The 576716-nt window shown below is 32.9% G+C and overlaps 2 protein-coding genes and 1 non-coding gene across 3 annotated transcripts; 2 read left to right on the top strand and 1 right to left on the bottom strand.

Annotated features, from left to right (window-relative positions):
* Positions 1 to 31910: 31910 nt before the first annotated feature.
* On the bottom strand, positions 31911 to 31984 carry TRNAS-GCU (transfer RNA serine (anticodon GCU)). The gene has a single exon. It is a non-coding gene; the product is annotated as a tRNA-Ser (tRNA).
* A 22444-nt stretch (positions 31985 to 54428) lies between these two features.
* Positions 54429 to 348006, top strand: LOC118181101 (uncharacterized). The gene is made up of 3 exons (XM_035350180.2): positions 54429 to 55986; positions 276589 to 276977; positions 346356 to 348006. Exons 1-3 carry the CDS (start codon positions 55260 to 55262, stop codon positions 346950 to 346952), a joined length of 1713 nt encoding a protein of 570 aa, XP_035206071.2. The 5' UTR covers positions 54429 to 55259; the 3' UTR covers positions 346953 to 348006.
* Positions 348007 to 530095: 182089 nt separating this feature from the next.
* Positions 530096 to 533739, top strand: MFS16 (major facilitator superfamily transporter 16). Its single transcript, XM_085809037.1, has one exon. The coding sequence runs from the start codon at positions 530190 to 530192 to the stop codon at positions 531801 to 531803; it is 1614 nt and encodes a 537-aa protein (XP_085665163.1). The 5' UTR covers positions 530096 to 530189; the 3' UTR covers positions 531804 to 533739.
* Positions 533740 to 576716: the final 42977 nt, after the last annotated feature.

Here is a 576716-nt window from a genome sequence, read left to right on the forward strand (position 1 = left end):
ATTTATTAGCTGATGCCCTTTAAATCTTACTTTGTCATATGACATTATAATTTTATTGCATGTTTAATTCTTTGAAAGTAGTTTCAATTGCTGAAATGATGACGGAATTAGGCACAATTTGTATTATCAACTGAGTATTGGAAATTTGAATTTCTTACAAACAGTGCATTTTAATGCATGTTTTATTAGCTCTATAGGATAAATATGAATTCTAGTTTTCGCTGCTTATAAATGAAATCTGAAAGATTTATTCGGAAGCATATTCAAACCATGCTGCTGAAGATTTTGTAAATAAGTTCATAAGCAAGAACCATATCAACAAAGCGTATTAATTATTTTCCTGAATTTTACAATTTACAGATTTAATTTTACATTCCTTTTATTAATTGATAAGATTTATCATAATTAAATATAATTTTTAATTTGTAAATTATTGAATGGAAAAATTCTGATTTAGAAATTTTCTTGTGCATTTTTTTATTTAATAAGTGATTAACAGAAAATTTAAAACAGTGGTCTACTCTGAGGATTGTAATAACCTTTAATGTCGCATAACAGCGGCATTAAAGGTTATTATTCCTTCATACTAAAATTCAATAGAGGTTATACAGTTCAATTAAAAGTTATGCCTTCACGTTAAAATTTGATAGAAAGAAATTTATCGTAATATTTTTGTTAAAGAAATTTAGAAACATACTGCAAAGGGGAAGTACAGAATTGGAAAATCCTATTCTCTTGTTAGTTAACACTATTTATATAGTGTGATATGTCAACTTAAGTTACAGAAATTAATAACAAAAATTGCGGGGAATTGGATTATTTTTGGTTATCAAAGAAATATTTTTATGAGCTATTAATTAATGAAACTCTGGTACATCTTGAAAAGTACAAAAATTGACAAATTGTATAAAGTAATTTAAGATAATTAAAATAATGAATGCTGCAGGCAATTCATATTATGATATTGTTTATTGCCATGCCTCGAGTTCTTTACCTATCACAAACACAAACATACAGAATCCTTTAATTCAAAGACGTTAGTCTATCACTCTGGCAGATCTATGCACGGTTAGGCGGAAAGTTATTGTATAGTCCAGAGTTTCTTAAGCTGTGGGTCGCGACCCCCCATGGCGGTCGTGGGATCTGCGGCAGGAAGTCGCCAAAAAGTTTAGAAATTTTGATATTTCTTTAAGTTATTATAATAATTTTACAATTATCAAATATTTTTACACAATATATCTGAAAATAGATAAATATAAGACAATACTGACAAAGAAAAAAACGAAAAAGTTTCGACGCATCCTTTTTATAATATAAACGTTCATTTCACTTGCTTTGCAAGTGACGCTGTCATTTCGTCTGTTAATTATTTAAAATTTTCACATTGTCCTATGTCTTAAAATTAGAAATTAATGACCTAACACTGCAATAGTAGATAACAGTACAAGTGAAAAAATTGACAGTTTCACTCATGCGTGTGTCGCATTTGCGCAATGCTTATGGGATCCTACAAAATTTTCGTAAATATTATGGGGTCTTGGGGTCGCGAAAAAATATCAGTGATAAAAAGGGATCGCGACTGAAAAAAATTCAAGAAGCCCTGGTATATTCCAAAGGTACTGGAATACACTGGTGTGCAAAAATTAAGGACGAAGTCGAAAAATTAGCATATCAGCTGAACGAAGAGGCAGAGCGGACAGAAAGCCCAATCAGGAGATCAAGTAAGGTGATGTACGGTAGCACATGCGCAGATATGCAGGTAGACGTAATGGGGGAGTGTCTGAGTAGTATAAAGCATGTTGTCGGTGTAAGATCAGTATTTCTGACAAAGAGATTGCACGCCGTATAGCAGTTAAAATCCCACCGAGTTGCTGCCTCAGCAAGAAATGGCGAATAATCAATCTATTAGACGACATCTGGATGCTTTTACCCGAGGTCGAATCATTGGGAAGTTGGAGGAAGGCCGCAGTGTGACAAGTGTGGCTGCAGAGTTCGGAATTGCTCACAGCATCGTTTCACGACTTTGGGGACAATTTCAAACTACAGGAGCAGCTATCCGGGGGTTTAGTAGTGGTCGTCTACGAGGAACCACACCCGCAGATGACCTATATATTGCCTTACAGGCCAGAAGAAACAGGCGGCAGACAGCGGGAGAAATCGCTAGACACACGACACAGGCGACTGGACGACCGATATCGCGTTTTACCGTGGCCAGAAGACTGCACGGTGGGGGTCTGTTTGCACGACGCCCTGTACGGGGTGTACCTCTAACGCCTGCCCATCGGAGAAGGCGTTCTCTGTGGTGCCGGGAACATCGGAATTGGAGAGACAATGAATGGGGACGAGTACTCTTTACAGATGAGAGCAGATTCAGTCTGAGTAGCGATTCTCATCGCATACTCATCTGGAGAGAGCGGGGAAGCCGCAATCATCCCTCGAACATCTTTGAAAGGGACAGGTATGGAGGTGGCGGTGTTCTCGTTTGGGGAGGCATCATGCTTGGTAGTCGTACAGACCTTCACATCTTCGACGCAGGTTCAGTCAACGGGACCCGTTATTGTAACGAGATTCTTCTTCCATATGTGCGTCTTTTTAGAGGCGCTATGGGTCCGCAGTTCCTTTTCATGGACGACAATGCACCATGTCATCGCACAGTAGCTGCCGAACAGCTCTTAGAGAGTGAGGATATTGAACGTATGGATTGGCCGGCAGGATCTCCGGATCTCAATCCCATCGAGCATGTATGGGATTTTCTAGGCAGACGGTTGGCAGCTTGTACCTTACCACCAGTAACGATTCCGGAGCTTCGATTGGCGCTGCAAGACGAATGGGCAGCAATGCCTCAACAACTCATTGACACCCTCATTCTCAGCATGTGCAGACGCTGTGAAACCTGCCTAGTAGTCAGGGGAGATCATATTCCCTATTAAAGACCGGATATTTCTTGCTGGGCACCCATCACAGGGATGTTTCGGCCTTCAGTCGCATCGCGCTCCATGCTACGTTTTCAATAAAGCTTATTTTTATCCCTCTGATTTTCTCTTTTAGTAAGTGTTGCTTACATTACTCATGTCCTTACGTATTGGGGATCTTACGGTATTAAATGTGTTGATTTGGAAAGCTTTTGTACAAAGTTATATTGAAAAAAACCGTCTCGTCCTTAATTTTTGCACACCAGTGTATGTCTAACTATTAGAGACTGGTACAGAGTTTTAGTAACAACATAAAACTTTCATCATCAAAAATATAAATTTGCATTCGATTTGATAAAGCATCTTCGAAAAATAAAATATCGAAATTCCAGATTTCGGTATTTCGGTACTAAATATTATTAGTATATTAAAGAAATCAACCTTGATTCTTTTCCATACCTTCTGGTACGCATTTTCATGGAATTAAATAAATAAAAGATGTAACAACAAAATCTTAACATTATTAAGACGATTTACCATACATCATAAAGGAAGTTTCTCATAAAAGCAACATTTCGTGATATCGGTGACTTGTAATTTTAAGCTTGGAATGACTAAAGCATTAACATTGACTTGAATCTAAATAGAACTCCTCTAATACAATTAAGCATTAATATCAATACAGACCACATAAACACTGATCTTATTTATTGGCGTAATTGTGTTCAGATAATTGGCAGGGGGATAACCAACTTGCTTTGTCGTAAAAGCGGAACTGCAAGTGATTTACGGGTAGCTGAAATTTGTTTGAAAAATTTTTTGGCCGCAGTATACGGTACATAAATCTCCAGGAATCGTTTTCTCAATTTCTAACTGACGAAGGGATTGATTTCCGTTAAAATATCGCCAACAGCATACACTGTCATCTATAACTTATAAAGCTATCTTTAATGAATTATGGAGTGCTTTCCCTGGTACGGACAGCATCTAACACAATAAAATATGATGTTTTAAAATCATTAGTTTTGTGCTGCTTGCCTCGCGGACTTTGATAAATGTTTCCTAGCGCTATAATTAGTTAAAAGTTGAAACCGCACACTTCATGATATCGATATCATTATCGATAAAGATATTTTTTCTCTTCCCCTTTCCCTTCAAGAAAACGCCCGATTCGATTCGATAATTAGACGCATATTGAGCGTCTTCTCCGCCACTTAACAATATCGTCAATCTACTTAATGTTTCAACAAATGGATGAATGAGCATAAAAAGAATCACTACCGATGAATTCGCTGTTTTTGCTTTTCTCAGGAAAACAATCGACATTTATTCTAATTTGTTGTTTCACTTGAACTAAAGGAAGACTTCTAATGTTAAAAATGTTTTTATGGCATGCATATTATACATTTTCGTTTAATTGTTATAAGTTGTAACGCATAGTAACGTTGAAAGCAAAAGCAAAATGTTGGGCTGTTGTTCTTCAACTATTGCAAATTCTCCGAGGAATGTAATAAATATGTTTATTTTGTATATTACGAACTCAAGTTATATGAAAGTAATAAATAACGAATATCCAAATAGAAATTAACAGTTACCTTTTATGCTATGAGATGACTCGAGCAGAAAATGAAATAAAAAAATGCAATTTAAGAGAAAACTTCCTGAAGTAAATAAGCTAAATGCAGTGCCAAGGTTTAAAAAAAAAAAAAAAAAAAAAAAAAAACCACTAGAATAATTTGCAAGTATTCTCTAACACTATTACTGAAGCATTCATGCTTTATTTTCTTTTGAAAAAAATATTTTAAAAATTTGATTTTCTGTATATTTTATTTCCGTGCATGTAAGTATATATGTTAAATATACAGATGCATTATTTATTCCTCTGTATGCTTACTTTTTTAAAAAAATTTTAGTGTATCAGTTTTCTATGCAGTTAACAAACTTGGATTTTGCTCCTAAGAGCTATATTTTGAGGTAATAATTTATTTTCAGTATGTTATTTGCCTTTTTTATCTCTTTTCTTTCAGGTAGTACTAAACCTCTTTAGTTTTTCTGAAACAGCGCATTTGATTTTGCTTTTTATATTTAGTATAGTTTGATACCTAATGTAAGTTTCTTAAACGTTTTTTAAATTTATATATTAAGTTCCAAATTGTTTAACTAGACTGTTTTGTCTGAAATGATAACAGAATGGTTGAAAGATTTTAAATATTATTTCATATGTACTTCACAGTATTCATATGTACTTCACACTTGTATGTACTTCACAGCTGCGATGCTTTGTCTAACATTTTGTAACGTTATCGATATTGGAGTTTTACTATATAGGGTTTTCCTTATTTTGCACAACAAATTTATTTTAAGTTTGATTACCTGTTCTAATCCCCTCACATTCTCTCGGCAGGATGTAAATTTAAAGTTAAGCGAAGTGCTATTTAAACGTGTGAATATCTAAGTTTACGCCGCCCAGTCGGTATAGTGGTCAGGGAAGCTGACTGCGATGCCGAAGGGCCTGGGTTCGAATCCCGGAGAAGGCATGGTTGTAATAGGAAAGTAGGAAAGGCGATCATAGGAAAGCCTTCATAGGAAAGCCTTCATAGGAAAGGCGATGGTGGCCCACCTATTGGGTGCCACCGTAATAAAGACACCATCACATCTAGCCTTGTATAGATTAATGGCCTGGGTTACATTTGTAATTGTTCACAATCTGCCATTGGAAAAAAAATACCTCAGTTTATTCAGAGCGTGTTTCGCTAGCCAAGCACACGTTTCGTTGTTATTTCACGGTCACACTAGTAAGCCTCTTGCCCTTATCAGATTAGTATCACGCCGGTTAGATTCCTGTGAGTCCACCCCCTTAGGCATAAACTTAAGTGCGCTCTTGCACTATTTATTTCAGGTTTGACTTGTATTATATTCTACGTTTTAGTTTCCACCGCAAGTGGACGGTGTTTTTGTAACGCACAAAGCCCATGCCATTCTGTTAAATTAGTTTGAATTAACAAAGGGTTTTTTTTGCACCATTCTTCTGTGCTGGTATTTAATTCACGCCTGTGCGAGAATTCGCCAGGTTCATTGTAGGATCTAATTTAGTTTATGTTGAATAACAGAAACAGATTTTACAGCTACTTCCGCTGTTTCGAGCCCTTCTAAGCGTATTACAAAATATTAGTTACATATTTTATATTTCTGTTTCAAAAGTACGTTGGCTTAATAATGTAAACCACAGAAAACATGCACTACTTTCGCTGGGATCCGTTGACATTTGTAATGATGATTCGTTGCATGTGACTCCAACTAAACGGCTCTCTGATAAGCGAATAATTTCATTTTCCTTCAGGATGAATAGCTTTGTCCTTATACAGTAATCTCATCCACTTGGTGATGGAAATAAAGATAATAGATAATAGTCAGGTTATAAACTCTTCAAGTACTTAGTAGCTAGCCATCACCTTCAGTAACTTCATCACCAGACAGCAACTACAAGAACATTAAGTATTTTCCCAGTCTGTAAGGTGCGCAAAGCGCATGCTGTCGCTGTGCCAAGTTGGCAATGTTATTTACATAAATATTCCGTTACACCCCTGTTTTTCATCTAGCCTATATAACGAATTTCATCTCGATATACGTTGCCTCAAATTACCAAGCAGCCAGAAATTAGATGGCTTCCTGGTCCTGTTCAATGTGTGCTCTGGACATTGACAGGGGAACGAAATACTATTTATTAGCTTATCCTAAGCAAATTGCTGTCAAAGTAACTATCGCACGGCACGTGCGATATATGGTGGTAATTGCGTCCTGATAGAAAAGGGATGTGTCAAGGCGCTAAGCTTTCTAATAGGTTACTCTAAATCGCAGCGTTCCTATGTATATTTTACTGGTCCATTTCAGCCGTATAGTGAATAAAAAAAATTCACCGAAATAAGTACAACTTAAATTTCCCAATATAGTAATTATTCTCGATGACTACATGGGATGTTCCTGGATGGTATGAAAATTTTTGGTAGCCTAAACATGGCAGGTCTTTGTTTCAACCGCGATGCGGACACTGGAATGCACCTCAAAAATATTCCACAGAAAGTTTCCCGCTGGTTCCTTTTATTTCATCGTCATTCGAGCCAGTAATGTCGGCGTGACATTTTTATGGATAGGGCGGTTTTCAATTTTCGACTCTTGATAACAACCAAATTTGAAAATGTAGCTGAACAGTGTTTCGGGCAACATTATCCAAATGATTGCGAATGAAAACTAAAACTTTAAAACTAAAACGCAGGTTCTCATTCAATTAAAATACTTGATCTTGCTGGACAGTAGCTATATCAATTTTTTTTCGCAACTTCCAGTTTTTCAAACAGTTGTTTACGCCGTCTTTCTGACTATATTCTTAAGATATTCTTTTTCCAAAAATATTATGAGTTATGTATCACATTTCTTTTGATGATTTAAAGACCAATTTGCAAAATTTCATGCATGATGGCTGAGAATCATATCAGTTAAATTCATAGTTATTTAGATAGTAATTCTTCGCAAGTAAAATAAGCTCAACTCAAAATAGTTCTTCCTGCATTAGGGAGTTGCATCGAAGATTCTTTTTATGCAATATTAGTTGTCATATAATATTTTCACTATGGCAATTAGTCTTATTTCAGATAGTTCTATTTAGCAGCAAATCATGAGATCCTCTGTTTTATTTTCTAATGATGTTTTATCTACTCATATTTCTACAGAAGGCGCTAAATAAGGTAATTTTATTTTGAATCATTATGTACAGTGAGATATTAATGACCGTATAATTTAGAATAATAATTGGTTGAAATCCTATGACAATCATTTCCCCATCTTGCTCCCGAACTGCAGAACCAGACACGTTGGCTATCCCGGACGCGGTAACTTGATCTAGATCCATAAAATTACCTGTCATGGAAAAATGCTTGCCATTGCCTCAAGAGGTTTAACTTCTGCCTGTTAGTCCGCGAAAGGTATTTCATCTCCCTTCAACCACCCGAAGAAGGCATTCTCCTATCCGCCACCTTGGGGACGCGCCTTCTAGGGGTTGCAGGTTTCCCCAAGTGATGGCAATCATTTCAAACATTTTTAATGAAATGTGAAGTACTTTTTAACTTCAAAGAATGTAAGGAGAACATAGTAAATGATAATTATTTGTTGAAATAATAAATGATGTTTTGCGTAATTGTGGTAGTATATTCATGTATCATAAGGTTTTATGAATGATTAATGGTAAAATATCAACTTTAATACTGGCAGCATATCTCGAAGATACATCTAGAAAAAAATATTATTCTAAGTATTCTTTCATTAAATAATTATTTGATATTTTCTTACAAAATTTCGTAACAATATATTTTTAATAGAATCTTTCCTTGAAGTAATATATTTATCAAATGTTGATTCGAGTTTGAACGCACTGAAATTTACGCTTTCAGTTCTGGTTTTGTAATGCTGCTATAGCTCGTTTTAACTAAGGAAACATGATACCAAAACATATTTAAATATTATCTTTGCGCATTAACCGAGTTTACTTAATAATTTAAATATATACACTGGCTTGAGATCAAAATTAGACTTCATGACTAAAATTCGTGATGAAGAATTCATAAATAAGACTAAAATTCATGATGATAAATCTTCATTTTTAATGTAATGAATTAAAATAGAGTTTAATTAAATGAACATAAGGAAAATCAGTAGTTCTGTGAAATATCTTGCTTACTATTAAAGACAGTTTGAATATTTTAATAATATAACAAAAATGTGAAGCCTTTGACTTCAGGTACAGATATTTTTAACGTAAAAAGGTTAGTTAAATGTCTGTATCCATCGTTTTATACAAAATGAATGTTTTTACTTAGTCGACATTATGGCAATTCTTTTGTGACAAGCTAATCTTTCTTTTTCTATCATAAACAGAAATTAGCACAAGTAAAACGTAATTATAATTTACATTAACAATTTAACAATATTCAAGATAATACGGATAAAATGTTTATATTGAGCAGCATACTATGGGAAACACGACATTTGGATCATTATGGGACAATGGCCATGGACACATTATGTCATGTGTCCATGGCCTAGCAGAATATGTATGGGACATATGCTGCTAGGGTAACAATGTAATAACATCCAAGACAAGGGATTTTCAGTTATGAGACCTATTATAATCGACATCATTAGAAAATAATAACATAATAATATCCATACACTGAAATGTTTTAGAGGATATAATATAAAATAGTGATAAAAAATTCACTAGACACTTAAAACAGTTTAATTTATTGGTTATGCAAATAGCTCAGGAAGCAATCAGCCAGAAGTGCATGAGATATTTCTTTAAAAAACTTCATTTTGCATTTTTATAACAATAGACAGCGCTTGATCCAGAAAAGAGCACAAAATACGCCATAATAAATAGTGAGTATAGCAATTATTATTAATGAGCACTGCTTGAATACAAGCTAAGACAATGGAAAGTATAAGCAGCATTTTTTACACGTATTTCGTACTATGCGTCTCCGAATAGTGTCTTTTAAAACTGCCAGCAATGTTGCGTGATCTTTGTATATCCACGACAGGTAACTCAACTTCCAAAAATGAAAGGTTTTTTTCAAATCTAAAAATCTGGGTGATTATTCACGCTAAAAATGGCGGTGTTATTTTGCAGCATTTACAGTTCTGTTGAAATACATATAATGTAACCTCATAAATAACACATGCAAAACGAGGAATGTAGCCCAATAAAATCTATCGGGGTTTTAAGAGATTTCACAATTTCTCGGCAACTATAGCGATATTTCTGAAAGTTCTGAGGAGCGATTTTTATGAGTCTGGAGGTTCGTGGACGAAATTTTCACAATATTCTAGTAATTCCTTTCCATTTCAGTTCTTCTATGGCAAAAGTATGAATAGAGCAGCGGAGGAAATCAGTTTTCGGTTTGAAAGATCTGATGATTTTAAGCATTCGCTAATTTCAGCTTTTGTTCAGTGAGTTTGTTTGCAGGGCTGTTGGATCTTTTAAACTTCGCAGTTACAAATTTTCAATCTTCAGAAATCTTGTACTTTTGCGAGGATAGAATCTAAAATACCCGTTTCAATGTTAAGGAGGATTAATGGTACCTTTCTGTTCTGCTGCAGCTATTTTCACCTGCCTTATTTCTTTGTAATAATGGTAACTACTTGGAGCTTGTAATAAGTATTCAAGTTTTCTTCTTCATGCAACTGACGTTTTCATACCTACGCGAATAATTAACATACAACTTTGTATCTGTTTAATAAGTAAGCTAAAATCCTGTTGTTTGTGCATTTACTCATTGATAAAATGAAGAAACTGCCAAAAGTAATAAGCAATAGTTTTAAAATGTAATTTTTAAATCATTGAGATACAAAACACAAAATACGTTAAGCTTTAATCCAACGAAATACATGTCAGACCTAACAGAATAAAAATAAAAATCTAAATTTCAACAAAATCTCATGCAATCAGATAAACATTCCAAGGCATCGAATATTTTAAGCCGTAATATTAGACATCGAAATTAAACGAGGAAGTGTAGGTCACATTTAAAATGTTGACTTTCGCCATTAAACGCTAATTATTGGACAAACAATTCGCACTTTTTCTTCACCCGCTATCGAGTACTGCAAGAAGAATTACAAAGCACAAACAATGCCGAAATAAAAGCCCAGGATATTCATTGTAACAGTAAAAAACACATTAATTTAAATTCACTTTGAACTGATTTAAGTACTTTGTAAAAAAAGATTCGCGCTCTACCAAAAGAAAGCGAAGGAAAAAGTTTGTGCATAAATAAATACTTTTCCAAAGACATGTCAAAAAATTTCAGACATTGTTTGCGATCCAACAATCATTCGGATCTTTTGAAAGAGAGTGAAAAAGGACGGAGGAAAAAAAGGGAGACGAATCAAAAGATTTGGAATCGATAACATTTACAGAGCTTTTCCACTGAATATAAGTAGCACTTCTTTCTAAGCTAAAACATCCGCTAAAGCAAAACGTTCTAGTCTTAATTAGAAGGCTAGTGAGAGCCATACAAAAACGGTTCGAAAACAAGACCGTCAAAGTGTTGTGAAATGTAAGCAGGACCAAAACATCACTGGAGCTGTTTCTAACAAAGACCTCCAGCCTTCAAGTGCTGATTTAATTACCAGAACTCCGTTTGGCCCTCCCTTTCCTTTTGTTCTTATTCTTTAAAGATCCGATGGCAGATTGGGCTCACTGTTTACATCGAAGAGAAAATCTTTTTTCCCTTTGCGGAGATGCGCGAATAATATTTTTTTATTCTTTTGGCTCTTCGCGTTCCTTTTAATTCTAGGTTCAATTACTAATTGGGAATTTCGCGGAAAAGTAGTCATTGAAGAGAGCTGATACGAGTCGCTTTGGGGCACGAGCGACTCGTTGTAAAAAACCCCACGAAAGATGTTCAATTTATCTCTCGCAGTTCGCTTTTATCTAGATCTTAGTTTGATGAAGTATTCGAGAAAAAGAGGACACGATAAAACTGACTTAAATGAAGAAAAACCTTCGCTAATTTCATCCCAGAGTTACAACGGTTAAGTATGCTTAAGTTTTCGGAGCGGACCGCAACAAAAGATAAGAATTGGTGCTGCACGGGGGCAATTAATGGTTCATGTTAATGTTTATTTAACGCGATCCCCTCGATGAGGATTTTGATCACAGGAGGATGGGGATAGGGGACACTTGGAAGGATTTTAAATTGGGCACCTTAATGAACATTTTTTTACCAACCCTCAGTGGCTCTTTATAATTAAAGAATGAAAGCGACAAGATCAGAGAGTGATGGTTTGGGCACCAGAAGCAAAGTGTGATGAGTTTATAATTAATGAATCAAAACAGAATAGAAGAGTAAAGTTTTTGAGCAACAGAAATACAGTGCGATTTGGAAGAATTTCTTTGCTGTTTGAAGGAGGGCTGAAGAGCACTAGATTTTAGCTGGACACTGTAATCATATTAAGACATTTACAAGTAAAAACGAATATTTACGCTTAAAACCGAGATTTTGAAAGACCCTAAATGCATAATGCCGTGATGTACTCATAATAAATAATTCCCTTAGTTAAGGACTAATTTGTAGACAGTAATAATAAAACTAATTAACAATTATAAAACATAAACATTTATCTAGAGATGCCAGCGGTTCCTTCATTTTCACATTAATCATTGTACCTCTTATCTTGAACTCAATGATCTGTTGCTGCAACTTCGAAGTTGTTATATGCTTCGAAGAAAGCGATTACACTCTTTGCAAAACAGAAAGTTTAGAATTTTCAAATATCCCCATAAATATTCCCCTTGCCTCATATTAATGTAAATTAGCTGAATATATCATTATTATTATTATTAATCCTGATGGATATTTCAATTGAAACACTGCTATTTCAATTCATGGAATCCAGCATTAATTTTAAGAAAAATCTTGTCTACGGGAATAATGTAAACAATTTTAGAATGCAATTATAAGGCAGCAAGACATTACCGATTTCTCGAAGAATTAAATTAAAATATAACAAATTTTTTACACTTATAAATGCAAATTACTATTAGAAAAGGACTATTGGGATCCATTTACATACCAGATTACATCTTTTTAATTTATATTAAAAAGGAATGCACAACTCATTTTTGGAAAAGAAAAAAGTAGAAAATTAAGTTAAGAGGGAAATAGAAGTTAATGATTAACATTTCAAAAAGTAATTTAAATTATTTAATATATTAGTAAACATCTATATTTAGGTACTTTTTATACTTCACGTAAACAGTTAACGAAATAATTAGAGGGCCCTAATTTTAAAAAATGATATTTATGAAGTTTTCCTTTCATTCATTAAACTGTCGCGACATTCTTTAGTAATATATGTTTAATGTATCTCCAAGATTTTCATTCAAGAGTAACTAACATACTAACTAATTTAAATATCAAACATATCAGCTTCCCTGACAAAGTTAAAGGGGGTTAATAACGCAATTACTACCATCTAGTTAGTTAAACCATATTTATAAATAAAAAAATTGATGTGTATACCACATGACTTCCTTGTACGGCCTATTAAATTACACACTTTTTGTTGCATTTCATTTAAACTTATTTCCTCGAATTAGTCTAACTTAAATTGCCGATGTCTCAAGGCAAGTTGAAATTGACATCAAAATTTGGAAATTTTGAAATTAAATATCTAACAAGAACTAAATACACAAGCCAGAAACACGCTTTGTCTTAAAATCCAAAGACTTCAGTTTACATACTATCGAACTTATTTATATTCTGGGGGGGGGGTAAATGGTAAGGAGAAGTTATAGTTAAGGTTGAAATTATAAATAACTGGTTTATTTAAATGATAACCTTATAAGTTTACCCATCAGAATTTAAGTAATCGCAACGAAGGTCTTTAACGACTTTGCTAACGTTTTCAATTCTAAACCTACAACATGAACCGATTTTTACCCAAACGTGCATTTAAAAGTCTAAAACTAAATTTAATATTTTTCAGAAGTTTCAAATTTCTTAGACATAACTTTATTTTAGTCTTTAGACATAGCTTTTATACAAGCACATCTATAATATTAATACATTTAAACTAGCCCTTTCTAAAAAATCTTTTTAATACTTTGTACAATCTCTATAATCAATTCTCATCCCCCGCTCTCCAGCATCACATGCAAGTGCAAGGGAAAATGTACAAAGTTTTCTACAGTCTTTTAGAAATCTTGCATGTTTATAACTTAAATACACTAGATTTCAAAGGATACCTTATTTCACGACTGTGACTAATGTTCTAAACTTAAATTTTATGAAACTTTAGTGCTCGCTGGAGAGCTTAAATTTAACCACTTACATTCACTATACTAGCTTTTATTTTAATTTAGCTTATTATCACTTGCTAGCTTGCACTTCACACTTATCATTCACAACATCATAAAGCTTAACATTTACAGTACCCTTACATTACAGTTACATTACAGTTAACAGTACAAGTAACATTTCAGTTAACAGTACTCTTTACTTTTGCAACACAGTTAACAAACATACTTCACGAAACATTTAAAATTCATTTCCATTAAAAAGATTATTCAGTTTGCACTTTATTAGGTTATTCAAATGAGTAATTGGATAATCAAAAGATTACTCAGTTTGCACCTGAAAATCTTTCAGAAAAATGCATAACTTAAATAAAATGCTTCTACGTAAAACCAAGCAAGTTTCTCTATTGACATATTCGTGCTCTCATAAGCACTTCATTTGGTCTACATTTACTTTTGTACTTCCAATATTTTGTCGTTTTAAATATGCTACTGCTGTACTACAGTTTTCCTTATTCCTTCAATCAAAAATGGGCGTCCGAACTTATTACAAAACTTCCCCATTTTTCCTTCTGGTGCACATGAAAGAAAATGTTTAATTTTCAAGAGTTTATCTCTTTTTCTTGTCGTAATAAAACTTTTGCTTCGCCTTGATCATATCCGAACTTTTAATTGCCTCGTTCACTAATGTTTGGATGTCTGCCATCTTAAATTCTTTAGACTTCTTTTGAATAAAAGAAAATTATCTAGTGGCGTAATTAGCACTCTGCCAACAAATAATTCAGCTGGAATCTTCTCGGTAGTATCACGTTAGCCGCTCGCAAGGTAAATGCTAGTTCACTGAAGCATTCATCTCAGTGTTACAGTGCTGATGGTAATCTTTTACATAGCTTCGGATAATTTTAGCCATGTTTCTGTTCACCCGCTTTGCAATATTAGACTGTGGTCGATAGTACCGCTTCTAATTTCGCTCTGTCTTTCACTGCTGCGGAATGCTTTAACAAGGGCGGTTTTAAACACTTTAGCCTTATAACTCTCACTGCGTGGTTCTCCCAATAAAAATTTACCGAGGCCTTTGTACCAGCTCAGTGCCTGCCCTCGAAGCGCGGCGGTTACTATGGTGACCTTCTGTATCTCTGCAACCGACAGAAAGTGGGAATCTAACTGTTCGAAAGTCCCTTTTGAACTTCTGCCATCAAAAATACCTGAGTATTTCATTGACGCTTGTATCTTTTCTATGATGAATCCGAATCCTTGGGGTTGGGTGGAGCAAACTAAATGTTACTTTGTCTTCCAACATGATCCTCAATTTGTTCGGGTGCCACTTATGAAGTTTCACTTAACCAGAAACTGTTAACCCTATCAGAAGTGAAGCGAATTATCGCTATGTCCAAAGTAAGTGCAAGCCACAAAAAGGTTTAAATAAACCTTTTTTTATTTTAACAGAATTTAGAACATAAATTCCTGTTCTTATGCTAACAAAATTAACCACAGCTCGTGGGGATATAACTAAACAGAATATTGAGTTAAAACGTAGAAAAGTAGCCAAAGAATGCACAGTTTAAATAGATTCTAAGACGGCTCAGTAACCCTGCCAACGTATCAAATTCAAGTGTCGCCAACGAAAACGCAAAGCCGAATATTTACAACTTATCAGAGCTGGCAGGAATTAAAAGCAGGTTGTCCGTGCAGGCCAGAAATACGCTCTGAGTTAAAATCCGAATAGTTCAGATTAAATAGTGCTCAGTTCGAACCATTAGAAATAAAATCGAGAAACGCAGTGACTAATTGCATGAAACGGTGCAAAATCGGTGCATACCAAAAATGAAAACGGTAAGAGAAAACAGGCTATTTGCATCTTTCGCCGCATTGTCGTCAGAATGTTGGTGCAATTAAAGAAGTAAATGAATCAGCCTGTTTCTGAATTGATAATGACACAAATTATGAATTAGAATTTAATACTTCGACCATAGAAAATTGGTCATAGAAATTTGTATCTTTGCCAGTCCAACCTCTACAGGCTGGAATGGGGAAAGTGAAAATGCAGAAAGAACTAAAATTGTAAGGAAAGAGCATGTCATAAATTTGTTTAAGAATTAACTAAAAACTGAAAATTTTTGTCGAGCAGACTGAGTCTAAACAACAAATTCATCTATACAGAAGTAAAAAAACAAATGAAACAACACAATAAACATAACATACAGTTTCGAGAGTTAACTCTTCTCTTTTGTTGTTAATTGTATCTTATGTTTACAGTTTTAAGAGCTAACAGTTGGTCGCGCAGACGGTATAGTGGTTAGGGGAGCCTACTACGGTACCGAGTAAGACGTGGATGTTTGTAAATGTATAGTGTCGGTGCGGCATGGCGGCACTCTAAATATGCAGCGAGCCAAAAGTCCTCTCGTGTGGGTTGGTAGGAGACCTCCGGATCACTCCTCTCAAAATTGGGGGTGGAAAATAGAAGTCAATTCTCTTCGGAGTAAGCTCTGACAGCCATTGCTCCATGCAATATGGACAAGACAACAACAAGATCTAACACTTTCCTTTTCTTTGGTTTATTGTATCATATATTTATTGTGCCACATATATCATGTGTTGTTTTACTTTTGTGTAGATAGATTGATTTGTTGCTTAGATTCAGTCTGCTCGACAAAAAATTTTAAACAAATTTATGGTTTTCTTGATTTTTGGTGCTGTTTCTTGATTATTTCAGTTCTTTTTGCATTTTCACTCTATTCACTCCTCCTGTAAGGGTTGGGATGATAAAGAGACAAATTTCTATGACTAATTTTCGATGGTTTATTGAAGTGCTAAATTCTAATTCATAATTTGTGTCATTATCAGTTAAGAAACAGGCTGATTCATTTACTTCTTTCGTTTCACTAACCCCTTGACAACAATGCGGCGAAAGATGCAAATAACCTATTTTCTTTTATTGTTTTCATTTTTCGCATATTCTGTTATTGCACCTTTTCATGCGATTAGCAACTTTCCTTTTTGATTTTATTTCTGATCGTTTGTGCTGAGTTGAATATGGTATGGATTTACACTATGTCCATAAATTAAGGATAATTCGGAGTCACGCGGAAATCGAACTCTAAAATAAATATATCACCTGTAAAATCCCTACACACATCTTCAAGAATCATATGCAAATTTCAGGAAGTAACCAGATGACACCGATGGTACGTCACAATGACGAGAGTGTAAGAGAGTGATATATAAGGAATACAGGCAAAGAAGTAAAATTGTTCGCAGGCGCTTTATAAGCATTTCAGTGCAATAACCGAATAGTTATGACACAAAGGACGCATTTGGATGATTTTTTACGTGGTAGAATTATCGGCCGTCTGGAATGTGGGCGTATCCAACTGGAAGTATCAGACGAACTTGAAATTGCCCAGAGTGTCATCTCCAGGCTTTGGGAACGATTCCAAGATGATGGTAATGTGAGTAGACGTTACAGCACAGGTCGCCCCAGAGTTACAACGCCGAACGAGGACCGGTATTTGGCAATTACTGCCAAAAGAAACAGGCGGAGCACAGCCTCAGACGTATCTCGTCAGCTCTCTTCAGCCACTGGTACGACAATTTCAAGGCAGACCGTGTGCAGACGCTTAGGGTAGATTGGTCTATATACTCGTAGACCTGTCAGATGCGTTCCACTTACTGCAACTCACTGTCGACTGCGGTTAGCCTGGAGTAGAGAGAATGCATTGTTGACACCGCAACAGTGGGCTTGTGTGTTGTTTTCCGACGAGTCCAGGTTTAGCTTGCAGTCTGATTCTCGCCGGACTTTCATATAGCGAGCTCCAGGTACCCGTTACCACCAAGAAAACATCATTAAACGACACCGTTACGGTGGTGCAGGAGTGCTCGTTTGGGGTGGAATTATTCTGGGTTCCAGAACTAACCTGCATGTTCAAATTGGAACCATGACAAGCTAAATCTATTGGGACGTCATACTGGAACAACATGTACGTTTGTTTCGGGGCGCCATGGGCGCACAATTTGTGTTTATGGATGACAACGCCCGTCCTCACTGTGCAAAACATCGTAAGCGAATGCCTTCAATCGGAGGATATCACCCGTATGGACTGGCCAGCATTCTCACCGGACTTGAATCCAGTACAGCAAGTGTGGGACATGCTTGACCGACGAGTTGCAGCCCGTCAACCTCCTCCTACATGTCTACCGGAACTTCGGAGAGCATTGCTTTTTGAGTGGTGTAATATCCCCCAAGATCAGATCGATAATTTGATACTCAGCATGCCTAGGGGTTGTACGGACTGTATTGTATCGTCTGGGAGACATACAATGTATTAAGAATTATACCAACCATGTAATATTGTTTTTTTGTAAATAGGTTTTTTTTTTTTTTGTAATTTGCTCCAGGAAGAAAAAATCGCTAATTTTTTTAATAATATCAAACATATAGTATCTTTTTTTGCTCTTTACCTTTTGTTTAATAAATAAGCTTTACAAATAAGTCAAATTTGTTTTGCTTCTAACTCTTCATTTGCCTGATTTTGCATCATCCTTAATTTATGGACATGAGTGTATTTTAATATTTATTTTACAATAGTACCACCAATTGTTGCAAATATCAGCATAACTGGATTGGTTTTTCAACTGCTTTTTACTTTTTATCTATTCATTATATATATATATATATATATATATACATAAAGAAACATACAAAGAGGCTAAAAATTAAAAACAAAATTTTTATACCCGTACTGCGCTATAGCTGTAGGATTGAAGTTGTTGAGGGATTGCCTTGCTTTGGCTCCAGTTTAAGTCAAAGCAAGGCAATTCCTCACGGGGAATTTGAGATCAAAAATCGAAAAAAGAAACAAATTTACATAGCATAAAAACTCGTATAAAACCGAAAAAAAGTGAATCTCAAATGTACCAGGATTTTCCCTACACGCCTTCGAAACTCTTGGAAAAAAGAATAAAACATAACACTGTTTCAAACTGACTACCAAAAAAAAAAAAAAAAAATCTTTACATATTGTAAAATGACCTTTCAAAATAAACCAAATTGGTCTAAAAACATTATATGCAAATCCAAAATTCAAAATCAAATATAAAGATAGATCCCAATACAAATATACTGTAAACCAAATAGTCATTTAAACAACACTCTAAAAATGGGCGGTTCCCGATCATGCTTAACTAAATTTTTAACTCCAAGAAAATGAATAACTTTTCAGAGAGATTGCATTAAATAGTAAAAAGTAATGAACAATATTACAGATCACTACAGAAGGCTTCATACATCGAGAACCATTATTAAAAATTATGACGATAAATGTTACAGAAATTTTAAGAAATAAATTTTCAGGTCTGTCATTTTGCATATATGAATTGAACACATTTACATACATGAGAGATTAGAAATAATGTTTGCTTTTAGGGAATGACTGACAAATATTTTGATTGATCTTTATATACCTAAGTAAATATAAAGTATTTTCACCACTGTGCTCCTATTGACAGTCTTATTGCATTAACCACGGATTAGTACTTAAAAAAATGGCTATGTAGTGTATGAATGATTCAGGTTTGAGAGAAGCCGTATTAGACAGAAAGGCAGAATCAGTTCTAGTACTGAGAACAAATTAAATGGGCATTAAACCTACAAGAAACCATCTGTAAAATTCCGCCTTTAGTTTTAATTTCAAAGGAAGAACTCAGTATAAATATTTTTAAAAAAATGTAGAACGGGTTTTCAAAATTCACTGTATAGCGAAATACAGGGTGTCCATAATCCATAATTAAACTTGAAATTTGCGAGCAGTCTGTATCAAAAACTAAGCAACAGAATTGCATGAAAATTGGGTAATGGGAGGATGAAATGATGGGAATTTTATCGAGGGGGAATAAACAATGAATGTCAAAAACCACTAGATGGCGTTGTGCAATGGAAATTATTAGCATATGATAATATTGTAACCATAGTAATTCTATGCGCGCACAGCAACCCTATAAAGATGCGAAAGTCGAATCACAGTCATACTCGTTTTTAAGTCAAGGAAGATGACGCTGACTTTCCAGGAACGTGCTTTACTGGTGAAAGTGTTTTACCGAAACGGAGACTCTGCTACCAAAGCTTTGCGTCTATGAAGCGGTTACGAAAACGTCTACTCACTAGTCAAGGACTAACAAACATGATTAGGAAATTTGAAGCAACGGGAACATTGGGGATTTAGCCAAGAAGGGGCGAAAGTGTGTTGTAGCACAGGTAGTGGATGATGTAGCGACGCAAGTGGAAGAAGACAGATCGCAAACCATCAGCAGCCACTAATGTTGGTTGTAGCATCTGTTGACCAACCTCGTTCCACGATTGATAAGATTCTTCAAAAGGTCTCAGGCTACTATCCCTATAAACTGTCGCTAGTATACCAGCTCTTACCAGCTGATCTGGATAGTCGACAAACTTTTGCGTTGCGGTTTCTTGCGCGAGTTGAGCTCCAGGATGAAACACACAACAATTCCGTTATTCCAGCTCTTCAGGCAAGGCGATATGGTGCTCTTTCCACACATAGCCCGTTGTGTGAAACAAGTGCTTCGCCGCCATTTCGGTGATGACAGAATCATCATCCGACAATTTCCTACAGCTTGGCCTCCTAGACCCCCCCGACTTGTATCGCGACTTCTGGCAGTGAAGATACTTTCCAGCTTTGGTCTACCGTGATCCTATCACATCTCCGTCCGACCTTAAAGAAAGCATAGAACGCCACGTGCGTAACTTTCCCCAGTTTCTGCTGTTTTTAACAGTCGAACATGCGATTTTACACTTCCAGATGGTAGCAGGCAGTGGTGGACATCATATCAAGCATGTTTTGTAAACTTTTGTAGATTATTTACATGGTCTCAATAAGGCCACCTAGGGGTGGTTTTCGAAGCTCATTGTTTCCCCCCCTCGATACAATCCCCATCATTTCATTCTGCCATCACCCAATTTTCATACAATTCCGCTGTATAGTTTTTGCTAGACTGCTCGCAAATTTCAATTATGGACACCCTGTATATTTAATAATTTCCTTCTGAGAAAGATCAATTATACTTTCGTCAGGAGTAAACTATTTTATATTAGTAATTAAATTTGTAGTTAGAGCGAGCCTGATAATTCTTTTTTAAGAAGATTAGATTCACGGAAATATGCAGTTTATGCTGCAGCTGTTTTGTTTTCATTGGTAATCAATGAAATGACTCTTTTGAAGCATTATCTAAGATTATATAAAATTACAGAAAAATTTCACTGTAGGTACAAAGTATAATTCCTCAATCAATACCCATTAACTACAGAAATTTAGAGCGTTGAATCTTGTGTAATAACTAATAAAACTAAAAATATTGAAACGAATATAATAAATATCAGAAAACAGCATATTATTATAGTTAAGAAATTATTCCTGTGAACATCCCACTGAACACAAATTAGTTTACATGCAAAAATTCATGAGGTTATGTGAGATTTATAACTTCTGATTACACTTCGCAGTTCTGGAAACATCACTAAACAAGAATTTGAAATTCTTGTCACGAGAATGACAAAGAAAATGACAATTTGAAGATAATTTGAGAAAGAAGGCAAAGAAAATAACAAAATAATTTAAATTTGATTCTTTTTAACGCAAGATACAAGTGATGATAATATTCTTTAACGTATGATATTGCAGTGTTACGTAGAAATATCAGATAATTTTATAAATGCGCTTTTTAATGAGGGAATCATTTAAGAGCAATAAAGTTTAGCATGCTATAAAACGATATTTTCGAAACGTAATTTCCGAAACATTGTGTGATAAGTGTTTTAAAACACACATGCTTATTCACACGTAGCTCACTCAGACCGCAATCATTATAAAATAGTTAACATTGTTACTCAGCTACGAGTAAACTGGATAATAGTTTCCATGGTCTCAAACAAACTAATAACTCAAGCTACAAAAAGAACATTGATAGCGAACTGCAAAGGACGTGAAAAGGATAAATTATATTTCTTATTTCAGAGACGAAAGACTCTCCTCGCTTTTAGCTAATTCAAATGGCCGTTAGTCGACAGCCTGAAATGTGACATTGCCTAATTATCTCGTCATCATCGTCGACGACGAGGAAGACTCCTCTCGCCCTCTTAACTAGGTTGTTCACCTAATAGCTGTGCTGACAGAGAAGATATTGAATGGACGGATACGAAGCTGAATCAGTTCAACAGTTGTCTACCGATATTGCTGACTTAATTGGCAATGAGTGACAACAATTTGAAAAGACTACACTGAAAAAAGACTGGAAGCATAGACTTTCGCAAAACTTAGAGCTGATAATAACAGAAGAGTTATAATAAAAGCACATCAAACAGGGCTTTTACCTTTCTTTAGCTGCTCATACTAATGCATTGTTAAATGTCATTGCATTCTGTTTAAACACATGAAAGTATTTTACTCTTAATCGCCTACGGCTGGCAAAAAGAAGTGGTAATTAATGCGTCTAAAGGAGCATTTTTTTCACAAGTTAAAGAAAATACTGTCTATTGTAATTTGCTCCAAAATTTAAAATATAAAAAATAAAAATATTTTATTTTCTTAAATTTAATTTTTAAAACCATCTGAATCATCACTTTTAACATATATATATTTAATTTGCATAGTATTTTTTAATTAATTATTATATTTTAATGTAATAGGATGATAACATACGCACCAGAAAACAAATAATATTCTAAACGTGAATTTCTTCATTTCTGCAAAAATAATTACCATTAAGAAAAAATAGTTGTACTTTATTTCAAATTAACTCCATATAGACTATTTCAGCATTAAAAAATAGAAAATATGCTAAAGATCTATATATGTAATGAAAGCACAATTTTGGAAGCACTGATGTAAGAACACTGAGATGTAAAAGCCTAGCAATGTTGTTTAACGTAGATACTTGATCCATATTAAAGAGGAAGAAGTCGAGCTGGTTTAATTTGCTGTTGTTTTTAAATTTGTCGTAGAAATTGTTTTCCGAACATAGTTATGAAATGGCATTACATTTAGTATTTACTTATTCATAATAAAACTGGCCCTGACAACGTAGCTAATTCGGAATTTGAACTCAAAATTTTGAGAACTGACACCTTTCTAACCTTAACCCAAACCTTCTTTTGGTGAGATTCCATATTAGATAACTATGCACTTTCGCTCCAGTTCTCTCGCAATGAAGACGCTATTTCGTCCCCTTTGCTTTGTCGTGCTGCTAACTACGCCGTTATCTAAAATGTGATACTCTGTATAAAATTGGGGAGTGTGTATTGCGTCCATAATCTGATGTGACGAAAAATATGTTTTCGATAATTAGTTCGTCTCCAGCAATAAAAATTGTATGCAATTCGGCCACGCCTGCCTACAAGTCTCTCCTTCGAGCGGCATCGCTTTAACTACACATTAAAGTCTTTTCAAGTCATAACGCAGAGAACCATCGTCACTCCTTTGCAGCTTACTTTAAGTCATCGTATTACATATATAAATATATCATCATTAAACTTGTAAGGTTTATTTTAATTTAACTACTTATTTTATGTCGGCAATCTGTAATATCATTTCTTCTTTCCTGTTTTCCGGCCAGAATGCAAACATGTTTTTTATTTAAGTGAGAGGAATTTAAGTTATTATCGTGTTAAGTTATCGCGTATTTAAGTTTGAAATTGCTTAGGCATAGCGTGGGCTGTCTGCTGAACGCCACGTAACTAGTTTGCTATCACACGTCGGTTTGTTTCGAAAGAACAACTGTTTGGAACAATTTTTCTGCTTTGTCACAACAGCCAATCACCACAGCTCGCTTTGGGGTTAACACAGGGGAAACTGGTTGTCCATTACAAACAAGCTAACAGCATTCAGCGCTGATAGCTGATTGGTTGAAAACGAACAACCTGCAACTTTTTTCGAAAGGAAGGAAAAAGTCGCACGTCTTTCTTTCAATAGTAAACCAGGTAGAAAAATTGTCCGAAACAGTTGTTCGTATGAAACAAACGCCGTGTGATATGGGCCTTAAGTCAGAGATCCTGTCTTCGGCTTTGAGGTTATTCTTGCCGACAGTGCTCTCCCGCTGGTGTAAGCTTTAAGAGCCAACTTTTGTAGTTAATTTACTCTGTATAGATTTGGGTATTTGATATTGAGATTTAGTTTTAAACTTAAAATTCTATTTTGGTTCTCGCCATAATACTGGCGGATTTTTAAGCCCCAGATGAGCCTTCTGTTTAACTTATTTAACTTTAAACAACAGGGTCTTTTACACTCTTCACCTGCACTACTTCTCAAGTCATGTACAGTCTTATTAAGGATTAGCCACAAGTTACTTCTAGTAAAAGGCAAGTAACTTATGAACTATTAAAAAGCTCCTTTAGCAGGAATTTAAAAAATATTGATAAATCGAAAAGGATTTCAAGAAAGATAATGGAACATATAAATTCTAATAGATTCCCATTGGGTGTACCGTTTAGTGCGTGCGAGGAATTTATGCCTTTTTCAATGTATTTTTTAATGTCCTCGTACACCTTTTTCATCTTTTGGGATTTTTGAACAGGGATTTTTGAATCGATGTGTCTTCTCAGACCTTCAAATGAGACCCGTTTTCCACACTGCGCAAATTTCCCCTGATTAACCTCAAAATGAGTTAAAATGTGTTCAGTTACTAATGTTTAGTTACAAGCACGGCTTAAATCCTGCTAAAGCTCACTGAATCCCGGTTCCGGCATTTCTAGTCTTTGAGAAAAATAGGAATTCTAGCCGGGGCCCTAAAGAAGATAAGCTCTAGTACTTTCATTTATTACTTAACGATTTGTTCTTAGTTGATATATATATATATATATATATATATATTATAAAGATATAGTAATTAAATAATTAAAACAAAATTTTTGGTGGTTAACAGTCTAAGAAGAAACACATGCATCAAAATAGCGTATATCTAAACAAAAACAAAACAGTTCAAGAAAATAATGTAATAAAAAATAATATAGTAAAACAAAGTTCCAAATCAAAAGCAAATGAAGCTAATTAAAACAAAGTTTTAATATACATATAAAATGTGCAATAAAATAACGCATAATTTGTTTAAAAATATTTTAGTCAAATAAATAAATTATTAAAATACAATTTGCCCCGACGTGATCCAAAACAAAAAATATTACATAAAATTTAAACAGTGTAAAATAAGAATTTTCTTGCGTGTGTGATTATGGCAAAGCCACGAGGGCTATCTGCCTAAGGGGAGGGATGCCTTCGTGGAGGACTTTCTGTGGAAAACTGGCTCGTATACACGTTACACATGAGGAAAACCACGAAAATGCCCATGCAGCCAGCCCGTTCGCGGGATTCGAATCTCGGACTAAACTACCAGTGTTCAGCGACTTTACCGCTCGGCCGCTGGTGAGCTAAAAATTTTCGAAATTAGAAACTAAATAAACAATTGTCAAATTTAAAAAAATAAGATAAATTATTATTTTCCAAAATTGCTAAAAATACTGTTACAAATTAAAAGTAAATAAAATTATAAGATTTAAGGAAATTCAATATACTTTTTAGGGAATATTAGCCTAAATTGTGAACTACTTTTTTAGCAGTTTGGAAAAATATTAATTTAGTTTATTGCTTCTAATTTGACCAATTATTTATCTGGCTTCTAATTTTGAAAATTCTTATTTGATACCGTTTAAATTTTATATAGCACTTTTTGTTTTGTCGGCAAAGATTCATGATTTATTAAAAAGTCAAAGAAAACGTTTTTTGATATTTTACTTTATTGCATTCTTTATTTGTATTATAAAATATTTTTCGCGACCTTATATTATTTTAATTAATGTAATTTGTTTTTATTCGGCGCTTATTTTTGATTTATAACATCCAGACATTATTCAGAAACGTAGCTCTGTTAAAAGTTTTTCGGATGCTCCTTAAAAAAGACCGAAGAATTTTCAACTATTTTTTTATTATGTACTTTATTGAACGAGGAACGTATTCGAAGTATTCCACGAGGGTCAGAGATGTAAGTAAATAACTCATAATACAAGGAGACACAATTCAACAATAAAAACATAATATCTAGGTTTGGAAAAAGCAAAGAAAAATATGAAATATAAATACTATGATAATAAAAATACCAAAATATACCATGAATAATTAAACTATGTTAATACTCCTATAAAAGAAAACAAGCCAACTTAATAATAATAAAACAATAATAGACATGAAATAATGCTTAAAAATAATACTGATACAAAGGAAAATTGATACACCAACAATACAAAGAGAGCTGCTCTAAACACACTTTAAAGGCACTTCTGGCATTTGCATGCAATCTACAATGTAATAAGATACATTCCAAGTCTTCCACAGCATCACTACAAGCACAGAGTCCACTAGTAACAATATTGAAACGAAGTAAACCAATTCCAAAATTCCCATGACCGGTCAAAATCTTAGTAAGTTTATAATCTGGCTGAAAATGCCTACACTTAAGTCGTCGAAAAAGAGTTGGGAAAAATCTCTTTGTCCACTGGGCTTTCAAAGAAGCAAGATATTTTTGGGATCATAAATTGGATATTTATATTTAAGGCAAAGCAGTTGAAGTTTACTTGTTTAACTCCATTACAGTTGTAGAGACATTAGGTATTTTTTGGAAGCAGGAAAGATGAAAAATATGCAACGTGTCCGCCGGGAATCGAACCGTGGACCTCTGAAACCCGCGCCCAGCGTACAGACCACTACACCACGAAAGCATGCCAAGAAGGCGGGAGAAATACCTTATATACTCCCGCTTTTAAAGGGCGACTGGGGTTTTTAAGGGACCCAATCGCCAAATTCTGGGTGAGGAGAATCATCATCCACCACCCTTTTAGTTCGGGGGCCACTGTAGAGACATTAGGATTTTTTTAAAACAGGAGAGATGAAAAATATGCAACGCCTTCGCAGGGAATCGAACCGCGAACCTCTGGAATACGCGCCCAGCGGGCTGGCCATTCACCACGAAGGTATGCCAAAAAGGCGAGAGAAATACCTTATACAGTTTAATCGGGATCATGTAAGTGACTGGAGAAAATAAGGGTCTCGAGCTCTCTTTGGTAATCTTTCCAAAGAAGCTTTGAATTAATGCATTTTAATTCATTCATTGAAGTCACTACCGTCATCATTGTTCATGCCTTACTCTTCTAATGTATGAATCCAAACCTATCTGTATGGCATCCGGTTCCGCTAATCAAAATACAGATTTCGGTGGAATGAAAAATTATGAATACTCCAGCCTGGAATGTGAAGTAATATTATAAATCTCAGTAAAAACAGCTTTTATGTGAAAATTTCCTTCTTTTAGAAATTTTGTAATAATTTAGAGCAATTATAATTTCTAAATAAATACATTCTTGAATTCCTTACTTGAATATTGGACCCCGCTTTCTCAGGAAACGACCGCAATGAATAGCTGATGTTATTTAAAAAGACCTTGCCGGTGGACACCTAATTTGTTTCACTGAGAAAGAAAATTATCCACTCGAAAAGATTAAAATAAAGACGCGAATTGCAGAAACAAAAGACTTTAATTTAAAGCCCAAGATGTTTAGCTACTTTTCTTAAAATACTCATTAGACGAAAGCTGCTCTTCATCATAAGTTAACTCTCAGACATTAAAATGCATTTGTAAAGTAACTGATGAAAGTTATTATTAAACAAGCTGACTTAGATTTATCTACTCCCGAAATCCCCCCTTTTTTTCGCCTTTACATTTTTAAGCTTATTAGTACGTGTGCCATTTTTTGCTTTCTGCTTTGCTTCATTGTCCTTGCTTAGTAATTAAGTTATGCTTCCTATTTTTAAGTATGCTTTTGTGACATTATTTTAGGCGAGAAACATTTTGAAAATTGCTTTTGAGGTTTTTGGAGAATCCAAAGGCAAACTGCCATTCACTGAAAAGATAGCCCGCCCAGCATCTTTATTCAGGTTCTTTCTTTTCTACATGACCTGTAATCGCCAGGTAGCAATTTATGTGAATTATCCCTTTTTGTAGTACGTACATAAATAAAAATCTAATCATATTCTTTGCTAACAAAATAATTAGACAGAAAAATAAAGAGAATACTATGAAAAGCTGGTTCTCCTAATTTTTATCTTTAATCGCTCATAATAGCCTCCTTTTTGAGAAATGTAATATTAAGAAATGTGTTTTTGTAATGGGATAATTTAATTGTAATGCTGCAATTCCTGTCACGTGAATTTAGAAAAAGAGAAAAGTAAACTTTCCATTTTAAGAGCTCTCTTTTCCTAACTCTATCATCAGTCCAGCCTCCCTTGCATGTTTATGAGCTTCGGCACGATAAATACCCTCCGACGTATATCATTAGGGTATATTTTGTAGTTTTATGTTTATGTATTTGTAAGTAACATTCAATTCGCTAATGAGTGATAGAACATATTTAAAAACAAACTTTCCGCTCCTCAATTTTTTAAGTTAAAAAATGGATTGAATTCTGATAAAACTGGATACTGCATTTTGAATATTTGCAATACGTTTTAAATTTCAGTGTTCTGTCTGAGAAACACTTCAGAATATGAACATATTTTGTGGAATCAGATAGCACTGTTGCGTTTAATAAGGGAGAAAATGTTGATCAGTTCAAGATTATCCATTAACTTATGTAACGAACTTACCGAGTGAATAAAATTGCTGAGCACTGGTATTTCGACCAAGGTTTGTATCTTGGTGAATGGGATCGGTAAAAATATTTTTCATGTGTGTCCTCGTGTAAATACAAGCCAGCTTCCCTTACGAGCCAGCCCCCTTCTTTACGAAGACATTTCTTTTCTTAAACTGATAACCCGTGTATTCTTTGTCATATTCAATTAAACAAATAAAGAAACAAAATTAAGCCTAAGGATAGTTCTTGGTGACTTCGTTTTCTGGGGACAAGGTGCCCACCAGCGGCCGAGCGGTAAAGTCGCTGAACACTGGTACTTCGGTCCGAGGTTCGAATCCCGCAAACGGTCCTCCACGAAAACACTCTTTATCCAAGGAAGGGAGATTTTGATAGGGCTGACATGATAAAACAGCCTAGCCTAACGAATTTAAACCATTTATTCAATCATTAGTGCCACATCACGACTATTCTTTCTAAAAGGCATATACCTGGATGTGAATTGGAGTTTATTGATTATTAAAATTATTTGTTTTAATAATTTATTGTCAGACGATAAAACATGATATAGCTATTTGAGTTACAGTAGCACTCCGAATAACGAAACGCCTAAACACAGGCTTCTCTTTCATCATTTGCACTTGCAGCTGAAGAAGGAGGTTCTATATTTAAACCTTCGAAATTAGCCTTACAAAATTATTAATATACGTTGGTTCTCTTTGATCATCTCCCCCAATAATGATATAACCAGTTTAAAAATTTAATGTTACCCTGCTTGATCGTATTTTTCGCGCTTTATTCGAGAATCCACAAGTCTAATGGGTTAAATAGAATGAAAACCTTCTTTGACTGCCTTTTTAATTTTACACATTTTTGGTTATGGAAGAAATGGTATATCTAGGAAAGCCAAAGCTGAATCATGTGTATTTGTAACATCCATTTCTTTGTACTTTATGAATTTTTATAATTTATTTTAATTTTAAAATGATTTCTTCTTTGTGAAGTTCACTTTCCCAATGTTCTGATTGTATTTTATCATGCATCATTTTATGTAATCTTTTAAAATACAAAGTTCAATTTCAACAAAATAGTAGACATAAGTATTCTGCAAGCTATATTTCTGATTAAACAGGCTTTTTAATTAGTATTAGATATTTTAGTTTGGTTCATTTTCCATCATTGACTTGTAATTTCATCAAAAGAAATTTAAAATTGTACAGGTAATTTCTAGAAATTATTTAGTAAATCTAAATCGTTGCTCTAAATTTATTCTCTAAATTTTGCAGCATATTTGTTTTATATTCCGGGACTTTTATTATCGTAAACATTTGTCATGCGTTACAAAACGCTGTAGAAGCAGAGATTCTACAATTTTAAATGCATAACTTGTTAATTAGATTCAACATAAAATTTAACTTTAAATATGCTGGTAAATTTTCTGAAAACCTACGTTTCCATTGTAAAAGGACATAGTTCGATTATATGATTTTAAGGATGCTAAAAAATATGCTCGAATATTTAATGATATAATTTTTAGATAGCCCTTCTCTTCTTTTAGATAACTCTTCTCGTCTTTTAGATAGCCCTTCTTATCTTTAGATAGTCCTTCTCTTCGTTTTCATTCCATTTATACAAATAACGTGAAAATGTCTCAAATGATTCAGCTAGAAATGTCTGAGTTAATTTAAACCCTTCGCTTATCATGCGCTTTAACACTATTAGATAAGTTCGTATTTTTTAGTTATTTAAAAGTAATTCTTCTGTGCCTAAATTACTTTTTATAACCATAATAAAAGACACTGTATGCCAGTTAAATGTATTATCAACAAATAAATTTAGATTATTGAAAGCTCATAATACTTATAATTTCTCTTTACAAAATGAAGACTATTTTGCCTTAACTTTAACAGCAGCTCAAAAAATGTTTCTAAAATGAAAATAATTAGATTTAAGCATATGAAGGCAAAGTAAAAATAGCATCAATGAAAGGTCCCATAATATCTACAATGCAAGTCAGTATCTTGCTTGCTTAATTTTTAATGAGACTGTTTAGCGATTGATCCGCTAGATAATTACACATTTCAAAAAGATATTTACAAAGATCTATATCTAAATATTTACATCTGCTGTCGAAAGGTCAAAACATATTTGGTAAATCTGAGCTACATAATCTTCCCCATCCTCCAGTTTCTGAAATTCTAAATATAATTTATGCTGATTATTAGTTTTTTTAAGCGCGTGAAGCATGAACGCAACAAAACATGTTTATTCGATGGTTATTGAAGCGGAAACGATCATTCTTTATCGATTGTTAAATCGTGTGACTGATTATGCACAAAAACATAAGTGCGTTTAATTTGACGACTTTATTGCTAGAAAAATCAGTGATGGGTGAAAGGTTTCTAAGTACAAATCACAAGTGTGTCAGTTAAATGAGGTTTTTGCTTGAGCAATGGCAAATCTTCAATTAGAATTAAATTTAGTTAAAATACTTAAGGCTAACATCTACAATCTACATATTTCTCAAATTTCTGCTTTCTCAGTTGGCTAACATCTACAATCTACATATTTCTCAAATTTCTGCTTTCTCAGTTTTCCTTACCGTTAACCATATATTTACTAAATGTCATTGTTAAAGAAATTTTTCTAAAACGAAAGAATAATTATTATTTTGAGATATTAAAATATATAGTATTATGAGATAATAGAGTAATTATTAAGTGTACTCGCATACTTATTATCTGAAAGGTTTTTTACTCATAGCAAATTGTACTTGAATCCATATTTATTAAAAAGATGCGTCACAAATGTAATTCCGATACCTTATTACGAATTTTTGAATCATTATTGAAAAAACAAAATATCAAAAGGAAATATAAGTTTTATGACCAGAATACACTATTTAAATTTGAATGTCTGTAAATTTGTCGTTAAAGAAGAATTAAACTGAATGTATAAGATGAAGAAAAGCTAAACGACTACTAAAAATTTCAAGGGAATTTTATCGTCAGTTTTCTTTTCTTCAATTTCTTTCTTTTCAGTTATTTAGAATTCAGCTTTTTTAAACCATCGATATTAGGTAAAAAAAAAAAAAAAAAAAAAAAAAAAAAAAAAAAAACAGGGAAATTTCCTGAATTTCCTATAAGCCCGTCCGTGTCAGGTTGTAGAGACATTAGGTATTTTTGGAAGCAGGTAAGATGAAAATTTAGCAACGCCTTCCCCGGGAATCGAACCGCGGACCTCTGATACCGGCCCAGTGTGCTGACCACTACACCACGAAGGCACGCTAGGAAAGCGGGAGAAATACTTTATGTACTCCCCCCTTTTAAAGGGCGACTGGAGATTTTAGGGGAACCAGTCGCCAAATCCTGGGTGGGGAGAAATCTTCATCCACAACCCTTTTAGTTCGGGCGCCACTGTAGAGACATTAGGTACATTTGGAGCAGGTAAGATGAAAAATTAGCAACGCCTTCGCCGGGAATCGAACCGCGGACCTCTGGGATAGCAGCCCAGCGTGCAGAACCACTACACCACGAAGGTACGCTAGGAAGGCGGCAGAAATACCTTATAAGGTTTTCAAGCCAAGTGTTTTATTTAAGATTTTATAATAACTTCCGATATTAATATGCCTGTAAATGGGCATGTCGCCTGATTTTTACGAATTGTTGATAAGTAATCGACAATTTCGTTTGTAATTCTCTCCTGAAGGGTTTCAAGTCATAAAGTTTTCAGTTTTGATAGAATTTTTAAAACTACCTTCTTGTATAGTTCCTTTGTTTAATGAATACGGGAAAGGACACGACAGCTAAATATCTTCGTGGAGAAATTTCAAAGGGAAAATGGCTCGTATTTACGTTGCACATGAGGGAAGCATCCGCCGAGCTAGACCGTCCCACCGGGATTCGATTCTGGATCAAACTATAAGCGTTTAATGATCTTATCAAGCTTTCCAATGAGAAAAATATGGAGTAACTTTGTTTTTCCTTTGCTGTAATGTTTTGGGTAGCTACATTTACATATATCAGCAAATAAACTATAATTTTATTAATCTACCTTAAAATCCAGATTATTCTGTAGAAATTAATGATAAAAATCTGTAAATACGGATATATTTTCAATCATTATAACTAATGAATACATACACGATTTAATAAAAGCTCACATTTAGTTGAAATATCGCACAGTCAAATTTTTAGATTGGTTTTATTAATGGATGGTGGTTTAAAATAGATTTTATTAACAAAATCTCAGATTATTTCACTTATTCGTACTTAACGATGCTAATTCAAGCACTGAAGATGAGTAATATTGCAAAATTTAATGATACAAAGAAATTTTAAATAAATATTTTTCCTTTTGTAAAAATGAGGAAGTGGAAATTTTGCGAGCGTTTAAATATCAGCTGAGAGGAATTCTTAGGAATGGTTCTGTTCAAAGCGTGGCTATGAACAGTAGAAATGAAAAAGAGCTTTTGTTTTCAATAATTCGTATAAGTTATACGACCTTGAGAAAAATACGTGTATAACGAACGCTTACTTATTAACTCGGTAATGAATGCTCGTAATTCGGGTTAAGTTTTCAAGTGATGTGAATTTGTTGGGCACGCAAGATCAATTTGGATTCCGATCAGAAAGTAGATAGTCCGTTATATTACCATAAATTTAACACTATTACATAATATCATCAAAATATTACATTTTAGTAACTTCGTTAAAGTTAAAAATGCAAACAAAGTTGAATTTTTAAATCCGTTAATACAAGTATTTTTGCTCTGTCAGACTCCTAAAATGAATTTTTTTTCTCTAGAAAACAGTCTCCTCTAAAACTTCGAGTGTACACTCTTCTCTCTCTCTCTCTCTCTCACACACACATACATACAAAAATAAAGAAGAAAACAAAAAGAAAGTGATAGTTCTAATATCTACTGTTCTACTGGGCCGATTGCCGGAAATTAATTTGCATTTTTCATGTCCCTAAAGCGTGACTTAGGATACATATTAGATTTATACGTATATACGTATAAATCTAATATATATCCTAACATCCTATCCTATAATCTAATATATATCCTAATGACAATGCTATATAGCATTCGTCCAACATAGATATTTTAACACAAAAACGGACTTTTTCTAGAATGACATGCCGATCTTTTTCCATATCGGTTGTGCTACTAAAACTATGCCCAAATATTAAATTTTATAAAATCTGTTGAGAAACTTACAGAGAAATTAAAAAATTTATCTTTCCGCACTTTTTTCACTTTGCGCCAATAATTATTCATTTCGTGGAATTCTTAATTGACAGTAACTTATTTTCCTTCTCCTGTTTTCACTGTACACGAGCGGGAAAAAAGGTACAATCTGCACACGCACACACACACATACACAAAAACAAAACAAAACAAAACGAAAAAAGACAGTGCTATATCATTCCGATCTACTGAATCGATTGAAGAAATTTAGTTTCCGTTTTTTATGTCTGAAACGCGTAACTTAGGATATGTTTTAGATTAATACATAGCATTGTTCTAACATAGGATTTCTAAGGTTTGCTTTATTTGAATAATCAAAGCACTCGAGGGCTAACTACCTAAGAGGAGGGATTTACCTTTTCGTGGAGGACTTTCTAAGGGAAACTGGCTCATATACACATCACGCATAGGGAAAATCTCGAAAACGCTAATGCAGTCAGCCCGTTCGTCGGCATTCAAACTCCAGACCAAGCTACCAGTGTTCAGCGACTTACAGCTCATTCGCTGATGAGGTGTTCTAGCATAGGTATTTTGACCCAAAATCGGACTTTTTTCTAGAATGAAATACCGATTTTTTTTCTATATTTCGATTCTGCGACTCATTGTGGCCAAATATTAAATTTTATAAAATTTGGTGGGAAACTTACTGAGAAATTTAAAAATTGATCTTGGCGCACTTTTTCCACTTCGCGCCAAGAATAATTCACTGTCGGAATTCCTAATTTATAGTAACCTATTTTCGTTTCCTTTTTTTTCACTGTGCACAAATGAGTAAAAAAAGGCGCATCGTTCATTCTTTAAAATATTTTTTTTTATTTAATTTCATTTGGCGTTATCATCGCTTATAACAACTATGTCAAATTTCAAAAAGTGCCAGTATATAAATTAACGCATATCTAGAATAAAAACAAAATTTAGAATAAAAAACGTAATGTTTTGCAAGTATGCCTCGAAATACATCTGCTTTATGATGATGGTAAAAATTGTATAGGTTATAATTCAAGAATATTTTCAAAAAATTTGTAGAAAAATGCTAAAAAAATTTTTTTGTAAACAAATCAGAAAATAGCTGCGAATTATTGAGATTGAACATAAATTTCGAATTGTGAAAAAAGGAATCAAGTAAGTTTAATAAAAAAGTTATTAGTAAATATGTATCAAATTCAATTAACACTGAGGAGATAAAATTTTGAGAGCTAATTTTTTAAAAATTTACTCTTGCGATTTTTACAAAACTTGGCACTTTGGCATAATTTCAGTCGTAGAATCGAAATATGGAAAAAATAGGTATGTCATTTCAGAAAAAATCCGATTTTGTGTCAGATTACGTATGATAGTACAATACTATATACGTATAAAATCTAATATGCATCATAAGTTGCGCTTTCAAGTCATGAAAAACGTGTATGTGTGTATGAAATGTGTATTATATGTATTAGTCTTACTTAAACATGTTATAGTACCAGTAAAATTTCTTATTTATCATTATAGGTAGTTTCACGCCTTTAAAAAAAAAAGGATTTTACAAACTTAATGACCAGGCAGAATGGCAACATAGCAGTTTTAGGATGATGGAATAACAAACTAAGAAAGTGTTGTGACTGACTTGCTAATCGGGACATAGACAGCTGAAATCGATTTCTCTGTTCTCTTGCGTGCCTTACAAACATTACATCGCCCGACAACTTACTAAGCGAAATATTCCTTATTTGCGTAAGTAAATAAGTGCTCTGTATACAAATTTTCTTTCAAGATTTTATATAATATAACATATACAAAGTATTACTTAAAAACGTAAAATTTCACCAGATTTTCCTTCTGTGAAAGTAATATTAGGATGCTACAGAATCAAATCATGTAGCAATTTTTGCCTCGTGAAGACTCATTATTCCAAAAAAATTAACGGTGAATTGAAAAGAAAATCTAATTTCAATTATTTTTTTGACTTGAAACTACAGATGCATTAAGCCAGCGGTCTCAAACTGGCTGCATGCGTGCCGTATGCGGCCCCCGAAGCTTTTTTATGTGGCTCGCGAATACATGACGATTATTTATTTGTTGCAAATGCGGTTTTAAGATTTTAGCTGTTTGAAATCCGAATTTACGTTTCTTTCATTACCATTAGAAACAAACATGAATAATGCATCAGCAAATCTATAAATGGAGATTATTAATTGACAGTATAATTATATATCTTATTAAAAGATTTGAAGATGCAGATTTTACTAAAATTTTTGCCTACTTGCTGTTAATAGCTTAAGTGCTAAACATTTCTATGCATATTATCATGAAAAATATTGACCAATTATTTTCAAAAAGTGGTCTTATTCACATAATCTCAAAGAACTCGCGTTCTAGAAATGCTGGCGGGCTTCAATATTGGCACGTAACCAACTCCTAACATTATCTGTGTAAATTAAAAATGAAAAGTATTTCTAGTGTAATGAATTTTGAGGGTTTATTAGATTATGATTCTAAAATAATAAAATTTTATGAGAATATTAATAATATATTTTAACGTTTGATGGCGTTTTAAAAAAACCCGTTCAATTTTTGTCATACTGGAATCAAACTTTTTGTTTTTTATTTTTTATGACGAATATAAAATTTCCCTAAATATACGAGTATAAGGATTATCCTAAGAATCGAAGGAACGTATAAAACTTTAGATTTGTTATTTTGATTAATTTTTTTAAATTTAAAAATGCCAAAACATGAATCTTTGCTTCATTTAAAGCATTTCTGCAATTGGAAGTGTATGTCTACGACCAACGTTGCGAAAAAAGACCGGACAAGTACTTTTGTGGACATGGTGTACAATTCTGAATACAGAAATATATATCGGTCAAATTAAAGGAGCGTTCAAGTTTCGCATCAAGGAATACGGATCGGATGATCGAAAATGAGAAATAAACAATATTCCATTGCTAATTGCGGTTAGACATTTAATTTAGAGAAAATTTCCTGCCGAAATTTAAATCCATTAAGATTATTAAATCAGTGAATTGGATTTGAAGACTTTCGCATTCATAAAAGTTTATCTTCTATAGTTAATAACATTAATTGCAATCCATTTCATCCCAAAATCTTCAAGATTTTTTTTCCGTTTAATTTCCTCGACAGATGGAATTACACTTGTTGTCGCTTTGCTTCGAACATTGATTTCTGTCTAAAACGATAGCCGCTTCTGCAAAGCACTTTTTGTTTTTCAATAAAAAAGACTCTGTGTATAATCGTCCCCGAAATCGATATTCTAAGCTAATGTAACCCCCCTCCCTAACTAAAAATTTTATGCTAGTTTATTTCACTTCCAATGAGAATAATTCCTATTGACTGAACGGATTGGTTTGTAGAGGGTTTCTTCCTGATGTGCGATATGAATGTGCCAGTTTCTCTTTCAAATGTCTTACACAGTTTAGATATTTAGCATATATGATCCTGTAAAATATTTTGACTCTTATGAAATGGGTAGATACTTATTTATTATTCATATAATAACATGGCTTCTACGGATGATGGAAAAGACAAAATTTTCCTCTCTTATTACACACACAATCTCCACTTCTTTCACAACTGAGAATATGTCAAAATATGATGCCTAAGCTGCAGCGTTTTAAATCTTGATTTACTTTTATTCTTTGGGAACGTAACTATAAATTTATCTTTCTGTTCATGTAGATAAGTGATTCTATGAGGTCAGGAATGTCAAAATAAAGCTTGATAGAACAGAAAATATTTTTTTTAAAAAAAGGGGTATCCTGGATACAAGCACAGAGGGAGGAAGGTTTTGGCAGACTTTCAGAAATCGAAAAGGCTCAAATATGTATGTATATATATGTGTGTGTGTAACCAGATTTGCAATGAATTTTTCTTAGCCTTCTCTCTTTGCACACAATTAAAATTGGGAATTATGATCAGTTAAATGTGCATTTCTTCTGTATCTCTAAGCAATGACCTGATGAAAATACTTTAATATTTGAATTCTTCTCATAGGAAATATGCATAATAAATTATGCAAATATAAAACTATATTAAGCAATTACTGAGGTAAATGATTTTTAATCTAATGCGTTTGAGTTACATATCGACTTAAAATTCTGCATCAGTATATAGAAGAAGAAAATTTCAGAAATTTTCCATTTGATGTCTGTGTAAGGCTTGATTTGTTTATGAACACCTTCCATGGTATTCCAACTATTTCCATCAAGAAACTATAAAATTCTGCTGCCACCTATTTACAGTTACTTCATTACCAAGGTACTTACTATCTTACGTTAATGGTGACAAAGGATCCGAAGGTAGGATTGCATTATGGCAGAACACTCGACGGCTATCTGTTTATGAGAGAAATGTCTTCATGGAAGACTTTTGTAAGGAAAATTTTGTAAGGAATCGTATTCACGATACACACTGAAGAAACTGCGAAATGCAATCAGCCTGTTTACTGAGGAGTTGAACCGGGATCAAACTATCAGTGATCAGTGGTCTTACTGTTCAGCAACTAAGTGTACTAGAGGTTACGTTGGCAAGAGTTAATCATTTAAAACATACAACAAATTTATTTAAAACCTAGTAAATTCAGTTCATGATGTTCCTGGTTATACACCCGATTATGATTTAACTTTTGTTCGCCCGGTTATGCCTCCGATTATGATTATATTTTTGTTGCGTTTATTTCAGAAAGGTAGTCTTCGTGAACAAGAATTTTTGCATATATTTCTTTACTATACTGTTTTATTACAGATTTTTTTTATCAGATTTTATTTCCTAATCGGTAAGATTCTGCGGGACATGACGTGAAAATTCTTTCATATGCCAACTTTAATGGCGTCTTGTTCTAGAGAACTATTTTCTCTTATGATCTAATAAAAGATATTTCGTTCCTTTTGGAGAAAACCTTATAAATTCTTCGTGTTACAGTAAATACTTTCTTTACAGTTCTGTATTAATCTAATAAAGAAGCATGTTTTATCGAGTAAAAGTTCATTTTTATGTATATTTTCTTCTACTTTAAAGCTTAAACTATTTGTAATAATTAATCATTTTTCGATGTTTTGCAGCATAAGCTTTAGCCTATGTCTATCATTTTTTCCCGTTTCTCCAGAATCAGTAGGAGAAAGGTTATTGTTCGAGGGAAATACATTTAGCTCGTTTTTCAGTACAGCTGAACTAGCTAGTTTAATGATGATCCGCAAAAAGCTTTCGAAAAGTAATGAATCAATCAGCGCTTGATGGATAATACAGATGCCTTGTTAAACAAGCATAGAGCAGCTCATTAAGCTGTTGGTTGTATAAATGTTTCTTTCTGCAGTGTCACATGAGGAAGATCTAAAGGTACTTAGAAGTCAGAGACGTCAAACGTATATCAAATTGGCAAACCTCAGGGTCGTAAAACAGCAGTAGGTTTGACTGGAAGGTGTAACAGCCATTAGTGCTAGTTTCACTGGTTTCCAGAACAATGAACTCTGGTAATATTTTGAAGCATCGCTTAAAAGAATGGAACTGGCAGCTAAAAGCAAAAAATAGTATATTTAAAGTCTGATTTTTCTCTAAAGCTGTTGCCTTCTATTAAGTCAACAGTAAAAACATTATTCCTCGTTTCTGATCGTATCTGTTTTCGGCAAGTAACCTGGTAAATTTGAATTTTTGAAACAGATAGTCCAAAATTTTTCACAAATTTATGCTAAAGAACTTTTGGTGATGAACAGTAAAAATGTGATCCTGCCATAAATTGCATTTTGTTGTGATGGTAGTTTTTAAGTAGCAACGACTATTTTTGTAATGGTGAATCATTAAATCTTGTACTTAATTTGCATTTTTATCCTTCTTGGGTGTACTTTTTTCGAGTGCCCACACCCTCTAATGGGCAAAGATTTCTACTTGTATTTTGTTTCTTTCATAATTTATTTTTCCAGATTTATTCATTCATGTTATGCGTACGATGATCAGTGACTTGGTTTAGTTTTAAAAATCTGTTTCTGGTGTTGGTACTTTTAAAATTCTGGTCTGCTATATTGCAGAGCTGTACTGTAACATCCATACATACTAGTATTTGATCCTCTTTTGTTTATTACAGAATAGCTGATTTGAAAAAGAGAATTACTTTATTTCTATGAGCAGTGTTGCAATCTACCTCTACGCGAAGAAAATGTAAAATAGCAATGTAATAATGCTATAGATTGATAGTTCACAACAGGCTGAAAAGCATGCGGTGATCAGCCCTAACTGATTATGACTATCTATGGTTTGGAATAGTTTAAAATACGGCATCATCATTTGAGACGCTTAAAAAGCGGTTTGTTTTAATTCTTTTTCCCGAATTTGTTTTAAAAAAACATGTTGCTGTCTCTTGAATTAGGATTGACATTTATTCAGTTTAACGTTGTTCGTTGTAAAACTTATACTAAAATGATAAAACATCAGTCTGATGAAGAAGGATATGCAAATATAAGATGCCTCTTCTATAAAATGCTTAAATGCACCTGTGTAAAGTTAGGAGAAAATTCGGGCACACCAGTGGCCAAGCGGTAAAATCGTTGAAAGTTATAGTCTGTTACTTTAGAATAGCCACTTCAAGGTTATTTTCTCTCCTAGAAACCATGGCTCATCACCATACCAACGACTGCTGGGGAAAAAAGTTTAATTCCTCGAATTGGTTCAATTCCCTGATTCCTTTCATACAATGATGACGACACATGCTGTGATTATAAACCAGGCGAAGGTCGCTATTATTCGGAACTGCCTTCTGGAGTTCAGATCTCGATAAAAGGTCTGGCTTGAATGGGCGTTTATTGATTACATAGATCTCAAATAATAACTATCATAAGAGTGTCGATTTTTAGCATTTCAGTTCCGAATCATTTGAAAATCTATAAATAAATATCTTCGTTAAAATATTTTACTAGTATAAATAACAAAGTCCTACTTAGAAAATGAGTTACGCTATCCAAAAGAGTAGCATAAAATATTATCCTAAGAAGCGGAAAATTTCTAACAGTAGCAAAAGCAGAGACATTTGCAAATTATTTTCTATTGTACTAGACAAAATTATTATGGTCAAGAAAAGTTTTTTTGGAAAAAAGAAATTGTCCAAAGATTTAGACGAGGTGTTTTTAATTGACGACTTTGTTAAATAGATCATTAGAAAAATTTAATTATTGAGAATGACAAACTAAAATCTCTTTTCTATTTCCCCTGTATTTATATATTCAAGTCTACGCAACTCATACACTTAATCTGATATTATGAAAAACAAACTAAAATTTAAAATGTCATAAACTTGCCCTTCTCCCTCCCCCCAAACAACTCTTTCTTCCACCCTACTACAGATCTGACAGTTTTGCTATATAGAAAATGTTTAACAATTTTAATCCCAATTGAAATTTGTAAAATCTGAGCAAACTCCAATTGTGGTGCTACTAGAGGGAGACGTTACTATTTGTATTTACGTTATTATTTGTATTTCCAGTTTCCTTTTTTGAATTTTCTTGTAAAAATACGTATATTCGTTCAGCATATTGAACATAAAACACAGAAATAGCTTTGAATTTGGGACAAATTTTAGACTAACTTAATTCTAGAAATGCATCTGTTTTGACAATCACATACCTTATCTTGGGCAGCAATCTACAAAAATGCAAAAGCAAACAAAAACTGCATCTGTAAAGAGTTTTGGATCTTTACCGTGAAAGTAATTTCTTTTCCGTTTTATCGATCTGATTTAAGAAGTTAATAGATATGTATGTATTACATGAATTTTTTCCCCTTTTCTGAAATGAGTTAGTTATTGAGCATGCGTTAGACGCATGAAACATTGCAAAAGTGATGAAATCGGATTTTTAAAACACATATATCCAGAGAAAATTTAAATGCAAAAAGTTTACGTAGCCCTTAATCTTCTGTCAATTTTGCAGTGAAGATAATAAATAAATGCAACATCACGAATCATGGCTTATTGCGTATTTCCTAAGTAATCACAGCATTTAGGCCATTTAGTGCTAAATCGAGAGCACTTAATCTGCGAAAGACCACATGTTTTCAAACCAGTTTCTCTCTCGTGAATAGCCTCTACCCGATAATTAGAGATAACTACGCTTTGAAGCGAAAACTGTAATAGCAGAAAGCACCGCAGGGACAGCGCACTTATGTTAAGCATCTCGTCCCAGGCCTTGACCAATGACCATATGGCGGAAGTGTAAATGCTTTCTGTAATGCGGATATAATTACGTAGCTTATCGTTTACTTAAAAGACGAGGAATGAAGCACATGTTTTCAGTTTGGAACCGTAGATGAAGCCATGATAACCACGATACAAAGCCCAACTGCAGTTTGTACCTAATTACTTTATTCAGTCTCCTATTTAAAAGTGTGCAATAAAAATTGCCTAAACACGAAATTACAAGCAGCAAAACGTATCATGATATTGCTAACTTTTATTAAGTTACTTTACCTTGCAAAAGTAACAAAAATGGACAACAGAATGTGAAAATGTAACTTTATATACAAATACAATATCATTTCTTTCTGGACTTATTAATTAATTAAGATAATAGCCAAAATATAAAGTTGTTTAACGAATACTAACATAGAAGTTTGATTACATTATAGGTCCTTATAAAAGAAGCACACATTCTGTTCGGAATTATTTTAAGTATTTTACACTAACCTTTAAAATTAAAAGCAGCCTGACTATAAGTTCATTAGCTTTATAAAAACATTTATCTAGATGTTATATAGTTCATTTCAATTAAAGCAATCAAATTTGCTCTCTGATACAGAAAATATATATGTTTAAGTTCCTATATAAATTTTAAAAAAATCTGATGTGTACACCACATGACTTCCTTGTACGGCATATTAAATTATACGCATTTTTGCTGCTTTTCTTACTCTTATTATACGCTTTTTTTATTTAAATTTATTTCCTCGAATTTCATTAGAAATATATTTCTCATTCAGTTATATCCTCAAAAGAAACAATAGTGTTTAAAAAATAGTTCGTAAAAAAATTTTATAATTCTCATCACCAGAATTATTTTTTGGATTATTTAGAATAACTGCGCGAGGTTATCTGCCCAAGGGGAGAGATGCCTTTCTGAAGGGTTTTCTAAGAGAAATGGCTGGTATTCGTCTTAAACCAGGAGGCAAAAAGGGGAAAACTCTCAAGCAGTCGAGATTTTAAGCCCTTGGGTGGTTTACCCCATGTGTAACATGGGTACGGACCAGTTTAATTTAGAAAGTCCTCACCGAAGGCATCCCACCCCTTAAGCACATAGCCCCAACGTGCTTTGACATACTCAAATAAACCAAACAAAACCTGTTGGTCGAACTATCGTCTGTTCAGCGATTTTACCGCTCGGCCGTCGATGGGTACAGTTGTCATCTTAGCGGCCAAATTAGCTTCCTTTAAAAAGGAAGCCTATTTAAATACTAAGATAACAGAATACTCACCTATTAAAAGTTGCTAAAGGAATAATTACTTTCCTCTCTCTGTGTCTCATTTTTAAAATACCTACCTTCACTCATAAGTTAAAAACTATAGTATAGTAATGACTTTCATCTCTCAGGCAAAGCAGTAAATATTCAGTTCTTTTTGTGGATTTACTCGAAAATGGTAAAATCGACTTAGGAATTACGGTTGGTAAAAATACATTATAAATATAATGTAAATAAAAAGGTTCATACATATTTATCTAAATCTCCTGTTGAATCAAACTTGTTAGGAATCATCAGCTGCATTATTTCCCTGACAAAATAATACTCTCATTTTCTTTACGTATTTTTTAATTCCGAAATTTTATGTATATGTATTTTCAATGCAGATTTCTTTTCATATAACGAATTTAACATTCAGAACATCAGCACAGAGGAAATGTGCTTCTGATATTAACTGAAAAATGACCAAGGGCAATTATTTAGGTTCTTACTGGTTGCGCATATGTACTTTTTACTATTATTTCAGCTAAAGTACTAACGTATCTATTAACTGGATCGTTAATGCATTCATTCTTTGCTTACTCGTAAGATGTGATAGTGTTAGTAAAGGATATAAAAAGCCAGAACCAAAGTGATGAAACCAAAAACGTATGCTGCTCGTATTGTTTAAAACAATACTTTTATTTTAGAATTATCAGTTTAACTTATGCGAAAAAAAAACAGAAAAACATGACATAATCTTGGGGGAGGGGATACTTATGTATTATTCCATCGACTGTGAAAAGTGCTGCCAACGGATTGATTGTACCTGCGCATTTTTCAAGGATCCGACGCCTTTCTAGTTAATAAACTGTAAGGTTTATCCTAAGTTTCTAACAGTTAATTTTTAGTCAAAGCCACTTATTGTCGCTTCTGATTTCAGCTTACAAATTTCCTGCTAGAATGTGTTTTCAGAATCGCGGTTAAATACAAATGAAGGAAGAGCAAGTAAAAGTTCTACTGACTTCGCTAGAGAGTCAGAGATTCTGACCAGCGCGCGTTCGCCGTTTAACTACAGTCTCTCTATGCTATTTCTACAGTCGGCCGTATTTCAGGCCCTTGATAGCTTCGCAGTTTAGTTAGTGTTAAGGGGCTAACTCCTGTAGAATTTTGATAGCTTCAGCTATATCTTTTTAGCTAAGTTTAGTTAGGTTTCATTTTTAGTATTCTTGAGTTCAAGCCCAAGTAGAGGCTTTTCTGTACGTCCTGAGAGAGGACCGACTGTGAACTTTATTTTGAGCATTAAAGGGTAATAACTCTTCGTGAGTTTACGGTTTTATCTTTCTGAACTAAGCGATTATTCGCTTACCAGTGTTACAATATCGTGTTCCTTAATACATACCTGTTTTGATGGCACGGCCTTATTAACTTTGAAAGGAATCAACACATTGCTGTTCTGTAAAAAGCAGGTCCCAAATTTTAATTATTTTACTTTTAAATGCAAGACAAAAAAAAAAACTTAGCAATAACAGTTAATTTATACGCTCGGTTCAAAAAAGCGAAAGGTTATTTATCGAGAATCAATCAGAGTTACATCAAACGAAACGCATATGTTATGAATGTGTTGTTACGTCACGCTTGTCCTTAAATGATGCTAAATCCTGCTGTTTGGCGACAGTTTTATTGTCAACGGAATAATACGTATGTACCATTTTTAGTTCCTTGTACGAAGTAAAAAGGAAGTATTGTAATCGCGAAAAGTTTCAGGCAGCATATTTCAACGAAAATATCCATTTTGACCGCTATCGAATGCAATTTAACGATGTTTTTGCGTGATATCTGTACGTAAGAACAGAATAAAAGACTCGTTTCCTCCAAAAAAATTATAAAACTGCTTTAAAATTAATTCTGAAGAGAATTTTTCGCGGCGTCTGTACGAACGTACCTACGTACGTACCGTATCTCGCATAACTAAAAAACGAGAAGCCTCAGAACGTTGAAATTTTGTATATAAGACTGCTATAACATGTAGATGTGCACCTCGTATTTTGGTTGCAATCGGCAGCACCAAACGTATATAAATATATATATATATATATATATATATATATATATATCCACTCTGTTACCCGGCTCAGTGATCTCAGTTTCTTTACTCTTATATGTTTGTAAATTGTACATTTTTTGCTTTAAAAAAGATTGAATTATGTTGTTTTTATCTTCCGGTTAAGGTTTTTATGCCTTTAGTAAATCTGTGTGCAATATTTTTAGAATTATCATCAATTTTAAAGTTGTTTAAGTGCCGCTAAGCCTTTTTTTTTTTTTTTTTTTTTTTTTTGTGGCGGCCATTGATTGTTTACATTTGAAACAGCAGACTAGTGGATTTGTTGCCAATTTAGAGAAACTTAGCTTTGCAGCAACAAAGATAACGCCTTCATTTATTATTGCCAATTAAATCATGCTTAATCCTTTCTGGAATTTCTTCGAGGAAATAAGTGTTTAAGATTTACTTCGTAATTTTTAATATAGATATTTTGAGTTTTTATGTATTTTTGCCTTCTCACGAAGTGAGAACTGAATTAATTGAATGAGAAATACTCAATCGTCTGTGGAAAACTGTTTCTTTTTTGTTTTGTTTACTTAATTTCTTTTATACATCATTCTAGCTTTATTATAGAATTTGAATAGAACATGTGTCAACGATTAGATAATTCTATTCTTTAAATGATATAAATTTTGTGCATTATGAGTTAAAATATGAAGGAAATATAATACTGTTAAGTGAATCTAGCGCCAGAGTGTCGCTATGATAAATAAATACTAGAGTGAATTTTAAAGACTGCATTTATTCTATTGTGGTTTATGCGGTGTCGGCGAAGTAGATTTAATTCAATCTAATAAGTTTAAACGAAATGCAAGAAAAAATGCGTATAATTTAATATTCCGTACAAGGAAGTCATGTGGTGTACACATGAGATTTTTTTAAATACGTTAAATGCATAGAAGTTTTGAGTAATTTCAAACACTGCGTCATTTCGACGACTTAGTGAAAAAAAATACTTCAGCAAAACTCTTCCATTGTCCTCAAGTTTTGCAGTACGGCATTACAGATATGTTTACTCGAAACTGCATTTAATAAATTAATTTGATGATTTGCTTGTTGTTCCTCACATTAACGTTATAGAACACTGAAATATTATATTTTTATGGGGGAAAAAAGGTCTTGCTAACTTGAGAACTATTTTAATTAGTTTTCTTGTATCGTTTTGCAGTTCCTCCACAAAGCGTTCTTTGCTACATTGTCACTGGAATGAAAAGTTTTTGACGTTATTGTAAAGTTTTCTATTTCTTCTTTCTTTTCCGTTTTTCCGCTGTTAAAATCGATCGATTATAAAAAATAAGAGGAAATGGAAACTAGAAGAAATTGCTTGATATTTTATCTGAAAGAAAGGAACATTCACGTTTCGGCATGCAAAAACTTAAAATGTACATGCCAAAGGAATATACTTTTCTAAATCTAGCACAAAATTGCTTATTTGTATTTATACTAAATAATCACATTGTATGTACAGTGCAGTATCATTGCTAAATTACTTGAAACATTTCTTTCTATCGGAAACTATTTTGCTACTTTTAAAATGATACAAATTATGTAGTTGTGGCTCTTGATAAATCTACTCACGCTTTTTAGTATTTCTGAATTCTAATAGGCAGCCCATATTATCGTAAAGTTAGGCCACTTTTAAGAATAACAAATATTATTGTCTCTGTTTATGACCGTTCTGATTGGTGCATTGGTTATTGACGTTAGCTGCTGCAGTGCCATTAGGCCCGTTCTCTAACTCCGAAGAACGCTTGGATGTTTGTAAGCGTCTTTGCGACATGGGGTATTTAAAGTAGTGGGGAGCCGAAACTTCTGTAAAGAGGTTAGGTGGTAGATGAATAAAAAAGAAACTTCGGATCGTTTCCTGGGATGTTCTTCATCAAAATTATGTCGGAGCTGTACTTTTAGTGCACCTGTAAGCCACTAGCACAGTTCTGGTGTCACTCCCACTTCTTTCTTACAACGAAATGTTATTTACAGATCGATTATGCTGCTACTTACCATTAAGTAAAGTTTCTCAATGCTCCAATGGCTCCGAATGGGAGCACAGTTTTTTAGTTTTGACTCATTCCTTGAATATTTGTTTAAAGGGACTTGAAATGCAGCCTAAAATTAAATAAAGAAAATTAATAAAGAAATTAAATAAAGAAAGCAGGTACCGCAAAACGTCAAAATAATCATTTCGTAGAATAATTTTGTATCTTACACAAAGCGCATCGAGCACTTTATTTATGATTTTCTGCGTCTTCTTACAGAATAATGAATTATAGGTGGGCATTTACTGCTGAATAACGCCCTGAAAATTCGTTTATAATAAAACACAAGTTTGCAAGTAAAATTAAAATGCAAAGACATGATGAAGAATGATGATAAAATACTCAAATGTAGTTTCTAAAGGTTTTCGATTATGGCCTCTTAGCAACAATAGGTGCATGACATGCGGAAAAAATCACATTCGATTGAAGAATCTGTGATTTGTTAAAACCGGGATTGTTTACAAAATGTTACATTCTGGGGATGAATAGCTTATTAGTAGAGAAATATTTTTGTTAATTATTTGAAATTTGCATTTAATCTTTGTACGCTTATACGTAGTCTATCTTTCATGTACGCAGTTTACCTCTTCTGGAAATTAAGTTAACACCGATGTGATATAAAATTTAAACAATACCATAAATCTGTTTAAACACGCCAAAAGGCACATCACTGCGGCAAGCCAGACTGAAATTCTTTTCTTTTTTCTTTTCCTTTTCTTTTCAAAGTTTCTCTCTATCTTGACAGTTTTTCCTGTCGTTAAATGAAAGGGCGTGGAATGCAAGAGGTCATAACTAGGATCATAAATGAGAAAGAAGCAAGGAAGTGTTTCGTTAAGTGTATGAAAACCTGCTCATGTATGTGAAGTAGGAGTGGGGTGTTCCTCAAAACTCTTAAACTTTCCGTACAATAAATATTCGAAAAGACACTGACAAGCATAAACAAATTCAAGCATTTTAATCTTTAAATATTTCGATTTCAAGTTGCATCTATTTACACGTGAAATTTTTAAACCATATAATAATTGTAAAATATCATTTGCGAAATAGGACTTGTTTATAGAATTAAAAGAATAACAAATAACGATTAATGTTTAAACCGAGACCTATCTTATTCCTAATTCATTTTGTGTAGGACCCCGTTCGAATACATGATGGATATAGACATCCAGTTGATAGAGATTGCGCAACAACAGCCCAAAAAAAATCCTACAGTGTTAATTCATTTATACACTTTCTCTATTAAGACTAAATAGGAAGATGCTAATTTGTTTAATAAGGCTAGGCTAAATGTGTTATTAGAAGTAGGGCTCGGCTGTTATTAAACATACATGATGGAATTACCTCAAAAGAAGAGCAATTTTTTTACTTCCTCTCAGTAAGATTTGAAGATTAGTGCTGTAGTTACCATCTCTGATTTTTTCTCATGTTCTTTCGTTGTAATTTATTTGTTCAAAGTTTGGACCTTTTTCCTCTAATTAAACTGTTCAAAACTACTTCGTCAAAATACACAAAATACCAATCTATCGCTTACAGATTTCAGTTAAGCTTCATTTTTTTATCTCAAATTCTTCATTTCCTTCTTCCGCATTTATCATCCTAATTACAGCCTCTTTTATTCTGCAGCTTTTCGACCAAAGTCAGGATCTTTGCACCTCTAACCAAAAGTTAAAAAGTTGGTTCTTAAAAATACACAAAAAGGTCATTCTGTCGATTTCAGTTACTTTTGTTCTTGAAGGAAAATATAATTAAAAATAACAAGAAGCTGATTAGTTTATAAGGTATTTCTCCCGCCTTCTTAGCGAGCCTTCATGGTGTAGTAGTCTGCACGTTCAGCGCGTAATTGAGAGGTCTGCGTTTCGATTCCCGGCGAAGGCGTTGTATATTTTTCATCTTGCCTGCTTCCAAAAAAAAATACCTAATGTCTCTACAAGTTTATTAGTTTAATAAAGCAAAGCACAGAAGAATAATCAAATAACATTGAAAAATAGTAATAAAGAGCACAGAAATTAAAGAATCAAATTTCCACAATTTTTTATGGTGGTTTATTTTGGTTCAATTAAAATATAAATTTATCATGCCCGGTATATTTCTTTAAACAAGAACACCCGTAATGCGGTTAAACAAGAACACCAGTATTGCGGCATTAACCATGAGGTTACCTTTAATGATAGTATGTATAAAATCAAAATGTCAATTAGAATTCGATTAACAAGAAATACACAAAGGATTATTTTGATACGTAATTTAAGAAAGCCAATTCTATTATTATTACTGCTATAGCAGAGAGTAAATAAAAAACTTTTGAAGGGGCAACTGCAGGAAAAAAAAAAAAAAACAAGAATGTGTCACTGGTTGCCCCAGTGAGAGTGAAATGAATATATTATTCACTCCGAGAAACCTATTGACATATCAGAGACTCTGAGATCTTGTTTCAGTTGAGTACTTTCCCAATAGATAAAGCTAAAGAATGGTTACATATATTAAACATTCCTATGAAAATATATTTCATGCCAATGATTTTTGTCTAAAGTTTAATTCGTAAGGAATATATGTAACATTTCTCATTAACGTTTGTGTGAAAACATGTCTCTTAGAAATCGGATAAAATTTTTAAATGTTTGTAAGAATAGTCAGGCATATTTTAAACACATCTCTGAAGTATTTAATATACTACTGAATTTGCGGGTTATTGAGAAAATCCATGAGCCCATTTTTAGAACGAGAAATTCAATGCATTGTCATCATTTTATGCGAAAAAATCATACCAACTTATATGAAAGTAATTATTCAATTCTTAAAGATGATTTAACAGTTTAATTAACTTTCCCATCAGATAGCATTAAACATTCATTAGAAATAAATATTTTCTTTTCGGTAATTTTTTTTCCGCTGTAAGCGAAACTGAAATAAAAGGAATAATATACTTGAACACATATTTACATGGTAGTACCTATCTCGCATATTATTTCCAGGTTTCTTTTATAAAGATAAATTTGCTATTTGCATCTAAATTTTTAAATATTATTTAATTTTCCACTTTTTAGGAGATTTTCCAGCATAATTTGGTGAAAGCGTATCGTGTTAAGAAATTTCAGCAAAGACTTTAGTTTAACCACGTTTCGAACTTTAAAAATTTTTTTTCGAATTACTGATAGAATAATGCTCTGTCGAGTGAACTGGCAACTTTTTTTCTTCTTCTTCTTCTTCTTTTTTTTTTTTTTTTAATTTTAAGTTTTTAATCTATGGATCTTTTCAAAAATATTTATTTTTTCGTAACTTTAGAAAAAAGATAAATTTTTCAAATCGCAGTGATTAAACAGGTGTGATTTGAAATGAGAACAACAATATGTTATTTTTTTGGGGTATTTTTTCGTGATTAGCTTCTCTAGCTGAAAAAACAAAGTCCCAGTAAAGTCGGCTGGGAAATTTATTAAATACTACATAAGAAATCCAACGCATTCGTGTTTAAAATTCGTAATACTGCTTGCTTTATGAAATATGCAACAGCTCCTTCTTTCACGTATAAGCCGCATCCTTAATTTTTATGTTTAATTTAAGGAGTAAATAAATAAGTAAATTCTCAAGGATAAGCCGTGGATAGCCTGTGTAACAATCTACTATAATATTCCCCCGTTTTGGAGGTGTGAATGCAGCTAAATTTATTAATTTATTTAATAGCTAAATTTATTTAAATATTTAACACACGCTGAAACAAGTTTATTATCCACAAAAAGCAACATGTTTTCTGTGTTTAGCACCACTGTCAGAACGATCACAGCAGTTGCCTGCACTACCAGTATCACTATCTCTGGCACCGGTATCACAGCATGTCACCAAGACGTGCAAACACAATACACTTTTACAGTTCTATATAACGTTCAGCCAGTAATAATGGGTTTGTATGTACGCATGTATGCTACATGTTTGCATATATTTATTTCTAATCATTCGCGTACAAGCTGCATCCCTGATTTTCATTAGCTTTTCGCGAAAACAAATTGGCTTATACACGAAAGAATATGATATATCAGTTAACAAAAACATGATATTGATAGTAAAACAAGTAGAAATTTCAACAGCAAATGCACTACTATTTTCTTTTCTTTTTTTTTTTTTTTTTTTTAAAAGAGGGAAAAAAAGAAAAAAATGAAAGGAAACATGAACGGATACGCGCTCACAAATTAGAAATTTACGCAAGGAAAGAGTAAAAAAAATATTCGCATATTTACGAATTCTGAAATTAGTAAATTACTACAGGACCTAATCAAATACATTGTGAATATGTCCTCTTGTTTTTTTTTAGCGGAACAATAATGCAGAATTTTTTATAAAACATATTACTCACAGTTTAATACTTAAGCTCCATGGCAAATTATTCTAGCTTTCTTTATCCAAGTTTTTAAACTCTTGGTAAAATATGAGTGTTGTAAAATATCTATGTAAACATCTATGAAGTTGTATGTTTCAAAAATTAAGCCCTAGGGGGCGAAGAGTTAAAGATGAATTTAATGTTATACGTTAGTATAATATATTCTTTTTTCTTTTTATTTGACAATTTCTTCAAAATACATTATCAGCATTTTTGAATTATCAAGCCAACTTCTCTACCACTTTTAAAGCAAGGCATAAAGCAAAGAGGTAGGAGGGCTAATAGTATTTCGTTAAATTATTTTACAACTGAAAGAGCAAACTTCCTACTATGCAAAATAACTATTTAAATATACACTAGAACGAAATCATATTTAGAATCATAAATTAATGATTATCTGTGCTAGAAAGCAAAGTAAAATTAGGTATTTGGGTGTTCGGTGCATGCAGTTTATATATATATACATAATTAAAATTAAAAAGTAATTCTTCAAGCTATAGCCTACGAGTTAAAGTGATACTTCGTTCCTTTGCAAAAACGTATAAAGACAAAGTAAAGATCCAACTGTAATACAAAAGCAATTACCAATTTAGCAGAGTTCGAATATCACTATGCATTTCCCTTGAAAAGTCATGATGATGTTCGAATTAGGCTAATTATTCCATTTACCGCTGCTTGTAGTTCTTATTGTTTTTTTTAAATATGATGTTTTTGTTACATTTTTTCTAATATGTTTTGAGATTGCTTACACTTTATTCTACATATATAATATATATGTATATAAGACACAATAATATAAATATATATCTTCATTTTAACTAATTTTTTCCATACTTTTATTATCTTGTTTCTCACTCCTAGAAAGAAACCTTGATTTGTTTTCGTAGTTTTGTTGGTGTATGTATTTTATTATGGCAAAGCACACTAGGGCTATCTGCCTAAGGGGAGGGATGCCTTCGTGGAGGACTTTCTAAGGGAAACTGGCTCGTATACACGTTACACATGGGGAAAACCACGAAAACACCCATGCAGCCAGCCCGTTCGCGGGATTCAAACCTCGGACCGAACTACCAGTGTTCAGCGACTTTACCGCTCGGACGCTGGTGGGCCTCGTAGTTTTGTTGAAGAATAAAACAAAGTGAATTAACTAAATGAGCCAAGGCTGTGATTAATTATTTTTTTCAGTGGGGGGGGGGAACTAAGCAATAAAATAATTCTAATTGCTGTCCATTCAAGTAAGAAGAAGAACTTTGCAAAACAATTTGCTTTGTTTTTGACATTGAAATAAAATAATGAATGTAAAAAAGTGCATGCATTTTTACACCTGTGCTTTGGATTACTTACCTAAATATTCGAAAACTCCGCATAACTCTTTCTGTATGTATCGCATTACTGTAAGCCTCACAGTGGCAGAACAGCTGAAGATTATCAAGTACAGATAGTTCATCCAGGGCTCGAACCCAGGCGAACGGGCTAGTCGTATGATTGGATTTTGTGATACTTACCATGTGCGAAAAGAATTCGTTTCCCTTCGAAAATCCTTTATTAAATCGGCCCTTAAGTAGACAGTAGTCATGAGCTTTACCATATACAAATGGCCCACCACTTGACAAGCGGCAAAGTCGTTGAATGCTGGTAGTTCGATCTGCGATAGATTCCATGTGAACGAGCTGGCTGTATGGACATTTCTGTCGTTTTCCTCGTGTGTAACGAGAATACTTATCAGTTTCCTTTAGAAAGTGTTCCGTTAAGGCATCCTAGCATCAGGCAGATAGCCCTTGGTTGCTTTGAAGTAGTCAAATAAACCAAACCATGTACAAGTAACCTATTGTTTTTACTGTAATCTAAGTAAGAAATTTATTTTCTCGTTTACAGTATTTTTAGCAAAGTTTTTACAGTTAGAGAAAAAAAAAAAAAAAAACGGAAGTTAAGGAAAGAAAAATATTTCCCTAAAGCAAAATATAAAAATACTTTTTCCAAAAAAATTAAAAATGAAGTTATTTTTTATTTGATAAACTTACAGTAAATTTGTATTTCAATTAAGAGAAGGAATTTTTAATTCCTATTTACGCATGCCCTAAGCAGTTAACCTTTTTTACCGTTAGTGATTTATATATTTAGTATTATGTAAATCAACGAAAATTTTAAGAATCCATAAGAATTAATACGAAGCATATTTTACTTGTTCTAAGCAATAACAAGTGTCTGGATAACTAGAGTCCTGAATGTCTGAAGACCAGAAGACTAGCGCTTTATTGTACTTTTTTTTTTATCAATTGTTCGGTCTCCGATTAGAGCATGATAATGAAAAAAAAATAATTATCGGCAAGCCGATAATTAAGGAATAATCTAATTATTGCAGCAATCAAAGCTATATATTGAATTTATTAACTGAGCGGTGAAGTGTTTACAGCGGAAACTGAATATCGCTCGACCATAATTTGCGCGCGCGTCCGCGTATAGAAATGATCGAGCCGAAATTGACGCGGGAATTTCTACCTTTACGTAAAGGCAGTCAGCTATTATAGAATGACCGGAAACTTCACCTGCGAGGCTTCAGTCGAAGTTAAAGTGTCGTAGATAATGCATGAGACATTCGTCAACTGTTCCCCTTCCATGTGCTTAATGTAAAAGTTGAGCTTTCTGTCTCGAAACTCAATTCAATTTGTCGGGCGAAAAATCGATGCGCAGCAACCCCAGAGGAGTAGCTGAAGTTGGCGTGGTTTCCAAGTAATCGTTGGCGATTAGAGCTGTGATTCGTCGGCTGGCAACCCTGATCCAGCGCGCTCAAGTCGTTTAGATGATCTTGTGGCGAGTGGTTCAGATTGCAACCGGTGTGATAAGACGTGAAATGCTTTGGATGCAACGGTGTCTGACGGCTCACTTATCGTTTCAATCATGTTTCGGCGCTCAGCAAATATTCATTTTTGAAATGTCCATTGTTTATATGAGTTGTTTTAAACTTCTCTTCGGACAACTTTATATTGACCAGAGTTTTTAAAATTGAGTCATAAATTAATATAAATTAGTTTTATCAAGAATAATTACTGTTTAGTTTTCAATTAAAATTTTTTAGAAATTTGGAGAAACTGTTGAGATTTTGAAAGTGAAATAGAATTATTCTGTATGATTTTCAAAGTCCCATACTAATTCAAATTCCTCAGGAAAAAGAAAAACAATGAATAGTTTCAAGTAATTTTAAAAGTTTGGAAATTTGCTTAACCCATCTTGTTAAAGTGGTATAATTAAGTACGTCCTCAACGAAGAACATTATTCTACATCACGTTTTACAAAAATATGTTTATGAAATTATGCACCTGAAAATAATGTGACCACTTGTTTCAGTGAACTTCATGAAGTTAACTCAGTTTTTTTTTGTTTTTGTTTTGTTTTTTTTCTTTTGGCTGCAGAATGCAGCATTGTTTCCATTCTACTTACGCTAATAGAAGAGCTTTGTATCTTCTGATGTTAACTGAATTTAAAATCTAATACTTAGTATGTTTTGAATTTTCCTATGAAGAAGTTAAACTTTGAATCTCAATTCAAATTTGCATAAATTCGCGTACGTTTTAAAGCACCTTTTCTACTAAAGAAGATGGTGGAGTCTTTGTAACTCTGTCACGAGTGTCATCCAAATCATGCATCACGAAACAGGACATGTGCAAAATTCGTCTCATTATTCAGTTCCAAAAGTTACTGCACTGAGGACGTGGCACCCTCACGTTTATGCTAATCCACCCAAACAACCAACTCCTCATTTCATTATAGACATTCTGGGAATTCGAGAAACTAACTCACCTCTTCCACCAACCCAGGTGAGCGGTCCAGTCATCCTGCAATCTTCTACGCCTCCCTTACCGATAACTTCGGCACAAGGAACAATTAATGGTGTTCACCACTACCAGCACCATGCCCATTACCAGCACTTCCACAACAGCAGCAGTAATAGCAGCAGTTGTAGTAGTTACAGTCCTTCGATGGTATCCACGAGTGAGGACGTCTCCGAGACCAATAAGACGGTAATTGAACAACCTCTGAACTTGTCATGTCCAGAAAAAGTAAGGGATGATACTCCATCACCTGGTAAGCTGACCCCTTTTAGGGTCGTCCCGCGGCTCGATAAACAAAATCATGGTCCCATCCCTCACAGAGTTTCACCTAAGAACCTGCCGCCGGCGATCCACGTTGCCTTCTCGCCGCCGGGACCGGCCAGGCCTCCCGGCATGGGCCTGATTCCTTCTGCCCCGAATACTGACGGTTCCATAGTGCCGATAAACGCCGTTGTTACCGGCGATATTGGCAAAAAGACGAATATGCCTCTAGTAGGGACTAAATTGCTAAACACCGGATCTACTGTGTCTAAAGGTAAGTCTTTTATTCATACATTTTACCCAATGTTTCCCAGTGTTGCTCACAATCAGAGATGTCAAGGTTAGAAATATTTTCTAATTAATATCTCTAGTAATACGTAAAATTTAACAGGACTTATTTGAGAATATTTTAATACAAATAATGTAAAATATTGAAATTGTCATTCATGTGTAGACCATAAAAGAACCTCACAGGCTTCCGTTTCTTAGCATTGAAAAAAGACTTCTTATGGTTCCTTGAACATAAGCTTCGTAGTTTTGTGTATTCTTCTTATATTTTATAAACCTGAAATGAATCGTTTAATACATTAAGCGATTAAAATGGATTTGACTATAAAAGTTTCAAATCATAAATTCTCGTATGATCGGTATAATAGCAAGAAGTGATATCTTATAGCTTAATTAGATACTGACAAATTAATAACATTTCTTAATGGAATTTGTATACTTACAAAATTTATTTACCAGTTTTTACATGTACATGAAAACTAAACGATTTAAAGCTCTTCTATGGTTTCAATGCGTATAAGTAAGATACGTTTTTAGATGTCCAACCCCCTTGAGGCTCTGGGTACCATCCTTTCATGAAATATATTGAAAAGACAAAAACAAGATACGTTTTGTAATTTTACTTAGTTCATTAATTAAAGTTATGTAATTTTGCTTAGTGATGAATTAAAAATTTTCAGTTATCTGATATTAATCACTAGCTATTTTTCTTTATAATTTACTTTTTCCTTGTTATATTCTCGCACATCCTTCATAGAATATTGTTCAAAATCCTCAAATTTACATATACTTGCAAAGGAATTTAAAAGAAGGATCGCGGATTTCTTATCTGTTTATCACGTGTTCATCGTTGTGAAACAGAAATACATTTTGTGTCAGTTACGCACCGTTAGCGCCGTAGCAGATGTGCAGATAATACGGGCTGACCATGAGTTTCATAACAGGATTGCAAAATTTGTCGTTTCAAACGCTAAAAATTTATTACCATATAAATTTATTTTACTTTTTTTTTTTTTTTTTTTTGTCAACTTTCAAAACAACCGTTTTTTGGATAAAATTTCTTTTCAACTTTTGGATACTTTTTTTTTTTTCAACTTACGACTTTTGGTTCATCTTTTAAATAAAATTTAATTGCAGAATAAATTATTCCCATAAACTACATATATAAGCATTTCTAATGAGTATTTTCTTCGTAGTGAATGTTCACTTCTAAGTGCGATTTAATTGATATTGGTCTGCTAATTCTTTTTCCATAAGATTTGGAATGGAAACCTGTCATTAAGAAGCTGTTTCTTCAACAATCGAAGCTCATTTACTTTTAAAACGGCGATTGCGCAGATAACAGCAATTTCTATTGAAAGCCTGTGGTTTCCAAAATACTAGTTTAAAAGCTCTGGAGGGGGTTTCGAGGAAGCGATAAGATCGGCGGAGCCTAATTATATGGCTCTCTGGATGCGCATCACAATAGCGGAAGTCCACGCTAAAGCTACACGTTACAGTCACATAGCAACGCTCTCCACACATATAAAGCACGCGAACTCGTACTTTGATTTTGTAACCTGCTTTTACTGAGAAACTTTGACTTGAATTGAAAGAATAACGTGCAATACAGCCCTCTGGAAAAAGCCGTTTTGTGACGGCCGCTTAATTGACATGCTGGTCAGCTGGGAGTAGACCTTTATTACTCTCATTGCATGGCGGCAAATAGGACAAGCTTGACTACCGTGTTACATTTCTTTCTATGCGTGCATTTATTTTTGGTTCTTGTGAGAATATTTACACATTGTTTCAATTATCAACTTCTGCTTAATGAATTTCTCACTCAGAGGCATTAATGCTTTATAATATTCTTTTTCTATGCCGAGACAAACTCTGCTGTTTAATTCTTATCTGTTCTTTTTATGAAGGTTTATTTACACACAGCCAACGAAATGACTGTTAGCAGAATTTGATAGAAAGTGTTTGTCGTTAATATCGTCTCTGGTCATTATAAACGCATTATTTCCGTATAAAATGCATTTGAATTGCACGATTAATTTCATTGATTTTTTCATTGATTGATTTGAATTGCACGGTTAATTTCATTGATTTTTTCATTATTGATTTGAATTGCACGGATAATTTCATATGTTTTTGAACTTTAATGGACGATGCATAATTTTTTGACATTTTTATATCACGAGAGTGTCAAATTCATAAAAAACATTAATAATACATCTGATACTAATAAATTAGAACATTTTAAAATTTCTTTTAACCCCTATCCGTTGCTAAACGCATTACATATTTATAAAATGACAATTATTGCTTATCTGCAATACAGTATGGACATAAATTTCGCAACGGACAATTACTCTGAAAATATAAAAAATTCAGCATTGAAAAGCTAGTATGAAATAATGATTAAGTATTTTAACCTTCGCATTCTTTTGTAATAAAACAGTTTGAATGAGAGAATCGTATTTTAAACATTTTAATCACACGTAGGCAAATCTTTTCAAACAGGCAATTTTTTTCAAAAAGAGGCAAATCTTTTCAAAAATAAATAAGACACAATCAACTGAACACAGTACTGATATTTTTGACATTTACTAAAATAAAATGATAAAGACATTTACTAAAATTAAATTGTAAATTTCAGGCTGTGCATTGATGCCTTTTTCATTTTATCGATTCGTAAATCGGAAACTTTTCTTTGTATTTATGCTATTGCTTGGAAAGAAACCTCCGGAGAAAAAAAAAAAAAAAAAAAAACTGATATGAAATGTTCCTCATGCGTAATTCGCTGTATATAAAAGCTTTATATCGAAATTTGATTTATATTGTATTCATATATAAAATTTCTTTACCTAAAAATTACGTTTTTATGCAGCATTGCGAGATCAAATTTGTTCAGAAAACTTGGAAAAAGAAATGATCAGTTTTAAACTTGCTTCTTTAGATCATGCTTATATTAATTTAATTTTATGAGGTTATCTTAGTACACTGACTTGAATTCTAGTTCTGTCCTATATCTTCTACTCTAAAGCTTTATTCTCAATGGATGTCTCCTATAAAAAGTTTATTATGGATTTTAAAATTGACCGTACGAGAATTACTAATTTCATGCCCTTGATTTATAATTTATTACAGTTACATTAATTTTGCTGTATATGAGATCTCCTTATTTATATTCTTTGGTCCTTTCCTGAATTTCAATTCTTAATTAATATTTTATTCAGAGCATTTATTCACAACACTTATCCTCTATAAAGGCTTTCAGATGGGTTTAACAAACTGGTGTGTAAAAACTGATCATCTGGATATGCAAATACTAAGAGTTTTTACCTAGTGGCTTTTAGAAAAGCAGAAGACTCAGTTTTCTATTACGTTATCTTAAAATGAAAAACACTTTTTATGTGTATGACTCGTGCAGATAATTTTGAAAATTTCTCAAATTAACACAATTTTATTTGCTCAAGCTGAACTTTGGTTGATGCATATTTCATAGTATTTTTATGAACTTTTTGGAAAACTACATGTTTATGATTTAAACATATCTTTTACATAAGAAACGAATAATGTATCATCTAAAATTTTGGCAATAGATTGAAATTTATCCTAATTTATTCTTCAAAGCACTCCCTTGCAACAGGAATTCAAGTGCACCTACTTAAATGACGGAATTGTCACTTCTGAAGCATGCTGGTTTAACTTTTGACAGCACTTTAACGCTTCATAACGGTTTTTAGAAGTTTCCCGACTATGGAATTATTAAACAGTGAATAAATTATAAATTGCGGAATTATGTAATTTTATGTGATTTATTCCGATTTATTAAAAATATCGCTTTTTAAAAATTTGTAATTTCTTTTTAAATTTGCTGCATTTGTATCGAATTCTAGTGCTTTGGTTTTGAAGATTAGGTACTATTCTAAATTGGATTTCATATTACAGCCGAAATTCTTGTTGCAATTAACTTGAAAAAGTCGAAATTTTGTTAGATGATTGTATGAATTTGATTATCATTTATGTAGATTAAAGTAGTAATACTATTTAAGTAGCTGTCCCTCTCTGAGAAGATACGCATTCTGGTCGGATTCCTCGTGACTGATCGGAGCTAGATGGGTATTCTCGAGAACTTTCTCCTATATGTAAAATAAATCTGAGTCAGTTACCATTACAGAGTCTTCTTCCATAATCAGCCAGCTCTTTCTTTAGATCTAATCTGAGCCAGTGCAATAAATATTTAATTTCTTTTGTTAAGATTATGGATTCTAACGTTTAGTTTCCCACAGTGGCATAGCTAGAGTAGGACAAGTGGGGTACCTGTCTCCCGACGCAGCATCCAGGGGGCGCCAAATTGACGTTACGAAGTTTTAGAATGAATTTTTTTTCATTCTTGGCACACAGAAAGGGCCGCAAAATCGTCAATTATCCCCGGGCGCTGAAAACCTCTAGCTATAGCTCGGGTTAACTTATGCAGATTAATCAAAGGTTAACCATTATCTCTCTCTCTCTATATATATATATACATACATATATACAGAAAGATTTGTTTTAATTTTTATGAATACTTTTAATTTAGATAGTAACTGCATGCACAATTGAGTTTATTAACTTTAGGTAATGGAGGAAAATTCTTGGTTGTTTTCCCTCGTACTTTAACACAAAATCGGAAACTTTTCATTGTTTCGATTATTCAGTTCAATAATCAAGAAGATACCGTAGTCGAAATATTTTTAAAAAGTCCGATATTTTATGCGAATCCGTGAAAGAGATGGAATAATATTATTATTCACTGTATCGCATGCTAATCGCATTCTCTTTCAAGAGATTCTACGGATTATGCTCTCCATAAAAGCACTGCATGAACGCTGAAACATTGATTCGAAACGCACACACGTATTTATGCTGATTTGAGAGATTATCATGATAAGACAGTTCAGGACTCTTTTAGGCTGCTTCATTGTAACACATTACAGCCGTTCTTGCTTTCGGCGGGTTTTTATTGCTTATGAAACTTTTGTCTTATTAATTTTTGAAAATTATTTTCGGCAGGGATAAATCGCAGCTGTGTCATCAGATGAGGGAGCCAATTGTATACTATCGACATTCATTTCTAAAATATGGTTCTTACTCATCTAAGCTGAAATATTTTACAAATGCTATAGGAAATTTAAGAACTTTAAACTTGTGAAGTAATGTCGAATTCTATTATTTCTTTTTTAAAATTTCTTAAAAATGTTAAAAGTAGGATCTAACCACGTACTCCTGCCTGTGACATTTAAAGGAAAATTTTTCTGAATCCGATACATCAAATCAAAGAGCACGGCTGCTTGCTAGCTTCGATCCGGGCGGATTTGAAGTATTAGATTCAAATCCTATTCAGAGTATCGGTTTCTACAATTCTCTGCTAGTAAATTTTCAGGTGCAACTGAAATTACAAACTTTAATTAAAGGATAAGAAGATAGGTTTCATTCTTATGTAATCATTCAAGATATACAGCCCTAAACTAACTACAATTAAAAATATTATTTGATCAGTGTTATAAGTAAATGAAAATGTCTTCAAAGCATTTCGCTGTTCAGTGTGGTGTGTAGAGACATTAGGTATTTTTTGGAAGCAGACAAGATGAAAAATGAGCAACCGCCTTCCCCGGGAATCGAATCACGGACCTCTGGAATACCGGCTCAGCGTGCAGAATCACTACACCACGAAGGCACCCAAGAAGGTGGGAGAAATACCTTATATACTCCCCCTTTTAAAGAGCGACTGGGGTTTTAAGGGGATCCAATCGTGAAATCCTGGGTGAGGAGAATCATCATCCAACATCCTTTTAGTTCGGGCGCCACTGTAGTGACATTACGTATTTTTTGGAAGCAGACAAGATGAAAAATGAGCAACCGCTTTCGCCGGGAAACGAACCAAGGACCTCTGAAATACCGGCCGAGCGTGCAGAACCACTACACCACGAAGGCACGCCAAGAAGATGGAAGAAATATCTTATAGATGTATCTTGCAAAATTTTTTTTAACTGGAATCACATAGTTCTTCAAAATGATACAAGCCAAATTCACTTAGTCTCTCAACTTTTAAATAATTTTGAGAAATTCAAATTATTTATTGAGTTTCCTCGTAAAAGTTGCAGGAAAGCTTTTATTATTATTTTTTTTAAGTTTGGAAGCTTCCTCTTTTTTAATTAATTTTTTAATACAATATCATCGTTAGGTTTTTCACTCAGAAATTACAAATAAGTTCTTTGAATTTCCCAATTTATTTTTCTTTGCATTTCTTTACTGCTTCATTATATCGTAGAAGTTCTACAGATTTTATACTGTATGGAAATGATATAATTTTACCCCGAAAAGATCAAGGATTAAATAAAAAAAAGAAAAGGGTAATTAATATTGTCCTTATGATACACAAACTACAACCATTAAAATTCAAATATCATGTCATAAGTACTGCTATGATAGGGAAAGAAGTCAATTATTATTGAACAAGTCTGTATTGGATTACTGAAAGTAATGCCAAATAACTATGCAGTAAAAATGCGAAAGAAAAGGATTTCCGTCCTTGAACAGGAATTTAAAACTATTAAGGTGAAAGATAAATTACCTTCTTTGTTCTGTTGTTCTTCTTTGTGTTTAGATAAAAACGCCTTAAATGTTTTAAAGATGCTTCTAGTCCTTTTTATCCAAACATTTAACCTACGACATTTTTTAAAAACTTTCATATGCGTGATATCATGAACTACATGTTATCCCATTAGGCTAGAAATAACTGTATCTCCGTCCTACTAATAGAAGATGCTTACGAAGTTTTCTTTTGGCAGCTCTTAACGTTCTGACAAATTTAAATTCCTGAGAACTTACTCTAAGGCCTTCCTTTTAATTGCTGATAACGATCATAATTGTAATTGTTGATATGGATCAGAACTTACTTTTTTTCTTATCTAAAATGTGCTGAAAAATCTTTTGAATTAAAATGCTACGAAGGACTTCTGATTTACACCCGCGTATATGAAATTCGCGCTGATTTAAAATAATGGGAAATAACCCTTTTACGGTATTGTCCTGAAGTTATATTTTTAAGTTTTACGAAAATTGTAAGGAAAAGTTTTTGCAGATATTTGCAGGTTTTATGTTCTAACTAGCCTCGATTCCTTTCGTTGGTTCTTAAAAGTCTGCTGCCACTTGGAAAGAATTCGCAATTAATTTAAACATTTGGCAAAAGCTCGTATGCAAAACTGTACTCTTGAAACGCTAGATAAGATCATGAGATAGAGCGATTAGCTAACTTCACTTTTCTTGGCGAGCGCTGTCTGCGAATGTTAGTAGATGAATACCACTCTCAATTAACCTGACGCAGCAAATTTGTTGAGTATTGATTTCAGTCTTGCTTTTGATCTTACATTTAGAACGTAGTAATTTGCTTCCTCTTTATTTTGTTTCTAAGTCATCTTAAAAGCCTTGTAAATAATACCCGAGATTTAATTAAAATCGTTGTTATTTCATTTTTGTTTTGTTTAATTTCACGTTGAAGAAATAACAATTTTGTTATTTTTTTGCAAAGTGAGGATTCCATTTTAATGAGATCTAACTTCAAAACATCAGTTTAACTAACCTCCTCTAAAATTCCTTTTGCATCAGTCTTAAAATTATTGAAATTTTACATGGGTTTTATTAAGCACGATAAAATGTTTTGCTTCCAAATATCTTTCTGAGTAATGGTTGTAAGCATATGTGCAAAAAATGAAGAATTAGTTATAGGCTGATTTTGAATATTTGTTTAAAAATAATTAGGATTTACATTAGAAGTGTTCTTGCTTTTAAATTTGCTTCTTGCGATGGATACCACTATCGTACCGTTGCATCAGTTTTATTAAGGCAACATAAGTATTATGGGTTATTAAAGTGACATTTGTAATAATTTGAGTTATTGTAAATACAAGCCACCTGTGTAATCTTTATTATTGTACACATTAATGTAGTACTTCTGTAGGAAATTCTTGCATTTCGGTGACATAAATATAATTCAGGAAGGAATAAATTAATATTTAAATTTACAATTGTACTGAAACTGCAGAACTTTTAATAACTTTTCGTATCTCTGATTGTGAGTAATTCATTGGGAAGCATTTTAATTAACGTTTATAAATAACGAAATGTATCAAACTACGTGATGTGAATTGTTTGAAGCAGATTTTTCCCTTTCTAAGATTTTAAAGAGTATAAAGGTTAGGTTTTTGACATCAGTAATCGATGCCATTGACACTTGCGAAGTATATGACCTATTTCCCGTATCCAATTTCTATTACAGTGCTCTGTAATAATGTAACAGTTTATAAGAAATTTATTTTTATGTTGCAAATGAAATAGCACTCCCACCAGTGATATCTGATTCCAAATGAAAACTGTTATTTATTTACTTTTGAACCAGTATAAAACTGACAGCGTAAATATCTTGTAACTTTTACTTTTGATAATAAATTTGTAAATGTTAATTAAATGTCAAGTACTTAAAGTATTAAGCTATACTGTCGAGAAGTACATAAATACATAACGCAGAATATGGAAAGAAAACCTGTTCGTAAAATAGAAAATTTTCTTACACGAGTCATGTTTTATTGTAATTATCGTATTACAGTTTGAATATTAAATGTAATGAAATTGTTCCATATATATATATTTAAAATTTTGTTGGTACTTTCTTGTACCCGTAAAAATAAAATAAGGGACATATTTGCAGCTTGAACCGTTTAAAAGCCAACAACGTTTACTTGCTTGCTTCTTAATTTACAATATACACGGTAAACTCAAAATTAGTAAACTTTAAAAAGAATTGCATTCCAGTCAGTTTTTAATATTTAGTATAACAATTGTCCCAGAAATGCATAAATCACGCTTCCCCTTCCCCGAGGATTTTTTAACCACTCACTTTTTTTAATTACAACTATACTCGCAGGATGGCGCTTAATACAAAAAAAAACACAGAAGACTTCATAACCATGAGCTGAATCGCACCGTCGTTTTCAGCACTGCTGAACACACGAGCATATTCTTAGCAGGAAGGACACTTTAATAGGAATAACTGGTGTAAACGTAACAGAGCATCTTATCACAATGCCAGTACGATATCCGTATGTCCGTGTCTTCAGAGAGCTGTATTAATAATGAAGTCACATGATTTAAGCTTTGAAGTCACACTTGATTTCAGCTTTGAAGTCACATGATTTAAGCTTTGAAGTCACATGATTTAAGCTTTGAAGTCACATGATTTAAGCTTTGAAGTCACATGATTAAGCTTTGTATCCGATCTCCAAATACTGAAAGTGACAATTTGCTAATCCCACTTTCGCAAAAGTCTGAAACTAAGAGAAACACAAATAGAATAATACCTCATCCCAGTTATAAAATCCAATGGCTGTCTCTCTTATACAGGTTAGGAAAAGGTTACCTTACGTATTATCTCTCTTCGACCGTAAAACTTGCCTGCCATCGTTACTATGAAGGCTGGCGGAGATATAGCAAGGTTGCGCCAGACCTTCATGCCAAATTCTGTGCCGCGTTTCTGTCTACAGCTCTTACAATAAAATATAGTCAGTATCTCTACACAATTCATCAAAAAGTATCAGGAAACGTGCTATTTCATAACAGTTTAGTACAATGCTCATTTTCGGGTGACAGATCAAAGGCAGAGCCGTGTGTTCAGAACTCCATAGTACAGCGCTGTTTGTTGGACATAAATGCAATTAAAAATATATACGCAATGCAATTTCTTTCACAAACTCTAATAATTTGGTGCATTTTTGTACTGATTTCATAACTGCTCTTCCATACGTTATAAATTTACTGAAGTAGAAGCACAGAGTTTAGTTAGTGTACTGAGTTTTAGTCCTTCCTCCCTTATTTTGAATAAAATCAGATACAAATCCACACATTTGCCATAAAATCACAAGCGTAAATTACCTAAATTTTGGTTTATTCAGAAGCAATATTTATTGCAGAAGTTTTCTTATGTAAACAATTACTCAGGAGGTTTAGAAATGTCTGTCCTCGCAGGTGCATGTCATGTTCAGATTATTGATGTTAATGTGTTAAAAGTTGCAAGTATATTTGTTATTCGACGAAATGAATGTTAAAAGAGATAAATTAAACAGGGCATGCGGGCATCATTTCCTGTTAGAAGAGCAATAACTAATAAAAACGAGTAAAAGATCATTAAGTTCTTGCTTGTATATATTTAGATACAACTATTACTAAACGTTTAGTAAAAAGTAAAATAGGATTAGTTCTTAATAATGTCAACGGTTTCATTACCGATTTCTTCATATATCCGCTTTTATTTATATGGATTTACAAAAGAAAGATTGTATTGCCTATGAAAATAAACTTAACCTAACTTTGAATTATTTTATCTCCATAAGTTAGTACAATTATTTTAAATACGCGTTCATTTATGTGGTTCTAAGAGAGTATTAATAGCAGATATATTTATTACGATCAGTTTCTCCTTTAAAATATTAATTTGTTCATTTAAGAGCCATTTGAGCTGTTCTCACTTGGGAAGTTTTCATGCTGTTAACGAAGATTTTGGAGCTCATTTTAGTTGATTTTGTCTTGTACGAATCTGTATTTGTAAGCCTTTTTTTTTTTTTCTTTTGACAAAATCACATTTTCATCGTTGATTACCGAAACTGTATTTTTTCCCTTGGAACAATGTCTTTGCTCCTCAGTCTTCTTAATTACGAGATCTAATTATAATTTCTCCCATTTTAATTGACTGAAACTTAAAAGTAAAGGCTGTTATTTCAACTTTGCAACGCAACAGAGTGATGTTCCTTACATTTTAAAACTGTTCGCTTAAAATTGTATTTACGTTTTTTCCAACACAACTTCGTATATACATTGTATATATATATATATATATAAGAACTTGGCTAGACAGAATAGCATTTTTCTTCTTGTTTCGTTATTGTTCTTTTTACAGTTTTTCAACTTACACCTCTTAACTAAGTTCTTTGTTTGTCAAATGGTTTTTAAACGACATGCCTGGTCTTAGGTTAAGTAATTGTCAAGATGAATTACTGTCCGCATAACAGCGAAGAATACACCCAACTAAAATTTAGCTGAATTACAGCTCTTGATCAGCTTAAAATAATATGTTACTCAAAACTGGAAGCTGTCCACAGATGTTAACAATTAATAGCTACTAATTTGTTAATGTTTTACTAGTTTGACATTCAGAAGTTATCCATCTCTTAAACTTCCACTTACTTTTAAAAGCAGGCTTTCATAGTTATAGCCAACTACGGTCTGTTACTTTGGAACAGGCATTTCAAAGTCAGTTTTCGCATCTGGTTTGCCTCGTAACGCTGGCAACGACTGCTGCGGAATATGGTCGAGTCCTCTAATTTGCTAAGATCGCCTTTGTGTGGTGATGATGACGCATGTTTTATTGTGAATAAGGAGAGTGTCGTGGCAACCTTAAAGTGCCTATTTTAAAATAACGGCTGTATAAGAGCAGGAACAACCTCCCAGAGGCGACCAGCACTTTCTTTAACCATTATTAAGTCTCATTAGGATTTAACTTAAGTTGCAATTAATGAAGCGCAATATTTACTCTTGTGTAACCGAAATTTTCAAAATCATCTGAAATGTATGCGAATTATTGGGACGGAAGTCAAAGCAAAATAAGGCAGTGTAAAAATTGAAAATTTAATTGTTAAGAAATTAATATATTTAATAATACCGAAAGTTTTCCTCGTATTTTGCTAAATAATATTTATATATATTTAATTGTAAATGTGTTTCATTTTCTCATCGCAAAAATACCATTTTGAAGCGAAAACAAATCTATTATTTCTTTTAATGAATGTATTTGCTTGTGAGCATAGTATCCATATAATCTTAAAATAATTTATTGACATATTAATACGATCAAGAAAAAGGCATTTTTAGTAATTCTTCCACTGAATCTCAAAGGAGAGAACGTGCAGAATTTCTCATCAATAAATTTAGAGCTCTCTTCCTCTAGTTTCCAAATTGTCTAGGGAGAAATAAAGTTCGCTTCCACATTTAATTACTTTACTTCATTCGTGTTTGATGAACGTTTCAATACTGTTAAACAGTGTTCTAAAAAATTACTACGCATTATTATTTGTTGAAAGTTTACTTTATTAGCAAGTCATATAAAGCTACATTTTAAGCAGTTAATGTGTTGAATAGTGAAATAAGTGTCATCTAAAAACAGAAATACATTATTTTCAGATTAATAACTCTGCAATACATAACATGAAATAATACTCGTAAAACATGCTTATTATTCAGTTTAACTGTCTTGGACGGTACATCGGTTAACGGAGGGTGATCAGTTGACACGCTGCGGGGTTCATACTGGACGCTGAGGTTTTGATGATTATGACTGTGGCATCGGGCACTTAAAAATCTATGCAGCATATAGTTTCATGGATAGGTTGGTGTTAAAGAAGAAAGGATGAAAGACCCTCAGATTCCATTCCACAGTTCGCTCTTGTTTGCACTAAAGTGAAATTTAGTCATAGTTCATGTGGGTTTTGCATTACAATATCTATTGTATATTGTCCAGACTATTTATTATGCAAATGATTCATCTAAATTTATTAATCTTGAATTGAAGTATTCTAGATCTGTTTCCGTGCGGTTGTATTTAAAATTTTTAAGTTGTCGGATAATTTCCACCATAGATAGTGCCATGGCTTATACTGATTGCATTTCTTGCTGACACTTGAGTAATAATTACAAAACCAAATCTAAGAAACCCATACTGAACAAATAAAGCACATAATTTGTTATGGCTGTTATGGCTTACTTTCTTCTGAGAATAATAGATCACAATATCCAAAGTATACAATTAAGAAAAATGCGGAGGATGCTCATTATTTAACGCTGGAGCCTGCTTTCGTTCTCAGTTTTTGATATTGTTATGAATGTATGAGTAAATATGGTAACAGGTTTGGGAATAGCAATGCAGGTTGGACAAATATTATGTTGTTAATAAAGTTTTCAAAATAACTTAAACTTCCTTTTCATTTAGAGTAGACTGGAGGTTTGGAAATATATTGTTAATCCCAAAACCAGAAGGTGCAGCAATATGAGTGTTAGGCCGTTTTTAGAAGAATCTTCATGGCATCTAATTGTTCATGAAAATTTCAGTGTCTCTTTTAAGTTTTGAGGGAATGCATTTTGTTTAGGTGCTAAATACCATTTATTTCCCTTACTGAGTCATTTTAAAAAGAGACAAGAATCCATGTTCCTGAGTTTAACTACCTGAGAGCCTGTTGATATGTTATTATAAAGACCCACATAGGAAACAGAATTTGGTTGACTGCTAGATTCTATATTTTTCTTGGTGGAAGGTAATGGATTTGCAGTTAACCTGAGAGCCTGTTGATCTGTTATTATAAAGACCACGGAGGAAATAGAATTTGGTTGACTGTTAGATTCCGTATTTCTTGGTGGAAGGTAATGGATTTAATGTAAGCTGTGAATCAATGACCCTGGAGAATAAAATGGCGAACCATGTCTTTAATTTCCCAGAAAGCTGGGAAATTTAAGGCTTTCAGAGGAATTATAATTGTTGTTGTTGTGGCTTATTTCACTTTTCTGACCTATCAGAACAATCGACGAATTTTATCATGGTAAGGAGGACGAGATGTCGTCTATCGTTGGCATGGGCCTTAATAGCACATTATAGGTTCAACATTTGACAATAATTAAAGCCTTCGTTGCTAATGCACCTATTTCGTAATTTTCTTCCCCAAATGTTTGAACACTTACTTCTCTTGCATTCCTTGGGAACGGCTAAACTACGAAATCCATCAGTCACTTAGCAAACTCATCAATGAAGGTGTTGATCAGGGTGTACCACACAGGTAAAATGCTATTACATACGCTAGAAGAAGGTAAAAGGTACACATATATAATCAAGCTTTACGCGGGAATCAAACCTCTACCTTTGTTTTAGGAGTAAATACCGACATCTTTAGACACAGTAGTCAAATGTTGAAAAGTATCATATAGGACAGCCGCATCGAAACAAAAATTTTCTGCTGTCTAGGATAGCATTAAATAACAATATTCTGTTAAGTATTTAACAATCCAGAATTGTTTGCCAGGCAATGTAATATAAATTTATGACTTCAGCTGTGGAGTCAGTACTATATATATATATATATATAAACAGAAAGCTGGGAAATTTAAGGCTTTCAGAGGAATTATAATTGTTGTTGTGGCTTATTTCACTTTTCTGACCTATCAGAACAATCCACAAATTTTATCATGGTAAAAAGGACGAGATGGCGTCTATCGTTGGCATGGGCCTTAATAGCACCGTATAGGTGCCATTACGATTTTCCCTAGTTCTGACCTATGGAGAGGAGGAGGATCCATGGAAGGAGAGAAGAGAATAAGGAGAATCCCACGGTCTCTCACTTCTTTTTCCCTATCACCAAACCACTCGAGATGTCTTTTGGCTCGCTGTGTATTTTGAGTGCCTCGATACCGCACAGATACTATACATTTATATACATCCATGGCTCTGGGATACGAACCCTAGCCCAACGAACGATGCAGAAGCCAGGAGCTTTAACGATTATACCGATAAGAAGGATGGTAATTATAATTTAATCTAAGCAATAAATTCTTTATAGTTATTTGAATAATAAAATGTTTTTCTCCACTAAGAAACTAAGACCTCGTGTTTTAAACTAAGAAGTAATGTTTAAAACTCAAATAAAAAATTTAACGGAAACTCATTTATTATACAAAAAAAGGTTTGAAACTAATCAGGAATGTATAAATATTTTATTGGTAAAACAAAAAATTACAAAACTAGCAGTTTTTCATTTGTCAATTTTATTTTGGAGGTAGAGAATATTTTTATTGTGCCGTAGATGTTAAATGAAACTTGTCAACATACCTATCGTTACGTGTTTCATATTTTTTAAGTCACTTTAAACTAACCAGCTTTCAATTGTTTTAAGTTTCTGCAATGAGAAATATTCATAGCATGTAAATTGCTTTGTTATTTAATTTTCGCTGTAGCTGCTACTCCTCATGATGAAAAAGCTGCATATCTTAATATTTTCTTGCATTAATGGTGAATGTCAATGATTTATAATTTTGGATCTTAAATGCAATAAACTATTACACGCGTCATGCTTTGCAAGGTACTTTTAATTTTTATAGAGCTAAACTAACAGTATTTGGTGAAATTATCTTTTCAGAATTAATAAGTTTGCTACGGCAAATTGAACGAAGTGTACTAACTGATTAAATTATTCGTTTTTATTCTTGTATTACTGTAGCAGTTTCACGTGAACGTTTCATGCCATTTTTGTTCGTTCATTGTTGAATAGTTTTCACATGAATTGTGACAGAATTAAGATTTCAAATAAAACTAATTATTTTTGTCATTTTACAAAAAGTATGAACAAATTTATGATTACTTGAAGGACTGCTTCGCTATATTACGATTACCAAATTCTTATCTTAGAATTCATAGTTTACGCTGCCGAGCGGTAAAGTCGTTGAACTCTGGTAGTTCGGTCCGAGGTTCGAATCCCGCGAACGGGCTGGCTGCATTGGCTTTTTCGTGGATTTTCTCATGCATAACGTGTATACGAGCCAGTTTCTCTTAGAAAGTCCTCCACGAAGGCATCCCTTCCCTTAGGCAGATAGCCCTAGTGTGTTTTGCCATAATTAAATAAATCAAACCAAACCAAACCATAGTTTACGCTGAATTCGTCACATTTTAAAAATAATAGATTGTATCAACTGCGCACGATCTTAAAAATGATATTTCACAATCCATTACACATATAGGATATGAATCAGTTAATTGCATTCATTATGTAAATCTGAAATAATATCTTCTATTAGGCGAATTTCTAAATTTTCTCAGTATATATATCGGAAGATGTTTCAAAAAGAAGTAAAAATATTTCAAAAGTAACTTGCGAATACATATTTTTGGATAGAACGTAAAATTTTGGAAAACTCACACTCTTCTTTCATGAAAGAAACCGATCGAAATTCTTGAAAGAACGCATCAGTTGGATTCCGAATTACCAGCAATAAAACTAACTGCGTCTATATTTTGTTTCTGAGTTGAGAAACCTTTTACCTATCGGATAGACCTTATCGGATAGCTATTACGTCACGTGAAAAAAATATCTGAAGTAGCGCCATTATACAAATTGCATCCAATGTTTTAACTGCAAATTTTTCTTTGGTGTCGTTAAGAAAACATTTCATCCAGGTGCCGAAAAGCAAATTCATTTGCTTTCTCAACATGTCCATTTCATTTCCAAGTTAACATTGATATAGAAAATCTGATATGTTCTATGCTGATTTGGAACTGTTGTATACGTTACTTAATATACTACGTTATGTAGTACATTGTTATGCAAAGAGTTTCATAGTTTTGTGCGGAACGTTTGTTAATGAAAATCCCTACCATATTGGATTGTTCTTATGTAAACTCGAATGTTTTCTAAACCCAAAGGAATACGCGGATTATGAGAAATATGAGAATAATGTTTAAAAGCTTTAATTTGCGTTTTCAGTTACAATCCTTCATTCATTCATCAATTTAAAATCGAAACAACTTAGAAAACTTAAGAAATTGTTTTCATTTATCAAGTAATATATTTAATAAAATATTTCTTTTAACACATGCTGGAGGAGAAGTCTGTTGTAATAACATAATACGTAACTTTACTATGAAGCGTGCTTTAAATTATCTAGTTATTGGGTATGTTTTATATATCTGGCAGTGTTACGATCTCTGCATTATTACTTCCTTAATGAGTGTATTTTTTTTCAGACTTGGATGCAAATTCCATAAAATTTCATTTTCACAACTGAATCATTATTATTATAATATTTTAATACTTGACAGCTTTTTCACTGCGTGTTATAATAATATTTCCTTTTTAACACATTCATATCACTTACTTAAGACTAATAAGAATTGTTGGTTTTGAATATATTGTATTTTTCTTATACCGCTATGTTATATAGGAATATACTTCACTGTGAAGCCAAGTTTTCTGAATTCTTATTATATCAAAAGCTGATGACAAAATTCTAACTTGGTGAAAACTGTCAACTTAAGTTTATAACTATATCTCAATGTAGATAGGAAGGAATTAAGCATAAGCATTATTTTTAATAGTTATATTAGACCCGCTTCTATCCAAATGGGAAATAAGTATCATCCTTTAGCTCTCAGTTCGTTCGTGGTCGCTTCCCGGTGGACAAAAGAGGTAGCAATCTCCATGGTTATCCGTATGCCTAATGCTGTCTCGAACTATTATTAAATAAGCTAATAGTTTTTTGAACTATTCCCCGAATAAATTGCTATTCCCTAATATGCAGCGAAAATATTAAATATTAAAGTATGAAATAAAGATGTTATGCATGCATGCAGATGCCTATATTTATCAAAGTAATAAATATACTTTTAGGTCCACCAGCGGCTGAGTAGTAAAGTCGCTGAATATTGGCAATTCAGTTCGGGATTCGAATCCCGCGAGCGGGCTGGCTGAATGGGCGTTTTCGTGATTTTCCCCATCGGTAACGTGTATACGAACCAGTTACCCTTAGAAAATCCTCTACGAAGGCATCCCTTCCCTTAGGCAGATAACCCTCGAGGCTTTGCCGTAATCACATAAACCAAACCAAACTAAACTTTACAGTGCAAACAACTATTGGAGTAAATTCAGTGACATCATCCGTAGCGTAACTTAAGCAAAAAAAAAAAAAAAAAAAAAAAGGGAAAATATTCGCGAAAAATTCTAAGAAGATTTCACTCGTTATTACTATCCAACATGAAAGACGCCTATTTATTTTTAATGTGTAAATGTGCTAATAAGTTGAAATGTAAATTTAATAGAAAAATGTTCCAGCTTTATTTTCAAAGCAAGCATTAAAACTCCTCAGCGTAAGATCTTTCGCAACTTTCTTCTTCCTAGTCTCTGAATAAGAAGTATGAGATAGAAGCAGCTTCCGAAGTAATTTTACTCAGTTGACTTGAATTAAAGATATGAGTTATCGAGCTAAAAGTCTAAGCCCTAAACAGCACCAGTATCCTTATGAAATGGCACGTGTAAGCTTTAGAGTATAATTTAATGATGTTTCGTAAAAGGCACCGAATAAATAAAAATGATAAAAGCTTTTTGTAATCGCCCCTTAAGTAGCATCAGTAGTCATTATCCAAAGAAAGATCTTCTCTTCCAAAATTCTCGATACGCGGTGTGCTTGGTAATCATTACCGCGGGGCTGGAAATCTTAATTCTTTAGCGGATTCATTGAAATTTATATTCCAATTACAATTTCTTTCCGCTTACAACACTGCGCGCGATTCATCAAACATCGTGCGGGCCATTTCTTCGGAAATTGTTTCTGATTGCAAATTAGTTCCATCGTGGGGTTTTAAAAGCATCGTTTTGCAACTGCAATCAGGCTGGCTCGATTTAATCCTCCTGCCCTAGAGGAAAGGAATAATCCACGACATAATTCCCTGGAATCTGTTATCAGTAATGAGAAAGAGATACTAGGGCCGGAAAAATGAGTTAATTTATTAGCAAGGCGACGATGTTTGCCTTATTAGTCAGTGCTATGCTTTTTCTCTTTATTACAATATAAGATTTCAGTGACAGATTAAAAAAGAAAAAAAGCTGTGGTATCTTTTGAATTCCAGCTACTATCTTACTCTCATTTCCCAGCAGTTTTTTTTTTCCCAAAATGTCTCAGATTTTGAAGGAACACTACAAGAAGTAATTGGTAAACTTTCTTTTAGTATTTTTCCTATAATAAGAAATTTACTATAACTGAAAACTGAATGGTAGCTTTATGCCCATTATTCAACTTTCTGCACTGATATTTTAATCTTGTCGTAATAATATACGGTAATTTTCATGGAGACGTATAATTAAAAATTATTAAGCTTCTTACTGATGTGACGTTTTGAATTTCATCATAAACTGAAGTATATGCGGCAGATTCTATAGAGATATGCAGATAACTGTAATTGTGAGGAACAGCTTCGTAAATATGGGACTTTCAATTCGTGGCATGCTTCTAAATTGTGCTGTAAATTTCACGAAGGACAAAGGGAATTTGAAAGTTCTCAGAATCCTGAATTTTTTAGAGTGAAGTAGTTATTTGCTTCTGCCATTATATAGAACAAGTCTATAATTTTGTGGTCCAGCCTGTGCCAGGTGGTATTCTACTATGGGCTTCATATCATTTGTATAATAAAAGTTTATTTTCGTAAAGCGGTTGCAGGTACGTTTAGCAAAATGTTTCACCAAACTGAAATGATTCAGAGCAAAGAACTGGAAATGCATGTAAAATTTTGTTTGTGGGGGGGGGGGGAATTTCAGCTGTGACTATTCCACAGGACTCAGTAGAACTAAAAGCCACCTTAAGAATTCAAGTTTGGGAGCGTTTTTCCTGGGTAGAGTCATTAGTTTATTTTAAAGCAGGATGACGTAAAAGATGAGGAATGCCCTAGTCGGGACTCGAACTTGGAGCTCTCGAATACGCGCCGAGTGTGCTACCGTTACACCACGAAGGCATGCAAAAAGGAGGGAGAAAGTACTTTATAAACCGTTGACAAAAATTAAATTTTACCGAACGCAACCCATTTTCGGGCGATTTTTTAAGAGCAGAACTGGTATCTCGAAGATTATTTTGAAACATTTATTTTGTTGATTTATTTGAGGTTTAGTTGTCGCATCATAATAATGTCAACAGACAAGCAGTTTTGAAAATCCAGTCGTTCTTGAGATTAAAAATGCAATGATTGTTATTTACCTTCCCTAATTCGCCTGATATCGTTCAGACTGCCTTTCAGTTCTCCATGAGATGAAAACCTTCAGTCATCCACTCATAGATGATCAGTTTCAACAAGCAATTATTCCGGATGAATTTAAGTTTGTGCATTTAAATAAAGTAGTTACTGGCTTTATAGATGTTAAATTTTTATAAAATAAAGATTCATTTGGAATTTGAAAAATTCGTTAAGAGATGCAACAATTCTTAACAGACAACCAAAACAGTTAATGTATTCTTAACACATGTTCATTAACTGTTTTGGTTATCAACTTCTTTAGCTATTAAGAATCATTTGCCAGGTGATATGAAACCACCATACATTACAAAGGAATAAAATGCATTTACGAAATGGTTGGCGTATTTTAGCAGAACTTTCTGCTTCCGTCATCCGCTATTTACCTGTGAACAAACTCCTTTCTGAATGTTTAATAAGAGCAAACTCTAACATGAGTGTCTAATGTTAGGATCGTCTAACACTAAAGAAGAACGTTTTTATAGTTTTGATACAATATTATTTTTGCTGCACTCTCTTTTTCTAGTTCATGTGAAAATTGTGAAACGTGTTTGCGTGTTGAATGGATGTTTCCCCTAAACTCTCTTCATGATTACTTTTACGAAGATTTTAAAATTTTCTTGTTATTAATGTTTGATTTAGATGTGCCATAGGTAACTGATAAACGTAACCAATATCATCGTCTCGTCGGACTGCCTCTAGAGCATTCATTAGGAAAGTAATCCTCAAATAGATTAGTCGTATTTATCCGCCTTCAAGAATTACAGCTCCAATCGTTTTTACTTCAATGTTGCGAGCTGCAAAAATTTCTCAGTATAAATCATCTCTGAAGATTCGACGATAAACAATTTAAACGGATGTCTTGCGCTTGGTGGAAGTGAATACACTTTTATTGTGTAAAAGAAATTCGAACTATCGCTAAAAGAGCCATTCCATTGAAAATTGCCTTTCGAAAGATTATTTCTTTGCGCCTTTTCTTTAAATGGATTATTTTTTATTGGGAAATGTCGTGCATCACGGCAGTTGCCGTGTTTTTTCCGGAGTATGTTTTTTGTATCTTTAAATGCGCTACTTACACTTTTTTTTTTTTCACTGCATAGGTAACAGCACGCATGTTAGGAACATTTGGATTGGTTTATGAAGTTTACCTTAGTACTGCAGTAAATGACCTTAAGCATTGGGAGAATAAATGCTAAGTGTCGATCGGGAAAATATTGTTTTGGTGTTGAAGTTGTTGGTTGCGTTATGTTTCTGTTCTGATAGTGGTCTGAAGATGCTGCTCATTCTTAAAGTGCCTTATGAGTTATTTGCATGGGTTTTAAAATATTTTTGTTAAAAAAAGACGGAGTAAAACAAAAGTTATTTGCATGGGTTTTAAAATATTTTTGTTAAAAAAAGACGGAGTAAAACAAAATTTATTTGCATGGGTTTTAAAATATTTTTGTTAAAAAAAGACGGAGTAAAACAAAATTTATTTGCATGGGTTTTAAAATATTTTTGTTAAAAAAAGACGGAGTAAAACAAAATTAAAAAAAAGTACTTCAGAAAAAATTAGCGATGAAATTTTAATGATTATGTGAGATGAGATTTAACAACAAAACCAAATATTAAAAACGTGCAAAACTGAGCAAAAAAATCACCTTGTGGTTCTATAATTTTAGGCGATTTAGGCGATAATTGTTTTATTTCTCGAAGAGGTGGTAATTAATTAATTAAATTATTATTTTATTAATTAAATTAATTATTTAATTATTATTAATTAAATTATTTATTAATTAAATTATTATTTAATTATTATTTATTTATATGTATCAGGCAAGTAGTATGTAAGTCATTTCCAGCTTCTGAATCTCATAAATACATCATATTTTGACACGTTCTACGATATAAATGTATGAATGTGCTTACGGCTTATTTATATGTGACGTGAATAAATTAAACTCCTATAGGAAGAGATTCCTGCTTTCGAAAAAGAGACGTCTTTCACCCGCGAGCAATAACTAGAATCTATAGTTTCAGTAAGTAGGACAAAAATAATTTAATGGGAGACATAATATGCATTATAATGGATGTCGAAATGAATTGTAATGAATATTGTAATTTATTGTTGCGTGATGAATTTGATATAAAGCTAAATTGCATAAACTAATTTGCTTAATTTTATTTAAAATTAGCTATTATTATTACACAAATTTCTAGAAATTTCTGTGAGATTTGTATGGATAATATGAGAGCTGCATGCAGTTCGTTTCTTTATTATTTATTGTTTCATTAGATTAAAGTATATTGCATCTTTCCTGTTTTATATCAATTTATATAAACCAAAGATGTAAGTTCATGTTGTATGAAGTAAAAAAAAAAGAGAATAGTATTTTAAACTCAAAAACAAATTCGAGAGGAACAGAATCCCAACGCGTATTTTTTATTCGCTCAAAGCGTATTATTTATTTATCGTAATGTAGAAACAGTAACTGAAGCGTAGAAATGAGTATAAAAATTTCACAGCAATTTGTGCCTAAATACCTTATGATACGAGCTAACAACAGAGATCATAATGATTTACAAATAGCTTGTATTTAAAAATGATACAGGTAATGTTATAAGGTAGTTTCTCCCTCCTTTCTGCATGCGTTCATGGTATAACGGTAGCACTCTCGGCGCGTATTCGAGAGGTTCAGGTTTGAGTCCCGGCGAAGGCATTGCTCCTTTTTTTATGTCTCTTGCTTAAAAAATCCTAATGACACTACAGTGGCGCCCTAAAAGGTGGTTGGATGATGATTCTTCACCACCAGGATACGGTGATTGGGTCCTCTATTTTCTCCCTCCTTTTTGCGTGCTTTCGTGGTGTAACAGTAGCACACTCGGCGCGTATTCGAGAGGTCCAGGTTCGAATCCCGTAGAGGGCATTCCTTATTTTCCACGTTTCCAGCATCAAAAGAACCTAATGACTCTAAAATGTAACCTACAAATGTCTTGTAATGCAGTTTAATAAGGGTTATGGAATTTCCGCTGTTTAATAGGGTTTTATGCTGAATCCGATTTCGTTGCATCATTTAACTGTGGCTTGTCAATAGCTAAAGGATTTATACGTTTATTTGTTATTCCGTTTATTACGTTATTACGTTTAAATTTGAAGTTCAGATTTTGAGCGTGAAGGGGCATTTACCCCTCGCTCCCTATTTTAACTTCGCTAATTTTTCTTGTCCTTTATGCTTGATCAGATAGCCTGAGTCAGTAAAAGTAGGCGGCCAGTGCAACTCTGATTAAAAATCCAGTTATAACCACGTGCAGTGCTGATAAGGACCACGTATTTCTGAAACTCCTTCTCCTTTATTTTCTTCTTTCTAGGTATTTCTTTCTTCTGATGAGGAGGGACCTTTAGCTGCCCTCGAAATCGATTGAGTGTTTCATTATACCTACGCTAAATACAAGGTTGTTTGTACGATTTTCATTGTATCTTGTTTCGCAATTTTACCCATGTGTTAATGTGAGTATCAGCTAAATTCTTTAGAAAGTTGTTCACGAAAGCATCCTCCCATGGCACATAACCTTCGTATATTTTGCCTTAACTGAAGCTTGAAACTCTTAGATAACTTTTAACGAAGCAAATAAATACAAAAATTACTAATGTAATGTAATTCATTCATCCTTTTCGCGTATTTTATATGTAAAACTAAACTTAAGAGTTTGGAATTTTGTAAAGAAGAATGAAAAATTATAATGATATCAATAAAAGTTTTTATAATTCCTGGAAGTTGGTGATTAATATAATATAAAAAAATAGTATGAAATCAGTTTCCTAAATGAAACAGTGTGAATGGGTATAATTCGTGAAAAAAGCTGCGAAACAAGTTTATCCGACGAAACAAATTGGTAGCCTAAAGGACATGCAAAGAGTGTTTAAGAAATCTTGATATTTATTTGAAACGAATATCACAGTATGCAATTTGTATCTAATTTTTAAGTAATTTTAATAGTAGTAGTTTGTATCTGCAGCAAAAGTTTGTAACATTCCCTCATATACAGCGCAGAATTTTATTCGAAATATTTCTATTGCATGGGTTTTAAAATATTTTTGTTAAAAAAAGACTGAGTAAAACAAAATTTTAAAAAAAATAGAATCTGTAAACTTCAGAAAAAATTAGCGATGAAATTTTAATAATTATGTGAGATGAGATTTAACAACAATAACAAATATTAAAAACGTGCAAAACTGTGCAAAAAAATCACCTTGTGGTTCTATAATTTTAGGCGATTTAGGCGATAATTGTTTTATTTCTCGAAGAGGTGGTAAATAATTAATTAAATTATTATGGTAAGAGGTAGTAAAATAAATAAATTAATGCATAACACTGCATTAATTTACTTAAAAATAGCAAGGAAATATTTTTTTGGGCAGCGGTAACACTTTTGAAGGAAAGAATACCACTAAATTTTTCGTATTGACGTCTTGCGTGTTATCTCGATTATTTAAAAACTTGCAGCTTTATTTTTGACCTTTAAAAGCAAGCATGGATGAACGAGGTCATTGTGTAAAAAACATTGCCGTTTAAGCGTGTACACTACATTTTTATTCATTTGAACTTTAATTAACTCTTCTTTCTCAAAATTCTTTCAATTATTTACACAAAGCAGCTTTAGATTATAATCAACCAATTTGCTTAAATTACTTTTCCGCTAAAGAAAATATCTCATAACTTTATGCCTTGTTAAGTCCTGAATGCGTTACTAACTTGAACAAAGGCATCAGCTGACAAAGAAAAAAAGGATGCAAAAAAAGATTATGTTGACACAATCAAGAGAGACTTTTTATATATAAAAAAATCTGGCCCTCTTAAGTGATCTTAAACCTTTTCCTTATCATTTATCTTTTTATTAGTATCGGTTAAAAATACTGCCCTTTTTATGCCGCTGCACTTTCACTGAAGTTTTGACGTTAAGGACTTGTTTCTTTGAATACATTACTGTCAGTTTCCCATCTTTTTACCAGTACTAATTGCTCTTCGGTCGGTTACCCTTTAGAGAGCGAGGGCACTATATAAAGCTGAAAACGGGGTGGTGAATATTCTTATGCAAGCATGGGGGGAATACAGAATGAGATATCGTTTACTAGGGGTGGTATGAGAAGTACAATTGCGAAGAAATGAGTCCTGGAAGGTGGTTAAACCTTTTTCGTCTCTTCTACCATTATAAATCCCTACTTTCCGTTAAATACAATAAAACAATATTTAATAAAAAGTGGAAGTCTTCTTAATAGTTATAAATGTCTTTTATTTTCAATGGATTCTAGTAAATTACAGTGCTTTTAAGTAACGTGCATGAATTTGTCAAGCACTCAATTTATGTATTAATGCATGTATGTTATATATAAGTGTATATATATTCTTTATTAAATAGATCAGTAGAATTACAGCAAATGCAGGAAACTAGACCACATATGTATTAGGCAAGTAGTATGTAAGTCATTTCCAGCTTCTGAATCTCATAAATACATCATATTTTGACACGTTCTACGATATAAATGTATGCATGTGCTTACGGCTTATTTATATGTGACGTGAATAAATTTAACTCCTATAGGAAGAGATTCCTGCTTTCGAAAAAGAGACGTCGTTCACCCGCGAGCAATAACTAGAATATATAGGTTCAGTAAGTAGGACAGAAATAATTTAATGGGACACATAATATGCATCATAAGACATGTCAAAATTAATTGTAATGAATATTGTAATTTATTGTTGCGTAATGAATTTGATATAAAGCTAAATTGCATAAACTGATTTGATTAATTTTATTTAAAATTAGCTATTATTATTACACAAATTTCTAGAAAGTTCTGGGAGATTTGTATGGATAATATGCAAATAAATTAATTTATGAAAATGCCAAGTAAGTTTGTATAAATAATCTTTACTTTTACTTGGTTAGTTTTAAAATATATATGCCATGATCATTTTTTGTCAAAGTACATTTTTTTTAGTTTACAATAATGAGTTAAAACATCAGAATACGCCTTATTCATAACAAGTAAATTTACGGATCAAAAAAGTACTTGAAACATTTCTATGAAGAGAATGAATAATTTTCATCAGTGGATATACACAATTAATTTATAACTACTTTGGTCTTTAAACGACAATAAAGAAACAGAGATGGGTTCAGTAGATTTTCTTAAGTTGTACAGTGGTCAGTCTGACTAAGAAGCAGTTCGTTATGTGAAACAAAAGTCTGTTGATTAACTAATAACGATAAACTTCACTTAATATCACTGGGTATTAATCTGCCCACATTTGTGATCTGAGAAGGTAAAAGTTTTGTTCTAAAAGAAGATTCTGAATTTCCATAATATTGGATATTATAATGCCTTCATTTCTAAAACATTCTGTTATTCGCGCTCTGCATCAGATATATAAAAACCTATCAGACATCACATCGGTGCGGTCGAAGGATGAGCTGCGTTATAACTTTAATGAACTGTTAATTTATTAGATATTTAGCGATGGTTGAACCTTAAGAAGGTGTAGTGAATAAGACTCTTGAATACTGACGATTTTGGTAGTAAGTTTTTAAGCAGTTCTTCCATATACCTTACAGACACAAATTAATTAAGCTTCCTCAAGAATATCTAATGAAGATACTACTTTCAAGGAAGCATTCGTCTGCTTTTCCATATTAAATTACCTGACGGTAAATTAAAGACTTTAACGAGTTGAACCAACCAAAGCCGGTTTAAACTGTAAAAGGAGTTGAAGCAACCAAAGCCGTACTAAAAGAGGCATTAACTGGAGGGGCATTGATTTCTGTCCCTCTCATTCAATTGATTAATTACTAAAATTCCAATTCTGTAAGTCCGCGTAGCCAAACAGTTTCATTGCCTTTTTCCTGTTAGCGCAATTTCAGTCATGACACACGTCTTAAATCTAAAATTCAATTGTTATATTTCTTGCAGAAAATCGCTAAAATCTTAATTCTTGTGTAACACCAGCGATTTCCAAACTTTTTCCTTGCGTCCAGGTTTTTTAAAAGTAGGTTTTTCTTTATCTTTCCCCTTACATTTTCCTCTATAAAGTACAGTTATACATCATAAACATAAAGCAAATATTTGCTGATAAATAACTTAAATATATCAATTAGATTTCAAAAATAAAGTTTTGCAAAAAAAAAAAAAAAAATGGTTTAGTAGATTAATGTTTAATTATTTCTATATAATTATTATTTTTAATTTTGCAAAAGTAAACTAGTTTTGAGAAACAAAGCTACGGAATCTTATTGTACACAAGTTCGATTTTAATTAATGGGATGGCTGCCCTTGATACACTAGTGCAATTTTTTTTCAAAGTTTGGCGTAAAATTGCAATAATTAATAAATAACCTCGTTCTGAAATATTCAGCGTGTTTCTCCTCCCCCATTCTAGTTTTGCTTTCTTCGTTCTTTTTTTTTTTTTTTTTTTTTTTTATTGTGTTTCCTTGTGTTCTTGGGTTTCACTTTTTATAGAGCACTTACTGCATAAAAATGAGTATATTAAAAAAAGTTATTGATTTTTAAAATATATTAAACAATTTTAACGCTTTTTTCTCCTTTATTTATTTCCTACTAAAGGACAAAGCTTTATATCAGTTAACGATTATCAGTCTTCTTAATACATTTTTTTCATTATCAATGGGATCTTGATTATGCTGATTAATTGCGGATGCATGTTCGGTTATCGACCCCAGTCGACTCCTTGATCACAACAGACCGCCTCTGAAATTTGATTGACCCCCATGGGAGCATTACCGACCCCCTGGGGAACTCCTGATGTGTACTTATTTTTTCACACAATATTTACTTTGTATTATATAAGCAAGTAAACACGTGTATGAGCTATTTATTTTTTCACACAAGATTTACTTCGTATTATATAAGCAAGTAAGCACGTATATAAGCAATACTATAACAGAAAAGATCGCAAAGGCTAATGACTAAAAGTGTCAAGTTTTTTACATTTTTCATGGATCAAAATCGGAAGAAACCAAGAATGCTAAAAATTCAAAAAAACTTTTCAATAATTTTGAAAAGTATTCTTAAAGAATTATGCTTATTTTATTGAAAAGTTGTACTGAATAAGAATGGATAAGTTCAAACTTGGCGTTTACATTTATGTAATCATGAATTTATAATGAATCAGCATATGAGAAAGCCATCTGGTTTATTTTTGTCAAACAGATTTGAAGCCTCTAATTTTAATGACGTAAGGCACTCTACCTCTGTAATGCTAAAAGAGAATCTTCGAATAGAAAAAGGTTAGAGTTTTAAGAGTTAAAATTATGAATTATATTACTATATTTTCATGTATATGGTAATGTAACTCTTTAATTTTTGAACCTATGTAACCTTTACATTTTAGGAGATAATCCCTTTTACGTTCAAAGCAGGGAATTTATCGTCTGGAATCCTGCCGTCAACACCTTTAATTAGTGGAGCCAATTTCTGTCTATGAAAAGCCGCTGATAATAACTAGATTGTTGCTTGGAAATGGTCATTGAAAGTTCCAGATGTTTTGGCTATTTTTTTATTCAAAAGCATTTAGCGGCTTTTCCTTATCAAACAATAATACCAATGCGATATTAAACCATCTGTGGGAGAAGATCTTAGAAAGTGAATGAAAGTAACTCGAAGCTTTTCTTTCTTTAAATACTGAGCTATTACATAACACAACTTTCTCGGTTTTTCATCATATCTCCCGGTTCTTTGCCCACCAGCGACTTAGCAGTAAAGGCGATGACCACTGATAGTTCGACCCGGATTCGAATCTCGCTAACGGGCCGACTGCATGGGCGTTTTCGTAGTTTCCTCATGTATAATGTGCTATTAATCAATTTCCCTTAGAAAGTTCTCCATCCCTGCTCTTAAACAAATGGCCAATGAGTGCTTTGCGATCACTAAATAAATCAAACCAAATTCCCGGTCTTCCGGTAAATCACCAAATCTTTTTTTAAAATTTTTAGCTTTGACTAAGGAGAATGTTTCCGTGGAATAAAAGGAATTTATTGTATTGCTAAAACTTAAACTGACAAAATTGCTTAACCCCACCCTTTCTCCCGAGCATAATTTTTCTTGTTAAACTGTATTTGATCTAAATTATCTTAATCTGCTGAGACAATCTGCAGAGATTTTTATAAAGATTCTACCGATGTTAATGAGTTCATATTTGTATTTAATTTTTGTTTTATGAAAAATGGTATATTACTGATGTTATCCAAGCAATAGTATGGACGTTAACTTTTATTTTTATCCTTTAGAAGTGCTTTAATAAATAAAAACTGTTCTTCTCTACTGGGGATTTTCTCAATGTAAAAGTGTAAGAAACGTAAAGAATAAAATTAGCCAAAGGACATAAAATTTAGAATATTAGAATTTAGATAAATTTAGAAAATCTTATATTTAATTTAGAATTGAAATTTAGAATGTTTAGAATATCTCATTAAATTTTAATGTATTTTACATCCGACTCATATAATACATAGTTCAATATAAGTAATCATACCTTATAAAGTGATACTAGAGTTCTTTTAAAATGGCGTCGCCAGGAAATACGAAATCCTGTCCGAAACTCTTTTTCTTTTTTTTTCCTGGATATCTCCCGATTTTCCATATTTTAAGGTTGACAGTTATGCAGTACACTTTCATTACAAGATTCTTAGGATGATGCCCGGTTACTGATGATACTTACGTTTCATTTCAATCGCCTTTTAAAATGCTTCGTTTTCATTAGATTTTATTTGCCTAAACTTGAAATCGCTATTTGTCATGTAATACTCGTACATAGGTACAGGTTGGTTATAAAAAAACTCCCGCGATATTTGAATCTCCAGAGGCCTATTTGCTTAACCAATCGAAATGAGTGTGTGTGTATGTGTGTATTTAATTAAGGCAAAGCACACTAGGGCTATCTGCCTAAGGGGAGGGATGCCTTCGTGGAGGACTTTCTAAGGGAAACTGGCTCGTATACACGCTACACGTGGGTAAAAACCACGCAAACACCCATGCAGCCAGCCCGTTCGCGGGATTCGAACCTCGGACCGAACTACAGTGTTCAGCGACTTTACCGCTCGGCCGCTGGTGGGCCTCCAATCGAAATGAAATTTCAGATATTGTTATTTGAATGTATGCGCTCGAGATTGTGATGATTTAAAATTATAAAGGGTACTTACGAATAAAATGAAAAAAAAATCATTCCTTAAGATTTTAAGAGATGCTTAGGTTATATTTGAATAAACCGTAAAAAACAATTAAGAATAATTTGATAAAGCACTTCCTTAGACGAGCTAAATGTTGACCTTTTTTAAGGATTTGGAATACAAAAGTCAGAGAGAAGAGATACGATAATGCTATACTTATCAAGGGACCCCAGAGACTTAAAATAGTAGCATAATTAAATAACATAGGAAAATATAGCTCAGAAACACGTCAGCAAAGCACAATTATGGCGAACAGATCTGTAAAGTGCAGTTCTCAATATCAGAACCAGGTGAGAATTTTCGCAGAGATACGAAAACTTTTGAGGGCTGTTTTTATATGTGTGATTACATTGATTTGTTAACTAAATTATGATCATTGATTATGTGTATATTCCTTCATTGTTTTATATTTTTTCTCAAGACTAATCCTATCATCCCCCCTTTTTTTAAGAGCCTGCTCTAGATTACCAAAATAATAATAATAATAATAATAATAATAATAATAATAAATAAAATTAAAAATAAATAAATTTTAATAAAGAACTGAATTTGCAATAATACGACTTTCCAAGAAAATTACAATGAAATGAATGATGGATGAAAACGAAATCGTTTTGCTCCTTTCATCAATATTTTGATGACAAACCAGAAGTTATGGCAAACCAGATTTAGACCAGTAAGAAGCCCGAGTTTATATCTTCTAAACATATTTTGGCAGCTTTGAGCTTAGGAACGCTTTTTTTTGGGGGGGGAACTGTTATTCTTGAGATAATTGTTGTAGGTAAGGGCCTTAGAATACTAAAAAGAATCCATGGTTTTGTCCACGGCCTTGGATCAACTTCAGTCCAATGTAACGCATACATATCCATAACACGTATTATTTGTTGTTATGGTATTATAGTTTTGTTGCTGATCCGATATCCAAACTATTAACAACCTTATGAGTAATCATAAGTGGGCCAAAAATGCTCTACTTCTTGTCCACGATTTAAACATCGGTGATTAAAAAATTGCCTTTTGCAGTTTTATTCCATTTCTGATGCGCGTATGGATGGATAGCTGACCCATACATTAATTTCCAGCTTGTGTTATAGGAAACACTTCGAAACAGCAAACCCGAGGCTTGTAGCATTCTTACCTTCTTCCCCCATTCCAAACATGTCGAGGGTTTCGACAAGTATCTATATCCAATTACAAGTATCTATACCCAATATATGCACTTAAGTCCATTAGATCTAAACCATCCTTCGTTCAGCTAGCGTATTTTATATATATGTATGTCTGAACTGCTTCATACATTGCCGGTAATAAATATGTATTACCGGCAATGTATAGAATATCTAGGTTTTTTATAGAATGCCAAAAACTGGCCGGCAATGTATAGAACGATTCATATCTCAAATATTTCCTAAACATTCTATAAATGACAAACCACCTAAGTTTGAAATACATCTCTGATTCGTTCGAATATCTATCCATTTAAGACGTTTATACATAATCCATCTATTTAACACATTCATTCCATAATTACGTATATTTTCATGCATTGTTTTCTTTAATAAGAAAGGTACAAGTTTTGCTTTGTATAACTTTCATTTTTCTGTACGAATTTTGAATAAAAGGTTTTAATGGCCTTTCTTCATATTTTTTCAAAATAGCATTTGTATTTTTGATGAATGCAGTTCTTTTAAATAATAGCCTTATCATGACATTTTTTTTCATAATTTACCTCAACAGTATTTGTCATTTTATAGAATGCCTAGGTATTATATACAATGACTAAATAAATTATATAATAATTCTCCTATTTCATACTTTGCCTAAAAATGCCAGGCATTCTATAAAATGCCTAGCTAGTCTATAGAATGCCGACGTTTCATACATTCATAATTTGAAACATGCATAATTTGAAAATGCATAATTTGTAACATGCATAATTTGAAATCATGCTTTAAACTTATCTTAACTTTTCATAAACATGTGAAAACGAATAAACAATGGTAAGTGATAATAGAATATACAGCTGTATCCATATCTATCTATCTATTTAGATCATCAGTGGATTTCAAATTGTTTTGCTCTATTCATTCCTTTCAGATGTGTAACGTGTATACGAGCCAGTTTCCCTTAGAAAGTCCTCCATGAAAGACATCCCTCCCTTTAGGCAGATAGCCCTCGTGTGCTTTGCCATAACTGAATATTCCATTCCTTTCAGCATTGCTAGAAGGCCATACCCCCTCCTTTCTAGAACTCGAAAACTACTTACATTAATTTATTTTAGATTATTTTAACGTGTTTCATAAATTAAACAAAAAAGTATAAAAAGTGTTAATACCAAAACTTGAACTAAAGTATCCTTTTTATATTCATAAATTAAATATTTAACAGCTGAATAAAATTCTGACACCGCATTCCCCCCTGAAATGCCCTTCCAGGGGAAATTTCCCCCTGGTTGAAAGCCGCTGATCTAAAAAAGTAGATAGATAGGTATACGCACGTAATTAAGAATCTGTAAAAATTTTCAGTTTTTTTTTTTTACAATATAAATCTATAATGAAATTATTATCGTATTTCTATAACTCTACCTTATGTTCTAAGTTTCATTACGCATTAAATTTAGTTTTCATTTCATCATGGCTACTTGTATTAAACATTCGTATGCAGTTTTTATCGAGTTTCCTGAGCGCGGGAAAGAGTGGGCGAACAATATGTTCGTGAGGCGGTCGCGGAGAAAAAGGATTACCGAAAGAAGAAAGAAGACGGAATGAAATCTTCCGATTTGTGGCTGCCACTTCTCGGAAGCCGTAGCCTCTGACTCCATTAGCTGTCTCTCCCAATGCCATCAGTTTTTGTCCTTTTCTGTTTTGTGCGCAATGTCCACCAGAATGGATGGGGATCATTTAAACGTATCTGTTACTTGTACTCAGAAAAGGCAGAAATGGTCTTGCTTTATCATTACCGACTTCTGCTGTAAGGTATAATAGAGATTACGGCTATAATAAATTGATTGTACAGTTATATAGCTTTACGCATTATTATTTGTATGCTTTCATTAATTGTTACTTTTGCAGTCAATTAAAGTAGATAATGGAGAAAAACTATAAAGTTATTAAGAAAGTTAACTAGCAATTAGAGATGAGATTAAGTTATACATGTATTATTTAAAAGCATTCCAGCAAACTTTAAAAATGCAAAATATTTTATTTTTTGCGATGGGTATGTGAGACTGTATAATATGTTGTAAACAGGAATGTGGTTCCAATATCGTAATCGTTATTTCAAAGGGTGCATTTTAGTGCTATCAGACATAAATTTTATTTTCAACGAAAGCATGCTTTTCAAAGCCAAATTGCTCAACAGCGGACGAGTAAATAAATCAGCTGAACACACTAGTGCTTCGCGGCAGCTCAAATCCCGGCTAAATGGTCTGTGCTGCTCTGGCTTTTTTCCAATGGGTAGTGTGAATAATAGCTCGTTTCTTTAAAAAGTCCTCCACTAAGGCATTCCTATCGTAAGCCGATATCTCTCACATGCTTTGCCATACTCGACTAAACGAGAAAACAAACATCAGAACCAAGCTACCAAATGCCTGATTTAAAAAAAAAAAAAAAAAAAAAAAAAAAAAAAAAAAAAATATTCTTTTGAGGCAGCTGAAAATCTGTTTTTCTAGTTTATCTCCATTTTCGAACTTTAAAAAAGGGACATTCTGTGAAATTACGTAGCAACATCAAATCATGTTGTCAGGGTCGAGTCATATGGATTTCATCTATAAGCAGAAATAATCCGAAACGAGCAGCTGGTTTGAGTATGTCAGTTTGAACAAGTCGAAGGCATAGAGATGTTCTTCGGATTATTTCTGCTCAAATCCCAACTAAAAGCAAGGCATCCTGACTTCAAATACAAGTTTTTTATACAGCGTTTTTTTCTGTAAGTTTGGAAAATTTCTCAGTATTAATTGATTTTTTAGATTCAGTATTCAGAATTTAACAAGCTGCAACACAATTTAACTGCTAGACCTGAGACTGGTAGCAGAATTTATGTTTCCGAGGAAAGAGAAGAAAAATAATTGTATTTAGTAACTCGTATAAAACTTAATATTCATTGCACCAGCAATTCTCCGTTTTTAAGACATATGAAGTTTTTAGTCTCGCACAGAATTTAGTCTGTTTAAGGAAGAAGGAAATTGGCATTAATTTAAATTTTTCTTTTCTCTTAGTTTCATTAAAATTTTTAGCTTTCAAACTTCTTTAACATTTGTCTCTATTTTATAATCAAATTATCATACATTAATATATATTATCATATCGTATATATCAATCAAATTATCCTCTTTTCGGAGTAGGCTCTGGCAACCGTTGTTCCAAGTAATATGGACAAGACAACAACAATAACAATAAAATTATCATATCATATATTTATTATATATCAAAAAAGAAAAGTTTTAAAATTAAAATATATTTAATATGTGATTCGTACAATGGTTTTAAATGTTCGTAAAACAAGCAGCTCTTAAGGTGAGCAGATCTTTCTGTTTGGTTCTTGTATAGAGTGTTATGAGAGAAAATCGTATCAGCTTTCTTGCATTTAGTTTAGAAGCTGATATAAGAAAAAGGACATTTTCTGAAAATTATATTTAACTAATATACTTGGAACCATACTTGTAAAAAATCAAAGCAAAGGGCAAAACTAACCTTCTAATTCTTACATCTTCTGCTTATAAGATTTAAAATTGTTAGCTATTCATATGTGACATTTCTTTAACATTCCTATGAGAAATACACTTCCTTAATTTGCCAAAAGCTTTTTCTTTCCTTCATGACTCATTAACGTAATGTTCCGCTTCCAGAAATGTCTATGTAAAGTAACATTTACTTGCTTGCATTCTGTTGTTTTTTGACCGACATTTTTCCGTGTTAAAACGAAACTTGAATTATAAAAGAAATAATTTAACCCTTTGACTACGAATTAAAAAACATTACCTCGTTTTCTAGTCAAGTGAACAAAATATGTCATAAATAAGGTAAATTTAACATTTGAGATTTTTTTGAAAAACTGTTTTCAAGCCAAAGGTTTGGACACATATGTCCCAGCCGTAATTAAAGGTGGGATACATATGCCCCACACGTAACGATCGACTTACTATAAGCACACCTATTATTCGGGAAAACGTTTTTATATGAAATAGATTTTTCATCGTATGGCACAGGGTAAAGCATTCTTTGCATAAGCTAACATTACACATTGGGAAGCTCATATTTGTTCTTTACTCTGTGTTCATTTGTTCTTTACTCTGTGTTCATTTGTTCTTTACTCTGTGTTCATTTGTTCTTTACTCTGTGTTCATTTGTTCTTTACTCTGTGTTCATTTGTTCTTTACTCTGTGTTCATTTGTTCTTTACTCTGCGTCTTGATTTTCCAGCTATTGAAAGATGATCCCCAACACTGAAGAGGTTCTAAGTTCTTTCTAACCCAGCAGAAATTTTGTAATATTTGGTGAGGTATATAAAAAATATGAAATTAATCCCAAAATTCTTTTTATATCAGTTTCTGCAAAATTATCATTTATTTCCTTATAATTGATATTTTCTAGGCCTCGTTTTCATGCTATCGAAAAATTAAAGAAGTTAATTATTTTCTCATAACATTTACAAACCATTTTTGTTTTCCGAGGTACAGAAAAGTTAAAGAAGTCAAGTTTGACTAGCTCAGTGAGCTTCGTTCTTAAATAACTTTTTACGCATTTTAATGAAAATGAAAACGGTATTCCCAGTGCCACCTGCCACTCTGCGGTTAGTCAGCGTACATTGCTTACCATTTATAACTGTACCATTATAACCATTTATAACTGTACCATTATAACCATTTATAACTGTATATGTTAAAAAGGGCCCACTAGTGGGCGAGTAATAAAGTCGCTGAGCATTCGTAATTGGATCCTGGATTCGAATTCTGACGAACGGGCTGGCTGCATGAGCGGTTTCGTGGCTTTCTTCCCTTGGGAAAATGGCCATTAAGTGCTCTGTCATAATCAAGTAAAGCAATCTGAACCATGTAAATAAGAAAAGAAACCTATATATTTTAATAAAAGGACCTGGCTGCCAAACTTATATAATGGCTAGCGTCTCTGACTGCCATGCCGAAGGGTCCGGGTTCGAATCCTGGAGAAGGCATGGACGTTTGTAAATGTATAGTGTCCGTGCTGCATGGAGGCACTCTAAATATGCGGCGAGCTGAATGTCCTCTCGAGAGGTTGATGGTAGGGGAAGAGGAGTGGGAGACTCTCGGACCCATCCCTCTCTGGGTGCTGTTCATCAAAGTTGGTTGCGGAACTGAGCTAAATCGCACTGTTGCCTGTAAAGTGCTGTAGGCTGTTGTCAACAACAGGCGTAAAGTTGCGCTCCTTGCCACAAGGATTTTCGTTGGCTTGGGAGACAAGTGAGCATTAGCAACAACAACAAAAATTAAGGGACCTTTTATTAAAATTTTTTTTCAAAATCGTTGCTTTAATGGGGCCCTCAAAAAAATGGGCCGTAGACATTTGCCTTTTTGTCTTGCCTTGTGTGTCCGTCCCTGAAACAGAACAATAAAATTCTTTTCGGACAAATCCATAAACCAAGAGATTAGACTTTTTTTAAAGAATGTAGGAGATCACAGGCTCTAACTGACTGGTGTTTCAAAATCACGTGAATGTAGTTTTCTTGAGTTCCTTCTTTTACGGTGTTTGACAAAAACCTGTGAAACATACATTTATCTGACAGCTTTGAATGGATACTTATGTGGGTCTAATCAGTAAAGCAAGTACAAATCCATTTGTACTTGCTTTACTGATTTAGAAATTCCCTCAGTTGCGAACATTGTGTCCTTTTGCATTTGCAAATCTCTGTAGATTAACGGCTATTCGATATCTAGTGAAAGAAAACATTTTGCTGTTTGTCCGTCATTTAAAGGTTCGGATATATATATCCAACTATAGATTTCCCATAATAAATCAGGAGAATAAAGAGAGAAGTAAATTACATATAGGAAAAGGATTCCGAGAGAGCAAGTGACAACAAAATTATCAAGGTTTTACGAAGCGAACAAGTTACACTAACGCTCTAAGCATGTCTACCCAGTTGTCGCCTTTTTATCATTTACGGTTAAACGCTTCTCTGTTGAAACACGGCAAACAAGCTACATTAGACAAAGTAATAAGTAATTTCGATATCCACTTAGCACCTGGGTTGAAACAGGATAGTCATTCGCATGGTTGAGCCAAGGAAGCATAAAGTCTGTAGTAATAGCGTGTGAGCAAACTTTTCACCGCCTTTATTTGCTTATTAAAATTTCCTATCTCAGGTTAATTAAGCTCTGTTTCCCCCCTTCACCTTCACTTCATTTCCTACCCCTTCCTTCTTTCGTTTAGACGGGATTTTTTTTTTTTCTCTCAAACCTCTTTTTTTCCCTTCCCCCTCCCTGTGCAGGGTTTTACGATTACGACGTGTTTTATCCTCGTTATTAAAGATTCAACGACCTTATTCTTCAGCCTTTTTAAGTGAATGATTTAGCGATAATGAGCCTTAATAAGACCATCCTCCCTCGTTTGAGCTGCGGGGCTGAAAGAGCGATTAAGGCGCCAAAGTGCGCTTCCGTCATTGCTATTGAAGAAGATTGGCTCTTAATAGCAGAGAATATTCAAAAAATAAAGAAAGAAAACGAGAAGGAGGGGGGGGGGAAGAGCTTCGTTGATATATTCCATGTATTAAAAACACAAAGCTGGTCAATTAAAATGTGACATTAATAAACATACCTCGTACAAAGTAAGTAACAGGAATATTGCATTAAACATTTTACTACTAATACATATCTATTCAAATAGCTAATGCAGCCGTGTGTAGACTTGAAACTAGAAATCTCTAAAAGGGAAGAGTATTAAAGCTGTATTTGTGCATCTTAATCATGTTGTCATGTAAAAGACTATATGTCTAGACCATACATGTGATTTTCGTTTAGCTCTGGGCAATTTACTTCTAATCCTTTTTCCCTGAAATGCCTCATCTTCTCTTATCTCATATTCTAATCACGTGAATATACGTTAGAACAAATTTGTGAATCATTGTTCCTGACTTTCTGCATAAGTACACCATGTAAGAGAAAGTTTTAGGGCATATAAGATCTTTTACTAGTCTGAATATTATTTTAGTATTTTTAACAAATTTTAAATTCTATCATTTCTATATACACGATTTAATTATGTATAATAAATTGTGTTTTTGATTTATCAAATTGAGTTCAAAGTATAAAAAAATAATACCAAGAGCACATGTTGTAGATAAAAATGATTGCTAGAATGCAATCGTTAGACTATGTTTTAAAGAGATATTCACTTATAACTACACTTTTCAAACGAAAGCATATAATCTTGTGCATTTTACTGTTCATTTTTCTTCAGATTTTTCTGTGTTCTCTATATGCAGTGACATAAGCTTATCTTCAATTTATTATCTTTAATTATTAGTCCAAAGGGGCTTTGTCCCTGAAGGACTATTGTTTTCGTTTTACGATTTTGCGTTGAATCACTATAAATGTCCGTTTCACTTTTTAATCTGTTGCCACCAAATGTTAGAGTCCTGCGTTATATTTGAAGAAATTAAATAATGAAAAATCTGCATAAATGTATGTATATTTCTCGCATTGTAATAAAACAACGGTCCTCCACGAAAGCATCCCTTCCCTTAGGCAGATAGCCCTCGAGGCTTTGCCGTAATTAAAGAACCTAACCTAATCTTCTTCGCAGTCGTAAACTGTAATTAAAATTTAGATACACAGGCAGCGAATTTTAGAAGGCTGTAGAAGACCCTTTATTTGAAAGTCAATAAGAACAGAAGACACACCTGATGCTTATAACTCAGCCAAACACTTGCGACAAGGTAACTTAAAGTGCAGTTGTAGAATCATTAGGTTCTTTTGAAGCAGGATACATAAAAAAATATGCAATGCCCTCACCGGGACTCGGACCCTGAACCTTTCGAATACGCATCGAGTATGCTTATAATTAGATCACAAAGACATGCGGAAAAGAGGGAGAATATAGCTTATATACTCCCCCTTTTAAAGGGCGACTGGGTATTAGGGGACCCAATTGCCAAATCCTGGTGGTGACGAATGGTGGTCCACCACCTTTTAGTTCGGGTGCCACTTGTTGAGCCATTAGGTTATTTTGAAGCAGAAGTCGTGAAAAATATGCCTTGCCCCTTGCCGTGGCTCGAACCCTAGGCCTTTCGAAAACACGTCTCGAGTATGCTTCCAATTACCGCAGGAAGGTATGCGGAAAGAAGGGAGAAAATACCTTATACAGTAAGTTCAAATGGAAACTTCAAATAAGCCAATCGCCGAAGGCTATACAAATTCTTTAACGCGAAGTCGGCTCGAAATTTAATTGGTGTGGGTATTCAACAATCGATAGTTATATTGCACTGCCGAAGATTACAGATTTTATCTGCTCTAGCAACCTAGTAACGTGGCCTCGAGAGGAACAACACGCTCTGCCTTACAGTCTAAAAACCTCACCTTAAGTACACGCGAACTAATTTGCATTCTGAGGAGAAAACGGAAGGGAGAAGTGACAATACAGACCCAAAACTTAACTGGTTAATTAACATTAAGGAGTAGAAATTTCTTAGCTAACTAACTGTTTCGTACCCAGCATTAATTTTCAAGCCCTTTCTGCTGCTTTTTAACGAATCAAAGTTTATTTGATTCACGTTCTATAGAGATTCTATGATTCACGTTCTATCACGTTTAAAATGTTTTTCTTAGCTACTTTGTAGGGACGTTGGGTATTTTTTTGAAGCAGGCGAGATGAAAAATGAGCAACCGCCTTCGCCGGGAATCGAACCACGGACCGGCCCAGCGTGCAGAACCACTACACCACGAAGGCACGCTAGGAAGGCGGGAGAAATACCTTATATATTATTTTAATTTATTTAAATCCAAAGACTAATTTTTCACAAGCTAGAAACTGAAATTCAGAAAATATCTCGTTTATTTTTGTTTTATTTAAGATATCAAAACATCTATCACTTCTTTAATTTCCACTCTGTTGGGAAAATGCATATTTTTCTGAAAAATTAGTTCTTTTATTGACGATCTTATTTATTAACTTTTCTTTTTAATTTTTCTTCAAATTTTATTAATTTATTCATCTTCAAAGTTAAATTTTCCCATTTGATGAGAATGTTTTCCCAAAATATTTTCTCTCTTCTACGAAGAAAGAGATGATTTCTGTCTTATACACTGTCAGACAGAGAAAAATGCATCACCATAAAAACGTGAGTAGAATGCGGTGAAAATTCACAGAGAAATACAGAATGCAGATATGAATAATTGGTTTTAATGTCATAAAGCAATAAAGCGATCGAATGATCAATATAACGTAGGATCACCTCTTACGGCGATACAAGAAGCAACCCTTCGAGGTACAAATGAAATCAGTGTACTGATATTGTCCTAATTTAGAAATGACCGTGCTCTCAGCCATCCTTCAGAGTTCATTCTCCGATTAAGGCAGGGTCAGATCAAGCAAAGACGGCCAATCATGTATCATATATTCTGCATCGGTGTGAGGTAGCCAAAAAAGCGTTTGGGTACTTTGCAGGGCTTCTGCTGAAATGACTGCAGGCGTTACCTTTTGTAGAAAAGTAGCATTCTGTAGATATAAGGTATATCTCCCGCCTTCCTAGCATGTCTTCGTGGTGTAATGGTTCTACAAGCTGGGCTGATATTCCAGAGGTCCGTGGTTCGATTCCTGGCGAAGGCAGTTGCTCATTTTTCATCTCTCCGGCTTTTTCAATTAATCCTAATGTTTCTACACAGATAGAGGTAGAAACTAGACGAGCACTGCATATAGTATCACAGGGAATTAAGGTATTGCTGACCTTGCTAACGGTTAAGCTTCCGCCCCAATTTTGAGGGAGAACATCTCGAGAGGCGGTACGAGGGTCTCCCATTTCTCTCTACCAGCATCCTCTCGAGAGGAGTCGGTTCGCTTGTATTTTGAAAGCTCCCTTACTGCGCAGATACTTTACTCTCACAAACATCCCTGCCTTCTCCGGGATTCAAACCCGGGCTTATCGTTACGGCAGTTAGCGTTACTAACCACCATGCCGGCTCGATGGTCATTTTGTGTAGTAAGAAAGCAACAGCTACAGAATTTCTTCGATTTAATAGTCTCGCCGTCATTGTGCCTCTGATACAAATCGACTGACTGTCCATGACGATGGCGCCCCAAACATGATACCAGTTTGTCAAGCAAACTGCAAAATGACTGGATATGTCTCCACGTCACATCCAGACTCTTAACGGAACAGAAGCCGGACTCGTTGTTGTGTCATTAAATCGTCTAAGTAGATTTATCTTGGCGCCATGGCAGTTTTTGGTATTGGTGGCCTTATTTCACTGGAAAGCTTCATAAATGGTTATATAAGTGAGGCACTTGTCTCAGGTGAACTCTGTCAAGTTTAAAACAAAACTTTATTTACACGATAATATAGAAATTAAAAGTGTTTCATTCTCTTTGCTGTATAGCAACGATCAAATTTCAATTAATCATCTCTTCGTAGCCATCTTCTTAATAAGAATGGCTCTTCTCACTGTTCGTTTCAACACAACGTAGTATTAGTATGAGAAACTGTAAATTTATTTAATTGTGGATTAACTGATTTACTTTCGTTTCTTTCTGAAATGGAATTTGATATGTCTTCATTCGGCCACCTTCATGATTACGAATGTATTTGAGATAACTTTCCATTCCAGGTTTCAGCTTATTAACTTGAGTCCTATTGTAGTTATTACAACTACATTTGGATTTCCTTTTTAACCATGAAACATTTTTTGTATTATTTTTCTCTGTGTTTAATTTCAGTTGTTGTTTACGATTATTGTATGTAATTTTGGCTAATAGAAAGTATAAAAAGTTTAAAGTATTCTTATATAAATTGCTACCTTTTTAATGAATGCTACAATTGCACTTGATTATATTTATTTTATTGTAAATTACTGAATGGTCTCCATTAAATTCCCAGGAAGGGGGAAAGAATTTTGTATTGTAAACAATCCCGTTGAATTAAACGGGGAATTAGAGATATTAAATTGTTCGCAAAAGTACTGTGGCTCATGGAAATGCGCTCATTAGTTTCCGACATTAAAATTTATTGTTGAAACTAATGTACTGAAGTCGATTTGCAGTAGTGAGGTGCACACGTTAAACTTGCCTACAAAATGCCTTACTGGCATTGGTAATTGCCTAGTGTCTCCTTTTAATCTGAGTCGTTGCTTTTAACGGTCTTACTTGCCAAAACAAACGTTTCAGAATTCACTAATTGATTGCGGAAGATATGGCGCCAAATTATTTAAAAATTATTTAAGCAGGTCTAATGCATGAAAATGCATTAGCCTAAAGCATTAGGAAATTAATCAAGGATTCCTAGAAATCAAATATACAGTATTATCAGTTTGTTTTCATATTGAGTAAAGTTTGGCTTGCTCCGCTTTTCATTATAAAATGCACTGTTGTAGGAAAGCAAGCCGATTTGACTACTATCGTATTTGCACTTAAATGGATTGATAGAAACCTAACTGTAAAAATACATATTAATATATACATACAGAATCCCATTCTGGTTTGGAAGCACTAGCTGCTACCTTTCTGTTTTGGAAGCTGATGATACTAATATTCTGGCCTCATATAAAAAAGATCTCCTTGGAAAATTTGAAAAAATACATGAAGTTTAAGATATTAAAAATTATTTAAGATTTTTATTTTTTTGGAGAGTAACTTTCAAATGTTGTGTTCTGTCTTCAAAACACGAATTAAATAATCTAGTAAGTTGTGAAAAATATTTCTGATGATTTTATTTGAGTGAAAGATAAGAAAAATGAAATTACAATGAGTGCTTCAAAATTAATGCTGTATATTTTTAATTCATTTCATTACAATTTGTACTGTATCAGAGGATTTGCTATTTATCAACTATATAATTTTTCTAAATGTAGAAAGCTATGATTAAAATATTAAAAGAGTTAGGATATTATGATTTAAAATAACTACCTTTGATGAATATAGAGATTTACAAGTGTAGTTAATTTTACTGTATGCATAGAAGCATGCATTTACCTTTGCCTCGAGTGAAAAAAATATCTAGACAGCTTTGGCATGACTACACTCCGCTTTCAACCGAACAAAAACAAATTCTTCTTGCCGATATTCGAAACTCCCTGCATATTCTGCAGTGTCGACGATCGTAAGCTGTCGGGCCGCCACTATAAGGGTTTGTTTTAATTCTTCCACAACAAAATGCAGAATTTTAAACCTTTTTTTATTTTTTTATATTTGGTAATTAATTTTATTACTGCTTATTTGCGAATTTGCGGCAGTTTAACGGGAATTTCTTATAGCGGAAACTACATTAAAAGCTGCAATGCAGTTGCGCTGATATAGAGGCTTAGCGTTTCTTAGTCAACTTGAGCTTGTGAAGCTCATCAAACTTAAATCAATGTCAATAAGTTAGTTACGGTAAAAAAATTTCAATATTAGGGTATATACTTCTATAAAACCACAACACGTTTGAGAATAAATTAAAAGTCATTAATTAATCTCTAAAACTCCAACTGAATTATTTGTTATACAAATTTTTCTTGATCTCTTATCCTGAATGAATGCAACAGAAGCATGTATCACAGAAAACAGTCTGCAGAAAGGTAAGTAATTCACTTATAAAGATTTGTATTGCTTATTACGTTTACATTATGTCATATCAAAGCAACTAAGAGGCGTTATCTTGACTAAGAAGATGACTACGAAAATTGAGTACAAGCTACAAATCACTAGTTAGAAGATATAAGGTAAGATTTTATATTATTTCAAGTTGTTCATTCCATCGCCTGAGGTAAAGTTTTAACTATTCCATTAGCTGATATTTTAGCATGTATTTTATTCTCATTTTTTACGTCAACATGCGAAACAGAATTTTATTGTATACGTGTATGGTTTTGAAGTTCTGAAAAATGTTGCTTTTCCTACAAGCCACGTGTTAGTCTATAAAATTTGTTCCATAAAAATTCGTTCCATGAAGGAGTAACCATTTCATAAGAAATTAATAAATTCAAAATAAAACTAATAGACGAAACAATAATTAGATGGAAATATCCGTTGTGATATTTTAATTTCAGCTAACGTTATATACGTCATTATTTTAATTTATTTATTTGTCCTGATACGGTATGGAACTCAAGTATTGAGAACAATATCAATTTGAATACCGGTGTTATATAAAATGTCTATGTAATATATTTCCCATTTCGTTGATAAAATTATAATTTTTTATGTGTTCAATTTTGAACATTTAGTATTTTTTTCTTATTTTTAATGTACCATTAACACTAACTCAAGAGTTTAAAATGCAAATAGAAAAAAAAAATAAATAAAACTCATGTAAACAATTTCTAATATCGTACGTTTTTCTTTACATTTGTAAGGTTCTAGTTGTTATAGCGATTTAAATCAGTGTCCTTCAAATCGTACTAGACTGACAAGTGAGTTATCTCTCCAGTCTGAATTAAGATGACAAAGTCCCGAGAAGGTTAAAATAACCTTATTATTAAATCTTTAAATTAAATAGAAGGCACCACATATGCTTACGAATAACCACCTCCACTTGTGAGTATTTAAAATAACTCCGGAGAAGGTTAAAATAACCTTATTATGAAATCTTTAAATTAAAAAGAAGGCACCACATGTGCTTGCAAGTAACCACCTCCACTTGTGAGTATTTAAAATAACACGAGCTGAAATTTAGATCCAAGTAAAGTGGTTGGAGACTACACAAAATGATCTATTTAAACTCAAAGATGAAAACTGAACCATTAACTCTACTGTGCATTAATGGTTTTTCCAAATAATAGTAGTTTTTTTTTATTTTAATTGCTTACACACTTTTTCTCATATTTTAATTATCAATGAAACCTTTTTATTCTTATTTGTCAATATACATCTTCAATGCAATGCGCTCTTTGCCTTTCTTCATATAAACATTTTAATCTCGCTTTAATCCCCCCCCCACACACACTCCAGCAGAGATTTGCTAATAATTACCTCTGTCACTGATATTTACAGCAGCGATTTAGTAATAATTCCTTTCGCTGCTTGTAAACGATCACATACCAACTGTATCTTCGCTATCAAAATTTGCGAGGTTGAATTTTTCGTACGAGATGCGTTCCAGACAGTTTCATATTTGATATTTTGTTTCTAAAATGAGCTAATCGGCTCGAAATTCAAAGCAGCCATCATCACCAGCTGATGAAAAAGGTCGTTTTTCGGTCCTCCGTGGATTCCTTGGTGTAAATAAATTTACTATTCGTGCTGATTAAAATGCGGTGAAAGATATATGAATAGTGTATCCGCTGGCTTGGCATTATCAATAGCAGCTTTGTCTTGCTGAGCCAGCGGCGTGTGCAGTAATAATAAACATTGGAACTCGGATGAGACGCACCACTTGTGATATCGCTTAGAAACGATCGGAACCATCGATTTTCCATGCACTGTCATCGACGATTATCTCTATGAAGAATCTTCATTGACAGCCTTCGGCCTATCCATTACATGCATGCTTTGAATTTGTAGCCGCTACTAAGTAATTGCAAGTTCGTTTTTATGAGGAGGAAGAAAAATAAAGGAGGAAATACTATTTTATTTTATGCTGATAGAAGAACCGGTTTTGTGTTATGTTTCTCTTATTTCATAATTGTTTGGACTTGCTTAGATGCATAACGTAAAAACTTTAAAAAAAAAACTTTTCTGCTGAAAGAAATAATCCACTACTCAGATGTTTAGGATCACAAATGAATAAAAGATATGAATCAGTATACAGGGTAACTTCACAATTGAAACAAGTCAAAAAAGCAAACCTTTGGCCACATAGCACAGTATAAATAAAACTGATAATGAGATAAGTCATGATGTGAGAGTTTAGTTCCTACAATAAAATAATTAGTAGTAAAGTCACCAGTATGTAAAACGTTTATTTGGAAAAGGGGTTTTTAGTGTTGAATTTATATTTTTACAATTAAAAGAGACTGGCCCTTTTCTGAAATATGTTGAAAATGGAGTTTTGCATTTCCGATAGTTGATTAGAAGCCTCACTATGTTCACTTCGAAGGATTAACTCTCCATGTTTTTAGAAATGCTTTTATATTGGTAACACATTGTAGTTTTTATATTGGTAATAATAAAGTGGTTATTTACAACTTGTTATACTGAAGTTATCAAAAAAAAAAAAAAAAAAGAAATGAATTATGAATTCATACTGCTTTCGCAACTACAGTAGTACTTCACTAGACCTGCCTTCTGTTTTTTGACTACAAACGCATAGTTTATCACTGCACCGCGTCAAAATAATAGAACAGAAAGGCGCTAGACATAGTAATAATAGTTGAAAGTAGAATAATCGCTTCCCTGTTTGCTCCTCTACACTGTAGCTGAACTACGCTCCTGTCATTTATTTATTCTTCCTTTAAAAACTTCAGTGTTGTGTTATGAGAAATACTACCGATGAGCCGTAGCATATTTCTTCAGATTAGGGTGTTTAAGGAGATATATTCTTTTACAGAAATGATAAATATGCAAATACTACATAACACTGAGACAGTACTGCAATTACTGTGCTGTTATTCAAGAAATGGACTGCAATTATTTGATACTGTACTAGCTTGCATTTGATTTCTTAAAACCAAGGTTAAACCTCGACCCTGAAGGTGCCACGGTGAGTGCCACGGTGCCACGGTTTTCTGTGCCACGGTGAGTAATCTTATTAATGAATCAAACTAAAAACACTAAGAAATGGGACACCAAACGCTTATTAAGGCATTTTCCTCAGATGCAACTTTACAGTTTGCTGTTAGCAGACTTTTCTTTACTCTGTGATATATTCCTGAAAGTAATCATAAATAAAATTTTCTTTTTCTCTTTAAATGAAATAGAACTTGAGAAACTTGAGACGATATTTTCACAAACTCATTTCCTACAGCACGAAACACCTAAATTCCATATTGCTTTGTAAGTACATTCAGCTGAAAATGCTGAATATGCCGCACTTGAAACATGGCTCATCTTCCTACTTCCTGCATACAAATGTTGTCCCTGAACTAAGGGAGGGAAGAGAGAATCGAGCAAAATTTTGGAGGACACATCTGATAAAAGCAGTGGAAAATAATATGCACTTTACATATTGGAGATATATGGACCTTCACAAATGATGGTACATCTTATGACATTTTCAGACTGATAGCTCAAAAGCTCTGTGTAATGTAAACTCAAAGAAAAAAAAGTTTATTTAATTATTTAAGTGTCAATCCCTTACAACTCGAATTAAAAATAATTTCCAATCATGTGTTTTGCAGCTATTTATTTACATTTTGTACTTTACAATGTAAATTAAATGACAATTGTCAATTCATGACAGTTGTCGAAAATAGAGTTTTTAATTGCTCCATTTAAGTTGCTTTTAGTTAAATGAGATATCTATGTTATGATTGAAATTCAGTTAAATTCATATTCATTATGAGAAATATTCTGTGATTAATAACTAAATGCTATTTCTATTTTTAACATTTAATTATACTGAAATTGTATTGTCGTTTACGGTGAATGCAAGTCAGGCATCCAAACGTATTCTGCATAATTTCTGTGAAAAAAAAGATATATATATATATATATATATATATATATATATATATATATATATATATATATATATATATATATAAACAAAAGTTTCAAAATTTCAAATTAAGATTATAAATTATATATTTATGCATTTGAGACTATGTTTGATATTCATTTCCAATATCTTCCGTGTTAGTACTTTTAGTAGCTAGTGAATATTACAAAAGCTTTCAGATTTAAATACTTGTTTTATCAAACTTTTATTTTTGAGTAAGCTAGGTTATCCAAAAGTAACTTAAATAACAATACACAGCAACGCTAAAGATTTCTGCCAGTTTGCTTTGATTAGTATGAGAGTCTAATAAGAGTGTATGGTTAATAGGTTTTGCACGTTTTTCTTACATTTAGGTTTATATCATACGCTGATTGCAGTTGCTTTCTTATGAAAATAATTATACCTTCTCTCTGATATGCTAAATTGCTCATTTTAAGAATAACTTACGTAAAGCGTGTGCAGCGGTATTATTTCATAATAGACGCCAATATCTCTTAACCGGATAGCACTGTGTCACACTATTTTTTATCTTTGATTTGGTTATAACTTCCAAATTTCTTGGACAGGAATTCTCGAGCGCGAATTAAGAGTATAAATCGGTTGTGCATTGTGCGTGCGTTCAAAAGCGCGAGACAAACCACTCAAGTACAAATTGCGCCATAAATAATAGGGATGCATTGCGTGAAAAAAATTTATAAAAACCGAAAATGAAATACAAGGAGGGAATCATCCCTTTTGCACGAAGTGATTTCAGGAACGCTTGACCGCCGAATTATACCTGCAAAGCAATTTTTCTTTCCTCTTCAGTAAAGGTATCGACCGACAAGTCTTGAAAAAGGACATGGTTGACAGATAGACAGTATCCACAGATCTTCCTATCTTCTTGCTGAATTTTCTCTGTGTGTGTTTCCGGTTATGTACAAAAAGGTTCACTGGTTTTATTTGCATACAGGCTGTGATGACCAGCGCAAGAATCTTTTTTTTTACATTGATAGCCGCACTTTGACTGATTATCCACTCAGACATGGAACTGATTGACTTATAAATAGTGCATGATTAAAACCAATGTTTGTCGGGTCAACGTTTGAAGATAGAAGACATTTCTTTCTGAAATGAAAGCTGAATAGGATTTAATTGCTCCCAAATTCTGATTGACAGCATTAGTCCTAGAATTATGCATCTAGTTTTCTCATTTTGAAAGGATTTCTTTAGTTTTTAGAAATAATAATAATAGTAAAAAAGGCACATTTAAATGACAAAAGTAAAAATAAGTTCTTAAGGATTAATAAAATGCACAAATAAGATTAACTCGAAGAAAGGAACGCAGGAATTAACTTCCAAATCGTAAGAATATTTTTTGCAACAGTTCGAGAAAATATGCAGGTAGTAATTTAGTAACATTTTGTCATTTAGATCACAATAAGAACAAAGGTATAATTTTATAGTAATAATATTATTCTTATGGTATACTAATGTTTTCATAATGATAACACTGTTTAGCTATAATAATAATTATGATAGTAATAATATTGTTATGTTTTATAGAAGTAACAGTAATGTATATAATTATTAATTACAAGCATTTTTGTTTTTCAATTTCTGCGTTTATTCGCAGGAGAAATGCATTTCATGCATATATCTTTGTGTGTGCTTTTGTAACGATGCAAACAGTAAAATATGTTTTGTGTAAGTCATTTAAAAATAATTGTTAAAATACTGCTGCTGAATGTTAAATGTGCTGTGCATCCTGCCTATTTTGAGCCCACCAAGAGGCCGAGCGGCAAAGTCGCTGAACACTGGTGGTTCTGACCTGGGTTCGATTCCATGGCTGGTGGTTTTCGTGGTTTTCCCCACGTGAATGTCTCTTAGAAATTCCTCCACGAAGGCATCCCTTCCGTTAAGTAGACAGCCCCAGCGAGCTGTGCCATAGTTAAATAAACCAGATCCTATCTGTTTTGAACTAAAGAACTCAAAGTTTCCCAGGCATTTACGTAGGTATTTTGAATTTGCCCTGTAAAACATTTAGCTGACAGTGTGTCATCTGCCTCCGTCCCCCCCTCGTATGTCTGCAACATATAATATAGAAAGAATTTTTATCAAAATATACACTCATTTTTTACATTTTTATAGAGATCGTAGAAAAGTAGAGTAGTATTGCCAGCTCGCACATGCTGAGTACAAAAAGATATTTTTGCATGACATCGCAAAAAGTTTCGTTTTCTGCATACTTTGAAAACGATTCTTTTGATTTAAACGGAAATGGAATCTTACTTCCTTTATCATTTCTTATTCCATATTAATCGGAGACTTATTTTGAAAAACCTATTCGATAAATTATTAGTCTTATTGTTTAAAGTAGCTTTCAAACATTTTTCAAGAATTTAGGCGAACTATTGTAAAGAAAAGCGAAAGTTCAACTAGTAACTTGGAAAAACAGCGAATTACCGAATTAACTGAATTTTGTGAAGAGATAAAAAAAAGAACGTTGTTGTAACTGTTCTTTTTAATAAGAAAATTACTTTTTCTGTAAAATATAAATGGACAAGTGTATGAATATGTATTTGGCTTTAAACATTTCAATTTTTTAATAACCTGCTCTCTACTGCTTTTGTCTTTTCGATAAATGTGGTAACCCTAGTAATAACATCGTTAAATAATAAATGAAACGGGTGAACTGCTAAATTGGCAATCAGTAATGCCTCCCAGTATACCCTGCGGAATTTGGAGGAAGCCCCCTTTGCGGCGTTCAGGAATTAACGATTTGTGGAAAGAAACGTCAGCGATCGTAAATGATGACTACTTGATATGCAAAACGAGTTGCACTCAAAATACGGAAAATAAACCTCGTTATCGCAAGCCGTAATATAGCCATTTAGTTCCGGTGTCGATGGCAACGGTCCTCCACAATCATCTTTTGAAAATGAAGCACTTAACTTCAAATAACGTTTCATTACGCTTTCATGACTCCATTCGAAATGCTTATGGCCTCTTGCAAACAATGAATCTCGGAAAGCAAGATGGGAAATTGTTAAAAAAAAATTTCACACATCATGGAGCGCGTTATCAACAAATTCACCGGAAATATCGGGCCTACTTAAAAACGATGACTCTTTCTATGTGTATATATGCATGTAAAAGCGTTTATCTAGGGTTTTTTATGGCGTATTTTTTTTCACCTTTTCTACGTTTAGGCAACAGAGACGGAATGCTTAAGCGATTGTGACTGTCATTCAGTTTTAATTATCATTTATGCAAGATTTTATTTAAAATTCGTAATAAATATAGCGGATGCTGTAACAAACTTCGGACATTTTCTGGTCAAAAGTACTTTCAACCCCCTAAGCACTTTAAAAAAAATCCTGAAGTAATTTTGGTTTCCTACTTCTTTATGAATTTGAGCAGAGTGCACATTAATGATTTAGCTTTAAAATAATGCGTGGTATTTTAAATAATAATCTCATTAAACGTATCATAACATGATGTGGTTTAACTTGAAACCCTTTTATTTTAAAACATTACTAATCATAAAATGTGATATTTTTGTCTGATTTCATCGTATATTTGCACACTTTGTATCATAAAAAATAAGGTACTGTATCTTTGAGAGCATAACAGAACACAGAAAGAAACAGCATTGGATTTCTCATTGTCAAAGTGGGAATAATTCAAAATACAATACACACTTCCAATTTTTTTTTTTAGGATAACTGTCATTAAGACCTAGAGGAGAGGAAATGAGAATTTAGTTCCGGTTCAGAAGTTTTAAATGAAATGGAAATCAGTTTAAATTTACAAACACATTTGGACAATTCTCGCGTTTATTTATGTTCGCTATTGATTATGCTTTAAATATCACTTTTATTGTGCAACAAATGGACATTTTTATCAGGCTACTGACATTTTCATTGCGTTAAAAAGGTGTCTAGTTTAAAAAGGAATTATGTTGCAAAATATTAGAAAACTACTGAAAAATGGTAAAGTAAGCAAAGCCAAAAGACGTTTTCAAAACATGCAAGAAACATGATAGTTTTCTTATTATTAGCAACTTTTCTTTTCAAAGTATTTCACATCAATTATAAAAAAACTGTGGGCTAATTCTCTGTAATTAATGCGGAACTCTTAAGTTCGAGCTTTAGGTAACAATTCATATTACGAAGTCTTAATTTTCTGTTCACTACTTCACAAAGAAAATGAAGCAGTTTAAAAAGAGTTGTACCGGAAGAGGAGGGTTAACATTTTGTACCAAAATGGTCTTTCCAAAGTGTCAATTTTCAACTGTTGACTCATTGACTGTCTTAACTAAAACTTCTGGATTTCGTGTGGATTCACAAGGGCTTTTTAAACAATTTCGTACAACATAGTGTCCCATCACTGGATGGAAAAAACCGCACATGAAGTTCTAAATTTTCTGTTCCGTGCTGTATGCAAAATTATAATCTCTTTCCTAGCAAATTATAAATAAATTGTTTCGAAATGAGAATTAGGACAGCATCTTGAGAGAGTGAATTACATCCGCTAGAAGCTGGATGCAATTTTCCTCCAGCTTTTAGCAACTAAAATTGATTTACAGGTGAAAATTTGTCTGCTATTTCAGAAAAATAGCACGACCAATTGACTTTCTCGATGTACTTATTGCGTCATAAAGAATTAATTAAAAACATAAATTTGTCATTCTATGATTAAGAAGTAGTTAGAACTCAGAAGAGTAAGTTAGGGCACTTTCATTACTTTGTATTACTGATCCCGTAAACAGTGGTGGCGAACCTATGGCACGCGTGCCACAGTCGGCACGCAGAGCCTCATCAGCCGGCACGCGACTAAAATATTACTTCCTTAATTAATAATCACAATAAAATAATACTATGTAATTTAAATATTTAAATAAGTGTTTTATTCTGTTCTTGAACGTTTTACTTACTTACTTATCGCATAATGTCACTGGCATAGATATAAGATTTCCACATATCGCCATAGAAATTATATACATATTTATTGACCCAATTTAAGACGTTTCAATTGTTTGGGCCAATCATATTACATGTTATATGGCAAAGAATACGCCAGAGTTGAAGCAGCTAATGTTTGCTAAACGAATTCAGATTTATTGCAGACTGCGAGTTTTAATACTTTCATTGTTAAATAGATTCCAGTTTTCAGATCTAAGCATTTTGAGGTAAATTATGAATAGTTCTAATTTAATATCTTAAACGGAATGGTACGCGGCCCCAAAAATGTTCGCCACCACTGCCCTAAAATTTTCAGCATAAGCGTATCGTCTTGACATATGAATGTATATAGTGTAACTAAAGAATTAATCAATTAGTGGTCTGACTGATGTAGAAACCAGGAAGTAATAAATATTATTTGAGACTATAATAAGTGTTTTTGCTGAATTTAAAAAAAAATTAGGAAGTTAGAAATATTATTTAAGACTATAATAACTGTTTCTGCTGAATTTTAAAAACTTAGGAATTAGAAATATTATTTAAGAACATAATGGTTGATTAATTTCATAAGATATTACTTTTGTAGTCTCACTTTGTGATATTTTGTTAATTTTGTTCCTCTGTACGAGCGCAGAGAGAAGAGAAATCGGTAAATGAAATTTGTTACGGCTCAGATTTTCAATAATAAAATGAAAAATGGAAATTAAAGCTATATTGGATTTAGCACGCTAGCGACTTAATAAATAGGCCCCTGAACTCTTATTTTGGCCCCTGTATTGCTATTTAGTGGCGAAGCAGACTTGATGACCGAGTAATTTCGAGGCTTTTATCGCATAAATTATCTGTTTGCCTACCTATACTTCGTTGCCGCCCAGACGGTATATTGTCCGTCCTTTCAAAGGAGGTAACGGTGGCCCACCTGTTAGGTGCTTCCACAATAACGCGGCCTTAGTAGTGGTCAAGCCTATATCGGCATATAGCGGACTTAGGCTTGGGGAAGAAATAAAACCCTACAGTTCATTTGATTTATTCCGTTATTTTTTGATTAGATCGTGAGAGAACTTTCTTGTTTATTGATTTACAATAATTTACCTATTTCGTTTGTTTATTTAATTAAAATTTTTAATTTATATTAATTCATTAGATGATTTTTCTAAATTTTTACTGGGAGTAGGTGAAACGGAAAGATCAAACGACTGATGTGCATTTTTACTTTTCTAATTTCGTAAGCAGATAAACATGAGTAATGTGTGTATGTACAATATAAAACGTAAATGATTTTAATTATATTAAAAATCTTTTGTAGGGAATAATACTTTAAAATTCCTTAATATATTTTAAATTTCTTTATGACGTCAATTAATTTACTGCTAGATAATAACATTTCTCAAACACTTCTCTTTTCAAAATACTACTACGTAACAGAATTATATTTCACGAGAACAACAGTGTATTATGGCAACTTTTCGACATTATAATACCTGGCATAACCTTTACTACACAATATATTTTATTTTTTTTCATATGTATGAATAATAATGAAAAATGTATTAATATATTTTCAATTATAAAATACTTGCATTATGATATTATTAATTTAATTATTAATGAAATTCACAACGATATATTTCATTGCTTATTAGGATATTATATTAAGCTTAATTAGAATCAATTCAGATAAAAGTTGCAGTACATTCGTAGTTATTAATTCCTTTCGTATAGACCTAAGTATTTATTATAAACAAAACAAAACAAAAACACGTTGTAGATATTATTAAGAAAATATAAATTCGTTACTGATAAATTTGAAATGGTTAATTAAAATGTATTTCTTACTTATTAATTTATTGCAACACTACCTTTTGTAAACACTTGTATCAAAACAGGTAATAAGAACTAATTTGTTAAAAAAGCGTTTAAGTTATTATTATGCCTATTAGCGACCGAGCGGTAAAGTCACTGAACACTATTAGTTCACTCCGCGGTTCAAATCCCAGCTAATGGGCGAGCTGCGTGGGCGTGTTCGTGGTTTTTCCCATTTGTAACGTGGATGCCTGCCAGTTTTATTTAAATATCTTTCTCGGGTCATCCCTTCTCTTGGCAACATTGTGTGCACCGCCGTAATTTAAAAAAAAAAAAAAAAAAAAATCTTCATGTAAGCTGGGGCAAAATTTAAGAATTCAAGAGTTTCCTTCACTATAAAGAGAATTCTGTTATCTTTTTCCAGTGAAATCACTGAATAAAGACAAAGGACAGTGAAATTGACACAAATGGTTTTAACAATCTAAATTTTTGTATTAACTATATTTATCATAAAAATATTCAATTCTGTCAATAAGAAATTTTATGATTTAAATTACAACGGTAGGTGTTTTGGTAAAGAAATTTGATTATTTTCAAGTACAATGGGTATTAAATGGAGTTCAGGTTTGTAACGAATTTTATTGTCTACCAGCGGCTGAGCTGTACAGTCGCTGAATACTGGTAGTTCGGTTCGGGGCTAGAATCTCGGCGAACAGACTGGCTGCATGGGGGGTTTCGTAGTTTTCCCCGTGTGCAACGTGTGTACGAGCCAGTTTCCCTTAGAAAGTCCTCCACGAAAGCATCTCTCCTCTTATGCAGAAGCTCTCGTACGCTTCGTTGTTATTGTTGTTGTTGGCGTCTTGTCCATGAATTTCGTGGAAGAATGGTTGCCAGAGCCTCAAGGAGGTTGGACTTCTAATTCCACCCTAATTTTGAGGGCTAGCACGCCGAAGGTGGTGGTCCTAGGGTCTCTCACCCTTCTCCCCTACCTCCAGTCCAGTCGAGAGACTTTTAGCTCGCTATATATTTGGAGTGCCCCCACGCCGCATAGACAGTATACATTTACAAAAATTCATGCCCTCTCCGGGATTCGAACCCAGGCCCTTTGATACCGCAGTAGGCTTCCCTAATCCCTATAGCGTCTGGGCGGCCCTCGTATGCTTTGGCATAATTAAATAAACTAAACCAAACTATAAATTTTATTGTGGCTACCTTTTCGTTTTTCAGTAGTTTATTATGGAATGTGAGTTTTAAATTGTTTTTGAAAAATCACACCATATTAATCATAGGCTTACAAGTTTTAAGTTTCTTTATGGCTCTTCATCGATTTCTTACAATTAAAGGCATTACAAAGTGCAAAGTAAACGCTTATAGATAGACGTCCGCTTTTTTTTTTCTACCATTCCAAACGGTTTCACCAACCTTTGTCGCTAAAAGTTCTGGAATGAACTTAAGTGCCTTCCACTCGATAATTTCGGAAAAGTGTTACTGATAACGGACTCTCTTTTTTTGTAGTGATAAAAAGTATGTGCGTGTGGATATCCTCGTGTATCTGTATAGTCAAGCATTCCTTGGCTACTCAATATTGCTAGCTTCCTCTCAGATTCTGTTGAAGACAGTCGGGGAAATTATTTTGTAATTTTCTCCATTTGTAATGTAGATATTAACTCTTTAGAATTTTTTCACGAAGACATTTCTTATAATGCAAATGCCTTTCATGTGGCTAACTGCAGAAAATTATCTTATCGTGCAGACGGTAGTTACGAATTGTCAACTTTTATTTAAAGCCAGACCGGAATTAATAAATGCGTGTTTATTTGATGTAAAAGGGCACCTTTTGGATGTTGTTCCTTTTTTCCTATTAGATTATGAAAAAGAAAAATGAACAGTTTTCTAGAAATTTATCGCATAATGCTTTACACGTGATTTACTTCTTTTTATTTAATTTTCGTCTGTACGAAACAAAACATAAAACGTGAAACTCCTCTATGTAGTAATATTAAAAACAATATCTTCTAACAATGAAGTAAACTCTCCTAGACGGGGGAAAAAAAGGAAATGCTCAAAGGTTAAATAGCAAGCTAGGACTCCTGTTACTTTGTTCCTAGGAATTTTACTCCTCTTAACTTTGTTCATAAGAAATCAACATGTAGTCTTTCATGATTTTGATTTTTAGCTTATGCGCATGTCACTTGCTCCTAGGTGCAGAATTATTAACTCGCATTTCATTGTTATTTAAAGTGGTGTTTAAATTATTTGAAAAAAAAATACTGTTATTACATGCATAAAAGTAATACTTCATAAAGTAGCCAATTAATTTAATTTAATTTTTAATGGAATGAGCAAATAGTGAACCTGATTATTCCTGTCTAGTCTGTTTTTGAAATACAAATAACTGCTTAAAAATATCTAAAGGAGCATAGCACAAAGTTCGTTTCCTGGCGAACTTTTGCATTTCAGGCTTTGATTTCAGTGCCAGTCGCGACAAAACAGTTTTTAAAAGCACCGAAGTACTATTTGAAAGAGTCTTTGAGAGTGAAGTCATCTGTAGGCGGTATAGAAATAAAGCTGACATTTACAAAAATAGCAGAACTGCTTACTATAATGACGTGTCTGGTCAACTAATGGCTAAGTAATTAAAGATTCACAGCATGTGTATTTTTCCTCGAACTTTAATTCCGGCACTGGTGGAATCTAAATAGTTTTCTTTATGTGTAATCTAATTTCAAGCAGATTTATCTTGAAACTGCCTTCAAGAAGGCACACGTTCTAAAGTTTTATAGTCCTTTTGCGCTTTTGCATAAATACTTATAGTGATTTTTCAATACATTAACGCTATTTAACTCTTACTAATATTCTTCATCATTGGAATAAAAAAAACTATTGATTTTCTAAAAAAAAGATTTAATCTAATATTATTGTTCTTATATGTTTAATCAAAAGTAAAAGAAATTCTCTTCATAGACTTTTAGCTCATAACGTATAAAAAAAGTTACTCGTTAAAATTTTTGAAAAGGAAAACATTTTGATGCCTTCAATCCTCTAAAAAGAAAGTCAATTATTTCAGGAGTTTAAGAACAAACTGGCTTCTTTTAAATGCCGTGTAACATAGCGGTGATGATTAATGCAATTCTAATTTTTCCACCTTTTAGAGTAAAAATTACCTACTTTCTTCAAAGCCGTCTTTGGCTTCAGCAGTGGGACGCTTGATTAATGAATATCAAATTAATCTTCTATTCCGGAGATTATTTCCTGGGGACAGCGAACAAAGGCGGTCGTAAATGAGTGTTTTAATAAATAGACGGTGTGGCTAAGAAATTTTCTGTAAGAATTTTCCTCGAGTTTTTTTTCTTTGTTTAATTTTATTTCTGTGGCTATGTCATGGGTAAGGCGTGACATAGAACATTTCCACAGTCTACTGAGCTTAGCCAGTAGAAATTTCAAAGAAAAAGATGATAAAACTTAAGGATCTAGTGATCTAAGGTCAGCGACATAGTATTTATAGCCGTAAATATTTTTGACATAGTCCATTAACGCCATCCCATCTTTCCTAGTGGAAGATCACTGTCCTTTCCTAAACGTTATGATGACCACGAATGTTATACTTGGGCAACAATCACGCATTAAAATGTTTCGTCGCTAGCGAAGCATGAAAGATGTTTACTACCTATTATAAGGGCAGCTTATTTCATTATTTTTAATTGTTATAAACTTTATTCTAGTTTTTATTAACATAATCTGTTGAACTCTTAGAAGTTGTAAAATGTTTTAAGATTTTAACGCCAATGAACTTCATTAATCACAATCTGGAGAGCATTCATTTAGTCAATACCAGTTTTAACTCAACATGATCTATATTCAACGCATCCACTGGGGCATAGTAATGCAAATATGGCTTACAAGTCTCTTTTTCTGCTCATTTAGATGCAATGAAGTTTCTTATTTTAATCACGTACAGTAAAACTTCAGATATTCGGATTAATTCGGCCCATACAGATACTCAAAAAATCTGAATAATTGGATTGCTCCCCACCTTTTTCCTGAAAGCCAAATACATATTCCCTGAAAGGCAAGTAAGAGGATTTGATTTTTTTATTTGATCACACAATTAAAAAAGAGTAAAACATTTTTATTCCCTTAAATCATAGCTCTAAACGCTAGAATTTAGACATAATTAAAAATTAAGTCATATTTTTTTTAATTCTTCTAAATTTAAAACCCGTTTCTATTTCAGTTAAAATAAAGCAATGGAACTGAATGAAGGACTATAGACCTATATAGCACTTATTTGCTTTAAATTTATTGTACCAAATATTTATTGAATATTGCAATCCAAACTTTACACCGTACGTATACATCCAAATTAATATGATAATTTCTTTAACACATACATTATCTATATTGTTTTTTACGTTATTTAAATAATGAAAAATTAAAAAAAAGCATACTGAAATTAAAAGCAAGCTTTATTTCATTTGATTAAAAAAATCAACAGTATATAGTTCAAGATAACTGGGATTCTACTATATTTGTTATTTTTAACATGTTGCAAAGTTTATCAGAGCTGCTTATCGAATTTTACACATATTGTTTTAAAATACATTCTAATATCACGAAGAAGATTTACTACGAATGCCAATTTTTTTCAAAATTTAAATTCATGAAACTTCTTCTCAAAAGATGAGGATCACTATTAAACTACGCTAATTTTAGTCTTCCTCAGTATCACAGAATATTACTTACTGATTATTATAAAATTATATATATATATGAACTTTTGTGCGCATATTCACTCTCATTTTGTACAATCTTTCGTCATGCTGTCGTTTTAGCATCATGCTGTTTGATAAATATTGGCTGTCTTTCTGCTTCCACATCTTGACACATTCTTTCTGTTCCAAAGAACTCCTAGAATTTCGTTCTTTTTCAAGAATATATGACAATTATTCCTGCTACAGACTGTAAAACTGGAATTATTTATATGGTGCACTTGGTTATATATTATATTTCTTATTATAGTTTTAGAGATTTTACGAAAATTATAGTTTTACGGGTTCCACGGAAATTATAGTTGTAGAAGTTTCATAAAAATTATAGTATTGCGTGTTTCACAAACATTTTAGTTCTAGAGGTTTTACAAAGGAAAATTATAATTTTAAAGGTTCCGATAGTCGTCAAAGTTTGAATATCACAGACCTAACCTAACCGGAATTATGCTGCAACGACATTCTTGCTGACACGCTGACTTAGTGTTGCATTCACACCAGAGATTATAAGGCAAGATTAGCTTAGCCTTAGAATTCACATCCGAAGCTTTTATCTTAATCAGATGTGAGGCCCACCAGCGGCCCAGCGGTAAAATCTCTAAACAGTGGTAGTTCCGACGTGGGTTTGAATCCAGGCGAATGGGCTGGCTGCATGGACATTTTCTTGGTTTTCCCCATGTGTAAGATTTTTACAAGCCAGTTTCCCTTAGAAAGTCGTCCACGAACCTAGCGTGCTTTTTCATAATAAACTAAACCAAACTAATCAGATGTGAGACAGTTCTATTCAAATATTACATATATATAATATTTATGCATTCATTCTTTCAACTTTTCAACTTCGAATCCTGAAAATTAATAATCAACTGTATTTAGTTGTTTTACTCCCTTGGAGGAGTTGGGATTTTATGAAAACTCATTAAGTTTATATTTTAATGTTAGAAATACCTTAGACTTTTCATTTTACCCCTTGCGTTATGTTACATTACGCAACTGTGACAAAAGTGTAAACATTACGCCATCAGGGCATTTATCATCAATCAGGCTAGAGAAGTTATGTCATCTCCAGAAACTTCAAAATTTTTTACTTATCATCCACCGCAGCCTATAATGCGTTATGTTACATTACGCAACTGTGACAAAAGTGTAAACATTACGCTATCAGAGCATTTATCATCTATCGGACTAGAGAAGTTGTGTCATCTCCCAAGACTTAAACACCCACCGCAGCCTATAAAAATATTTTATTAGCTCTTTGATTTATCTCTCAAACTAGGAGAGCACCTTGTTTTGACTAATTGACCTGTATAAAAGCGATATATGTACTTTTTAAAAATTCACATATTTAGCTTAATTTGTAAAAGTATCTGTAATTGATGTAATTTATAATACATCTAATTCATGGAATTTTTAATATACCTGATTAATACTTTTTATAAATATTAACTTATGAAACTAATATAACTTCTAACGTGATACATTACCTATTCTAACGTGATATATTACGTGCCTTGTTATAGAATAAAAGTTTGCGTGTCGCCTAACAATGAAGCTTTTTCTTCCTGCTTCTCCCCTAACAGCATAAACCTTTTTTTTTTTTTTTCCTTTTTAAGAGTCTAATGAAACTCTATGGTACTGCAATCTATTAAGAGTGATTTAAAACATTTTATGACGTACATACGCGGGAACGTTGTTAAGTTATTTAAAAGTTATTTCTCAAATATATACCAAACCGATTATATCCGGAGAATATAAATTTATAAAAATTAATCGAAAGTCTTCAGTCACAAGGAAGTCATTATTTCTTTTTAATACGTAGCAATTTATTTTGAATTAGAGACAAGCAACTATGCTTAGAACATAAGGTAAGCTAATTATTGCATAACTGATAAATCTATGTTTATTCAGATGCACTCGATAAAATAATTAAAAATAGGGCATTAGGCAGCAAAGAACGCACGAGATTAAAAATAAATTTTGTCAATTAAGCTTTCAGCCATTTTAAGGTAAAGTAGTACATGGTTGGTTTCAGTTGTAAAAAAATTTGTTTTTAATCCAAAATGGAATACCTTGAAAGGCTAATTAAGTAACAAAATGAGGATTTGAACTTTGATTTTAATCCACTTCCTGGAATTTTTTTCACTTTTGCTTTTCGATTGTTCAATCGAAAAATTTTCTTAATAAAGCTATTCTTTTTAATGAGTTTGTAACTTCACTTGTTTTATTTTCGTATGTTTTTTAGCAGATGAAAACTTTAAATATTAGTAGCGTATTAACGAAGAGTTTGACAGTTTGAATGTCTTAAATAATGAAATGTATTTCTTTTCGTATGTTTTTTAGCAGATGAAAACTTTAAATAGTATTAGTAGCGTATTAACGAAGAGTTTGACAGTTTGAATGTATTAAGTAATGAAACTATTATTCAATTTTCTGTTTTATAGTTTATTTTAAATCGATTTTAATTGCTTAGTTATTAAATAGTATAGTATTTTATTAACTAATAATATAACTCTTGAATAGTTTTTTAATAATAATTAATATTCAATAAAGTAAATGTAAATTTCATTTTTGATGAAAATAATGCATTGAGCTGAAAGGAAAGATGGGATAAATTCAAGTGAAACTGGTTTAACTATTATTTAGTTATGTGAAGCATAAGTTAAACAGTTTTTCTTCAGAGAGAATCACTTTTTACGGTTTTTACGTTATAGATTCATCATAACTTTCCGGTACATCTGTCACCTGAAAAAAATATTTTTAAAATTTGAGGACAATAAAAATATTTCATTTAGTGAGTGGGAGTTAAATTAAAAAAGTAAACACTTTTTCTCTGACATCTAAATGTAGTTTCTTTGAGGAAACTAAGAATAATTACATATAAATTAAAAGTATCTTTTAAATGGGTGCACTTTAAAATATTTACTGTGACTCACGTTTGTTTTCGGACACTTGTGTTTTTCAATTTTATTTGCAAATATTAGTTACTAAATATTAGCAAACTGTATTTTTCTTTCGCATATACTATTTATTATCTAATTTACAACCGGCTCGTTTTGAAAGACATTTTTCAAAACGGTTTTGGTAAAAAAAAATAATTTATTCAAAACGTTTTGAAAATTAACTGGCATAAGTATTCAACCATTTTAAACAAACAAACAGTTTATATTTACTAAAAACTTGAAAATAACGAGTCATTCAATATTTCTTTGAATATCCTTTAGCTAAAATTACACTTTTCATGTTCTTTGACATGGACTCAACTAATATGTTGGTGTAAGAATGCTCCATTTTGTTCCATTCCTCCATACGAATTGCTTTTAGTAAAGCTTTCGAAGAATTATCGTGTTTTCGAATTCTTTTCTCGAGTTCACTCAATACATGCTCAATAGGATTAAGTCCGATGAATATGGGTGGGGTTGCAGTAATTGCAGGACATTTGTGTAATAACTATAAGTAAAGACTTAAGGCTGTACGTTTAGGATCGTTATCTTGATAGAACTTAAATGCGTTTTGCCTTCCAAATCCCCCCAGATGCTTTTAGGGTTTTCATTAAGATTATTTATATATTTATATATTTATATTAACCCATATTAATTTCGATAAACACTAAGTTTCTTATTCTTGAGGCAGTGAAACAGACCCAAACCAATTTGCCTCTATCCCCATGCCTAGGCAATAGTTTTCTCGAATTTAATTCTTAATTCAGCTTTTGCCATATATTAATTCGTATATCTGAAATAAATGTATTAAATTTGGCTTTTCGGCAAATATAACGCTGTTCTAGTAAGGTAAAACTTTGCTTACTATATATTTTGAGAAGGCCAGGAATATTTTCCTTATTTTCTTATTCAGAAAGGATTTTCTTGCTGATCCCTCCACTGTATCTGTATGCCCTAAACGACTGTTTGTTTGGTTTAAATGATTATTGCAAAGCAATCGAGGGCTATCTGCCTAAGGGGAGGGATGCCTTCCTGGAGGACTTTCTAAGGAAAACTCGCTCGTATGCACGTTAGACATAGGGGAAAACACGAAAACGCTCCTGCAGCCAGCCCCGGTTCGAACTACCATTATTCAGCGACTTCACCGCTCGGCCGCTGGTGGAGCTTTTAAATGACTCTTCTAAAAGCTTCAGAGTTAACTTTTATTTCAAACCATTCTTCTAAACCTGCTGAACATTTTACAGTACTAATTTTTGGCTTTTGTTTGATTTTTGTTAGAATAAATCTGCGTTTCCTTAACGTTAGTTTGGAATGTGGTCCAGACTACACTGCATTCTCAACGCAATTTCCATCGTTTTATAATGTCAAAGATAGTTAAATGCTTTACATGAAGGATGTTTTAGATATTTCGAATGCGTTTACCGTCTTTAAAAGAATGAATTATTAAATTAACAGAATTCGTCATTTATTTTTAGAGTTTTGCAGTGTTCAATGCAGATATGGAAATATTAATGCATTTTACTAAACAAGTAATAATTTCCAAATGAGGATGATAATTCTTCTGACGTACATTTAAAAAAAATAAGAAATGGTCTATCAAAGCATCTCAACAAAAATTTGGAGTGGCAGAATTATTAGGCAAACTGAAGTTATTATTAATTATGTAAACTACTGATTAACACTACTAAAATTGTGTAAACTACTAGTTAACACTTTTTAAACAAATTATTTTATTGCAGGAAATAATTTGATGATAATTATTTTACATCAAGCCAGGATTAAAATAGAGAAAAAAGCAATACAGTAGGAAAAAGTTTAAGTATTTTTTTTTCGATATTTAATACAAAATCTATGTAAAGAAACTTTAAAAATACAAATATCTGAAAATAAATGTAAGGCACTGTAAACGAACAGTTTATTGTGTTAATAGGCATCGTTATTATTTTAATTGCATTTAGACGGCTTGTATTAATGGTAAATTATATGTATAAATTAATCATGTTTCAATAGGTACATTTTGTTCAAATTGTAGCTTTCACAGTAGCATTCAAAAACGGGCAAATTCTAAAAAAAGGAAAATAAATTATTGCATTCATTTAAGGCAAATTAAATTTCCAGTATTGCAGACATTTTGAAAGTTAAATTCTTTGCTTATAAATTATATATAAATTATTATAAAAGAAATCTGCCGTGAGACATAGTAATATTATGTTTGATGCAAAGTATGCAGGTAAAAAAATGAATTCATTTTATTAACATCACGTATTATTTAATGCCAGATTTATTTTACAAGTGAACAAAACCGTCTAAAATAAATTTCTATTTTAAGAAATTCAATGAGTATAGAGAATTTTAATATTACGGAAGCTAATAAATGCTTCATTCGCCCCTTTTTCTGAATGAGAAGTATTTTGGTGATAATTATACGATTGTTTATAGCGAAGTAGTCGTTAACAATGCATTTTTTGTGTGTATGCTGGAACAGATAAAAAAAGCAGATATTTAATATATACTCGACAGCAATATTTATTGAATTTCTGTTTGTGATTTTGAATTCCATTAGTAATAAATCTGAACTTAATTGAGTTCTATGAAACCTAGGCAGATAATAAAGGAAAGGAATTTCACTGAAATGCAGAATGAAACGCATGCCGAGTTTTTTTACATAGCAATTTAAGCATTTTAATAATAATTTCTTTTTGAGTAGAAATTTTTATCAAAGACGTATTTGCATAAAATTATTTACACATAAAACTAAAATTACTAATAACTTTCTCAATAACGCACATAAAAGAGATTCATTCGTACTGTTTAAATATTAGAAAAGAAATTTTGGAAATAAAATTTGTAACTGGTTAGAAGTCTGATTACCGAAAGGAAATTTATGTAATTATGTTTCCGTTCATAAAAGATATTGAATAGATTATTATTAGCATTACTGATTTTTATGAAGTAGGAAATTTCTGTTTTATAAAGTAGTACTTATGTAGGAAAAATGGTTATCTACATGGATAATAGAAAATGCTTCATGCATTTAAACTCCGCTTAGAAAACTTGAGTGACGACTATGTTGGCTGTATTTTCCGAATGGCGGAGAGAAATAAACTAGGAGTTTTTTCCAAATGGGCTGATAGCAAATTCTGTATTTACGAAAAAAAGTAATAAGGTGAATTAAAAAAAAAAAAAAAAAAAAAAAAGAAAGAAAGAAAAAAAGAAAGAAAGAAAATTCATTGCATTAGGTCTGAAAAGGTTCGATCATGTAATTGGTTTCTCTTGCCCGGTAATTCTTCTTCTCGCAAAGCAACCATGAACAAGCAGTTGTAAAATAAAAAAGTAACTGTTTTTAGTCATGTGTGTTATTCTCCAGTTTGGTACCTGCGGAGATTTAGTGCTTTTACGTAGGATTTCAGAAGGTTTTTGAGTGTGCTAAAAAGAGGTGCAGTGCTAGAAGAAATGAGTGTAGAATGCTGAACAGTAATAAAGTTGTTTACTTCAAATCCAGTTTTTTTAATACAGAATTAGGCTTAAAATGTTGTGCTTTTCTTTATTAATTTTTATCTTGATTTTGATTTTTATTTGCTCTCATAATTTTGCTTTGTTTTATTGCATACCATGTTTGTTATAATTTTACTTTTATGTTTTGCGTTATTTGGATTATTTTATTTATTTACTTATTTTTTGCAATTTTGTTTCTTGTTTAATGTTTTTGAACGTAAAAGCTATGCTATAACTTAACGGACAAGGCCTAAATTTTAACAAGGCCCATAGTATCCCCATGATAGTTTTGCTGATGTTGCCAGACATTTTAAGAAACTAACGAAGACGTTTGGGGGCCTGAAGGGCGAATTGTATTGTTAATCTATGTATAGATTAACAACAGAGTTAATTACAGAAGATACACCACAAATATTACAAAAGATACTATATATATATATATATATATATATATACATAAACTTAATAAGAGGCAAATATATATGTACATATACAGATTCCAATTTACTAATTTATTTAGACTTCTGAAGATAGATTATTAGATATATTAAACTTCTGAAGTAAAAAAAAAAAAAAAAAAAATTCCGTGATTCTTGCACCGGAATGAATGAAAAAGAATACATCATTTTGATAATTACGTGCTATCAATTAAGATTCATTCATTCCCGTAAAAAGAACCTTGTGGACTTTTCTTTGATATACTTCTGGAGGTTTTCATCGGTGCCCTCTTTTCTTCCAAAATATTTTCTTCAATTTTTTGTATTTTTCAAACTCTAGAAGATCAAACGTGGAGGTAAATTTTACGAATTTGGGGGCCCTTTATGATGAGCATTGTAAAAATACCTCCAGCCTTCCTTTCTGATGAGTTCGTGAATACTAAATTAATAGCACTGTGGCTGAAATAGCACTGTGGCTGAAAATTATGCAGTCTCATTTATAAATCTTTTATAAACCGCTTCAGAAGTGACAGTCATCAGTGAAATATCTCTGTTGGAGAACCCAGCATCTCCTTTCAACTCTCTTTACCTGACCTGTAGTTAAGTCTGACGCATCTCTTACTCAGATCTTGATAATTGTATTTAGATGAGCTACAATTTGCAGCCCATAATAGGGGAACGCTACCTTTGAAACAGAGGTTAAGAGCCGTAAAGGTGAGAGCTTTGTTTCACGCGAATGCGTACCGACATAACAGCGAAGTCTTAAGATACCTTCGGAAAATCCGGTTTTCTTTATGTTTTGCTTAACAGCAAGTAGTTTGTCAGTGAATGTCTTTTGACGTTATCTGTCCTCATCAAGAGCGGTATACGTCGTTGATGTTCACAAACTACTTGATTGTTTAACTTGACAGTTGATAACATTTGAACCGTGCTAAAGGTATACTTTACGATATTTTTGCTGGGGATACTAAATAAGCTTACAAGTCGTGCCCTTTGTTAAGTCTTTCTGACTTTTAACTTAAACAGCAGTAATACTTTTGAAGTAAGTTGACGTAGAGATCTTTCTGCCAAATTCAGTTTTATTGCTGAAGGGAAAAGAGCAAATTTCTATGAATGTCTTAACGTAATAATAAGGAAAAAATATATAAATTAACAATGACTATAATGATGAATATAATTAATACCGGATTTAATGAACTAATTCTTAATTAGTAATTGTATTCTCTTTATATTTATGTGAATCAATGAAGATTCATAAAATTGATTGTAAATTAATGCCGCATCTGAGTAGATATTTAAGTTACTTTGGTTTATTTTAAATATATGTACCGCTGAGGTGTGTGTGTGTAATACATATTTGTAACTATAAGATAACCTAATTACAAATACTGCATTTTAAATAAATCCACATGTTTGAGAAATATCTAAATGAAAGTAACGCATATTTTTTCATTTTTAGGTTAGTTTATTACTTAATAATAAGCTTTAACAATATTAAACAACAAAATAACATTTTAAGTAGTAATATAGGGTATTACTATTTAAATAGCAATGAATTCGTGGAATTCTTTCTAAGGCGAACTGACTTATGTTAAACATGGGATAACCTCAAACTATGAAAATGACCGTTAAACTGTCAAACCGGTAGCTAAAGAACTAACCAAACCAAAAGATGACTGGTAAACTAAGCTTAAAATAGACAAATTGTCCCTCAGCTCGTCCTTCGAGGACATAGGGTAAAGCACGATAACGCCCACGCAGAGAAGGATGACTTTTTGGAGAATTTTATTAGCTAAAGGGAAACGACAAAACACCGATGCGGTGAACCTTTTCGCTGGATTTTGAAGACGGGTTGATCCACTAGTGTTCAGCAAGCAGTCTTATTCATTCCGCCACTGGTGAACCTAAGTATATGTTACGGTGAAACACCGAAATCTGGAGAATGTCGACTTTCACCGGTGAATGTTAACATTCACATAGTCTCTTGGTGTATGTCCGAAATATTTTCCAAATACTCTTATTTCTGACTTACACCGGTCAGTGTCGACATTCACCATGTACTAATGGTGAATGTTGAACATATAACAATATTATATTTTCTTCTCCGTAATTCAGTCGCGAATAAACGCACTTGAGACTCGAAATAAAAACTTAAGAACATGAGAACCTAAAACACACAATACATTCAAAATGAGAAAGGAAAATAATAGAAGTTAAAAACTTACTTAATTATACAGTACATTCTAAATGAGAAAATAAAATAACAGTAATAAAAAACTTACTAAATTATGTGATTCAAATCTCATTTATTGCAACAACTTAAACTATTATGGCACTTTTTTACCTCTCTTTTCGACTTTCACCAGAGCGTATCTGTGATTGTCGACATACACCGGTGAGGGTCCAATTATACAAGAATGTAGTGAAATATTCGGTCTTTCACCGACGTATTTGGTGAATGATGATATTCTCCGGTGAAAGCCGACATTCTCCAATTTCGGTCTTTCACGGTAACATATACACATATGAAAATGGAAATGTGTTAATAGTTACAAATTTCAGTACATGTTTCTCCTTCAAAAGTCATCGTAGGGGGAAACATTCGTATGAATAATCAAAATGGATTAAAGTGTGATCATTACATAACCTTTTCAAAAATTTTACATAATTTTGGTTTTAAGAAAATAAGTACCTCCTTACGCTTTATGCATTGTTATAAATACCAATTATAAAAATTTCTGTTTTATGAAATAGAAATAATCTGACGCTGAACACCCCTTGTAATAATGCCAAGTTACTGGAAGCGTCTACTAGTAGTGATATTTTTGTAACTGTATTTATCCTAATCTTTTATGTTCGGATAATAATTGCTACTACACTTTTTTTTCTTGCATTACTTTTCAAGAACAATCAAACTAAAAATAGTAGAGGAGAAAAATATTCCTTAGCAGTCCATTGATCCCCCAATTAAGCTTGCAAAATCGTGTTTATTTTCAGTGTGACTAAAAAATAATTATAATCTTGTGCTATTGCTATCCTCATTTTTGTATAAACTGGTAATTTCTTTAAGGATAAATTCATGTCAGATGTTAATTAATCAATTTCTTATTGTAACTGATAATTTAACTGAAAGTAAAATTGATATATTCACTGACTGAAATTACCCTAATGCTTAGTCTATAATATTAGTCCATTGTTATTTGCATATAGCAGTTGCAGAAGTCGAGGAATAGATTCCACGAATTTTCCAACGTCTTCCTCCGATCCCAAATCCGCCCCATTTGCTGGGAAACAGTTGTGACAGAGGAAAAGAATATAAATGGATCTCTATCAGGTTTACTGTCTGTTTGACTACCGTTTATGTGAAGATGGGGGGAGGAAATGAGATTTCATAATGTAATAAGCTTAGTTGCAGAATCGGCAAATCAAGCTGTATTTGGAGACTACTAGTGTTGAAACTGCGGTTTTAGTAGTTTGAAGATAAAAGGACTGGAGTGGCCGAGTTAGAAATCATACTTGTTTCAGTGATTCGTAGATGAAAATTTTACTTTTTAGAAAAAGCCTATAAAATGCGAAGTTAATGAAACCCAAAATTCCAAACCAAAACACAAGTATCTTACTTTATAACACGGATTTCGCTGAGCAATAAGAAAATTGCGGAAACCTTCGTATTGCGCGGCGATATCCTTTCATTCCAGCACGTTAATAAATATGCGTAAACGCTCTTAAAGCGCTTTATGTAAACACATACTTCGTTAACAGGATTTTTATTCTAAATATTTACAAAAATATGTTACGTACTATGCCATTGTCTGTACTACACGTAATAATCTATTTATTCATACACACAAAAATAAAATTAATTCCGCGAATACTCACATTCTCTTGCATCGAATCTCGCTCATCATTTACACAGTATGTCGCTTATGCTGCAAGTGTTCAATTGGTAGACTGCATAAATTACATAACTAGGATTTTGGAAGAAATATTTTTAAAAAACCTTTTGGACATGTGTTACTAATTAATTATATCGTATTTAGGAGTAATTATTGCGAAATTATATTTCCGTCCTAAACTATGTGTGAAAGAAAATATATTCGTTTGGAGATGAAAATACGAATTCTGAATTTGTTAAAAAGCGAACACACTTTGCAAAAAAATTAAATTTTAATGAGGCTACAATGATACACATTAAAAAATATTTTGTTTTTAAAAGCTTTCGGAAGCATCCCTCTGATTTGTATTGATTGTTAGTCTCGTATGACACTGTTTTAAAATACACGGTATTTTCTAGGAACCTATCTCCCGTGTTATAGGAGGGACATGTGTACCTTAATTATGAACCATTTCTTTTTCATTCATTGCTAAATTTCTCTTCTCTTAAAAGGCAGTTTTGCAGCATTGTGGTTTGTGTCACTCAAATAACCATGTTTACATTTTTATAAACACACTTTTCACTTAGTATGCTTTCTTTCACTTACATTTAAGTTTCATGTAAGTAACAATTTATTTTGGCATTTGGCGTACAGGCACACAGGTATTTTGCATGAAAATTAAAGACAATTTTATTTCTTTACTTATTTAATTTCTTGATTATAAGATGTATATTTTTGGAAACGTTGCTGTATCTGGTGAATTAAATACATTCTTAAAAATTTAGTACAACTACAGAAATTTCTTTTCTTTTAAAAAGATTTGATGAAGACTAATGTTATGGAAAATTCCATCAGTTTATTTCGTACATGAAGCATCGATCTAAATGTTACAATCTGCCATAGTCAGTCTTTTTCATCCGAAAGTTATTTGAAGGTATCGAAAAGAGTTTAAGTCGTTCAAGAACAATAAACGACTTTCTGCCTTTTTCTGTCTCAAATAAAATACATTGGATATGAGCCGAGAAAAATGATCCAAATAATTTTCCAACCTATTCCATAACTGACAGACATCATCAGAAGTTGACAACACCTACACATTTCTATCGATTTCAAATCTTTGCCCTTCTTGAGGCTTTGTACCAGGATGTTTTAAAACCATCATCGATCACAAATTCTCTACTATTGTCTCCACATACTAAAATTGCTGCTTATCCCCATCAAAATTTTGAGTTCAGATCTGCGCGTGAAGGAATGTCAATAATTCCTTTGAAGGGGTGAACTGCTGTACCGATTTTAGGATGGAGCTTTTCGATATGAATGACGTTTAAGAATTCTGCTTTTTCCGGTTTATATCCTTCAGTTAAAATTAATTAAGTTTGATAAGTATTTGAAAATAAAATTTTAACCGAGTTGTGTTAAATTTTTTACCCGATATTCTAACAGATTTTCTTCAAAATTAAGCTAGAAATAGTAAATGTTCATTTTTCTTTTTTTTTCTCCAGTGAAGAAATAGTCAAGCATTATGTCGATGCTTCTTCACCAAAATAAGCAATTGTTACCACTAGTTTGAATGGAATTGGAATTTTATATTAGTTTTACGCTTTATTCGCGATATATTTAATTTATTATTTACACTTTAACTTCTTCGCTACATGCTTTACAGATCTTTCCTATGATCATTCACTTTAGTGATTTAACTAGCACCTTTCCAGCCATACGAAATCGTTAATGAATGATACACAATCGTGGACTACATGCAGCCAATTTTAATTATTAGGATTTTAACAAAACATTTTAGGGTCCTGTTCCGCCTCTGAATTTCGTCCTCAGGTTTTAAGAATATAGAAAGGCGAATTAAGAACACAACTATGATGTCCCTACTTTCAGTCACCAATAATTCAACAAAATACGCTTCATTAATTTTCTGGTGCATCTAAAAATGACTCTAAAGTCACTTTCGGTGCGTTTCTATAATAACAACAACCTGAAAAATTTTTGTATGTTGCGACTTTGTGAAGATTCGTTTAATAAAAACGTGTGAAACATTTTGCTGCCAAAACAATGCACCAAAATTTGAAGCCTGAAATATTAATCGTATTTGGCAATATAAAAATCAAATTTCTAATGTTATTCTAAATCACACAGACATGAAAAATGACTGAAATCTCTAGTTATTATTATTATTTTTTTTTTACTTTTCTCTTGGAGTCGGTGAAAAAACAAGTATAATGCCTAACGCTCAAGCAGCCAGATTCATTCATAGTGTTAAATCACATGCTGAAATTCAAGTGTAACTCTTAGAATAGTGCCTAATGCCATGACAAACAAAAGGCTCATATTTATTACCCGGCTTAAGGGGTATCAGAAACCCCTATACCGACAATGTTAAATTGGCCATTTTCGATGTACCTTTTCTCAAAATCTGCTGTAGATACAAACTTGAAATTTTTTCTGTAATTAAAGTATACCTATTTGATTACACTGAAATGAGCTTTTGAAACATTTTGAATTTTAGGGTAAATTACAGGATATTTTGTTAGGCATAGTAAAATTTAGCACTTTTCTCACACAAAAAAATTTTTAAATTTTTTTTCCTAAGTTTATTACAAAAAGCTCATTTCAGTAAATATTAGGGAACCTAATAAATAAGCCATAAAAAGTTTAGATACCTGTGAGCAGTAGTTCCTTAGAAAAGGTACATCGAGTATAAAAAAATCACATTTGGAGAAAAACGCGTTTTTATGTAAAAATCCTCATTGATCAAAGTAGTAGATGACAAATTAAAACTAGATTTTTTTACAGTTCTAATTTTCACAGAGATTAAAGAATGGTATTTTTAGAAAGATAAAAGTGTAGAGAATTTGAAAATGCAAAAATCCGAAATCACAATTTTTTGAAGATTTTGGGGTTTCAACTCCCCTTAACAGTTTGAATTTACATAAATTAGAACTCACATAATTTATGGGTATAGTAGTGTTCATTGGTACACTTACCATAATTGCTGTAGAAAATAAACAGGCATCTCATGTTACCGAACGCATGGCAAAAACTAAAAGTTCAAACTAAAGCAAAAAAATATCATTGCGTTAAATATAAACAGAATACACAGAATGAGATTTGATGGCATTATGAAAAGGGTAGCAACATAAGTGAATTTTTTATGCTTAATATGGGTACCACCAATTCAAACTTTTCTTAGAGACTCGTGCAGACTACATTGAAGTTAAGAGTGATACTTTTTGGAAGGTCGTTGTTAAGACTAAGAAAAGATGTTGCAACAATTTTAGTCTCATGTGAAAAAAAAAATTAAGTCTTTTTTTTTTTAAAAAAAAGTTGGGGGGGGGAACAGGCTTTACGCAATTTGTAGATTTGAAGCGATTATGTGATTTGGCTTTTCGTGTGAAAACATCTAATCTCAAACCTGAGGGAACATATCTACTACAGTATATATTAGCACTCAAAAGGAAAATAATTACATTCTAGTCTTAGCTACAATCTAATAATTCATATCCCTTTCTAAACTGCCAGGCAATCTGTGAAAAACATAAACTACTGACGCAAGCAATGCAAACAGTTTCTGATGCCAGTTGCATTGAGAAAACTACAATCGTTATTGAAAGTTTACGTATTTTAAAGTTAATAAAATGGTTTTTAAGACATTTGTTAACTTTTTGATATTTTTATGAAGAAATTTAATGCGCATTACAGTCGAAGAAATTTAATGCGCATTACAGTCAAAGAAATCGCATCTATTTTTATTTAGAAGTATTTACATCTGTGATTTTTTTTGGGGGGGGGGTCTTTTATGACTTTTTGGGGGGATCACTTATGAATGTATATATATGTGTGTGAAAAAAGATAATTCTGACATAGTTTTACAACTGAATACGACGAATAAAAAAATCAGATTCAAGTAGTGTGGTATTAAATATTCAATCTAAGCTTTCTTATTTGTGTATTCTTGTAATCGTAACCGTGTCTTTTTTTATCACGCATGTTTATTTACCAGATAAGACAGGTAAGCCATTCTTTCGCTGCATTATCCTGTTTGTCAAAACTCAGTGTCTTATATTCTCTAGAACCTAATTTTTAAAATAGTAGGTTCGAATGCCCATAATGAAAGGCAATCAGAAACATTGATTAAACTATCTGTTTGCCAGAGCTCAATGTCGGATATGTCATTATTGTCGGGTTTGTCAATGTCAGATCTTAATTTCTAAAACAGAAAGGAATAAATCCTTATGATGTATAAGAACCATGAATTTTGATTAAACCATTAATAAGTGAAATAGTAATAATGAAATTAAATGTACGAAATGATTATTCAGTTAAAGTACATAAATTTTAATACTAAAATGTGTAGGAGGAAAAAAAAAGAAAATAAAATTAATAACAAAACAAAATTTTAATACTAAAATGTGTAGGAGGAAAAAAAAAGAAAATAAAGTTAATAACAAAACATAGTATCGAGAACAAAAAGAATGCAGTTATTTTTTAATACAATTACATCTCTTTTAATGTAACCTCTGGTTTGGGATTTTGTGAAAAAAGTTTTTAAAAATGTTTTGTTTTCCTTTGTTAAATATTGAATTTATCTTTAATTTGCACAAAACATAGAATGAGGAATAAACCTTCTGAATGTAGCAAAAATGTTTCAGAATTCCTTCATAGACTAAATATTTTATTTAACTTGGCACAGTGTTAAGTTTGGTTACCTCGGATATCTTTGGTTACTTAAAAATAAATTTAAAAAAACTTGGAGGCATATTAAAAAACATCATCAAAGCATCTTCCATACTTCGTGATCAGCAGTTCTTAGAGCTATATATCATATGTAGTTTCATTTGACATTAAGTTATTCAAAAATGAAAGAAAAAGGTAATGGGGCTCATCTGAGTAAAGTCTCTAGTGCTTTCCGGAAGAAATTACGATTTATCTCTCTGAATCTTCCACAACCGGGCTTTTGTGCACACTGGCTAAAATTAAGCCCTATAATATTCAGTATGTATATATACATATATATCATTATATGTATAATTTAAGAAAGGAGAACAAAACTAAATAAAATGAACTTTGTGGTCAAGAATTTTGGTCAAGAATTAAGATACAAAGGTATGAACAAAAATTATTAATAAATTACTAACTTAATTCCCAATAATTCAATTTAAGTACAACTTTCGTTCTTTAACCTGCAGTATTCAGCATTGCGAAAGCTCTTGTCCAATCTCTGTGCGAGATTTAAACAAAGGAGTCGAGCTTATTTATAGGCCCTGCTGCTTAATACTCATCATTTTCTCGCCTGCTCTCGCTTAACTAGCATTCTGTTCGCCTTTCTGTAGTTTTCATACATTTTTCTAAAAGGAAATTGAGTTTTGTATAAAATTGTGGGGTGTAAATTACCCCCCCCCCATTGTGCTAAATGATTTCAACAGAACGTGCACCTACATAATTGTTTATATTCAGAAACAAAATGTATTCAAGCATCAAGCTAGCTGTGATTTTCCAGACTTCCAGCCATCTAATACGCAACAGATTCAAGCTGTCTGCTATCACCGTCCTCACCACGACTGCGACGTAATTGGTTCTTTCATCTTACCATTACTAAAAATATTACATCTATATATAGAAGCACGTTTCAATCACAAAGCGTGGACAACGCTCGTCAGAGGTTATCGTACAATAATGTGTGCATATGTTTTCCGGACGACTGTGAGCGAGAAAGTTTAAGTTAGACGAAAGTTGACATTTAGTAGAAACATATGTGCAAACTGGTAAATTTCGCTGCTGTTGTTAATGCAAATATATCTTCCAATTTTATTCACAGACCATAATTATCAATCATACGTTTTTTCTTTGTAGTTCTTTAATGATGGTTGTGTATATTAGCACTTTTGATGTTTAATCACTCGCAAGTTTTCCTTTTTCCGTTTGATAGCAGTACCAAGTAGCTAGAAATAGCCTGAAAAGCAATGTGCAAGCGAAACGTCTTTCGTTACGAGCTTGAAGATAATTTTCATGCTTAATGTAAAAGTTTTTATTATTGTTTAGATTAGACCTAAAAGTCTTCATTACACATATAAAACATTAAAACAGTTTCTCTTGAGACTTTCTTCACGAAAGCATCCCTACTCTTAGGCAGATTGCCCCTGAACGTTTTGTACGTAATCTAAATAATTTAATAATCCTTAAGAATTAAGAGCAAGGAAATTTCACAAGTTATTTAACAAAACATTTTACAAATTTGTGAATTCAAATGCTTTCATTAGGAACAGAATAGCTTATAATTGGATTATACTTACGTAGTGGTAGATAAGCCGTACTTAATTATAAATATGCATAAAATAAGCTATGTATAAGCTATGCTTAAAATTAACTGAACTTTTATGAGGGACCAGTAAGGATCAAACTGCGCGTTAAAAATATGTGCAGCTTCATCTCTCACATTTGTTTTTAGTGGAAAAATGCATGTTCAAACAAATTTCCTTTTTTTCCCTGAATTTTTAGAACTTACTCGAATTGCTTACTAAAATATGAAAATCTAAGCTATTGATTTCCAATTTAGGATGCATTTTTAATTTCCGCTAATCAAATACGTTCAAAATATTGTATTTATCAAGCAAAAAGATTTTTTTTCTTTTTTCTATAAGCGTTCTATTCTTATTTTAGGTTGTTAAATAGATGCGTTTTCTGTTAATATACAAATAAAGTAAGTTTGCATTATTGAAAAGAGAATGCATTATTTAAAGTGAATTTCATTCCTATTGTTCCTATTTGTATTCTTTTAAAAGAGTCTTTAAAATTATTATACATTTCATCATGTCTATCTTTAATTTTACATTACTCTAATTTACCGTTTTCTGTACAAATAAATTAGCATGAAAGAATAATAATATTCAATAATTTAATTTTTTTATAATGTATGTTAATTTTTGCAAAAAAATTAATTTAATAGATTCTTGGAAAAAATTTATTCATACGTAAATCGTTGTGAAAAGTTCAGTTCCCGTTATGATCCAAATACTTATGTCTATAAAGTTAATATTGAGTCATTAATAGATTTACTAAATTCCTCCTAATAAATTTCCTTTCTTTGTAACAGAAAAATCTATTTTTTACGCTTTGGGGTTAAAATATTTTTTTCCATCCTTAAACATGCACCCGATTTTAATATCTTTTTGAAGCTGTGTAATGGCTGACAATGTAAAAGCTTCCTTAAACAAGGATTTCATTTGTTATTTAAAGTACAACCCCTTATCCACCATCGTAACATTTCATCATTTTGTACATAACGTCGAAATTAATTTTTCTATCGCAATCCATTTTTCTCAGCTATCAGCCAAGCTCACGAAGACCAAATAGACGAATCAAATTTCGGAAAATCTCTCTTTTTGAAGCTCGTGTTGGATCATTCATCAATCCCATTGCAACCATTCACGCGACAAAGCACTTAAAAGGGCAGCTGGGGCTATCGTCATATTAAAACTGTATTTCAAAGAAACAGAAAATTAGTTGCAAAGAAGTCGGACTATTTTGCAATGAAGAAAAAGTAAATGAAAGTATATTTTTGAATCAATTTCTTTCTTTTTTTTCCTTTGGCTTGAGACTAATTTAGGGATTTGTTTTATTGTAGAAATTATCAAATATAATCAGTTAGAGATCAAAATTTTCTTTTCTTTTAATGCTGTTTATAAATACTGAAAATAATTCGCTATTCAGCTTGCCAATGTATTATAATGAATGGACATCTACTGCAAACTTTGCAACATGCTAATGACAGAATTACCTTTTATTTATCTTTTTACAATTTATCTGCATTTTACGTTAAGCTATAGATCGTAGACTAAGCTTTTTAAAAGTTATAAGAGCCTGAATTATATACTCCTTGATGTTTAGTGATTGTAGATCAGTTTGATGAAGGCATTTTTAAATGCAAAGGAAATCAATTTGGTCGCATTTTTAGGCAATGAAAAGTTTAGATAAAAATTCTATTAAAAGGAAGTTTTACTCTCGATACAGATAAACAGAGAAATTTTTAATCAAAGAAACATTAATATTTACTGTTTCTTTGGACGCTACCGAAGCCGATTTAATTTTTCTTGCAATGTTATATCGGCCGCGGAAACTCAAAAAAGGTATTTAATTATATTGCAATTCGCGACTTAATTATTTTGCGCATACAATATCTGTTACGATAGATCAGAAACAGTGTAAGTGTATTATTTTTAAAGGTAAAAATTCAGATTTTCCTTGGGAAATTTCTATTTCTATTTAAGGCTTCAGTTCTTTCATCCAATTTTTTATACTTAACTAAATTATTGCATTGTTCTTTTATCTTTCAACGAAAACTATGATGCTAAAAGAAGAAGCAGTGTCATTCTGAAAGTTTTATCGTTTTGGTCAAATTTCTCAAATTTTAAGCACTTTTGTCATGAGTAAAATTAACTAATTCATTTTATTCAGGTAAAAATATTTTTTTAAAATTTGAATAAATTCAATTCAAAAGTCAATTTCAGTGCAAGACGAACTTTTACAAAACTTTTCGCTAAAAATAAGCAATATATAACTGAGCAATCATTTTCGGAAGCAATCAGGTACTTTTGTATAAAAACTAACATATGGCATTAGCTATTAATTGCTGAAGAACAACCAAAACTTTTAGTGGAATACTGGTGCATTTAAAAATGTGTTGATGATTACAGTGTTCGTAGTGTTGCAGTGTGTTGATGATTACAGATACTCGTTTCATTGCAATTATATATCTTTCCAACTAAAAAAATTCAATTTCATTAAGAAAATTAACGCTGTTATTGTCTGAAACTGAAAGAGGAGCATCACATTTGAAAAACAAGTATACTTTTTTTCCTACTGATGAATATCAGTCACTTGAAAGTTAATCTGTTGCATGAATGCAAAACTGATGTTGATCACTTGAACTTAAAAGCGCGTTGAAAAATTGCAAATCCAGGAGCAAATTAAATATCCATACAAAAGAACTGAATTGGATTGTATTACTCGCATTTAATTACGATAGCATACGAGGGCTATCTGTTTGTGGGAAGAAAACCTCAATTGAAGACTTTCAAAGAGAAACAATTCCATATTTACATAACACATGAAAAACTTATGTAGCTGGTCCATTCAAAGGGGCGCAACACCTGGATTGAATTAACAATGTTTCATGGATTTAACTATTCGACAACTGACCGAGCTAAACAGAACTAGAAAAACCTTAGAAATTTAATGGTTCAATTCTGAATAATTTTATTCTTATTGTTAGTTATAAATTATCATTTATATACCGTTTTTCTTTATTTATATTCCCAGTTTGTTTCTCTTCTACTATTAAGGCTATTCTAACAATCGTGACGGAAACCATTTCTTGACTTTTTACAGAAGCATTCATTCAGCCATATTTTAGAACGCTTATTTAGACGTCTATGAGTGTGTATTCGAAATTCACAAAGCGTTGTGGATTATATATACTAAGAATATTTTACATGTAAACTACGAAATTTCCAGTTAAGTACATTTCTTTTAATTCAACGTAAATACAATATTTTTCTGGTTTAAAAGTTAATTTAACTATAGTTTTCAATGCAAAACTTAAAAAGTTAATTTAACTATAATTTTCAGTGCGAAACTTACAATTCTCAGGTTATTGAAAAAGCTACCCGATTGTTCCGAATGTCAGTGCAAATGAAATTGCATAGTATATGTAAGTAATGATAATGAATGTAATAATACATAAAACGTATATAAATTTTTGCACTTTCAGTTGTAATAATTTCGGGAAATAGCCGATATCCTGTGCTACCTATGTAAATAGCAAGGAAACAAAATCAATATTTGTGAAGAAATAAACAATTTATGAACACGGGTATTTATATATTTGTAGTACTTTCGATGAGGTGATTACCATTACAGATGCTAGCAATGACACACAAGAGAGACGGCACACGAGAAGGCATTTCAGAGACTCTCAGTGGGATTAAGGTCAGGGGAATACGGCGCCACTCCATACGAGAAATGTCTTAATTCTCCAGGTGCTCGTTTACAATGTTGGCTCGATAGGAACGGTCATTATCATTCATAAGGTAGAAATTAAGACCAACTGCTGAAGCATAAAGTCTCACGATCGGGTGTAGGACTTTATCCCAGGAGCCCGCAGCCGTCTTTGAAGTCTTTAAAGATGTATCAAAATACCGTTTTTAAGGATGCTCAGCTGAATGCGACATCCCATTGAAATTCCAACCAATACCATAATGCTGCCATCTCTGAATGTGTCAAGTTCGATTATGTTCTGGGTTTGATTCGGTATGCTTCATTTTCTGCAGACTCTTATATTCTTATCTTCTGATACCAGGGCGAATTTAGATACGCCCGTGAACAGGGCGTTGCGCCACTCTGAAACAATCCATTTCAAACCACTGACAAGACCTTTTTATTTTTGCCCCTCTGGTTTGAGCAGTCACAAACATTTAGTATTCTAGCGTATAGTCCTTTCGCGTGAAGCCTTCGGAGCACATTAACCCTTTGAGTACTGAATTATTTGAAGATTCTTATGCCCATGGGACGGATTTAATTTGTCGCTATATGGATTAATATGTAAAAGTAATAAATTTTGTTTGGAATATACTTATGCTGGTGACATAATAAATCACCGCAAACATCAACGCCTGCTTCTTAAATTCAGATGACGAGTCAGACTCGTCCACCGTAACTTCGCCCAAGTAAAGAGATTACGAGTCTCACTCGTCAAATGTACCCAAAGCGTTAATAGCAGATATTGTGTTAGCAAGTGACGCTGCAATGATGGATGTAATAGATGTGGGTGTTACTCGTCGATTCCGCTTGGCTACTGTAGCAATATACCGATCTTCAGAAAGGGTGGTAACCTTTGGTAGACCGGGCACACAAGTCTCTGAACAACAGTTTGAAGTAATATTTGGAATTGTTTCCACATTCGAGAAGTGCATCGAATGATCAGCGCCAAAGAAAAAAGCCATATCTTTGATTGGCTGTCTTGCTTCAATATGTCCGATAGCACGCCAGCTCTAACTATCTGCAGTTCGTCTTCTCTCAGCCATACACACATATATCAAAAAGATATATTAAAAATGCTATAAAACTTTGTATTAGCATAATGATCTTCTTCAAAACCTTCAAAATGCTGGCGTCTTCAAATACTGACTAATTAGCATATGTTTGGACAGTCAGCTTGATTGACTGTAATGCACGATATATGCGTACTGCCATTTGTATACGTAGCGATTTTTTAAGCACTGAAATTGGTCTGCGCTTTTGAAATTGTTGATTTTCATTGCGTCCTACTAAACTATTGGTAACCAGCGTGTAGGTATTGGTAGCCAGCATGGCATGTATGGCTAACTATTAGTAGCCAGCGCATATATATGTAAGAAAAGTATAGAAGATTAAATTAACAACGTAAATTTCCCTTCTCTATTCTAAAAATAGTAACTCCTCTCTGCATTGCGTCATTTCGAGAAAAATCTATGTCATATGACTCTTACGTAATTATGATGATGTAAACGGAACTAAAACTCTTAACAGCCAATAATAATTTTTCAGCAATATTAACCATCCAATCAGAATACTTTGAGAACCAAAACTAACTCAGTCTGACTTAAGATTTCATCTTGAACATTACGCACTTGCTTTCCACGCTTTCCACGCTTTAGCTACACTGCTGTCTGTCTGCAGCTGCTTTCTTGCTACAAAGTTATAAAAAATGTAAGCCTTTTGGAACAGGCACATTTAATGTGCCGACTTGTGTGTAACCCCAACATGTTGCTAAAAATAAAACTGAAGATTTAATCTGCCTTCGCCTGCTCCTGAATTTATTACATATTATATATATATGCGCGTGTGTGCATAAGCAGACTTGGATGTAATGTTGGAAAAATATTGCCTTTTGTAGGTGTTGATTCATAATGGGTAGCAAATTTGGCAGCTGAGGCAGATTGAATATTCATTTTTATTTAAAACTAACATTTGTGGTCACAATTCATTTGGAACTTTAATTATGCCTATTCCAGAACAGTTAAATTTTTCATATTGTTTTGCGGAAGAAGTGAAAGCAGCAAGCAGCAGTCATCTGGGCAGAGGTGCAGGTAGCAGATGCCTTGTGGTAAGGATAAAATCTTAATTCAGAATGAATTAGCTCCGGTTTCAGTTACATTTGATTGGGTAATTAATAATACTGTAAAGTTATTATTGACTGTTTGAGTTTTAGTTCCATTTACGTCACCAGCGTTATGTAAAAGTCATACGATATGATTAATCTCGAATTGATGCAGTTCAGGAGCAGTTACTACTATTTTGCTAAACAGATTCCTTGATATTCGACACATGATTTTTAACCGGAGAGAAAACATCACTTAACGGTCATTTGATCAGTAATGATAGTATTTTGCTACGCGCTTGAATCTGGTAATTGTGTGGTTAGTGCTATGGTCCTTAATTCAACAGCTGCTAAGTCCGCTTTAAGGCGTTTTTCAGAAGTCGTTTAGAAAACACTTTAAGCAGCAATTTCAAATTAAATAGACCTTGCGCTAAGAAAAAATAGATACTTCTGAAACACATAAAGAGAAAGAAATATAAGTATACTCATGCATACTGTAGGCTATTTTATTTAAAGGCCCCAATACTGCCAGTAATTACCTTTTTGTTAAGTCTTTTATGTGAACTAAATATAGGAAATTTATTTTTGTTTTCCCTCTTTCTTGGGCAAAGCCAGTTTTAGGCATTTTTCATTTAGTTCTCGGCAATTTTTAACATCACACTTCCAATGCTTAATTTCAGTGGAAGTACCCAAAAGCTCATTTCAGATGAGCTATGTGTCCTTTTTATTTCATATTTGAATTATTTGTTATAAAAAACATAGTTAATTTGGCAAGTATTCCTCACGAAAAATTGTAAATTTTTTTATGAAGAATTAAGGCATTTTTTCTGCAAACTCTTGTGGTCCAGTGCTTAACATAGCGGAAGGCCTCGTAAAACTTCGGGTAAGAACACAGTGCATTTTCAAATATATTAAGCTCTTGGCCGTTATATCTCAGAAAGTAAACTGCAGCCTTACCCAGAATCAATAGGGGATGTTGCAGCTATGAACAGCACCTAAAAACAGTTAATAGTTACAGCAAAAACATAAACAGTGTAGAGACATTAGGATTTTTTCTAAGCAGGCAAAATGAAAAATTAGCAAACTCCTTTGCCGGGAGTCGAACTTCGGACCTCTGGGTACCGGCCCAACGTGCAGAACCAGTACACCACGAAGGCACGCTAGGAAAGCGAGAGAAATACCTTATAACAATAGCCAAAAATCTTAAAAAGTCAATAAAATATTGTTAATAAATAAAATAAGTAAAAAAAATTACTGTCGCACCAAATATAGAAAGGTTATTAAATACACTGTACAAGGTGTAAGTGAAGAAAGTCAAATAATGCCAAGTCAACATTCAGATTATCAGATTCAGGAATTTGTTTTACCTTAATTCCTTCTTTTCAGAAATAATGATCAATGTAATCTTTTACAAACGCTGAAAGAAGTTTTACCCTATAAAAAGTGTATGCACTTATATATTGTTGATATAGTAAAAGAACACTATTTAAAGTTAGAAAATGCCATTTAAAATTAAGAGTTCAGTATTTGCGATTTAATGATTGTTTTCTTTGGTCTGGCCGAAATGCATAAAACCTGTATTAAACCTGTATTAAAGTAATCCTGTATTAAAGATTCATAAAAGTAGTGTTTTTGTTACATGCGAGCTGAACACATAAAAGACCTGGGTTACTGTTACTTATAAATAAAATTTTAACGTTTTATAAGATGTATCATGCTTAAAATTGAATTAAGACAATTCTTCGCTTTACCGATAATTTCCAACGTCTCTTCGCAATCACCAAATCGGAGTTGACGGCATTTGCAATTGTTCTATCTTCTGTATAATGCTTTATTTATTTATTTTTCTTCTCCTTTCATTCACTTTAATCTGAAACCTTTTATATTTGCGTTAATGTATTTCCTTATTTTTAATCAAAACTCTCAGTTCCCATTACCGTATTATGACTTCTGTGTATTTTATTTTAGAAACTGCCCGTACTACAGTATAAGCATAGCGTAAAGATAGAGAGATTCAAATTAGTGTTAAAAAGTCAACATCAGTTCCCTTAACTCAGTTCAGGACTACGTTTCATTAATTTTACAAGATGAACGATTTTAACTTCAAATCAACAAGATCACGTTTATGATTTCCGGAATGCAAGGTAATTAGTTCTTGGCCCCTTTCGAATGCACGGATCTATCAGACGGAGTTTGGGTTTTAGTTCTTGATTAAGGTGAAGATTTGGAGGAATCGAGATGCGTCAATTAAGAGGCTAGCAATCCATCATGGCAGTTAAGCACCTATTTCGAAGGTCTGCATGGAAGACAATCTGCGGAGCTGAGTAATGTGATAGTTGTGGCCAATCCACCTAATTAGTCGATGATGGAAACACTTGCTAACTCTTATTCCAGCTTTCTTTCCATCAGCTCTTAATAGGTTTTATCTCGCAACGTTTAAAGGTGGCGCCGCTTTTATTATCGTTTATTGATCAGCCGTACGGAAGCCGCTTTATCGCCCAAACATACCTTCAATTTGCGCTCTTTTAATATTCCCTTGCGATTCCAGCGGCCTTTTATGAATATGATGACATTAAGATTGATGACCCCGCTCTGCTTGAACGCGAAAAAATGCACCACAGATCGATGTTGGAGCGCGAGAACGAAACTGATTACTTTTTGGTACCGTCAACTGATTCCCGCCAACAGTATTCGGTAAGAACTCCTAAATGACGTATGGAAGCTGGATGCTTGCCATCGTCACGTCACAGGGGAACCTCCGATTGCGCTTCGTACTTTATTATTTGCTGGTTGGTAACTACGATCCGATAAGTCGAGAAATATCTGTCACTTATTCTTTGGAGGGAAACTATAAAACTTTGCTAAAGCAGTACGTATGCATTGTTGGAAGTTCCAGGTAATTTATTTGACGGCGTTTTATTCATCCTATAAAATTTGTTCCCCACTGTTAGATGAATAAAATTTGTTCAAGCGAATATTTATTCGAGAATTTTTCATGTCTTCAAGTAACTCCCATGTAACTTTATTGGACAGGAGAAAATTCGCATTGATATATTTTAGATAAACACACGTGTATTTAATTAACAAATGAAAACGTCGTGCTTAACTCGATGTTGAATGATTAGCAGAACCTAGGCATTATCTGTATTCGGAAGAGAGCTACTCGAGAAAAGCTTTCTTAAAAGGTTTCGTATTTACGTTAGTTCATTAGCAAAGCCACAAAAGTTCCCCATAAAACCTATACTAGTTTCGTTTGGTGTGATGAAACTATGTCGAAATTGACATCCTTTAACGTTTTAATCCGCTTGGCTAACTAGTGGTTTTATAGCTGAGCAGGAATTGATTGTGGAAGAAATGAACATACATAATAAAAATTTTTAAAATACTGATGTAATTTTATGTTTTAGATTTAACGAGAATCCGCTGCGGGTTATAATTGTTTTATGTTTAGTAAGATACACCTGTGACGAGCAAAGCATAAGCAGTGATGAGGAGCTACATCAGCTCCTGACGCATATGTATTTTTAATCAGATGTCTGAATATATTCCCGCATATGTATGAAGTTTGCAAACAGTATAGATACATTAATGCCTTAGTGAACAGTGTGCTTAATGAAAATAAAATGATGTTAAAACTTCTTAGAAGAAAAATATTTTATAAATGTATTTAATTCAGAAATATTTCTTTTTGATTCAAAAATATTATAAAAATTTTCAGGTATCTTTTTCTTGTCACAACAGCTGATAAATTTTGATTCTAAATAAGAGCACTTTTTATATACTTATTAAACTGTAACTTGTTGCAAGTCTTGTGGAAATCAGGCGAAATTTAAATTCTGTGTGTTGGTACTATTTCAGCTATTATTATTCTTATGTCGGCAAAAACTGAAGAAAAAGAAACTAGAAAATTACTAATCATTACCGAGGTAAATGATACCAATTAAAGACGTTATCAAGGCAACTCTAAGAAGGGCAGCAATTTTCAAAATTTTGCTATAAGAAATTTAATCCATCCTCTTCTACATAAATATTTACAGTTTAAGAGACTAAGGATTGAATTCTTTTTTAGAAATAAATCAAGTTACTATGCAAATTTCCTCAGTGTTTATCATAAGCCAACTTAACTTATTCTCGGAATCAATCAGGCTGCCTAGCGATCGAACGGTAAAACTATTGAACAGTGGTAGTTCGACATGTGTTCGGATCTTGACAAGAGGGCCAGCTGCATGGGAGGTTTCGTGGTTTTCCCCTGTGTGTCACGTATTTAAGCTGCACGTTGCATATTCCTTATATTCGTAAGTATTCGTTATATATTATACGTACACATATTTCCCTTAAAACGTCTTCCACGAAGGCATCAGTCCCGTCGGGTAGATAGTTCTCGGGTGCCTTGTTGTAACAAAAATAATGCAAATCTTTCAACCAGTATCTCATATTAAACGGATCATCTTATGATTTTCTGAAGTTAGTTGTGCAGTTAGATTTTATTATGTTCTTAATATGTATTAAAAGTCTTAAAATTGTTAGCAGCACTTACTAAGGTAAAAATATTTATTATTACCATAATTTAAATTGTAAAATGACTGCGATTTCAAGGCGGAGCTTTACCTGAATATCGTAGATGAAAAATGTCATGAAGAATTCGAAAAAATTACTCTGATGATAAAATTCAATTTAAAATTTTCATTCAGAATAATATTTAAAAAAAAAAAAAATACAAAAGTCCTCGTGTTCTACGAAGTAAATAACTGACAGTACAAGGAACTCAACAATAACAATATAAAATCTAGGTCTGGAAGAGAGAGAGAGCAAAGGAAAAAAAATAAAAATAAAAATAAAAATACTGAAATGTACCACGAATAATTAAACTAAACTTGTGTTAATACTCCTATAAAAAGACAAAAAATAAATAAATAAATAAATAAAAATAATACTATAATAAGAAAAATGAAATAATACTTAAAAATCATACTGATACTATTTTAAAGATTATGCAATAATATTTCCGAATTTACATTCGGATGATTCCTTTCGATGATGGAAATCCATCGAAATTATTATTTTCTTATTAATTTTTTTTAATTCAGTTTTCGTAAAATGAGCAGTTTATTTTTTAATTGACATAACAGAAAATTTAAAGAATTTGTTTCCTTCCCATGATAAATGCAAAACTATACTTGCCTTTGCCACTGTATCAGTTAGATAAACAATTCTTGATTGTAATCCAATAATTTCCAAGCGATTTGTCAATTTAATAAATTTGTACCTGAAAATGAATAGAAGAAGCCTTCTTGCAATTCAGTAAACTTGCAATGAATATTTTTTATTTCTGAATTTCAATTTGAATTTACGTATTTGTTTGTTGATTGACGACATATTCGCATAGCTTGCTGGATAAGCTTCAGGGTTATTTTTGAGATTAGCATTATTTCATATAATGCTGAACAATCGAAACATTTTCTTAACTTCCAACACATATCCACAGACAGAAAAATATTCGTACGATAAAATAAAACCCTTTTAAATAACTTGACTAATTATGGACGGTGTCTACCAGCTGTCAGACCGTAAAATCGCTGAAGACTAGTTGTTCGACTTAAGTGCAAATCCTGACGAACGAGTGGGCTGCATTGGGAATTTTTGCGAGTCTTCCCTGCATGTAATACGTATAACGAATACAAACCAATTTATCTTAGAAGTTTTTCTAAGAAGGCTTTCCACCTCTTAATGGATAGCTCTCGAGTGCTTTGCGATAATCTAAATAAGCCTAATCCATTTTGGTCAAGATTCATTAAAAATAAATGTTCTTGCTAGTTTTAGATTTTAGATCGTGGTTCAAAGGATGTCATTTACGGAACTAGCTATTACAATTTTATCATTTGCGGTGGTTTCATTAGTGGCTATGTGGAGATCCTTATTTGGTTGCTTCTAACTTAGCGAAAAAACTGGTATAATTAATTGAAATCACTGTTACTCAAGTTAATGATCTGGAAGCTGCATAACAGTGGCTTTGCTATAAACTAGTGCTTGCATGCCTGTCCATTTTACGATCGACAAGATTACCTGCAAGAAGAAACAACAATTCGCAGTAATTCCCTGGTCTAAACAGATAAGAAGCGTTTCAAGGTAAGCGGTGATGCTAAAATGGATTTGGGAGTTAAACTGTGTGCGTGTCTCCTACTGCGTAATGATTGCGTATGCATTTCGGATTAAATTACTTGTTTGACCTCTAGGTGATTTGCTTCAGTAAGTAAAATACAAATGTGAAGTTCTCGGTTGAATGTAGGTGATAAAACAAATCAAAGATCGCTATGCATGCTTGCCCATATGCTCAGTATGTTTGAAACTTTATTGACCGAGAGGATGGTCATTCTTTCATTAGTTGGAATGCAATAGTAGGTGAACGAACATTGATAAATTTAAAGCAACGTAAATGTGGCTAAAACTTCCAAATGTGCTATCAAAATGGTAATGATTGAAACCACAAATTAATTCCTTTCCATAAAATAAAAGTTTTGTTGGTGCTGCTTTTCATAACCTATGTTTATTCAGGTTAGCATTTTCTGATGTATGCAAATATTCAAGTAATCCTGTTTAATTAAGTAATAATAATAATAAATTGTTTATTATTATTATTATTATCGCACTTGATACATTTTCCCCTCATTTAAGTTTATTTACGCGAAAATGTAAAGATTTCAATATGAGTGACAATATCGATAACACTTTGCTCATAATAGGCTGTTGGAGATCGACAAAGGGTAAGATTTTTATGAAAAGTGCAATTTATTTATGAATTTTAGGCTCTTCAATCGATGCTATCAACTTCATTCAAAGCTCTACGGGCTTCATGGGTACTTTCACCATTTCCCCCATCTATAGCATGAATACTAGCCGATTTCCCTTTGAAAGGCTTCCAGAAAGGCATCTTTTCTCGTAGAACAGATAATAGCGGGCTTTGTGTATTGGCTAAGCAAATAAGCGGGAAATCATTCCAAACTTTGTCCATTAAATGCTGTCGGAAATTTATATTTTCTCAGAAGCTTATCCACTGTAACAAAGAAGTACACGAATGCTAAAATGCAATTTTAGTTCCATAAACAAATTCATGAATATTTCATTCCAGCTACAACTTATCATCCTCTACCTAAATGCGTGCTAAATGGATGGTATAATATTTTGACTTTTCTAGCAGAGAGTTCATTAAGCTTATTTTTTATCATAATCAGTTATTTAAGACTTTGCTAGTGAAAGATTACCCGCTTTTCCCTAGTCTTCTTTTACAATTTTTTATAGTGTCGCTCTTAGCTTGAATCCTAAAGCTCTTAACGTTAAGCCGGTAGGCAACAAATCTTAAAAACCGGCCACTCATTTAAAAAATGGGTAACTGATATCTCTGTATTATGTGCAGTAGCCGATCTGAAATCCCTTTTTATGACCTTGTCATGTCAGGAAAGTTTTCAGCTATGCCTTCACCTGACTAGTTCCTATCGGCTGTTTGAAATGCATTCGTTATTTCATCTCCCCTTTTCACACTTTTCTCAGCACTGTTTAATAATGTTTTAAATGATTCTCCATACGTTAGTTTTTCAATAATAGCTGCAGTTACTTATTTTTCAGGTGGTTATTACCAATGTAACATCTTTATGTGGTGTTTAAAAGCACACGACTATAGATACTGTGGAAAGGCATAAAAATACATAAATGTACGCCATTAATGCGTTCCAGATCCTTGGACTGTACTAAGCAAACCAAGCGAACTGTTCTTATAAGAAATAAAGAGAAAATAATTAACATATTCCAATAAAAAATCCTATTTAGTATTAAACAGTGTATATAACTTATTATAACACTGTTTAATACTAAAATACAAATGCAGTGGGTGAAATATATACTGCGCATAAATGAAACATTCCGCATGATACTATACAATGTTTGTTTCCTATCTCGACCAAAATCAATATTTCAACATGCACTAAAGTCTCCGATCTTTGGTAATCGATTTCATCCCATTCAAAATGTTAGCCTATTTAATAGCGTTATTGATTTTCACAGTCGTAGACATTACCATACTCTGCATACAGAATGCAACAGCCAAGACATAAATACGCTTGCCATGTAGATGCTTTTCAACAATCTGTTTTTCTCTTTCATGGTGATCCTAACAATTTTCTTCGTTTCTTGACTCTTTTCATTAACTTTCTTGAAGCACATTGTTAATGAATTTACAAAACGTTTGCGCTAATAAACACAAAATCATTTGACAATTCAGAGTTATACCACGGATTGTTTATTGAATAGTAGCAAAAGGCATACTGACGCTCATAGGCAGTCGTGGCATTGTCTCAAAAAAAGGTAAACAGGTGTCGGAATGCGTCGAATTGACTCATTGAATTTAAGTCCTATACCAAACAAAACTTCTCGCGCTCAAACAGGACGAATACCAAAATTGGACGTATTTCAGAGCTGTCGTATACCGTGATACCACTGTATATATTACTTTTAATTTGATTACATTCCCTTTCAGTTCTAAAAGTGGAAATTGTTTCAAATTTTGTTTTATATAAGTTATATAAAAGTTGTTATAAGAACTTTCTGGACTGCGTCAATTATATGTGTTATATTACGATGTATTGCAATTTAGTTTTTTGTAAATGCAATCTGCAGACGATAGGAAATATGATCACAAACGGAATTAACTGAAAAAGAAGATCAATAAAATTGTAAGATCCGTCCTTACTGCGTTTCTTCATGTCTTACTTGGAAGCACGTCCGGCTGGCAATCGTGAGGTCAGGAAATCGAATCCTGGTGCATATTTTTCCTGTTTCCTGCTTTGACAAATCTAATGACTCTAAAGCGTATACTTTCGTTTTGGGCCCAACAGCGGCCAATTAGTAAAGTTACTGGACATTGGCAGTTTGACTTGGATTCAATTCCAGGCAAACGGGTGGTTACATGGGCGATTTCGTGGTTTTCCCATGTGTAACATGGACAGGAGTTAGTTTCCGGTAGCGAAGGCATCTTTTCTCTTCGCGTGCTTTGCCATAACTAGCCAAACGAATGGCTTTATTTATTAGTTGCATGTAAATAAGAAATTCAAGCATAAAATTAGTACTTATAGATATATCGATTTTAAATGTAGCGGAATATTAATTTGCTTATTATACAACTATTTTTGATTTTGTAAAAACGAAATTGAGAATTGAGGCTTATATTCTGTCTTATACAAAGAAAAGAAATTAAAAAAAAATCCCGACTTTGTTTAAACAAATGAAACACAAATGCTGATTTAATATTATAATACAAAAAACATGGCTCACATTGTATGCCATTTTGAAAGTAAGCCAGTCTCAACTTTACATAGCAATTTGTATTGAATGATTGTGCAACATAAAAGCTTCATAAATTGACTGGAAATTATACTTTCACAATTATAGGCTTATTATTGATAAACTCTCAGGAGTTCAGTACTTGACATGTCAAACGATTGAATTATATCCACTGATACCTGGTTCTCGCAGCATCATTTGCTAGTGATTACTAATGTTGACATAGACAGATGAGCCGATAGAGAAGCAGAAGGAAACCCAGATAAGGCCTCAACTACCACAGTCATTACTTACGGGTAAGCCCAGAGTGGTATCCAGCTGACAAGGCAAGCGACAGGGGACAGCTATTTGTCATCCTTTTGGCCGCAGCTCCTGCTGCGCCTTCCACTTTTGGGCTTCTCTCAAATGACTACCATGTTATGGAGAGAAAGATGAAAGCTGCGGGTGGTTTCTAACTCATGCACATGCTGGATCACTTCCTCAACAACCGATTCCTTCCTATTTGGAAGACTGCTTTTGTCTGAATTCGGCACCCCCATTCGTATTAACGAAGATTCAAAAAGCTCTTTGCAGAACGATGCAAAATGAAGTGTTATTAATTTTTTAGAAATTTTTAAAACCGGTTCGAAAGTAATTTAAATCGCTTTCCAATTATCTCCTCGCGGGTTTATTAAATAATGGCTTTCATAATTAGTAAGTGGATGAATATCAGATAAAATTTTCTGCCGGAAATACAATTAATATTTAAAGAAATAGTTAACCTCGGATTTATTATGAAATATTATTTCCATTAAATGAAAAGATAGTGTTTTGAACGATGCAGTGTATTTCCGATTACTTGAATGTAAACTTATTCTTAGAGCTCTGTTAAATTTTAATTACTTTCTGTTGTACTCAAATTTATGAAGAATGTAGGGTTAAAACAAATGTTGCTAAATAGAAATAAGAAGGCTACCTCCCGAATAGCTTATGCTTGGTAACGTATTGAAGAGTATGAATAGAAAAGGTGCTGTTACTTATTCACTTTGAATTTCTGTATACTACTAATATTTGGTGTTAAAGAGGAAGGTCTTATGTTCGATTCCCAGCTGGGTGCCTATAATAACATAATTTAAACGTTAATTTAGTTAGTTAATAAGATGACAAATTTATTTTTTTCAATGTGATGGTGTTAGAATAAGAAATTAGTTACTTGAACATTACATTTTTGATAAATGAAGTACGTTTTGATTCCTGTCTTAATTTAAAAAGATTTCTTTTACATTGTTGTTTTATAACAACTTTTGTTGCATACTCACTATTTATCAAAATGCTATTTTGGGCGACAAAAAGTTTAAGAGGAAAAAAGTATGTAGTATGTTTATAGAGCATTATAAAGCAGAGTATATAAAAGCCTTAAAAATAATTTAGTATGAGTAAAGTTTCAAGAATTAGTATGCTTTCTGCACTCAGGAAGAACCCACGCTGCGTATTATTGAGAGTTAGCGGTGCATTGCTGAAATGAAAAATATGAAAACCAAATTTTCTCTGCATGGGTGAGAATAAAACATCACTGCTCCGTCAGTGAAACAATTTAAATACAACACAAGTCTTGTTGCACAAGAGCCCACCAACGACCGAGCGGTAAAATCGTTGAACACTCGTAGTTCGGACTTGGCTTCGATTCGATGTGAATGGGCTGGTAGCATGAGCGTTTACGTGATTTTCCCCATATGTAACGTATATGCGAGCCAAATGTCTTAGAAAGTCCTCCACGAAAGCATCCCTCTCCTGAGGCAGATAGCCCTAGTGTGTTTTGCCATAATCAACTGAACCAAATTAAACCAACTTACTGCACAAATGTGAAGATAGTAACTTACCGTTGGTACGTTCTTTGATTTTAAGTAGCGGCAAGTAATGCAAGGGATATTCCGTCATAAAATCTTGAAAATTTTATTGCCCACGTCAGCATTATTGCAGGATTAAATATACTGTTTCTTTACCTTTTATGTTAAAATAATTTTTTATTTCGTTGTAAGCTTAACGCAGATATAGTTCTTGTAGTGAAAAATACGTAATCAGTCTACTAATAGAGTTCATTTAAATATCTGTAAAACGCTGAAGCTTTTAAACCAAAATCATTGAGAAATTTTATGCGTTCAGATAGCATAAAATGTATCACACATTCTTGAACCTTAAATCGAACATTCGTAGTGTCGACACGTGTATCCATACGCCTCCATCATCAATTAATGCCAACGGCTCTTCGGAATCTAAGGCAATTAGACATGACATTAGAAAGCGTATAGATAGAGTATATAGAAAGATGAGGCATCGCTCGATCATCTGTAACTATGAAGACAGCAAAGATATTTAGAGAGATATCCAGAAAATACGAGAGACTACCTGAATGCGAAATTGAGAAAAGGAAAGGAAATTAGAACTCGACATTGTTCAGAAAGTAGAGCAAACAGGATGAAAGAAGTATCTCTGATTGTCTTACATTCCCCAGATGTTCCTATACCCGAATATGCGGTCGAATAATTTTGCTTTATTATTAACAGCTGCTGCGTGAAATTCCTTGCCACACCTAATGTATAATAATCCTGTTAAAGCTGCACTTTCTGACATATTAATATAAACAGCAACGCCGTTCTTCGAAAAATTTTATTTTGCAATGTTTGGTTTCGCTTATTTAACTATAGCAGAGCACTTGAGGACTATCTGCGTAAGGAAAGAGATGCCTTCGTGGATGATTTTTTGAGGTTAACTGGCTCGTATACGCGTTACACAACAGGAAAACCACGAAAAACACCATGCAGCTAGCCTGTTCGTTGGGATTCGAACCCTGGCTTGAACTGCCCGTGTTTAGCGACTTTACCGCTCCACCGCTGTTCGGCTTGCAATCGCTGGTCAGCTTTGAATCTTCTTAACAGTAGCGGCAGCTCTTGCAACCATTAGCTCAATCGAAAATAATACTAATGATAGAGGGGCATATTTTTGTCTTTGCGTTAAGACCAAGCTTAACTTTTTAACGATAAGAGCCTGAAGTGCTTGATTACATTGTGAATTTTATCAATGATTTCCTTAAAGTGATCAATTCAAGTAAATCGGTGGTTGAGAATAACATGGAGATAGTTTTAAGAACCCATGATATTCTTTTGTTGAAGAAATAAGCTTAGTTTGTCACCTTAAGTTTGTGTGGTGCCTTTTGATAACAAGTACTTTAGATTTGCTTGAATTAGTACTGACATTCCATTTTCTATAACACTGCTTTGTGGCTTTTAATTTGCCTTCCAGTCCTGTAATTTTATAGTGTAAGATTAAGTACTTTTTTTTATTGCACCATCATTAACTCATTATCTTACTGCAGTACAAGATGAGATTAAACTAAATCTAATGCTAACTCAGAACCGTTGCTTCTATTTTCATGCTTTTCCGCGTGAAGACCTTGCGTGTGGTTATGTTATTTGAATACGGCAAATCACACGAGGGTTATCTGCCTAAAGAAAAAATGCCTTTATGAAGAACTTCTTAACGAAAACTGGCTCGTATTCACATTTGACACGGGGGGAAAACACTGAAAACCAAATATGCAACTAGTCCGTTCTTCTGGGGTCTAAATCAGGTTAAAATCCCTGTATTCAGCGGTCTTTTAAAAACTCGACTATTGGTGGAGCCTATAAAAACTATAGTTTTAATGAGCATTAAGTCTTCTGTAACGTAGAAAGGAATACTGCATTTAATCAAAAAATAAGAGTCCCTCAAGTATAAGATACTTCGTACATTTTAGGATAAATTGTAGGAAATAAAAATGTAGGTAATTATTTATTTTGCCTTTCAGTAATTCAGAGAAAAATAATCTTACGGTAAATATCGATGGGACTTATTTAAGATCTAAACAGTATAATTATTCTGTATATAGCACGATAATTAAACTACTTCTCAATCTGGAAATTTTTTATCAAAACGCATTTTTATGAAATTCTGCCAAATTTTAGGACGAAAATATAATATAAAAAGGGGATCTTATTTTCGAGTAAATATGGTAATTCACAAAATGAGTTTCCATTCGATGTTACGTTTAATTCGTTAGGTTTGTAAAGATATCCAAATGAATTTCTGTGATTTGTCTTTTTACTGCCCTTGCTCCCAAATATAACAGCTTGCGGTATCATTCTATGTTTCTCTCCTCCATGGTATTGCCGAATTAAAATATTGAGAGAAATTATGAAATGAATAGTTCAAATCTCAACTTTTTTATCATAGCTCTTAAAAGTACCCGATGGTTTGAATATTATTAGAAAAACTGCATAGCAGCACAAGCTTGTGTGTGATTTTTAATTACTTTTTTTCATTTAGAAATTTAATTACCGTTCAATTCCTTCCATAAAATTATTGGCATTTTTGCTACGATTCTCGTGGAAATTAAGCTGTTCATAAGAGGCAAAGCCAAACTGATAGTAAACAAATTATCTCCCTAAATTTAACTTAATATTTTGAAATAATCTGTACCAAAGATAGATTGATTTTTTTTTCCATTTTATGTATTTCATCTTTTAGTAATAATTTGGAGCATATTTTTTGGCATTATTTCTCGGGAACTGAAAATGTTCTACATCACCTGACTAAATAATATCATTAGCATTAAAAGTGCTGTGACAAAGGAATTATGAGTTTGCAAGGTTGGGTAACCATATGTTCATTATTATTTTGTTCAAGCTCGGGATATTTGTCTAAGTGTCTGACCTAAGCTGAACAAGGCCCATGAATTTTGTCGATTCAAGGAGTGCAAGATTGCGTCTGTCGTTGACATAAGCTTTAAACACCACAAAGGTGGCAGTAAGACTTTACCCATTTCCGCTCCAATTTTGAAGGAAAGCGCCCTGGAAGACTGGTCCACCTCTTCGCCTGCCACCAAACAACTAGAGACGACTTTCGGCTAGCCGTGTATTTTGAGGACCCCCACGCCGCACAGACACTGTAAATTTACAAACATCCTTGCCTCTCATAAATTCGAACCTAGGCCCTTCTGCACGCAATCAGCGTCACAAACCACTATACCATCTAGGCGGCATACTTGTTTTTGTGCCGTTAAGCCTGCATAAGGAAGACTGCAAGGCCTTTTCTCAGCTACTGAAAGCTCGGCATTATTATTAACCTGAGCATTATTCGCACTCTGATCAATATTTATATTGTGAGCGTTAAGTTTAAGCAGTGTCCAATAATTATCAGGCAGTCCTTTCCTTGATAAATTTTTGAGTGCATCTCACGTTTCTTTTTCCCTATGATGATTGTCACGAATCTAGTTTTCGTTCCTTTGTTTCATTAAAAGCTCACTGCTTCTTCAAAAATATTTTATTTCCTTTCACATTTTTACCTGCACATCACAACATGCATTATCTCAACCGTAGTGATATATAACTATGCTAAGTCTTGGATACTAACTGTAAAAAAAACTCTAGTAAAAGCCCGGGTTAATATCAAGAAGTGTCCTTTCTTTGAAAGCCTGCAGGAGAACTAGTACCAGTCTACCGGCCTGAAGACCATACAAGGCATAGTAGACACCGACGTAGTAGCGATCAAAGCAAATTATATGGACGGTAAAACTTGTAACAATAATAGTACTAGAACGCGTAAGGCGAAATTTTCAAGGAAATTCTTTCTTTTTTGTCTATCGATAAATTCAGATACCGATAGTTTTACTAAAAGAAGAAAAAGCTGTTGTATCGCTTTGCAGTAATCCTCTCAAACTACGTTCTTATTTACTATTAGAGGAAAAAAGTAACCTTAGTTTGGCATAGATTTTGATTAAAACTCTATCGATTTCGACGGCGATCAGACCCGGGACCCTCTTCTTCAGGAATAAAAGCAATTTTGCAAAATCGAGAAGTGATTTTACACCGAAAACAATGGGTGACGCTATAAGAGCACGAACGTAAGCGCAGTCTAATCGAGGAATATTGCTCCGCCCATTGTAATTCGGTACAAAAGCGATTGTTGCTTTCCCCATTGTTGCTAGTTCACTATGATTTCAGCTACTTGCAAACAAATTCTTGTAAGCTCAAATGACACGCTTTGAATCTGAGCTGTGGAAAGCATTACTTAAAAGAAATAGCGTGGGCATGGCAGTTAAAATTCCAGTATTTGAGTATCCATTCAGCAAAATATTTTTTGCGTTTGAAGAAGAGAGACCTGTGTCTGATAACGCTCGAAATGGATTGTTTTAATTAAAATCTTTTCCAAACTAAGCTTGCCTTTTTTTGCCAAATTTTACCTTGGGGCATTCCTTTTCCATCTGACTGAAATTGTTATACTTTTCAAGTATATAACGTAGTCCAGGGTGATTTAAAAGCAAATTCATTTGCCTTATTACGCATACTTTTACTAGAAATGTAACTAAATTACCCGTTCAGATTGTCTCATTTATTATTTAGGTTTCAGCGCCCTTGGACATTTCGTTCCTGAGATTTAAATCCGAACTTAAGCCTTTCTGTAAATATTTCCTAGATTACTCCCGTTTTAATGGATTTATAAAGTTATTCATTTTAATAATTAATTCAGACACATAACTAGCAAATATTTACATTGCTAAAATAAGCATAAAGCATAAACAGATTTCTCTTAAAATAATCTCTTCAGAGCTGAGGGAAAGGACTTAATATTTCAAAACTGTGATGAACATTGTAATCTGTGGGATTTCAAAGAAGTTAGAGTTTTTTCTCGACTTATAAGAAAGGCTCCTTTTTAAAAAATAACATGTTATTTGATTTTAAAGCTTACGTTGTAAGAATTCAAGCTTAGATAAATCTACTTAATTACTTCTCTGGCTTTGGTAATTAATTTTTATAGATAATAATAATAAGGTTTCAGAAGCTATGCAAAGTCAAGAAGATTCTATCTTAAACTTAAGCGACATCGTGTGATAGATTTCAATAATATCTCAGAAAACATTTAATATGCACGAGGATGAAAAGGTCTATTAGTATTATTTCCTACCGATTTCATTAGCGGTCGTTTGTAAGTCTGTTTTTAATAATTACCACCGATTTAATAAAAATCTTTAAAGTAATTTTGAAATAAATAATTAAATCAATTTCTTTATCGGTAAATTTGTCTCTTTCATCCCGGAAATAAAAGCGAACATTTCATCGGTTATTGTTTGTCCAAATGATTTGTAATTCAGAACAACAGGTAAATAAGAAGAGGTAAACATATTAACTTCCCATGTGAATGTGATTTATAATCTTAGTGGTACTTCCAAGAATTATATGGAGTATAATAAATTATGAGTATTATGTACAAAATTTAGCATTATTTTGTTGTGGTTATCTCCAATTACATTTGTAAATTGATTTAAGAATGAAATGCAGCACTTCCTATGCATTTAGTTATAGCATTTAGCATAGTTTCAAGAAAGATATAATTAAGAATAAGTTATATAGCCCAAGAATATGGTAAACACTTACGAAGCACATTGTTTTCTCTTTAAAACTCTGACTGGCAAAAGCAGACTCTCGTTCTGCAAAAGCAGCTCATTGGCGTTAGGATCCGACTTAAGAGGCAAATCGTTATATTTGAATACTCGGATTATTTAAAAGTAAAATTCTTTATTATTGTTATAAAGGAAAATGTAAGGAATCTTAGTTTATTTCTCCAATTCATGAATTAAATATGTGTTTTGGCAATACATCTATTCCATTCCAAAATCTTTCTCACTTCTATTTCATTTTTCTTTAGGTATTGGGAAGTGAAATCCTTAAGAATATTTCGAATTCCGAGTTTTGATTATTCTAGAATTTTGTACCAAAAACTGCATTAGGTGTTTTTTTAAAATCATTTCTTGAATATGTTCTTCGTTTTAGCAATTATCTCAGAGTTTCTTTCTTACGCGGTAAAGAATACATTAACGGAGAACCGTTCTATAAAAAGTATTTTAAAATATATTTCAAAAATTCAAAAATTAGATAAAAATATTTTTAAAAGTACAATTTTTTGATGCTACACTAATAGGCAAATGCCTGAATTGTACAATTATGTTTATCAAGCTCCTCTGCATTAAATCTAAACTATACTATAGTTACAATAAATAGACTTCTCTTATTTTGTTACAAGTAAAACTTTGATGTAATAATATTCTTAAAAATTGTTTCATTTTATTAGTATTCCAGTGGCAAAATAATATGATCATTAATTACGTTCAGAAAGCATGGCTAGTGGCTTTATCCTGTGTATTGGGAATTCATCTTCTGTTCATTACTGTTGCTTAGAATTTCAAGTTTATTACAGCATCGTCAGAACATTGAGTTTTCTTGGTCACTGGGGGTTTTCACGATCGGCAATGCGCTTTAAAGTGCCTTACAGTAAGCCTGTTTTACACTGTTTCGTAATAAAAATTACTTAAAGGACTTAACATGGACATTAAAAATCAAAAACTGTATAGCTTATTTTCTGATTTAACAGGTTTGAATATGTGGCTATCAAATAGTAGGTAGAAATATGACTAGAAAGTAAATAAGAACCTGCTGAAGAATAACAAAAATAATTCGGTGGCAGATAATAATTTGTTTTCTTGACAAGATTCTTTCTTGGCCACGAACTCTTGGTGCTTCAGTATGACATGAACATCCAAGTAGTTTCCAGCCTCAAAGTGACACGTGTAGATCTGTTATCTAGGCAGAAAAAAGAGGCCATGGAGACACGATTGTAAAAGACCCTTCTCGGAAAGTCAAAAGAAAACAAGTCTTTAATAATTTTCTTTTTTTTTTTTCGGGGTTGCTATGTGACATCCTCTCTTTTGTTATAATCATGTTTCATAAAGAGTTTTTTCTCGGAACATCACACCGCATGACAACTGATCCTTTAGATACATCAGCTTTGTCTCAGTAAACTTTTCAGTCTTAATATATAGCTTCATATGCATATCAAAAGAAATTTTATTTATGATGTCTTAAGATATAGGATTATAAATGTATGATTATAGGATTATAAATGTATGAATTAATTGCGTTCAACGTTTCTAAACCAACTGTAACTTCCACTGACACTTAGACGCTATATAAAAATCTGCCTAAGCCGATTTCTCGGTTAAATACTTAATACGTAGGAAGCCTGCTGTGATTTTGTTCTCTTTCAGATTTAACACAGATGTTGCGAAACCTTTTTTTTTTAAAGGAGACACATTACTCACATTTCATTTACTATCCAATTTTCCAGGCGGCTTCTAGTGGACTCGTATGCTCCTGGATATTGGTAATTCGACCTCAAATCGTATCCTGATGAACAGGCTAACTGTACGGGCGCTTTTCTGTCCCCCCTCCCGTCTTCTCCACGTGTAGAGTGAGTTTTATTTAAATACTCGTAGTTCTCCATGAAGGCATCTCTTTCTGCAAGTGTCTCCCTATGCTTTGCCGTAATTGAATAAACCAATCATCTGAATTTATACACATAGACAGCTTGCACCAATGCAACTCTGAGGTAAATTGTAGAGTCATTAGGTTAATTGGAAACAGAAAAGATGAAAAATATGCAACCGCCTTCGCCGGGAATCGAACCAAGGACCTCTGAAATATCGGCTCAGTGTGCAGAACCACTACACCACGAAGGCACGCTAGGGAAGTGGGAGAAATACTTTATAAAATGACATGTTAGTGGAATTCCTCCGGTAAATTAGATCAAGTAACAAATTTATTAGTATATTTCGAATGAAACTCTGAAACAATTCTGACAGCGAACTAACTTAATACGCATTTTATGTCCTTTAGATGTAATCGCTGGCAACCAAACATACGTATTATAAAAGTATTTTCTCCCTCCTTTCCGCAGGCCTTCGTAGTATAAATGGAAGCACGCTCGACGCGTATTCGAGAGGTTCTAGTCCCGCCGAGAACACTGCACATTTTTACGTCTCCTGCTTCAGAAAAAAATTAATGTCTCTAGAGTATGTTATGGAATATTTTGCTTTATGTGTATAATGTAAATCTTAACAAAAATACGCATTCATACGCATTTCTTTTCCTCAACTGATGCATTTTGCTCAGTATTACACATCCAATTTACTCAGCTTGTCGAGCAGGATCATCACACAGAGAAAATTTTCACTAGTGTAAATAATCTTTGTATCGAAGCAGTTTTTCTTTAACTTAAAGAGAAGGCGACATTACTTGCCAAAGTTCAGTACATTTCTTCTAGTTTCATGCTGAAGCTTTTGTTAGAAAACTGCACGCGCAATTCCACAGCACTTGGAAGAGATTCCAAAGTAGGCCATTCACACCATTATCTTTGCAAATTGTAGACAAGGGTTAATTAGCTTTTCAATTAAATCGGGGCCTATTTCTGAAGTTTTCCGCGTAACGTATTCGAAGCTGGCGTAATCCATTTCTTGAAAAATGAAAGACTAATTTAATTATTCAAGTCTTTCGCATTTCCAACTAAGAATTCTTTTACGCAACAAAATTTACGAAATTGCATTTTATTTTCTCCAACTGGAGAAATGCTACTTTTGGCATTTCTCAAAGGATAAAGTAATAAACTGATACCATAAGTAGATGTTCTCTGATAGTTTCTCTCTGAAATTTTTCAGGATATACAGGGGTGACAAAATATAGTGGATAACTTTATTTTTGAAACACTTTCAAAATACTTGAGAAATAAAAAAAATATATTTTGCTTTATATGTTTTACAGAGGTTGTAGAATATAATAGCTGGCATATGATCGCCTTTAGTTGCGGTACCAATCCTTGGCCATGCCATTATATTTTTTATCAATTTTTGGAAAGATTCAAGAAGTAAATCTATATTAACCGTTCAGCTGTTGCCTGAGGACCGTCTTTGGTATGTTGATGTACATTTTGTCTTAATAGTATTTTGAAGAACACGTTAGGGGCAAGATGTGTGATTTTAGTGTTCAAGTGGTGCCTCCAGAACGAGAGAGGCCCAACAGTGACCGAACGGTAAAATCAGTGAACACTGGTAGTTCCAACCTGGATTCGATTTCAGTCGAATGGGTTGGCTGCATTGGCGTTTTCGTGGTTTTCCCCATGTGTAGCGTGTATATGATAAATTTTCCTTTCAAAGTCCTCCACGAAGGCACCCCTCTCCGTAGGCAGATAACCCTAGTGTGCTTTGCCATAATTAGCTAAACCAAACCAAAACTAGAGATTAATTGAGCTGGGAACAATGCTGCCAAAGCATCATAACTTTAATGATTCAAGAGCAATGTGACGCAGTTGTCTCACTTGTTTTCTTAACGGAATGTACGTACACATGAGTGCTTTGTACTAAAATAAAATCTCTCGGATTTTCTAAAAAGTAAAAGAATGCCGAAGCTGAAACTATTTTATGACCACGTGTCAGCGCGAATGTGACTCAAAAAGGAAAGGAAAGTTGGATTCAAAACTGAGTTATCAGAGTTGAACGTATTTTTTATTATTAATCCGTATGATGAAAATGCAATAAGAATTAGTCTCTTGTAGCCATTTTTTGAAAACGAAAATGTTTGAAATGTTATAAAATTATGTGTATGGGTATACATATACTTATTCAAATTAATTAAGGTTGAACTAATTTCTGTTCAAGTCCATATAGTTACTGTAAATATCTGTCGTGACCACTGAGATCGTTACATACGATGATACAGATCATTTTATAATACGATGATACCGATCATTTCATAATTTCTCTACATTACAACTTTCTGTTGAAGTTAAATATTTAACTATGGAAGCAGTTTTGAACACGGTGAATGTATATTTGGGTAGAATTAATTAACAAGCGAAGTTTAATATGAATCACAGGTCACAACATAGAAAGATTCATGTGATCAGAGGCAGGTGATTCATGTGATGCATTAACATCACATACATGCTATATCACATACATGTTCAAAAATTTGATATTTTTTCTTTCTTCTACTCGTGAAGGTGTTAGATCGTCAAATTTATGGAAAATTCCACCAGAGAGGAGAAATTTTATGTAGTTTGTCGATTTTGACAGACGTGATGATTTTTGGGATCCGGTCATTTTATAAGCTAGAAACAGGCAAGCCTGGCACATTTTTCACGTATCCTGTTCAAAATAACCTAGTGATTCTAAAACCGTATTCCTCTAATGTTAACTAATTCATCATATTAGCTGCTGAATTAGTTTTATTCCTCTACATCATCTTAATCAAAAGCTATAATAACTTCATTCATGACAATATTCAGAAATATTTTAAGAAAGTAAAAATGCCTTTGAATTAGGGTATGAATTTTTTAATAATTAAAAAAATTAAAGCATACACTGATAGTTGAGCAGAGATGTTTCTTATAGCATTCATTACAGGCACAGGTAGTGAATTATCGTACTTGAAATTACCAGCAGCCTGACCTTGGCAACTGTTGACCAAAAGCAGTCACAAATTTTATATTTAATATGTTTAGTTAAAAAAAAGCAGTTTGTCAGAATAATACAGCAAAGCATAATAAAATTAGGTTTGCCTAAAAAGTAAAGAATTGCAAAAGCATAGAAAGGCGAGAAATCAAAACTTCTTCTGACAGGTGGTTTCTTTATTACTCGAAGCCCGTCATGAAATCCTTCTCTAAGCAGGTGTGAACCAAAATGTAACAAAAGGATGCATTACATAAAATGAAACGAACTGTTTGCATTACCAGGTGCTATGAAACATCAGACTGGAAACAAAAAAATTATGCAGATGCATTTTGTATCGCTGTAAAGTAATTTTGATGCGGTTTTCTTTAAATTAAAATTAAACGTGTAATGCATTTTTTAAAAATAAATTTGAAAAACCGATTTTTTGAAGGTTATGAATGGAAACTGCTTTAATGTGAGCTAATGTGAATTTATTAAATAAATATTAACTGTAACAACTTGGAAATAAATTGTAAATTAAACAAATTTGAAATTAAATAAAACTGCATAAGAAAACCGTGGCATTAGCAATAAAAAAATGCTTGTTTAGTGTCTTTCAATTTGACAAAAGACTCAACTTCGCAGGAGTGCCAAAAATCTAACCAATGTTAAAAGTTCGAATAATCATTTTACATGAAGTATTATTTTCACTAAAACTTAAGAAGCTTTCTGAAGCTTGAAAGCGCAAACAGGCATAAATTAACTCTAAAACTTTATGATTCGAGAAATGACATAATGAGGAAAAAAGGTAAATTAGACTGCAATTAAACAGACGAATGATGTAGAATCATTACTCACATCACTCTTTTGTTGAGACTAAATTCTTTCTTCCGCTCTAAATCTGTGTGAGTCAACATCTTTGCTTACTCTGCAATGATGCACGGCGAAATGAAACCACGAGGGAAAGAAGGCTGCCAAAAAAAATTTTAAAAAAAAGTCACTTAAATTTGGGTGAAAGTTAAAACATTTCTTTTCAGCTCCTTTTTTAAAATACTTCATAATGAATTATATAGAATTGTTTTCCAGCTTTTGTTTAATTATTGTAATGTGTAGCAGAAAAGGAAGTTTTATATTTAGAGAGATATTTTTGAACCAGTGATAAAATTTCGCAATGATTTGATATGTGGTTTAAGTGACCATAATGAAAATAAATAAAAATAAATATTGCTTATTTCAATATGCATTAAATAATATTAATTTCTTTAATTATCTTATCAAGAATGTAAGTAAGTTACAAATTCTCTTTAAATAGTTTGTGCTATTGTAGAAGTGGTATAAAATGAATAAAAAGTACCATGTTTTTCTTTATAAGAAATTAAAGGCAGTTCTTTTGTTTGCTCTTTTGTGTAACGTGCATATGAACCTACTGTCTTTAGAAAGTCCTCCACGAAGACATCTCCGTCCTTAGGCAGATAGACCTCGAGGCTTTGCCGTAATCACGTAAAACCAAACCAAAACCATCTGTTTGCTCTTTCGGTGCAGTAGTCAGCATATAATACTGCTACCTTACAGAATGAAGTTTGATTCTCGTCAAAAATCACGTGTCTAAAACAGAGTAAAACTAAAGGGTAAAAGTGGTTGATGATAATTTCGCAATCAAGTTAGATTCGCCTACTCCACGTAGCTCCTTCCCCCCTCCGTCGTCCTTAGATGAGAGAGGAATGTAAGAAATTTTTTAAAAAAGTATTTACATATTTTCCCGTCAAATATTTTCGACGCTAACAGAGCAATTTATAGCGCCAATAACGGATAAAAATGAATTTACAAATCTCGTAAGATCTTCGACTTGGTATATTATAACTTTAGATTAGTCCTCAACAAGTCTGTTTATCTGAGGAATATTTAATTAAATAAAGAGCAAATTTTCCTCCAAACTTTTGCTGGAATGAATGGCGCAAGTTTTAGCAGTCATATTTACGTTTTGATAGCCTTTATCCGTAAATTATATCTGCTTCTCGTTTAATTAAATAAGAAGATACTTTTTTCTTCAAACTTCCGTCGTAATGTTTGGCACGGATTTGACGAGTTGACTGAAAAAGTGTGTAATCACCGAAAGGAAACGGTACTTTTTTCATGTTTGCTACTTTTGATATAGAGTTTAGAATATCAGCGAATATCATAATAAACCACGCTTCGAGTCCCGGCAAGAATATAGTGATTTTTTTTTTTCCTCTTAAGAAATCCGGATCCAAAAGTCAAAATATCTGTACAGTGGTGATCGGACTAAAATTTCTGAAGGATATATTTGGTTACCAACTTCTGGAACAAAAGTGTAAGGAACTGAAAGCATACCTCCAGCGGGCTCATGCAGTGTAGTGGTTAGCATATCAGTCCAGTAATCTCAAAATCTGGTTTATGCCTAATGACAGTACATTTAGTTTCTCAAGATTTCTTGCAGCTCAAATTGCCAACGTCTCAGAAATATTTGGTGAAACACGAAAAAAATGTTATAGCACTTATTGAAGATTATCACTAGATTAAACAAGAGCAACTGGCAGCTTATTGGCTAAGCTAGCAAAAATAATTGAAGGAATAATGTCCCCAGCTTATCAAATAAACACGTTTTTCTATTTCGGAATTACTAATTAAAGTACTGAACAGCTAATATCGAAACTGCTGATCTGAAATGGACGAGATCTTTCATACCCAATAGATTCAAGAATCAGTTTATTTTATTTTTCTGCCGCTGCTATCATTGTTAATTTTAACTATTTTTTAGCCCATTCTTTTATGAATTAATTCAAATTAAAAAAAATAAAATTACATAATATTTTCCTGTATCAATTAGGAAATTGCTGAAGGGAATAAACTATATTTGACTTAAATTATGTGAAAATTTAGAGACCATTTTTTATACACAAATGTCAAATTTATAAATGGTATTTAAAAAAAAAAGCACTGTCTTAAAAGCAAATAGTTAAGTTTAAGGTTTATTGCTGTTATATGTGTTGCAGTGATGATACTAAGTATTTCTAATATTACTAATCTCATTTATGAAGGCCACTCAAGTTATGCTTGATGCAAAACTTTCATTGAGCACAAAAATGACTTTTCTTCATTTTCTGTATTTACTGATATGCAAGCGGCAAGGCTGTGTAAAAAATATTCAACATATTTATAAGAGATAGCCTAGAAAAGCCTAAAAGTAAAACTCAGCAGTGAAGGTCATTGATAAATTAATAAGAAAACTAAATTTTTAAAACAGTCAAATATAAATGAAAGGGCTTTGACTAGAAAATTGATGAAATAAAGCTGTAATTTATAGAGAAATTAAGTTTTCCAGAGAAAGAAATACGGAAACTCAACTCTGCTCTCGCCAGGATTCAAACCACGGATCTCTTAATTCCCATTGGACGTGGTATCATTTGCACCATGATATCATCCAAGGGGAATTTGATAAATCCTTATGTTCTCTCTAGTTTGGAGATTGGAGAGAGAACAAAATTTAATTGACCAAATCCAAGTGGTGATAATTATCGTCCACCATATTTTAGTTCGAGTGCCACTGTAGATCTGTTCTGTTTCGTTTCGGAACGACAATCATTAAAAATCACTTTTGCACTAACCGAGATTCGATTAATGGATATCTCAGTTCTCAGTTGGACGTGTTACTAGTTACACCACTATAGCAAGGACGACGGAATATGATAAATCTTTATAAATTGATAAACTTTTGCTTCTTTTGATTACTCTTTTGCTTCACTCTGTTTATGTTTAATACATACTTACTGTGATCATTAAGCTTAAATTTCGCTTGATCTTGATTGCGATCTCTGAGTGCACTAGCACGCGTTAGAGATTGGTTTCGACTTAATACTCATCTGCTGTCAATGTATATTAAACCCTGAAGACCTTCAAGTTATTTTAGATACTTCAAGAGTACAACTATTTTCATCATGCATATTTAAACTAACATTAAAAATGTATGTTATTTTAATGTACTTTAAATACATATTATGTTGAGTCTTTCTTTAACATCTTTAGATTCCGATTTCATCATGTTATCTGATATTCTACTGAATTGGAGAATACTACTTTATAATCGATTTATGTATTTTATTTTTTTCAATCATAATTTGTAGAAGTATATAATCTGGACTTCGCAGCGATTGTTTTCTTTCTAAGATTAATGTATAAAAATAATCTCTGTGTGTGAATAATATAATTTTAATAAAGAACACATTGAAATGATACCGATCTGGGACAGAAAGTAACGAAACGAAAAATTTGATTTTGAAGACAGCCAGATTTAATTTAAAAAAATTACTGAGAAAATTTCTGTAAATATTAATTAATGGTAACGATTAAAAAATTCATTCTTATCATAAATCTTAGATCATAATTTAAAAAAATTAGATCATATAAAATTTTAGGTCATAGTTTTGTTATATGTCTGTGTATTATTAAAAGTTTTTTAATGGTAAAAATTTTTAAAAATAGGAATAAATTTTAAACTGAAATTCTGAATGACCAGTATAAATTATTAAAGTCATTTAGTTTACCTTCAAGAAATGCTTTTAATTCCTTGATATGAAAAGTTTCCTCGCAAGACTTTAGTTGATGCGCAGTGCATAGCATAATTAATAAGTTACACAGCCAACTTAGTCAACTTAGTTTAATACAACCAACTTAGCATAATTAATGAGTTCTTACTGATAGTTGTCATAATGATGTTTTTCTGTCCAAGCCTGGCGACGTTTTAAAGGTGCCTTTCCCCTACTCTTTCTACCACAAAGTAATGGTGTCTTATTTTCTGTTTCGTTATTTTTTCTGTTTCATTATTTCTGTTTCCATTTTTCGGCTACCATTTTTTCGGACAACCTTTTGAATACCATAAGCTTACATTTACCCCAAAATTCACACAAAATTTAAAATGTTGAAGTAAAACCTGGGTAACCTTTTCAGATACCACTGTTTTTTTTTCGGTAGCTAAAGGTAGAAATAAATACATATACCATTGTTGAAAAATGTATACATTGAAATAATATAAAATAATAAGTGTTCTTTCGAGTTTTATCTTCCCGATGTTCACTAGCAATTACGTCGCACGACCATTTGTTGAGCAGAGTGTTTGAAAGTTATTTCTTTGGCATAGATTTTACACTTGCTATTTTTTTAATAAAATATGCTAAGATTATTTGCTTTTATTTAAAAATATGTATATAGCTCTACCGAGGCAACTTTTAAGAATAATCTGATTTAAAATTGGAGATTATTTAATTTTTATTTCCCTCAACCGGTTCAGTTATGCGGACTTTTACTATGCTTTGAGAATTTTTTATAATATTTAAAAATGTAAAAGGAGAACTGCCGAAGGATGTGAAACAGAGAAGATGAAAAAGCACTGAAAGAAATGAAACTATTTCAAAATAACTAAACTTTTCGTTTTGAATATTAATAACAAACATCTCTTCTTTGATACAGGACATCTCATAGTGTTATGCATATGCAGTGAAATGCATTGTATATACTATATTTAGCATGCAATTCCAATAGTTACTAAATATTTTACTAACTGCAGCTTTTTTTTTAGTTAAATTAAATAAATGTTCGTCAATTTTTGTATTTTCAATACATTTTAGCAGACAATTTTTGTTGCATTATTTGTATAAATGTGAAGGAATGACACGGTTGTTACGCTTTCGAGGATATATTCAAAGTGAGTCCATAATTGAGCGTGGAAGAATGAACTTCTGTACTTTTGACTGATTACTTTCCATCTTTTAACTAGCCAGAAACTTAAGCTCATAACTTCCATCAGATATCATTTACTTCAAGCCTCTTCCCTCAATTTGGACTCCAGCCCTTCTTGATGGTTGTCGGCGCCAGGGCATTGGGAATCGGATCTCAGCGACGTCTGTCAGTTTCGAATGACAGGGTAGCCGCTTGCAAATCTCAAGGAGGCCTTCTTTCCTCGCTAATAGGCTCTATCTCAGTGACGGAGGTCACCCCTTATCAGGCTTCTTTCCTTTAACAATGAATGCATCCCTCATGCATTTAGCTTTGCCGCAGCTAGAGGAAATGGAACGGAAATACGACCCACTCCCAGTTCTATTTCGTTATGAATTTACATAGAGAAGGAGGAGAGGAATTAACAGTCGCGCTTCGTGTCGGAGGATGAATGAGGGTACTTAATTTTACACAGCTTGATAAAGCGGTGATATGCGCTTGAGCTTCTAATAGGCACAGAGGTGGCCAATCAATTAAATACCCATTTTAGCAGCTCAGATCATAAATGCTGGTTAGGAGACTGGAACTTTCTTTATGCCATGTAAAGGGGGAGGAGAAATATTTAGATAAAAGCTTGATTTAATCCCAGCTAATCGAGGTGCAAGATGAGGTGTTTTAATGTTAAGAAAAAATTGAAGCATTTTTTTATTACTACTTGGATCTTTTCCATTGAACAGAGGACCCTTTAAAACTGTAAATCTTCCATGTGTTAAAGTTCTGAAACTTAAGCGTTGTAGCTTTCCCATCCCTCGAATTTTATTGAACTACATTATTGCTGGGGAATTTTATAAAATCGAGGAATATTCCGAGATACTAATGTGCACAAGCTACATTTCATACAGTAAACATGAGGATGATGAGCTTTATCATTTAATGATAATGAAACACGTATATATAACTTTTCTCAGTTTAAGTTGCAGAACAAATGATGGTGATATTTTTAGCCGTAATATTATTTTATTTAGCAGAGTTATAACTTCAATCCGGGTCATTCTGGGACACACATTATGAGAAGTTAATGCACGAAATGAATCATAACATTTTAGAAAGAAGTTTTTGCTTGCAGAATATTGTAAATGCATGAATCCCCAAACGCTTTACATGCATGCATCTTCTTTAATTCTATGCACGTTCGAGGAGATGATTAGACAAATGCATGATGTAATCCATACCAGTGCAGCCGGGATGTTTGAAAAATGTTAATGCAGTTTTAGAAGTATGTATTGAACAGAAGATCCGGTGTATTTTGACATTTTTATCTTAGAGAATATTTTTTTTCGAATGCGATGAATATTTGGTTAGAGGAGATTTCTTTAGTATGTTACAGACCTCTCAGTCTAAGTTAAGGACGTTCTATGACTCTGCAAAATTCCTGCAAAAACATGATGAAATCCCCAAGCTGAATAATAGTCAGTGAAACTAGAACTAAAGTCTTACTGCTGTAGCTATATTAGCCTCTTCGGCCTGATACTTGATTACTGTCGAATTTAGAAAAATTTTTATTTCATCTACCAATAAGTTCATTACGTGGAACAAAGATTTTATCGCGTCAGGCTTTGTAATCTATTCACGAAAAAGAATGAATTAAACCAGCTGCTAGAAGATAATCAGAAGCGTACTGATGACTGAAGAAGCGGGGGGGGGGGAGTGACTCACAGACCACGAAATAACAAAAAGAAGATGTAGTTTTCGAAGCTTAACTTAAACGATCTGCGAAGTAGAAAGTGTGCGTATGCTAATAAGCAATCTTATGTGAGAGGTACTGATACTTGTTTTCTAGCATTGACGCAGTTAACGAGAAAGAAATACTGGAAGCTCCTTAGATTCCTTCAAGAATTCAAAAAAAAAAAAAAAAAAAATCCTTCAAGAATGCTATGAATGAAAATTTGGCGCATATTCATTTTAAAAATAGGGAGAAGAGAAAGTTTTTCCAACAGCAAACCGTCGCGCCAGGAAGTGAAACCCAAAGAAATCATCAGCATTTTTTTTTTTTTTTTTTTTTTAATCTAATCAGTGATGAGGGACTTTTTTTTTTACTCTTCACGGCGAATAACCATAATAAATGATGATCATTATTTCCATCCTGTGTTGCTTAGGAATCTTACAATAACTAAATAGTGGTTCCGAATCTCGGGGGCATGCCGTAATGTTACAAAGTACGAGTACTCGTATCTTTATGCAAACCGTCAACAACTTGATCAGAACTATTAATCAGAACACCAGATTAACCTTTTTCAATGGGCTATTTTTCTATGTGTTAGGACCATTTAGTCAGTTTTTTGACAGGAAGGATCAGAAAAACAAATCAACAGGGTCTTACTCTTCCTACTTCATATTAAAGAGTAAATTTTAAATCTTCATATTTTACTAATATTTCTTGAGACAATTTAAAGTAGTGGACATGAAGGACATATATGTCCCAGCCCCTTGGATAAGGTTAAAACGCTACTCATATAGTGATCCGGGTATAAAATTGATGACAACTTTAAAAAAGCTGCTTTTTTCAAATTAAATACGGGTGCAGCAACCATTGTGGAGGGACAGACGTCTGAAAAACATTTTTTTCCCTTGCCGGAATCAGTTCTATACATATTCTGCATTTTATATAGGTAGACAAAATATAGTTCTTGACTAGTACTTATCCAAATTAGGAAATGTAAAATTTTTGTAACTTTTCCGAGTTGACTCTTCTTATGGATAATATTATTATTATTTAATTGTTTTATATTTTAAATCAATTTTACGCTTACCTATTATAATAGATATTCAGCGGAAATTTTAACATTTATTTTCTTATGCAGGCATTTTAGGACTTTATAAACAGCAGTGCACGGCTTACTACAGAATATATGCGGTGCAGTGCAAGATGAGTGCAGTCAAATGATTTTTTATCTCTAAACGGGGGAAAATAGTTAGAAACAATAATTAAAAAGATAGCACAAACTACCAAAGTTAATTTGACATAAATCTGTATTAAAAGTAGATGAATGATTCGTTAAAGAGAAATTTAAGGTGTTACTTCAGTTTCTCTCCTTATCTCTGATCTTCATTGTTTGTTTAATTTGATTCATTTTCTTATGTATAAATGTAATTTTGTATAATTGTGTACACTTACTCAGAATAAAATGCAGTCTTACAAATATAAACAGCTAGCAGCTAGCATAATTTCTGGCAAAAATTGTTTTTAATTACATTATAACGCATTTTATATTCACAGTTAGAACAAACGTGACTAACAACAGAATACAGTGTCTATAATAACATCTCAAATATATTGTTATTTCCTTTCAGATAATTAATTTAAAACTTAATTTTAGAACTTTGTCAAAAACATTAGAAATTTTTCATGTTATGTTTTCTTTGTCTATTTCTGAACTCTCTAACTTAAAAAAATTCTTTTAGCAGAAAGTTTGAGATTTACTTTTTGCAATAGATATAATGAAGTAAGGAAATGCAACTGAAGTGTTTCACTTTAAAAGAAGGACTATTGTTTTCGTTTTGCGATTTTGCGTTGAATCACTATAAACGGCGAATCACTTTTCAAACTGCTGCCACCAGACAGACATTAAACAGAAATAAAATAATGAAAAATCTGTATATGTATATTTCTCGTATTGTGATAAAGCAACGGTACCTAGAGCCATCGAATTTTGAATGACGTAATCCTCCTACGAATAAGGGCATGCGAAAGACCAAATTTAAAATTTATTTTATTATCGATTTCATATTTTGTAAAACTTTAACGAATTTTTGAGTAAAAAAAACGATTTAAAAACGAGCACTCTACGGGGGGAAGAATCCTTTTTATCTGCAGCGCGCGGAACTGTGTTTCGGGAATTCTAAAGATATGCTCATTTAAAAATTATTTTGCTAAATTCCTATTTAACTGAATTTTATGGTTTAAGTGCAAAGAACATGATATTTAATAAATAAAGGTAACACGCAAAACATTAAAATATATATCGATCAATATTCTTTACAATAATCTTCATAGAAGAGCTCGTCACGTAAACCCTTAACTTCAGAAACACTTTTCAAACGGTATTTTTGTATAAATGCAAACATTTCGCTCTTCAATTTGTGTACGGGCCCTGAATATTCTTCCTGATTTTAATATGAAGTATTTCGACCGATTTTTTTCCTGTACAGGAGTCGAAATATTTGTGTTTAACATTTTATAACGCAGTATATAATCATAAAAGCATAAAATCTTCCTAAATATTAGTAGAAGAAATGGTGAGACTCGCAAAGAGTTAAACTTAATAATATTGACAAAATTGATTTCTTTAAATTTAAAAATTCATTTATATCTATTGGGTTGGCCCATAAATTCTGCCTCCCTTTGCTTTTAAGTTAAGGTTTCTACTAAAATAAACACGAAATTAACAACAAATCAATCAATAATGTATTCTCCTTTGGCCTTTACAACTTTCCCAACGTTCAACAAGCTGTTCAATGCCTCGACGGTAGAAATCACTGTCTTTGAATCGCGCCTTTGAATAACCAATTTTGAGCCGCCCTGAGAGTCATCGCTTCTTCGCTATACACTTCGCAAATCTCTCGAGTAGCTTGTATGGCTTTGACACTTCGATTAAACTCAAAAAGCAGGTGGTGTCGAAAATGCATTTTTTTTGGCGACTTGATGCTTCATTTTAATGACACGAAAAGAGCAAAAAGTATATCAGCATAAAAAAAAACTAAATGCACTGTTTTATAGACCCCATAAATTCTCTATCGAATAACATAAAACGTACTGCCAAAAGCCTTTTTTTTTTTTACGCAAAATTTTCGCTTGAAAAAAACGCCAGGACTTATGAGCCAGCCCAGTAAAAGAGATATAAAGTAAGTACTATTTGACCACTTCGGATAGATTCTTATATTAGATTTTAATGATAGTTTTCTTCAGGATGCAGACTTCATATTTTCTTATTTACCATGTCCAAATTATGCGAACTCAACTCATTTCTGTTTATTGAATTTAGAATAAATTTTCATCTTGTATATACTACTTAAGTCTATATTCTGAATACCATTTCTTTCACTTTTCATTCCATTTTATGCTAATCATTAAAGCTTTCCTTTCATTGTAATGTTTCTATTTCTAAATTAATTAGGGTAGATAAATTTAAGCAATTATGCTTAGCTCTATAAAACTAAAAGCGTCTTGATTCTTTGATCTAAAAAAAAGTACTTAGCTTGTTTCCTGTGTTCTCTCTTCTATTTCTATCCACTAACACAATCGCTTTATTGACCACTTTCCGTTCTTGGACAGAGTGACTTTGACCTTAAGATAGCAATCATCGACTATTTAGTGCTGGCCTCACTTTTTTTGGACTCAGTAAATTTAGCTGATGCTTGCTCAGCGAAAGAAAGGTCATAATTTAACAAGTGGGATCAGAATCTAATTTAACCAATATACTGTATTAATTTGTACATCATCATTTGCGACAACTTACTCATTTGTCTTCTTAGAAGTGTGAACTCAGCTGCTCTTGAATTCTCCTAATTCGGGTAGATAGTTAGTTCTGTTCATTTAAAAATTACTTTTAAGGAAATCCTTTTACATTATTCATAGATGCACTGGAAATAGTTATATTGCAAAGCGCATAAAATGCATTGCATGCTTCTGTAGTCTAATATATATTAATATTATATTTTTACAAGGCTATTTTTATAAGTTGATTTAAAAAGGAACTTCTTTATAGGATAACCCAAAATTTTCACTCTAAAACAAAATTTCGGTATATGTATAACAGTTTTTTCATTATGTTCTTTCCATAGGTATGAGAGTGTCATGTATGTCTGATTTTATTTTAAAAGATTTACTTTTCGACACACTTTTTAAGAAAATTTATTGCTCGCAGTATATATTTTCTCCAGCAACCATTTAGGAATGTCAGTTCAAACTATCTTCTTTGCATCTACGTCTATAGCTGTTCACGTATCTGTTCCTATACTTATGAAACGTGCTCTGCACTTATGTTTATGAAAAATAAAGATAAATCAAAAGATAAAATGCTTTACTTCGAGTTTTGAAGAGTTGAAGATAGCATAATGCACTCCTATGTCCTATTTTAATTCATAAACTGCATTTGTACGCAAAAATAAATATACACGTCAATGGAATTTTCTTTCAGTATTTATAAATGTATATTTCTGTTATTTATTAATCACAATTTACCCTGGTTCTGATTTTTTTACTATGTGTTATTTTTAATAGGCATTCATTTATTGCCTGTTTTTAATTATAATCCATTCGGTGGCAATCTCTCATTAGTAATTTAATTATACTTTCAGTGAAAAAAATTTGAAACACACGGTTTCTATTTATACTTTCCTGCTCCGATTATCCAGCCTTTCGGTTCAAACGTCTTTATTACTACACTCATAGCTATTTAAACGACAAGATGGTACTTCTTGCTCAAAAGATATAGATATAATATCTTGGAATATAGATAGAAGTGTCCCAAATAGAAATATCCAAGCTACTTCTATGTGTTTACATAGAAGTATCTTGGAATTAATGTTTTAAGTATGGAAAACGAATTATATGATTACATGTAGAAATACAGCTTTAAACGTGCACTTATATTGTAAGCGTTTATTTTATGTACAAATCCAAAATATTTTATTGTGTTAAATTCATGTAGAGAATAATACATATGAAGTAGTATAAACATACGCACCTTCTTTCTGTTAGTATATGATCTCCATGTTTACATATTATTTTCACCCACGGATATTTTAAAATTTAATTTGGTTTTTCGTTTAGGAAAGTACCCTTGTGGAGTAATAAGCCTATTTTCAAAATGCATATAGTTTAAAATGCTTCTGTCATAAATCATTTTGTGTAATGGTATTAAAAATTAGGTTGTAACATCAAATTATATCTCATGGCACATAATTTATGATTTTGACAGCACAGCTTTACATAAGCCACAAAGTCAGCTAATAACAATAATAACGAAACTAGTTTCTGAAGAATCTAAATTGTGTTTGGAAGACGTGTACCGAAAATTTTAAAAGAACTTTGCCTTTAATATTAGATCAGCATTTTCTTTTGGAGCTCTTAAGCAATATTAATTTCTCCATATATTTCTAAATGCAGAGCATTACTAGCAAAGTTAGAATTTCTTTAACTAATAAAAGAACTGTATTAATATTCTTTAGTTATCATTAATTTGAAAGCAATGACTTCGCAGTTGACAAATTTATATTTAAAAATAAAAATATGTCGATGCACAGGTATAGCGATAATCAATAATTATATTTTTACGCTAATAAACATTTTAAATGGGTGTATTAATACTTCTTTGTAATACAGAATGTGAATATTAACACATTTGTAATACTGTAAAAATCCGCTTTCAGCTTTCTCGGCTTGAGTAAAATTAATCTTCATTGGTAAGTAAAATAGGGAGCTACGGGAGGTTTAATAATTTTCTATGCATTTTTTATTTTATTTTATTTATTTATTTATTTGTTCAAATCCGGGTAAAGAATAATGGGGAAGAACTTTGTAGTCCTGTTCCAGGGACTTTGTAAGAGACACTGAAGCTTTTTTATGTTACACATTCTTTCAAAGTAAAAAAAAAAAAAAGTTCTTCCAGGTTACACATATTTGCACAACTTTAGGTTATTGTATTAATTCAGTCAATTTAAAAGCGGGCTGAGCAAATGGTGTTTGTTTATAATGTGTAGGTTTTATATCAGGCCATATCGTTAGCATGTATGCGATAAATCAAAATTCCCCTGAAATGTTTAATAATTATTTCACATACCTCTCCTATCTGAGTATACTACAGAACAAACTATTTCCGAGATAGCATTCGAAATTTCGGACCAGCATGATGTTGTGATACTAACGTAAGGAGAAAATAAAAACGATCGAGATGGGAAGAATCAAGCTTTCTCGTTTCCTTGGAAGATTTACATTTCATGTCCCACGGGCAGCATACGAATGGTAATAGTTTCCTCATCCTTTTTTCACATTTTTGCTAGTGCGAGAACAGCTGTTCACATTTTCTGTTTTTTTTTCCTCAACTTTCTGCCGCTAGAACATGCTCAATTATAGTCCCTTATAAACAAAAAATTTTGTTTCTTCTAAATCAAATAAATTAGCTGTAGGAGTATTAAATATTTCACTTTCATGTAAGTTGTTCTTACTATTATATGAAGAGTATTAATATTTTTTTCTTCTTCGTCACCGAAATTATGTGAAGTAGTTTTAAAGAATTACTGATTCTATCAGATGAGAGAGAATGGAAACCGACAGAAATATTACTTCTAACCAGAGACGGATAGGGTTTGTCTAACTGGCACCGGCACATTTTTCAAGTCACGTGTCGTTGTCAAGACTCAAAGGTGCCTCAGCATAAATATACAAAGGTTCCGATATCATTATGAAAGTGAGTATCGTGAGGGAAGCGCCCGTCATCAAGGCTGCCGGGACATCCATGTGAAGATCTTAGTCTTGGCGAGGCACCTTTTCCAAGTTGACAGTCTCTTGCCAAACACAAAAATGCTTTAACAAAGGCACAAATGCAGGCACCCTCGTGAAGTTAGATATCATGAAGAAAACTGTTCTCATCAAAAGAGAGCCGGGAAATCCATGCGAAGGTCTTTAACTTAGCGAACGATTGCCTAGTTGCCTAAAGGTGCTAATATCTTTATAATATTTTATGAAATCATCCGGGTGACGAAACAGGAAAATTCCTTGCCTTTACGCAATGGATTAAACAATTAGAACCTACAATTATAAATTTTCGTTTAACTGTAACGAATTCAATTTTTTCAAATTGTCATTAAATCTTTTCCTTACTATGAGTTTATCTCTTTTTGGCGGCGTGAATTCTGCAATTATCATTAATATTTCATCTTTTTTAAACTGTCGATGTCAGTTAACGAAGCGGCGTCACAAGTACCTAAAAAATTTCCCAAATTCCCGATAACTTCATAATCTCAGCTAAGTAAGTAAGGTTGTTCAGAAATAGCTAAGTAGGTAAGATGGCGATTTAAGTTGAATCCTAATTTTTCGTTATTTTAAAGTGAAATGCTGCCTTCCTCATGTAATCAATGAAATTTCGAAAATATTTAAAAAGCCTTTTATGACACTCACATTTCGAAAACTGTTTCGCAAATTAATGTATATTAAGAAGGCACACTAGAGACTTCGTTAATTTGTTAATGCAATTTATTTAACTTTTTTAATGGCCGGCGTTTTAATAGTCTCTACAAGGGGCATGCTCCTCTAATAACCTTGTGCCTGTTCTAGGAAGTGGCCATTTCATTATGAAAGCACCTACCATGTGACCACCGTTGCCTCTTATGAAGAGACGAACAGTTACAACCATGATGACTTTTCCGGGATTCGAACCCCGGCCCATCACTACGGTAGTCAGGGTCGCTAACCACTATACCGTGGGCGGCAAAATTTGTTTCATGTTGTGCTCAAAATAAAAAGTGAGAGTTTACATGTATACTGCTCATGTACAAATTGAAAGCTCAGTGGACTTAAAGAATTAACCATTTACTTTAAATTAACTACTGGATACCGGAGATGCTGCAGTAAAAAAGTTCATATTTTTTTCCGCTTTTTCAAAAAGGTTCGAAAGAGCATATAAAAGGCATTGATGCATTTCTGTTCATATTTTGGCATGTATTCTTGCATTCGTTACATATTTCTCTTCCAAAAACACTAACATCATGCGTCTGCCTTTCCGGGCATATTACATAAATAGCTTCTAGATTCACAGTGCTAAGCAGGAAAATTATCAAGATTCAAAATTCGCGGTAAGTTTCTTCTAAGTAACTGTTTCTTTCTCACGAATAAAAATGTCAAAAAACTGTAATTCAAAACTTCTGAAGTCGGAGGGGGGGGTCTTTTGCATAAAAAAATATAGACTCGTTTTAGTTGCTCGAGGTCATTATACTCCTTAATTTTCGAATTTTGTTACGCTGATTCCTCTAAAACTACTGGCACATATTAACTTTAAAAAATCATCAAATTTACTTGGAGCACGCTTACCATTTTTCATATATTTGTTTATTTGGTACTACAGTAGAATTCCTTTTAACTGGCAACAACTGAACCGCATCTGTTACTGATATGAGATATAATTGAATATCTATTTCTAGAATTTACTTGCTCACACTTTGTGATGCCACCTATAGTAATTGCAGCAGACGAAGTCTGTTGGTTGTGCTTTTGACCTACAAGCCAAAATTAAATAAATAATATTGAAAATTATACAGTTTAATTTAAAATTAAAACACATAACATGATTTTACATTTCAGAAAAACAAAATTAAACAACATTTTAAAAGTAAAGTATTTATTATCATGTGAAAATGATGCCATGTAACTTCGAATTTCTGCTTGCTTACAAGATTATCGCCATACTTTTAAAAATTCTCTGTGTATACAATAAAGTTTCATAATATAGTGTATGGTCATAGACGAACATTTTTCGGGAACTCTTAACGTCCCCAGTTCCGTCAGCTTCCTTCTGCGTTAACTTTCTTGTTCTGAGTGCCTTCATCTTCATTTCTTCTCTTTCTCATCATGTCCCTTCTTTCTCAGTACATGTTCAATTAGTTAATCGTCGTCTTCGCAGAGCACGACGGGAACAGAATTGTGTAAGGAGTCTAGGATGTCTGATCTGGGCGCTGGACGTGTTTTAAAACCAAAAGAATATCTGTTACTCGATTCGTTTTCTACGAACATGTTACACCAACAGTAGCATAAAGTAATATTTTATATATCTTTCAAGGAAAGAGACAAAGTAAATGTGGTATTCCTTGGTGTTCAGCAGAAACAAAACACAAATGTTTTCACCATTTAAGCCTTCAGATTGTTAGTCCATTGCATACTTTTTTTATCTGATAGGCCTACATTTCAGATTTAAACCTGTTGTTGTTGTTCTTGTGACTTATCACACTTGTCTGAATATAACATCAACACAAGTCCACGAAATTCATCGTGGCAAAGAGTGCAAGATTGCGCCTGTCGTTGGGAAGAGCCTTGAGTATCATACAGCTGACAGTACGACTTCACTCATTTCCGCTCCCAATTTGGAATGGAGAGCACCCCGTGGGGGAACGCAAGTCCGAGGGTCTCCCATCCCTTTTTCCCCTACTGTCAACCTCTCGATAGGACTTTCGGCTCTTCACATATTCGGAGTGCCCCCCATACCGCATGGACGCTATGCATTTACAAACATCCATGCCTTCTCCGGGATTTAAGCCTGGGCCCTTCGGTACCGCAGTAAGATTCGGTAACCACTATACCATCTGGGTGGCAGATTTAAATCTAGACCTTCAAATTGCCGTTATTAACTAAAGCCCGCTTACGATTAACTAAAGCCCGCTTACGAAGGAATTTACTGTAATTTCTAATGGCTAAATTTTATAACATAGAATGTTATATGAATATGTCATCTGTTTGTTGAAAAGATGTTGGTCATCTGGATATGTAGTGTACGAGGTCAATACCCATTCAATTATGGTAAAGGGCCCACCAACGGCCGAGCGGTAAAGTCGCTGAACACTGGTAGTTAGGTCCGAGGTTCGAATCCCTCGAACGGGCTGGCTGCATGGGTGTTTTCGTGGTTTTCCCCATGTGTAACGTGTATACGAGCCAGTTTCCCTTAGAAAGTCCTCCACGAAGGCATCCCTCCCCTTAGGCAGATAGCCCTAGTGTGCTTTGCCATAATTAAATACACCAAAACACCAATTAATTATGGTAAATGTCGGGTGGCCTTTACACGTATGGTTACCTACTGTAATTTTATATCCTTTTGGTGTAAGTCTGAGGTATCTGCATGTAGTTTTAGAAGTACTTCTACACAAAACGCTTCACTGAGAACAACTGCATTGTAAAATAATAATAATAATAATTTTTAAATCACACAAATTTCTTTCACTCCAAAGTCCTGCAAAGGAAATGATTTACTTAAATTGTTGAAGATTAGAAAACTTTATACGAAAAGCACTGTATTCAGCAATTTTATTAAACCGTCTTGGTCTTCGCAGGTAAAATAAATTAAAACGAAAAGAAAAATTACCAAGGATGGCTAAAAGAATCGGATTGCGATAAAAGACTTGTGTGGAAATATCTTAACCCTAAATAATATCCACTCTTACATCTCAGTTATATCAGCTTACACGATCTTTGATAGTCAAAAGCAAAACGAGTCGTAGCCTCTGCATGATAAATAAATAAATGTAACAAAGAAACGTGTTGGGGAAAGTTTGTGCCAGAAGTCTTTACGCAAATTAAAGACATTATCCTTATGTAGCAATCTAGAAAGAGTTAATAATTGGAAAATTATTAATATGGAGAAACAGAAGGTCGCGGTTTTTGATTCAATTGCTCTCCCTTAATTAAACCCACATTTGCTCAGCCTTAAATGAGTTCAATGCGTGCGTATATGCTTTTAAACCTCGCTTCTCCCAGATGCACGTATTTAAGGGGGTTATTCCCATATGTAAGAGAGAAATCTTTGATCGGAATGCAAGAAGTAATTTCAATTGTAGATAGCTATTTCGGGAAGCTCGGTCAAACCGTGATTTGAATTGAGTTAGAAAAATTGATAATGTGCTTGTGCACAACGGCATGTCTTGGAATTCTGAATTTTGCTTAGTTTTCCTTTGTGTCATCTCTTCTAAATTCAACTGTAGTAAGAAAAGTGTGTGTTGGTGTACTGAGAATACGGCAAAGCACACTAGGGCTATCTGCCTAAGGGGAGGGATGCCTTTCGTGGAGGACTTTCTAAGGGAAACTGGCTCGTATACACGTTACACATGGGGAAAACCACGAAAACGCCCATGCAGCCAGCCCGTTCGCGGGATTCGAACCTCGGACCGAACTACCAGTGTTCAGCGATTTTACCGCTCGGCCGCTGGTGGGCCAGTAAGAAAAGTGAAGTTAAATTCAAGATTTCTTTCTTAGAGATATGAATTGCTTATACTTATGTTATAAATAATATACGCATTCAAATACTACGTACAATTACTTTTTACTAATTATAAAATAAATAGACAAATAATTTAAATTCAATACGTATATTTTGCCACATATTTAAAAGAAAGGCATTTTCAGTCTCTAAACCATTTCCAAACAGCTCCTGGAATTATGTTTAGCAACATTTAACTGGAGCTGAATGCACGATTTGAAATATTGTGATATCTTGACAAATTGTACATCTACCTTCTCAATTTAAATAAGCCCGTTAAAGAAAGAAAAGACCTGACCATTGTTTTTTGTTTTCTCAGGATACGATGACAGGCACAAAAAGACAGATTAACAAGTTATTTTTTGCATAGCCCAAATTTTATAACCGGAAAATAATATCAGAGGAAGAGACAAAACAGAAACATACTGAAATGAAGACGCGTGTTTTCAACGAAACGTAAAAAGAATAACTCCATAATTTATTATTTTAAGAGTTCTTTTCCCTTCTCTTTTTTTCCTCGGAGTGGGGGGTGATTGTTTTTTACAGCATCTCCTGGATTCGAAACAGAAATTTTCCATTTTCTTAGCTACACGTACAAACCATGAAACCTGAAGACCATGAAACCTGAAAACCATGAAGACCATGAAAGTCTACACGAACAGGGGAAAAACACGAGATCCAGTCTTTAATTAGTTTTTTAATGGTAAGCGTGCAAAATCAACCATGTCATCCCTGAAATTAGGTTCTTGTATCTTGCAGTTTGCTAGATGGAAGCGCTAACCACTGACACCACGACAGCACGAAGAGTGGAATGCGATAACTCCTAACACCTTTAAATCCTATCTAGTAAAATGATAAAAATCTGTTTAAGTGTTATAAAAAGAACCCAAACTTTGCTTCCAAGGCATATTGATATTTTCGAAGCTTCTTTAGTCAATAATTTAAAGTCATTTGCTTTTCTTAGTTTTATTTGAGTCTTACAGTTTCCTATCATTAATTATATAAAAATAGGGCTTATTTTTATCCCAAATATCAAAAATATTTTAACTGTATTTATATTAAAAAATTCAGGTAATAATTTATTTTGCATAATTTATAAAAATAACGCCTAACGTTGAAAAGAGTATTTACCAGTTTTATTGTAGAAAGTGTTAAATAATAAACTGGATAATTTTAAGCAAACGATTTTGATTGATGGAATAGCGCATTTTTTTTATAAAATTCCTTTTCATATACCTATATGTGCAGACTATTTACATTCATAAGACTTAAGCTCATGCATGTATATAATCTGCAATATATTTCGATTGAATAGTGGAAAAATGTACCCATTGTTGTTTTTTGTGTTAACTGCCTACGTTTTCAGCCTTCGTCACGTGTAACATGAATGTGTAACGATTTCTTAAAGAAAGCCCTTTACGAAGACGGTTTTTCTCAGACATATAATTATTATACAGTTTGTTGTAATTACGTAACTAAATAACTTGTAAAAAGGTTAAATAAATATTAAATATTGACAGAAATCGCTGCATGAAAAATGTCACATTCATCTATGAATAAATTTTCGAATTTCGAGGTATATTTCTAATATACATCTCAAATGTTTTGTGAGTTAATCCAAGAAAGAGATTTGTTTAACATGATAATAACACCATTATGCAAGCAGTTTTCAATTAGTGCTCAATGTTTACGATCAAGATGGTCAAAATGTTGAAGCTTAATAATTTTTCTTGCATTTATAACTTAATTTAAGTAAATATAATTTTTTAATTTCAGTTGTAATTAGCTTTATATTATCACCTGTATCACATTTTTTTATACTGAAAGACTATATCTCTGCGTTCGGCTCTCAAGTATTCGAAAAACGTATGTTTTAACATTTAGTACTTTCATATGTCTACTTGTGCTAGATTTAAACCTTAACTCTTTTGTAGAAATTACTATCTTCATTACTATTATCGAATCAAATATGTGCTTATTTGAGAAGTCTTAGAAATGTAAAATAAAATCATTTAATTTTGTATGAATAGCAAAGTAATTGTGTATTATCTAGTGCAGTGGCACACAGACTCTTATATATTTATTAAACTCTAGAACTACAGCTGGCCAAAAGGAATTTTTTTCCTTCGTTGGTAGAAGTACAGTCGTGCTCCCATATACGCTAATTAACTATTTGCAATTTATCGCGGCAATCTCGCGAAAATTTTCATTCTATAATCTGTTACATTGGCAAAGTAACAGATTGCAGAATTCTTCTAGTGAGAAAATTTTTCTGAGCATTTTGTTAGGAGGATTGCCCTTTCTAAAGCCAAATTGCAAAAACTTGGTATTTTATTAATTTTTATTGTTTAGTTTCATTTGCGTCAGAGATTTTCAATTCATTCGACTTCTTTGTTGTAACTGGCTCTTTAACATGTGAAAGTTAGAGTTAGAATCGCATGCTATTTTGTTTTAATAATATGTAACTGTTTTACTACACGGTTTAACATTCCCTTCTCTGACGAATTTTCATCTTCGCACCGAATGCATGTCTAGAAGTCGTATTTCAGGTAAGAGGTAAACCTTAACTAAAAGATTTATTAAATGCTACGTCTAAAATTTAATAAGCACTAGCTACTGTTATTTGAGAGGTTTCAGTAATCCAAATATTTAAACTTGTGCAATACAGAAATTAAATTTTCACGACTAAATTTCTCTTCTTCAGCTAACATGGAAATTAACGCTGCACGTTAAGAAATACATTCACTAGTAAAAGAACAAATAAGTTTTAAGTGGGCGTCTCAGAATAAACAGCTTTAATAGCTGGTTGCCATGTACCTCTTCTAAACTACAAATTCGATCCTAATTTGCATTCTGGTGACGACTGAGAGAGGGCACATAATATAGAAGACACATGCATAGAAAAGAATTATCCTAAAAATAATGTGCTAGCTAAAATTATAAGGTATTTCTCTCGCCTTCTTAACATGCCTTCGTAGTGTAGTGGTCAGCAAGCTCGACGCGTATTCGAGAGGTCCGTCGTTCGAGTTCCGGCGAGAGCATTGTTTAATTTTCATCTTTTCTGCTTCCCCCCAAAAAAAACTACTATCTGTACAGTGGCGCCGGAACTAAAAGGTGGTGGATTTTCCACCACCAGGATTTGGTGATTGGGTCCCCTTATCCCCAGTCGCCCTTTAAAAGGGGGAGTATATAAGGTATTTCTACCGCCTTCCTAGCATGCCTTCGTGGTACAGTGGTCAGCACGCTCAACGCAAATTCTAGAGGTCCGGGGCTCAAGTGCCGATAAGGGCATTGCTCATTTTGTATTTCTCCTGATTTCAAAAAATATCTGATGTCTCTATAAAATAACCCTTGCAATGTTCTCCCAGAAAACTGATTGTTCCTCAGTTTCATCAAACATTTCTCATGAAGGAGAACCATTTTGTAACTTTTTTCAGTCGCCAAATATTTTACTGTGATAAAATAAAAGCAGCCAAATAAGTATTCAAAATCTAGTTTGCTTCACATTACAAATATCTGAATGCTTTTACTAGTTACGAGAACAAACACTGAATTCACCATCTTTGTCTTACCTGACTGCCGTGTGGGTATTATTACCTGTGAACCACGTTAGTGAGTCCTGTGAATAGATTTCATTGATTGAGTTCTTTCGTGTCTTTTCTACTTTCCTCTTTGCTAAGTTTTGAATTAGTGCTCAAATTCGTATATTGTCAAGACCAAAGTTTGAAAACTGACACATAAAGCTGAAATACGGTATAGCTTAAATATGGTTAACGGGAATTTCTAGGAAGACGTTTAGTAATTTAATGCGAAATAATAGTTAGATGGCAAAATCTCCAATTCTTCGAACTAGTGGAACGAGAATTTGTAGTCAATACATGAAAATGTGGATTTTTCGTATAATGGACGAGATGTTTTATACTTTAGGAAATATTATTCTGTAGCATAACTTTATTCTTGCCATATTTGCAATTCAAAATAATTACACGAATAAAAAATGTTTTTCTTTTTTTGTGAGGACGCCGAGTAAAAAAATAATGAGCGTATGGCAATATTTTTGTCACCAATTAAGAAATAAAAATATAGATTTCAAAACCTCCTATATTATTTGTATTAACTTACATATTGCTAAATGTGCTAAAAGTTAAATATATATTATAGTTGAAAATTCAAGTTTTGTTCTGTAAAAGCGGCCCACTAGCAGCCGAGCGGTAAAGTCGCTGAACACTTGTAGTTCAGTCCGAGGTTCGAATCCCACGAAAGGGCTGGCTGCATGGGAGTTTTCATTGTTTTCCCCATGTGCAACACGTATATGAGCTAGTTTACCTTAAAAAGTAATCCACGAAGGCATCCCTCCCCTTAGGCAGATAGACCTGGAGGCTTTGCCGGAATCACATAAACCAAACCAAACCTCCTCTAAAAGCTGCTGTTCTGCAAATGCTTGAAGAAAACCAAGTAAGAAAAATAAACATAATTTTCCCTCTCTCAAACAGTTCAGTACCGTGAAATATTCAAAACTTCTCTGATAATGCTGAGACAATAATAAAGAATGAAAAGAAGTTACAAAGGATTTCACTGAAGGAGATGCCATCTCCTATCAAACAACAAAAGATGTGAGGATATAAATGCTACTGATTTACTTATTTAGCAAAAGATATGAGGATACGAATGCTACTAATTCGCTTATTCAGCAAAAGATGTGAGGATATGAATGCTACTGGTGATAATATTGATTGGTTGCAGGTTATGCACAGATTGGGCAAATCTGTGTCAGAGTTTGACCCTAGTCTCCGCGGTCATGTTATGAAGATAATCAACCTTCATAACCAAGAGTCGTTACTATGTATGCATAAACAATGTCTAGCCTCTAGCATCCAAGCATTTATGTGGTGAATTAAAAGTCATTTTTCACTAAGTTGTTAATCTGATTAAATATATAAACACGAGGATTTGCTAAACGTTATGTGAAGAGCTCAGATTCTTACTTCTGTGCATTCTGCGTTTTCATTCGGGGGCGTAAAATGGTAAACCTGATGAAACCTTTATTCATCTCTTCCATTTTAATGAGTATTATTCTTCTGATCCTTTCCGTTTTTTCCAAGTCACTCGGTTGTAGTTGGATTTTTATGCTTAAATTTGGCACTTTAGAATAATCATAAACATTTAGAAATTTTAGACAAATGGGAATCTCTAATTAAAATATTAGATTTTTGAAAGCATGCACCCAGAAATGTGATGCGTTTGAAATGTTTACGCAATTCTGATCTGAGAATAAGCTATAGTGTCCCAAGAAACGAGCTTCAAAATATAGACAATTGCTAAACATTGCAAATAAAAGCAAAATCATCTTTCGAGTGCCTTTAGGTATTAAAAAAGTTTTTTAGGGATATGTAGAATTATTTTTTGAAACATGGACAGATCGAAATGCCACCGGATTGCAAATCCCTATGAAGAAGATATTTCCTACCTGCAAGATTAACAATCAAGCAAAATTCAAAGCAAAATCCCTTATTAACCTTTGGGCAGATAACGGCAAAGAATGTAAACAGCTTTCTGATAAGGGGCTTACGTTTGTGTTGACCTTTAGATGTGGAGGTAGTGAAGAGGGATTTCTTTCCTAAAAACTTTATTAAAAATAAATTTCAAAATAAGCTGCATGCAGTTCCAGATTTAAGACTGTATCTTACAACAAATGAACCTGTTTTCAAAATTCTACGGGTCTCAAAATAACCTCAGAGAACTCAGTAAATATTTACTGTGTGTAAGATGTTTGTTGCGTGCCGCGTAAATATTATTTAAAATTAATTTATCAGTAACTTTTTGAGTTACTTATAAGTGAGTAACTCAAAAGTGTTACTTAGTGAGTTTTTTTTTTTTTTTTTTTTTTTTTTTTTGTGTGTGTGTGTGTGTGATTTGAGTGACTTAACATTTAAAAAGTGCATTGAAGGTTTTAGCTCTTGTTAGTATAAAATAAACAAATATATTATATTTATAAATGATATAAAGCTTTTTATGAGATTTATGACGTTTTCACTAGAATCAATTTTATTTCTTGAGTTTTGATGGAAGGAAAACATAATATGAATATTCTGTTCATCTTATAGTTACAATTTTTCTTCAGTTCCCTCATGGATGGATTAAAAAATCTCTTAGAAACAATATGCAGTGGAACTTCGTATATAGTGTTGACAAAGCGTTATCTTATACCTGCCATCTATGGCTTCTGTTTCTTCGATACTCAGCAGCAGTTCTGTTAATTGCGAATATATTACTATTATGAATACAACAATGTATAGAAATGGGCTGCCAAGAAGGGTTTAGTGTAAGAAGGACGAAAATCGCAGTTCTTAGGTAATTGTGGGTTTGTTTAATTGATTATATCGACGACGATTTAATGTGATTGTGTCTTAGAAACAGTGCAGAAAATCTCTGTAGTGGACAAATGACGTTTACTTTCCTTGTGAGAAATCCTTATTAGTTTTCGTATTTCTATTTACGCCTGAAAACAGTATTTAATTGAGGGTTCAGTCTATAAATTATCATAATTTTCATAACTCAGATCGTAGTTAAATTCTTAACCAAGGAAATTTGTTTATTACTTTTTTAATCAAACTGACTAATCTAGTTTACACGCAGAACGAAGTAAACAAATTCTCAAACTGATATCAAGATTAGGAGTCATTTTTGCTGTTCCCCCCTCTCTTTGGTGATCTTTGGTAAACAGAAGTGTAGTGTTGTCTCTCGTGGAGCTCGTGTTGCATTTTAATATACATAGTCAGCTTTATATGTTGTAAAGTTTGCTAGTGATTACCCACTAATTACACTATTCAATAAAGGCAGGCTAGCGCTCGTAAACTATTTGCTGACATAATTGATAAGCGCATCTTTACGTATCTCTTAACTAAAATTTAAGAAATGTGTTCCAAGAGTTTGCCAAACGGATCTATATATTTAGGTAAGCTGGGATGCCCACTGAAAATAATTATCGAAATAAATTTAGCTGCGATCCAGATCCTCCTATTGCTGCGTTATAAAATATGCAAAATAAATGAAAAATATTTAATTGCAGGAAACTAATACTAATAAATTTGTGGTTTTATTCTTTACTTATCTTACGTGTAATTTTCCTCTACAGCTGAAATAAAAATTATGTTATTGTACTACATATTTATTAAAGCATACTTTATTTAATTAAAAAACTCATAAACGTTTAAGATTTTAGAATATCATTTAATTTTCTAACCGGTTAAGCACTTTAAGTTAAAGTACCTTTCCTATCAAATCTCATTACGTTTCCCTGCCAGAATGCAAATTTCCAGCACATGCGATAAGATTAGGTAGAAGAAATAAGTAGTTAAAGGAAGGTTTTGGAGGGTGAAATCAGAGTGTGTTCTTCCTGCTTGAAGGACACGTTGCGAACATCGATTCTCTAGCGATTAGAATTCTGCGGCCTTGAGTTACTCGTGTCAGTAGGCTTGTTTACTCCGACTTCGAGTCAGAGCCAGCTTGCGCTATAGTTAAACTGTGAAGCCGTTCGGCTATATTTAACTTCATCAATTTTAAATTACTCATTACCTTTTGATTTAAGTCAAAAGAAGTTCTGTAAGCACGAGTTGTTTCCGACTGTTAAACTTTAATTGAGTTAATAAGGATTCTATACACCCTTTCCTGATTTTGTGGCACCAAACAATCTTCAACGGCTAGTACATTTTATGATAGTTAAGAATACACGACATGACAAGGTATTAACAAAATTGCGTAGTTTCGACCATAAGCAGTCCTTCAGTATGAAACATTTTAATAGCTCACGTTGTTCGTGTTAAGTGTATGATTAGATGAATCTTAGATACGAGAGCTGTTAAGTGTTAAAAATATTTGGATGCATTTCGAATATTCATCTTCATTTCTTTCATCTATAGGCTTCGAATGAAATCAAATCAACTCAAAATGATGAAAAAAAAATTCGCATATTTAAAATTAGTCAAAAAGGTCTGTCTTAGTTGATGTAGTTTTATCAGAGATTGTGCATTTTGAAGGACTTATATATTTTCAAAGTTCAGTTTTTGAGCCTAATTTAAAGTTTGATGTTATCCTGTTTAAATTTCATATGTTCATCGCATTGTTTGAAACTGAACCTAGTTCATTACTTTTTAAAGGTGTATAGCTGAGAAAGGAATAGATTTGGATTATTTAGTAATATGTTGGGTGCAGCAAATGTGTACTATTTAACTATGCAAATATCCAAAATTATTATCGAACAATGCCATGCCATAACGAATTACGTTATTTAAAGACCTTGTAAGATTTTTTAAAAATGAAAATTATGTATTCAAGGAATGCGAAATATTTGTTTCGCCTTAAAATTGTGTTTCCAAATTATTTTCTTTTATTCACTTTTGAACTCTTTATAAGTATTACGATTAATCCATAAAAGTGAATACTTTGTAAACTATCCTGGGCTAGATATTCATTATCTGTGCAGCCAGACGCGGAAAAGAAAAAGGATAAAGAGTCGGGTATACTTCTTTTAAAAAAAAAAAACTTTATCTAACTCTCTTTTTAAGTGTGCAATATCAATTGACACTCTTCACTTGAAGGCCTTTTTATCTGGGTATTTCGTGAGTGGGTCGTGACTTATTCAGCAAAATTTGCGAGACTTTTAAACTCCGGTTTGGAAAGAGGTTTCGACTGATTCGATAACATATTGATCTAATACAACGTTTAATATTTTATGAATAAACTGCAGCCTACCTAAGCACAGAACTGTTATTCGATACTCTCATGTCCTCAAAGATCGACGATCGTATAGTCTTTGAAACTTGACTAAAAAAATAAACTAAAAAAACTAAATTTTAAACTAAAAAAATTTTACATTTAAGGTAAGAACGGTCTACGCATGATTAGAAATAGATTTGTGGTTATCAATTACACACGCCTTGTTGGGAAACCATATTATCTGGCTTTCTAAGTTTTATTATCATTCTTTATCTAGTGACAGCGAATATTAAAAAAGTTAGACTAGCGAACGGTTAGACTTAACGAAATTTTGAACCGGACGTAGGATGAAAATGCAACGACAAGGCAACGAAAACGAGTGTAATGACCTTTTACCCTGAAAGACAAAGCAATAAATACTTCATGCAACTCGAACAAAATAAATAGCAGTTTATTGTGTCTATAATTTGCTGTCAATTCATAGGAAATTATCATTCTTTCAATGTTGAGATTCTGAAATTTAGTTTTGCTTGTAAAAACGTAAAGTGAAAGCGTAACATTTTTCAAGATTATAAAGTAACATCTTATACAGATAATATTACGAAAATATGATTATTTTTCTTACTGTTTGAAGGGGATAAACGATAAGCATTATTCATATTAATTGAATTAGTATTATTATAAAGAGAAAAACGTACCGCAAATAATAATGTGGTGTGTTTTTTTTTTAGATATTCAAACGTTAAAACAAATCAAGATGCCTTTCTTTTTTAATGTTTGATTTCATATTTCTTCAAAAAGTTCTTTTTAAGGTAAAAATACCTTACCTTTAAATATTTAACGGTAATATAATTATTTAACGGTAAAAATACCTTTAAATATTTAACGCTTTCTTTTAAAACAAATGTTAAATACACAAAACAATTTCTAATGTAGGTATATACCCTCATTAGTGATAATTTAAAGGTTTTAAGTTATCATATAAATTTCGAAATCTTTTGTTTTTAAAGGAAGAAAATAATTTTTTAAAACAAATTGTAGAGTCTGGAAAAAAATAAATAAAACAGGAGACATGAAAAATGGGCAATGCCCTCGCCGGGACTCGAACTTGGACCTCTCGAATACGCGCCAAGTGTGGTACCGTTACACCACGAAGGCTTGCTGGAAGGAGGAAGAAAATATCTTATAAAAATTATAATGTAAATAAATGGAACGAGATTAATTAATATGTCATATCATTTCGCTAACATGTATTATTTTATTATAAAACGGACAAAAAAATCACTGAACACATTATTTCTTAATTTTCAGACGTTAACTGCAGTATTAAAGCTCACAGCATTGTAAAGCGATTCTAATAGAGGAAATTCTGAAATAACATTTCTAAAATCAGAATTCTAAGACTGTAAAAGAGAAACTAAATGTAGTAATGTGTACAACTGCACAACTTAATTATCTTGCAAGATAAAAAATATTTACTGATGTGATATTAACTTTTAGCAATTTGCAGGGGAAAAAACATTTTTGCAGGGGTAATAAGACTATCTAATACGGTAATAAGCACACTAAAAAAATCTGCACAATTACTGTTGCTTGGCTCTACCTTTTGGGCAGTTTCATTTCTAAATTTAAAGAAACTGTGATCTATCATTTTCATTACATATTTTCTTGCAAGATTTATTTTCTCCATGAAAAAAATAGGAGACCACTTTCAGGTAAACGCGGTACCATAATATTATAAAGTATTTTCTCTCTCCTTTTCGCATGTCTTCGTAGCTGAACTGGCAGCAGGCTTGATGCGTGTTTGGGAGGTCCTGGAGTTCGAATCCCGACGAGGGTATTGCATCAATATAGCCTAATGACTCTACAATATCATCAGAGTATCTTGGACTGGTACCTTTCTATCGTTGAATTGTCTGTTAGTTATGCTTCCTTTCATGAGAATTTTCGCCAGTAGCATGTTAAGTAACTTCACTTTCTCTGTACTTGGCTAGGAAAATAACTTCCGAGACATGAATTATCCTCTTCTCTCCAAATCTGAATTGTCGCTTTTTCCTAAACATGAAGGTTTTAGGTATTTTCCCTTTTATAGTTTTTATTGCTCTTTTTTCTAGCACATTATTTCATTGTAATGTTTTGGATTTTGTTTCTACCACTTTAGAGTTTCTTTTATAGCAGAAACACACACACACACACACACACAAAAAAAAAAAAAAAAAGAAAAAAAAAAAAAAAGAAAACTCTTCAGATTTCGAATTACGGATCTTCCAACTGCTAGCTGAACGGACTACCATTTACGACATGATAACACGCACGAGGATATCTATAATTTCTTACATTCTACCCCCTTAATTAAAAAGCGACAAGGGAGAGGGCGAGACCCCGCCGACAAAATTCAGGTAGTTAAGAATAATCCTCCCCACCATGTTTTAGCACCACTATGGAAACTTTTAGCCTTTTTTAGCATGAAACATGGGAAATCAATTATGTTCTTTCACGGACTCGATTGACTGCTATCTGTACGTGCTTCCAGTTATAGCATGAGAACTCGGAAATTACTTGTAATCTGACTTGAACTTTTTTATTATGCTTTTCAACGACGCCCATATCTGTGGACTTTATGCATGGCCTGCGTGAGAGTTTATCTATTAAAAGTAGATTGCTAAATAATAATTATTTTTCACGCCTTAAAATGCTAATTAACTTGCCGTTGAGAATCTGTATAAGAATGTGAGGAAAATTAAATTCGAATTTTCTGAACTGATTGCATTAGTTTCACTAAAAGATAGAAAAATGCTGTTGATAAAGCTGATAATGAAATCCAAGGTAATTTTAATGAAACAGTAAAACAACATACCTGTAAACCGCATTTTTAAGATTTATCTTTAATATTCCTGCACCAGACGCAATTTTTTTTTTTTTTTTTTTCGTTGTTAGTTATAAACTCATTGCAACACGCACACAGACCAGTTTTAATCTCATCAGTCAAATATCTTGGATTCTTAACATCCATGTTTTGTTATAGTGTGGTACACTGCGAAAACAATACACTTATTGCGACATATTAGAGTTGTGTGTGTATACGGGTGCGTAATGGATTGAATGCACACAGAACCGATGATAGCTTGATAAAATTTATTTTTCCGGAAGAAATACTTTGCAGTTCTAAATCTTTTCACAAAAGCATTCTTACAGCGTTTCGCAGTATCGCAGAGCGCAATCTGTAGTTACACTTCAGGCTGCTAAGAACGTTAAACACAACGCAGTTCAAAGCGCAACTAAAGAGTGAAGCTCACACAAAGATATCTCAATACTCCGTACTCAACTGTGAAGTCAGAAACCGAGAGCTGATGCTCTCTTCGACCTTTTATAGTTTTACCGCGGCCTCCGAGAAATGTCTACTATCTTCCATTTCTCGAAATTACTGGAAGGCATATATTGTTAAAGTTACATATGAGGGCCGGATACGGTTACAGTTACACATAGGGATCAATTGCAATTATTCAGTTATAGTACCAGTTATAGTTATACAGAGACTGGAACAAAATATAGCCAAGTTGGTCTCCAAGTTGGCGACAAAAATTACTCGCCAAAACCATTACTAGCTTGGCGATATCTCGCCAATTTAGAGAGATAGCCGTTTACTCCATGTTAAATAGACTTGCCCCTGTAACCTTATTTTTCCGGCAAAAGCTTCGACCTTTTTCGAGCATTTCGCGTTACATGTTGCAAAAGATATTACTACAGTTTCACATATAATTTTACGAAAATCATCTACTTATATTCAAAATTCCTTAATACTAGAATCAGCTTTATAAATTTTGTTGCATTGTTAATCATCGCAATACAGCATTCAGTCCTCCTCAGTATTAAAACTACTTTACCGATATTTACATACGATTCATTTAGAATAAAAAATTACAAAAGACATTTAACTTCTTTCGGACTGAATTGTACCCAGAAGCATATAGTCTGAAGAGCATATAGTCTGAAGAGAGAGAGAAAAAAAATGCAAACATTGTGAATGCAATTAAACGAAATAAAACTCGCTGAGAAATAAAACTCAGTGAGTTTTAACAAATCAGATTTATTTGCAAAATTTGACATAAAAAAATAAAACCATTTAACTCATATTGATGTAGAAATTAACTTTCCCTCTTTGTTGAAAACCAAACATCACAAATAGTTAATTTTTTCCCCCTCTATTAAGGTGATAACATATCAAACTTATCTGTATATAACAGTGGATTAATATGATGAATTTCTACTTATGCTTTTTAAGGTGGGAAGCAATCTGAGAATGTTAATGGCCTCTGAAATGATAATTGTTGCTATCTTTCTAAATTTCTGTTAATAAGGTGGAAAATAATTTATTTAATTACGTTGGAAAAGCTCCTAATTTCTACTTACCGTTTCTTTAAATTGTAATTCACTGCTTATTAACTGAATGATGCAGCTAATACTTAATTCATGAAGTAGTACTCTTGTAATATGGGTATGTCTCAAGAAGAGAGTAAATGATTCTTAATACATGGTTCCATAAATTAGTTGAAATGTGAGATCTTCTAAAATTTGCGCTATGTTATAACTGTTGAATAAATAATTTTAATGGGAAACATTCTTGACTTCGGAGATTTAAAATGGAACCTTCATGTTTGCTTGAATGTAAAGCAAATGTTTTAAATTAGATCTTATATCTAACGGTTAAGTTCGTGGTTAAAGTATAAATCGTAACAGGTGAAATATGTACCCTTAAGTATATATCACTAATCTCAACTTCAGTTATGTAGCCCGATTTGTAATAGTCGTATATTTTTATTTCCTCTCCTTATCTTGACTTCAAACATGTGACAAATAGCTTTTAAAATAGTATTAAATATGTTAGGAAGTATCATAAAATAGAATATAACGAAAAAAGAAAGCTCTTGAAAATTTACAGTTTGACAGTGTATTAAATAATATTTGAATTATTAAAATTATCGATTTAACAATTAAACAATAGTTGATAACTTTAACGTGTGCAGTATAAAGCGGTTGAATGGTACGTTAAAAGCGTCTGATATTTTAGCTTGTAATAATTCGATGAATAAAGCAAGCAAGACGCAGAGCCTTTTATTTCACACTAAAAAAAAATATGGAAAATCAACTTTTCAGTTAAATGTATAAGATATTTCTCCCGCCTTCTTAGCATACCTTCGTGGTGTAGTGGTCAGCACACTCGGCGCGTATTCGAGAGGTCTGTGCTTCGAGTCCTGGCGAGGGCATTGCTCAGTTTTCATCTTTACTGCTTTCAAAAAATACCTAACGTCTCTACAGTGGCACCCGAACTAAAAAAGGTGGTGGATGATGATTTTCCACCACCTTTTGATTGGGTCCCCTAATCCCCAGTTGCTCTTTAAAAGGGGAAGTATATAAGGCCTTCGTGGTGTAGTGGTCAGCATACACGGCGCGTATTCGAGAGGTCCGTGGTTCGAATCCCGGCGAGGGCATTGCTCATTTTTCATGTCTCCTGCTTATAGTACTATCTCTACCACTGGTGTCTATTACGGTAGGCAAAATAATCTGAGAATTCTTTTTTTTTTTTTTTTTTCATCACACAGTAGTATCTTAGAACGCAAATGGTAGTTATACATCTACCTGTTTACAAGAAATATAAATATAAAAACTTGCAGTTAAATAGTGTACATTTCTTTCTATTAAATATCTTTTAAATAGTTGCTTTAGTAAGTAAAGACGACATTTCGACTTGATTACTTAGTATTCTTGCGTGTGGGTGGGACGAATTAGAACTGTTCAATGTACGATCAAGAAATTAGCTTGATTTTCCAAGATTTCACACATCATACTCACGACAGCTTTCAATAAGCTATCGTGCTGAAGATATTTTATGATCCATTGATTAGATAGCTGTATGATAATTGTAATTAAATTAATGTTACTCTGAGCCTCCTCAAGCAAGCTGTAACTGGTCTATTTCAATGAAACTTGTACTGTATTACTGGAAGCGTGAGGATACGATACATATTTTGTTTGAAAAAAATGCAGTGGATTAGAAATCAAATATTGTGATTGAATATTTAAATGTCATATACTTTATTTTCCAATCTAAAATTAGTTTTTACTATTTGAAATATCATTTCATTTGTTATGCATTTGTTGGTTATTGGAAAGTATGAACACAGATAAATTTGTGCTCTTTAGTATAAAGAGCTTTCTGCAGAATAACTGGTATTGAACAAGACTGAATGTCAGATATAAGACATTTGATTTAAAAATTTGAAATTATTTGATTTAAATAAATTGTTCTTAAAGAATTCGGAATGTCTCTAAATTATATTTAATAACTTTTAAGGGAAGAAGATGTTCATACTGATTATCAAAATCTTTTAATTTAAAAATTTCATTTTGCCTCTTTTCAAAATATTACCATTAAAGGAAGTGAATATTATTTAAACGTTTTTTTTTAGGAGTACATTTTTTGAATAAAGTATACACCCTAAATATAGGCGGATACTTTCTTCAACGTAGCATAGTCGCCTTTTATTAGAAACGATAGCTTTGGCAGTTGAAATTGCTAAAACTGTCCACCTTGATCTGTGTGGCAACTACGCCTTGGTAATTGCTCTTTCGGATAATAATACCTAACTGATTCCTTTATCAATCTTTCTTTCTTCTGTCGTTAATGAGAAGTTGTCGTCAGGAAATATATAAGGACCTTGAAAGCAAGTAGGATAAATGTTATTTATGAATAACTCGTTTAATTCTTTCAGGTAATTTATAAAATTTGTAACACATTTGTGCCTAGAGCGGCAATATTTCATACAGCTTCAATTTCTGGCTTTCGTTTTAATACATACCATGAAATAATTATATGTAAAGTGGTTGATAGTATTCAGTTTTATTTTATACTCACGTAACCAGTTAAAGCCAAATGCTGATGCTGAAATTCTCGGAAATATTCTGGACTGGATAAATGAGAATTTCATTTTGTATTTCAGTTTTTGATAAAAATAATTATGGTGATAAAGATAATTGGCTGTTATGAAACTGATGATCTATGCAAAGCTTACAGTGGCTGTCTATCGATGTTCTTAATAAAGAAAATTAAAGTTAAACACAAAAAATTAAATAAAGATATTGAAATTTCGTAAGCATATTGCATAAATTAAAATGGAAGACGGAAACTGAAAATAATGCTTGCTTTCTTTAGTGGTTCATTTGCAAGTGCGAAGCCATTATATTAGTAATATATATCCAACAGAATTAGATAACTGAAATTTTTATTGATATATCACCGAAATAATTATTGAACTCCCGCCTTTATTAATTCGAATTCGATTTCAAAAAGCAAATGTTACAAAACTTCCTCGTTATAATCATTACTCTGAACATTCTCTGCATGTAAATTAAAACCGACGTTAAACACTTTACGTTTTTGAATATTATTTACTTTAATATTTTAGTGTCTTTAACAGTTTAATTTTTCACATAATTTACGCATTTTAATTTGGTGTATTAAATTATGAGTAATAATTAGCAAGTAATATTTCCCCTCTTTGTGAATCCTGTAAAGAATTTAAAATATAAATGAGCAGAAAACTGTGATTTACATTTATTATATCAGTTATTACAAGACCTTGATTAAGCTCATAAAATTGTATAAACCTTACTGAATGACATTTTGATCCACTATAAAGCATCAGAATATGTTTCGGTAGAGTTACAAATAATCTTTGACTAAACCATATTTTCATATTGAGCATAAATTCATTTTTCAAGTATAATATGTTTAATATTTTAACTAAGTTTTGGATAAATGACTTTTAAAAACTGCGAATATATAAAAGTATTTATTTATAAAAAAATGCGTTTTTTAATGGTCCAAGTAATACGAAACTCTATTTTTCTAACGTGAAATTCCTTTTAAATTTAGAATTTTAAAGATTTCAAACATGTCGGATGCTAGGATAGTGATTTAATTTCTGTGTGCTTTTCCTCTAACATATATATCTTGAAGTTCCCTGCGCTTAGGTAGAAATCTTTACGTCTAACTGCCGCTTTTGCTATTTCGCTTAAAAAATATTCTTCTTTAAAGTGTGAGAAAGGGATTTTTAGAAAAGATAAAATAGCCTTTTTTTAAAAAAGGTACTTTTTTGTGTTAGCGTAAGCTCAAACATGAACTGAAATGTTATTCATTTTTAGTTTAGTAAATATAATTTAACAAAATGTACAGGTTTCTAAACCACATGGGGTTTAAAACCCTTTGCTTTAAACTGAGCTTTAAGGTACCACTAAGAAAGAAGTTCTCCGGTAACTCTAGGAGAAGCTGCCTATACCCTTACATATGTAGTAATAATTAGTGATTAAGACATCTGCATTAAGTGTTTAACTAAAGGTGTATCGAAATAGTATATCTTGTAGAAATTAGAATTCCACACACTTTTATCTTAACAATAACAATTTTTATTTCTAATTGAGCTGAAAATAATTTAACAATTCTTTAAAAATTAAATTAAGCTGTTTTTCTGAAAGAAAAGCGATTTCCGAAAAGGTAGAAATTTTTAAGAAAGATCGTAGCATTCCATATTTTGGTAATTTGTGGTTTAGCTACAATGGCTTGGTTAATTTTCTATATTTGAGACACTATTAAAATGCATTTAAGCATCATATTGAAGATAATTATGAACAAGTAAAAAATCCTACCTTCATTTCACATTATTAGACATCTCATCCATTTGTTTAATTAAGATCGGTGCAAATATGTTCTTTTAAAATTTTGTAATTACGAAATTCCGCATACCCATGCTTAATTATGATTAAATTAAACGCTGAATTTTCTGATTATGCTGAATGAGCAAATTCTTCGTATAAGGCTTTTTGAAATGCTGAGAAGTTTATTTCTTACAATTTTTCAAAAACAATGTATTCCTTTTACAAGTAAATAATCTGATACGGAACCTCAATGTAAAAAGATTGCATTACGATAATATAATATCCTTGTATTATAAATCGAAATTGCCATATTTACTGTGCTTGTAGTAGGTGATATTAAGTTCAAATTTTGCACAGGCAAATATAGGCCTTACCAGAGAAATGGAGCAGTAGAATTTTGGAAACAGAACATTTGTTTCCTGTCTTCGTGTATTTTAATGCTTATAGTTATCAGTTCGGGAAGGTATGTGGCTAATATAAATGTCTCCAGCTCGAAATAATTTTAAATTGGATCATCATTATTAAAGTTTATTGAGTACTACGTTTCCACCAGGAAGTTTGAATTATTCTATGATAGCAACTCGTATAACAAGTATAAATGAAGCAAGCACTTCCTTGAAAGTATTTACTGCCTAAATTTTATTGATAGTGTTGCTCGTTTCGTAGAAAAAGTTTTCATCCAAGAAAGAAATTGCATATTAGATCTTATATTGTCTATGCCGTTTTTCAACAAACTTATATACGCATATCATCAATCAGAAAACGAGGCCCACCAGCGGCCGAGCGGTAAAATCGCTGAACACTGGTAGTTCGGTCCGAGGCTCGAATCCCGCGAACGGGCTGGCTGCATGGGCGTTTTCGTGGTTTTCCCCATGTTTCCCTTAGAAAGTCCTCCACGAAGGCATCCCTCCCCTTAAGCAGATTGCCCTAGTGTGCTTTGCCATAATTAAATAAACCAAACCAATCAGAAAACGGGACATTAGATTATGCGATTTTCAAGTAAGATATATCATTATGTATATGATATCAGTCAGATTTAGAACATGCAAAAGAAATAGAAATTCTTACTTTAAATAGTGGATAGTTATGTCGGTAAAATTTAAAGAATCATGTTTTAATTTTTTCATTGTTATTATAAATATATTTTTATTCTACCACGATCAGTTAATTACTTTTATTAAGATTGATTCTAAGAATCTAAAGCATTTAGCGTTTAATTCAGCAAAAAATATATCATTTTTTTATGCTCTGGATGTAATAATTTTCTTGTCATACATATTTAATAAATAAGAACTCTGGCAATTGCAAAATTTGTCACGATCTAACATAGGATATTAATGAAACTACTGTGCATGTTTTGTAAAGAATTCTTGCTTCCACTGCAGAGTTTTGTAACCTAAATATATAGTTTTCGATAATAAAGAGCTGATGTGCTCACTGAACAGTTATTAATGGTTACAAACTTCAGGGAACTTTAATAAATTGTGGTTTGTATGCGAGACTCCGTAAAAGATCATAAATAAATTGAATAAATTTATTACTGCAGGTACTCAGAATTAGACAAAGGTCTTCCTGATACTTGATGTCTTCGTTTTGTTATGGTGAGAAAATACCATATTTAGTCATAGTATCGGTTACTGATGTCTTCCATTTATTTCAGTAGAATGCGCAAAAACTTTAAGTGAAATCTGTTCTCAAACACATTCACACACACTGTGTAGCGTCCAAGACAGACGCAGTATTCGCGAGTCGTAAGTAACATTTTTTACCTTAAAAATAATATCAAGATGGCAATGTTCTTGATCTCCAACATTGATATGTCTAAATTTTTAAGTTCTCAATATCATATTCCATGCTTATGTTTCGCACTTGAATAAAACCTATTTCTTCATTCTGTTTATTTTTCTGTTTTGCATTTGTTATAAGAAAAGTCGAAATTTAAATGCTCAGCCTTTGAGATTATAATAATTTCGATGTCCGAATTTGTGTCCTTTTTGCTGTCTGAAGAAATTAGCCGTGTGAAATATGTGAAGAATATGTTTCATTGAGAGGGGAAGGGCGAGAAAATTTCTCCCGAGTTTGAAAGTGAATCTTCTTTTTCAAGACAATTCTCCCTTGCGGTGGGGAATTTGTTTCAAATGTTCACAGTGAGCGAGAAGTATCAAATGATCATGGAGGCTCTGAGTAATGCCTAATCCTGTTACTGCCAGCGGCTATGACTCAGACCCAATAGAGGAGTATTTACCTTGCAGGGGACCAGTGCTCAAATATCGTCGCCTTTCCATCGGTTTTCCCCCAGGGGGAACTTCATTCGATTACATTGCAGTTGAGTTTCTCTAAGGTTACTGAGAGACATAATTTTTTACACTTCCAGTCGCTTATAAAGGTGCTTTCTCAATGTAAACACTGCTTAAATGGCTTGAAATATGTATCTACGGAACTTACACTTTTATCTTTACATCTAAAATTGTACAAAGGCAAAAACGGGGAGAAGGGGAAGTAACAGAGACATTTTCCTTCAAATTTAATAATAATAAATTTTCACGAAATTCTTTTTATTTCCTAATACATTTAAAAAGTTAAATTTAATTTGCTAATATTAATTTAGAGGGGAAACAGCGGAAGCAAAAAAAGGCAGAGAAAAAGAGCAAAGAATTAAATGTAGGTTTAATGATTTAATCATTAAATAAGATTGGTCAAAATTAATATCTTTATTTGAACACTTTTAATCTACGGTACTGGTTTTTTCTTTCATAACTTTCATCTGTGAGGAAGCGACAGAGGAGACTGATTTGCAACAATAACAAATAAATGAATGAAAACATATTTCAAGCTTGAGCTGCTCAAAGGATAATTAATTGAATGACTATTATTAGTGGTTTTATTTAATTATTTCTGCATTTGTTTCTACTCAAATAAAAGAAAATTTTTGAATTCCTTTGGAAATGCTGATTGAATATGTCTTATGAGATGAAACTGGATTGGATGATTTAATTAAAGCAAAGCACATAAGGATTGTCTGCTTAAGCTATATCTCAGTTTTGATGATGAACACCTAGGAGGTTGGATTTTGTGATTCTGGTACTCATTTTCCCTTGCGAGAGCAGTGCCGGATTAGCAGATTTTAAGTGACTCCATTCAACAAGGATACGAACACACAATTTTGATCGATCGTGACTTATGCGGGATTCGCACCCGGTCTCAAAAGAGTGATATTCAAGGTCTCTTAACTACCATACTGTGCGTAGTGGTGCTTAATACTTCGGAACTAGATTAATTATAACTCTCTTGCTACATTCTGTGTGCCTTTTCCTCCAAAACGGCTGTATCAGATCAGTAATTGAAATTATCGGAGCACTAAAGAGGTTAAAATTAATTTTATCTCGTGTTACTGTTTTTTTTTTTTTTTTTTTTTTTTTTTTTTTGTAAGGATATCGTCATATTTGCATTTTTGTGGAGTTTGAAGCATAAGGCTTGAAAATATTTGCCGTGATGACTTAACAATTATAAGAAAACACACACACAGGCATATTTAAATATTGTCTAAAATTTTGATATTAACTTCATTTAGGAGCATTTGAACGAGTTTATTGAAACTTCATTATGGCTACGCCATGAATTGAATTCGGAATAATACGCTGATCACTACATGGAAGAACATTTAATAGTCGATTCTTCATATTACTGATATGCTGACAACCGTATCAGCCGCCCAGCCGGTAGAGTAGTTAATGCCGTACCGATGGGCACGAGAATGAATTCGAATCCCGGAAAAAGTATAGATGTTTGTAAGTCTATAGTGTCTTAAGCGTCAGGTGGGCATTCAAAATACACGGCGAACCGAAAGTCCTCTTGAGAGGCTGGTGGTAGGTAAAGAAGGATGGAAGACCCTTGGACCGCCCGCCGAGTTGTTCTCCCTCAGAACTGGGGTCGAAGCTTAACAATTAACTAGATTCAGCAATACCTCCATCCCCTGGGCTATTAGAGATGTAGAGACATTAGGATTTTTGATATTGAGACACGTAAAAAATTAGCAGTGCCCTAGTCGGGATTCGAACCGCGGACCTCTCGAATAAGCGCCAAGTGTGCTGATCACTACACCACGAAGGCATGCTAAGAAGGCGGGAGATATACCTTATGGAGAGGTGCCGAGTTAACTTCTACCTGCACCTGACTACCTGATAATCAGAGAACGTGAGATGAAATCTTTAATTCCTTATATTTCTTTCCATCTAAATGGCGAATGCAGAGGGAACCGGCACAAAGTCAGTGAGTCGATGATTGGCCATTATTTGGTGATGAATTATTGCCAATCACTTTTTAGTTCGGGTACCAATGTAGAAACATTAGCTGTCTGAAAGTGGGATTTCTTGTGAACTTAATTGTGCTATATCATCGAATCGGAACTACGTCTTCAGTACACCGAAATGATATGCTGATAATGGCACTAAAGAAGAGGAATATCTTTTAATTTCTTACAACATCTTTATATAAAGCAGGATATTTCCCCCTGCATTATTGTATAAATGGTTAAAATTTTGGTAGCTAAAAATTTATTAATGGGACTTTGTTATAGACACTAAAAAATTTACTTAATTCTTAAATTTTTAAGTACATGCTATCGAGCCTAGTAACCAGGATTTTACATCTCGTATTTAATACGAAAATTTTAATTTATTATAAATTTGCAAATTCTGAAACAGTGTTTGTTGTTGATTAACTTACGAAACTTATTAATGCTTGTGCTACTTAATAGTCTTTTGGTTTATGCTGTAGCTTTTATTTGAATAATGCACTTTACAGACCATTTTGTGATATAAAGACCTGGAGCAAATAGAGATAAAACTTAAGTTATAAATTTTGATCAAGTTAGTCTTCTTAGGCAGATGCTATTCATAAAACGAAAAATAAATTACAGGTTAACTGTTGCTTGAATGTGAAACACATTTATAATGTGCCAGTGCATAACTATCACATCAACAGTTTACAGAATATATGCCAATGTATTTGCGGTTATAAGTTTGACTTTTGTCTTTAACATAATCGGCTATAAGTATCTGAATCAGTTACTAATTTTCTTTTTGAGTTGATGACTCTAAGAATAAAGCATTTTCAGTATTATAAATTAGCTAATATATAAAATAAATATCAGTTACTATAACGCTAAATCTCAGCCTTACGATGTTCTAGTTAAATTATTATATTTACTGAATGGTTTACGAGAAAGTGTTCTTCTTAAATTCGTTTTATGATTAAAACTCGTCTGATAAATAAAGAATGTGAGCGTCTGCAAGTACGTGGCAAACATATTTAAAAATTTTAACGTACCGCCGAAGTGAGTTTCGATTAAGTTTTAATAGCTAATTTGAGCTTCATATGAAATGTCGTGTTTTTTGTATTCTAAAAGGAAATAAAAAGGGGGAAGGGAATTTTTGATGTGATGTATCTTTAACATAAAAAAAGCGCTTTTATTTCCAAGAGCAATGGTATTTGTGAATAGATTTCTCCTAAATCTTATAACTGAAATATTTACTCAAGAATAACGCATAATTAAGTTATGTACTCGAAAAAGGATATCACAACATAAATAACTGAAAAAAATTTATATTGCACTGAGAACTGTTGAGAAACATTTAACGAAGTTTCATAGTAGATGCGCGGAATCAGTGAATAATTGCAGCGGTATCATGCACCAGATTTCAATAAATATTAAAAAAATATATTCACTAATATTCTCGTATAAGTATTTTCCCACATCTTTTAAATTCAGCTTTCACACTGATAGTAAGTCAAATTTCTTCAATGATTTCATAGCAGAATAATTATGTATGAGTGAAATGCTTCAAATAACAAATAAATAAATAAAAGAAAGAGAAAGAAAGAACAAGAAAGAGAAAAAAAAATTATCCACTGAAAATGTAGAATATGGAATGAAACTAGCTGTTTTAAATGTTTCCTTAAAGTAGGTAACTAAGCTTATAATTTATGCAAACTTAACTACTATAAAATCGCATTCTCGGAAATTGCTGCACTAAACTTATCTAGGGAATCTTTCTTCACAATTGCTACTAAGAGACTGTAAAGGAATTTGTAGATCACCCGCTGCCATGGATCGATGTCCTAAGGACTGCGGAGCTTAAACATCGAAGCCTGGATCTCGTGAATGATGGACCAGATCTTTCCTCAGTCGACCTTTTCTGCTTTGTTACCTTCTCCTGACCGTTGCCCGATTTCTTTTTCCTGTCCCCAACTTTTAGCCGACGTTTTCAGTCCTATTTCTTAAGCTCTCCTAGCTCAGAACAGCTTTTCTAACAGGAGTTTTTTTTCCCTCTTTTTCTACCTCTCTGTCAAGTCCTCGTTTCTTTTATGTATGTATGAGATTTCACCAGATGGATTCACGATAGACTGGCAACTTAGTAAACTTATGTTTCATCTCAAACTGTTTTAAACCGAGCTTTCTTCCTCTAACATTTGTTTATAAGCTAGGGTATCTTCACACGCATAGCTAGAGATGAGATATAAATTAGAATAACAGTAGTCATTTAGTCAAAACCGCTAAGTCAAAGAAGGTGCATGAAGCTAATAATGCAGAAAATAAAAAGCGAAGAGAGAAAGGTCTAAGATGAATAAAGAGGATTTTGTTTCGAGCGTGGTAAATTAAAAGATGTGGTAAATTAGTGGGCCTTCTGCGAATTTTATAGCATTATATTAGCATTAAAGTGAGAAGGAAAATTTTACATAACATTAGTAAATCTGCAGTTCTCCCAACAAGAAGTTTAAAGTATTTAAAGGAAGCAAAAATGTCCATGTTAATAATTTAGACTGTGATGACATCTAAATACAACGGTTAGTATAACAGCACTGTTTATTAAACAGTGATGTACCACGGAGGGGAAAATCTAAATGGCGATAAACGATGTTTAAAAACGTGTCTGGAGAGACCTTAACTAAGATCACAATTTCCTAACTTATGAATTTATTCATTTTATGATTAACTGTTAGTTAAGTGAGCAGAATGGTTTAAAAAATACTTTGACGAATCAGGTAATTCAGTCCTATTACTTATTATTTCCTTGATGAATTTCAGTTTCTCGAGCATCAGAAGTTACTTCATTTCTCGCAGTCAACCCATGACGTTTATAAAACACGGCAGCAATTATTGAAGACATCATCAGAAACGCATGAATGCTATCTAGTTAGGGTCATAGATCTAAGCATTTATAATTCTAACAGAAATTTTAGAGCCATGAAATAATTTTTGCAGCATTGGAAGTGTTTTAAAAATGCAAAAATACTGTTAAAAACTGCTTAAATTCTGGAAGTAATTTTTACCCATTCATTATTTTATAATTAAAAATAATATTGCTAGCTCTTTTTTTGTAGCGTTTTTAACATTTCTAAAATTTACGTTGTTTAAGAGTAATTATTACCTTTTCAAAAGGGTAATTAAAAACATTGAAATATTTAACTGCAAGTTTTTCTGGTAGCCTGCTTAAATGTACGAGAGTACGTTATTCTAACGCAGTTGATACTTCTTTAATTAAAATTTAATTAACACTTTTACGCTTTTAAACATTATGAATAACTATAGCAATCAATATATTTCATTGCCTTATTGTATGTAAAACTGCAAATTACATGATGCTTTATCTAAAGTGAATTAAAATGCTATTGCTCACAGTTGAGTGGAATTTGTGTTTCTTTTTTAGTTAAATATATCTTTTTTACAAATCAAAACTGTGTATCATTCGCGCGGGAAAAGAAACCTTAGATATTTTGATTACATAAAAATCTTTTGCAGATGTTCAGTAAATAACCTTTCCAAAGTTTTATTTAGTGTTACATTTACGATTAACTCAATCTTAATAGTACCTTCAAATTAAGAAAAAAAAATATGTTCTAAAGCTCAGAATCACGGAAAAACGGTCATGATTAATTATTTCATTGATTTTGAATCACATATATTTGAACTAAATTCCTTGCAAAAATGAGTTATAAAAACATTTAAAAAATTTAACTAAATTTAAAATAGCTTGTTGCCAAATAAGCATTGTTGCTTGCATAAGATATCTAATTATGATTTCATACTTATACATTTTGGATTTGTACCCAAAATAATACCTAAAATCTATATCGAGCTGAACGTAATACTATTATTCTCTGATTTTCCCTTTTCGATCTATTTGTTCCTGTACTATAATAAATTAAGAAGAGCTTCTTTATAAATATAAATTATACCTTAAAAGCTTTCATGATCTTCTAAGTAAATGAAAAGGAAACCGTAGATGTTCAAGAGTTTTTGAGCTCAGTGTTCACAATCCTGAGAATGGGAATTCAGATCTTGGCTCTACATATTAATTTCTTTATCTGCTACTGATCGAAGTATCTCGAATTGATGCTTGAGGATGACCCTATCTATATTTTACTTGATCTGAATTCCTTTCAGAGTCCTAACATTGTAAATGAATTAAATTAAAACGTTGCTATGAACAATTGAAATTCTTTTGGGTCCTTTCAGTATGATTTTCATTTAGTAGTTATCGAGTTAAATTTTTAGGCTTGCAGCTTAAAACATAGCTATGTTTCGTACATAATTACTCAGTTTTAAATTGTAGACAGCTTAGATTATATAACCTGTAGTTAAACAATGAAAACTTTCTGTTTCTGATCCCAAAACCGAAAGATAAATTGCTATATTTTATATAATCTTAATTTCAACAAAAACACCAGATGTCAGAACAACAACATTAAGTCATAAGCACAGAACAATGAAAATTTGAATGAATGTCGTAGAGATGGGAAAACTAGATACTACGCTTTAAGAAGGCATCAGAGAACATTTTAATATATTCATTTATAGTAAGTCAAAACCCATAATTTAATCATAAAAACATAATAATTTAGTATAAACGAATAATTTTTCAAAATATTTATTGCTGAGTTTCTGATTTACGTCATGATTATTGACAGATTAATTTTATTCAGGTCTTGGTTCTGCAGATTAATTTCTCTATCTGCTACAGTATATCGAACTGTTGCTTGATGATGATTCTGTGTGTATAGTATTTGATCTAACTAAAAATATGTATATTATATTCGCTTAAGATAGTCATCCGTGTTTGAGTGTAAGTACAACAATTCATTCATTAAATAAAAAAATGTGTATCTTTTGTTGCTTTAAAACAATAACCCAGTCACCCATAAATTTAATTATGAATATTTTCTTCTGTAAATCAATACGGAAGTTTGTGTTGTAATATTATCAAGCTCCTGATGCTTTCTTTAGGCAATTTAAATGTTTTCTTCTGGTGTCCTGAACTACTGCAAAGCTATTACTTTCCGTCATGTTTGAAACGAAAGAGCCTCTAGGAATTTTGAGTATGTACTTGCGGTCATCCAGAAAGAAAATGGAGTAATAGCTGATGAGGAGAGTCGAGGCAGGAACTTATGCTCTGTACCTTTGCTGAGGAAATGCATTGCTAGTATTCTTGTCAATAGTCTCAATGAAATAGAGGCCCACCAGCGGCCGAGCGGTAAAGTCGCTGAACACTGGTAATTCGGTCCGAGGTTCGAATCCCGCGAACGGGCTGGCTGCATGGGCGTTTTCGTGGTTTTCCCCATGTGTAACGTGTATACGAGCCAGTTTCCCTTAGAAAGTCCTCCACGAAGGCATCCCTCCCCTTAGGCAGATAGCCCTCGAGGCTTTGCCATAATCACACACACACACACACACACAATGAAATAGACTTCATCTTGTGTGAAGTAAAGATAGGATGAATGATTTGAATGCTGTTTAAGATATTTGATGCACAATCCAAATAAACAATAACTAACTTTGAATTTGATATCTTAGTATATCATATTTTGAACGTACATCGTTTTGATACATGCAATGAAATTACTTGAAATTATTTTATTAGTAATCAACCTAGGTTTGCATGTCAGAAATTTATTGCGATTTATAATGAAACTATAATTTATTCTGAACTTATATAAGTACTAAATTTGCAAAAATCAGTGATTTAAAGAAAATAAATATTAGGTAGTTTAAGTAAGTTCATCTGCAAGTGTGAAAAAGCACTCTCAATCCTACAACTGAAGTAGATTCTTTTCAAATCTTTGAAATTAGTCCAAAAAACTTAAGCAACTTACCCTGATTCGTGTTTCTTCAGTATTTCCAACATCCTTTACATTCATTTATGCAGGTCCAGCTTATTCTGGTTAAAATTACCTTAATAAATAAAATCATAATTATTTCCTGTGCTTTGATAGATATAATCTATGAGAAAGCATACTTGTGTGTTTTTCAAACGGTGTATTTATCGTCCTGTCTAACTAGCAATATCTATAGCCGAAAGGGATGCACATAACCACGGTGATTACATACTCCACAGTTGGCAATCAATCATGCAGCAAATGTTACTCATTGCAGTTTTGCGGTTATTAAATTAGAATAAGCACTGAAACTTGATGACCGAAGGAGATAATGTGCATGCATAGAAATACAAGACCATCTTGTCTCTCGAGAAGCAGCCTCTTGTTTAGACTTGCCGCTTATATAATGTTTGGGGTTTAATTGCGATGATAAACTTTTGAGGAAGTCCAGCGGAGTCCGCTTTGTTCTGAGATGCGTGAAATGCTTTTAAAATTGGAAATGATGTCCCTCGGTGTTATAAACAGCCTTAAATTAGCTAGTAGTAAAACAGGGGTTGACTAAAAATTGTACCTTTGACAGATTTGGGTCTGAACTCGACTAATGTTGGACCAACTGGCCACTTAAATTTTTCTCTTTAAAACAAACTAAAATTTTTAGTAGCTTTCATTACAGTAGACACCGCTTAATGTGATCGCGGTTAATGTTATTCGGATACTGTTAGCGAACTGCCTAAGTCCCATCCTTTTTTATACGAAAACATGGAAAATACATCGCTTACTGTGATCAACAATTTGGTTAATGTTAACAAAATGTTATAGAATGAATTTTTAAAACCGAAGTAAATTCTCTAAATAAGGTCAAAATATTAAAAATTACCAAATGACTGAAAAATATCATCAAAAGGAATTGAGTCAACAAATTGCTTGGTTTTCATTTTAGCGTACCACTTCAAATAAGGCAAAAAAAGCAACCTTTTATTTAGTTTGGCGGAGATTTTTAATAACTCTGCTGATTTCGAGAACTATCACACACAGGCCACTCTTCTTCAGACAAAAGATACCAGCCAGGGATTTTTCTTAAACAAATCTACATCGTATCTGAAGAACGTTAAGGTGAAATTGATGATTTCCCTATAAATACTCATAAAAGAAACGCCTTCTGAGTATTAAAAATTTGAGGTACTATATCGGTGAAATAAATGCCAGAAATATATGACACTGTTCATAAATTAAACTTTTGCGTAACGTTTGCTGACAGTTCGCTAATAAGGACATTTTTCTTAGTTAAAATGCCGTGAAAATAAGTATTTATATGTTTCTACTTGCATTTACATTAAATTAATTAAATCCTTTTGCTAATTGCCGAATAATGAACATCCGGTTGACGTTGTTAAAATAGCCGTGGACAAGCGCGGATCTTTTCTTTCGCGGATGAATTCTTTTAGTATTATTTAATATACCATTTTTGTTAGTTATACTTTGTTTTGGGTTCCACATTATAATTTTTAGTATTTTTTGATCCACAACCTTCCACATTTTCAATTTTTTGAATAACTAGGATTTGTTATTGAGGTTTTTGATTTTTTTTTTTTTTTTTTTTTTGCCAATAATGAGTTGCTTTGTATTAGCTACTTCTGTTTTTACTTTGTATTGTTTCCTTGTAACTGTTTATTTTTCAGTATCAGTAACTGGTGCATATATTCGTAACAAATATTCCAACATCGCAGTATTTGTTACCGCATATTTTTATTACTGTATTTTATTGTTATTGATCTCGTGTCCTTTCATAAACGTTTTTGCCCCTTTTACATCATAAAAAGATTTTAAATTATTGCATTATCTATGGTGAACTAAAGTTTGTAGACTCGAACATTGCCATTTTATGTATGCCATCAAATTCCATTTTACCATTAGACTGCCATCACATTCAAAAAGAAGCTAATGCTTATTAAGGTAAGTGCTGCTTTAAATTCATTGGGCATGAATAAGTAAGTAAACCTAATAATTTTTAATCGCACTTAAAACGCTGTAATTTTTTATTCTTTATAAGAATTACAAACAATTACAAAGATTCTTTGTAAGAATTACATAGAAAAATAAAAAAAGTTTTAATGTTTACCTCTATTAGTACGTTATAGTTTATTGATGGAAGATAATTGTGATTAGGAAATAAATGTGTAGAATTTAACGAAGTCAATAAAATAACATCTTAGTTTGCTTTAAAAATGAATTAATGCTAATAGATATATGAGAAATCAAGCTAAAGAACTTGAACACTAAAATAGAAAAATATCAAATACAGATTGGAAACAATTTTAACATGATTTTTGTAATTAAGATACAATAACACGCCGAACAAGTATTAATTTAGAAGTCAAACAACAAAAATCAGCGTTATGGTTTCAAATATTCACAGGACTAGTTTCGATGGTTTTATCGAACCTTCGTCCAGCACAAAGCCTTTTGCGCTTTTGTAGCTGAGGATGATGGTTCGATAAAACCATCAAAATTAGTCCTTTGAAAATATAACGCTGATTTTTGTTGTTTGACTTCTAAATTAATGCTTTCTGTATTTAGGAAAATTATCCAGCATGGATTTCTTATCTTCAAGAAGAAATATTTTACTTCCGTCAAATCATCTCTCAAAACGTATAGATAATTTAATTTAAACCAGTAGTAATATAAGACTAAATTTCGTGTAATTTTAAAATTACATTAAAATAGTAATCACAGGCCTTAAGCTACTGTCTAACTAGAAGAAAGCTCCTGAGCACTTCCGTAAGGTGTAATAGAAGTGCAGTGGCTTTGGTGAACTCGAACAATACGAACCACGAAAAACCCGAAAGACATATCATCAGAAGATCAAAATTCAAGACTCAAATAAAAGGTGACTAATTTTTGCTGACGTATTATGGAGCAAACTGACGTATTATGGAACTTCAGCTTTATGCGAATATACAGAATGTCCAGGCGTGTTTAGTACGTAAAGCCGAGGTTATCGTCCTCACAGCTATGTGATGCTTCGTCTTTCGTGCTTTCACAGACCTCTTGGTCTGACCCTTGTCGTAATGTAAACACAAGAGTCAAATCTAGTTACATATCAAAAGCTAAATGTCACAAGTACAATTTTCCTGAAAGAGTGGTTTTCAAAAGTAAATTAGGTACATTCTAGGCTAGTACTAGCCATATATCCGTTCGGTGCATCATGCCGTACAGTGTATCATCCCTTAATAAATCATGCACTTGTGGCACCGATTCTGTGTGTAATGCGTAAGCACAGATAAACGTTAAATTTGGTGTTCCCAACGTGATCAACGTGAACCTTTATTTTATGTCTCTCTATATGCATGTATTATTTGGCGAACGGGCTCAAACTACCGAATTTTCCTAAATCAGAGTGGTCTTTAAGGTCTTTTACGCTTTTATTAGATTTAAATGTGAATTTTATCATAAACAAAACAACTTTATATTTGCATTTAATATTGTTCGTTTATCTGCGAATGAGTTAAAAGGAGCATAAAGCGTGTCTCATTATCTATTATTATAATCCCAAATTCAGATATAACTTCATTGTTTAATCTTAAAATTAACATGCATGTTATTTTTGGAATCTATTTGATAACTACACCATAGTATCTCAAAAAATATTTTGTTAGGTATAAAATTTCAGACGAAAAAGTTAGAGAGATTAGTGATATTACAACTTTCAGTTTCCACAGTAGTCGCAAAAAAATTATGATTCATGATTTATATTAAAGCATTAGCACGAAAATAATTTTTTTTCTCAAGAAGATTGATTATTATGTTCTTTCATTTTCTCAAATCAGTTAAATTTACATCCAAGTAAATTACTTAAAGTAAAGAACTAAATCTGACGTATGCCATACTCATAAGTTTAGATCGAACCTCATACTGATTTTGGTAGAATACTGATCTGTAGGAAAAAGGGAAACCAGAAACCACTTTATAAAAGTAAAACAAAATACGAATTAAACATTTGTAAACTACGTGCATTAGTTGTTGGTTGATTTCCACACCTTTTCCGAATGCAAAATTAACAAACGTAAGGTATCGAAATTTAAATTTGAATTCCTTACTCATCTGTTCCTTGGATGATGATCTTGATTCAGTTTTAATTCTGCAGTTCTTCGCCAAAAGAACTTACTAGTTTGATGTTTAAAACCTAGGAACGAAACCTGTTTGTCAACAGGATTTGTCTTTGAAATGCCGTAAACTTAAATCTTAACAAAATATATTTAATTCACTTAAGGGGAAAAATAACAGCTGAAACTTTTGAGAACTCTCTGATAATGTATACAATAATTGTTATTGATTCGAAATCTTCTCATTGAAGTCTTATTTTTAGTACGAGTTGTCCGGAAATTAATGTTTTGTAACCAGTATAGGATTAATACTGCAATATGCTGCTAATAAAATGAGTGGTCTGCAAGGTAATTGCATGAAAATAAAGAGACTTGAGATTATTTCATTGTATAGGGCTGGTATTATGCGTAACAAAGTAAATAGAAATAGTGAAAGATTCTCATTTGGTCTGTTATATTTTTGTCTACTTAGTCATAAATTCTCGCTTCTGTTTACTAAAACTGGCATACTTTTGATTGCTGAAATTGCACGCTATCATGAAAATTGCTCGAGAGAGCCAGTGCATTAATTTAAAGAGATTTATTTTCCACTCGTAAAATATTTGATATTATTTACAATAATATAAAATTTAAGCTATGAATGTTATAATGCACATGTAATTAAGCCAAAGAATAGAAACATTTACATTACATTGCACCAGAACCTAATGCCGAGGGTTAAAGTTTGCCATAAGTGTAAAAAAAAATTTGGACATGTTAAAGACAGTCTGGGGACCTACACACAACATTCTTTCAGATGTCCACGCTGCTTACTTTCCTTGTCTTCATGCGAGCGGAAACAAGGATTAAAATTAGTTGAAGGAAGATTTTGGGGACTCCTAAAGCCTGTGTGATTAGGCAGAGGTTTGTGAGCTTAGGCAGAGGTTTGTGAGCTTAGACCAGTGGTGTCCAACTTTTAATTTAATTTGAGCATATTTAGAATTAAAAAAATTTTGGCGAGTCACAATTATATGTTGCATTTTTAATATTTCAATTATAAACATGTATAATGCACAACTTATAAAAATGTGTAGTGTAAAATGCTACAAAAAACGTACTTTGTATACAATGTAATTACGTACTTTATATACTGTTACTAAAAATTCAATAAGAGGCAAATTAAATATATGAAAACCATATTATAATGTGAAACCTGGCTCTGCATATCTTCTGTGAGTTTACTGAATTCTGATATATGCGATGTTATGGTTAAGTTCATGCAGTCGTTCAGATGTTCCTTTGTTATTCTGGATCTGAACCAGTGGCAAGTATTTTACCAGTGGAAAGCATTTAGTCAGCAAACATTTTACCATTGGAAAGCGTCAAATATTTTAGAAAATTCCTTGTTGAACCATTTTTCGCAAAGATAAGTTGATCCTAAGCAGGAGTTTAACACTTGAAATTGTCACACTAGTTCATTTTTCTTTATGTCTTCTTGTGGAGAGAATGATTGATACTAAGGGATTAACGATTTTCTTAGTGTTATCAAGTTGTTGGAAAGGAATATTTCGTGCTCAGTTTTGTCTTAAACATATTAAGAACACTTTAGAACGGAGAGCTGAGACCTGCACCTACATCAAATCAATGAGATTATAAAGTATTTCTCTCGGCTTCTTAGCATGCCTTCGTTGTGTAGTGGGTAGCACGCTCGACGCGTATTCGAGAGGTCAGCGGTTCGAGTCCCGGTGAGGGCATTGCTCATTTTTCATCTCTTTTGCTTTTAAAAAAATACCTGATGTCTCTACAGGTACAAGTGAAGTAACTGTCAGTTGACAATTTAGGATTGTTAGGTGTCATATTTTTTGGACTGATGTAGGTATTAAAATGTACTAAGTATCAGACACAGAACTAAATTTCATATATGCGCCTATTTATAGTATATTATTTTAACTATTTATATTAACTGCCGCCAGAATAGTGGAACTGCACATACATTGAAAGTAGTTGTTGAACTTCAATTAACATTTCTCAACTAAAAAGACTATAAATTCTGCTTTCTAAACTCGTCCACAAGTGATAGTAAACGTTAAAATATTATTTTAACTAGAGTAGCGCTATCGATTTGCGTAATTTTATCGTTACTATTGTATAGTGTATACATATGTCATTTTTATTATAAATAAAGAAATTAAAATATTATATTACTTAATTACATGAGAAATGTTTAGGGGAAAAGAGAATGTAACAGAAATCGATAATTTTCATAATGATTATATTGCTAAGTCATTAAAGTAAAGAATCAAAATCAGGCTTAACGTATTTATATCTGTATATAATTTCAGTATTTTAACAAGGCTTTACTGTTTGTTATATTATGATTGGGAAATATTTTTGGCTGTGCTAAGGATGCTGTCGAAAGTTTAATAATACTGTTGTACAGTTTGATACAAAGTTAAGTTTTCTCAAATTGCATGTTTGAAATGTTAATTCGATTGAACTTCAAAAACTGTTCATCTGGTCTAAAAAACAGAAAAAATAAGAAAAGAGTTGAAAAAAACCGCTTACATACCTCATAAATATACCAGATGAGCGCAAATAACAAAAAAGAAAACAAAAAAGAAAGAAAGGAAAGCACGTCAACCTGGCTAATTTGCCAAACTGCCAAATCGGTTTAACACTTAACGCTTTTTTTCCTCACATCCGATTTAATAGTCACAACCTTCATATTTAAACGAAATTATTGAGTGACAGACACGCCTTATCTATAGTAGTTATCACGTGCATGCTTTTGGAAGAGGGGGGGGGACTTTCTCAAACAAAATAACAATAATCACAACATTACACGTGTGGCTTTGAAAAACTAGTGGGTAATTTAGTTGTCAACCCTAGGTTTTTTATTGCTATACAGAAATGAAGAACGTGTTGGGACTTGTGTAATCTTTTACAAGCCTGTCAGCCAAGGCTACGAACAATGGATAGGAATGCACGATCGCTAATATTAAAATATTTCCTTAAAAATTATTTACATACCTACAGTAAGAGTACGTCGAGATAACAGTCTCACGTACTGAGCGAGATAGATCAATGTAATCATAACAATTGCCCCAGAAAATGCAATAATAAACACTTCCCAGTTTTCTGCACACGATCGGTTAATTTGTTTTCGCTACCAGTCTTCGCTTGCTTTTGGAAAATAAATTCTAGACTAGGGTTTAAATGCAATTTGAAAGAATCACTTTATTTAGTTATTTATTACGCCCTTTTTTTTCTTCTTCTTTTTTCTCCTCCTCAGCTGAAAATGAATTTGTGTGCTAGCGGAGAAAAGTTGCTCGGGTGCAATTGAGTTTAAGACGTGTGGGGAAGAGGCTTCGTTCTTCAAAAGGAAATATCTAGCACCTGTTTGATGAGTGTATGGTAAACGCTGAGAATCCTGAATATGATTTTATTTAATAGTTTTATATTTATTTATTAAATCTTCTATGACAGACATTTTTCTATGTCTCTAACTTTTCTTATAATTCCTCAAATTTTCGGGTCACTTTAACTTTTAGATGCACATGAATTTTGCCATAAGCATACCGCTTTTTTATAAGCAAACTTAACTACCCACTGATTTTCGGAATGAAGAGAATTGCATGGCTCAGGCAAAGTGGTTCTTGTCATTCAAGTTCGTGGTGCTCCCATTTTTCATGCAGCATTTATTATCATGCAACATTAATTATCCAGATTTAATGTTTTAAATATTTACTCCTTGAAAAGTTCTATTTTAAACATTAAGTAGTGGATAATTAATGGTTTTTACTTGTTTCTGATTTTTTTTTTTTTTTGACTCTTTAATTATTTTTCCCATTTCCTGTTAAGAATCAAATTTGCCAGATATTTTCCAACTTTGATAATATGAATAATAATTTCAAATATTTACGCGTTTTCTCTCCTGATTGCCTAGTAGCACTTTTAAATCCCTACATAATTTTTCCTAGAATTGGATATCTTTTTAAAAAAAATTCGTTAAATGTAAACATTTCTTATATCTGACATTAATATATTGAAATTACCTTGAGTTCCTTTCTACTAATCTGCATTAATAGAAAGAAATTTAATTTAAATATATTAATATTACATATGTATATGTTTGTGTGTAAGTATGTAAGATAAAAATGAGTAAAGCAAACTTTTAACTAATTAGCAGTATTTCGCTTTAATTTGGATATTTCCTCTTTCCATCCTTTACATAACGATGATGACGTAGCTAATTCGGAATTTAAACTCAAAACTTCCAAACCGAAACCTTTCTATTAATCTAAGCTCCCATAGTTTCCCGCTTGCTTGCATCAAAGTAACACATCGCCGCTCGCTCGTATCAAGCATCCATTGTACTAAGATGTACCAACCTTCCAAAATTTTGGGGGAAATTGTTTTAACCAGGGGGAAAAAGAAAAGTTGAATCTACGGCTAAATCTGTTTGCTGCAAGTGTCATAATTCCATCTGCGCAATAAACCATCTCCAATCTATTACAGCTATCCCCAAATCTATTACGTATATGCATAATTTATTACTTTTAGTACAAACGTCCTTTCTTCTTACCTCGTTGACTGCTTTTTTTCTCTTTAACATATATATATATATATATATATATGTTATCACAAAATTTTTAATTTAAAATGTAATTATTCAAAGTATTTTCGCGCAATATGCCTGCTAAAAATTGATCAGTCAAGACAAAAAGTAAAAAATTAGAACCTGTTTTGCACAAAGACCCCCAAAAAGTGAAACTGAATACCAATAATTTTCAAAATATCTTATAAATATGCAAAATGAGAATTAAAGAAATGTGAAATTAAAACCTAAACATTATAAAAACCTGAAAATATAAACCAAAACCAGAAAACTAAGTAAAGAAGAGGAAGTCAATTAAATCTGATGTAACGTTTTCAAGAGGACGATACATCAAACTCAGTTACAATCCCCCCTTCGACTGAAAATCCTTGCGTTTCTCTATTCTATATTAGTTAATGAACTATTCTAAAGTTTTTAAATGAATGAGAGCTGATCCGAAAATTTTAAAGCCCTAATCGAAGCAAGGTAAATTTAATGTCAAATCAAGAAAAGAATAAAATTAGACTTTTTCATTGAATTTAAAATTGAAATAAAAAATAAATCGAGAACATGAATAAAAACTTTCTTTTAATCTAAAAAATTTTCTTATTAAATAAAAATTTTCTTTATCTTTTTTTCTTTCTTTTCAAAATTTTATGAATAAAAATTTTCTTTCAAGTTCTTCAACAGCCTAAGCAAAGGGTGCTATGAGAGAGTTCAAATTTTAAAACTACGCCACAGTGGAGTGGGATCCCATTGTGAGCGGTTTATGAGTACGCAATAAGAGTAAAATTATAAACACTAAAAAAAATCAAGTTTGATATTAATTAGCACTAATTAAGGAAAGTGGCATGCAATTTAGTGACGTGTTGCAATATTAATACAGTAAATATACTACGTTTTACATTTGCATATAAATAATCAATGTTCTCCAATGCATTCTGCGTTCCAAAAACTACACATGTTTCAAATAACTAAAAATCGTGTTTCCATTATTAACAAGTAATTAATATTGTGTTTTGTTTAAATGATAAATAGATGTGTTGCTAGGAATGATTTTTGTTTGGCGTACTTTTATGGTATTTGTTCTTTTTTCATTAAGATGAACCTACTCGTATTGAAATAAACACCGAAAGACAGCGCATATAACCAAAAACAAAACAGTTAGTAACCCCCCTAAAATTGCTTAAAAGAATTAACATTTAACCTTTGTTTCATAAATACATTTATAAGAAAGTTGCGGAATATAATATTCGAACGTTTATTATTTAATATACACAAGTATCAAACGGAATTAGGAAATGCAAGATTATTCTGTATAGGTATTTTATAGAGCTAGAAGTGTCTTTTATTAATTACAGTAATTCTACAAACGTTCATAAAAATATTGGTTGTAGATATTAAAAATTATATATATTTTAGTTTATGTCAGAGAGCTATGTTATTCAGAATAGAACCAGAATTTAAATTGTTAAGAAATGTTTTTATTATTGAGAAATTGCTCAGTTCGTTAAGCAATTACAGGCTAATTAAACTGAAGATAAATTAAAAATTTTATGTTCTGCCGAATGGCAACACTCTGAGAACTAGCTATACTCAAGGGCGCGTACATCATAAAGTCTATGTTTCGAGCAGTGGCAACACTTGCTAAGGTGAGTGAATAAATGCATATGAGCGTTTCGTGTCATAGCATAACGCAAGTATCTGTTCAGAAATTTGGGTAAAATCTCCACTGAGGACATTTCCAACATCAAAGTAATTTGTTTTGTTGAACACTAGTAGACACATAAGAGCTATCGAACAGTTTTTCTGAGTGCAGTGTTTTAAGAAGCAAATGCAGATATTATAAATACACGTCAGATCATGCTTAGACATTCATTCATCAATTCAGAACGAAGGATACTTTAATTATGAGGTTCACCTTTTAGAATGAGTCGGTTTATATAAGTAGGTCGGGGTAATACGGATGATTCGCTGTCAATAGTAATCCGTATTTCTTGTTTCAAATGTCGGAGGTAATTTCAAAGACTTCGCGTTTGTATCAGAAGAAAAATAATAAAGTGAAAGATTACAGAATGGAAAAACAGACGGAAAACAGAATGTATAAGTTGTTTAATTAACTTATCCCCTTTGTTTATTTAACTAAAGAACAGCCTCATTTCTTTCAAACTCGTAGCTCGTAGAAATCAGAAAACAACAGCTTATGTTATCCCAGTAAGTATTTCATTCCTGGGGAGGTCAACTACATTTAGCAAATCCTTGCCCTTTAATAATACGCCTTCTCTTATATCAATTTCTTGTGGCTGCATTTTGTCTAAACTGGTAGCTGTTCTCACTCTTTTCATCAGGTATTGCAAGTTGGTCTAATTATTTATATAATACCGAATATAAAAGAACTTTTTCATCTACTACTGAATCAGCATATTTGTTGCCATTGTAGTATATGGGTAACACGATTAGTCTTTCTTCTCTGCCGCCTCTTCATGTTATTTTGATTATTTAATTGAATATGCCGAGCTGAACTTGCGAGAATGTTTATTTACTGAGCAGCTGAAGCTGAATTCAATTGCTTGTTTGCAACACTTGTGTAAAAAGTTTTTTTCGTCTTGTGTCTTCACTTCTGGAATAAACAGGGGAGGTCCATTTTTCCAAGGTTAATTCGCCTTCTTTCGATGCTTCTGCACTGATGGGTTCATGTATAGGTGTTTTCTGAAGGGGGAATGTAAAGATAGTGGAGTAATCTGTGAGGGGGAAGTAATGAAATCTAGCAGCAGAAAAATCAAACTCATTTTAGGGGGGGGGGGAACTGGCGCAGCTGAAGTCTCATTGTATGAGCGTTGGCGTGTGTGGCGGTCATAAAGCGCGAAGTGGAGATGTGGTTTTATTCTCGGCTATCTACCAACGGTCTATCAGTCATTTGCGATGACCCTATCCTAATTGTGTCCATGTGGTGTGGGTGAATGACTCTCGCCACCTTTCCCTCTCGCGTGGGAAGCAATGTCAGAGCAAAAATGTAGTAGGAAGTATTTTAAGCGTCGATTAGCGATCCATTGGAACTTGAGAATTTTTAAATAGCATTCTCTACAATGATATAATCGTTACGTTGACTCCACCCATTACTATATGAAATTTTGAGTCATTTAAAAAAATACTCATTTGATTTTTTACAGCTATTCAAATAAATTAAGCAAAATGAAGTGAGTAATGGAAAATATACATTATATGTTAAGCCGAAGGCTGCAAATTTATGTAACTTTAACTGCTTTACCCTTTGAAACTTCTTAGCATGTTCACGAAAATTCAGTTACAACGAGAAGCGCATATCTCGAACGATATTAGTTACTGCATCTCTAAAAGAAATCGAAAAGTTTGCTTTACCCAGTACAACTGTTATACTCAAGTAGCTACCGATATTTAATTAATGAATGTCCGAGTGAAATGTATATGACGTATAATGAGTAATCTACGTATAATGAGCTGTATGATTTATGTTTTTTTCGTTAACACGTGCGAAGCTCTTTATATTTCTAGTATAAGCTGATGACAAGACAAAAAAAAAAAAAAAAAAGAAAGAAAAAAAGAAAAAAAAGAAAACATGAATATGGAAATATGCTTTTATTATGAAATTTATTCTTTTTAATCAAAACGTATTCATCACGAGAATTTTTTTTCCTCTTCCTTCCGAAATAATTAAAGAATTTATAAAATGCGTTTGGAAATTAAGGAAAGGTTATGAATAATGAACATTAAACTTATTTAGCTGATTTATTTTTTAACCTTTAGTTTATTCATTAATTTAAATTAATGTAATATCTGCAGTTTGTGCTGACACATAAAGTCGGAACTATTATCTATTATATACATGTGTTACCGTGAAAGACCGAAATTGGAGAATGTCGACTTTCACCGGAGAATGTCAACATTCATCAAATACGTCGGTGAAAGATCGAATATTGCACTACATTCTTGTATATTCGGACCCTCACCGGTGTATGTCGACAATCACAGATATGCTCTGGTGAAAGTTGAAAAGAGAGGTTATAAAGTGCCATAATAGTTTAAGTTGTTGCAATAAATAAGATTTGAATCACATAATTTATTAAGTTTTTTATTTTCTCATTTAGTACGTACTGTATAATTAAGTAAGTTTTTAACTTCTATTATTTTAATTTCTCATTTTGAATGTATTGTGTATTTTAGGTTCTCATGTTCTTAAGTTCTTATTTCAAGTTTCAAGTGCGTTTATTCGCGACTGAATTACGGAGAAGAAAATATAATATTGTTATATGTTCAACATTCACCATTAGTACATGTACATGGTGAATGTCGACATTGACCAGTGTAAGTCAGGAATAAGAGTATTTGGAAAATATTTCGGACATACACCAAGAGACTATGTGAATGTTGACATTCACCGGTGAAAGTCGGCATTCTCCAGATTTCGGTGTTTCACCGTAACATATGCATGTAAGATAATAAATACGCAACACAAGCTTCTAGTTTTAATCGGCAATAGCTCTTTAATACTTCATTTTAATTTGGCTATTTCTCCTTTCTGTCCTGAAAACGGTAACTGCATGTAATATATCTGTTTGAACTGCGTCATTTCAAATTAATCCGTTTCACACGATCTTCCCTAACGCAACTAATGCAGATATATTTTAACCAAACAGCCAATAAGATTTCAGTCAAAATAGAAACACTTTTGGGAACTACAACTTTTTAACGATCTCCCAGACTTTCTTTTGAATGCGTCACAATTTTCTGCTTTTGGTTGGCCCACTAACAGCCGAGTGGTAAAGTTGCTGAATGCTGGTAGTTCGTCCTAGGATCGAATTCCGGCGAACGGGCTGGCTGCATGTGGAGTTTTTGTGGTTTTTCTCCATATGTAACGTGGATAAGAGCCAGTTTCCTTAAAAAGTCCTCCACGAAGGCATCCCTCCGCAGATAGTTCTTGAGTTGCTTTGCCTTCATCAGTTAAATTAACCTAGCCTAACAATCTTGTTTTCGCTTGCTTTGAGCTAACGTAACGTCGCTTTCCCCTCTATTTCATCCATTACCTTAGAATGCAGAAAACTTGCTAGATGTCGTAGGAAATGGGTGTCGATGGCTCACAAAGATATGTGAATCCGATTATATTTCTAAAAAATTATTTTGTCCAGAAATACGTGTCGCGACGGATGCATTTGAATGCAACAATACTCAATGACACAGTCGACATGCCATAACCATTTAAACTTATAAAAATTAGAATTCCTAAGCAAGACAAGCGAAATTTTATTTGAAGTTTTAGAGCACTCTCTATATAGTACGGAAACATTTGTTTTTTTCATTTAATATGTACACAAATGGCACAAAAGGAAGTAAACGAAAGATGATACTTATGGAGATATTTCAGTAACAGTAGAGTATTTCTGAAAAATGGGGAGAAGTGTATTATTTTAACAATCCAATGTCCTTTTTGACTGACTGTAGTTCTCTGACTTCAGTCAGCAATATACATGCACTACTACTTACTACCTATTACTGTACGCAGAATAATCTCTCAGTTTTAATTGTGTTTGTAACTAATCTTGTTTCGTGAAGCCAAAAAAGAAAAAGAAAAAAAGAAAGAAAAGTAAAAGGTGAAACTGAATAGCATCACCTTGCGTTCAACTAGATGATTTGTATCTGTCTGCAATATCTTTTGACGTTAGAAATGCCTTTAGCGAAGTCTTTCCAAAACATTTGAAACTGTTATGTTTTGTTAAACTGCCATGGATATATCATCTGTTATCTTTGGCAAGTATTTTCGCCATGTTGATTGGAGGGTTGTTTTAGATCTTTTCCCGCCCGATGCCTTCTTAAATTTAACCTCTTGATTTAAAAAAAAAAAAAAAAAAATTTCCAAAATTTTGCTGCATCGTTGTTCTGACTCTGGCGCCCACCCTGATCGATCCTAGGTGTTTAGTTTAGCTTCAGGCACGTAGCATATATCCAGTTTTTACAGTATTGGTATTCGACAAAAAATAAGAAGTTTGATTTATCTTTCGAATTTAATCAATTTATAATTGCTTAGCATATTGAGCGAGTTAAGTGTAATAAATATTTTCCATACTAGTTTAAGTTTTTATTTTATGTTTTAATCATATACCTAACTAATATAAATTAAAATGTTTTATCGTAATTAATAAAAGATATGTTTAATAAAATCTGTTATTACGTATCTGTTATAAAATCAATTAAAACTTTTTAATAAATTATTACTTTTCTACACATATTTTCTGCAATTTCTTTTAAATATTTCAGTATTAGATGAGATATTTATATATTTATGGCTTACTTTGTATCTTATTTTTTATCTAACGTGCGCATGTGATGTGCAAGCTACTCGTTTTTCCATATTAAATAAAAAAAGGTTAACAAATTTTGTTCTGAAAAATTTTTTCTGGTTCCCTGGCAGCCCGATGTCAAAAGATATCGGGTTGTCAAGCTTCAGCAGTTTGCCTCAGGGGCAGCTAAACCTTTCTCAGTCGTGAATCAGTTGCTCCAAACTTCAGTTGCTTCCTCCAAACAGCAAATTTTACATCTGTAACTCCAGAACTCTTCAATCGAAAATTAAAGGATGAATAGGGAAACGAATCGTATATTGCTACATAATTACGATTATTCATTGCACGCATAACGATTATTTGATTTTGCAAACCGCATATGACGATTAACTGTAAAAAAAGGATGTTATCATATGCATTATAACGGTAAATAAAATATGTGCTCGTACGTTTGTGGTTAAAAAAAATGTGAATTTTAATCTGAAAAATAGAAAATATTTGTTACAACTCATGCACTACTCGCAGAATTTCTCAAAATTTTAAATTAAATTATTCTTATGAATTTACAATATTTTATTACTAGTTGTGCTATTTATATTAAATTTTCTATAATGCATGTGAGATATTAATTAAATCACGCGGTATGTTATGCTTATTGAGAATTTAAGTGTAAATGTAAGTAATTTCATTTATTCATAAAGAAGTGCTTCAAGATATAGTAAAATAAATTACTCATGTAAAAGTTGTAATTTATTCATGGTTCTTATTTTTCATAGTTCATGTAATAATTCAGTCATGTTCTTTGAAATATGAAACAAGAAACGCATTGAGAAAATTGGTATTAAATTTCTTCAGAAATTAAGAGAATATGATTAATCCATTAGAATGCTAAATTATTTTAAAATTATGCTTTTTTCTATAAACTTCTTCAGGCTAAAAAGGGCAGTTATAAGTCATTAATTTGTTACATGTAGCAAAATCTAAAAATTAAAACGTATAAATGAGTCACCTTCTATATTATGAACAAATGCTTCTAGATTTTTATTTCAATAACTTTACTATTCTTTGTTTTTCTTTTTCCTCATTTATGCAAAAGCTAATTTTAACTTCAGTATCGAATGAATATACTTTTTGGCATTCTTAGTAATTATATATGCCCAGAAATTTTATTTAGGAGCGTCATGTTTAACTACTTTAGTAGACAGAAAAAAGTTTTGTTATTTCTAAAAGAATAAATAGTACAATTAAATTAAACTTTAAAATTATGTATTTTTTATAGATTTTATATAGTTTGTTTTTGATTTACTGCATAATTCGTGTCGGGGAAGTTTTCTGTGGGCAAGAGTTTCTTTGGTTTTCTGCTCTTGAATGACATTTAATTAATTTTAATTCTAGTCATTTACTTGTTAATTTCTCAAAATTCCACTTGTTTAATTTCTTTTTAGTGATTCACAGCATTTGGTTTTGAATTTTACTTTTACTTTTACCCTTGCCTACGTGAATGAAGAAACACGAATTGAGTAATTGAAGAGTTAGGTTTGGAAGCAACTTCCTCTTGATAAGTCTGTCTCCTACCTGCTCAACAATTATTCACTTATTCACTTATGCACTCTTTAATTTTTTAGGATTATACATTTTTTTTCGAATATTATATATTTATTCGTGGATTTTGATATTTGCACTTATTTATATATGCTCTCAGAATTTAAATGATATTGTAGATGAATTCGCAGCAATAATTAATCATTTATTATCTTTAAATTTGCTTTTTACGAATAAAGTATGTTTAGTTATTTCCAATATACATGGAAATGTTTACCAAGTACATAGTTTTGTCATAACCATGAATATATTTCTGCCATATAGTACCTGTTAAAGAGAAGCATTATGTAAGATTTGATAGTGCTTAAGAAACTTAGTACTTAAGATATACTCAAAAGCTTTTGGTAACATTTATAGTGAGTAAAAATTGAAACTAAAGGGAGAAAAAATTCGAAATTGTTGGCAATATAATGTGAATGTGAGATAAGAAACAAAATTACATTTGAGCTCATTGTTTTTTTTATCTGGACGCAATAAGCTGACTTGCTTTAAATGTTTTATCTTTACGGTTTATTCTCGTCTAGGTCAAACATGATACCTTTTCCAAATAAACTGCTCTATAAATATCCATTTTGTCTTTAGCTTAAAAGACTTAAACGCAGTGTAAGTGTCAGGCCCTAAATTGCAAATGGCGGTTCTTATCTACGCTCACCATCTTCGAAGATTCCAGAAAGAGCGATGGAAGAACACGATAAAGCAATTCTTTAGTTGCCAAATAGAAGTGCCCTCACCCTTCTCAAACTACAGATTAAAAAAGAGAATTTTTTAAGTCTTAAAAGAACCAGAAAGAAATAAACGGTAGCAAACAGGAACTCGGAACTTTCTGGGCCACATGAAGTGTTGACATGCGCAGGAGATGCCGAAATAGATTACCCGAGAAACAATCCTTACTTTGCTACGTCGCTCATATTTAGATATCTATTAATAATTTTAGGGTGATTTGATGTTAAAGTGACGATGGCTCCTATGACAGTTGATTTGCTTTTATCTTAAAACAGTTAACTGCGTTTTATATGTATACAACGTACCAGTGTCCATTCTCCATGAACATTGAAATGTATTCTTCATGAACACTGAAATGCTGTTTCGCCACATGCATTTCAATGCGTTATTAATTATCGTATGCCTTGCGGCGAAGAGCACCCTGCACTAACTTAGCCTCATTCTCGAACAGAATGTAATCCGACCAGGTCATCAAATTACCTTTAATAGCAGACTTTCGATCTTCGGAACATTAATTGATTCTTAGTTTTTACTTGGATATCTTTCTTAGGTGACCAAATTGCAAAGAATGTTTTTAAAGGTTCAGTGAACGTCAGGGCCACAAGGAAGACTCCGAAGTAGTAGATAATTAATAGAGCTATTTATTAATTACAAAAGTATAGGTTGTAAATAATGAATATGTATGGGCTTAAAACCTTTACATTATATTTATGCCTTCTAATCAAGTGTGTAATGTTGTATCAATACATCATATTACACATAAATTACTTTAATAATGAACTTTTTAAAGGACTGACTATTAAAAGTTAAAACGACATAACTGTGAAGTATAATATTTCACCGCAAAAATAATTTCTTTGCTACTTATTAATAGTTAGAAGATAGAAACGAAGTGGAGATCTTTTAATACATTTTTTTGGAAAATATTTAAGCACTAAAATAAGACAGACTAAATTTTGCGAGAATTCTGTTTTCAACGTAAAATTATATTAGCCGCATGTAATAAAATAGACTTTTAAACGCCAAGGTGTGTTTTAATTAATAGGGTCAAACATTAGCGGCATATTTTGTAACAGAAACTCTGTCAGATGTGTGCGCAGAGCAAAGATTCCGGCCGACAAAAGGAGTGAGCCTTATTAAGACAGCAGTGCAGTTATTAAGTCCAACATTTAACATTTATTGGCGGTTTACTCCCTTGACAGAATGAATTACCTACTAATATGATTAATATTGAAATATATGCAATATACATTTTGATAAAGAGAAGTGAAGGATTTAATGATAAAGAAAGAGACAAGTTTAAGGAAAGAGAAGAATTTAGATTGGTGTTACTGTAATTTAACGGATATTGTTCGTTCTTGCAGGAACGCATGACTAAGTTTTAATTACTGTTTTTAGTAGTTTAACATACAGAGTCAGATTGCATATTGGAACAGCATGAGCATTAGGCTGAAACAGCTGAACATTGATAGTTCAGTCTAGGTTTGAATTCCAGGGAACGAGATCTATGAATGTTTCCGTGGATTTAATCATACATAGCTCGCACAAGAGCCACACAAAATTCTTTCCAAAGGAAATGCCTTCTGTTAAGCATATAACCCTCGCTTTTTGTCATATTCTACTTGATAAACACACCAGCATGTAAATTTGGCAAACAATTTTTAGTCACGAATCGTAAAGCTTGTTATCTTTTTCAAAGCTCTGGAAATAGTATTTAACTGCAAACATTTTATAAAAAATAAGCAGTCCGGCATTGTATTTGTTAATAATTCAAATGGTTACCATATTTCTAATTGGATCAACTTCATAACTGATTTATTTTTATCTGAATGATTAACTGAATTATGCAAAGAAGTAACATAAAATCGGGACAGGTAGCAATGTTAAATGATTCTAATGAAGTTTACAACTATTCATAAAAGCTATCAGTGACTTTCAGCTTAAAATAAAAAATTTCAGTTCATAAATTGTCACTGGATTTTTCTCTCAAGTACGAAAAGCTTAAGAAAACACACGCTTTAATGTGTATGTATTTTATGTTTGTAAATATTAACAACCGCATATAGAATGTTTTTTCTTGTGTAAACGTTATAAAAATAAACTTAGGCTTAGTTTTCTATTATAGCTTAAGTAAATATTATGGTTATTTTTGTAAATTATTATAACGAAACATCATTTGCCAAGTTTATGGCATAAGCTTTGAAATATATGCTTGTTATTTCAAATGGCCGGACACTTTACAACTTATTACATTAGCTCGGAATGGCCAGTGGCCATCGGTGATTAAGCCATCTCATCATCGAAAATGTTGTCAAAGGTGCACCGTAGGGAGTGACCGATTTCACACCTGCGAGAGCACGAATTTTGATGAAAAACACGATGGAGGTAAGAATGAACTTACTTATTACCTCCATGAAAAACACCCGGGGGAACGGAATCGAGGGTCACCCACCCCTTCTTCCTTACTATCAAGCCCCCCGACAGGATTTCGACTTGCCAGTATTTTACAGTTCGAACGCCCAATCTCCGGACTGGAGAATGCCTGAGTTGTAATGGGACTCGCTATAATATTTACAAACATCCAAGCCTTCTGCGGGATTCGAACCCGGCCCAATAATACGGCTCCCGGCAGGGTTAACCACTATGCCGGATTAGGACGGCTCATTGAAATACAAAATCGCGTCCGTCACATGGTTGATTCTTTCTTTAAAAATGTGAAATTTAAACCCAATGTTAAATAATCGGCTTCATATATTTTTATCTGGTAATCATAAGAGAGTAGAGTTACAATATGAAACAGTTTAATGTTTTGTAAACCTCACATTGTCTTATTTGATTATATTGTAAAACTAATCATCATTCCGGTTTGGACAGGACTAAATTATTTAATAAAGCACATACGTTTTCGTTATTTAGAGTTTATAAAAAATCAGTGTTGAAAAAGAAACTCATGCATGATGATAGCATGTTTCAAACAGAAAGTGATGTAATGTTTCTGAAATATCTGAGTATTTCTTATCTAATTAAACAAAAATAAATAAATAACTACCATAAGTAGATAAATTTAGTCAGTTCAAACAGAATTCGGTGACTATAACTATTTTCCGTTTAATTCAGCAGTTCTCAGTTTTCCATGCGAATTTTGCCTCAACCCACCTGCCCTGTAGGAAGCACAAAATGAATTATAGGTTGAATTATTGCATTTACGTGACGAAAAAGATTACAATGGATCATTTACAAGCTGACTTTTAGGGTCGGAAAAGGCTTCAGATTCTACCTATTTGTCTAACCATTCAGCTATCTCTGTATGCATCATGCTGCTATCTATATTTATTTACTTGCACAAGTGTTTGTAGATTTGTTTATATGTATCTACACGTAAACGTTGCAAATAAACAATTCATTATCAGCAATTGCATCATTACTGTATCGCATTTTTGAGGGACGATACACAAATCACACTACATGTGCATCGGGTTATTGATTCCATCGCAACGAAATACCTAATGTTTTCAAGCCAAAACTACTTTGAAAAACAATCAGTTACTACTCTTCAGACGCTTGTGAGGTTATCGTTACTTTTTCTTATGCTGTTAGGTGCAATGCATGTAATTTATTTCAACAAATTCAGAGTTTTAATTTTTTTTCAAAATATTCACTTTATGTTGATTAAAACATTTTACATGCTAGCACGGACGGTATGGTGATTAGACGAGGTTGACTACTAAGTTGATCATCATCTGTTTGTGCTGTCTGTTCATCTCCTATGCAGGTACAGTATCGATGTACCTGCTGTGATGCATCTTCGGCAACAACTCGGCAAAGAATTGATAATATCAAGTAGATAAAAAAACCCCTCTTATCTCTCCATGGATACAATGACTATAGGCTTAATATACTTTCCGATGAATGTTGTAGAGACATTAGATATTTTTTGGAAGCAGGCAAGACAAAAAATATGCAACGCCTTCGCCGGGTATCGAACCGCGGACCTCTAAGTTACGCGCTGAGCATGCAGACCACTACACCACGAAGGCTTGCTAAAAAGGCGGGAGAAATACCTTATAATGTTACATAGAAAATGAAAGGGTTCGTCACATTAGGAAAAGAAAAATAAACAACCAAATAAAACTCTCTAAATATAAATGTTCTAATATTTTCTCTCTCTTTTTTTTTTAAAAATTGTCTTATGTTTTCTCGGTTATTAAGAATCGTAACATCCGGTTTGTGTGGTTACCATTACTTTCTTCCTAACTATTATTACTTCGAATTCTATTCTTTTGTTCCCACGCGTAGATAAATTATAACAGCAAAACCGGACAGTGAATTTTCTGAGAAGGGCTGCTTTTGTAAAGGGCTTTCTAAGGCACACAGACTCGTATTGATGTTATAGATAAAGAAAAACTCCAACCGGTCAGTCTCTAATAAATGAACCATGGTAGCAAAAGGTACTCTATCAGTTGTACGATATTCTTTACTCCGTTCTTGACAGATACTTCTGTTCTTTTAATTTGTAAATGAAAGTGAACATTTTTAAGTTAATTTTCTTTTCATCCGACGAAGACTGGCGATAGGGCTTAATTGATACCTCAACCATCATTGTAACTGCGTCATGGTTAATGATGGTGTTTAATGTATTTGATGATATATAAGGAACCATTGAATGAGGTATAATTTTTGACTGAGGATCTGATTAGGACATACAGTTAATAATTCAGAATTTCATCTTCTAAGCTCTTCCTTTTCGGTTAAACAGTTCTGTTTGACAGTTCTCAGACAAGGGCTGCTTTTATGAGAGAGTTCGAGTTCAAAGAGCGCAGAAAGCACAGAAAACTCTTTTAGTTTTTTATTCAAGGCGCAGATAAAATCCGCCATTAACCGAAATATTTGATTTTAGGAATCGAAATATAAAACTCTTAGAATATACGTTTAGTTTTACTAACTAGTTATTTTATGTTAAATTGCTTTTCTGTCCTCGTTTCCATTTTCATCTCGCATGTATTCAGATGAGGTATAGAAAAGAGATAGCATTTAAAGGAAGGTTTTAGAGGGTAGAATTAGAGCGTATTCTACCTGCTGAATTCCACGTTGCTAATTTGATTCACTTGAGAGTAGTATTCCGCGGCGATGCGTTATTCTTGCCATTAAGCTTGTCATGCCGTCTTTAGATCAGAGCCAACTTGCTCGTTACTCTATTTGTGTAGCTATGAGGCTAATTTACCATTACTTAGTTAAGTTAAAATCATTATCTTTGATTTTAGTCATAAATGCTGGCTTCTGTAAGCACAAGTGGTGGCTTCTGTTAACTTTTATTGGAGTTAAATAAAAGTGTCCTTTGCACCTTTTTGTAGTCTTTGTGGTACTTTAGAAGTTATAGTGATAATTCACTTAAAGTCTTAAAAGTTTTGTATACTTGATGCTACCAAAGAACACTAAGCGTTATAAACTGGCTGAAATTTCTGTTTTAATTAAAAAATTTTTTTCTCTTACTGAAATAATTATTATTTAATTATACGAAATGGAGGATTAATAGTTTTTTGTTTTGTTTTGTTTTGTTTTTTTGAGAAAAACAGAGAGAAAGACAGAAACATATTCTGCATATACTGAAACGCATTTAAAAAGCTTAAGCTTTATTTTGCTAAAAATAGAACAAGAAAATCTTGAGTAAATCTATGAATGGTATTACCAAATGATTATAAGCTCTAAATAAAAGATCTACATATAAGTAGAAAATATAAAAATAAAACATTTTTTTTAATATACGAGAATCCAGCTTTTCATATTTTGAAGCAGCGAGAAGTAACTATACCAATCGTGGTATGTCCCGGCATGCGTATAAGTACTCTTGTCAACACACTTTTGTTTTTGAGGTTACGTATAATGCTTTCATTTTCTTTTTTCCTCCAAAATACGAAATTCAGAATTTAAAAAGAGACTTTTCTTGTAAGAATTAGGGTTAATATTTGTCAAATGGAGAACTCTAAAAAATTATCACCAATTCTGATCTGGAAACGAGCATGTGTTCCGATCATTTAATCAATTTAATAAAAATTTAATTCATTTAATTAAAATTTAATAAAATACTACTTTAAAAAAGAGACTTTTCTTGTAAGAATTAGGGTTAATATTTGTCAAATGGAGAACTCTAAAAAATTATCACCAATTCTGATCTGGAAACGAGCATATGTTCCGATCATTTAATCAATTTAATAAAAATTTAATTCATTTAATTAAAATTTAATAAAATACTACTTTTTTTCTTTATCTCTGCGAATTATTCGCAGGTGTTAGGAGTATTTCTATTATCAATTATTGGGATGCGTACTAATATATCTTAAGAAACTCTTCTTAAATATTTATTTTCTATATCTTTCTGTTCCGCGATGTTGTAAAAGATATATATACATTCACACCCACATATGCACATATATTTTCGTGGAGAAAGAAGCATTCTGAGTAATTAATTAATTAATGTCCTTTAATTCGAAGATGGCTTTCAATATCTCTCCGTCATTTTTTGTTGGAAATTAATTGTGAACGTTATTCTTCTCCCATGCAAGGGCAAAAAGAGAACCTAATATCATCCCTAATTTTGTCGGTGATCAATTTTCACTCATTCAGAATGCAGATGCAGATCCCTCACAGAGCTACGCGAGATCCGTATCTTTCCCCTATCTCTCTTAGGGGATTGAGTATTCTAAGTCAGAGCACCAACCAATCTAGTGCTTTTATTCCGCGACGTTATTGGGTGTTACGCATTCGTTAGAGCAACGCATGCGGACCGTGTGGCTTTGCTTCCCGGATCGGAAAAAAAGCATTCATTACAGTTACCTCTTTTTATCTCCACTCGTAGATCTTTCTTTAAAGTGATGGTCATGGGCGATGAAGTAATAAATTACAATTTGTACCTTATTAAAAACCTGGGGTACTTTAATGAATGCAATAAATTACAAAAATAATAGCACGTGCATATTTGCAATGTTTTAGATATATTCTTAAACGTAGGTGGATTCAGAGTTTTTGACTAGAGTTCAAAAAAAAAAAAAAAAGTATGAATGATATAGTGCTGTTTAAAGTGAATTATTTTAGATTAAAACTGATGTAAAATCAGGACTTAAGTTGTCTCAGCACTTGTTAATTTTTGAGTGAAGTTTTAATCGCCGCCGGAATGCACCGGAGCCGCAAACTGTGATATACAAATGAATTGCAATGCTAATGAAAAATTCTACTAAAAAAGACAACATTTTACTTAGCAATTAATAAATTTAGAGTGTTTTGCTCTCCCTAAAACACTCAGACCTTGAACAATTGAGGAAGAAAACCCCTATGTTCAAATACGAACCCTTTGGGAAAAAAGAATCTTTATAAGGTACAAATACCCAACTAAGTAAAGAAAGCTTGAACTGTACTCGTCAAGGTGCAATTTCATCCGATCCTGAGTTCAAAATACTTATATCTTTTTTTAATCCTAAGTAATATATGTTGTTATTATTAATTTAAAATTTATTATAGATTTTGATTTGATTGCTACGATACTTATAGCTATATTTTATTATTAATAATAATTTAGTACATATTTACTGGATTTTTACTACACATTATTTTAATTACAATTTATTATTAATTTATTTTACTTTTTTAATTACTTTAGTTAATGTTTATGTTATTTTAATTTATTATTTACTTATTTATCCTTTATTTTATTTCTTTGCATTTCATTTAATTAGATTTATTGTTTATTATTATTTTGTTTTGCCACTTTTGTTTACCTCCTTGGAGCCTTTTGTACGGCTGTAACATTTTTAATTTTAGAAATTAAGCTTTGACATGATTAGAGTTTCGACTTAAAAAAAAATAATAAGTTGCTATTTTAAGCATATTACGAGAACTGATGGAAAATATTATAAACGAACATAAAGAAGTGTGTAAATTAAGAGTAATTAATTTTTTTAACTTTAGAACCTAACAGTAAATGTAAGCCAAGACAGAATCTTTCAGATAATTTAAGTTACTGAAAACAAATGAAAATCTGAGTACCCTTGTTATACTTTTTGTCATTGTCTAGATTAAAATTTGCTCTGTTTTGTCTAAGTACTTTTTCTTATGCGTATTATATTTATTCATCTTATGCGTAATATATAAACTCTATGTAAAATAAAGCTACAGATGTATTTTTAAGACACCCAAGTATGACTAAGAATAACATTTTTTTAAAGACTGAAAAACAAAATTCCTATTTTTTTGGCCTGTATTATTTTCTCACATTTGCAATAAACAGTATGACATCAAAAATATGTAATTATGATTTTTGGCATACTAAGTGAACTAAAATTAAAGTATTTTGATATTTTAATTTGCAGGAAAGTTATCAAAAAATAATTTCATTTTTTATTTTAAAATTTCTTTCCAGTATTAATTGCATTGTAAGCAGCATGCATATGTTATTTAGTTCAACTTTATTTAAGAGAGAAAGAGTTGTTGATGCGTTGTTAGGGTTTGAAATTAATTTTTGGCAGCCACTTGCAACTCAGGTATACTGAGCGTCTTAAATTAGTGTATTAGTCAGAAAAAAATATTTAAAAGTCAAAAGTTTTCTAAATTAATATCTTTTACTATATAAAAACACCAAAAATAAGTTCAGCGATCAAATAAAAAATAAAAGTAGCTAAAATCATAATTGCACATTAATGAAGAACTGCATTTAAATACAGCTTTAAAACTCTATCCTTCAATCAATGAAAAAAGAAGTGGAAATCTCAGTTGATTTAATGCAGTCTTGATGATTATTTTGATCCTTGTTACCTAAGTGTGTTTTTCCTTTTCCGTTTTTTAATGGAAATACGCTTTATAAAGTTCTTCCGTTTAGCTGCATCATTGACTGTTTCTTTTTAACACTGCACTAAACAGGTGTTAATAAATTTATTTATTTTTAAGCGTTGTTTAAATATTTAAGATAAAGCGAATGTCAAGCTGAATTTGCTGAAAGAAATTCATGAACGAAACAAATCTGTGACTCCCTCCCTATTTTTATTTTGAGAATCTGGCCGAGAGCAAGCAAATTCATTATTTTGATCGAGCAAAACCTGTGAGTGAGAGCGGTTATCGCAGTTTGGGCTCACTTCACAGTGATCTTACCCGGAGACCGATTCCTAGGGATTGCCTACAAATAGCATTTTCTCATTTCCACTAAGAACTGAAACTTTTGTTATATGCGTGTTAAAGGGGACGAAAATTCTGACAAGATAAAAGGATTTTAAGAGTGTATTAATTTTTTTTATATTAGTCTAGTGCTTTTTACTTTAAACAAAAGATTTAAATAGGGATTATAAGTTGAAAATTTACATAGTTGTGAACAATTTAGAGTACATCTGGAAACTGAATTACAAGGCCTCAGTGGGTGTTTGTTTTTCTTTATATTGTAGTTAGAACTTCTCTCCTATATCTGAAGCTTTTAATTACAAACGACTCTCTGAATTCATTAGGAAAAAAAGAAAGAAAGAAAAAGAAAGGAAAAGAAAAATAAAAAAAAAGAAACTGTTCAACACAGTGCCTTTGGGAAACGGAGATTTCCCGTTTTATTCACTGCTTTCCCTCATGCCTCTCATCAGTGCTTCGGAAGGCTGAATTTTGCCCAATTCATGCCTTTTTCAAAAATTCGTTGTTAGAGGGTTATTTGTTGAGACAGGTAACATTACGTAATAAATGACAATTGGCTTATTACGCTTAACAATCTGATCAGTACACCGATTGCTGTAAAGTAATTTCATGATAATGCACAGGCGTGAAATACAGCATACGTTTTTTGGTTTATGATGGAGTATAATGATAATTATGCATCATGTTATTGCAGTTTTTAAATATTACAAATAACTACACATGTAATAACACTTCTAATATTTTTTTAAAAAATATGAGTGTCGCCCAGATGGTGTGGTGGTTAGGGAAGCCTACTACGGTACCGACGGGCCCGGGTTCGCATCCCGGAGAGGGTGAGAGACTCTCGGATCTGGGAGAATTGTGGTGGAAAATAGAAGTCCAACCTCTCTTTGGAGTAGGTTCTGCCAACCATTGTTCCATGTTAATATGGGCAACAACAACAACGACAATAGTATGACTATATATTTATGAGTCGAAAAATTCAGAGTTCGTTGATTGAGATTGTAAGTATATGTAATATTATATAAATTCATCATTCATTAATATTATTATGTACAATAATAGATAAATTATTATTAATGTTTCAATTTTTTGTTTTTTAATAATCGGTTTTGCATTTGTTGTATATTTGTTGAATGCGCATGGACATATATCAATTATATACAACGAAAAACATAAAGAAAACAATTAATCTTATATAACAGCTGACTGTGAAAGAAATTTTACTGTTATATTAAGCTTAAAAATCTTTATTGTAATAAAGAGCTGTTTTTTTAATTGACTTTAGACTAAATTAATTCAGTTATCTATTAGAAAATAATTAGAGTGTATCCTGCATTTCGACCTCTTATAGAGGTCACTTTCTAAAAGAAACCTGTATTTTTGAGAACATAAGAAAACATTGGTCGTGAACGTCACCTCTGTAAGACCACAACACCCACAGAGCTCCAAAACCACCTGAAAACTGTGGATGGTAGCGTATAAAGAGGATTCGCTGTATTTTTAATAAAGCATATACATTAATATTAACTATACACGTGTTAAATTTTAGATATTTTCTTTCGAAATAGTGGAATTTGGGTTTTACTGCTTTAGAAGTATATGAAATTTTAAAAAAAATTACACTATATGTAACAAAAACATAACTAGATTCAGATATGCACTTTTTACATATGCTTGTGCTGTGCTTAGAATAATCTGTCTAAAGGAAATATTTAATAAATATTAAAAACCAAAAGTCAGGTCAGAGTAGTAAGTCTAAACAGTTTTAATTGACGAAAGCAGGTGTTTTCTATATAGTAAAATGACTTTTTGAAGCGGATGGAATGGGAAAGAGAAAATCGGTGGGGCAAGGTAGCGGATGAAATGGCACTATTGCGAGCTGGGGATGAAACGGGAAAGAATAAACGGCGCTAAGTCTTTTGAAACCCATCTTCATAAATATTCAGCTGCATGCCCTTGGTGAAGGGGTACTGGCCCCAGCCAGATTTATGGGAGCTGAAACGGCCTGGCAGCATGGAGAAAAACTGAGAAAATGCTGAAAAAGGAATTTTAAGCAAAAAGATGGGAACGCTTGGCTTAGCCATAGTTTTTTTTCTGGGTTTATGACGGCCATGCTTGGCTGCGGTGAAACTGAAATTTGGAATTAAAAAGTGTTCCCCGCCCTCCTTAATTTTTTTTAACTCAAAGATTAGTTGCAAGCTTATTAAAAATAAACGGGATATATCTAATTTTACATTTATATATCTTCGTTGGAGAAACAGCAAATTGGAATCGGTACAGCTGTTACTAAATTAATGGTGCATAAACAGGCTTAAAATCATTTTCGTACTTCCCTTTTATTTTTAGTTTTAAGGATCACGCTTTTGGAAAATAGACTTTTTAAAAAATGTTTTGGATATACCGATTTTCAAAAATATATTCGTCCATGACAGTGAATAATGTGTAACTGAACAGGGTCCTGGACTTAGCGCCGTGTCCCTTTTGCCAGCAATGTAATCAATCCGTCGGCAGCTGATTCCCCCGTCAAGTAGAAATGAAATGCGTAATAAAAGTTGCTTATAATATCTATAATTACTTGTTTACAGATACGGGATATGTAGAAATAGTTAGAAATACCGTAGTTAGAAAATTATGTCAATATCAAATACAGCAAAATTATCACATTTCATAATTATGGACCAAACATCTGAGATATTCTGTTATATTGTCTTGCTTTGATTCCAATTTAATAAATTTAGATGCTTTAAGTTTATCGTTTCTAAAATTATATAGATACAGTGTCCCCACGATTCATTAAAATGTCTTGAAATTTTAATCAACTAATTAAAAGAATTGCTTATACAAGCTGGAAATTCGCATTTTTATAAAATCTTACTTGAAAATGGAGTTACTTTGGACTTAGGTTAGCGCATTGCTTTCTTAAAATTAATAAATATATAGATAGCTATACTAACAAGTCAGCTTTTATGCCATGTGTAACAATATAGTTTTATAAAATTGTTTGCAAAAGAATTTTATATATTATTTAAAAGGTTTTAATACGAGGAATTTGATGAAATGTAAATGTTCACAAACCATCTTGTTCTTTGAATGACAAAAGTTTAAAAAGTTATTTTGCTATAACTTTGTTGTAGAGTATTTTTGCATGCGATTGATTTTAAAATGTTTGCAAGAAATCAAGTTTTAATACAAAATCAAAAACAAAATTTATTTTTTTTAATTGTGCAAAGACAATACCCCTTAAATATTATCGTTGGTCGATTTATTTTAAAATCTCAAAATAATTTCCTTTTATCACGAATGTTACATTATGTTTAATTTTATTATTGCGCTTTATTTCATTATTATATATTATTTTTATAATTATATTTCATCTTAATTATGAATACGTTTTATTATTGATTTTAATTTAACTCAATACCGCATATTATTATTAATGAATTTATTACTTTAGTATATTTTAATTAGTATTAAGTATTAGTAATTCTAGAAGATGTGTTTAATTACAGAAACTTTTCACTTTAAAAAATTTAATATACCCTGTAATATACAATATAGATACAGTATAGGCATGTAAAGAAGACTGTCTTGACGGCTAATTGGCCCAAAGGCGAAATAACGGCGAACTACGACGGCGAAATGGCGGCGGTGAATTGCCTCCCTATATCGTACTGGTGTTATAATAGTAACGAATTTTGTTTTAATATGAATTTTCATAAAGATTCTGTCATAAAAAAAGCATGCTTTGTGGGCTCGTAATGCTGCCAGATCAGGGCTCAAAATCGTTTATTTCTCAAGTAGAGTCAGACGCATCATATTTTATTGTGAAAAATGAGATATACTCTGTTAACATCCATCACAGCATGCACATTACATTCCTACTTCTGAAATAAAAAAAACCAACATAATTAAGTGTTTGCATTTAATAGTGCAGTATCTGTTTAAGAGATTAAAACTATCTACCTTTTAAGAAATTTAAATCCTCCTTAACTTCATTTATATTCGCATATCGTTTAATGATAGTTGCATAAAATCAAATGTTAAGACTTGGCACTTTCTTCTTCAATATAAGGCTGAGTGTTTAAATAATTAAAGAGTGGTAATTTTTTTTATCTTCTTTTACCTAACTGTTTTTTTTTTTTCATATTACATAGATATGTTATATATTTTATCTAACTGTTTTTTCATATTACATAGATATGTTATTCTTCTAGTTTTTATATCTGCATAATAATAATAAAATTATTGGTTAGATCTCATTCAACAGCATTAACAACTTTAGTCCTATGTACTTATGACTATTAATAATCTACGAAGATACTGTTGTTGAAACATTTATGAATTCATTACATATAATTATAATTTTTAGCAGTGCTTACATTATTTTAAATCAGGATAAAAAGAATTTAATCTTGAGATGTCATAGGAATAATCAAAGAATTATAAATTCTGAAATACTTCCATTAATGAAAATTAAAAGTAAAAATATTCGTCAATTCATCCAGTTGAGTCTTTGGCGATCTAGATGGCATACATTCAAATGGTGGAAGATATCTAAATAAAAAGTACATTTTGGCTGATCTTTTAAATATAACAACATAATTTTAAGATTCGTAAGAAAAAAGAGGAGTGGAAGACACATTCATCATTAAGTACTGTAGCTTTTAATAATAGAGAAAATAAATTGTTCTTGAAATGCATAACATTTGGGAGATATAAAATGACAAGGGATATAATATCCCCGATTCTTCTCACCTACAATGTTTTTTCATTCCGTTCTTATGCTGGAAGGGATTTTCTTAATGCTTATTTCTATTATATTAGACTCGGAAATTTTTCAGTGTGTTTGCGTTGTGACTTTGATCAACCTACAGACGAAGAACATCTAAACACTTCTTTTCACTTAATACTTTTAATTTTGCCATTCAGAAGTACTGGAAAGAAATATGGCTAATAACTTACATGCCAAAAATAATTAATTTGCAATAAAGAAATAAATAACTTATAAAATAATTAAATATTTTACTGCCGTGGAATATATTTTAATGTGTGAATGGTAGAATAAGTGCTTTTAATTTACTTTAACACATGCTTTGTACTTAACAGTTTTAATTATCTCGCGCAGAAATACTGGGAAGTAAGACAGCTAATAGTATGTGTGCCAAAAAGCCAGCTATGTATAGTAAATAAGTAAATAAATAAATAAATATGTTATAAAACAATTAAGCATTTTACTTACACAGATTATCTTTTAATGGATAAATGAGAGAATCAGCGCTTTTAATTAAGTTTAATTATTAGTGATTTTTTGAAGTATTTTTTTTTTACTATATCTTGCAATACTTTTTGCCTGCGCGCTTTTATTGGTATGTTTTCGTTATTCTCACTGCGTGATATCAGATTCCATATTATTTAGAATTATATGAATTATTTCACTAATCAAGCTTTTCTTCTTTGAGCGCTATTTAAACTTCAGGTGGTAAACCCATTCAATTTAACGGGAATAGATCCCGAGTTGAATTGCTAGCATTCAGTTGCTACTGATAGGTTTATAATTATTTATAGGACACTAAGCCACTGATAGGTTTATAATTATTTATAGGATACTAAGCCACTGATACATTTATAATTATTTATAGGATATGAATTTTTTGCAGTGCTTATTAAATTAAGATTTTATTATGAGGAAGATAATTTAATAAACATTTTTTTGTTTGTTTAAAATAAACAAAGAGATTGATTCGAAAAATTCCATCTTGAAAACTTCCGTTTAAAACCATTCCATTATATGAAGAAAATGTTATATGGTCTCAGTATTTTAACCTATAAATTTTAATCTCTAAAATGCGTTTTTTGAATTGTATGTTCTGTTTAAATTTTTTAATGTTTTGATTCCGATGCATGGGTTTAGACGCTAAGATTTATCATTTTACTTTTACGTAGAATATGAGAAAGAGCAATGGTGTTTAGCTGTATTGAAAAGTCGTTGTCCTAAGAATGCCACAAGGACATTATCCGCTGGGAACAGGGTCCGACAAGTAGGATATATTTTGCTTGAAAATGTTAAATGGTAAAAGTAGAAGTGTTTTCTTTTGGAAGGAGGAAGAGAAAATAATATGCGCGTGGTCCCTCCAACTCCATCTGTGCCGCCAAAACAAACAAAGGGAAAAAGTGGTCCGCCTCATATCCTGACTATGATAACAGACGGACCATCTCAGAGGCCATTGAAACAGTCTCTCTAATCTCCTCCTTTATAGCTGCACCGCGCTCCTTTTTACCCACCGGCCTTCGACCTAAACGATTTTTAACCTCCTTAACCTCCTCCTCCTCCTCGCACTTTAAAGCACTTTCTGCTGTCTTCCACGCTTTTTAACTTTATTCCCATATAAATGCATGCATGACTAATGGATCGCTGTTGCTAACACTTGTTGAGAAATTTGATGATTATGTAGTATCTTTTATTCTTTGTTGGTAGGTGATTTCACATTGCCAAAGTGAATAGAGGGGGAAGGGCGTACAAAGGCATATTTTTAAGAATCTCAATAGATTGATCTCCACCATGAAACAGAATAATTACTTCACATCTAATTATTTTTAAATACTAAGTGAGCATCCATTCATTCAAAGAAATAAAAGCCAGCTTTATAATAAATGAATAGCCGATTTCATGTGCTCTGCAGAAAATTTTGTCATAAATAATATGCAAAAAGGATAAGTTTTCTGTCTTATAATTACAGGAAATCGGCTATTATAACAATAATTCTTAATAAACCACTTATTTATCGTTCAGTTAGACACAAAACTGGTTTTTCATCCATACACAAAAAGAAAACCACTTTTGTTTTGATCTATAATTAACTTTTTAATTAATATAGAATTAACTTTGGGATTAACTTGGAATTAACTTTCAATAAAATGGGTCTTTGCGTGTATTTTAAAATGTAGTGGAGTTTATATCAGTGCAGTAAGGCATTATTGAAAAACTGACCGAAGGACTACAAATAAATTATTCAAAAAAGGGGTAATATAATATCCTTAACATGGGCTTTTACACCAGATAAAGCAATAAATGACTAAAAATTTTATTTTCTTACGCAAAAGCTTGTCATTTGTTACCTGTCTTTGCTTTGGACAAAAACAGTGCAACAAAAAACCATTCGTATTTAATTTTGAAGTTCGAAATTTTTATATTTAATATCGATCATAATACGTTGTTCAACTTACAGAATGAAATAATTTAATCAAGGTAGAATCAATATGAAAACAGTAAAGAGTAAAGAATTTGAAATAAAAATCTTTTAGTATTTTCCTTCGTATGCAAAAAAAAAAAAAAAAAAACCACCAAAATTAAAGCTGCTTTAGGAATTAACCAGAGCTACTTACCTGCATAACTGTACATTCTTTTATTTTCTATTTACTCATGTTAGTACTGAACGAGCTGAGTCTCTGTATGAGTTTTGAGATTTATCAAGTAAGTAAAATAATTCTGTAGTTTAAATTTTTTCATACTTTGATTAATTAACAGTTATGTAGAGAAATCCATTTCCATGCCACTATCGAATGATTTTGAACGCCTGCATTAGCATTTTGATAGTTTTTTTGACATCGTTATGCATTTAAGCGATCTTATGATTTCGTTTCTTGGTTATAGGTTTATAAATTATGGAATACATTAGCACTATGAAAGAGAAAATTTTGTCTATTTCTCTTGCTACATATTTTGAGCGTATAAAGTGCGCTTTATTAAACAATACGAAGTCATTTATAAGTGATTGATAATATTATTAGTCATTTATAAGTGATTGAGGAAAATAGATTGGCTAGGTGGAGAAAATTAATCTATGTGGGGAAAGATATTAGTAGACGGTTCAAGACTTTTTTCTCTTTGCCAAACATTTAATAAATTTTAGCATGAATATTTTAATTTATTAGAAAGAGAAAAGAACTATTTTTATTTCCAACATCGCATTTTCCTTGTTTAAAGATCAAAGGAAAAACTACATTTTGTGATTTTTCTCTTACTAGTAGTTGACTGAAATATCTTGAATTTCTCTAACTCCGTTTGCTGGTTTGAACATTACCTGAAGTAAAGCTTACTTTTTGTAAACAAACGTGTATTTGTCAATATTTTTCAGACACTTCGAATAGATATAATTGAACTAAAAAGATTCTGAAACTAAAAGGAAAATTAGCGACTAGAAATGATCCAATGAAATTAAAAATAGCGAGATGAGTTTCGAACATGGAACTGTGCCTTCTTCAGTTCTTAGTTTGAAAGTAGATTCCAGAATCGTGTGCCAAAGTATAAACACAAAAGGTAAATATTCGAGACGTTTCTGCAATAATGATTAGCAATGAAGCAACTATCGCTATGTAAAAATGAACAAAAATTAATGAGTTTTGGTTTGCTTTGTAATTCTCTGAGGTTTAATTTTCTGAGGGTATTTCTGTAGGCTTAATTAATTAGCTTACAAACTATAATTGAATTTTTGTACGTATACTATTTATCGATTATCTAACTTGATCGAAATACCAAAGACTTTATAATTCCAAAGTTAAGCAAAACAATTTTAAATTGATATACATTTTGAACAAAACTCTATTGACTTCGAGGTCGATCAGACATACAGGTACCTCTTCTTCAGGAGCAAAAAGAATTCGGCCGAAGTGTAGCAGCAACGACTTTATTTATACCGAAAGTAATAGGTGGAGCAAAGGGAACACAATGGTTACCCCATCTATCGAGGAAAATAGTAAAAAAACGTGAAAAATTAAGATATTTGAATTCTGAAAGCATTAGGAAGGATTACATTGGAATTAATGTCATTAACTAAAGATGATAAGTTTTTGTGAATGGGAAAAGCTTCAAGGAAATCCAATTCACCAACTGAATAAACTGTATAAATAATTTTCGCTGACCCAAAGTAAACTGTGATTGTTTTTCCAACCATAATCAGTTACTGAATTTTTTTTTTTATTTCCCTTTCCCAGTCCTTGACGTTCTTTTAATTTTGCCGATATATCTCAAACCGCACTGACAAGATTTGCTATCGATTCCCAAGAATCAAATTTATAGTTTGTTTAATGCATTCTTAAAATTTAATTTTTATAATGTTTTGCTTCAGTTGTTGTATTTTTGCTGCAGGAGAAGCTAAAATCTTCCGATTTCTCATTACGTTAGATAACGTCGTAATTCTTTCACCAGAGTTACCGGAGCCGTTATATCCACGTATTTAATTCCTCTTTATTCCTACAGAACACACTGACCTTATGAATTAGAGGCACTATCACATTGGTTTAGATAGTATAAAAAATGTTTAAAATATGATAAGTCATGAATAAAAGATATTCTGTCGTTTTGAATCATGTTATTTTTGTAAGAGCTTTCGATGCTGCTTAGACACAGTTATAATAAATGCATATATTTACGAAATAGATATTATGAGTATAATATTAGATAATAGTTGCTGTGAGTACATTTGATGGAAGGGCTAAAACGTCCTTGAAATGCTTGAATGCTAAATTAATTTAGTAAAAGAGACAGTAAAATGCTATATGAAATTAATAGTCGTTATGAATAATCCTGATCCGTTTTATGTTGTAAAATAACCAGTTTTCCTTCAATTAAGACGTTAAGTTAGCCTTAATTTACTTGAAAACGATGATATAATTACATCAGACATTTTAGGCATGAATTTCGTATATGCTGTTACATGACTTTTATTATTATTAATATCATCTCTGTCTTGTTAGAATGTGTTGTTAGAACTTAACCATGGAAAAACAAAGTATTTCTTCGACGGTTATATGTCTTTACGACCTCAACTGGTGTGGGTAAAAAAAAAGAAGTTTCTAGCCGTGCTTTGCACTCTCCATCACACAGTAGCAGCTGACTTGCACAAACGAGCTGCTGGATGGATCTATCTTTTTTATAGAGAATGTAAGTGCTACTGTGTCAACAGCAGATTGACTTATCCTACTAACAGATAACGTCTGTTCCTTACTTCTCCCAATTACAGTCCTTTCTACTATACTGTATTTATGAATCGTATTTTAAACCATATAACAGATTGAAGTCAACGGCAATGAATAAGCATTGGTATTGATATCATGGTAAAATTTCCGTTGAAAGATATAATTTGGGTCTTCCTTTAAAATTCGCTAAACATTTTTGATCAAATTTATTTGGCTTCAGTATATATCAGGGGTTGGTTTCTCAACCGGGGTGGGGGTGGGGGTGGGGGTAAGCTTCGGGGGAATGAGGTCGGCCTTTTATTTCGCTATTAAGCATGTAATTTTAGTTTATAAATTTGAAAAGCTATCATGGTTTGGTATTTATCAACATTTTCTGTACATTTTGAAGTTTATAAAACATGTCAAAAAGTAATTTAGATCTAAATAAAAGCATATGTATTTTTCGATTTTTGAAAAGGAAGCGAAGATGATCTAACAATGGTGAAAGGGCTGCATAGGGCAAAAAATAGGTTGAGAACCACTGGTATATAAGCTGTCCATTGGTAGTTGAATGTATAAGAACCCTAAGCACTTGCTGTTCGTCCTGCATGGGCTTTAAAGCGACTGTAATGACTTCCTAGCTCCTTCTATTCCTAGTGAATGCCTTGGATACGTAGTGATTTCCTAGAAAATGCGCCAAAGGTTCAAAGGTTTCCGTCTGTTTAAGAAAGGTAACTTCGAATGTTTTGCTCTAGTAAATAATAGCGTCTACTTTGTTCTTCATATATTACATATTAATAAATCAGCTTATTAGGAAAACAAGCTGATATGTATGGAACTTGCAAGGCGAATTCGGTGTAGGAAACTTAAATAATAAATAAAAAATAATGAAGTAGTGATCGTGTAGGTCTGAGAGTAAATAGTTTTTATTTCTTTCATATTTTCATCATATTCAGAGGATACTTCCTTACATGAATCTTATTTTTATCTGTTTTATTTATATTTAATTACTTATTCATTTTTCCTGCAAGAGAAAACAGAAACTTTACCCTTAAACTCGTTTTAGAGATATGATATGTTTTAATTCTCACTGTATTACAAAGAAAATAACATTAAATTATTCTATATTTACGTACAACAGCACGCCGCCCGAACAGAAAAGTGGTTAGTGACTCTGACTGCCGTACCGAAGGGCTCGGGTTCGAGTCCAAGCCGACAATTTACATCCATGCCTTTTTCAGGTTCGAGTCCCGGTGAAGACATGGATGCAAATTGTCTGTCCCTTCATAGGAGGAAAAGGTGGCCCACCTATTAAGTGCCTCCATGATAAAGTGACCACAGCTTCCGGCCTTATAGCGGCCAACGTCTATGATGACTTGTGCCTGCCAATTTAAGGGGGGCGGTACAACAGCACATGGGGGAAAGAAAAGGAATCCCGTCATCTCAAGATTAAAATATTGTAACTTAGAAACTGAAAATTCTGTTTTTTTTTTTTTTTTTTTTTTTTTTTTCTGACGATTATAAGCTTTCATTACAATGCAGTCTTTCATATTGTTAATAATAACTAATAGGGTCTAAATATTAAGTAAACTTTAACGTTGCTTTTTCCTTTATAAAGAGAAAATGTGCTTATAGGTGCTTTAATTATTAAATAAATGTTAATATTCACAAAATCTTCAGAGATGCAAAAATATACCTCTGATTTTTAATTTGTTTTACTGTTTTAAAATTGAATCTGAGATGAGAAAATATATAAAAATGCAAAAAAAAAAAAAAAAAAAAAAAAGTGTTATATGTTAGTTCAGAAAGTACTTAGCTAGTGTCACCTAAAAAACAAACAAATATGGTTGTAAATAAGTATGACTTCAATAAAATCAATGGAACTTAGAAAAATTAAAATGAAATAAAAGGATTATTTAAGCAGTTGCCTTGATCAAGGTCATTCCTTATCAGCAGTAACAAAATAAGAAAAAAAAAAAACGCACTTCGTTTTGCGAAACCGCAAACTTTTCTACTTTTCATTAGTTCTCCCTAGGATGTAAATGAGATATGTATATTTAACAGTAAAGTTTTTGAAAATCAGAAAACCTTGGCAGCGAAGCTGACCGTTGGGATTTTTCCTCTCCAATGGCTCATGAACAAAGATTAAAACAGAAACTAATGTATCTACTTTTTAATGATCAGATTTCATCATTAACATGTACATCGTGGTCAGAAATTATTTCATTACATTCTGTATATACACACAAATGTTATTAGAAAAGAGGGTAAAATATAGGGCACGCCAGTTTCCTGTTTACGTTCAAATTCTTAAATATCAATCTGTAGAGAAAAAATAATTTATATAAAAACTGTAAGACAAAAAATAAAATATGTAAGCTATTTGTAATGAAATATTTTCAGCTTTCTATCTTTTTGTGTTAATTGGTATTATGTTCACTACCAGCTATATATATATGCCACATTTGCATGTAATGTCAAATATTACTTTTGATATGATACTGCTGACCAGTCATTAAGAATTAAAAACTTTGAAAAAAAGTCAGAATTTTTTTTTCGTTTAGCTTATTCGCTCTCATTTTTTATTTCAACAAAAGCTTCTTTCATGGGCAATATATTATGAGTCCAGTCCAACACGGATGTTCTCTTACTGTAGATGCACAAGTATTTAAACTGCTGTTAATCTTTCGTTGCTCTATTCAGTTCTTCAGATGGCGAAAAGGGAAGTGAAAAACGCAGCCTTAAAGTGGGCGTGAACGATCATTTCCTTCTGTCTAACAATACTGCTTGTTTCGACGACGACTCTGAATTAGTGAACTACTGTCGAGTGATGACTGTCCACACATTTAGCTCTTTGATGAGTGGAAAAGCTCTTAGTTTCTTAGTTTCGGGTGTAACAAACATACTTTTCCTACACAGCATTAAATATATATATATATATTGCTCATTTTCACTTTCTATATCCTGACTGCTCTAAATACGACATCTGAATTATTTGAAAAATTATATGAACAGTTTTTAAAGAAGGATCAAATTATGTTTATTGCATTTTAGCTTCAACTGCGTTCACATCATCCCTTGAAGTGCAACTGCTTTTACTGCAATGATGCAGTTTTTACTGTTACGCATCATCTGGGTCTTATCAGCCTGTATGATTCAATATTTCTTATCAGCCTGTATGATGCTGCATGTAATGTTCTTTACCCCAGAATTACCCAAATTTTTCTCATGTTTTTAAGCAAGCATCTTAGTTAGCACTTTGTGATAGAATCCAGACTTGAAGGTGGATTGTACAGGAAATAAAACTAAAATACCGGACACGAATCAAAATACGAGTGAGTTTCTATTTTAGTACTTTCAATCCAGAGTTTAAAAGTGAACTAGATTTATAACATGACTGCATTTCATAATAAACGTTTCACGCACTTTCAGAGGGTTTTAGAGAGCATATCTAAAATGCTTAGGTTTAATTATTTGCGAAAGAGTAAGCAACTACTCACTTTTCTTCGGGAAAAAAGCCCACTTTTTTATTAATCTAACTATTTTAGAAGTCATTATTTCAGGAGAATAATAGGTCTAATGGTATGAATATTTTTATTTAGATGAGAACAACTTGTGAGCTGCTTTCATATAAAAGTACTAGTACATTATGCGCATTTATTATGATATGTGGTTGCTTCAGAGAATGTTTCTGAACTTGCATTTTATATGCGTTTTTTTCTTTAAAATGAGAATTACTTTTCAATTCAACAAGACAATTCTTAAGGTTTTTTTCTCATAATAGAAAAACGTTTTTAGGCCTTATAAGCAAAACCTTTTGAAAATATTATTCTCTGATATCAATAGTCGTACTATAATATAAGATTATCTGTATATATCATTTTTAGAGAGATATATTTCTGAAATGCATACCTGTTTTTCTACTCTAAAATATATTTTAATAAAGGATAAAGTCTGTAATCCTTCATCGCTCTCTTGGTGTACACCAGTCTTACAAGTAAGATGAGAAGCATCTCTTTCCGTTCTGTGCGAGACAGAGTTCTTGGATGAGAACAAGTTTAGCCACAAGCGACACATTTTGGTCCGCAAGTCATTCGTTAACGCTTTCGAAAGTCGCGTCTGACACTCAGTGTAAAAGCTCACCCCATTATTGCCTTGCACCCTATCGAGCACGACTCTTGATAGATTGGTGCTGGGCCATCTTATCTCCATAACACAGTTTCTCTACTTAAAAAAATGACGAAAAGTGAAGCAAAAGAAAAGCAGTCCTCTCTTTTTTTGTAGCTTATCTCTCTAAAAGCCCAGAAGGTCCAACTTATGGATGAGAAGTCGGAGTGTCGTAAAAAGAGATGTAGGAGAAGAAGGCTTCTCATTTGCTCTACTTTGTAAACTATCTGAAAAATGATTTCTCCCTCTCACTAGAGGCATACCACTTCAATCGATACATAGCCACCAGAAAGTTACTTTATGCACCTTTTTTACAAAATTTATTGGCGCACTGCGACGGATGTTACGCGCTTGCTAAAGAATATTTGCTTAAGATCGCATGATAAAGCAGAGTTAATCTGAGTGAAATAATTCACTGTAAATTTGAAGCTCTCTATTTAAGTATGACCATGTCTAACGTAGAAGCACTTACGATCATATGCTATTATTTAATCTCTCTGTAAATAAGATGCTCTAAAAGTTTTACTTCATAAATTTTCAATAAATAGAAGCAAAATTTCCAGCTGATATGTATCTCTGGATTACCTTAGGTAGGAGTTTTAAGTAGTTAACTAAGGTAATTTTTAAATTTAATGTGGGAAAGCTTAAAATCAAGATTCTCATTTCAGTACTCAGAAAAGTAATCAAGTTTCTCAAATTCAAGTACTCAGAAATTTGCTAAAAAAAAGGTGAATCGAAATTAAAATAAAATTTTGAAGGTCTGTAGGTTAAACAAATACATGTTAAGCGTTGTTAAATTAATAAGCTGAAGAACAAGTTATAAGGTATTTCTCCCGCCTTCCTACCGTGCCTTCGTGGTGTAGTGGCTCTACGCGCTGGGCCGATATTACAGAGGTCAGGGGTTCGATTCACGGCGAAGGTGATCGCTCTTTTTTCATCTTGCCTGCTTCCAAAAAATACCTAACGTCTCTACAAAGTGAGAAGGAAATAGTTTAATATAAAGTAATTTAGAGAACTTTAGATTACGGTTAAGCACCATCACATTAAGGTTGAATTTTTCTTAAATTTAAACTTGAATTCATGAACCTCGTTATCATATTAAGAATAAATAATTTCTTTCTTTCAGATAGCTAAAGAATACGCTGAATAAAATGCTAAATGCGTCCATACAAATGCATGCTAATGAATCCATATGAATGCTAAATGCATCAATATAAAATAAGCGCAGACTTGCAGCGCTAAATTCAGAGTGAAAAGATAAATATTCATTTTCGATTCCACGCATCTAAAATAATTAATGTTAACCCTTCAGATGAGGCTGGATTTATACTTTGAAGTTTGTTATCTGATAAATGATAAAAATTAAAAATATATCACACTATTAAATAATATTGTTAAGCAGTTTAAAGAAATTTAAAAAATTAAATTCCTTATTGAATATTTCTTTTAAGAAGTATTATTGTACATTAAATACATTTTTAAAAATAATCAAGATCAAGGGAGTATATAAGTCAAAATATTATGATAAATGTTTGCTAATGGGATAAGTACTACAATAAAAGTTGTCAGCAACTAAATGCTCAACTAATTTTGTTTTGCTAAATTCCAAGGGTTACTGAAAATGATCTCAAAGTGCTTCATTTGTAAATTAACAAAGACACAGAGAAACGTAATATTAAATGAAATGGAAACGAACGAAGTTGACTAAACATTCTCTATGACTTCTGTTAGTTAAAAGAAAAAAAAAAAAAATAAACACAATAAATAAATTCTTGCTGTACTTGTTCCACCATTCCTTTGTTTCAATCTTTGCAAGATTAATGCGATTTTTATGGTTATGGGAATATGGAACACAAGAAGGTTATTTATCTAAGGGAAGAGATATCTTCGTGGAGGACGTTTTAAGGGAAACTGTCTCGGATTCATGTTACAGATAGGGAAAGTTACTGAAAACACCGATGCAACCAGATCGTTTGCATGGGTTCGAACTCGAATCGAGCTACCAGCATTCAACGGCCCTAACCACTCTGCAGCAACTGGGGCTTAATGCGATTTTGCGATATGTAAATTGTTAATCAAAGACTGCACAAGAAAAGTACTTTTAATATGCTTAGGAAGAAATATTTGCGGCTGTCCTGATCGGTATAGCGGTCAGAATTGGTGGTTGCTGAATCGTTGGGCCGGGACTTGAATCTTGGAGAAGCTCGGATATTTGTGTGTGTATAGTGTCTTTGCGGCATGGGGAATCGAAAGTCCTCTTGAGAGTTTTGTTTGTAGAGAAAGGAGGTGGATAACCTTTGGATCCGTCCTGCAGAGCATTCCTCTGGGCAAAAATTGTACTGTCACATATGAAGTACACAAGACTTCTGCCAATCACAGACGCAGTCTTTCACTCCTGGCCTCGTGGACTTGGTGTGAAGCTAGTTGCAGACAAGTGAGTTAAGTCACAAGAACAACAGATCTATTTTTCGTTGGGAAAGATCGGATAGTTTGGGGAAAAGTTGTAGAAAATTAAGTCACTGAGTGCACTTGTGATCAACCCAACTTCCAAGGAGTCCTCCTAGTTAAGAAAACATGTCTTTTTGCATAACACATTTGGAGATATATAAAAACACCGTGCATTCTCCCCATTTGATGTACATTAAATTAATGCGAAGTGAAATATTTAAAGTAAGGTAAACAATTTTTGTTTCGATAGAAACAATTAGTAAGTGTTAAATTCACTAGTAACAGGTTTAGCTGCAATTCAGAAAAAGCTCAAGATTGTTATTTAATATGAAGCAGCGAGGTAGCGTTAAAGCGCTTTCTGAAGTTAAAGCGCTCAATGCGTTCCAAATGATACTCGTAAAAAGGCCTCTTGTTACTGCAAAGAAACGCAATCGGCAAATTAATTGCCTGCGAAAGAAGCGAAGAAATACAGTTAAAAACCATTTCACGAGTGCTTATTCTGTAGCGCTCAATTAAAGAATGATTTTTTTTTCTCTGAGAGGGGAGAAAAACTTCACTTTAATTAGAGAAAAAATTCGTTCTAATAAAAATGTGCAAGCTGAGAAAGTTTTAAATCAAGTTTCTTAACGTTTCCATAAGTGGCTGTGATTAAGGCATTCATCTTTCTTTGAATTCGGAGATTGCATATAAATTGCAGCTTCCCTTATCTGAAACAGATCGAGAGAGGGTGGAAAAAAACTATTCAAGGGAGGTCAGTGTTTAAACAAAATATTTATAACTGTGAAAGTGGAAAAGAGATAAATAATTGTTTGGCGCAAAAAGCTCTCATCTTTATTTCTGACTGGTAATATTAAAAGAAAGTGCTAACGCGTATGGTTTCACAAAAAGCTCCCCCTTTTTTTGCCGTGTTTAACGAGCTGTAATAATCGCAACTGACTGTAAAGATGCAACAGGCCGTTTTATAAGGTTATATGATTTCCCCCCTTTAGCCCCCCTTTTTTTCCATCGCTTGTCTTTCTCCTTCTATTCCCGTTCCTTTCTCTTTAATGGTGCGTTCTCTAGAGCAGAAATTCTGAGTGATGACTGAAAAAAAAAAAATGTTCTAACTGTAGTGGCACGTTCTTTCCTTGAAATAAATAACCGAAAAAAGCGTGCCTTTTTCAGTAACAACTAATGATTAAATAAATCTTAAAGCGCAAATTTGCACTCTAATGTCGTAACTGTGGCGAGAAATGCTTTATTTGGCGAAAGAAAGATTGATCATGTTTTTGAATGCGGCTGTTAACCAATTTAAATATTTTTTTTCTTATAATTCAAGCCTAAAAAGTTACGTTAACAATAAAAGAGCCATCTAAAATGGAAATTGTGAAAAAAAAATTATTAATATTTTATTATTTTATTATTTAATAAAAATATTATTTATTTAATCGTTTCGTTGAGTAACTGGGAAGAAATTTAAATAACTTTGACAAGTATCTAGCTGTTGCAACTAAATCATATTCTGTTTCGCTAAACTCATAAGTGATGGTAACTCCAAAACGATTCTAGGAAAAGCGCGTTGAAAATTAAATATAAATTATGCGAGTTTTTATGAATAGTCGCGGTATAAAATCTGAACAAATTGTTTTCGATACAAATCCATCTACCTAAACGTTATCGAATCTTTTGAGTCTGGAATACTTCGTTTAAGAATAATAAAAAGAAAAAATTTTACTTATTATTTAAGGTTTTCAATTAAAGCAAAATTTTCTTTAAATGAAATACAGTTTTGAGAATAAAGATTTTTAATTTGTTCCTCTATTTATTAAGAAGCCCATTGAATAAAATTTTATGCTAGATCTCTAGGTTTATTTTTCTAGTGTTATTTCACAAAATCTATTTAAGTAGCGGTTCACATTTAAAAAAAAAATATTTTTCAGAATTAAAGCAAGTTTAGAAGGAAGAAATTCTTTCGAGAGTTAACACAGAATAAACATAAAACACGGAGCACTCACCGTATTTTTCCAATTTTGTTTTATTAATAATATCGTCCGAAAATCGAGAGGGGGGATATTTAGAAATTTAATTTCCGTAAGACGCGGTTACCGTAAGAACATAACGAATGACTAGTAGTCATAGATAAGCCACATGTAACTATCAAAATATTATTTCTTTAAAAGAAATCTGCATTTCAGTGAGAATGCATAGTATTCACATTAGAATATCTAATTAGGTATCTTCATTTCTATTTCCCTGTAACTTGAAGCTACCCCGTTCGTATTGTTATCTCCGCAACTCCATAGGCCTCAAATCGTCCTTGAATAATCAGAGCAAGTGAATGTGCAACTGACTCAGCGAACTCGTAGACTAAATGTCAGTTCACCTTTGCTTCGCTATGAGGAGTTGGTTCTTGTATTAGGCTGGTGTAAAGTTCAAGGAAAAGGTTCCGCGTGACATTTGCAGGTCGTTTGGGAGAATTTGTCTTTGTTAGTGAAACGAATATAATCACTACGTACACGGATCCATTTCAAAATTTAAGGGGAGCTCGTTCTGTGAGCGCACTGAAGAAAAGGAAAATTTCGCGAATATTTAAAAACTTTTTTGAGCCTGTTACTGCAAAAATCGCATTCTTTTTCAACAAACACTTCTGTTAGATGCCCCCAGTAGAATTAATACTTTTCTCTATCCGATTAAGTGGGGCAGTCAAACGAGAGAGAAAGAGAAACTTTCTTCATTTTAATTGAAGATTTTTTTTTAAGAAGAAATTCATAAAAAGTAAAACTATCAATGGCATCAATGTGGCAATAGCTCTCTGTGTGTAAAAATATTATACTGATTCAGAAGTGATAAGAGATTGATCGAAGTCATCTATGTCATACTGTGGTTTTAATTTAACTTCAAGTAATTTTTAACATCCCTTCGATTTAAAGAGATACATCTGCCTTTTCTGTTAAGCATTGCTTTAAGTCGCTACTTAGTTTTCATACGGAATTTTCGTCTTTCTGTCCGCGTGCTTTCACGATGTAATTGGAAACACGTCCGCTAGTAATCTCTGAATTTATACTCTGGCAAGGGCAACGCTGACATTTCATGTTTAAAGCTTTGAAAAAGGTCTGATAGACTTTTAAAGTTCTTATCATATCTTATCTTCAGTACTATCTAAATAATAAAGATATGATTCTTTTCTCACGGGTATTTATTCTGTTTCTTAAATAAAATAGATTGCAAGAAAGTTAATTTTATTTATTTACACTACGACTGCTTCTCACGCGATAATCCTGCGAAACAAAATCTTGACTAGGATTTAGCAATACACATGCATGTACATTTTCGTTTACAGTTGATACCTTAACCAACAGTAGTAGATATTAATTCAGAAGTCAAACAACAAAAATCAGCGTAAATTTGCAAAATTTTCACAGGACTAGTTTCGATGGTTTTACCGAACCATCATCTTCAGCTGCAAAACCGCAAATGAACAAGATAGGAAATAATGTTTAGATAAGATAAGAAAGCCTGGACAAGAATAAGCAAGTGGCGCCATCTGTTGGCGAAACCAGAACTAAAACATAATTTCTCTAAAAGCCGAAGGCAAATTTGGATTGGAATTAGGATCGTTAACTAGAACAGAAAGATTTTTATGAATGTGAAATGCCTCTAGAAAATCCAGTTCTCCAATGGAAGATGTTTTTTGAATAATTTTGGCAGCAGAAAAATTGAAAGTGTGATTTTCGGACCAACAATGTTGAGCAACAGAAGACTTCTGTGTTTCCTTTTTTCTAACATATGCCTCATGTTCTTTGACGCGAAATTTTAAGGCTCTCTTAGTTTGGCCAATGTAAATTAAACCGCACTGGCAAGGAATCCTATAAATACCCCAGGAATTCATATCCGGAATGGGGTCCTTGAGTATAGAAGTTGGAATTTTATTGATGGGAGAGTAAACAACCCGAAAGTTCAATTTCTGCAAAATATGTGCAAATTTATAGCTAATTGATGGAAAGAAGGGAATGACAACAGAATTTTTATAATCTCCTAAAATAAGAGTGTGGCTTTTAGTGTGTTGAGATGAGAGCTTTTTAACTGCTTGATTAATAATGTTGGGTGAAAAGCCCCTGTCAATAGCTATTGCTTTTAAATAATTTAGTTCTTCATCAAGGGCTAGTTTGGAGGAGCAAACTTGAAGAGCACGGAAAACATAGGAATAAAATGAAGCTAACTTTTGTTTAGTCGGATGACATGATTTAAAGTGTGGTGGAAGGCAAACCGATGAAGGTTTACGGTAAACTGTAGTACTGAAGTTGGATGTGTTACGTGTGACCAGAATGTCGAGAAACGGAAGAGAATTGCAAGTCTCAAGTTCAAAAGTGAACTGAATAGCAGGATCAATAGAATTCATTGTTGAAAGAACTCTATTTAAATCATCTTTATTACCTTCAAACAGGGTAAAAGTATCGTCTACGTAGCGGAACCATGCCGGGAAGTTTAAAGTTTCAAACAATTTTGATTCATAATAATGCATGTAGATATCAGCCAGGATGGGACTGAGGGGGCTTCCCATGGCTAATCCCTCAGTTTGCTTGTAATATTTATTTTGGAAAACAAAATGTGTTTGTTTCAAACAGAGTTGAGTGAGAGAAATTAGCTCATCAATTTCGATGCAAGAGAAATGAAATTCGCGAAGTCTGGTTTCTAGACATCTTAATGCACCCTCCACTGGGACATTAGTGAATAATGATTTTACATCAAAAGAAACCATGAGTAAATTACGAGGAGAAATGTTTTTAACCTTTTTTACAAACTCTATTGAATTTTTTATGGTGTAAATGTTATTGTCTAATAGAGTGGAAAATCTAGAAACTAAATATTTAGCTAATGGATACGAGGCAGTACCTAAATTTGATACAATAGGGCGGAAAGGAATACAACTTTTATGAATTTTGGGAAGAGCATATAATCTGGCACAATTCGCAACAGATGGGATAAGCGAATGTTTTAAGTTGCTTGAAATGATTTGCGAAGATTTGATCGCAGTTTTTATTTTGGATAAGTCCGAAGGTGAAGGATCTTTAGGGATCGGATTATATGGTCCTTCGTTTAAGAGTTTAGTGACACCATCGATGTAAGTCTTCTGTTGCTCAACATTGTTGGTCCGAAAATCACACTTTCAATTTTTCTGCTGCCAAAATTATTCAAAAAACATTCTTCCATTGGAGAACTGGATTTTCTAGAGGCATTTCACATTCATAAAAATCTTTCTGTTCTAGTTAACGATCCTAATTCCAATCCAAATTTGCCTTCGGCTTTTAGAGAAATTATGTTTTAGTTCTGGTTTCGCCAACAGATGGCGCCACTTGCTTATTCTTGTCCAGGCTTTCTTATCTTATCTAAACATTATTTCCTATCTTGTTCATTTGCGGTTTTGCAGCTGAAGATGATGGTTCGGTAAAACCATCGAAACTAGTCCTGTGAAAATTTTGCAAATTTACGCTGATTTTTGTTGTTTGACTTCTGAATTAGTATTTATTCGGCGTGTTATTGTGTCTTAATTATAGAAGCCCCAAACAGGCTTACTTTTTGCTTTCTTTTTTGCACGTGGTGTGGCCGCCATTTTGTGATTGTAGGAGTTTCGGTGAGTACATTTTTGCAATTTTCAAGTTATGTTTATGTTTTGTACATTTGGATATTGTGCTTTGCTTGTCTGATTTCATGCATTTTGCTTACAAACATTTTGTTTTCTATTCATTTCAGTGAGGGATTTTTCTGCTATTTTGTGTGTACTTTATTATTGCTCAGTTAATTTAGTTTTTTTTCTGCATTGTTTATCATGCCTTCATCCGTTAATCGTTTCACTAAATTACGCCTGAAACGGCAAAAATTCCTGAATCATCTTGACTTTTTACTTAAATGTAAATGTAAAAAATTGATCCCCAATTTTATTCAAATCAAATCTAATCAAAAACCTTCGAGTCGCGTTTCAAGAATTATGTTAAATTGCAAACTTGCCTTACTTCGGTCCGTGATAAGGGATACACGTCAACAATTGTCCAAAATTGAACATGAACTCTACAAGCTTCATCTGGAACTCGCTAAAACATATCCGAAATTCACTGCCCTTGAACAAAAGTCTTGGTCTAGAACGGAGAATGCAGTTAACCGTCACAAAAACACCCTTGCAGTTAAATTCGAAAAACTTCTTTTACAGTCTTCCAGTTCAAGTAGTTCAAAAAATCTTCCCATTGTAAACATCAAGCCAATAGTTAATATTTCTAATGTTAGTCTTTCAGAAGAACAAGAGAGAATTCTAAAATATAATTTTAACTTCTCACAAACCTGTAAATCCTCGATTCCAAAGATTTTGGCTCCTATCGAAAAAGCTTTCAAGTTCAGTAAAGTTTCAGATTCACAGAAAGAAATGATTAGGCATCTTATCGCTCATAATGTGAAATTCAATAATAAACCTTTGAAACCAAATCTAACTGCGAGAGAAAGAGCTACAATGCGCGAGATTCATTCTAACCCGGATATTGTCGTTTCAAAGGCCGACAAAGGTGGCCAGATAGTCGTCATGGATAAGAACACTTACATCGATGGTGTCACTAAACTCTTAAACGAAAGACCATATAATCCGATCCCTAAAGATCCTTCACCTTCGGACTTATCCAAAATAAAAACTGCGATCAAATCTTCGCAAATCATTTCAAGCAACTTAAAACATTCGCTTATCCCATCTGTTGCGAATTGTGCCAGATTATATGCTCTTCCCAAAATTCATAAAAGTTGTATTCCTTTCCGCCCTATTGTATCAAATTTAGGTACTGCCTCGTATCCATTAGCTAAATATTTAGTTTCTAGATTTTCCACTCTATTAGACAATAACATTTACACCATAAAAAATTCAATAGAGTTTGTAAAAAAGGTTAAAAACATTTCTCCTCGTAATTTACTCATGGTTTTTTTTGATGTAAAATCATTATTCACTAATGTCCCAGTGGAGGGTGCATTAAGATGTCTAGAAACCAGACTTCGCGAATTTCATTTCTCTTGCATCGAAATTGATGAGCTAATTTCTCTCACTCAACTCTGTTTGAAACAAACACATTTTGTTTTCCAAAATAAATATTACAAGCAAACTGAGGGATTAGCCATGGGAAGCCCCCTCAGTCCCATCCTGGCTGATATCTACATGCATTATTATGAATCAAAATTGTTTGAAACTTTAAACTTCCCGGCATGGTTCCGCTACGTAGACGATACTTTTACCCTGTTTGAAGGTAATAAAGATGATTTAAATAGAGTTCTTTCAACAATGAATTCTATTGATCCTGCTATTCAGTTCACTTTTGAACTTGAGACTTGCAATTCTCTTCCGTTTCTCGACATTCTGGTCACACGTAACACATCCAACTTCAGTACTACAGTTTACCGTAAACCTTCATCGGTTTGCCTTCCACCACACTTTAAATCATGTCATCCGACTAAACAAAAGTTAGCTTCATTTTATTCCTATGTTTTCCGTGCTCTTCAAGTTTGCTCCTCCAAACTAGCCCTTGATGAAGAACTAAATTATTTAAAAGCAATAGCTATTGACAGGGGCTTTTCACCCAACATTATTAATCAAGCAGTTAAAAAGCTCTCATCTCAACACACTAAAAGCCACACTCTTATTTTAGGAGATTATAAAAATTCTGTTGTCATTCCCTTCTTTCCATCAATTAGCTATAAATTTGCACATATTTTGCAGAAATTGAACTTTCGGGTTGTTTACTCTCCCATCAATAAAATTCCAACTTCTATACTCAAGGACCCCATTCCGGATATGAATTCCTGGGGTATTTATAGGATTCCTTGCCAGTGCGGTTTAATTTACATTGGCCAAACTAAGAGAGCCTTAAAATTTCGCGTCAAAGAACATGAGGCATATGTTAGAAAAAAGGAAACACAGAAGTCTTCTGTTGCTCAACATTGTTGGTCCGAAAATCACACTTTCAATTTTTCTGCTGCCAAAATTATTCAAAAAACATCTTCCATTGGAGAACTGGATTTTCTAGAGGCATTTCACATTCATAAAAATCTTTCTGTTCTAGTTAACGATCCTAATTCCAATCCAAATTTGCCTTCGGCTTTTAGAGAAATTATGTTTTAGTTCTGGTTTCGCCAACAGATGGCGCCACTTGCTTATTCTTGTCCAGGCTTTCTTATCTTATCTAAACATTATTTCCTATCTTGTTCATTTGCGGTTTTGCAGCTGAAGATGATGGTTCGGTAAAACCATCGAAACTAGTCCTGTGAAAATTTTGCAAATTTACGCTGATTTTTGTTGTTTGACTTCTGAATTAGTATTTGTTCGGCGTGTTATTGTGTCTTAATTAGTAGTAGATATATAACCATTGTAGTATATCAATTGTAATTCCCATGTACGCTTTCTAACTGGGAAAGCTGATTATATGACGTTTTCTATAATTATTACATTCTATAATTATATACAATTAAAAGTTTACGAACCCGCTAATCACATCAAACCAAGTCAGTGTAGCAAAATATTTTGATATTTTAATTTTCAAGTAATATGAGTTTGTTACTTGACTTTCTGAATTTCATCAAAATCTAGCAACATTTAAACTGAAGATACTACAGAAGACTAGACATAGTATGATATTTTTCAAGGAAAAGAAAATACATACCTCGTATTCTTAAATGTTTTCATTCTTTGCGCCATTCATTTTTGAAATCTGTTAATATTTTTACTCATCTTTAACAAACTCCTTATTCCTATCTATTCACCTTAACTGAATGAGTAAAAGCTACTATAACATGTTAAATGCACAAACTAAGTAACGCTGTAAATGTTCTTCTAATATTATGTCATTATACCATAACAGGTAGTTTTAAGATTTAAAAGATATGAGTTCCTATTACCATACCTAAGGTTAATAAAAATTTTCAGGCATTCTTGTACATTTTTATGGCTCCTTCCCTGAGGCAGATAATGCATCCCTTCTCTTAGGCAGATAGCCCTCGAGTGCTTTGCCATAATCAAATAAATCAATCATTTAATAATAATAAATTTTATTATTATTAAAATGGTTTATTTATTTAACAAAAAATCTGAAAGGCTTCAGATTTTAAATTCGTCGAAAGGGGTGTTTTTTAACGTTTTGTGTGTTGCCTTTATTTATTAAATATCATGTTCTACTTACTCAAACTAGAAAATTCTGTTCAACAGTAATATCGCGAATTAATTTTAAAATGAGCATATCTTTAAAATTTCCAATACAGAGTCTTGCGCGCTGGAGATAAAAATGTTTTTTTTTTTTTTTTTTTTTTTTTTTTTTTTTTTTTCGTACAGTGTTTCTATTGCTTGCTTAGTTTTTTTTATTCAAAAATTCGTTGAAGTGTTACAAAATCTGAAATCGATAATAAAACAAATTTCAAATTCAAATTAGGGCTTCCATATGCCCATACTCTATGGAATATTACGTTATTCAAATTTTGATCGCTCTAGGTACCGTTGTTTTATCACAATGCGAGAAACATACGTACATTTATGCAGATTCTTCATTATTTAATTTCTTTAAATATAAAGACGGGGTGCTAATATATGGTGGGAACGATTTGAAAAGTGATACAGGCTTTTAACGTTTTCGACGCAAAATGCCAAAACGAAATTAGTAGTCCTTCAGGACAAATTGCCCCTTTGGACTAATAAATCATCTTAACCACTATAAATAGCCATATTTTTATTTTATTTTTAAAGAATATGCCTTTTCTCATGGACTTTTCTTCATGGTGTTAGGCAATTTTTGCTCTGAATCCTCATATATGCAAAAACATTAAAATGCAAAATATGCTGTTCACAGTTGGTTTAAAAATAAAATTAAACCCTATTTATATTACAGCACGGTACTGTGCTTGTCAACAGCATAAATTGAAAGCATATCATCGTAAATCTATGTCCTGATTTATCCCGTTGCGTCGACAAAAATCATGGACTTTCCTTTCAATTCGTTTATCATTGGGGATAAATTGCTTATACGTATGCTTTTGTTTTTTGAACGTGCCACTTAAAAAGTCTAAATCTTAATATTACCTAGTCTTACATGTATTGGATGCCATATTAGGAATTATTTATAAACAGATATATATTTTATTGAATATTCTGATTCTGACCGTTATGTTTTAATTATTAACATATGTAATTGTCTAGGCAATTTCCCTGGCGAGATAATGGAGTGAATGCAATTTAATATACTGCGAACAGAAATATATAGAATAATGTGTTAGACAGAGTTATTTCTGATCAAAGAAATTTTTTTAAAAAATCTCATATTATATGTTTGATTTCTGTTATGCGTACATATTATTTTTCAATTATTCTGCTGTATCGTTCAGTTAACAGTGCTATTTGATTTATTGGATTTTAGGTTATCATATTTTTAAGATTTGCAACTTTATGATTGAAGCTGCATTGTCTACTGTTTACGGTATTTTTGTAGCAATTCTCCAATCGCGCAACAGTCCTTTGTAAAAAAATAATGGTGATGTTTAAAAACTAAAACAGAAACAAAACCAAATATTAAAAAAATTAAAAAAGTATGAAAGTTCAGTGTAAAATACGTGTGGTTTAGTGAATGGTATTTATTAGTGCAAAGCAATCCACGCTTAGTTGTCTTACAGGAGAGCAGTGGTTTCAAACTGACGGCCTGAATTCGGCCAGCGAATACACTTCAGTTATGTATTTGTTGTTAATACAGTGCTTATATATTTAGATATAACATAAGGTTACAGGCGAAAACATCGCGGCGAGAACTTGCGGGTGAAAGCAAGACAAGGGAAAAAGATCGTCCTGAAAACATCATGGTATAAAATATAGTCATCGAAAATAAACCGGTTCAAAAACATAGCAATTTTAAAACATCGTCGTGAAAAATACGTAATAAAAAATAAAGCACCTGCAAATCGCATGACGATAATATCTCAGACATGTTACGTATTTAAGGCTTAAAATTTAAGGCTGAGGCTTTAAAATTGTAAATGCATATTCTCATAATTATTTGTGAGCGCAAGATGGAATGAGGAATGATTTTACCTCTATATTTCATATTTTTGAATTAATTAATAACATTTTTCTAAAAGGGCAAGAAGGAAATTTATGGTTTCCAAAACTGAAAATGAGAATAACAGTTAATAGAATTTTAAACTTACGTAGTTAACTATTATTAATGGTCATTATTTAATTCTTCTCTTTTATAAAGTTGTATTGGCAGTTTTTCATGAAATATTATAGTCTAAACAAAGTAGAAAGTTTAAGATGAATAGCTGCATGAGGTTAACTACATTAAAATTGTAAAATTACTTTCTTTTACTTTGTTAATCTGATGTTCTTTTAACAAATATCACATCTTGTTTTATTTCAAATAGTTAAATAATTTTAATCTAGGTAACCTCATTCAGTTATTCATCTTCCCTTTTCTAAATTTTTTAGACAATAATTTTCGTGAAAAACTGTCAATACAGCTTCATAAAAATATTAATTAAATAACTACTTTTAATAGATAAATTTAAAATGCATAAATTGAAATTCTATTAACTGCCGTATGTACTATTAATTTTCTAATCATTTTCAATTTTTGAATGCTTAATTTTTCTTCTTGCTTTTTTTTAGCGAAAAATTGTTAATTAATACAAAAATATGGTATATATATATATATATATATATATGTATAGGAGTAAATATACTTCTGATTCCTTTTTTCCCTCACAAATCACTATGCGAATATGCATTTACAACTTTTAAAACCTGATGATTTTATCGCCATGCGATGATTTGCAGGTGGTTTATTTTTTACCACGACCTTTTTTACGACGCTGTTTTAAAACTGCAATGTTTCTTAACCTCTTTATTTTCGACGATGATATTTTTACCACGATGTTTTGGAAATGAAATGTTTTTTACTTGCATTTTCTTCTCTCACGATGTTTTGTATGACATTTTCGTTGTTTTCTCCGCAACGTTTCAGTCGTGATGTTTTTGCCGCAATGTTTTTGGCGGACACCTAACATAAATTCACTTCACCGTGGATTACAATACGGTGTTTATTATGAGTATAGGAAAGCACTACCACTCATTAAAGTTGTTATTACTTTCCAACTGAGGTCAAAGTTGGCGTTGCGACAAACACATGTATTTTTCTCCATGTGGCTTAGAAAAATTTTAATATTTAGAAAAAAAGACAATAGGTTGTCATTATTTATTCTTAAATTTTGCCCCATTCGGAGAGATTTCGTTGAAAGTTTGTAAGTTTTATAATTTGTTTAATTTTATATTGTGTTAAAAGTAAGTTATTTAGCAGTTAATTCAACATATCAGAACTATTTGAAATTCATGGTAGTCTGAAAGTTTAATATTTAGCTGTTAGTATGTTAACAAGAAGTTTCTTGCAGGTATTTTCTTATAGATAGAAAATAAATTTCGTTGATAGATATATATATATGTTATATGTATATGATAGATATGTTATAGATAGAAAATAAAAGTGGAAAAAGAAAATAAAAGAGCAATATGCCTAAATTTTCCTTGATTAATGTCTTCAGCTGTGACGCAAACATTTTTAATTCTAAGAATCTGATTGATAATGTGTTAGCAGTTACTTTTTTTTAGGGAAAGGGATATTGGAATTCCAGTGTAGGAGCTAAAAGTAGGGAAATTAGTTAAAAAGTCGTTTTTTATTAAAAAGTTTAATTACTTTACAGTTGAGAATTTTAAGGTCAAAGTAATCGAGTTTGTTGTTGTTGGAAATGGTTTTATTAAGTTTTAAATATTTAGCATAAATATTAGTTGTTTCAGTTTACCCAGAATTCTTTAATATGATAAGGTTATAAGGTACTTCTCCCACCTTTTTAGGCATGCCTTCGTGGTGTGGTGGTGGTGGTCTGCACGCCGGGTGCGTATTCCCTGTGAAGGCGTTGCATATTTTTGTCTTTCCTGCTTCCAAAAAAAATACCTAATGTCTCTGCAAGGTTATTATTTGTATCTGAAAATAAGAGTAAATTTTTCTTTGTGATTATTTTTACTATTTATAAATTAAGTCTATTATAAATTTCTTTTACGGAAAAAAGGTGTAACAATTTTCAAAATCATAACTGTTAATATTCTCAATACAAAAAATTTTAACTTTTCCGATATTTTATTTTATTATTTTTAATAATCCAGCAGTAGGTAGGGAGCAAAGTGGAATTATGGGCAATGTGAAAACAAACTTTTTATAAATGTTTTCAGAAATAAAGGCTATGTTCTTTTTATATATTTGGTACTGCTGGCAATAAATCGGAATTTATTAGTTTTGTTTCAATTAGTTCATAAAAGTCTTTCAAATGAAGCTAAACTTATTTATTTCATCTGTATATGCAGTCGTAAATTGATTTTTAAGTATCTAGATATCATTAAAAAGTTCTGTTATTTATCTTGAAAATTATTTTCCAGACTGTGGTGTTTAAAACAATTAAGTTCGGCTGTGTAATATGTTCTGTTTTTATTATCAGAGCTGTTATTAGTGAAATTTTTAATTAATGCACGTTATTTTTGGTTTGTCCCACATACTCTAAATTTCAGGTATGGTAGGTAATAAGATAAATACCATTAAATGTTTTTCAAAGTGATTGATTAATGGTAGCCTTTGGGGTAAGAGAGGTGCTATTTTTTTACATAGATAAAGCAACTGAAATAATGACATTCATTTATATTAATTCTTTATAACTCAACAATGTGATAAAAGTGAGTAGGGTAAGATTGTTAATGGAAATCTTAGAGCCAAAATTTCAAATTAGAAAGTCAATCACCCTTTATTAATGACTGATAAGCATTTAGGATACGAGAGGTGCTATTTTTTACACAGGTCAAACAATTGGAATTATGCATTATATAAATTTTATATAACTGGAATTATGTATTATATAAATTTTATACAACTGGAATTATGTATTATATAAATGATATTTATTATAAATTTTTCCTTTTTGAGACATGTTGTCTTTTTTCGTTATTTTCATTTAGGCTATGAGCCTTCACATTTCCTAAATAGAAAAAAAATTTGCTATTTTATTAAAATTTTTCACCTTAAATTACCTTTTGATAAAATAACTTCCTTAAAAGCTTTGACTCGGAAAATTTTTTTTTACTTGAAATTATTTACTTTCAGTTGTTTTACAAATTTTTAGCAATTCTTCTTCGGTTGCGAAATTTATCTAGCACATTGCTTTTAGTTCCCCAATGCTTTTTCTGCTTTCTTATAGGAATATTCTTTTATGTTTATTTTTATGTATTTATTTTAGGGTCATGTCTGTGCAGTTTATATCAAGATGGTTATTTAAAAAAAAGATTAACTTTTTTGAAAATTTATTGCACTTCTAAAGCACTTTGATTATTTTAATTAAATTACCTTAATCGGCACCTAATTTTTAATTTAAATTTTGAAATGATTCAAAAATTCATAGTCATGTCGATATAATTTATAAACGTGCTGTACTGAAAATTTTTCGGATGCTCCGTAAAAAAAAGACGAAGTAAATTCCAACAATTACCGTATTTGCCGGCGTATCAGACGCACGTTTTTTCTTTGAAAATAGGTCTGAAAAACGGGGTGCGTCTTATACGTCGATACTCAATTTTGATTACATTCATTTCTGGAAATTTCTTCTATTCGGATTTATGCGATTTTTTTTTTTTTTTTTTGTTTCCTTGCGGAGGTTGAGAACAGTACTTACGGAGCGTTTAGTGAATGCCCATGTGCTGTCACCGACGATCACAGCTGGGTTCGTTTAAACTTTCCAATTTTTGCTATCTGCATTTAAATGTGTGAAATTTCTGCTATTCAGTTTTCTTAAATTTTTTAGCAAGTTATGGCTCAAAAACACCGTCGGCATTGCTATAACATAGCATACAAGCTACATGTGATTGAGTATGCTAACGAACATGGAAACAGAGCTGTCAAGAGGCATTTCGGGCCATCCCCAGCTTAGAAAATAATTCTTCATTTAGCTCTGCAAATAAGTGTTTGGGTTGTGACGAAGAAGATTAAAAGGTGTTCTTCCCCAGATAGATTGGGTATTCGCAGGAAGTATTACTTTGCATTTGTATTACTTTATATTTTAAATACTGTAAATTCATTATAATGATCAGTAATAAAGTTTTATCCTTCAAAAATGTGTATAGAATAAGGTGGGTTTCGTCTTATAGACCGGTGCGTCTTATACGCCGGCAAATACGGGGATATACATATTACATATTTTGTATCAATATGTATCAATATTTTCCTTTAAATTGTTAATTTTTTAATTAATTTAATTTGACCAGTGTAGTGGATGTCCGCAAAAGTTGAAATATCTCAACCTAACGTGACTCTTATAAGTAGCGGTAGTTACATATACGGTAATTAGCTGTGTGATCAATTCTTCCTTTAAACAGCATAATTATACTATTTAGTGTCATAATTAACCCTTTCCTCTCATTATGAAATTTCATTTATCAAAGTACTCGATTGTGTAAGACCTTACCAAATCTTAGAACCCCAAATTTGGAAAAGATAGGGGTCTTATATTCGAGTGAATATAATATTTACACTCTTATTTCTATCGAACTAAAATGTAATAATGCCCGAAAAAATAGCAGATAATAAATTTATTGCGATTGATGCTGCAATAATTATCCGTTTACTGTGGTTTAGCAAGGCAGGATTTCATAAAGAAGATTTAGTTTATTTTATTATAGTAAAGCACGCGAGCGCTATCTGCTTAAGAGGAGAGATGCCTTCGCGAAGAACAAGAGAAACTGACTTATATCTAGATTACACATGGGAAAGACCGCGAAAGTGTCCATGAGGCCAGCCCGTTCGTCTGGAATCGAACCCAGATCGAACTTTTAGTTTGGAGCGATTTTACTTTCACAAAGAATTGGTATGAATCTTCCGTACATTTTGTCACCTAGGATTTAATTTGGGTTTTAATTCAGTGGATGAGAAGATTGCTCATGCACTTACAAGCAATGAGACTGATGATACCAGTTGGAATAAGCAAAATGCTGCAGATAAATAGTGTAGGCGAAAACGGGCGGTAGCATTTTTAATGTATTTGGGCAAGAATATGAAGAAAAACAACGAAATCCTCAAGCACGCAGCCCATTCCATCGCTGAAGAACGAACCCAGAACCAAATATAAGGGTTATCTAACTCGGCTACTGAAAAGCCTGAAATAGAGGAGATAAATAATTCAAAGTGAAGAGGCTAATTACCACGTTATAAAACTGCTTCATTTGCGTCATAGTTCTCAAAACAATACTTTTTCATAGCTTCGTGAAACAATTTAAATATGATTGTATGTTTTCCAGCGTTTTCGCGACTGATATATTCATTCATAAACTATCAATTACTGAAGAGCCGCTTGTCAATTATTTCCAATCTTCTTACAATTCATGTGGTTGCATTTTTAGTCTATATTTAGAGAGTACCAATAGCAACGTTTCGCTTTGATTTGAAAAGCCAGCGAACTCTGTCAAATTATTATTAAAGTTTATATTAATCGGTAATAAGCCTCCGCATTTAAATTGGAATCACTATGAATAGCTTGAGTCCTCTATATTAGGCAGAATGCCATTAGCGTGTGTTGCGCAGTTCATTAAGTCTGCATTTAACATGATGAAGACTGAATATTACAATCGACATTTATCCTGTAGTTATCATCCGTTTAGCGATCACTGCCTTCCCAAGAGAAATATGCCAAACATTCAATGATATACTTCGACTGAATCATTAACGTACGTTTCCAAGTTGGACGATTCAATAGCTGCCCTCATTTAATAACTTTGACAGCGAGCTCCCCGCCTCATTGCAAATTAAAGCCTCAAAATGTTTAATATAATAATGGCTAGGGATCGTTCCCAAACTGCGTTTACTTTTAAACTAACTTCTTAACTTTGTAACGAAAATCGACAAAGTAGAACAAATTACTAACAATATGAAACACTATTAGAGGGGTTAACTAGTAAATTTCACCTTGTTTAATGCTTTAATGATTCGCTGCTCAGGAACAACTTTGCTCTTTTCTTGATATAGCATAAAGCCCTTTTCAATTTTGAAACGATTAATTTACTTGCAAAAGAATGCAATATGTTGTAATTGCGTGTCTTTCTTTTATGAAGCATTTTAAATTAAAATATACTCTAAAAATGCCATCAGATTAGCGTATGCCACTGTACAATCATTAAATGGGCTTAAAAAAAGTTTAGTTAAAGAAGGAGCAGCTTTTTTTAACAGTTACATTTTACCTTTATTAAATAAAATAAATTATTTCTCGGTTCTCATTATTTTAAATAGCTATAAAACCAGAATGAGCCATTTTATTTTAATTTTGTACGGCGATTTTAGACGAAGAAATATCACATGATTTGATTTAAGTGCAAGTAAGTAATACTATCATTTAAAATTAAAACCAAGGGCGAATTCAGCAGATTTGGTCTTTAGAGAAGTAGGTATATTCTTGTTTTGAATTAGTAAGATATTTGTTCCCAGTGATGAAATTAGAAGTTTTGATTGTTTGCTTAAGTTCGGATTTATCGTGAAATAATTTACCCTATGAGTAACTCTGCTCAAAGAGTAACAAATTTAGAATTCAAGGTCATCTTACAGAACATCAAATGAAAATTGAACACCAGCTTGAAAGGAAAATTTTGACAATTTTTGACGGTGATAATTAAGGCGATGATAATTTTTGACTTTAAGCTTTTAATTTTTATTTCAGCTACATTTAAACTTAAAATTAAAGGTATAATTACGAAATTAAATGCTAGATTTACTTAAAATCAAAATAAACGTTCCCTGCAGATGACAGCTAAACGTAATTAAGCGGAATTTTCTTTTTAGAACTCGAGCTGCACTGGATGAAAGGTAATATCTGTATCGATACAGATTAAACATGTCAGAATGCAAAATGTGCGTTATTTATTTATCGTGTAGTAGAACGATGAAGTAAAGGCTTTATGTACTGATAGTAGAACCATATCCTTTTCAAAGCTCGGAATTAAAAAAAAATATTTCAAATCGTCCTTAATACATTTTGATATATTTCCGATACCTTTTTCTTATGATTTAATTTTTTGACGTTCCAGATTAAAACTGCTATTTTCTTTCTGCAGTGCTGGAATTACTGAAGGTGTCTAACTCAGTGACATATTTTCGTTTCGGAATCAGAATTTGAACCCTTACGCTACGTATTCTACGAGATTTTTAAGGTCAATATTTTCTCGGAAAAAGCCATGAGCGATGCCTCTAAAATTTGAAATATGCATTTTCCTAGAGAAGGAATTAGCATATCATAGCTATGCGTAACTGACCACTGCGAACATCCTGGAAAGTGAAGAGACAAAAATAATATTAAAAATATGATTTCTGCAATCCAAATATTAGGCTAGAAAAACGACGAAGAAAAGACAGCCACAGCTGTCAACGCATGCTGTTAAGAACGTGCCAGAATTATTAAAATTCCCAGTGTCTATGCGCATATCTTGAGATGGTCAGTGTCCAGCTAGTGGACGACTGCTCATAATGCTAGATTGACAGCTAACGTTCGGAAAGTGGTATTTTATAAGGGAAAAGAAGTTACCAGAGGGAAAAACGACAGCTTGAGAATTTGAAAAAAGCGAACGAAGTGAGAAGAAACAGAAGGGGATTCGTTTTGAAAACAATCCGAAAGTGAAGTGCAAAGCGAAATGCAAAAAAGGAGAAAAAACATAATAAATTCAAAGCGAGATCAAGTTGAAGAGGGAAGTGGAATAAGAGATATTCCAAAATAGCACACGCCGTTGCAGTCATAGAATCCTTTCTTTCGCGTCTTACAGCTGTTTTCCAATCCAAATTCTTCCCCTCCTCCTTCCACAACCAGCAGATATCGTCTATCGAAGTTTATATTGCATACATGTTTTACCATGTCTCCGAGAGCATCTGCATCGGAGTCAGTTGTAAGAAAAACTGCAGCTTCTAACGTCTTTTAGACGGCTGGCCGATTCTTATGCTGCTTCTTGTTCTTACATCACTACCAGCGATATATTATTCGTCCTTACACTTGCACGAGCAGATAGGAAAGGATGGATGAGACTATTCCCAATTCTTTTTCCTCCCTCCGTCTTTCTCTCTCGTAGATGGGTTCTCTTCTATACACTACTTATTTCCTTTTCTTCCTATGGCTCAACTGAAAAGGGAGAAAACATAAAGTAACTGAAGAAAAGAAGGCAAATTCTGTTTCGAGTGATAGGCAGGCAAGTGTTTGCCGATGTAAGCTCACCGAGACACGCCGGAATACGTGGTGGTGCTTGGAATTGCAAATGCCTCTTTAACGAAAATACTCTCTCGCTGCAATTCTCGCCTTCCCTCTCGAAACGGAGGGGGGATGCTCATGATATTGCTAAGCTATTTCAGACTGTGCATGACTCGATGCTTACGGGGATTGAATCTTACGGAATAAAATCAACTTTGCAGTGGTTTTTCGTAGGGAGAAATCAAAGTTAGCTTTGCTATCTGTCCACGTATTTATCTTTTAAAGACATTTCGGATCGAATGTATAGCAATATACTGGACTCAACTTTTGTATGCTTTATAAATCAGGACTAAGAGACGAAAATTTAAGCAGATTAGTCTTTTCGGTGATCTGTAAGGCACATGAATAATTCTGAATAATTTTTTGGAATCACTTCAAATTCTGAATTCTTTCAGGAATTGAGAAGGATATTCCTAATGTTTTAACCTGATATTAATGGCTGGAACATTTCTTGTACGTTGAGAATACAAAAGAAGCAGCTCTCTGTTTGATACATAAAATTTCATTTTTTATTTTTTAAACCTAATAAATAATTCTCAAACTTAAATTTCATTTCCCGGTATATGCCAACTTTATTTTCAGTATTTAGAGAATAACGAAACAAGTGTTGCGTTGATTAATGAAAATCATATTATTATAATTGTGTTTATTGCGATTATTCAAGCCTTATATGTGTTGTTGTTACGTTATTTTTAATGTAATTTGAGTTAAACTTAAAGTTATGAACATGTTAAGTTAGTTAAAACTAAACTTAAAGTCAGAAACATGCGCTAATTGGACAAAGGGGCATCGCCTTTTTTAATTGTCATCAATGTAATCGATGCCATGACGAAACAGTACGTGAAACATAGCATTACAACCATTTAATAAGCATTAAAACCTCAAGTGAATGTTGATGATGAAGCCTCAAATTGATGAAATTTCAGATTTAATAAGATTGTCATTTGTCATTAGAAAAAATGCAGTCTACTGTAAATGATCGCAGCAGCTTGGGTAAAATATATCTTTTAACTTGTAAATGTACGTTTATCTAGTTTATGGTTAAATTAACAAGTACATTTGAATAATAAAAGTAGTTACAGTTTTACTTTAAGCAAAACTGTTGAGCAAAACTGTTGCAGCAGATACTACTCTCTTTATAACGTTCCGTTAAATTTTTTTGGAAGCAGGAGAAGTGAAAAATTAGCAACGCCTTCGCCGGGAATCGAACCGCGGACATCTCAGTACGTGCTGAGCGTGCAGACCACTACTCCACGAAGGCTCGCTAAGAAGGAAGGAGAAATACCGTTTGATTCAAATGCCTACTGAGAATTGTACCACATAGAAAAATTAGATTAAATAACTAATCAAGCATGTAGCTATTAAGTGAGTCACACCAGCAAAAATAAAGCTCAATACACATCAGAATGCACGGCAAACCTCGATTTTCGATTGTGGAGGAAACAAGCATAGAAACTGCAAAAAAATTAAAATGAAATTTCTAATAGATTACCTTAGCCCTATCTTCAAATCTTCGACGCCTTAGCTTATATCTTCGTTGTCTCCATCTCTAATTCTTTCTCCCAGGGCGCTCGTTGTGTTATCAACTGTGGAAGGGGAAAGCAGCATACTGTACTTATGTTTCTATTTATGTGAACTGTTTATTTATTATCTTATTTTAACATTATTTCTGTTAAGTATTACTTTGTTATTTGGCATATAATGATGGAATTATTTTTCGGAGCGGAGAGGCTTGGAATACAGATGTCCTTTCCTCTTATAAAGTAAGCTTTATATTATTCTCACTTACGGAAGTTTCAGAAGAAAGCTGTTCCTTCGCATTGCTGAGAAAACCTGTATTTGAAGGTTAAATGGTATTTATGATTTCGCAATATAAATAAACTCTTTTTCATCTCTTGCTTTTTTAAAGAAAGAAAAAAAAAGAAGAGGAAACTCTTTTACTAGAGTATTTTTTTTTCTTAAAAATATTCCATAATTTCGATTTCCTTCCTTAATTTTGAAGATTTTTCTTTTAGTTAACTACTTACATTAGGGCGAAGTATACTAGGGCTTCCTGTTTAAGGTAGGAATGGCTTCGTGGAGAACTTCCTAAAGAAAAATTGACCAGCATTCACTTTGCACATAGGGAAAAACACGAAAATTCTCATGCACCTAACCCATTTGATGAAATTTATACCCGCGTCAAACTAAGAGTATTCAGCGTTATTATCCTCTGTGCAGCTAGTGTTCTATTCATTCTCCTATTTCGGTTTAGTTACTTTATGTTTTCCATCTAGTTCTTAATAGTGGTCACCGTGATGAAAACGCAATTAATTTTCTTCATTAATGATAATAATAATATGGAGTCCTTCTAGTATGTAATCTCATTTAAATCTTGAGTATTTATTCGCCCTTCCTATTGTAGAACGAATAACTAAAATTTATTTTTATTATACTCAGAATGCAAGAAATCATCATTCATTTTATTTTCCAACAAAAGTACTCCTTTTAAAATGACAAACATTTTCCATTTTTTTTAATATTTCCAACTGAAAATCGTACTGGACTAATCTAAAGTCGCAACGATACAAACAAATTTTATACATGAGTACTATTTTAAATTTCTTAAATAGTCTTTAAGCACATGTAAGGAGAAGTAAACAGTAACAAGTTACATACATAGCATTTCGTAATTAGCAGTTTTTCATTTCACCCAGTATGTACACCCTGTATGTTCACCACATGTGTGCAATTTGTTTGTGTCGTTGCGACTTAGATTGGTCCAGTGCAATTTTCATTTGGAAATGTTTACAAAAAAAAAAAGGGAAATGTTATGAAATATTGACAGTTCCTTTTATGTTCTTATTAATTTCAAACGGCAGTTTTGTGCCTTCCTCTTCAGCATTCCATCATTCGCAAGTCTTTCATCTTTGTAATAGTAGGTGAGCATTTAAGTGAAGCTAGAATAATAAAGCTTGCTTCTTCATGCATCTAATCTGCGCTATAAGAAAAATAAATTATATACTTGTCTAAGCTTGAAGGGAAAAAAACATGTAAGTTAAATGTTTTAAAATAAAGCGTTTGTTGAGTTTGTCCTTGAATAAATTTTTATGTTAGAGAAAGTGTAGAAACTGAAGAACCAACTCAATATATTTATTTTAATTATTTTATTAATACAAGAATGCACGCAAGTATATCTTCAGATAATAAATGATAAGACAGGAATTTTCAGGAGTATACAAAATAAGTACATACAGTAGATTAAGAAGTTGTTCTGAGTTAATGCGCGATGGAAAAGACTTTCCGCGCTTTAGGATGCGACATCTTGGTATAACGATTCTCTCTTTGACCCAATTTCTTAACTGGGAAGTAATATGAGCGTGCCCCCTGTAACGCCAAACCATAGCAGGCGAGATTTTCGTCGATGTCAAGTGTTTTCTGGTCAGAACTATGGCGACAATGGAAGTGACAATAAGGAAATAAGTGTCAGCAGATGGTAAATTTGTAGGTTGAGATGCAGCCATCGAAAGAAGCGAAAAGACGCTTGATAAGGTAGAATTGGGTTTTTGATTGAGCTCCAAAAGCAATTGCCGGCAGGAGAGACGTCACTTTTCTTCCATTTGTGAGGCCACCGCTACAAATATTTCAATCTTATTCTTAGCTCTTTTTATTCATTCCCCTTCATGGGATATCGGAAATAAAATGAAACGACCGCATTTAACTGCCGATAAACTGCCTCATGAAATAGAACTCGGCCTTTTCGTTGCGGATTTGATGTTAGTACTCCTTTTTAGGCTCAAAAAATGCATTTAAAATGCATTCAAAAGGTACTTTTAAGCAGGAAAGAAAACATACTTAGAATACATCTTTCTATAATTTTAGATAATTGTGTTGCCTTCATTTTCTATTAAATGTATTCATCCTTATAAAAGATGAGAATAATATAGCAAGGAATGACGTCAAGTGAATAAGATCGTGCATCTCAATGTGCAATGTCACATTATTATTTAGAAAACGATTTTATGTATTCTTAAGGAATATATGTAGATATAATGTAGAAAAGATTATGCCTTGTTTGAAAAATTGTCTAGGCCTTGTGTATTTTTATAGTCATTAAGTTTTATAGTCATTAAGTTTTATAGTCATTAAATTTTATAGTCATTAAGTCTTTATTATCTTATTCTTGAATAATAATTATTCTACATAAGTTGGATAAAAATTAAATTTATATTAACTTCCCTGTATTCCAGAAAACGCTAATAAATAATACACTTTTTAAAATTTATTATAAGATATGTTTATTTTTTATGAAATATTAGGAATTATCAAATTAGAAATAACGTTTCCGCTAAAGCAAATGCTATTTTTTAATGATACTTTCCCGTACTTCACTCGTTCTTTAGAAAACATATGTGAGAATTTTACTACTTCACGTCTTTTGTATCATAATATACAATATGTTTGACGATTTCATTTTACAATCATATTCTCAAGTTTATTTCTTAACTTGTTATTCAACAATATATTCTTGTCATCAAGATAAATTTTCTAATAATTTCTATTCTATAAAAGTGAACTTATTTACTAAATTTTAATTTACTTTGCGTTTTTTTAAACACAATATGCCCAATAATTAGGATATTTCCTATCTTATCTAATCACTATATCTTATTTCGTTCGTCTGCGCTTTTGCGGCTGAGATTGATGATTCGTAAAACCATCGAAACTAGTCTGCGAAAATTTGAAAATATAACGCTGATTTTTGTTGTTTAACTTCTAAATTAATACATTCTTTCCGTTTATTTAAATGTTTAAAATATTGGTAACATTCGAAACTTCAGTTAATTTCTTGCTATAAATTATTTCTTATGTGAAATAGTAGCTACGTAATATATTTTAATGTAAAAACTTTAACATGTTGACAAACATTTCTTACCCCAAAAATCTGTTTTGAATTTCAGGAAACTAATTTGCTGGTTTTAGCATTATATAGCTTTTTAGAAAAGATGTCTAGGGATTTATTTCCTAAAATATTGTCTTAGCCATGTACGCTCAATTACAAAGATTTTCAAAATGAGTTGATGAAGTTTATGAAAATAGTTTCATCAGGTGAGAAAAAGATAAAAAACATAACATTTTACGCAGTCACCATACAGAAAAATTTCGATTTATTATGACTTCAGTGAAATTTCCATAGCTTTAGTTAAAAAATTCAGGTTAAATACTCAAGAACGAATTTACTCTTTTTTTACTTTTACACTGCTAAGGAGGACTACTGACCGGGAACAAACTCTTTTAGTATGATGTCCAAATTATTTCTCAGTGTATGTTACTAAAGGATTCTGAAGAGATGTTTTTCAAAATTAAGAGAAATTATGAAACAAAAGGTGCTGATAGCTCCGTACTAGGTAAAACAGCGATCGTAACTAACTTCATATTAGCTGTTAGTTACTAGCATATACGTAAATGTGTACAACTTTTTGTATTTAACTTTGCAAAATGTAGTGGACGTTTCATTAAGTAAAACATTTTTTTTTTTTTTTTTTTTTTTTTTTTTTGTCTTGACTGGAACTTTACAAAGCCATAACTCTTGAAAGTATTTTCATAAAATTCTGTACTTTGTTTTGGAAAAACTGTAACTGGAAGCTCATGTTTAGCATAGATATTTAAAGATATAAATCCTGTAGACGAGCAATCTGTATAACTTTCTACATTAAATATATAAGGTTAATATTAATTAGCCCAGCTATTTTATCTTTTTGCTTTTTGTTTTGTCTACCTCCACCAGAATGCAAATTAGTTAAAAAATAAATATAAAAATTCTTGAGTTTTTAGAAGACGGTAACTTGGTAACTTAGGCTGACCGTCATTCTTCTTAGCTTCCCTTGCTGTTGAATTTAATTTATTGGCTTAAGCCTCTGCTTGCCGGTGTTTTTTCACGAACGCTACGAAGGAGCCAAGGTTTAGTTAGACCCGCTGATTTTGTATTTCACTTTCAGTTGAATCTGAACTTGCATTTAAATTACCCGCAAGCTGGCTGAGTTGTGCTTCTGTTAAATTAAGAAGATACCACTTACTTATCATGTACAAATATCTAAACTCCTTTATTTAAGGCCAAATATTTTGTTGGTGCATTAAAATACAGGAAAGAAATAAATTAGTTATATGAAGAAGCAGCCTTCATGGTAAATGGAATTAGAAAATGCTATAAGGTATAAGAAAATGCTATAAGGTATGCTATAAGGTAAATCGTGGTGTAGAGGTCAGCACGCTCGGCGCGTAGGTCCGTGGTTCGAGTCTCGGCGATGGCATTGCTCATTTTTCACGTCTTCCTGCTTCAAAGTACTTAATAATAACTCTACAGTGGCGCCCGAACTAAAGTGGTGGATGATAATTCTCCACCATTAAGATTTGGCGATTGGGTCCCCCATGCCCAAGTCGCCCTTTAAAAGGGGGAGTATACAAGACATTTCTCCCACCTTCTTAGCATGCCTTCGTGGTGTAACAGTCAGCACGATCGCCGCGTATTCGAGAGTTCCGGAGTTCGAGTCCCGGCGAGGGCATTACTAATTTTTCATGTCTCTTGCTTCGAAATAATCGAATGTCTCTACAATGCTAGCTTTATAATAAAAATTACTATTATATTTATTTTTTCTTCATTCCCAGATTAATTAAATTAATTAATATTTTAAATTTTAAATGCCTTTCATTTAGGAGAGATATAGTAAGTAAGCAGAAAAACTTTATCACTATTATCTTCTAAAATAACTTCTTTTCATGCCAATCGGTATCTGAAACCATTTCTTTGAGGTGCTGTTAATCAAAACTGAATCAAGAGCAAGAGGCGTCTTAGCCTTGTGGGATATGTTGTATTAAGTAAAAAAGTTTTTTTTAGGGTACAAACAATTATGCATATGAAAGCTGTTCTATTTAGCTCTTTCTTTACTTTTGTTATCTAATCTAAGTATCAGTGTTTGGATACACAGGGTACTGTTATTGTAACATAGATCCCATCAGCTGAATGCTGAAAGTTGGACCCAAGTTCGAACCCAGGCCAACGGACTGCTTGCGTAAATGGTTTTTATGTTTTCCCCCATGTGTAACGTGAATACAAGCCAGTTTCTTAAAAAAAATTCCCCACGAAGGCATCCTTTCCATAGCCAGATAGGCCTTGTGTGTTTTGCCGTATCAAATTAACTTAACCTTTTATAATATAACATTATTCATGAATGAGTATTTGATTTTTCTTTTTTTTTAGTCCATTCCCATATCTTAAATGTATATTTAAATTTATCTTAACTTTCCATAAACACGGTGGAGGGGGCAATGAACATTGATAAGAGACATTAAAAATTGTAAAAAAATAAATAAATAAGTAAATAAAAATACAAAAATTTATAATAACCTTTTTAGAAACCAAAGGAAGAAAACATAAAATTCGAAAGCTGAATCAAATAAATCTAAAGAGCTAAAAACTTGGAACAAAATATGATTAGCTTAATTTTGCTATTCTTCAAGGGGATGGACAGAATTAAAACAATTACCATGGTTCCAGCGTCAAAGAAGTACAAAACAACGTTTTATACTTACCTACATGCATACATATATCATGTGTTATAGTATAATAATTTACGTTATGTCTTATAATTGTTTTTCATTATCACCTGATGTATTTTAAAACGTAGTAAAGTGTTTGCATTTTGATTAAAATGTAATTAGAAAAGGATATTTCGATGTAAAGAAAAAACAATGAATGCCTTCTTGCCTGCTTACTTAAAGTGAAAATTCAGAATTCTATGTCTATTATGAATTTCTGTCATTTTTCTCTGCTTAATGATAGCTTTATCAAAGTGATATGTAGATGATATCTGAAAAATCATTAATTTCTTCAATTATCGAAACATTAACATTACACCAAAGTTAAAAACTTTTGAGATTTTATAATTGTGACTAATGTCAGTTGCTTTTCATTTACAGGTAAACCTCATAACACAGTCAACAAATCAAGCAAAAGGAAAAAAGAAACTAAGCAAAGTCCACCACTTGATGGAAACAATAACAAAAGTCCAGTTGTGGGACAGGTTACAGATGGTGAACCTGGTGCTTTAAGTAGTGTCAGTCCACCGGGCAGTCTGAATGGCAACAGTAATTGCTCTAGCAATCTCAATTCCACCCTCGGGGACAATAAGCCTCCAAGCTGTGGTAGTGACCAAGAGAGCGGGGACAAGGGCAAGAGGAAAAAAGCCAGAACAACCTTCACTGGACGGCAGATCTTCGAGTTGGAAAAACAGTTTGAGATTAAGAAGTATCTTTCTTCCAGCGAAAGAACTGAGATGGCTAAACTCTTAAATGTTACTGAGACACAAGTAAGTTACCTTCTACTTTACAAAAAATTGCTGATATTACCTAAGTATAAAAAAGGGGGAAAACGGACATCAAATCTGTGTTAAAAAAACTGTATTAAAAACAGATTTGAACAATCTGAACAACAGAACAAGTCTGGAACACTTGCTTAGGGAAAAACCTGAAAATAGGTATGGAGAAATATATAAAAAAATGGAAAATCCTCAGAAATGAGAGATATTTAACAGTAAAATAAAATTTTAATCTGGGGGAATATTTATAAGTGTAATGATTTAATTAAGTTGTAGCATATAAGGGGCAAGTAAAAAAGTCATGTACATGTGCATCTGTTTAACGCCTTATTCTTCAACGAAAGCTTCCACAGTATTCGAGGAGTTTCTGGCTGCTGGTTCATACAGATTTAAGGATTTTTATGTAGGGAGTGGAATGGGTGGCTAAAAGGTAGTTTAATCTTTCAATACGCTTTCAATACGCTGGCATTATAAATAAAGTCACAATCTTTTTTTACAAGATCATTTGACAATAATATTTTGTTTTTGGGGGTTGTTGAGGTTTTTTTTTTATTTTTTTTAATTCATCAACGCTCAGTTTTCTAAACGCAGTTCTAATTTTGCAACAGGTCTTAAAATCAAATGATTTTGAATAATTTATAAAGTACGACTGTATTTTATAAACTAAATCCACTTGGCAGCTTCGTTTTTCTGATGAATTATCGCATCGTGGCTGTTGAATCTCCAGTTAAAAATTCTAAATAATTAAATATTGTTTTAAAATTGATCAGGTTAAAATTCGTTAATAGAAACTACAACTTGATTGCTTAAAATAATAACAAATGCAGAGTTTCCATTTGGAGACTGACTACACTGCAGAATAGTTTCCGGTAATTATAATAGTTACAGTAGAACATAGAACTTCATTACAATAGTGCACAGAACTTCATTAAAACTTGAGGGAAGTGAGTATCTTGTTTCTATTCTTATCTCTCATTCTAATCAAATCAATCCTACCGGGGCGTCGTCTTTAGATGCTCTATTATTGATGCTCTATTATATAACCTATTACTGATGTATTTCTGGTCAGTGGAAAAAAAAAATAAATGACGTAGATAGGATAGGAGGAAGAAAAACCAGAGAATATCTCTTTTTTTTCTTAATGAATTTTTAAGATAAATCCTAAAGAAAGGCTTGAAAAGAATTTTAGCAATAAAACGTTTTTTTTAATCAAGCAAGTGGTTAGAGATTATGTATTGGTAATTGGTATACAACGTATGTTGTTGTGGCTAATCTTGCTTGTCTGATGTCAGAAAATGCCCACGAAATTCATCGTGGTAAGGAGGCAAGATTGCCCCTGTCAATGGCAAGAGCGTTGGACATCATACAGGTGACAGTACAACTTTGATCAGTTCTGCCCTCAGTCTGGAAGGAGATCACCCGAGGGGTGGCCTCCTAACTGTTTTCCTTACCACCAACCTCTCGAGAGGACTTTTGGCTCGCTGTATATTTTGAGTGCTACCGTGCCGCACAGACACTAAACATTTACAAACATCCATGCCTTCTCCGGGATTCGAACCCGAACCCTTTGGTACAGTAGTTAGAGTCGCAAACCACTAACTCGGTTGGGAGGGTATATAACGTATGTTGATGCAATAACTATTAAATGTGCAAGAGAAAACACTTTTACGAAGGCAAACTGACATTTTTCAGGATCGCATTTAAGTAAAATACGCGCTTAAAGCTAATGAGAGTTTAATAGGCGTATTATAACAAAATTTATATCATTGGCATAACTGTTCCAATTTCATTAACGTCCTGAGTTTATATAATTAAAAGAACTGTTCATTTGATACCATGAAGTCCACGTTAAGGCGTAATGTTGCTGAAAACAGAAACCTTCATTAGGCATAAATACGGTACAATTTAGACAAATCTTGAAATATTTCACGGTATCGCGATATAGTGCGTGAAGCCCCTGGATTGAAAACTCTTCCCTCTATTGAAAACGTTTAGAGTTTCGAAATTATTAATTAATTACAGTTTCTAAATGTTAAATGTTTTAAATTTAATTTTAAATGTTTATAAATTTAATTTTTAAATGGTGATCATATATAATTAAATTCTAATGAAACTATAAATGGAACGATAAGTTAAGAAAAAAATTGTATCCTATTAACAGCTCCGCGTGTCTGCGGATACAGTAATCAACAACTCCAGCAGAAGTTATCAGTAAAAATATGATTGAAAATATGCAAATATGATATAAATAGTGCAGAATACGAAATATCGTTAATATTAAAAGCATTGCAAATATATTATCGTAACTTGTAAAGTTAACTTAAACATATGTAGATTTCGATGATAAATTCTTATAACTAAGATCATTAATGACATGATCATAAAATTTAGTACCATTATTTATACGAGCTAGTTTTTCATGAAACTCTAAAAAGGTGGTATTAGTATGTTCGAGGTTGAATTCATAATTCAGCTCCTGATGAATTTTATTACTTTTAAACGTACCACGAAGTTTGTGAATTTGAATTTGTTTCGAAATTCTTTCTCTGAATTCCAAGAGTAAACCTAGACAGGATAGACATATTTTATTAAAGGACACAAAATATTTTTGTATTGAGTAATTTATCTATAATAATAAAAGCAAGTGTAATGTGTCTGTCTGTCTGTCTGTCTGACCGAGCTCTCCAGCCAAATCTATCGCACGCAGGGACCTGGAATTTTTTATACGGAAGCACAAAGGGGCTGGCCACCAGACCTCGAAGCCCGATTTTCGATTTTTGAATTAGAAAAATTTTAAAAAAATTATTTATAATTAATTAATCACGGTTTTTTTGACTCACTGATATTATTATTTGTTTTCAAATAACGTTCGATTGTAACAATTGATTTCTTTATTCTAGCGTTAGTTTGCTGTTTTGACGATACATTAAATCGATTAATTACAACTCATTTCTTTTTTGTAGCTTATTATTTATAATTAATTAATCACGGTTTTTTTGACTCACTGATATTATTATTTGTTTTCAAATAACGTTCGATTGTAACAATTGATTTCTTTATTCTAGCGTTAGTTTGCTGTTTTGACGATACATTAATAATAAAAGCAAGTGTAATGTGTCTGTCTGTCTGTCTGTCTGTCTGTCTGTCTGTCTGACCGAGCTCTCCAGCCAAATCTATCGCACGCAGGGACCTGGAATTTTTTATACGGAAGCACAAAGGGGCTGGCCACCAGACCTCGAAGCCCGATTTTCGATTTTTGAATTAGAAAAATTTTTTAAAAATTATTAATAATTAATTAATCACGGTTTTTTTGACTCACTGATATTATTATTTGTTTTCAAATAACGTTCGATTGTAACAATTGATTTCTTTATTCTAGCGTTAGTTTGCTGTTTTGACGATACATTAAATCGATTAATTACAATTCATTTCTTTTTTGTAGCTTATTATTTATAATTAATTAATCACGGTTTTTTTGACTCACTGATATTATTATTTGTTTTCAAATAACGTTCGATTGTAACAATTGATTTCTTTATTCTAGCGTTAGTTTGCTGTTTTGACGATACATTAAATCGATTAATTACAATTCATTTCTTTTTTGTAGCTTGTGGGGGGGGGAAGAGAGAGAGACAGTCTACATGTCCTACACTACTATTCCTGCGCTATTCACTTATCTGCATTTTCTAAATGCACGGGCAACGCCGGGCGGGTACAGCTAGTATCCAATAAAGAAAAGGCCTCCTGACTATTTTATTTGATCCTGTAAGAACTGAAAAGGAAATAGACTTTGGTTATAAAGAACTCTGGATGATAACGACGTTACAGAGTAATGCGCATGCACAAATATAATAGATGTGGTTTCGACGCCTGTCGGAGAGAGAGTTGGGAGCCTCCTCCAGCGAGCGAAGGTGTGGAGATTTTTTATTCGTCCAGTGAATGACAAGTGCCATTTCTTTAACGTCTCTGATAGTATCACCATCCTCGGATATCTCGTAACAGTTTTCTAAATGTATTAATTAAATTTTGTATCTGTGTCTTGTGTCGTGAATAAAAAAGTGATGCATCACCAATACCAGTGTTACTTCCCTTACAATTGGAGCATCCACGACGTCACACTTTATATGTTCAGATGAAGATTTAAGTGATGTTGAACCTCCAGACTCCTCCGAAATGCATGTCGCCTAACCAGTGGCCGAATTGTTAAGACCGCTGAATGGTCAGAGTTCGATTCGATTTCAATACCAAGCGAAATGGCTGCCTACATGGTTGGTTTTCGTGGTTCCCGCATCCCCGCCTGTGTAACGTACTAATTACGAGCCAGTTTCCCTTAGAAAGTCTTCCACGAAGACGTCCATTCCCTTAAGTAGATACCCCTCGCGTGCTTTGCCGTATTCAAATATGCTAACCTAACCAAATTACATGTCGTTAGAAATTGACGAACCCTCTCTTTGTCAAATGATACAAAAATTAAATCGATGGCACTGATATCAACTTCAGCCAAAAACGTTTATCGTCCATGTGGGCTTTAAATGTTAAGTTAGACGCATGCCTGAGAAGTCCTATCCAATATACAATATTTGTGTATTTAAATTATTTATTATTATTTGTGTTGCAGTGCAATTAAGTTCCCCAAATCGAATCTTTCGGCTTCAAACTTTGCATTTTTAAGATTTAAATTTATCAATTTAACTTTGTCAAATGATAGTAAGGTGATGTTTTATGCCTAACTAAGATATATATATGAGTTTTGTAAAACATAAAGCGTATTACTGAGCAATGGGAGTAAATGCTGGCTTCTTCCAGACGCTTGAAAAGCTCTTTCCTGATCTGAATGACCAATAGAAATTACCGTCTCTGATTTTATTAGCCGCATCTTTATATACATATTAGTGAAATTAAGTAAAGAAACTCATTACTTTTAAACTTATCTAAATGGCATTACTAGACCTCTAGACACTCGAAAAAGGGGGGGGAGCGGTCCCTGAACTTTCCGCATCTCTTGATATACAAATAAATAGCCCTAAAAATTTCAAAACGACATGTAGGGAAATACGTTTATTTTGGAAGGTAAACTTTAATTCTAGCATTTTAAAATTATATTATTTTGTTTATTTGATCGCAAAACCATCCATAACATTGTAGAGGCCTATTTGATTATTAATATTATGTTAAGATATGTCAAGATTAAATATTATGTTAAGATTGGCAAAATATACAGTATAACTCTTAAATACTTATGAAGATTGCACTTTAGAATAAACTTCGAAAACTGAAAACGGCTGCGCAAATATATATGATCTTAATGTTATTTTCTTCAAAAATCTGTAAATGCTTTGGAGATTGTATTTTAGAATAAACTGCAAAAATTCAAAAGGGGTGCTCTTCTATGTTTCTGTTTCGATTTCCCTGGCAATCACAGAAATAAAACTCTGAAATACTTCCTTATTAACAAGGAATTTTTTCTTATTGTTGTCATCGGTATCCTAATTTACTTGATAATTGCAATTTGCATTCAAAAGTTTCGCGGAATAAATAAAAAAAAAATGTATAACAAAATCTTGTTATGTAGCTGTTGAAATCATGTGAAGATTTCTTTGAATACTTTACTTAGGGTAAAAACGCTTTTTCTTCACAATTTAATTCCGTACGGCAATTTAAAATCTATTTATTCTTCGCCTATTTTGATGATGTACCTGACTAACCTGTATAAAAGAATTCTTCACGCAAAAATTGCCATCCCTAAAATTGTGCCCCTGGGACGAGCCGTTTCCTCCGCCCCCGCCCCCGCCCCCAATAGCTACGCCACGGATTAATGTCCCAGAATATCAGTAATTTCCGTTTCCTGGAAATGAGATTTCGAAACATCTCTATTCTCCCCTTTTTTGTTAGGATTATAATTCAGTTTTGCAGTTGTTTAGTTTTCAGTAATTCAAAAATATGTGGGAATGTAAATTAACAGGGTTGAAAATAATTACCAAGGGAGAATAGATCATAATATGAAAATACACCAACTCCAACCATACGAAAAAAAATACCCCCCAAAAAAGTACTGCCTTCCCACATTTTCTTTTCTAATGACGGGCACTTGCCTATGCCGATATCGTCCGCTCCTAAGGCCAAATCGGTGGTCTCTTTATTATGGAGAAACCTAATAGTTGGGCCACCATTGCCTCCTACGTACGAACAGATAATTTTCACATCCATGCCTTGTCATGGAGTCTAGCACGGGCCCTTCGGTATCGCAGTCAGGCTCCCCTAAGCACTATGCCGTCTGAGCGGCTGCCTTCCCATAGTAATCACGAATATGAGCACTTACGTCTGCAATTCGGACCAATGTAATCAAACAGTGGGAGATTTAAATGGTCCGAGCGTAACTTTGTGTCTGTTTTCAAACCATAGACGCTCTCTGTTCTTAGCTTCCATACCAGCAAAATATAAAGACAGTGGATTGTGGCTATCCGTGATCAAACAGTATTTAAGTAATTTCTGTTTCCGTACGTACAAATCTTGGGAAAATATTTATTTTTATTTCTACCATCTTTGAAAACATGTATTGGAACAGCTCATTATATTGTAATACTTCATTTGTTGGCATCTTTTGAGGATTAGGCTAAAATATAAGAACGTCTTATTTTCTTGTTTCGAAAGAGAAAAAGAAGGTACTGCCGTGTTAAGAATGCTTTGCATTTCATTATTTAGAAGTAGTATTTAATGTAATGTAGAGTGTATTTTATTACAGCTTTACCGAATTAAAATAAACTTTATTTATGTAAATCGCACGGGTATCACATTTTATTTAACTTTTGTTTTTAAAAGTTGTAAGTCACTTTAAAGGAGTCCCTACTGTGTGTCGTATATTCTTGTTTGATATTTTTTTATCTGGTAGTTTGTTATCTGATAGCATTACTCATAATAAAAGTGCATGTCATGAAGAGAAAAACTTTTCTTTCATTTATAGAAAGAGATCATTCAACACTTAGATTTTTCGTGTACTATACGTCACAAGAAAATAAATACTTATGCCGAAGAACACGCGACCCATTTTCTTCGTTGTCATGGAAAGAGCTGTTTCCACAATAATTTCAACTTCGCATGGGCGGGCGTCGAGAAGAAAAATTGCTTTCGCTGTTTCCCGATGCGGTCATAAGCTGATTTTCTTTTCCGAACGAGTGTCACCGTATTCAAAACTGTATCTGATTTGCCTCCAAATTACGCGACATGAAAAGAAATTTATCTCAATTCAGAGCTCTTCCTGTTGCTCTTTCATAAAAATGCTCTCGAGAATTTCAAAACTCGATAAGTGTGGAACGTTTTCCATTTCTAAAATACGTGAAGGGTCTGCCCATAAAGTTTTTTAAGTACCATGAGTTCGTTTTTGAATTCGAGATAATTCTTTCAACACATTATATTTAAAAAAATAAAATGCTAATAAATTTTTAAAAAATTCGAGTTTATCGTATTGAACAAGATTCAGCTTTGAATTTGGATTTTGTGGGCTATTAAAGGTTAAGAAATATGATCAAACACGATGATTTTTTTCGTAGGAAAGGAATTGATTTATCTTAATTCCCGAGTCTAATTCATCAACAAAACTGAACACACATCACAAATATGTTTTACACAGATAAGCGTCCTTAACAAGAAACATAAGATTCTGAATCGATTTCACAATTTAAAAAAAATTATTTTAAATCATTGCCTATGACGGTAACCGGATTTCTAGATGTTTAAAATGTGCTGAATGCATGTAATAACTCATTTTTGATTGATAAATTTTGGGTTCATTATTAAGACTAAATACTGGTGTTATTGTTTCAAATGCAATGTGCAATATGTTTGAAATAAAAGGCTTCATATTTTTCTAAAATATCTAACTGTTGATTTTTTTGTCAAATGTGAATATGGCTTTCATTTTCTTGCTTATTACAAAAGGTATTTCCATGGTCAAAACATCCTCTATTTCTGCTTTTTGTTTCCTCTCTTTTTATTATTATTATTTACGTGTTCCGCCCTAAGGCACTACACGAAAGAGAGGTATGCCTTCGTGGAGCACTTTCTAAGGGAAACTGGCTAGTATTAACACGTTACACACGGAAAAAACCACGGAAACGCCCATATAGCCAGCCCGTTCGGGGACCTCGTGACGAACTACCAGTGTCCAGGGACTTTACCTCTTGGTCATTGGTGAGCTGTTTCCTCTCTTGTTTTAGATATTATACGCGGCAGTTTATGCGCATCGTGAGTTCAGTATACCGATGTATATAATATTTATTATTTTTAAATTGTTAGAGGGGAATATATTCAGTGTGATATTTAACTAAATTTACTATTTAGCTATCATATTAGGAATATGCTGGGGAGAAATCTGCTGCTGTATTCAGTGCATTAAACTTAAATATCTCGGAGTATTCCTCTTAAATTTTACTGTTGATAAGTTGTTGAAATAAGTATTATAAGGCGGACAAAACATTCCATTGTCAACACATTTTTACATTTTTGAGTGCCAGTAAGAGTTAACGTAACTTTTTTCCCTTAAATCTTTGTTAATTGTTTGATCACTGCGAATAGTTTCGTATTCTGCTTGTAAACATAGATAGCTCCAAATATACTTAATTTCATTTTCCATTCTGAAATCTATCATTTTATGACAGCATTTGATTTTCGAATTTTCGTTAGTAGTCTTGAATATAATTCTAGAGACCTAATTACTTCTTCATAATTTTTTAAAAAATATTCGCAAAACATAATGCGTTGGTTCTGAAAGGGAAGAGAACAGATAAATATTACATAGTTGTTTTTTTACTTGGGGATATTCTTTGCTCAATATGCCTAACACTTTTTCATATTATTGAAATTTTAAACTTATTGTTTTTATGAGAAAATCAATAGTAGTAGGTGCAACTAATTTTCAAAGCAAAGTAACTCAGCAGTAGCCCACGTCGGAAGACAGAAGAAAGAAAAGCTACTCTTTTTAAGTATTGTTAGCATCAATTTAGGGCAATTTTGATGAGTATAATGTACAATAAATAAGGTGTGTAAAAAAAGTATTAATAATAGTAATTAAAACTTAACTAGTAATAATAGCATTAAAACTTATAAATCTGTCACTCCCTTATAATCTGTTAATTGATTCTGACTGGGTAGATAAATGTTCATTTCTATAACATGCCCAAAATAATGCGTTAAAGATTTTATGCAATGTTTTCATATCTGTTTATTATTTCAAAACGTACCTAATCTTCAATAAAAAAAATATCCTATTTCACAGAGTTATCAGCTTTTAGCCTAGACTCGTCTTGGCCTAGTGGATTTCCACTCGGCCTATCGTGGAAGTGCTGTCTGCAAAGACGCTTATGTGGATATTTCGATATATATGTAAATGCGAGGCGGTTTTCTTCAATAAAAAACTTACGCCCAAAGACGGAGAACCCTTATGCGCTTTTGAAATAACCATGTTGCAATGAAGGATATAAGGTATTTTTCTTCTTCCTTTTCGCAGGCCTATGTTTTGTAACTGGAAGCATGTTCGACGCGTATTCGAGAGGTCCAGGATTCGAGTCCCGGCGAAGGCACTGGAAATTTTTCCTGCCTTCCTCTTCAAGAAAACCTAATGACACTACACGCTTTAATTGAACAAATCTATTCTTCTTGCTTTTGAGGATTTTAATCTCCCCCCCCCCCGGTGTGCCGAACTGTCAGTTTCTCTCTATATAGCTCTGTCTATCATGAGCACATTTTACGCCATTTGGTGAGCATTTTATCTCTCTGCAGTTTCTCGCACTGTGTTTACCAAACAACTCTAAAGACCTACTCATTTGAAGAGTTTCAAAAATTGTTTTATTCAAAAATTAGGGAAAATGATTACTACACGTTCGATATTCTTACTTATGACTGAAATTCTGCAGGAAAAGGTAAAAGTTCTCCTTTTCCATAATTTTCTGTTTTTTAATTTCAAACAGTATGAAAAATCCATTTTATTTAAAGTCAGAGTACCTTTACTTCATCTATAGTTTTAGTGACTTGCATAGAGAATTTTGCGTTCTTTAACCTTATCTTTGCACAACACTAACGCTACACAACGTGGTTGTTATTTATTTGTCTTGCAGTATCCTTGTCATCTGATGATACCCATTTACTGCACGCGTAATATATGTTATATGATGCTAATTGAATATTAAACATGAAAGTTCGGGCTTATTTATCCAGCTCATGTAAGTAAAGGATTTGTTCGTGATCAGCATTAAACGCTTATCATACTTTTGTTGCTGGCCCCTAAACAGAAATAAATCTCTACTTAATTGTCTTTACAATTGTCGTCGCCAAGTAAGGAAAGAAGGCCCGTGATCCGCAAGAAAATGTTTCTCTATCCCCATAATAGCTTCTCCATTTTTATTTATCGCCGATTCATTTGGGAAGTGGTGCTCACCAATAATACAAAGCAAAGCATTTACCGGTTTAGTCACGTGATTGTTTTAAAAATAAATATTAGCTCTAATTTTGAAACCATTTCGGCCGAACACGAAAAAATTATTTTATTTCGTAATTTTTAAATCTTTTGCATAAAAAAAGGCACTTATTATTAAATGAGCTTTTAGGTTTTAAGCTTTTGAAATTTTATTTATGCACAGCTCCAAACATTTTTGTTCTACATGGAGAATGTCCTCTGAGATACATATCTGTTTCTGTATTGCTTTAATTGCTACTTTACTAGCTAGATGCTAGTTTCTGGATTAACTAATTCCTACTTTACTAGCTGAATGCTGAATTCTAAGCTACTTTGACGTCTAGATTAGCTACATGCTAATTTCAGGATTTCTTTAACAGCTACGTTGCACTTCTGTTCACCCCTTTACAATTTGTTAATCATAATCCTTTAGCTATAATTAACATCCGAAAGACGAAATTAAAAAAAAAAAAAAAAAAAAAAACGCATAAACTTTTAACTTAATTCGTATTTTAGTGATTGAAGCAGAGCTCTTACGCGTATTTAAGCTGAAGAACTAGTAGTCAGAAATTTAGGAGCATTTAAGTTCAGTATATGATATATGCATACATTTATAAAAAGTTATCTTATCGAATTTTAACTTATAGATAACACTTTAACACAAACAATTTATTCATACCCTGAATAAACCATTTTAATAAATTTATATTCTGGCAAAACAAAGTCGTTCCATTTTAATATTTTTCTTGCATACAAGTCAGTCTTAATGAATAATACGTGTTAAATGTCTTAAAACATGATGCATAAAAGATGCTGCTTACCTTTGTCGCCACATCCTAGGGGAGAGTAGCCTAGTTTGAACCAATTTTGTATTTTTCACTGTATAGAAAGACGGAAGAAGTGCCAATAAAAATAATAAAAAATAGTGATTTCTCACTTAGTGAGAAAATAAACTCACTAAGTGTACCTGCAAAATAGAACCATTTATTAAATTTAAAAAATTATTTATAACGGTGAAAAATGAATTAAAAAATCGTGTCATCGGTTCAATTTAGGAAACCGGTTTCCTTATTTGGACCGCTAGTTTCCTAAATTGGACCATAAGCTTTCTTAACGGCAATTACAACAAAAGAAACTTTTAATTGACCGGTTCAATTTCGGCAACTGTTTTCGGTCCAACTTGGGAAACTTGAATATTTAATGCTTGATATTGTACAGAAACGTCAAACTAACATAACCTCGCAAAATTATAATTGCAAATTGTAGATAAATAAGCAAGTTTTGTGATGGTATAATAAGACATGTAATTACTTACGTTTAGACAAATTAACTGCTTTCACACTTATGTCGAAATAACAGATTTTCTTCTTAGCCAAACAAATAACACTTCTCTCAATGTAACCAGGAGGCGTTTCTTTACAAACACAATTGCATTAACCTCTTCTACATCTCCGTATAACAAAATGCCTATCTCAAATCTCGCAGATATCATCAGTCTTTGTGTATCATAGCGGTTCAAATTAGGCTACCTTTCCCTAAACTTGTATTTTAAGTGCAGCGCACTCTTAATTAATATCCGATGGCTCAAAGTAAAACGTAATGGAAACGGGCTTTGGATTCGGTTTATTTTGGGCTACGTTATTAAATTCCTATGGCGCAAAATTGGTTACATTAACCCAAACGTTGACTTCGACATTTTGAATATGAATGTTTATTACTGATAATGTGTCACATTAATTTTTACTCTGCGATGGTTGAAAATCATGAGATTTGATTCATATTATTGTAGAATAAACCAGTCACAAAGTTTGCGCTTTACTAGTAATATCAGTAAATGTGACGTTCACTTCATCTGCTTCAAGACTTTTCTTAATCTTAAAAATTATTTTGGTATATAGAAGGCAACGAAAGAATGAACTCGAAAATCTCTTCAAATATAATTTGCCATTTATTTGCATTCTGATATACTTTTTAATGTGAGAGAAAGAAGTATTTATAAAAGCATAAAATGTACAAAAATGAGGAAAATATGAGTAACTTTTGCAAATTTTCAAGAAGATAAGCATACATTTCCCATCTAAAATTTTATTGGAAGCAAATTTTATTAGAGTCTACTTTTAAGATATTCTCTATCATGTGATATATCCAAATTTCATTTTTTAGATGCTCGTAGCATTACAAATATGAAATTTTCAGCACAAAACGTTGTAGAGACATTAGAATTTTTTGAAAGCTGGAGGGATTGAAAAATGAGCAACGCCTTCGCCGGGAATCGAACTATGGACTTCTGGAATACGCACCCAGCGTGCAGACCACCACACCACGAAGGCACGCTACGAAGGCGGGAGAAATACCTAGAACGTGGACTAAATAAAATTTCAGTGTTAGTCCGAAATGGCAATTTTAACTAAAAAGGCGTTCTAAAATATTTTGTAGTACTGTTGATGTACAAATTTAGAAGATGAGACATATCTCCGAGCATGTCTCCTTTGGAGACATGTCGCATGACAGAGTTTTGGTCTACACATGGAGATTTTTTATATAAGTTTCTCGAGGCTACTAAGTCAGTTTACCTCTTATTCAGCTCCTGTGTTAAACCCGTAAATGCTCTCTTTCTTTACTATTTAGCTGATGCTTACTCTTAATCAATTCGTTTTCTTAATTATCATGTAGAAGTAATTGCAATTAATTTGCAAAGTACTCCGTAACCAAACCTCCGTAACCTTGGTTCTAAGCCAGTCAAAGCAGTCAAAGTAGATGACATGGTTTGGGTCCAGTCGGAAACCTTCATCGATCTCACATCAAACATAATAAATTGCAAAGCTTTTCAATGCTTTTATTTTTTAGGGTTTAATTTTTTAAATAAGTTGTAATAATAATATTGGCAATAATGAACAGAAGGCTTAATAGCAGACAGAAAGTAACAGTGATTAAAAAGTCACAAAACTGTAAAAACACGAAAAATAAATAAGAATTTTAAATTAAAAAAAATAATGAAGTGAGAAAGGAAAGCAAGTAACATATATGTAATGAAAAAGACATAGCAATGTTGATGGCATATAACGTAGAATGTTGAATCTGTAATAAACAGCAAACTTGGCAGACGAGGCGGATTAAATATTCATCTTTATTTCAATTGACATTTGCAGCCACAATTCACTTGGCACTCTGATGATGCCTATTTAAGAGCATTTATGTTCTTGATACTATTGAGATAGGAAGAGAGCAGAGAAGCGCCTTAGCGATAACAATAGTAGAAGCAGAAGTACGTAGTAATCCAATATGGAAGCTTACCAAGAGAAAGGTTTCAGTTCCGAAAATTTTCAGCCAAGCTCCGAATTAGCTACGTCAAAGTTTCGCTTTAGGTTCCGCATTAGTTACGTCTTAGTCATATGTATGAATTGATCTAGAAATGCTTTTGATGTATTGCAGATGCTAGGAGGAGGATACATAAAAATCGAAAGAGGAAATTTAAAGAGCTTTTCTTAATTAAGTTAGTAATTTATTACAGATTTATTATCTTATTTTATATTTTACATATAATAATAATTATTATTATTTCGGGATTTGAATACATAATGCTGTTCCTTCTATGGCATTATTAAAAGATTGAAAATTATATGGTATTAGAAATTCAAATTTTGCAAATTTGGTTTAACAAATTAAAGGGTTTTTTTTTTAAGATTTTATGTAGGAAAGGTTATTAATTGATTGACTGGTCTTGATTTTTTGCACTATTGTTTAAATATCTTTGAATTACTATTTTGAATTTTGAATTAATATTTTGAATTTTGAATTATTTTAACAACGAGATTTTGTTTAAAAATTTGGATTCTAAGAATTTTCTGATGAGAGATTGAAGTGACTATAAACTTCGAAGGCTTCCACCTTATAATTTTTTGTATGTAATTATTATTTTTATAATGCAGTGAAGTTTAATTTTTTCTATATAAATGGAATGTTTTAGTACAGTTCAAAAAGGCCAGTTACCTTTAAAGGAGGAACGGAGGCCTTTTAGAAGTAACTGCCGTGAGCGTATCTTTAACCATTGGTGAAAATTCGTGTATCAAATTTGTTGATATGGATTTACCCATAAGACGGACATGTTAGTATTAGAGAAATCTGTGGGTCTCCCATTGTTAACTAGAAATGTCTAAATGATAATAAAAAGAGTAATGCCAATGAAACTATTTCAAATGAAAATAAATGGAATGAGAATTAGTTACAAAATTTTGACCTTACATTTTGACCCAAAGTTTTACATTATGTGTATTACTCTTTATATCGTCTCCTTAGGAACTATACAAGCAGTGATAGCACACGCTCACTGTCCTCTTAGGAATTCTCCTAATCCGCAATTTATTTTTTTATTTAGGAGAGTCAGCTTTGGTCATGAACTGACTTGAGTAGTGTTTTTCCACCAGTCACATTCCTCTAACCATAGTTTCAGCACAAAGGGCTACTAACTGCACACACACATATTTAAAATTATTATTATTATTATATTTATTATTGTAGGAGAATGCAAAAAAATTATGTTTACTGAGTTTCTAAGACATAACTTGATTACACAAGTTATTCGTCATAACTTCAATTTTGACTTTTGTAAACTTTTTATTACAAGCAAGAACTGTAAAGAATTTTATGGCTGTGAAAAGTAAATACAAACTTTGATTTTTTTTCTCAAGCAACACAAAAAGTCAGTTACAATTTTTAAGGAGCGGAGGTTTTTAGGTTCTATTGTATTTAAGCATCCCATAGCTATCAGCAAGTTGTAACGCTAATTCGCTTTCTGAGGACCTGCTTATTTTAATAAAAGTTATTCTGTTATTGTAGTTTGTTAATTTTCTGTTATAAATTTCTAAAATACATTTTACATTGCTTTATAATTAAGAAAATGTGGATTGTTTTATGAGTGTTAAATATTTAATTTTAATACAAATTTCATGATTATGTAAAAAAATTGTTTTTATATTGACAACAACAATTTTTACAAAAGACTTTCAAGTCAAGGACTGTAAAATATTATGATTATGATATTCAAGCAAATATTTTCCAGAACTGTGAACTTTCCCAATTACTTCCTGAAACATTAGGACACTCTTTACAATATATTATCAGAAAAATGAGCTTGTAGACTTTCAAAATGTCAATAGCATTTTCAGTTTGCATTTATTGTTAAAAATGATATCTGGAAGATTTTTGTTATTTAAAAAAATTATTTAGATCAAAATGTTATTTTTTTTTCCAAAACTGTATTTCCCTTGTTTCGTTAATGCTTTAATGTTTTCTTCTAAAAAGCCATTTTCTCCTTGAAGGAAAAACAAATTTTATCTCTTTATAAATAACTTAAAAATCTAATATTTATGTAATGAGCGTAAAACTGTTGTGTAAATATTTTTTTAGACTCCTAATGGCAGATTACAAAGAGAACTCTAGGCAGAACAAGCAAAGATGAAAGAGAACAACGAAACTAAAAAAAGAGTTCACAGTATATTCTATAAGTCTAATTTGTGTCTCGCCTCCCAATATCTCTTCCAGAGTGATTCAACATAAAATGCAGGGCAACGACTCAGATGTGAGGCATCCATTTCCTCATGAAGACTGCACAATTTACAAATTGGAGTTGGGATAATGTTCATTTGATGCAGATGTTTTAAAAGGCAATCATGGCCAGTAACAAGACGAACAATAAAACATCCATTTTCAGTTTAAAAAAGTCAGGAAATAGCTCAATCGGGGTAGTCAGGTGTAATAAACGTGATGCAGATTTAACTATATTAGTTGATTTCTATTTCTTGGTAATTAATTTCTTGGATTTATGGTCATTCGGTAGCAAAGCAAGCTTTTCAGTTATAAAATGCATTACGTTATTCGTGGATGATCGCAGACCATTCATTTATATATAAGACATATCAGTAAGAGCTTAAATAAGTCTCAGTCGAAAATAATTAACTATAGAATTCCAGCATTTTTGATATTTGTTAGGGGTTAAAAATTCCATCAAAAATTTTTATCGAGGTTTTCTTCGAGTGAGAGATATAAATCAAAGCAAAAGACATATGCGAAAATCTTGTTTCTTCGTATTTACTTTCCTGCAAGTAATTCAAGTAATTTTTTCTTTCCACCGCATCGCACTTTAATACAGGTCATAAATTTAGGAGCTCATCGCTTTAATAAAAATAGCTTCAGAGAATGGGAAAAAAATGGTATAAGTGCTAAGGAATTAAATTAGTGAAGCTCGAAGCTGAGAGCTGTAGAAATACTGATCATCATTGAGAATTTTTTTGTTCGCGGGAAAAAAAAAGATAGCTCTTTATTACGTACGGACACATTTCAAGGAGTTAAAAGAAAAGTTAAGCGAAAAAAGAGCAACAAGGAGGACATATTAAAATGACGCTTTGAGCTTTCTTCCGAATTCACTCAAAAAATGGATAACATAAGCTTCCTGTGCGTCAAACAAAGTATGAGATGTCAAGAAGTCAGGCTTCTGTTAACCCTTTCGCAATAAAAATGAAAAAGGACTTTGAGGATTTTTTCTCTTCCACAGAACGTTAAGATATCCGTCGGAAGACACTCTTGATGGCAAAATTTCATTCATTTAAATCTTTATAATTACTTTGAAAGTTTGGGGATAACAACTTTTGTGAGTTTTTGTGATAGCTTAGCGTATATCGTAGCTGACAGATTTGTAATTTTCAATCCGAGGAAATATCGATATGCACTCAGGACTTTCAAATATTTTTATTGCATTTTCTTCCCAAGAAGTTATGTTGTTGTTGCCTTTATATATTACAGAGATCGTGATTGCGTAAGTTGGAAATGAAATTTATATATTTGGTCTTTTATTTCTTTCCTTATTTATATATTTTTTCCTTCTAAAAGCAAGCTATTTTAATATTTAAGATCTTTCTTGGACCATTATTGAAATATATTGCTTTGCTTAACAAATATTTCATTTTTTATCCAAAAAATAAGTTAATGTCTAAGGATTATGAAATAAGTTATGTAGAGTAAAACCTGAAGCCCCTTGCAGGCATTTAATATGCATTTTATGGAATCTAACATTTTTCTACATAAATTATACTGATTCATTTAACTAAGCGAAGTCAGCGCTGTCGTACTATAGTCATGCTGGTGGTATTTAAAAAGAAATTTTAAATTTAATGGAGCAAAATTTTAAATTCACTCAAAGGTTACGTATAAACTTAAGCTTTTTGTTTATAACTAACGTTAGCTTTTCTTTGAAGCTTTTAGAATTGCATTTAATTCGTAACATACTGATGTATCTTAAGATCAGAATTAAATTTTAATACCTGAGTGCTTGAGGTAATAAGTGATAAATATTAATACCCTATTCATTACTAGCTATGGATTGCCGATTAGTTGCTTTACAATGATGTATTCCATTTTCTTAGCTATTCAGTATCACTTCATGTTTTGGAGTTTAATTTGGAAAATACCAAAACAATATCAGGACAACAAGCAACGCTTTTGACTCATCGTAGATCCATAAGGCGTAATCATCATAGAACTCCGATTTCTCCACAGATAAAAACAGTTCTAGGACAATTATTAAATCCGTATGTTATTTCTTACATTACATAATATAATGTCTTATATTATTCATCAGATCAATAGAATGAATAATCATATTCTTCGTAAGCGTATGACTCAAAAGGAGAAGTTCTGAGCACTTAGGTCGGGGTATATGGCCGGGCGCTAGATACCAACGAAACGCAAAAGTCTGTTTCCAGAAGTCTTTCGTCGTCCACGCAGTGTAGCCAACTCTCCATTTCTAAAAATTTCTGAAAAATATCAATTTAGCTGACATACAGCTTCACAAAATCTGTAGCATATGCTCACACAACACAGCTATAAAGTCTACATGGTATGTATGTAAATGGATAAGTATATCGAAAAGGTGATATAAAAATATTTGGAGTTTCATTATCTGTGTTACCAAATGTATTATTTTCAAAATAGTTTATCGAAAATACTTCAGCCTGTATAACTGAAGGCTTATAATTCGTAAACACAGTTTAATAGCACTGTCGAAGCCCACGTAAGTTTTCTACGTGATCATATATACTATTTTAATGGTTAGTATTTACAGTAGGAATTCCAAACCCTTTACTTGCATCGATTCCTATTAAGAGAATGATTTTGTTCATCAAACACTTTACATTTTTCTCTATAGCATAATCTATTGCATTTTTCTATAGCATGCAAATAATACAACATAATTATAAAACAAATAATTGCCTATAAATAACCTAACGACAACAATCAGGCTAAAAATCTGAAGATAAGTTTTAAAAAAGTGATTTATTAAATTTTATGTTTTATTATTGTATTATTATTTTTAAAATTTTACAAATATGAACAAGTATTCAGAAAAAAAATCACAGATTCTAATTTCATAAAAGTTTTTTTTAATTTATGTAACGGCTGCGCTTGATGTATTGATGCAACTTTTTCAATATTACTTAATTTAATTCTTCCATCAACTGGTTCAAAAATATTCAATCTGGTTTTTTTTTTCGCAGCAAATTATTGACTTGATTAAAGCTTGCATCCAATAGGTCGTCAATGATATTGGTTCGGTGACAGCATTTATTTGGAGATATTTCTCTCGGATGGCTTTTAAATTCCTAAACTTAGCGTACCAAAAGACCATTAATTTTGGATTCTGCATATTTTTTTGGAAAAGCTTTGTTATGATCATGCGTTCCTGCGTGTTACTTTTTCATACTGCACTGATTATGTAAAATTTATATCTATTCAAAATGTTATTGATTTTTTAAATAAATTAAATAATTTTGTGTATTTTTTCCTCTTAAGTTTACATATACTTAGTTTTATATCAATAAACTATTAAATATCATTCCTATTAACATTTTTTTTCGATCATTAGGATCTTGTTCATGCCGATCAATTACTGGTGCATGTTCGGCTGTCGATTCCTAATTCATCCTTTGATCATACTTAACCCACTTTAAAATTTCATCTCCCCCCCCCACCCAGCGGATCAGTACCGAACCCATTGAGCTGTCTTCAGAATACAACAAACATACTGCAAAATCACCAAAATTTTATACATATTATATAAGAGATAAAAAAAATGCATAAATGATCGTCATTTGAATTTTAAATTTCGTAATTTGAATTTGAATTTGGTCACGTCCATTCGATAGCCAAATTATTTGAAACTTAGAAAAAGGATAAGCTTTCTTCGATAAGTCTTGTAAAGCCTTTGTTTTTACTACCACAGCAGAAGTCTCATATTTTAAAAAGTCCAAGATATTTTTTACAAGGAATTAGCATATGAACTGCTAGCATAAGAATCACTTTGCGGGAATTTTTAAGTCCCTTGACTGCAATCTTAACGTGTGATACAGCTTAAAAATATTTCGATTTATTAATACAATTATATACATTTATAAAACCAGACGCATGCTGGAAGATCTCAAAACACAACACTTTGCAGTCTCACACTACTACTCACTCTGCGTTCTTTGTCGGCGTCTTTTCAGTTCCAACTATTAGCAGATTGCAACGCTGCAGCATTTACATGTTAGATGAAATGCATACACTTTCTAAAACTAAATATTCAGGTAGCTCGAATTCAAACGAAACTACATGAATGTTTATATGTACCAATTTGATTTTTCTTCCAACTGGGAAAAATTACTGTAAATTAATAATCATAATTTGTTAAGCAATGTAATTGATATGTAAAGAAATTAGTGGACAACATTTCGTCATCATATGGATTTGGTGACTGGGACTGCTTCCTTCCCAGTCATATTATAAGTGAGAAGAAGTAATGTGTAATTGTAATGTGTCCTAGTGTAATTGGTGACACATCCAGTTAGCAGTCGGGTGATCCATAATTCGGATTTCGGAGAAGACACAGGAGACTTTTCCCTTTCCTTACTCTGAGGTGAGGGAACCTAACGGAATTTTAAAAATTAGCGTATCAGTGAACTAGGTGTGAGACGTTATCTTACCGATCCCCCCCTCCTTCCAAGGTTTTCTGATCTTCCGATGGCGTAGATTTACATTCATTTCATTAAACTTCTGCTTTGTTTAGTAGGCATATCTCATATAACTTAAAATACTGCCGCTGCTAACAATGAAAGATGAAATATTCAGATTTAAAAATCAATCATTGGTAACAAGTTAAAAAACTCCCGATTTGTAAAAGCCGATAATATTCGGTAAATGGCTTCAGAAATTCCGAGAACCTTCATTTCGAAAATTAGTTTTCAATCCATCCGATGACATAAGAATCGAAATTTTGCAATAATTAGTTTGACCATAACATGGATATGTGAGTTAAATCCAACAGATTAAAAATAAATCTGAATTGAACTTTTAAAAAATTTCGTGAAATGTTGTAGTGTCATAGCAAAAACGTACGTGTATGTATGCAAAAGCATTCATAAGCACAGATTCGGTACAAGATTGTCAAAAATTAATGTCAAGATTTCACTGAAATAAACACCAGAGAAAACAAGTTAAGTAAAAGTGAGCAAAAAATATTAAGTAGTACATGATAATTACCTAATTAATTGTACATGATAATTACCTTATAAAGTAATTATTATGTACTACATGATAATTAAATAGGTAATTGTATTATTAAAATGAACTGACAGAGAAAAATGTGTCTGTTTCTTCAGTTTCGTAGAAATCAATCTGAATTCAACTTCCGTTAGAATCATTAGCTGATGATATTAATATAAGTTAACGAAGAATATACTCACTAAACAAAATTAGGGCTCAGACAAAAACTATGTAACTAACAGTTCAACAGTCCTTAGTTATCCGGTATATAGTGTGAAACAGTAAGTAAAAGGCTTAAATCTAGTTCTTAACAACAGTGGTTTCATACTAACAAGCCACTTTAAAGGATGACGAATAGAAGGCCTATGATTAAAGCGAAATTTGAACAATTTCTAAAAAAGTAGTCATAAAAAACATCAAACAAATCTTTGTCTGATACAATCTCAAAGAACTCGAAGAAAGCTCGTTGACATTTTGACACCCAGCACCTAGCTCTTCCAGAAAACCTGAAGGAATTGGATCAACTTACATCTTCACACAAGAGCTTTATTCTGCTGCAGGCGCCAACTAAGGGATAAAAAAAAGCGCATTGTATCGCCACCTTTGACGTCGAGAAGTTGAAAGGATAATCAGCTCATCCAAAGGCACATCCGGCCATTTCAAGAGTGTATTTAGAAAAGATTAGGCTCAGAACGAACTGTAGCTGTTTCTGCTAGTGTTCATTTTTCTTTCAAGCTTTCCTCTCTGTAATCTGGACTCATCTTAGAAACTGCTTTCATCATTTTCCCAGATCTTTTATGTCATTTTCCTATTTATTTATTTAAACTGAATTCAATATTTTATTTATTTTCTCGTAGAACGAAGAAAACTTATTTTTAGAATAAAAGTGTTTCAAAATGCGGTGCTGCTTGAACAGCTCAGCTTGGCAAAAACCTTTACATGAAATATTGCATAGCATATGTTTTACGATTACGCTCAAAAATCAAACATTTAAAGCGTTAAACTTAATAAAAAATCTATTAAAATTTAAAATTGAATATTTTTTAGAAATTTAAAAATTAGAGAGTTGGTGAGAAAAGTTCAAATAATATATGTAACGAGAATTACATATTGTGAAATTTAAACACAGTGCACGGTAGACTGAATAATAGTTTAAGTTAAATACTGTAAACATATAATGGAAAATGCAACTAAATCAGCTATTTTCGGTTCTTTAAGAGACATATGCCAGCGGTTGAGGAAAAGTTAACAATCAATACATTATACAACCCTTCAATAAGAACGTTAAATGAATGAGTTTTTCGAACAGCATTTCTGTGTTAGATACTGAAAATTTTATATATGTTGGCTTGAATTCCTCAATTGCCGAAATTAGAGGAAAGAACTATAAAATTGCTGTTCAGAATTATATACCGAGAGGCTAAAATATTAGAGATACGTTCTAATAACGCACCGGTTCACAATACAATTAATATTTTTCTGGGTATGGACTCAAAAAGGTGCTGATATCTTTCTTGAGGACCTGATCTTTCTTTCCTGATATCTTTCAATGCTAACAATCTTGGCTGCTCTAACTTCATTCATATTGGATTGTGGCATTCCAAACTTAAAGTAATCTTTCAACTTCATCTCACAACTGCTTAATAGGAATGAATTCAGAAGACTGAGCTGGCTATAGAAGAAGTTTGAAATCCGAATCAAATTTTTCAAATCAATTTGAGATCAATCGTATTTGATGACAAGGAGCATTGTCCAGCTCAAAGTGACCATCTGCATCAAGAAACATCGCAGCCATAAATAAAATTACGTCAAGAGCAACGATACTGAGATCAGCTGAAGTGATGAAAGATGTTTTAAATAGTAGTTTGAGAGATGAAACCAAGAGACTCCAGATGGCTTCAGAAAAATATTTCCCAAATCATTATTTCGCAGCCACAAGCTTTGGAACTTGAAGTTCAAGAATTCGCTATATTTGCCCCACATTCTGATACTGTCATCTGTATGAACTTTAGTTTAGCAGAAAACGATTTTCATGGTACCAACTCTTTTCCAGTTGTAACGGATTCCGTTTTGGTGCTTCTAGGACCACAGCAAATGTAATTTCATGTTTATCAATTATAGAATAAACATTCTTCACTGTGTCTTTCTGTTAAAACTCTTCCGTTGCAAAATCTGCCATGTCATGCTTTCGGATATTCTGTGTGATAAACCCGAATTTATTGAGCTGCAATATGTTATGTTATTACTGCTCTGATGCTGTGGATAGATTATGCAAGTCGCCTTTCATCCTTTTCGTCCACCAGCAGTTTTTAACCAAAACTTACTTTGTTATCTGAAGTTTTTTGTTTAGTTGCAATTCTCTAAACGCTCAAAATATTGTTTTACGAGAAAAGTATAGAACATCAGAAGTTTCAGAGATGTTAGAAACATGTCTTGTACACCCATGATCATGTCTCACTCAAGCCTTTTGTCTTATCCATTTTCACACTAATCTCAGTGATAACTATTTCTGTCTGTCAAGATGAAAGTGAAATATATAAGTAATATATTTCACTTGGTTTTTGACATTATTAACTAGTGTTACACCAAGTGAGTTACTACCAGAGACTTGACAGTGTTACACTTCACACTGGTGTAACACTATTATGTCGCTGGTAGATCGGTCCACGTTAAAAAAAAATGGGTGCCTCTAATTTTTTGGTCAATCAGTGTGTATCATGTCATGTATTGCTTTTCCAGAAAGTTGAATGCAATTCTAAATATTCCGTTTCTGGCAGGTATTTAATTTTACTTAAAATGCTGAAAGAAATTTTAATTCAGTCAGAATTTTTAAGTCTCTGTTTTAGAACTCAGTTTAAGGAAACTTAATCTTTATTTTAATTTTAGTATTTTTTTTTTAATTTCGTGCGCAGAGTAGTAGTTCTGAAGCTGTTTTGCGTGCTTTCCGTCAAATACACAAATATTAGCGAGTATCACATCGAAAATACCTTCGATGTTTTAGTTACTTGTTTGAAAGCAATAGTCTATATCAGGGGTTTTCAAAGAAGGGTAGGATAAATATTATTAGGCATCACAGGAACATTTTAAAGTTTTATTTTATTATAATAAATATATTACATAGAGCTTTTATCTATGTAAGTAATAATGCGTATTTATTGACACATGTGTACTTTAAAACGTATGTCAACGCCGTTTTTAATTTAGCCTTTAGTGCTATATATGTAATTTATTTTAAAAAAGCATGTCTTATGTTTGTGATAATCCCCATAAATCTTATTCTTCTTCGTTTCATTTTTCAAAAAATGAAGTTTTGGCTCAAACAAAAAAGGTAACGAAAAGGGTGGGAAAATATTTCATGTTCTTAGAAAGAAGTTATAAGAAGAAAACAGTTGAAAAAATTTTGATCTACATTATCTTGAGTTTTAGGAAATATTTTGTCATTTAATGAATAAGTAGTAAATTTATTTTTTGGCAAGAGAGAAAGTTTAAACATAAGAACCTATTTATTGTTCTAAATTTTAACTCAACGGATATTTCTCATTATTTTTTACGATTTTCCCCAAATCGTTATCAGAAATTCGTATATTTTCTCACTATAAAAACTTCTTATTTCTTCCAATTTTCGTTAGAACTAAAAATTGAAGCCATCCTCTTTGGACATCTTATCATCATTTCCATTAAACCGCTTAAACCCGTAGAAGCTATTCAGAAGTCTTTCAAAGACTGTTGTGAGTCTAGTCTGATGAGATCAGACCAGAAGAATAAAGATGAATATCATCACTTTTTAAAAAAATTATTTTGTTTTTGAAGTATATCTTCTTGAAAATAAATATGAATTTTTTCCTTTGCTCTTTTGTGAAATGAATCCTTTTCTGTTAGCCAGTTTTGATCTCCCCTCCCCCCACAATTTCAATTTCTCCAGTTGTTGATAGCGCATGGTGCATTAGCAGTACGTGCATATATTGTTTTGATATTAGTGACAATGACAGCTCATAGTAGATAACTGCATTCGTATCCACCAAAAAGGCAACAAAGAATGTCTTAGAGGGGGACATGGATATCTTGTTTCGACTATGGAATGGATATCTTAGTTTTGTCTACTCTTTGGTTTTTGACTCAGGATATGGCTGCATGATATCTCTTTATTCTGCATTCTATTGAAAAGTGGATCCTTGTCCAGTCGACATAGGTAGGAAATATAGACATCCGTTTTCATAATGTGAAATCCATTGGCTAGCTTAGAAACTTTACTTATATTTAGGTCCAAATCAGCAGCTTATATTAATTGAAGCGTGTTAATTATTTCTTCTATTATTACGACTACACTTTGCAAGTATCGTTAAATTCTTTTGGATATCCTGATATCGATTCATCATTTTGAGGATAAAATTTCTAAATTGAAAGCACTGACTAACACTTAATAGATTGTTCTCAGAAATCATAGATAGAGCTTTCCTCTGTTGTTATTTCATTATTACTCTGACGAAACGTCCTGAGAAAAATCTGTTTTGTGTGATCTATTGACATTACTACGATTTAAAATTTACACTTCTGTTTTTACGGTGACATAAAATTCTAAAATTTGTTAGTTACACACTTGGAACAAAATAAAGTCAGCAATGATAACAGAATATTAAAAAGTAAGTAATGTTAGTAATGATATTCATCTAAGTGTAGTTCTTTCGTGACAGTTCTTCATCATCATTTCCTCACAAATGGAAAATACGGCATTTTTTCTGAGATGAAAGAATTCTTATCTAGATACTAAGGATATGAACATTTCAATTAACCTCTGCCGTCATTTTATATTCTTTTGATTCATCAATGAAATTGTCTTAAATTTTCAGTCATATTATTTTAATTTATAGATTCTTATTCTTATGCAGTATAATATTTTTGAAACAAAAATACGGGGACCAGAAAACGGTTGAATGACTGATTTTAAGCTTAGCAAAGCATACAACTACTATCCTCCTAGAAAGGGATGCCTTTGAGTATATCTTTTTAAGGGCAACTCGCTCGCATGAAGCCAAAGCTGCGCCGGCCAGAATGAACCGGACGAAATGCCAGTGTTCATCGGTTTTATCCACTCGGCCACTGGAGACCGAAGAAATGATAATTTAAACTACATATTTTATTGTAGATGTTATAACACGTCCATAATGCTATAAATTTTATGGCATCGAAAAAGAGCAGCTAAAACAAAGCATGTGTATGAAACGCTGACCCCGAGTACTAAAGTTTCAAAAAAAGACTGCAGTTAAATAAACCGAAAGTCGTACACCTTCATTTAAATAGTCATCACACCCTATGTTTTCAAAGTACTGCATCATTAAGTTGCATAATAAATAATATCAACTACATAGTCTCTGTTTTAATTATAAGAGTTTGTTCATCTCTACGTAAAATCTGTACCCTATAGCAAAATATTCGTCATCTCAAACTAATTATGATCAATATTGCCAGAATAAGAAGAATCATGATGCAGAAAATAATCTAAAAAGCATTTTAAGGAACTTGGATTTTTAACTACAAGATAAAATGTTTTACAACTGATTAGTCGCCTAGACGGCATAATGGTTAGAAATGATTTCGTGTACCTCTATACCATTGTGTACCGTGCGCCATATTACATACGTTACGGTGAAACACCGAAATCTGGAGAATGTCGACTTTCACCGGTGAATGTCAACATTCACATAGTCGCTTGATGTATGTCCGAAATATTTTCCAAATACTCTTATTTCTGACTTACACCGGTGAATGTCGACATTCACCATGTACTAATGGTGAATGTTGAACATATAAGAATATTATATTTCCTTCTCCGTAATTCATTCGCGAAAAAACGCACTTGAGACTCAGAATAAGAACTTAAGAATATAAGAACTTAAAACACATAGTACATTCAAAATGAGAAAGGAAAATAATAGAAGTTATAAACTTACCAAATTATGTGATTCAAATCTTATTTATTGCAACAACTTAAACTATTATGACACTTTGAATTGCACAAGAGGCCCTTGCTTTTACAACTGCATTTATTTGTGGAACATTTCCGTTTGGAATGGCAGCGTGTACATAAACTCCTCTCTTTTTCACCTACACCAGAGCATATCTGTAATTGTCGACATACACCGGTGAGGGTCCGAATGTACAAGAATGTAAAGAAATATTCGATCTTTCACTGACGTATTTGGTGAATGTTGACATTCTCCGGTGAATGCCGACATTCTCCAATTTCGGTCTTTCACGGTAACATATACATATAATATGCGTGTGTGTGCGTTTTTCCAAATTATCATGTTTCCATTCTCGAAAAATATAACCATAAAGTTACATAATAAAGTATTGACATCGTGACTGATTTTAAATGTTATCAATCAGAAATTTGGGAGAAAGACTCATAATTACCATCAAAAGGTTAACTAAAGCTTCAATATACTGACGCAGACACAAATTCCACGTTCTAAAATTGCTTTTAAATGAAGTTAATTCCACTGAACTGAACCTCGTCTACACAGATGTAAAGTGCTCATGGATTTGGCAATAACACTGTAACTAGGCAAAGTTTCACGTTAAAAATAATACTTATTTAAAAAATTATAAAGTTGGATGACGTTTATGTTTCTGGAACATTGGCTTCAGACTGCAGTTACAAAGCATTTTTTTTTTCAGCTTGGATATTACTTGCACACATACTGCAAGAAATGCGAAAGGAAACCAATTTTTTAGAGATTTCAAGAGGTAATTCAATGCAATGTTTTAGACTACATAAAATAAGTTCAACTGAAATTTCATTCCACTGCTCACTAGAAATCGTGCTTAATGAAGCTCCAGGAATAGTTTCCATTTAGAACTCTGCGGTCACGGTTCGGAACATACCGTGAATGATTTATAAGAGTTAAACTGCTCCCGATGAGAAGCGAATCTATTTGCCGGTATGAAAGGTTTCCATGAGAAGTTAATGCTTTTAACTTTTATTAAAACTTCGATCTGTATTTTGAAAATAGTACTATGTTCAGATTTGGCCAACTCGTTGATCGCGGCTTGCTTTCGAATTAATCGTACGCTGAAAGGTTACTATTTAATACCTTTTCTTTCTATCATAAATACAGTTTGCACCGCTTAATGTGATCGCATTTGTCCACGGTTATTTTGTTAACATTAACCGAGTGATAGCATTAAAAGGTGAGAAAAATATATCCTTAAAAACAGCAATGGTATCAGGGTCAATGTTCCTTCTAACCTTCTTCGGGAACATACAAGGACCTGACTCGGAACAGAGAGCTTACTAAAGCTATGTTCACTAATTGTGGTAAGTAGACAGGATACAGACGAAGGGTATACAAACCCTTTATTTTTCTCTATATACAATAACTTCCGTACTTCGGAATACACCGACCCGCTACTCGGGGTCTAACGTAAAAGTATAAAAATAAAACTAAACTCTAATTTCACTTTAGAATAATAAACGTGGAAGATTGGCCTTATAAAAACAGGAAGCGTATGTAGCACAGAGACTGTGAACACTACAATACGTTTTAAAATTTATCAAGAGGATTAAAACCTCTGGCCTGGAAGGCAAACAGCAACTGCGTAACTTCTAAGGTAAGCGGCCTGCTTTGACTCAACTGCTTCCTCTCTGTCTCGCTTGGCAAAAGGCCACAACTTAAATACTTGGCGTTCGCCAGACAAACTTTGCATAAAAACCTTAACGCTTATAATTCTGGCCGGGAGTAGAAAATAAGAAGTGATAGTAAAGATTTAAAATAAAATAAACGTTAGTAAAACTTAAGATCCTTACAATGGAATTTAACTAATTTACTATAAATATCACTAGATACACACAAATGACCCTTTCACAGCATTTTAACTAGGAAAATGCAAAACTTTGTTTATGAACTGTTCATAATACCTTTTAATGGAAAAGTTCATTTATGAACGATTCACGAAAGGTTTTTGGAATTTATTTGACGTGATGCTGTACTCCTTATCTGAATACTCGCAGTACATCTCTCTTTGTAAGAAAACTTGCCAGTGTAAAATATAAAATTAGGCCAAAAAGTAATTTTAATTTGGTGTAGATGTTTTCGGATTGCTCCTGAAGATTGATTTGCTCCTGAAGAAGAGGGGCTTGTGTCTCATCCCTCAGAATCGATAGAGTTATCGAAAACTCACGTCAAACTAGGTAAGAAGTCAAAATAATTTCATCATATTAACCGAATTGTTGATCGCAATACGCGATGTGTTTTCTACGTTTTCTTATAAAATCTACGTTTTCTTTCTTTGAATTGTAATATTGCTATGATTAATGTGCATATGCTTACTAATCTTCTAAATTCTTTTTTTAACTCTTCTCCTCAGATATAGTATATATTTCACATAGCTTTCTTTTCCTTCTCAATTTTTAGAAGGTAAAATTAATAAAACGACGGAGGGGAGAATACGAGAATAAATATGATACGTCAGTAATAAGTTCTATCTAAGAATTGGGAACTCCTGTGTGATATTACCATTTCAGTTCCCTTGATTGGATAGCAAACGACGACATTGAGATTCCTTCTCTCGTTTCAATGAATACTGCGAAACTCTCGTTACTGCAAAACAGTTAGAAATAAACGTTCCTTCATGAATTAATTCATAGAGCAGATGATTATGGAATTTGTAAAAACATAGTCCTAGTTGTAGGAGGAAGAAGGAAGATTGTATTTGATCTTGTGTGGGGAAAAAATATATTTCTCACGACGGGAGGCTAATAGGTGGACTAGCCCGTTTCAACTCCAACTGTATAGTTTTAACGAGAATATGAAGCATAATTGAACAGCACCATTACAATTGACAACCACTTGTTGCTCACTTTTTTAATAAGGACGCTATTCCAATTATTTAAGACTGTTTGCGCATGTTCTTTGAGACATCTATATGTTAAAAATAAATTTTATTACGAAAATACATATTTCGAATATCCATTATATGTATAAAAATAGATTATTTTAGTTACAAATTCATTCTAAAATGTATTGCGGTTTGTAACTTTATCAGTATTACATTTATTTTTAGCTTTGTGATGAAGAAATAAAAATGCCACTTTAACTTATTCTAAGTTTCTAATCAGTTACTTTTAGATTTTTGCTCTGTTCTATTTTTTTTCGTAATTCATATGCACACAGACTTACTCTAACGGGAAATGTAAATTGGCTAACATTAAAATGTGGTCAAGAAAGGATATAAATACGAAACGTTAAATGTTGCCTAGTAATCGATCGAACTGATTTGTGAAGTTGCTTGTTAATGTCAGTACCTCTATCTCAGACCCTTGTTGCCGCTTGAAGATGATTATCCATTAATTGGAGTACTGCTTAAAGATTGCTAATGTTTAAATTACAAGTTCTGAATTACAATAGTTAACTGCAGTACAGTGTCAAACGCTCATATCTAGGATGCTTGATATGTTCGATAAGAACTTTTAAGTTGTATGTTTGACTTGCTAAGGAGAGTTTCTTTTAAATTTTCATAAATCACAAGTCGTAACAGTATCCTTTGAATACTTGTAGAGTTTAACTTGATCCTTGTGATGCAAATTAGTCCAAAAACCTAACCTACTTGAAGCAAATTATCTGTATGATTGAAATAATGACAAAGTCTTGAGAGATTAAGAACAACCTCTTTATTATAACAGAATTTAGAACACAAAGGAACTCTTTAGAACTCTTTCGCTCCCGCATAAGCCGCTACTTTTGGCGATGCAACCAAATAGAACATTCAAACTTAAATCAAACGATGAACTGCATAATTAAACTCAAGGGCTACATAATTAATTATTACTAGAAGCTGGCTCACTACTCTAACGTAGCATCAGAATCAAAGTGTCAGCAGTGTTAGAATGCAAAGCTGAATAATTACAACTATCAGAGCTGGCAGAAAACTAATAACCGTAGCCCGCGCGCGATACCAGAAACAAGCTGTGTCTTAAAATCCAAACGCCTCAGTTTATATACTAGCTCCTCATTTTCATTCTGGGTAGGAATATTTAAAGGAGAAATTATAATAAAAGCTGAAATTACAAATAACTGGTTAATTAACAATTCCATACATAAAATTTCTAATAAGTTATGTTGTAATTGATTTAATTACTAGGTGATAGCTAGATGATATGCCACTACAGCGTTTTTAGGTTAGGCCGTTAGATAAAAGATTTAGCACATGTTTTTGATTGAAACTATGAAACTCTCTTTTGCTGTGATACCAATTTGCCTTCGCAAAGCAGAAATTTAATTAAAGGCTGTATTTACCAGACTTGTTCTTTTAAGGGGTTCATCTGAAATGAGGTGTAAGACAGGCATAGCCATTCAACAAGCGTAAGTACGAGAGCAAACTTGAATACGCTTCTTTGTAAGATAGCAACCAAAGTTATTCTAAATCACTTTTAGCTCCAGTTAAACTAAGTTGCTCTTTTGATCTAATAATAATTATTCACTTTTATGCCAACCCTGTTTGAAAATTCTGAAAGCAACTGAAAATGTTAATATTTGCATTAGAAATAAAAATACTGTATAAAAATACAAAAAATGTAAAACATTATTATTTGTCACTGCCATTTTTTAATGACTTCATGAACATTTATGTATGTTCGTAAACATTTATGTAATCTTCAGATTAGTAAAACGATCATGTTTCATTAAACTAACATAAGAATCTCCACAGCTGTACTCCTTAATGGAATTAAGAAATTTTTTCTGTGAAGGCGTGTGGATTTCCCTAAATATTTCAGGCTGAATGAAGAGTAGCAGGTATTCTTTCTCACGGAAAATAAGCACTAAGTTTTAAGTTTAACTAATTTTGTTTCAAAATCCAATATTGATTCTAACGTACCTTAAAAAAACAACTATGTTTTAAAAAGTCATATAATTTTAATTTGCTTTTAATTCACATTCACGCGCATATTTTTGCAACAGTTATTTTTACCCCAACATGTAACAATTTTAAAACATAATATTACTTATATTTTACCTTTCAATGTTTCTAAACAAAAATTCATATTGAAATAAATCAATTATGCGATGATACTCGTGTAAAAGATATTATATCTGGTGTATAACAGAAAACTGTGGCTTTATCTCCTTTGCTAACCACAGCAACCAATATTTCCAGCTTCTTTCTTCCATGAAAAGGGAAAAATTGTTAAATTGTCCTAAGTACCTGTTAGATATATTAGAATGTCAAAAACAAAACAGTTTGAAAAAGGCCTATAAACAAAAACCAATTCTTTTAGTTTAAGTATGTCGAAAGAAAATCAGTCAGACATTCTGTATAAAAATTTAAAACCGCCGTGTAAATATTTCAAGCGCTTTAATCACTACCTAAAAGCCGTCTTCCCAAGTTACTCAGTTGATACATTTACTGACGAGATGAAAGAAGCCGCGAATAGAAAAAAATGCTAATTACACTCGTAAAAGCTGTTGTTCCATTGCGACATTAAATAACTTCTGTCCGGGCTCTAAAAAGTGGATAAAAAAAAAACATCCCCATCAATCCACATTTAGCATGCTTTCTATTGGTGCACTTTCTGGTGCGCCGACGTATTAGCGTAGGAGGTTGCACTGAAATTAGTTACTACAGCAAAAACGAAGCGAGTGACATTACTAGTAACCTAAACGCTATTTTATCTTCCGTTTATGATTTTTTTTTCCTTTTCAAACTGGCGTCCTGCAGGACGCGTCAAAGTGTCTCTTGTTCAAAGTTCCGTTATTCAGCAGAGTTTTTCACATACCGAATGATGCGTATGGGGAAAGAGGAGGTACAAGCTGTGTGTGATTCTTCACCGTACTTCTTTGGTTTGGCCCAGCGGGTTGAGGTTTTCTGTTTGTTATTCCTTCAACAAGAAACGCTGGCTTCTGTCGTGTATTTAGTTCCTGAAATGTCATCGTGAATCGCTCTTTGTACGACGTACTGGGAATTTCCTTTTGGATGTGTTTTAAGCATAAGATGACTTCTGTCGTTTATAGCAACCATCAGAACAATGATCTTTTGCAATTCTCTTCAAATAACTGCTGAATAGATTGCGCTTGAGAAAGAACAATGAGCTTTTAGACAGAAATACGCGAAGATTCCAGATGCTGTGTATGTGCATACTTGTGTGCTGCTTGACGAATATAGTGCTTAGCGCGCTTCTTTAATACGTCTTGTCTTTGAAGACCATAATGTGGCATACTTAATATTTTTTAAATTTTAGCTAGCATCAAGTAAAAATATTTATATGTAATTAAAATAACAGTTCTAAAAGAAAAGAAAAGCAGATACTTTAATTAAAAAAAAAGCTTATAACACTTAAAAACAAATTTTCCTAACTACTCCCTTCATTTCTTAACCAATATTTTAATTACAAATACGTTATTGAATTATTGATAATATAATACTTAAAATCTAAGTGTAATTTCGCTGTAATGAATTGCTTAAATCTTCTGTATTGAGCAGTTTTATAAACTTAGTAAACTTTTGTCATTAAGAAAGAAGTCTGATATTTAAACTTATTAAATAGTTCAAGTTTAGATTGGTGGTGATTTTGAAAAAAAGCGTTGTGCTTTTCAAAAAGCGATCTCGCTGTGTCTTAACCGAATATTGTTTATGACTAGAGGAAGGAGAAAAGATAGAGTCGTCAGTTTATTTCTTGCAATACGTGGAGCCTTTTTGCAGAATCAGTGTCAAAAGTTTTGAATACTTCCTAGTTTTAAATTTGGCTTACAATATCATCTCCGCTTTGGAATTTATATTTGTGCTGCATCATGTAAATCAAAAGAATTCTGAATTCATTTTTTAATGCTACCTGTTTTGTTTCGAGATAAATTTTTCGTTTAGAACTCAGGCTTTCATTTATGTATACGTCCATTGCTACCTAACTCTGCGAAATTTTACATCATATGAACATTTTACGTCATCTGTAAAGAATTATCGCATTCAGTTGTGCGTCCTGTCGTGATGGTTTAAGTGGTTAACACGTCCAGCTGACAACTAGAAAATTTGTGATTCGAATCCCATCGAGGACACAGTTGATTTTTCACGTTTCCTGCTCCCGTTCGAGTGCAAATGAGTCTAGAGGTTATAATATATTTTAGCCAAATTTCCGGAACATACTTTTATAACGTTTTAAGTTTCCCATGCATCAGTTCGTTCTGTGGATGGTATTATATCTCCAATCAATTTTCCTTAATAATTAAAGGCCTATTGTGTTCCCTTTCCGTACTAAGTGGGATTGTTTCTAGAGTCATTATCAAACTGATGCAGTTAATTTTCTTTACTTTATTTTATCACCAAATTCGGTAATAAATTGTTCTAATTATAATTCTTAAAAGTTCCTAATGGGCCTTATAACCGGTATAGTGGTTAGCATAGATGAATGCCGTGCCGAAGTTCGCGCGCTCGAATCCCGGAGAAGGCATGGATGTTTGTAAATGTATAGTGTCGGTGCGGAACTGAGCTACCTCGCACTGTCACCTGAAAGGTGCTCAAGGTTGTTGCCAACGGCAGGCGCAATCTAGCGCTCCTTGCCACGAGGAATTTCGTGGACTTGGGCTGACTACGTCAGACATAGTTTTTTTTTAACATTCTTCAAGTTTAAAAATTACTATAATCTAGTATTTTTATTATGTTCTGAAACAAATGTTTGGGTCGACTGACTAAGGCCATGTTAATTCATCATCTTTGATATTTGAGTAATATTTAATCAGAAATCAATTTTCTGTCAGAGTGATGCTGTGGGTTATTATATTTATTTTGATATTTTAAGCAACTATGGCAACCCATTGATTCCTTTAAATAAAAGAATTTCTGTTGGTTAAAATTCCTAAATTCACATAATCTTGCTCGCCTTCACATCTAAAAAAAATATTTTTTCTTTCATACACGCTTCTAATAATTCCTTACTTCTAAAAATAATCTTTGCTTTTGCATCCCATGAACCTGCACCCCAAGCTGCAGATTCATTTGAACTTGGTGAGAAATTTGAATACGTCACTTTTTGCGTAAGCAAAGCAGTATTTGAAGAGAGGTTTAAGCTGAACTGAATCACTCTTTTTGAGCTTCGCACTCTGTTTTTCATCCAAATATGTAATTTACCCCGAAAGTTAATGAAAGAGGAAAAATTAGTTTCAAAAACAAGCATCTAAAGTCATTTCCAAATTTCTAAACACTGAAATCAATTCCAAAATCAGAAATCGAAGCGTGAGTCTCAAAATAAATTAAAAGATAAATCAGCAGTTAATTTCAGTATTACAGACGCTGGTATTTATTCAAAATCAGGGAGAAATAATATAAGAAAAAAATTATTTTGCGTATTTTTAATTGCAATCTTGATGCTACCAGCAGTATATTTAGAAGGTGTATAGGATTGTTAAAAAATTAGCAGCTTGTAATGATTCAGTTGCCCTTAAACCTTGAAATTATTTTATGACCTCTGTTTTTGAGAGCTTTAATTTTTGAGACAGTTTTTATGCTTTAGTCGAGTCTTATAATATACTAATATTTTGGAATGTTCAACAAGAATGGCTCAAAAGCAATTTCATTTCCCTAAATAAATTTTGTATTATCGCATTTGTCTTGCAAAGAAATTTTATGTATTAATGCGTTGCCTTAATATGAAATTCAATCCGCTGTTTGCCGAAGCCATATTATGACATTTTCTCAAGTGAAAAAACAATTAGTCATTTGCGATTGTAAAAAGTTTAGTTAATGGTATAAAATAAAGTTTTGAAGTTAATGGTTAAACGGTTAGAAAATAAAAATATGATGTTCAAAAGACTAACATCATCTTTATCAAATTAACCTTCATATACACAAATATCCAATTGTTTCATTTTTTGTAGCTCTTCTTTTGCGAGCTGAAAAATGAAATTTTAATCTTAAATACAACAAAGGATTTTTTCTCGAAAATGTTCATTTGATTTGAACCGCTGTTGTAAAGACCTATACCTACCAATCTTTAGTAAAATGTACAAGTTTCTGTAACTACTAATAAATTTATAAAACTGAAAGATATGCAGAAAAGTTAATAATATTCAAAACTCGGTTATGAAATTATTTTAACGTTCTATCTGGCTTGTTAAAGTTCGATGAAAATGCATGAAATTCGCTAAGCGAGTAAGCAGACTCTCGAGTAGTCCTGAGCTTTTGAAACGAATCAAACAATTTCAGAAAACTGTAAATGTAATTTACAGTGTTTGAAAATAGCGCATTATAACAAATTAAAAAGCTGCATTTTAATTTAAAAGAATAAAATATTTTAAACCGGAGTATTTGATTTTTAACTATTAAAAATACATTTTGCTGTCTCTCTTGAAATGTCAATAAAACGCACCAGACGGCAAAATAATATTTGGCTACTAATTATCCCGCACTATATATGACACGAGATTCATTCCAAAGAATATGCAGCATTGTGATTTCTTCAACACTACTATAACAGCTTGAAAGTTGAAGGATATTATAATAGTAAGTGGTTGAAAATATGTCTGTTGTGTAGTAAAGTTGTTTGCACAAGCGAATATGTAAAACTTTTTGGTTAACTCAACCATAAGGTAAAACATCTAATTGTTGTCAAAATCAAACATATTTATTCAAAATGCAAATGCAAATAAGGCTCATTTTGGCTTCTTTGATTAAGCAGACTGTATTTGAAACAAGCGAAAACAATCTGGTCTGCTTTTAGCGTTATTCCTAAAAATCATCAATACGAATAAGGTTTGTTTGCTCAGTTTAGTGTAACGTGAACCGAAAAGTAACATTTTCTTTTTTTTTCCCTCCTTCTCTAGTTAGTTGCATTTATAATATTTCGCATTTTTTAAAGTGCAGCTTATAAATGCAGTTATTATAACTAGTTGATGGAGAAGACAAAAGATATCTAATTCTACTTCAATGTTTCTTCTCGGTTAAATTTCGCAACTGGAAGGTAGGCACAAATAAATAAACCTTGTATTCTTTCCCTGACGAAAGTTCTTTTTTTTTCTTTTAAAATATTTATTTTGCCATTTTAGAAACATTTTTTCATTCTGTTATTCAGTAATGTTGTTTATCGTTTCTTTGATATAGGTAATAATGGTAAAAATAACTTAAATTTCAAATATTAACGTAATATATAAGGATATGATTCATTTTTAAGATAAAATTAATTACTTTGAAGAGTTGTTTACTTGCAGGCATTACATTCTCAGTCATAAATCGTTTGGAGAACGAAATATTACAAAGCATTTTAAAATTAATAAAACTTTTCTGTTGAGAAAGCAACTGTAAATTATTAAACAAAATAATATGACACATGAAGAAAGTTTTGCATTAGCGTATATTTTATTATATGTGTAGTTTTTATGATGAAAAGATATTGTCGATTAGATTACATAACGTAAAGAAAGTTTTACATTAACATATATTTAATTACTTGAGTAGTCTTTATGGTGAAAAGATATAGTCGACTAGCTTACATAATATGACATGTAAAGAAAATTTTGCATTAGCATATATATAATTACCTATGTAGCCTTTATGGTGAAAAGATATAATGTTCGTTTTTGTATTTAAAATTTTTACCATTAATGTATCTTGACTATGGATTATAATTAGGAAATTTTGCTTAAAAAATTTATATAAGAATCCGAATATCCGATTTTGGCAACTTTAATTTATCTTACGATATCCTCCCCCCCCCAAGTAAAGATTTTTTTATATTTCTTCATGTTGGTATTTTGTTTAGCTGCTGTAGACTTATATTCTTTTCTAGGCTCAAAATTCATTTATTTTAAACAGTGCTCACTACATATGTAATTTCCCTTATATATTTTGTATGTACATGTATGTCTATGCATTTTAAATTTTATCTCGTGTTTTTCGCTTGTACTTCCTACTTCATACGCTTTATATATTTTTTGCTAAACATTGCATAAGGAATTTATGATCAGGCAAAATTCTGTTTTAAACTGACGTTAATATGAAAAATATGAAGAATCAAGAGAATCTAAGAAAGATTCATCTTCTTCAAGAATCAAGCATGTTCTACGTTAATTCGCAGAAATGTGGTCTGAAACAATTTTTTGTATAAAATTTGATAAAAAGGCCAATGAAATAGCGAATGAATATTTTAACGATAATCCTTCGTAGGTGCGAAAAACGTTTTGCCTCGGTGATGTAAATCTCACTTCCGTCTAATTACTTTTTCTTCTTAAGCCAGTGACAGTGACATCTACGACTGAGTATGACTGAACGACTGAAACATCAGACTTCAAAATTATCACGATTTTATTGCATTTTCGGATCTCTAAACGTATACAGTGCTACTGAATAAGTACGTCAAATCGCAGATATGATTCACAATAAATTTTTGTCGCAATCCAATGTCTTCAACCCATAAATTACCCTTTTCTTTATTTTTGACTCGGAACAGACTGCCTTTATTCTTCTGGTCAAACCAGAGCTCTTTTCAATCTCGATTTAAACGCGTTATAGAGATTTAAAGTTCAAAGACATTTACTTTCAATTCCCTACGTCAACATATTGTGGGACTGAATTTCATTCCCCCTCTCCATTTCTATTATTCAGGTTTTACAGGCATTATATCGTTTCTGAAAACGAAATATATATAGTAAAATTCAGAAATTCGTACTAAAAGGGGTGATGCCCAAATTTAATATCTAATGTCATCAGCGAAGTATTAAGTTTTTTAGCAGAGTCCATAATCTGGAAATTAGCAAGCACGAACATAAAAAAAGGTTCAGTCTTAAACAATCAATTATTATTTATGTGCACAAGTATTTGGGAAGTAAAACTTTTTCCCCGCTTACATAAATTAAAAGAGCAATATTGTATTTTACTCAGCAACTGAATCTTGACATTTTCTAATTTGAAATGCGTTGCAGGGACTTAAATTTGTTATTTGTTAGTAGCCTGGTGAACGCTGCACGTTATCAGGCGCAAAATGAGCAATTCCTTACACAAAGTGTTCAGCTAAAATGTAAAGAGGAAAAATATCAAGTCTGAGGCAACATTCATACGAGTTTAACGTACTTATCTGAGATGAGAGTTGAATTGCATTGAACAAGACAATCAAGTTTTTCAACTTACTTAAAAACACCAGCTTTTGTTTGTATCAAAATGAATTTATAGTAGTCGCTTAAGTTTATGAACTGCCAGGTCTAATTCCATGCGAATGTAGAAATTAATCGCTGCATGTGGATATATACTGTGGCGTATAAATTTTTAAAAAAAATTACAAAATTTGTTTCAAGAGAATAAGTGTTTTCATTCTTGTTTTTTATTTTGTATGAATCTGTGACGCTAATGATCTGAGCTGTAGCGAAAAAACAGGATATAAACATCACTAATTCAGAAGTCAAACAACAAAAATCAGCGTAATATTTTCAAAATTTATAATTTCAAAATATGAATTTGAAATTCGTTATAATTTCAAAATTTTGAAAATATAACGCTGATTTTTGTTGTTTGACTTCTGAATTAGTATTTGTTCAGCGTGTTATTGTGTCTTAGATAAAAGTTAATTGGGCAAATAATGCACTTCGGTCAGTGCAATCGGGTGAAACTGCTTTAAGGCTTGATACTTACCATAGCCACTTGAATATTGTTGCTTTGCTTGAATTAGACGATTTGATGTTTAAAATTTCGAAATGATTTTGTATGTTCGATTAACTTTCGAGAATTTGCATATCATAACGAAAAACGACTGAAAATGCAGTGCACGAGCCAAAATGGACAAAGAAATTTTTAACTGACTTCCTTTGATATTGCTTATATCAGTTTCTTTGCTGCAGCAAAAAGTAATACATTGACGCAGTCTGTTGTCGGGCAAAAGTGTTATGTAGTGCCTGTAAAATAAACTGTTTTAGGTAACGTGAAAAGTTTCATTAATTGTATTGGGGGGGAGAAAATGAGGCATACGTAGCTACTGGAGAAGTCAAACAACAAGAATAAGCGTTATATTTGTAAATTTTACAGGACTAGTTTCAATGGTTTAACTACAGTGCCATCTTCCTCAGCTGCCAAAGGGCAAATGAACGAGATAAGGTAAGGTGATAAGAATGGTTGAACAGGAGTTAAGCTACTGGAGCCATCTATTGATGAAACAACAAAGCTAAAACGTAATTTCCTGAAGGCTGAAGTTAAAGATGAATTATAATTAGGGTCGTTAAGTAGAACAGAAAGATTTTTTTTAAATGTGAAACGCCTCTAGAAATTATAATTCACCAAAGGAAGATGTTTTTTGAACAATTTTGCCTGCAGAAAAATGTAAAATATGATTTTCGTACCAACAGTGCTGGGCAAGAGAGGACTTCCGTGTTTCTTTTTTCCTAACATATGCATCATGGTCTTTAACGCAAAATTTTAAGACTTTCTTAGTTTGACCAATGTAAATTAAACGACACTGGCAATGAATCCTATAAATACCCCAGGAATTCATACCTGTAATGGGGTCCTTAATTATGGACCTGGGAATTTTATTGATAGGAGATTCTTGTTGTTAGACTGCTCCAATAACCATTATTCGGCGTGTTATTTTAACCTAAATTATACGTAGGTAACTCTGAAAATTTTAAGACAGGAGCAGGCAATATACGCTAAAAGGAAAATCATTTGTTAGACGTGTAAATTTCAACTCTTTTACATCCGAAATTGATAATTTCTGGCAAAAGCTGCAATTTATCTATCGTATAATAAATTTTGAAAGAAAATGGAGCTGAAGTGAGAGCATTATTGCGCTATGATTTTCTATGATATTAAAGTGGGCCTATATCAAGAATTCCTTCATCATCTACGATTAGCATTTGGAGTACTCCATCTAGTACCAGCTCATTCAAGTGGTTTATAAAATTTCGCTAAGGTCGAAATTTTCTCCTGAATAAGAAACCTTTGCAAACTATAGACCCAGAAGTCGCCCAGACGGGATAGTGGTTAGTGATGCTGACTTCCTAACCGAAGGGCCCAGGGGATCGAGTCCCGGAGAAGGCATGGATGTTTGTAAGCGTGAAATGTCTGTGCGGCAAGGAGGCACTCACAGTACACAGCGAGCCGAAATACCATCGAGAAGTTGGTAGGTTGGTAAAAGGGAAAGAAGGGTGGGAGAGCCTCAAACCTCTCCCACGGTATTCTTCCTCATAACTGGGGCAGAAGCGTAACAATTAGCAAGGCCTGGTGATACAATATATAACTTATCTGAATGCACAGGGGCCGATCTTGTTTCAACCTGCACCTGTAGTCCCCAAACAATCTGTTGGCCATACGAAAAATGTTAACCAATAGTAGTCGCTTTACCTGCTGAATGATACAAAAGAAACTTAGCTTTGGAACCGCAGTTATGCATAAAATCTTTCATGAAAGACCTACATATGAAAAATTTAGTTCATCGTTAGGTTCCCCATACATTAATAGAACACTCGAATCAGTTATGAAACCCTAAAATTACTTAATGATGGTGAACACTGTATTATTTCTAAAACCATAACTAGTGATCAAACGTATATATCGTTTTTTAACATCCCCTACGCATCAACACAATAAAGTATGGGTCTTTGACGATAACCCCCAATGGTGAAAAGACGACGATCAATGAAAAACGTATTGTATGCCATTTCCCTTAAAGGAATAGAACTAATTTGATTAGTCGGGAAGTTAGAGCGACAGAAGACAGTTAAAACTAATTAGTTCACCATTAAGTGCCTTTCGGAAATTCCTTAGGAAATGAAAATTAGGCGTTTCTTGCTTCACCATGATAATGTATCTTCTCATTCAGCAAGATTGATAGTGAAATTTCTTGAATAAAAACATTAAAGGCGATAGAATATCCACCATATTCTCCTGATCTTGCTACGTGTGACTTTTGGCTATTTTTCAATCTAACACAAAATTTAAGTGGCCTTCGTTTTCATTTTGAAGATGAGATTGTTGAAATTATAAAAGCTTATTTTTCATCGATTAAAAGAAACAGGCGGCTTAAAGCATGCAATCTTTACAAAATTAGCCTACAAACATGCAATGTGTTGGAGAGGGACTACTTTGAGCACTCCTAAGATTCAGTAAGTTTAACTTGATTCGTTTAGCTGTGTATCCAAACTTTCAGAGTGAACCTCATATCATACGCATTTTCAACAAAATATAAAATTCAATTGTTATAGAAATAGAACAGGTAGTAAAAACTAACCAAAATAAAAAAAGGCTAAAAAAAATGAGCCATTCGGTCTTATAGATAAGGTGCGAGAAACGGAGCATTAAAATTGATCAAAACTTTTGATGAATGTGCGGCATGAAACTTATTTCACAAGAGTAAAAATAGCTCAGAAAAAAATTCATTTCAGACTTTATAAAAATAGAACTAGCTCTAAAAACTGACGAGTAAAAAAAAGGAGTAAAAATGAGACATCTAGCTTTCAGTTAAAATGAAAAAAATATAGCTCTAAAAATCTTGAAGAATTAAAATGAATGCCCAGCTTGAAATACTAATATGCAGACAGAGTGAAAATGGTTCAGAAGTAAGGCATTTTTTAATGGCATGGTGTCAACAATAGTCTCTTAGACATGGTGATCAAAATGACGTGAGTCTGTCGCTACAGAAATATTTCTATTTCGAGAAAATTCCTCCAATAGATCTCAATAGCTTAAAGTATGTCTTAGGGGCGAATATGAGGCTTCAGTTATTTCTCTCTCAAAAGAGATATAATGACAAATCTAGTTTAGAGCGACTAATGACACTAGAGCGTTTTCATAGTAAGTAAATGAACCATTCGCCATGGTGAAAATAAAGGGCTTCATTTTGACAGAAAAGTAAGATATTCGGTGATTAAAATGTTATTCACCAGGCTGCTTAAAGGCATGAAAATGATTAAATTCCTAGCGCTTCCATCCTTCTTTCCACATCTTTGCATCAAAATGCAATAAAAATATAAATAACTGAAATATAATAATAATTACTGTATTAAGACGATTATCGGCATGCCGGCTGAATGTGGAGTTTAAGGACTTATATGGAAAAAAATAATAATAAATAAAAAATCATTTTAGATTTCAGTGAGAAAATGAAAACTGAAAAAAAAGTAACCAGGCCAAATTTAGGTGTTCTTGATAAACGACTGTAAACTCAGGAGCATTTAATGGAACAAATAACGTAGTAGGCAGCTAAGTAAATGAGATAACATGAATTATAGAACAAAATGTTGAAAAGCAGCATCCAAATATAGCAAAAGCAGTTTTCAAGTATTAGGCTAGTATCAATAACTTTTTCCCATTTACAGTATACCAGACCTTAACTCGTTAACTGGTATAAGATGACGCAAAATATTAATCGAAAACTAAGTGAAAATAACATCTATATAAAAAAAGATGAAAAAGTAAAATATGGGTCCAAGTAAATCCACGCAAAATAGAAAATATTTGGTTAAAAAAAATTAACGATATTATAATGCTCAGATCCTTCTTTATATTGTAATTATGATGCTGTTAAAAGTATTAATATACAAAAACACTAGAGGAGTAAAATTAAGAAATTTAGACAAAATTTAAACATATTCTCACGCAACACTTTTTTTTTTCTTTTTCAATATCAACATCAAGTTGACGATTGAATTTTGCTAATTTTTAACAGTCGGGGTCTTCAATCTGTAAGCGTTCAGGTAACATGAGAGAAATTCTAGAGTCACTCACTTTTTTTTTTTTTTTTTTTTTTTTTGACGGGGCTGGAAACCTGGACCTCTAGGAAACGCGTCGAGGATGCTTCCAATTACACCACGAAGGCATGCTGAAACGAGGAAGAAAATACCTTATGAAGTCTTGATTTCAACAGAAGTTCTGCATTTTTAAAAGCGATTGTAGTTTAGTAGGTAATTTGCTTGAGAGACTTTCGGCTGATACTTAGGAAAATGAATTTTATTGTCTCTGTGGGTTTAATGTAAAGCCTCCAGCTGGATTCAAATTTGAAGGAGATCTCCGCGCAAAACTCGCAATAGTATGTAGTGGTTGAATAAAAGTTTATTGCTAATAGATCTACAAGACCAAATAGTTGTCAACTACTACAGCACACGATAGATCACTACTAATGATTTCAAAAAATAAGTCAGATCAGTTAAATATGAAAGACAAATCTTCAGTTTGATAAAGCTATTAAATTTGAAAGATAAATCTGCAGTTTGATAAAGCTATTAAATATGAAAGATAGTTTTGCAAATAATACAGTTTTTATTCGAAAATTATAATAGGATGATTTTACTTGCTTGAAATATGGTAGACATATTTTAATGTTATTAATAAACAAGTTCAATACAGGTCTAACTGATGTGCTTGTGATAAACTGGAGAGGTCCGAATGAGTACTGGATAAGAAAATAATGCATAAGAAGTTTTCCTGAAGATGCAATTTAGTTGCGAAACAATTCTCTTAGGCAGGCGATTATTCGTCGCCACCAGAATATGGCGATTGGGTCCCGTCATCTCCAGTCGCCCTTTAAAAGGAGGACTATAAAATGTATTTTCTCCCTCTTTTCTGCATGCCTTCGTGGTGTAACTAGAAGCACACTCGACACGTGTTCGAGAGGCCCAGGTTTCGAGTCTCGGCGAGGGCGCTGCGCATTTTTCAGGTTTCCTGCTTCAAAAAAATCCTAATGACTCTACGACCGGTATGCCATGCGTACTTAATGATGCATAATACATTTTTTTAAAACTGCTTATTAGTCTGAATAAAAAATATCGTTTTTCCAAATGCTAATTTTTTTGGCGTATTTCAAACAGATAGACGTATTATAAAATCTAGTTGACTTCCTTTTAGACAAGAAGTTACGAAGAAGTTAATCAAAATTGTATAAATAGCTGTCTAGGTAATTGTTTAAAACGGCATTTGTTTCATTGCATACATCTGAAGCTTGAAATTATGACTTAATTTGCCATGGCCATGCAAAAATACTTCTTAATAATATCATTAAGCCCTTTTTCTGATGCAAATGCATCATGTACCTAACAATTCAGGATTTAATATCTTCAACTGCAAAATTAAAATTTTCATAATCCTTCGCCTTCCAACGGATTTAAATGAAAAACAAAATGCCGACAAGTAAATAAGAGATATTTTTCAAGGTAATTAATTTCATCTTGGAAAGGATCAATAATCCTTAGATGTTCTCCTAGTATTTGAAATTAAAAATTATTTTTTACTGCTGTTAGCTAGAAAAGAGAAATGATAAATCACATTACTGAATAACGAAATGAAGTAAATACTTCCAAAAAGGCAAAAGAAAAAAAAAAAGAGACTTTCCGTCAGAGAAAGAATGAAACGTTTATTTGTACATGCCTTCAGGTGGGAAATTTAATCCAGAAGAAACACTGAAGGAGAATTAGATATCTGCATGCTTCCGTCTGTTCTGCCACCGAGTTATGATAATTGCGTTAATAAATTACATTTTAAGACAAACGCAAAAGGTTAGAAATGCAATTAACCAGGAAAGAAGAAAAAATGAGAAACTGTTACTTTTCTGTTTACTTTACACTAAACTGTGCAAACAAGACTTATTTGCATTGATGATTTTTCCTGATAACTCTAAAAGCAGACCAAATTGGTTTCATTTGTTTCAGATATAGCCTTCTCAGTATAAGAAGCCAAAATAAGCTCTGTTTGCATTTGCAACGATAAATATGTTTAATTTCGTCATTAGTTGTTTTACCTTATGCTTCGGTCAATAGAAAAGTTTTTACAGTTTCGCTTGAGCAAATAACTGTACCATAACATCTTCAATTAATTATGGCTATAATTCTTTAACGTTCTAACTTTTTAACAGTATTGTAGAAGACAGAATGTCGCCTTTTCCATGGAACAGATCTCATGTCACATTCAATCAAAAATAATTAATAGTCAAATACTTTGTTGCAACTTTGTGCGTTTTATTAAACTTTCAGATGGTGGTAGCGATGTACTTAACATTAGTAAAAATTTATTATTTCTGCTTTTTTTTTAACATTCTTGTATAATCTAGCTTAATTTTGTCAAGTTTGTTGACAAGACTCAGCACAATATCAAGAGCAGTTTCTTAAAAATTATTACTCTTTTTATACTTTCAGTCATCTCAATAAATTTATTCACGAGTAAAAAAAAATTATTGCTTCAGCTGGATCCTTGCTATAAATCATGCATTTCAGTCAGTTCGTTTATGCAGACACAAATCACTGCATCATGGTATCGAAAATTTTAATAAGAATAAAATCAGTCACGTATTAATAGATTTCCATTTGTAAAGAATTGTTTAAAATTAAATAACGGGATAATAAAAATATTAATTTAAATAAATAACTACCATGACTTTGTAGAGACATTAGGATTTTTTTTGGAAGTATGCAAGATGAAAAATTAGCAATCGCCTTCGCCGGGAATCGAACCACAGACCTCTGGAATACCGGCTCGGCGTGCAGAACCACTATACCACGAAGGCACGCTAGGAAGGCGGAAAAATAGCTTATATACTCCCCCTTTTAAAGGGCGACTGGGGTTTTATTTAGAGGACCCAATCTCCAAATCCTGGGTGAGGAGAATCATCATCCAACACCCTTTTAGTTCGGACGCCACTGTAGAGACTTTAGAATTTCTTTTGGAAGCAGGCAAGATGAAAAATTAGCAATCGCCTTCGCCGGGAATCGAACAATGGACCTCTGGAATTTCGGCCCAGCGTGCAGAACCACTACACCACGAAGGCACGCTAAGAAGGCGTGAGAAATACCTTATAACTTGATTTTAATGCTTATTAGTAAAATTATGTGCTCAGCTACTTGATTACTCGTATTTATGGAAGAAATGGTAAAATGTTCTCTAAGTGTTTTTCTTTCCCTCTGCAGAGGAGTGAATTTAGTTAAGTTTAGCTCATTTAATTACGGCAAAGACCTCTAGGGCTATCTACGTAAGGGAAGGGATACCTTCGTGGAAGACTTTCTAACGGAAAACTGGCTCGTATACACATTGTACATGGGAAAAACCATGGGAACGCCGATGCAGCCAGCTCATTAGCCGGGATTAGAACCTGGACGGAACTACCAGCGTTCAGCGACTTTACGCTCAGCCCCTGGTGGACCTGTACAGAAGCGAAAGCTGTATGATAGTTTAATTAACTATATAGAAAGGAAATTGTCTTTTTCTTTTCTTTCTCTCATCTAAGGATTTAAGGGAAACTGGTTGGTATCCACATTACTCATGGAGATAATAACGACAACGCCCATGCAGACAGTCTGTTCGTCTGGAATCGAGCCCAAGTTGAACTACCAGTGTTTAGACAGTTCGCTCGGCTACTTGTCTTCATAAGTTTTGATGTTAGAATAGTTCCTCTTTCAAGTCAACTTAAAAGCACACATTTCTCTAGAAATGCGTGAAAACATGAAAGAAACATTTCTGAAAGTATGTCTACGTCAAATATTTAAAAGAAAAGTCTGTTTCAGCATAAACATCGAAATTTGGTTTAATTTCACTGATTTTTAACAGCGACAGAGGATTTCTATGAATTTGCTATGAAATGTCTGACTAATGTTATGTATTATAAAAAAATCATTATAATTAATTTAGTTTTCAGATAGCTTAGAATTTTTACATTAAACATTTCTATACGATTTTTACAAAGTATTTTCGCCCGAATAAAAATTAACGCTGAAGAGCTAGCACTAATTTCTTCAATTCCTAGCTATGTTTGTTATTCTCTCATGCTCAGCAGCTCTAGCCATTTTACAGAAAATTAGATTTTATTCCCTTTACAAGTTCTTCAACTATTTATAACTTTTTGTCGTTCAGAGTTGTTTTGGAGTTCAAGTTATAAGAAGTTATCGCATTATCCCATATGTACTTTTGCGGTGTAAGCGGTAACACTTCCAGCCAGCATTGAAAGATCCGTGTTTCGAATACCCGCAAAGGCATAGCTGATTTCTCAAGTTTCTCGCTCCAGAAAGGCCTGCTGTCTGTATAAAGTAATATTACTTATAAAGCATTCAAATGCAGCGAGAGTCAGTAGCATTTTTCTTATTCAAAATAGTTGGGAAAATATTAGCAACTCGTAGCGGGCTCATTTTCTGGTAACTGAACGGTCTGCTTGATTGTTTTCACGTGTAACGAAGATATGGACTAGTTTCCGTTAGAAAGGCTATCATAAAGGCATAGCTTCCTTTAACCAAATAGCCCTAATGGCTTCGAATTAGTTTAATAATCCAGTTTAGTCCAGTCTCTTTACGTGCATCTCTTTAGCATGCGTTTCTATACTTAAATAACCCACTCTATTCAAATAATTGGAAGTCTGTTGAATAGTCTACCGAAATACTTGGAAAGATATCTAAATTTTCATATTTGAATAAGAGTTTTCCTTATGTTATCATTTTAAATCATTATCAAGGTCATATTTTATTATAATATGTATTATTATGTATCATATTGTAATCAAGCTTCATTTAGGGATGCCAAGAGCTTGGAGGGGAAAATGTTAATTTAAATTTCAAAGACAACTAAGTATTTAATCATCGCATAAAACGTAATTCCATTAATACTCATTACTTTTTCCAAAAAGGATTCTTTGTTGGATTTTCGATAAAAAATCCCATCCCTCCCGCGATAAAAAGGGAGACTGAAAAAGAAGTATGATAGAAATGTTTTAATGTACGTTACGTAACAGGGTTCATTTGAACTTTTTATGTTCACGAAGCATTTCCAGAGGTTGCTTTATTGTGCTACAATTCGTATAATGAGAATATCACAGATTTCAGTACCCTAAACGCTTGATTGCAATTGTTCGTATATATTTTTTTAATAAATAACAGCCAAAGTTTCTCATCGTAATTGTTGAGATATAGTTAAATACGTAGCTGCCAAAGTTTGCAGTGTTCTTAATTAATCTGAAAGGCTCTGACTAATATGAAAATTAATTACTGATATATAGCTCATCATTAAATCAAGCAGATGGAAAAGACGTTCAAAAAAAGGGGCATTAGATATTTAAACACTGATTCTAGATATGAAAAGTTTCTTAAAAATAAGTCAATGAATTTTATGAAATCAGTTTCAATACTGTGGATGTGAAGAGAGTGTTCTGCAAAAATCTAAATTTCTTGTAGTCTGCGTAGTAGTCTGCGTAGCTGCAATATATAAAATGTGTATTATACTTTATCAAGTTGAACACAAGGAATTTTCTTATCTTTACGTATAAAATTCTAGAGGATATGAGCAATTTTGGATCAACTGTGCAGTAGATTCGCACAATACAGAGCCATTAATTAGCAAAACATAATATTAACTTTTGTTTTATAGTTTAAAAAAACTTTTTACATGGTCCCTGCAGAGCACAAATTCTAGATTTTTAAAATATTCATTGGACTTTAATGAATTAAGACAAAAGAAACCTCCGTTCGTTTATGTGCAAAATCCGTGGAAATATTCAAGAACAGAACTGCTCAGTTTCGCAGTTCTTCCATACCAGTTCATTAAGTTAAATTCAGAGTTAAAAGAAATTTAGGTAGCAACTACAAGTGACAGTTTCTCGTTTAGGTGACTGACGGTTTCCTGTTGGGTAAAGGAGTATGCATTGATAAATTTGAATCCACCATTTGAAAATATTTATTAAATATATTTGTGTGAATAAAGTATAGATTTTGCATTTTATATTTAACTAATCAAAGCATAATTAATATTTAACTGATGAAGTTTTTCCTTTTCTGGGACCATATTAAAACGATAAATAAATTTTATTTTTACACTATCCTTATACTCGCGATACTGAAATGGCTTTCAGAATTTTTGTACCTTATTTTAAGGAACTTTGTAATTGAAAGTTGATATTTGTAATTGGGTGAAGACGCTTAACATCCTATATGTGTTTTTTTGTTGCAAATAATATTTACCTACGCTTTGATCTCAACTGCAGCTTTGAATCATTTGCAATACTGCTGAAAATTCAAATGGAATAAAAAAGCGTGAATAATTTTTTTAATGAAACATTAATTTTAGAATGAGAGGCTCTTATTTTTAAGACAATTTTACTCCAAAAGTTTTAGCTATACTAATGCAAATCAATTTGGTGTCTTACAATAGTTTTGGCTGCCATTCATAATGGAGGGTGACCATAGTCAAAGAATACTTCTAGTGGTACATCCAATTCAGCCAGTAAAAGGACTGGCTGCATAGGATTTTCTTGGTGTGCTTCTCTTATATAGTCCTATTCGAAGGCATCACTTTCATAAGCAAATCAGCGCTGCTTGCTTTAGCATAATTAATAAGCCAACTGAATTGGAAGAGAAATATAGCAGTTTAAAATTTTAAAATGCTAATTTTTGAATATCGATTTATCGATATCAAAATTTTTATTTATTTTGAACATCGAATATTGATTAAATATCGACTATATCGGCATTGACGACGATTAGATATAGGTCTCTCTTCTTCAGGAGGAAAGAAATTTTTTTGAAGAAGAGGAGCATATAGACACTCGAAATAGATAGACAATTATTCAAAATCTATGACCATGTAAAGTTGCTTTTTTTTTTTTGCCTAATTTAAAATTCAATATTTATTTAATATTAATATTAAAATTTTAATTTTGGCTTCATGGTTGGTTTTTATGGTTTCGCTATGTGTAACGGGAATACGAGATAGTTTCCAATGGAAAGTCCTTCACGATGACATCCTTTCCCATAGGCAGATAGCTTCAGTTAATCTACTTATCTACCTAACTTTAAGTAAAATTATTCCTCGGCAGTTTGTCTAATTTCTCCTATTGATAATCAGTGTTAATACATCCTATCTTTCTCTAAGTTCGTGTAGTTGATTTATGAAACTGACGTAAATCTGGGTCTGAATTTTGCTTGAATTTAAATTTGAAACTGGTACACTCCTTTTCTATGCAAAAAGTTAAGTGATTTGTTAGCGCAAAGGGACAATTTGCCCACAAGAGCTGTTAATTTCGTTTTAGCATTTTGCGTCGTTCACTATAAAACAGCGTTTCACTTTTCAGATTGTTGCCACCAAATATTAGAACCCTGCATTATATTTAAAGAAATTAAATAATGAAGAATCTGAATGAATGTATGTATGTTTCTCGCCTTGTAAAAAACAACGGTATCTAGAGACATCAAATTTTGAATAACGTAGTCCTCCACTCGAACGTGGGCATCTGGAAGCCCGAATTTGGAATTCAGAAACTATTTTATTATTTGTTTCATATTCTGTAAAACTTTAACGAATTTTTGATTAACAACCTCAACGATTTCAAAACGAGCAATGGCAACTAAGAAAAAAAAAAAAAATATCACCAGCGCGCTAGACTGTGTATCGGAAATTCTAAAGACATGCTCTTTTTAAATATTTTGTAATATTACTGTTGAATTGAATTTTAAAGTTTAAGTGCGAAGAACATTATATTTAATAAATAAAGGTATGAACATTAAAAATGTTTTCCAAATTCTTTCGCAAATTTTAAATGCTTTAAATGCATAGAGCTCTAAATTTAAATTTTGATTAATAACGTATGTTTTAATACCTTATCACATAAATAATTTTTTACTTATACATTAATATTATTATTACTACTGCTACTATTATTATTATTACTATTATTACTACTACTGCTATTATAATAATTATTATTATTAATTTGGAAAAATATGAAAAAATATCAGATGTAATTAATAGAATTCTATTCCAAATCCTGTCAGATTAAAAAAAAATCTTTATTCCTATGGCATAACCAATATTTATATTGGTTATGCCATAGGAACCAATATTAAAATTTTATATGTTTACATATAAAATTTTAGGTTGAATTTTGTGATGAGCAAATGTAAAACTGCGAAATTTCTTCGGGATTTAATTCCGTTTAATTCGATAGAAATATCTTAGTATTTGTGTAGGAATATTCTTTAAATTCGCACATTCCCTTAATTTCCTAGAAAGTTTCCTTTAAGTATTGTAATACATAAACCGATTATACCAAAGACTCTCAGAGTATAATATGAAGCATTTAAATGATATATAACCCTTTAACGAATTCAAATATATCGAACTCTGATTTGTATGTAATGCTTACCGCGTCAACATTGTCGCTGCAAATATATTGGATTTATCTGTGATATATATATATTTCATACCGGATAATTTCGTATTCAGTAGAGACACTTGATAAACTCAAACCGTATTGAGTTAACCAAAGTAATTACAATTCTGTACGGTACTAACCCTATTTCCGCCAAGTTGTGACCGCTAAGTCACCCTTATACTATAGTGGTTTACATAGCTGAAATAACATTGCGAGAATAGGATTCAGTGTTTGAAACTGTTTTCTCTCTTATACGGATATCTTAAGATTAATTGTATCGTTTAATAGTACTGAAGAGTCTTTAGAAAAGTTTACCCAGACTTTTCTTGATGCGAAGAATATTTTAACACAAACTGAACAAAGTAAATGAAAACCACATTTCGAATTTGCGTGAAGTATATATGAACATAGCAACAGAGAGCTGCATGTTTCGAGATTTTATAAAAATATATTATTTCAGATATATTTCTTGCCTTTATAAAAACGCGAAAATATATTATTTTAGATAGATTTCTTTTTTTTTATAACAGATTACCCATTTCAATTTGCAAAGAACGGGCTGGGCTGTGTAGAATTTTTGTATTTGCCTCCATGCATAACATGAATGAGAACCGATTTCGCTTTGGAAGTTCTTCATGAAGGTTTTCTTCGCCTCGTGTATTGCCCGTAATTAACCTCCCTACCCACCTTCGTATAAACGAATTTGCTCGGAGTTTGTCTAATCTCTCCTACTGATATTTCGGTATTAATATTTGTACACAGATAAAAAGATTGCTAATTGCTGGCTAAACAATGATTTGACTCACTCAATCTCTATTGTCGTTACCAGGAATTTCCAATCATTTTCGTTCATTAACCCCTTTTAAAGAACGGTTTTCTTACCCTTTCCTCTATAATATACAGCACTCAGCATAATCATAATACAAATAATTGCCATAAATCACTTTAGATTAAAAATAAAAATAAACGTTTTGAAAAAAACGAAGGTTTATTAGATTTGTCTTGTATTATTCTTTGTATTATTTTTTTTTTAAGTTTAAATTTATAAACAAGTTTTCAGGAGCAAAATTTCAGATTCCAATTTCACAAAAATTTGATTTTAATTAATGCGCTTGATGTATTGACGCGCATTGTTTAATACTTAGCAGATATTTCTTAGGTTAATCTCTTCATTCAAAAATATTCAACCTCTTTAGTGCAATCAACTCTTCTTGTTTCACAATATCAAGATCAGTTATACCCATAGAGACCCCGATGGATATACTGTAGTTCAGCGGTTCTGTCAACCACTTCAGCTCAATGAAATTCCCAGTGTCTTGGAAGCAAACATTAAAATCTTTTAGTATATTATTTCCCTTATGATTCTCATACGCTTTCTCCTTCACTATGTATGCTATAGCTTTATATCAATTAATAATTAATTATAAATTTTATTAACAAAATTTTTGTAATCAATATGATCTTTATTATGCCAGTCAGTTTGCCGGTACATATGGTACATATTGAGCTATCGACAACTTGATCATCATTGACTCCCTTTAAACTTTCATCGATCACCTCTGGTCATTAGTGTCACCTCAAAAACATTTCAGCGACTGACAGTTTCTTTAAGGGAAACTGTGTTAAGTCGCGACTTAGTGTATCTTTTGAGTAATAGCACGCCTTTATTCTAGCATTATTTTTTAATATTATTTTTGCTAAACAGTCTTATTAAAAAGAAAAGTAGTGTGATTATCTGGAAAGACTTCAACGAAACTTTTAAGAATTTTAAAAACTGCAATTTTTTAAGGGAAAAAAAAACTGAAACGTGTTATGAAAAAGTCTGTTCATACTAAGAGATTTAGAGATCTGTATTTTGTTGACACAGAATCAAAGCAGGCAAATAAATCTTATATTCACTAGTAGTTATATCGACAACTTTAAAGAATAAAAGTACTTTCAATGTTACTTCTTCTCCCTTCTGTTAAACGTGGCTGAAAGGAACTTTTAGAAACTCCTGAGACACAACAGAATCAAGTTCATAAACTGACAGAATTTTCGGCTAAAAAAGTAACCAAGCCTTTGTGGATTCTTAAACTGAGAATCAAGTGCGACATCAAGAAAACAGAAGTATTGGGTATATCAAAGAAGTGTCTTGCAGCAACGGAGCGAAACGTCACAGTATTTGTTAGGAAAGAAATTTAATGGGAAGAATTTTGATAGAGAAGGAAAAGCATTCTGAATAAAAATTTTCAAGTGAAGACAAGAAATTATTTTATTGTTATTTTTAAAATAGTTGCTATTGATCACTAAAGAAAATGTTTTCTAAATAAATAAGAATAAAATGAACAATTCCTCTTGTAGAAGATTCTAAGAATTTAAGTTATTACGTTCATAACGGTTGTACTGCTTTTAACCTTTAACAGATATGATAAAATGTACGTAACTACTATGGTCAGGTCCTAAGGACCCATAATTATTTTATGTATTGTATTTTTGCAAATAATCAACTACTGAAATGTTATTAATAATTCCAGTTTAGAATATAAAAGATTTTCTTTGAAAATGACGAAGATAATATGACATACGTGAAATTTCTCAGGTAAATAAAATGCCATAAAGTAAAATGCTGTATTCGTTTTGCTGACGCCCGTACTATACTAGCTACAGGTTAAACTTCAAAATTTTTAAGATTTTTATAATTTTGTTTAGGATTTCTGCAATTAAAGGTTTCTAGGAATACATGAGTTGGTTTCAAAATCGTACTAAACGAGCATCCAAATTATAGATACATTCTGATAGCAATTGTGATTTTCAGTTGCATTAAGTGTTGAATAAACTATTTCCCGGTTTAAACGCTCTATTTTCGAGGCGTGCTGTTAAAGAGAGGAGCATCTGCCTGAAGCGTGTTTTTGAAACTTTTAATTATCGAGCCCTGTTGGGTGATTCTGCCTGCTGGCGTAGATGACTCTCCTCTGTGTTTTTAAGGATGGGCCATCATAGTTCAAGCAAGCTCTCCCCGCTACACTGGAGCATTAATCAAAACGTCAACTCGCTAGCTGCAAAACAACCACCGCAATGCCATTAAAAAATGCACACAAGAACGTGTCTCGAGCCACCTCGCAGATCGTTTTTCTCCAACTATAAATACAACGGATGTCTGGCTACCTATCAACAAGCGGGGCCTCTATTGCAAGAAGTCTATGCATTTCGACGCCTCGACGCTTTCGTGATTTACTAATGCTTCATCCTCTTTCTCGACACGCGACCCAACAACGTTGACGACGGTTTCTTCTTTTCTTTATTTACTTATCCCAACTTTAGATTCTTTGCATGAGTTCTCCGGAGAACACACACATGAAAGTTATAGGGAGTTAATAAGTGTCTAGACGATCGGAAACCAGCTGCATGAATGCTTAATGGTTTTCAAATTATATCAGGAAAACAGAAGCATTTCTATTTTTGTTTACCAAAGAAGAAGTGTTTTAACCTTAAACATATACTCTAGTATACATTGTTATAGCACATTAAAACTACTAAAGTTAAAAGTTGCTTATTAATTGCATTTTAATGCAATTAATATTGGCTTGTAATATAAGGAATGCATTTAAAAATTCTTTTTTTAATAAACAAATATTTTTTATTCTGAAGTCTAATTTAATTTTCATATTATCTGCCTCACTTTAAACCATAATAATTTGCACTTTAAAATACTACAGTAAGACAATCTAAATGTTAATGTAATATAAACTATTGCATGAATGCATTTTTATGAAATATCGAGAAATTACAATGCTTTCTATTATCAAAATAGTCCGAACGATTAAATATGCTTATGTGAATCATCTGTTATCTCACCTGAGCAAAATATTTGTTTCGTTCATCGAACTACGAAGCTATGTGTACCTGCGTTTGGAAAGAACATGAGCCTTGGAGCTTATTAAATTTTAAATCACTTTAGTAAATATTGAAATTCATGGTTTTAGTTGTTCCCCAGATATTTAATAAAACATCCCTTGAAGTAACAGATTACCTTAACGGTGATACATTTTCAATTTCAGCTGTGTATTTTAACCTTCTTGAGAAAATGGCTACAGTTTCCTTCAAAACAATTAGAGTTTTAGAGGTTTTAATTTCTAAAATTAGAAGTACTGGGACCCTATGGAAGACACTATGAGAAAAAAAGCCTACAACCGTAAATAATGCGCAGTTAAAATAAATTAAAGTATTAAGAAGCATATAAAGACAACAGCATTAAATGAATGATAAGTGTATAAATAAGTAAATAAATAAAAATAGCGTAAAAATAAAATAATATAAAAAATGAAAAACGAATTAGTTGGCAATAATAAAACATAAGGCCGAGGAAAAGATAAAGTGGCATTTCACTTTCATCAAAACTTTTTATTCAAACATTTCTTAGAAATATACCTGCAAATGAAGAACACCGGAGTAGTTATGATACGCTGCATAGCTGACTCCATGGACGTAAACTGGTATTGGCTGCGTTTGTTAGGCTGCCTATTACTTACTGCATATAGTACAAAAATGCGTTTGCGTTTACTATAAATTTATGAGAAGTTCTAATACAATACGTAACTACATTGGAGGCATAGAAAAAAACAATTATTTTAGGTTATTGTGCTTATTATGCGAGGATTTTGCTAGAGGCAAGAGTCTCTCTAGTTGAGAGTTTTGGAGCATTCTAAGTTCTTGCTTTGTCTAAAATACAAGTAGTTTTCAGACTGAATTAGTTACAATTTACTAATTCAGTTTGAAATTTTCGGTTGTATGTTATCTCCTCTGATACATTATAGTTGAAACGATATCAGAGGAGAAACAGGATTATTGGTCCATCAACCTTCCTAAAATCGGGAGACTTTGGAGATAGACACATTGTAAATTGTTAAAATCCTTTGACATTAGCTTTGAAGTTACGATTCTTGTAACGTCAAATGGAGCCGTAACTGATCGAATTATTTCCTCTGCAATGTCAGAGCCTATAGTCTCACACCTCGTACGAACTCGAACACTGCGACCTATGGGAGACCGCATACATGAATTTCTTATCTTTACGTGGTCCACCGCAAACGGCATCCACGGAGCCACTCAACGCTCTCAAATTTGAAAGAGTTGGAATTCCTGAATCTAGCGCGTAAGGGCATCATTTGCCCTAGCGGTAGAGGATTCTGCTCACATGAAACGAAATCAAGTTCTGTCCCCAAAATCAAGCGGCCTCTTGCACCGCGCTTCTGATTCAGTACATAGATGTCCCCACGAACAAAGCCTCCGCCCAAGACACCGAAAACGCTGAACAACTGCGAGCTATAAACCACCGACAACCTACGATTGTCTAATTGTATCTTCCACTAGATGAGTCGTATTCATAATAAAAGCTGTGTGATGTGACAAATTTCTTAGTCTCTGAGTAGTCAAACCGTTCGTCTAGCGCAAGACCTAGTGTTATGGGCTTTTCATGATTTTCCCCCATGTGTAATGCCATTACGAGCCAATTTCCCTTTGAAATTTCTCCACTAATTCATCCTTTTCCTTAGGTGAACAGGCATCGCTTGCTTTAGCTTAGTCTTTTAACCAACCAGCCAAGAGTACACCTAAAATTATATTATCTCTTAATCACCTATATCAGCTACATTTATCTTCCAATGCAGACATGCGCTTATTCGTACATCTGCTTATATTCTTTATGCTTTTCACGATTAGCCATTTAGCAGTGTAAACAACTTTTTCTCTTCATAGAAAAAATGAGATATATATTCAGAATCAAGTATCCAAACCAGTCTTACTGATGTTGAAAGAAATATCAAATGAATAGGAACATTTACTGCTATATATTAGGATCCAGTCTGTTAACACATAAATACTAGAATTCATCTAATTTCAGATTCACGTGGGACTGTTAATTAATATTTCTCTTAAAGCACCAGAGCTGCGTTGAGCTTCGACTATTTTTATGCCCTACTTAAATTTTACAGTAGTCCAAATTAAATATAAGATCTTTTTCATATCTCTTAAATGAGAAATGATTTCTCTGTTGGGCAGTTTAACTTCACTGCCTGTTAGTGATATCGATGAAAAACGTTTCATTTTTAATACATGTTTTTTATAAAACTCCCATTCCTGGAAATAGTATTCTACGTTGTTGTGAAACTTTCTAATTAAGCATGTGAGAATCATATTTATAAATTTTAAATCCTTTTATTCTTCTTTCTTATTTTAAATAACCTTTAAAATCAACTGATAAAGACAAAACTCCGATAACTAGCAGCTAAGGCTACGGATTATGGACATCATGTGTAATAGAAAATAATGTTCTGTTTGAAGTAATAAAATTTCATCTGTCGATAACGTGTTAGATAATAATAATTTTTGCAGTAATCGCAAAAACAATCAATGGCAGGAGAAATTATTATTTCCGTGTAATTAGTATTGTAGTAGATTTTCGTCATTAACATACTGAAAATGCGTTATAAACTTCGCTTGATAATCTTGCCTTCTATGCGTAAGCATACTTTTTGTTGCCATCATCTAAAAAAATGTCTTCTTAATGATGCAAAGCGCTAATTTATATATGCAGTGTTTTATAACAAGCAGTATTCAAATTTAACTCCTGCTAGGATAAGCAAATTTGAATGTTACCTAGCTATCTCTCATTTTTGACGAATGTGTTCCTTAATATGCACATCGGATGTTTTGAAATTAATTATATCAGATAAAATTCATCTCTGATTTTAAAAGCGAAATATTGAGGGCTTTCAAAAAGTAATTAAAGAATAAATATTGAAAATCGAAAATTATGCTTCTTTGCGCAACAAGGTCTTTGCCAAATGAAGGTCCAACAAATATAACAGTCAGAGTCAAAAAACATAGTTTACTGCAAATAAAGGTTTTGGAAAATAGAAAATAAAATTAGGTTTTCACATCTAACGAGTCTCTATGGACATACTACATATTTCTATGAACATACTGGACTAAAAGCCCTGTTAAGTAGCTATGGAATTCTGGTATCTTCAATATTTATGCTTCGATAAGGGACTTGCATTATTTATCTGACAGCTTTTGAATAATTTTAATGTCTGATGCACGCATTTCCTTAATCTGGTTCTTCTTTCTTCAAGCTCTGATAATTTCTTAAGTAACTTTGCTGCGAATATTAGGAAAGTTATATTCTAGACTTATATGTTAAAATTTTCTTTTATTATTTCTTAGTTATCATAGTCAGTTACTTACTATTTTGCCTGAATCTTAAATACATAGATAATTTTGCGTTATGCACAATCTATACAGAGTTTTCATGTAGGTAACATAATGTATCAAAAACAAATTAGGTCGTAATTCCTCATTATATGTATAAAATATTTCAGTTTATAGAGATCAAAATATTGTTATTCAAATATATGTAACAGATTGATTTACATATATGATTCCAGCGAATTTGGACTCTAATAAAACGTCGTCAACATCGTCCTTTAGCATCGCAGTCGAAACAATGTACTTCTATCGTAATGGGGTCATGGTGATCTCTGGGCATACAACGTATGAAAACAAAATTTTCTCAAATATAATTATTCTGATAACAATAATAAATTTGTTTGCTGCTTACTATTGCTAAAATATACTATTAGCATAAAAATGTGATTTGTATGTTAAAAATAGCAGGCACAAATTCGGTATTAAAATAAAGTATCTAGAAATTAACGATTTAGTAGATTGCGCGGTAAAGGTTGAGGATTAAACGCGTTATAAATTTAATTCATATTTTTAGGTTTTATATTTTCTTGCTATTATAATACTGCAGCTCTGAAAATTTTCATTTGTCGTTATTTTTAACATTTTTGCCGTTGCTATCTTAAAAATTTATAACGGCTTTCTAACAAACTGACGTTTTGTTAAACATGAGTCAGTTACGCGAATAATTTATAATGCTATTATTAGCCATTGCAATCTTAATTAATCTTTATTGCAAATTTAATCATTTTTTTCAGTCGGGTTTCATGCAGATTGTGCCATTTTTTTAGCTTGTCATGAGGGAAAGGAAAGGGAAGCAAAACATGAGACTTGGAACGCAAAAAGTTCAAGAGAAACTAGCATCTACCTATCATCCAAAATTACGAACACACGTCAACTGTTTCCATTAGGGAAAAAAATACTCAACAAAATAATCTAAAAGCAAGCGGTGCACGGAGAAAAGAGCAACAAGTAAGCTTGGCAGTAATATCGAGGTGAAGAGGGGAGGGAAAAAAAAGGTCTCCAATAGCGGAAAGTGTGAGTTTAACACGTCTCTAAAAGCCTTGCTTCTGATTGCTTATCTTCAGAAGTGTCGCAAAGTGAAATTCGTCTAGCTTCGTTTTACAGTCGGCAACAGTTACCTTGGCATAAACGCTGCTTGCTTTTTCTCACTTTGGTGCGAAGTAACATGGCTGAACTTGTTGATAGGCAGCCAACATCGTGTGGAAATGTTGCATTATTAATAGTTGAAGCAAGACTGATAGACGCCGAGGATTACTGAGTCTCTAGGTAGGGTCATAAATTCTGATTTTTGTTGAACTGGAAGGGGATGAGTAACTTCAGGCTGAAAGAGAAATACAAAACCTTGCTGATGATTTTTCACCACCATTGCTCTGTATCAGGATCAAGAAACCATTTCTGAAGGAGAAGAAAATTCTCTCTGCAGTGTGAAATGACTGCCTTTAGATATTTTTTTTTTACTCTCTTTCCGTATCTTAATGCGCGTTCTTTTAGAAATGCTCCGAAGCATTCGCGAGTGAATTCTAAATGTTGGCTTTCATCCTTTCTTCCATCCATAATTTAAAACCTTGATTGCTCTACTTCGGTCATGTTGTTTCATCATTTCTCTAAATGAGTGAGGATTCCAGGTACCTGTTTCGGGGTTTGATAACAGTTACGCTCTGTATATCAATTTCGGAATGATTTATCTTGAGGATGCATTTTGATGCAAGCGAGCTGCGCGGGCGTACTGTAAATATCAGTCACTACATACGAAAGACAGTGATTACAGACTTTCACTTGCAAGCAATTTATGGGCTTCACATTATAGTAGTAAAACACATTCTGAACTTGCATGAAATGTGTTAAAAGACAATACATTTTATACATTGTCATCATTTACGTATGAATGATCTCTGTTTCCGGTTTGAGAATAGACAGCCTCATTTCCTTGCATGGTGAATATTTTATTTGGCATTCAGATATGTATCCACGCCATAACGTGCGCTGTAGACTATGTTAAACCACTGGAATCTTTTTCGTTTTAAATCTTTAAGGCAGTTTGGCTGTGCGAGAAATATTGGTGAAATCTCAATAACCCTTTAGTACTACATACAAAGTTTCTCTACTTCGATAAACACTGTCATATGATAACGCAAATTTCATTGCTTAAGAATATGATCTATAAAATAGAGAGAGAGAGAAATAACTGTAAACGTATTTCTCCTTTATTATGGATTAAGTTTAACTACCCATAAAATGGCATAAGTTATGTCATTGAAACTGCAGCGGTATTACAAACGTGAGAAAATTCCACGTCCTCGCTAAAGTGTGGGAAAAAACATGTTGTAGTTAATAAATAGAAAGAAAGGTTTTCAGTTTTTCAAAATAGTTTATGACAAATAAAAGTATGGAAGGGCCGAGATAGCTTGATAGAAAGTAAAAGGCTACACTTTAAAAATTACAATATACAATTAAATAAAATTAGATTTCATCAGTTAGTAGACAGATGTACATAAAGATTTCAAAATGTTTGCTTTCTTCAGTTAAAGTTATATAGACATAATTTCTTTAAATTAAGTAATTACTTATTTTAATAAGTCAGAAATTATGCCTTTAAGTACGTAAATAATGCCTCATTATATTAACTCATATGAATGGTACATCCTTCTAAGTCATATTTTTATTATAGCCATGTATTAATTAATAACAAGGATTAAGGTCTGGGCTGTATTAAGATCACTTGATATCACATTTTCTATGAATTTTGTTTCACTGCAAATTTTTCCTAAACCAAGTGTAGTTTACAGTCAAGGAAAAAGGCATCGATTCCTTTAGGCTAAATTTCATCTTGCATGAAAAAATATCGGCAAATCACACTCTGACTATTTTCGATTGTTTTCGGGTGAATTTTTTTCAATCGGTTTTTTTCGGGTAATATTTCGGGTGCGAATCTCTTTCCAGACTGCCCATATTGAATTTCAGTAGTAATACTGTGAATACACTTTCTGTGAATACAGTATTTGCGCCACCTGTAATTTTACGCCTATTTACTTAATTCTTTAAGACATAGTTTCTTTATAAAAGATTCTCATTTTTGACGAAAATTCTAAAGTGATATTCCTTTCACTACAAATTTCATTTGAACTTTACTTTTTCGTTTAAATCTTATGAAATTCATTTATTTCTTCTTGTTATTACAATTTTATTTTATTTTACTCATTACTATTATTAGAACTTGGTTTCAGCAATCCAATGCAAAACTGATAGTTCCCTCAGTATTCTTGAATAGCAAATTATTTTGCCTCTTCCGTAAAACGAAATAATGCTTCGTTTCCATGCTTTTTATAATGCTTCGTTTTCATGCTTTTTTCAAAGCTTCGTTATAATTCGTAACTCAAACCTAGTGACATAGTGTGAAAACAGATTTCAGTAATTTTATTAATTATTTTGCAAGCTGCAAACAAAGGTTAATTTACTCTTAAATGAATGAACATTTTAAAGATAGCAAGCAACAAGTTTTGATAATAATTAACTGCGCATGATATTTCATCATAAATAATCTCATACGCTAGTTCAGTTGATCAGTTATATATAACATTTTGGTTGTTCGACTTCTAAAACATTTCAGTTAAAATATTCGACTATTTTCTAATCGAATCTCTCTTAACAGTTTTGTTCTTTAAAAAATTATTATTTGTTATATTTCAAGGTAAGCCGCCCAGACGGTATAGTGGTTAAGGTGGCAGACTAAGGAGTTTTTTTTTTTTTTTTTTTTCTGAGTAAAGTTTAGTATCTGAAGTTGGAAGACCTTCCTTGTAAGTAGGATTTTATTCAATTAAAATAAAGGCAAAAGAAATAAGCAAGAAGAGATTTTGAACTAAGGTGGTAATTTTTTCCTTGTTGTACGGACAAGAAGGTCCTTTTTGGATAACACTGTTTATTATAAAGACTCTTTTTTTGGGGGGGGAAGGGGCTTGTTTGAACTTGACAGTTTTCAGAAAATATCGGCTGTTTAAATTTATACAAGCTATATACAAGTTATGTATACTTCTGTTTGAATTTCAGTAGATTATACAAAATAGGTTTTCTTATATTAGACCTTGGAGATTTCGAAAGTACTTTGATCGTTTCCTGAGCAAATGCTTTTCTTATTGTTTGTAACATAAATTATTTTATCATGTAAGCTGCGTAATTTATATAACGAATAGAATGTAAAAACAGCATAAGATAATGAAAGCACATGAATTTTCAAATTGAGCGGGATACCTTTAAATCCAAAGTTGAGGCTTCGAATCAACATAAACAGCAGAAAATTTAACTAGCAATAACTTTCTTTTATGCCTTATTTATTTCCCATCAGTCACTAGAAATCTTTTTTTTTTTTTCAGATTATTTAAAAGACGACAGGTCAAAAAGAGAAAACACACTTAGATTTTTTGTTTTAGTTCAGCCGTTTCGGTTAGCTTTTTGTAATAATTCACTTGTCTAATTAAACGCTTAACTTTTGCCCCAAATCTGTCTAAACAACTAAACAGAATACAGAGAAAGGAGATTATACGCATCGTATTTTTACACTAATGGTCTCTCTCACTAGGGTTTAGAATAGTTAAAATGTCACCCCAAATATCACTCAGGCTTTGAACATTATCCACAAATTTAGTATCCACCAGAAGAATAAAAAAGAAAGTTTTTGCAACATTTGGCTGTAAGTGGACACTATAAAAACAAGTCGTGGAAGCTCGTCTTGCTGGAGTCCCAGTTGGCTGCATGCCCAGCCATCAGTGGTACTTTACTTCACAAAGAAATAGCGAATGAAAAAAAGAAATCCTAAATCTTCTGCCAGATGCGTCGTTAATAGTACCTGAAAAGATCGATAGGACACACGTGAAGCCAAACATCTATCATCGGAGGCCAAACTAAAACAGCGGTACTGAGGATCTAGATCGGAGTGTCGTAATGCGCAAGTCTCCTCTGCCTTCTTTTGTTGTAGAAAAAATAAATAGGTTCATTGTCCCGAAAAATAAGGCTAAAATGTTTTCCATTTAAGAAGTATAAGAAGTCAGACAACTAGTATTTGCGATTAGTCAACTAGTATTTGCGATTAGCCATGAATGATCGTTAACATGTTAACATTTAAAATGCTAGTTCTAAAATATTTTCCAGAATATTAGATCCTATACAGACTTTTAATGATGAACATTTTCTTAGCAGCAGTTTATCGCACTTTGTATGGGGGAACGTTTCTACCTGCTCAATTTTTGCTTTAAAATGTAGCCACTAACAATAGACAATATTTTTAGTTGCAAGTAAAGTGACCGCAGGAAAAAGTTTGGTACATTTTCAGCTAGCCTTTGATTATATCTATTCAGTGTTTAATATAAGTTTATAAGTTAAATCATCTTTGTTTTAAAATTAAAGGAAAATAAAACTACGCTTCGAGGTTACCTACCTAATTCGAGGTAATTAGGAGCATAACTTGTTCAAAATCCTGCATCTATTAAGTTTCGGCACCAAATATTGCATTTATATACACATTTTAGTTTCGTTGTTATACATGCAATTGTTCTAAACGTAAGCATTTCATTCTTACAATTTTGTGTCGCCAGATTCAAAATTTAAATCAAACTTCGAGAGTAAGAAAATCGTGAATGACGTCACGAACAACACTGTCTTTCGAGATGCCGGAACACTATATATTTACTTTATGTAGCTTATATGAGAAAATGCCTTGAGAGATATGCTAAGTAAAGACTTTAAAATCGTACATAAATTGATTAGTTCATAAAGTCTCTTTCTCTTAGGGAGTATACACTACAGACTTTAAAAAGACTATTGAAGAATTATATTCTAGCCTTGTCAAACAAAACAGAGTCAGAAGAAGAGTGTACAAGACCTTTTTACTCGAACACAAAATTAACAATTACCCAACTTGGGTTTACACAAGCCAAGCTCTTCTGGCTTAATAGAAATACGTTACGTTGAACAATTTCAAATGTGGTAGATTAGTCTAACGGCTCACAGAATAATTTAACGAGAATTAAAGGCTATGGCTTTTAGAAAACCGGTGAGACAAAGTGAAATGGCTAGAAGTACTCAACGTCACAGAATCAAATAACTAATAATCGCGTCACAGCGTGGTCTGGAATAGGTAGACACACTCTAAAACTAACTTTCGAAACTCTTGCTTAAAAGCACTTCTTTCTACTGTAGAGACATTAGGATTTTTGGAAGCAGGCAAGATGAAAAATGAGCATTCACCTTCGCCGGGAATCGAACCATGGACTTCTGGAATATGGACCCAGCGTGCAGAACCCCTACACCACGAAGGCACGCTAGGAAGGCGGGAGAAATACCTTATATATTCCCCCTTTTAAAGGGCGACTGGGGTTTTTAAGGGACCCAATTGCCAAATCCTGGGTGAGGGGAATCATCATCCAACACTCTTTTAGTTCGGGCGCCACTGTAGAGATATTAGGTATTTTTGGAAAAGCCGGAGAGATGAAAAATTAACAACGCCTTCGCCGGGAATCGAACCACGGACCTCTGAAATACTGGCCCAGTGTGCAAAACCACTACACCACGAAGGCACGCTAGGAAACTGGGAGAAATACCTTATACTACCTTAATCCGAAAAAACGCTCGCTATCTCATTTACATTCTGGCATGAAAAGCGTGGGTGAAAAGAAAGTGATAGGAAAGTACTAAAAATTAACTGTTATTTAAAAATAGATAAACCTCACAAGTTACACAAAAGATGAAAATGTAATTCTGTGAAATGCTAAGGGGAATAACAATAAGGGAAAAAAAGTAGATTAAAATAGGACAAAAATTTCTTGTAATTCAAGTCTCCAAATAACGATAGCATTAAAAAAAACTAGATATTAAAATAGAGCCTGGAGAAATCACTAATGTGATTAAAGAAACTGTGGACAGTGAAATCAGTCATCTGTTTTTCGTTTTGAAGCAGAGCACATGTATAATTTTATCAGCTTTGTTTATGAATTTTCATTTATATTCCATTAAATTCATTTCCTAAAGAAGTGAATTAAGCGAAATAGTTAAGCCTCCGCAGCTTAGCTCTAGAAGGGTGATCTCAAAACATTTTCTTCCGGAGAACCCGTAAAGTTTTTTTACAGAATGTTTACCATTCTCAGAAAACAAAAAATTGAAAATATATTATACTGTTTATTTGAAAAATGAAAAGAAAACCACTATTTCATGAAGACTTTTTATTGAAATACGTATTTGATCACAAGTTTCGTAAGCGTAATTATTAACGTATTGCATTAATTTATTATGTACGTTTAATGCCTGAGATCTATTACTTTTTTTTAACTCAAAATGTCAAACTCTGTCTTTACTGACGTTACCTGTAACAGTGCATTTCGGATTCCATACACAATCTGTTTTTGTATTTGGTTCATTTTATCCTTAGGTTGAAAATTATTTTAAGTAAGCAGCACTGAAAGGCATTATAGCTTTGTTAGAAATTCCAGATATCCTGCCTGAATTTGTTACTGAAAATGGGCAAGGGGTTTTCTAATTAGTGTTTAATTTTTTATGTTCAGTCTGATTAAATGTCATTTAATTGTTTCTCTTTCCTTCACTGTATGCCATCTGATTTATTATAATTCTGAAATGGATATTTAATCTGTCATACGTCTGAATTTCTATCGAAAAATATTTTTTTCAATTGACAAACGCGTTGTAATGTACACTTTTTAAGAGCGTTACTCAAATATAGTTCATTCTCCATTACAAAAGCATTCATTTTACAAAAAACTGTATATTGTTACGAATGTACAGGCACAGTAAGATGGCTTCACCGCAGAGCAGTTTTAGGGTTACCATAAAATGGCAAGGGAAGGCAAGGTTGCCGCATTTGGCGAGAAATCGCCCATTTGGCAACAAAATTGGCGATATGCCATGGACGGATGGAGAACCTTCTGGAACGAATTCTTACCGGTTTAGCCCAGAATGTTTTCGAACACCAGTCAAAAGTATATAAACCCTGCTGGTACGCGGAGAATGAGTTAGTATCGAGAGAGTGTCTCGTCGAGAGTGCGAGACAGTTAGTCCAAGCGAGTCAATCCCTGCGAAGTGGATCGAGTTGACAGCCGGGCAGCGAGTGCCGAGTGGGTCATCGAGTGCATCGAAGAGTCTCTTAGTGTATCGCGGTTAGTGCATCGTCTAGAGAGTGTGTTAAGCTCTGGCAACGACTGAACCGAAGAGTCGGGAGCTGTGCTCTGTGTGTCGTCGAGTGCATCGCGAGTTGTAGCGTGCAGAGTCTCGAGAGTACGTGGAGTTCCGAGAACGACCGAGCAAAGTCAGGAGCTGTACTCTGATGCTTTGCAGTGAAGCTGTCTCCACCGTTATTGCCTGACAGTGTGAAGACTGTGTCGCTAATTGTTCCAGAGAGTGTATAGTAGATCTTCGACGACGGTAAAACGTGACTTTGGAGCTGTCCCGATTAATACCGGCCAATAAAGTGTGTTTCGATACGTCAGCAAGTACTGGCCTCATTATTCACTACAAATCCACACGAACCCCGTACGAACGTGAAGAAAGAAAATAACCTAACAACTGGTGTCAGGAAAAAAAAAACGCAACAATATAAATATACTTGACATATGGTGATCCAATATCTAGTCTTAAGAGTAATGCATTAAATTTCTCATTAATTTTAATAATATGCATCTTAAGTTCAGCATGTATTAACTTCATTTTAAACGAAAACTGTCCTCTAAATAGGCCACCAATTGCAATTACAATTCACCACGTAATTTTTGAGCCTAATCATGTTTATCTTCTTTTTAAAAACGTTCTAAGCTAATGTTTTAACTCAAAAGAAAAAATAAATAAATAAAAGGCTCGAAAACTGTTGCTCGAGACAACCATCGCACTTCTTGAAAGAAAGTAAAAAATATTGAATTTAATATAAAACTCATAATCTTTATAACACCGTCTAGAACTTCCTTTAATGCATTTGGTGTTCGTTTTGTTGGTGTTGTCTAAGTTGCCATAAGCCACATTTTCATTATTGCAAAGAATGCAATAAAGAAAATGTGTAATGTGAGGGCAGTTGCAATTTTTCCTGGTACAACGCTGATTTTTCCTTATTCTGTTCGTGGACACAGACATGCACGCACTCTCACGCAAATAGGCAGGCGAATGATTCTTTTCTGTTGCGCCCCAACTTGCTTTATCTTTGACTGAGCAGGGTTTTACTCATAAAAACAGATATCCTTCATTATTTTAAGCAACAATAATAACTGAAATAAAAAATATTATTTAATTATTTATTTCAGATGCTTAACTTTGCGCTCCACATAGCACTAAGAAATTCTTTCAAATTTTGCTTTTGTCTTGGAGACTCCCTGCTGGAATTGTATCGAACTGCAGGGTTCCGTAGAAGGATTAGAACTAAATTTTTCTTCTAATTTATATCTAATATTATTTTTATTTTTACTAGCGGTTGTTCAAACTGATTGATTTACCCTTTGTGAGAGATATGCATTGCATTAAATAAATTTTCTTACTTATGTATAAATCTTTCAATATAGGTAAAATATATACATAAAAATATCTTTATATTTGTATATATGCAAGAAATGTGCTTTATTTTTATATGTGCCATTTATTCAGTAAGGCAAAGGTTTTCTATTATATTTTTGTAGCAAGTTAAAGTTATTTACTGTTTTTTAACTATGAGATATTTTTAAAGTTTTTTTAGCATAGGATGTATTAAAATAAGACTTTATTAAAATTGTATTAAAATAAAAACTATGTAGAGTTCGAAACGTAAGTTCAGTGTTTGACTAAAGTTTCGCATATAATAGGGTGATTCAAAAATTCATTTGTTCTGCATTTTAAAGAAATTTTAACATTTTATTACACATAGGGTCATTATGTTTTAAACATTATATTTTACGTAATAATTACTTTAATGAAAATATTAATAAAGTCATGCTGTATAATTTATTTTAATGGCTACATTTTATTATAATACCTCTAAATCTATAAAAATATATTTCCTTTATTTCTACAGGTAAAGATCTGGTTCCAGAATAGACGAACAAAATGGAAGAAACAGGAAGGCATTTCGAACGCGGAAGCTGCTGAACATAAACACACGCCTGAGAAGTCTTCAAATAACGCTGGAAAAGCAAAGAGTAGCAAATCTTCGAAAAATTCCAACAAAAGTAACTTTACCGGTGTCACTCCTTCAAACCCTGATTCTGCAGCGACAGTTGTCAGTAACAGTGTTTCAGAAGTACTGCCGTTGACCAATGGTAAAATTTCTCGAGGGGAACTCAGTAATGGATTGTCAATAGACCCTATGGACCTAGAATCAAATCCTATCTCAAGTGAAAATTGTAACAAATCAGCCATCCCTCGAATACCCAAAGAAATGTTGGCATTCAAGGTAGACGCCCAAGATACAGAAAGAGCTGCTTCTGCTCCTCTGGAGTCTTCGAACAGTCCTATACAAGCTAGAAGCGGAGAGCTAGTCCACTATCCTTATTCCTACGAAGCAAAATCTGAACCTAGTTCCCCAATTCAACAAACTAACTCATCTGTGAATTGTCGTGAGCCTTTCCCTGTTAAGAACTGTACCGAAGAAGATTCACCGAAACATTACTGATAGGTAAAGGAAGGATAAAGGAGTCGAGTCAAACTGTTATTGTTTAACACTACAATTAAAAAGGGAGAAGTTTTGAGAAAAGCTGAACTTGGATCGTTCTTTATGCTAAATGGACTGTGCTTTCCTCTTAACATCATTGCTTGATGTGAGACCAACAATCACTTTCCGGGTGTAAAAAGATTGTATATTGGAGCAATTCATTTGTGTGATGAACAGGTCTAAGCTAGACTTAGGAAAACCTTTCTTTGTTCCATCAGTCATTTTCTGTTATTTGGGTAAATAGTTTCTTTTAAAAGATATTATTTATGCAATACTTCTTTCATACGAGATAATCTGAGTTGTATTGAAGTTAAATATGCTTTTAACGCAGAAGAAGGATCATCTTCAAAAACTTCTAATATATTTATGCTTTCAGGCTATTTTATTTTGATATGTAAATTATTAATGTATTGTATTTCTTGCTAGTGAAAGTCTTATAAAGTGAATTCGTAACTGTATTTAAGGAATTCAAAATTCAAAGAACAAAACTGTCATAATCAGATCAAAATGTATTTTGTACTTTAGAGAGGAAAATTCATCTATGTTGTTCAATTTGAATACTGAAATATATAAGAGATTTTACTGAGTGTACTCACTGTTTTGAAATCAAAATTTGATAATTTCATCATTTATATCACTCGTCGTTTTAAACCCATCATCAAACAGTGCTGTATAATGAGCTTTTCGATTTTAATTTCGTATTTCGCCAAAATGACTGAGCAAGATTTCATGACAATGTATAATTTTCTCCTCATATCGCCCCAATTAAATGAGAAAAAAAAGAAGTTATATAGATATAGCATATATTTCTATCTTTTTAAAAGAAGACATGAACTTTATGTGTATAATGTGTTAGAGTTTTAGCTGTTCCAGCCAGGATCTTTTGCCTTAAAAATACTGTCACTGATTGTTCTGATACCAGTGCTGTTGTTTAGGGTGTTTACCCATTATATGGCTCCTTTGTTTCTGTGTTGCATGTTTGTGCCGTCGCAAAGAATAAAAACTATTGTAGACATATTTGTTAATGTCTTCTTTAAAAAATAAGCAGTGCAGAAAATTTTTTTCACAATTTATTTTGTCAGAATTTTAAAAACAAATACACAGCATTTTCTATTCCTTTTAATAATTAATTTTAACTTCTAACTATTAATTTTAATGATAAATAATGATTCCAAGGAGACAATTTAAGTATTATATATGATGGAAGTACCTGAGGAAAATAACTTTGTAGTAAATAAATGATTTTAATTGTAAATAATTGAAGAATGTCTAAGTAATAATTCGCAACACCTTATGTTTTGAGTGTAGTTTCATTGTATCTCAACCCAACTTTATCAAAATAGAAGTTGTAGTGTTTGCTTAAAAGAGAGCTGTATTTGAGCCTATTTTATTTTGCGCAACTGGCTTATGTTCTTTCCATCTAACGACATTTCCTGAGAATGGAGGGCGGAACATGTGAAATACCGTTACGGAAGATATTTTCACAACATTTTGCACCAAAGAGGGAAAAAAGTGTTCAGGGAAATTAAATAATATCATCGCCTTTAAATTTACTTTTCCAATATTATCCAGAATCCAATATGTTAATGTAATCTTCAGCTTCTGAAACTGTTTGAAAAAAATGCCAAATTTGTAGCAAATAAATCAATTTTTTTTTGTGGTCTACAGTTTAAAAAAGCTCGTAAATTAGAATCTTGGGAACTATGTGGATTAAAAATATTAATGTAGCACTCGAATTAAAAGGTAGACTTTAGTAAAAGAATACAAAGTGACGTCAGAAGGGGATGAATGACATTTCTCAGCAAATATGAATTCGTGAGAAGAGCTAGAGGTTAAAGTAATAATGCATCCCCACAAAATATCCCATGCATTACTCAAACGTTTCAAGTTAAGAGAAAGTGTAGACAGTGATCCACCTGCTCTCCTGTCTTAACTTCGCATATATTCATGGAATTGAGCGTACTTGTGCTATCTTATGTCATCCGTCATGTCGAGGGACAAACGCTTAATTATGCATCTCAGCAATGGACCGTGGAACATTAAACTGCCCGTCTGATCGGATATCGTCAAACTCTGTTAAGACATTTGCACTTGTCTCTTCTCGGTCCACAATAGACAAAAATTGAACTATTATCGTTATTTTTCACGTATTGATTCCAGTTTTAAATAACACATATATTATTTATATTTATTTAAAGTAAATCCCCTTAATCTGTGATTAAATAAATGTGGTTTTATGCATTACACGCATATAACATTATAATAATATAAATAATCGCATGTAAATAACTTATATAATTATCGCTTCGTCTGAAAAGAACTAGAATAGTCTTAAAAAGGTTTGAAAACAACATTTTTATTAAGTCAGAACTGGAACATAAATGCAAAACTCGTGCTTACAAATCAGCCAATCACTTGCAACGATGTAACTTAAAGTAACAGTAAGTTCAAATTTAAGATTAAGCTAGTAGTCAAAGACTACATAATTCAGTTTAACGCGAAATTGACTGACAGATCTGGCAGGCGTAAATGTCGGTACTATAAATGCAAAGCCGAAGAATGAAATTCTATCGGAGTTAGCAAAAAAACCAGGTAACGTGGCTTCACTCTGTCTTTGAAACCAAAAATCTCGGCTTAATTACCGTAAGCTAATTTGCATTTTGGTAGGGAAATGGAAGGAAGAATTGACAGTAAAGATCCAAATCATAACTGGTTAGATTAACATAATGGAACGTTATAAACTAAAACCATACTTTAAAAAAAATAAGACTTAGAATATGAATAAAAGTTTTGAAAAAAATGGTTTATTAGATGTGTGCATTATATTATTTTTGTATTTTCATTATTTTTAATTTTTCAAATATAGATAAGTTTTTAGAAACAAAATCACATATTCTAACTGCACATAAGTTCACTTTAAGTAATGTGATGATTCCATTTGTGTATAAAAGCAATAGTTTTATTAGTTGGCATAAAATTGCTTAACTAATCTCTTAACACTCCTCGTTCGAGAATATTCAACCTGTTTATTTTTTTATACTAGAAGGTAAGGAGGTAAGTTTTTATACTAGAAGGTGAATTCCACTAGGAAGGTAAGGAAATGGAAAAGTCAGTAATATTGATCGATAATAGTTTTTTTGTACTAGTTGCTTAAAAAATTTATATATTAAAAAATATCATTGATTTTAAAATACATTAAATAATTGTGTACTTTTGCCTTATATTTATTTTATACAAAATCTTCCTTGCTATATGTTACAGCTTTATATCGACTCCCAGTCGATCCCTTGGCCATCGTTGACCTCCTTTTAAAATTTCATAGACCCCCTAAGGGGTCGATACCAACCTCTTGGAAACCTCTGATTTAGAGGCTTTACAGACAAAACACACAAACCTAGACTTAGAGAGTCTGAACAAAATTTCATCATAAATATCAGTGTAGAGAGCGTAAGCTTCTGTACTAGCCAAAGAAGCTTTTGATATATGCCTTGTATGGTTTTTATTTTATTTTGTTAATAGTTATTTTTATTTTGGAACAAGCCTTTCCTTTAACTTTTTAACTTCTCGCCTACGATTTCCTACCAGAATAACTTTTCAGTATTAAGTTTTATGCAAATAAGGTAGAAATTAGTATTTAAGGTAAGGTCTGAGTTACTTCAGTAGGCGATCGTATTCTCCCTTTCAGCCACGCTGTTGCCATTATTAAAGCTTACTATTCTACGGCCGTACTTAATACGTACTTGCTATTATACGCCGGTGATCCTTCATTAAGGGCCAACATGCGAGTTGGATTCTGTGCAGCTTCGGCTGAGTAAATTTAACCAGCATTAGTTTAGTTTTATATTTTCTATTTTGAGTTAAAGCCCAAGTAGAGACTTCTTGTACACCCAAGAGGGGCCATCTGTAATGTTATTTTGAGTTGGCATAAATGGTATTTTACCCCTTCTCCGTAGCTGTTACTTACGCACAAGAGCTCAGCGAATAGTCGCTGCATAGTTCTACCAGTATTCTAGCTGCTATAGAACTCTATTTTAGCTAGGATATTAAAGTGTAACAACAAACGTTCCCGAAAAGCTGCATTTTAAATGAGTGATGATAACAATTCCCTCAGAAAGCGTCCACAGTTTGGCTTTGATTTAGAATAAAACCGAATCAAACGTTAGAACCATATGCATGCCGTTATTAAATTTTCAAAAGCTGAAATTTTGATAATATAAAACACAGAAATTCATTTTAAAAATTACAATTTTTAACATTTTACATTTTCAGTTTAAAAAAAATAAAACTTGTGCAGAGAACTTCTATCCTACTTGGTTTTAATTTTTAACGTACAAAATATATTAGTACTACAATGAAAAGATATTGATTTTAGTTAAATAAAGCTTTTTGCCAAGAAAAAGAAGAATATTCCTTCGGTCAAAAAATACCATTATTTGTATAAGCAGGTGATATAAAAATATCCTGAAAGTTTTAAACTAGTATTGCCATTGGTGAAGATTTGATATGAAATATATGAGTAAGGTAATGGTGCAGATTAAGTAAAATTCAAACTATTAATGCAGAATCGAATCATAAGGAAGACCACATCTTACAATTCATCTTAGCTTATCTGTCGGAATTTTCATTTATCAGAAAGTTTTCAGTTATAATAATTATCGAATAATTTTCAGTTGTCATTATAAGACTGTATCACAACCTTCTTTTGGTCAGGCAAATCTGCATGGCTTAGAGAAGTTCTCCCCTCTTTATTCCTCGTCACTATGGGCACAAGTTTAGTCCAATGAACTTTGGAGCAAATATTGAGTAATTTTTATTGTTGCCCTTTATAATAAACAGATTTGAAAGGAAGGAGTCCTGTTTAAGTCGACATGGAGGTCGTTTACAACCAAATAACTGCGGGCATTTAAAAAAAAAAAAACTCCTCGGAATAGATTGTTCAAGGTAAGTTTTATGTATGAACTTAAAACTTGGAACTCCTTCAAATCTGTAACCAGCTATGAATTGTTGCTTAAATCCCTAATACATTTCCTGAGGAATATGGAGAAGAGTATGAAATTATGTGCAAAGCGCTGGATTGCTCTGGTGCGAAAGTATGTTGTCGAACTAGAGAAGCTAGGGAGGAAAAAAAATAAGTGTCCCTAAAAATTATACACAGTTGCTACTCAACTATATTCGTTGGTAGAATCAGTCCAACTCCATACATATATACAGACATAAAAAAACGATAAACTATACAAAAAACATGATAAGTATGAGCATAATTTAATTTACCAACCATACTTACGTATTTTCCCGTTTCTCATGAAAGTTGGCTCCCCGGTGGCCGTGAAAAATAGCGGAGGTGCACCAAATTTACGCTAATCATTCCGACAGCATTTTGAAGGAACATATTTAGTTGTGTTGTCACAGGCAACTCAATATGTTGTTATGTAATCAAAAGATTAAATCTCTAATCTCTAAAAAACCCTAATGGCATTTAAAAAAAGCTACAAAATAGTGATCTTCTTTGTGAACTCGGCTCCACACAAATTCGGAGCCCACCAGCAGCCGAGCTTTCCGATTTGGATTCGAATACAGGCGAACGGGATGCATATTTCACAAGTGCACATTTGTGTAGCCACCGAGGGAGTGGCTTCTAGGATGGACCAATTGAGGATCCAGTAATATTTCTGTCATGTCACATGTTCGCGTGCTTTAATATGGTTGAAAACATTTTGCCAAGCAACTTTCTGTACAAAATAAGTAAAGCATCGTCGATTTCTTCTGAAAATTTTCATTTCGAAGTTAGATCTAATATAAGCAGTTTGTGAAGATTTCACTACCTGGTTGAAAGAATTTGAAATAAATGTTGAACACCCCGCCAAAATATCCATGTGAAGTATTACTTAATAAGTGGTAAATAACACGAAGAAATAAATATGTGATAAACATCTGAGCCCAAATGCTATCTCTACATAAAACTATGCATAGGAGAAAAATATTTGCACCAGTTATATATTTTCTAAATAGAAGTCAATCCTTTTTATTGCAATCTATATGAAAAAGATGTTCTATAATAATAACAAATGCAGAATCTTATTCAAAGTAAACTTTACTAATTTACATTCGTATATATTTAGAATGTTAAATTTCACATTTAATAACTGCTCACTCTTAAATGTACTGTCTACACAAGCAATGTTCATCAAACAGAATGAATTTATCTTATTCACAACGAATATATTCAGTTTATTCTGATATAACATTTAATACTAACAATGGATATAATCGTGTTATACACAATATGTATTTTGCATCTTACACTTTCAAAATCAAAAGAATGCAAGCACTAAAATAAGAAAACACTAGATTCATTGTAACAGTTCCAGTCCTTCTCAGCTCAATTAAAAAAAAAAAAAGCTATACACTTAAAATTTTCTTAATCCACAGCTGTTAGTAAATGCATAATATTCGAGGCCAATTGTAGCTTGAGTCATTTTCTCGATGTAAATAGCGATAATATGTCGTGAACATCAATCCAAATATTAATGCGTGATAAAAATCGAGAAAGTGAAATGTCAGCGATTAATTAAAATCATAAAACGAAAGCACTACGGGATTTTCTACTATTACGCCATACATTTATAACTGCGAAGCAAACACAAATTAAAAAGTAAACGCTCACATGCACGAACATTTAGCGTCACAAGACCAATAGAAGCTCATTAGTCCATTTTCGAAACCCTTCCCTCGGTGGCTACACTGATGTGCACTTGTGAAATATGCGAACGGGATGGCTGCATGGCCGTTTTCGTGGATTTCCCCATGTGTAACGTGTATACAAGCCAATGTTCCTTGGAAATTCCTTCACAAAAGTATTCGTCTCCTTAGGCAGATAGCCCTAGTGTGCTTGCTATAATAAACTAAACCAAACCAAACCACATAAATTCACTTCGATACAAATCTAAATTGTATCGCGGTGTTCTTTATTGCCTCGTTTTGACGAATCCCGGAGTCTTTTGATATTTTGAAAAAGCGCATTTCGATATTTTGAGGAATAGGATCGTGTGACTTTGAAAATAATTCACAGCTTACTATTCTGCAAGACAGAAAAAGTTCCGTAAAACAGAAAGAGAAGTTCTGTTAGAGAAAAACAGAAATAGCAATTATTTGTATCCTTATTCACAGAAACAAAAGTGGCATACTGCGAATTAATCGGGGTTACATAAACCCAAAGCGAAGATCTTTTGTGTGTGTTGAGACGTCATGTTGATCCATTATTGGCGCTAAATCTCACTTTTTAGCGACAGTTTCTGTTTTCCGAAATGGCCGACGAAAATATACGTAAATAACAATTACCTTTCCATAAAATATTACTTTTCGGTTATAGTTTGATATCTTTTTAATTTAATGGGATAGATCATCCATTTCTGTAGCAGTAAAAGCATGACCAATGTCTACCACCTGAGTTTTCAAATTTGGAAATCTATATAACAATTCTGATATTGTTTCTGAGGAAAAATAAAAATTCGGGTTTGATTTTCTGAACATTTACTTTAAGTTTGTTTACTTTAAGAAGCAGAATGATCAAAATATTACTCTATAAATAATTATCTATATCTGAGAAATAGGTAAATATGCTAACTAATCGTGGGGCATCAATTTTAAAAGGCTAAGCATCAAACATAAATTTATTTATGTCAGAATTAAGTTTAATATCAAAATCATGTTTGCCAATTTAATTCGATGTCTTTTTTAATCAAATTCCAACTCTGCAAGTTGATATTCGTTTAGGAATTTATAAAAATTACATAATTAGTTAACAAAAAAATATTTAGTCAGTTTTAGAACTGATTTTTATTATACATTTACCCTTTTGAATCGTATTTAAATGTAAAATATGTCTGAAATAAGAACTTGGATTTTCTAACTGGAAATCAATTAACGTACCAAAAATATTCCGAAACTTATTATTGCTAGTTGTTCACTGAAATAGATAATGGAAGTATCAGGGTTTTAAAATTAGGTAAAAATACAGCGACGTAGATTTTTAATAAAACACTCTTGATTTCGAAGGCAGTCTGACACAGGTCTCGCTTTTTCAAGAGCAAAAAAATATTTGATGAAGCATAAATTTTTGCTTCCGAAGAAGAGGGATCAGATCACCTTCAAAGTCGATCGATTCAAAATCTTCTCCAATTTAAAGTTGAATTTTTCCTTTACCTCCCCTTTTTTTTGCTCAATTTTAAATTCTGCGTTGCCGTGTCTCCTTTTCTCCCAAAGCAGATAAGGGTTTTATTTATTTTCGAAGTTCAACGATTGAATTCATCTGTTGAAGTACTTGAGTAAGTACTTTTGAATTATTTTCGGCAAGGTAAATTTATATTCGTTATTCAGCAGATAATATTTTATTCTTTCTGTTAAGAACCATTCTTAAATTTATCGACACAATTTTAAATGAAACAAATTGTTGACGTTTGTAGAAGTTTTGCGTTTAAAATATTTCCGGCTTGACTTCAAACTCCAACAATAAGGATCTCCATACAGTAGTAATCGATAAAAGTAAAAAAAAAAAAAAAAAAATCGCATTCTCGATTTCCAGCTGCCTCCTGCGGTCTAACGGAGTAGAAAGGAATGATGAAGCAATGTATTAGAGACCGTTTGCGCAAGAGCTGTATCAACTTCTGGCATACATGCGACATCATGTCGTTTCTGCATTTATAGATCTGACGCTTCTTTTTACAAATGATACGGTAGATTATGTTGCCACATACAACTTTGCTGGATTATGTTCTTTAAAAAGTTCGTAGCAAACAAAATAGCTCCAGCATTTAAAATCACTTTTGCCTCCTTCCGGAAAATTTTAGAAATTTTTTTATCTTGAGCGAAGAAAGCAGCAAGATAAAACGTTATTATCGGATTTAACGGATTTCTGAACAACAAATTAAACATTTGCAATAATTAGCTTGAACGTAGGGGCTGAAATAAAGTACTATGAATTATTAGAATATTTTAAAGTATTTAAAAACTTATTTCAAGTGAAGTAGAACCCCCTTTAAGTGTTAAACTGTACGAAATAGCCAGCCCGCGAAATTTACTTGATAAGATGTGTTTCACCGAACTTCGCAAAGTGCAATTTTTTTTATCAAAATTTGCATCAGTACATTTACTGCTAAATAAAAATACGCAAACAATAAAAATCAACAAAAATTTCACGCGTTTAATTATTTTTTAATAATAGTCTTAAATGATTTTTTTTAATAAATTTGCTATCTCGCATTTATTCGAGATTTTCCGGTTTAAAAAATATAGGATGTTCCAACAAAAGTGCTGTATTTAATACGTCCACAAAAATACTTTATTTTTAGAATACGAAAAATATTTTTACATACTTGCAACAGAAAAATGTTTCTATTTAAGAGCGTTAAATTTGATCTGGCAAGACTGGCATTTTATCACTGTCAGTCCATTTCTCAGCTTCGGTGCAGCTTAGAATAAATTTGTCTTAATTATTACGAATTTGATTTAATTCTTTGCACTCTCTTTAATTAGACTGCACTGGCCTGTTATGTTCTGAGTCGTTGAAATTAGATCTTGATCTCAGGTAAGTAAGTTTGTAATTTTAATTTCTTATTTTGAACATGTGGTATTCTTTTAAAAAGAAATGTAAACATCCAGTCTCTTTGAACTTATGATAAAGGATGAATTCCAAAGGAAATTTTCTTATGTTTATTTCTATGATACTGTTTTGTGTAAAACGTTGTCGCGTTATCTTTTTTAATACACCTTTCTTTTTATGTTTCCATATTTCTAACTTCCCTTTTTTAAGTTTTCATTACAATAAGCGTTAAGCTTTGCTAACAGCTGTTTATTCCAGTAACACTTATAGAACAAACAAAATGTATTATTGTACTCAGTCTGTCAAATACCGAAAGGTAAAGCTGAAAACGTATAAAGAGTCCGGGGGGGGGAAGGAAGAATAAATGAAATGAAGTTGAATTGCTTACGAAGTTAACGGTTTTCTTTGCAAAATACATAATTGAAGACACCTTATTGTGAACATAAAGCTCACTTCTACTGCCTCTGCGTAGTTACAAAAAAGAAATATCTTCATTAAAAGCATATCATAAAAGCATTTATTTTGGTAGCATTAATTTCTTTCTTGCTTGTATCTTTATTGGATATGTCTTCTTATGTACTTACCACAAGCATACTGAACCTTAAGCTAGGGATAATTCCGATAAGCTATTTATTAGAGCATTGACCGAATCGGGAGCTCAGTCTATAGGAATATATTCCCTGTGATTCCACGGAGAATAGTTGTGATACTGATAGTGACACGAATAAAATTAACTTGCCTCAAGGAAAAGGATAAAAGGGAGGATGAAAAAATTAGACAGTAAGAAAATAAGATAAAAATGTTACTCAAAGGCTGCAGTTTTGAAATTAGTCTCTGGTACTGAAACCTGTCTGTACGGTTCTGGACTTTAATGACATTTGTCGGGAAATGTTGAATCTGGAAATCATTGTGGCGGTTGTTTTAACATGTATCACAAAACATTCGATAAATAGTGAGCTGTGGTATTAACTTAAATGCTAACGGTTAGAAAATGAGCGGGACACATTTTGACAATTATGAATGTTGACGGTGAATGACCACTAGTCGAGAGAACGATTCTCTCCCAAAGCAACTCAGACATAACAAAATAATACTGCAGCTTATCTTTAAGATTTTTAAAGTGACAAGTAACATCTTACACACAGAATTAGTACGGGAAATCGAAATATCATTCACTTGCGAAAGATAGTGATCTCTTATCGATAACATGACGTTCGCAGTCAAGACTAAGAATTTCTCCATACTTCTGAAGCTTCCTTCTTGCAATTATTTCTTACTTACAAAAGCTAAGGAACTACTACAGAGCACAGGTTTTCATACCGCAGGTCAAATCCAAACTCCTCTTCAAAATTTCCGTAGCTGTTACAAGTCTACAATAGACCGCCTACAAAACTGTAACAAAAATGTATTAATTTCGATGGGAAATATCTTAAATAGACTACAGTTCACTTTCGGCTATCAAGCTTGAATTCCTTCTCCTAGCTTGCATTTGCCATTGGCAAAAAACACATATAAAATATTTATGAAGGTATTATATCCTAATATTAAAGAATGATTTTTTAAGTAATTAGAAGCATTCTAATTTGAAATCCGAAATAAGAATTTTTACGAAATGCCTATATTTTTTTATGAAATTGGATGATACAAAACTGTTAATTAGACAACTATAAAGATGAAAACTTCTTAAAATTGGGATATATTCCTGGAGCAGGGTGAAGGACCAGTTCGTATGGAGTGTTCATGGGAGTGCTACATTGGTCTAGAATCGCAAAAACAATTCATAAGGAACAAGGTTTACACATATTTCAATTAAATTGACCGTACTGGTGTTAAAAATTACGGGAAAAACTACGTTTTTACAACTCCACATTTCTCAAAATATACTGAATCAAAACTGGAAAGGATGTGAACAAATAATAATAATACTGTAAAATTTTATGTTGCAATTTCAAGTTGTAAGAGAACTCAGTGTCATTTGCAATTTGGAGAAAATAATTTCAGGAGATCGGACTCATATCCAAAAGGCATGGAAAAGAAAAAGTCTGAGAACAACGACATCGACTATTTTCCTCTGTCATCCAGGCTCAAGAGGACTATTATATCACGTATCTCTTTCGTGAGTTCACTGCTGCCACAGGAACCTTAGTTTCAAGGGTTGTTGCTTTCCAAAGACTTTATAAAAGACGGATTTTCGACAGAAAATCCGCTTTTTGCTCCGTTCCTTCACAGAGCCTCTGACGTGATGCAGAGAACATCAGCCTTAGACCCAACTTGAATGAGTCGTCTAAGACCATGCGAATTTAAGAAACGTTTTGATGCTGGTGTGAGTGGGGCTACCACAATTGATTCACCAGCTATCTTGTTAATATTATGACTCGTTTTGCGATTTGCATGGCTGTTGAAGGGAGCCATACTATATCTTGAATACGTGTAAAATGATTAAACTAATACATCTTAAAGTTTAGTTCAAAGCATAATTAATTATATATAAAACCATGTAAAATTTCAATGAAGTATTTACAAATCATTTTGAATAGTTAGGCGTCTCGTATATAAAAATAGCTAAAATCAAAGCACACTTTAAGGAATACACCTCAGAAAACACATTACGAGAAATCTCAATTTAATATATTAATTCAAGATAAAAACAATCATTTATTTAATTTTTATACTTGTAAATATTCAACATCTATATGAACTGAACCCCTTGTATTAACTGAACCCCTTGTCTTTTCCCTTCAGTAAATTTTATTTATTTATCTTCTTTTCTTTTTTCCTTGCTAGTTATTTTTTACAGGGAAGGGCGAATGTTATTTTGAGCTCTTTCATTGTTACTCTTGAAACTTGTGCTTGAATTGAATTGTGCTTGAATAATTAATTCTCAAGCAGTTAATACCGTCTTTTGCTCAAATGGCATTCGCAAGTTTTGCAAGTTTTCAGACGTATGTAAGTAGCCTCAAATAACCTGAACTAAAGAGCCAGCTATAACAAGTACACTCGACAGCGTGCGTAATTTGCAATCCACGCCACTTTTCCTTTACTGAAACATATCCTTATCTTAAAATTAGAAAAGTAACAACCTTGTCTTCGGCATGGATTTTAGGCAAGTCTCTATCGATTTCGAGGGCAAGCAGATTCAAGTCCCTCTTATGATGATATTAAAACGCTCACTGTTATATCGTCTTATTCAATGTAATAACCATTTTAAAAGTAAGTTCTTGCTACTGATTCATGATGGTTTGTTTTATAATTTTTCAAGTCTAGGGGTTTTATAATTCTTCAAGTTTCAAATCTTAAATTCGGATTACAGAATATTTTCATAATATTTTCACCAGCTTTATGCTCTACCCCCTTAGGAAGGTTCATACTTCTCCTTTTTGATGTTGTCTTTTTAGTTTCGATTAAGAAGGAGTTTAAATTGTTCTGTTAGCCTTCTGAGATGTTGATGAAAATCCTTTTACTGTTAGGAACTTAGATAATAGGCTTTACGCTTAATTTCAAGTAAAATATGGAAAAGTTAGAAACCAGTATTGCAAAATTCGAATACTTTTCCCTTACAATTTTTGAGTATTATCTGCAGTCATTTTATCTGCAGTCAATTTAGCTCCTACCAGCTCTTCTAAATTAAAACTTCATCTCTTTTAATTATGAAGGCAAAACTAAAACTTCTTATTTGAAAGAGATGGAAATTATAGTCTACAGGCAAAATTACCAATGTTAGCTTATGTTAATATAATGAATAATTAAAAATTAGTATAGTTTCTCATAGACATAGATTTTATCTCATAGACATAGACATAGATCTCATAGATTTTATCATAGACAGACACTTTTTACCCATTCAGCTAGCTTTTACAAAAACTGATATTTATTGTTTAGAACCTTAGAAACTTTCACATCTTCCTTGCTTATTATTATATTAAACATAAATTTTAATAATTTATTATATAATTAAAATCAAGTTATTCTTCTACTATATTCAATTCATGAATTTTCATTCATAAACCTCATTATTTAAATAAATGAAAAAAGGTAGATCCCATCATTCTTATATGATGATATTCATAATTCTTCTTCTTTTTTTTCTTAAAAATAGAACTGCTTTTTCAATTTCGGTATCTATAATCTTTGTTTAATGCTACTTCTATAGCAACTGACAAGTGAACTATGTACAATAAGTGACAAATTATATGTAATGAATGCAATAATTTTACACTTCATTAATTAATGAAGTGAAAATGAAAGAAATACGAAGGACTTTGAGAAATTTGTGTAATATATTTATTCCATAATAAAGACTGAAGCTAGTTAGATAATCACAAATTGTCAGGTGCTGAAACTCTTTATTTCAAGTCGAGCATAATTATGAAAGCAGCTCACCACTTTTGTTTTTTCAACGTATAACATTCTATTTTGACATCTTCAAATCAAAGCTCAGAGGACTGAGATCTGGTTTTTTAAAAAAAATGCTAGGTAATGTTTTCATCATTCCTTACAACTTTCAACATAATTCAATTACATTTTGATCTGAGAGTCTGGCTCCTTTTATTTAAACATTGTGAAAAACAAAATGTATGAAATCGAAAAAATAAGCGTTTAATTTATTTTCTATGATTTTAACAGAACTTAAATTCTTCACTTCTTGAATCACGTATGGTTTTACAGATTGATTTCGTGAAAGTGGCAAAAAACATTAATTACATTGTTTGCATAGGAATTTTCTTCTGGTACCCTTTTGGGTAAACAGAGACATTTTTTCTTTCGGAATTTCAGATATGTCTAAAATCTTTGTGAAAACTTACAGGGACATTAGAAGGAGGGTGAGAAAGACCGCAGAAGACAATAAATTCTCAAATGATGTAAAACACAGTTCGAATAGAGGAAGATGGCAAATTTTGCTGATGACAATAAAGAGAAGCACGAGATACTTCAAATTTATAAAACCGAATTTGAGCTTTATGGTCCAACCTGAAGCAATGCAAGAGAAGATCAAATGTGTAATTAAGAGTAAATAGATCCTACTGTGAAAATATGTGGAGGTAGCAACTTTCTTATTTTAGTATGCTTTACTGCAAACTGAGTAAGAGATTTGGTAAAACTGGTGAAAAAAATAGAGCGAATAAACTTTATTCACCATAGCAAGGTGTATCAAAGGGCTTCCTTATATTGGATTGAAGGTTTTTATCGTTAACAAGACAATGATCCTAAAACACATATCAAAACTTTGCAAAAACAGTCTAGAAAAAAGAAAGCAGCTGGAGCATTTCAGATTCTGTACTGACCAATACAGAGCGCACACTTTAATCCCATTCTCTAACAGGGAGATTTTAGACTTTGAAAATTCTAAATTTATCTGAAAAAATATAGTGTGGAAGCAAATACATCAAGTTTGGAAAGGAATTTCGAGAGAAAATTCAGTGAAAAAATCTGTCTTGCTCTGAGATGACTGACTGAAAGTGTGTCTGGCGCAGGTTTAATGTCAGACAGACTGAAATCTGTGATTAAAATGAAACGATTTCCAAGCACTTATTCTTTAGCTGAATACAAGAAATAAAATAATGATTTTGTGCAATAAGTTTGAATACACGCAAGCATGTATACATATAATTCTACACCTGTACTGTGGCATATTTATCTTTTATATAATTAGTTCTTAAAAACAATAAAGTAAAGGGGAACTCCCGAAGAATATACAAAGCGATGTACTATTTACCTCGATTTTTATATGCTTAACAATATAAGTGTAAGAACATACTACGCCATATCTGCGCCTAGTCACTGCAAGCTAAAAGTATAAAAATAAATTAAGAATGGAACTATATAGCTTTATCGCGATGTTGAATAACGTTTATTCGATTAATTACGAATTAATTGATATTTTTTTCTGTTCACCTAATCAGCCAGTATTTGAAAAAAGGAGCTGGGCTCACCCGAAGGCATTATTCCTTCTTTTAAGTCTAATGATTGCATCTATTCATTTGCCATAGAAGTTGTTTAATAAGATATCTGGGCTTTCCACCAAGCTGCCTTCATGAGTCCAACTTACCATTATATGTGAGTCTTGCGAAAACAATTGCTTCTAAGAGGGATTTTTCAGCTCATCTCGTTGATACGTATGCACATCACGGACGTCAGAGGAAATTATGCATAAAAGTACTATATATAACAACAATTATCAGAGGTTGTGGTAACCGCTGCATGTATGGGAATCGAGGCCCAGGCCCACCCTGGTCGATTTTGCTGACTGCGGTGCTAAGTGAGGAGACACCCCGAATTTTATAGCCACTCAATGGCAGTTAAGGCCCGATTTTATGTGGTAGGGAAAAGCGAATGCCCGAGCTGTAAACGACTCGGAGCCGACGCTCAATGATGGCCCTCCGCACAAATACGAGGCTCTAAAAATTGAGGAATAATGCGACAGTTAAGGTTTATTTCCCTCAAATAAGTGAACGCCTGGTCGACTAGTCCCTGCGGTAGGGCAGATTAAGTGGCGATCACGCCTTTGCTTGCGAATCCCGCACGAAACATGCATGTCTTTCTGCGTGTAGAGATTAAGAAAAGGAATCCATTGCCTTTCACGTACCAGTTTTTATGATGTAGCGTTTTATATGTGCTCTTTATTGAACGCTGACTCGCAAGAAACTGACATGAAAAGATTTTTAAACGATGACCTTTCCACATCCATTCCAGATATTTGAGGCAGGATGCAATTTTGCACCTCTTCTGAGTTTAGTGCGAGTATAATATCGTATTTGCGCATTTTTTAAAAAAATTTAGTAAAATAAATTAGGCGCAGTTTGTCAGTGCAGTCTTGCATATTGGTTTAAATAAAAGATTCTAACAGTATAAGATGTTTGTATGAAGAAACCGCTTTATAATTTAACAAGGAATGAAATATGCCAGTGTAAAGGGACCTATGTTAGATTACTCTCGAAATCGATGGAATTTCATACCAAAAGAAAAATCTACACTAATTTAAGTTTGCTTTTTCGCCTAATTTCGCATTTCATTATTGTTGGCCTAACTCATCAAGAATTTAAAAGCTTAAAGTATGCGGCAAAAAAGACTCTAAGAACCCGATTTATAACTTACTCAGTATCTGAACTGAATTACAGGCAAGGGTCTATGTAAATTGAGCCGGTTAACAGTTTAAATAACCATTCCGACTATGGTAATGGGCATCATTTTTCCGAAGTTCTACAGTGAGTTAAGTTTGTTTTGATTTTGAATTCAAAATTCAGTTTTCAGAAATAGACATATGGAATCAGAAAAACGATAATCTATATCAAATGCGTAAGCCAAATTAAAAAATTACACGCTTTTCTAGATTCTTTGGAATTAATTTAACCTCAAGACATATTTTCTAAGATTCAGAGAAAGTAAACCAATTTTTATTTCTATTAAAATTCTGAATTGTCATTTATGCTTACTATATACGTATGTAAATATCTTTTATCAAGATCTTGTAAGGAAGATATTTGTTTGTTTCGAATTGTTGTTATCTCAAAATTTAATTAATTCCAACATATGTGCTGAAAATAAGAAAAACAGAAGCCTGTTCTGAATCTCTGAGCCAATATTTATCCTGATTCATTTGAGATACATTAGGACACTGCTTCGCAGTCTTTTACAAAGCTTTTTCCAATTTTATTTTTCCAGATTTGTATTTCGTATTATCTTTATTATCCTGGTTAATTCAAGTTTAAAACCACTGAATCAGAAATACCACTTCATTCCACCTTTGCATTAAAGCCTCAGTTCAAAACAATTGATATTTTTACCGATGAAGGCTAACATTGTGCTTGTCACAAAATTTTGTGACGGTCTTGTTTCCTTTTTATATTAAATAATTTATAAAATTCATGCTACTTTTCAGACTGTTGTAGCTGAAGTGACATTCTGGGTTAGCTATACAAATGCCATTAACTGTACGGCTCTGTATTACTTTAAAGTGTCAAATCTACTGGAAATATAAACACAGTCAGATGATTTATGGCCCCGTTTAGCTTATAAGCGTAGGAATCACAAACTCAAAGTAAAGGTTTAAAATAAAATTTATTAACACATGAACTTGATGATTACGCAAAATAACAGAGACATTTCCTCCACAGCTTGTGGATAATTCAAAATAAATGTTCAATTTAAATTAAACGTGAAAATAAATTAACATGTCTCAAAAAATCTTGGCTCGGCCTAAGTATTCATGAAATAAAAGCGACATGCCAAAGCTGATAAATCAATTCAAACAGCGTGGAAGCGCAGAGTAACTGTCAGCCAAAATAATGTCCGAATCTCTCAGTGCAAACTTAAAATCTCTGCGTTTATTTACCCTTTAACTAATTTTCATTCTGATGAGAGTTGTCGGAAGTAGTAGCAAACTGATAAGATAACTGGGCTAGTTAAAGCGAAACCTTATATAATCTTTTTTAATTATTTTTATCAAGTATTTTTGCTTTTGTCTGCATGTAATATTTTGTATAGCATCTCTATTGAACACTTATTTTGAATGAAATAATTTTCGTACTTCTCTTAATGTACACCTTTCTACATCTTAAATTAGATAATGCATCTAAATTTGGCTCCTTGTGTTTGCATTAAAGCCAAGCGGGCAAATTTGCTGCCAGATATTGAGAGATGTCTCAAAAATCTCTTCACAAAGTAATTATCCTAGTACTTAACTAAAATCAAGGTATTATTTATTAATTAAAATAATTTTAATACTTTTTGAGGTTAACTTCTTAAATTTATTTTTCTATTTTTAAGAATAAAAAGGCTAGACATCTGTATAAAAACGTTTATTTAATAGTGTAAGTGAATACTTTTAAATAATTAAATACTTAAATTTTGCTCGATAAATTATTTTTCTACCTATTACTCCTATACTCATAGTTACGTTTTAGAAACATTGTAGATTAAACAGAAGTTTTCTGTAGTACATTATTTTTTGAACCAATTCGCTCACATATTAATTTGCGAAGAGAAGCAGCATTTCATCCATGTAAGTAACATTCTGCGATATTTAAGTATTCTCCAGTTAAAATGCATGTTAATCTGAAGAGAAAATAAAGATTAAGATACTGGAAAATGCAAGAATTTGCTTTAATTATGAGACTTGCCGAACAAATACTATTCATAAATATCTCGAGCTGAATTTGTACTGTGAAGTGTATATTATATTTTCTATCTTACTAGAGCTATATTAGCAACTTTTGTTTTCAGTTGCTCATTTAACTCAAATTAAGGAATCACACTTCCAATCATTTATTAAATTATATTATTAAAAAGAAGAGTAATGGGTAGTTACAGATTAACCATGTTTCCTAGTTGATGAATCGTGATATATTGATCTGATGTGCATTGTAAGGTTTTGGAATATAAACCCATGATTTTATAATTTGCCTCCAACTTTTAACGCCATTCTTAGGCAAACTATTAGTTAAAACGTGTTACAGAAATAGACTGGCATATCTTTGTATGCTGGTCTGGCTGCTACGTACTCACCCACTTGACAAACTCTATGAAAACCCTAAACTGAAACTTCACACTAATACGTAAATGTATTAGTGTGATGGTAATAAAAATAAAATATAATAATAAAAATACAAAATTTAATTCAATGTGCGGTAATTAAAAACGTTAGAAATTACTGAGACATTTAGTCATTTTAATATGAATTGGAATCAATTGTTGTCAAAATCGGTATTAGATATAAAATTTTATGCTAAAATATCTGTTTTCTTGTTCTTCTAGGTTGAGTTCACAATTAGCTTAAATGTCATTAATACCACAGTCATAAGTTCTAAGCAGCATTCGCACAGGCAAAACTCTCAGGATAAGTCATAGCCATGTACGAAACTGTAACTTTAGGCGTACTTGATCCCTTCCAATTTTTAGTAATAAATGCTAAATTTCAGCTTTTATTTTCATTGATCATTTGTTGCAAAAAATGTGCTGTCAGCACAGCAAAGCATTTAGTAATTTCCATTATTTCACACAATAAAAATTAAACGTAAAAAGGTTTCCAAGTTTCTTTGTCAAATGCAGTGCTTTTTCTAAATCTAGCAATGATACCAAACTGCAACTTTCCGCTTAGCTTGGAGCTTTTGAGCTATACGACTTGTACTACATTTGACAACGTGATGAGGTCTCGTTCCTATCATCCGAGTTTTACTTATATGATATTTGTTATATATTTGTAGCAAAGAAGAAAAACTCCCTTGTGAACCGGTTGAGATCCCTTTTGAGGATGGATTCGCATTTCCTAGAAGCACTAAGACTTCATTAGTATAGTTTGATTCTTTCTGGCACGAACACTAATATCTCTGTAAGAAAATCTGCCTCCTCACAATCTTATGATTCTTCTTCGATCGAAGCTTGAAACTTAATCTTATTGTTACCGAGTTTTTCCATAGAATATACCAGATTGTTTTCATGCGCAAGATTCGTGAATGAAAATGAACAAAACTTGTAAATAAATAATATTCTTCTACGAACCAGATTTATAAATCTACTGTTTTATGCTGAATACCAAAAAGTGCTATATGAATGTGTTTGAACTCTATGTGTTCTGACAAATTCATTTCATTTAACTTATGGAATGGGCATGATATTGAGCTATAAGATGAAGCAATCTCTATTCTTGTAAAGTTTAGTGAGGTGAAGCAGAATGAAGGGCAAAATTCTCTTGAAATTCCTATGACATAATCAAGATAAAGACTTTAGCCTTGCTCTGAATGCGTTAGAGGGCTGTTACTGTCCCACATGATTTAAATACGCATAATGTTATCAGTCATTTATGTGCTTTTGTATAATCAGCTTATGTGGAATTACTATATTCCCTCGTGCGTACTCTTCATACTTTCTCTCGTACGTGATTTGTACGTTCATCTGGAATGGAAATTCCTTGGTTTGAATTCTGGTGAATGCATGGTTAATTTTTAATTCTTCCTGCTAAAGTATGATGATTAAATAAACCGATACTAAATTAAAAATATGGTGGATCTTGTCACAACTTGGATTTGGTGGATTGGATCTCTCCCCAATCGCGTTTTAAATAGAGAAGACTATAAGTAATTATCGCATTTTCCCATGTGTTCTTTTGCGATGTAAGTGATTAGAATAGCGGACTAGGAAAGGGAGTATCCATGATTCAAATTCCGGTGAGGACGCAGTTCATCTTTCGTATCCTCTATTGCGAAAATATTATCAGTCTCTCAAATGTATCCTGTAAGCGTAAGGGCATTCGGATTTGTCATTTCTCATGCTGCACATTTAATGGCCAAGACCAGCAGCGTAAGAATGACGAACATTATGCAGCATATTCAGTAATGGGTATTCTATTCTTATTTCAATATAAAGTTGTTTAAGCATTAAGCAGAAAGCTATTAAAATACAAACGATTGTACACTGCGTCACATAACAATGATTCAGATTTATTTTCTAATTAAAAATAAAATAACAAGCTTTATTTATTATACATATAAATATAAATTTTATAATTTTAACCAATAGGCATAACTCCAATCTTATTCTGTTTCCATGCATCACGGGAAAAAATTATGTTGTCCGGGGAAAAAAAAAAAAAAATCAAAAGCTTTATTTTTAGCTAAAATAGTTTGTTCTATTATACACTATAAATCTTTACTGATTACTAGGCTATATTACAATCCAGTCTTAAAAGAAAATAAATTTTCAACTTAATTCTTTACATTCAAAACGTAAGTTCCCTCATATTTTAAGTTATTAAGTTTAATTTATCAAATATATGAAAACTACAGCAAATTTTGTGAGATCGAAATAATTTAATATTGGTCTAATATTGGTCTTTAATTTTATGAATGGTCTAAAAGTCTATCAATAATTTTATTTTTCGTTGGTAAAATTAAGTTTGAAATTTTATTATTTAAAGTGATCCTCACGATGTGTCGTTTTCATCGTTAAGACTTCTTACCAAGGATGAAAAGTAAATTAACTTTCATCATTCCCAACTGAAACTGAAATATAAATACACTTTGAGCACTTTAAATTAAAAATTAGGAGCGAAATAAATGAAAAGTCGCTGAAAGACAGCGGTGTCAGTTTTAAGGATTAATGAACAAAAGAGCGTTTTCCTCAGTTCCGTCTAGCTGCCTACTTTTTAAGTATCGTGTTCCAGGATAAATGAACTACATGCCTATAGATGGCGGCAGAATCGACGCTGGGAACACATTTGCGAAAAAAATGTCATCTCGGATGCAGGCGAGCTCCTTGAGCGAGCAACTGCGGACGGCACAGCCGGAATGTAATTGACTGATAATGATCCCCTCAGAGAGAAGAAAGAAAAAACTAGAAAGGGGGAGGCGAACAGAGAAAAATGAATAAAAATCGCAGAGAAAGGCCGACTAGTTTTATTTGCAGTGTAGCCTCAATAGCACTTCCGTTGGAGATTGAAACGATTTATTTCTTTAATTTGAATTCGAGACCAATTTTTTTTATCTTTATTCTTTTTACTCCAGTTTGTTTTTACTTTATTTTCCCCCGATAAGCGATAAGCACAGTAATTGAAGAGTGTTTGAGTAACATGGATATTGGACATTTGAAGCATCTTCATTGGAAAGCATGCATAGATGTAATATTCCCTTCCCCACGCAGAGAAAGATTTTACACGTGGCATAGTCATTTACATCTGGTAAAATAGAAAAGCGAAAGAGGCACCTCGAATTGCACCTGTTTCTAATAGCCTAAATCTCAAGCTCAAGTTAATAAAGATAAAGAATAAGAATGTAAGAGAAAGGAAACCGAGCGCGTTACTTTAACGCGCTTTATGCATTATTTAAATCCTCGGTGATGAAATATTTTTGTGACTGCTATTTTTCTCACACTTGCGTGAATGCCATTAAATTAGTAATTACTTCATACCCGTATCAGCAATCATAAAAGTAGTAAATTATGATTTTTGGCTGAGAAATATAAACTCAAGTGCATATTTCGATTTCATTTGCGCGAGTTCAAGAGACAGCAATTTAAAGTGATTTAATATCTATTAAGACGATATGAGTGAAGTGGTTATGTTGGTATTATCCAAGGATGTTTCCTTTAAGTGAGTTTTGATGTAAATTATAAATGCTTGCTATTGCAAAATCTGGTTGCAATACCCACATTTCTGCTTGCATTCCAGAGAGCTTAATGCAGTTTTAATTAATGGTCGTGCTTTCTTATGTGCTTTAATAGAAGGCGGATACTTGATGTGAGTAATTGCATTTTAAAATTTATTGAATTTCGAAAGGTATCATAAGATTTATATATATGACTACAATATTATATGACTACAATATATAACTACAATAAAATATGACTACAATATTTTTCTCTCATTTAAATGCTAAATAACGTTAAGATTATGATTCAAACTACAAATGTTTTTAATTATTTCCTTTCTAAACATTTCTTTTTTCATCTGGGTATGTTAGTATGGTGTATACGGAGTAAACTAATACTAAACTGCAGTGTAAATAACAAAATATGTGAATAATTTATTCTGTAATACAAAAAAAGAAAAAAAAAATTTCGTGACCATAGATTTTTGTTTAATAGTGCAAAGTGCGAGAAATTTGTTGAAATTTCGCATTAATCTTATTCCACAAACTTGACAACATGGACTATTAGCAATGCACAGTGTGAGTTTAAAGACGTTTAATACAAATATTCAGAGACGTGCCATGATGTTTTTTCACCTGAGGCAAAAAGGTAAATGCCCGCTCCTCTATGTATTAAATCAAAAGTAAATGTATTAAATCAAAATATCATAATTCTTATAGCAGAATTGTACCATAATTAATAAATATTTTTAATCGTAGCTTTATAAATTCAGAAAACTAATAAAGCCAATTATTTATAACTTTCGAATGAAAATGTTAAAAAATTCTTTTTTGATAAATAAGAAATAACATCGAAATGCACATTGCATTAATTTCCAGAGTTTCTTGCAATTCATCCTATTGTTTTATTAATTTTAGTTTGCTAAAGCTTATTTCCCCTAGCAATAACTGACAAATTTAAAACATAATTAAAATAATTTTCAAATTCGTATGGCCAATTTGGCGCCCCTTCTAGTGATTCACCTGAGGCAAGTGCCTCACTTTCCTCACCCTTGTCCCGGCTCTGCAAATGTTCCTTTTCAATGAGTTTTTAGAAATTAGCACCGATATTCATAAATCATAGTCTCCCTCCTTTACGTAAATTTTATAGTTACAGTTATATTTGTCAGACGTAGTTTCACTCATAAATTAACGCAAAATGTCTAATAATTAATGATGAATGTAACACCCATCATTGCTGAATACCGATTGAACACGAGCTAAGACACGTAAACAGCGGGAACAGTTTTTCTGCAGAAATCATTGACAAATGCTATCACGTAAACAGTTTCACATTGCCAGTGACATTCAGTAGTCCCTAACTTAAGGAAGTTTCTACATTTAAGTAATCCCATAATTTAAAAAACAGTGATATTTGAAGCTATAAAGTATGGAGATCTACATGAGAGTATCGTACTCCATGTGACTGATAAATACTCCGTTTCAGCCAGACGTTGTGAATTAAAATAAAGCAACATGGGCTTTGTTCTGTTTGAACGTATCAGTAACCCGCTATTGTTTTTTTTTTTTTTTTCATATTTGGTTTAAGTTATTTCGTAAGAGATGAGACAAGAACGATATTTTGCTCATTTTTCTATTAATTTGTTATGCGTTTTGAATTACTCAAATGTAATTCCTTTAAAAGTCTATTAATTTTTATATCATTATACCAAGGTAAAATACTTTCGTTATTATTTAATAATTTCGGTTACTATTTCTGCCATATGATGTAGCTACCTTCTCGTTCGCTTTATTTCCTTTTGGATATAAATACAGTATAACTTTTTCTCCGTTGTAGATTTCGTTGCTGCTGCTGAAGAGTGAGTTGTAACCAGATTGTTTTCGAAATCGCTAGAGTCTTGACTAAAATCTATGCCAAACACAAGGTTGTTGCTTTGTTTGATCTAATGACACTCTCATTTGCTTAAACTATTGGTGTAAGTGAAGTTGTGTAACAAAATATTAACAACAAGACAGTTCAATGTTTAAATTAAGCTTAACTGATAGTAAATCTTAAAGTAATTCTCATAAGGAGACTAAATTTACGAAGTAAATAGAAGAAAATTACTTGTTTTATATTCATATTACATCCTTTTTGTATCAGTACACCGAATGGTATGATCTAGCAAAGTCTTGAACAAATTATGCAAGTATTACTCTATTGTCAGACGTTACTGCCTTTGGATGTCTTTAAGGTCTTCAGTAAAGGTCTTCAGAAAGGCACTCTTATAATAGGAATTTTAATTTTGGAAACAGATAATAATTACAAGAGGACAAAGCTGAGAAGTAGGGTGGAGGATTGAACAGACATATTTGTGTTTTCTATCCAAACCCTCTTGTCCGACTTTCTGTACCGTTGCATTATGGTGAAAAAAAGAGCAAATTGCCTCTTGATGCGTTCTTGGGTCGGACTTGAAGAATGATTATAAACAGATATTTCAAGTATTTAAACAAAAAAAACTATAGAATTACTCCCTCTCTTTCACATAAATACGCTAGGCTTGTCTTAATTTTTGACTTTCGAAGATGGCTGGCCTCTACCTTTCCGTTGAGACGATGGTGATAATTCACATTCTGAAATTTTGCACTTAATTAGCACGTAATAAAAGAAATATCATGCTTCATCTTCCAAGACAACTGATTTAAAGAAATTTAAATTTCTGCTCGTTGAGCACAACCGTGTTCTCAGTTGTAGGTCGAAAAGTCTAACACAGACTTGGAAGTGATTTTTGTCTTCTCCAAAACTTCCACTTAAATCTGAAAAATTGTTTTCTGACTAACAGCGCAATCATCTGCTAAGCCAAGCAATAATCTTCCTCTAACCATTCTTTAATTTTTCGCAATGAATTTTTGTTTAGGGAAAACTTCAATACTTAGCTTTCTCTTCAATCGTTTTTACTCTGTTTTATAATTAGCCAAAGGTACAATCAAGTATCTAAATAGCTTGCTACCTAGACGCACACTCAGACTTAAGAATGCCTGTCCTAGAGTCAGTCGAACTCGAGAAATATTTACTACTGAGCATGATATACAATTTATTTAAATGACATATTCATATATTTTTAATCATAACTTCTCAATTTCTTCTTAGAAACATTTATTTCTTAGTAACAAAATTACTCACCAAACGTTAAATACAGCTCTCGGAAACTCTGCACTATCAGTTGACTTAAGGATCACTTTAAAAAACTATAGGAAAATTTATAGAAGATTTAATCAAGATTTATAGGGCAAATTTTGCACTACCTAAACTCTATAGCAACTACGAAAAAAACATTTCAAGTTTGGGGAATGGAAGCAGTTAAAGAAACATTATGGATATCTGCAGTTTTTGTAAAAAGAAGCTGTTTCAAATGTATAGAAACATGATGTTCTGCAAAAATCATTATATTATCTTAACGAATGTTTAAAAGTAAATAAGTGATTAATGAGACAAAGTGCTCATTGCTGTCCGGTTTGAAATAGTGATTGGTAAGACACCTTTTTTAAAAATGGTTTACATTTATTTTGCATAATTAGAAATCATATCTATATATCCAGTACATTTCACAGCCGAAAGTCAAAGAGAGACACTGATTCTATTCCGAATGTTCATCGGAAAGGGACAGAATTATCAGTGTTTAGCATTTTACAGTGATCGCCTAACCGGAATAGTCATACAAATTTTCAGTATTTACTTATTCCACTACTTAAAATTGTAATTCATACTCTAAGTGAAATTTCTGTTGCTAAAATATTAATTAATTCTAGACTATTTCCATAATCCCAGATACACAACTGAGTATTAGTCATGTATAATCTTGTGTAGTCTAGAATAGTCTAGCACTGGATCTTGTATAGTAATGTATAGCCTAGAATAATTGAGTACTGGATCTAGTATTCAGTTATTCTAGACTATAACTAGATCTAGTATTTAACTATTCTAGACTATACATGACTATATTAGACCCAATGGCAAACTGTCCTGGAATACACTGCACTATACATGACTGTATTTAATCTAAAACTAGATTGTTTTGCACCAATGCTAGATGAGAGATACAATAAATGAAGATAATTACAGATATATAGTTCTCGCGTTAAATGAAATATGTCTTGCTTATGCTAAAGAAAACAAAACGTGTATTTCAATAATTACTTATCCATTCTAATACATACAAACACATAGTATCATCATCCTAAAATTGACGAGATCGCATTAACAGAAAGTTCGAAATGAAAATTTTTGTCAAACAAGTAACTAAAATTTATTTTAGCTGTAAACAGAAAAGCTGTAACAACTTACGGCTATTTTATAAAAAATAATAACAAATAATTTAAAATACAATGTAGGGAAGTAAAACTTGAAGACATGAAGTAAAACATGAAGGTTTTTATTGTGTCATTTTTATTTTTTCTTCGAGGATGCGAGACGAAACGATGACCTATATTTTAATTTATTTCAAAGGTTTGTAATGCGTCAAATAATAACAAGTACTTTTTTCTGAGCAGTGATACAACATGCACTGTTGGGCTTTGGTAACAGCTACGCCCTTCTCGCTGAAGCTAGAGAGAATTTTTTTTTTTTGTTAAGTGTAAACGATGAATACTTTTTGCGCATTGAGTTTCGATAGCTTGAAACTTTCATTAAAACTGAAATGCCCGGTCACACAGAAACAAATAATTACTTAACCTCATAGAGTAAACAATTTTAAATATATGATAACGATATTTGGTTAAAAATTAAGCAAACTGTATAACAAAAAAAATTAATTAATCTTTTAAAAAATAAATATAACTCAAATACCTTTTGGATGTTTATCTTTCAATTAAAAATGCCAATTCAATGTTATCTTTAAATTTCATTAGGAACTACTAAACATTTCCTAAGCTGCAGTTTAAAATATAATCTATAAGTGTTAATATCTCTTCTTACCTATTAGTTGTTTACACTTGTAATTTTGAAAATTATTAAAATATCAAGTAAGGCATTCTTTTATCTTTATTAACCGAAACTAATTTGTCAAATTACATTTCAGAGCATAGAAGTGTAGACTGTTCTTAAAAGCTTCAGTTTCAAGACTTTCATCTTTATTTCTTTCGTAAAAGTTAATTTTATGTTGCCCATTTATAGCAATATGATAAATATAGAAAGGGTAAAAGAGTAACTAAAAAATGAATTTTTTTAAATCTAGGTACAATGAAATACTCCTTAGTATAAAGCTCTTCTAGCATGGTTGCTTTTTTGTACTCAATAAAAGTAAACCTTGAGGTGGAAAATAAAGAATAAATCTCCGTTTTAAAGACTTAAACCTATTCTGTCTTTCCTTTGCGTAGAGATTGCGCATTAAAATGTTTGCATACGATTTGCGTGGCTGTCCCTAAGCTATGTGGGAATGGCGTAACTTTCGCTGGAGCGGAGACAAGCTCAATAACGGGATTTGTGCGGGTGACAAGCCGCCAGCTTAGCTGTCACCTCGATCCGAGGCTCCTCTTTTACCCTCTCTTAGGCTACTTGCGATGAGAGAGTAACATCTGGCATGATGGAAGCTGACTGCTCAGAAGGAGAGGATGGGGAAAGACTACCCTCCCCACAAATAGAGAGGATAGAAGGAGGAACCAAATAGATGAAGGGGGAAAATAGATAGAGGGAGCTAAAGGAAAGCCAATAAATATAAGGGAAGAACCCTCAGCATCGGCCTCCAACAACAATTTCTGGTGGTTGATGTCACTCCTAAAGATGTCTTTCATCATTTCATCCTGTTGCTTTACTCAACAATTGTACCGACTAATGATGTAATACGTAAGCGATCACAATTTAGCGATTATTGCTGATGATGCGCATTACTTTTCCTTTGCTCGTGAGAGCGAAATAGCCTCCTGATATTTGCTTCATTGTTTGCACTCAGAGGTTGAAGCGAGGTTACTATATTTCACGAACCCTAAATCGAGACAACGCATTCCACATTTTCTTCACTGTTTCAAATAAATGCAATATATACTTACCTAGGAGCATCGATCGTTTACTTGATAGTTAACTAATAAATTTTAAATAATAATATAATCATTTTTCTTGCATTCAAAATTTGTTACAGATATTGTGAAATTTTTCACAGGCTACCTTGATGTTAATTTTTTGAAATCATCGTACAACGATTCAAATTCTGACGAGAAATTTATTAATTAAATTCAGTTTAGCTCTTAGCTCTAATTAAATTAATTTGCAGCGTTTGTTTTCATTATTTGGTTTTTATGTATTTCTTAGGACTTATTTTATAGATTTATTAGATATTAGAGATTTTTATTATTAAAACACATGCACACAAAAAAATACAACGAAAATATTTAGATGTGTCCATATATATTCGTTAACTTTTCCACAAAATGCCAAATTACGTATTTTGATAAAGGAATGATAATAGCAGTAATAATAATTGTAACAAAGAGGGGTTTTATTAAAAAGAATTAGACAAAACTTTTTTTGCGATAATTCGGTCTTTAGATAAATATTGATAAATTTTAGAGGTATATTCGTAAAAATCGATTATTCAGTGACATTGAACTAACAATATAGTTTTAACATTTAACAATAAAATTAGTATTAATTTATATAGAGAGGTATAGACTTATGAGGGAATATATACATCGTAGAATCCTGAATATATTGCATGAAGACGGAAAAACTTTTCACGGACTGAATTTTGATTTTGCGGTGCACAAAAGTACGCAAAAAGAATAAATTAAATTCAAGGAAAATATCAGATGCACTGAAATGAAAAATAATCAGAGGTCCTGAAAAGAAAATAATATTAGAAATTCTAAACTTATTAAAAAGAAACGAAAGAGTTTACTGTTTAAAATATAGGCCATATTATCAGACTTCCTAAGTTCTGGTTGGGTGAAAAGGATAATTTAGGAATTAAAAAGCCTAAAAAACCTAAAAATTTTAAAATCACTAAACTGAGAAAACATCCATGGAACTTTATATAAATGAACGCGTGGAAGATTTTATTTCATTTCTTACCCTCTGGATTGCGAGTTAAATTAAAACTTTTAATAATGTTTTTACAAAGAGAAACAACTCAGATTTATAATAAAAAACTGTTTCATCTACGTTTCACCTACAAAAATAAAATATGAACTATCATTAGTTTGAAATATTTGAAAGAATACTGAGTGATAGAGATGGGTAAAAGATGAATACTATTATAAAATGATTCATTTAATTTTCAAATTGTGTGTTGATCAATAGAATCCTGCACGGATATCCAATAAAAGCGGAATATGTATATCTGTTTTATAACTGTAATTAACATGAAATATTTCTGGATGTAAAATCTATTTAAGCAAATAAATTTAAGTAATAATAAATAATTTTATTTAAGCAAATAAGCTTTGCATCTACTAAGAAATACAGTGAGAGTTTTACTTCTGTTCTGAGGAGGTTACCTATGTACTCGACGTATGAATATTCCTAAGTTTACTTTTCTACCAAATTAAAATAGTAGATTTTACAAATATAAATGAGTAAGAAATTATCATTTGATAACTAAAATAAATGTTTCAGATTTATGCTGCTCGAAATTGGTTTGCGTTGCAAAGAAATTTTTGTAGTTAAAAATCTATAGTTACTTTAATTTCATAAAAATTTGCATTTGATTACCTTAGCTTTTCTATGAAAATTTTCATTTACTAAAATTCAAATTTACATTTTCTAATTTTTTTTTTGTTTTGGAAGAAATTTAAATATGAGAGCAAAGTAACTGTCAGTATGAAATTTATGAACCTAGAATAGCTCTGAAAAGTTTTGCACTAGGAAATTGGAATAAAATGAGAAGGAAGTTATCCTTTTTTAAAAAGTCCTGGTTTGGTTTGGTTTGTTTGGTTAGTTTATTAGATTACGGCAAAGCCCTCGAGGGCTATCTGCCTTAAAGGAGGGATGCCTTCGTGGAGGTTTAAAAAGTCCTGAAAAAAGAGTTTTGAAACTAAAATGTTTCGTTAGACCTCTTCAGCATTTTTTACTTGATTTAAGCGAAAATTTCTCGATTCTTGTAAAATCAAAATACAATTTAATAGCTAAGGTATGGAGAATAAAAATTTTAGCTTTCTAAATTTCACACACACAAAAAAAATGCATAGCTAATTGAACTATATTTTTTAAGGGAGGGAAAGCCTGGATTATTTTTTCTTGAAGATCTCTTTTGGATAAAAAAATATGATAAATCTACCCTATAAAAAAGGATTTTTAGTGGTTTAACATTAACAGTGAGCAACAGTTAGAGATAACAATTTGGATGTCGAGGATGTCGGTTCTGGAGAATTTTGATCCAGAACCGACATCCTTGAGGAAAGGGAAAGTTACCTCTTTATGCAAAGATTATTTTACAGGTGAGGTATAAATAGAAGTAAACAATTTTTCTGGATTTCTGGCAAATTTTCGTACTTATATTGCTACTCACAAGAGCTACCTGTTTCGAGAAGAACATTTTAAGTAAAATGACTACATATATGCTTAATATATACATGCAAAGTAATTATGTGACAAAATCTCTCAGACATTCCGTTTTACTCGTAACAGAATGTGAATTGTAAAAACTGCTACCATCCGCCTAATGACTAAAAGCATAAAATCACTTATATATATTTCCCCCAGGCTTCTTGTTTAAATGATTTGGGGGGGGCATTATTGTTTAAGGGACACTTTTTTTTGGTAATCTATCATTTTGAAATTGCTTGAGATAGTATCTCCTAATAGATGATGCTGAAGGTTGTGCGAAGTATAACTTGAGATTCAGCTGCTTCATCAGTCCTTGGGGTGGAAAAAAGGCGAATTTGTCTTTTTACATGTTATTTTTGATTTATGAATTTATATAGGGTTCATATGCTGATGTTTCGCCCAAGGTTAATCTGTGTTGTAGACGATGCATTAAAAATTCTCCTTCATTGTATGATGGTGATATTACCACCGTGTTATCACAATTCACTGTTATGTCAACAACTCATAATTCGATTTTTTCTTTATTGTGTGTTATAAGAATGTTCCTACTATTATCATTTTTACAGGTAGTGTTTCATATTCCAACTTTACGACATGACATCAAAAAATATTTTTTCTCTCTCACCACTTGCATTGAATAAGTGTTTATGTACATTAAAATTTCAGACTTCATAGAAGATGTTTAAAGCAAAGATAATGTTGTGCCTTTTTTTTTTTTTTTTTTTTTTCATCCAAATCATAGATTACGTTCACTGTCTGAGATGATTAAATATTCTCTAGATGTCTGAGAAAATTTGTTTCTTTTATGTGGTGAAAAAAATAAACATCTTTCATAACTCTTTTGCTCTTCATGTAGGAAGCCTATGCTCTTATTCAACTTTCGAGCTATAGTTTGAACAGTTGTTTACAAATTATTAATTTTTTGATACACGGAAGCTTTTGCTTTAAGATGGTGCTGAACTTGAAAAGTTGCTATAAAATGGGTTTACAATGCATGAATAAAAGTTAATTCGGCAACTATATAATGCTACTTTTGATATGTAAATTGCATGAACAACCAAACTTTTCTTCTCTAATCTAAAAAAATATAATTTTATTGCATTATCATTTGAACAGATAAGGATTTTTAACTGTCGTCTTTTGCAGTAACAGAAATCTTAGCTTTTAACTCATTTTATATGCTTCCGAAGACAGGTTTTTTTTTTTTAAGGACAGGTAGACTTTTGGTAAACAAACCCAGACGCAATTCGCAGAAAGTAATAGTAGTAAATTTAGATTTATAAAATTAAAATAAAGTAAGAATTAGATAATTAGAATTAGGCAAAATTAGAATTCATAATACCATTTTAAGGCACATTTTCCATTAGAATTTCTTGTTACGTGTCAATTATGTTTTCTGGTTTTGTGTGAAAACTTCCAATATGATATATTTTCAAATGTAAGTATATGTTAATGGCTTATATTATTTTTAATCCAGATTATTATATTATTCTCTTAGCGATAAATATTAGTCATTTATTAAAAGCGTTTATTTAGATATTTTTTATTACCTTCATACATACTGAAATCAAATGAAAGTGCATATTCATAAGTTTGCAAATTTGTTTACATTAAATTTTTTATTCGTAAAACTACACTTTTCGCAATTGTTCCCATGAATATTATAATCTTGTTCAAAAGTTTAATGGAATGTTTTAAAAAATTAACTTTATTTTTAATTTTTAATTAAATGTTTTAAATAATAAACTTTATTTTTAATGTTGATTGTGTAAAAGTTTACGTTCATTTCTCATTTACATACAAATATATGAACATATACTTCTATAAAACAGAATATTTTAATAATTTTAAATTTATGAAATTAATTTAAAATGTATTTTAATTTTTCTTCATAAAAATGATACAAAAGTGCTTTCATCATTTTAAAGGGTTTAAATGAAAATTTTCCAAAGGGATTAAATTGACTGCTATTGTGATTTAAGTATGGACAGATTTTTGCAGTTTTGGTAACGGAGCCTATTCCAGTTTAATTGGCTCATATTAATAGTACATTCAAGAAAAACTTCATGCAGCCAAGGAATTCAGCTACTAAAAATCCAATTTGTTAAAGCAAAATGCTTCATAAATTACTAATGGAAATTAATATAGTTTCTAAATGAACATATTTAACCTCAGCATAATTCTTGTAAAGTAAAAATACCCCTGCTTATTGGTTTAAAAACTGTTCATAAGCAATATTATATTTCCTTATATCAATTACACTTCTCTAATAATAATTACAGAAAAGTATAACTAATTATAGTAGGATAGAGGAATTAGGCAATTAGCATTCAGCGTTAGCATGACCTTTCTGCTGTCCGTGTAGAATTACTTTCTAATAAAATGTATATCACCTTTCACATCAGCCACAGCACAACAAATATCAATTTTTCACATTAGACTAAGCTAACACAAAATGTAGACGTAACGATCTTATAAATATAAATGACAGTAAGATATTAATAGATGACCATCAACCTCACACTGCAAATCTGGTATCTGTCACAACAGGATCTCCAATGGCTCAGTGTCTCCATTATCACTATCATTTTATTTACAACTTATATGTACACTTTCTCTCTTCTTTTTTCGAAGGTGAAATACTATCTTACATAACTGTTTGTCCTATTTATCATATGATTATTTATCTTGCTGTTATTTTAGGTTTTAACAGATTTGAGTATAATTTATAGATATTTTCGTAAAAGCTATACATATCCAGAATAACATTCAAAGCGCTCTCTCTGTATATATAATAATATATATATAATGGAAGAAAGGTAGACTAATTAAACTTAAAAGGACCAGTGAGGTCAACAATTTTGCGCATTGAGCTGCAAAATTTGAAATAATATTAAAAAGTAAATTCTTCAAGCTGTTGCCTATGAGCTAAAGTGATACTGCGGTTCCTTTGCAAAGTAGTTTAAACACAAAGTAAAGATCCAATTGCAATTCGTAAAAAAAAAAAAAAAAAAAAAAACCAATACGTATGAAACATAATATGTATGACACACTAGTAATATATATATACGAAAGTAGCAAGACAACTTGAATTAGAGAGACCTTAGTGGTCAAGAATTTTGCGCACTGAGCTGCAAAGATTTTTAAAATTTAATAAGAGGAATATTAAAAAGCTAATGCTAAAAAATACATTTGACACTATGGTGCCATAGCAAAAATGTAAAATCATGTCACAATTAGAAACAATAATAAAATAGTAAAAGCTATCTCGTAAAAGCTTAAAGTAAAAATTAAAGGTAAAAATTACAAATCGAGATGACTTCAAAATCAAAAAAGAGTGATAAAAATACAGAAATTTTAACGTACAAAGAATTTTAAACAACTCTTTGAAAATTAAATACATTTCAAATACACAGTAAATATGTGCAAAAAGAGGCAATAAATGGTAAATAGCTCAACTCGAGGTTTGAGCCGGATTTATCAAGGGAAAAGCAGCTCAAATCTCGAATTAAGTTAATACCTACAGCGCGTTTCGTCAAGCTATAATAATTGATATTATAAAAGTAATTTCACTAACAGAAAAATCCAACTCAATAATCTAAAAATGTTTAGCAAGTCTCAATTATATCGTTCCTTTTAGCACTAGTGTATTTTGCCATAAATCCAATCTAGTCTAATACCTAGAATAAAAAGTATTGAAGCTTTAACACATAATTCAACTTTTAACCAATATTCTGTGAACCGCGTATTCTGTGTTGATTAAAAGAGTAATAAAGAAATAAAATTATAAATATTATTAATAAAATAAAATGAATATAAGATCAAAAATAAAATTAAGCCGAGGTTAAGAAAAGAAATAATTTAGTAATCAAACACCAAATCGAAGAAGAAGAAATATAAGTAATTTCTGTTCGTATCAATATTTCTTTTTATAAATCACGTAATGCATTTTTCATGCGAATGCTCTAGCGTAAAATTTAATTTCACATTCATAAAATTAAATTTTAGGATAAATTATAGTAGAAAGATTTATGATTAGTTTAGAATTTTCAGCAAATAAAACGTCATCTGTTGATCAAAATTCGATCATCCTTTTATACATATGTAGATACCTGACGAGAACACTTTTCTAATATATTTAAAATTTTTTTAGTGATAATCCGTAACGTATAGAGTAGATTTTCTTAGTGATATCAATTACATATAGACTTTCTTAGTAACACTTCACACACAATTTTTTAAAAATTTTGACATATATTTTGTAAGTCTAATCCTTTTTTTAATTTAAATAATGATTAGCATCGAATGACGGCGATATTTTTTTTATTTTATAGAGTACTCCAACTGAAATTAAGTACTGCCCTGAATTCTTTTAATGAATCACAGTAATTTGCACACCAAAAATTCACACTGATTTTATGCAATTTTCTAATCGCAAGCATAAGACTAAATACAGATGCACATATGACGCAATTAACCATCAAACTAGTTATATTAGAAAGTCTGAATGCTCCCATTTAATGAGCAAGATTCATAAATAATTTGCTGACACTAAAGAAAGGTGCAGAAAATTTCTGACTAATTGAGAAATTATCTAAAATTTTAAATAAAATTAATTTTGACTTAACCCTTAATGTTTAATTGTGGAGCAGAAAAGAAAGTCTTTTATGCTCCACAATTAAACATAAATTCTTCTATTCATTTTATTATGAAGTAAAGATAAAACAGCTTTTTAATTATCTAATTTATTTATTAAGAAAACTATGTTCAAGAATTAGGCCTTCTTGCTTATGTTATAACATATGAAACACGTTATTTCCTTTTGAAATGCTCTAAGCCTGGTGAAGAACTGTTCTGGAGCAGATAAAGAAAGGCATTTTTTTTTTTAATTCTTTCATCTAACAAAAACGCAAGTTTGCTGTTTGCCAATAAATTTTTAGAAATATTTGTTCAGAATCGACCATTTCAGAAACTAAACATTTGCGTGTGTTTAAATGTAACTTCCTGAATGAAAAGAATCTTTTAATTTAGGTCCAGGACAATAAAACTAAAATTTGAAACAAATATGTGTTGTCTTAGAACCGCATATCTCTAATTTAATAAAATAATCATATCAAAAAAACTAGAATGCTGAAAACACGGATAATTATTCCTAGAGCGCTTCTAAACATATAAGAAAAACTTTTAAAGCTAATACAAATGTTTTGTGGTAACTATTGCAATAGCTAAATGTGTTAGAACATATTCCTATGGAGATTTTGCTTTGAATTTATAAACATCATCGTTAAGATATTTTTATGACTCTTTGAAACATATAAAGCATACATTAATCTAGTTTCATACCACGCAGACCCCGTACAAAAGTTAAAATCCCATTGCACTCAGTAGCATTTGTTAGAAACGGAAACATCTTGCTCACTAAATGCATTTAATGCAAACGGATATGGAGCCTAAACAGGGAAAAAGATAATAATTCATAAACATAGCACGAAATCTGGGAAACTATCTTATTTATGCAGTTCTGGCACGCAGCCCCAAAAAATTTCAGCGTCTGAAAACTACTTTTATAGGAAAAGAATTTTAATCCTTATTCACAAATATGCGCACAATCTGACTCTCCAAAATCTTTAATAGATAAAAATAAAATAAAACAAAACAAAATAAACAAATAAAAATCCATTCTGTTCTCCGATATCCTTTATAAACATCAAATGCGGCGAGCGCAGAAACAATTCCATGTCATGTTCTCCGTTAGATGGAATAAAAAGTTCGTTGCTCGATTTAGCCAATCGGAACATTAAAGCTCCATAATGGAGCGTTAGATTCGGAAGGAAACAAAACCTTTCTCTCGGTCCTAGAAAAGTATCGGTAAAGTAAAAATATCATTCTTAGCAAACACAGCTTTCTTTTCGGCAAGACCACCATCTCTTTTGGATCACTTTTTGTTTTCTGGGGCCAATACTTCCGACAGCCAATCAAAGTGTCAGTCTACGCGAAGGCGGGAAAAGTGGGCAGGCGGCTCCTTTGCGTGCTCTGCAACTTTCAGACAGGGTTGCTTCATTGGAAGTACACTCTCGTCGCCAAACGAGTTGTCAGACGAGGCCAAATGTTGCCAAAATCATATGTCAACTCTACTTAACGAGATTTAAAATGCGATCTTTTCCTTATCAGCTACTCCCTGTCTCACGACTTTTCGAGGCCTTTCAAGCGGATAAATTGATCTGCGTGCTTTTAGTGCTGCCTCACAACGATATTCGACTTATGATCTCATCTGCAAATAGGCTATTCAGGGAGAAGAGAACACCAATTTTTGTCTTTTCGGGTATTAAACTTCCTTTTATCTTGACTGGATAGCCGCACAAGTGACTGTCAATGACAACGTATCGCAGTCATCTAAAATCACAGGTTTTAAATCCCCCATCCAAAGAGGCTGTGGTGTCATTCAAAATATTTAATACCTTGTTTAAAACTGGTCTATAATCTGTCGGCATTGTTTTCGTTAACCAGCCAACGCAATCCTAACAGCTTAGCAATTTTGTTATTTGTTAAAAGGTCACACGCTTGCAGGCTTACACTTTTCAGGAATTTCGACAGCATAGTTAAATATTAGAGATGGAGCATTCGAATACTAGATTCAAAATCTCGAATATTAGCGCTTTTCCGTCATTCGATTTTTTTTTTTTTTTTTTTTTTTTGCATATTAACCTAAAATTTTAGGTTTAATAAACCTAAATATTTTAGGTTAATAAACCCAATAAACATTTTAACTTAAAACTCTGCAATTTCAACTCTGGAATTGTTAGTCTCGTTATGTCCAACAAGTTATAGGTTATTGGATATGGAAAGGCTCACGAGGGCTCTCTGCCTAAGGGGAGAGATGTCTTCGTGGAGGACTTTCTTAGAGAAACTAGTTTCTTATTCGCTTTAAACATAGGGAAATCCAAGAAAACTAATCATGAAGCCTCTGGCCTCGACCCAGGACAAGTTACGAGCATTCAACAGTCTTAGGCCCATATCACACGGCGTTTGTTTCACTCGAACAACTGTTTTGGACAATATTTTTCACTGGTTTACTATTGAAAGAAAGACGTGCGACTTTTTCCTTCCTTTCCAAAAAAAATTGTAAGTTGTTCGTTCAATCAAATTTGGATTAATTGAATTAAAAATTATTAAGCAAAATTTTTAGGGTATCTTTTATTTATAGTTTTTATACAAAGGATTCAAGATCATTTAAGGATTAGGATTCAATTTCTAAAAAAAAAACTGAGGATTCATTCCTCCTCTTTTAAATACTATTTTGCTTAAAATATGGATAGTAGGAATTCAGTGATGTTTTGGATGACGTGTATTAAGTGCAAATTTTGGAGTATTAATAAATAAACTTTTTTCCCTGCTGTTTGCTCGGTCCTCAAGTTAGAATGGTAGATTCTCATATTTGTCCTCGATTTCTCTACAGTCGTTCTTAAGGTTACTCAAATGTTAACCCTTTCTCTAATAGCTTGAAAGCATTAGTCGGAAATGGCAGAACCTAGCTATCATTTAGCTCTCTCGTGATGAAGGTAGGGAGGTAGATTGATATGAATCCTCGAGAAGGCAGAGACATAATTGAAGCCTTACGTAGGAGTTGAATCTACACTCTTGGTTTGAGGCTTGCAATCGTCTCTGCTAGTCACTATACCGTTCAATGCACTGTAACATCACTGTAAAATTCTCATCCTAAATAATAAGTTGTGGTTATATTTTTATTTATTAAATAATGTATAGGGTGATTGATTTTAAACTAATATTACTCAGACCCACCTGTAGCTCCGTCTATCAGCTCGGATGTTACCAATTTTGATGGAGGGACTAATTATGATATAGGAAAAAAGATTTAATGAAAAAAAAAAAAAACAGTTCCGAAAGTTTCCAAATAGGGAGAAATGGGACACTTTTGTAGTCTACACAGCTGAGAACTAGGCAAATCAGTAACAAAGAAGAAATTTGGGTGCTGCAACACCGCTTAAAATGAATTTCCCCAAAGGGTTACAAAGACGATACAGAGCATCATATCACTTGATTTAATTAAAGAGCTTTCTTGGCGAGGGCATAGAGCTCTTACAATGTGATCACGATTTCAAAAAACACATATTGCATCCTGTACACAACATTCTCGATGCGCAAACCTAACATATCATCAATATTGCTCAGCTCAGCCCGTAATATGTAGTCTTTGAAGCTGGTCGGGCTGGGACCTCACCAAGGTAGACCTTGAACTTCAGATAACCCCACAGGAAAATATCACACTGAGTTTTATTTGGGTAGTGAGGCGGACAGGCAACTGGAAAAGGTAACTTATGACCCTCTCTTTCTGTAAAGTGATGGCTCAACAGCCATCTGTTTATCATACTCGTTATCATACCAGACATCCGTTTATCATACTCGTTGTGTTTTAATTTCTGCACATGGTTTATCATGTATGGGTAGAAGTGAAGAACTTTCCGCAAGATTTGCCATATCGTTCAGATCCAACTGTCGTTCTATTACCCAAACTACTACTACTGGGAACTGCTACTACCAACGGTGGTCTCATAGATTCTGTCAACGACATCAGTATCTATGTATTCTGACACGGGTTTCCGCTCTCTACCAAATCCAGCTGCTAAGGATCTCGTGCCTTCAAACTTCTCGACCACGCCTTTTAATGCATTAATTGACAGACACAACGCCTGTGAAGGCAATGAAAAGGTCTATTTTCCTAGCAAAACACACAGGACTAGAACAAACAGGATCTCAAATTCATATCCCATGGCCTAAATCAACATTAAAGTACAAACTGAAACGAATGGCGAAGGAAAAATGGGAACAAGGACCACAAGGAGGACATACATCTGAACTGCTTCCCAAGGCTAAAGAAAATCTACAAAATCAACCAACTTACTCACCCAATACATCTCGGATTACGGCCTCTTCCCCCAAGTATTTTTATAATTGCAATATCGCTACGTCAGATAGATGAATATGCAGGAAACGCGGGAGATCCTACACCCTGTATGTTTCAGTATCCACAAACGTCTGCCCATCACATTCGCTATCCCACCGATACTGTAATAGAATTCAGGAGATTCATCATCAAGCATCGTAAAGTCTTCCAAAAGATAAAAAATATTGATTTTCTACACCACCAAGGACTGGATCTGTGTCATCCATAGCATACAACTCAAAATAATTCTCCAAGTTCGGAAAATGCAGCAAAAAGAGAGTTTTCTCTCCACCCATACACTATGCAGTGGCGCTTTCGGAAAACACACACAAATAATATCTCCATTTATTGAGACAACCGTGGCTGTTCGTATACGTACTCAAACTGTGAACTATGAACTGGCTTCGTACTATGTAATGTGTGACAGATACACCAGTACTATGCACTCAACACTATGTACCATGAAATGAGCTCATAAACTGCGTGCTAAACTATGAACTGTACTATAAATGAAGTTTTAACTGCGCAGCGTCTAACAGAAAAAACAAATAAACAAAGAACCACGTGCTATAATCCCTCCCCCCTCAACCAACAAAGCTCAAAACAGAAACAAAAGAAATATGTAAATACATCTGCAAATAACTTACTGTATTTATTCATGCAACTGCAAAGTACATGTGCAAAGTAAACAAATGCCCGAGCATATAGATGGTTAGTGCAATGGGGCGATAAGATGACAACACTTTTGCAAATGACGATGTTTTGGTGCTGCCTGCACTTATTTCTGTCTGTCTTCTAAATATGTCTTGAGTGGGATCCACTGTTGCAGTTTCAGAGAAGAATCTAATAGGACAGTGATCGGAGACTCAAATTCCATGCCGGCCGATTGCAGGATTTGAAACCAGCTAACAGGCCAGAATTTTTTTAACAAAACAAAAAGTATTCTAAACAAATTTTAAATTTAACTTACTAAATATTTATCATACATAAACAACAGTAATAACATCACAAAGAGAAAAAAATTTAATTTTATCTTTATTCTCTATTTGAAGTTTGGTTTCGGTAAGACATTTTCGTCGGTTATATTTTGTAATTCAAATATATTGACAGCTAAGTATAAATTCTTATAAATTGAAATTACTTTCAAATATTTCTAACATGTTTAATTGATCATTAAATATTTAATTTAAACTAAAAATAAACAAATTATGAAAAATTTCAAACTTTTCAGAGGAAATTTACCAATTGGGACAAAATTTTTGCAATAAATAATAACAACCTGGTCTCGTTTTTTATTTATTAAATTTTTCCTCGACTCATAAATAAAAATACAAATGTTTGCATGAAAATAATTATAAATTTAAATTGCGAAGTTTTTGAACCGCTTTATTTTCGACGACGATGTTTTGTACCACGATGTTTTAGAACTGCGATGTTTTCTCCCACGATGTTTTTGCCTTGCGTTGCTTTCTCCGCGACATTTGCGACATTTTCGTCCGCGATGTTTTTGCCGCGATGTTATCGGCGGACACCAGAAAAAGATTTCAATGAGAAACAAACATTCCTTCCGTAAGTTAATCTGACACCCTCTTCGAAAAGAAAAGAAGTCTATTCTCAGATAGTCAAAAATATCCGAGATATTATTAATTAAAATTCTTGGGTACTATAAACAAAGGGTTACAGTCGAAAACATTGCGAACGAAAACGTCGCCAAGAAAACAGCGCAAGGCGAAAACGTCTTGGCACAAAACATCGTAAGAGAAAAGAAAGCAATGAGATAACATTGCAGCTCTAAAACATCGTCGTCGAAAATAAAGCGGTTCAAAAACTTCGCAGTTTAAAAACATCGTCATCGAAAATATCATGATAAAAAAATAAAGCACCTACAAATCATCTCATGACGATAACATCGCACACATGCATTTTTAGGGTTTTAAAAGCTGTAAGTGCATATTCGCATCTGGAAGATCTGGAAGCGCAAGAAATGCTAACGACACTTTAAGAATAAGCAGAAACAAAACAAGATTTAATTTACACCAAAACAATATCAGATTAACAAACGTGAAAGTAATTAACTAAGCCATTTTTTTAAGAGGAACGTTATGCAGTTATATATCTTCCTTTTTCTAAAAACTTTTAGGCTGTGTTTTTCATGAAAAATTATGAGTAAAACTTTATAAAAAAGATTAATTTATTAATGACCTTTTTAAATTAACTATGTAAATTTAAAATTCTATTAAGTGCTGTAAGTTGCATTAATTTTCTACTCATTTTCAATTTTTAAATGATTAAGTTTCCTTCTTACTTTTCAGTAAAAATTTATTATTGCATTCTAAAATATGAAATATAAAAGCAAAAATATCCTTTTTCCCTTCTTGCGCTCCCAAATCATTATGCGAAAATGCATTTACAGCTTTTAAAACCTGAAAAACGCATGTGTGCGGTGATTCGTAGGTACTTTATTTTTTATCACGGTATTTTTAATGACCATGTTTTTTAACTGCGAAATTTTTGAACCGCTTTATTTTTTATGACGATATTTTGTACCACGATGTCTTTAGAACTGCGATGTTTTCTCTTTGCTTTCTTTTCTCCCACGATGCTTTGTACCACGACGTTTTCGTCCGCGATGTTTTCGGGGGACATCAAACAAAGAATGCTGCACATATTAAATTTTTAAATGCAGATTTCTAAAGAGTACTATTTATATTAGGAAAAACATTAATTTAGAGGCAATGTTTTCCTATTACTACCAGTAAATATTCTAAAACCCAAAAGTTTGTATTTAATATAATTAAATTTTATACGTCACCTAAATTAGCTTTTCTCGCCATTGTTTATCAATGGGTGAAACTTAGTCAGGGCTCGAATTCAGTGGAGTCGGCCAGGAAGTCCAGTACTTATCAGGTTTTGAGTGAAATTGCAATTCCAGCAGGAGCCCCAAATAAGATGAGCGCTGGTACTTTCACTCTCATTAATTGAATTTAATTTGCTAATACTTTTATTTAGTTTTTCATGCTTAATTTAATTGCTCATTATTTATTGTTTTATTCATTCTTACTTTATTTGTCTATTTTTGTTCATCATTTCTGATGGTCTTCCGTTAAAGGATCTGTAGTAGAATAGAAGAAGAGGGAACAACTTAATAACTGTAACTTCCACCTAAAATTAATATCAAATACAAATTTTAATTTTGTACGTTTTCGTTATGATCAAAATTAGAATTATCTGTAAGCATACCTTGTTTAATTCATTTGCTAAACTGGAGATATTAGTCTGCAGCCAACCATTCAAGAGATCTTTAGTCGAGCAATCTTAATGAAGCACTCACTATGTGTAGTATTTGAAAAATGTTTAAATTACAAGAGATATTATTGCTTCCAATTTAATGTATTTCTACACATATCTATATTCCTTATTTATCAACGGAAAGAAAAAAGAAAGATTCATGTAGTCGATGAGTTTATCTTTATCAGTTTTAATTAATGCAATAACATATCACTCTGGAAAAAACATTAAGTATCTGCCAATAATTATGGAATATTTTAAAGTCTAAATCCTGTGTTAAACAAAGAAATTCACTGTACTTGGGGTATTTTGTATATTAATTTTTGATTTAGTCCAACACAACACAAAATATATTCAGAATGCTTTATTCATGTCACAGCATTCCCTGTTCATGTCATGCTGAGGTTATCTTGAGGATCTTGACTAATTCCACATCCCAAGGAATCTCTTATTTAAGTGAGCTATGTTCCAGGATATGTGAAGATGCTGATTCTGATATGTCATGACAACCTTCATCATTAACATCCTGAAGATATTCGCACTGTAATTTCCGAAAGACTTCCATTGCCAGACATCCTTAAAAAGTTTATCCTTAGTTTTTTTTAGCTATTCTGGCTCTCTATTTTGCTAGAGGATGACCTAAGTATACACTAGGATGTTAAACACTCGGAAGGATGTGTTAAGAGAATATTCCGGGATGACCTGAGGAAGTAGAATTTTAAATCCTAATAGTATCTCATACGTTCTCGAGGGGAGTCAGCAACGATGTTCTGAGTATCCCCATGATGCTGGGATGTTCGATTCAGTACTCGAAAGGACATATTTAGAAGGTTTGTGGAATATTCCGAAATATCTTAAGAATGTGCGCTGATTCTGTGAGCAATATCTTCATGATATTCTCAGAAGGTATTTGTGCTTTTTGAGATAGTCTTTTCTGCATAAATTATTTCAAATGTTACCAGTGTTATTCTCTTATTTGTTTCTTCAAATTTCGCTCTTCTACTTTTTTTAATTACTGTTTTCGCTACTGCTCTTGTTTTATAAAAGTGATTTCTAAAATGCAATCCTTTTTTCGGCAAATGGGAAAAAAAAATTATCACAAGAAGATGCTGCATTTTTAACTTTCCTTTCAGACAAAATGGTAGCAACTAAATTTGTAGTGTTTCTGTTTATTAACCCATTATCTTATTAATTTGTAGGGTTTATATTTATTTTAACTAACATTTATTTTAAGTTTAAACTATCTTTCCTGTCAAGCCTTACTTTCCCCTGGAACTGCCAATGCCAGAATATGTAAATTTGAGTAGAACGCGCAAGCATTCAAATTATCAGCGGAAGTATTATGATTTAAATAGAAGGAAACGAGTTCGGTGTGTGATATTCTTACTTAGCGAGCGCGGAGGTAGTTAGCGAGAATTTGAAGGACCCCGCGTTTCGGCCTATGTGCTTGGCGGGAAGTAGTGTTAATCGTTCCAGTGAGCTTCAAGTCTGCTGAATTAGCAGCGGTATTGTAAAACGCGGTGAGTTAGTTATTTTAGAGAGCCTCGTAGTTAGAATCTTGTCTTTAGTTTCTTTTCAGGTTATTATTTTTATTTGACTGCCGAGTTGGCACCGTCTGTAAGCGTCAAGAGGACGCAATTGTAATTTATTACGTTGAATAAAAAGGGACTTAAACCCTTTACAAGACTCTGTGTTTTATACAGCTTTCACAGTCACCTCTTGGTTGCGTGCAAGTTGGAGGCGCGCAACGTTATAAATTGTATCTCTACTGTAATTTTTATTTTTTTTTCTTTTAACACCATGATGCTAATTAACTCAAGCATAAAAGAACGGAGTTCTTGAAGTTAAAGAAGAATTTTGGTATTGGCCGCTGACCTTTTTTTTCAGCTCTTAAATCGGCTTCAGTGCTCTGCTACCCGTGTTTGCTCGCGTGATTAGACGTCCTCAGCCAAATCTTACAGAAGGACTTTGCCGTGTGAATTATATACTTGAGTACTTCAGTTTCAAGTTAACATTTATGTCCAGTTAATTCCCTCAAGAAGCAACACATTGTTCTGCTAATTACATGTGTAGAGTCATTAGGATGTTTGAAAGCAGGAGACATGAAAAATTAGCAATGCCCTCGCCGGGGCTCGAACCTGGACCTCTCGAATACGCGTCGAGTGTGCTACAGTTACACCACGAAGGCATGCAGAAAAGATGGAGAAAATACCTTATACACGAGGCTGATGTTATTTTAAGCCTTTTTCTGAGTCCATAGTTACATTTTGGAAGATTAAGACAACGCGGTAAGTCTCTTGACTGTCTAACGGCGCCAGAAGTTAGCTCTGACGTACACACTTTCCGTACAAATTGTATATTAAATTTTTGTGAACTAGATTACTTTTTACCCATTAAGGAAATACTATGTATTATTTAAAAGGAAAATCAATGTTTAAAATGTGCATTGATTATTCCTGTAGATCAGTTGTCTCAAACTGGACCCCGCGTGTCGCATGCGGCCCCCGAAGCAATTTTATGCTGACCTCGAACACATTTCAGTTGTGTATTTCTTATTAAGATTTCGAGATTTTAGTTGTTTGAAGTCCGAGTTTATATGAGTTTCATTTCCATTAAAAACGAACGTGAATGACTCATCAGAACATTTATAAATGGAGCTAATTAGTTTATAAATAGATATAAATCTTATTCAAAGATTTGAAGATAGAGCTTTTATTAATTTGATTCGTATTTGTCAAAAAAATAAATAAGCTCTTTTACTAATTTCTGCACTAAGATTAATCACTTTATTTGGGAGTACATTTATATATGAACAATTTATTTTTTCGCAGTTGAAAAATAATAAGAAAAGAACCCTATTGACCGATGAGGATCGGGAATGTTTTCAAAATTTTTTTCCTTTGTAGTTTAAATTAAAGTAAGTTATTTAATTACTAATTAAACATGTTAAGATTACTTGAAAGAAATGTCAGTCTGAGAATTTGTAGATACATTAAGTTATTTCGAAGCAGGAGCGATGAAAAATCAGCAATGCCCTCACCTGGACTCGAATCACGAACCTTTCGAATACGCGCCGAGCGTGCTGGCCACTACACCACCGAAGGCATGCTAAGAAAGCGGGAGAAATAACTTATATACTCCCGCTTTTAAAGGGCGACTGGGAATTAGGGGACCCTCTTACCAAATCCTTGTGGTGGAAAATCCTCATCCACCGCCCTTTTAGTTCGGGCGCCACTGTAGATGCATTGGGTTATTTCGAAGCAGGAAAGATGAATAATGAGCAATATCCCCGCCGGGACTCGAACCACGGAACTCTCGAATATGCGCCGAGCGTGCTGACCACTACACGACGAAGGCATGCTAAGAAAGCGGGAGAAATATCTTATAAATTTATCATTTAGCTGTCAATATATTTGAATTACGAAGTGTTACCAACAGCAATGGCTTACAGGTGCATAACTTTAGATTTCAGATGGGAAATAAATACAAATTTCACTTTTTTTGCGTTTTGGAAATCTTTATTATTATTGCTTTATAGACGTTGAGATAAATAATTAGTAAGCGAAATTCAGAATTAATTTAAAATAGTTAATAAATTTTTTCATTTCGTAAAAAAAAAAAAAAAAAAAAATCTGTCCCGTCAGTTCCATTTTATATCGTGCATACGACCAGCATGCAACTTTGAAACATGATCAGAGAAGACCTTAAATAATAAGAAAAGTAATTAAATGGAACAAAAAGCAAAAAGATCCCAACGTAGTTTATAGGCAAAAAATATAAATTAAATAAATATTGGCACTTTTAATTTCGTCTGAGTGTAAATATACATAATTTACAAGATTTTCTAGTTTTAAGCTAACAGAAAAGAAATTATTCATGTTTTGTCCGAAAATTGAAACGACTCCATTTCTCTTGACCCTACAGACTGCTTGGACAAAAATTTATTAATAATACACAGTGTTTCTTTACAGGGTGGAAAATTTTCGTGCCACGTGTTGCACTTTTTTCCAACTTCATCAATATTACATGAAGAATAATTGATACTGCAATTTCCAATTTAATTTTTTTCACAATATCTTCGCCACTCTTCTCTTCTCATGCAATAACATCGTCATCATATGCCTGGAAAAGTTCAATGTCATATTCTGAAAATGCTGAATTCTTTTTTTTTTTTTTTTCAATTAACTACTTTACGACAGCTAAATTCTTATTTTCATGATCTCCTTTTCAGTACCCTACGCTAGATCAAATAACGTTTTATATTAATTAATATTTTCAATTTGCCTTTACTTTCACTTCTGCTGTCGAATTTCTTGAGTTTAAAGGAAGGTACGCGAGCACGAGAAAAGCCTTGAGCTCCGTACAGCTCCATGTATGGAGCCCTTTCAAAGTCACGAGTTTCCATGTATGGAGCCATTTCAAAGTCACGAGTTTCCATGTATGGAGTCAAAATCCTTTTGAAAATCACGAGCAGCATTCGCTGATCGTGACTTTGCTATGCTTCCTTGCTGAATGAAATTACTTTAAAGTCTTCAACTCTGTCCAGCCACTTCTGCTGCGTGAATACTTGGCTTAGTCAGACTGCTGTTAATTTGTATCTCACCACATAGTTTGAACATACGTTCTCAACTACCCGCAAGTAGCGGAGATTTGGTTCTGTTATACTTTTAAATTTTGTATAGACTTCAGGTTGACGTGCAATAAACAACAATAACAAGTTTATTTTAAACCTTCGCTTTGAATTTAATTAGAGTAGTTAGGCGGTAAGATGAAACGATAACTTATCTGACTGTCTTTAAAGGTTGTAAAAGTTTGGCGTTTCAAAGTAGTGTAAAGCCTTGCAACCACGCATGGTGAATTCTGCAACAAGTTGCCAATATTTTTTAGGATTATCATTGCAGCAAGCAGAAAAAGATTACAATCTATACCTTTTCCTAACCCCTCCAAAATACGTAAAATGGGTTGCTTTCTGTAGAGACACTAACGCTTTAGTCCATAGGTTGCTCAAGACAAACTGCATTTGAGTGCAGAAAAACAATCTTAATCCAATGTGAAATACAGTTGGGAATGAAGAAAATAATCACTCAAGTTTTTGTCGAAAGTTCTTCGTGCGACGAAGTTTAGTCCAGTTCATGTTGATCCATTCAAGAATTATGACTAGCTTTTTTTTTTTGACGATCTTATTTCAATGCATATATGAGCTTAAAATATTAACGTTCGGCTTGATAGAAACTTCGTTATTTTGTACATCAGCTCAGCTTCATTGGCGCTGAAGATGTATTTTAATAAAATCCTATCCCCCAACATCTCGATTTCGGATACTAGAATACTCCAAATTCTCCAACAATTTTTCCTGAAAAAAAAATGTAATCCACTTCTTTAACCTGTACAACCCACAATTTGAAGCAAAAAAATGACTGTCTCTCGGAGCTGTTCGCCTAGTTCATAAGCTATATCAAGCATTTCAACAAGTATTGATGTGGATGGTAGACCATTTCAAATGACACTTAGATATTTTTATACTCGGTCTTTCACAATTTTTTGCTCGCATCCAGATTTTTTACATTGGCAGTAATTATCGAATTTCCATTTTTACATATGGTACGAAATGTAGATTTGAATGAATTGTTTTCCTCGCAAATATTGGCTTAACTTCATGAATTTTAATTTTTTATAGTAACACTGATTTTATCTTCAATATAGAATACTTTACATTATAGCTTTCAGACGAACTTTTGGCACAATAAGCTTTCACCTATACAGGCTGAAAGGAATAAGAAACTTCACTCATCGGAGAAGTTTGAAATTACGCTCGCTTATTTCGTATCCGCTGAGTGTCATATGAAAACTTTTTTTCTCCGAAAGAATGTTTACTGTGTCTCATGATCTTCCAATACCTGGGTGTTATATTTGTCTCACAGGAATTTGCTTAGTTAACACAAATAAAGAGAGAGGGAAGATAGAAGAATAGGCGCAGTGATAAATAAATATATATGTCGCTACCCTAACAAACTAAACATGAAGGTTTGGTAACTTTCAAATCACAATTCGTAGAATTCTAGGAAAGAATTACAAAAAGCAGAAAAAAGAATTCCGTCCGAGACATTGAAAAAGATTCTATAAATCGAAATTTATTTCACATCTCTGTAGTTTAGCTGCGGCCATGTAACGTATAATATGTACAGATGTAGTAATTATATAGTAAATGTATACTCATAGTAAATGAAATGGGGTGAAAAATATCGTTCATAATACCTCAGATTTCTTCATGATCTGTATTCGCTTTAGCGCGATTTGACTGCACATTTAAGCACTGGATATTTAAGAAAAAAATGGCGACAGGATTTATTTATATATATTTAAGGGAAATGGCTACAGAATTGCTAAGCAGCAAATTTTATCTTATATTTTTCATGTTGCTCATGCGTCGATTGTTATAATTACTAATACTGATTTTGTTGATTGTGCCAACTGAGGTTTCAACTCAATACTAATGACCCCAGTTAGGTAAGAGAGCAGGATGTTACATCTTATTATCACCAAATTGTCCCTATAATCCCTGCATGTATCTTTAGGTGAGGGAGGTTAATATATATGTATATATATATAGTCATTAGGTTATTTTTGAAACAGGAGAGAGGAAAAAGAGCAAAGCCCTCCCTGGGACTCGAACTAGGACCTCTTGAATACGCGCCGAGCTTGCTACCGTTGCTCCACGAAGGCATGCTAGAAGAAGGGAGAAAATAACCTTATAAATGAATCTACATGTCTATAATGAATAAAACCATCCTGTTTCGAAAAATAAGAGCTTTGAACATTAATTATAGTGTCTCTAACTAAAACATTTTCCTTTTTTCTATCAATTTAATCCATTAAATCTTGATCATAATATCTAGCCTGAATTTTCGATCAATTAAGTTTATGAGCTAGATTATTTGCGCCATACTAATCAGATTTGACGGGTCTGGGTCATAATCCCGACAGCCGAAATCCCGACAAGCCAGAATCCCGACACGGTCAAAATCCCGACAAGCCAGAATCCCGAGTGTCCAGAATCCCGACAGGGTCGAAATCCCGACTGTCCAAAATCCCGACAAGTTAATATCTAAATACAAACACTCAATTTAGCTTAATAAAATACAATTTTTAAGTAACTATTACATATTACTAATTAAAAGTTTAAATAAAAAAAATCATAAAAATTATGTCATTACTTAAATAATTTTTAACAAATTGAAATGACCGTTAAAATTTGAAATGAAGATTTATAAAATTCTTTTTATTAAGAAAACATCACTTACACATGCAAAAGACATATTTACAGTGACACATTGTGAGCGATAGCACGAAGATATTCCATCACAGGTCGATTATCACGATCGTCCGCAACAGTCATAATTCTCCTTTTTCTGTCATCATCTACCTTCCTACGTTTTGGTTGTTGTTCTCCGCGAAGAATGCATTCAACATGGTATTCCACATGCTCCTGTTCTTTTTGAAATCCTTCTATGATGTTATAAACGCCAACATGGCCCGTCCAATTAAGGTCCCCCATCTTCTGTGCCAATCCTGGACAGCATTTTGAGTGCGCGGAGCATTTATAGCTGCCTTTTCTAGATCACTAATGATTCTAGATGGCCTCAGTTCAATATTATTTTCTTCAGCGAAATCAATTAAATCTTGGAATAATCTTTTGTAATTTTCTTCAGATTTGCTAGTCATCAAAGCATATACTAGTTGCAGTTGTGGAAGTATGTTAAGGGGTCATTAGGCCTTATTGGGATTTCGCCCGTGTCGGTATTTTGACCCTGTCGGGATATTGGACAATCAGGGTTTCGACCCTGTCGGGATTTTGGCTTGTCGGGATTTCGACCCTGTGGGGATTTTGGTTTGTCGGGATTTTGACCCTGTCGGGATTTTGGCTTGTCGGGATTCTGGCTTGTCGGGATTTCGGCTGACGGGATTACGTCCGGATACCAGATTTGACACAGCCAAAGTGACCTATAGCAAAGAACAATGTCATCAAATGTATGTTCCATTTAAAAAATAAAAAAAAAAAAAGAAATTTTCTGGAAAAATTCTGTATTCATTATTGAAGTCAGTAAAAATGTTTTTCCGTAAACAAAGCCATTGTTGATATCTGTTAAAAATTTTATGTTACTGCTAATAAGTTACTAGTTTAATAACATTGTTAGACATCTTTACTTTGTTCTGCAGTGTCGAAAAGTAAAGGCATTCACATTTGGTTCTCTATTGCCTCATTATAATTTGCATGTATTCATATGTTAAAAGAACTTTTATGAAATTATTCGTCTCATCATGTTGTCTAAAACGAAGAGCAAGAGTGTGAAAATGTAGGTAATGTATAAGGGGGAAAATATGACAGCTGCTTCACTTCGTCTCAAAAAAAAAAGGGAGGGGACACAAACTTCCCAGCAGGAATTATCTGTATCATGAAGGCCATTTTTGGTGGTCACGAATTTGTCTAATATGCTGCGTGATTTTCTTAAACGGTTATACATACTGTGAGAGAATCCTAATTGGTAATAACAAAGTTGTCTAGCATTTTGTAGGTTAGAAATCTCATTCTTAAGCAAGCATCATTGAGAACTGTGCTGCACTTCGTGAAGAAGAGTTACGTATCAAGCCCGGTTGTCGACAACGTGTAATAATTAAGTGGAATTCAAGTCTCACGTTAGCCCTACAAAAACACTACTAGTACAATCCAGGGCTGCACGCATCACAAAACATATCACATATTAATGCAGTGTGATATCTCTGTAAATTGCAATTGACAGCTGAACATATGCTAAAGTATAGGCGGCTCTGACATGATCCTAAACGAAGCAGCTACTTTTGACAATGTTGGCGGAGTCGAAACATATCTCCATAGCTCACCAGATAAATTAATATTAGTTTTTATATAAAACGTGATTAATTAATAAGCGCAGCTGAAGGGTTCAAACAAAATCATTAGTACGCCATGTTAAGCTGTATGGTCTGTGTTATTGACTTAAGATTATGAAAACAGATGGCTGTCATTTACAGAAACAGTCTCGTTCATCAGGTGATGAACCGTTTATTTGAATATAGAATTTCCGTATCTGCTGAGAGGTTTCCAGTAGATCCATTTACGATGCTGGTTGGTAATTACGCTCACATAGCTATTCTGTTGTGCATTAGTGACACACGGTATCTCATTTATACTGCCTTTAAACATCGTCGCCAGGATAAATCCTTCTTCAGAGCCAAAAAATAGCATTTCATTGAATATTAACATCCTGGAATATCTGTTTCTGAATGTTGCTGAATTCTAGCCTCTCAATAATACGGTTACGCATAATGTTATAATTCTTTTCTGTTATTTGCATTTCTTCTTTGTGTAGACTAGAGATAAATTTTCAAGGAAAAAAAACGAAAATCATGCTTTCAGCTACTGTGAAACACGTGAACATAAATTTCACGAATGAACTGAGACCTGTGTTACATATTTTCCCTACTGCCAATCTTTAAGAGAATTTTCATTAATTCTCTCAGAGGAAGGAGATAGCGTTGACGATAAGTATTCGCTTAAAGGAACAGTGTCATAAATGGCCATTGGTGATTGCGTTAACATAGGGACATGAACTATAGTAAAGGATAAGAATTCCCGTACTTTTTTATTCTACCGAAGAATTTCTAACTTGCAGCATTAAAGCATGAACATGATAGTCTCCCTTCAATACATTCAAAAGCTGAATTCATCACAATTTCACAGAAAAGAAGAAGCTTAGAAACTACCGATTAGCTCTGGAATATAATATAGTAGGAGCAGTTTTGTTATTATTTATGCCAGAAGCATTAATAAACCTGATTTCTCGTAATACATCATCTATATATCTTCATTAATCTAACTCGCAGTTAAATTGCAGTTGCCTTAATATGTGATGAATTAATTGTCAGATTTAATGCCGATTTCATTAAATAATTTTTGGCAATTAACTATTGCACACATCTTTTAGTTCGTGGTATACTTAGTTTTTGAGCTGCTGATTAATTTTGCAAAATCTGAAGCGCTTCTTTACTCCGAATATGCTTCCGACACTGACTGATATTTCATTAAGAATTAATGACTTTTTATGCTCTGCAATCTTTTTGCGAATTTTGAAATCACTTCTCGCACTTTTTAATCGCATTCAAGCTATTAATTCTAATTCTGTAATGTTTATTCAATCTTATTTCATGAAACATCAAGTTTTCCTTCAATTGAGAGAAGGAAAGACAACGAAATCTGGATGGTCTTAGAGAACGATTCCCTTGCTATGGTTTAATTTCAGGTTTAAAAATACTCTTTTCGAGAGTTACGCAACATTTAAATTAAATTGTACTATGACTGTACAAACGATTTCAGTTTTATACTTCCACAATTTATTTACAAGCAGTTTTAATTTTTAAGGAATTAAAGTTAATTATTGTTTCACACATCATATTTACATTGAAAATTAGTGTTACTAGAAAAAGTGTCTGGAAAGCCAATACATGATTTTTTATTTGTTTACAATTTTCCATAATTTCTTAAATTCTACTAAAATTAGGCAGTATGTTTTGAGGCACAGATTTTGAAAATTTATTTCTAATGTAGCTAAAATGCATATTCAAATTTCGTCAGTGTCATTATTCGAGATAACACGTGCTTTCTTTAGAAAGCTCATAACAATTATCGAAAATTTTTTATATTTTGATAGTTTTTTTTTTTTTTTTTTTTTTGGTAAATTTTATATTACTACAACTGAAAACGCTTTTTCTTTTGAGCAAATCATTTGGTTTTAGATTTTACAGCTTCCTATTCTTTGAATGCATTTCTCATTTCTTCATTTGGCAACTCCTTTCTTCCATTATAATAGTAACTTATATTTCCTAGATTCTTAATTTTAAGAATCTGATATTCCACGCAGAACTATCTACTTTTTCTGTTTTTTTTATCGCTTTGTATCCTTTCCCTACATCATCATAGTTTAGTTTTTCTATTTTTCAATAGAGCAATTCATACTTTTGAAAAGCAAAACTTTACTTTTCTTCCTTACTTAACTGTCCAGAAAGTAAATCGAAGTCAGAAATTTTCTGCATTTGAACCCTGTCTAGGACCAGCTTTCCCCTCTCAAATTTGCTTAATACGACTGCTTCTTCGGCAGAATTTTTTCTTTCTTTCGTGTTCCTAAAAATAATTAAATTTAAAGCAATTAAAATTCCAAGTAATAAATATTAATTTAAAATTAGGTAAAACAGCAATCCTAATTTGACTCAGATTTGGAATAAAACTCAATCGATTTCAAGGGCGATCAAATACAGATCTCTCTCCTTCAGAAGTTAAAAAACATTTTTTGGGCTTCCTAAGAAGAGGGACCCGACCCGTGTCTGATCCACCTTGAAATCGATATAAAATTTTATGTGTGTGTCCAAATAAGCTTGCTGTTTCTATTAATTTCAGTTTTGCACTGTCATGTTTCTCTTCCAAATTAAGTTTCTGTAAACATGACTCAAGTCTGAAAAACTGAAGAGACTTAAACTGAAGGAGAAACACGTAAACGTAAAATTTAATTTAGGCAAAAAAGCAACATTAGTTTAGCTGAGGGCAATCAGACACAGGTCCTCTTCTAAGCCAAAATGTGGTTACAATTTTGCCTCATTTTAGATTTGAAAGGATAATCTAAAATATTACATTAATTTTTCAAAATTTTGATCTTTCTAACCTTTTGTGTCAAAAGCGCTATCTTCTTACTGTTTCAAGGTAAACAGATTTTAAAAAGGAAAGAAAAATTAAAGAAATTAGGAGAAAAGGCTGTTCATTGCCATCTTATAGTCACCGAAGTCTGTATAAGCAAAATTTTGAAGACAATTGATTTCATCACATTCCAGATTGTTTTTGTAACAGTTCTTCGGTAACAGCTAACTTTATAACTATCAACAGGATTTTAAGGCTATGTTGTTAAAAAGAAGTTAGTTAATCCTTTACCTATAATGAAATGTAAGAAGAAATATTACAGAGGGCGAAGCCATATTCTGAACTGTTAGAATAGTAAATCTTGAATTATGGGCAGCAAAAGTATTCCACATGCAAACTGAATATTGAAAACTAATAATACATTGTAAAGCCATCGCTATCTATCTTAATTTGCTAGCTATTTTAATTTCTTTATAGATAAATTAATATTAAAAATTTCAGCTTCTATTTAAATAATATATAGGCAAATTTTTCAGATATTTTTAAAGCGAACTGCTATATGCAAATAGCATTCAAAATCTGAAAAGAGACACGATTTTAAAAGTATTCTAGAACTCATACTGGTAACCATAAAATCTCGCATTTCCAGTGGCTTCTGTTACAGCTTTACTTTAAACATCATTCAATGCATATTCATCAAAGTAGTAAGTAAGAGAATTTATAAAAATAGCTTAGTGCCCGTTTTGAAATTATAATCTTTTATCCATATTTATTTAATTCGACGGAAAAAACTCACGCATTATTGTGTTTGATTTTTCTTATTTCAAGAATAAAACCTGATTTGATTTGTTCGCTAAGCAAAAGTACATTATCAATAAATAATTGGTTGTAAGAACAATATTTCGCCAAATGCGGCAGCCCGAAATAAATCGGAGCTCGGAGTCGCCATCGTCATAATGTTGGGGACCTGAACGGCTATCACACTTTATTACAAGTTCAATCGTCCTTGCATGACAACGCCCCCACGTTTCATACAAGGACGGAATTGCATAGCAACCGATGTATGTATGGATGGAAAGAACGTCACTTGGGGGTGTCACGGAAAGAAAGATCAAGTGACGATTCTTTCCCGAAGGGGGAGCATCACGAAAGTACATCCCACTGCAATTCGGAGACGTGCCTCTTAAGACAGAACCATCGGGATTGTTGGTTTTAATAGAACACACGACGAACCCTAGCGACCTATCTCTGGTCTTTTACATTCGCCGTTAGGAAACGAAGAAAGCTGAAACTAAATGATAAGAAACTTACTTTTAGCAATCTAAAAATAATTATCCCGAATTACCTGTTATGAAGTGGATGATAACCTAAAGCTCTACAAATAGTCTGCGCCTAATCAATAAGCACGGAAAAATAAAATTAAAAAAAAGATTTAGATTTAATGATAAATTAAATTCAGTATTTATTTAAGCATTTTTGCAAAATGGTTAAATAAATACTGAATTTAGCTATAATTCTCAGAAATAAGTTAAAAATTAATGAAAAGAAAAAAGTAAAGGAAAATAGATCAGTATTTGTTTTGAGTTACGAGGGGGATAATAGAGCAAGGACGATAAATTATAGTTATATATATCTATAAATTGTATGCAAATAAAATTGATTTTGCTTAGAACAAATAAAAAAGATCCTTAATGATAAATATAATATTTGAACTGAACAGATCTTATGCGTCCAAAAATATTAATAGAGAATGAGATATAAATACTAATAAAAACTACTATAGTCTTAAACCTGAAGCAATTATGTAAGTATAGTTCGCAAGTATGAAAGATTTATTATGTAGTTAGTAAGACACTATTATGTTAGAAATTAAGAATTTCTAGTTAGCTCAGGTAAACTCCAGTGTGAACGGCCATTTACAGTTCAGTTATCCTTTTATGGAGAGAAATCCTGAGCACATACTTAAAAAAATTTCCTTTCTCTTTAAAGATAAAACTGTTGCGCGTGGGCGATTTGATTTCAGTACTTCACCTCACAGAAAAAAGTAGTTGATTTTGCTCGGCTTAAAACAAAAAAGTAAAATATGAAATGATTTCACCAGCAGTAGATGAAGGGGGGACAGAAAAGAAGTATTATTATCATTAAATAAAGGGCCAGTACTAAAGCAAATTTGAGAAAAGAAACCTCTGGATTACGAGATATAATTGCAAAGATAATAATATATATTACGAGATATAATTCCGAACAATAAATTCAAAGGGGGGAAGTGAAGAAAGAAAGTGTGTTAGTAATCATTTGTTTTGAAAACAGTTGATGTAACAACTTGTCAAAGTTACATTGTATAGTGTATAGTGCATGGGAAAATCTAACAAATAATCAGAAACGAATAACTAGTCTACTGCTGTATTCCGGCTAACATTTTCATAACAAGGAAAAATAAAATGAATAATAACACAATAAGAAAAAGGCACAAACTTTTGATTTAAAAAATAGAGGAGTTATTTACTGGAACTGTGTACTAAGTTCTTCCTCTTTACGCGTACTGCAGCTGAGCTACCATAGCTAACACCCAGTTTCGGCTAATTTTTAATTTATTATGCTAATCGAATGATGTCTTTCATGACCTTGGATATGACTGTCATCTATTCAAGTGTATCCTTCAAAAGCATCCTCCTCTGTAGCATGTGAACAAAATGTGTTTCATTATACCCAAAAATTTGTTTCAATTGATTTACTATCGAATTTTGGTTGAGTCCTGTTTCCAGTAATTTAAAATCCAATTTCTGTGTAACTGTGTAACATTTACTCTTGTTTGCAGCAGATAGCAATATGGAATACTACTTATAGAACCTCTCCGTCTGCAAATTCAGATTATGAGTAATTTGATGCACTCCTGCATGTCTTTTAGATTGCACAAACCTATTGGTGCTTCATTATGCTTTAGCATCCAGTAAGAACTGACCGCAAACCTAACGCTCACGTAGGTTTTCTTCCTGTCTATCCATTCTTCGTAAACTTATGCTACTGCATTATAATATCCCATTGAGCATGTATCGTTAAGGAGGAGCAAGAGGATTCATTACTACATAGCGGATCAAGTTGGCAGACTTCTGTTGCACCTATCGTTAAACTAAGCATCCTTTCTATAGAATTTGTACTCAGTAGTTTATCAAGGTATTTACACTCATGTCCATAAATTAAGGATAATTCGGATTCACGCGGAAATCGAACTCTAAAATAAATATATCACCTGTAAAATCACTACACACATCTTCAAGAATCATATGCAAGTTTCAGGAAGTAACCAGGTGACACCGATAGTACGTCACAATGACGAGAGTGTAAGACAGTGATATATAAGGAATACAGGCAAAGAAGTAAAATTGTTCGCAGGCGCTTTATAAGCATTTCAGGGCAATAACCAAATAGTTATGACACAAAGGATGCATTTGGATGATTTTTTACGTGGTAGAATTATCGGCCGTCTGGAATGTGGGCGTACCCAACTGGAAGTATCTATCAGACGAACTTGGAATTGCCCAGAGTGTCATCTCCAGGCTTTGGGAACGATTCCAGATAATGTGAGTAATGTGAGTAGACGTTACAGCACAGGTCGCCCCAGAGTTACAACGCCGAATGAGGACCGGTATTTGGCAGTTACTGCCAAAGAAGCAGGCGGAGCACAGCCTCAGACCTGTCTCGTCAGCTCTCTTCAGCCACTGTTACGACAATTTCAAGGCAGACCGTGTACAGACGCTTAGGGCAGATTGGTCTATATGCTCGTACACCTGTTAGATGCGTTCCACTTACTGCAACTCACTGTCGTCTGTGGTTAACCTGGAGTAGAGAGCATGCATTGTGCACACCGCAACAGTAGGCCTGTGTGATGTTTTCCGATGAGTCCAGGTTTAGCTAGTAGTCTGATTCTCGCCGGACTTTCATATGGAGAGCTCCAGGTACCCGTTACCACCAAGAAAACATCATTGAACGACCCCGTTACGGTGGTGCAGGAATGCTCGTTTGGGGTGGAATTATTCTTGGTTCCAGAACTGACCTGCATGTTCAAATTGGAACCATGACAAGCCAAATCTATTGGGACGTCATTCTGGAACAACATGTACGTTTGTTTCGGGGCGCCATGGGCCCACAATTTGTATCTATGGATGACAACGCCCGTCCTCACCGTGCAAACATCGTAAGCGAATGCCTTCAATCGGAGGATATCACCCGTATGGACTGGCCAGCATTCTCACCGGACTTGAATCCAGTAGAGCACGTGTGAGACATGCTTGGCCGATGAGTTGCAGCCCGTCAACCTCCTCCTACATGTCTACCGGAACTTCGGAGATCATTGCTTTTTGAGTGGTGTAATATCCCCCAAGATCAGATCGATAATTTGATACTCAGCATGCCTAGGAGTTGTACGGACTGTATTGCATCGTCTGGGAGACATACAATGTATTAACAATCATACCAACCATGTAATATTGGTTTTTTGTAAATAGGTTTTTTTTTTTTTTTGTAATTTGCTCCAGGGAGAAAATATCGCTAATTTTTTATTAATATCAAACATATAGCATCTTTTTTTGCTCTTTTCCTTTTGTTTAATAAATAAGCTTTACAAATAAATCAAATTTGTTTTGCTTCTAACTCTTCCTTTGCCTGATTTTGCATTATCCTTAATTTATGGACATGAGTGTATATTAATTAACCAGTTATCTTATGTCAAGAATCTATACTGTCATTTCTTTCTTTCCGTTTTCCTGCTAGAATGCAAAATCAGCTCGTGAGTATTTAAGTGAAGGTATGAGATTGTTTTACGTAGAGCGTGTCCTGCCTGCTGAAGGCCACGTTACTAGCTGTTATTAGCGTTCCTGTCTACGGCGTAGCTTTATTCTTGCAGATTGATCTGTCAAGACGGTGTAGATTAAGAACCACCTTCCGCGTTTAAATATCTCTGAGTAACCTTTGGCTAAAAACTTAAATTTAGTTTTAATTTAAAATTCTACTTTCGAGTTCGCTCCATAAATGCTGGCTGATTTGCAAGCACTGAGAGTTCCTTCTGTTCAGCTTAAACAGTTTTTTATAAAAGGGGTTTTTACACCCTTAGCACGTCTATGTTATGCTTTCCAAGACTTAGCGATAAGTCGTTGACAGCCTTAGTTGAGAGTCTTGACTTAGGAAACATTATTGTCAAAACAAGTGAGACCCTACACATTAATACGTACTTTATATATTTATGTATTACTTCAGATTATTATTTATAATTTTTCACCAATAAATATTCTGAATCGATGAATTACGAGGAATTCTATTCATTAGTAAAATCCGGTTCTCAGTAAAAATTCAAACGAAACTGCTATTTTGGAATCTCGTATTTTGGAATTTCAAAAGTGGAATATAATTCATTTAAAGAACGATGAATTGTTGATTTTGGTAAATTTAGTCATACATTCAAGATTATCTGAACTCTTTCCTGTTACAAAAAATAATATTTTAGTACGAGGCTTGGGAAATCCTACTGTTTAGTTCCCGATGATTCGGTAAGGGTCATTCACACTGGGATTTACCTGTGCTAATAGAGTCAATTCCATGTGTCGAATAGCTCTGCTATACGCGAAGTTCAGATTTTTCAGCTCACCTCCGGCTACGAGAAAATGGTTTGGATGCTGAGTCGTCAGATATGTCAGATGTCTCCGTTAGCTCAGATAAACTCCAGTGTGAAAGGCCATTCACAGTTCACGTTTCCTTTCATGGAGAGAAATCCTGAGCACATACTTAAAAAAAATTTCCTTCGTCTCTTCGACAATCAATATGAAATCAATTTCATCAAGAGGAAATTCGGTTTCTTGTAATTCGTCTTTATATAATGTAATGGAAGTACCAAAAGTTAAGCTATTAATCACAAGTTTTTAATCATCTTGAGACATTTGTGATTTAAGTTTATAAGGTATTTCTCCCACTTTCCTAGCGTCCTTCGTGGTGTAACGGTAGCACGCTGGGCCGGTATTCTAGAGGTCCGTGGTTCGATTCCCGGCGAAGGCGGTTGCTCATTTTTCATCTTTTCTGCTTCCAATTAACCTAATGACTCTACAAGTGGCGCCCGAACTAAAAGGGTTGTGGATGATGATTCTCCGCACCCAGGATTTGGCGACTAGGTCTCCTAAAACCCTAGTCGCCCTTTAAAAAGGGGAGTATATAAGGTATTTGTCCCACTTTCCTAGCGTCCTTCGTGGTGTAACGGTAGCACGCTGGGCCTGTATTCCAGACTGACCTCTGGAATCTCAGTGGTTCGATTCCCGGCGAAGGCGGTTGCTCATTTTTCATCTTTTCTGCTTCCAATTAACCTAATGACTCTACAAGTTTAACTAGCTGTTTTATGCATCCCGTACTCACTCAGAGATTTATGCAAGTCGCACAACAAGCGGCGTAGGTTAAATCTAGGATGACATCTTAACCGGCATTTCCACTGGAACTCTCACAGTTAAAATACTGCCTACTGTAAAGAGCCGCTCCCCCCCCCCCGCCCAAGAGTTAGGAGGTCTGAACGCCCGACGTTAACTATGTTCGGTAAATGCAGAAGGCTAACGTTTTTTCGTTCGAACCAGCGGTGTTATAAATATAATTAGGGTATTTCGGAATAGTAACTCGGTCCATACCTGTACTTAGCAGCGAGTTGCTGTAACTGCTAGTTGACAAGAAACCGAAATATTTGTTATTACGTTTTGTTGCGCTTCTAAAGTACTGCAAAATAAAGTAGTGCATTAGGTTGTGCTCTGAGTTTTAGCTTGCGTTTCACATTAAAAGAGTCTCTAACACTCCAACCCTTACAGAAACCGTCTAAATGGTCAGCGTTTAGGGTACTCATAGCTAACATTTTTCGTTAGTAGATGTTATTAGACGTTACAACCCTATAAGAAAACTTAAGATTTAATCAAAAATATGTGCACATATTTTTGCTTTTCCAGTTCAACATTTTTGCTTTTGATGAAATATATTATATCTCATTTTAATGCCTAAAAATCTGATAAATTTTATCTAAAACGGAAAAGGGTAAAAAGAGTTATGTTGATAAAATTTATCTGTGATAACGACCCCTAACTTAATAAAGTATGTTTATATGCCTTTTTTATTATTCATTCGTATTTAGACTGCACAAAACATTCAGCACCTTAAGCAATCAAATTATTAATAGTACACTACCATGGAAAATCTTTGCCCTGATTTACTCCACCCTCCCTAATATTTATTATTTTATTTTTGTTACAATAATGTTTTATTTCTTTTTTAGAAATTAAAGTAGGAAAGAGGTAAAAGGAACTCAAATGGAATCATTTAAACTATTGTCAATTGGAACAGCTTTTAAAACAAATATCACTGCAGAATATTTTTGACCACAGTTCTGATCCTAATCTCAATTATGTGCATTTATGTGGATTTACTTACTTTCTTCAATTGCAAATTGAATTTTCAGTTAAAAATGGTCTGTATTACCCTCAAGTACTCTTACAGTATTTCAAGACATGTCATTTCAACATCATCATTATTATTATTATTTCGATGACTCCTTGTCGTTAAGATTAAGCTATTATTTTCATTTACATTTCTTGTAGATTCATTAGATAATTTTAATGGCAGCAAATTAAAAAAAAAATTAAACCGTACACTTGCAGACAATCGAACCCATAACTTCATAATTTCTAAATGCATGTGCTGAATGCTGAACACTGCTCGACAAGAACACATAGAATAAATGACTTTAATTCCTCACATTTCTCTATCTTCTCTTCTTATTAATTAAATTAATATAGTGACAAAGTTATTTTTCAACACATTTTAATTCTGGCACTACAGGACAATCATCAAGTTTTATAATAGAGAGAAATCCTAAAAACTCTACAGTGTTCTCATCAGGAACAGAGATCCAGTTACCAGATGGAAGTAATGATCACTGCACTGTAAATACATATCAGAAGAGTGTCTTTATATTCTTGCATCTTTAATATTACTTTTATTGTTGCTTTTGTTCCTTCTACTTCGCAAACCCATCTGTAGGTGTAATATTTATTTCCTTCGCTGCTAAATATTTTGTTGGCTATTAGGTTTTCTCTTACCTTTTCTTGAAGGCATACACAGAAGTAATTTTTCGATTCTGCAGATTTTGCGAAAAAGGCATGTGAATCTATAATAACTTCCTTAACTGACAATTTTTTCTCATAGCACTTCCGAAGTCAGAATGCCTGCCAGTGGTGAATTTAGATTGCCTATCTTGATTTAAAGTAACAATAAAGTCAGTTTTTTAAAGCAAAATACAGAGTCAAACCTATCATGCATCAAGATATAATTCTTCTCAACATTTTATTTTGAGTAAGATTAATTTTCATGAAGATAATTTTGTCGAAGTGCTTTCTAAAATAAATCCAGATTTTTTATGTTTCAGAAAAAGAAATTTTCCCTTCGAAACGCATACTTTTATAAATGGAGAACTTTTAAGCATGTTTAAGAGGCTTAGCCAATTTCTGAGTATGCGTAAAACCTCTTATAACACTTTATGTATGTATGTATTTCGATAACACTCTTTTTATTCTTATAACTTTCGCGAAATTAAGTTATGTACTATGACATCGTGTGTAGTAGAAAAAAACAACCTCTATATACCTGTATGGTGTATATGCACAGGAAAATAAAATAAATTCTGGGAAATCCCGCGTTCTCACATCGTGCCCATTATTTTCACGGTATGAATCTTGAGTTCCATGTGTTCAGTTGGTAGATTGCATAAATTACGTAACTGTGATTTTGGAAGAATATTTAAAAATCCTTTTTTGGGTATGTGTTACTTAATTATCTTTGCAGTTTAATAACATAAAATTCATCTTAATCCCATAATTGGATTTCATAATTAAGTAAAATATATCCGTTTTAAAATCTGGCTATAGCTCCATAAATTATTTGTAGAGGTTAATAATAGCGTAATTTAATTAACTAATTTTGAACCCATTTTATTCCTTATTATGACTTTTTCAATTAAATTCCTCTTAGTTTTTCCTTTTGATATTTTGATGTCCTCCTACTAGTTTTGCCTCTTTGCCCCGACTCTGTGTTTATCCTTCTGAATTTGGAAATCAATATAACGTATTAGAGAAATTAGTAGATAGAACTTGAAATAGAATTGAGATAGAATTTGGAAATCTATATAATCTATTAAGGCATTGTACTCACATAAATAAGCAATTATTTATAACATAATTTGCACAAACACTCTGGAATATATTTATAGTTTAGGCGTTGTTCATGCGTCAGTTACAAACTAGTTCTTTGTGTTTTCTTTTAGAGTAAAAGAGTTTGTGACTTTTATGCCCTATTTTCTGTATTGTGTAAAACTATTGGAATTTTTAAACTGATAACTTAAATTTTATACTCTGTAAGGTTTATCCTAAGTTCCTAACAGTAAATTTTTAGTTAAAGTTACTTTCCTGTCCTTTCATAATTTCAGCTTACAACTTCCGGCCAGAACGTATTTTCAGAGTCGCAGTCAAATACAAATGAGGAGAACAAGTATTTAACTTTGAAGTTCTACTTTCTTTCCTTTCTTTCCACCGACAGCGAGGCAGCCGGTCCACTGGGTAGTTAGCATATCGGCCAGGTAGCCCCGCTGACGGAAATAACTTGAACAAAAGACACACTTATAAATACATATTGTGCTCAAGACGACTGCTGGGGGTAGTGCAAACAAATGCTGGACGAAGACAATAGTGCATGATGGAAGAAGGGTGCATTGCGGGCGTGAAGAACAATTCCAGTTATATATTTACAGAGTAATGGATAGGTGGTTACAAATACTAAAAGTAATAGGAAGTAAAATACTAGAAAGTAAAACAATACATAAAATAAAAAAAGGCAAAACAGTGGAAACAATACATAAAATAAGGCAAAATACATAGTTCAAGGTTCATAATTCAAGGTTTACAGTTCAAGGAGATAAATATATACAGGGAATAAGAAAAGCCGACTAAGCTAACTTAAGATAAAATTAGTTCACTACAGGTACAGAGCATACAGGGGCTGTGCTGGTGACGAGGATGGTGGCTGAGAATTACTCCAGCCTGTCTGAGATTTTGCGTGCAATGTTTATGCAATCGCATATGCGTTTCAATGCATTGCGATTTTTTGAAGTAGCTTCGGCCCATGCATAGATGTGGTTTGCTACTGGTTGCCTAAGATGATATTTGGCGGTCTCTCTGCAAGCGAACAGATAGTGGTCCGGATCTCCTACCATCCCGCATGAGCAATGCTCGTTTTCGCGTCGTGTGAAGCGATGCAGGTAAGTCCTGAAGGGACCATGTTCTGTTAGATACTGAGTGAAGTGAGACGAGCCCAGATTTTAGAAGCCGACAGACTTTTGGAAAAAATCTGTAAACTCTTCTGCCGGTGGTTTCTGTCTCCCACAGATGTTGCCAACGTTTGAGTAATTCTCTCTCGAGCTCAGCTTTTAAGAACGAACTCGGGAGAGGCACGTCAAGTATGCGAACGTGGGGGTCAGTTGCTGCTCTTTTGGCTATTGCATCTGCAATTTCATTACCCAGTATTCCAGTGTGGGCAGGTACCCACTGGAGTTCAGGCCTATAGTATTTAGGTGTTCTTAGTAAGAGTTTTTGTATGGCCCTGACGAGTGGATTTTTACTACATGGGCCTTGGATTGCCTGGAGGCTAGAGGCTGAGTCTGAATATATACTGGAATAGTTATTTTCCAGTGCGTAGAGAAGTGCAGCTTTTAATGCAATCAGTTCAGCCTGAAAAACTGAGTTGTGGTGCTTAAGCTTTCTTTCCCAGGTCTCTAAGATCTGGTTCCCAAGTAGAACACAGTATCCGCTACCGGTGCCACATTCTCCTTTGGAACCATCGGTGTAAATTGCAGTGGCGTTGAACCACGTTGGTGACCTGCAGTTAATCGAGATATTGAATTCGGCCGGGTGGCAAGGTGGCTCGGGAATGCTATGCTCATAGTCAGTATAAACATAAGTCCTGTCCCATAAACTTATTGTCTCTTTGAGTCGGAGCACTCGCACTATTGCACTCTCACGCTGAGCTAAGAGATGCAGAGGCGGTAGTCCTGAAATCACGTTTAGAGCATTAGTGGGCGAGGTTTTATATCCTCGGGTAATGCTCATGAGGAATGGTCTTTGTGCTGAGCGTAGCAGATTCTCCATTTTAGTAGTGATCGTTATGCCCCACATGGAGGCCCCATATAGTGCAATACGTTCAGCAACTACAGAGTACCACGTCTTAAGCATCCTCGAAGAAACTCCCCATGTTGGTGCTGCTGTTCTGAGCATGGAATGAAATATCCTGTGAAGTCGTGCCTTGACCTCCTTTAAATGTGGCATCCAAGTCAATGTGTCGTCAATTATAACTCCAAGGTACCTCAAGTTTCTGACTATTTTAATATTTTTCCCATGAAGGTTGATGCACGGGGTTCTTCGATGGCGCTTACCTAGACAGATAAGCATACCTTGGGTTTTTGAGTTGGCAATAGTTAACTTATGGTCATTGGCCCATTTGGCCATCTTGTCCATTGCTTGTTGCGCCCTAGTCTCATATGCGTTGCGGCTGTGCCCTTTGGTTACCAGCAAAAAGTCATCGGCATAAGCCAGTATTTCCGTGTGAGGATCTGTGTTAAAGAGAGTCAGCGCTGTGTCCGCTACAAGATTCCAGAGCAGTGGACCCAGACAGGATCCTTGAGGACAGCCTCTATTGATGGAACGTGAGTGCACTCCTGCGTCTGTAGTGACTTGTAAGCGGCGATCACTTAGGTAGCTGTAAATATGGTCAAAGAGAATCTTAGGGCTACCCATGTCTTGTAATCTCTTCAGTACATCGGGCCACCACAACGAGTCGAAAGCGCCCTGTATGTCCACAGAGATAATGAGACTATGTTGGTTATTTATTCTGTTATTTGCTATTAATTTTCGTAGGTGCTGCAGCGCGTGATCCACCGATCTGCCAGGAATGAAGCCGTATTGTTTGTCATTTATGCTTTGTCCAGACAGGATATAGTGTTTGAGTCTTTGAAGGACGACTCTTTCTAGTACTTTACCCAAGGCAGGAAGAAGGCAAATAGGCCGGTAAGACGTTGGTACATTAGGGTCTTTTTTCGCTTTGAGGAAGAGCACCACCTCACCAAGTTTCGTGCCGGCTGGGAAATATCTGTTGCGCCAACACGCAGTAATGTAGGCATGCAGTAACTCCGGATGCGTACTGTTAATGGCTTGCAGAATGCCATTATCTCTCCCATCAGGACCTGGTGCTTTATTGGTGTTTAACGCTTTAACAATGTCGCTCATTTCTTTGGCGTTTGGCAGTGGTTCAAAATCTGTTTTCTTGGTATTGTAATATTGCTCAACATTGGCTCTGATATTTTTTTGTGCGGGATTATCTGTGTCTGCGTTATCAGGTCTAAAGATATTGTCCAGAATGTGCGCAAATACTTCTGTGCTAGTTGCTGCTCCGTGGCTTATTGTGGCAGAAAGATTAGTAGGTGTAAACATCTTGTCATGTGCAGACAGTTCCGAACTTATTCGCAGTGTTGGTACAGTACTCTTTCCAGGATGAAAACTTCGCTTTTGCAATCTGTCTTTTGTAAGCAGCTCTGTGCTTTCGAAAAATTAGCGAGTGTGTCTCTCTTTCTAAGGGATCCTTGCATGCTTGCATTTTGCGCCTTAGGGCACGGACTTTGCTGCGTTCAGCAGTCAGCGTGGTGCTCCACCAAGGAGTGCATTTCGGGGCTGCGTAATGTTTCCTTTTCAAGACTTTTTCGCACACTGAGAGCAGTGTTTGCATAAGATCTTCATGCATGGCGTCGATGTCTTTACTACTGTTGCAATTGTTACATTGTGCCACGAGACTTTCAATATGGGTTGAGAGTGCATCTTTAAATGTGTTCAGGTTTATATACTTCCTTTTCCATCTGTTCTTTGTTACAAATTGGTGCTCCGAATCAATTCTGAACTCAATGTAGCGATGGTCACTGAACGAGGGAGTTTCGCTAACCTTCCAATTGTGAATATTATTAAGAATACCAGTGGTGGCTAAAGTGATATCAGGCCACCCCTGAGCCCTGGTCGTCCAGTATGTAGGAGGGCTGTCGGTGGGGTTGACGACTGCAAGGTTATGAGAAGTGATGAAATCAAGGACAGGGCAAGCACTCCTGTTTTCCTCTGGCGCACCCCATAGAGGGCTAGCAGCGTTAAAGTCCCCAGCGATTATCTTATTCCTAGTCGGAATCATTATGACTTGTTCCAGCTCCTGGAGTGCAGTGACAATGTCGTGCGAAGGAGGAAAATACACGCTGGTTATGGCAATGTGACCATAAGGCCCTTCCAGTTGTACAGTAACTGTGTAATCTCCTTTATGCATTAGCAGGGGCTTGAGTGGACCATTGTAGGCGATGGCTGCTTGATTGCCTACTGAATGGTAAGTTTTGAAATTGCTGAATCCTGTGATCCTGTTGTTAATGGAATGAAACTCTTGTAGTGCGGCTAGATCTACATTGTTTTCTAGAATAACCTGGGCTGCATGGACAGTTGCGGCTTGGCTGCGTTGCAAGTTGCTTTGAAGAACTGCAAAACCATGTACTGTTCTTGGATATGCAATAGCCTGCTGTTCATCTACCACTGCGCCGTTGATTTCATTCTGAACAGTTCTGCCTTGTAGGCTTGACATTGTCTTGCACTAGACGGGTGTGTGGTGTCGAAGCTAGTGCCTTTGGATTTATTATGAGTTGCGCAATTGACGCAGTGTGGAGTCTTTGCTTTGCAGTTATCCTGGCTATGAGCTTGTCCACAGTTTACACAGGCCAACGCTGCTTTACAAGAATGACTCAAGTGTCCCAGCCGCTGACAATTAAAACACCTAGCAACTTGAAAGTATTTTCTGAAAGCACAAGAGCTGAATCCTATAAGAATTCTTCTAAGGTCCTTAATATCCTCGTACAGATTCTGCTGTAGGTCGACGATCCAGGTGAGGCCGATAGTTGTGCGAATAGGATTTCTTGGATGTATTTGTTCTTCACTTGCTGAGGGCACCAGGCTCGCAAAAGCTTCACGTATGTCGTCTGCTGTTGCGGATGTGGGGGTACCAAAGACGATTATTGTGGACTTCCTGAAAGAGGGCTCTCTGAGCGTGACTGCTGCTGAGAGTGAGGGCTTTTCCTCAATCGCTTTCCTGAGTGTTTCTATATTTTGTCTGTGGCTGCACCTAATTAAAAGTTCGTTAGAGAGTGGGGGCCGCACTTCTTCAACAGTAATGCCCAGTTCCCTGGCGCTAAGTTCAGTAGTCAGTTGTGATCTGACTTGTTCTGGAGTTCTATCTGTTTCTTTTGCTTTTAATAGGAGGACGTGGTCTGATAACTGTTTGTTAAGTTGCGCAGTTCGTGCTTTTCTTTTTCTCTTTTTGACTTCGGTAAATGGGGTTTCTTCTGTTTCCGTCTGTTCTGGAAGGTCTTCTGGTGTGGCCGGAACTGTTAAAGAACGATTATCATTCACGCTGAGTTGCTGTTGCAGCAGCTGAATTTTTCCTTGCAGACTTGCACAGTACACTTCTTGTTCTGCAAAAGTATTGCGGATAGAGGTAATTAATGAACCAAGCAGTTTTTCTCGCTCACGCTGAATTTGCGGCTGTCTCTTGTTTGCATTAAAAATGAATGTAGCTGGTCGCTAAGATGATTGATGGTCTCGATTCTGGAAGCTGGTGAATTGATAGTAGTGGTACGCGTCTCAGCTGGAGGGGAAGCGTTCACATTAATCATAGCACCATCTGAGTTTGCTTTGGATTTGGAGTTTGCGAGCTCATTCTAGTGACTAGATATTAAATACTCTTTACTACTCATTTGCATTTAGCCCGATTCTAAAGGCTCTGGTAAGGAATTGAAAGCTGAAGCTAGAAGAGATAGGAAAGATGAATAAAACTATAAATAACTGTTACAAACTTAGGATATACTTTACAATTGATATATGCGGATGTTATCTTTATCGATAAGCTTGAATTTTGAACACTGAACTCAAACACATGTGTCAGGGCTGGCTAAACTTCATGATGACAGGAGCTGCACGATAGATTTCATAAAATTTCGAGAGCAGAAACTCGATTTATTAAGAACCGAAAACTTCTATTTATATCATTTCAAAAAATTATGAAACTGGTTTTGAATAGAAAGAAATTTTTGAAGTAAATTAATGAGAATTTCTCAGTTTTTTAAATAATATGTGATTATATAAGTGTAAATAAATAAATCTTGTTTAAAAAGAATAAATACTATTACGTGCATTGAAATATTTACATTACTGCTATCTGGTGATAAACATGAACAGAATAAAGTGAACTCCTGCGACATTTTGCAAGGAGCTAAAAATGTGATGAAAGAGGACGTTAATTTACGTTAGGGCTTACGTTAGGGAAAAAAATAACTCAGAAGTATTTTTGATTTGTAAGCGTATTCTTTTCCTGGAAAGCATGTTTCGAAGTATTTAAACGTTTGCATACGCAACTGAATGAATTGTGACAGCACAAAAATATTTAAACAAGCAGTCAATTTTTATTTAAAAAAACTTTTTCACTTAAAATATAATATTTTATTTTAGTTATCAACCCAAGCGAAAAACAATGTAAAAACAAAAGCTAAAAATTCAAAGCAAAATCAAAATATAACTTCTAGAAAGCATGTTATAAAGCTTCTTGTACAGAATAAGCTTAATGTATTTCCTGTTAAGGTGTCAAGAGTTTTGAAAGTGCACGTTGAAAGAGCTTCTCGCAACGGAAGAGTTACCAGTAGTGTTACTACCGCTTATTTTCAGAGTGATTGCCGATGAATTTGTTACCAGAATTTGAACTTAGAAGTGAATCTGAAATTAAGAAAGTTTAGTGCTACTATGAAAAAATATGAATTTATTTGGAGACGAAGGAAATCAACTCTAGTCGATAAGGAAAACAGCAAATTAAAATTGAAATTTTAGAATTAGAAAACTGATTTTAAAGATATTCACCTTAAATAAAGATGAATAATGGTTTTTGTTTTAAAGAACTGCCTTTACGAAGAGGTCCAGCATCGGCAGGGATCTGTCTCATTTGTATTATTTTTACCTACAGAACGTACTAGCACGTATCTCTACGACCAATCAAAAAAGACAGCTAGGGGACTAAAATGAAACAGAAAAACCTTACTGAGACATACTTTAACCATTGACTTCAATGCAATAGACGTAGAAAGATAAATATCCACTACTCAGAATATCAAAATACATAATTATAAATAATAATACTACATTTTAATTATAAGGTATTTCTCTCGCCTTCTTAGCATGCCTTCGTGGTGTAGTGGTCAGCACACTCGACGCGTATTCGAAAGGTCCGTGGTTCGAGTCCCGTAGAGGGCATTGCTCATTTTCACATCTCCTGCTTTCACAAAATATGTAATGTCTCTACAGTGGCGCCCGAACTTAAAGGTGGTGAATGATGATTCGTCACCACCAGGATTTTACGATTGGGTCCCCTAAAACTCCAGCTGCCCTTTAAAAGGAGGAGTATATAAGGTATTTCTCACGCCTTCTTAGCATGCCTTCGTGGTGTAGTGGTCAGCACGCTTGGCGCGTATTCGAGAGGTCCGTGGTTCGAGTCCCGGCGAGGGCATTGCTCATTTTTCCCATCTCCTGCTTTTACAAAATACCTATTGTCTCTACATAATCATTGCATAAGGTACCAGCTTTGAAATCATCAAGCTATGTAACCAATTTTTTATTTCAAATGCAATTCTAGATTTAAATCTGTTAATTTTTCTTACATTATAAAGCAGAATAAAGCAGGGCGATTTTACGTCCTTTCGCATGATCCACTAACATCGTGAACAAGCAATTAAAATGAGTGTCGGAAAACTATGAAACTGAAAACAATTAACAGGCTATTTTACCAGGCAGTCAGGACGCTAGCCACAAACAAGCATGCGCATTCTTAACCGACGTATTTACCAAAAAGCGTGGTAAGTGTTATCCATGAAACAGAATTTTCATTTCTTTATCTTCTTTACCGATGTACTCATCAAATCCTAACCGATGTATTTATCAAACAGTCTGGCTAAGTGATGCCCATGAAGTAAAATTTTCTTTCTCTATCTTCTTCTTTAGCTCATTTTTCTTAACAATGAAATATAGTTTATTGGATAAATTTAGAAAAAGAAAAAAGTGGGGAAATGACAGTGAAACCACACGTTTTACTAAAAAGTAAGGTCTTGAATGCATTTTTTATCCGTCACCTGTATTATTTAAATGTTTTGGTACAGTGTCAATGAGGACAACAATATCGATGACCGGACGGTAGTCAGATTGCTTCAAAAATATTTATTTCTAAAGACGTATTTAAATTTATTAGTAATTACCTAATTATTGGCTTAAATATTCTATTTAATGAACTGCTAAATAAGTGTGTGATTATGGCAAAGCCTCGAGGGCTATCTGCCTAAGGGGAGGGATGCCTTCGTGGAGGACTTTCTAAGGGAAACTGGCTCGTATACACGTTACACATGGGGAAAGCCACGAAAACGCCCATGCAGCCAGCCCGTTCGCGGGATTCGAACCTCGGAACGAAGTACCAGTGTTCAGCGACTTTACCGCTCGGCCGCTGGTGGGCCCTGCTAAATAAGAAATGATTCTGATGATATTTTATGCCTATTAACAGTGAGTTAGTTTCTAGATTCATCGCACTAAAATTATGTAAATTATAATACTAGAGTTCATTCTGATTAACAACTTTGAAACTTGTTTGAATTACTGTTTATAAATATTAAAGTTTGCATGGAATAAACTTACCACACAACGATATTTATCTTTTCGATATGATTGTACTATAAAAAATAAATCTCTCCGATATAAAAATTAGGTCCTTGGACTCGATAGTTAAAACTCTGTTTCCATAAAAGTATCAAATTCCGACTTTTGGATGTGACTTCTCAATTTTCTTCTCGGATTGATAAAGAGAGTAAAGAGAACGAAAAGAATTCATCCGCGAAAACAGAGTAATATTTATTTGTTTTAGAGAATTTTGTGCAATTTGTGTAGGAGGGAGCGGATCTAAAATTGTGGTCAATTTCTAGACAGTAGAGCGAAAATTTGCCGAGCGCACTGCTGATTCATTAATGGCAAATCCGGACTCGAAACCCTGTTTTGTTCCGGACAGGGAAAAGGCGTGTCCGAGCTGCGACTCAGACGGGAAAGGCCGCGCTGTCAATAGCAGCTTCATCGAGAGTGATTGCCCGGCTCTTATTCTCACTTACTTTTGCAGCCTTCTTAACTTCACTTAAACTCCACATTTTCCTTCAATTTTCTTTCCAGTTTCACTTATGCGATCTTCGAGAAGAAGGAGGAAAAGAGAAAAAAGTTATTTTTGGGGAAAATAAAACGTTGCATGCATTGTTATCTAAGAATTAAACTCTTTCTCCTCAAAAATAGCATACAAAAGAATTCAGTACGTAGGTGGTACGCCTAGAAGAAAGGGCAGATATTTTTCTCCCGTTATCCAAAATTTTATGAAAAGTTTATATTTTCCATAAAACCTCAACCTCAGGGGAGTTTTTGGGCTATTTCTGTTGGATTTTGAACGCTTGAATTACCGGACTTTGCTGACAGTAAATAAGAAGCTTCAGAAATAATGTTTTTAGTTTAACTAGCATGATATTTCTTATGTTAAATATTTCCTTCAATTCTACACTTTCCGACAATTATACCAGAAATGCAAATTAAGAGAGTTTTAATAATGAGCGAAAATGCAAATTTAGAGAGGTACTTCCAATTTAATAGCAGCACTTTATCTCTCGTATTCCTCTTAACTGGATAGTTGGTCTGGATTTCTCTCGACTGGGTAGTTTTCGGCGAATTTCTGGTTTTCGCTAGTAATTGCGTTTAGAAATCGCGCTTAAATTAGGAGCCAGATTATTAATCCCTGATCTACTAGTTAATTCGTAAATATTTAAAATATTGTTGCATTCTCAGCCGCAAAGAGCAGAGTTTAAGTTTTATTTAAAATTTCAGATTGTAAACAATCCGTACTACAAACTCTTAGTTGCTTTCGCTTTTATTGTAAGCCTTCAGTGTTTTTGGAATATAGCTAAACTAAACACGGAACGATAATTCGTCTTTAATCTAGAAAGGTTGAACAAAAGTTTACATTAAGTGAAACTGCGTTTAAATTTTCAAAATTATTGGGACAAAATTACTTTAAATTCAAGATACTAAAAAAATACAAGCTAGATTACCGTAAAGATAAAATTTAATTTTTTTACATTCTAGTATTATTCCACAAACTAAAATTGAGAAAATTTCCTAAAAAATTCCTAAAATATATTCCTAATTAATTTTTTTAACTAAATTAGATTTAAAAAAAACCTACTCTTTTTGAATTAAATCTAATTTATAACTTACGCAAAGGAAAATTACAAAAATTTAGCAGCATGAAAGATATCAAGATAGAAAGAAAATTCCGTTAATATTACTAAAATAAAATTTTTATTGTTGTTTAAAAACAATTAAGCACGATTTTTAACGAAACTTGTGTTGATATTTCATCGCTTCAGGTCGATCTAAGAGAAAAAAAATTTTGAAGTCCTTTTAGAAAAAGGTCTTATTTAAGCGTATAAAAGATAAGTGCTAATACAAGTTTTAATTCTTACCCTTAGTCCTTTAATTTCAGGGAAGAAAAGTTGAATTTAAATTTAGTCGATAGCTGATGTAGGACAAGAAATATCAAGAAGCGAATTGTCGCCCTCTTTTTGAACGCTGGGATTGCAAATACATATCTGTCGTCCATATTCTAAATCCAATTTATATGAAAAAAGACAAAACAGAGAATAGATTCATATTCTTCATTGCAAAAATCCTCAGGAACTCAAATAATTGTTATTGAAGCAATTATACTTTAGAAGAAAATTTAAATGGACAATCTGATTTTGGAAAAAAAATGCATCATTGAATAAAATAAGAAAACAAATTACAGTTAATTATTTTTAAGGCAATATTTATGATTCACAAGATCTTGGAGATTTCTAGCTAAAACAAAAGTTACTTTTTTGGAACAGCTCAGCAGTTGTTCTTCATTACGTATGATAAAATCAATAAAAACAATCTCAACTAAGAATAATAATACCAATACAAGTCTATACTGTCTTAAATGACATTTCTAACTAAAGTTTCACTGCCTGCCATCCGATATTGCAAGTCAGGAATAAATGGTTTCCTGTGCAAGAGAACTTCTTCAGGGAAGTGACAGCTAATATTAATGAATTCATCCACGGCCCTTTGATGTCATAGCTAAGATTTAACATCAGTTTGCTCCATCTTTTTAAACGTTCCAACTACTTCAGTGAAAGTTATCGTTGAATTGAGTTCTTGCAGGCTTAGTGTCGCCTTAGCCGTGTTATACGATATCCTGGTAACAGTACTAAGGAACGAAATGGTCGCACTGAATATGTTTTTACCTCATTACTGGACCATGTTTCATTCAAGTGTGTCTGCAACTGATGTTTTAGATCATTTGAATAAACTGTATTGTTTTCTTGTTAGTTTGGACCCCTCAAGAAGTAGTATAACATTATAAGGGAGGATTTTTCAGTTAACCCTTAATTAATTAATATGTTTATTTTTCTTTTTTATTATTATTATTCAAACAGATTGCATTATATGCTGACTTAAAGAAGTTCATAAATTATATTACTTCCTCCATTCGATGAACTAATATTATATACTTTACGTTTGTAACAAGCCTTGTTAATATGAACATGAACCTTGTTACACAAGTGAATAACAAAATTGAAATAATAATTCACATAACATAAATTTCATCACTATACTAGACTTTTAGCGTTTATTTCTTGTTTGAAGATGTAAAATATTTCAGCAATGTAGTCAACGTGAAGCTTTTATAGTATTTTCCTAAGAACAGCGAACGTGTCTGATTTGAAGTGGGTTTGAAACTTAATTCTCCCCCCCCCCCTTCTGAGTGGTATTTTCTATTTCAGATTTATGCAGCATCGTTAAACTCAATCTTTGCCCATGGTTGAGTTCCTGCAATCCTGCAATTCCTGCTTTGCCCATGGTTGAGTTCTGCAATCTTTGCCACATGGTTGAGTTCCTGCAATCGAATTACTAAAAAGCACTCTAAGGCAGAGTGTTTTCTAAAGTCACCTAAAGTTAAGTTACTACAAGCTGCGTGATATTAGTTATTGTTGAAAACTTTCCCGTAATCTTTTTCTCGTGTGTGTAGCTGGGTGAAACAATTTTAGATTCGAAATTAAGTTTACTAGATAACTAACCCTTTAATAATAATTTAAGCTTTATGTTTATTTACTTGCTGCACAGAAGATGTAAAACTGTTTCATAACTCTCATATTAAAAAAAGCTCTAACGTGCAGCATGAACATGATTATTATAATTTTCCAGAAATAATGAAAGGATAACAAGCACTAAAACAGTTTATATTCTAAATCTGGTGTTGGATTTGACTCGTGAAATGTTGAGAAAAAAACATTAAGGATTTCATGAAGTTTCAAGATCTAAAAGTAATATTTATCGTAGTATCATCCATTGCTAATTATTATTAAAGAATTTTCGTTTTCTTTCCTGGTTCTGTAATATATTTAACATCTAGATCTTATATTAGAGATCAAGACCGTGCTATCATTTGCTACAAGTTTCTATAAATGCTTTTACAAGTAACGTTGACTAATGATTCCAGCTAGTGGAATCTTTATGAACGAAGGTGTTGCTAAACACAATGCCTATTAGTAATTTAGTAGCGTCTTCGTTCTTATTTATTCAGTTTCATTGTTTTGCCTGTAGTTTCATTGTTCAGTATTCTTTTCGTCTTTCCTCTCCGTGATGTTTTTACAAATAATTTTTACATTCCTCATTTGTGTTTAAACTGCTTCATTAAAGATGAAGAATGGAATTTTTGTGACTGCGCTTACACATACATGTATGATCCACTTAAGAAAAAAAAAATCATGAAGTTTTTTATTACCCGTTTTTCATATAAGCCTGAAAAGGAAACAGCTGTTTATTGTAGCCTGATCTGTTGAATAGACGCCGAAGATTCTTCCACCCCTTCAAGTTATCCAAATTCAATTCAAACTCCCTTCAGGTCTACATATGAACCTTTGTGACCCAGGAAACCACAACCCACGTACACCGCTGTCTTAATTGCTGAATAGAAAGAAAAGCAGCAGGAAATGATTCGAAGCTAAAAGCTTCAAGATATCATTTTAATTTTGGGGGACTGAATGTCACAGAGGCAGCATTAAAGAGACGTGACACATCTGGGGCTTCCTGTGAAGTACAATGTGGGCGAGGTTAGGATGTGTATCAGGTTCTGCAGGCAGCTAAAAAATAGCTAATTAGTTAGCATATTACTTGCTTCGTATTTAGAATTAAAGACAATATTAGATATGCATATTTCAGTACAGATATACTAAAAATGAAATGTGTGATAACGCAATACTGTGCATTAATTAAGTCTACCAAAAGAAGATCATGAACAGAAATATATGCGGCTTTTTTTTTGCATTCCCTTAACAGATAATTCATTCTTAGCAAGTTATTCACTAGCATTCTTCGGAAAGGTTTAGGATCAGTTTTTGGAGTCAAATAAACCTTTTGGCACATAATCACTTTATTTATAAAGTACCAATGAAAAGTTTTTGAAATTCACAAACTAAAAATTTTCCAGCTGAATACAGTAAGTAAAGAACTGATGTGGCTGCATCACTGGGTTTAAGATAATAATTTACTTAACAGCAATGTATCCAATTAGTCAACTTAATAATAATTGTACTTCAATGCATCAGTTCATCCATGTATGTATATGTAACTCTTATATCTGTTAATTATAAGTGGTTTATAAAATTTTTAGCTATGTTTAAGAATTTTTTATTTAATTTAAATAACAAAAGCAGCTTTTGCATATTTCAGTGGGAATTTTCAGCAAACTAAAAAGGTTTTATTGAGAAATTTGAACGCTTGTCTGTATATTGTATGCAGTTACATTAATAACATACATCTGTACACAGTACTATGTAAAATATATTACACAAGTAATTATTATTTTTGCGAAATCAGGTTCAAAACTTATTCAAAAAATATACCTTTAAAAGTTTGAAGTTTGATGTAAACAAATTATTTAAATGTTGAAAAACGCATTTACATTTTGCTTGCATTGCATATATGTTGATACGAATTTTCAAATAAAAAATTCGAAGAAGATACTCTAATTTCGTAATCCACTTGGAAAAGCATCAATATGCGAAAATGGCTTATGTGCATTCGATAAGGCAGTGTTGATGAGTAAATAATATCATTAGTGTTATTGTCACACATGCTTTACTACAGAAAATTAAAGTTTAATTAAAAAAATTCGTCCCTTATTGTTTAATTTCAATCAAAATATTTTAACAACTTGCACTTTTTTTAAACTGGAATTCATATTATTATAAGACTCGTCTTGCTGTATGTTAGAATTGGAGTACATTTCAGTGTACAGTTTCATAACTGCCATAGAAATTTAAATGGTTCTGCCAAAAATTGTATCCTTTTCTTGTTAACAGAAAGGTAAAACTGTACACAAATAATTTTTCCATAGTTCTCATAAGACTTTTTATTCCCATGTGTATTCATGAGCTTCTAAAGTAAGCAAGGTGGAAGTGGCCGTGTCTAAAATGGAAAAAAAAAAAAGAATTCTTTGGTATTTTTTGCCTTTTCTGTTATTGAGATCATTGAAAAGATAAATGTTCTTTCTGTTAAACTAAATAAATCTGTACTTATGAAGTTTTGAGATCGAAATTTGGTACCCCTGACTTGTGCCATCATTTAACTTATTTAGAACAAGAAGTAATTAATCACATGCATTTGGTTTCAAATATGACCGATGTTTTGGTCAGAGTTTAATAGTTTATGCCCAAAAAAGTAATATTATAAGTGCAATAATTCGGCTTTATATTACTCTCCAGCTAAGTAGCTAAAAATACAAATGGTAAATTAAAATAAGGATCAATTTACTACCCTAATACTCTTTCACTAAACTCTATAATAACTCTTTCACTCACTCATGAAAAATATGCACGTTTTCCTTCAAGACTTAACACAAGACTGAATTTATTTATTCTTTAATTACAATATTTTCTTTGCAAAAAGGAATTATACTGAGATAGGGGATACAGGGATTACAAAACATGCGCTCTGAGGAAAATTCTTTCCCTGCACCTGTTGAATGATTATCCATAATATCACCCACTCAGAATGGGATTGAATTCAATAATACCTGTTTTCAATGAACTATATTTAAAAAACAGATGAAAATAGGAAAAAAGGGAATTATTCGTTCCTGGATATGAGATATGAAGAGCAGAAAAAATGCAACCAATAAATTTTAATGAATTAAAATAATTTTCTGAATTCCAGTTTTAATGTTTTAACGGAAAGAGTATGTTTTTACTTCAGTCATTATCAAAATTTATATCAAAATACAAAGCCTTATGAGAATTATGGAAAAATTATTTGTGTCCTGTTACACCTTCCTGTTAACAAGAAAAGGATACAAATTTTTGTAGGAACTTTTAAATTTATATGACAAGTAAGTACTTGTACACTGGAAATGTACTCTAACTTTTATAGATAGCAAGGCGAACCTTATAATAATATGAATTAAAGTTTAAAAAATATTAAGGTTTACACATATATATATAAAGAGAGAGAGAGAAATTCGTTAGAATTTTTTTATCATAAATTGATAATATATATGTATCCTGGCATTCTTAGCAAAAGCTAGAAAAGAGGATCTTAAAACTTTGGTTGAAGAGTTAGAGGAAAAGGTCGGACCTGAGCTTAGGATAATGGATCTAAGACAGCTGGTTCTTAGAAATGAAGCCTATAAAGGAGGAGCTTGTGAAAAATCTGTTGGAAAATATCACTTCAATTGAGGCTTGAGAGGGGAAAAAAGAACAGGATAGAATTAAAAAGAAGAGGAAGAGAGGAAGGAGAAAATTAAAAGAGAAGAGGAAGAATAGAATTAAAAAAGAAAAGGAAGAGAAGCAGGATAGAATTAGAAGAGAAAAAAGAGAATTCAAAATGATCAAAATGAAATTACAAGCCGTAGTCTTTCGAAAAATTTTAGACATCGGACGCTATTAACTCAGGAACCGGACAGCTAAAAAATTAGCAGAAAATCAAAATGAAGGAGTCTTTTGTCAAGAACCGATGTACCGAAAGAAGAAACCGCGAAACTCTCAATACCGAAACTGAAAACAGGAAAAATACAAAGAAAGGAGTGAAGACGACAGGTGCATAGCCACAGAGGGAATTTTCGCCCCCCGACTAATGAGGCAATTACACATTCGCCAGGAACTCTGCTCCCAGAAAGCGAAGCTGAAACCAAAGGACACACCATTGTTAGGTAAAAGAGCTACCTCATCTTTCAATATACAAAACTCAATTGTCTCACTTGCAAAGACGAAGTGAGGATTTAAAACCACTGTTTGTGCTAGCGCTCAAAGTTGCTCTCCAAAAAATGTTGACAAAATAGAAAACGGACTGCTATTTAAAGGCCAAGAAGACCTGGAGAATGGTCGGAAACCACTGGCTATTCCCGAAGCAGTACAAGAAATGAATATAGACAGGTGTGAACTTTCACCAAACACACCCCATATGTAACTTGGATAAGAGCCAGTTTCTCTTAGAAAATTCTCCTTTACCTTAGGCAGATAGCCATAGCGTACTTTGCCATAATCAGATAAACTAAACTAAAGTAAATCATTTTTCAAGTAATGCTGTTGATCCGAATTTTCCCCAAAACGGAACTAATTAAATGATTAATTCTAAATTTTTAAAGTGTCAAGTATCGAGGAGATTAAGTATTTTTCTGTTAAAGCTGAGATTACTTTCTGTAGATTTCTTTTTCAATAAGCCAAAGCCTGATGTTATACTCACGTCACAAAGATCATGCCTCAAATCTTTTTTATAAAAATCTTAAATGCTAATATGTTGGCCTTTTCATGGCTTCTGAGTCATTTACAGAATCCCACAAGCAACTGCGTTCTTATTCTGTAGCTTTTCAGAAAAAAGAAAAAAAAAAAAAAAAAAAATTCTGCAAAGCATTATTTCTGAATCCCCCCTAATTGCTAAGCTTGATTGTATTCAGTTCACATATCTGCGAAAAAAGTTATGGCATTTTTTGCATTTAATTTATTCAAACTTAATGAATATTTACGAACAAGAATTTTTGTTTTATACAAACCATGTAATTCCCCTTCCCCAACAAAATTTCTCCCTAAACGCAGTACTTAATCTGTTTTTGGAAAACAGTAGTGTATTTTGAGAAATTATGTACTTGGAAATACATTTCAATAGAATCAATATTTAAGTAAATCAGTTATATAGCTCCGTGTATCGAACATTTTGTAGATTAAATTGTATTCTTCGAAAAGTCTGTAGAGGCATTAGGATTTTTTTGGAGGCCGGAAAGATGAAAAATTAGCAACCGCCTTCGCCGGAAATCGAACCACGGACCTCTGGAATACCGGCCCAGCGCGCAGAACCACTACACCACGAAGGCACGCTAGGAAAGCGGGAGAAATACCTTATATTATATACCTTATATACTCCCCCTTTTAAAGGGCGACTAGGATTTTTAGGGGACCCAATCGCTAAATCCTGGGTGTGGAGAGTCATCATCCACAACCCTTTTAGCTCGGACGCCACTGTAGGGACATTAGGTAATTTTTTGGAAGAAGAAGAGATGAAACATTAGCAGCGCCTTTGCCGGGAATCGGACCACGGACCTCTGGAATACCACTACACCACGAAGGCACGCTAGGAAAGCGGGAGAAATACCTTATAAGTCTTTAAGTCGCTTTTCTTTTTGTAGTTATATTTTTAAAAGAGTTAAGTAATTTTTACTTTTGTTACTTTTTATAAGTCTTGTAAGGTTTTTTTACTTAGAAAATTTCATTTTTTAAAAGTCTGTAAGTCCTTTTTATTTAGGAAATTTTATTTTAAAAAAAATTGTAAGTTCTTTTTATTTAAGGTATTTATCAATTACAACTTTTAAAATCCTTATTATTTATGGAATTTTAAAATTTGCTAGGTTTTTTTATTTAGAAGATTCTGCTTTTTTTCATTGCAAAGGCGAAACCTAACGTCATTTTAAACTAAAAACACAGATTTCTTTAAAGAACTGCTGAAGTTATAAGTGTTTCTCTAATGAAGCTAACTGTAAATTCATGGGCTTATAAAGTAGAATATAAAACTCTGAGTCTATCCAATCCATCTAAAATTGAAACCTTAAGATAATCCATTCTATGAAAACTATAATGTGTCTCCCTGAACAGAGTTTTCAATACCGTTCAGATGTGAAAGTGAACTAAATGAAATTTCTCTGTTTTTGCTTCTTCTAATAGTAAATATATAAAAGAATTGTTATAAATTTTAAGATATACATGTATATGGACCTTCTTTTCTAAAGACAATGCCCGTATAATGAAGATTTTGATATTTCAGCATATTTCCCTGTTGATTAACTTAAAAAGCTGTTTTAAAATAAGAAATCTGTTACAATTGTTACTGTAGCATGTTGCTCAATTAACACAAGAAATTCACAAAAGATCGACAACTGGATAATCAATGAAGTTGGCAGGAATGGTTCACTCAACTGCAATTTTTTAAATGCGAAAAGACTGTGAGGATATTAGTTTTATCTATTTACATAGTTCTGTGATCTTAAGCTTCAACAACTTTTAAGCAACTCATGAATGCATTTTGAAAAAATATTATACAGAAAATTTCAATAATTATTTTTAATTGACTCCCAAATTAACAGTTTCATCACAAATATTTTTTCATTTCTGTCAATGTTTCTCCTAAAATGATAAAAGGAATTAAACTGGAAGACAAATCGTCAGAGTAAAATTAAAAATTAGGCCCAAAAAATAAAATTAAACAAAAAGACGCTTTAGTTGGCTTTTGCTTTTGAAGAAGAAAGACCTATGTCTGATCGCCCTTAAAGGCTGACCAGCGGCCGAGCGGCAAAGTTGGTAAACATTGGTAGGGACCGCCAGGACTTGACCTGGAACAGAATCCCAGCGGCGGGCTGGCTGCATAATTGATTTCGTGGTTTTCCCAAAGTGTAACATAGATAGGAGCCAGTTTCCCTCAAAAGGTCTTCCACGAAGGCATCCTTCCCCATAGAATCGCGCTAGAAATCAAAACAATTTAATTTCTTCTTTGCATAACTAAGGTTGCTTTGAAAAGTCAGCAGAAATGTTTTTAGAAATTAATATTTTAACACTAATGTGCAGATGGGCATGTTTAATTATAAATAAAAGCAAGGTAATTTTTGCGACTGAATATGCTAGGTTTAACATAACTATTATTAGAATTTGAAATAGCAGTTGTTTTAAATCTAAGACGTATAAATTAGTTTTAAAAAAAGTATTAAAATAATGTTTTATAATTATTGTATAATTTTTTACATTTTTAAATTCCTTTAAGCGTTTATACTATTGTTAATATAGTAAAGAATTTTAACGTGTTTGGAAATCATTGAAAATCTGTGAACCAAAAGAACCATGCGATATATCTTACTTTAAATTCAAATTTCCAGAGAACAAAATAAAAAGTCAGTGTTTCTGTAAAGAAAGCCTCAAATTAAACAAGCATTTATTTATTTTTTAAAGCTTTTTTCCAAGCTCAGTGGGGAAAAAAATCTTTCGAACCTTTGTGCATTTAACCGTTAGCAGGAAGAAGCAAAAAGCGAAACATACCGTAGAAGTCTTCTGCCGCCTGACTTGGCGCAGTCATGACTTCAGCAGAGTGTTGATTAAGCAATAAGCTTCTTGTAGGACCGTCCCTGTATCCACTCTTATTTTTGGCAAGCTTAAACGCTTCACTTGAAGGCGTTTACTGAATCGACTCTAAGTGGCTCGACTAAAAAGGCATTTTTAACGCTCGCTTTATCTAACAACGACTCTTTCGCAGTTGCTGCTTTGTGGGAATAAAAACTAATTCTGCTGAAGAAAAGTAGCTTTTTTGTCATTTAATCGAGGCTGAAACGAAAAGGAAATAATGCTTAATAAACTGTAACCTGATGTCGATTTCGTAAGCAAATATGATCTTGTAACTTATGAGCTTATGATAACCAAATGAAAGTAACATTATTTTACAATTTAAAGATATTATAATTTTGCTTACGAAAGATATGAACGATCACTTCTAGTACATAAGTCACCAAAACAGGCTACTTGTCTTGCAGCTAAGATTGTGATTTGGTTATAAATAAAATAAATCTACAAACTACTCAAATCTACAAACATCTAGAGCCAGAATGGATATAGCAATGAAACAAGCATGCCGAAACCTCCGGGTACCTTTTTCACAATCCCTGCAGGGGACATTCACAGGCAAAGCGGCAGAAACACAGTGGTTTCACAAAACTTATGGTTACACAGGTACACATGAGTTAACATCACAAATATCACTTTTCGCTTTACCTTCAGTGGCTAATATCAAAAGTTTTGCATAACATAACTAAAGGCCCTTAAGAACGGGGATGGCAAATTGAAGAAAATAAGATCTCCAGGGGGGGAGGGATCCGGTTATGGATGGATAGATGGATGGATTGTGGGTTTCAAAAATAGTGCATAACCTCATCTTATAATGCACCAAACGCATGGGAATAAGAGGCTGTCTTATTGAAATAAAATTATAAAACAAAACACAGAATATTTTGTCGTGAATTCAACAATGTGTTGATGAACAAATGAATAAAACTTGCAACATAAATAGAAATATAAAAACTGGAAAAACCTCAATAAACATCACAAAACAGAAGGAAGCTTAATGGCTTTACATTGATTAAAAAACCAGATAAAATTTCAGAAAATACATTTCTTAATAATACACTTAATGAAACCCATCAAAATAAATTCAGATCTGTTGTGTAGTCAATTAAATCATTATAATAAATTAAATCATGTTCAAAATTTCGCCTAGACACATCCAACAGTAACTCTTTATTTTGATTTAGGGAGTGTTAATTAGTTTTAAAATCTTCTGTGCTCAAGTAATTATTTATTATAACTTCTATTAATTAGCTCATAAGGTATTTCTCCCACCTTCCTAGCGTGCCTTCGAGGTGTAGTGGTTCTGCAGGCTGGGTCGGTATTCCAGCGGTCCGTGGTTAGATTGCCGGCTAGGGAATTGCTCATTTTTCCTCTCTCCGGCTTTTACAATTAACCTAATGTCTCCACAGTGGCGCCCGAACTAAAAGGATGTTGGATGATGATTCTCCTCACCCAGGATTTGGCGATTGGGTCCAGTCGCCCTTTAAAAGAGGGAGTATATAAGGTATTTCTTTCGCGTTTCTAGCGTGCCTTCGTGGTGTAGTGGTTCTGCACGCTGGGCCGGTATTCCAGAGGTCCGTGGTTCTATTCCTGAAGAAGGCAATTATTCATTTTTCATCTTGCCTGTTTCCAAAGAAACAAATACCCAATGTCTCTACAAATGTGTCAAATAGAGCATAATTAAATAGTTCTTCTTAATGTTTGGGTGTTTATAATATATAATTGAAAATGTAAGAAAATTTTGTTTTGTAATATAGGAATGAACTACCTAATGTTTCTAAAAGCTTATTTCTTCAATTTAATCTTAGTTTCTTTTATTCTAGAAAATTAAACACTTGGCTTTTAGCTTTAGCTTCTAGGGTTTTCTTGGTTGAAAGAGACAGGGTTCTTAAGTAATTTTTGAGTATTGCTTGAATTTAAAAATACAAATTATTGATTTATAAATTTGAAATTTATACGCAGTGTACAGAAAAATTTTGCCCTTCTGGTGAGCTTATATTTTTTAATCTAACTATTTGAAAAATTATTTGCAATTAAGCTTACTTTTTTATTAGAAATGGGTAAGAATTTTCTTTCTTCGAAAATCAACTTTTTGACTCCTTCTTATGCTTTAAAGCTAGAGATTTGGCAGATGTTTTCTTCTTCTCCCATAACGCGGGGGAGATTTTTAGCGTAAGAAGGATTACTTTTTTTTGCATGGTTGACGTTGAAGAGGAAAAGTGCTAAAACGAAGGAACAAAAAGTTAGAAATTTTGTACTGGTTTGTTATTGGTGTGAATGCTGAAAATTCTCACCTCTTTTGGGACGTCAGAATATGCCAACCTCCGCTCTTTAAAACCCGTATGCAAGTGTGGCGATGAAGGTTGTGTCCGGAGCTTCTCCTGCGATATTTTGGAACTGGACTAACGATTTCTGGATTTGATATTCCACAAAATAACTTGGAGAATGCGCTCTGTGGGACATTGTGTGCTCTGTCACCGATATACACTTACACATTAATGTACCTCTGAAATAAAGCCATTGAAACTTCCTTCACTGATAACGAATTACTAGTCTTCAACTCTTTAAGAGTTTATGAAGAAACAGCCTATGGTTCCATAAGTAACCCTGAAGAAAATAAACCCAAAACGGAGGAGACAGAGACAACTCGTAAAAAGCGCAAAGGGTCACTGAAATTTACGCAACCAAATCTGGAAAATGCCGCAGTGAATGCGAATGATACCTGGACTATCCCAGAAAGGAAACATAAAAGCACAATCATAACGCACTTAAACGCCAAGTCATTTTTTTACTTCAGAAATTAAACAACAAAATTGCTTTCAAGCCTTAATCAATGAAGATGACATGGATCAAGAACAGACCAACACTAAAGCTGCTTCAGAGAACTCGTCTTCCACAGCCAAAGAGTAAGCTGATACTGGCAACTGCGTTGCTCTCCAGAAAAGAATAAATAAAAATCCTCGCCGATTATTATATCGGAAGGACAAGTAAATTGTAAATAACTCTAAGAAGCATTGGAACTCATTTTTACAAAGAAAGTTATAAGAGATAGTAAAGGTGATTCATTCTATATTAATCTTCATTATGCAGATGATTATCGGAAGACAATCAAACATTTGGAAGATATCGGAATGCCGTTCCATACATATGTTATGAAGTCTGAAAAGCCTATAAAGAAAGTAATCAAGAAACTGTTAACAAATACAGCAATTTCTGACATTTCTAACAATATGACAAGACGAACTGAAAAGTTTAAACATTTCCTTTTACAAAGTAAAATAATTAACAAAATATAAAAACTGCTCAGTCACCCCAATACCCAAGTTCCTGGTGGAAACTCCCAGAACAAAAGCAAAAGCATCTACAAACTCACATCAATGAGAGTTATAGTAGAGGCCTACTGCTCAGAAATTGGCCCTATGCAATGTCATGAGGGCAGGAAGTAAATGTGCTTCAATAAGCACAGATGAATGAAGTGCGCTCAATATCATCCAATTTGGCAATGCGAGCATGCTAAAGAACAAAGGCCGGGCAAATGCAATCTCTGTGGCGCGGACCTTATCTCAGGATCATATCATATAAAGGATTTCCAGCACGTCCTAGAAATGATAAATAAATAACAACTTTATATTATCGCGATATATTATTTAAAAAAATTAAATAATGAAGAATCTGTATGAGTGTATGTGTGTTCCTCGTATTTTGAAAAAAAAGATGGCGCCTAGAGCCACCGAATTTTTAATACACGAAGTTCCCCAACCGAAATGGGCACCTCGAAACCCGAAATATGAATTTCGAATTTTTTATTAATTCATTTTATTTATTTTTTTAACAGATGTAACAAATTTTTCTTTAACGAACTCAGCAATTTGAAAGCGAGAAGTGACAACACTTTTCGAAATAAAACATTTTTGTCTTCAGCGCACCAGACTGTTGCCATTCGGCAAAATGTAAATTCTTTCAATTTCAATCCATAAATTCAGCTATTTGAAAGCAATGTGTTGCCACTGCTTAAAACGGAATATTTATTATCTTCTGGCACCAGTCTGTTACCATTCAGTGAACCGTTAGATATTTAACTTTCAAGTTTAATCTTGCTGTAACTGAGTAGCAACAGCCTTTCATCCCTTGATTTCCATAACTTGGGTGGATAAAATGAGTACCAAGTTCGGTTGGGGACTAAACACTGGGGGTCTTGCGACAAGCTGACCACTTGTTCAGGGTATATGCTTATGTACCCCGGGGCCCACGGTCAAGAAAGCAGATTTCAGGCACTGCAGGCCTTGCCCCATTAGGGCTGTTACGCCACTGAGTTTAGTTTAACTGAGTAGCAAACCAAGTGGCTGAAAAGAATAAACACAATTCTTAAAAATACTTTTCTCCTGTTTAAACTTTTTCCGATTTTTCTACTTCTCTGTTTAATTTAAATAAAATGCATTTATATCATGAGCTGTCTAACTAGAAATATTAAATATTTTTATGTATTGGCACTAGGTGGACTTATTAAAATTATTATATACTTTTCACTTCCTTGTACGAAGTAAAAAGGAAGTATTGTAATCGCGAAAAGTTTCAGGCAGCATATTTCAACGAAAATATCCATTTTGACCGCTATCGAATGCAATTTAACGATGTTTTTGCGTCATATCTGTACGTAAGGACAGAATAAAATACTCTTTTCCTTCAAAAAAAATTATAAAACTGCTTTAAAATTAATTCTGAAGTGAATTTTTTGTGGCGTCTGTACGAACGTATGTACGTACGTGCGTTCGTGCGTACGTACGTATCTCGCATAACTCAAAAACGAGTAGCCTCAGAACGTTGAAATTTTGTATATAGGACTGCTATAACATGTAGATGTGCACCTCGTATTTTGGTTCCAATCGGCCGCACCAAACGTATATAAATATATTTATATATATATATACACTCTATTACCCGGCTCAGTGATCTCAGGTTCTTTACTCTTATATGTTTGTAAATTGTGCATTTTTTGCTTTAAAAATGATTGAATTATGTTGTTTTTATCTTCCCGTTAAGGATTTTATGCCTTTAGTAAATCTGTGTGCAATATTTTTAGAATTATCAGCAATTTTAAAGTTGTTTAATTGCCGCTAAGCCTGTTTTAATGGCGACTATGGATGTTTACATTTGAAACAGGAGACTAGTGGATTTGTTGCCAATCTAGAGAAACTTAGCTTCGCAACAACAAAGATAACGCAATTTATTATTGCCAATTAAATCATGCGTAATTCTTTCTGGAATTTTTTCGAGGAAATAAGCGTTTGAGATTTACTTCGTAATTTTTAATATAGATATTTTGACTTTTTATGTATTTTTGCCTTCTCGCGAAGTGAGAACTGAATTAATTAAATGAGAAATACTCAATCGTCTGTGAAAAACTGTTTCTGTTTTGCTTTGTTTAATTTCTTTTATACATAGTTCTAGCTTTATTATAGTATTTGAATAGAACATGTGGAAACGATTAGATAATTCTTTAAATGATATACATTTTGTGCATTCTGAGTTATAATATGAATGAAATATAATACTGTTAAGTAAACCTAGCACCAGAGTGTCGCTATGGTAAACAAAGTGAATTTTAAAGAATGCATTTATTCTATTGTGGTTTATGCGCTGTCGGCGAAGTAGGTTTAATTCAATCTAATAAATTTAAATAAAATGCAAGAAAAAATTCGTATAATATAATATTCCGTACAAGGAAGTCATGTGGTGTACACATCAGATTTTTTCTTTTTTATGGTAACTCTTTTAGATAGCTGCCGCTTAAGAGGTTAATTTTCAAAAAAATAATATAGTGAATATAAAAAAAAATGTATGGCAACCCCTAAATACTCTCGGGATGTCTAAAAACATGCTGTATTTAAATATTTTGTGATTTTGCTTTTGAATTTTATGTTATGTCAGTGCGAAGAAAGCGATGCTCAATAACAAAGCAAAGAAAACAAAAACATATGTTAGAGCAGGGAGTGAGTTCAAGAGCAAACTGGTTGCTTTCGATGCTCAGCGAGAGCATAAAAAAAACTTAACAAATACTTTTCTTCCTTTTTTTTAATGTTTTTCTTCTTTTACACTCATTAGACTCCTCGCTTCAATAATCTGTAATCTGTTAAACTCTTACAGTTCTTACAGTTCCTGCTCTAAATTTCTATTTTACAAACCACATAGATTTTACTAAATACATACCTACTATTTAATTAATTTGTCTAGAGAAACTAAGTTACAGATAATAAAATGCATGCATGTAACGAATGCGTACATTCGTTCAAACATTTTATTAAACTTCTGGCCTTTTGAAAGAGGAAGTTAAACTAAGCCATACTTGCTATTATCGTAAATCTTTCCTTTAAATTTGCACAGAGCCAAGTTTAGCCGTTATTCCATTAAAAATAAAACTCACGTTTAAGATTACTTTAAACTTCAAGAGATGTATTTGAAAACAGTTGTTCTCCATATGGAACAAAATGCAGGATGCAATAACAGAGTTAAGCTAAAATATGAAAGAAAAAGAGGGAATCAAACTTCGCTTGAACTTACCCCTCCTGGTCTTCACATTTTTCATATAATTCTAGGGCTAAATGTTTAGCTAATTAATTATTTATTTATATTAACTTTATCTTACTTCTTAAAGCGATTTATTTAGTTACTATTTTAGAATTTTTTGAAACTTGTTATATTTAAACTGATTTTATTTTATACCAATTTTAATAAAAAGAGCATTAAGTATTGTCTCGTCGATTTTGAATCTATCACCAAATAGCGAGATTTAACGCCAGTTATTTATACGCGTGACGTAACGATACGCTCATAACATCTACGTAATTAAGACACAACAACACGCCGAACAAATACTAATTCAGAAATCAAACAACAAAAATCAGCGTTATATTTTCAGAATTTTCACAAGACTAGTTTCGATGGTTTTACCGCAAAATTTGTGGTTTTGCAGCTGAGGATGGTGGTTCGGTAAAACCATCGAAACTAGTCCTGTGAAAATTTTGAAAATATAACGCTGATTTTTGTTGTTTGACTTCTGAATTAGTATCTGCGTAATCGTTTGATGTAACCCAGATTCTCTATAAGCCATTTTTTGTTCTTATGAATAAGAATACAAATTAACTATTACTGCTGTACTTTTTTTCTTCCATTTAAAAAAAAAATGTTAGATTAATGGAATGAAATTTAATGTTAAATGAAAATTAATGTTCTATGGAACAATAAGCAGTGAATCATTTTCAAAGTTACGAGATCCTGCTATTTAATAAAATAAATAAACAAAAAATAAATCCATAAACTCGATACGATTAGCTAAATATGGTCCACAAAACAATAATAGAATGAAGTAATTACCTAGGGGAAATTTGTGCCTATAGCGTTCTAAAGAGAGCTTTCGGTAAAATCGGAGGGCTTAGTAAAACAGTAGAAATCGAAGACAGCCTTTTTTTGTTGTTGTCTTATCCATATTACATGGAACGATGTTTGCCAGTGCCTACTCAGAAGAGAGGTTGGTTTTCTATTTTCCACCCCCAATTTTGAGGGAGAACACCCTAGAGAGATCCGTTGGTCTCCCAACCCTCTCCACTCCCACAAACCACACGAGAGGACTTTCTGCTCGCCGCATATTTAGAGCGCCGCTATGCTGCACCGACACTATTCATTTACAAACATGCATGTCTTCTCCGGAATTCGATCCCGGACCCTTCGGTACAGTAGTAGGATCACCTAACCACTATACCATCTGGGCGACGAAGAAAGCCTTTTTAAGAAGCCCAAATACGAAGTGGGCCGAATACTGAGTGTTTATTAAATAAAGAAAACGCGTTAGTTTCTTCAGAATTCCACAGGAACGATTGGCACAACTTTGATAGGATATCCGCTAACTTTCATAGCTCGATGGTATCCTATTTTCACGGTCAACAGGATAATACGTAAGTACCTTAAAAAGATTTATTAATCCTTAAACTAATAAATATCTATTTAACCTATTTAACATTTATAAACTAATAACTGTCTATTTATACCAAAATATTGTGCGGGGATGGTTACTCAAAAGATAGCTACCACATACAAGCCATTCTTTGATAACTCCTCGTATCCCTTCCCTAAAAGCTCTATTTAATTTCTCTTGTTGACTCCTTGGGGAGACAACTCAACAAAAAGATGAGAAGATAGTGAACAGAAATCGGAATTTACCGACGTTAGTAGAGAGTACTGGAATAAAAACTGCCGTTCTAGTTGGTATAGTGCTTAGCCTGGTTGGCTAACGCATCGTTGGGTCCAGGCTCGAATCCCTGACAAGGCTCCGATATTCATAAGTATAGAGGCTTCTTGTCACATAGAAATACTTAAAATGTAAGAAAGTCCTCTCGAGTAGTTTAGTAGCACGGGAAGAGTGGTGAGAGACCCTTAGACTTATCCTCAAGGGATTCTTCTTCAAAAATGGGACGGAACTATAAACAAAGTCGGTTAACGTTCCTAAGGCCCATGGCAACACAATCGTGCAGTCAATCGTCCACGATAATATAAGTGGACTTGATCTGATGTTATTGTCAGACAACTCACAAGAGAATAAAAATGAGTTTGTTTCTTTGAAATAATAATTCTCTGTATATTTTGAACCATAATTTTCCTTTGTAGAGAAGTTAAGAATTTTTGAAAGCTGAGAACCAAGGAATTTAGAATAACAGGAAGGAGAGCTTAACCCATAAAATAAATTTTCTCTCGGGGGGGGGGGCTACATTTCTCTCACCATTATAACGTAGTAATAACATTTTTTATTTTTTATTTTTCTTTTAAAATTTCTTAAGTGTCGCATTCTAAGTTGCATGCGAATGTATAAATAGTGTACCTAACAAGATTTCTGGGATTACATTTTAGACGTGAATACTCACTTTTCCGCTTTTTACGTAATTTAGAAAACAAGATGAAAAATCACCATGTCTTTCTATGTTCTGTTCCAAGTGTAAAAAAAAAGGGGGGGAGGATTATTCCCAAATAATTTATATTAATTTGCTTGCTCCTGTTTATAAATGACATTCTCATTCAATGATATACTAGCATTTAAACTTCGTTGCTTGAAGTTATCTAACATTCATTACATACTTTCATATTGATTCTCAAATGTAAATCATATTGATTCTTATTCCCGAAATATGCTCCTAAGAATTGGGTCTATATTTAGTCATGATATTTTTGTGAATAGATCAAAAATATCCATTTTGTTAAGTTTTTTATCAGCTCAGTTTTGTTAACCAGCTCCGCCCTCACCGAGATTCAAACTCCGGATCTTCCGATTTCCAGCAGGACGTGCTATCAATTACACCGCGAAAGCACGCAGTAGGGAATGTCAGCATTTTTTATACATTTATTGAATTTTTCGTAAGCATTAAATATCGGATGATATATTTATCGAAAATGTTTACAAAAATCGGAAAAAAATAGCGAATGTTACGATGATATATTTAAGAAGAATTCTTAGGATTGTTAACATTTCCTCTTATTATTCTGAATGACAATAATTTTAGACACTTAAATTCCAGGGTTTATGGCCTTATTTAAAAATACCATTAATGTAAATTTCGATAATTTAAGTAAGATTATTTTGTGTAATGTGTTTTATGTTCTGGAAATCGAAAATGCCCGCCTCGGCAATAAATCCTTCAGTAATCCTTACTTGATCATCATCAGAATGATACTAATCAATAAAAGTATAGGCTGAAAGTTCAATAGCAAAGTTCACATTCAACAGAAACAATGAGCAACTTTATTTTGAACATGATATATGAAATCTAACCGCAGTTACATTATTTCTTCATAATTCTGTGCCACTGTGCTTTTTAGAAAGACGAAATCATTTGGCTAGCTTCAATGAGCAAAATACTTTTTTTTACCTTCCACAGATAAAAAACCTTTTATCGTGACCGTATGGCACTGCCCCTACCTCTCACAAACAGATTTTTCTCTATATATAAAAATCTGAAACAAAGAACCTAAGGAACGTAAAGAAATAGCGCCAAATTTGATTTATCTCTTCTTAGAAAAATAACGTTTGAGATTTGCTTTAGGCAAGCAAACAAACGATTGGGAGAAAAATCGCAACAGCGAAAAAAATTGTGCAAAGTATAGTTAGCGGGCAGCCAAATAAAGCTAGTGTGGCAGTAAGTCGAGAACGCTCTCCAAGAAGAGGAGCTTACATCTCCATGGCTACAGGATAAAAAATAATACCCCAATAAGTAGACCCATCTATCTTGATATCTGTCGGCTACGAAACCAGAGCTCCGATCCCTCACTTTAGATCCTAGGCGGAGATGCAGCCTTTTGGATTGGTCGGTGCAAAGGAGCGTGTTGGGGACCAGCACCGATAACAACATGATTAAGATGCTGACTCCTGTGATATACGGCGACTTCACATCTGATTTAACTGTTCATTTCTCCTTGGCTATCGTGATCCTGCTCTAGTCTATTGAACTAGATGCTTAAGGGAAAGAACATGGGGGAGGGAAGGACAGTTTTCCGTTTCCGTTATTGTTATTCCCTAGTTTTTATAAGCATTGGTTGGAGGTTGTTAAAAGGCTCTTTGTAAATCCGCAGAAAAAGAAGAAAGGATGTTTCTGCCTTGGTCGAATGACACAGAAGCGGTTGTAGCAACCTCAATTAATTTCTGCGTGTCAAAATGGTTTCCGAGCCGAGTCTCTTAGGATGTGAGAACAGAGCTGTTACTATTCTTACTAATGGTTTCGTTTCGATTGTTACTGATAATTCAACTTGCTATTTAAATAGCCATACCTAAAATTTTTAAAAGTTTAGTATAGATGCAAAATCAGCTGAAGGTACATGGTACGGTCTAAAATTACGAATTCGTATTTAATATTCTAGAGCTAAAGATTACCTGCTAAGAGTTCACATGGTTACGGAAAAGGAGTACTTTAATTTATGGCAATTATAAGTTCGCTTTAATGCCTATGAAAAAATGTGTCATTCATAATTAAAATTAACTGATTCCCGTTATTTGAAATAAATGTTATGAAAAAGGCCACTTACTGCTGAACTGAAAAGTGGTTACTTTAATTCAGGTCTTTTCTTAGGAGTTTTGGCAGCGATGCTCGCGGATTTATTCTCTACCGCCCAGCTCTGTCTGTTTATATTCCTGCTTCAGCCATTTTGTTAGCCGGAGTTAATACGCGCCATTAAAGTTTTGAGCTAGCTTAAGTAAGCTAATTTGTGCAGTCTGTGATCCCGATCCATTTAATATGAAATTTCAGCTTATTACTCGCATTGTTTATTATTATCATTATTATACCCGCAAGTTTATTTTAAATACCCGCAAGGGTCGGAAATTTTACGCAAAATTTATGTTTTCTATTCATTTCAAGAGTTAATAAAAAGGTTTTACAACCTCCTAGTAATAATATTGCAGACGAAACGATAACTCGCTTGTCATTCTAAAAGCCTAAATGACTTTGAGATAATATTTCACAATTAGGACTCTATCAACTAAGCCTACTAAATCAATGAGGAGTAAAGTGTAAAAGATTAGAATTAAGACAATTAATTTCTTAAAAACTAATTAAAGAGCACTTTTTCATTAATTATACAAAAGACATTTATCAGAAATTATTACTTTCTTAAAATTTTATTTCATTACTGCTCCTAAATTCATATTTTTACAGATAGACATGTCCTTTCCTTTTCCGATGAATAAGAGATTAATAGCATCGTCGAAAGGCGGAAATAATCAGAATAGGAGCGCATTCTTCTTTCTTTATAATCTAAATAATGTTACAGCTATGTCGGTAATTACGTGTTAACAGAAAAAAAACGAAAATTCGCCAAAAAAGGGCGAATAGTTGTTCACTTTGGCACCACAGCACAAATTAATCACTAAAAACTTCCATTGTGGGACGGTGCTTCTGGATACCTGGGTACCTAGGCTAAAAACCTTACCCCGTGTAGAACATTAATAGTAAATAACCGGTAAAAGGTATAGAGAAGTTTTTTTTTAAATTATTATTATTATGTTTATATATATATATTTGTATTATTAAATATTTTCATAACTTTTTTTATGTGAGGTTAAGTGTGAGTAATGGCATCTCGAATCCATGATAACAAACATAAGAGATTAAATGAAATATTACACAATTGTTATACAAGCATAGTTACAAAAACAATAAAAAGTTTCGGCAGAAGTACAGAGGCATGGGTTGCAGTATAAAATAAATTATAACATAAGCACAAAAATAATCAGTGGCAAAGCACAAACAAAAGCAGATATTAGTAACAGTGTTACATGATCCAGGGGTTGAGGATGGCCAAAAGACGGTTAATGTTAGCAAGATCATTGGGGTTGTAGTTGGCAATTTTAATAGCAGAGTTGTTAATGGTTTTCTGTTTGGCATGAAATTTCTTGGCAATTTTATAGTAATAGGATCTAAGTTGGCAGATCCTTAGCTCTTCGTGAGAATTAATCACTATTGCAGCCACAGCCAACTCTATAAGTCGGCTGTGTATTGCAGCCGTATGACGTCACTAAATTTTAAGAGCGCCTCTAAGTCGCAGTTTTAAGAATGGAGTTCCCCCCCCCTGAGTTTATAGTTTGATCATGGGTCTAGAGAAAGGAGTAAATATAGAGCGGCTCTTGTAGGCGAGTGGTGTGGCTCTTACGCAAATAAAATATATGTAGGAAATATGGTAAACTAAAACTACTCAGTGTCCAAAAGAAAGTAATTACTTCATTTAATTTATTTTCATAAAGTTATCAGACGTTTATTTCCGTTTGGAAACTGGTTCATTACTTTTTAAATGATATAAATATGGGCTTACGACTTTTGGAAAATCTAACTGCTGCTCCCGAACTTTCCTGAATTCCGACACGCGGCTCTCACTGACATGAAGTTTAGCCACCACAGGTTCATGGGATCTATAAAACAATGAAGAGGATGCTATTAGTTTCTTACAAAAGTGTAATATATTACCAAGTAATCGTCAATGTTCCAATTTGGGCACATTCCAGAGTTCAAACGCAAAATATCGATTGGATATGGGTTTCTTCAAAATGGCGGAACAAGAAATATATTGATACAGCTATTTGAAGCCGCATTTAGCGATATTCATGAGGCGGCAGAAATTTTTAGGTAGGGACAAAAAAAAAAAAAAAAAAAAAAAAAAAAAAACCTTTGAAGCTATTTTTAGAAACGATTGCCAAACATTTTCCACCCGAAATAAAGGAAAACCAATTGTAGTAAATTGCCTCGAAAGTCAGTCAATCCTTCTCCGTTAACACGTAAGTACCGCTATGTCTAGCGAATTTGTGCAAAATGCAAAAGAAACATTTCTGATGTAGAGCAGTAGGTTGTAACGTTGCGCGCCTCCAACTTGCACGCAACCAAGGGGTGACTGTGAAAACTGTATAAAAGATAGAGTCTTGTGAAGGGTTTAAGTCCCTTTTTATTCAACGTAATAAATTACAATTGCGTGCTCTTGACGCTCACAGACTGCGCCAACTCGGCGGTCAAATAAAAATAATAACCTGAAAAGAAACTAAAGACAAGACTCTAACTACGAGGCTCTCTAAAATAACTAACTCACCGCGTTTTACAATACCGCTGCTAATTCAGCAGACTTGAAGCTCACTTGAACGATTAACACTACTTCCCGCCAAGCACATAGGCCGAAACGCGGGGTTCTTCAATTTCTCGCTAACTACCTCCGCGCTCGTGAAGTAAGAATATTACACACCGAACTCGTTTCCATTCTATTTAAATCAGAATACTTCCGCTGATAATTTGAATCCCTGCGCGTTCTACTAAAATTTACATATTCTGGCATTGGCAGTTCCAGGGGAAAGTAAGGCTTGACAGGAAAGATAGTTTAAACTTAAAATAAATGTTAGTTAAAATAAATATAAACCCTACATTTGCCGCTGCCAGAATTTGGAAAACTTGGAAGCAGGTCCTACAAACGACCTGTTGTAAGTTTCTCTAATTCTGAACTAACTGGCGAGAACCTCGTTTACACAAAAAAAATCTTATGTAACAAATTGTATACTAAAATTCTGTTGATCGTTATAAAGCTCTCTTCTTACAGCAACTTTTCCTGGACTTCATCAATCAATCTTGGTCTTTCCTTCCAGCATCTGGAAGGAATAAGTATCAGTATCTTTCTAAATACATTATAATTTACACTTTCTTGACACAATAAATTTTTGTTTTTAAACGATTCGTTTTTCTTACTTATTGCTTACTTCACATTCATTCAATTTTTCAAGCATTAATTTAACTTTACCCTGGCTCTCCACCGTGTGTGGTGTCAAACGGGAATATTCGTGTTTTAGTCTTACAACACTTCCCCTAACCACCATGATTTGTTAGAATTCAACGACCAAATAGTCACACCTTACTCGACATTCTACAACTCAATGAGCTACTTTAATATTCTTAAAAATTCAAATGTAGGTGGAGAACCCTACAAAACACATTCATTCTAACTTCCCCCTCATTCATCTTTAAACATGCAGGCTTTCGCTCTAAAGCATGACTTTATCTACAATTTAATACTTAAATTTTGACTTCATTGCTTTTAAGCATTCACTTTTAGCATTTACAATTTTATGCTTCTAGACTAAATTCTACTTTTACATAACATTCAAGTATTTACGTACATTTACAAAATTTTAATACATATGATTTTTACAATTTACCATAAAATGAATAAGAGAAAATAAATTTTTACTTTACTCATTCTTCGCCAAGCTGGCTGCACTGAAACTAAAATTCTTATTAATACAAGAATACGAAGTTATTTTTATCTTCGGCCAAATTTTGGCTTTAACATAACAGAATTAGTCTTTCGACCAACAGAAAATGCTTGTTTTTAGCTTTTACACTTAAAGAAAATAATACTTTTGCCTTAGCTAAATAAAGTAAAACAAAACTAAGTCTCAACCGAGACATATTGACTTTCGTCAAAACATAGAACTTCGTACTTATGCATAACATTTCGGAACAAAAGAGAAAAAAAAATTATAGAAGGTTTTAACTTATCTTTGAGTTTTCGATGCTTGAAACTCCGTCATTCGTTTTTGGCAAAATTGGTCCCAAGTTAGAGGTTTCATGGATGTTAATCTTCTCCTTACTGCCCTCCGAGTGTCGTCCACATTACTTTTTCTTTTGCGTCCTCTACATGCTGGCCTCTTGGCGGAGTAATCGTCTGGTGGTTGGCATTTCCGTTTTTCCCTGGGACGGCTGGTCTTGACGTCCTCCAGTCTGGAGTCCTTCTTGAATTTCTTCTGCTCCTCGTATTTTTGTGCCTCCTGTTGCCGTTTCAGTTTCCGGAACGGCGGCCTTGCTGGCAGCTGACTCTGTGGCCGTGTGCGCGTTCTCCTTGATGTATAATTTTTCCTGCAATCCTTTGTAGGTGGTGTTTTTCTCTTTACCACGGTTTCTTTACCCGGTGCATCTGTATTTTTGTTTTTCTTAAACGCTGGAGTTTGAAAATTATTTTTTCTTTTTGATACCGACGTCCGGGTTGTAGAAGGGGTAGGTCTCTCTTCAGTTCTCTGTTTCTTGGGTGGTGGAATAGTTGTTATCTCTGGACCTTCTATTTCGTTTAGACTTGAGTCCTGCAAGAAACTTTTAAGGATTTCAAAATCATTTGGATTATAGTATTTTTTCCCCTGGTCGGGACTTGCTTTACAGATTTCCCCTCTCTCGTTCTTAAGATATAATACTACTCCTTTGATTTCCTGAATTACATAGGGGCCTTCAAACTTTGGAGCTAGCTTTGCCGTAAAATTGTCTGGGGCACTTGATAAAGAAAATTTCCGCTTCAATACTTTATCCCCAACTTTAAAATCTGCTTCACGGCGTTTTCTATCATAATATATTTTCTGCCTATTTCTTGCCGTATCCGAGGTTTTAAGCGCCTGATCAATCAGCTTTTGCACATCTTTTTGTTTAAACTCCTGCTGTCTTTGTTGCACAAAGAATAATTTATCTAAAGGCGTAATTAATTTTCGGCCTAAGAATAATTCTGCTGGAGTTTTTCCCGTAGTATCATGATGTGCCGTTCTTAAAGCATAAGCTAATTCATTTATGTAGCCATCCCAGCGCTTGTGATGTGTGCTAACGTAACTGCGAATTATTTTTACTATATTTTTATTAACTGTTTCTGCTATGTTAGCCTGTGGTCTATACGGAACCATTTTGATATGGCGTATGCCAAGTCCATTGCATATGTTTTCAAATATTTGACTAATGAATTGTTTTCCGTTATCGCTAATGACTTTTATCGGTGCACCGTATTTTAAAATGTATCTGTGTAAGAATGCATCTGCGACTGTTTTGGCTGACGCGCGTTTAAGCGGAACAATTTCTGTCCATTTTGAAAAATGATCTACTATTACTAAAAGAAAACGATTTTTATTTAACTCGCTCTGGGGGAAGGGACCAAGAAGATCTATGCCTAAAATTTCATTCGGAAATGTAGCGCGAATGCTATTTAAGTACCCGGCCGGGCTGTAATTTAGTATCATTTATTAACTGACATTGATTGCAGGACCTGACATACGCCGTTACTATTTTGTATAATTGCGGGAAATATACCGCCTAGACTTTTGGAAAATCTAACTGCTGCTCCCGAACTTTCCTGAATTCCGACACGCGGCTCTCACTGACATGAAGTTTAGCCACCACAGGTTCATGGGATCTACAAAACAATGAAGAGGATGCTATTAGTTTCTTACAAAAGTGTAATATATTACCAAGTAATCGTCAATGTTCCAATTTGGGCACATTCCAGAGTTCAAACGCAAAATATCGATTGGATATGGGTTTCTTCAAAATGGCGGAACAAGAAATATATTGATACAGCTATTTGAAGCCGCATTTAGCGATATTCATGAGGCGGCAGAAATTTTTAGGTAGGGACAAAAAAAAAAAAAAAAAAAAAAAAAAAAACCTTTGAAGCTATTTTTAGAAACGATTGCCAAACATTTTCCACCCGAAATAAAGGAAAACCAATTGTAGTAAATTGCCTCGAAAGTCAGTCAATCCTTCTCCGTTAACACGTAAGTACCGCTATGTCTAGCGAATTTGTGCAAAATGCAAAAGAAACATTTCTGATGTAGAGCAGTAGGTTGTAACGTTGCGCGCCTCCAACTTGCACGCAACCAAGGGGTGACTGTGAAAACTGTATAAAAGATAGAGTCTTGTGAAGGGTTTAAGTCCCTTTTTATTCAACGTAATAAATTACAATTGCGTGCTCTTGACGCTCACAGACTGCGCCAACTCGGCGGTCAAATAAAAATAATAACCTGAAAAGAAACTAAAGACAAGACTCTAACTACGAGGCTCTCTAAAATAACTAACTCACCGCGTTTTACAATACCGCTGCTAATTCAGCAGACTTGAATCTCACTTGAACGATTAACACTACTTCCCGCCAAGCACATAGGCCGAAACGCGGGGTTCTTCAATTTCTCGCTAACTACCTCCGCGCTCGTGAAGTAAGAATATTACACACCGAACTCGTTTCCATTCTATTTAAATCAGAATACTTCCGCTGATAATTTGAATCCCTGCGCGTTCTACTAAAATTTACATATTCTGGCATTGGCAGTTCCAGGGGAAAGTAAGACTTGACAGGAAAGATAATTTAAACTTAAAATAAATGTTAGTTAAAATAAATATAAACCCTACAAGGTAATGCAACCAAGATTGTATCTTAAATTTGTTAAATACAAGTCTGTGGTTATGTGTCTTAAGCTTGCCAGTAGATGGCAGTGGTGTTTATTATATGTAAAAAAAAACTGCGACGTCATGTTTGTGTATATGCAGTAATTCTGTTTTGGTGTTTGTAATTAAAGGTTGTACTGAAACATGCACTTTGTTTACTATGTTATTCTTTTTCATCCAGATCCGATTTAATAAAGACTTATACATTTTCTTTAAAATTTACACAGTATCACTAAATATACTGAAGGAACAGATTACTCGTCCGTTATAGTATGAATGTGGTGTTTATGAAAGCGCACGGTTGAAAATGCGCTTTACCGAAGGTAACGGATACCCACATGACTATTATCAGTATGCAGGGTGTTTCAGCAATTCGGTTACAAATTTTCATGAAAGATAGAGTACACCTAGATGATAGAAAATCACATAAAAATGTGTGGTCAAAAAAGCTTTCCTGATGTGGTAGTGACGACACAAAACACATGTAGGTATGGACACAAACAGGGTGAGAAAACATGTTTATTATGCTCGGTGCAGCTAAAAAGTTGGGACTGTTAAATTTGTGCGTACATTAACAGCCTTGATGTGCGTCTGCTCCTGAATGCAACGTATCCTTAACATCGGATCGGCAGAGGTGGTCCGGTGCGTTGGCCAGCAAGATGGCTACACCTCACTTGCATTGACTATTTTCTCTGGGAGTACGTCAAGACTCTGGTTTATGAAACCCCGTTAACAGTGCTCAGGAACTTATTGCACACATCGTGGCAGCTGCTGAAGGAGTCCGGGACACGTTAGGTAATTTTCAGAACATCAGATCTTCCATACGGATCTGATGTTGATGGAAACGTCCGGAGATGGAAACGTCCGGTGTATAGAATTACGTCCGGGGTCGTAATTTCAATGTCGTAAAATTTACTTCTTTCTTTGATGACAATTGTTGTCGGTTTTTGTTTCCATTTCTTGATTTCTTCTGTACTAAGCATAATAAACATGTTTGCTCCCCTGTTCGTGTCCTTCGTTTCTAGTATTTTGTGTCGTCACTACCGCGCCAAAAACGCGTTTTCGACTATGCATTGCTATGTGATTTCCATCTTCCAGGTTCACTCTATCTCTCCTGAAAGTTTGCAACCGAATTGCTGAAACACCCTGTATTTTTAGATTAGTAAGTTTCTTACTATTACAAAATACTTCCTGTTTTTCTATCGATTATAGCAGTTAAAATACAGAATCTGTTTAGGTATTTGTAAAACATTCCCTCTCATATTGAAAATAAAATAATTTACATGAGTATATAATTGAAGGAAAATTAATACCTTTAACATTCATAACGCTGGATTCTTACTATTCAGAATTAATACCTGTAAAATGAATGTATTTAATATCAAAACGTTGTATTGCAATAAAAGTAAGAGCTAATTATATAGGTCTAATAAATAATAGATGAATAAGATGCAGTACAAGTTAGGTTTATCTAAAGCAAAGTTTTCTGCAGAAAACTGTCTAGTACCTAACTCAGAAGTCAAAGAACAAAAATCAGGGTTATAGTTTCAAAATTTTCACAAGACTAGTTTCGATGGTTTTACCGAATCACCATCCTCAGCTGCAAAACATTTTGCGGTTTTGCAGCTAAGGATGGTGATTCGGTAAAACCATCGAAACTAGTCCTGTGAAAATTTTTCAAATATAACGCTGATTTTTGTTGTTTGACTTCTGAATTAGTATTTGTTCGGCGTGTTATTGTGTTTTAATGTCTAGTACCTATTTATTAATTCTTAATAATGTAGTGCGAATATTTGTAGTTATTCCAGTGTTAAACAGTTTAGAAATCAGCTGTTTGCAATGCCTAATTTAAATAGTAATGATAGCATTTGTAAATATAAATATTATTCTTACGTCATTATAAATTTTAAAAGCCTATAAAATATATTTGTAGTATATTTAATATTAATACAAGCAAAAAATAAATCAAGCTAGTGCAATTCCAGTTGTTACTCATCGTTAACCATGTATCACATTCTAAACTTTACTACTGCCCTAAATTTTCCTCCCAAACTCATACTACGTGAAGAACTGTACCCGAGTTACATTATAGGCCAGTTAAATTCGGAAAATCTGAGTTTATTAGGATTTTTTAGAATTATTTTAGATTACATTGCTTTAAAATACAATCATGCTCAAAACTTTCTTGGAAAGGCCAAATGACAGAATTAAAATTCAACGACGCCCGCAAACTGCAGAGCAAATGATTTTCATGCTTCGTTAGTAACACGCAGGCTACTTTAAGAGCGGACGAGTTTGCTTTGATAGCTGAAAGAATCATATCCCAATAGCTGACAAAGATAGCAAACTCTTCGCTGCTGACCATTTTCAAAAGGCCTAAAAGAAAGGTTATGATCCGGACGCCGTTGCAGGTTCATAAGCTTACAAATGTTGCTTAAGCAGAGTAAATGAGGGAACTGTTTGTTAAAACTTTGAGGAAATTTCTTTCCTTTGCATATTAGGGAAAGTTTTACAACGTCAAAGAAACGCATAGATGGCTGCCTTCATCTGAATACAGATCAGAATCATATCCCTTCAGTTTTAGCGCCCTTTAGAGTTCCTAACGACACACAACCGCCTGCTTTACTGTCATTAAAGGCTGCTTAAAGGCAGAAGCAGCGATTTTTAAGATCCTCGCTGTAACTTTTGTCACCTAATTTGATTCCCTATAGTAAAAGTGAGCAGTTATTTTTCCAAGCACCCGGCTATAAAATCCTTAACGAAGACTAATTTCGTCCACGTAATTTGTTAATTAGCAAAAGCTTTGATTCTTTTCAATTTAATACTCATTTTTACGATGTGCAAGCGTCGTAACGCCGAGGTTATATGTCTGCGAGGTCATCATTTTAAAGTATCAGTTTGGACAGACACGGTGATAAATCGATAGTTCATGGTTGCAGGGAAAATATCTGCCTAACTGCGCGTCCCTTATTCTACTAGTGTAAGCAGTTTCGTTAGTCTCTTTCATCGCCTTTGTGGGTTGTGTCTTTCGACTGATGATGCACTAGTACCAGCTAGCAATGAATCATTCAAGTGATTTCTAACGGTCGCTTTGTTTCTAATAAAACCATCAAACCATTCAGAGTGAAATTTCGATATTAGTACAAAGTTACAAAATTGCCTAGTTTAGTAAAAACTGCCTTATCACTGATACATTTGGGTTATCAACAAACTTGATGTCTCATCTTACATTTAAAAACACTCATTTATAGCAGTTATCAGTATAAACTGACAAAACTTTTGGGGAGTTATTTCTCGTGTTAAAAGACCACATGTGTTAACCTCAAAATAAGAAATTTTTATTGTTTGGCTGATTTACTGATGATTCTGATTTGTAATTGAGTTCAACTTTATTTCAGTTTCTTTTTCGTATATTTACATAATTATAAATTGGGAAGGAATTCAAGAAGTTTCATAAGATTTAAGAAACTCAAATACAATTTTTTAGTTTATTGCGACGAAATCTTTAACAAGTTGTTACCAAAATTCTACTTTAAAATAATGTTTGCGACCTTGATTATTATCGAAATTTTATACTTTTACTCATTTCCCAACAAATAAAGAGACAAGAGCTCCAAAAGTGCCCAACAGATTGCTAAGATTTTGAAATGATTCCTCCCAGATCCTTTCGTTATGATAGGCGCACAGATTAGCAAAGCCTGGTATAAACTTAAGGCTATTAAAATTCGCTAATAGGTCAGCTACATCATGCTAGTCCCCTGCTGTCGCTAACGTAATCTATTCCATTAGTTAAACATTCAGTTTCATCGATTATTTCAAAATAAATGTCTTTCTATGAAGCACATATTTTGGACACAATGACGTGTTTTGATTAAAATAAAACCCCCAGGACTTAAATTTTCAAAAAGAAAACAAAACGTTTCGTTGTCAGCTGGGTCATATAAAAATCGATGTTTATATTATTTCACGCACTGAAAATACTAATTAGGAAGATTGGTTTTAATATCTGCCTTTCGTTAGCAAAAGCAAGAAAGCTTGTGCTTACGTACGCAGTTGTGATTTTTGGAAAGACAGTTACTTACAGATCAGCAGTGGTGAGATTTCTATTTGCGATATGTTCTTCTTAAAAGCTTTTAAGAGAAACTTTTTTTTTATTTTATGCTTAATAAATTCAAATTTTTCTGTGTTTTTTATCCAATATTTAAAAATAATTTCTTCAAATGCAAACAAATTCATTATAAACAAAATCACAAACAACTGGAAAGTTTACTTTTTCAACATCAATGCACGCAAAATTAAATAAATAGAAAAAAAAAAAAAAAAAAAATCTGAAAAGTTTCAGGTTTTAAATTACTTCCAAAGGGGCGTTTTCTTAACGTTTTGTTTGTTACCTTTATTTATTAAATATCATGTTCTTTGCACTTAAACCATAAAATTCAGTTCAAGAGCAATGTCGCAAAATAATTTTAAAATGAGCATATCTTTAGAATTTCCGATACACAATTCCGCGCGCTGGAGATAAAAAGGTTTTTTTTTTTTTTTTTTTTTTTTTTTTTTTTTTTTTTTTTTTTTTCCTTTGTAGAATGTTGCCATTACTCTCTTTGAAATACTTGAGTTTGTTAATCAAAAATTCGTTAAAGTTTTACAAAATATGAAATCGACAATAAAACAGATTCCAAATTTCAAGTTTGGTCTTCAACATGCCCATATTCGTAGGAGGATTACGTCATTCAAAATTCGATGGCTCTATGTACCGTTGTTTTATCACAATGCGAGAAATATACATACATTTATGTAAATTTTTCATTATTTAATTTTTTTAAATATAATGCAGGACTCTAACATTTGGTGGTAACATTTGGTGGCAACGAATACAGATAAATGTGTATACTAATATTGTTGCGAAATGCCCAGCGGCTGAGCAAGTAAGATAGCTTCCCCGCAAAGTGGGGTTAGGGTTGTGAGAAAGTGGCAGAGAAAGACAGAGTTGCCATATCTGGTGAGAAATCGCCCATTTGGAAAACTGGGCGACAAGTTTGGAGATATGCCAGAGGCGGAAACGAGAACATTCTACAGCGCATTCTTAGCCGTTATCTTGGGAATATTCTCGAAGATAGGTTAACTCCATATATGCCCTGCCTATACGCTGAGAGAGTAGTAGTGTCTTGAGTTCAGATATTAGCTTGAGAGCGATCGACCGAGTCGGGAGCTGTACTTTATTGCTTTGCCATGAAGCTGTCTTCACCGTTATAACCTGACGGCTGTACTGCTGATTGTTTCCGCGTGTTTATCGTAGTTTTTCGACGACTGTAAACGTGTCTTTCGAACTGTCCTGTGTAATAGTGCGTACTGGCAAATAAATTTGTGTTTTGATTCTTCATTAAGTGTTGTGATCAATTAATCCAAGTCCACGAAACCGTAGAACAACAACAATATAAAATTAAAAGAATTGAGAACAGGCACCTGTGACTTTGTGAATGCAAATAAAAGAACACCAGCGAATGAGATAAGAATAAGCATATATTATAGTGCTAAGAAAGTTACGAATTGGGCAGAAAAGTCTCCGCAATTTAATAGTATGAATTCTAGGATGTCTTATATTGCCATGTCGCAGCAGACTAGACCCTTCCTCTGAGCCTGAGAGAACATCTTTTAGAAGAGTGGGTCAGTACTACAGGATTTATTTCATAATCAAATTAATTCCATGCAAAGGCACTAAAACGTTTGCATGTCAGTTCCTCGTAAATATACACTATACTAATATATAGTGGTTTACATTATGCTTTTTTCAGGTTTTAATAATTGTAAATGGATATTCCCATAATAATTTATGAGCGCAAGATGTAAAGAAGGATAATTTTTACTTTCACACTTTTTTATTAACTAATAAATTTTTGATGAAAAAGTAAGAAGGAAACTTAAGCATAGAAAACTATGAAAAATTACCAGTAAAAACTTTATAAAAAATGATTTATTAATGGCCTTTGTTAGTTAGCTATGTCGGTTTAAAATTCTATTAAGTGCTATAAGTTGCATTAATTTTCTATGCTTAAGTTTCCTTTTTATTTTCTCAGCAAAAATGTATTTATTAATAAAAAATATGAAAGTACAAATTATCCTTCTTTCCATCTTGTGCTCACAAATTATTACGGAATATCCATGTATAGTTATCAAAGCCCGAAAAAAGCATGTTTGCGATGATATCGTCATGCGATAATTTGTAGATACTTTATTTTTTACCACGATATTTTCAACGACGATGTTTTTAAACTGCGAAGTTTTTGAACCGCTTTATTTTCGACGACGATGTTTTGTACCCCGATGTTTTAGAACTGCGATGTTTTCTCCCACGATGTTTTGTAGCACGACGTTTTCGTCTTGCGTTGTTTTCTCCACGACGTTTTCGTCTGCGATGTTTTTGCCGCGATGTTTTTGGCTGTAACCATTTTACTATATACTGAAATGGTGCATTCTAAATAACAAATAAAAGTGAAAACTGAAATAAACTTGTAGTATTTAAAATTAGACAAAAACGCAGACTTATTAGTGCAATTAGACAAAACACACTCTTAACGTAGATTTTTGTAGATTTTGAATAAACTTGAGTTTCGTTCAAAATTATGGTAGTTTAAGATAGCTTTCTTACTTAACTTTGAATTCTACATTGGTGTTTCGCTCTTCAAATTAGATACGCATTGTGTGCTAGAAATATAGATAGTTAAAGTTTCTTTTATTTAATAAATGTTAGTTATTTATATATTAAATTAACATATAAATTATTACTGTATTTAATAAATATCAATAAGGAAATGTTTTGGTACTGATGTGTTATTGCAACCACCGTAGCAGAATTCGCCAAATTTTCAGAATATGCCAAACACTGTCAACCATGTGAATAATCATTCTTCCGGCAATCATACTCATAACAGTCCTTCATTCAAGCAGCGTCCCTATTTTCTACACGTTATTTTTGTTTTTATAAACAGCTTGTGATATCTTTTGCCTTAATAATTTTAAAATATGCGCTTGTTTAATTTGCTACAAGTGTAAGAATCTGAAATAAAATTTCTTCAAGAACGCAGTATTTTGTATTAAAATAGCTAAAGTGTGCATAGATGAGAAGCGTTTGATAGATAGACGGTGCGTAATGCCGATGATGTGCATGATTTATGCAATTCCCTGGTTTTTTTTTAAGTGACAACGGATAGTGAGGAGAAGAACAGCGATACAGAGAACAATGTACATGAGAAGACAGCGGAAAAAGTTATAAGGTATTTCTTCCACTTCCCTAACGTGCCTTCGTGGTGTAATGGTTCTGGACGCTGGGCCGGTATTCCAGAGATCCGTGGTTCGTTTCCCGGCGAAGGCATTGTTAATTTCTCGTCTCTCTGGCATCCAAAAAAAATCCTAATGACTCTACAAAGTGTTTCTTTTTTTATGTATCGTTTTATCCCTATTTAATAATTAAAATTTGTATTTTAAATTAATAAAATGTGTTTTCTTTTGATATGTTGATAATGATTTGAATAATTCGGGAATTTATTAAAAAAAGTCGTGAAAATCGCAAGCTTGCACTTGATAACTAACATTTTTACCTTTACATCTGTAAAAAAAAAATCCCCAAATTGTACCAAGATGGTTGTACTGATACGTTAGTACCAATGTTTCTACTGATTTCGCTGCTTTCATATGATGCATAAATGTAACTTACTCAATCTTGTTTTTATCATTTAATTTCAATCAAGCCTTTATTATTCTTTGCCCAGTTTCTCTTCTTCTGAGAATACCTCGTTAGAGACAACTCGCCTTCGGTTGAGAATCCCACTTTCATGCGGCCTGCCGAGATCCTATAAGTTGATATAACTTTATTAACTTCATCTCTTCGGAAAATAAACTACTTTACTATTCAACACTCGTAAATATATTCATATCACTCTAAATTTATATCTTTAGATATACATGTGGAAAAGTGTATCTAAATACACAAAATGTAACAGGTATGACGTTAAAACTGATACTTTCTGATTATACGCATCCCCATGATAAATCGCCCCTCACATTTGCAAATTTGCGAATCGTCGAAAACGTTTGTTTGGCTATTCTTTAAGGTTCACAGACTTTCGCCTATAAAGTTAATAACTGCTGCGGCCGTCTTGAAACTAATTTCCTACCCGCATTCCAATGCTTTGCACGCAGCTTTTAATCATTGCAATCCCACAAAAAATAATTCTTTAAGAAGTACAACTTCTCAGAATGCGAATTTTTTCATTCTATTAATGTATAGAACACCATATTTTCTGAAGAAATTCAACGCTTTCTTTCGCATTCGGGTGGTGTGTGTAAAGGGGGGGGTTTAAGTACACTATCAGCAAAATGACTATAAAATATAAAATAGGTAAATTCAGATGTACTCAAACATGTATGCGGTACGCGTATGCGTTTGTTGGCTATTATTGCAAGTATACCCAAAAATGAGTCAAAAATCACTGCAGTTCTTTCAAATGTCGAAACCCGGGCGTGAGGATAATCAGAAAGTACCCTAAAAGTTTTAGACTCAAAAAATAGATTAAAACTGAATTTGGGAAATTGCATTTTTGAAGAGCCATTTGAAAACACCTTCTTTCTTTACTTTTGCTTAAAAGCAAAATATATATATATATATATATATAAATGCATCACTTTTTGCATTTCCTTTCACTTTCTCCAAATCATCCCAATTAAATCCCTGTGACTTTAGTTTTCCCAAATGTATCACTTTTATGACTGCAAAACAGCTCGGTAACCACTCTGTAGAAAGAAAAACCCTTCTCTGTAGCAGACTCTAATCGTAAGGTAGGTGATCTTGGAGAAAATGGCCTTAGGATAATGTATTGGAAAAAGATAAAAGAGATGTGAACAAAGGTCATAAAAATCAAAGACGGCTCGTTCATTGCGCATTTCATCTAAGCTCTGTTTTGTGATAGACTGTGTAGTCATGAAAAATACATCTCGCTTCAGACTCTTTCTTATTTTCATAGTTATAAAGTTAAAGCACAACGTTCTAAGAAGGTATGCCGTTTGTTGAAGCTAAATCTGAAACTTTTCCTCAACTTTTATTTGTATTGATTGAAAGTAGACCGATGGAATCTTTATTTAAGATTTTGCAGTGAACCGTTTTCTTACTAAACTCAAAAACTACGCACAAGAAATAAATTTTAAGATTTAATATCAGCGTCGTCTGTAGCTCGAGCTTTGGTTTTTTTTTCGTGTCCAGTCTCTGCCAGCATTTATCATCCACTCAGAGTAGTAAATCGCCAGTCTTCAGATGTATTGGCATTCGATACGGCATAAGATCTTTAATTTATCAAGTTAAAATTATGCATATAAATTGTTTAACAAACTGAGAGATCTAAAAAAAGGTATTTATTCTTGTTTTAATTTATTTTTAATAATACATCTTATTGATGTAATTTATCCGTGTTATATCTTTATTTTAGTTTTAAGAATGCATCTTAAGTGTTGTAGTTTATAACACATTTGGTTCACATAACTTTTTAAAATTATACTTAAGTCCTGTTCTGTACGATATACCTAACTGGTTGTGTTTATAAACATTTGCATCATTTTTACAGTTGATAAAAGCTATTTCTAATGCATCACAGTGGATTTTACATACTTCGACACAGAATAATTTCTTTCATGCCGCCAAGCAGCGAGTTTTTATTCCAAATTTCTATTACATTATAAACACCAGAGGCCAAAATGGTGAAACTTTTCAGAAAAGATATTTCTAAAGGTTGTAGAGACATTAAGTATTTTTTTGGAAGCAGGAGATGGAAAATGAGCAATGCCCTTGTCGGGACTCGAACGACGAACCTCTCGAGTACGCGTCGAGTGTGCTGACCACTACACCACGAAGGAATCCTAAGAAGACGGGGGAAGTACCTTATAAGGTTTGATTGCCTATATTATTTTTTAAGAAAATACTATGAAATTATGTACTACTAAAAATAATTTTATGTAAAAAATATGATACAGTCTTTCTCTGCGAACTATCATTACTAAATAAAAAGTCATAGCAATGGCATTAAATAAAAAGTCATAGCTAACAAAACAAAACTATCTTATGTAGGTTAAGTTATTTTTATACGACAAAGCGCACAAAGGCTATCTGCCTAATGTGAAAGATGCTATCGTGGAGGACATTTTAAGAGAAACTGGCTAATATTCACTTTACACATATAGAAGACCACGAGAAACAATCATGTACTTAGTCGTTTCGCCTAGTTTTGAATCGGAAATGAGCTGCCATCATTCAGCAATCTCTAACCGCTGGGGCAGATCCAATATGGCATTGGCATGAGTAATGTCATATCTTCCCCCACCAGAATTAACAGTAAAATATTTTATTTGGTTCTTTGATTATCAGCTAGTTAGCTGCTAATTTTTGTGCGTTTTGTAATCTGTTCTTTCTTTGAATAAGCTGCATAACTTGTAATTTAATGAAGTAAGCTGTGTAACTTGCTTAGGGTGAAAAGTAAAGTAAAATGAAATGTTTAGTCACTTACAGAGAGGTACTAAATTATTTACTTGCGTGAAGAAGGTAACACTTATAGCAAAAATGACAGAAAAATGGCTGGAAACATAACCAAAGAAGGACTTTTTAGGGGAATATCTACCAGCATACTCAGTAGCTTGCAAATCATATTGGTTAAGTTAAAAAAGGATTCCAGGCAACCTGTTGCGGTAGAAGAATTAAAAAGGAACTTCGTATGAATAACAAATTATTTATGCGAATTTCTAGTAAACATAAGTTCCAGGAATGCAGATTTCAAAATTTTGTGTTAAATGCAAGAGTTTCAAAGAAAAAGCCTATCTTATCTTTTGGACAAAAACATAAAAGATAAAATTTCTAAAAAGCACATGAATTGGCTGGAAGAACAATGAACTGTGTATCTAGAGTGACGAAAGTAGAAATCTTCATATTCTTAAAACTTAAAAATCGACCGACTCTGAAAACTTAAAAATCGACCGAAATTTTAAGTTTTTATTTTTCGCTTACAATGTTCAACATACTTAACTAAATCATACGTAAAAACCTATTCAAATATTGTAATTTTTAAAGAAGTTATAAGTATTTTAAGCTTATGAACAACACAACCGTTGACATTTAAATTTCGGTGAAAATATAAGCAAATACATGTTAACAAAGGCATATTGCTGTTATAATGTATACATGTAGTTCTTTATTATTCATGTTAGGAATGTCAGTATTAATAATTGTTAATGAATTTAAATTTGGAGGTGTGATTGTTAGAAACATAGAACAAGAGTAAGCAAACTCATTTTCCCTACTTACTGCAGAAAGGCCTACCAGCGTCGCTTGAACCAAAGCAAAAAACTTTATTATCTACTTGGGGTGGGGGGAAAGCATAAAATATTGTATAACACTAAGAAATAATTTGAATATAATAAATGAAAGTAAACATATGCTGCAGGTGAATTTTTTTACTTCCATTAAATAAAATCAATAAAATAAATTATTCATATCTAAATCTCTGAATCACATTAGTAAATTTTGATACGTTTACTTCCATCATATTTAGCATTATGATACTAAAAACATTTAACTGATGCATAAATGGTATCTAATTTTCCAAATTTATATGTAAAGGTAATTTGTGTTTAAAATACATTAAAAGTAAGTCTGAAAAAAAGTTAAATATACATTAAAAGTAAGTTTGAAGAAAAGCGTTAAATGCATTTTTCTCAAAACAAAAGTTTCCGCAGTTCATATGTCTTGAAAATCCTCCATACATCTTGTTTTTTGTTAAAAATGAATGATATTTGGAAAATAAAACTATCTTATTACAACTTATCTTATTATTCTACAGTAGCTGTGTTTATTCATTCATTGTTGAATATGAGTTTACTAAGAAATTTAAACTCATATTCAACAATGCATAAACAGTTGAAACAATTTAAAAGTTGAAAATTTTTCCAAAATTGGGTTTCATTTCATAAAAATAATTTTAAAAATTCACTATATGTTAGATTCAATAACGGGTGCACAAATACACTGCCCTCCAAAAGTTAAGGAACAGCAATTTTTTTTTTTTTTTTTTTTTTTTTTTTTTTTTTTTTGTGTGTGTGTGTGTGTGTCTAATTTGATAATGAAGCAACACAGAAACAAGAAATTTGTTGCGAAAAATGTGACAAAGAATGTTTCTAAAGTTCAAAATAAACTTGAATTACAGCAAAAAATTGCACTCTTGGCAGAGAAATTCAGTCTTGGAGAAACAGTATATCACAGTTTTTTGAAGGGGTGGTAACATTACAAAATTGGGTTCTAATAAGGAATGTGTCCACCCCTAGCTGCAATACATTGGCGACAGCGACCTTCTATGCTGTGAATTAAGTTGTCCCTCAGTGAAATGGGAAGCAAAGACCAGACCCTTGTCCAAGCTTATCTAAAGACCTTGGAGGAGGACAAAGGAGGAGACTTTTGGGACTACCTTGGAGCAGCCTGTCTCCCAAGGTAGTCCCAAAGATGCCCTATCGGATTCAGGTCTGGGGATTGAGCTGTCGCTCCATACCGTGACCTCTCAAAATATTCTTAGCAATCTCGAGCTCGTTGCGGTTGCGCATTGTCGTCCGTCAGATGAAATCCAGGACCAATAGCAGCGGCATATGGCCTGACATATTGATCAAGGCTCTTGTCTCAATATCTCACACCGGTCAAAGTTCCTCCATGGAACACATGCAGGTCAGTGTGACCACCGTGAGAGATTCCAGCCCAAACCTTTATTCCACCACCCCTGTAACTGGGTCTTTCCACAGTGTAGGATTGGTTGTATCTGGTGCGTTGTTCCTTCCAGATCAGCTGACGATTTGAATCACTCTCCAATGTGAACCTGGACTCGTCTGTGAAGAGAACAGACGCCCATTGTTGACTGGTCCAGGAGACGTGTTCTCTTGCCCAACATAAACGGTTACCTTTGTGTCCTCGGGTGAAAAGGACACAAATACCTGGTCATCTTGCACACAGATCTGTATTGTGCAGGCATCTGCGTACTGTAGTAGCTGAGATTCGTGTTTCTGTTGCCACTAAATGATCTGCCATGAGCTGTGACAAAGTAATGTTACTCTTCCTTCGGGCCGAAAGAGATAAATAACGGTTTCCCGCAGGTGTTGTAACTCTACGTCTGCCTGGATGTCTTATATAGAGGCTGAATCCTCAGATTCAAAGCGATTCCATAGTCGGTGGACCCCACTACGAGAGACATAGAGATGTCAAGCAGCATCAGCTTGTGTCATCCCCATTTCCATCCATCCGATCGCCCGCCAACTCAACGAATCGGGCAAACGACTTTTCCTGGTCATTGATAGGCTCGCCTGGATATTGTCCACGAAATTGAAAATCAATACTCGTGAACAAAAATTACAATTTTTGCATTTTTTCTCCAACTTCTATATGGGTATTCATTTCTAATGGCAGCTATTGTTGTTGCATATATTTTCTTAAACTTCATTACTGCCATGCACGACAGTAATGATAGTCGGTTTTTATGGCAAATATCAAAATAATAATAACTGCTGAAAATTTTTGTGAGTGATATTTATTATCGTAGCAATCAAAATTTTAAAATAATAAACCTTTGCTAAGAAATATTGTTCAAATAATATTTCATGATATTTTAAAAATTAAATATTATTACTATAAATGATAAATAAATGTTTAATCATTGCCGTCTGAATAAGGCTGTGATCCATAAGTAACATGTGAATTAATGCTGAATATCCCTCCCAATCCAAAAACGAATCCACAGTTTTATTTCTTTATAAAATTGGCCATCTTATTGCTAATTATACTGTTACAAATTTTGTATATAAGTAAATAATTTTAATAAAATTATATTTAAAATTGTAGTATCTTTTGTATAATGTAACATGAAAGGTCTCAAGACTGAAGCTTCGCAGAAAACATAAAGTTACATGGGTAAGTCCTTTTAACACTAAAGAAAATCGCTATCTTGAATAATTTGCGAGATAGCGTCAAGTTGGCAATGGATTTGGCGATATTTTGGTCCAGTAACTTTTATAATTGGTACTGTAATTGCATAACTGTCATTGATCACTGTATATGTAACAGTATCCGGCCCTTATGTGTAACTTTAACCGTATATGCCTTCCAGTAATTTCGAGAAATGGAAGGTACTGGAAATTTCCCGACGGCTAGAGGAAAACTGTAAAAGCCCTCAAAAAGCTTCAGTTCTCAGTTTTTTGTTCAGATTTGCCTTTTGAGTATCCAGAGATCTCTGTAGAAGCTTCGCTTTTTAGATGCGCTTTGAGTTATGTTTAATGTTCTTAGTAGTTTGAAATGGTAACTACTGATTGTGCTGTGTGATATTGAGAAGTACTGTAAGTGCACTTTTGTGGAAAGTTCCAGAATGTAAAATGTTTGTTTTGGCAGAATAAATTTTTATTGAGCTTGCCATCGGTTCTGTGTGCGATCAATCCATTACGAACCAGTACGCACACAACAGTTTTTAGTATGCTGTGTTAAAGAGGAGATGAAAACTCTCTAAGAATCAGTTAAAGAAAAGATGAATGCGAGCCGAGAATCCGTTAAAAAAGTGATGAAATCTGTTCAAGCAAAGATGGAAGCTGGCGAAGAATACTGTTCAAGAATATATTGAATCAGGTCAAGAGAAAAGATTACCATAATAGAAAATCGAGGCTATGGAATGAAAATGGGCACGGTTGAAAATAAAGTTGGAGAAATTGAAGAAAGAGCTTCTGCTGTTGAACAACAACAAATCGATAACTTTCTGCTGCTGTCGCAAAGGAATTCGAAAGCTTGAAGAAATCCAAATCGACGGCTGGATAAGATTCTGATGCCTTTGAATTCATATCCGTGTCTTCTCGTCCCTCTCTGAAGCTATCCACATATGATAGAAAGAACGCAGGGCAAGTGAATAAGACTCAGTTACCTACAATTGCGGATGCAACTGGATGGAATTCCCAAGCTGATGCTTGCCATCTCGCCGCTTCTCTGAGAGCAAGCGACTGGCTTTGCATTGTGTTTAACATCCTCAGTAATTTGAAGTATTAACTGCTGGTTACGCTCTGTCATACAGAGATGAGCTGTACGAGTACTTTGTGGAAAGTTCCAGAGATGTAAAGTGTTTCTGTCGGAAAAATAAATTTTATCAGTCTATCACTGGTTCTGTGCGCATTCAGTCAATTATAGTTTACGGACAGTATGCAACAGTACAGTTTAAGGACTTTTATTAGTATACAGGATGTAAACAGAATCGTGAAGCAAAAGATTCAAAAAATATTTTTGACATATTATATACAAACATACATACATGCATATGACATGTGACACACACCTATACGTATACGTCTGTGTGACATATTACATATATTTGACATATTGTAAATATATATCTAATTACAACTAATAATGTGAAACGAACTTAAAAATTCATCCTGCTTAAAACAGCTGCAAAACTTTAATTAATAAATAATGTAAAGAAAAAATAATTAGCAAAGTAATGTAAATTAATGATATTGCACTTTTAAAAAACATTTTGCTTTTGTTAGGATTATAATTTGAAAAAATGTGAAGAAATTAAAATATTCAAAATCGTAAAACGAACTTCAAAAAACAATTTTATAAAAGAACGAACAGGTGGAAATAATAAAAATATGCACGGAAAACACTGTATTATCACTCTAACTTTTACTTTTTCAGGAGGAGGTCAGCCACTGAGTGACATCACATCTTTATTTTTGATAATTTTACAACACATTTTGATTATTTTAATTTTTTCCAATTATAATTTTAACAAAAGAAAAATGTTTTTAAAAATTGCAATATCATTATTTTATATTTTTTGCTAAATTTGTTTTGTCTGTTTAGTTATAATTAATTTTGCTTTACAATATAGTATGTACATTTGTGTGTGTATACAAAGAGAGTGAGAGATATGTTAATGTATATGCATTTATGATTTTTGAATGTGCTGATCAATTTGCGCAGGAAAAAAGTGGATGTTGCCATTCGAAAAAATTTCACTGTAGCCGTAACTGTGAGAACTCTATTACTTTAAATCAAGGAGGTTAGAATAGAAGGAGGGAAGGTTCAACTCTAACGGTGAAGCTCGGCGGCCATTTTCCTGTTATCGCTGTGACTTGCGCAAGGGAATCTGTAATTGCAATATTTTTTTTTCTTTTCTTTTTGAAGCATGTTGTCAGCTTGTATTGCATATGGATGCACAAATAGATTTTCGAAAAATATTCCTAAGATTACTTTTCATTCGTAAGTATTGATTTTCTTTTTTTTATGTAATTTGATAATATAGGTAAAAATATCAGAATGTCATGTTGTTTTCTTTCTAGATGTGAAAAAAAGGACTTAATAATAATCAAAATATGTTAAATACATTTTAATGTTTCTGTTTATAGCTGGCATTTTTGTTCCTTAACATACAATGATGTATGCTAGAATTTAAACTGTATAATTTGAACGTTTTAGGTAATTCGTTTGATAATTTTCATGAAAAGTAAGACACCAATTGTTACTATTTTTATGAATTGTAAAAGTGTTAAGTAAAGTAATGTTTTTCTTTATGTATTAATTATTATTCATTTTAAAGTTTTGTGAACTGTTAGGAATATAATTTGTGCATTTGATCAAGATAAACTAACTTTTCTGCTGTTAAAATTTTTTTGCATCAATTTACAAATGTGTGGGCAGTATAGCGATAAAAGTAAGTAAAACATTTACACAACTGAACATGTGGAAAGATGTATCCAAAAATTTATATAGGTATATTTCTGTAATTCAGCTTAATTCAAGGCAATTTCTTTGAGATTCATAAATACAAAACGCGCATGAACTGAAATCACTGAATTTACATAAATCTGTTTTATTTTATTAATATTTATTCTCTTGTTGTTATAAGGTTTCTGGTTATGAAAAGAATTTATTTAAAACTTCCATTTAAAAAAATGCAACCTGTGACTATTTTTAGATGATTATCTGCTATTAATTTCAGGTTAAATTATTTTAAATGATTTAATAAATTACACTATTGTGAATAAATCAGAAATATCACTTCTCAAAGGAAAAATTGGAACGTACACCCAACAGGTTGCTAATAAAACCTAAACAAATTCTTGAAATATGCAAAAACATCATTTTTAAAGGCTTTAATGTTATGGACATGCATTTAGATTTCGAACTATTTCTTAATGCTTTTCTGTACGTAGTAAATTACGGATATCATCTTTATAACTTTAAAACAAAAGACTAACAATAGTGAAGCATTTTATTATAAATTTAACATATTTTTACTATAAAATACATGCACGGAACAGCTTGAAAACAAGTACATTTCACTGCAGTAATGCAATGTTTTGAAGTTACAAACATGGACGCCGCTTGTTCGGTAGAGTTTCATTCCCCGATAGTGGAGGAAACTGCGAACCCTCCCTCCTTCTATTCTAACCTCCTTGCTTTAAATCATCAGTTTTGAGCACAGATGTATAGTAAAAGAATAATACCTGAAATTTCATTTCAATTGGTTGAGGGCCTAGGCCACTAGAGATACATATATCTGGAAAATTTTCTTATGAACCCCTGTATGTATATATATATATCGTATGCTTATATGATAGCATACTCGTACTTGCATACATCTGCATGTATGCAAGTGCATTGCATATTGCACAATGCATCCTCAAAAGTAACACTGAAATCAAAAATCATTGTACCACTCTTATTTTATTGAAAATGCAGCTTTTGTAACTATTTGAATTTAAAATCCGCATTTAAAACTGGCTTTTTTGTAACTGGCTTTGTAATGTGATTAAATGGTTTCATTTTTCAAATTCTAGATGCATTTCTCCAAGAATAAGTGTGACTGGAATCATTCTGCATTAACAGTGGAGAAATTTACCATAAATATATATTTAAAGAGCAACCTGAACTGCTGATAGTTGGGTAAAAACCCATTTCGTTAAGGTAGGTTTGGTTTAGTTTATTATGGCAAAGCACGCTAAAACTATTTGCTTAAGGATAGGAATGCCTTCGTGGAGGCATTTCTAGAAAAAACTGGATCGTATACACGTGACACATGGAGATAACTACGAAAACTCTCATGCAGCCTGAGCATTAGCCTAGAATCATGGAGGTAAGAAAGGAAGGAGTGGCCAACCAGCACTTGAAGTGAAGCACTGCTTTGAAGCTTCGGTCACCAGATGTGGTGTTCTTTGTTTACATTCAGAAGCTCGCTTGACAGTGTTCTGATAGTATTTCGACACACGACAGTTCCATACAAATCGAAAAAGGGACACTTTCGCATGAAAAAAACATTCATAGTGTGATGGATAATAGCAATAGTTTAGTGACATTTACGCAAAAATCACATCTTGGTTATTTTTCGATAACTAACAACAGCGATTTTGATTATGAGTTTGTTTTATAAAATTCTAAGCTGTTGAACTACAAAAATATAGATTTTAACAAAAATGTTATGCTTAAAGAATGAAAAATACCTTACGGTACCTTTAAAATTGCATACGTCTTTCGATACCCTTGATAGAGTATTCGCTACTTTTATTTTATGTTCCAAACGCCAAAATGTTTTAAATAAAATAATTTTTTTTCACATCCATATATTATTGTAACATGTACTTTTTAAAAATTTTTTTAGAGGAGAGGCTTTACTGCTGCTCATTTTAAACTAATCGTTTTAATTTTATATATCTGAAAAATAATCACTTTGGGCTTACACGTTTTACTTATTTGGGTTAATTAAAAATAAAATTACCATCAAATGCTGCAATCCATCATTCAAATTATATTCATATATATTTTTTATGTAAAACTTTCGGGTGTATGCTAAATTAGTGTAAATTACTTTACTCGAAAAATATAGTGAATGCACAGAAATTACAGATTTGCACATGCCGGAAATGAAAAATAGGAAATATGTATGGGTATTTATGCATGTGCTTGCAAAAAGCATGTATCTGTCTTTAACAAAATACATAAATATTCATTAAATTATTTATAAATGTATTTGAAATGAAGAATTTATTCATTTATAAACGACTGTGAAAGTTACTGTGAAGAAATCTAATTATTAAATGTATCTAATTTATAATGATTATAAATGTTATCTAAATATATAATAACCTTAATATTGAATTGTAAACATAAATTGAAATCCTGTTGACAAATACGTTATAAAACTATTTAAGCAAGAATTGTTCGTACTGGAAAGCAATCTGTTAAAAGGTAATGTAAAGCAAATGCTATGAGATGCGCACTTAAGAAAGTAATAAAGAGTTTTGGAATATGTATTGTTGAAATTGAGGGTAAAAAAAATCTAATAAGTATAATTAAAAGAATTATTCCCCTTACATTTTATAATAACTCAGTTACAAGTTTTAAATAATACTTTAAAAAAAAAAAAAAAAAAAAAAAAAACTTATTTTATTCCCTTTCAGACATGTTCAGAGAAAGTTAAGTACTATTTAAAGTATTTCGCTAATTTCTAATAATTCTCTAATTTAAAATGAACCGAATAGAGCATTAATTATAAATTGATTTATATTTTTGGATTTAAAAGATGCCTCAGAAGCCAAAAAATCATGTCATATTTAAGAAAGTATTTTAGGAAAAAGCACTATAAATATAAAAGAAATAATGCATAATTTTAATATTAATAATACAATAAACTTTGATCTTAATTTTTGTACTTTAACCGAATAAAATCGAATTACCTCAATTTTTTTTCTAATGTAATTAACGAAAACTTGTGAAAATATTTCATTCAAATTAAAACATTCTGAGAAAACTGTTCTGTGAAAAGTATAGCATTTAATTCCGTTTAGAATGAAACGTTGTTTAAAAATATGTTGTTTTCATATACTTAGGTGTGGTGTATTTAATTATGGCAAAGCACACTAGGGATATCTGCCTAAAGGGAGGGATGCCTTCGTGGAGGACTTTCATGGGGAAACTGGCTCGTATACACGCTACACATGGGGAAAACCACGAAAACACCCACGCAGCCAGCCCGTTCGCGGAATTCGAACCTCCGACCGAACTACCAGTGTTCAGCGACTTTACCGCTCGGCCGCTGGTGGTCCATATACTTAGGACTCTGAAGTATTGTAGAAAAAGAAAATATATACATTTATATGTATATTTACGAAGTAATTACGAAATATTTACATCCGATCGTGTCAAAACCCATTGAACTTAACGGTAAATGACCCAATGTTTTGGTCACCACGTAGGAATCGCCAGTGCTTCAGAGCAGGGTACGAGAGAAACCTGTTTAGGGCCACTCCATCTTATTTCCTACCTCCATGCCTGGAATTGAACTCAGGTCGCAACTACCAGTTTTCAGCGATTTTACCGCTCGGCTGCTGGGGCATTTATAGAGTTAAGCATTTAAAGATAGTTCTTTGCAGGTCGGTTATTGAGGTTTAATATTTTATTAAAGTATTTAGAAGGAAATATTTTTAAAAAAATCCTGTTTTGCTGTGGTCAGTTTTACAAAAGTCTCAAAAAATTATAACAGTTGACTGTATGAAAAACATTTTTAAAAATTATTTTTGAGGAATTTAATTTTTAAAAATGGAATTAAGACAGAACTTTAATTCTGAGACTGAAGGATGCTTAGAATTCATTTAATATTCTTAAGATGAAAGCAGCGAACTTACCTGTAAGCGTTTTCTCGAACGAATGAGGCAGAAGTACTAAGACGCCTGGAGGAGAAGAGAATTAATTAAATTTGTGAACAATCTTCACTCAATTTCAGCATACCTAAGCAAAAGTTCCGTTTGGTTTAGGATCTCATTTAAATCGATTAATGTTCCATTATCCTGGTTGCTATATATCTCTAAATCAATTTGTTGCAATAAAATTTGTTAAACATTGATAGATGGTATTTACTGAAAGGTTAGGAATTATCAAAAGCAATTACAGTAATCAAAATGTTAAACCCCTTAACATCAAAACGAAGAGAAATTTATGCATCTCGGTTAAATTTCGTAAAGTTAAACTTAACTAATTTGTATATTTTGTAACGAAAATAACGAGCATATTTATTATTGAGCTTGATTATGTCATTCAGAAAGGATCTGGTTTTCAAGATGCAAAACATCAATTTTATTTATAGGAAAATCAAATTTCTGTCTTGTTTTTTAGAATGAAGTGATTTTCAGATATTTTGTCTGTCAACGGACCACGCGTAAATAATATTTGTGTGTGCTGCGCTCGTATTTACTAAGCAAACAAAAATTTAATAAGAAGCTTAATATTTACTATAAAATTTGCATTTTATAGTATTGCTTAAGCTGTATTTCTTTATTAATACGCCACTAGGCGAATAATTGCTTACGAAAAATAACATTCAGAAACGATATTTTAGTACCGCTCATTCTAATAAGAGGAGAATATTTCTATTTCTCTATTACCTTCTTCTTACGAAAAGAAAAGGCATGCACGTGCTGCCATCTATACTTCATTACTAAAACTAATGTGCTGTTACTGGACATTACAATTACGTCGGTTGAACGCATTGCTCTTGACGGACTTCCATGTTAATATGGCTACAAGTTGATTAATTATTCTTAATTGTAAAATAGTGCGTTCCTATCAATTTATTATAGAATATTTTCAAGCAGGAAATGGCTAAGAAATATATAAATAAATGGCCGATTTTTCCTCCTCTTTGTATAAATTACTCACGAAAAATTAAATAATTATCTAATAACTAGAAAATACCAGCAATTTCTTTGACTCGAATTATCAGATATTAAACAGACAACTAAACTATTTAATTTGAGTACTAAACAAACATATTTTGTAATAAAAATAATCAGGGCCGGCCTCGTGTTTGTTGGCGCCCTAGGCAAATTGAAATTTGGAGGCCTTTTTAACTATAATTATAAAAATTTTCACAAGGGGGGGGGAAATTAAAAATATAGAAATAAGTTTATTATCTTGGATGATTTTAACATAGAATAGACAATATTGTTTTTCTCAATCGGTATTTATACAGTATGAAAAATTAGCCTATGTAAAACATTTTTTATAATATTTTAGATAAGCAAATTCTTTTAATGCAACTATCTACATTTATTTCCTTTGCATATTTCTTTGCACTTCGTTTTCTGCAGAAAAAATTACCAAAACTCATTCTGCCTTGAGACATGGAGAAGAATAAAAATGCCTTTAGCTTTAGTGAGGAAGTCTAGAGCTCTTTTTTTTAGCACCCAAAATTTATGACTTTGCTTCACATCTTGATTTAAAACAACTGATGAATTTAACTCCAAGATTTGTTCGACTCACTTCCTAACAAGTGTTCGTTCCAACAGTTTGTTAAGAAAAACTCTTGAATAGTTTGGTTAACTGCATATGGCAAAGCCACAATGGCTATACGCCTAAGAGGAGGGATGCCTTTTCTGAAGGAAATTGGCTCGTATTCACGCTACACATAGGGAATAACACGAAAATCAACCATGCAGTTAGTCCGCGTGGCTTTGAACCGAAGCGTGGTTTGAAGCAGGTCAAACTACCAGTATTCAGCGGTCTTAGCTTCTCGGGCAATGGTGGGGCGAACGAAATAATTTTTCTGAAAATTACACAATAAGGTCATCTAAAAAATAAAACAATAAAACAGAAAACTAAATGCTGTAATATGTAGAACTTCTTCTTATTACTCTGCATCGTAATTTTCATACAAAATAACCTACAAATTCATAGTAACTTCATAGAAGAATTTTATTATCACGATCCACTGAATACCTCTTCATGAGTTCAGAAGCCCTGAACTGGAATCAAATTTTTCAGGATGCAATCAGGTTAGAGAGAAACCAAAATAAAACACATTGCGAATAGTCTATGATTGCTTTACAAATCAAAGAATGTTATAAGGGTAGAATAGCCCTAAGCGATCGTAAACCTAGACGCATTTGTTTACGTTTGAAATACAAAGTATTGTCATGGTCTTATGATACAATAAAACGTTGAATCTAAATTCAGAGGAATATATAGTTGAGCGTGTAAACATTTCTTCTTGATTTATTTGTCTTCTCTTTTTTTTAAACCTTTACAGCACGAGAAACGTTTAAAAATGTAATCTTCAAGTGGCAAGGAATTCAGTTATCAAGCATGTGTTTAAACTAAACTTCCGGCCTGTCCATTCGTTCATCTGGATTGTTAAGGCATTTTTTTAGTAGTTTATAAATGTTAGGAAGATGACTCATTCGGAAAAATAAATTAATTTTTCTAATAAGCACACATGATACAAAATTAAAAAAATTAAAAGATACGTCTGAACTTACAATATTTAACGGTACTGAGTTTTCCCAATAATTCACCGCCCCAACTTTCAAATTAAGGAGATTTTTAACACACATCACAAAATATTAAATTTTCCATTAAAAGATTTGAAAATGATACTGGCTAATTCTATATTCAAAATACATTAAGGAACGAATCAGAAAAAACATTTCTTAATAAAAAATGTATAGAAGGATGAGAGCAAATTCCATATTAAAAATGCACTATGCATCGAATAAAGATAAATGATAAATTTCTAATAAAAATGAAAGAAGTTAAAAAAAATACATTAACGATAGAATGAAGACAAATTATAAAAAAACACAGAAAATCACGCTGACTAATTCTGCATTAAAAAAACAATAAGCAGTTCTAGGAGGATAAATCAAATTTTTCTAATCAAAATGTATAAAAATGAATTAATGATAAAAGTTAAAAACATATGTAAAATATATAAGATTGAATTATAATTTTCTAATAAAAAACATAAAAAATGGATGCATCATTAAAAGCATTAAAAAAAAGGCGTCTGAGGAGTAGTAATTTTCATCTGAGTTGTAATTAATCTCTTCATTTTTTTATTTGCTTCTGTAATTTTTCTATAAATTTCTCAAGAAGAATATGTCGCCATTCTAAATATTCAGTTTTTAAATACAGTTGAATAGTTATTTCTTTACATGTTTACAGTCTCATATCCAAACAATCACCAACTTTAATTTTTGCTAAAACAAAAGTTTCTTTTGAAAATTCCATATACATATGGTATGAAGTATGATTAATTGTTACTGAAACATTTAGAGCACTTGTTCAACAGATTCTGTAAATAGCGAAATTTTGACATCTCCTTCTTTAAGGAATCTTAAATCGTAACTAAAATTGTTATTTGAAAATTTCGTAAATCTATACGAAACCAGTTTTGCTGAGATTTAAAAGTAATTAATTAAAGAGATCTAATTGCATAAAATGGAACAGCCGTTTAGAAAACGAAATGTTTCATAGCGGCATCTTGATCATTTATATAATGTTGATTAAAATTTTATTTTCAATGTCATTTATTTTATTTTACAAATGCCAAACATTAGCGCTTAAGCCACTATTTCACGGGCTCTCCAGTACTTCTTAACAACGTCCTCATCAACGTCAACGTCCTGAAGTAAAATTTGAGAAATGCAATATAACTATTTAAATGTTCAAAACTCATAGGCTGATATGAGTCACACAAAACACCAGTTTATGGTATCCACCCCTTCTTTTCTATAGAGGTGGTCTCGTAAACAGTCATGTCCAGTCAGACGTCTAATTAGAGCTACCGCTGTCTTTCTTGGAAAGCTGAGAATGAAAGGCTGTCTCGTCCCCCAGGATCCTCCATCTCTTATCCTTATAGTACGTTGAATCATATCCTGCTTAAGAATTTTCTTAAGATTCAGGTTAAGAAACAATTTAGTTGTATGAGAAGAAAGCGGTCGATTAACCCTTTGCGGCATAGTGTGTCGGATCTGGACACACCTAAAAATTTCCTTCTGTACGCACAGAAAAATTGAATGAAAAAGGATTTATAGGTTACTATAGGTTACTCTGAACCTTCTTTATTTATAGCAGATGGCAGCTCAACACAAACCAGTTCATATATTTTAGCCATGTTTAGTTTTTTAAGACCCTCATTTTTCAAAGAAATCTTCCAGATTTCTATGTATTCTATAAAGAAATTTCTATGTTATTTTTTTGGCTGTATGCTAATCTCCTTATTCTATATTAGTTTTAAATTTTTACCTTGAAATGTTGTCTAAAATCAAACGGCGAACCCTAGGTGTGCCCAGACCGGGCTCACCGACGATCTAGGACAACTGAGAGTCTCTATTCTTTGTTCCTCCGCATCTCATCGGTCAGTTCATTGACAACAATGCTCGCTTCTGCAGTCTTTTCGAAGCTCTATTCAATCAGTGTGCCCACTTTGGGCACACCCACAGAATTAAACGATAAGTGATATCTTCAGAAAATTTCACTTGTGTACTCCTCTAGGCCTAATTAGACTGCCTACCTTTTTTTTTTAACCAAAATTCCAACTTTAAAAGGTAGCGTGCCGGAAAGGGTTAATGCGTTGCAAGATTCCTTTCTTAGCCAATGTGTCAGCTTTTTCGTTGCTAGTATTTCCACAGTGGGCTGAATCCATCGAAAAGAAATTGTGTGCGCCATTGCCTTAGGCAAAGGACTACAGTCTAAGATTCTTTAGGAACTATTTTGATTATTCAGAAAGGCTTGAAGCACACTTTTGGAATCTGACAGTATGACTGCTTTTACAAAAGAGTGGCTACGAATCGACATTTGTTGAATAGCCACAACAATAGCTTCGTTTTATTTTCCATATTATAATTACCATCATCTGTTAATTTTATAGCAGGAAGAACTTGAAAAACCGACTTCCTTGCAAAAATTAAACATTAGCATTGTTTTTAGTGTTTACTTTTGATTTTTTTTCCAAATACCTCTTAGAGACAACATGTTTTGGTTCAGTGGGATCGTTAACGTTTCCAAACCTCTTATCTCTCGAGTCTACAGTTTCCTTCATTTAATAATTGTCCTCTATATATATCCCAAAACAAGCTTTTTGTTTGTGACATCCTTTTTAATTTTTCATATTTCAGCAATTGGTTAAAATTTTATTTTCCATATCATAATTTCCGTCGCTCGTTAGTTTGAAACTCGTTTTTTTCATTTTCCCTGCAAAGCTAACATAGAAATTGGCTTAGAAACCATATTAATTTTACAGATTCTTGTCTGCTGCAAAAATGAAGTAAAATTTAAAAGAGTCATTTGGAGCATTTCCCAGTTCATAATGAAATTTAGTGTCTAAACTATTTAAATTTAAATAATCTTCGTGACATAAGAGATTAAAACAAAGCTTAGAATTCAGTCTTACAAACTCTTTACAACTTATCAGACATCCTGTTTCCTTGTTGATATTATTCAGTCCTGCTTCTAAAATAACCGAATACTGCTGGGTATATTTTTTACTATTAAAATCCATTTTGTACTGCTCATTCGGAAGACAATGATATTGTTGTTCACTGTTAACAAACAAGACGTCAATATCTAAATTGCCAAATATCATATTATTCATTTTTATGTTATTTTCTCTTATAATGTACTGTGGAATCACATACACACTTAACACTTCGTCTGATGATGATTTTCCTTCCCATATATTATCTCTGTTTTGCAGTGTTCGAAATTTTCGTCGTGATACAAGAAAATGAACATTAAAGGAATAATGAGTATATTCATGCTCATTTTTGCAAAGAAGTAAATATATAAATTTTAAGAAACTTTTTCATATTCATCTCATTCAAGCATATTTTCTATTTGTTTAAAATACTGGTAAGTCAGGAGAATTTTTTGTACTGTACACATAAGAACTGACGACGAAATTCTTTGGAAAAGCGGAAAATCAGTAGTCACTTCAATATTTGACTAGAAATCAAGCGTCATAGATAAGCAGCAGTTTGAAAATTAACCAAGAATATAACAAAGTACCACATGTATGAATTATTTTGCTATTAAGTTACGAACATTTTCACTTGAGTAGAGAATTCTTACGAATTTTGCTCATATATATATAATTTTTGGTGAAATTATATGTGAAATTGTTGTATTTTTTTGCATAATGCAACATGAAAATCTAAAAAGGCGATGCTTTGCCGGAAAAGTAAGAATACAGGGGCAAGTCTATTTAACAGAGTAAATGGCCATTTCGCTAAATTGGCGAGGTATCGCCAAGTTGGTGATGGTTTTGGCGACTCATGTTGCCACCAAATATGGCGCGAAGTCGCCAAACATAGTGACCATTTAGCGACATTTGGGCTCGGCCCCTATATAACTGTAATGAGTGTTGTAATTGAATAATTGTAACCTATATATATATATATATGCAACTGTAACCGTATCCGGCCCTTCTATGCGTTTCAGTAATTTCAGAATTTTTTCGGCGGCCGGGTAAAAACTATATAAGACAGAAGAGAGCATCTGCTCTCAGTAGTTGTTAGTTCAGAGCTGAAGTCGGAATATTGAGAACTTCCTCTTTTAGATACGTTTTGCATTGCGTTGTGTTTAACGTTCTGAGTAGTTTGAAGTGTAATAACTGACTGATAGTGCGTAGACTGATAGTATTATACTGTGATACTGTGAAGAATTGTATGTGTACTTTTGTGGAAAGTCGCATGACTGTGGAGAATTCCTTTTGGTAATATAAATTTTGTCAGGCTATTATCGATTCTGTGTGTATTCCATCTACTACGAACCCCTACACAGGAAAAAATATAGTCAGAATCTTCAGAATGAGTAATGAAATGTTCAGTTTAAGGTTTAAATAGGAAACATAGTAAAAAGATCTGTGCACAAAATCTTGCTTGAAATTGTGCTGACAGGAGGTAAACAATATGATATTTCATTAAAAATTCGCATGACATGTTATGAAAATTGAAACATGACCACGGGCCATGCACGCGATACAAAACTTTCCTATACTGATTATTTCTCACGTATGAAATAGGCTGAAAATACGAAAATTAGTAGTATGTTAGTATTGGACTAGGAACCAAATTTAGTAGAACAAGCAAATAGTGTGAAAATTAATGAAAAAAATGTAACAAAGTACATGTATAAATTATTCTTCGTAATTAGTTAAGACTATTTTATTTGTATTGGAATAAAGTTAGAAGACACCAAACTGACAAGGAAGCACTTAATTCAGCTTTTAAGAATTTACTAAAAAAGCAGTAAAAACTTCTGTGTATTAGTAAAATTCGATTTGAAATTACGAAGAGAGAAGAAAACATAACGTTTTTCACATATTCGCTTGATATGCAGTAAAATAAGTTAAAATATAACCTTAGTCTGTCAGCGCAAAATAGTTCATTTTGCATGTAATTTTCGATCCAAAGCGAAACATTTTACACAACAATGATTCTTACTCTCTCAGTAATTTAAATGAAAGCAAAGCTAATGTTTTTAAGAAGCTAATGATTGATATTTTCTTTGATATGAAATTACTATAATTCTTTTCTTAAATTCTAATGCAAGTCAGTGATCGTAATCACTTACAGAAAAGATTCAAAGTCCACGTCAGGTGGTTAAAATCTCCGTTGCCAAGATACAAATGCATCAGTATTACAGAAAATTAATCTGTCACACTAGTATACTGAGATAAATTCCATTTCCCTACAAGCTGAGTCTTCCAAACACGTAAAAAAAATTATTAAATCAACCAGCGTAACAATTTAGTAAAATTTGCTTCCAAATCCTTAGTAAAAAAATCCATTAAATCATTGTAAATCATTGTAAAAATATAAGTAGTCACCGTAAACCGTAAAATAATGGAAAATTATTAGAATTGAAAATTAATTGAAAATTGAAAATTGGTACTATTTGTGCTCAAACGTTTACTTGGGATGAAGGGAAAGAAACATCAAAGGATTAAGAATGAGAAAATTTATGTATATTTTCCGAAATGAAACGTACAGAATTTTTGGAAATATTCACCTGCTTTCTAATTTACCGTATATTTTTGCGCATAAAGCGCACTTAAAATTTCAAACCACACTTTTTAATTTTTAGGTACATTCTCCGTATAACGAGCACCCATTCTTTTCCGAAGAAACCCGAAAGATGCTTGTGCGATGCTCTTATCGTTTGAAGTCATTCACGCGAAGAGTTTTTTCAGGCTTTCGAGCAATGGTACATTGAATTGACAAGCGATAAAAGAAAGGATATGTGTGTGGGGGGGATGCTCGAGGGAGTAAATAATTCTGCAAAGAAGGTTTGGTTGTAGATTGTTACAATGCAGGTGCGCACAAAATGTTATTCTACAGTTTCGTGAAAGAGGGACAGAATTTGGGGTAAGAACGCACTTCTGACCCGAATGTCGAAATGAGCATAGAAGGCTTTGGTAAATAACATATCTGCAAAATGAATTAATTGTAACAAGAAACATAATATATTTATTTGCCTTAAATTGGACATAAAAGAAAGCAAATGAAAGTGGAAAATTTAAAGCAATAGTCGATTTATAGTACGAATAATTTAATTCTAGGAGAAAAAAAAATTAAGTTTCGGAAAGGCTTCCGAAAGATTTGGACGACAAGTTGATGAAGTTCCAGACTATGTTACTGACCTGAGACGTAAAGGAATTATTTATTTTCTCATATTGGAAATATGAATGAAACTCGAGTAATGTTTGATATTATGGAAAATAAAACAATTGACGTAGAAGGGAAAAAAAAAGTTCACATAAAAACAGCAGGTTATGAAACATCGCCCCTCGCTGTAGTGCTTTTGCGCTTAACCTTAAAAAATCCAGAAAGTTTAAATTTGGGACATGTTCATATACCAGCTAACGAATAACAGGAAGAAATTGTTGAAAGAATGTAATACAGACATGGCAGCTATTCCAGGCGGATTAACACCACTAATTCAGGTTTTAGTTGTGTGTATCAATAAAAAATTCTAAGAAAATTTAGAACTACAGTTGAATACGTGGATGATAGAGGTTGAAAAAAACATTTGCAAATGGAAGTAAAATGCGTCATGCCAGTCTCGAAATAGTGTGTGAATGGATAATAAAGGCATAGAATTAAATTAAAGCCGCCATAATTCAAATCATATAAAATTTAATAGAAGAGATAACGAAAGGCGAATATGACGAACTTTTCATGTTATACAGTAATGACAATTTTTGAGTTCATAAGGTACGTCATTTTTTTTAAATAAACAGCATTAAGGTAATCTTTTCCTTAGATTTAAATCTACCATTTTTTATCTGATGTATAAAGTCTACCCGTAAATTTGGATCTTATTTTTTGTATTAAAAGTGCTGAGTATACGCCAGAATACATGGTATTTATAATTTTGTTAAGTCATCGCAATCAATATAAACCACAAAATGCATTCGGGAGGGAAAAACAGTAAACATTTCACTATGTATTAATTTAGAAGTCAAACAACAAAAATCTTTTTTTTTACTTTATTTATTATTATTATATTTACAAATATTATTTATTATATTTTCAAATTTTCGCAGGACTAGTTGCAATGGTTTTACCGAACCATCATCCTCAGCTGCCAAAGTGCAAATGAGCTTTGGCCTTCATCTGAAGGCTTTCAGATTTTATATTACGCCCAACGGGGCTTTTTTTTTTTTTAACTTTTTGTGTATTACCTTTACTTATTAAATATCATGTTCTTCGCACTCCCGCACAGTGTTGCCGTTGCTCGCTTGAAATCATTGAGTTCGTTAATCGAAAATTCTTTAATGTTTTACAAAACATGAAATAGATAATAAAACAAATTGTAAATTCCAAATTTGGGCTTACAGATGCCCATATTTGAATGGACGACTACGTTATTCAAAATTTGATGTGTCAAGGTAACTTTGTTTTTTCACAGTGAGAGAAACATGCATTCATTCATACAGATTCTTCATTACTTGATTTCTTTAAATATAATGCAGGGCTCTAATATTTGGCGGCAACAATTTGAAAAGTGAACCGACATTTGCAGTGAGACGACACAAATGCCAAACAGTTTAACAGCCCTTGCGGGCAAATTACCCTTCTGGGATAATACGAATTTGTGTTTGTTCAAACAAAAAGGTAAAAAGGAAAATAATTAAAGTTACTAAAATAAATTTTACTTTTTTAAAATAAATATAGCGAAACGTTAAAAAAATTAAATCGGAGAGAGATATTACTCTCCTAAAATAAAAAAGTTAAACGCGAAAGAACTTTTTTAAAGTGAAAAGGAAACATTAAATTTGTGAAAATCATTATTTTTGGTCAAAGAAAAAAATGAAAAGAAATGTAAACGACAAATTTACTTTTGCAAAAGTTAAAATGTGAAAATAATAATAATAAAAAAAATTAAACATAAAATTCATGCTTGCATAAAGCAAAAAATGTGGAGTGAAAAAAATAATAAATTTAATTAAGTGATATAATGTATTTTATCCTTCCTTCCAGCATGCCTTCGTGGTGTAACAGTAGCATACTCGGCGCGTATTCGAGAGATCCAGGTTAGAGCCCAGGCATGCGCATTGCACATTTTACATATTTGATAACCTAATGACTCTACAGAAGGAAAAAAACAGCGAAAAATTATCTTTTTAAGATAAATAATTGAAAAAAAAAAATTAAAACGTTAAAGCAGCAGGAAATAAATGTAAAGTATTGCTTTAAGAATATATATATTCCTTTACAATGCAAGAAACAAGCACGCTGATTGGTTGAAATATTTATATTTGATATTAGTGAGATGCTGATTGTTCCTTATGAATGCATTCGTTCAGCGCCACGGATGCACAAAGACGTGAGACGATAGACAGACTGGAAAAGGCTTGTGCATGTGCGATCTTGTGCCTAGCGATGTCATGATTGTTTTCGCTGCTGGACAAGGTCGAAATATAGGCTTCTTAAATTCGTGCTGTAGTTTAGCGGTAAAGTGCACGTGTCTCATTCGATTTGTGGCATGTTCGAATCCCAGCTCTTTAAAACTCATTAAAAATATCATCTTTAATAAAAAAAAGGGAGGAATCAGTTAAAAACAAAAAAAATCAATAATGAGATACCCAATTAAAAATAATAACGGATTAAATAATTAAAAATTATTAAGGATTAAATAATAAAAAATAAAAAAGGAAAATTAGTTAAAACTAATGTCATTCCAATCTCGTGATTCAAGCGATCGTTGCCACAAAAACGAAAAAAAAGTCATCATTGCACAAAAATGAAACTTTGAAAAAATATTGTCATTGCTGCAAAAATGAAACTTTGAAAAAAAAAAATAGTTGTTGCTACAAGAAATAAAACTATCACGTATGACGTCATTCAAACACGCCTACCTCCGAGTAGATGCAATAAGTTCTTTATAACAGTACAATAAGTTCTTTTATAGCAAGCTGCAAAATGATATTATAAATACAATGGTCTCAATAAATCAGATTGAAAAATGTTCCCGATCACAATCACAAAGTATTTAGAAAACTATATTACGAAAAGAACAACTACAACAAAGTTCTAAGTTTTTGCACTAAAATACCCAAATCTAAGTACTCTTCTACTAATGTTTCTGTGCATAGTAATTATGCTGTATTGTACAATCTACTACCCAGCTGAATGCTGATGCCCTACTGTTCACTGTCCTTAAATAGTCATATTTCATTCTAGAAAGTCATTGTATTCTTCTTATAGTTTTTTCAATATTTTTAGCGAAGAACTTAGTTCTTGAAGCATACTACTAGAATCTATTTTGCTTGAAACAATTCTCTAAATTTATCTCAGTTTTTTACTTCTTGAGTTACGTGTTTTGCCACATAATCCTAAAATCAAATAATCTTAAAATGAAGAGAGCTGCTCAACAGGAATATTCAGATTGAAGTTTATCATAAATCCAGTGTTTGTTTTTCTTGTCTTATTTGTCTGTTTTGCTTATTTTCAGACAGTCTAATGTTCTTTATCTTTTGCATGAATGGGGTATCTACTTCATGATGGCTGATCTCTCAGGTGCAGTTGGGTGATTTCCGGAGCAAACTTCTTGCCTTGTACGTAAATGATTGCAGATAACCGAATAGAAATCTGTCGCTATTTATTTAGCTGTTGAACCTAGAAATTTGTTGGACTGTATGATATAAACATTAAGTATTTTGTCCTTGAAGAGATGTATGTCACGGTCATTGTAAAAAAGATTACCACCTTGTTTGCCTAATTGCATTTAGCATAAACAGATCTCATTACATTTAGCATAAATATTTCCAAGCATTGGCATAAATATTTCTAAGCATAAAATGATTGAAACTGCCTTACATTAACAGTAAGGCAGTTTCAATCATTTTACAGTTAGTCTGCAACCGTTACAATATGAAAAAGGGTAACAGAAATTCAGATTCAGTGTTTCCAAAACGTAACAAAAGCTTCACATTTGATTTCAGCCCATGCTTTGAGTTAGATACTAGTTTTTTTTTTTTTTTTTTTTTTTTTTTTTATATATATATATATATATATATATATATATATATACTACTGATCAGAGGCTTTTAAACATTGTTTCGAAATTTAGTGCACTCAGATAACTTCTTCATTAAACACTTAAGTTGTAGAGTCATTAGGTTAATTGGAAGCCGAAAAGTTGAAAAATATGCAACCGCTTTCACCGGGAATCGAACCACGGACCTCTGGAATACCGGCCCAGCGTGCTACCGTTACACCCCGAAGACACGCTAGGGAAGTGGGAGAAATACCTTATATACTCCCATTTTTAAAGAGCGACTAGGGTTTTAGGGGACCTAGTCGCCAAATCCTGGTTGCGGAGAATCATCATCCACAATCCTTTTAGTTCGGGCGCCACTTGTAGAGCCATTAAGTTAATTGGAAGCATAAAAGGTAAAAAATATGCAACCGCCTTCGCCGGGAATCGAAACACGGGCCTCTGGAATATCGGCCCAGCGTGCTACCGGTACACCACGAAGGCACGCTAGGGAAGTGGGAGAAATACTTTATAAAGTATTTTATTTTATGACTATTTAATTATACTGATATTTAATAGCAGTAATCTTGAACAGCTTATTTGATTGTCGTGAAAGACTGCGAGGAATTTTAAGTATAGAACTTTGTGGTATGAAATTAATAGGCTTTTCAGTGTTGAAAATGACGCATGAATTAAGAATAAGAACAAAATGCAATCAGTGTAATGGCTAGGGCATTTCTTTTATGCTCTTGATCAAAACCTAGGTTATTATTTGCTCTGTGGGTCTTAAAATCAATAAATGTTTGCTTAAAGCGTTCAATGATTACTTAACAAAGATTAAATGTAACATAACCGGTATGTAAAACTTAAGCAATAGTGTGCTACATGATTTCTGCCATAATTTTGCAAAAAGCTTTATTGATAGAATGGCGAAAAATTGTGTGGCCAACAGGATGAACTGAAAACCAAAACGTAAGAAATATGACCTCCCTTAACTGCAACGGTTGCTTTGCACCATCTGTCGATACTCAATACCAGATTATCTAACAGTTCTTGGGCTAAGAGTTTTCATTCTTCAAGGAGCATCTGTTTCAGTTGGATGGTGTTCTCCAAACGGTAAGATCAGGATGCCAGGTGCCTCCCTAAAGCAGGAGTGGGCATTAAGTCGATCGCTGTCGAACGGTAGACCACCAAGACGTTTTGGGTTGACCGTCTTTACTAAGACATAAGACGTGCATACTAAAAGATACATGTTTATATGGAACACCGACGCCAGCTAGTCTGCAGAATGAGCTTTTCACAATCGATGAGACTGGGTTTATTTAAGCAAATGACTCGATGAATATTTAAATGACACATATACCTTCATTGGAAGCGCACGATGATGCTTAAATACATATGTCGGTTACAGATTCATCGTTTCACGTATGTCCGCTGCTCGTTGCATTGTATACGTTTACGGTCTAGCAGTCACTAAAGTTCTTCAAACATTCAACTTGACAGTTTTGTGTTACTTGTGTTTTTGTAGTAAACATAGTAATCTATCATCTTTTAAAAGAGGGGTGCAATGTCGAAAACAAATGTTAAGTTAATACAGAATGGGAAGAACAGTTTTTCTTTACAATGGGTTAATGCAAAATGTGTGTGCTATATATGTCATGCAAACCTTACTTTTCCTTGAAGTTTCACGAATCTACGAGCATATTTCTCAACTTTGCAATTTTATAAGAATGATGTTTAAGGATATGAGTGTAAAAGAAAAATTATTAACAATATTAACTCTAAAGAATTAAACGCGAGGTGAAGATGTTTATGTTTACTGCGCCTTTAAATAATGCATAGAGGGGAAAACAATTCCAAAGTTGTACCGATGACACCTGATGGGGCCTCATCAATGACCAACACAGTCAATGGATTTTTGGCTGTGTATCAGACAGGATGACTTACGGCACTTCCTTTATTATCATTGCATTATTCACCAACAGGCCCTCTGTAGAAAAATTCTAAATATGCATTATGTTATCGGAATCTGCATGAAAATTGTGAACTAAATTTGAGGAAGAAGTCTTTAGAGACTGTTTCGGGTCCAACTAGAAGAAAACGAATCTGATTACTAGGAATTGTTATATCATGCAGATATAGTAGGTCTCTGAATCTTTCTAAAAATATACTCCGACTTAACCAACGAACAAGAGGTAAAACACTTTTTAAATCAAATGGTAAAGCATACGTTGAGCTTAGTGATGATGTTTGGTTGATGGATTTAGCTTTTGTTGTTGATATAACAAGCCATCTTAATGAACTGACAATTGTAAGGTAAAAATCAAACAATAGTAGAATTGATTGGATTTGTTAATACTTTCAAAAACAAGTTAAAGCTGATATCTTCTCAGTTGATGAAGAATGAACTACAAAATTTCAAAAATATTTCTTACGAGTTGTTGAGAAACGGAGATACATTAAATAAAGAGAAATATTATGATGAAATAATAAAACTTCACTGCGAATTCGAGAGACGTTTTCACGAATTTACTAGATTGGAACCAGTTGTTACATTAATGTGTTACCCATTTGGCAATGTTGGTGTGGAAGAAATAGTTGAAAATATAAATGATAGGTATATTCTCTTTATCTCTTGAGGAAAACGAAGTTTTTCTCCTGCAAAATGATATAATTTTAAGAGCATGTAGTTCAGAACCTAAGAATAACTTTTAAAATCTAATGGACGAAGTAAAGTATCCTAATTTAAAAAAAGTTGCATTTCATTTAACATTGTTCTTTCACTCTATCTACCTGCGTGATTCTGCATTTTCAACAATGAATGTAATTAAGGCAACCTATCGTTCCCATCTCACAGACGGCCACTTAGAATCCAGTTAAGATTAGCAGGTAGTAATTATATATCGAGATATTCAAAATTGGTGGACAGTATACAGATAAAATCTTCTGCTAACTATAACTAACAGAACTAATTTTAAATGAAAATGATTTATTTTTTAATGCGTTTTGAATTGTTTGATAAGAAATGCATCATTTGAAAATATTATATTTGTTGCTATTATTATTATGTTTATATTTTGCGTTTTGATTTAAACGCGGCTTTAAAAGAGTAAGTTTTTTAGATAGGGTTAGATAGGTAAGTATATGTTCCGTATTTATTAATAAGTTATAATAAATATTGTAGACCTATTTTTTAGCTCACCACACCTACGTCATTGGGTGTACCACAGCACTTTGAAAAAATTAGAAGTAGCCCGTACCCTGGAAAAGTTTGCCCACTCCTGCCCTAAAGTATCCCACACATGCTCAATGGGATTTCAATCAGAGGAGTACGCTGGCTAATAAATTCTGAGGCTATCTTCACTTTTCAGGAGATCCTCAACAGCATGAGTTCAGTTTGGCCATTCATTGCCATCCATAAAAACAAAGTCGGAACTAGTGGCACGCTGGAAAAGACTCACGCGTAGAAGGGCAACTTCATCACAGTAACTGTAATTCCAGTAAGTGAACTGTCGAAAATAAGAGCTCCGACCGTCCATTCATCATAATACCTCCCCGTATAATCAAGCTACGGCCACCCCAACGGTCTCTTTTCCTGATGTTAGTGAGATGAAAATATGCTCCTATCTTTTTTCATATCAAATGGCCCCGAGAATAGTTTGGCAGACTGAAAACGACTCTCATCTTTAAAGAGGACATGACACTATTGATGAAGTCTTTGTGTTCTCTACACCACTGTTAACAGTGCCGTCGATAGGCTACTGTCAATGGTATGCGGCATTCAGGACGGCAGGTGAAATAACCACCTTCTAAAAGCCATATGGCCATATTAAGCAAGGACACCTATCGTCCAATTGCCATTCGCAACTGCTGAGCAGTGTTGCTCGCTGTCTGGTTTCGATCTCTTTTCGTCTGCTGGGCGATATATCGGTCGTTAGTTATCATTAATTTCCTTGGTTGAACACCAATGATCCTTTTTTACAGCTCTACCTGTCTTTTGGAAGGCTTATAAGGTATTTTGTCCCTCCTTTTCACATGCCTTCGTGGTGTAGTTGGAAGCATACTTGGAGCGTATTCGAGAGGTCCAGCGTTCGAGTCTCGGCGAAGGCACTGCGCATTTTTGCAGTCTCCTGCTTCCGAAAAACCTAATTTATCTTAAAACCTTAAGAAAGGTTTTAAGAAACCACAATTTTGTCATTTCCAAATCCTTGGGTGACAGACATCAAACTACACCCCTCTTCAAGCTTTCCAGTCATTCTACTAAGTGTAAAGGCGGCCTGGTGTTTTCTCACTTTCACTTGCAGAAGAATGCCTGGAAATACACATTGCTTTCTTCTTTTTAAGTTGCCTTGCATTGAGTACGCTGACTCCTCACGTTTTGCGTGACCTGGCGCACTTTTTAACGTTATGATGCTGATAGTAGTATCACCTTATCACCTTTTTCCTTGAGTTGGCATTTCATCATGCATGACCGCAAAATGCCCTTTTCAATAATTTCATGGTTGTATGTTGAAAAACAAATATGCTGCCTAAGTTTTATACACTAGTGTATACTTTATATTTAAATTTCTAGAATGCCTTTTTAAACGCTTAATAGAAATCTAGCTTAAATTCAGAGATGAGTTCATGTCCAAGTTGCGGGAATATTTGGCAGCTCCCTGTTGCCTTCTTTCTTTCTCTAATTCATGTAATTAATTCATGTTTCTAATTCATGTAATTCGTTAATTATTACTGAAAATGCTGTTTCTTTGAAGTTGTAATGATTCGCAAAGAGCATCTTTACCCACCAGTACGGATGCATTTTCTTCTCTCAGAAATAAGAATAAAATGTTACAAATTCAGAACGAGAAACGTATTTTGCAACATTTTCAATTTTGAATTTCCAAACGTATCCAACTTGAGATTACCATGTGATTTTTAATCTTATTTAAAATTATAAGTATTTTAACATATTATTTAAAACTTAGATATCGCATGAAATACTCTAAAGAGACAAAAAGTTATTTGCGCATCAAACTTTAAGCTATTTTTTAAATGTTTTCCAACCAATCGCCCATAGTAATTAATGAACCAAATAGAAACTGTCCGCAGCAATAAAATACTTGAGAGAAATCTAAGTTTCACAGATATTTCACATGAGATTAATTCACGCGTCTGTTTTTCCTTTTGAAGAGCTTGGATGATCAAAGCTTAAAATTATTTTCCATTTCAATTTTTTTCAAGAAGCATTGTTACATTCACAGTCTGATTTAAGATGGGGCCCAGCGCACACTGGCCTGAAGACAAATGAAGAAATTAACCCTTTGAAGCATTACCATCTACGTCATTACCTTTGTTATCCAAGTTAAATCATTTATTTATTGGTAAAAAAATTGTATCCTAAAATGTAAATAAAATAACATCTCTCGTAATAAAAATTGCAACTATCGACCGTGTTTGGTATTAGGGGTTGATCTACAAACTGATCAAGATGAATTTTATTCGATATATTATCCTTCACTCGAAATCCTTCCTTATCAACCGAACTTTTAATGTCAGTCAAGGAAATATCTATTCAGCCTTCAAAAACCATCAACGCAGGAGTGCCCCAGGGCCTTGGGCCAATTCTCTACATTTTTTATGTAATTGACATTCCCAGAGACCAACTGGATCATAACACTATGTGAGCTTGCTACCCTGATGATACGGCGTTAGTCGTCAGTTTCATTAAACCCTATCTATCCACACTTGTACCATTTCCAGACTCTATGGTTTTGCTAGATATTGAGGACTGGTGCACGGTATGGAGGATAGGCATAGGTTCCTCTAATCTCCTGCTGGTCAGGAGTCGCAAGGTTCTTCAAATAACTCTGAATAACTTTTATTTATTTGGTGAAATTTTGAACCGTGTAAATAATGCAAGTTATCTGGGAGTTATCATTAACAGTAAGCTCACGGAGACTTGTCATGTTAAGCACATTATAGAAAAAGCCTATGGTATCGCCAACTAAATTTCTGAACTCGGATATTGTCTCTAAGCAAAAAGCAAAGAATTAACCTATTAACTGCAGGCCAATTTTACAATATGCATTTCTGGTCAGGGCCTCAGTCTCCTACATGCGGGCTTTCACAAACTTCAGGTAGTACAGAATAAGATTACGTGAAGAACTGTTAAATGCTCATTACCTGATTAAAAACAAACTGATCCACGATGACCTTGAAAATTGACTGTGTGGATGAAAAGTGGACCATGTTTTTAAACTTAATGAGCGTTTTTTCAACAATTGACCTTCCTCTGATGCTGCAAATTTTTCAGAAGTCGCTATTATCAAATCATTCCAGAATATAATTTGGGTCAGGCCATTTCCTACTAATGCAGTTTCGTAAACTAGCTTGAATGGTCGACTTTTGCTGTATTCAGTATATTCTTGTGTATAGTTCATTTCATTCATCGTTGGATTTCTGAATTCATGAGCTGCAAATAATTGTATAGCTTATTTACTTTGCTTGCATTACGTTTATATTTTATATTCACTTTGCACCTTCCATTTTGTATTTTGTTTTAGGCATGGCGTGACTTTTGTCTCTCGTCAGTTTCCATTTGATTGAAATCTTTGTAGTACAGGAGACAATGGTTCCCTCTTTACACTGATCATTCTCGGAAATTTCTCCTGTTAACTTGTCAAAGTAATGTGCCTGACAGGCTTAATTTTCTTATCTAGCTTATTAAGGTTGCATGGAATGCGTAAGCAAAGTCATAATTGGTAACCATATTTTAATAATTATTCAAATTAATACCAGCCTCAGTCGAGTAAAGCAGTAAAATAAAATATTTTATTGCGATATACGCACTTGTTGAGATGAAAAGGAAACAACAGATTCTATTGGAAATGTGTTACAACTGCATTAGTTACATCGGCACCGATATTATTTTCAGCACGCCTCTGTGGAACAGGACATTATAATGTACTCTGCGTTTGCGGGATATTTTAATTCTGAAATAACTTACATGCTCAAATTGCAATGCTACACCGCTATTATGATATGCTTAATGGTATTTTTTAATATGTAAGTCTATTTACTACTCAAGTTGGCCAGTATTACGATTTAATAATTGCATTGTACAGAGGAAGTAAAATATTAAATTAAGTATAAAGAAGGAATTGCGACTAATTGTCTGTTTAAATTCATATACCTGAATTAATTTTTCTCGACTCCAAAATTTCGCTTTGCAACCCTATTTGGGATGGCGATCCGCAGCCTAAGAACTGCTGGCCTAGGGCAGAGGACAGTGAGACCCGGAACGTCATTCAGTGTGGTTCTCCTGGACTCACCAGTTGCAAACTCTCATAACAGCCATTTGATCTCGATCAACACAAGGTCAAATGGCTATTATGAGAACACGAGCAATAATTGCGTTGTATGACAGTCAGACGTTTAAATTGGATTATTCTGCGATCGAATTCTTGTATGTGCAGGAGTGAGTTTCATCTTTCTGTATTGCATGACCTTCACACACAAAAATAGTAAATGCGATTTTTAGGGAAAACTAAAATCCGTATTTCAAGTTTTTTTAATAGTACTCCGAGGTATCACTTTTGCCTGCAACCTGCGCATAGCGTGAAATACTTATCATTCGCAATCCCACTACGTTATAATTTTTATGCCAAAATCATTTTTCTTGTACACATTATTTTATGGTGTAGCAATTTTATGGCCAATCAAACGTTTCATGAATTTATTGTCAATGACATCATTCAGATCGATATAAAATTGCAAATAAAATTTTAGTTGGGAAAAATCTTTCGGAATAATTTAAGAAACTCTTGAAACAGCTAAGAAATCTTTCGAAATTATTTAAAAATCTGTTGAAACAATTAAAAATCACTGAATTAATGGAACTAAAGAAATGTTCTAAGATTAAAATTAGAAAACTATCTAGAGTTTGAGCACTTTCTTTCATTAACTTCTTTTACTTCTCCCCGCTGCTCTGTATAGCAAGACGTATTTATAAGAAGTTTTCTTGGTTATTTATTGTTACCTACAAACTTCATAATGAATATGTCTAAGATCTGTAATTTAATTGCTTCAGTTATGTCCATCTAAGTATTTCTAGAAGCCATTCTAATATTAATCGACCTTATCGGATCATGACCATTGTATTTCCGTCCGCCGAAAAAATGAAACTGATCCAGTATTTTTTAGTATATCTTGAAATCATGACATATCTATATAATAAGAATATCACACTATATCTGCTGTTTGCACTTGCGCTTATTTAAAAAATGCTCAGTATATATATATATTTTTTTTTACTTTTACCTTTTAAATCTAAACGGCATTCAGGTAAATTAAAATAGATTAAAAGGTAAAATTCTAATATTCTTTGTAGTTCGACAAGTGAAGATTTCTGCCTACTTCCTGTCTTTCTTTTCCTATTCTTATTTTATTACCTTTACACCCAGTTATCTTAAAAACTTTTAAGCCGTAATACAGACTTAACAATCCATTGTAGTTTCCTACCAAGCGACCAAGCTTACAGCTAAACTCTGGTATTCAGTTATTATAACTTAATCAGATTCGAGTTTAGGACGCGTTAATGACATTGTCGTAGCTGCCAGTTGATGATCTTTTTTTCCCGCATCCTTCATCAAGCCTTCTGTTATTCCTTTACCTCAGAAGCATTGTATCGGAGGGTTATCAAAATTTTCGTACCGTTACGATGAGCTACCACGGAGATCTACTCGTTTGGCAAGCGTTTTCACTACTTGGAGTGTAAAGCATGTAACATGTTTTCGACGCTCTGCGCGCATAACCAGTTCAGCCATTCGGCAAAATGTAGAGATTTTAAATTTATCTTTCGAATTTAATCAATCTGTAATTTCTTAACAAATTTAAAATTTTAGAAGCAAAAAAAAAAAAAAAATCGTTTCTTTAAATGTTAATCTCTATTTTATATTTTAAGAATTTAACTAATTAATATAAATTATTGCTTTTACTGAAATAGGTTTCTAATGCCTAACATTACGTACCAGGTACAGAGACGTCCGGCTTATATCGAAGAATGATTAACATAGAAACTCTTATTCTCTCTGAAACTCTTCATCATGTCTGCTGGCTTCATTAACTACTTTTATTCGGCAAATATTTTTGCGAATGTTATCTAAACAGTATTATAAATGTTCTTCATACTACCCGTTAAGTAATGTGAAATGTTTTTTGATTATGTTTGATATAGCAAAACGTTTTACTTTTACACTGTCGATGTTTGGTATTTGCGTGAGCGGTTCTCCTTTTGTCTTAAACTACTTCAGCTTATTTAAATTTGACACATTTTCTAATTTGTTGTTTTATAAGTAAGAAAATATTTTAGAAATTTGGCTAATTTATTGTGCTGACATGCTGGTTCACGAAAATAACAAGTTAATGTCTTTGTCTCTTCTCCCCTTCTTTTATTTTTTCAATATTATTTTTGTTGGTATGTTGCATTTGGCTTGCTCCTGCTGTAACTCAGCTTTCGAAGTATTATACGATTTTAATATTCCTTATATATTGCTTGTTTTGATTAAATTAAGGGGCTTGAAGTAGAAATAAACAATTTTTGTAGTCGCCTATTTTATCAACCTGCACTTGCCTTACTTGATGAACTTGGAAGCGTATGAGTATGTAAACCTGCACTCATATACGGGACATGCGGGGAGTTTCTTAATGCGGATAGTCTAAGATCACGAATTTTTTTCACGAAAATCTTATTAAGAGGATAATATACATTAGTTAAAACTTTGGAATATTCAGCAAGAATTTGTATAGTAAAGTATTATGCATGTACAGCGTATTCGTAAAGTATTATGAACGATGAATATTTAAGGGGCACTTGCAAAGGAAAAAAAATATACTTGCTTAAAATACAAAGGAAATTCGTTTATTTTCCCTTAGTGCTGTCTAAACAGCAAACAGAATTTTCTTATTTTTGCTTAAAATTCTTGATTAAAGTACATAGTTCATCATTCTGCGGGAGCACTGCTTACCATTCTTCAGTTATACAAAAGTACGTATTTGAAAGTTTGATCTACAGTATCGTCATTTGACCCATAATATCGAAATAGAGCTGTGAACTCTTCAATATTCCCTATACCTTTTTTCACGATCAACAAAGATTCTTATTTCTTCTCTTTTGTTATTTTATTAATGATTTTTTCGTGGGACATATTATCAGAAATGATATAGCCTCGTCATCAAAATAGATAGAAGTTTCATTGCTATTTCTTTGCGAGATATTAATGAGAGCTTCAGTTGCTGCTTGCGGTTTGTTTTCGAGTAAGGTCTGCTGCCAACGATCTCTCGTTTGATGCCATTTCACTTTACTTACAGAACCGTTTGACAGCAGCCCGTGACTACAATATGATTTATAGCCTTGATCTGATATTGCTGTCTAAACTGAAAAAGGTGACAACAGTAAAAACCTTTTCTTATATTACCTGCAAGTCTTTCCTGCATTCTACTTTAAAGTACATAGATAGGATTAAAAAAATGATATTCTTAGTGTTTCACTGTAAGTACATTAGTCACTTTTACCCATACGTCTGAAGTGTAGTGATATCCCATGTTTAGCAATCTATGCACTTGACATGATCATCCTTTCCAAGCTTCAGTCTGACAGGTGACAGGGAAGAACAGGGTCCGGACACCCGGGCGGCTTTCACTGACTGTTCGGGTATCGTCCCAATCCCGCAACTGTCCAGAAAAAGAATATTGCAAACAGGGGCAGATGGTGGAAAACAGGGGTATTGCGGATTCCTACAATAACAATGCTTATTATACAATATTAAAACACTTACATCAAAAAGTGCTGTTGCTATGTTGAATTACCACAATAGTAATACATCATATTACATTATACATTAATAATGCACTATTATAATTTGTCTGGGTTTTCTGAAATTTTTCCCGTCTGCAAAGCGATTATGAACTCATTATCTTAGGCCCTTCACTTGGGCATTTCATCTAACAGAGAAAATAAAGCTCGAGTGCTTTCTCGTAATCGCTTTGCTAACTGTTCTAACTCATTCGACCTTCATATACGTTAAAAGCGGTTATATCGTATGTTAACCTTCTAGAATTAGTTATCATCTTTCGAAATTTTTTGTTCTGTATTTCAGAAACCAGGCTATCGCTACACATGGATATGATTAGGTAAGATTACGTTAGTAAATCAAGCTTTTTATCTTTTATCTTGCTTCTTTACATTTCTTCATTTGAGATTTCATAAAGAATGGCTATCAGTTCTGATGAAAGGAAAGAAAGGGTTAAAGCATTTTACGTCACCTAACCTTATCTATACCTTTCGTGATTTCTGTTATCTCAAAAACTTGATAGTACTTGATACTAACATGGATACTGGCTTTTTGTCTATAATCTTCTTAAGTTTATCTTTTGCCTTTTTCAACATTTTCTTCTCAAATCACATTTACTGAAATTAATGTTTTAAATTGCACATTAACAGTTGAAGTAGCATAATAAGTATAAGTTATTTCCTGAATTATTACCTGTTCTATGTATTTTGTTCCTTTTTAGGGGGGGTGACGAAGGGAGCAGTGAAAATACTTACTTCACTCTTAAAACATATGCATTAATAGTTACCATGCATTTCATTCATTAGGTGGAGAGCCTTGTAAAGATACGATTCGCTCTGCACCTTTTTTTTCTCCCATGAGTAGATAAGGAAAAGACAGATGAATTTCCTTGCAAACTTATTCTGTGCTCTAATATGAACACCATTTCTGGCAGGAATTATCTTCCACACATGGCGTTGCATGATAGGAAGGGGATTGTTTGAGCGGATAACTTATAAGGTATTTCTAAAGCCTTCTTAGCATGCCTTCGTTTTCTAATGGTCAGCACACTCGGAACCGTGGTTCGAATCCCGGCGAGGGCTTTGTTCATTTTTCACGTCTCCCGCTTCGAAATAATCTAATGTCTCTACAAACTTTGGTTATTTTTTCTTTCATACTTCACATATTTCAAACATATTATCTTATAATTTCGTACGCATCAAATAACATCCCTTATTCTGTGATAGTTTTCATGATTTTCTCCCTTCTTTCCTTTTGCGTTGCCTGAGCTGGGCCCACATTCTAACTAATCTAACATATCATACTAAGTTTACATTTATGCTATTTATCTACAGTCTTAATGAAAATGCTTTGTGTAGATATACTCAAAACTTTTGAATGAAATTTTATGAAATGTTTAGTTTAATGAAAGTTATTTATCGGGTTCAAGTTGGTAGTTTTCGAGACTGTTTTTTAGGCAGATTCCCAAACTATATATTTATCGTAAGTACGCAAACATTACTATCGCATGAAAAGAAAATATACTTTAGCAATCAAAAGTGCAAATTTTAATTATTAAATAACCATTGCGGGATACATTAAAAAATAGAATACTTACATTCCTCTCCATGACTTTGTGTAATATTTTTTTTGCTGTGTTGTTCTCCCCAAGTACCCATAGATCTGTTTTCGTTTAAAAAATCAGTAGGGAATTGCAGAAACTCGGCTTCGCCAAACCCCAGCAACAGCAGCTTTCTACCAAACACATCTCTGAGATGTTGCATCAAAAGTCTGCATTCCTGTTGAACATTGTCTTCCATGTCGATGTTTTCCTTTCCATTTCTGAATCAAAATTCTCTTGTAGTAGATTATTTTTCAAGATTATTTGAAGTGGATAATTTTGCCAGTTATTTAAGACAATGCTTTTGAAAATACAGAAATATCTTCCTGTCTTCTTTCTTGTTATCCTCTTCAAAATTAGCAAAGCTTAAATCGGCATCTATATAATAACGAGCATCAGTATTTAATAGCAAATGTTGTGGCATTAATCTAGAACAGTGGAAGCCCTGTTTTAAATCAAAAGATAAATGTGAAGATTTTTCGATGGATGATTAATGTAGAAAATCATGAAGAAAGAAATGCTATTTAAAGTTATTTATGTTTACGAAAAGGCGAAACTTTCTACGACATATCTCTGACACAGATTTACGTATAGAACATTTCCATAGCCCCCTAAAGTGCACAGTTCTACAGAATTGAAGCAGTCAATTCCGCATTTTGTTTTTCTTTTTAACTTTAGAAACTTCGAAGGAAATGGGAACACATATATATTAGTATACATTTACAGCTTATTAAAGAATTGTTGCCCTTAAATTATATATAAAAAAAGTAAGAGGTCAAAATTCAAACTTGCACTTAATTTGCAAGCAGATGCTAGCCACAAACGTTTTAAGAGGACAAAATTCAAATTTGCATTTGATTTGCAAGCAGATGTAAGCCACAAACTTTTTAAGAGGTCAAAATTCAAACTTGCATTTGATTTGCAAGCAGATGCAAGCCACAAACTTTTTAAATTTAAACTCATGGATATATTCTAGATATTCAGGTTTTACTGCACGGTTACGGCCAGGCCCGTGCCGTCAATAGGTGCAGGGTCGTGCGGCGCACGACGGCGCAGAGTCAAAAAGGCGCAGGGCATTTTGCTGCATGCCTGAACAGGAAACTTCTTTTCTTGTTCGAATGTAAAAGTGCATGATCCCGGTGCGTATATAAGGGTAGACGCCAGCGCTCTAGACGCTTTCGACAAATTGCCGAATCCTTACTTTGTATCTACTGTCGTAATTTGTACAGCGTTTATCTTTTTTGTGATTTTTTGGGGGGTAATTGCTTGTTGTAATTGTTATTCTATATAGAAAATGTACGTGTAATTTCATATTATGTTAAACTTAGGTTAGCACCATTTGTAATGGATTTAAAGATTTAGGCCACTTGGGATACTTGAAAGGTAGATTGAGCTTTCGAGCCTGCTAGATGGGTTTTGCTTTCAAAAAGAGCGCAAATCGGTTTTATTGAACTTGTTAGAAATAATATTTTTCTTTATGAAAATAAAAAAATATTCAAAAAGCGGCGTTCTTGAAGTGGAATCCTCATTTTCTGCAGAATCAATTGATGTACATCTTTGTGTTCCTAATTTTTATCTTGAGACATAAATCTGAAAAACTTTGGCAGTACCGAAAGATTTAACTGTATCATTATTGTTGATCAAGTAGTCAATATTTAGAAAACAAATAATGTTTACTGTTTACTCTTTAATGTTTATTGTAAAATTCCATTTTTAAACGTGGATTGTTGAGAAAATAAGAATTATTTAAAAAACCGTGGATACTTGCTGCTTCCAAAGATAATGTGTCTGAGAATACACGTACGAAGTTTGAAGTGAAACAGATCCAAATTAAATGATATACAATGTATGTCACCATGAGAAACATTGTTTCAAGAGAAACGCATTTTAAGTTTTTCAAGACTTTAAACCTAAAATGCATTACAAAATCTGTACTTTTTGCCATTTCTCAACCAATTTCTGTGCCATACAGTTGACCCTTTAGGTTACTATTTTTAGTTATCTTTATGTAAATTTTAAAAATTCCTAAGTAACCTAACCGCTAATCTGTTAGTAAATTAAGGTTAGTAAATAATTAAAATTAAATATTATTTGTTTTTCTACGTATCTCTCTTTATATTTCCCAATATTTAACTCATTAATTAATGTGTTTTTAATTTTAATATAATAAATAGTGTTAAACAGCATATTTGGTATTCAATGTGTTAAGCATATAATTTCGCTTCGCTTGCAATGTTATTTTTCATAATATAAATATATGTATAATTCTTCAATAAATATGTCTGAAAATGGATTTTAAAAAAACACAAAATGTTTGCACATTTCGAAAAATTAAAAGATAAAATGTAATTTTTTTTGTTTTTTCGTACGTTAATAATACTTCATTTTAATGTTAACCATAAACAATTTCCCTCTAATATCATCGTCACTGCATGAAAACGCTCACTATACATTTGCACGACGACTCCGATTAGGCTTGGCGGGGTCCTGGTTACGGCTGTTGAAATATGGCAGAGCTGACAGGGATTATCTGACTAAGGGGGAAGGATGCCTCCGTGGAGGACTTTCTAAAGGCATCTGGCTCGTATTCAGGTTACACATTGGTAAAACCACTACATCTAACCATGCAACCAGCCCATTCGCTTGAGTTCGAACCCAGGACGAATTACCAGCATTCAGTGGTCTTAACCTCTCGGTCATTGGGTGAGGGATCTATTTAAGTTTTAATTCACCGTTACGTTTCCCCGGTAAGTTGTATAAATTTAGTGAGCGTTAGAGCAGCTCTTTGTCTTTCAAAATTAATTGCATATATGCATATACAAGTGCGAATTTTTCAGAAACCTAGTAACTACACAAATATAACAAGCATGATTACTGTAACATTTTTACTTGCATTAATTTTTAAATGTGATTTACTTTTGGGCTACCCATTCCTAACTCCTGTTATAATTCCCACCTGCTACATCCTACAAAATGCAAGGGCGGATAATTTTAAAATAAATTACATATATCAAGCTCTAAGCAGTAAAGAAAATTGAAAATTAGCTAACTAGCTGTCCTTTTAAGGTAAAGATAGAGGCATCACGAATAAAAGCAGCATAGCCTAAAGCAGAAAACTATTTAAGAAAATTCAAATTCTGGAGCCGGATACAGTAGCCACCCGGTTCGAGATAAGTTAACCTTTAACAAAGATTGCCGCTATCACAGTTTAACAAGAAAATTACTACCATAAAACTGTGGATCACGAAATAAAGAAGTAACACTTTAAGGCTTCGCCAATAAATAAGATGTTGCATAGTTTTATTCGAAGCGAAAAAATAATGAAGGAACGTCTGAGTAAAAATCGTGCAACATTTTAAGTGGCCGCTTTAATTCCCTGGCATTTGGTGCATCCGGTTTTTATTCGTCGCTCGGTAAAAGCGCGAGTAGCTGAAGAAGCAGCACGGTCTGCTTTCCGTCTTGACCCCATTAATCGACCTTTCGCTCCCTCCCGTTTATGATGGCCATTTTCTGCAATAGACGCTTGTTTGCTGCAGCGTTCCAAATATTATATGCAAATAAGTTTTCTCACGTTCCCTGCCTCGGAGTATCTCGGGACGCTAAGGTCCACAAATGTGATACTGTTAAAAATATTTCAAAGTCACTTCTACAAGTCAATACATTGAAGAGTTCAGTTTCATTTCTATTTTTGGCTGAATTTTTATTTCTTATGCAATAATAAAATATCATCTATGAGTTAATATAATTAATAATATTAAATTAAAACAGATTCATGCCAAGGATGGGGCAAATATTGCATTTTCCCCAGGGAAATCAAAAAAGGGAGAGAGAAAAGGGCAGAAAAAGAAAAGATAGAAAGAAAGAGAGCTGCCGCAAAATTAATCTATGCTAAATTAAATTAACCTGAATCTGATACAAAAGTACCGAATTTGCTCGAAAATATCTCCGCGAATGTAAGATATCCCTTAAATTTTTGGTTAAACTTTCAAAAATAAAACTGCATATGAATTTTTGATGGTTCTGATTAGAATTCATTTGTTTTTTTATCATAATGACAGACAAACTACCTACCGTATATTCTGTAGTATAACGCGCATTTGTAACTTCAAATTACATTTTTAAATTTTTAGATACTTTCACCGTATAACACGCACGAGGAAACGAACATTTCTTTACGAAGAAATATGAACGATACATATGCAATGTTCTTATTTCTAAGTCATTTCATTCGAAGGATTTTCCAAGGCTTCCAAATGATGGTACACTTAATTGACAAATGATAAGGGGAACAATATGTGTGTGATTGATGTGAAAACCCCATAAACGGTTTACATAAAGCAAAAGGTCACGAAATATCTCACCTTACCGTAGTGCTATCCCGCTTAGCAAACGGTACAAAAATTAAAACCCATGGTTAGTTTTAAAAGAAAGACGGTGCAAAAATGTGATTTCCCAAATGTTTTCATTCACCTTTACGAGAAACAACGAAAATGATGCGAAATTCTTGATAAGAAATGTTTGACAAAAAGCATGTTGCCTTATACGATCCAGAAAGTCTTCTAGTTTGGGATATGTTCACATCCCGTCTAACGCATACTAGGAAGAAACTGTCGGAAGTGAGTAATAAAGACATGGAAATTATTATAAGCAGAAGTTAGTACTGCCATTAGTTCAGTTTTTAGTATTTTTATTAATACACATATCTATGTGTATTAATAAGATATGTGTATTTATTAATACACATATTTATGTGTATTAATAAAAACAAGAAAAAACAAAGAAAATTTAAAACGACAGTGGACGATAATTCGTCATCAGTTTAATTTGGTCTAGTGAGTCTCGTAGCTTTTCCTAACTGTCCTTTCAGTGGGACAGAATATATGGAATTATCGTATTCTTCTGGGAGTACTCTCGTATTATAAGTAGTAGGTTCACTGCAAAAGCTTTAATTTCTCTACAATCTTAGGTGCTAAAATCTGTTAATATGGTAGAATATATATGATAAGCTGGATACATGAGTAAATTTGTGTTTCTCTGTTTACTGGTCAGCCTAATCAAGTATTTATTAATATATACAAGTACGGTATTTCTTCGTACAATTTTTCCGTTTTATACTAATTTTATCGCCTGAAAATCGAGACGAAAACGTAATTATGAGAATAATTTTATTTCCGAAGGATGCTGTTATAGTAAGAACATAACAAATGAAAAGCAGTCATGGCTAAAGTACAGATAACTCTCACAATATTATCTCTTTAACAGAAACTTATATTTCAATAAGAATACATAGTAATATTAATGCTACAATATATAATAAGATGTCTTTATTTCTACTTCCCACTAACTTGAATCTCTCTCGTTCTTATTGCAGTTTGCGCTATTCCTTAGACCTCAAATCATTCATAAATAATTAGAGAAGGTGAATGTGTAGCTGTCTCGTAGCCGAAATCGTAGACTGAATCTCAGTTCTTGAATGCCTTGATGTGACTGGCTGGTTCTTCTTTAAGCTAGCATAAAGCTCAATATTTAGAAGGAAATAGTTCGACGGGTCCTTTGCAGGTAGTTTGCGAGAGTTTTTCTTTATTAGTAAGACCGAAACGATTATTAAGTGCACGAATTCGTTTTACAGTTTAAGGGAGTTTGTCCTCTGAACGCACTGAGAAAGAAGAAAAATACATGAATGTTTTTAAAATTTTCAAAACCTGGCGCTAGAATGCTAAAGGAAAAATACACCAGGAAATAGGCATATATTAAACAATTATACATATTTTTAGGATTTTTTTATACCATGTTAGATACGCTAGTATTAATAAAATATACTGACTGCATTGCTATTTCCAGTAATACCTCCGAAGAGTATATAGTGCAACATCCTTTCAATTAGCCCAACAGCTTTAAAATAGAAAATATATCAGTAATGATAATAAATTCATTCATTCTTATATCGTAAAATGTTCTACTAAAATAAAGACTGTTTTTTTTTTTTTTTCGTTTTTTCTTGTGAGTTTCCTTTATGCTAATTAAACAGTTATTTTATGTTTTAGACCTGTACTGTGACTTCTTCCTTTAAATTTTCTCGCCAGAATGCAAATTTAGTTGGCGTGTATTTGAGGTTAGTGTTTTCGGATTATAAGACAACGTGTTCTGCCTACGTTCTGCTACGTGTTCTGTTTACGTTACTAGGTTGCTATTTTAAATAAGAGTTCTTGTCTTAGCCTTACATTAAAATTGCCAATAGTTGAATTCCACGTCGGTTAAGTCCTAAGGCAACTTCCCGTTAAATTGATTGTGTAGCCTTCAGCTACTAGCTTTTTAAATTTAAATTTCACATTTGACATAGTGTTAACTTAAGTTATCTCTCAACAACTGTTTTGCTAAGCACAAGTTGTGCCTTCTGTTCTTATTTAGTTTTGATAAGAGTCTTTTACACCTTTCCCAAGTTTCAATTGTTATTTTAGACTTAGCGATAAGTCGCTTAACATCTGCTAAGCGTAGAAACACTTTGGATGATCGCTAAACACGTTAATCTCTGCGCTCTCTTCTAACCTCTTTTTCCGTTTTTAAAGAGTAACAGCATTTATTCTAAATAATCGTGTGCCTATTGCTGAGTGCTAAAAATTATTTTTTCTAAATTTAGAATAATACTAAGATTACAAAATGCAACTTAGTTTCACCCTAATTCAAGAAAGAACTCTGTCGAGCGAAAAGATCGATAGCTGAAAGTGAAAATATAATGATTTTAATATGTTAAATATTATTTTCATCTACCTTTATTTAACGTTTTATCGCTCTATGAATCCAGGCAGTGTGTAAATCACCATGTCTACATCTAAGCTGTGCTGACAAATATGAAGCGTTTTAGCTTAACTTACGTGCTTATATTCCGGCTTTCTAAAAAATAAAAATTATTGCTGAGTAATTTGCTGAGTTTTAATAGGATAAAAGTATGGAAATTTCTATTTAGACATATTGTTAAAAAAAAAAAGCTATCTAAAAACTTAATGTTTCCCGATCTCAGATTTTTTTTTCCTTTTGTCCCCGTAAGGACTGAAATATATTAAATATATTTATCAATAGCAAAATGTTACTAAAAGCAAGATTAAAACATTTTTTAAAAAATTTAGATCATTTATTTCATTTAATATATATCAATATATTTTTAAGCATTGATGTAAACTGCGAACTTTTTCCTTTTATTAGATATTTATTTCTATTTTTTGTCTCATTCAGTTAAAATAGTGTTCTTATGTACAAATGCACGTAAAGGAACTTATATTCATCTCTTCAGTTTTTAAACGAAGCAAAGCGACTGTTATTCAGTTCTGGTGGGGAAGATCATATCGGTGTAACCTACACAATCACAATATGTTCGCTATAAGTGATTCTTCACATAATCGTTCTCATCATAAGCACCTTCCGCGAAATGGGGTATTGAAAGAGGGAGAATGAGTGCCCGTGATTGTGGGAAGCAGTTAAAAAACACTCAAACATTTTCCAGTATGCTTCACATCTGTTACCGAACATTGTGATTAATTATCCCGAGCGATGTGAGGTTGAGCAATTTTAAACCATCAAGTGTGAGAACTTAGAAACCCGCAGACCTGACTTTGACTTCATTGCTATGAAAAATGATTTTGAAGTAGACAGCTCACAGGAGAATCTTTAGTGGTGCATTAAATTTTAGCGTTCTCGTTTATTTCCATACATTGCAACCAAATGTTCTAAATTAACGAGCTCCAAAATTAATGCAAAATATGGTTTGCAATTAAGTATAAATTTTGGTTATATGATCAAGATTTTTTAATATTTATGTTAGATATTAATAAATATTTCAGCCCTCTAGTTTAGTTTTTATTTTGTTACATTGTTTTAAAATTAAGTATTTATTTTATTTTTGTTCTCTTTAAAGTCCTTTTTCTCTAAAAAAACATCTGTTAGTGTATTCTCCATCTGTCAAAATGATTTAATTTTTTTTCTTTTTCTTGCCAAATATCAAAAAATGTACGTAATACAACCTAGGGAAAAAAATCTGAAATAATTATTACGCATTGAATAAAAATGTTGCATTAGATTGACAAAAATATAACCAATATAGCATTCAGCGATCCTCTTTTCAATGATTGAGCAAACTAATGTTTAGTGCGTGAACTCAGTATTGATATTCAGACTTCCAAAATTACAATGCAGGTCACGTGTTAGTGTTCTAGAATAATGGTATTCAGCTAATCGGAATTCTAATTTTTAAGGCATCAATTTTATATTTATATGTGCTGCTTCAGGTGCTGAAAAATAAAATATTTTTAACTGCACAATGTGTAATCCCTGAATCTCAAATGAGCTACTGATTAGTGATTAAATATATTCACTTTATGAATTAATTATTCTTTTACTGAAGAAAGAAATAATTGTAAAAGCCTTTTATGATACTTTAACGGTCTGCTTCTTTTAAATTTAATTTGAAAAAAAAAGTATCTCCAACAACTTTTTAAATGAATGCAGAGTTTTTGCTGTCGAAGGAAACTCATTATGGGTAAATAAAAACAACATAATGACTATTGATTAGATATTTAATAACTTAAATAAAGTAATAGGTGAGCAAATCAAGTGGCCCATCTTCCTGTTTTAGATCATTTTCCCTCAGTATTCAAGAAGAAGAAAAATCTTGCAAGTAATGAAAAGAATTTTGAACTTTCATTTTTACCAAATACATTTCCATTGTAACACTAAGATACCATTGATCTGAAAGGGTGGCATCCTATGAGTTTCATAACATTAAATAACATATTAAAAATAGCTGTTTACTTAAAGAATGTTGCACATTGTTTAATATCTCACACTGTTTTTGTCATTTAAAATGGCAATACTGCAGATTACCCTACCTTGGAATCAGACTTTTGAGGGCAGTCCAGAGAATATCAAAATGCAACTGAACCTGAAATTTATTAATTAAGAACTTCCAACATGAAAGAAATATTCCGTAAAATAAACTTGTATTATAGTGAAAATTATTTGATCAAAAAATCCTAAGAAAATTGTGATAAACTATGGTTTGTCATGAATATTACACTTTGTAGAGTCGTTAGGAGTTTTTGAAGCAGGAGACGTGAAAAATAAGCCATATTCTTGCCGGTACTCGAACCACGGATCTTTCAAACACGCGCTGAGTGTGCTAACCATTACACTTCGAAGGCACGCAGAAAGGAAGGAGAAAATACCTTATCTAGTCCCCCTTTTAAAGAGCGACTGGGGATCAGGGGACACAATCACCACATCCTGATGGTGAATATAGACCTCCAATAATCGCTATTCGACGTGTTATTTTAACTCAATTGGATAAACGGTTGTTAATAAAATAAAAGTTATATTTATGAGCCTTTGCGTGCTTAAGAAAAATATGCATCATAGATCATACTTTGTAGTTTTTAATGAAGTTCCGTAAAAAGAACTGTTAAATAGATTTTTCAGGTATATTAATTATCACAAATATACGTATTTTCGAAATTATGCAAGGGATTTTCGTCCTCTTTACTGCATGCTTTCAGGAGGCAACCGGAAGCACGTCCGACTCTCAATAGGAAGGTCCAGAGTTCGAATCCTGGCGAAAGCTTCACTGATTATTCTGATATTTTAAAGTTCGATTAATATATAAAACAGCGGTTCTCAACCTTTTGACTAACGCGTACCATCTAAACAAAAATTGAAAATCTTTAGTACCACCACTACAAAGTACTACTACCACCACCACTCTTGAACAAAGCTCAGATCGCATAAATTTGCGAGTGTTAGAGAAAAAACTCAATCATTGTGTTGGGTTTTTGATTTTTAAAATTTAGTAGTTAAAAATACTTAGCTTCTTTGCTTACCACCTATTTTTCTCTTCCGTACCACCAGTGGTAAGGGTTCCACCGGTTGAGAACCCATGATCTAACCGCTCTAAAGTGGCGCTAGGACTAAAATATGCTGGACGACAATTCGTTACCATCAGGATTTAATGATTCGGTCCCCTCCTCTCCAGTCGCTCTTTGAAGGAGTACAATGTAAGGGATTCTGGGTATTAGAAGAACGGTACAACAAGTTCGCGTCGATGAGTTAGCTTATGCGTTAAGAACGGCGAAGCATGATACAACGGGAAAAACTCCAGCGGAACTGATTTTAGGCTGAAAGTTAATTACGCCGCTGGATATTCCTTGTACACAAGAAAACCCCGTAATTTCACATGTAGGACGTACAGAAAATAATAAATGAAGCAGTGAAAAGTTTAGACATGGCAATGGAGAAAAAAAGCGTATTATGACAGGAATCGGCGGGAAGTGAAAGGTGGGACACCTCGTTCTCAAAATCAAGCATTCTCATTGTCAGGAGAAGAAAGAATAGCAAAAGTTTGTCCTCGATTTCAAGGCCCATACGTAATTGAAAGGATCAGGAAAGCCGTACCTGAAAGATAAAAGTGAAGAACATACAGTTGAGAAAACTGATCAAATTAAGCCATATTATGACTGAATTAAAATGCCAATTTTTAAGGATATTTTCCAAGAAACTTGAGCAGATAACGCAAATGCAACAAGGAGCAGCGACGACGAGCAAATACCTATGGAAATAAGTACCACCTACAAAAAGAAAGGCAACAGTAAATACAGAATCTCAACCTAAGAGACCACGGAAATAAACAGAAGCAAGAGGTGTCAAAAGGCCAAGATGAAATGATTCAAGGAGGAAAGACAAACAACTGATGAAGCGGCAATTTACGCAAAAGGCTCTGAGGGAAAGTTTCAGCAACACAGCAAAAGTGCAGGGAGAAACAGACTTCGATACGGCTAAGAAACAAGCGGTCAGGGGAACAAGTCTTCGAGACTCCAAGGTTTCGTTTGGTATGGTTTAATATGGCAAAGCACACTAGGGCTATCTACTTAAGAGAAGGGATGCCTTCGTGGAGGACTTTTACTGGCTTGTTTACAAGTTACTCACAAGGAGAACTACGAAAACGTCCATGCAGCCCTCCCATTCGCCTGAAATCGAACCCAAGTCAGAACTACCAGTGTTCAGCGATTTTACCGCTCTGCCGCTGGTAGGCCCGGGACTCCAAGGAAATTCCGACGTTCCCAAGTGGCTGAAGTACGAAAGGAAAGACGTCAGAGAAATTGTACGGTGATCAAGCGTGTAGCTGAGCCGGCGGAAAAGTGTCATCTCCGAGAAAAAGTGCCAGTGCTTCCAGAAGGGCCTAAAAAAACAAAGGCCTAATGGAAAGAATGAGAATCAGAGCCGTCAAGGATTCCGGATTAGACAAATCAACTCCTATCCGACATGTAATAGCTTCATGACGAAAAGAATAGAAGAATTCGAAAGAGCAAAAAGATAAAAGGCAGTTTCAATTTCTCTTTAGTTAGGTTCAGTTTTATTTTATATCTAGAATACTAGACGCTGTCCTTTTTTAAATTTTACCTCAAGTGAAGTTATTTTCGTTCGTTAAAGAGCAAGAAGTTCGGAAATTAAAATTGTAACTACTTATGTTCATTTAAAATTAGTTGAGCAACAATAATTCAATTTTAGTCTGAGAGACGAATATCAGGAAGCTCGAATGAAAATGCCAAGAATTTCTAGGCAACCTGAGTATCTCGATTTATTGTGCAAATTGAATATTCTGAGAAATGTATTATAAATATTTTATTCAATGTAGTATATCTTATGTTTGTATTGTAAATGTTTAAAGTATTCTCAGATAGATATCTATTTTATATTTCTCAGACTATTAAGACTCGCATAGTTATAGGAATTCAATTTATATTGTATGAATGAGACGTTTACATGCAAGCTAGAAGAACTGAAAGAAATGTACATACATTTTGTTTACATTATAGCTGTTTGCATGAGTTAAAGTTAGGCTTTCCAGCCAACACTCAAGTTTAAATCACGCTCTTATTAGCACATTAGGTGCCGTTTCGGAATAGGCTGTCTTTAAAGTCTAACGACTCACAATTTCTAACATGGACGTTGTCCGTTAGCTGGTAGCGGTTTTGACATTTTTACAAAAGACACTGTCTCTATCTTACACTTCAGTTCTTCTAGAGAGCAATGGGGAAAAGACATTATTCGTGGAATAAATTTTGAGAACGAAAGTGCAGATAAATTTAAATGAAATTTTTCAATAAGAATATCATAATGTAATAAATAAGAATAAGGTAATGTAAATTAAAGCTATATCCTGTTTGGAGAATTATAAGTATTTTCTCTCTCGATCCAGCATGCCTTCATGGTGCAACGGTAGCACACTCAGCCCGTATTCGAAAGGTCCCGTGTCGAGTCCCGGCAAGGGCACTGCAGATTTTCACGTCTCCTGTTTAAAATAAAAAAAAATTTAAAAAAAAAACCTAATGACTCTACAGTGGCAGGCGAACTAAAAGGTGGTGGATAATAATTCGTCACAACCAGGATTTGGCAGTTGATCCCTAGTAGCCCTTTAAAAAGTGGGTGTATATAAGGTATTTTCTCTCTCCTCCCAGCATGCCTTCGTGGTGTAACGATAGCACACTCGGCCCGTGTTCGAGAGGTCCGGGTTTGAGACCCGGGGAGGGCATTACATAATTTTCATGTCTTAAAAACAACCTAATGTCTTTACAGAATATTTCTGATGCTAATGTCTTTTTCTTTCCAGAAAGAAAGCACCTGAGCTGCTGAAAAGTTTGTACTTTTTGAAGTGGATCCACCTCTTTATATTGTAACACAAAATTTTTATAACACTTAAAATCTCAGAATAACACTAAAATCTATTGTAAGAGGTTGGTTCTTAAAATTTAGGTAGTGAGAATTTAAGTCCTTTACTGAGGTCGTTAAGAACCTCTTTTACGCATATTTAAATTCTGGCAGGGGAAAATGCGGGGAATTATTTAGTTTACTTAACAGTTAATTTTATTTTTAAGCAACCTTTCCTGTCGCTCTTGCTTTCAACTCACACTTTCTTGACAGAATCTAAATGATCTAGCGCGCATGTATTCAAATGTGATAGAAAGAAATTAGTATTTAAGGGAAGGTTTTGGAAGGTGAATTTAGAACGTGATCTGCCTGCCTAGAGGCCACGTTGCGATCTTTGATTTACTAGCAATTGGAATTCTGTGGCGTTGAGCGCTTCTTGCTATTAGGCTTGTTAACGCCTATTTTCGAGTCAGAGCCAGCCTGCTCTTTAAGTAACCTGCGAAGCCGTTACGCCAAACTCAAATCCATTTAATTTTAAGTTAATCGTTACCTTTCTGAGTTTCATTGGCTTCTGTAAGCACGAGTCACTACCATCTGTGAACTTTAATCTGAGTTAAGGGTTCTTTACACTCTTATCCTGACTTTGTGATACCTTAAAACTTACGGATAGTTCTTTAAAATGTCTTCTAACTCCAAGTTAGTTTATGATATCAAAGTATCCGAGAAGTTATAACTTTTTTTTAAATTATATTTTACTTTCAAAGGTATCAATATTTTTACCTTCTAGGTGTCCTTGTTGTGTAGTGGTTAGCAAAAAATAGCAACTTTAAGATCATATGTTCGGCTCCAGAAGAGGAACTGTTGATTTTTAACGAATCCTGCTTTTAAAAAAAACTAAATGGCCCCACGGTTGTGCTTGGGCCAATTTATGATGAATGGTAACTCCTCACCGACTGGCTTTGGCTCGCCGACCGCAATGGTCTCTCCTTCCAGTCTTCTTCAGGTAGTGATATAGTCTCTCTTCACGTGGTGCTAGATGGTGAATGCAAGTAGTAAAAGCATTCCTCTCATATGTCCTTGGGGTATAATCGTTAACACATTCCGTTATCTAATGGAAATTCTTGAATTCTATTCCTGCAAAGGCATTTTATTCCGGAATTTCTCTGCAAAACACCTACTGAATGTATGATATCATAGACCCAAAATTTTCCAGAATTGTTTAAAATACCTATATTGAAACAAATGATTTAAGAGCTAACTGATGATTTAATCATTTCGATATATATCCTATTTCCATGCATATTTTTCCCCTAGCGTCTTAGTGTCAGGTTCTGAAAATTAAAAAATTATTCGGGTAATTTTTCCTTTCCTCAATGCAATCAGAGAACAAGCTTCCATTAATTTGTAAAAAGGATTAATCCACGTAGTGATTTTTTCGTCTAGCTAAAAACGAAAAGCCGTCGCAAACTATCTGCAGAGGTCGCGCTGAACCATTCCCTTCTAAATGTTAAACTTTAGAAGGGAATGGTTAATATCTAATACAAGAATCAACCGGTCAAAAGGAAGCAAGCACGAACTGACATTCAGTTTACAGGTTTTTTTGAGACAGTTGCACAGTCACCTTCTCTAATTATTTATGAATAATTTGAGGCCTAAGGAGAAGCGCAGACACAATAAGAGCAGGTGAGGTTTAAGTTGCAGAGAATTAGAAATGAATATATCATTTTAGATATTGTAATGTTTAAATAATAATAATGCAGCTTTATCAGCAGTGCTCTACAATAAAAACTGAAGTCTGAGGTAGGGAAACATATGAAAAAGAAGAATTGATGCAATACCTACCAGAATAATATCGGGAGCGACACCTACGCTTAAAATCACGATTAATACGACGGCAGTTAAAAAAAAGGAACGGAAAGGAGAAAAATCTATTCTATGATTAATAAAAATGCTACACGTTAAAAATTTACCCGAATGTTTAAACAGTTTAGTCTGAAAAATTTAATTTTCATGTGGAAATTAAAAATCGCAAATTGAATTAAGTTTAATTAATTACATAACTTGAATCAGTACTTAGCATAAAAAGAATATTCTGTAAATAGCAGAGGAGGGAAAGTAGTATTAGTTTCAATGGCATTAAAGAACAATATTTGTAAACGAACTCGAAATGTCACTGAGTTCAAACTGAATAGGTAAGTAGATGAGTAGTTTTGCTAATTAAAATAAACCTTACAAGTTTTGTTTTACACTATAGATTTATGATAGCACACTTTCCACCCTTTCGTAATAAAGAAATTAAGACTCAGTCAGTACACCCCTGGTTAATTGAAAGCTGAATGTATGAGTTTACCAAATAGTAAAATACTATTACTAATATCTTCGATATTGTTTTTTCATAATATTTCTTCAGGATTTAGCTTATAAATTATCTAAAATATTAAAGGTATTTCAGCTTAAGGCCATCTTCTTTCTACCCGTTAAAATAAGATCAGGTTTAAAATAAGTGAGAAGCAAATCAAAGTAAATAAATATACTGGTATACATATTTACTTGTATATAGAAGGGAAAATCCTTGATAGTAGCTTGAAAGAACATGAGAGACAGGTGCGATAACTTGTTTACACAAATCATTTATTGCAGACTAGCATACAATGGATCTCAAAGATCGGTTTACGTTTGATAAAAACTTAGAGCTGCGAATGAAAAAAAGAGATAATACCCAGTTTACAGCACAATATTGCAGAAACCGGTGGTATTTAAAAAAAATGGAATAAAGTGTACAGAAAAATAGGAGAAATAAACAATATGGTAGATGGTTATTCGAGAAACAGAATTTTTCCAGATCACTGGGAAAGATGTCAAGACTGAAACAGTTCAGGTAAACGATAGGAAAACGAAAAGTTTAACATTTTGGATATAAATAAGTACAACACCGAGACAATATACAATTTTCTACAGAATATCTTCTCTGGTATTTGTCATAAAAAATATTCTTAAGTTGATGTGGGGAACTGCATTAAAATATTGGCAATTTACCAACTAACTAGGAGCTAGCTAAATGTTTGACTTCGATTTTACCATAGCATTTAGCTTCTATAGATTACCACAACATTTAGCTTATATAGGGTGAATTTGAACAAGTGAGCAGCTGTATGGAAACTGAACAAGTGGGCAGCTATGTTTAGATGGTGATAGAAGGCAGCTATACAAGCAATATTTGTCGTAGATTGTATAGTTGAAACACAAACGGCAAGCCGCTAGGTGGCATTGTAAATAAATGGTATAAAAAGAGTCGGTCCTCGCACTCAACGGTCTCAATTTATCAAAGAAAAAAGAGGATATTTACCACAATCATCAGGTCCATTTTCACCTATGCCTGTCCAGCGTGGGCGAATGTTAAAAAATCAGATATTGAGAAATTACAGATTATTCAAAATAAATTCCTAAGTTGGTGTATTTAATTATGGCAAAGCACACGAGGGCTATCTGCCTAAGAGGAGGGATGCCTTCGTGGAGGACTTTCTAAGGGAAACTGGCTCGTATACACGTTACACATGAGGAAAACCACGAAAACGCGCATGCAGCCAGTCCGTTCGCGGGATTCGAACCTCGGACCGAACTACCAGCGTTCAGCGACTTTACCGCTCGGCCGCTGGTGGGCCTTTATAAATTCCTAAGAATCATTACTAGCGCTTCATTCTACATTAGGACTAAAAATCTCCATCGAGACCTACGAATCGATATGTTCGCAACTATCTAAACAAGCTCAACGAAAACTTCTTTAACAAGGCCAATCTGCTGATTTTAAACTACGAAATTATTGATGAAGATTACTACCATACACTGCGCATATTATAAATATGCTTAACGCAAACTTTTACAGCTCTCTCCCTATGGTGCTCAATTTACAGAAAATCATCTATCTACAACTGCAGGACCTTTGCTTCCCCGTACTGGCATAGCACTGCGGTTAACTATGCTGCTATGAATTGAGAAGGCCGCGGTTCGTTACTCATCCATAACGCTTTAAAATGTTTTGTATTTTTGAGAATTTTCCAACTTAAATGTACTTTACTGGACTTCAAATGAATTCTAAGATGTTTACACTATTATTAGGGTAAATATTTCAGCAATTAAAAATTATTTTAGTGTCTCTGCCCAACGATGTCACCGATCCGTGAACTTAACAACTTTAGAACTCTGGTATCTCTTCCAGGTCCGAGTTACCTAATCCAAGTTCTTCGCTGCCTCCGGATTCGCCAGCTCCAGATCCTCAGCGATCCAGCCTTCACCGCCCAGCTTTTCCCAAATTTTATCACTGTCTCCAGCAACACTGGACGGCGACACCTATGCTGACTTCTCTTCACTCTTTCCACAGCCTGTCAAGGAACTTTGGCTATTTCTTCTGCTCCTATACTGATGTTCTCCTGCTCTAGCTTTCAACTGCTGTATTCTCAAAGTCATGCCCCTCGGGGACTCGCTCAGGTTACTGGGAAGTACCGCTCTAATGTGGAAGAACCCCAGTATAACCACTAAAGTATCAAAGTATCCCAACGGCATTTTCTACTATGGATTTCGGAGAGGATGGCAGGTTTTACGAACTACCAGGGCGATGGATTTGTAGAGGTGGTCCAATATCTTAGCCACTAAAGCCACCAGATCTCCCGTGTTTGCCCTTTTTCCTGTGGGTCCATATGAAAAGCCTAATCTACGAGTGCCCCATTGAATCATATGGATCAAGTCCCCACCGATCGCGGTTGTTGCCGGCGATATTCGGGAAATGCCTGGTGTCTTCGCAAATGTCTTCGTCAATCCCCTATCCTGCAGGTGTGAAGTCTGCATTACAGCTGGCGGAAAGTCTTTTGAGCAGTTACTATGAGCATGTTCTGTTAAAAATGTTTTCTGAAGCATCTCCTCTCATTCTTGTATTAATTCTTTAAATGTGACAGTGGAAAACTATCCTTTAACTTCCCACCTCTTGCGTTCCGACGGTACATTCTATGACGAATATTGCTTGTATAGCTGCCTTCTAACACCCCCTAAAGTTTTGCCCATTTGTTCAGATTCACCCTGTATAGAAGTTACTCATACAAGAAATCCCTGCTGTTAAAAACACGTGGTAAAAATTCGTTACGTTTATCAGTGTATTAATAAACTTACTATTATAGTAACTTCTAGCTTTTGTTTTGGATACAAAATTGCACAATCGATATTTATAATCCGACTAGCAACTGTACTATAGAGTTGTAAATTTTTAACAAGACACTTATTTTCATATCTACTGTCCACACTGTGTTTTTACTGAAATAAACAAAAGTACTATATTTTGCAAACCCTCATATTTTCACATTCAATATCAGTTTATTTATCAGTTCAAATATGATAACCTTGTGTCATAAATCATAAACATTACGTCAGAATGCTTTTAAATAAGTGAAAAAAATCCTTCCAGAATCGAAATTTAATGAAAGACACTTAAATTCCTAAGGAAGTAAACATACGAAATTATTTCAGCTTTTTTGCGTCTTCAATTAAATGTTGCTTAGTTTTGTTTCTTTAATGATTTAAATTTATCTCTATTTAGTGCCACTTCAAATTGTACTTTTTTTTAATCTTTGCTCTTTTTAAAAAAAAAAAAAACACCTTTAGAATTTATTATTGAGCACATAAGTTGTGTTTAACATAGAAAACTAAACTCTTGCGCCAGATAATAACAAATTAAATACCTTTTAACATATTGTAGTAATTGAGTGTGCCTCAGTAAATTAGTGCTTAATTGATAGGTATGTCATTCAGTACATGATGCAATATTTGTAATAATTTATGACAGATTTTCAACTATAAAATTTGAACAAGTTTATATTAAAGTTATTCAAATTAAATTTCAAATTCACTGTATACAGTAATATTCATAATAATTTATGTAAATACTGTAATATTTGTAATAAGCTAAATTATTAATTGAATCCCATCAATTTATTAATTAATTATAATTTATTACTCTTTAGAAATCCTGAGGAAGTTAAAAAATCGAGTAATTAAATTAATATAAATCTAATTATTCAGTTTTGGTCTTTCATTCAGTTCTGAACTAATCACATCTCAGGATCTCTCTAGCTATGTGGGTATCCTCACAGTTTGGGCAACTATACAGTCCTTGCGCTCTTAATTTCTTTCTTATTCTGAGTAGAGCTTATGACTTTATAAGCAGAGGTTAATTCTTGGTAATGGCCTTATACGTAATCAGTATAAACTAATTACTATATTGACTCCCTTTTTTTACTAATTTTATTGCCCAAAAATCGAGATGGAAAAATCATGCGAATAATTTACTCTCTGAAGGATGCTGTTACAGCAAGAACATAAGAAATGAAAAATAGTCACGAATAAACTAAACTATCACAATATCATTTCTTTAAAAGAAACCTTGTAGCGTCTTTAGGTTTTTTAGCCCAAATGCGCGTTAACTCAGAAGGGCTATTAATTTTGTTTTGGCATTTTGCGTCAATTCACTTTCTGCGTTGATTCACTTTCCAATCTGTTGCCACCAAATATCACAGTTCTGTATTATATTTAAAGAAATTTAATAATGAAGATATTCATAAATGTATGTATGTTTCTTGCATTGTGATAAAACAACGATACCTAGAGTCATCAAATTTTGAATAACGTAATCCTCCTCCAAATATGGGCATCTGGAAACACAAATTTGGAATTTGTTTTATTACCGATTTCATATTTTGTAACACTTTAACGAATTTTTTATTAGGAAACTCAACGATTTCAAAGCGAGCAATGGTAACATTGTTCGGAAAAGAAAACATATTTATCTCCAGCGCACGAGACTGTGTACGAAAATTCTAAAGATATGCTCATAATAAAATTATTTTGCGATATTGCTGTTGAATTGAATTTTATGGCTTAAGGCTTAAGTGAGAAGAACATGATATTTAATAAATAAAGGTAACACAGAAAACATTAAAAAAAGTTCCCTTTAGGCGTACAGGTTTTTTTTTTTTTTTTTTTTTTTTTTTTTTTTTTTTAACACGCGCCGAGTGTGCTATTGTTACACCACATTCCAATTAGAGTAAATAGCAAGTGAACGTGCATATGACTCAGCGAAATCGAAGACTGAATGTCATGCACAATAAAAAAAAATGTGTGTTTTGAAGAATTATTACTAAAATTGGGTTCGAAAAAAATATTACTACCGATTTTTTTCACTTGAGACTAATTAAAAACTTAAAGCTGAAGTGGAATTCGAGTTCAAAAAGCAGTCATACTGCAAGTGGAACTCGTATGTATAGCTTTCTGAAGGAAAAGCTGAAGAATTATCTGCATCCCACCGCAAAGGTAATAGGAAAACTGTGATTTCATTTAAAGCATAAATATTTTTATGAATTTTAGTTTTTGTTATTAAATCAATTAATATGAAGCTCTCTGTTCCTTTTCAAGCTCTTAACAGAATTACGAGTAAGAACTGCGATTTTACTTCCTTGCACAAATCAAAGGAAGTAATTGTAATCGCGAAAAATTTCAGGTATCATATTTCAACGGAAATATCCATTTTAACCGTTTTCAAATCAATATCATTTTGCGGGACGTGTATACGGACACTCCCCTCAAGCTGATAAATCATAACGTCCATTATGTTGGGAACGAATAGTATGAAGGAAATTAGCTGCCTTCTTAGGACTAGAACCACCGTTTCTACAGTGACCCGTTTTAACACGGTAGGGACTCGTAAGGGTACTGTCAAATCTGACTCGGGCTGTGCAATCATCAGACATTTTTATGGGGGGGGGGTACTATCTAGAGAGTTGAATATTTTAACCGTCTATGGGCTGCTTCGTCGGTCTGGGTATCCTTTCTCTATAGCTATTAATATGTACGTGAGAACAGAATAAAGGACTCCTTTTTTTTTTTTTTTTTTTTTTTTTTTTTTTTTTCAAAACGGATTGTAAGATGGATTCAGAAGACATTTTTTCGTGTCGTTCTTACATATGTACGAATGTATCTCGCATGACTCAAAAACAATAAGCAGTAGAACATTGAAACTGTGTGTATGAGACTGCTATAATATCTAGTTGCGCATATTTCTTTTTTATTTCAATCGACGGTATCAAACGTATGTACATACCTACTCCGTTACCCGGATTAAAAGTCCTTACCGGACCATTATTTTCTCAAACATTTGTCGTAGTCATATACTTCCAATCACAGAAGTGTTTTAAATGACGAAAATATTAATGTTTTGTCAATGTCAATTTTTTTTAAAGTCAATTTTCCACAATCTAACTTTTAGTGCAGTCTTTCTGTCCCATAATCATATTTGGAAAATTTTAATACTCTTTATGAAAAAATAAAATTGCTCAAAGTTTTACTCCCGTACTACAAAAATTGACCGGAGTATTTAATTTCAAAATTTGCAATTTTTGGTGTCATTTCCAACTTGCCTTGAGGGATTGGTGAATTAAGGTAGAATAATTGGAGGAAATAAGTTTAAATGAAGTGCAGCAAACATGTGTATAATTAAATAGGCTGAACGAGGAAGTCATGTAGTGTCTTTACCAGAATGTTTTGTTATACAAAACTACTAGATTCTGCGCAATCGCTGTTTCAACTCTTAAAATAAATTCTACTTTATCATAACTAAATCATACAATGAAAAGCTATAAAGTTCCTGTCACTTCTCAGACGTTTGAGCCCTCTTAAAAAGTACTGGTCTCAGAAATCTAAAAATGTTTTTGTTACACACGTTGTATGTGAAAGCTTGAAAACGAAACAAAAAAAATCCATTTATTTAATTCAATTTCTAAAGGTTATAGTGGTGTAGAATATTTTCAATTCACACTTTTTTTTTTAATCTTGAGTCCATAGGTACATTATCTACATACGACTCAGTATAAAAATGGCGGATAGGTTTGGTTTGGATTATTAAGATTACGGCAAAGCACACTAGAGCTATCTGCCTAAGGGGAGGGATGCCTTCGTGAAGGACTTTCTAAGGGAAACTGGCTCGTATACACGTTACACATGGGGAAAACCACGAAAACACCCATGCAGCCAGCCCGTTCGCGGGGTTCGAACCTCGGACCGAACTACCAGTGTTCAGCGACTTTACCTCTCGGCCGCTGGTGGGCCAAAAAAATAGTAGATAGAGATATATGGTAACAGTACAGAGTTCACATTTATCTAAGAAGTGATTCAAAACATTTTCACGTATAATTAGCAATAATTTTTCCTAAATATTCTGCGAAATTTTACATCTAATGACTTTTGGTAAAACTTAAAGTTTTTGGTACCGTTATAATCAGTTATTTGGAAATAAAGCTACTGAAGTATTAAGTAATTATAGAAATAAGTTTGTTTTGATGGAAATTCTTTACTTACCCGAAGAATATAGCTACTCTTTTCTGCAAACATTTTCTTCACGAATCACTTAATTTTTATACTCTTTGCAAGCAAAAATATATGTAATCCCAAAAATATACGTATAGAAACGTAATTTTCTTCGTTGCTGTTAAAACTAACTTTCCTGCTCCTCAAAAACAAGAAATATAAGGATTTAGACTATAATGCCACTGAATAAGGTGGTTCCGAATAATCTTTCTTAATTTTTATCTTAGATTTTTGGGCAATAAAATTGCTTATAATATGATACTCTGATTAGAGTTGGGTGAAATAGAAAGGTATTGCTTTTAGTGCTTAATCATAAGCACGTGGAATTCTACCATCCCGAACGTTTAAGAGAGAACAGAATTTCCCCTTTATGGCAATTTCTAGCTATATCCCTGCTGAGTTAAATTTTTATGAGAATAAAAGCATATTAAAAATGGTTACGGCCTTTGTGAGTTACAGCATTGGTTTGTTAAGACCGTAAATTTTGAGGGATTTCATTTGCTTCTGCAAATGGGAACACACATTTCCTTCCTTAATTAAAGACATATTTATGTTTACAAAGTTAGAATAATTGATTAACGCAAAGCACATTAGAACTACTGGATTATGGGAGAAAATAACTTATATTCACGTTGCTGTTGGGGGAAAAACAGGACAACGAACCCTTTCGCTAACAGTATTCAGCAATTTTATCCGCTCAGCCATTTTAAGAAATGGGAATTTTATAGTATGTCAAAAATATATTCCTATATTCAGTTATTTTCACCAAATTTATTGATAAATGCAATGAGCGATAACTAAGATTATCAAAAGTTTTATAGTACAAAATTTTTTTAAAAAGGAGGGGCTACCAACGGATTAAAGAAATTAGAATTTGTTGAAATTCATTCAGTAGACATTTCTCTCAAAAGTCCTCTTTCATGATAACAGAACTTTCTCTTTTTTCTTCCTGGGATATTTCCCCCCATTAACTGTCTTAGCTTCCTTTCCCTTTGCCCTTCAGTCCTTTTAGTTCACAAAATGTCCACACTTATAATGTACCCCTTATGTCCACACTTATAATCCATAGTCCACACCGTTTAATTGTTTATCGAACTAAAAATAATGGCTAAGGGTTTCTTCTTCTTCCGCTTTAATTTTTTCCTCTTTTTGTTTTGGTACTGTATTGCAGGCATCGTGGAAGAAGCCACGAAAATATAGAAACAGAAGAACTAAACCAAGTGAAAAGATTTAAAATCCAATCAAAAGGAATAATTTTTTAATTTATCGGTAAATTAGATCTAGTTCAGTAATTCTTTTAATTGTTATGTTGGCTGATACGCCTTTCATGTGAATTATTTTATTTACATTTCTTATTTCTATAAATACAAAATGCCCATTTTAAAAAACTAATTTCTAGTTGATGCAATTCCTGAAATGTAAATGCTCTTCAAGTTCACGTACCAACATGAACTGGACATTTCTAACACTTCCAGAGTACCTAGGCACTACTCTAATTATTATAATTTTTTTTTTCCCGCCGTAGCTGATAAGGCGTTTATCTAAGGAATCCAACGTACGTTGACTGTGCTTCGACAAATGACGGGCAAGTTTGTTTTGCGATAATTTGGCGATCGCCAGTTTGGGATTCACGCAGCTTTCACGTGCTACCAATGCGCACGTGAATGAAGGGTGGCCTGCGGAGGCTCGATTAGTTTGTTTGCAGATTTCAGTTCCGCCCAAATCTCTATCCACTCATCGTTTCAGAGTTTGGGGGTGAGGCGTGTGAGTAATCTTGTTTCCTAACTCTTAGAGGTCACGATTGTCAAACCATTTTGTTATTTGGAATTTTTCTTGGTAGAATTTGCGCTACTACGATTAGAGGTGGGAAACATCGAACTGAAGATAAATATTTCCCTTATTAAACTGTAGATTAGTTATTTGTATTAAATTTCAATAAAAAATTGTGATTTTGCTTGCACTCAGATGGAGATAAAATATTTCTCTTATTTAGCTAGAGATGGTTTATTTTTATATATCTTTAATAGACGACTGCAATTTTTTATTAAAATTCATGCCTTTGTTTCTAGTGACATTTCTGTTATGCAATGGAAACTTTCGTGAATCAGAAAACTAGAATATAATTAATATTTCATTTAAAGATGAAACAAAATAAACATATTTTCGATTAACACAGAATTCGTCTATTTTAAAATTCAAACTGCAAAGCAATTAATCAAAATGCATTTCTCTATTTTGCCACCTTAGTGAACAGGCACATTCAAAGCAAAAACTGAATTAATTTAAATTTCATGATTCAAGTAGTACGAACTCATACATCCTCCAAAAGAGGTCAAGAATTCGCAAATTAAATTAACAATTTGCACTTTTTCGATATTAAGTAAATTTCGTATTCTTCTACTTTACAATTAGAAGCTTTTTTAAATGAACCTTTCATATCCGTTATTCGCAAAATTTAAATTTTGGATGTTTTACTTCCATACGTTTTTTTCATGCAATTTATTACGATGCTGTTTTCAATAGTTAACATTAAGTTTTTTTAATGCGAACATTTGATACTTTCTTGTCCTTTACAGTAACAGATTTTTGCCTTTTCTTAATATTTCTCAAGAAACTGATAGTAAAGTACTCAATTGGTAACTATACAATATTTTAGCAAAACATATCACATGGCTGAATGTGGCATGAGTAAATTCTGAAGCCTTTTGCGGCATTAGTTCTTGTCTTCTATGTGTTTCAAGTGTGAAATTCTCAGTCTCTCTTTTTAAATTTAATGATATTAAAATTAATATAAATTTCTAAATTTTATTAGTGCTGATGGTATAATTTTTTTATTAATACATAGATCAGTAGCTGTAGTTTTGCTACTTTTGGATTAGTAACAAAAGCATTCTGCTAAAGTATTTTCATATTAGTATACATTGTCTGTTGCTGTATTTTTATCGCTTCCAAACTGATAGCGAAAGTATTTTGCCAATTCAAACGCAATGCATAAGCAGTTCGGCACAACCAAAAATTAAAGGTACCTCGTTTATAGATAGCTAATATTCCGAAAATAAGAAGAGAACTATTTTGATCTCCTGACAGTCATGAGACAAGGGAAGAAATCAGCTTAAAGTAGGCTAGAAAATGCTCGCTGCCTTTTTGGTTAATAATTTGCTCAATTCAGCTTGGCGACCATATTCCAAAACATATTTTCATACTCAACGAAGTTTAATTATATCCTGATAGTGGATTGGGCATATCTTCATCAATAACGCTCATTCAGAAAACTGTTTTAACATCTTTTCGGCGTCATATTTTGAGAACTGGATTCTTCTTGCAGTAAAATTGTTAAGAACTTACACTAAATGCCTCCTATCAAATGAAACTATAAATATAAAATAGTTGTTTTTTGCATAAAATGTGTGTACGGGGTAGTGCATGCCATCTGCTAAGTTTGTATAGCAACAGAAAGATGACGAGTGCTGTAAGGAACATTATGTGGTTGAAAACTAACCGCATACTTTATTATACGCTGCATTAAATGCATAACAAGCATTTAATGCAGCGTATAATACTGGCAATACAGACCACATCCGACAACTATCTTGTTCACAGTTCTAATAATTTTCACTGTTCCACCGCAATACTCACTGAGCGTATATAATAGAACTTAGTTGAACGAAAGTTTCCTCTCCCGCAATCCGTACAGAATTATGACCCATGATAAATCATCAGTTGCCTGTCTTCTTGTTTTCTACTCATATAGGTATGCCAAACATGCACCTGTGGATTCTGGTAGGTTTACAATATGAGGCATCTTATAGTAGATGCATTTTAATTAAACGAAAAATATGTATACGTAGAATGAGCTATATTTTACATAATGTATTAATACATCATTATTTCCTTTGTAAAAAGGTACGTAAACCGTTGACATTGTTCCGCGTAAAATTAAAACTTTCGTGTAATTTTATTCAAATGCATTACACGCATCATAACCAAAATTACGGTAATCTGAAAACATTTTTACCTTACTTCATTCATTTCTTAAATTAGGGCCACGGGCTTACGACCAGTCTTTCAAGTTATTTAGACATGCAATCTTTTTGAAGCATCCCGCATTTCCAAATCAGTACCAGGCAATGAAGAATAATATGTTTAAGAAAATCTTATAAAATATAAATATGCTCAAATGTAAAGGCATGATTTTTCTCAGCGATAAATTTATTTAAAAAATGTGCAATATTTATTTTTTTAAATTAAAAGCAGAATAGTGTATTTTATAAGAACATAATTTTAAAACAACAAGTAGATGAATTACATTCCTGTGGCTGTTCTTGTAAATAAAAAAAATGGATTTTAAACTGCTTCACATCTCAAATAATCTTGCTTATTTAGGTACTCGTATTTTCCTGAAATATGCGTGGCATGTAAAAGACATAAAGTTTCAAAATTTTGCTAGAGATTAAATGTTTGCGTTTTAATGATATTTTTATCTCTTCACTTTGCGTATCTTAATTGTTAATATTTTGCATTTTAGAGATTACCGATTGTGAGATTGCCTTTCAAATTAACTTTTTTATTGCGTATAACAGAGGCTGCCAAGTTTCTAAACTATGTATTTTTCGCAAATTTTATATTCTACATATTGTTTTAATAATAGACATCTCAGTAAACTATGTTGTTTTTCTGAATTTCCTAAAAATACTTAGAATGTCTGCATAAATTTGCTGTTGTGTCACAAATGGGCTAGGAAATGTGCTTATCATTGTTCATAAAACTTAAACATCAATTGTGATGAAGCAAGTTTTTAGCTCATTCACAAATTTCATAAAGAACATCCCTTGGATGTAATCAGAAGATCTCATGCCATTTTTTCCTACCACAACCTCTCTAAGGGACTTTCCAATAGATAAATTTTAATTGACTTAGTTTCTCAAAAAATTTATGGGTCTGAATGTCTATACTTGTATTTAAATGTGCTCTTCTGAATTACATCAAGATTGTGCTGTTACGCCTGAAATAATATAATAAACCTTGAAAATTTAATTATTAATTTGTGGGTGAGTTTTTGGCTGTCGAAAGATACCAAATGATGAACAAATGGTGATTTTAAATGTATCTTGCAAAATACGTTCTTTGGCTTCAAGTGCATGCACAGGGTGAAGCAAAGACGACGTCTGTGCATTTCCAACGTTATATTAGGTATCTCCAGGCTTTGCTCATTGTCATGTTCTGTTTAAGTTTCGATGCAAAAATTCCCAAGGCAGGGTCCGCAACCACTCGACAGAACTTATGGTTTACCATTATACTTTGAGCGTCTTTCTTGCAGCACAAATACTATACGCTAACAAATATCCATGCTTTCTCCTGGATTCGAACTCGGGCACATCTGTATGGCAATCAGCGTCACTAACCACTATGCCGCCTGGAACAGTCATATTGCTTCAGGAACAGATAGTAATGCAGCCAATCGAGAAGAACCTTAAATCTGCATTAGTTTATGCATTAATTGGTCTTCATTATCAACCGAGCGGTAAAACCGTTTAACTCTGGTAGTTTGGCCCGGTTCATATCTCTGCGAATAAGCTGATTGTACGACAGTTTTCGCTGTTTAACATGAATAGGAGCTAGTTTTCCTTAAAATGTCTTCCGTGAAGATATCCCATCTCTTAGCAGATAGTTCTCGTATGCTTTACCTTAATCAATTTATCATAACCATGCTTCAAGTGTAATTCGAAGCTGTGCCAGTCGGCGTCAATTTCTCCTTAGGTGTGACAGCCATCCAGGGAACAATAAAGGAAGCAAGATGCTTAAATGTATCATTAAATCGGAAATGGAAATGCTGAAAACAGATTTAAATAGAAAAAAAGTTGGTATAGTACTCGCACAATTTGAGTTTTAAAGCATTAGTTAAAGAACCTGAAAAGTAGTGATAGGTATACCATTAGTTTATAGACTGAATTTTGAACTGCGCTTACAATCCTTTTATTTTTCCTTCATTCATCTCATTACTAGTCATCAGGCTCAGGTATGCATTAGAGTATTTGTATGTGTTTAAATTTTTGCAATAACATTAAAAAAATTACTTGATTATAATTAGAGATTCACAGAAATCGATAAACTCTTAGTTTAGTTGAGTTTAATAAAGCACTTTTGCTTACAAAATAATGTTTTTGATTACTCGAGGCATGAGTCAATTTAAAAGTTTTGCGAATTTTGATTATTTCGATTACTTTTTTTTTTGTCAAATTTGCAATAGTCATGATACAGCCATCTATTTAGCTGCGTTTGTATTTGAACATCTGTTTACTTATTGAGGGACCCATTTTAACACAATATACATGTCACGCAAAATCTTGAAAGTCCGATGGAAATATAATTAAAAAATAATCTGTTTTTTTATATAAGCATGCTACAAAACCATTTGGTTATCTGGACATAAATCTGAAGAACAAAAACTGTAAATTATCGCATTTAAATTCCATAGTGTCCAGCTAGATCGGCATACGAGCATTAACAATGTAGGTTTTGAAAAAATATTGTAATTGCCAAGCTACTTTAATTTCTTTTATAAATTACGAGTTTTTTAAAGTAATAACCGAAGAAATCTGCCATTTGCCTTTAATGAGAGCAAATCAAGAGCAATAAAATCAAAAAGCTCAGGGAAAGTGCCAAATTAAATGCTAGTTTTATTATAAAAAGGAACATAATATAAATAATAGCAGGTGATTACTTATTTAGCGTTAATAATTTCAGAGGATCTATGAGAAAGTGATTTGATGTTCCACAGAAATTCATCCCTGCAATGCATAATGTTTTTTTTTTTTTTTTTTTTTACACACGAATCTAGCGTAATGCCCTTTCTTTTGTTGCCTATTTATAGTTAACAGACCAGATGGAAGAGAAGTGCAAGAATCACGAACATATTTCAATGAAATGTGTCTCAGAACAACGTAAAAAATTACTTCTTGGTTATCTGTAATTGTTATTATTTACGTTTTGCTAAGTAACAAGAGGGAGCTGGTATTTGCCTGAAAAAGCATGATAGTTACTATTGTCTTCATCTACAGAAGATTTCTATCAGAATGTCATTGACAGCAGGGGGAATGTTGATGACAGGATATTTCCCGATAAATTTTATTTTATCTTAAGTACATTTAATATGGATGTCACACTTAAAGCGGAATTTATTTGGGAAGAAAACCATCGGTAACCTTAATTCCAGAGAAAAATATGCTATATAAAGGTTTATTCATGACAAAACGTTTGAAAAGTGTCTTTTACTTAATTTTTTATTAAATTATCACATAAAATAAATTTAGCTATGTTAGTATAATCAACTACTGTAGCTCCCAATAAGGGGCACCCACTGGAGCAGACATTTTGTTTCTTTAATAAAGGTATTCGTTCTTCTCAAGGTACATACTAAAAAATGTAACTTAATTAGAATTTCAGGTTGTATCAAGTTTTAAATAAACGATGTATAGATAAGTAATATAATCACAGGTTAAAAATCTTTAATTAAAAAAAGATAATTATTGCAAAAAACGTATGAAATTAACAACAAAGTTTTGTATTTGCAGAAATTTATGGAAAATAATCCATTACACGGGTTTGTTTGAAAGTCAGCATTACAAGCATTTTTTTCCGCGTGGCTATCTAAGTCACTGATGATCTTAAGTCCTTCACTGTCACCAATAGTTATTATCAATTTTTTAATTGCAAGTTGTATTTTAAGGCACCTCTAAAGTTTTTTTACGTCAGACTTTTCATCTGGCCCTTCTCGGTCTTCTTCACCGATTTCCAAGCTGTTTTCGTCAAAGCTCACATCATCGACTACAACTGAAATAAAAGATTTTGGGTCAGCATTGGTGCCTTCAGTACACAAGTTTTCATCAGTTTCTAAATATTCTTGCAATTGAGTACTGCCACTGATTTTGATAAGTTCAATCAATTAATTTTCATCAGAAGTATTTTTACCAAGGGTTCTTGAAAGTATAATTTCAAAGCCTGCTTTCTTAAAACAGTGCTGAACACAACTTTATAGTGCGGATTTAACAGCCTTTGGTATCCAGTGAATGTATTAAATTCATTGACACATTTTGCAAGCTGATCTTTGTTTCCCCAAGGAACTTACCAAAGAACATGCCGAAAAAAAAAAATTTGTCTGAGCTTTGAATCTTCTAATTATACCTTAGTTCATAGTCTGTAATACCTATGTTGTGTTACAAGGTATTTATCCCGCCTTCTTAGCATGCCTTTGTGGTGTAGTGATCAGCACTCGACGCGTATTCGAGAGGTCCGTAGTTCGAGTCCCGGCGAGGGCGTTGCTCATTTTTCATGTATCCTGCTTTAAAAAATACCTTATGTCTCTACAGCGTTAGGTCGGAAAAATACTAATTTCACGAATTTATTACATGCCAGTTTTACATTTCGCGGGCGGGTTGGAAAATTGTCAAGAAATAGCAGAATCTTTCTATTTTTTCTAAATAGTGTTTCATCAAGAGAAATCTGACATTATCTTTGCTTTATTTATGACTTTTTATTGCGATGCCTAGACCGATAAAGCTTTTGGATAGATGTGTTTGACGCATCGTGGTTTCTTGGCCTTTCCAATAATAAATGGCTGCTCAAACTCCCCTTCCATGTTACAACAAAGTTAGCACAGTGAGACGTTCCTTGGAGCTTTTAGCAAAAGCGCACTTTTCTGCTTTGAAGCATAGATTTTGTTAGGCAAAATTCGATATAATAATCCAGTTTCGTCTGAAAAGTCTTTTATCTCATATCCTTCATAAATTTTATTTAGCTTTTTATCCAGTCTGTTATATTTTTCATATCTATCCACAAATAGTCTTAAAAGTAATGTTATATATTTACTTAAATTTGTCTAACTATTTATTTGATACTTTGAAGTTCTGTATCCCAGAATTTCCGAAACTTCTTTTGCCGTTTTAGCAATAATATTTCACTCACAGGAATATTGCTTCTTATAGAACAAAACAAATTGAATACTTTTGTATCAATTTTACGTGATTCTGTTTTTCGAAATTCTATAGTCTTGGAATGTTAATTTGAATAATCCATAATATTTTTAGTTTTTCTTTATCTTTTAGCACATTTCCAAATTTTCTGCCCTAAAACTCTCAAAATGAGCTTTTCAATTTCTACTACATGAATTACATCAACTTTTTATTTCAATGTTAATCTTTTTCTCTTTGAAGCCATATTCGATAACGTACGTAAAAATAACACACAAATGCAAAATTATACTTCCTTTGCTTTGGTAGCAAGAACTAAGAATGATAAAAATTTTCACGTTATCCACATTGTGAGATCCCCATACCTTGATAGGTGGTCCAGTCATGGCAAAGAAATGGCAGACCATGGGAAAGAAATGACAGACCAATGGCAAAGAAAAAGTCCCCAACTTTTCTTTGCTATTGGTCCCTGTTTTAGATACCTTTACAACTTGCTAACATTGTTTTCTATTCCCTTAATGAGAACTGTAATAAGAATAATTGGATTTTGAATTCTATGAATATGAAATATTCCTTTGATTTCACCCACAACTTGCTTTTCCTAATGTGTTGTTCCTTTTTTCCGTACTGAAAAACAGTTTTCAAAAGACAGGGATTAACTTTTCATTTGATTGTTCTTTTGTCACAAAACTATCTTTCATTAAGTACAAACTTGCCTTTGAAACCGTAAAAGATTACTTAACAAAGCGTATTTCCATTGTTATTTATTTCTCTGTCCCTATCTTATTTTTGAAACATTTTTTCGATGTCCCTTATTAAGATATAAATACATTAACATCCCTATTCGAAGGGACCAAGACCAATAGAAATAGCGGTTTCCCTTATTCGGAGGTGTCCCATACAGGAGGTGCTGCTGTATATTTAAACTTGTGTCAATACTAATGTGAGTTAAGTTATTGTGTTATTGTTGTAGTTCATCTCAGTGTGCACGTTAAAATATGCAGCGTTATTCCTAAAGTAGATCTACACAACAAAAGACATGTAGATTTATTACATGTTTTTATTATTTATTTTAAACTAAAACGATAAGTACTCTAATTAATTTAACAATATAATGAAATAGTAAAACGGAAACTAATTCGAGTTAAGGTCTATTTATTATCTAATACGTTTTGTTCGTAAAATTTTAATGTATTTTTTTGCTAATATTTATTCAGTATTATAGTTACAAATTCAATAGCCGCTACAATACGCATAAAGTTAAAAGAAAAGGCTAGATGCGAGCTTAATACCTGAAACAAATTTAAATATATTACTGCTAAAAAATTAAGCAATAAATGAACAAATTACCTGATCAGTTTTAATACCTGGAATTAAAATATTAATATTTTTATTTCTAATATTATCCTGGAAAATTTATTTGCGTGATATAAAATGCGGCGGTAAATGCAGATACGTCAAAGAAAGATTTACATAATTATTAGTGCTACAGAAGTGAAACGCCTTTAAAAATAGCCTATTTGACTTATAGTATATGTGCTGCAGAAACTATGAGACAGCCGTATTGTAAAGAATGTTTAGTTGCAATCGTCTGAAAAATGGAATGCCTTGAAGACTTGTGCAGATGCTGAAGGCCGAATACAAGCTGATGTGGCAAAGACAGCTTAGGCAGTATTGTAATATCATCCATTCAGCATCATCATCAAATAGATCAGTAGATTTACAGAACACATTGGAGCCAGATGTCCGAAGATTGCATCCGTGGCTGATAATTACTTTCTGTGTCAAATTCCTCAACCTACATAGATGCGTGCCCATCCCACAAATCACCAACTTTGTCTCGGCCACGGATCGTTTCTTATTTATTTCTAATGCTTTGGTATTTTGGAAACTGCAACGCGCGTCTGCAGAACAGAGACTTTCCAAAATCACTACATTTATCAATGCCCTCTCATGTGGACTCTCACAGACGCTTTATTATACAAAATCATGTGACTGTGGACAGTATATATCAGACTATAATCAAAATTACAGCCCTGGGACAGGACATATGCCACGTTATATAGATTTTCACTCACTGAGCTACCCCCACTTTAGTCAACAAAACCGCACATATTCCGCAATGCAGAATACAGCGCGTCGGTGCACAACCTGAACACTTAGTACAATATAGTGTGATCATGCAAATTAAAATGAACGGCGAACTGCAATCTTAAGCAAATTAGTATGCACATAATATGAATTTAAATTATCTCCATGCTTCATTGTGTGAAAGCCAGTATATACAAAACTCTCATGTGCAAATATCTGATTAATGCACTGACTTTCTAGGTTTTATTGAATCTAGAGTACCTCTTATTATTTATCTCTTTAGCATTGTCGACATTTTCAACATAATACCATTTTTATCATTACTAGTCAAGTACACCTTTAGGCTAGCTCATCCTCACTTTTTTATATCCAAATCTTCTGTTTGTACTCTAATCACTGTATATGCATATTCTCATAATTGTAAGGTACATAACCTGCCTTTGCATTAGTAATTGCAAATGTACATATTACGCTTTTTGCCCTAGGCACATTTTCTATTCCAAGTAACTACATTTAGCGCATTCAATTAATTTAGTACCCACATACTACTATTGTATATAAACTCTGCTCAGTCTTCCGGGATGTTACTAGAGACCTTCGCATTCAAAGAACGCTGAATCACTAGGTTGTACTGCGTTTTTTAAAAAAAGGACTGCAAGTAAGCTACCTACATATATAGTATGATGTATGCAACCCACATATATATTTAATGTATGTTCTTTGTGTGCTTGTTAATGTCTTAGTACATGCGTAATTTTAGTATTTGTTGTATGTGTAGGTCTTATGTGTATAAGCTTTTGTAATGTTATCATTTCATATATGTTTAATATGTATGTTTATGTGTAAGTATCAGCCCGTCTTGTTACCAGAACGACCAGCAGGTGTCCACATCAGCTATCACCTGTCACCTGTCACCTGTACCCAAATCCAAAGCATGATAAGCGTTGCAGACAATTTTGCGGCTTCTCTCAAACATTTCTTCTTCCACAGAAAGATCAGAATCTCAGTAAACTACCTTTTTAACTCGCCAGCTTCATGGATGTGATTGTATGCAAGAAGATCCACTATCTCACATTATCAGATGCAAGTCCAACTTAGCTGGGTCCATAAATATCTTAAATAGAGATTGAATAATTAGAGTCAGGTTCTCCTTTCCCCAATTATCAGTTGTGATATTTAATTGATTCTTAACGATATTTTGCTATGGGACCTGATACAGCAACAAATATCTCTCAAAATTATCACTAAAGAGAAAGTCATTTGAAAATTTGGGTAGGTATAAACTCGCGTTACGCTACTCTTCTTCCTCCGCTGCATCAGGAGAAGTAGCCTGGTAAAGTGTTGCCAGATCGTGCGACTTTTCGCAGATTTGCTACATTTGATAAACATGTGCTACTAAAATTTTTGTTTATGCTTATATAATTTATAATCGTTCTCTTGCTTTTCTTATTTTAACGTAAATATATTTTTCAATTCCATTGGAAATTTTTAAATATTTATATCATAATGCTTTCCGTGCAACTCTTCTTAGATGCAGAAAGCCTTCAACAATGTAATTACTCACTAATCAGACTTGAAACTCATAATCTTCTTTATTTAGATTTTAAAGGATTCTTATTTTATTCCGGCGAAGTGCACTAAGAATATTTGCTCATGGGAAAGGGTGTCTTCTTGGAGAACTTTCTAAAGAAAACTAAGTAGTACTCATATTACACTTTAGGGGGGGGGAGGATCACGAAAACTCCGCAGCAGCCTGCGAAAGTTTTGAAAGCTGGAGGTGAGTATTTCTAAATTGCAATGTATTTTCTTCATAAATAACTGTGCTAAATATATGTACAGTCGATCGGATCTCACAACTACAGTAATTATCCTGTATTAATACTTTGACTTTTTCAAAGTGAAAAAATTATTATTTATTCCGAGTAATATTGTGTACTGATGGGTTTTATGTCAGTAACAGAAAAAAAAAAAAAAAAAAAAAAAAAAAAAAAAAAAAAACTTGATAGCATTTAGAAAAACTACATTCTTCAGTACTTTTTATTCTTTATAAAAATGTCAGTCTAGACGGTTATTTATTTTTATTTTCTTTTATTTTAAGATATTAATCATTAACAATACATTTCAGGAAAAAAAAAGGAATGTTATTGGTTATCGATTAAATGGAGTTTTATTAGAGAGAATTCATTTTAATAATGCTTAAAAAAAGCAAAGTATTATTGCATAAGACAGATACTAATGCCGAGCAAGTGCTATCCGAATGATGTGATAAGTTCTCAGCGATAACAAATGAAATTTGGACTTCTCCGATAAAGAGCATGAGATAAAAGCGTTGTTTCTGTATAGCTTCCACCACATGGCTTGTGTGTTTCACATCTTGTCAGCTATATCATCTTAAACGGTGAAACGCGATCATTTTATCCATCACTGCTCAGAAGACTTAAGATGGTTGTCTCCAGAGGAGCTCCGATTGGTGTCATTTTATTGCAGAAATGCTGCAGCTTGGCCAAGTACAGAAGGACTATTTATCAAACAAGCGTTTTAATTTTGACTTTTATAGCATATACAACTTTCCACATGTCACGGAGACCTCTTGCTGTGGTCAAGAATTCTCTAAATCAAGACTGTTCACGACTGACACCTCCGGCAGGTATGCTTCTTAATAATGTTACTATCCATACGTGGTGCAACTGGGCTCCCTTTGACAAGGCAGATGCTAACAGACTTTTAGGAGTATTGGACTCTGTTTATGTTTTTGCATATGCGATATGTATGTTTCTTAGTGGAATGCTAGCAGAAAGGATCGATTTAAGGTACTATTTGACTTTCGGTATGCTGCTCAGTGGTCTATTTACGTATTTTTTTGGGATGGCCTATTATTTACATATACATAGTTTTGCCTTTTTCGTAAGTATTCAAGTGCTTGCTGGAGCAGTTCAATGTACTGGTTGGCCAGGAGTTGTTGCCTGTGTTGGGAACTGGTTCGGTAAGGGACGGAGGGGACTTATTTTTGGAATTTGGAATGCTCATTTATACGTAGGGAATATACTAGGAGCGTATATTGCAGGTTATTTTGTCGTCCAAAACTGGGGCTTGTCTTTTATAATACCAGGAGCAATTGTTGGAGCTGTTGGTTTTATACTCTTTCTTTTCCTAGTGCCGCATCCAGAAGATGTGAACTGTTCTCCTACTGTACATCACTCTCCAGATAAAAATAAGAATTCTTCTGACTTGGTATGTCCTGACAGAAACGGAGCTCAGTTGAAAAGTGAAATCATCGCCATACCTGAAGATAATGGCTTTAACGAAAAGTCACCATTAACAACAAAAATTCCTCAAAAAGTGGAAAGGCATGGAAAGAAAGAAGCTATAACATTTTTAAACGCTGTAAAAATACCCGGTGTGATAGAATTTTCACTTTGCCTTTTCTTTTCCAAATTGGTAAGTTATACTTTTCTGTTCTGGTTGCCTCGATATCTGGCACTTACAACAGGAGTAAGCACTCAGACTTCTGCATACCTTTCAATTGCATTTGATGTAGGGGGAATTCTTGGAGGTGTCATAGCTGGTATTATATCTGACCATACAGGTGCAAGTGCTCTAACATGTGTTGGTTTTCTGGGGCTTGCAGTTCCTTCTCTATTCATTTTTGAATCATACGGCAATGTGAGTAATGTAACTAATATTTGTCTTCAACTTACATGTGGAGCATTAGTTAACGGACCATATGCTCTCATAACAACAGCTGTTTCTGCAGAGTTGGGAACACATCAAAGCATAAAAAGAAACTCTAAAGCTTTATCCACAGTTACAGCTATAATAGATGGTACAGGATCCATTGGAGCAGCAGTTGGACCACTCCTTGCCGGAATGGTATCCGAAATATCATGGTCTTATGTTTTTTATATGATGATGTTCGCCGATTTATGTGCTTTAGTTTCGCTTCTGAGGACTGCACTTAAAGAAGCTCGACAGTGTTACGGCTTACAACTGAACTGCCTTTTACCATCTCCTTGCTGTCGGTCTAACAAAGGAACATATCAAAGAATAGAACGGTGATAAATTTCTTCATTTTTTTCGCTTATTTATTTTGTCATTCACAATTCTCAGTTCTTGAGAAAAAAAAAAAGAACATTTATTTATTTGTTTCATTTAGTTGTATTATATTTTCCACATATCACTCAGTCATCAAATGTGGAATAGAAAATCCAAAAGTTATGAAGGTAAATATTAGCTTCGTTCCATGACTTACTACAGAGGAACAATGAGATTTTATTTTGCAACATAAACTGTTAAATATTTGCGCTTTAAAAAGTGCATAAAGTTTTAAAAAGAGTTTTTTAATATGTGCTTATTTAAATTTGTGTATTATCAATATTTTTGTTCTTAAAAGGTTTTTATTTAATGACTCTATGTATTATTTTCTTTTGTTATTTGCATTAAGAACATTTATTGTTGCATATCAGAGTGATATAAATGTTAAAGGTTAATGACTCGTTGCTAAAATATTCAATTTCAGGAATCATTTAGTTGTGATTTTGTAAAAACAAAAATTGCATTTTCTACAACTTGAAATATTTCATAAATTAACTAATGTGTATTTGATATACTGTATTACTGAAAAACATTTATTCTTTATCGTTTTAAATGTCATAATATGTATAAATTGTCTTTTCTAATGAAACCTTTAATTTGGCCAGCATTTTATAAAATATTCCTTAAAAAATGATACTAAGTTTAAATCAGATAAATGTATTGTAAAAGAAAGTTCTTATTTTTAGTTTATTTTTAATTCTACAATAGGTTTAGTCAACTTTTAGTTTATTTTTAATTCTATAACAATGATCTCAAATGTCCATATGAATATGAATGCTTATATTCTGTGTTTATGCCTACAAATGTAGTTATTTGATTACTTTCTAAAATGTCATAAGTATTAAACTCAGTAATTATTTCGAAAAGTAAAATATACGTTTTTAGATTTGAAAAACTAGGTATTAAATTTAAGAAAATGACGTGTAAATCTCAAGCTCCTCATTTACCTTTTATTTCTAATTATGTGATAGTTTTAGCAACTTCAAATGTCAATATGAATACCAGTGTTTACGGCCTGTTTATTTGAAAAATTGTATATCATGCATTTATTTAACTATTTACTAAAATGTAATAAATTTTAGATTCAAATATTTTTTCGAAGTGTGAAATATTTGTTTTTATGGTGTTTTTAAGATTCTGAAATGGGATACTAATTTTAAATAGGTATTATGAAACAAACTGCTTGGTAGTCTTTACTGTTAAAAGTTTTTTAATAAATTTGTTCACATCTTTGTAATTATCTGAACAGCTCTTGCTTGTGGAGTGCATTGTAAAAGCATATCTTGTTTATAAAATTCTAAAGTGTATTTAATTATTATTCTTAAAATACTAAACTTGTTTATTCGTATCACATATTGAGTTCCTAATATTGACATTATTTTGAAAAGTTCTAAGAGAATGTCAGGCTTAAAAACAGCATTCTTTTCAAAATGCTAGTTTTTACAGAAATGGCAGATCAATAATCTAAGAATTAATATCATTTGGTCTGCAACATATGTTGTAACTTACACTTGAATTGAGCATCTTGTTCAATAATTTGTAAATAACAGAATCATATCTGACAAAAAAATTAACAACCAACAAAAAACATATTTTACAATGTTATATTCTTATGTCAACTAAGTTTACACTGAGGTCAATAAAATGTAAAGTAAAAACGTAAAGTGAATAACTGTGTTAAACATATAGTAACGAAACGGTGTATTGTTTGTTTATTTATTGAAAAAATTATGCTGCTTGTAAGAATGGTATTCCTTTCATCTTGCACCTTATATGTTCTCCTAGCACAGCTACATTTTGTAATACTTTTGAAGAACTTCTTTGTATTATAATATTTCAAAACATTTATTTTTTTAACGATGATATGCAATAATGTAATAATAAAATTATTTAAACGATACTTAGTTTATTTCTCTGAAAATATTATGCAATATCATTGATCCACAAATTTACGTATCCAGGTTTTTTTGGAATTGTTTGGAATCTTCTTTAACGACCTTATAATGTCGGTAAGTTTCAAAAAACAAAATTCAGAACCTAAAGAAAACTTTTCAAACTATAAAACAGGATTATCATATTCATTGTATATCTTTTATTATAATTCTTTTTTTTTCCATTATTCTTTTTTCAGGGAAAGTAAAAAAATAAACTCCTTAGCATTCCAGGAAAATAAATAATGGAGTCTAAAATTTATCATATTCTAAACAATAAATACAGAATTATTATGGATTCATAGAAATAATATTTAATGTGAAGTATGAAAATGTTTTCATGATTGGCATTCTTGACGCCTTTATGCAAAAGTCTTTTGTATGAGTGAACATTGTATTTTAGATTTTAAAGTGTTTAATAATCGTAGTTTCTTATTAAAATAGTTTGTTGTTTTTTAAAGTTATCATAAATTTTCTATTATGAGCATTGCTGTCATGTAATATCAAATCAGTAATTTTTCTGTGAACCTATGTGTTAGTTATTTTATGTTTTATTAGCCGTCCTGTTTCTTCTTGGCTTCCGTCTCAATAATCCGCTCAAAACATAAGTTTATGATAATTTAAGTTTATGATAATTTAAGTTAAATACAAAGGTTTCTTACTGCACATCCTGCTATTCTTGAATCCCAAGTGAACTACCAATTCTTAGCTGATGCTTTCATTGTTGAAATGAAATTGTTTTTGATCTATTATTAATAACCTGTGACTTTAAAATTTCGTCTAAGAATAAGTAAAATTAGAGCTTTTATTTGTTTTGGTGTGTAATTCAAAATATCTTTTTTGTCCAAGAATTAAACCATTCAGTATGCAACGCCTATTAAACAGTCTGATTGGTAACTCACAATTCACTGGAGGCTATTGCCTCTACAGTGTACAGCGTACAAAGCTGAATTCTGAGTACTGGTAAAGGTAATAGCCTATTATGAAATTTTGGTAGAGCAAATTTTGTCTTGTACATTATCTTTAGTCTGAACCCCATCCTGTGAAATTAGTAAAATTTTAGTTATTTAGTTCTAAAATTTTAGCTCTGATGCTGGTGATAACACTCTTTTTGTAGTTAATAGAGGCCTTTAGGTCTAGTTCTGCAGATCAGTGATAAAAAAAGCATATTAGTTAAGGATAGGACAGGAAAGTTCAAATCTCATGATTCTTGAAATATGTACGAAATTCAAATCCTCGAATCTTCACACATTTTTATCACTCTTATCTTTCGAAGCTGAACCTAAAAAACTACAGAACATTTCAATTCAAACATTAGAAAAAATTATTTTATTGACATCTAACAGAAACATTCATTAAAACGATGGCACGATTGTTGAACTTTCAACGAATTTGGATCACCAGTATCACCCTGTGGTGGCCCAAGAGCTACACTTAGAAGAGAATTTAGCGTTCAAAAAAAAAAAAAAAAAAAAAAAAAAAAGGATTTATCTGTCTTAACACTTGAAATAAACCTCTCCCCTCTATACTTACTTTGATTTAAAAAAATTCTGAAAAATGTAAAACATCTGATATATTACTCAAACATTTTTTAAGAAAATGTATTGCGAAAATTATCCTCAAGATTCTTGTGTACTTAGTTAACTAAAATTAATTTGTATCTTTTTAAAACATAAAGATGTTTCTTAAAATCCGCATTCTTAAATCTATAGTCCATTAAACATAAATTTAAAATCTGGATCTAATTATTAATTTTTTTAAATTTTAAATAATCGATACCTTCCTCTCTTCTAAACATTCTTTTTACATGAAGGATCTGAGATATTCGAGATTCGAAAAATTCAAGAAACTCTTAAGATGCGAAATTGGAAATGAAAAAATTTAGTATTCGTCCGCTTTCTAATTAAAAGCTACAACTACATACAGGGTGATCATAAAAAACTTCTCTGCATATGAACCCCTAGCGACCTATCCACTCAACCAATCGAGATGAAATTTCAGATATTATTTGAAGGTATGCGCTCGATATTATTATGATCCAAACCGTTTAAACTCTCTTGATAACGGTTGAGGTGAAAATATTTCGAAATTTTCGAGCGGCAACACCCACTTTTTCCTGCGCAGATTGATTAATGCACTGTAAAAAACCATAAATGGCATTGGAACGCTACAGATATAATGGTGTGGTGTATTTAATTATGGCAAAGCACACTAGGGCTATCTGCCTAAGGGGAGGGATGCCTTTCGTGGAGGACTTTCTAAGGGAAACTGGCTCGTATACACGTTACACATGGGGAAAACCACGAAAACGCCCATGCAGCCAGCCCGTTCGCGGGATTCGAACCTCGGACCGAACTACCAGTGTTCAGCGTCTTTACCGCTCGGCCGCTGGTGGGCCCCTACAGATATAATGAAAATTGTTGGCGTAAATCATTTGAAAAGAAGAGCATTCATTGCAAAGGACAAATGATAGCACGAAAGAGAACAAATGTGTTCGACAACTGCTGCAACATCACTTTGGAGACAGAGGCATCTCCCGCAACTTCGCAGTTTTATGGCCACTCCGATCCCGGCGATCCCCCACCCTCACTCCATTGTATTCCTGGTTCTGTGGTTATCTGAAATCTAAAGTGTATACATCAAATCCATGAGGTTTATCATAACTCAAAGATTCCATAAAACGTAAAGTTATAAAGATCCCACCTGCAACATTACGTAATTGTCAGTAATCTACCGCATGTGATGGTGGGCTAGTTGAAAATTTGTAATTACACTGAAAGCTTTTTACCCTCTCCTCTCTAGTGTTGTCAATGATCCTTTACAATGCTTTTCTATGCAAATGTTTTACGCTAGCAAGTTCCGTCATAGGTGCATCGTTCCAACACCATTTTATGTTCTCTTAATCTACTGATCAATTTGCGCGGGAAAAAGGTGGGTGCGGCCATTCGAAAATTTCGAAAGGTTTCTCACTGTAACCGGGAGAGCTGTTTTGTTTAAATCATCAAAGTCTCAAGAGCATACCTTCAAATAATAGTGTCTGAAATTTCATTTCTACTGGTAGACCGGATAGGCCACTAGGGGCTCATCATCGAAGAAGTTTTTTTATGACCACCTGTATACGGATTTGATAATGTAGGGTAAATAAAAAATTAGAGCCGGTAATTAATTTGAAAAATCTCCGCATTTCTTTTGTACATTACTCTTTATATTAACAAGCCTATTGTATTTCTATCCTATTAATATATCTGTTTTTCTACATATGTTTGTCTTTGTCTGAATGATTTTTTAAAAAATGAAAGAATTTCTTTTTCAGTTATAAGAACCCAATCTATAACGTCAAAAATAACATTCAAGGCTCTTTCGAATTGAGAACAATCTCCAAGATAACAGAAAATAGGTCTTAAACCAGCTGTACTCTAACTGTGATAAGCTTGCCCTCAAGCTTTAATGAAGAGGGCACTATCGCTGATACACATACACATCCAAAGCAAGTTTAGAATGACGCAATACATGCGGAAAAGTGAGTGACCTGGTGAACGAGCTTAACTTTCATTCTCCTGGTGGACATGTGTAAAATAAACCAAATTAATGAAAAAAAAAGGAGGGGGGAAAAACCCCAGTAAAATGGCCTGATTTTCGATGCAATTTCGGTACAATTTCAAGAATTTAAATAAATGAATTTATTTCTATCCATTCCTCGTGCAAGAAGATAAAAACGACTTGCTGTTGTTAAATTTCTCACAAAAGCTATAGAGACTATCTAATAAGAATTTGGTTTTTCAGAACAGAAAACTGGTAAATCAGCTGTACATCCTCCAGGATTCGAGCCACGAATCTTTCAATAAGTGGCCTATCCATTTACACCATGAAAATATGAATGGGGAGAAAAGCGATAATTGTTTACAAAAGCCCTTTAAAATATTTGATTCTTGTCACTTTTATTAAGGTGAAAAATTCTTAAATACAAGTATTTCTCTAATTAAATATTTGTATTTAACTTTCTGTTTAAATGTATTATTAAATGGCTAAATATATTTATAAAATTAAACAATGAATTATATGTGACTAAAAATTATATTTATCTGTAACTAAATTTTATGTGTGGAATTTATATGTGACTGAAAAAAATTCATACGTAAAAGTGCAGCAGGTATTCTTATTAGAAACGAAAACAGTGCTTATTTGAATTTCCTTTCGGTCTAACTTTGCAGATGTATTAGGTTTATGAACAAAGTCAAGCTAGTCAAGAATCAATGCATTATGAGCAGGAAACATAAAAAATCCGCAATGCACTCGACCAGATTCGAACTCTGTACCACGCGATTTCGCCGAACGTGCTTCCAGTTACATCACGAAGGCACGTGGTAAGGAAGGTTAGGTTTATTTGATTATGACAAAGTAGTCAAGGGTTATGTCCCTAAGAAGAAGGACGCCTTCGTGGAGGACATTCTAAGGAAAACTGGATCGTATACGCGTTGCACATGAGGAAAGCCACGAAAACGCAAATGCAGCCAGCCCGTTTGCGGGATTTGAATCTCAAACCGAACTATCAGAGTTCAGCTGGTGTATCCCGGTAAGGAAGGAGAAAATTCCTTACAGCTTTTTGTTATTATTACAGATGAAGGATAAAATCGCATTAATACATAGATGGATCTATATCAGCAGAGATATCCTTATAGCTTGTAAAAGCAATCTCTTGACAACTAAGCCGAAATGAAAAAGCTAACTGCAGGCGATTTCGGTAGCTCAACTATCTGAATACGTCTATTCTCGATGAGCAAATTCTTCACTGGTATATCTTGCAACGGTACTCATGCAGATACCGGCATGAATATTATTCCGTTTTTACAATTATTTTGAAACCTTTCCATTTAGATTTTTTTTAGCATTTTATGAGATTTTTTTTCCACAGTTTCCTGTCACACGGTTTCCGTAAAAGTGTAGTTGTTACACAACGAAATTTGAAGTCATTCTTTACAATAAGTCTACATTTCATTTTCTATAAAATAACATTTTATTCTCAAAGCGAGTTGGGTGCTTATTGCACCTTGAATTTTTAAATACCCGTAATAATGAATGCATTGTAACCTGACTGAGCGCTATTTTAGGTTTCTTTCTTAACCAGTAAAAAGTAAAATAATGTAAATTTCTTTCCTCTTATTATTTGTTCATATACTTGTATAAATTCTTAGATAATAAAAAGCAAAGCTTTTTCGTTATTTAGCTGGTCAAGAATCAATGCATAAGCCAAAGCCGCAAATTGTCAAGATGGGAAACCAGTCCTTTTTTGATCTGCAAGTGCATTTTGTTGCGATCTGTAATGCAGGCCAAAAAATATCGATACTATGCAATACGTGCTAAGTCTTAAAAAAACGAATACTAAAAAAAAAAAAAAAAAAAAAAAGCTTTGAGATTTTACATTACGCTTAAAGAGACTTTTTTTAACCCTTCGTGTATTACCTTTATTTATTAAATGTTCTTTGCACTTAAACCATAAAATTCAGTTCAACAGCAGTGTCGCAAAATAATTTTAAAATGACCATATCTTTAGAATTTCCGATACACAGTCTCGCGCGCCGGAGATAATTTTTTTTTTTTTTTTTTTTCCTCGATACAACAATTTTGCCATTGCTCGCTTTGAAATCTTTGAGCTTGTTAATCAAAAATTCGTTGATGTGATACAAAATATGAAATCGATAATAAAACAAATTTCAAATTAGGACTTATATATGCCCATATTCGGTGGAAGATTACGTTATTCGAAATTTGAAGGTACCGTTGTTTTATCATAACGCGAGAAACATACATACATTTATGCAGATTCTTCATTATTTAATTTCTTTAAATATAACACAGGGCGATAATATTTGGCGGCAACAATTTTGAAAAGTGAACCGACATTTAAAAGTTTCAACGTAAAATGCCAAAACGAAATTAATAGCCCTCCTGAGCTAACGCCGTTTGAGCTAATAAGTACTATAAAATGAACAAAAACATGCCACCAAGTACAGGTGAAAGCGGGGCCGAACACCAGAGAGGCTAGCATAAATTATTCGGGTATTGTCCGGAGCCCACAGCTGTCTAGAGCAGCGATTCTCAACCAGTAGTACGCAAAAAAAAAAAAAAAAAAAAAAAAAAAAAATAGGTGGTATACAAAGAAACAAAGTATTTTTAACGGTTAAATTCAAAAATCTCGTGAAGAAAAAGAAAAATTGATAGAAATTTCCTATGATCGAATTCTAACTAAAGATTTCAAAAATAACATACTTGTTGATAAAAAGAATTTAAAGGCGTTTCAAATAAAGCTGTTAAATTTTTATTGCCTTTTTCCACAACCTATTTGCGCGAATAAGTTTTTTCTTCTACGTTTTATTTGAAAAAGAAATAGAGAACAAAATTAAAATTGGATCCTAATTCACTAAATTTTAGAATTAAGGTATTATAGCTTATATTTTGTTAATTAAAATGGTAACCAATTCTTATTTGATATTTTTTTTGTGTGTGCACCTTTAATATAGCCAATAGGCTGTGCAAATGTCAAAATGTATATATATATTTTAATACTTCTATTGAGAAATTGAAAAGTAATTATTGTAAAATGTAGTGGTGGTGCTAAATTTTTCAATTTTTGTTTAGATGGTACGCGTTAGTCAAAAGGTTGGGAACCGCTGGTCTAGAGTAAGCAGCTTCTGGAGCTCCAAGAGCACCGCTTCGAGTGTTCATTTAGAGATGTATAAAGCATATGATTAATCAAAAGCATATGATGCCAAACAAGGGCTAGTTGCATAATGTTGCTAAGATATACAAAGTAATGGTATTTGCTGACTGTAGACGGACGGTACCTAAACATGACACATTCCAGGCTTCAAGTGTAGGAAATTTTATAAGATACCGTACTGACCGTGTTATATATATATATTTTTAATTTATTACGTGCTCCGCCATGAGGCACTGCACGGAAAGGCCGGGATGCCATGTGAAGGATTTTTAAGGGTTTGATTTGGTTTATTTAATTATAGCAAAACACACCAGGGCTATCTACAAAAAGGGAAGGATGTCTTAGTGAAGAACTTTTGGGGATTTATTTAATTTGTTTAACAGTTAATTTTGTTTTGAAGAAAACTTTCCTGTTGCTCTTGTTTTCATCCCTTCTTGCCAGAATGATATTTAAGTTTCGCGTGTTATGCAAAGTAGGGTAGAAAGATACTATTTAAGCTGGTGCGTGAATTGCTTCAGAAGAACGTGTTCTGCTTTTCTGCCACGTTGCTCCTCTGCTATTTCGACTGGCTATTTTACGGCCGTGCATATTAATTGCCGGTTAGTCTACGTCAATGGTAGGGCCAAGAGCCAACAACTCGCTAAATATCTCTGTGCAGTTTCGTCTGATTATTTCACTTAGTTTTAATTTTACATTTCTGTTTTGAGTTGATGCCAGAAGTATAGGCGTAGAATTGTAAGCACCAGGAGTGAATGCAAATAATTTTTCTGAGTTGAATAAAAGGATCTTTTTGCTCTTTTCACGTGTTGTTATTGATACAGTTGAACGTAGCGAATAGTCGTTTCATAATTCAAGTAAAGATTTAACCAACAAAGGAACTTTAATTTAGCTAGAATCTTACAGGTTTTCTAAGTAAAACTAGCTGGTTTATACGTTAGGCATAAGGAAAACCACGAAAGCGCCTATGCAGACAGCCAGTTTGCCTGTAACCGAACCCAGGTCGTAACTAGTTCAGTGACTTTATCTCTCGGCCGCTGGTGGGCCGGAGTTTTTAAGGGAAATTGGCTCGTATCCACATTACGCACGGGGAAACCACGAAAACGCCCACGCAATCAAACCGTCCGCCGGGATTCGAATACCGAACCCTTCTACCAGCTTTCATTGGCTTTTACCGCGCAGCCGCTTGTGAGCCTGATTCTGTTATATGATAATATTTTCTCCAAAACATATCTTTCTGGCAAACCTACACCTTCTATATGCGCAGCTTAAAATGTAAAAAATAATTTAGTATGATTTATTGCTTGCCTTTTAACGCTTATGTTAAAATTAAGCATGCTTTCATAGATTTAGCTCAAGATTACTTAGAGCATTTAATTATCTTTTCCCTAGAATACCTTCAAATATAAATTCTTGATGCAAGTTTCGAATGCAAGATCAATATACATGTGAGGCCATCCTTTACTTGTGCCAGCATGGTAGGTCGTTAATATATGTGATAACTTGATCATAAATATCTGGTGAAAGACTTGGTTTATTGTCGGTGGTGAAATACTTTCTGTTTGAATTCGTACTAATATACCATTAATTTCTTTCATTTTGTACATTAATCTCATTTAATGATTTTAACTACAGATCTAATTTCAGTATCCACGTCTTCCAGTCCAAAACTTAGTTTTCGTAATATTTACAATTTTTTTCTTTATTTCTTTTTTTATTTTTTTTAAAGCATGAGAGATGAAAAATGAGCAACGCCCTTGCCGGGACCCGAACCACGGACCTCTCGAATACGCGCCGAGCGTGCCGACCATTACATCACCATGGCATGCTAAGAAGGCAGGAGAAATACCTTATAACAAAATTAATAACTTCTGATAATAATCTAATGATCTAATAAGTGTCTAAATTTGCGTGTTATGTAGCATAACATAAAACGGAAGCTTTCATTAGAATACTGTGACAAAACAAAAATACGTTTTATATTTTTGTTTTGTCTCAGTATTTCTAAAACTGCGTACTGTGTACCCAAAATGGCACACAGTACAAGGAAGAAAATGAATCTTCGGTATTTTCCGCTTCGCTTCTTGATGTTTTAAAGATTTGTGCAAAATTCATTCATGTCTATAGTCATTATTAAGAGCTTGTAGACACTTTTGTTTCGACCTCTCCTATCTTTTTTAATGTTCTTAAATTTCGATCATTCCAGCGTTTCTTCAAGCTCTCAAGAGACTTCCAGCAATGTCTTCCTCGGTCATTGTTTTTAAATGTTTTAGAGTACATCCGTACATAAGAATTCTACTGGAACTAAGCCAGCTACTTGTCTGGCAAACTTGTTTTTTCCACAATGAAATGTAAATAACAGTTAGTTCGTAACAACCAGTATAATTCGTAATAATGCTTATAAAATTAGTAATCAGTTCAATTACTCATAGAGAAGAAGTTACATAATAATGGAGTACAATTATTCTAAATGGTGTCTAAATTATCTTTAGATTCTCCATTTTCAAATGAATATGCAAAATTATAATAAGCAATATTTCTTATGCTACATAGGAGTACCCTACAATCCTTCGGTGTGTGGTGGTGTTAATTATGGCAAAGCACACTAGGGCTATCTGCCTAAGGGAACGGATGCCTTCGTGGAGGAATTTCTAAGGGAAACTGGCTCGTATACACATGGGGGAAAACTACGAAAACGCCCATGCAGCCAGCCCGTTCGCGGGATTCGAACCTCGGACCGAACTACCAGTGTTCAGCGACTTTACCGCTCGGGCGCTGGTGGGCCTACAATCCTTCAGAGCCACTGTGATAGTACAAACTTGCTGCTGGTAAATTAGCAAAAAATTTTATTATTTTATTTATTACCGTTAAACCCTTTTATAACTTTAGTTTATAAAGATTAGCTTAGAATAGGAACGGAAATCTTTAATTCTGCAGACTTGGAGCCGTTTTATTAGTCATGTTTTCTAGAAATCAGGGTGATATATCTCAGCTTGTTTGTTAACTAATAAAAATTACTCAAACATGTATTCGCTTAGTATTAGTTCACATATGTAAATGCATGTGAGGCCGTCTTACTCAGTATGTCCAAGAAGTTTTAGGTCTGAATTTTTCGACTAATGCTCGTGAAACTGCTCAATGATAACCATTGACAGTGGTAGCTAACATGTTTCAGCTTGCTTCCATTAAAATATCATCTTAATACGTACAGAAGTTTGGCTGCTTTTATTCGTTTGTCTGTTTAATTTTGTTGCCATTACGAATTTTGAGGCAAACGGAGATAAGTATAAAAGCTTTCTTCGCATAGTACAATTCTCATCAAACAGAGTACCATAAAAAAAAAGTGCAGCTGTTCTTAATCCTCTCCTTTACTCTGCAGATTTGCCACTTGTAAATTGCTTTCTTTTCTAGAAGTGAAATTTCAGCTTAAAGAACAATTTTAAGAACATGTTAGGAGGATTAAAAAGTGTTCCAAGGGTTTATCACTGCAAAGCAGTCTAGTAAGTCTATAAAGTTATATCAGGGGTTTTCCCCTCCTTGCCGCTTGCCTTCGTGGTGTAATTGGAAGCAGGTCCCGCTAGTAATCGGAAGGTCCGAAGATCGAATCCCGGTGAGGGCAATGCATTATAAGGTATTTCTCCCACTTTCCTAGCGTGCCTTCGTGGTGTAGTGGTTCTGCACGCTGGGCCGGTATCCAGAGGTCCGTGGTTCGATTCCCGGCGAAGGCGGTTGCATATTTTTCATCTTTTCTGCTTCCAATTAACCTAATGACTCTACATGTGGTGCCCGAACTAAAAGGGTTGTGGATGATGATTCTCCGCACCCAGGATTTGGCTACTAGGTCCCCTAAAACCCTAGTCGCCCTTTAAAAAGGGGAGTATATAAGGTATTGCTCCCATTTTCCTAGTGTGCCTTCGTGGTGTAACGGTAGCACGTTGAGCCGGTATTCCAAAAGTCCGTGGTTCGATTCCCGGCGAAGGCGGTTGCATATTTTTCATCTTCTCTGCTTTCAGTTAACCTAATGACTCTACAGCATATTATTTATGTCTCCTGTTTCGACAAACACAATGATTCTATACATGTCAAGAGATACACGTAGCATCAGAAAGAATGTATATCGAAGACTAAACAGTGATAAAAGTGCTTTCTTCAGGTATCTATATTTTTCCATTCAATCTTGAAACTACACTTGTTTTCAGACAGATGTACTGTGAAAAACAAGCGGTGTTATTTTTCTTAACACATCTCAAAACTGCGAAATCATCTTACATGTGAGGTAAACTTGTACTTGGGCCAGTACGTTAGGTCGATAAAACAGATTATGGATCGAATCTATAGGATCTAATTTTAAAAACGAAGGGTCAAAAAAGGCGGAGCGTTGAAAAGATGAGACTACTTGTCGTTTTTGATATTAAATGAGTTCTATAAATAAAATTCTGACGTAATATTATGTTGCATGTTTAATGCTTATCTTAGAAGAAAACATTATAAGGCAGTTTTTTATGTTGTGTTTCTTTGAGCGAGGTTTAAAGTTCAATCGATGATAACACATCAAGGAATTAATGAATAAAAGGACGTTATCTTCTGTGGATTTTTGAAGTGCACTTATAGAGATTTAAGTTTCTTGGTCAGGAAATTGCAATCAGATGGTGGGCAATAAATGTAGTACCTAACAAGTTAGCAAGTTGTTATGTTATTAACATTTACTTGTTAAGTTATTAACAAGTTAACTTTCAATAGATATCTACCAGAAGTGCAGGTAAAAGAGTTAGTATTAATATTTTTCTACGTGCAGAATAAAACTAATTTTAAATGAGGGTATTTAACTACCTATAAGTTATGGACTTAAGGGAAAGATTAGCAATTACTGGTTAAGATGAAAAAGCTCCTAGCTCTTGGTCTTTCCCTTCTTTATAATTTTCTTTGCTTTTCATTTCCCATTTTGCACTTATTTTTAATGCTAAAGATTGGCAAACTATAATAAAAATTAAATTTCTAAACTTTAGTAGTAGAGCAGTTAGGTAGACTGCTCTGGTAGAGTAGTTAGGTAGACTCAAACTGGTAGACTCCGAAGCAATTTTATGCGGCCCCGCCAAATGCATTTCAATCTTTTAGAAATGCGGTGTCTCAAAGATTTCAAGATTTTAGTTATTCGAAGTCGGTATTTACATTATTTTCATTATCATTAAAAACGAACAATGAGTAGCGCACCAAAAATATGTAAATGGAGTTAATTAATTTACAATGTGATTTAAATCTTATTCAAAGATTTAAAGAAACATATTTTTATTAACTTTCTATCGTACTTGTCAAAAAATAAATCCACTAATTTTTACGCTAAATATCATCACTTTATTTGGGAATACATTTGTGTGAACGGTTCTTCTTTTTTTTCTTCATAGTTGAAAACTAATAGGGCAAGAACCCGATTGGCCGATGAGCATCTACAATCTGTGATCACTCTTATTTATAATAATTTCTCTCCAAGGCTACAAAGTTTATCAGGCTCGAAACGTCATCAAGTGTCAAGCTGTCGTACGTATACAAACATACGTAACTGTATTTATGCATCGAAGAAAAATTTAATATATAAGAGAGTAGGTCATCATTATTAATTCTCTCAAGTTTTGTCTCATTAGGAAAGTTTTCGTAATTTGTTTATTTTTAGTTTACATTAAATTAAAGTTATTCAGTGATAAATTAAATATGTTAGAATTGTTTGAAATAAATGTCATTCTGAAATTTAATATTTAGTTTTCAATGTGTTTTATTTACAAAGCGTAACCAACAAAAATGTCTTGTAGGTAGCATAACTTTAGATATCAGATAAAAATGATTATAAATTTTAATTTTTTCCCTTTGCCATATTTTTATTGTTTATGTATGTTCTCATAGATATTTAGTAAGAGAAATTTAAAATTTCTTCATTAAAATATTTTTTATTCTGTTGTAAGGTGTATATTATTTTCACTAAAGGACTTTTTAATATATTAGCATTTCCTATAATTCCTATAATTCTCTCGCGTTTCCTTGCAAGGGTTTAAATGAGTAAGGGTGAACGAGAGTGTATTTACACCGAAGTAACTATACAGTTAGTCAGAGCGTGTTTCGCTACTGAGTGCGCACGTTGTTGTTTCTACGAGCTGTTTGAATTCTGAATTTTGGCTTCGCATTCTTGCCGCAGTAGTTTCATATCAAGTCGTTGTAGGTTTCTGAGTCAATCTGTTAGGTTAATTCAATTTGTGTAATCTTGACCAACTAGCTTATATTTAAATTTAGTTTAGTTCACCATCATCTTAATTTTATCTCCACAAGTGGATAGTGTATTTGTAACCACAAAAACTGTACCGTCTATAAACAATGAAGTTTAATAAACGGATATTTTACACCCTTCCTCTGTTGTATTTATCGTCTGGTTTTGGCGATAAGTCTCTAACACACTTTCAAATAGGTCTAGTAGCAGTTTGTGTTAGCCAAGAAAACTAGATCTTACATTGTTAATAAAAAATTTCCATTTTGTTAAAAAATATTTTGACCCGTCAGCTGTTTTCAGATCACGCATTCGGATCCCTTGCACTTTGAGTTTCAGACCACTGTTTTGAAGGTCAAATGGTCATTTTCCATCGGAAATGATTTTGTTTCCTTTACGTTATCTTTATATATAAAAGGAACATAAAATTTTTTATTGTTCTCTCGGATTAGCTTGAGATGTTAATTCAAAACTGAAAATTTATATGTTTATTCCTGAAATCAGAGTTTATTCATATTAGAGTTATTTTATCAGGTTCTGTGTTCCTCCTTACTTGCTTAGGGAACATTAACTGTCCTGACTCGGAACAGGGAGGTTACTAAAGCTATGTTCAATAAATTTGGGAAGTAGACAATACACACAGGAAGGGTATACGAAACCCTTTATTTTTCTCTCTTTACAATGATTTCCGGACTTCGGAATACAGAGACCAACCACTTGTGGTCTGAACGTAAGAATATAAAAAATATTAACTAAAAATCTAACTAAACTAATTTTGGTTTAATCAAATAAGTGCCTAACTCCAAGATTGGCCGTATATTAACAAAAAAGCCGTATGTAGTACAGAGAACTGCTAACACTACGATACGTTTAAAATTATCAAGGGGATTAAACCTCTGGCCTTGAAGGCAACCAGCAACCGAGTAAAAACTACTATGGCAAGCGGCCTGCTTCTAATAGCTCCTTCCTCTCTCTTGCTTGGCAAAAAGCCACAACTTAAGTACTTGGCGTTCGCAAGACAAATTTGCATAAATACGTTAAAGCTTTTAATTCTGGCCGGAAGTAGAAAATAAGAAGTGATAGTAAAGATTTAAAACAAAATAAACGTTAGTAAAACTTAGGATCCTTACAATTTAATTTTCCTTATTCATTCATTAAAATTTTATTATAAGAGTCAATTCATGTGTGCAGTAAATATTTTAAAACACATTATATTTCCTTTCATTTGCATATTATTATTACAGGATTATTATTATAGGATTTGCACATTATTATTATAGGATGTAAATAAAAAGAAGAAAAGAGATGAAAAAGAATTAGATAAATGGGAAATATGTTGTACTTTTGTGGCGAGGGCTTGTGAATACGTAAAAACGCTTTAACTCGGAATGTTCTAACACAATGTTTTGTGATATTTTAAACTTAACAGGCTTGTTAATTTGGGCTTACCAATGATCATAATTATTCTTACTACAAAAAGAAATTAACTTTAAAAATAAGCAAATTATTAAGTTAAAGAATTTAAAACTATATTCAGCATGATCGTAGGCGAATCTTTGTGCATAATTCATTAATTTTTCTGTAATTCATAGAAGGTTTGATGCCAGAAAATCCATTCAAAGTTTCTCATACAGATTGGTTTTAATGACATCAAAGCAGAATTCAGACTGCGTATTGAACAGCAGGAAAATAATTTTCTTCTCCATGTTTTGACGTTGAGAAGTCTGCGGCATCTGGAAACAAAAAGAAGAAAACTATTACAAAACAAAAAATTCTAAAGAACCGTTTAAGAAATTTTAAAGCGTATTACAGAATAATTCGATTTTTATTATTTTCTATTTTATTTATTATTATTTATTTTTGTTATTGTTTTGCTTTTTAAGATAAATTATTCGTATTGCAAAGCAACTACTTACGTAAGTGCTCATTTTTATCTTAAAACTGTTGTCATATTAAATGTATAGAAACTGAACAGCAACGAAAAGGAGTATAAATGTGTATTTTTATTTATTAAGTATAATATTAAATTTATACTAAGGTGTGAAATAGTATTAAAATCTATAAATATTTAATCAGAAATAACTGCAGCCTTGCAATTTATCTGAACTTTCAGTTAACAGCAATCAGAATTTTGTTTTGCTCCTGACAAAGAGGGACCTGTAAGTGGTTCGCCCGCGAAATCGATAAAATTTCTATTAAATCTACGCCAAACACAAGTTTGTTCTTTTGCCTAATTATAAACAGCCAGTAGTTGCCATTACTATGAATAATCTGAATTCTGCTGCGTATGTGTATATGCATCTAATATGAGGGAAAAAATGAGTAAAATCTTTAAAATTTCCGAGAAAGTTTGATGAATCACAATGGAGTGAGATTTTAATAATAAGAATTCCCAGAATTATTTTTAATACAGAAAAAAAAATGTTACTTAAAACTCACCAATATAGATTGCTAAGCCGATATGCAAAGAGTATAAAAGAAGTGAATGCTTGGTAGCTTCTGTTCATCAGATTTTTATACGTAATCGGTGTAAAACAATTGGTTTGTGCTAAAATGTTAACTTCGCCAGAGCAAGCCTTGTCATTTAATCATTTTTAGTGCATGAAAGAAAAAACAATGTCAAAAACTTTGCGAAATTTCGAATGAGAAAATTTTAATACAGCAAACAACTCCCATCGCATGAATTATGCTGCTGATTTTTCAAACAAACCGAAGAAAATTTGCTTGTTTGGAAAGTAGCAAAAGGCCGTCTTTCACGGAGTCTCGTGCAAGTGCAGTGGCAGCCAAAATTGACGAGATAGCGTCTCAGGAGTAATGGCTGCGCTTGTGAAGTGGGAAAGCAATAGCGTATTCTGTCAGTCTCTATGATTAATCTTCATCCCTCCGTGAATCTTCACAACTTTTCTCTCTAAGTGTGTATGGGGTAACTTTAATCTTTATCCGTACAAAGTAACTTCACCACCTTTTACAGGAAAATACTGCACACACACACACACACACACACACACACAAAAAAAAAAAAAAAAAACATTTGAGACACGATCTTTGTTAAAAACTACGCAGAAACTAGAACATCATTTAATGCATTGTAAATAAATGAAACCCGCCTTTCATTGCATGGAAATATCAATACACATTACTGTCGCATATGGGCCCCCACTTCATATGGACGATTACTCATTCACATGGCCCCCCATACAGTGCAGCCGTTTCCTTAATCACGAATGATAGCTTGATGAGATTAATCAAAATATTCATTGAAAATAAACTTACCAGCACATACCGCTAATTATCTTAGCCTCTTCCATCTGCACTGCTGTGACATCTGTTGATTTCTGTTTTTTTTTGGTTATCATGATAATTAGATGCTAAAGTTTCTCTGGTAGATCCTTCACCATTATCGAAACTAAAAGATTCCATTCATCATTACGTTATTTTCATGTACCTGAACACGCTGCACTCTGCAGTTACAGGAATAGTGATTTGCTTTATTTTGTTAATATCTTGGGATGAAGGTCATGCCGAACATTTGTTGTTGTAACATAAAAGCTGAACGAACGATAGTCATTTTCATTGTCTTCGGAATGTCTTCAGTACTTCCTTTCTGTGAGTTTTCAAACTATACTTTCTTTTGGGGAAGGGGGTCAAAATGTTTTCTCCGAGTTGACAATGTTTAAGGGCAAATCTCAATTTACTTGGGTGACCTTTTTATTTATTTACTTGAGAAAATTTTACCTTTGGCGGACTTTTCACCTCAGAAAAGTATGAGACTTTGGCGTTGACGTAATAAAGGGCTGAGAAACACATTTTACGAAAAACCAAGGTAGTTACAAATATCGGCATTAGAGGGCATATTACTGTAAAACACCTAAAGTTCACATGAAAATAATTTCAATGCCACACAGCTGTTAAAAAAAACCTTTAAAAGAATTCTCAGATAACTTACTTTCGATGTAGTTAGCACTCACAATGACCAGAGGTTTTAAGATCGTGAGTTGTTAGTTAAATTCTTTTATTAAAACATTAATTCCGCTACGCTGCTTTAATTGGCATTTGAGTATTTCACAATAATACGTCTCCTGGTGACAATATTTGTGATTAATTTGGTTACTTGCTAATTCTCTTTCCCATTCCCTTCTTATGTCATATACAATGTATTACACGTCTCTAATGAGCAGTTACGACTGTAAGAAGCTCTGAATAAGGGAACTTTAATTATTAACACCATATATATATATAAAGGTTGTTTTCCTGCAAGGCAAATCTATTCAAGTACATGGGTAAACGTCCATATCCCGTCAAAACCTTATTCAGATCTATATCAGTATAGCACTTTCTTCCTTTATAAATCTGTTTCTTTTTCTCCAAAGATTTCCAATTGCTTTTCCATTTTTCATATATACTATATAAAACTCCAATTCTTTCTTCTAGAGCCCTGCAGTTTAATTTCTTTACCGTTGCCAAGTGTGGCTTCTTTGCCAGTGCGTCAGCCCTCTCATTACCATGGAAATCCACATGTGCCTTAATCCAATGTATCTTAATATTATACTTTGTACGTAGATTTCTATATTTCATTTTAATATTCACAATAAGTTTATTACTCACAATAATTTACACAATAATTCACAATAATTTAGTCAAACCCAAGTCCAGAAAGTGATTGCAAGGCCAATAGTGCATCAGAAAATATATGGACATTTTGACCACCAGATAATTTATTTTCGATCTAGGTCAATATCTCTAGTATTGCCTATAATTCAGCCTGGTACATTGTATTTATGAAATTTAGTAAGAATGTTTCGTGGTCAGTCTCAATTCCGTAATAATACACTACAAATGAGAAACCAACATTTCATCTTTTGCCCAAACCATCAGTATAAATATCATATTCATTTACAGTACATAATAATTGATCATAATTTAGTCAAAACTATCTGCAGGGTGAATCAATTCAAGACATTTTTCAAAAGCATCGCTTTTTAATTCTGTATTAAAAATTTCCAATGATGTAATGTGTTTTTTTCATTAAAAATTTGTTATAGAATACGCCATATAGATATGAGAGGGGGCACAACGGCGAGCATACAAGCCACCTACGTTGAAAGGGTCCAGGAAGCATCCAGCCTTTCTGTATTGTATCTAATTTCTGTCTAATTCTCACAAGTTCCCTCGCCCTGCAGCCCCATGCGCCAATACCATACATAACAAGTGGAATTACTACATTTTTAAGAATAAACAACGCGGTAGAGTTCTTCTTTGTAAGAGTTTCCGCAGTAAAAGTATTGCGATAATATTTCAAAATACCATCATTTCTTTTTTATACATACTTAAAATGAACCAAAAAATTTGATTTCATATCGATAAAATACCAATATTCATCTTTTCAACGAACTCTAATCGTTTAACATTATTATTTCAACCTGGAAAGGCGAGTAACTCTACCACACTTTCAGGAGAAACTTTGCACAGGTCTTTTCTAAATTAAATTCTACCTCTTCTTGCGAACTCCAATTTTTTAAAAGCTCCACCAAGTCACTAAATAAATTTTCCAATTTCTCAAACGATTTTCCATATAATAGAAATAAAAAATCATTAGCATAACAAACAAAATTTATATTTTCCATGTCAATATTGTATATTAACTTATTGGCGATGAGGCCCCAGAACAGGAGTGCAGAACATGAGCCCTGTGGGCATCCCTTGAACAAATGATGTTTAGTCAGTACTTGTTACTTGTTCATTTTCATTCGTAACTAGGATCCATCTATTTTTAAAATAATTTCTTATTGCTGCAAATAGATTATCAGATATTTTCAAATCTTCTAATACCCGAAGAAGGGTACGCCATTTAACTAAATCAAAGGCACCCCGAAAATCAAACGACACCAGGGCCACATGATATTCTTTACATTTCTGCCGGATTTCACTTAAAAACCTTATACAACGCTTGATCCATTGATCTATCCCTCGTAAATTCATACTCATTATCAGGTACACTGCAAAAAAAGGGGGGAGAGGGGACTGTTCTATATCGCCCATTCTACTGGGCCGATTGACAAAATTCAAATTGCGTTATTTCATGTCTCGAAAGCGCGAATTAGGATATATATTAGATTTATATATAGCATTTTTCGGTACTATTCCGTTTTGAGGGCCGTAAAAAAATTGCAGCGAAAATGTATGCGCAAAAGCGCCAAATCTAGCAAACGCGTCCATTTAACAGCGCGCCAAATCTAGCGTACGCGTTGATTTCAGATTGCGTAAGTTTGTATAGTTCTATATTTCTTAAGACGACATTGAAATACTAGTTTAATTTTTAAATCCTTTTTTTGATTTTAAATCCTTTTTTGATATCCTATGGATTTAACAATTTGGTAATTGCCCATGACGAAAAGTCGGCAATAGAATTTTGGGTAAAGTGCAGAATCACCCATTGCTTGACGCGTTTCTTAGAATTGCACATACTCGGTATCCATGTGCACATCGACTTATTTTCACTTAAAAAAAAATCCCAGAATTTCACAAAAATGGCACTGCGCACACCCTTGACTTTATCTATGTACACATCGACCTATTTTCACTTAAAAAATAAAAGAAAATTGAAAAAAATCCAATTGTTTTCACCCTTGTAAAAAGCGGCAAACAAATAAGTGAGCGATTCTGCACTTTACCGAAAATATTTTCAAAGAAAAGGCATCTTTCATTATAGAAAATTACATTTCAACAACCAACGAGATTATGCTTTAGCGATAAGTCGGTAGCGAAATAGCGATGCAGGCATCCATTGAGTTATGTTTAGCAATTTTTATATAAATTATAATAATAAAAAAGTATTATATGAAATTAACCTTTCATCTAAATTAAAACATCCATCTTAGATAGTTATTTACTATTATACTTCCTTTCTTGCCGCAATTATTAGGGTTGCCGCAATTATTTTTGGCAGCATTGGCATCAACAATAGCTTGGCGATTTTTTACGGCCCTCGAAACCGAATAGTACCCATTGTTCTAACATAGGTATTTCGACACAAAATCTGAAATAACATAAACCAATTTTTCCATATTTCGATTCTACGACTCAAATTATTATTTTATAAAATTTTATAAAATTTGGTGCGAAATTTACGGAGAAATTCAAAAATTTATCTTGGCACAATTTTCTTAGTTTGCGCCAAGAATAATTCATTTGGCGAACTTCTTAATATGTGGCAACCAATTTTCCTTTCCCTCCCAATATGCCGGAGCGGAAAAAAAGACACCTCGTTCCTACCTTTTTATATTGTGTATCAGAGGGAAAAAAGTCACATCGTTTCTACTTCTAAATAATTTTAGCAAAGTGTTTAAACCACATCTGATGTTTTATCGCTTTCAAAAAATATGCCAAATTTCAAAATGCGCCAATACATAAATTCATGTATATCTTCGAAAATTTTGAATAAAAAATTGTAATTTTTTGCAGGTATGCTTAGAAATACGTCCCAGTAGAACGGGAGATACAGAACTGTCCCATTTTTTCGCAGTGTACATTTTTAGTTATTTGTTGACAAAATATCAGTCTTATCATAGATTTTCCCCAAATCCTAGTTTATCATAGATCTTCCCCAAAATCTTCAGCAAGCATATCTGTCTCAAAGATCCGTTTTCTTTTGGAATGAAAACAATCCTTGCAATTTTCCACTTTTCCGGAAAAAGGGCATAACGTAAACATTGATTGTACAGATAATGTAAACAGAGGGGTAGTGTTCAAATAATTTTTTTTATCAATAAGGCCCCAATCTCGTCGAATTCAGGAGCACAATTATTTCTTAAACTGTGGATCACTTCGAATACTTCATAATAAGAAAATGGCCTTTCAGAAACCACGAACTCATCTATGTCATGACCAATATCTTCAGTAGGCTGTTGTACGCCCAATAAATTATCCACCATCTCATTATAGATTTCTGGAACAGTTCGATAATCGTCTTTGTTAGTTCTTCATAAGAACAATTTATTTCTCATCTATTTTTGAACATTTTATAGTTCTTATCACAATTTTCAGTACTAAGCAGAAAGCCATTTATATCTTTTTTTCTTTCTTAATATTCATCTTATATTTAGCCAATTCACGTTTATAAATAACTTTTCTCTTCAATCTCACGGCATCATCCAAAGTCGTAATCTGAAAGCGCTTACGAAATACCTTTGCTGTCCTTCTTTAAGAATCTAAATCCGATGTCCAGAATGAATTTTTCGACCGTATCCTTTATTAGAAATTACGAGTTTCGTATTCATTTTCTATTTTAGTTTTTCTTCAAATTTTTCGATAACTTCGTTTGTAAGGATCTTAAGTTTTAAAAACGTTTATTTCATTTTAAAACTTTACTATCTTTCTTATTTTCCACTTCCGGCCAGAATTAAATGCTTTAACTTGTTTATGCAAATTGTACTTGCTAACGCCCAAGTATTTAAGTTGTGGCTTTTTGCCAAGAGTTAGAGAGAGAGGGAAAGTGAGCCGCCTTGCAGCTGCATTCTTACGAGTTTTCAATCAGTTGTTGCTTGCCATTAAGGCCAGAGGTTTAGTCCTTTTGATATTTAAAACGTATTGTAGTTTCAGCAGTTTGCGTACTACCTACGTAACCTTTTAAAAAGGCCAGTCTTAGTGTTAGGCATTTGTAACCCAATTCAAAGTTAGCTTTTAGTTAGTAGTTTTATATTTTTACGTTCAGACCACAAGTGGTTGGTCTCTGTATCTCGAAGTACGAGAGCACCTGTAAGTTAATAGAAAATAAAGGGTTCAGTACACCCTTCCTGCTTGTGTCGTCTATTCCACACATACTTGAACATAGCTTTAGTAAGCTCCCTGTTCCTATTCAGGATACGTAATATTTCCAAAGCAATTCAAAAGACATACAAGTCCTGACACGTTTAGTTCATAACCATTCTTTGAGTCTACAATGTGACTTTCAGATTCCAACATATCCTCTCTACAATTTCGACTAAAATTTGAATCCGATATTTATTTGTAGTAATGCGTTTTTCTCATTTTTCCTACATTCCACATAATCAAAATCTCTATATATGTATTTATGGTCACTCAACGATTCTTCCTCTAAAACTTCCATATATACTTTATTAAAATCAGTGTCCAATGAACCAAGGACTATGTCCGTCCAACTCACTCCACCGCCAACGTGAAAGTAGGAGGTGAATATTCCTTATTAACTGAAACCAAATCAAGTTATATAATGAAATCATTAAGTTAGAAACCTCGTGCATCCACGTTATTTGCTCTCCAATTATAATGTCTAGTATTAAAATCGCCAACAATAATAAAATCCTTATATCTATTCTTTATCTCTTCTAGTCTGGCAAGATGAGTATTCAAATCTTCAGCCGGTGAGAAGTAGGTGGGCAATATTCCAAATTCGTTGTTCGAAGTAATTACAGATATGGCAACAATATTATCTTCAACAGCAGCCACTATGAAATCTAAATTTCTTTTTAAAACATAAATAGCGGCCCTCCCAACGTGAGCATTTATTGTTCTTCACTCTGGATCTACATATGCTAAGTTATTCTTCACATAATAGGGCTCTTGTATAGATATTAAATCAATGTCTCTACCAACACTTTGTAGGGATTTATATTTATTTTAACTAACAAGCTAAAGTTTAAGTTTGAAACTTTCCTATAAGCTTTCATTCCCCCAGTTGTCAGTGCCAGAATATTTAAATATTGTAGCGCGTGTGAAGGAATGCAAATTTCTACTTTGAAGAAAGTATTTAAAAGCCGAGTTTCGGTAGGAGAAAGGAGGAGTTAGGCTATAACCGCCACCTCTGCCGAAGATACGTTTGTTTATTGCTGGTTTAAGTAGCTTAATTGCATTTACTTGCTGCCACTAGCTTCGAAGGGGATTTAAGTTACGGGATCTCGCTGAGCCCTGTAGGTTACTTATATCACTTGTTAATATCTTCAAATTTTAGTTTCGTTACTTGATTTTCAGTTACCGCCCAAGCAGCGGTGAAGTTTGTTAGCGTCGATTTGACGCATTGTAAATTTTAAAGAACTAATAAAGGGTACTTTAACCCTTCTCTTGCGTAGTTACTACTACTCCAGTCTTTCATACAGAAGTGCACCTGTTGGACTCTACAACTTTTTATAACAGAGACGTTGTGGCTGAGAAATGATTCAAGTTGATGTTTAAAATCTTCACAATTAACATTATATAAAATAAAACCAGATTTCTAAAATTCAATATGTAAAATATAAAGTTTAAGAAAAACGAAAAGTATTGGTAAAAACAATATTTACAGTTAAAAAGAGTCAATCACTTTCAGTATCCAGGAAAAAGACACGCAGAATAAATAAAATGCGAATAATGGCAAGGAGCAAATCAGACAAAAATACAATAAATTGCCATGCCGCGAAGCGATATTAACAAGTCCAAGACTATGGAATCATTAGATGATCCAAAACAAATTTAATTTCTTTTTAATAAGCTGGGCTATCCTTTGAAAATACCTCACGTTTATAGTCATAATTAGACCCAAATTTTCTATTTGAGAACCTACAATATGTGCAGCAGGGAAAGTTCTCTAAATAAGGTCCATTTTCGCGTGAACCGGCATATTTATTACATTTAAATTCATTTAGACAATTCTTCTTTAGGTGAAAATATTGAAAGCACGTAAAACAACGCAATGGCTGTATAAAAATTCTCACTGAGTAGGATTTCCCAGCAGCCTACCAGTAATCTATTAGAATCCAAGACTTCTGCCTGATAATCAGAATTAGTTGCAAAAACCCTAAGGGCTCTTCCATTTTCTTGACCTTTGCCCGTAAAAATTAAAAATCGCACACACGTTCCTGAGAAATTACAGTTAATCTTAAGTTTCTCAATCAGGTCGTCATTATGCACGAAGTCTGATACGTTATAGACAATAATTTGTCGGTACAATAATTTTTTTCCTTTTCACTCTTACGCATTTTCTCAATCTTTCATTTTTATGAAATACATTTCTTTAGTTTCGTTTCTTCATTACGATCAGCCACGCGCACAACAAAGTCACCATTCCTCCTATGGTACGAGTGAAGCCCATTAATATTAACATCATTTGGCTTCATAACAGAAGCCAATTCAAATGCATCAATATCTAGAGACATAGGTTTAATAATTATTTCATTATCTCCATTTGTAGCAGGTTTGTCCGATTTAACATATATATATATCATTCTCAGACGCAAAATTTTCTTTATCAGTTCCATCAGTCAATAATTCCCTTATACAGCCCAATTCTTTTTTTAATTTCATTCATTTGATTATATTTAGTGCGAATCAGCTTCAATTAAATTTAAATTATGTGACACCGCCAAATCAGTAATGCTGTCCAAACACGTTATCATACCATCAAAATTTGGCTTTGGAATGCCTTTCTTATGTAGAGAAAGCTTTGCCACAAATTCGTAAAGATCTCGCAACAACACTCAAAATTCCATCAGTTGAACCCAAAGTCTAATCCAAAATTCCATCGCTCAATATATTACTCTGTTCTCTTATCACTTTCTTCTACCCGGTCTCGTCTTCTAAAGTCTGAATCTCTTTAATTTCCATATCATCCTCCTCTACCATTTCTCTGTCCTCCTCATTAATTTCCCTAGCTACATTATTTTCATTAACATGCCTCTCAGATTTCATAGTCTTATTTTTAGTATAACTCATCATTAAAACATAATTAATACGATAAGAACATTTCTCACCCCGTGGCTCAGCAATATATTTATAAAAGATGAAAACTTCGTCATAAAAATCTCAAAAGCAATCCAAAAATTCTAAACAAGTTTCAAAACTGAAGAACGCAAGTTCCTTACATAAAGAATAATAATTCACAAAAATTTTAGTTGAGAAAAAATAGAGCTCAATAAAATATCACATAAAAACACAATAACACAATTCTAATGATAAAATATCGTTTAAAATACTTATATATATTCAAATGTTTATAATTCATTTAAGCATTTAGAATTTATTAATAAATATTGGAAAAAAAATTAAACTTTAGATGGCTGTCGGATATTTCAGTCCAACAAATTAGGGTGTAATATTTGAATAAAATTGGTTACTTTCTTTACGCATTATTATGCTTTTATTACTAAATAAACAGGCTATACAACAATCCAGTATGAAGTAAACAATTCCCATTTATCTCAAAATATGAAAAATAGCAATCTAATGCAATCTGCCTTTTTTACATTTTATGGGGAATAATATTTCAATTATCCCCTTCATTAAAGATCTCATTTTGCCATTGATTTCATCTCGCAATTGATTCATTGATTTCATCTCGCAATCTGTGGCATACAATATAATACTTGGTTTCTTCTTTACAAGTAATTTAGTCTGCAAATCAACTTTCAATAAAGAATTCACCTTTATTTCGTCATCAAGGCTATCATTTTTAACTTCATCAAGACTACTCATTCTTATTTGAGCATTCCACAAAAGCACCATTGTTAACTTTTCGTACATTGCGAACTTCAGTTTTTAATTTAATGGGATCCACCGCTTCCACAATTCGAGATTTAATTTCTTCAGAAGATTTGTCACTCTTCTTCGGATAAATCAAAAGAGCATCTTCGTCATTCTTAGTTAATTTTGTCCAGCTTTTGAGTCGTCTTTTTCTCTAAATTTGAACAATGTCGATGCAATTTTATCGCTGAGGCTTCAAAGCTGCCTTTCTGTCTTCTAATTTGCCCATCAACAAGCTACTCTCTAATACTTGTGAAACAATTAATCCAAAAGTTAAGTCTTGTATATTTAATATTTTCGGTACTATTCGGTTTTGAGGGCTGTAAAAAATCGCCAAACTATTGTTGATGCCGTGCTGCCAAAAATAATTGCGGCAACCCTAACGCAAGAAAGGAAGTATAATAGTAAATAACTATCTAAGATTGATGTTTTAATTTCATATAATTAACTTTTTTTATTATTATAATTTATATAAAAAAGGCTAAACATGGAATGGAAGCATAAGAGTAAATAACTATTTCAGATCATTATTATAATTTATATAAAAATTGCTAAACGTAACTGAATGGATGCCTGCATCGCTATTTCGCTACCCAGTTATCGCTAAAGCATAATTTTATCTCGTTGGTTGTTCAAACATAATTTTCTATAATGAATGATGCCTTTTCTTTGAAAAAATTCTCAGTAAAGTGCAAAATCGCCCACTTATTTGTTTGCCGCTTTTTACAAGGCTAAAAACAATTGGATTTTTGCCAATTTTCTTTTACTTTTTAAGTGAAAATAGGTTGATGTATACATAGATAAAGTCAAAGGTTTGCGCAGCGCCATTTTTGTGCAATTCGGGGATTTTTTTTTTTTTTTTCTTTAAGTGAAAATAGGTCGATGTGTACATGGATACCGAGTATGTGCAATTCTTTAAAACGCGTGAAGCAGTGAGTGATTCTGCACTTTTCAAAATTCCATTGCAGACTTTTCGTCATAAGCAATTCCCAAATTGTTAAATCCATAGGATATCAAAAAAATGATTTAAAATCAAAAAAAAAAAAATTTAAAAGTTAAACTAGTATTTCAATGGCGTTTTAAGAAATATAGAACTATATAAACTTACGCAATCTGAAATCAGCGCGTACGCTACATTTGGCTCGCTGTTAAATGGGCGCGTTTGCTAGATTTGGCGCTTTTGCGCATACATTTTCTCTGCAATTTTTTTACGGTCCTCAAAACGGAATAGTACCATATTTCCTTCTATCCAAGTAGACTCATCCACTGCAGTCTGTATGTTGCTTATAGCAATACGAGCTGTGTTTAACCATTTCATATTTTCCAATGACAGATTCTGCCTGCACCTCTTTAAACGTTATTTCTATCATCTTCGCGGAATTCGGTGTTAGACTGTCTCCCTTAGCAGACAGAGCCCTCAAACCATGACAAGATCCCGAAATTCTAGGAAGTAATTTGAAAACCGAAATACAAATTCTTACAATTCTAATAAGCCAATAATTTTCTTTTCATCTAAAACGCTTTTCAACTATCTTAACTTCCCTTGAGGACGAGAAATGAGGAAACTGGAATATACGGTATATAGTGTGTGTGTAAACTCTGCAAACAGATAGCAGTAGTACACATGTAATTACGAGGAAATCGAAAAATAAGTAACACATGGCTACGAGTTTGCAAGCAACAGACTGCAAACTGAAGCAAATCTAGTCTAATCCCTGTTTTGAAACCGATAGTGTTGAATCATGTGTTACCCTGAGGTTATAAGATATTTCTCCCGCCTTCTTAGCATGCTTTCGTGGTGTAGTGGTCAGCACGCTCGGCGTGTTTCGAGAGGCCTGTGGTTCGAGTCCCGGCGAAGTCATTGCTCATTTTTCACGTCTCCTGCTTCCAAATAATAATCTAATGTCTCTACAAGGGAAAAAACGTAAAGAGCCCACAAGTGTACCATTTGTTAGAGTTGAAAAGTAATTTTATTTATTTTTTCATTTATTTAAGGTGGAGTTAAACAGACTAATGCGACTAAAATTATCAAAGAAATGGTGCAAGCTAATGGGGGTGATTGCCTGAATTCCCGCAGTAACATCTCCTGATAGCTCTTTTTTTTTTTTTTTTTTTTTTTTTTTTTTTTTTTTCGATTGGACCGTAGAAATCCAATCGATGCGTCAAGAACAGGTTGAAGAAATCCCATATGAATCAAGCAAACAGATTACGTCACAATTGTGCAAATAAATTATACTGAAACTAGTGAGATGGAAGCATTTTTTTCCCAATTCTTAAGTTGAAAAATAACTGACACATATTATTTCATTGCGCGTATGTTTTGCTTTGGCTTCTCATAAAACTTTGCGGGGACAAAATTAGCGGACATTACCTTTTGATCCTTTATGGGATATGGTTGCATACGGTTATTTATACGATTATATACACGATTTGCCGAGAAGTTTGGAATTCTTATATAAATAAAATACTTAAGGTAATACACATAACAAGATAATTTTTCAAGTAGTAGAAGTTATTAAGTACTGTAGAGACATTAGATTATTTCGAAGCAGGAGAGGTGAAAAATGAGCAATGCCCTCGACGGGACTCGAACCCCAGACCTCTCGAAATACGCGCCGAGGGTGCTGACCATTACACCACGAAGACATGCTAAGAAGGCGGGAGAAATACTTTATAGTATTATCCGAAAACAGTTAAGCAGAAAAGGATAACTGTCAAATGCTTATAACTCATTCGATATAACGATGATTATAATTCAGATAATTATAATTAATTCATAAAACCATGACTTGCTAACAAACATATCGAAATCAGTCCCCCACTTCAGTGACAATTCTTAGACCTCTAGAACAACCGTGGAATAGTATTTTCAGACAACAGATAGAATTTACATCATGCAGGCTGGTAATGAACACTGGCAGCATTTTCAAATATGTTGTTCGGGTTTGGTTTGGTGTTTTGATTATGCATGCAAGCAAAGCACGTGAGGACTATTTGCCTGAAAGGAGGGATGTCTTCATAGACGATTTTCTAAGCAAAAACTGGTTCGTATCTCGGGGTACACATGGAGAAAACCACAAAAACGCGCATGCAGCCAGCCTGTTCGCCTAAAATCGAACCCATGTCGAATTACTAGAGTTCCGTGATTTTGCCGCTCGACCGCTGCTGGCGATCTCTTTGCCATTCGGGATTTGATTATCCAGAGCTCTACATGGAATACTAAAAGCTTAGACCTTGTGCATAACCAAATGCCACTGCGGATCGGAAAACTATAAAGACACAAATACTGAAGAGAAAAAGTAAGCAAGAAAGCAGATTAAAGCGAATTCTTCTTTCTCATTATTTATTGAGCAAAACTATTCTTGAAGCAGAAAATACATTTTTAATCATTTTTAATAAATGCTTCGTAATAGTTACAGCGTAATAGTTACAGCGAAAATGTTTTATCACGTTAAATGTATAAAAAAAAGAAAAACAAATTAGTATTTACTTTCTTGCACTCTTTTCAACGTTGATTTACAAATAAAAACTCTCTTCAAAAATTATCGCAAATATTTTAAAGTCGAAATAAATGCAGTTACTTTTTAAGGATCTTTAGAAAAATCCGTCTATCTTATACTAGAAAAGCCGAAGAGAAAAAATGTATGTGGCGTGGATTCACTCCACACTTAAATGTCCAATAAGACAGATAAATGTCCAATAAGACAGATAAATGTCCAATAAGACAGATAAAGTTAAATCAACCAATATTTATTATATTTTTTAACAATCTCTAGCAATGTTATTACAATGCTACATAGTATATAATAATATAGTGAAATTTTTTTATTAGCTTTATGAGTTGATTATTTTATTAACTTTGCTACTAATTGTTGTGCAAAGTTTTGAGTTATATTGTAAAATAAAACAGTAAAATAACTGATACACCTTTGTTTAATCTCTATTGGATATTATTTATGTATTCTCAAAATGTATATTTAACTTTAATGTTAGATTTTTTTCCTCCACTTCTTAATTTTCCCGTTCTCATTCACATGCAGATCATGCTGTAGCAACTTTCGCGCTTTCGCTAATTCGATTCGTTAGAGAGACGCAGATCTTAATTTTTTTTCATTCATAACCCCTTTTCATCGTCGAGATTTATTCGCGACCACAGGTACTAAACACAGAATAAGGATATAAAAATAAATATTTTCTCTAAATAATTTATTTCCTTTGCAAACAAGATATGTGAACAAAAAAGGAAGGTAGAGAATATGTTTTAAGATATGTTTCAAGTATACAAAAATTAAAGAAATTCACCTTTTAAATAGACACATGGCATTTTTTTTTCTTTTTTTTTTCTTTCTGGAAACTAAATTTTGGACACTGCAGATGCTATACACCTCAGGACATAAAGTATCTTCAACGCTTTTCAGAGCTGTACGACATTTCGATTTGATAAGCTTGTAAGGTTCATTTAAATTTCTTAACCCGTTAATTTAAATTATTTTTCTATCAAACTAGATCATTTTCTTCTCAGAACGTAAATTTCCAGCGCGCGTGATATTCAAATTAGGTAGAAAGAAGGACGCATTTAAAGGAAGGTTTTGGAGGGTGAAATCAGAGCGTGTTCTGCCTACTTGAAGCCCACGTTGCTAACTTTGATTCTCTAGCGATTAGAATTCAATTAGAATTGCGTTGAGTTATTCTTTTTTATGCAGACTTCTGTCACAGCCAGCTTGCGTTAAACCGAAATTTCATTAACTTTAGTTTATCCATTATATTAGATTTAAAGGCCAAAGTGTTGATTTCTGTAAGCATGAGTTGGTGCTATCTATTACACTTTATTTAGGTTAATAAAACGGTCCTTTACACTCTTTTCCTGTCTCTGTGGTACATACAAGACATAAAAAAGAAGGTATTTTCTTCCTCCTTCCAGTATGCCTTCATAGTGTAACAGTAGCACACTCGGATCGAATTCGAGAGGTCCAGGTTCGAATCCCGGTGAGGGCATTGTTATTTTTCATGTCTCCTTCTTCAAAAGTAACCTAGTGGTGCCCAAACAGGAAAGGTGGTGGGCAATAATTCGTCACCATTTAGGATTTGGCAACTGCCTCCTGCATCAAAAATAACTTAAAGATTCTACAGGAATAAATTCCTAATTGTCTGTTTAGATGTCTATTCTAATTTTATGCTTTCGAAGAAGACTATATCCTACATGATTTAAAGCTGAGAAAAGTCGTTTTATATAAGGATGTCTCCCTGAATGACATTTAATGCTAATTCAGAAATTGAGTTTTCAGAAATTGAGAAATTCAGTTTTAGCTGTAATTCAGAATCCACCTGGAATTTTTGGGGAAACTCGATTTTGAGTCACTCAGTATCTCAACAAATTCCTTTTGCACTTAAAAATTGCAAGTAATTAATCTCATTACATCAAAATTGTAATCTCCTTGAAAGTCTGTAAGATTCATATCTTTTAAGCTAATGCTAAAGTTGAAGAACCTTAAGAACAGGCAAGCGAATAATCGCTTTAGTTCAGCAGACAGAGAACAGATACTCGAGAAGGGTTAAATAACCCTTATTATTCCAAATAAAGTTCACAGAAGTCTCCTTCTTGGAGTATTGTAACAATAAAGCCTCTACTCGGGCTTGAACTCAGGAAACTAAGAAATAAAACTTAAACTAATCTTAACTAAAAAGATATAGCCGAAGCTATCAAGATTCTAACAGAGTTGGCCCCTTAACGCTAACAAACGGCGAGGCTATCAAGGGCATAAAGTACGGCCGATCGTAAAAACAGCTTTAAAGAGCGTATAGCCAAAAGGCTAACGCGCGCTGCATAGAATCTCTGATTCTCTAACGAAGTCAGTAGAACTTCACAGTTAAATACTTCTTCTCCTCATTTGCATTTGACCGCGATTCTGAAAATACGTTCTGGCCGGAAGCTGTAAGCTGAAATTCAGAGAGGAAGGAAAAGTAACTTTTAACTAAAAATTAACTGTTAGATAAATTAAGATAAACCTTACAAGTTTCATTAATATGATTTCTTCAAATTCATGTATCCGAATTAAATTTTCGCAACTCCAATATTTCGCTTTGCAACCTCATTTGGAATCGCGACCCACAGTTTAAGAAACGCTGCGTTAGAGAGTCGAGGGCTTACTAGTAAGCTACAGAAGCTTGCTTATTCTGTTGGGAGGCATCACACAAAAACATTATAAAACAAGATTCTTTTCTTTTCCCTTCCTTTTCTGAGACGTTATCACGTCATTGCACAATAGAAGGAAAGCCACATTTTGAATAAAACACAAGATGATTTTAACTGCACAAGAGATCTGAATGCAATTTCTTTACTTTAGTGATAGCTAAAAGTGGAGGCGAACAATACGTACTTAAATGTCGGTTAGATGAAAAATAGAAGATGTCATATGATGCAGTAACTTCTGTAGCTGATCAGATTGAACTTAAATCTTTTAACTCCACACATAACGGAGTTTTATCATTTACCTTCATAGATAATGCGAGCTTCAAGTAAATAAGATAATTTTCAGAGTTAAACTAACTTTTAAGCATATGCCTTGAATTATATAATAGCCTTATTTCTGACATAATAAATATTTTCTTATCTAGCAAATACACTTTTCAACAGATAGCTTAAATAATTATTCAAACTCTGGTCATGAACTTTAAATATTAATAAAACATTTAATTTCTTTTTTATTTAATAAAATGATCGTGCACGCTTTAGAAGATTAAGATACTTCCTACGTCCTCGCGAGTAATAACGCAAGAAATTCTAAAAGTTCAAAATTCAAATACTACAATGTTGCTAATCCAAGGTCATCATACACTTGGCAGTTAATGCAACAGCTTGACTTGAGAGATGAAAAAAAATAGAGAAAACATCGTTTGTTTTAACCACTTGGCAGTTTTGTCTGTATTGTACGGTCAACGCATTTTGTGCGCATCGCGATTTGCCCGTATCGCCACCATCGAGATGGTGACGCCCGTATGCGGTGTGGGGATCATATTTTCAGTTCAGAATTGGTTTCAGTTCAGAATCATTTTCAGTTCAGAATCTGGTATATACGTGTAAACTTATTATAGTTTACTTTTTCATTCCGAGATGGCATTACTGATCCATAGAACAAATTCTCTCTCTCTTTTTTTTTTCGGGGGGGGGGGGGGAGGGGGCTTTGATTCGTTGTGAAACGAGCTTTTTCGTTTGGGTATTGTACATTCAGTTCGTGAAAGTTTCGTTTAGGTAAACTAAGAAAATTATACCTTTACCAGCTTAGTATGAAAAATTAATTATTGAGCTTTCAAGTTTTATTTTAAGTAGTTTACATTCTGATATTTTTGCGTGAATCGGAAATCGATAATTCTGTCAATATTAACAGTGACTGTAGGGGGGGGAGATATTATTTGCAGGACTGTAATGCGTGACTTTATATCATAACTTATTTTAAAATATTTCAAACTAAGTTGAAATATTAATTTGTACCTAGAAATTTTGAGATGTATACGTATGAAATGCACTGTTCCTACCAGCCTGTGTGAAAAAAAGCCAATATAAAACGGGTAATGATAATTTTTATTTATATATATACATACATATGAAATATATCACAGATATTAACTTAATTTTGAATAAATGACTTTTTACAAGTATTTTATCCATAAATGCAATTTTCTTACAATTCCGGCCACAAAAAGAAGACATTTTAGAGAGCCTTTTTTTTTTTTTTTTTTTTTTTTTTTTTTTTTATTTCTTGAACTGCTAAGGGGATAAAATGCATTGGGAGTGAAAACTATATTTTACATCATTAAGATAGACGTGGAAATGATGTTCCTATTTAAAACAGTATCCGTTATTCACTATTTATTTGCTTTTAAGTACCTACACTTTTTTTAAAATTTAATTTACATTTTTTTAAGGTAACATTAAGTGTCACACATATAGTCTACAGATTAGTTAGTTAATTACCGCCAAGTGAGCAGCTGCATCGCCTAAAGGCTTTCACCTGTTATTGCTCACTAAGTGAAAGAAACTACTGGCATTTACTTAAAAATCATGCTAAAATTAATTACATAAAGAATTTACAGTGTACAAAGTTTATGAATATCGTTCTTAGAATAATGAAGGCATATAATGGAAAAATAAATATTAACTGCTGCCAAAGATTATGCTGTGTTTAAAAATACATAAATTGGAAAAAAATATATTAATTTTAAACAAGAGCAGCAAAAAAATTCGTACAGTAACTGATGATGAATGTTATTATGCTCTTAAACTCATCATTAGCAAAACTAACAGTCTTTTACAATAATAATTGAATCAAGTGGACTTAAAATTGTCGCATTTTTTAAAGATAATATAATAATATATTTAATTTATTCCTCAGTTTTGAATTTTTCAGTATTTGTATGAACCATCCCCGGGCGTTTTCGTAAGCGTAGAGTTTAAAACATATATATCCTATGTAATTTCACAATCAAACATATAATGATCTATGGTGCCTATTTCTCCGCAAATGCAATTATCCATGTCGAGCTGGCTAAAACGAAATACTAGATAAGCTCATGGACTATGAGCAATTGCAAAGTTGTAAGATCTGACTTTGTTTGCTATCATATAGTTAGAGTGATCTTATTAGAAAACCAGGCGACTTCTCGCACAGGCCGGAATAATACCAGCACAGAAGAAGGGTAAAACAAACGCTTCATCATTCGTCATACACTTAACACAAATGCAACGCACTTCGTGCTTACAATAACACCGACTACTTGAGGTGGGAACTTCAGAATAATTTAACAATAAATTCAAAGATAAGTAGTAGTGCTGGACTAACAATGTACTAGTTTAAGACTAACCAGACGGACTCAACAACCTACCCGACGACAGACTTATTTAAATGGCTAAAAAGGCGTATCAGCAAACCAGTGTAATAGCATCAAGGGCAAAATAGCCACATGCTGCTAGGCTAGCGTAATCTTCAAGTTTAGTCTATTTTTATACTCTGTTCACTTAACTTTAATTTGCATCCTAGCAAGGAACTGCGAGGGGATGTTAAGGAGCTCAGAAAAGAGAACAAAAACTAGAATAATTGGTTATTTAAACTAAGGGAAACCCTACAAAATAAGATAATGCCGTATTGGTGGCATTAATTCCCTTGAAGATTATTGGTACAAAAAGAAGGGTTCTTCGTCTTCTTGATTCTTGCTCCCAAGGAGTTTTCCATAATTTCTGTAATTCTTTTTCTAATTTTGATTTTAATAAGGAAACTAGGTTTGCTAAATGAATTATGATTGTCAGTGGGCCATCAGCAGTATCCCTGCCTTCATGTCAGCCAACTCGTTGCCAAGGGTACCATCATGAACCCTTGTCCAGCAGAAACTGGGCCTCAGATATACTGAAGAAAGCGTCAAAAGTTTTGTATGTCTCTGACCAAAGGGATTAATTAACCGACTATTGTTTGCATATTAGATGCACTATCTATAATATATATACTGGAAAAAATTTAATATATAAACGAATTTAATACTTTCTTTAATTGATAAAAGTTCCGCTTGAAAAATGGAATTAATTTTCTTAATTTAGGACATCAGGTCTTGAAAAGAATCAAGTTGCTGTAATCTAGAGACCTTTACTATAACATCTTCTTTTTGCAGAGTAAGTGTTAATGAAGAAATTTCAGAAAGGACCTGGACAGCGCTAGTTGGAAATGTTCTTTATGCTGTACTAATGGAGAGCAGAAAAAGCCGTTACAGCATTAAGTTGCTTTCGAGCATTTGTGTTTAGAGCCCCAGGCAGGAGCTCCATGCTGGCCGACTTTCTGTACAACTGTCTAATACCAGAATTTTCGTAATTTTGCTGAGATTCCCCAGATACTGCCTGATGTTGTACGCAAAGAATTCAAGAGAATAAGATTATTTTTTAGGTAGTCTATATATAAATGCCAAGAAAGATGATTGTCTAATACTATGCCAAGGTAAGTAGTACTTGTTTCAGTTGAGGTTTTTCATGTGATATTTTACTAATAGTATTTTTTATGTTTCTCGTAGATGAGTCCAACTTAAGGAATATGAATCGCGTTACATTTTTGTATTGAGATTTATAAATGGAGTTTCTCTGCTCAATTTTTAAAAATTTCCAAAATATTATTTGAGTCTGAGTATATTGTGGCCTGCAGCGGTTTTGTATTATAAGAAGAAAGTCATTTGCTTACTCTTGAGCGTAGGTGTGTGCTATGTCATCAAATAATGTTAAAGCCTCATTTGTTATTAAATCCCAAATTATTTGTCCTAAAAAGAAACCTTTAGGGTAACCTCTAGTCATATTGCAGTTTTCAGTATTGTAAATTGTAATGATCTGTCTTTTAAGTAGTCTTGTTTGAGAAGAAAAATCCCTTACAGACATTAAATAATTTTAAGGATTCCAAGCACCTTTGAACAACATATAGAATCAAAGGCTGATTTTTATATCAAGAAAGAGAGTCAGAGAATGAAATTGTTGTTCTTTATTTTAATCCAGCACTTCCCGTAACATTTGGAAACCATGATCCTCTGATTTATTTGTCCTAAAGTTTAACTGGTTTGAATGAATAAAGTTGTTCTTATGGATATGAAAATGTAACTTTATAAAATAAGTTTTTCAACAGGTTCCAAGAGCTAGTAGTAAACAAATTGGACAGTAAGAAAATGGGTCATTCTGAGGTTTGTTCTTTTTGAGGAAGAGTACAATTTCTGCCTGTTTTAACAAAGTTGGAAAGGAGACTGTCTTCCAGCAGGAGTCAATAAATGCTTTGGATTTTCCTATCTTCAATAAAAATCTGTTTGAGTGTGACATTATCAAGGTCCTCGGGCCCCGGCGCTTTTTAATCCTATTTAAATTCTTAATTATATTTTCTATTTCCGAAATTGTTGGAGAAGGCAATGGTATTGCAGTATTAAGACTATCACATTATCATCTAAGACATTTTGAAAAATTTTATCGTTCGGATGAAAAGGTTTCTCGGAACATGTGTAAACACCTGGAAAACTGGATACTGAAAGTACTAGACGTATAAAGATTTTATTATTAGCAGGCTTAGAAACTGTACCAAAGACTTCTGCTATATTGGAGCAGCAGTTACCTCTGATATTTTATTTTGCTTGTCTATCTTGCATTTGAAGGTTGCTTTTGCTTTTTTAGAAAGCAAAACTGTTTGTAAAATTATTTGTAAATTTCGTTTGTAAAATATTTTTATCATTTCAGAAATAAACGAAAAAGAAGATTAGGTCTGAAATGTGTCAGCAGTATTTGTATAATTTGTGAATAAAATTTGTATTTAATATTATATATCAATAGCAAAATTAATAATCGTCAAAGTTAGAGTCGGTTGCAGTCTTAAATAAAACTAAATTCTCACAATTTTCGCAAACTTTTTATTACTATTCGTAATGATTTTGTACGCGTAATATCTGAATTCAACAAAATTAACTTCCCTCTGAATTTGAGTAGAAAAGGCAGAGATTAATTGATAACAGTTTTGAAAACACGTAACCAATCAGAAAAATGAAAAGGCTTCTGTAATTTTATCATTTCTTAATTTCATAACCGATTATACGCGAATTCTTTAAATGTGGTAGATGTAATTAATGCATTTGTTATTTATAAGCAAAGTTTCAATAGTGATGCAAAAACGAGTGTGTTGTCTTTTGGGAAGAAATATGGTATTGCGTTTAGTGAGAAAAATCGGAATAAGAACGTATTTTCTAACGAATTTATCTCCTGCTCTGGCTGTCTGATCTCACGCCTTCTACATGTGGGTCAAAACTCCCAGTAGTTATCGACAGATAATGTATGTTTTTATTCGCATGTGTAGTTTCGTAGTTTCCTTTTTCTCTCTTCCCGCTCCCATATGTACATATTATAACTGAGAGGTCTTAAGAGATTCGTCATAGCGAATTTAAAGAAAGAACAGCGAGAACCTAGTATTTTGACATCTGCTTTGCTATCTCATTTTGCCTTGAACCGTATTTTATTTTTAAATGTTTCTAGTCTTTTCAGATTGAAATTAATGCCATTTAAGGTATTTATTGCCTTTTGCTTTTCATTAGATTCTTAGAGCTGTTTTCTGCAGCCATTAACATACGCTTCGTATGGACCATTTCTCGTCGTATTGATCTTTGAATACGTTCCATTAGACTTTCGATGTGCTGCCAGTTCATTATGCATAAAATATTTAATTGTTTGCTTAACTGAGTATGCCAAAAACACACAAAGGGTTACCTGTTAAGAGGAGCTACGTCTTCATGGAGGATTTTCTAAAGAAAAGACTCTTGTAATAACGTTATATATGGAAAAAAATCACAAAAGCTTCTATGCAGACAGCCTGTTTGCGTGGATTTCGAACCTGAGCCGTATTGTCACTGTTTAGCAGTCTTGTTCGTTTGGCTATCGCCGGGCAAAATTTCAATTAATCTTTCAATCTACAACAGTAACTGAACAGAAAAATGCGTCTTTAAAATATGCAAGGTAATAATGTACGTATACCTTTTGCTGAAAACAGCCTTCAAAGAATATTTTCTCGAATTCTATGTAGTGATTTTATTTTTATTTCCAAAAAAAAGAACTGACTTTTGTTGTTTGAAATGTTGCTATAATGAATTTAAATTTCCGAAATGCCGTATTTGTCTCATTGGGTCATCCGTTAAATTTCCTTTTTATTTGTATTAACGGCAGCCGTGTAACTTCATTTCACTGTATATACTTTGGTATACAGCCTCGCAATTATATGTTCTTTGATAAGCGGTTATGTGATCCCTCTGTTCACTTAGTCTCGGTTCATTTTAAATATCGGAAAAAAGACCTTAAGGGATGATGAATTCATTAGCAAAATGTATTTCCAATGCCATACTTTATGTTCCTCCATTATGAAATTTCGCAACGATTGGACTAACTTTGTTTTAATTTTGTACTTAAGATATTATATAGCCACTCCCTTGGGAAGAATTTAAAAAATTTTACTGAGAAGCGTACAATACAACTAGGGTTGCCAGCTGGGATCCTTTCTTGGAAAGGACAGTCCTTTTATCAGCTTTCCAGTCCTTGTCCTTTTTTGGGGTACAGAAAAAATAGCAAATGTCCTTTATTTCAAATTTAAAAAAAAACTCTTGCGTTGAATAATGATATTTAGCGTCATAATTCGAATGGTTTTCATAAGGAAATGTCCAGCCAATGAAAGGATCTCGATATGATGAGGAACTTTTTTACTTTCAATTTCATCTGCATTTGAAAAAATTAGATAACGCAGCATCTTAAAAGACTATCAGTGGCCTTTTTCATTATTTCTTTCTTTAGCCACACTGTAAAAAAAAACCTCGAAGTTTACAGACAAAAGTCTTGTATAGTTACAGAAATGCGAACAATTACGAAGGAAATACCTGTAACGAACACAGAACCAAACGAAACTGTAAACTCTACAGGAGTTTTTCAAGAAGTTTTGCTTGGATTTTGTCCGTAGCGTGTGATCACGTGGCTTAAAACGGCTGAGAGAGAAGAACCAATCAGGAAGAAGGTGGAAAAACAGCGTCTTAGCGGGAGAGTTCAACGATAGTCGCCATGTTAGCCATTATTTTTGCTATGGTCGAGGTAAGTTCGAAATAGTGTTTGACGTGTATTTTACTAATTTTATGTAATGTATTTGTTATGTTCTTTACACTATCTATAATTAAATTCTTTTAATGTTTAGCTTATAATTCTAATGCTCCTAAATAAACCTGTGTTGAATTATTGTTAGAGTTCAAATCACAGAGCTTGTGTTCCATTTAGTAAAATAACAACTTTTATTCGTTACATCTGCAGGTGTCTGCAGTTAAACTGCTCATATTTATAAACAGAAACAAATTTGTTAATATGTTAGTTTAAAAACAAATAAGCTTAATATTAATGTTCTATCTATAGTCTAATAATTTCTCATGTTAAATATTTATGTATCTTTTAAAACATATCGCGTTAGAATAGTCATATTTTTCATTTTGTTGACAGATGTAACATTATTATTCCATACATGTTATCATTAATCCCAGCGTGAACTGCTTTAGAATATTTTTCAGAGCATTATTACACTATGTATGTTATTATTAATCTCAACGAAAAAGAAAAAATAAATGTAATATATTTAAAAAAATTCGACAAAATAACTTAACATACATTAAAAATGGAATATCGTTTCATTAATACATGCGATAAGTTCGCCTTAAAAGATTATATAGTCGGATAGCAATTACATACTTGTAAAAGTATTCAATGTATATTATTTTTTGTGTTAAAGATAGTTTTAATCCAGGACAGTCTTTACCAACTTATAAAGCATCTATTAAGTTACATTATAACCAACATTTACAAAAGGCAATCGAAATGCCGTGACTTTCACATATTTTTAACTATGATGTAACATACTAGGAACATTAAAGAAAAAAAATTCTATTTTTTCCTTTATGCTTGTTGAAAAGTAAAATATTAATAAAATGGTACAACATTCATTCTAGTACTTACAATGTAAATTTACATATAAATTTACTATAAATTTTGGTGCAAAGTTCATTATAAAATGCATTTGCTAATATTTAATAGTTATAGCATTCAATATCAAATCATGGAAATATTAGTAATGATACGTCAGTTGCATATATTAATTTCAATACTCAGCTCAATGCCAAATTTCTTCTATATCTGAGATAACATGTATTTTTTGAAAATAATTATTTTGTGTCATCTTTTCATTTAAAAATATCTTTCAGATATATTTTAATGTGAATTATTTTCAAAATTATCCTCATTAGAATGAATGTTGTTCTCTTTATTATGTTTGAAACTGCCGTTACGCTAAAAAATATATTCAGAAAACTATTGCTGAATGTTTAAAATAAGTTCTACTGCTCCTTTTTGACAAAGAGTATCCATTTGAATTGCAGTTGGTTTTAATTAATCGTTGGTTGTATTTTTAAGAACTACTTGATAAAATTCAACAAATTAGTTCAATCTATGAGTTCATCTGAAAAACCTAAAATTTTTATTCCAATTCTGTCATGTGTATATATTTCAAGAATGAAAAAGAATTACAAATTCACTATCCAACAATACTGAGTAATATGTTGTTGATATAGCCAAACTTAAAATGACCCATTTTAAAACCAGATTAAATAAATCATCGCGTATTTTCGGTCATCGAATTTCTTTGGCGTTAAAAGTGTCATAGATTTAGTAAATCCAAGGGTCAAGGTAAGCTCAAATATTTTTTTTCATAGTTCATATTTGCTAAGTTATAAATTTTGCTGATGCAAAAGTTATGTAACTTATGCAAACATATGCTTAGAGTATTTGAACTAGTGTTGAAAAATCACTGGAATTTAAAATGTAATTGACAGTATGCCTTAAAGCTTGTTTTTGGTAAAAGCATATTTATGGGTGCCCCTTGGCAAAATTTGGCGATTTTTGGCAGTACATGGATACCGAGTTTGTGCAATTCTTTGACCATGTTATTTTGGCTTGTGTAGCGACGATTTGTGTGCCAAAAACCGCCGCTACACGAAGACAGATTGCACATACTCGGTATCCATGTACACATCGACCTATTTTCACTTAAAAAAAATCTGTGAATTGTACAAACTTGGCATCGCGCACTCCCTTGACTTTATCCATGTACACATCGACCTATTTTCACTTAAGAAAACATCAGAGAATTGCACAAACTTGCGCTCCCTTGATAATACAGGGAGCACCCTTCAATATACTCTAACTGCTGTTTTTCATAAATTAAAACATTTTAGGCATTTAAGATATCTTCCTGTAAGTTACAACTAAATGAATGACTCTTAAGCATAAAAATTTCAAATTTTTATGCTTAAGAGTAGAAGGAGTTATACACTTTTTAAATAACAGTGTCAGAAAAATATACTTTTTAAAATATGTAAACCATTGTTTGAAGTATAGAAAAACCTTCCTTAGCAACTATACCTCTTTAAGTGATTATGTCAAGTATTCTGGTGATACAAACATTGATATTAATTATCACTGAGAATCATGCTTTGTGAAGTAACCACCTCCATTAAATATCAAAATTGTACAAAATTATGGAAAAGTTATAGAGTGGTTTTACTGTATACTTAAAGTATATCATATCACTGTTAGATATTGATGATGTAAAAGATATTATCTAATCATAAATATTTCAAGCATTAAATAGCTTAGTGTAAGTCAATAAGTTTTCAGATTCTGACTTTGTACCCTGTCTTTCACTATGTAATATTTTTCTAGCAACTGTGTTAAGTACCAGTAAGTAAGTTTGTCTTAAATACCACTTAATGTAATCAGGTATCATCTGTTCTGTCTGTAAAACTTAATCGTAATAAGTGAACAAATGAATATCTGTAAAACTAAAGATGACACTCTATGTAAAAAATACAAGTATTAAAATGTCTATGAGAGGAACATTTAAAATATTAAATCCACGATCAATTTTTGCGACTTCTAAGATAGAAATTACCCAAACTGACTAGTTATTTCAGAGGATGAATGCATGTAACATCATTGTTCATGTGTTTGTTAATTGTGTAAGTATTGAAGTTCATGCATTAATTGTTGATAACTATATTATTGGCCTTATATATATATACTTGCATTTCAAAATTTTGTATATTTTGCCAGTGAGCTAAGTATTAAATGCTGTTACGTATAAGTTCGTATTATGTGGAAAAGTAGTTTTTGATCTAACACTTTCTGAGAATTTTTTAATGTTGATCATCAAGCTTAAAGCATATGGCTGAAATTACCAGTATTAACCATAATTTAATTATTCTCCTGTTTCAGCGTTTCTCAAACTTTTTTCGAATAGAGATTATGTGAATTATCATAATTTGTGAATCACCTTGCTGCTGTTCCCTTCGAAAGCAATTTTTTAGCATATATTACTACTAGTACACTTATATTTTAATATATAATTAAAATCCGTTATATTTCATAATTAAGTCCATTGAAGAAAAGTTATATTTCTAATATTTCAAGATTATTAATGAGAAGGATGATTTGTAATTCTTGCATGGCTCTTCTATATTTGGATATATGATGATAAGACCGTGGATATATGATAGTATATTTTGATATATGGTGGTAAGTACCACAGTTATAGTGCTTTAAATCCATCTTTTACTGCTAAGACTGAGTGGGAAGTCTGTAAGTAGGGTAACCAATAATAAATTTCATAAAATGTCTATCTTACGAGAAAAGGTGATAGATGATTGTCATATGTAACTTTTTAAACTCTGAGATTTTTCAACTAAATTTTTTTGTCTCCTTTGGAAACTTTGGAGGACCATGAGGGCAAGCTGTATGATCCACAGATTGAGAAGTGCTACCTTAATACATTTCAATTTCTAGAGAAATTAATCTTAAAAAAAATCTGATCATTATTAAAACTACTTTACAGATTTATTTTATATTA

Source organism: Stegodyphus dumicola, chromosome X2, assembly GCF_044657685.1.
Source record: "Stegodyphus dumicola isolate Sdum_Otavi_A_Nest chromosome X2, ASM4465768v1".
In the NCBI taxonomy this organism is placed as follows: Eukaryota; Metazoa; Arthropoda; class Arachnida; order Araneae; family Eresidae; genus Stegodyphus; species Stegodyphus dumicola.

Excerpts from the sequence above, each read along its gene's own strand:
- LOC118181101 (XM_035350180.2), top strand. The coding sequence starts at position 55,260 with ATGCATCACGAAACAGGACATGTGCAAAATTCGTCTCATTATTCAGTT. Across the intron at positions 55,987-276,588 it reads CGGATCTACTGTGTCTAAAG|GTAAACCTCATAACACAGTC; the intron begins GTAAGTCTTTTA and ends TTTCATTTACAG. Across the intron at positions 276,978-346,355 it reads TAAATGTTACTGAGACACAA|GTAAAGATCTGGTTCCAGAA; the intron begins GTAAGTTACCTT and ends TTATTTCTACAG.
- MFS16 (XM_085809037.1), top strand. The coding sequence starts at position 530,190 with ATGGTTGTCTCCAGAGGAGCTCCGATTGGTGTCATTTTATTGCAGAAA.